General features: G+C 53.8%; 150 protein-coding genes across 150 annotated transcripts in view; 69 read left to right on the plus strand and 81 right to left on the minus strand.

The window, feature by feature from the left end:
- Window positions 1-2,679: 2,679 nt before the first annotated feature.
- On the minus strand, window positions 2,680-4,514 carry J7T55_010047 (uncharacterized protein; the record flags this gene model as incomplete). Its single annotated transcript, XM_053131230.1, has 5 exons — window positions 2,680-2,723; window positions 2,777-3,257; window positions 3,361-3,772; window positions 3,833-4,076; window positions 4,343-4,514. The coding sequence occupies 5 exons, from the start codon at window positions 4,512-4,514 to the stop codon at window positions 2,680-2,682; spliced, it is 1,353 nt and encodes a 450-aa protein (XP_052990473.1).
- Window positions 4,515-5,184: 670 nt separating this feature from the next.
- J7T55_010048 (uncharacterized protein) lies at window positions 5,185-5,977 on the plus strand (the record flags this gene model as incomplete). Its single annotated transcript, XM_053131231.1, has 2 exons — window positions 5,185-5,404; window positions 5,472-5,977. The coding sequence occupies 2 exons, from the start codon at window positions 5,185-5,187 to the stop codon at window positions 5,975-5,977; spliced, it is 726 nt and encodes a 241-aa protein (XP_052990474.1).
- Window positions 5,978-6,914: 937 nt separating this feature from the next.
- Window positions 6,915-8,585, minus strand: J7T55_010049 (uncharacterized protein; the record flags this gene model as incomplete). The annotated part of the gene is made up of 1 exon (XM_053131232.1): window positions 6,915-8,585. One exon carries the CDS (start codon window positions 8,583-8,585, stop codon window positions 6,915-6,917), a length of 1,671 nt encoding a protein of 556 aa, XP_052990475.1.
- Window positions 8,586-9,378: 793 nt separating this feature from the next.
- On the minus strand, window positions 9,379-10,161 carry J7T55_010050 (uncharacterized protein; the record flags this gene model as incomplete). The annotated part of the gene is made up of 2 exons (XM_053131233.1): window positions 9,379-9,687; window positions 9,769-10,161. 2 exons carry the CDS (start codon window positions 10,159-10,161, stop codon window positions 9,379-9,381), a joined length of 702 nt encoding a protein of 233 aa, XP_052990476.1.
- A 1,228-nt stretch (window positions 10,162-11,389) lies between these two features.
- On the plus strand, window positions 11,390-13,634 carry J7T55_010051 (uncharacterized protein; the record flags this gene model as incomplete). Its single annotated transcript, XM_053131234.1, has 6 exons — window positions 11,390-11,457; window positions 11,665-12,026; window positions 12,119-12,321; window positions 12,490-12,557; window positions 12,628-12,929; window positions 12,994-13,634. The coding sequence occupies 6 exons, from the start codon at window positions 11,390-11,392 to the stop codon at window positions 13,632-13,634; spliced, it is 1,644 nt and encodes a 547-aa protein (XP_052990477.1).
- Window positions 13,635-13,930: 296 nt separating this feature from the next.
- J7T55_010052 (uncharacterized protein) lies at window positions 13,931-15,112 on the minus strand (the record flags this gene model as incomplete). Its single annotated transcript, XM_053131236.1, has 3 exons — window positions 13,931-13,963; window positions 14,026-14,517; window positions 14,999-15,112. 3 exons carry the CDS (start codon window positions 15,110-15,112, stop codon window positions 13,931-13,933), a joined length of 639 nt encoding a protein of 212 aa, XP_052990478.1.
- Window positions 15,113-16,604: 1,492 nt separating this feature from the next.
- Window positions 16,605-17,144, plus strand: J7T55_010053 (uncharacterized protein; the record flags this gene model as incomplete). The annotated part of the gene is made up of 1 exon (XM_053131237.1): window positions 16,605-17,144. One exon carries the CDS (start codon window positions 16,605-16,607, stop codon window positions 17,142-17,144), a length of 540 nt encoding a protein of 179 aa, XP_052990479.1.
- Window positions 17,145-17,500: 356 nt separating this feature from the next.
- J7T55_010054 (uncharacterized protein) lies at window positions 17,501-19,143 on the minus strand (the record flags this gene model as incomplete). The annotated part of the gene is made up of 2 exons (XM_053131238.1): window positions 17,501-18,069; window positions 18,150-19,143. 2 exons carry the CDS (start codon window positions 19,141-19,143, stop codon window positions 17,501-17,503), a joined length of 1,563 nt encoding a protein of 520 aa, XP_052990480.1.
- A 1,523-nt stretch (window positions 19,144-20,666) lies between these two features.
- Window positions 20,667-23,022, plus strand: J7T55_010055 (ctin-like atpase domain-containing protein; the record flags this gene model as incomplete). The annotated part of the gene is made up of 8 exons (XM_053131239.1): window positions 20,667-20,941; window positions 20,994-21,567; window positions 21,618-21,729; window positions 21,789-22,168; window positions 22,237-22,340; window positions 22,387-22,462; window positions 22,541-22,609; window positions 22,675-23,022. 8 exons carry the CDS (start codon window positions 20,667-20,669, stop codon window positions 23,020-23,022), a joined length of 1,938 nt encoding a protein of 645 aa, XP_052990481.1.
- Window positions 23,023-23,685: 663 nt separating this feature from the next.
- J7T55_010056 (uncharacterized protein) lies at window positions 23,686-26,230 on the plus strand (the record flags this gene model as incomplete). Its single annotated transcript, XM_053131240.1, has 3 exons — window positions 23,686-24,652; window positions 24,724-25,191; window positions 25,245-26,230. The coding sequence occupies 3 exons, from the start codon at window positions 23,686-23,688 to the stop codon at window positions 26,228-26,230; spliced, it is 2,421 nt and encodes an 806-aa protein (XP_052990482.1).
- A 521-nt stretch (window positions 26,231-26,751) lies between these two features.
- J7T55_010057 (uncharacterized protein) lies at window positions 26,752-27,900 on the minus strand (the record flags this gene model as incomplete). Its single annotated transcript, XM_053131241.1, has 1 exon — window positions 26,752-27,900. One exon carries the CDS (start codon window positions 27,898-27,900, stop codon window positions 26,752-26,754), a length of 1,149 nt encoding a protein of 382 aa, XP_052990483.1.
- An 868-nt stretch (window positions 27,901-28,768) lies between these two features.
- On the minus strand, window positions 28,769-31,956 carry J7T55_010058 (rna drb0094 family; the record flags this gene model as incomplete). The annotated part of the gene is made up of 8 exons (XM_053131242.1): window positions 28,769-30,248; window positions 30,450-30,500; window positions 30,589-30,702; window positions 31,088-31,281; window positions 31,349-31,393; window positions 31,491-31,536; window positions 31,638-31,727; window positions 31,934-31,956. The coding sequence occupies 8 exons, from the start codon at window positions 31,954-31,956 to the stop codon at window positions 28,769-28,771; spliced, it is 2,043 nt and encodes a 680-aa protein (XP_052990484.1).
- Window positions 31,957-33,382: 1,426 nt separating this feature from the next.
- Window positions 33,383-36,902, plus strand: J7T55_010059 (subtilisin-like protease; the record flags this gene model as incomplete). Its single annotated transcript, XM_053131243.1, has 10 exons — window positions 33,383-33,559; window positions 33,612-34,083; window positions 34,168-34,399; window positions 34,462-34,777; window positions 34,900-35,251; window positions 35,348-35,534; window positions 35,596-36,020; window positions 36,095-36,273; window positions 36,367-36,466; window positions 36,634-36,902. The coding sequence occupies 10 exons, from the start codon at window positions 33,383-33,385 to the stop codon at window positions 36,900-36,902; spliced, it is 2,709 nt and encodes a 902-aa protein (XP_052990485.1).
- Window positions 36,903-37,701: 799 nt separating this feature from the next.
- J7T55_010060 (uncharacterized protein) lies at window positions 37,702-38,917 on the minus strand (the record flags this gene model as incomplete). Its single annotated transcript, XM_053131244.1, has 4 exons — window positions 37,702-37,741; window positions 37,821-37,905; window positions 38,019-38,540; window positions 38,740-38,917. The coding sequence occupies 4 exons, from the start codon at window positions 38,915-38,917 to the stop codon at window positions 37,702-37,704; spliced, it is 825 nt and encodes a 274-aa protein (XP_052990486.1).
- Window positions 38,918-42,314: 3,397 nt separating this feature from the next.
- On the plus strand, window positions 42,315-43,552 carry J7T55_010061 (uncharacterized protein; the record flags this gene model as incomplete). Its single annotated transcript, XM_053131245.1, has 4 exons — window positions 42,315-42,438; window positions 42,520-43,188; window positions 43,254-43,282; window positions 43,451-43,552. 4 exons carry the CDS (start codon window positions 42,315-42,317, stop codon window positions 43,550-43,552), a joined length of 924 nt encoding a protein of 307 aa, XP_052990487.1.
- A 1,163-nt stretch (window positions 43,553-44,715) lies between these two features.
- Window positions 44,716-46,390, minus strand: J7T55_010062 (mino acid transporter; the record flags this gene model as incomplete). The annotated part of the gene is made up of 5 exons (XM_053131248.1): window positions 44,716-44,737; window positions 44,842-45,421; window positions 45,524-45,894; window positions 46,007-46,214; window positions 46,276-46,390. 5 exons carry the CDS (start codon window positions 46,388-46,390, stop codon window positions 44,716-44,718), a joined length of 1,296 nt encoding a protein of 431 aa, XP_052990488.1.
- An 886-nt stretch (window positions 46,391-47,276) lies between these two features.
- On the minus strand, window positions 47,277-49,343 carry J7T55_010063 (uncharacterized protein; the record flags this gene model as incomplete). The annotated part of the gene is made up of 7 exons (XM_053131249.1): window positions 47,277-47,381; window positions 47,547-47,684; window positions 47,803-48,000; window positions 48,078-48,473; window positions 48,555-48,624; window positions 48,709-48,792; window positions 48,910-49,343. The coding sequence occupies 7 exons, from the start codon at window positions 49,341-49,343 to the stop codon at window positions 47,277-47,279; spliced, it is 1,425 nt and encodes a 474-aa protein (XP_052990489.1).
- A 2,419-nt stretch (window positions 49,344-51,762) lies between these two features.
- J7T55_010064 (uncharacterized protein) lies at window positions 51,763-54,109 on the plus strand (the record flags this gene model as incomplete). The annotated part of the gene is made up of 2 exons (XM_053131250.1): window positions 51,763-53,014; window positions 53,085-54,109. 2 exons carry the CDS (start codon window positions 51,763-51,765, stop codon window positions 54,107-54,109), a joined length of 2,277 nt encoding a protein of 758 aa, XP_052990490.1.
- Window positions 54,110-54,237: 128 nt separating this feature from the next.
- On the minus strand, window positions 54,238-55,392 carry J7T55_010065 (uncharacterized protein; the record flags this gene model as incomplete). The annotated part of the gene is made up of 3 exons (XM_053131251.1): window positions 54,238-54,627; window positions 54,742-55,082; window positions 55,143-55,392. 3 exons carry the CDS (start codon window positions 55,390-55,392, stop codon window positions 54,238-54,240), a joined length of 981 nt encoding a protein of 326 aa, XP_052990491.1.
- An 871-nt stretch (window positions 55,393-56,263) lies between these two features.
- Window positions 56,264-56,616, minus strand: J7T55_010066 (uncharacterized protein; the record flags this gene model as incomplete). Its single annotated transcript, XM_053131252.1, has 3 exons — window positions 56,264-56,358; window positions 56,430-56,519; window positions 56,595-56,616. 3 exons carry the CDS (start codon window positions 56,614-56,616, stop codon window positions 56,264-56,266), a joined length of 207 nt encoding a protein of 68 aa, XP_052990492.1.
- Window positions 56,617-57,235: 619 nt separating this feature from the next.
- Window positions 57,236-60,456, plus strand: J7T55_010067 (serine/threonine-protein kinase prp4; the record flags this gene model as incomplete). Its single annotated transcript, XM_053131253.1, has 4 exons — window positions 57,236-58,262; window positions 58,311-59,191; window positions 59,246-59,614; window positions 60,229-60,456. 4 exons carry the CDS (start codon window positions 57,236-57,238, stop codon window positions 60,454-60,456), a joined length of 2,505 nt encoding a protein of 834 aa, XP_052990493.1.
- Window positions 60,457-60,750: 294 nt separating this feature from the next.
- J7T55_010068 (uncharacterized protein) lies at window positions 60,751-60,954 on the minus strand (the record flags this gene model as incomplete). Its single annotated transcript, XM_053131254.1, has 1 exon — window positions 60,751-60,954. The coding sequence occupies one exon, from the start codon at window positions 60,952-60,954 to the stop codon at window positions 60,751-60,753; it is 204 nt and encodes a 67-aa protein (XP_052990494.1).
- An 8,448-nt stretch (window positions 60,955-69,402) lies between these two features.
- On the plus strand, window positions 69,403-71,010 carry J7T55_010069 (uncharacterized protein; the record flags this gene model as incomplete). Its single annotated transcript, XM_053131255.1, has 2 exons — window positions 69,403-70,132; window positions 70,211-71,010. 2 exons carry the CDS (start codon window positions 69,403-69,405, stop codon window positions 71,008-71,010), a joined length of 1,530 nt encoding a protein of 509 aa, XP_052990495.1.
- A 2,963-nt stretch (window positions 71,011-73,973) lies between these two features.
- J7T55_010070 (uncharacterized protein) lies at window positions 73,974-74,333 on the plus strand (the record flags this gene model as incomplete). The annotated part of the gene is made up of 1 exon (XM_053131256.1): window positions 73,974-74,333. The coding sequence occupies one exon, from the start codon at window positions 73,974-73,976 to the stop codon at window positions 74,331-74,333; it is 360 nt and encodes a 119-aa protein (XP_052990496.1).
- A 624-nt stretch (window positions 74,334-74,957) lies between these two features.
- Window positions 74,958-75,343, minus strand: J7T55_010071 (uncharacterized protein; the record flags this gene model as incomplete). The annotated part of the gene is made up of 2 exons (XM_053131257.1): window positions 74,958-75,115; window positions 75,271-75,343. The coding sequence occupies 2 exons, from the start codon at window positions 75,341-75,343 to the stop codon at window positions 74,958-74,960; spliced, it is 231 nt and encodes a 76-aa protein (XP_052990497.1).
- Window positions 75,344-79,179: 3,836 nt separating this feature from the next.
- Window positions 79,180-79,416, plus strand: J7T55_010072 (uncharacterized protein; the record flags this gene model as incomplete). The annotated part of the gene is made up of 1 exon (XM_053131259.1): window positions 79,180-79,416. One exon carries the CDS (start codon window positions 79,180-79,182, stop codon window positions 79,414-79,416), a length of 237 nt encoding a protein of 78 aa, XP_052990498.1.
- Window positions 79,417-79,893: 477 nt separating this feature from the next.
- J7T55_010073 (uncharacterized protein) lies at window positions 79,894-81,369 on the minus strand (the record flags this gene model as incomplete). Its single annotated transcript, XM_053131260.1, has 4 exons — window positions 79,894-80,692; window positions 80,831-80,901; window positions 80,950-81,066; window positions 81,259-81,369. 4 exons carry the CDS (start codon window positions 81,367-81,369, stop codon window positions 79,894-79,896), a joined length of 1,098 nt encoding a protein of 365 aa, XP_052990499.1.
- An 847-nt stretch (window positions 81,370-82,216) lies between these two features.
- J7T55_010074 (uncharacterized protein) lies at window positions 82,217-83,240 on the minus strand (the record flags this gene model as incomplete). Its single annotated transcript, XM_053131261.1, has 2 exons — window positions 82,217-83,081; window positions 83,143-83,240. The coding sequence occupies 2 exons, from the start codon at window positions 83,238-83,240 to the stop codon at window positions 82,217-82,219; spliced, it is 963 nt and encodes a 320-aa protein (XP_052990500.1).
- Window positions 83,241-84,096: 856 nt separating this feature from the next.
- J7T55_010075 (uncharacterized protein) lies at window positions 84,097-85,059 on the plus strand (the record flags this gene model as incomplete). Its single annotated transcript, XM_053131262.1, has 2 exons — window positions 84,097-84,421; window positions 84,521-85,059. 2 exons carry the CDS (start codon window positions 84,097-84,099, stop codon window positions 85,057-85,059), a joined length of 864 nt encoding a protein of 287 aa, XP_052990501.1.
- Window positions 85,060-85,284: 225 nt separating this feature from the next.
- Window positions 85,285-86,095, minus strand: J7T55_010076 (dolichol-phosphate mannosyltransferase; the record flags this gene model as incomplete). Its single annotated transcript, XM_053131263.1, has 2 exons — window positions 85,285-85,903; window positions 85,983-86,095. The coding sequence occupies 2 exons, from the start codon at window positions 86,093-86,095 to the stop codon at window positions 85,285-85,287; spliced, it is 732 nt and encodes a 243-aa protein (XP_052990502.1).
- A 952-nt stretch (window positions 86,096-87,047) lies between these two features.
- Window positions 87,048-90,658, minus strand: J7T55_010077 (uncharacterized protein; the record flags this gene model as incomplete). Its single annotated transcript, XM_053131264.1, has 4 exons — window positions 87,048-89,313; window positions 89,368-90,039; window positions 90,175-90,374; window positions 90,455-90,658. The coding sequence occupies 4 exons, from the start codon at window positions 90,656-90,658 to the stop codon at window positions 87,048-87,050; spliced, it is 3,342 nt and encodes a 1,113-aa protein (XP_052990503.1).
- Window positions 90,659-93,081: 2,423 nt separating this feature from the next.
- On the plus strand, window positions 93,082-94,259 carry J7T55_010078 (uncharacterized protein; the record flags this gene model as incomplete). Its single annotated transcript, XM_053131265.1, has 2 exons — window positions 93,082-93,115; window positions 93,328-94,259. The coding sequence occupies 2 exons, from the start codon at window positions 93,082-93,084 to the stop codon at window positions 94,257-94,259; spliced, it is 966 nt and encodes a 321-aa protein (XP_052990504.1).
- A 2,548-nt stretch (window positions 94,260-96,807) lies between these two features.
- On the plus strand, window positions 96,808-97,945 carry J7T55_010079 (glucose N-acetyltransferase; the record flags this gene model as incomplete). The annotated part of the gene is made up of 2 exons (XM_053131266.1): window positions 96,808-97,053; window positions 97,127-97,945. 2 exons carry the CDS (start codon window positions 96,808-96,810, stop codon window positions 97,943-97,945), a joined length of 1,065 nt encoding a protein of 354 aa, XP_052990505.1.
- Window positions 97,946-100,084: 2,139 nt separating this feature from the next.
- On the minus strand, window positions 100,085-101,392 carry J7T55_010080 (uncharacterized protein; the record flags this gene model as incomplete). The annotated part of the gene is made up of 3 exons (XM_053131267.1): window positions 100,085-100,345; window positions 100,969-101,050; window positions 101,157-101,392. The coding sequence occupies 3 exons, from the start codon at window positions 101,390-101,392 to the stop codon at window positions 100,085-100,087; spliced, it is 579 nt and encodes a 192-aa protein (XP_052990506.1).
- An 838-nt stretch (window positions 101,393-102,230) lies between these two features.
- Window positions 102,231-105,438, plus strand: J7T55_010081 (uncharacterized protein; the record flags this gene model as incomplete). The annotated part of the gene is made up of 3 exons (XM_053131268.1): window positions 102,231-102,351; window positions 102,443-102,942; window positions 103,003-105,438. 3 exons carry the CDS (start codon window positions 102,231-102,233, stop codon window positions 105,436-105,438), a joined length of 3,057 nt encoding a protein of 1,018 aa, XP_052990507.1.
- Window positions 105,439-106,587: 1,149 nt separating this feature from the next.
- Window positions 106,588-109,877, minus strand: J7T55_010082 (uncharacterized protein; the record flags this gene model as incomplete). Its single annotated transcript, XM_053131270.1, has 4 exons — window positions 106,588-107,281; window positions 107,380-107,793; window positions 107,874-109,546; window positions 109,596-109,877. The coding sequence occupies 4 exons, from the start codon at window positions 109,875-109,877 to the stop codon at window positions 106,588-106,590; spliced, it is 3,063 nt and encodes a 1,020-aa protein (XP_052990508.1).
- Window positions 109,878-112,973: 3,096 nt separating this feature from the next.
- J7T55_010083 (uncharacterized protein) lies at window positions 112,974-114,661 on the plus strand (the record flags this gene model as incomplete). The annotated part of the gene is made up of 3 exons (XM_053131271.1): window positions 112,974-112,991; window positions 113,051-113,732; window positions 113,790-114,661. 3 exons carry the CDS (start codon window positions 112,974-112,976, stop codon window positions 114,659-114,661), a joined length of 1,572 nt encoding a protein of 523 aa, XP_052990509.1.
- Window positions 114,662-115,571: 910 nt separating this feature from the next.
- On the plus strand, window positions 115,572-117,905 carry J7T55_010084 (uncharacterized protein; the record flags this gene model as incomplete). Its single annotated transcript, XM_053131272.1, has 1 exon — window positions 115,572-117,905. The coding sequence occupies one exon, from the start codon at window positions 115,572-115,574 to the stop codon at window positions 117,903-117,905; it is 2,334 nt and encodes a 777-aa protein (XP_052990510.1).
- A 206-nt stretch (window positions 117,906-118,111) lies between these two features.
- J7T55_010085 (uncharacterized protein) lies at window positions 118,112-118,861 on the minus strand (the record flags this gene model as incomplete). Its single annotated transcript, XM_053131273.1, has 2 exons — window positions 118,112-118,390; window positions 118,457-118,861. 2 exons carry the CDS (start codon window positions 118,859-118,861, stop codon window positions 118,112-118,114), a joined length of 684 nt encoding a protein of 227 aa, XP_052990511.1.
- A 2,746-nt stretch (window positions 118,862-121,607) lies between these two features.
- Window positions 121,608-123,191, plus strand: J7T55_010086 (mutator-like element; the record flags this gene model as incomplete). Its single annotated transcript, XM_053131274.1, has 2 exons — window positions 121,608-122,727; window positions 122,785-123,191. The coding sequence occupies 2 exons, from the start codon at window positions 121,608-121,610 to the stop codon at window positions 123,189-123,191; spliced, it is 1,527 nt and encodes a 508-aa protein (XP_052990512.1).
- Window positions 123,192-124,345: 1,154 nt separating this feature from the next.
- Window positions 124,346-137,501, plus strand: J7T55_010087 (ropy-1; the record flags this gene model as incomplete). The annotated part of the gene is made up of 3 exons (XM_053131275.1): window positions 124,346-124,667; window positions 124,729-136,991; window positions 137,043-137,501. The coding sequence occupies 3 exons, from the start codon at window positions 124,346-124,348 to the stop codon at window positions 137,499-137,501; spliced, it is 13,044 nt and encodes a 4,347-aa protein (XP_052990513.1).
- Window positions 137,502-138,143: 642 nt separating this feature from the next.
- Window positions 138,144-142,131, minus strand: J7T55_010088 (uncharacterized protein; the record flags this gene model as incomplete). Its single annotated transcript, XM_053131276.1, has 10 exons — window positions 138,144-139,015; window positions 139,272-139,461; window positions 139,517-139,788; window positions 139,866-139,995; window positions 140,055-140,337; window positions 140,394-140,424; window positions 140,486-140,685; window positions 141,062-141,186; window positions 141,514-141,703; window positions 141,797-142,131. 10 exons carry the CDS (start codon window positions 142,129-142,131, stop codon window positions 138,144-138,146), a joined length of 2,628 nt encoding a protein of 875 aa, XP_052990514.1.
- A 1,166-nt stretch (window positions 142,132-143,297) lies between these two features.
- J7T55_010089 (ATP synthase F0) lies at window positions 143,298-144,370 on the minus strand (the record flags this gene model as incomplete). The annotated part of the gene is made up of 4 exons (XM_053131277.1): window positions 143,298-143,543; window positions 143,603-144,005; window positions 144,067-144,283; window positions 144,352-144,370. 4 exons carry the CDS (start codon window positions 144,368-144,370, stop codon window positions 143,298-143,300), a joined length of 885 nt encoding a protein of 294 aa, XP_052990515.1.
- Window positions 144,371-146,121: 1,751 nt separating this feature from the next.
- J7T55_010090 (uncharacterized protein) lies at window positions 146,122-147,972 on the minus strand (the record flags this gene model as incomplete). Its single annotated transcript, XM_053131278.1, has 1 exon — window positions 146,122-147,972. One exon carries the CDS (start codon window positions 147,970-147,972, stop codon window positions 146,122-146,124), a length of 1,851 nt encoding a protein of 616 aa, XP_052990516.1.
- A 1,360-nt stretch (window positions 147,973-149,332) lies between these two features.
- On the plus strand, window positions 149,333-150,309 carry J7T55_010091 (6-phosphogluconate dehydrogenase; the record flags this gene model as incomplete). Its single annotated transcript, XM_053131279.1, has 2 exons — window positions 149,333-149,377; window positions 149,434-150,309. The coding sequence occupies 2 exons, from the start codon at window positions 149,333-149,335 to the stop codon at window positions 150,307-150,309; spliced, it is 921 nt and encodes a 306-aa protein (XP_052990517.1).
- A 434-nt stretch (window positions 150,310-150,743) lies between these two features.
- On the plus strand, window positions 150,744-151,138 carry J7T55_010092 (V-type proton ATPase subunit e; the record flags this gene model as incomplete). Its single annotated transcript, XM_053131281.1, has 3 exons — window positions 150,744-150,754; window positions 150,832-150,915; window positions 151,006-151,138. 3 exons carry the CDS (start codon window positions 150,744-150,746, stop codon window positions 151,136-151,138), a joined length of 228 nt encoding a protein of 75 aa, XP_052990518.1.
- A 359-nt stretch (window positions 151,139-151,497) lies between these two features.
- Window positions 151,498-152,543, minus strand: J7T55_010093 (rv1-hypothetical protein; the record flags this gene model as incomplete). Its single annotated transcript, XM_053131282.1, has 3 exons — window positions 151,498-151,958; window positions 152,033-152,460; window positions 152,515-152,543. 3 exons carry the CDS (start codon window positions 152,541-152,543, stop codon window positions 151,498-151,500), a joined length of 918 nt encoding a protein of 305 aa, XP_052990519.1.
- Window positions 152,544-152,734: 191 nt separating this feature from the next.
- On the plus strand, window positions 152,735-153,415 carry J7T55_010094 (uncharacterized protein; the record flags this gene model as incomplete). Its single annotated transcript, XM_053131283.1, has 1 exon — window positions 152,735-153,415. One exon carries the CDS (start codon window positions 152,735-152,737, stop codon window positions 153,413-153,415), a length of 681 nt encoding a protein of 226 aa, XP_052990520.1.
- Window positions 153,416-153,888: 473 nt separating this feature from the next.
- Window positions 153,889-155,397, minus strand: J7T55_010095 (uncharacterized protein; the record flags this gene model as incomplete). Its single annotated transcript, XM_053131284.1, has 1 exon — window positions 153,889-155,397. One exon carries the CDS (start codon window positions 155,395-155,397, stop codon window positions 153,889-153,891), a length of 1,509 nt encoding a protein of 502 aa, XP_052990521.1.
- Window positions 155,398-157,229: 1,832 nt separating this feature from the next.
- J7T55_010096 (condensin subunit) lies at window positions 157,230-161,006 on the plus strand (the record flags this gene model as incomplete). Its single annotated transcript, XM_053131285.1, has 5 exons — window positions 157,230-157,256; window positions 157,310-157,350; window positions 157,405-157,525; window positions 157,600-160,688; window positions 160,742-161,006. The coding sequence occupies 5 exons, from the start codon at window positions 157,230-157,232 to the stop codon at window positions 161,004-161,006; spliced, it is 3,543 nt and encodes a 1,180-aa protein (XP_052990522.1).
- A 230-nt stretch (window positions 161,007-161,236) lies between these two features.
- J7T55_010097 (mosc domain-containing protein) lies at window positions 161,237-162,856 on the minus strand (the record flags this gene model as incomplete). The annotated part of the gene is made up of 4 exons (XM_053131286.1): window positions 161,237-161,465; window positions 161,533-161,641; window positions 161,721-161,832; window positions 161,909-162,856. 4 exons carry the CDS (start codon window positions 162,854-162,856, stop codon window positions 161,237-161,239), a joined length of 1,398 nt encoding a protein of 465 aa, XP_052990523.1.
- A 7,272-nt stretch (window positions 162,857-170,128) lies between these two features.
- J7T55_010098 (uncharacterized protein) lies at window positions 170,129-172,541 on the plus strand (the record flags this gene model as incomplete). The annotated part of the gene is made up of 4 exons (XM_053131287.1): window positions 170,129-170,285; window positions 170,556-171,298; window positions 171,355-172,148; window positions 172,238-172,541. The coding sequence occupies 4 exons, from the start codon at window positions 170,129-170,131 to the stop codon at window positions 172,539-172,541; spliced, it is 1,998 nt and encodes a 665-aa protein (XP_052990524.1).
- A 2,814-nt stretch (window positions 172,542-175,355) lies between these two features.
- Window positions 175,356-177,236, plus strand: J7T55_010099 (mak32 protein; the record flags this gene model as incomplete). Its single annotated transcript, XM_053131288.1, has 3 exons — window positions 175,356-175,479; window positions 175,678-176,640; window positions 176,728-177,236. The coding sequence occupies 3 exons, from the start codon at window positions 175,356-175,358 to the stop codon at window positions 177,234-177,236; spliced, it is 1,596 nt and encodes a 531-aa protein (XP_052990525.1).
- Window positions 177,237-177,645: 409 nt separating this feature from the next.
- J7T55_010100 (dna replication licensing factor mcm3) lies at window positions 177,646-180,460 on the minus strand (the record flags this gene model as incomplete). The annotated part of the gene is made up of 3 exons (XM_053131289.1): window positions 177,646-177,679; window positions 177,739-180,313; window positions 180,388-180,460. 3 exons carry the CDS (start codon window positions 180,458-180,460, stop codon window positions 177,646-177,648), a joined length of 2,682 nt encoding a protein of 893 aa, XP_052990526.1.
- Window positions 180,461-181,297: 837 nt separating this feature from the next.
- J7T55_010101 (vacuolar protein-sorting protein BRO1) lies at window positions 181,298-184,370 on the minus strand (the record flags this gene model as incomplete). Its single annotated transcript, XM_053131290.1, has 6 exons — window positions 181,298-181,394; window positions 181,463-181,715; window positions 181,889-182,333; window positions 182,409-183,533; window positions 183,602-184,031; window positions 184,093-184,370. The coding sequence occupies 6 exons, from the start codon at window positions 184,368-184,370 to the stop codon at window positions 181,298-181,300; spliced, it is 2,628 nt and encodes an 875-aa protein (XP_052990527.1).
- Window positions 184,371-186,847: 2,477 nt separating this feature from the next.
- On the plus strand, window positions 186,848-188,063 carry J7T55_010102 (uncharacterized protein; the record flags this gene model as incomplete). Its single annotated transcript, XM_053131292.1, has 6 exons — window positions 186,848-186,863; window positions 186,935-187,170; window positions 187,235-187,293; window positions 187,350-187,703; window positions 187,768-187,842; window positions 187,931-188,063. 6 exons carry the CDS (start codon window positions 186,848-186,850, stop codon window positions 188,061-188,063), a joined length of 873 nt encoding a protein of 290 aa, XP_052990528.1.
- A 7,068-nt stretch (window positions 188,064-195,131) lies between these two features.
- J7T55_010103 (uncharacterized protein) lies at window positions 195,132-195,539 on the plus strand (the record flags this gene model as incomplete). Its single annotated transcript, XM_053131293.1, has 1 exon — window positions 195,132-195,539. One exon carries the CDS (start codon window positions 195,132-195,134, stop codon window positions 195,537-195,539), a length of 408 nt encoding a protein of 135 aa, XP_052990529.1.
- Window positions 195,540-196,001: 462 nt separating this feature from the next.
- Window positions 196,002-197,988, minus strand: J7T55_010104 (uncharacterized protein; the record flags this gene model as incomplete). The annotated part of the gene is made up of 2 exons (XM_053131294.1): window positions 196,002-197,704; window positions 197,781-197,988. 2 exons carry the CDS (start codon window positions 197,986-197,988, stop codon window positions 196,002-196,004), a joined length of 1,911 nt encoding a protein of 636 aa, XP_052990530.1.
- A 709-nt stretch (window positions 197,989-198,697) lies between these two features.
- Window positions 198,698-200,044, minus strand: J7T55_010105 (aminotransferase; the record flags this gene model as incomplete). The annotated part of the gene is made up of 5 exons (XM_053131295.1): window positions 198,698-198,791; window positions 198,867-199,217; window positions 199,267-199,520; window positions 199,589-199,909; window positions 200,030-200,044. The coding sequence occupies 5 exons, from the start codon at window positions 200,042-200,044 to the stop codon at window positions 198,698-198,700; spliced, it is 1,035 nt and encodes a 344-aa protein (XP_052990531.1).
- A 55-nt stretch (window positions 200,045-200,099) lies between these two features.
- Window positions 200,100-200,582, minus strand: J7T55_010106 (aminotransferase; the record flags this gene model as incomplete). Its single annotated transcript, XM_053131296.1, has 2 exons — window positions 200,100-200,264; window positions 200,373-200,582. 2 exons carry the CDS (start codon window positions 200,580-200,582, stop codon window positions 200,100-200,102), a joined length of 375 nt encoding a protein of 124 aa, XP_052990532.1.
- Window positions 200,583-203,447: 2,865 nt separating this feature from the next.
- J7T55_010107 (uncharacterized protein) lies at window positions 203,448-207,665 on the plus strand (the record flags this gene model as incomplete). The annotated part of the gene is made up of 4 exons (XM_053131297.1): window positions 203,448-203,626; window positions 203,678-203,768; window positions 203,826-206,981; window positions 207,036-207,665. The coding sequence occupies 4 exons, from the start codon at window positions 203,448-203,450 to the stop codon at window positions 207,663-207,665; spliced, it is 4,056 nt and encodes a 1,351-aa protein (XP_052990533.1).
- Window positions 207,666-209,372: 1,707 nt separating this feature from the next.
- J7T55_010108 (uncharacterized protein) lies at window positions 209,373-212,140 on the plus strand (the record flags this gene model as incomplete). Its single annotated transcript, XM_053131298.1, has 2 exons — window positions 209,373-209,469; window positions 209,547-212,140. 2 exons carry the CDS (start codon window positions 209,373-209,375, stop codon window positions 212,138-212,140), a joined length of 2,691 nt encoding a protein of 896 aa, XP_052990534.1.
- Window positions 212,141-213,505: 1,365 nt separating this feature from the next.
- Window positions 213,506-217,404, minus strand: J7T55_010109 (uncharacterized protein; the record flags this gene model as incomplete). The annotated part of the gene is made up of 5 exons (XM_053131299.1): window positions 213,506-213,732; window positions 213,799-215,981; window positions 216,101-216,221; window positions 216,278-217,110; window positions 217,349-217,404. The coding sequence occupies 5 exons, from the start codon at window positions 217,402-217,404 to the stop codon at window positions 213,506-213,508; spliced, it is 3,420 nt and encodes a 1,139-aa protein (XP_052990535.1).
- Window positions 217,405-218,147: 743 nt separating this feature from the next.
- On the minus strand, window positions 218,148-218,480 carry J7T55_010110 (uncharacterized protein; the record flags this gene model as incomplete). Its single annotated transcript, XM_053131300.1, has 1 exon — window positions 218,148-218,480. The coding sequence occupies one exon, from the start codon at window positions 218,478-218,480 to the stop codon at window positions 218,148-218,150; it is 333 nt and encodes a 110-aa protein (XP_052990536.1).
- A 1,144-nt stretch (window positions 218,481-219,624) lies between these two features.
- J7T55_010111 (uncharacterized protein) lies at window positions 219,625-222,012 on the plus strand (the record flags this gene model as incomplete). The annotated part of the gene is made up of 4 exons (XM_053131301.1): window positions 219,625-219,860; window positions 219,953-220,379; window positions 220,463-220,675; window positions 220,732-222,012. 4 exons carry the CDS (start codon window positions 219,625-219,627, stop codon window positions 222,010-222,012), a joined length of 2,157 nt encoding a protein of 718 aa, XP_052990537.1.
- A 922-nt stretch (window positions 222,013-222,934) lies between these two features.
- Window positions 222,935-224,207, minus strand: J7T55_010112 (mitogen-activated protein kinase sty1; the record flags this gene model as incomplete). The annotated part of the gene is made up of 4 exons (XM_053131303.1): window positions 222,935-223,016; window positions 223,095-223,278; window positions 223,339-223,417; window positions 223,473-224,207. The coding sequence occupies 4 exons, from the start codon at window positions 224,205-224,207 to the stop codon at window positions 222,935-222,937; spliced, it is 1,080 nt and encodes a 359-aa protein (XP_052990538.1).
- Window positions 224,208-229,350: 5,143 nt separating this feature from the next.
- Window positions 229,351-232,526, minus strand: J7T55_010113 (uncharacterized protein; the record flags this gene model as incomplete). Its single annotated transcript, XM_053131304.1, has 6 exons — window positions 229,351-229,770; window positions 229,834-229,844; window positions 229,911-230,142; window positions 230,254-231,510; window positions 231,705-232,222; window positions 232,361-232,526. 6 exons carry the CDS (start codon window positions 232,524-232,526, stop codon window positions 229,351-229,353), a joined length of 2,604 nt encoding a protein of 867 aa, XP_052990539.1.
- Window positions 232,527-235,061: 2,535 nt separating this feature from the next.
- Window positions 235,062-236,466, minus strand: J7T55_010114 (uncharacterized protein; the record flags this gene model as incomplete). The annotated part of the gene is made up of 6 exons (XM_053131305.1): window positions 235,062-235,161; window positions 235,216-235,454; window positions 235,507-235,636; window positions 235,703-235,831; window positions 235,926-236,271; window positions 236,343-236,466. The coding sequence occupies 6 exons, from the start codon at window positions 236,464-236,466 to the stop codon at window positions 235,062-235,064; spliced, it is 1,068 nt and encodes a 355-aa protein (XP_052990540.1).
- Window positions 236,467-241,814: 5,348 nt separating this feature from the next.
- On the minus strand, window positions 241,815-244,299 carry J7T55_010115 (uncharacterized protein; the record flags this gene model as incomplete). The annotated part of the gene is made up of 3 exons (XM_053131306.1): window positions 241,815-242,003; window positions 242,059-244,053; window positions 244,144-244,299. The coding sequence occupies 3 exons, from the start codon at window positions 244,297-244,299 to the stop codon at window positions 241,815-241,817; spliced, it is 2,340 nt and encodes a 779-aa protein (XP_052990541.1).
- A 967-nt stretch (window positions 244,300-245,266) lies between these two features.
- On the minus strand, window positions 245,267-246,052 carry J7T55_010116 (uncharacterized protein; the record flags this gene model as incomplete). The annotated part of the gene is made up of 1 exon (XM_053131307.1): window positions 245,267-246,052. One exon carries the CDS (start codon window positions 246,050-246,052, stop codon window positions 245,267-245,269), a length of 786 nt encoding a protein of 261 aa, XP_052990542.1.
- A 1,357-nt stretch (window positions 246,053-247,409) lies between these two features.
- J7T55_010117 (uncharacterized protein) lies at window positions 247,410-248,823 on the plus strand (the record flags this gene model as incomplete). The annotated part of the gene is made up of 4 exons (XM_053131308.1): window positions 247,410-247,475; window positions 247,674-247,792; window positions 247,863-248,351; window positions 248,406-248,823. The coding sequence occupies 4 exons, from the start codon at window positions 247,410-247,412 to the stop codon at window positions 248,821-248,823; spliced, it is 1,092 nt and encodes a 363-aa protein (XP_052990543.1).
- Window positions 248,824-249,031: 208 nt separating this feature from the next.
- Window positions 249,032-249,938, minus strand: J7T55_010118 (uncharacterized protein; the record flags this gene model as incomplete). The annotated part of the gene is made up of 2 exons (XM_053131309.1): window positions 249,032-249,779; window positions 249,856-249,938. The coding sequence occupies 2 exons, from the start codon at window positions 249,936-249,938 to the stop codon at window positions 249,032-249,034; spliced, it is 831 nt and encodes a 276-aa protein (XP_052990544.1).
- A 1,965-nt stretch (window positions 249,939-251,903) lies between these two features.
- Window positions 251,904-255,579, minus strand: J7T55_010119 (zinc finger protein asd4; the record flags this gene model as incomplete). The annotated part of the gene is made up of 5 exons (XM_053131310.1): window positions 251,904-252,830; window positions 252,913-253,163; window positions 253,657-253,741; window positions 254,034-254,539; window positions 255,561-255,579. 5 exons carry the CDS (start codon window positions 255,577-255,579, stop codon window positions 251,904-251,906), a joined length of 1,788 nt encoding a protein of 595 aa, XP_052990545.1.
- A 299-nt stretch (window positions 255,580-255,878) lies between these two features.
- On the plus strand, window positions 255,879-256,983 carry J7T55_010120 (ribosomal RNA assembly protein KRR1; the record flags this gene model as incomplete). The annotated part of the gene is made up of 3 exons (XM_053131311.1): window positions 255,879-255,907; window positions 255,975-256,110; window positions 256,177-256,983. The coding sequence occupies 3 exons, from the start codon at window positions 255,879-255,881 to the stop codon at window positions 256,981-256,983; spliced, it is 972 nt and encodes a 323-aa protein (XP_052990546.1).
- Window positions 256,984-257,239: 256 nt separating this feature from the next.
- On the minus strand, window positions 257,240-258,725 carry J7T55_010121 (zinc-binding dehydrogenase; the record flags this gene model as incomplete). The annotated part of the gene is made up of 4 exons (XM_053131312.1): window positions 257,240-257,789; window positions 258,016-258,219; window positions 258,326-258,601; window positions 258,667-258,725. 4 exons carry the CDS (start codon window positions 258,723-258,725, stop codon window positions 257,240-257,242), a joined length of 1,089 nt encoding a protein of 362 aa, XP_052990547.1.
- A 422-nt stretch (window positions 258,726-259,147) lies between these two features.
- J7T55_010122 (uncharacterized protein) lies at window positions 259,148-260,239 on the minus strand (the record flags this gene model as incomplete). Its single annotated transcript, XM_053131314.1, has 2 exons — window positions 259,148-260,009; window positions 260,094-260,239. 2 exons carry the CDS (start codon window positions 260,237-260,239, stop codon window positions 259,148-259,150), a joined length of 1,008 nt encoding a protein of 335 aa, XP_052990548.1.
- A 551-nt stretch (window positions 260,240-260,790) lies between these two features.
- J7T55_010123 (uncharacterized protein) lies at window positions 260,791-261,280 on the minus strand (the record flags this gene model as incomplete). Its single annotated transcript, XM_053131315.1, has 2 exons — window positions 260,791-261,082; window positions 261,162-261,280. 2 exons carry the CDS (start codon window positions 261,278-261,280, stop codon window positions 260,791-260,793), a joined length of 411 nt encoding a protein of 136 aa, XP_052990549.1.
- An 815-nt stretch (window positions 261,281-262,095) lies between these two features.
- On the minus strand, window positions 262,096-264,414 carry J7T55_010124 (uncharacterized protein; the record flags this gene model as incomplete). Its single annotated transcript, XM_053131316.1, has 3 exons — window positions 262,096-262,141; window positions 262,263-264,027; window positions 264,108-264,414. The coding sequence occupies 3 exons, from the start codon at window positions 264,412-264,414 to the stop codon at window positions 262,096-262,098; spliced, it is 2,118 nt and encodes a 705-aa protein (XP_052990550.1).
- Window positions 264,415-265,174: 760 nt separating this feature from the next.
- J7T55_010125 (uncharacterized protein) lies at window positions 265,175-267,441 on the minus strand (the record flags this gene model as incomplete). Its single annotated transcript, XM_053131317.1, has 2 exons — window positions 265,175-267,189; window positions 267,249-267,441. The coding sequence occupies 2 exons, from the start codon at window positions 267,439-267,441 to the stop codon at window positions 265,175-265,177; spliced, it is 2,208 nt and encodes a 735-aa protein (XP_052990551.1).
- Window positions 267,442-271,214: 3,773 nt separating this feature from the next.
- On the minus strand, window positions 271,215-271,971 carry J7T55_010126 (uncharacterized protein; the record flags this gene model as incomplete). The annotated part of the gene is made up of 3 exons (XM_053131318.1): window positions 271,215-271,294; window positions 271,675-271,760; window positions 271,859-271,971. 3 exons carry the CDS (start codon window positions 271,969-271,971, stop codon window positions 271,215-271,217), a joined length of 279 nt encoding a protein of 92 aa, XP_052990552.1.
- A 790-nt stretch (window positions 271,972-272,761) lies between these two features.
- Window positions 272,762-274,096, minus strand: J7T55_010127 (uncharacterized protein; the record flags this gene model as incomplete). Its single annotated transcript, XM_053131319.1, has 1 exon — window positions 272,762-274,096. One exon carries the CDS (start codon window positions 274,094-274,096, stop codon window positions 272,762-272,764), a length of 1,335 nt encoding a protein of 444 aa, XP_052990553.1.
- Window positions 274,097-277,316: 3,220 nt separating this feature from the next.
- Window positions 277,317-279,287, minus strand: J7T55_010128 (ring finger protein; the record flags this gene model as incomplete). The annotated part of the gene is made up of 1 exon (XM_053131320.1): window positions 277,317-279,287. The coding sequence occupies one exon, from the start codon at window positions 279,285-279,287 to the stop codon at window positions 277,317-277,319; it is 1,971 nt and encodes a 656-aa protein (XP_052990554.1).
- Window positions 279,288-280,606: 1,319 nt separating this feature from the next.
- On the minus strand, window positions 280,607-283,809 carry J7T55_010129 (peroxisomal hydratase-dehydrogenase-epimerase; the record flags this gene model as incomplete). Its single annotated transcript, XM_053131321.1, has 8 exons — window positions 280,607-280,793; window positions 280,861-280,965; window positions 281,026-281,636; window positions 281,739-282,167; window positions 282,224-282,632; window positions 282,683-283,160; window positions 283,214-283,550; window positions 283,651-283,809. 8 exons carry the CDS (start codon window positions 283,807-283,809, stop codon window positions 280,607-280,609), a joined length of 2,715 nt encoding a protein of 904 aa, XP_052990555.1.
- An 829-nt stretch (window positions 283,810-284,638) lies between these two features.
- Window positions 284,639-285,627, plus strand: J7T55_010130 (uncharacterized protein; the record flags this gene model as incomplete). Its single annotated transcript, XM_053131322.1, has 2 exons — window positions 284,639-284,711; window positions 284,780-285,627. The coding sequence occupies 2 exons, from the start codon at window positions 284,639-284,641 to the stop codon at window positions 285,625-285,627; spliced, it is 921 nt and encodes a 306-aa protein (XP_052990556.1).
- Window positions 285,628-286,087: 460 nt separating this feature from the next.
- Window positions 286,088-287,704, minus strand: J7T55_010131 (uncharacterized protein; the record flags this gene model as incomplete). Its single annotated transcript, XM_053131323.1, has 1 exon — window positions 286,088-287,704. The coding sequence occupies one exon, from the start codon at window positions 287,702-287,704 to the stop codon at window positions 286,088-286,090; it is 1,617 nt and encodes a 538-aa protein (XP_052990557.1).
- Window positions 287,705-288,694: 990 nt separating this feature from the next.
- On the plus strand, window positions 288,695-289,790 carry J7T55_010132 (uncharacterized protein; the record flags this gene model as incomplete). Its single annotated transcript, XM_053131325.1, has 2 exons — window positions 288,695-288,968; window positions 289,036-289,790. The coding sequence occupies 2 exons, from the start codon at window positions 288,695-288,697 to the stop codon at window positions 289,788-289,790; spliced, it is 1,029 nt and encodes a 342-aa protein (XP_052990558.1).
- A 199-nt stretch (window positions 289,791-289,989) lies between these two features.
- J7T55_010133 (uncharacterized protein) lies at window positions 289,990-290,658 on the minus strand (the record flags this gene model as incomplete). The annotated part of the gene is made up of 4 exons (XM_053131326.1): window positions 289,990-290,178; window positions 290,247-290,380; window positions 290,479-290,581; window positions 290,656-290,658. The coding sequence occupies 4 exons, from the start codon at window positions 290,656-290,658 to the stop codon at window positions 289,990-289,992; spliced, it is 429 nt and encodes a 142-aa protein (XP_052990559.1).
- A 275-nt stretch (window positions 290,659-290,933) lies between these two features.
- Window positions 290,934-292,456, plus strand: J7T55_010134 (molybdenum cofactor synthesis domain-containing protein; the record flags this gene model as incomplete). The annotated part of the gene is made up of 7 exons (XM_053131327.1): window positions 290,934-290,993; window positions 291,052-291,252; window positions 291,343-291,351; window positions 291,509-291,603; window positions 291,695-291,712; window positions 291,772-292,064; window positions 292,131-292,456. 7 exons carry the CDS (start codon window positions 290,934-290,936, stop codon window positions 292,454-292,456), a joined length of 1,002 nt encoding a protein of 333 aa, XP_052990560.1.
- A 4,851-nt stretch (window positions 292,457-297,307) lies between these two features.
- J7T55_010135 (uncharacterized protein) lies at window positions 297,308-298,186 on the plus strand (the record flags this gene model as incomplete). The annotated part of the gene is made up of 4 exons (XM_053131328.1): window positions 297,308-297,319; window positions 297,433-297,547; window positions 297,605-297,880; window positions 297,948-298,186. 4 exons carry the CDS (start codon window positions 297,308-297,310, stop codon window positions 298,184-298,186), a joined length of 642 nt encoding a protein of 213 aa, XP_052990561.1.
- Window positions 298,187-301,346: 3,160 nt separating this feature from the next.
- On the plus strand, window positions 301,347-302,016 carry J7T55_010136 (uncharacterized protein; the record flags this gene model as incomplete). Its single annotated transcript, XM_053131329.1, has 2 exons — window positions 301,347-301,565; window positions 301,870-302,016. The coding sequence occupies 2 exons, from the start codon at window positions 301,347-301,349 to the stop codon at window positions 302,014-302,016; spliced, it is 366 nt and encodes a 121-aa protein (XP_052990562.1).
- Window positions 302,017-302,847: 831 nt separating this feature from the next.
- On the plus strand, window positions 302,848-303,751 carry J7T55_010137 (uncharacterized protein; the record flags this gene model as incomplete). The annotated part of the gene is made up of 3 exons (XM_053131330.1): window positions 302,848-303,043; window positions 303,112-303,450; window positions 303,519-303,751. The coding sequence occupies 3 exons, from the start codon at window positions 302,848-302,850 to the stop codon at window positions 303,749-303,751; spliced, it is 768 nt and encodes a 255-aa protein (XP_052990563.1).
- A 2,036-nt stretch (window positions 303,752-305,787) lies between these two features.
- On the plus strand, window positions 305,788-306,790 carry J7T55_010138 (n-acetyltransferase-like protein; the record flags this gene model as incomplete). Its single annotated transcript, XM_053131331.1, has 3 exons — window positions 305,788-306,095; window positions 306,216-306,468; window positions 306,554-306,790. 3 exons carry the CDS (start codon window positions 305,788-305,790, stop codon window positions 306,788-306,790), a joined length of 798 nt encoding a protein of 265 aa, XP_052990564.1.
- A 488-nt stretch (window positions 306,791-307,278) lies between these two features.
- On the minus strand, window positions 307,279-308,231 carry J7T55_010139 (uncharacterized protein; the record flags this gene model as incomplete). Its single annotated transcript, XM_053131332.1, has 3 exons — window positions 307,279-307,983; window positions 308,070-308,170; window positions 308,228-308,231. The coding sequence occupies 3 exons, from the start codon at window positions 308,229-308,231 to the stop codon at window positions 307,279-307,281; spliced, it is 810 nt and encodes a 269-aa protein (XP_052990565.1).
- Window positions 308,232-309,118: 887 nt separating this feature from the next.
- J7T55_010140 (LON domain serine protease) lies at window positions 309,119-312,208 on the plus strand (the record flags this gene model as incomplete). The annotated part of the gene is made up of 4 exons (XM_053131333.1): window positions 309,119-309,593; window positions 309,704-311,793; window positions 311,880-312,049; window positions 312,121-312,208. The coding sequence occupies 4 exons, from the start codon at window positions 309,119-309,121 to the stop codon at window positions 312,206-312,208; spliced, it is 2,823 nt and encodes a 940-aa protein (XP_052990566.1).
- Window positions 312,209-327,831: 15,623 nt separating this feature from the next.
- J7T55_010141 (uncharacterized protein) lies at window positions 327,832-329,865 on the plus strand (the record flags this gene model as incomplete). Its single annotated transcript, XM_053131334.1, has 3 exons — window positions 327,832-328,154; window positions 328,210-328,217; window positions 328,595-329,865. 3 exons carry the CDS (start codon window positions 327,832-327,834, stop codon window positions 329,863-329,865), a joined length of 1,602 nt encoding a protein of 533 aa, XP_052990567.1.
- Window positions 329,866-334,644: 4,779 nt separating this feature from the next.
- On the plus strand, window positions 334,645-335,913 carry J7T55_010142 (uncharacterized protein; the record flags this gene model as incomplete). Its single annotated transcript, XM_053131336.1, has 4 exons — window positions 334,645-334,798; window positions 334,909-335,065; window positions 335,141-335,396; window positions 335,578-335,913. The coding sequence occupies 4 exons, from the start codon at window positions 334,645-334,647 to the stop codon at window positions 335,911-335,913; spliced, it is 903 nt and encodes a 300-aa protein (XP_052990568.1).
- A 932-nt stretch (window positions 335,914-336,845) lies between these two features.
- Window positions 336,846-339,149, plus strand: J7T55_010143 (uncharacterized protein; the record flags this gene model as incomplete). Its single annotated transcript, XM_053131337.1, has 2 exons — window positions 336,846-337,112; window positions 337,233-339,149. 2 exons carry the CDS (start codon window positions 336,846-336,848, stop codon window positions 339,147-339,149), a joined length of 2,184 nt encoding a protein of 727 aa, XP_052990569.1.
- Window positions 339,150-339,265: 116 nt separating this feature from the next.
- On the minus strand, window positions 339,266-342,507 carry J7T55_010144 (uncharacterized protein; the record flags this gene model as incomplete). The annotated part of the gene is made up of 5 exons (XM_053131338.1): window positions 339,266-339,333; window positions 339,620-339,638; window positions 339,701-342,169; window positions 342,233-342,303; window positions 342,360-342,507. The coding sequence occupies 5 exons, from the start codon at window positions 342,505-342,507 to the stop codon at window positions 339,266-339,268; spliced, it is 2,775 nt and encodes a 924-aa protein (XP_052990570.1).
- Window positions 342,508-343,166: 659 nt separating this feature from the next.
- Window positions 343,167-344,450, plus strand: J7T55_010145 (uncharacterized protein; the record flags this gene model as incomplete). The annotated part of the gene is made up of 2 exons (XM_053131339.1): window positions 343,167-343,229; window positions 343,287-344,450. The coding sequence occupies 2 exons, from the start codon at window positions 343,167-343,169 to the stop codon at window positions 344,448-344,450; spliced, it is 1,227 nt and encodes a 408-aa protein (XP_052990571.1).
- Window positions 344,451-344,951: 501 nt separating this feature from the next.
- Window positions 344,952-346,887, minus strand: J7T55_010146 (sporulation-specific protein; the record flags this gene model as incomplete). Its single annotated transcript, XM_053131340.1, has 6 exons — window positions 344,952-345,072; window positions 345,141-345,218; window positions 345,286-345,540; window positions 345,594-345,685; window positions 345,739-345,919; window positions 345,974-346,887. The coding sequence occupies 6 exons, from the start codon at window positions 346,885-346,887 to the stop codon at window positions 344,952-344,954; spliced, it is 1,641 nt and encodes a 546-aa protein (XP_052990572.1).
- A 3,479-nt stretch (window positions 346,888-350,366) lies between these two features.
- Window positions 350,367-352,555, minus strand: J7T55_010147 (NADPH-cytochrome P450 reductase; the record flags this gene model as incomplete). Its single annotated transcript, XM_053131341.1, has 3 exons — window positions 350,367-350,384; window positions 350,439-350,717; window positions 350,774-352,555. The coding sequence occupies 3 exons, from the start codon at window positions 352,553-352,555 to the stop codon at window positions 350,367-350,369; spliced, it is 2,079 nt and encodes a 692-aa protein (XP_052990573.1).
- Window positions 352,556-355,224: 2,669 nt separating this feature from the next.
- On the plus strand, window positions 355,225-363,313 carry J7T55_010148 (uncharacterized protein; the record flags this gene model as incomplete). The annotated part of the gene is made up of 3 exons (XM_053131342.1): window positions 355,225-355,228; window positions 355,618-356,360; window positions 356,411-363,313. 3 exons carry the CDS (start codon window positions 355,225-355,227, stop codon window positions 363,311-363,313), a joined length of 7,650 nt encoding a protein of 2,549 aa, XP_052990574.1.
- Window positions 363,314-364,381: 1,068 nt separating this feature from the next.
- On the plus strand, window positions 364,382-367,868 carry J7T55_010149 (uncharacterized protein; the record flags this gene model as incomplete). The annotated part of the gene is made up of 2 exons (XM_053131343.1): window positions 364,382-364,532; window positions 364,585-367,868. 2 exons carry the CDS (start codon window positions 364,382-364,384, stop codon window positions 367,866-367,868), a joined length of 3,435 nt encoding a protein of 1,144 aa, XP_052990575.1.
- Window positions 367,869-368,869: 1,001 nt separating this feature from the next.
- J7T55_010150 (uncharacterized protein) lies at window positions 368,870-371,355 on the plus strand (the record flags this gene model as incomplete). The annotated part of the gene is made up of 3 exons (XM_053131344.1): window positions 368,870-368,973; window positions 369,025-369,140; window positions 369,203-371,355. 3 exons carry the CDS (start codon window positions 368,870-368,872, stop codon window positions 371,353-371,355), a joined length of 2,373 nt encoding a protein of 790 aa, XP_052990576.1.
- Window positions 371,356-372,066: 711 nt separating this feature from the next.
- Window positions 372,067-374,517, minus strand: J7T55_010151 (sec1 family superfamily protein; the record flags this gene model as incomplete). The annotated part of the gene is made up of 5 exons (XM_053131345.1): window positions 372,067-373,752; window positions 373,820-374,169; window positions 374,225-374,312; window positions 374,375-374,412; window positions 374,484-374,517. 5 exons carry the CDS (start codon window positions 374,515-374,517, stop codon window positions 372,067-372,069), a joined length of 2,196 nt encoding a protein of 731 aa, XP_052990577.1.
- A 1,174-nt stretch (window positions 374,518-375,691) lies between these two features.
- Window positions 375,692-377,952, minus strand: J7T55_010152 (uncharacterized protein; the record flags this gene model as incomplete). Its single annotated transcript, XM_053131347.1, has 5 exons — window positions 375,692-376,484; window positions 376,609-377,463; window positions 377,615-377,674; window positions 377,741-377,861; window positions 377,934-377,952. 5 exons carry the CDS (start codon window positions 377,950-377,952, stop codon window positions 375,692-375,694), a joined length of 1,848 nt encoding a protein of 615 aa, XP_052990578.1.
- Window positions 377,953-380,477: 2,525 nt separating this feature from the next.
- On the minus strand, window positions 380,478-383,882 carry J7T55_010153 (uncharacterized protein; the record flags this gene model as incomplete). Its single annotated transcript, XM_053131348.1, has 1 exon — window positions 380,478-383,882. The coding sequence occupies one exon, from the start codon at window positions 383,880-383,882 to the stop codon at window positions 380,478-380,480; it is 3,405 nt and encodes a 1,134-aa protein (XP_052990579.1).
- A 1,793-nt stretch (window positions 383,883-385,675) lies between these two features.
- Window positions 385,676-386,687, minus strand: J7T55_010154 (cyclin domain-containing protein; the record flags this gene model as incomplete). The annotated part of the gene is made up of 2 exons (XM_053131349.1): window positions 385,676-386,398; window positions 386,457-386,687. 2 exons carry the CDS (start codon window positions 386,685-386,687, stop codon window positions 385,676-385,678), a joined length of 954 nt encoding a protein of 317 aa, XP_052990580.1.
- A 653-nt stretch (window positions 386,688-387,340) lies between these two features.
- J7T55_010155 (uncharacterized protein) lies at window positions 387,341-389,587 on the minus strand (the record flags this gene model as incomplete). The annotated part of the gene is made up of 1 exon (XM_053131350.1): window positions 387,341-389,587. One exon carries the CDS (start codon window positions 389,585-389,587, stop codon window positions 387,341-387,343), a length of 2,247 nt encoding a protein of 748 aa, XP_052990581.1.
- A 988-nt stretch (window positions 389,588-390,575) lies between these two features.
- On the plus strand, window positions 390,576-392,495 carry J7T55_010156 (uncharacterized protein; the record flags this gene model as incomplete). Its single annotated transcript, XM_053131351.1, has 3 exons — window positions 390,576-391,073; window positions 391,131-391,584; window positions 391,639-392,495. 3 exons carry the CDS (start codon window positions 390,576-390,578, stop codon window positions 392,493-392,495), a joined length of 1,809 nt encoding a protein of 602 aa, XP_052990582.1.
- Window positions 392,496-396,511: 4,016 nt separating this feature from the next.
- J7T55_010157 (sorbitol dehydrogenase) lies at window positions 396,512-398,044 on the plus strand (the record flags this gene model as incomplete). The annotated part of the gene is made up of 4 exons (XM_053131352.1): window positions 396,512-396,622; window positions 396,792-397,010; window positions 397,116-397,162; window positions 397,219-398,044. 4 exons carry the CDS (start codon window positions 396,512-396,514, stop codon window positions 398,042-398,044), a joined length of 1,203 nt encoding a protein of 400 aa, XP_052990583.1.
- Window positions 398,045-399,176: 1,132 nt separating this feature from the next.
- Window positions 399,177-401,238, minus strand: J7T55_010158 (uncharacterized protein; the record flags this gene model as incomplete). Its single annotated transcript, XM_053131353.1, has 2 exons — window positions 399,177-400,153; window positions 400,212-401,238. The coding sequence occupies 2 exons, from the start codon at window positions 401,236-401,238 to the stop codon at window positions 399,177-399,179; spliced, it is 2,004 nt and encodes a 667-aa protein (XP_052990584.1).
- Window positions 401,239-402,387: 1,149 nt separating this feature from the next.
- On the plus strand, window positions 402,388-404,295 carry J7T55_010159 (uncharacterized protein; the record flags this gene model as incomplete). Its single annotated transcript, XM_053131354.1, has 1 exon — window positions 402,388-404,295. The coding sequence occupies one exon, from the start codon at window positions 402,388-402,390 to the stop codon at window positions 404,293-404,295; it is 1,908 nt and encodes a 635-aa protein (XP_052990585.1).
- A 68-nt stretch (window positions 404,296-404,363) lies between these two features.
- J7T55_010160 (uncharacterized protein) lies at window positions 404,364-404,750 on the minus strand (the record flags this gene model as incomplete). The annotated part of the gene is made up of 1 exon (XM_053131355.1): window positions 404,364-404,750. The coding sequence occupies one exon, from the start codon at window positions 404,748-404,750 to the stop codon at window positions 404,364-404,366; it is 387 nt and encodes a 128-aa protein (XP_052990586.1).
- Window positions 404,751-405,793: 1,043 nt separating this feature from the next.
- Window positions 405,794-407,771, minus strand: J7T55_010161 (uncharacterized protein; the record flags this gene model as incomplete). Its single annotated transcript, XM_053131356.1, has 8 exons — window positions 405,794-406,250; window positions 406,313-406,479; window positions 406,682-406,764; window positions 406,828-406,940; window positions 407,210-407,298; window positions 407,441-407,490; window positions 407,550-407,675; window positions 407,762-407,771. The coding sequence occupies 8 exons, from the start codon at window positions 407,769-407,771 to the stop codon at window positions 405,794-405,796; spliced, it is 1,095 nt and encodes a 364-aa protein (XP_052990587.1).
- Window positions 407,772-409,792: 2,021 nt separating this feature from the next.
- Window positions 409,793-410,791, plus strand: J7T55_010162 (uncharacterized protein; the record flags this gene model as incomplete). The annotated part of the gene is made up of 1 exon (XM_053131359.1): window positions 409,793-410,791. One exon carries the CDS (start codon window positions 409,793-409,795, stop codon window positions 410,789-410,791), a length of 999 nt encoding a protein of 332 aa, XP_052990588.1.
- A 676-nt stretch (window positions 410,792-411,467) lies between these two features.
- Window positions 411,468-412,674, plus strand: J7T55_010163 (uncharacterized protein; the record flags this gene model as incomplete). The annotated part of the gene is made up of 2 exons (XM_053131360.1): window positions 411,468-412,416; window positions 412,478-412,674. The coding sequence occupies 2 exons, from the start codon at window positions 411,468-411,470 to the stop codon at window positions 412,672-412,674; spliced, it is 1,146 nt and encodes a 381-aa protein (XP_052990589.1).
- Window positions 412,675-412,985: 311 nt separating this feature from the next.
- Window positions 412,986-414,750, minus strand: J7T55_010164 (uncharacterized protein; the record flags this gene model as incomplete). The annotated part of the gene is made up of 2 exons (XM_053131361.1): window positions 412,986-414,228; window positions 414,281-414,750. The coding sequence occupies 2 exons, from the start codon at window positions 414,748-414,750 to the stop codon at window positions 412,986-412,988; spliced, it is 1,713 nt and encodes a 570-aa protein (XP_052990590.1).
- Window positions 414,751-415,255: 505 nt separating this feature from the next.
- Window positions 415,256-417,550, plus strand: J7T55_010165 (uncharacterized protein; the record flags this gene model as incomplete). The annotated part of the gene is made up of 1 exon (XM_053131362.1): window positions 415,256-417,550. The coding sequence occupies one exon, from the start codon at window positions 415,256-415,258 to the stop codon at window positions 417,548-417,550; it is 2,295 nt and encodes a 764-aa protein (XP_052990591.1).
- A 431-nt stretch (window positions 417,551-417,981) lies between these two features.
- On the plus strand, window positions 417,982-419,438 carry J7T55_010166 (uncharacterized protein; the record flags this gene model as incomplete). Its single annotated transcript, XM_053131363.1, has 3 exons — window positions 417,982-418,047; window positions 418,148-418,398; window positions 418,508-419,438. 3 exons carry the CDS (start codon window positions 417,982-417,984, stop codon window positions 419,436-419,438), a joined length of 1,248 nt encoding a protein of 415 aa, XP_052990592.1.
- Window positions 419,439-419,812: 374 nt separating this feature from the next.
- J7T55_010167 (uncharacterized protein) lies at window positions 419,813-422,771 on the minus strand (the record flags this gene model as incomplete). Its single annotated transcript, XM_053131364.1, has 5 exons — window positions 419,813-420,815; window positions 420,881-421,393; window positions 421,456-421,471; window positions 421,750-422,004; window positions 422,198-422,771. 5 exons carry the CDS (start codon window positions 422,769-422,771, stop codon window positions 419,813-419,815), a joined length of 2,361 nt encoding a protein of 786 aa, XP_052990593.1.
- Window positions 422,772-424,252: 1,481 nt separating this feature from the next.
- J7T55_010168 (uncharacterized protein) lies at window positions 424,253-424,548 on the plus strand (the record flags this gene model as incomplete). Its single annotated transcript, XM_053131365.1, has 2 exons — window positions 424,253-424,425; window positions 424,500-424,548. The coding sequence occupies 2 exons, from the start codon at window positions 424,253-424,255 to the stop codon at window positions 424,546-424,548; spliced, it is 222 nt and encodes a 73-aa protein (XP_052990594.1).
- A 943-nt stretch (window positions 424,549-425,491) lies between these two features.
- Window positions 425,492-426,742, plus strand: J7T55_010169 (uncharacterized protein; the record flags this gene model as incomplete). The annotated part of the gene is made up of 1 exon (XM_053131366.1): window positions 425,492-426,742. One exon carries the CDS (start codon window positions 425,492-425,494, stop codon window positions 426,740-426,742), a length of 1,251 nt encoding a protein of 416 aa, XP_052990595.1.
- A 3,416-nt stretch (window positions 426,743-430,158) lies between these two features.
- J7T55_010170 (uncharacterized protein) lies at window positions 430,159-430,846 on the minus strand (the record flags this gene model as incomplete). The annotated part of the gene is made up of 2 exons (XM_053131367.1): window positions 430,159-430,354; window positions 430,722-430,846. The coding sequence occupies 2 exons, from the start codon at window positions 430,844-430,846 to the stop codon at window positions 430,159-430,161; spliced, it is 321 nt and encodes a 106-aa protein (XP_052990596.1).
- Window positions 430,847-432,089: 1,243 nt separating this feature from the next.
- On the minus strand, window positions 432,090-434,205 carry J7T55_010171 (uncharacterized protein; the record flags this gene model as incomplete). The annotated part of the gene is made up of 2 exons (XM_053131368.1): window positions 432,090-432,351; window positions 432,476-434,205. The coding sequence occupies 2 exons, from the start codon at window positions 434,203-434,205 to the stop codon at window positions 432,090-432,092; spliced, it is 1,992 nt and encodes a 663-aa protein (XP_052990597.1).
- Window positions 434,206-436,011: 1,806 nt separating this feature from the next.
- On the plus strand, window positions 436,012-436,347 carry J7T55_010172 (uncharacterized protein; the record flags this gene model as incomplete). The annotated part of the gene is made up of 1 exon (XM_053131370.1): window positions 436,012-436,347. The coding sequence occupies one exon, from the start codon at window positions 436,012-436,014 to the stop codon at window positions 436,345-436,347; it is 336 nt and encodes a 111-aa protein (XP_052990598.1).
- A 1,369-nt stretch (window positions 436,348-437,716) lies between these two features.
- J7T55_010173 (uncharacterized protein) lies at window positions 437,717-439,457 on the minus strand (the record flags this gene model as incomplete). The annotated part of the gene is made up of 5 exons (XM_053131371.1): window positions 437,717-438,049; window positions 438,120-438,591; window positions 438,806-438,856; window positions 438,925-439,261; window positions 439,322-439,457. 5 exons carry the CDS (start codon window positions 439,455-439,457, stop codon window positions 437,717-437,719), a joined length of 1,329 nt encoding a protein of 442 aa, XP_052990599.1.
- A 1,725-nt stretch (window positions 439,458-441,182) lies between these two features.
- J7T55_010174 (uncharacterized protein) lies at window positions 441,183-445,178 on the minus strand (the record flags this gene model as incomplete). The annotated part of the gene is made up of 6 exons (XM_053131372.1): window positions 441,183-441,954; window positions 442,018-443,191; window positions 443,250-443,564; window positions 443,865-443,964; window positions 444,027-444,208; window positions 444,263-445,178. 6 exons carry the CDS (start codon window positions 445,176-445,178, stop codon window positions 441,183-441,185), a joined length of 3,459 nt encoding a protein of 1,152 aa, XP_052990600.1.
- A 1,171-nt stretch (window positions 445,179-446,349) lies between these two features.
- On the minus strand, window positions 446,350-447,321 carry J7T55_010175 (uncharacterized protein; the record flags this gene model as incomplete). Its single annotated transcript, XM_053131373.1, has 1 exon — window positions 446,350-447,321. The coding sequence occupies one exon, from the start codon at window positions 447,319-447,321 to the stop codon at window positions 446,350-446,352; it is 972 nt and encodes a 323-aa protein (XP_052990601.1).
- Window positions 447,322-448,096: 775 nt separating this feature from the next.
- On the plus strand, window positions 448,097-449,089 carry J7T55_010176 (formamidase; the record flags this gene model as incomplete). The annotated part of the gene is made up of 1 exon (XM_053131374.1): window positions 448,097-449,089. The coding sequence occupies one exon, from the start codon at window positions 448,097-448,099 to the stop codon at window positions 449,087-449,089; it is 993 nt and encodes a 330-aa protein (XP_052990602.1).
- Window positions 449,090-449,252: 163 nt separating this feature from the next.
- Window positions 449,253-451,628, minus strand: J7T55_010177 (uncharacterized protein; the record flags this gene model as incomplete). The annotated part of the gene is made up of 10 exons (XM_053131375.1): window positions 449,253-449,292; window positions 449,351-449,500; window positions 449,571-450,036; window positions 450,108-450,352; window positions 450,424-450,678; window positions 450,743-450,794; window positions 450,860-451,016; window positions 451,072-451,114; window positions 451,170-451,278; window positions 451,481-451,628. 10 exons carry the CDS (start codon window positions 451,626-451,628, stop codon window positions 449,253-449,255), a joined length of 1,665 nt encoding a protein of 554 aa, XP_052990603.1.
- A 1,771-nt stretch (window positions 451,629-453,399) lies between these two features.
- On the minus strand, window positions 453,400-457,025 carry J7T55_010178 (uncharacterized protein; the record flags this gene model as incomplete). The annotated part of the gene is made up of 5 exons (XM_053131376.1): window positions 453,400-453,543; window positions 453,619-455,936; window positions 456,114-456,189; window positions 456,716-456,774; window positions 456,908-457,025. 5 exons carry the CDS (start codon window positions 457,023-457,025, stop codon window positions 453,400-453,402), a joined length of 2,715 nt encoding a protein of 904 aa, XP_052990604.1.
- An 8,546-nt stretch (window positions 457,026-465,571) lies between these two features.
- J7T55_010179 (uncharacterized protein) lies at window positions 465,572-467,518 on the plus strand (the record flags this gene model as incomplete). Its single annotated transcript, XM_053131377.1, has 4 exons — window positions 465,572-466,270; window positions 466,339-466,690; window positions 466,782-467,110; window positions 467,180-467,518. 4 exons carry the CDS (start codon window positions 465,572-465,574, stop codon window positions 467,516-467,518), a joined length of 1,719 nt encoding a protein of 572 aa, XP_052990605.1.
- Window positions 467,519-467,804: 286 nt separating this feature from the next.
- J7T55_010180 (uncharacterized protein) lies at window positions 467,805-471,017 on the minus strand (the record flags this gene model as incomplete). Its single annotated transcript, XM_053131378.1, has 2 exons — window positions 467,805-470,828; window positions 470,904-471,017. The coding sequence occupies 2 exons, from the start codon at window positions 471,015-471,017 to the stop codon at window positions 467,805-467,807; spliced, it is 3,138 nt and encodes a 1,045-aa protein (XP_052990606.1).
- A 2,415-nt stretch (window positions 471,018-473,432) lies between these two features.
- On the plus strand, window positions 473,433-478,495 carry J7T55_010181 (uncharacterized protein; the record flags this gene model as incomplete). The annotated part of the gene is made up of 5 exons (XM_053131379.1): window positions 473,433-474,360; window positions 474,419-474,565; window positions 474,620-474,641; window positions 474,739-477,694; window positions 477,755-478,495. The coding sequence occupies 5 exons, from the start codon at window positions 473,433-473,435 to the stop codon at window positions 478,493-478,495; spliced, it is 4,794 nt and encodes a 1,597-aa protein (XP_052990607.1).
- Window positions 478,496-493,678: 15,183 nt separating this feature from the next.
- J7T55_010182 (uncharacterized protein) lies at window positions 493,679-495,124 on the plus strand (the record flags this gene model as incomplete). The annotated part of the gene is made up of 3 exons (XM_053131381.1): window positions 493,679-494,216; window positions 494,456-494,836; window positions 494,901-495,124. 3 exons carry the CDS (start codon window positions 493,679-493,681, stop codon window positions 495,122-495,124), a joined length of 1,143 nt encoding a protein of 380 aa, XP_052990608.1.
- Window positions 495,125-495,798: 674 nt separating this feature from the next.
- Window positions 495,799-499,710, plus strand: J7T55_010183 (uncharacterized protein; the record flags this gene model as incomplete). Its single annotated transcript, XM_053131382.1, has 3 exons — window positions 495,799-495,966; window positions 496,024-498,911; window positions 498,969-499,710. 3 exons carry the CDS (start codon window positions 495,799-495,801, stop codon window positions 499,708-499,710), a joined length of 3,798 nt encoding a protein of 1,265 aa, XP_052990609.1.
- Window positions 499,711-502,535: 2,825 nt separating this feature from the next.
- J7T55_010184 (uncharacterized protein) lies at window positions 502,536-504,406 on the plus strand (the record flags this gene model as incomplete). The annotated part of the gene is made up of 2 exons (XM_053131383.1): window positions 502,536-502,650; window positions 502,764-504,406. The coding sequence occupies 2 exons, from the start codon at window positions 502,536-502,538 to the stop codon at window positions 504,404-504,406; spliced, it is 1,758 nt and encodes a 585-aa protein (XP_052990610.1).
- A 937-nt stretch (window positions 504,407-505,343) lies between these two features.
- On the minus strand, window positions 505,344-507,260 carry J7T55_010185 (uncharacterized protein; the record flags this gene model as incomplete). The annotated part of the gene is made up of 3 exons (XM_053131384.1): window positions 505,344-505,979; window positions 506,070-506,191; window positions 506,555-507,260. 3 exons carry the CDS (start codon window positions 507,258-507,260, stop codon window positions 505,344-505,346), a joined length of 1,464 nt encoding a protein of 487 aa, XP_052990611.1.
- A 706-nt stretch (window positions 507,261-507,966) lies between these two features.
- On the plus strand, window positions 507,967-509,024 carry J7T55_010186 (uncharacterized protein; the record flags this gene model as incomplete). Its single annotated transcript, XM_053131385.1, has 2 exons — window positions 507,967-508,024; window positions 508,105-509,024. The coding sequence occupies 2 exons, from the start codon at window positions 507,967-507,969 to the stop codon at window positions 509,022-509,024; spliced, it is 978 nt and encodes a 325-aa protein (XP_052990612.1).
- Window positions 509,025-509,087: 63 nt separating this feature from the next.
- On the minus strand, window positions 509,088-509,950 carry J7T55_010187 (gamma interferon inducible lysosomal thiol reductase; the record flags this gene model as incomplete). Its single annotated transcript, XM_053131386.1, has 3 exons — window positions 509,088-509,096; window positions 509,189-509,424; window positions 509,542-509,950. The coding sequence occupies 3 exons, from the start codon at window positions 509,948-509,950 to the stop codon at window positions 509,088-509,090; spliced, it is 654 nt and encodes a 217-aa protein (XP_052990613.1).
- A 1,094-nt stretch (window positions 509,951-511,044) lies between these two features.
- Window positions 511,045-512,841, plus strand: J7T55_010188 (uncharacterized protein; the record flags this gene model as incomplete). The annotated part of the gene is made up of 3 exons (XM_053131387.1): window positions 511,045-511,247; window positions 511,313-511,330; window positions 511,389-512,841. The coding sequence occupies 3 exons, from the start codon at window positions 511,045-511,047 to the stop codon at window positions 512,839-512,841; spliced, it is 1,674 nt and encodes a 557-aa protein (XP_052990614.1).
- Window positions 512,842-513,865: 1,024 nt separating this feature from the next.
- J7T55_010189 (uncharacterized protein) lies at window positions 513,866-517,364 on the plus strand (the record flags this gene model as incomplete). The annotated part of the gene is made up of 2 exons (XM_053131388.1): window positions 513,866-516,256; window positions 516,360-517,364. 2 exons carry the CDS (start codon window positions 513,866-513,868, stop codon window positions 517,362-517,364), a joined length of 3,396 nt encoding a protein of 1,131 aa, XP_052990615.1.
- Window positions 517,365-518,572: 1,208 nt separating this feature from the next.
- On the minus strand, window positions 518,573-519,647 carry J7T55_010190 (uncharacterized protein; the record flags this gene model as incomplete). Its single annotated transcript, XM_053131389.1, has 3 exons — window positions 518,573-518,886; window positions 518,949-519,549; window positions 519,639-519,647. The coding sequence occupies 3 exons, from the start codon at window positions 519,645-519,647 to the stop codon at window positions 518,573-518,575; spliced, it is 924 nt and encodes a 307-aa protein (XP_052990616.1).
- A 1,757-nt stretch (window positions 519,648-521,404) lies between these two features.
- Window positions 521,405-523,132, minus strand: J7T55_010191 (O-methylsterigmatocystin oxidoreductase; the record flags this gene model as incomplete). Its single annotated transcript, XM_053131390.1, has 2 exons — window positions 521,405-522,497; window positions 522,597-523,132. 2 exons carry the CDS (start codon window positions 523,130-523,132, stop codon window positions 521,405-521,407), a joined length of 1,629 nt encoding a protein of 542 aa, XP_052990617.1.
- Window positions 523,133-524,091: 959 nt separating this feature from the next.
- J7T55_010192 (HC-toxin efflux carrier TOXA) lies at window positions 524,092-526,039 on the plus strand (the record flags this gene model as incomplete). Its single annotated transcript, XM_053131392.1, has 5 exons — window positions 524,092-524,383; window positions 524,448-524,581; window positions 524,647-525,012; window positions 525,068-525,185; window positions 525,240-526,039. 5 exons carry the CDS (start codon window positions 524,092-524,094, stop codon window positions 526,037-526,039), a joined length of 1,710 nt encoding a protein of 569 aa, XP_052990618.1.
- Window positions 526,040-526,690: 651 nt separating this feature from the next.
- On the minus strand, window positions 526,691-528,154 carry J7T55_010193 (uncharacterized protein; the record flags this gene model as incomplete). Its single annotated transcript, XM_053131393.1, has 1 exon — window positions 526,691-528,154. The coding sequence occupies one exon, from the start codon at window positions 528,152-528,154 to the stop codon at window positions 526,691-526,693; it is 1,464 nt and encodes a 487-aa protein (XP_052990619.1).
- Window positions 528,155-528,772: 618 nt separating this feature from the next.
- J7T55_010194 (Sterigmatocystin biosynthesis regulatory protein) lies at window positions 528,773-529,900 on the minus strand (the record flags this gene model as incomplete). The annotated part of the gene is made up of 1 exon (XM_053131394.1): window positions 528,773-529,900. The coding sequence occupies one exon, from the start codon at window positions 529,898-529,900 to the stop codon at window positions 528,773-528,775; it is 1,128 nt and encodes a 375-aa protein (XP_052990620.1).
- Window positions 529,901-531,924: 2,024 nt separating this feature from the next.
- Window positions 531,925-538,760, plus strand: J7T55_010195 (Conidial yellow pigment biosynthesis polyketide synthase; the record flags this gene model as incomplete). Its single annotated transcript, XM_053131395.1, has 3 exons — window positions 531,925-532,223; window positions 532,279-538,558; window positions 538,707-538,760. The coding sequence occupies 3 exons, from the start codon at window positions 531,925-531,927 to the stop codon at window positions 538,758-538,760; spliced, it is 6,633 nt and encodes a 2,210-aa protein (XP_052990621.1).
- Window positions 538,761-539,204: 444 nt separating this feature from the next.
- The window catches only part of J7T55_010196 (uncharacterized protein), a gene marked incomplete at both ends in the record, with an annotated part of 943 nt that continues 78 nt past the window's right edge, over window positions 539,205-540,069 (minus strand). The window contains 4 exons of the mRNA XM_053131396.1: window positions 539,205-539,323; window positions 539,406-539,584; window positions 539,674-539,707; window positions 539,795-539,902. Of these exons, the coding sequence (XP_052990622.1) occupies window positions 539,205-539,323; window positions 539,406-539,584; window positions 539,674-539,707; window positions 539,795-539,902 (440 nt within the window). The remainder of the gene's footprint in view (window positions 539,324-539,405; window positions 539,585-539,673; window positions 539,708-539,794; window positions 539,903-540,069) is intronic.

The raw sequence follows: 540,069 nt of genomic DNA on the forward strand, positions 1-540,069 counted from the left end.
TAAAATATATTTATTAAAATATTTACTTTTTAATAAATTTTAAATATTATATATTAAAGTTTTTTTATAATAATTAGTTAATTTATATTTTAATAAATAGTAATTAAATTAATTTAATTTAATTTAATACTAATTACTTTTTATTTTTTAATTTAATAATAAATTAAATATTATAATTTATACTTAACTTTTATATAATTATATATTTTATATATTTGCTTAATAATTAAAATATTAGCTAATTTAACTTTTTTTTAATATAATAATATTTTAAAAAATTACATTATTTTAATATTTAATTATATAATACTTTTTATATTTTTAAATAAAAGTATTATTATAGTTTATAAATTTACTATATTTATTTTTTTAATTTTTATATTTATAATATTATAATTTATAATTTTTATTATTTAAATATAGCAAAAATACTTAAAAATTTTATAATTATAAAAATTTAATTATATATTAAAAAGCTTATAAATACTTTTTTATATTTTTTAAATATTAAATTTAAAAATTTAAAAACTTTATTTTATATAATTTTTTAAATTTTAGCTTTAAATTATATTAAAGTAAAATAATGCTTAATTATATATAAAAAGTTTTTAATAATAATTATACTTTTAATATTTAAAATTTTAAAAGTTTATTTATTAAAAAAAAGCTTATATTAAATTTAATATTAGTTTTTAAATTATATTATATAGCTTTTTACTTTTATAAAGTATACTTAATAATTTTTAATTATAATATTTTATAATATATAATAGTTTAGTATTATATTAGCTTAAATATTATAAAGTATTTATTATATTAAAAAGATTTATTTTTAAATATTAAACTTAAAAAGTTATATAAAATTAAATTTAAAAATTAATTTATTTATACTTTTTTAAATTTATAATTAAATTTTATTAATTATTTTATTTATTTTATTATTATTTATTTTTTTAATAATTATATTTTTAAAGTAAAAATTATAATATTTTATAACTTTATTAATAATAAGTTTTTTAAGTTTAATAAGTTTTTTTAATATATATATTAATAAAAGTATTAAAATAAATTTAAAAATATTATTTTTTAATTTATTAATAATTTAACTTATTTATTATATATTAAGCTTTATTTAATATTTAATATTTTACTTTTTAAAATACTTAATATATTATTTTTTAAAAAAAAGTATTATATTTTATAAACTTAATTATAGTTTATTATTAAGTATATTTAAGTTTATATACTTTTAGTATTTTTTTAATTTATAATATAATTTTAAAAGTATATATTAATTAAGCTATAAGTGTAAATTATTTATAAATTATTTTAAAAAATTATTAAAAAATATATTAATACTTATTATTAGTATAATTAAATTAAATTTATAATAAAAAGAAAAAAAATTTATTAAAAATAGTATAATATATTAAATAATATATATAAAAAAGGTAATTAAAAGCTTACTAAGTAAATTTTTTATTTTATAAATTTTTAATACTTTTAATTAAAAAAAAAAAAAATTAGTAAACTAAGCTTATAACTATAAAGTATTATAGATTATATAGTAAATAATAAAGTGTAAATAAAAGCGTTATTATTTTCGCTAAGTTTGCTTTAGTAAAGGGCAAGCTTTTAAAGCATAATTTATAGGTACTTTAGTAAGTATGCATTTCTCTATAGTAGCTTTTAGTAGCTTGCATGCATGTCAAATTTGCAATAAAAGATAATTTATTAAGGAAAAATAATGCTTACGACAGTTGTTTCTGCTGTACTTGTACCGTCAGTGGTGAGTGTGCTGAGGTAGCACTGAAGAGGGAAACAATACCTTGCAAGTACTCGAAAGGCACAGAAGGTGGATGACATCAGGCCAGATGGGATCTACAGAAAGAAGGACTGGAATGAGACTTCAAATGATGTGAGATGGCTGACTTCAGTCTTGGGATCAATGTAATCCTTACGTACTTGTTTCTTAGGCTTTTGCGAAAGTAGCGTGGTAGTTCGGTAGGATTGGCAATGCGTTGTAGAGATCGATATGATAAGTGTCAAGCCTGATGATGGGTGGTTGAGCTTCAAATAGCATGAATTGTAGCTCTTCGTTTGATTCTGCTTGCCGAGGAGGGCCCAGAATTCACTGCCAAGGTTCAATGTTTGCAGCCCAAACGCGTGTGGTAAAGTAACCAAGATAGTGAATGGCCGCACAGAAGATGAGAACATGGTCGCCCACATTCAAAATTGGGTCTAAATACTAAGTTTTCAGTGTTTTTTATGAATTCAGAGATGCAATACAATTGCATGCTTGGCTCGATGTGTAGGGACTTTGATCACATCAAATGTTAGATTCAACTGTATCTCTTTATTTTCCTTCAATGCTGTAACTGCGTTTGCTCAACTCGATGTGCTATACAGATGAACTAGCTTCTTTCGAGGTCCATGTCACTGTAAGTATCATTGGAGTACTGAACAACGTCTGTGCTTGAGCTTTGGAATTCCATTGAGATCTCGGCTGTAAAACTGTCTTTGTATTTACAATGCTATTTCGGACCGCCCTGATAATCAGGCACTTATCACTGATACCCGACAGTATACTTCCAGCAAATGAAGATATCAGAATCTAAATAGGTATCATGTTGACTAGGCTTAAATATAACTGGACTCCTGGTAGGGCCTCCACGCTCTTCATTTTACAGCATCACAAATGGTGATGAAAGGGGAAAAGGCACCTGTTCGATGAGATTAGCATACGTCAGATTCCATTTGCAAATGTGTTCCATACCACCTAAGAATAATCTCCTGGTTTTCGTATCATGAACCACAGTCGTAGTTCCTGGCAAAACACTTCCATCTCTGTCTTCCAGCACCTTCTCCGTTACGAATCTACCCGCATCTTCCCGAGAAATCTTGAAGATAGTCGAAGACGGAAAGTATTTATGCGGATCGTTGGACTGTTTCATAATCTCGATACCCCTTGGTATCACAGCTGCCCATAAGAATCCGTCTTGATCCTCAGACAGATTATCAACCACGTAGGGCAGGTCTATTTCGTGCACGATCTCCAGCGAGTTGTCTGCTGTTGGCCGAAGCACAGTGATTCCGCCTTGTGCGGATCGAGGAACGTAAATCAGGCCGTCTACTCGACTTCGAATCAGACCATTTGGATAGCCGTAGCCTTCCGAGACAATCCTGCACGGGATGGAGGAGTCTTGCGGGCAGAATGTGACATCTCCTGTGAGGAGAATCGGCGAGAGCATAGTTCTCTAGATACACACACCACTCATTAGTTTTCTATCCGTTAGTCGCCCAGAGGATTTTGATTATCATCCATTGGATGCAATTAAGTAGTTCTCAGACCGCACGTACCCAGCCTGTCCTGTACTGCCCATGGTCGTTGGTGAGGTACAACCCTTGGCCTTCCGCAACGGCCACCCTGTTCGGTGTTGCAACAGCAGGATCTGCGATTGTGCGTACATGCTGCAGAATATCCGTGTTCGGAAGAAGCTTGAAAACCTCAAGTGTAGCGTTGCCACCAACGACGGCCTGAACTGGCACGAACTCACCACCGCTGTCGAGCGAAGGTCGGAAATTTGTGACGAAGAACTTGACAGCACCGCCCTCCACATCTACTGCCGTAAAGCCTGTAAAGTTTATGATCCCGTCGCCTGCGGTTCCTGGAAAATCCGACATGGAAGTTGACTTGAATTCTAGAGTCTCTAAGTCCATGACTATGATCGCATCTCGGGTTGACCGCTCAGCAAATTCAAACTTCGCCTCACTTCGATTCAGTTAGTTTTAGATCGTGACAAGTTGGAGCAGTTGGCAGGCTACGGCGTACTTGGGCATCCATTTGGTCCGGGAGTCTGAATCGGAACAAGCGAGGAAAAGCTGCCGAGTCGCTTCGGATAACCACAAGTCCTCGCACGCTTGAAGAAGCGGGTCCTGGATCCGGCGGCATTCGTATGAAGTGAAGTCGCTAAGGGGCTGCAAAACCCTGCCAATCGCGAGACCCAATTTTAACAGAATCCATATTCTCTGGACGAAAGGGAGCTGGATGAGTATAGCGACGAGGGCGGCAACGCCTAGTCCCATCCTCGTCAAATCAGCCATGGCAAGTGTGCTCTAGTGCGGGGAGTCGATGATCCGGAGTGTTGTTGGTTTGAAGGTGGAATAAAATGTAAAGAGCTTAAAATGGTATCGAGACTCGAATATAGCTTCTCGGCAGTGAGAAGTTGGATGGATATTTTCATTCTCCCTGGTTGCTCCGAGTGACTCGTCATATCCGATTGTGCAGGCTTTATGGGTAAGCAGGCCCAACAATGGCTGTTGGGACAGGGAGGCAGAAGACGGCTTATGCCGGTCATCTTGATGACCCGTTGGCCCGACTTGACCCCGACAACAGCCCAGCATGCCAACCCACAACATGTTTCGCAACCGCACTTTAGCAGCCGCAAATATGCAGTTGAGCCCTTGAGATTGATGAAGTTGGGCTCTTGGTGTCTTGAGTCTCTTCGAAGCATGCCTGTGTGTTCGGTGTTGGCAGCTCCTGGTCGTCAAAGACCTATCGGCATGCTCCATTAGAGAGGTCAACTGAGTGCAGCGCAAAGTCCTGATCATAGAGGGCTACCTAAAAAAAAATATTTGTTTTCTTTTTTAAATCTCATAGTTCAGTGGCTTGGTTTAAGGTGGGTATTTGGAGCCTCGTGCCGGCCTTTTTGGCAGCACTTTGAGACTCCCGCTGCCTGCCTGCCTGCCTGCCTGCCTGCCTGCCTGCCTGCCTGCCTGCCTGCCTGCCTGCCTGCCTGCCTGCTGTCATGGAGGCATGGTTGGATGTGCTATTGCGGATTCAACATTTCTGACCGATTAACGTCTCTCAGGACGTAGAAATTACTCACTAAGTTGCTTCTTACGGCTATAGCGAACTCCGAGTGCGGAATGCACACTCGTGATCTAGACAGGTACTTAGTAAGAACACTGAGGTGTTGTCAAAGTGGTGATGCGATGGTTTCACCAGGTGATGTAAGCGTGATGACCAATGCCCCACGCGCAACGCCCTTTATGTAAATTCCTCGAACAAAGCCGCAGATCCATATAAGTCTCTGTTTTTCGCACTGAAATTTTCCCGGGCAACATCTGGGAAGCTTCACTACAAACTCTACGCATCAAACGTAGCAGCTCTTGACAAACAACATGCCGACCAACGACAGTATCGCGCTTCACGGTTGGACTTCCGTTGTGAGAGACCATCAAGCTATCTTGTCTGGGAAGCCAAATATCAATGAGCCGAGTACGCTCCTGGTTAATGACATCACGTTTCCATCCGATGAAGTCGTTGCCAAGGTCCGGAAGCATGCCGAAGAGAAGCTACCCGCTCCCACATTCAACCACTCCATGAGAGTTTTCTACTTTGGTACGCCGGATCAGCTCAAAACCTCCCTGATTTTTCAATGTGATATTGAGGTAACCCATGAAAACAGCCACCGCGATATTGGATCAACAATTTCCAGACCTGGCCAAATCTCTTTCCCGTTCGACACTGGCCCTGACAGCTCTTCTCCACGACATTGGAACCACTCACGAGAATCTCCACGCCACTCAGATGTCGTTCGAGTTCTACGGAGGGTTTCTAGCCCTCGATCTCGTTGGTCAGAAACTCGGAGCTCCACAATCCCAGGCAGAAGCCGTAGCTGAGGCTATCATCCGTCACCAAGATCTGGGGTCAACCGGTACCATCACCTTCCTGGGCCAGCTGATTCAGCTCGCGACCGTCTACGATAATATGGGCGACAACCCGGGATTGATCCATTCAGATACAAAGGTCGACGTCAATAAGGCTTTTCCGAGGCTCGGTTGGAGCAAGTGCTTCAGCGCGACGATCCGCGAGGAGGTTGGCCTGAAGCCGTGGGCTCATACGACCCATTTGGGGGAGGCGTTCCCTAGAGGAGTGGAAAATAACAAGCTTATGTCTGAGTTTGAGAACTGATCTAGAGCCGTACCGTTGGAATCGGCTTACGGCAAGAGAAAGAGGACTATGGCAGTCTTCTGAGCTCGCTTGTAAGACAGAAGATGTCAGTAAGTTCTGACCTTCTGGCTGGAGTCAAGTGTTTACGGGTCTGGTAGTTTCACTTTTCAATTCAAATCATGGTATGCTAGATCGAGATGGGTGTGTCAGCCGAGACTAGATGATCAATTTGTCCTTGACCAAATCACTCATTTGTCCTGTTCCCATCTCCGAGCTCCTCGTGCCTGGAGACATGATTCCAAAACCTGTCTGACCGTAGCTTTATTAGATCATTCCAAGATACTATGAGTAAATCGTGCGACACCTGACTCCTTCCGACTTGGGATACGACCGGACAGCGGATACAAAAAAGCACAAGTGAGCGGACTAGCAGCTGGAATGGCCTTTGGAAGATGATAAGGTAGCCATTTAGTGTGTAGCCGGTCAGCGCAGGCCGTGTCAAATTGATCCTCAGAAGGAAATCCAACATGGATACTTGTTGAACTGTGAACGTGATAGATTGCGAGTGCACACTAAGCATGGCCGGACGGATCGCATGCAGTGGAAGTGGGTCATGTTTGAGAAGCCTCGGGTCAGCTTGCGTCTATCCGTATCTCTGACTACACTCACTCCGCCGTTGACTGCCAATATGCCTTTGACGGCATTGGGAATCACGAACCATAGGAGCAAGATCGTTCACATCTTTGTCAAGTCTGGCTCGGAGACCTGCAAATCATCACGAGCAGCAAAGATAATAGGAAATCGATGAATTAATACTGTATACTAGAATTTAGGTAATGTCTACTCAATAGACTTATGCGCGTGTCCAAGGCCGACGCTGTGACTTCGTCGTGGAGCAAGACAGCGAAATCTCCAAGCTCGGCCAAATTCTGAGAACACATCTGGTAGGAGCATGATTTCAGGCCAAGTCTGTCTCGTCCATATTCCGTATGAATAAGGAGTACCATTTCACACCATTGACGTGGCCGATGATACTCGCACGCTCGTTGTTGTTGTGCGCGTTGCTGCTGATCTGGTTGTCCTGTGCATCGGCCATGTCATGGCCCGGGCTGAAACGAAAGATGTGCTGCGTTAAATTCCAGTAATGCCGAGAGTCTGTGTTCGCGGGCATCACGATCGGCGTCACAAGTGTCAAGTTACTATCCTTGTACAAGCTTTGAATCGTGCCTTGCAGGATACCGTATGGTGTTATGCCACTGACAGAGAAGGGGGTGACTGGTGATTGCTCCAGTGAACCTTGAAATGCCGTCAGCTTGATCGAATTAACCGAATCCTCGTCAGCCCAACCGCGGAATGTAAGGTTTGTTCCATCTTTGTCTGCGTTTTTACCTGCGATGTAGGCCTTGACGATCTGCTCCAGGTGACTCTTTGCTTGCTCAACGGAAGTACCAAGATGAAGCCGGTGATTAATTGACAAAACGGTCTGCTCAGGAATAACGTTGATCTTGTTTCCGCCTTGAATCATGGCCAAAGAGTGAGTGCTTTCCACAAGCGGCCTTAGCGCTGGCCGCTCGTCGATTATCCTGGGCAGAAAATCATTGACAGCTGTTTCGTTCAGGTCAATACGCTCCAGGGCATCAATGTACTTTTCTCGGAAACCAGCAACGTGCTGACCCAAGCAGAAAAGTGTTTCCAGGAATGGATCATATTTTTGAATTGGGCCGCTCATCGGGTGTTCGGCGTGGAGTTTTGTTATGAGATCAGCCATGATAGTGATTGAGTTGTCTCTAGTTGAAAAGGCGATATGGCCCGATTCCATGTGCACAGAAATGTTTGCGTTGAAAGCGCCTTTCTCAGCCAATCCTGGTACAGCGTAGATCGTGGCAAACTCTTTGTCGTGAAAGAAGCCAGGGCCCTCGTCAATGAGTAAGGCTATTCCGTCCTTCTTGTAGCGGTTCAAAAGGTGTTCGGCAATTCTCCTGGCTCCCTGAAATCCACCAATCTCTTCATCGAAGCCAAATGCTAGGATCAGCGTTCTCTGTGGGGCGTATCTGACCTCGAGTAGGGATTCCACTGCCGACATGCTCGCGATGAGGGTGGTTTTGCAGTCGATCGAGCCCCTGCCCCAAATGTATTTGCCGTCAGAATCTCCACTGAAAGGTCCACGTGTCCACTCCCCGCGTATTGTCTCGTTTGGGGCGGGCACAACATCTTGGTGAGCGAGAAAAAGAGTTGGCTTCAAGGACTGGTTTCTACCTTCCCAGGTGTAAACGAGGCCATGCTTGTTGATCCGCTCAAGCTTGAGGTGGCGATGAATCAAAGGAAAAGTTTCCTCGAGGTACTTGCGGAATGTCGACATGGGCTTCCATACTGGATCTTCGCCCGGGAAGTCCCGCCATGAGTTCTGGCTCGTCGTGTCGATTTGTACGGCTCCAGACAATCGTGCTACGGAGATGTTGAGGAACTCTTCGGAGTTGAGGTACTGATCCATGTCGGCAAGCGCCTTGCTGCTTTTAGGATTGAGAGGCCCAAGCTGTGGGCATCTGTGCTTCCATTCGTAAGAATGCGACTCATGGGCAACTGTGATCCATAGTTGGAGTCCGATGGCAGCGAAGTGAGTGAGCTTCATGATGGCGACCGAACTTGTCAAATCGAGTGATATGTTTTCAATCCTGGGAGACCTGGCCAGAATGAAATAGGATTTGTTATTCGTGTTGCCCCCCAGATGCTTCCCTGGTCTTTATGGGAGTGAGCGAGACAAGCATACCTGTGGGATCAAGGAAGCAAGACGGTCCAATGGCAGATGCTGATATCTTCTTGAATAACGATGTCTTCACCACGTAGGCGATGCTGTAGAGGATGTGTGAGAATGAGGTGACTAGTTTGCTGAGTGACAGGCGAAATGCAGATGAGGGCTGTGGTGGAGGGACCAATTCCAGTCAACAATGTCAGATTCAGAGGATGAGCCCCCAGACCTGGTCCTTCCTACACTCCCCGGCATGTTTTGGACCGCCCATTTGGAAGGTGCGCTTGGATAACAAGGAGGATCTCTTGCAGAGAATGCGATCCACGCAGCTCGACTGCCAGGAAACGCATGCAACTGTCCTCATAGGGTCTGCCCTGCGTTCCTGCCCAGAAACTCAAATCGATGGGAGGTCGTGAGGAACGACTAAAGATTCTTTCCAAACAAGGCCAGTCAAGTCGTTGTGAGGTCTTCCGTCAATGCCATCTCAGCTCCTGCTCGATTTTCATCCAACTGAGAGAGCAAGGTAGGTATTTGACTCAAGGATCCTGGACGAGTTTTCTGGCTTGGATCTCACATTTAACATTCACGTGTTCTCATGTAAGATGTTTTGGAGATAAGTCATGGACTCATGACTTTCGTTGAAATGTGCTATCTCTGTTTACTGTCCCTTACAGCCTTACAGGTCCTTCACAGGGGCGTCGCCCTCTTTCTTGCCCGTGCCATACTCTCGTCTCTTCTCCTTGCCAGCGTCCTTGTCTGCTTCGAATTGCTTCACCTCGGCACTGTCCATGAGATTGACCACTTTATCGGCCTGGAACTTTTTGATAACAGCGCCAAAACCTTCGTTTGAGTAGTCTTTCTCATTCGCCTGGTCTTTGTGATACTTGACCTGGATGAAATCACTGTCGATTGTCGCCGGATCCAAGGACAAGCTCACAATTGCATTCACTACCGCCGTCTTTGGAATAACCTTGAAAGTCCACTCCTGGAAGGTTATCATTAGCCAAATGAATTCAAAAAGAAATCGAGATAGTATGAGCGGGCGAGCCTTGATAGACAGGCGTACCTCTTCGTGCTTGAACTGGATCAGATCTCGGTCATTGGTCACGACCTCATATCCGTGGCTTTTCGCCCCAGCAAAAAGCTTGGGTAGTGCAAACCACTGTCCCGCCATTTTGTACCGGTCGTTGGCATAGACAAATTGGTCATTATACACACAGTCCGGAGTGTAGCGCTTGACGCGGTCCACTGTCGGCTTCATCTCGTAAAGCGCGATGATGTCGTCTATCAATGATTGGCGTGCAGTTGACAGAGGTAGGGACTTGGACGGGTCCGGTTTGTAGTCTCCAGTCGGGTGAGTCTGACGGATCTCGAAGTATTCACCGGGGAGAGACGCATCTGTGGGGAAGTTGACTTTGCCAGAATCGGCATTTTGTTGACTCGCCTGTTGTGCAGACATTGTGATTCTATTGTGCAAGTGTCTAGCAATTGGAGAGATGTTGGAATTCAAGGAGGTTCGTTTGGCAAGCAAGATTGGCGAAGGTCTTAGTTGGGAGAGTATCATGGCCATGTTAGCCTAAATCTCGCCTTGAGAAGTTGTCCCCTATGCATTTTAATTTTATTAAAACACTTGCTTCTTGACCTACCGGACTCAGTATAATGATTCATCAATCTGTTGTGGCGGCTTCTGGAGGCTGTCCGGGTCCTAGGTCCAAGAGGATCACGGCTGTGACGTAGAGCTGCACGTAATCTGAAGTCATGTCGACATCAGCCATCCCGCCCGTCTCTACGGGCCCTCCCGCGCCATCTGTGCATCGACTGAAAATACGATGCTGAAGCTTGAAGAGCTACCTAATTGCTCTGACTTCTTTAGCGTCCGCATCATTCATCGCAAACATTGTGGAACTATCAGAAGAGAATATATTGCTAACAATCGTTGCCAATCTTTTGCTGTTGAAACATTGGCGAAATTCAAAAGGGGATTACTACCCACATAATGTCAGAGCTGAGCTCAGGCACAATGTAATTGATTGTTCTAGGGCGGTTGCCTAAGCCAGTAAAATCATAATAATATTTCTTGGCTGATATTCAAGGCAATATGAGGCATGTGTAAGCATCTATATATGGCGCTGGCAAATCCAGGAGGGAAGGGTGAGTGCGGAAGTTTACAAAGAGTCAGTGCGCATGTCACACTCTTCTACATCAGATGCGGGCGGCTACATAACTGAAAGAGATCTTCTTATACCCGCGACCGGAGCAACAAAGCTCAGCTATTTCTTGAATCACAGGTGTTCCCTTCTCGCGATGTCCAATCAAGTCCTTCTCCTCATGCTGCCCTGCTCAAGCTCTGGCCCCGGTGCTGGATATCAGATTTTCACGACCGCCAGCCATTTTCAACGCATAAAACAGGCACTTATCCACTGAAACAAGAGCTGAAATGTAAGAACATCTAGACTACAAGAGTAAAGTCCCGTATAATTAAGCCAGTGATGGGCATGGGCTGAGGCGGCGGCGTTCCCCAAAATTCCCTGCTCGTCAAAGCATCGCTTCAGGATCTGAACAAGACTTTGCGTTTTTTACTGGCGCCTTGTATCTTCATAATTGACGACAGTCCTCTATGCTGAGTGGTGGATCTCGTAGTCGTTCGCAAGTTTGTTGATGGGACACAACCTCGGCCGGCAGAGGCCATGCTCACACGAGATCAACTTATGCCACAATTGGTTGCTTCCTGGACCATCAAGCCCGTGAGCTCGGCGTAAGTGAAATAATACGTGAGAAGTATGTGTTTTGTACATATCGGAGCTGCATGCTGGAGCCAGGCTCGCCCGGCAGCTAGCCCGACGTCCGGCACTTATCTTGGCTTGCCGACCGCAACAGCGGCAACCCCGCTTCCAACAATTGTGCCTTCTGTATCAACAACTCCCAAGTAGCGGCTTTTATTTTTGGTATTGCGATCTCTTAGGGAAACCGGGCACTTCCAAAGGCAAAAGGAGATAATCATGCTCATTCGAAATTCTGCTGCAGGGTTGAAGGACCTGCGCTGGCGCAGTGTGTCCGGTCAAAGCCTGTGCAAAAGAGCATGGGCGGCGAGATGTCATGCTCGGTCGAGAAGACATTTCAGCGCCTCACAGACAAGATGGATTAAGACGGCCGATATGAAGGAGGCTGACCTGGCAGCCCTCAAGGTCGATGGACGGCGGCTGCTAGACACGCTCCACCATACTTGCAAGTTCGGCACCGGTCTTCGATGGGGAAGGCAAGCATTTTCACCCCATGTCGAATATTCTATGTTACCGCTTGGGGACTTTTCCGCAATTCTACGATGTTTGTGACACTTGAAACGAAGAGTGGCTGACAAGTGCAGCCAGAATCCAGTGAGCCAACTGAGACTGGAATGGCCCGTCTCGCGCTGTCAGATACGGACAAACAAGCTCGAGACTGGTTTGTGGAAACGACGAAAGCCCTCGGTTGTACCGTTACCATTGATGCCATGGGTAATACTTTCGCCGTTAGACCAGGGCGCCGTAACGTCGCTCCCATCTTTGCTGGTTCCCATCTCGACACCCAGCCTGCCGCCGGCCGGTACGACGGGATCTTGGGTGTGCATGCAGGTATTGAGGTACGCGACGAAGAACGTTCGGGCCTGGATCTGTTTTGAAAGCAACAAGCCCATACAGAGAAAGTTCAATTAGCGGCTCAAGACGCTCTGAAGCCTCATTCCACGCAACTCAACTCTCATTTTTGTTACCGACGCTGGCGTGAGGAAGACTGACCGTAGTTTCTACAGATGTTGAACTTGCTCCGCGACCATGAGGTGGAAACGGAGCACCCTATTGGGGTGGTGAATTGGACGAAGTACGTTGTTCTCGACTGCGGCCAAAAGCTTGCAGGCACCGAGTTGCTAACATGAAGGCGGTGGTTACAGCGAGGAAGGTGCGAGATTCCCAATGTCGATGGTCTCATCAGGCGTGTGGGCCGAAGACATTCCGCTCGAGCGAGCACACACCCTCCAGGAAGTCGGTGGCGGGACAGCCACAATGCGTTCGGAGCTTGAGCGAATTGGATATTTGGGCAGCGTACCAGCAAGTTTCCGCTCGACACCGATGGCAGCTCACTTCGAGCTTCATATCGAGCAAGGGCCGATACTTGAGGCCCAGCATCAGAAGATCGGTGTGGTACAGGGTGTGCAAGCATATAAATGGTTCACCGTCGAGGTTGAGGGAAGAGGTGAGCTATCATGTTCCCCGAGACCACGCCCTCTTCATACCCCGATTACTGACCCGCCAAAAAGCCTCGCACACAGGCACAACCCCATTCTCTGCCCGCGCCGACGCCTTGCTCCTCGCAGCTCAGTTGATCACTCACTCCAACCGTATCGCCGTCAAGCACTCTGCTCTTGCCTCGACAGGTATCCTCACCCTCTCTCCTGGCAGCGTGAACACTGTCCCAGGACATGTTCGCTTCAGCCTCGACGTGCGTGCCGCAGCTGATGCAGCCGTCGAGGCCGTGGAGTCAGAGCTGAAGCGGGACTTTCAGACCTTCGCCCGGCGGGGATCCATTGACGGCGATGGCGACTCGTCGCAGAGTCAGGGTCAGCTGCCGCTCTCTGTCAAGGTCACGACGGATTTTGAAAGTCCGGCTGTGCTTTTTCATCAGGACTGTATCTCTTCGGTAAGGGCCGCCGCAAAATCTGTCCTAGGAGACGAACATCTTTTCCGGGATATGACCAGCGGAGCCGGCCATGACAGTGTGTATGCGAGCAAGCGATGCCCGACCTCAATGATCTTTGTACCTAGCAAGAATGGGGTCAGCCACCACCCCGAGGAATGGACGAGCCCTGAGGACTGTGCCCTGGGCGCAGAGGTTTTGTGTCAGAGCATCTTGAGATACGATCGCACGATGGCTTTAAAGGGCTTAGCAAATGTGTCTTGAGCTATCTGCGAGGTAAATATCCATCATCTCAGATAAGCCTCCAATCGAAAGGATTTTCGAGCTCAATAGGAGCTTCCAATGTTAAACTCCTCATTCACTTATTTGAGTGCCTTTGGCCCCACTACAAGCTCTCCTCACTTGTGAGAGAGCTGCGAAGTCAAATTCAAGTAGATGGATACAGACGATTAACCCCATCCCTCGTTCCGTGCAATTAATTTCAGGATTGTTCTCTCCAGCCAACCAGCCATCAAATGGGTACAAATGCCAGTTTCTACTGAAAAGAACAAATGACTTGATCAAATGCCAAGGTGTCGGAGCATCTGTCCAACCTGTGCAAGAGAATGTCAGCTACGCTTACAGTCCAGGTTTTCCACAATGCAGGGAACCTGACCTCAGTGGCATCAACGTTGCCGTTCTGCATCATGGACAGAACACGGCAGAGCAGGCCCTCCAGCAGAGCGACACGGCCCTTCAGCTGCTGGAGCTCCTCGAGAGTGGCCTTCTTGTTGAGCTCCTCGACAGTGGCCCTCTCCTCGAGCTCATCATCGTAACGCTTGAAGCGCTTGTCATAAGTGACGTCAGAGTCGCGAAGGCCCGACTCAGCCAGGTTTGCAAGAATCTTTGCCTCAGACGCGTTGTGATTCGCCGTGTCGTTGCGAATGTTGGCTATCGCCGAAGAAGCAGCGAGCAAGTTCAGGGCGTCGGCAGGATTGTGGGCAGTGACAGCAGCGAGGGCCAGGCTAGTGCCGTCCGCATCAGAAGTTCCGATAATCTGAGTGGCGTGGTTGACGAGATTGGCGACGTCGGGATTGATCGTGGTAAGCTGGCTTTGCCCGGGGTCGGCTCCCTCGTCCTCAGACGAGGTGTTGCGACGGCCGTCATCCTAGAAGTAATGAAAGCATCCAGTTAGCGAGGGGTCGCTAAGTAAGCCCAGTCAGGTAGCAAGGTAGATGATGGATAGAGTCAAATCTTCTCTCCGCCCCGCATTCGACCCTGGAGTCCTATCTCGAGTCCTCCAGTAGTACGGGTTTTCAAGGGTGAACAATTAATCTCGCCTCCCACAGTCGTTTGCGCCAAGACGACATGCGACTCCCCTTTTCCAGTCGAATAACCTGCAAGCGAGAAACTTCCCCGTCTATGACCAGGCGATGTGCAATGCCCGATGCTCAACGAGGAAGAGTCCTTGGAGCCCTGTATGTGCACGTCGTCCTCAACCCAGCGATGAAGTCTGGGCTGTGTCCGAAGGTCTCATGCTCACACGTGGTCACGACCCACCAGAGTTTCACTCTCGCTTGCGTGGTTTGTTGGGCAGGGTCGGAGAGAAAGATGCGTACCAGGGTTGGATGTGTGGAGTATAGACTTACCTCTTGGTTAGGAATGTCGAACTCCATGGTGGAGGCATCCTCAGATACCCCTTGCGCTCGCTGCACGCGTGCTGCGCGACGATTCTCGCGAGCGCGACGACTCGCCGCAACCATGTTTGTTTAGAGGAGGTGGTGGTCTTTGATAGATCGAGATGATTGAGAGAAATGCACTTTGTATGGGAAAAGGAGAGTGGTTGCAGAAGGCAAGCATGCAATTGACTGTGGTCATGTCGAGGTTGCAAGGTTGGGTGGGGTGGTTGGGAAGTTGGGGGGAGAGATTCTGGAGTTGAAATGTGTTTTTATATTCCTGTAGAAGTGTGCACTGACCAATCAAGTCACAATCGCTCTTCTCTATTCAAATAATATTTGCCCATTGTCTTCTGGCTACGCTGAGTCACTGCCTTCCAAGTGAAAGCTCGGATGAAAAGATGGCTCAAAAGGCTTGTGGAGTTCGTGATCGGAGAAACAAAGTTTGGATGAGCTTCTGGCGCTCAATGTGTCACCTAAACTGACTCTCAGATGGTTTTTGATACCTTATAGACTTCCAGAATCAGCTTTAGCAGCTTAGAAGCGACGTTGAGACACCCTAGGGAGACACCCGATGATGGCAGTACCTTACGTTCAATAAGAAGACCAGTTTTAATAGGTGCTCCCTCAATGGTATGTTGTTCATAGTAAGTTATCCTGCAGTAAGTCATCCTGCAGTAGTTTATGCTACAGTAGGTTGTGCCATAGTTTACATGCTTTCATGGCAGCAGTCCAAGCTGTAGTCAGCGAGTAAAGTAAGTACGCCTTGTGAGCAAATGCTCGTTTGAGGTTAGCCAGTTGAAGCACTTGTGACAATTTGCAGCAAGGCTCGTTGGCAGATTGAGATTGGGAGCACTCTGGAGCTTCGAGCGAAGGCCACGAAGGGGGGTGGGGGCAATTGCGAAGTTCTCTGCTGCCGTTGATGTCGAGCATCCTTCTTCGAAACATGAGGGACCATCTAGGTTCGCAATTAACACTACACGGTTGAGGGTAGGGCATGGCTCTACGTCTATCGAATCTATTTCCAGCGCAATGTCCTCATTCCATGATCACCTGCTACCGCCTATTCTATACCAATTGATCAACTTCCTCCATCCAAGTCGAGTTCCTCGCTGGGCCACTAAACGTAGTAGCTCTTCGATCATGTTCCTGAAACCGAAGCAGAGCACCGAGCCGCATACGCGGACGAATTTTGGGACAACCTTTGAAATGACTTGACCTAGCAGTTGGCTTCAGTCAGACAACCTCGCTCTGTATACATGTTAGAGTTGCGGCGAAAGTCATTATTCTGGCAGCGTGACCTGTACCTGTCATGTTGCGCTCAAATGGGCTAGTCATAAGTGTAGAACATCGGCCTAGACGTCGGGGGATTGTCAGCATGGTCATCTTCTGTCAGGGAGAACCACAAGATGGACAATTAATTTTCTGCCTTAAGTAGGGCATTCGAAATTGATTTGGATAAATACTTTCATAATTCAATCCACCTCGTGTCATTAAAAATCCTTCTCTGGGTTTGTTGATCTGCAGAGCAGGCACGAGTCTTCCTGCGTACCGACACAATCACGCGTGGCAAAGCAGGATGTCTGTCTCCTGTGGAACCACCGAAATCATCTCACGCAAGAAAGCACTCTATGGTCGCTTCATAGATACAAAACAGTGGGATAAGTTATCTTCCATCGCCCTTCCAGATGCCGAGCTCCGCTTCTTCGAGCCGGACGGCTCCCTCACCCATGTGGGCAGGACACCCTTGGCTTTTACATCATCAGAAGAGTGCGCATCCTTCTTCCATAAGCTTTTAAGAAATGCTCAAACGCTCCACATGTTTGGCCGGGGAGAACTAGACCAGATAAATCCAGACGAAATCAGGGCCATATGGCCTATGGAAGACCAGATCATTCTGCGGCAGGGCTGGCTGTCCGTCGAAGTCCGCGGAGGAGGTTATTACTACGAGACATGGAGGCAGAAGGAGAACGATTGGTTTCTTGAGTCATTGGTTCTACGAAGAACTTATACCAAACCCAGCTTTCTGGCTTGGCTTGGAGCCCTCCTGTCGTCATGCTTCAGGCCAAAGGAAGATACAGTGTTCGACACCATGAAAATGACACATCATCAGGACTAATCAAGAGAACGAATCCACGACTGATCCAGAGTCGGCATGAATATCATAGGATGGCGGTGGGCTCATCGACAGTCATACAATGTGAGCCGGTAAGCCTCATCCGGGTAAGCCCTTGCCAGTAGGGAGGAAACGTGGAAAGTTTACTGACGGCACCCATGGACTAGAACTTCGAATAGTATGATTTATTCAGATAGCAGACCGCCTCATTTGAAATGAAAGTCAAATTATGCCGCTAAATACACGCAAGTCCAGCTCACTCGTTTCAAGCTTACAATACTACAGGCATCTCAAAGATGAGTTACTGCCAGCAAACCAGATCGTTCCAAAAGCTCTTATATGCCGATTTATTATCTTGATCACGAGGTAATTTCCTGAAGCGCTGCTGCTACCAAGTCGTTCCTTTCAAAGACCCTTGCATGCCGTACCACAGCTTTGTTCACGACGTTATTTGACGCAATAGTAAATTTACTCAAACCCGGCACGACAATCAACCCGACAACCGAGTCATCATCTAAATAAGTTGGGCTTCCCGAACTGTTTCCCATCACCTCGTAGCGCTGCATAGAAGATGAAGGTACGCCCCGGATCTGGCAAACATGGCCCTCCGTCCCAAGAAATAAATCATACACATGGTCGGCCCTCCTCATCAGTATGTCAAGTTCTCGGGCCTTCAGTATGAGGGACTTTGTGTCTCTGATGAGTACCTCAATATTTTGAGGCTGATCAATGGGCAAATATGCGTCCGAGAAGTACGGGTAGAAGGCGACAAGCATTTCAGTGATTAGCCATCCCGTGATTTTCTGGTATCTTTCCTGAGTGACATATGAGTTACGTATGATGTCTGTCATCATCCTCCGCTTATCTATGCCGCTTGAGTACAGGTCAGGTGTCAACTGTGGGAGTGTCGGGTCGAAAAGTCTGGCCACTATCAAGGAGTATCAGCTCAGTCGGTGGTTCACTTTTTCTTTAACTGGATGTCTAGGTGTGATCTATGCATTCGCTTACCAAAGTTCCTGGTAATCCTTGCTGCACGGCCACCGGCTCCACCTCTATCCACGCGGACATCGTTACCTGCCCACGTCAAAGAGTCGAATTTGAATATCTCTTGATAGAGATATCTCCAGACCCATGCTTCGTAGACGTATTTGGCATATGATGCATTTGAGAGCATTCTATTCCCAAGCGTCAGAGGCTCGCACCACCCACAAAGCTCCCAGTATGTCTCGGACCTCTGGATCTGGAAGTCTGGCGGAAACGTATCGGGTAGACATTCCTCCACCCACGTAGCTACCATTTCTTGAAGCCTGCCAAATAATCTGATGATCTCAGCCTCATCTGATGTCGAGATTGTCTGCGTAGTGGGCCCTGTGTTTGTCGTTGTCGTCGATTCGAGGCCACTCAAGTTGCTCGTGCCTCTACCAGCTCTCCCCTTCTGGGTAGAGGGGCCCGTGGTTGGTGGTGTGGGCTGCTGTTGCGCCCCCCGTACCTGCCTCTGCGGAGTACCAGTTGCCTGTTGCGTGGGTTGATTAGAACTGGTTGGCGTTGTCTGACTCCCAGCCGATCCCTTGTTCCCAAAAGGAGTCTGAATGCCTGTAGACTGGTTGCTTGGAGCGGTGCCAGTCTGCAATGTGTTTGTACTCTGAATGGGTGGAATTGAACTGCTTTGAGATGGCTGATTTTGGTTGCTGCGCCGGCCTCCATTCTCGTCATCTTCATCACTGTCCAAGATACGATTTTGATGCGAAGGCAAGGCCTCATCTCCATCGCCATCGCTGTCCGAGATGATGATCGGATTTTGAGTGGCTCTGTTCGGCGCAGGCCCGAGTGGCGGTGGTCTGGGCCGGGACATTCCTCCGCGGATATGTGGGACGTGTTCACGGCCGTCCAAGCTCTTGAGATGGCTTCGCACTCTGCGCTGTCTCTTTGAGAAAACCTCTTCTCCTTCTTCACTGTTGCGCTTCCCGCAAAGTCGGTCGATGGGAAACCGCGAAGTCTCCATTGTGGCTACGCCGTCCTGTCGCTCAGGGAGCTGTGATTCAGGAGCAAGTTGTCGAAAATGTGGTTGATCATCAACGATTACAGAGTCGCAAGCCCTTATGTTGTGTAAAATCTTCTTTCTGCAGACTCATCCGTCTTTATGCAAGTACTCCAGCGCGTGGTTCAAAGAAAGCGCTCCAAACCCTCCGCATCCGGCCAAGCTTTCGAAACTACGGCAGGGAGACAAAAGAAAGCGAGTAGCATCACTTGATGGTTTCATGCTGCAACCTGGTCTGTTGATTCAATGAGCGATTGAAGAACAGTAGAAAGCTATTACTCCTAGTCATCTACGCATAAGGAAATCCGTGGCGGTCGTGTTTGGCCATGTGAAATGGGAAGCTTCGTGATGGACTCTCCAAGCTTCCGGTCTGCCCCGGATCAAGCTTGCTGCGGGATATGGTCGATGAGGGGAGCCGGCCTACGAGACTCAAGAGATGGCTCCATTCAATGAGGATAACAGAAGTAGCTCCATAACTAATGTCGAACATGAGGCATGCATATTTGTGCAACGGCTACAGCATGCCGTTTTGAAGTCATGCTATGAACAAGACTGTCAGTGAGGCTCTGCTCAAACCGGCATCCTCTAATCTGATTTCTTCAGGGCAAGATACCTCTAGGTGAGAGACAATATATGCTTTGCAACTACTTGACATGTAGGCTATCTTCGGTAAGCATCAGGGACAGAAGTCAAGCTCTCCTGGAGGTCGGATGTGCTCAGCTGCACATATGCACTAGGTGCAAAGAAACTCAACAAGTGACAAGGTGATGCTACATGTGTTTACTCTGTGAGAATTTTCCAATCTTTTCAATACCTACTCGCGATGTCCTATCGGCACAGGCATATTCTTTTCTACCTGGTAGGCATTGGGTCTGCACCTGAGGTGGAATGCATTGCTATTCAAGACGCAACCCTTCGTCGAACCCCGTCTAGGAAATTGCTAACATCTACACCGAGAAGGTGATACACGCTGCGGAACACCCGTCACTACATCCCGTTAACAGGTGGACTGGTAACAAATTCGCTACCGGAGACTCCTCAGGGGAAGCTGAGGATCAAATTGACCAGCGCCGTTCTCAAGACCTGGCTGTGACCTGATGCTTCGTGGCTTCGCAAATCGCAATTCCCCAGCAAATGGACAACCTTACTCCTTCCATCATATCGCGCCCCGAGGTTTTCCTTACTTTCCCCTTCCCTTGTCCCACGCTTAACCACCTTCCTGTTTCTTCTCCTCTGCAATCTGATATTCTTCACTACCAGCTTTATCAGCTTCTTCCAAGCTGACTTTTGCAATCTTTCCACTTTCTCAACTTTCTTTTCGTTCGACCCTTCAAAGGTCTGATTTTGGGGTCTAACCCCATTGGAGTGTTTTGCTCCTCCAGTTTACATTTGATCTCCAAGTCTGGAAAATTGACGCTCTCCCTTCGTACTTCAAGAAACTCTGACTCGTTTGTGTCATCAGTCAAATAACACACCCCATCGCATCGATGATCCACAAAAAGGATCCAGACGTCGAGAGTGGCGGCGCAATCGAGAAATTCGACAATTATGTTCCTCCCACTCCACCCCAGCCCAAGGTGAAGAAGGCTGCCGGCACACCCTCGCGTAAGCGAACAGCGCCCATCTCCTTTGGCAGTCCCGCCGCCAGTGTCAGTTCCCCGGCAAAGAAGCCTGGTTCAGCGAAGAAGAAGAAAGAGACGGCAGGTAACTCAAAGCTGGGCGAGGAGCCCACGATGTCTATTGGAATTGATTTCGGAACGACGTGAGTCTCCTCTCATTGGTATACTTCTGGATCCGCACTTACACACTATTAGCCATACCGGTGTCGCATACGCCTGGTCCGGCAATCCTCAGAAGATTGAAGTCATAACGAATTGGGATGATACCACCAATGACCAGGTGAAAGTTCCTTCGGCTATCAAGTTCTTAGCGGAAGCACCTGGAGTCATGAAATGGGGTGCAAAGGCCAAGACTGCAGCCGGTGCGCTCAAATGGTTCAAGCTCCTGCTTATTGACGAAGTCGACCTTGCCGAAGACATCCGAACATCTGCGTACTTGCAGGAAGCTCGCAATCAGTTACGTGACCTAGTTATGACTGCTGTGGAGGTTATCGCACTGTTCCTGGAAAAGATATGGAACCACTGCATCTCGAAGATCAAGGTCGCAGAGGGAAACGATACTGTGGACACTTCTCGATTCCACGTTGTCATTACTTTGCCAGCCATCTGGCCCCACTACTCTCGTGACAGAATGCGCGAGGCGGTTGTTCGGGCCGGCATTCTCAACGGGCGCTCAGGAGTTGGTAAGACCACCTTGAGTTTCGTGGCTGAGCCTGAAGCTGCTGCTCTGGCGACACTGTCGGGTGTGGACGGCCGGCACGATATCAAGGTGAGTCTTCTGAGAGTACTACGGTGAAGACTGTTCTAACTTCACTGGAGATTAGGGACAATTTTGTGATCGTGGACTGCGGGGGTGGGACCGTTGACGTGATCAGTTACAAGGTCACCAAAACCGACTCAATGATTGTACGGGAGGCTGCTACGGGTGAAGGTGAGTGGAAGTTTCAAGCATTTTTGAAACGTCTGCAGCTACTGAAACAGTTTATCCAGGCGCGCTGTGTGGCGCGATCATGGTGGACGATCGATTCAGGAGCCTGCTTGTCACAAAGCTGGAAGAGGTTTCTGAACATGCCATGCAGCGTCTTCGCGAACGAGATATTCAAGATCTCATGATTACAGAATGGGAGAATGGCATCAGATCCCAGTTCACCGGCGAGGAGAGTGAGTGGATCATTCGTCAGCCTCAGAGACTTGTCAACCCAAGTATCTTCGTCGACGAAGATGATGATGACGATAATGCCGGTTACCCAACCTTTACCATCACTCATGAAGAAGTGAAAGAGGTTTTCAGACCCATCGTCGAACGAATCTACGAGCTGGTCGAGGCTCAAATTCGTGACGTACAGATGAAGACGGAAAGATTGCCCAAGGTAATTATGATTCATTTTGTGGCGATTGGCAATTGGCGATAGCCGTTCGGCTTCTAATACTCGTCTAGTACATCATCCTTGTTGGAGGTTTCGGAAGATGCCAGTATTTGCAGAAGTACCTCAGTTCACGCTTTGAGGGGGTAGAGATATTGCAGAAGTGGGGCTCTGAGCCGTAAGTAGTTTTCCTCCTTGGGAGACTTGATTCTGACACATGATAGTTGGAGTGCCATCTGCCGAGGCGCTGTCATTCATGGCCTGACAAATGAGAATTTTGATAGTCTGCTTGCGGTCCAGGTTCGATCTAGGATCGCTCGAGCAAGCTATGGTATAGTCTGTCAGGAGAAATTTGATCACGAGAAACACCTTGAACAGGATAAAATTTGGGACGAGGATCAACAGGCCGATATGGCCGGGAACCAGTTCAAACCCCTGATCACGCGCGTAAGTCAATTATTTGGGTTCGCAAGAAAAGGGACTTCATGTTAACAATAAATGTATTTCCACAGGGTGAGGATATTCCTGTTGGTAAAACGTTCCGGAAAGAGTTCTTCAAGATCCAGACCGATTATTCAAGCGACATTTCCACCAGCGTTTTTTTGTCGAAGTCAGAGAGGCCTCCAACACGCAAGGACGGATCTGTGAGCAAGCTCTGTGATATCCGGTGGATCAAGGATATTGACGAGGACGAGCTGCAGGGCTTCGTCAACAAGAATGGAGGGGAGTTCCTCCGAATGGGCTTTATAACTGAAATGAAGCTCTCGGGTGGTGCTGTCGAGTTCAGGATATTTCATGACGGTAAGCTCCAGGCGCGGGAGAACGTGGCCGTGGAGTTTCAAGATCATGGGAATGTTTGATACTGCCATAGGTCTCACGACATTTTCTTTTCGAGGACAGGCTGTTGATTTCTCTCGATCCTAAGTTGATTGCATGGTAGCTGGGTTGTACAGATAGACATATCAAGCTCACAGAATCAAATGGAGCCCTAATAAACACAAGATTGGCTGAAGTCGTTCTCAACCAACTCAATGATTTTGCAAGTACACAATATGCTTCTTCATGACAACAAATGACCACTATTCCATGGCATCTATAAGGTATTGAGTGGGTCTCTCCAAAGCTGTAGCCTTTGCTTTAAAACAAATTTGGAAATTTCTACTGTCAGATCAGGGTACATTGTTGGTGTAAGTACTGTGGAAATGTAGCTGCTCGCGATATAAAACTGCAGTGATCTCAGCAGCTTTGCAATCAGAGCCTTCTCCTACAAACGGAGATCTTTCAACTACCACAAAGAGCATCAAAAATCAACCCGAGAAAGTTTTTGAGTGAGACAGTCTCCCCACCTTGAGGTGTCAGCCTACCCACCTAGGTACTTAATCTGATCGAAATCGCCTGCCTCGCTTTTCCTTCCACACCTCACCAAATGACCGAACGCCACACACAAACCTCCTCCAAGTCTACACAGCAGACGCCATTTTAATATCCTTCAATTCCTTCAAGAAACGTCAATCCTCCTCAAGATGCCGCCCGACCAGCCCAAAGAGCTATCGCAGCTTTGCAAAGACCGTCCCGAGTCGTTCCCACCCGGTTCAAGCACATCAATCGATCTCACAATGAACGAAGAATCTGGAGCAGACCTTGGAAAGCACGATCGCGAGAGTGATGAGCTCAAAACAGAGCCTTCAAGCAAGCGCGCTAAGCTTGCAGCCGACAACGAGCCAGTGGACTCGATGCGTAAGACAGTCACAATTCCTGCAAAGAAATACAATAAATTGACAAAGGACAATGCTCGACTCCGAAAAGCATGCACATCCAAGCACCAAGAATCGCTAGAATACGATCGCCGCATCACCGATGAGCTCAGCGACCATGACAAAACAAGAAATCAGCTAACCGAGCTCCAAGAACAATACGTGCAAATGGAAGCGGAGCTGTTAGCCAGAATCGGAAATCTCACCTCTGAGATTGAAGGCCTCCAAGTTGAAATTGCCGCAAAAGATACATCATTGCAAGAGAAGACTCAGCTCATCCAGGACCAATCTTCAGAGCAGAGAGCTCTTACTGCCGCAGCTGAAAGGCACCAGCATGAGTATGAGAAGCTGCAAGCATCTAACAAAGAGAAAGATGCAAACTTGATAGAGAAAGATCGGGTTCTTGACAAAGAGCGCACAGAGAATGAAAGTTTGAGACTCAAGGTCGCCACGGTGCTGGAGGACCAGAAGTCGATGAGAAAGGACATCAAGTCGAAGAATACACGTCTCCATGACTGCCAAAACACATTGGCGAAGAGAGAAGAAGATTTTCAAATCAAGGTTTCTCAGTTACAGACCGTCCAAGTAGAGAAGGACAGTCGACAGGAAGAGGTTGAGAGTTTGCGCGTCGTCAATGATCGTAACGGCGCCCACAATCAAAACCTCCGGTCCGAGCATGAAAAGTTCAAGAGGGAATCCAGCCTTGCCCTTGAAAAATCCAAGAACAAGCTACATGGTTCGTCGTCCCGACTCTTGTTTTATGTTATTGCGTTGCATGGAGAGACGTTTGACAAAAGAAATCACTAGATTGTCAGAAGCAAGTGGCCGTTCTGAAACAAGAGAAATCCGACCTAACAGAGGAGTTCAAAGTGGCTCGAGGCGACTTCGATGTTCAGAAAGGCCGATGGAATCAGAAGAAGCACGAGTTGCTTCAAAAGATACGCCAGGCTAATGGACAGCAGAAGTCCTTCAACAATTACAAAGAATCGGATCAGCAAGTCCAGAAAATATTTGGAGACCTAAAATTCAGTATCGCCCAATTCGTGAACAGGTACTTGAGATCGGTCTCCGACGCGGGAGATCGCGAACTAGAACTGGTCTGGTACAAGTTGATGCCAGATCCAGCCAAGTTTCTGAAGTCTCGCCTTTTGTACAACGCGGCATTCGAAGCTTACATTTGGAATTCCATACTCGACCAGATGACGGCTAACACATCCAACATTTGGCCTGGAGAATTGGGGCACGAGTTCTTCAAGACTCTGTGCATGACGCATGGTAATATTACCCTTGATCTTGAATTATACGCGCCAGCTGACGGGGCAAACTAGACCAGATCAAAGGCCTTGCGCCTCTGTCCGAACTATACACGGACTACCAAAATTGGAGATCTGCTTCATGCGGCATCTTTGAACGCCTAACAGAACGATATTATAATCCTGACCTCTTCCTTTTAACTGCTGAGGCTATGGTCCAAAGCTTGTCCAGTCTCTGTGGAGATTTGGATGTCGAACGCGCCGTCGCCGATGCAGTGAGAATCTTTGATGATGCTCGAAGCTTCTTCATAATGCTCAAAAAGCTGAAAGCCGATTTCAGAATCCTCTCTCATAAACCTGGTATGCAAGGAAACCAGATCACAAATGGATTCAAATATGATGAGTCTTGCATGGAGGATAGTTATCTTTGCCCTGAGGCTTCCACTAAAGTTCCTCGAACCGTGGATCTTGTCGTCTCCCCTGCTGTATTCAAAAAAGGGAACAACGATGGTACCAACTTCCAGACCATGATATGCATCACCAAGAGGAGGGTCGTCTGTGATGCCGTCAGGCTTCTTCCGAAGGCCAAGACTCCAGGCCGAGTGCAAGCTCAGACTCCCGATACCCCTTTCGGAGGCGACGCGCCGGGTGCTCAGCAATCGATTACAGCCCCAAGAGCTACGAGGAAGGCTGATTTCGCCAACAAGATCAAGACCGAGGAGCTCGTCTCCGACTTCAAACATGAGAACCAGGACGAATCAGCACATGGAACCGCCAGTCAGCCACCGTCTCGCACTCTCTCGTCAGGGTCTGTAAGATCAAACCAAGACAATCCTACTGTTCAGCCAGGCGCTTCTTTTGGAATGCCGACGGACACAATCATGGATGATGCGCCTCAGAAACAGTTTGACGAGAATGGGGCGGTGGAAACGGTGGATATTCTGACGACGCCTACATCTGAGGATGGCACGTCTGACAAGGAGGGAACTAATTGGATTGAAAAGCCTGCTGACGAGAAGGATGGTTATGACGAACCGGGAGATACTTTAGATTGCAATTGAGAGGAATAAGCGACATGGACTACAAAAGAGACCTCCGGCAAATGCTGCTCGCGACTGACGGACAAGGAGGAGCCTACCGGTAAAGGACTTGCCTTGGTGGCACCCATGTTCTATCGATATGAGCAAATTCGTGCGAGATTCGTTAAATCTCCGACTGGGATCAAACTTTTGAAATTCGGTAATGGTTGTGGCAGAGGGCGTCTTGGAAGAATGGACGCCTACTAGGGCTTCCAGTGGTCTCGAAGGGTTTCCAGGAATGAAGGCGCCCATGGCTCATGAAGGGCCGACTGCTGATTTTGAGAAAGCAAAGTTGATGCATACAAGATGACGAGTTCAGCGACAGCTGAAATGCTCCTGAAGGGTAGCAAAAAGCCAGGCAGCTTCTCGGTCTAGAATGTTCAACAAGGACAGTTCTCGGTGGGTTTCGCAAGTGCGATAAGCCCTTAAGCCTTCAATACAGGTCACAGTTGCGAAAGGCAGATAGCAGAGATTGAAATGAATGAGCTCATTTTGGACCCTAACTAGTTCTCCCACCAATTTTCCGCCGGATCAGCTCGTTCTGTATAACTAGGCGGTGGCCCTTCAGGAGGCGGTACGTCCGCTGGCGGAGACGAAGATGCTACCCGGCCAGTGATCCTCTGAAACGCTGCTTCTCGTGCTCTCTGCAATCTTAATCTCGCCTGTCTTACCACCTCGTTCTTCTGGTCTGTCTCATGCAACAACTCCATGTGCCGCTGTGTCGCCGACATTAAATCAATGTTCAGGGACTGTGAGCAGTGCCGGACCTCCAAGTTTGACTGCTGGATCTTCTCATGAAACGCCATGTCAGAGAAGATATTGTCAAAAAAGACGTCGCCGAGCAAGTTCCCCTGTGCTATTTTGACCTGCGGCAGAGGGCGGACCATAGGGGAGGCCGCTTGTGCCTGGGTCACGAGCATCTTCGCCTGCCGCACCAGGTTCTCGGCCTTGTTGAGTGCGTTCCGCTCCATCATGTCTGAAAAAGTGCCACCTCCATACATATCCCTCCTAGACGCGTGCAGGGCGTCTTCCATCGACATCAGGGCGCCATTCAGCCGCGTCTGCGCCTGTGTCAGGATGCTGACCACCTTTCCTTCCGCCTCTGCCCGTGACCGGGCCTCCTTGTAGATCTGCAGTGCATTGCTCGTTTCCCGCTCCCGCTCATCCTCTTCCGGGAACCCAGGCGACGGGCCCGTGAAGATGGACTCGTACAGTCTATCTAGATCGTTCTGCGCCTGGACGTGCGTGGCCGCCCTGATCTCCAGTTCGCCGTGCAGCGTCCTCGCATCAGCCAACATCTCGTCCAGGTTCTTCTTCATGACGTCGGCCTGGTGCTCCTCCTGCAGGACGTCAAAGTACTCGCGCTCCTCCTTGGCGGCCCGGGCCTCGAACTTCTCCGCCTTGCCGCCCACCTTGAAGGCGAAGCGCCGCAGGACGCTGTCGCGGTACTTCTCGTGCTCCCTGAGCTCCTGCTTGCGCCTGTAGCCGATCTGCTTCAGCCTCTCGGCTGCCTGTGCCACCTGCTTCTCGAGGTCGGCGACATGGCGTTTCTGGGCCTCGAGGTCTGGGACAGAGCTGTCGGTCTGGTGGAGGATGTTCAGCAGCTCCACGTTGCGCTCTGAGGTGTCCCTGATCTTCGCCTCGAGAGACATGGTGTAAGTGAGTGGGCCTCAGCGAGGTTGCGGGTATGAGATAATGCGGCTGAGGCTGAGAGGGCTAGTTATTGCCGTGGTGGGCCGGAGAGAGTCTGTGCTCGATTTGGGTGTATGCAGGTGATCTGCGATGGATTGAGTTGGGCGCTTCTGGTCCTATTGTAGTGATTTGGAACTGCCTGGATGAACGATGCAGTCGCGAGCTTATGAGTCGAAAGTCGAAACATTGGAACTGTTAAATCTCGGGTGACGCAAGGTGGCTTCTGGCAATTTTTAAATGAGGGCTCCAGCAGAAGTTGTTTTTGGGTGCTTACACGCAATGTAGGCTGCTGCTGTGTTCAGCCCAAGGGACCGCCCCCTTCCCGCTGCGCTCCGCCCCATCCATTCGATCCCATGGTAGAGAGGGTGGTCGCTGACGACCCAAGCTGCGCCACAGATATCGCGGCCGGGTGTCTTGGCTAGGATTAGGCACCCCTATTTCCGACCTTCCCCAACCCTGAACACAGGGAAACAAGTGGGGGAGAGGCGCCCTGGCCCAGTTCAGAGCCGCCCCTTCCAGAAGCTGGGGTGTTTGTTCGGGCTCAGCTAAGGGCGGGCATCTTAAAGACTCACGCAATAGCATTGACTTTGACTCTGGTTAAAAATGCATTCCCAAGACCCTGCTGTCATGCCAACTGCAAAACTTCTCGAGGCTATCATTGAGGCTCTCGAATAATAATGATGACTTCCCACGAATCATGCATCCCAAAATCCCAAAACCATGAGCCGTTGTCTCACCCCCCCCCCCCAATTGAATCAAAACACCAACCAAAGCTCTAATGCAGCCTGCTCAAGCCCTCCATTATAGGTCTGCGCCGTTCCGGGCAGCTCAAATGCCGTGCTCCAAGAGGTAGGTGTTGGAGATTACCTTGAACCGTCGTCCATCCTCTAGGCACTTGAACACCAGCCCCTCGCCCTTCTTCTTGGCTGCTCGCTTCTTGAGGTCGCCGTGGCTGGTTGCAATGTCAGTGAGCTTGACATAGCCCAGCACGGGGACATGCTTAAGCCCCAAGTCCTCCGCCATCCTCTCCACCTCTCTGGGGTTGATGAACCGCTGCTTGTCAATGTCGAACATGGCAAAGACAAAGAAATCCTGCTCGCCGTTCGGGATGCGCTCGCGGTTGTTCTGGATCGAATCGCCGCACAGCTCCCCCTGGATCGCGATGTTGCGGCCGAGCTTCGATAGCTTGGCGGGGAGGTCGTACCGCAAGGCCGTCTCCCAGTACTTGAAAGCCGCGGGACCCTGGATCTCCAGCTCGTTCTTGTCGACCTTGTTACTGCAAACGCCAAAGCGGCCCGTCTCGAGCACTGTGTTGGGCCCGACCTTCTCGGGTAGGGGATTCAGCGAACCGAAATGAGAGGATGTCTTTGTGAGGAAGTAGACAACCATCGCAGCGCCATCCATCTTGACGCTCTCCTGGTAAATCAGCCTGTTGTACTTGCGCTTGGTGAACAGGTTCGGGCAGTCCTCAACTCGGCTCACATCCGTCCGCCTAAACACCTCACCCGGATACATCCCGAGACGTTGATGCTCAGGCTGCTGCTGGGGCTGGGCCGCCGTCTCCTCCCACTTCTTGACCCCCAATATCTCCGCCCAGTTCTTGTCGCGGTACATGATGAGCAGAGTCGCGTTGATCAGGGACACATCCCCTTTCATTGTACCGATTGAGATGAACTGTCGCACCACCTCGATCTTCTTCCAGATTTCTGGAAACGTCTGCACAGGCAGGACCATGCCCTGGGACACGATCTTGTCTTCACCTTTGCCAAACTTCTCGGTCTTGAGTCTCTGGCCCAACTTACCGCCCAGCATTTGAAGCTTCTTTGCTCTTCCGAAACGTTCATCCGTGCCGGGCAGGAAGGAGTCAACCTGGAAGTAGAGGACGAGCTCCCCCTCGCGGTATTGGCGAGCCGGTATCTTGCAGGTCCAGCCATCTAGCTCGGCAAAGGTGTATCGTTTTTGGTCGATCTCTGTGTTGTGGATTTTATTGATCACTCGCAGGCTGACAAGTCGCAAGGTTCCGTTGTCGTGAGGTCCATGCTTTCCGGTTGTGGCGCTGGTCTCTGTGGAAATTGGCTCAGTGCTTCCTGCCGGTGATGAAGCCTCTTCCGGCCCCGTCACGGAAGTCGCCTTAAGTTCTTTCCTGAAATTCTGAGGTTCCGGACTCGACTCACCACCAGCCCAAGTCTGCACATTGGTCTCATCGTCCGTCTTTGCAGCAGTCGGCAGCTCTGAGGACGACGCGGCGGCGTCAAGCTCGGCAGCTTTGGGCTTTCCGGTGTATGCGGTAGGGTCAAAGGGCCGCAAACTGCCAATCACAGGCGCATTTTGGAGAGCCATTGCTTTTCCTTCGATTGAGTACCCTTAAGTCTGGCAATCGCGATAGCTTAGAGGTTAGATTTATGACTTGTGCAAATGAAAGGAGACAGACGTTTGAGGGAATTTCAAAGGCCGGGATTCGCTCAGGGGTAGTTGCCAACAGGGGAGACCGAGCCAGTGGAGCACTAACGTGTTGAAGCATGAGCAAAACAGTGGACAAACGTGGACGATGCCAAAGATGCTGTGAATGTAAGCACCAGTCAGAGAAGGCATAGAGGTCCCAGCTAAGGTAGAAATAGGCCACAAGTTATGACAGGTCCGGAACTTACTTCCCACGGGTTCTGTTGCTTTTATCCCGGACGTTGAATTCGCTCAGTGAGAGACTGATTTCAGTCAAGAACTTTTGTATGAACGCTTCCAGATCCGACGTCGTGAACACTACCCTGCAAACAGCAGAGATGAAATTAGAAGGAGGTGCCTCTTGGGTCGGATTTGCAAACAGTGTTTTTCGACGATGATGACGACCCGGGAAGGAGTGCTTCCAAAGTTGGTCGGTAGAGAAGTGGGCCAAAAACTTGACACCTAGTAGAAGCAAGGTAGAAGTTCAAGGTAGAGTCGCATGTAATAAGAAGGCTGTTAGGTGTCAAATATTGCCCCTCTCGCCTAGAATAAGGATGCTTTGATGCGTGAAGTGTGTGAAGGAGTGTAGGTACGTGAAGGTGTTTCCTCTGAGTCTTGGGGCAGATTGAAATTGATTTATTGCATGGGAAAGAGCTGTGTCGCTCACTTTCTGTCACTGGTCGATATCCGTCAATTGATCTGTAAAACGATCCCCAAGAATGTTGCTGGAACACCAGGAGTGACGCAGGCAGACAGATCTGAACACTTTGAATCGGCTTCGCTGAGGAGCTTGTGAACATAGCCGCGGAGTTGCACGGAATAAAACTCAACTTGAAGGTTACGGGAGAGCCTCCGGGTGGGAACTCGGGGCTGATCGTATTCCATGATGGCCTAGACTCGAACTTGCACACGCACAAGCATATGACCTCAAGCTGACATTGAACCGCTTGGGCAAGTACACAATCCTACGTCGTCTGTGGCACGCAGGTTCATGTACAGAAGCCATGACGATGTCTACCATATGCCACGGCACTTTGAAGCCTCAGAGTACGTTTCAAAACAACTTTGTGATATTCTTGGTTGATCGAATCAATATTCACACTCGACCAACCGTTGCGGCAGCAGTGACCTTCTTGTCATTGACAGGGTCGGCCGCTCTTTTCAAGTTCGTCAACGAATAAACGAGTATGTTTGGTTGCTCGAGATGAAAGGGCACTTCGACACCTGGAACGACAAGTTCTGGCTGTCAGAGACACACAGGGTGGCGAGGGCGCCCATAACTTCGCAAGTCTCCAGAGCTGACCACATCTCCATGTTGAGGGCGAACAACGAAACAAACACGCTAATACTGTGTTCCATGAGAAACACTGGCATTAGAGTCAAACTCACATAGCCTCTAGTCGTGAGTTGCTGAGAATTCACGAAGAAATACGAGCTTGAGCTCTGATATCCGCTTCGCAGCCACAGTGTCTCTGTAACGAATCAGCGAAATAATGAAGGTAAGTACGGGACGACTTAAGTAGTCCCTGACAGAACAACCAATCATGTGATAACCCAACCGTAGCATAACCAACCATCGTGTCTCTTGGGATGACCTTGCGTAAGGGGAGAAAATAATCTTGCTTAGAATAGCCTCTTGTGCAATACTTTCCTGCTGAATGACTTTTTATACAGGGAACTAAGCCACAGGCGCTCCTCAGGGAGGTGGTTTCGAGTGTGTCGGTGTTGTTCACTTAGTGTATGTGATTACTCCGTCTTTGAAGAGCATGAGAAATTAAATCGATTCCGTAACGTTATGATATCGCCGTAGCACGCATGTCTTTCGTGATACATGGGCATAATTTTTCATCGTTAACTTCAGTGTTCAGTCACATTGTCCAGATTATGCTTAGAATTAAGCTTGGGTATCGTTGCATCTGCTGCTGTACACCCAGCCAAGCGCTTCAATCACGGTCTTGGTACAGCTCCTAGAGTCGTACTAGGCAGTAGAATAGAATCTGTAAGCAATGTCAAAGAAATTACGAAGGGCAGTGCGGATGTCCCTTGCGACCACTCTGCGCGGGAACCTTGGCCAACTTAGGGGAGGTACATCGACAATAGCAGGCGGCGTGTGCGTATCGGATCCCCAATTAGGGAGGTCGGCGGTAGATTTCCGCGGGTGAGCTGATTGCCAAATTGTGTTCCTGGCACAGCTCCGTTTGAGCATCCGCTCGATGGTACCCTGCCCGGAAGATATGGGGACAAGTCCTTGTCCACTTCCTTGGCGTCGAGGCCGTCCCTTGCTTTACCGATATTCGGCAAATATGCTCCCAGCTTCGCGCCTCCGCTCCGCCACGCGCGGACGGAATGAACCCCAGTGCAAGGTCTTGGTAGGATTCTTTCACTTGGGAATCCGATGTCGGACTTGGCTGCTAAACTGAGACCGGTTGGTCTCCTCTATTACTTACCTGCAGCAGCAGAGGCACGCTTTGCCTTATATGTCTGAGTCCGAAAGAGATTTGTCGCTGCGGTTGGCCGTGAATAGCAGGTGGTAATTTCCGAAGTATGGCCTCTGCATATGTCACCCGACAAGCTTTGGTAAATCTTGTTTACAGGCTTACTGGACTTGAGCTATCACAAGTGTGGGGGGGGGGGGTATTCAGCAAGCCAGCTTGTAGATAAGGAGTGACGGCAACTACCCCTGAATATTCGTGATGTTAAGCTGAGGTACAGATCTATCAAGCCCGGTGTGTGACCCGCAACAGCCAAGGCTTTGATACCTGTGATATTTGAAAGAGAAGTCCACACAGTATCAATGCGTCCTGCCGGTGCAACAGCATCCAGGTTGTTGAGCATCTCATTGGGCATGCTAAGTTCCGCATTTTCTTTATATTATGGTGGTAGGTTCTAAGATATAAGCGAGTCAAGTCCCATATACGTTGATATTTATTTATCTACAGGGCAGGAGTTTTGGCCTCTGTGACTTGCGGTCTGCTATAGGAAGGCGCGTGCAAAGCTATGAAGATGTTTTTGACTCTGGCTTCGGGTCTTGTCCTGAGTGGCTTGGTACTCGCTCAGATCCAAGGGGAAACTACTGGCCTCCTACCAACCGAACCATCCAACGTGCCTTTGGGAACTCGCTATGTCGTTGAGTTCTCAGAAGCTGGCTCAGCAAAGTTCCGGACCCGCGATGGATCCATGGTACACATGACCATTTCTTGCTCACGACCTAGTATATACTGATCTTCTACAGAACACGGACGGCTTTTATCAGAGTGTCGCTCAAGAGACAAACATCACCACAAAGCCAGCGCTCAACTTTACCTCTAGTATCTTTCACGGTGCCTCCTTCGATCTCGCTAACGAGAGCACCGCGGCAGACCTTGAAGAGATCAAGGCTTTGCCCGGAGTCGTCAATATCTGGCCTGTTGCAACTGTTTACGCCAGTCCCCAGATTGAGTCCACTGGGGTGGCGAACTTCAGCCAGTGGAGCCCGCACGTTCTAACCAGAGTGAACGAAGCCCATTCGCTAGGCTACGACGGCGAGGGTATCATCATAGCCGTTGTAGACAGTGGCATTGATTACCTTCATCCCTCTCTGGGCGGTGGTTTTGGCGAGGGTTTCAAGGTCCAGTCCGGTTGGGACTTTGTTGGTGACAACTATACGATCAGCTCGCCGGATGTCCTTTTCCCAGACGATGACCCTATTGACTGTCTTGGTCATGGTGCGTACATAAATGCAACGACCCACAGCAGTCATGCATAGCCATGTAAATAGCGAAAAGAATTACTGACTTCGACGCACCCAGGAACCCACGTAGCCGGTATCGCCGCTAGTTCGAATAACAATTTGCCAGGCGTGGCACCTAGCGCTACCCTGCGAGCATACAAAGTTTTTGGATGCTCTGATGGCACGACTGAAGACGTCATCGCTTTGGCATTCATTAGGGCTTTCGAAGATGGGGCGGATATCATTACTGCCTCGCTCGGTTCAAGCCAAGGTTTCCCCGAAGTTCTCTCCGCCTTGGTGGTCACTAGGATGTAAAATATTCCTGGAGTTACCTTTTCTTTGGTGCTTGGAAAGCTGACTTCGAATTATGTAGTGCTAGCCAAGGTACTTTTACGTCAGTTGCGGCGGGAAACTCCGGAGCACGTGGTCCATTCTACTCCAGCAGTCTCGGTAACGGGTACGGTGGTCTTGCAGTCGGCAGCGTTCAGTCAACACAGGAAGTTGCTTACTCCGTCGTGGCCAAGTCGACGAGTGGTGATTCGAGGACGATTGTATACCTGGACGCTTCTGCCAACAACTGGAACTTGACCGGAGTGTTCCCTGCCCACATACCCGCGAATCCTCCAGACATATGTTCCCTTGAGGTGCCGTGGGATGGAGCTCTCCCAGTTGACACGATTGCTGTGCTGGTAAGTCCTGCTCAATTTCCGAACTAATCATCATTGGTCAAAATGACTGAGGAGCTGAGCAATCCTCAAATGCGCTTCTGTTACACGAAAATTGCAGCAGATGCTAATTAGAAATTGATTAGCCTCGTGGCCGTGCAGGCCTTTGTGGTTCCGGCGGTACCTGGCAAATTATGGACTCTGCTCTCATCGACAAGGCGACATGGGTCTTCCTATATAACTGGGAGAATAAGACATACGAAAGGCCATCTCGGGTTCTCTACAGGGATGGTCAGCCTGTGGGTTTCGCGTCGATAAACTATGATGATGGAATTTGGCTGAACAATCAATCCCTTTCTGGCGAGAATGTGACATTCGAGCTCAAATATGATCCGACAGCTGCTGTCGGCGTTGACTATTTCACGAACATGATTAATGATTTCAGCTCTTGGGGACCAACATTGGATATGAGACTAAAGCCCGAGATATCTGCACCTGGTGAGTCAAAAATTCATCTTGCTGAGAATGATGCGCATGAAGTACTAAATTGGCTTGCAGGTGGTCAGATTCTTTCAACGTGGCCAATATCTAAAGGCAGCTGGGCAGTGCTCTCCGGCACTAGCATGGCAACACCGTATCTTGCTGGCGTCGCCGCCCTCTACTACCAATCCACTGGTGGAAGATCCACCCTGGACTCTAATCCGGCTCAAGTGGCGCACACTCGCCTTGTTTCGAGTGGTTCCTCTGTCCTTCACCATAACGGCAGCACAACTCTCCAGGCGTAAGTGACCTACGTTTCAAAACCACAAACCCGTTTGATGTATGCTGAAAAATTCCTGAAGGCATGTTGGACAAGCTGGTGCTGGACTCATTGATGCTTTGAAGGTGGTTTCATACAACACTTCGATCTCGCCGGCGAATATCCACCTCAATGACACAGACCACTTCACCGGTGAGCATACCATCACTATCACCAATAGCGGTCCTGGACCAGTCACCTACTCCATCGGCCACGAATCTGGCCCCGCCAGTATGACCATGAATCCTGTTAACTGGGTGGGCCAAGACCCCATCCTGAAGACGGAATTCGGCCAAGCTATTGCAAACTTGTCGGTTTCAGAGCTCACGGTTCCTGCTAGGGGCAAAGCCAGCTTTGATGTGGTCTTCACTGCCCCTACCGACATTGATGCTTCGCTACTGCCAATCTACGGTGGTTTCATTCATATCGTAGGTGACAACGGTGAGGCTCTGAAAGCAACTTATCTGGGTAAGCCTAAGTGATCTTTGGAATTATGAAGACTCCAAAACCCTTCAAGCTGACTTAGTGAAAAACTATTATAGGTGTGTATGGATCGCTGTATAACGCGAAAACATGGGAGCTTGAGCGTGGCGTACCAGTTTTTTTTGGTGCCGGTGGCTATGGCGATACTTTCGAAGATGGCCGTGTCTTTGACTTGAGTCAAGCAACTCCCGAGGTGTATTATAACCTACTCTGGGCTACTCGCGAGCACAGCTTTGATGTGAGTCTCCAAGCCTTATTGAATACCCCATTACACAGTTTGTAGGAATCATTCGCTATCAGAAAGGCTGATCTATCCAATTCTTTTGACTAGCTTGTCGCATCAGAATGGAATGAGTCCGACTGGGCTTACCCCCAAGTCGCAGGAAAGAACAACTGGTTTGGCTCGCTCCAATTCTATGATGCTTTGAACGGTGCGTATTGTCTTCCATTTGTCCCTCTCTGCGTTACAAAGTCCTATCATGCCATGCACTACATGAAAGTTAGACGACATGTATAGACCCGGACACAACCCGAATCGCTGGGGTACACCCTGGACTCGACATTTTACGAAATAATGATTCACTGACGAATTTGATAGAAATCTATTATCCATACCCTTTCAAGTACTACCCTCGGACTTTGACCACCTTCCAAGGCGCCATCAGCAGCAACTACAGTGACGGGACCCCAATACTCAATGGCAAGTACCGTATTCTGGGCCGGGCACTCAAGACCTATGGCGAGAGCGGAAACCCCCAAGACTGGCAATTCAGGCTCTCTAACTGGTTCATCGTTGGGAATAACAACACCACTAACGCAACCACATCTGCTCTACTTAATTCGCGCTTGGAGGCAGCATCCTCCTGAAATTCATATTCATATAGTCGATGCCATCATACCATTCTTGGGCCCCAGCTCTTTTCTTAGAAATGGCTTTCAAGCCCTGGCTATAGTATCTCGAATGCCGCCATTCATGTCTTTCTTTCATCCACAACTTCACATCTTCCCTGTGAATCGTTATAATTAGAAACTCTGCCAACATACCAATTCTCGTACGAGGCTTAAACACAAAAATAAGAAATCAGAACCTGCCTATGCTGACATGTTATAAACCCCGGTTAGTCAATTGCGTAATATATATATTAATATAGCATAACCTTGTGCTATTATTGTAACTGCGGCAGATCGCGGATAAAGCCAAGTTGTCCACCAAAGCTATCGATATGACTTAGTGCGGAAATGCACCTTGCAAAGATGTGAAGTTTCCGGCTTTACCCATGACATGCAATATGCTTGTAACACGATGGATAGAGCATAGCCTATCAATTCGCCTGGAATTAAAAAAAATAATATGAAGACTCTCAGAGCACTAGGACGCTTCAAATCTGATGAAGGTCCCGTAGAACGAATTGATCTCCGTACTGAAGCTTGAGACACAGTCTGCAGCTTCATCACTTCCTATGAGAGCAACAAGGCTGACCAAGGCCAGGATCTAATGCGAAATGCAAAGTACATATATTCATTGTTATGTGCATTGAAGGACGATTTGGCCCTAGCTTCAAATATGTCGTGAAAAGAATACAGCCAAAAGGCCGGGAGTCCATAATTACAGCTCTCCGGTAATGTACATGAAACCGCGCTCATTTCTGTCATTCCTCATCCGCTCTTACTCGTTGATTCTGTGCTGCCAGACCATCTGTTCTTCTCTGTGTTTGCGAGTATTAGCAATCAGTGCATGACTCGATGCGCTAGGTAGATCATGGTTCAGAGGGTAGCTTGACGTACCTGGCACTATACGTGCTTGCCGCTAGGATCCTCTGCATCTGCTCGTTGCTTGTGAACATCACTTGTCTTGCCACAAACCAGCGAACTACAACGTTCAGAGTCAGCTATCAACAAATCTTTTTGGGGAGCTCAGTGTGGTAGTAGGCCGCGAGTTTCTGGTGCTGCAAAGAGGCAGGAATGTTTTAGGGGGCTTCTTACTTCCTTCGTGACAAGGAGGGCTTGTCAAGCTTCCCTCGTATGACCAAAATTCATTGAACCTCGCCACACTCGACAGTGCTTCTGGCAAGGACAGCGTGATCTCCGTTCTTGCCGTGTCGTTGAATCTAATGAGAGGTGAGGGAAATTGGTCCAGGAAAGCGTCATTGGTATTGCCCGGGTCCAACATAACAGCGAATACAGCCTTCTCATGGCCTTCAGCGTCGACGTGCACGAGATGTAGTTCAGCGCGAGTGCGATAATTGTTGACCGAGTGGTCAGCTGGAGTGTGAATATGCCAGCCGGTAAGGTACACAGTCTCGTTATCGTACGTCAGTGACGGGTTGTCAGTCCAAACTCCCTCAGCGTGCTTCACCGTAAAGGCCGGGCCGTATCCCCAATTCCAGAACTCTCCAACCGTCTCGTTGGGGTAGTTAAAAGTGGGAATGTGGTTCAGCGAAAGTCCGTTGTTGAGGCTGAGTGCAATCGGAGACTGCTGTGTACCAGATTGGCAAAGTTCATATTCTATGATAGGTAATTAGATGAGTTCCACCCCTTTCGGTTCTCGTTGACCAGACAGGGCAAGCTTCGAGCCTGGTACGCTTCGGGATTGCCAACAAGAGCCAGCACGCCTACTGACTCGAGAAATCCACAACATGAGTCTCGTCCGCGCGTTCACATCCAGTTTGCTTCGACGCGCTACCATTGAATCAGATTTACTTACCAGGGCTGACACGTCCCCAGTCAAATGATGCATCGTAGCTCCAATCGCTGGCTTCCGGGCCTGTTGAAGAGTTGCCTCCGTCTTGTCGTCTTGCCAACTGCCCGTGATAGTTATGTCTCGCGCAGCCGAGAGTGGCTGTGGCTAGTGACAAGGCGACTAACAGACTGTATTTAAGCATTTTTGCTTGAAGGATGTTGTGAGAGAATTGTGTGCAAAAAGACCCGGTAGGAAGGACAGTCAGGAAAGTTCGTAGGCAAAAGTTTCGGATGACAACGGTTGAGACTTAATTCTGTGCCATGAGCAGGAAACTGATGAGCTTTATACAATTACAATATCGCTTCTGGCGGCAGAATTGAATTTCTCGGCCCATTCCCCCTTAACTATAGCAACTTCATTTATCTCCTGAGCTAGTTCTATCAGTGGGCCTTACCCTGCCCATCTGAAGAACTACTAATGAATACCGAAGAGTCGTGATGTAGGCAGAGTTGGGAAAGGCACCAGCGGGCTGGGTTGCCAAGAAGCTACCGTGCTATGCATATCTTGCACGCCTCGGCTTGGCAAACCTCTGCTGGCTTAGCCAAGAATCGCGTTTGTTTGCGCCTGGTGAAACACAGCGAAGATAGAGTTTATTTAGTCTGATGGCATGACTATGACGACTCTTCGGAAATGAAAGCTCAGCCTAGAAGTAATTGAAGAATGCAATCTTGTAGGTGGGATAGCGTAAGTTCTTGCGCTGACCTTGGCGAATGCTGTTTCTCAAGCTTGGTAAAGTCTTGTTACTATCTTGGCCCGATAGTCCGGATGACTGTCTGGCGGCCGACCGCCGTGCGACTTTATCGTCCGGGCGCGTGTCATGCTTACGGCGGCGCCGAATATGGTCTAGACGCCCATACCTAAAAGTTTGATCGAGAGGGGCGGGCAGGTGAGGAACGGAGTGCCGGCACTCGGTGTGACTACTACTGATTCGCGTAGATCCAAGTTTAGATTTAGTGCGATGGAACACCACAGTGCCTTGCACAGCCACATGCAGTCAGCTTCACTGTTGAATGCTCACTCAGTGGATCACCACTCGTGCAAGTGATTCGTAACATGATATGCAGCTTGACTGCAAATACCGGGCCCAGTGTACGTTCAACAATGTCAAGAATGGTGACACGAAAGGTATTTAAACTCCAGATCAGAAGAGGTGGGTTTCCAATCCTACACAACCATTTCATGGCTTGGTGAGTGAATTGGCTTGTAAACCTCGTGGGTACGCAAGATAATTCACATCTTCGGGGACACTTGCACAATCGGCTTTGGAGTAGAACCGCGCTTCTCATGTCACTAATAGAGTATTCTTCCTGTGTCTCTCCCATTCAGAGCAAAATTTTGGGTTTATTCTTGACCTGAATTTATTCCTGCAAATGCATACGGATGTCTATTCACACGCAGAGGATGAATTCCATTACAATGTGTAGAAAGCCTGATTGAGGGCTGTCTATACCACCCTCGGGGCTCAGTAAAGCTCATGTTGCCGATAATACTGGAACAAGGCAATCCAATAAGGAGGCCCCCACTGCTGTCTAAAGTTTGCAATTCTCGGGAGAAAACATTGTAGCTTATCATTATAAAAGCCGCTGATTTAGCGTAATCAAATAGTTCACTGTCTTGGCTCTTCAATATCATCAATTTTCCCTTAAAAGTTCTCTCTGACTATTCTCGCATCGATCCTATGAGCCTGTTCGACTTGTTTAAGTCTATTCTCGTATTATGTATTTATTGTCCTATTTTGAAGGGGAAAAGATTTGTCGTAATCTTGGCCCAATTATTTCAGTCAACTGTGGCAAGTAAGGTCTCAAAGTCACTGCAAGTTTTGAGTTTTACAGACTGAGACAACAACATCAGTCAGAAGCGTGCCCTCGCCTCAGTAAATACCCACGTCAGGAAACTTTACTTCGAGCAAATGATTCCGCGATCTCAGCGCTCTGGTATCAATGTTGAGCCCAGATCCGGGGCTCCGGACTTGTGGTGTGGTGAGACCCCCGCACAGCCGTTGAGAAACTCTGGGCGCCGATGCTTGTCTCGAGTGGAGTCCAGCTCATGTGACCAACCTTCCTCGGTCGATTTGTAGAATTCAGGTTTACACATGACTGGGCACGATGAGCTGAGATCTTGTATTTAGCAATTTCTTGTCGATTCTACGCGACATTTCAACGGCAGATCTAAATCGCACTCTGCCCGATTACTACCCTCAGGGTATCGTAAACACAAAATTCTCGGAACTCCGTTGCGTCTGTGCCCCATGTGGTTGCAATAGATTGTTCAATCTCGTCCAGAAGTGCTGTTACGAGGTCTCCAACCTGACGAGGAAGTTCGTCGCGACAAGATGGGCATGGGCCTGGTCTCTGAGCTGGTAGACAGCACCATGTTTGACCTGAAAGTGTTGCTCGGTTTGCTTGTGCACTATAGCAGTCAGAGTTAGCTTTTGAAGGAAACAGAGTAAGATATGTATACAAGAACGCAGTGGACGACGCTGTTATTACCCATTTGCCAGTCTATTGAGCTATGGACTGACTTCAAGCCAAGCAACGAAAGGCACTCCTTTCTCCTTGGAAATTGACCCCTGTATCTGAAAGCTGCTTACTGCTTAGCACGGCCCCTGGCAGATCAATCAGCTATTTGGACTCTGCAGCTGGCAGAAGGACCAGTTTCCCAGGGCCCAAGATCGGCTCTCGCACTGCTACACTTTTGTGTTGTTCCTTACGCAGGATAAGAACAGACTTGAGATCGAATGTGTTCCTCCATGTTGCGCAAAGATATGGAAACAATTCGTCTTTCCTAGCATTTAAAATCGGTATATTAGGAATATCTGACGTTCTCAACAAAAATTAGTACAATATTTATCCAAAGAGTAAAGTAACTGGCACAAGCACCGGCGGCCGCAGGAGCGGCTCGAGCCTTGCGTCAGTAGTCGTGGTGGTTCTTTGCAACGGATAGCATCAAGTGCATCGTCTCTACTTTTCCTAAGAACTGGCCGCATGGACATCGTTCTTTTGAATCTCCGCCATCGTATAAGTTCCCAGGACTTTATGTGGGTAGGACGTTCGCAGCCATGGTTTTTCAACTGGTTGCTCCGCAGCCACTACGACTCGCGGCGAGACGTTACACAGCAAGACTGGGGACATACTGGAGGCACTTAATCAACGTTGCTGCGTTAGTCATTGGTCAACAGCGCTGAAAGCCGACCTCTTCGGGCAATCACGCTACAATCGGGCCGTCTTTTACTGAACAGCCCCATTATTCAAGTCCAAAATGATTCCTGGAATATCAGGCGGAGGTCAATTCGTGAAGCGAGGGTGATAGGCGCGCAAAGAAACACAACAGAGCGTTTCGACAAATCGTTCGGCTGTCAGCATTGTCTCAAAGGACATGATGATAAGAGTGGAACTACCTAATCGAAAGCATCCTAGTGGCCACAATCTAGACTAGCTGTCAATGAGGGGGTTTAGAATTCGCGCCAGCACGGAGCATCGAGCGTTGCTGACTCTTCAACACAACGAGATACAACATTCTGTCTATCCAGCCCAAGAGACATGGCGCAACCGGCACAGCCGAGCGGGCATGCTCACGAGGACGCATGGGATGTTGACTGGCTCCGTGTTGACTCGATTCACGAATTGTACTATGAGCAGTATGGCAATAAAGACGGCAAGCCAGGTACATGACACCTAGTGCCCCTGTTCATTGTCTTTCGACGCAGAAAAGCTAAAAGCATTTGCCCTTTTTCTTCCGCAATAGCGATCTATCTTCACGGAGGGCCAGGAGGCCACATTTCAAAGGGAAATACAGCATTCTTCGACCCAGGCCAATACCGCGTTGTCTTGTTGGACCAGCGGGGATGTGGACAGTCACGACCCAATGCTGAAATCCGCGAGAACACAACGTGGCATTTGGTGGAAGACATCGAGAAGCTCCGGAAACACCTCCAAATCGAGAAGTGGCACTTGGTGTTCGGCGGATCGTGGGGCTCAACCCTTGCACTTGCCTATGCCCAGACGCACCCTGGGTCTGTCGGTTCACTCGTTCTCAGAGGCATCTTTGCAGTCCGCCAGCTCGAACTCAACTGGACTCTCATCAAGGGCGCCAACATAATGTGGCCCGATGCGTTTGAGGAATTCATCAGCTTCCTCCCCGAAGAAGAGAGGGGAAATCATGTTGAAGCCTACCTAAAGCGATTGTTGTCGGAAGACGACAAAATCAGCCTTCCGGCGGCAAGAGCTTGGAACAAATGGGAACTGTCTATCGGTACTCTCTATCCCAGCAGTGATGCACTGAAGCAGCTGGACGATGAGTCATACCTGCTTGCCCATGCTAGGACAGAGGCTCATTACTTCACAAACAACGCGTGGTTAGAAGAAGGTCAACTTCTAAAGAAAGAGAGCGTCGACAAGATTCGCCATATTCCTAGTGAGTTAACGCTGGGAATCCCTTCAATTCGGTTGTAAAGCCACATTCTAATCTGGTGGCGACAGCGACCTTGGTACAAGGCCGATACGATGTGGTAAGAGAAATCTCGCAATCATCTACCAGTATAAAAATATTATTAGCCATCGACTTAACCCAGACGGGTACAGGCGGTGTCAAAATTGTGATAGACCTCCACAACAAAACACTCTGCGACCTATGCCTTCGCCCTGTGGAATTGCAATTACTAATTTGACACGACTAGGTTTGTCCGCCTATAACGGCTTGGGAACTGCACAAGGTGTTCCCAGAATCCAAGCTTCATTGGATCGATGATGCTGGGCATAGTGCGCTGGTCAGTCATTAATCTTCAACTGGTCGAGGTCAAATCGCTGATTAGATTTAGGAACCCGGAACGAAGCGGAAGCTGATAGAAACATGCGACGAGTACGCTAAGTTATAGTTCTATACCGCTGACTGCCGTCTTGGTCCCCAGAGATTGAATATTTGAACTATCAAGAATGTATTGTCATTCACAGGTATGAGATGTGATACTTGTTGTCGCGCGAGTTAAAAGGTTTCACGGGCAAGAGCACATTCATTTCGCTATGTCCTAGCTCTGCTTTGTATTCTTAACGGAGTCGTATCTTGTTTGCACTTATGGTTCTGTGATTGATTAAAGCCACGCTTGATGAATATCGGAATAGTAAATAGCAATAGAGGTCATATAAGAACATGGTTGTGAGAAAAAAGTTCCGAATAGGATCAAGAGATTTTCTGAGATCTGATGTCATGCAGAAGACGTGCAGAAGAAGGGTGCAAAATACCTACGTAGTCTTTGCTCTGCTAAGTTTGATAGTACGCTCATGAGCTTGGATCACATGTATCAATCTAGAGGTCCAGATGTTGTCGAATCGAACCTTACGGCCAGGCCACATGGACGTTACACGAGCACCTAGGTCACTAGTTTGCAAGCCTTTACTAGCTCCGAAGCGAAATGTTTTAGAGCAAATTACCTCTGCCTGTATATAATGTTATGGAATTACATTTCAGATAGAGTGCCCTTCCCCAAGCTATCCACTGAAAAATATGCATCCAGAGCCAATTAATTTCAATCATCTCTGCTACATCCGCACAAATCCTATCATCTAATGCGAATCATAATCACCGCTACTCAAATCCGTGACATTTGAGACACGCCGACTTCGACATCAACACCTCTACGATCCGAAATAAAACTGCTTCGGCTGCATTCATAAGATTACCAACGGAATCTTCTTGCTGCTGCAGTAGACTCGCAAGTGACGCTTACCTCAGGTCAGAGCCTGCTGCTAGGGAATAACATCTAACAGTTCAGCATCAATTCATTCAGGCGGGGGGAAACATGGAAAGCTTATTCTTCAATACGGGTATCTGAGATTCAGTAGACTAGATACTACTAATGTATCAATAGATGACAATCCGAATCCGGTCTTGTAGCTAGCACGACGTTATCGTCAAAACTGCCATCAAATGGCCAAGTTGGCACAGCTAAACGCAGGTCTTGTATCCCCTGAATAGTCAGCAATTATTGCCTCCACAGCAGCGTAAAGACCAGGGCCAAGCAAAAATAATCCAACGAAAAACACAATAACATGTATCAAAGTTAATAATGACCTTCCCGCCCCAGAGAACAGATTGCCCTTATATAGCTGCCAGTACGCAACGGCAAAATAAATGAAACCAAAGAAGGAGTCAAAAGCAGCACCAAGCAGGGACAGGAAATCACCCATACTGGGAATGATCTCAGCGAAAACAAATCCAATAGCCCAAATACCAACCATGACTGCAATCCAGGCTCCCCAGCCGAGAAGTGTGTTGCTGTGCGCATGCCGCGATTTGCCCATCAGACGGAAGTAGATAAATTTTGCCGTCACGTTGGCGTAAATAACACCAATCACGAGGGTCGGAACAATTACAAACGCAAAAGAAGCTTTTTTGTATGCAACGACACCAAGCGAGCCGAACGCTGGCGCGGTAGCGTACTGCCCGAGGTATCTGAATCCGATGGCCGGAGGAACGATGAAGAGTATGACTGAAATGCCTGTGAGAACAGCAAGGGACTTGGGAAAATCTTCGGGGTGCTCCATCTCCGAAATAAAGGTGGGAAAAAGTATCTGAGGGACCCAGAGGAAGGTGATATTCAGAACCGCATTCATACATGCGACCCAGGTTGTGCCCGCGGGAGGAAATGCGTCTGCTTTTGGTTAGCAACTGGTTTTAAGATTTCAGGTAGTTCTTTCAACCACTCAAGAGAAAAGTAGACAGGATATTGTGCCAGGCAGGAGCTTCTACGTACAAGTTTTGACAGGGCCGGCAGTAGGATAGTCACCATTATAACCGTAGAGAGGAGCAGGCTCAATGCCAGCGAAGATGAGGAAGAGAAGAATTGCAATCCCCATGCAAGCTGCTGAGAACATGGACATAAAAGAGACATGCTTAAGCGTTCGTGGAATAGACATGACGATGCCCATAATTGTGACGATCACTGAAAAGTCGACAGTGCACAGCGAGTGATCAGAAAGGGTATTGATCACCTTGGCGCCAGTGAGGACATGGAAGCCGATGAGAAGGATGTTGTTCGCAAGCAGCATACAGCCACTGAATTCGTATGCAAGTCGGCTTTTCCCAAATACTTGAAACCCGAAGTCACAGATATCCTTGATATGACTATTGTAGAAATTCCCAAGTATTAGCTTCATCTTGGACAGCCCGAACCAAGGTTTGCGTGAGTTCCTTCAGAACCAAGAGGACATCGGCAAAGGGAAATGCGAATGCGTACGGATGCTTCATTATATACTTGTGCATTGTTATGCTGGTAATCCAGAAGAACAAGCCTGCAAGAAACATGGTGAGGAGCCCAGGGACCCATCCCAAGACGCTCAGAGACCATGACTGAGCCATTATAGCTAGGCACACTTGATCTCCAGCAAGAAGCCAGGCGGCCTTTTGCCAAGTCATGGTTCTAAGTTTTATATCGTGCTTGTGGTCTGAGTACTCGTCAGTATATTCGGTGATACAATATATAAAAAAAGCCATTGAGAAATTCACCTTCAGCGACCAAGGCTGTGAAGCTAATCTCATCACTTGAGGCATCAAAGACATTCACATGACCGGTAATGTCTGCCTTGGCTTCCTCATCTTTTTGCGTGGTCGGTGGAGACATGGTGAATCTGGAACTCGAAAATTTTGGGGCTCGATAGCAGCTCCAAAACAGCGGTTGGATTGACCAGGAGATCGGCTGCTTTTCAGCCCCAGTGGGATCAATTCAGACTTCTCGACTTATATGTATTATTTATTGAAGCGCATTCTGAGCTGCTTGTTTCTCGTCCCTCAATGTCTCCTCAACTTTGACATTCCATGGCGCGTTTGCCGGGTAAAATGGCGTTATCAGCCAAAGTTTAACTTTTGTACGTTAGCACCATTTCCGAAGCCGCTTCTCGAATAGCAGCACGCTCTGACGAATTGAGCTTAAGATTTTAGGGCCCAACGCTTGTTCCAAGTAGGAAAGGCTGCTTCAGCCTCAAAGCTTGCCACCGACGCTTGTCGGGCCGAGACCTCAGCTGAGTTTTCTTTGTTAGCTGGTGAAATTTGCTGTGATGTTATTAAAGCACTCGAGATAGCCGCGCGTTTCTTCCGCTTTGCACGGCTTTGCAAGACCCAGCTTCACCATGGTAATGCTCTGCGAAGTTCTGAAATCCAGCCTAGTTTTTCCTAGCTCGTCTTGCCCAAGAAGTGGCTGCAATCACGACTTTTACACTGAGCAGTTCATCTAGAAATCGGTTCGGCGAAGTGACGAGAGGCGCTCATGGTATCAGAAATATGTGTCGTACGTCGTATGTTGAGAGTATGTCGTTTTAAACAATTCCTTGCCACGGACAGGACAATAAAAACATGGCTATGTTCACATAAGACACGGAGGTCTTGAGGGGTTTGAACGATTGAAAAGCTCACGCGAACAACTGTGATGGCAGCTAGGTCGACCGAGCAATATGGAATCGTTTGACCAATCTGCTACCTGTTCTTTGCCTCATAAAAGTCGAGAACATGACTCAGTGCCGCCTCTCTCTCACTGTCACCTTCAAGTCTGCCTGCTTCACAAACCACGCATTGTACGTTTTAAGTTGCGCATTTGGGTCTTCCAGCTTGAAGTCAAACTTGCGCACCAATTGTGGAATCAGCTTGCACATCTCCATCATTGAAATATTCTTACCCAAACATGTTCTCGCTCCGTGTCCAAACTAAAAAAGTGAGACCGTTAGAAATGCTATATGGTAGGCGTCGCAGAACCCGGGGAAGATGTGTAAACAAGGTCCACGCACCGTAAGAAAGTATCGCTCCATCTTGCGTTTTGTCTCCTCGTCGCCAGTGAGCCATCTTTCCGGCCGAAAGTCATCGACACGTTCGCCGAACACTTCGGAATTGCGATGTGCGACCCAGGAATTGATGCCCACGTATGTCTTGGGTTTCATATGTCTAGTCAGCAAAGGCAAACGGCCTAGATTGCGCATTTTCACGATGACAAGGCAGCTGGAGAGGGTCAAGGGGCAGAGAACAGTCAAGCCTCTAGATACTTACCCCTTCAGGGAAGAATTGGCCTGCGAGCTCAACTCCTCCTTTAGGAACCACCCTCTGCAATGGCAAGCCCGCTGCAGGATGTATTCTCAAACTCTCTTTGATGACTGCCTGTAGGTAAGGCATTTTCTGAGTGTCGCTGAAGGTAACACTCTCGGTGATGTCTCCATTCGCAATCATCTCATCGATCTCAGCTCGTAGCTATTCAGTCTCTTTTAGCTTGATGGCCAAACGTACTTAAATATCAGTAGTAGTGGCAGCAATATGATGTTTCGTACCTTGGCGAACGCCTCAGGGTGCTTCAACAAATTCCACATCACGGCAGTAAGGCTGATACTTGTCGTATCGCTACCAGCATTAATATTTGCCGCGGTAGTGTTGTACACTTCAGTGTCTGTGAAGTATTCGGGCTTCTCCTTGTGCAATCGTAGGGCTCGTGCCAGGAAAAAGTTATCACCAATGGGCTTGTCCGCCGCATAATGATTCATTTCTTCCCGAACAAACTTCATAATCTTTATCATTGCTCGAGCCCCTGCGGCCCCATATATGAACAGATACTTGTGCAATTCTGGATAGATGCCAACGCGGGCGGCATACACAAGGAAGAAGTCCAAGGACTGGATCAGGTTCATCTCGTCTTTTCCAGCATCGAGGAAGCCGAAGCGTTTTGCTACCTAATCTCATTTGTTGCATTAGCTTGTAGATGTCACTTGAGGGCTCCTCTGGTATGTAGTAGTAGATAAAACTAATCTTACCGTTATGTTCCCAATAACGTCGAAAGCATAGCATTGCATCCACTGCTGCAGGTCGAGAGCAGCACTAGCCCTACATGAGTGCACCGAACTGTTAAGAACCATTCGTTTGAACGGGAATGTATTCCGGCAATGATCTTCCTTCAATAGTGCTTACCGAGCAAGTTCGCGAAACCTGGTCTCGATTAAGGCTATGCATTCGTCAACCTGTACTTCCATCTTGAGGAGTGACGACATCGTACTATTCGCTATCTTGTCAGCAAACCGGCACTCTCGGAAGCAAGTTCTCGGAAATATTCCGGAACTTGCCCTGTCTCACGCACGACTGATTGAGTATGAGGATGGGAAATGAACGCACTATAGTCCTGCTAGCTTCTTCCTGATTTCAATGTGTTTATCATTTTCGGGCATCTGGAACATATTCCAGTCCTTTTTAAAAGGCAGCCCACTCGCTGTATACCAGGGGCCTTTTGTAAACGTCGTGCCCAGGCCATAGATAGTCTTGATAGCAGCGGGGTCATCGAGTGAGTATTCATTTGGTGCCAGACGCACCACTGGGCCATATTTGCGGTGCAAATCGGCGTTCAACCGTGGGAGCTCTCCAGTCCAGACCTTTTGCAGATACCAAAGTCGACTGAAGCGTGCTGCGAAGGGCCCCGGCACGGATTTCAACGGGGAGATTGCGGCTCGGATCAACGAGTAAATGATCGTTGTTACCGCTAGAGCTGCTATACACCTCAGAATTAGCCCTGAGGTGCTCGTAGCTTCGATGAGTATGCGGAGGTCGTTCATGATTCTGAGCACTGTCGGCCTGCCTGAGATGATGGGTGACGAGCAGGCTCTAGTAGAGAACAAAGCAAAACACGAAAGGTTTGAAGGCTTGGGGGTAAAGGGTCTTTGGAGAAACATCCACTGCCCCTATTGATTGGGTGAAAGCTCAAGCATACAGGCCAAGTTTAATTCTAAATGCACCCTACGGACGACGCGAGGTTTTATAGGCGATGAAGGCGATGTCACCTTTTATGCAGCTGACGGTGCTCGGCACTAAGTCTCGTCCGATGCTGTGCACTCTCGACCTCAAAGACTTGACTACAAGTAGAAACTTGGATATATTGGGGACCTGACGAGCCCCACTCAAGTCTCATCTTGGGCCCGGTTATACGTCTGGATGTACTTATGTGGCTACTCGCACTATGGCTACCGAACACTCACCACGTCGTTCGATAGTGTTCAGTGATTCGTGAGAGGTTTATTTGTTCTGTTCATTTCCACCAGGCTCAAAATTCGGTCTCCCGCGAGACTGTAATTTTTGTTCCGGTGAAATCGGAAATTCCGTGGCTAGAGAGTCTAAGGTCCTTAAGACGTTGATTAAGTGACATTGGGAGTGATTGGCTTCTCAACACACAGGCTTTCCGTCCGCTCTCTCGGGTGCCTCAGGTTTCCCGAGCATGATGCATTTGACTAGCTGCGCAAGTACCAATCAAACCCAGCCAATAACCAAGATGTAGATCACTGCCGGTGAGTCTCCACTGTTCCTGTTTTCGGGGTGGTTCTTAGGCAAGCCAGTACAGTCGCCGTCATTGACGACCTGTGATAATGAAGCATGTTCGGCCGCAGCTGCCTTTTCACATAATCGGTAAATGATTAAACGAAGAAGCGAACATTACTAATTGATTGGGGAATCCTCGAAATCTGCGGTCACAGGGGTTCAGATCCGCGGGTCTGTGTTGGAATGCGGACTGACTGTCTCTCGACCTTGGTGGGTTCTTCCGACGGAAGACCGAGCACCGACGTCAAGAACCCTCCATACGTGGCCAGTCCCCCACAACTCGCACTGAAAATGCCAGTATGATATATTTCAAGTCTGTTCGATTTCAGCTTGGGATTGCATCTTCTATGCAGGGGCACGTCTTCGCAACATTCCCCAAGCTCAAGTGCCGTGCTTTCCCCGCCCTGGTGTCCCACGACTCCTCTTCTTTAGTGCTACATCTGCCATATATCGCAATCTTGTATATTAGCCCATGGCATGAAATTTGACTGACTAAACACGCTATATACAGTCATTCACGATTGCTTCTGTATGTTGTACCTACAAATGACGAAACAGTCGTGCCGTTTGTTTTAGCAACAGTCTCTGGATACGGCCTCTTGATTCTACAAGGCTTGAGTGACTCTCCAGAGATTTACAGATGATATTCTGGAAATGAGGGTTTAACATTGCTCTGTCCAAGTCCGCAGAGCTCAAGGCTTCATTCTAAGATGTGAATTGATGTACATTGCGTGTCAAGTAGCCACTGAGGACTTCCTAGAGCCAGCCAAGATAGAAGCTGAACACTTGGTCCAGGCTGTTGAATAGAGACTAGACAGCTAGCCCCCTCTGCGCATTGCAAGGAGACAGCGTCTTCCGTACTCGCTGCTCCGAAATAACATCATGATAAGGCATGACCACAACCTATACGTAGAACCTGTTTCGCGGCTAATTCCCTGTAATATATTCACTGCCAATTTACATACTGGCCCAGACTTTGTGTTGGACAGGAGGTTTGCCAACAGAGCTTCATGTCCAGCGCGTAGTGTGCATGGCTTTGAGAAAGATTCTCACTGGACTGAACAGATCCCAGGTGGAAAGACTCTCACATCGTGTGGCTGTTTATGTTTGCCACAAATCAGCCCAGTGTTGAGGTATTCAGGTACTTGTCCATGGGCGAATGTACTCCAATGCACCCATCTCTGTGCTCCATCTTTCAACACAGCATTGCAGTGGTCTTCCCTCACAGAGTTTGCTGTCCTCAAAATAGTTATATGGGCGTTGAGAAAATTCGTTCTTGCAAGGAGTTCAATGGCCAATGAAACCTGGGGTAGAGTGACCTCGTGCTCAGGGGGCGCCAAAGAGCGTAGTTGAGGTCAAACAAGCATCGAAGGTAAGGTCGCACTCTGCAAAGCGAGACCGCCAGGTTCCACACGAGCATGTGGGGCCGTGAAGGTTTAGGGCTGCTGAGGCGCTGCAGAGCTACCCCTGGCGCCCGGGCTGGGCGCTAGTGCCAACGTGTAGCGGCATTCCTGGGAACCTCAACTCCATCAGGTCCGCGCTGGAAAGGCATTCAGAATTTCGAACTTCGATTTGTGGATCTCAACTCGGCTAAAATGCCACGCCCGTTTGTGGTAGAAACGCTGTCTCACCTCGGCCGATCCGCTTTCTTCAAGCCTCAAAATGCGCACTCGCAAAGCCAACAAATCCAAACGATTCAGTTTTGCTGACACTTATGGCATCGAGTCGGACGAAGATACGGAGGGCCCGGCTGAGGTCCTGGATGCTGATGAGGACGATGATGTTGACTTTGATGTAACGAAAGATGCCGGTGAAGGACAAGGCGGAAGTGACGAGGACGAGGACGAAGAGGATGTGCATGATGAGGCTGCTGAGGATGAAGAGCCATTGGGCGATGCAGAGGAGCCTGACGCGGTCGATGGCGATGACATTATCCGCGTCAATTCCGAGGACGATGACGGCACAACCAGCAAGCTTCACAGCAGGGTTCCAAGAGGGAGAGGCAGGTGGAAGAAGAACCTCCCCAAGCGTGCGACCGTTCATGGCGTGCCTCCATACCCGACGGACCTGCGGAAAACGAGAGTGTACGACGGGCCCTTGAAGCGATGGACCCGGGGCCACCAGCTTCTCACCATGCTCTACGGACCTGACGTGGCACGCATCACAATCGCAAGAGGTATGCTCAGAAAATGGTTTATGAACCAGGTGCTGCCTAACAAGTCATACACCGGCAGAGGTGGTGTCATGCAGAGTCCCTGGCTGGCCGAGGACTACGAGGTGAAACAGAGACACTGGGCGAGGACATGGTATGAGAAGTGCCGTGCTGCCAAGCAGCTACAGCGCTCACGCAAAATCCGGCCGGATCACGTCGAGATGTTCAAGCCAGCCTCAGATAGCTTGATTTGTTTCTTGGGCCCCTTCAACGACCAAAAACAGGCGCGAGCGAGCTATGGTTTTGGGCATCCTGTCTTGGAATCTGGACAGACGCTCGACGCGATCGATCCAAGCTTACAGCATGCTACGCCTGCTAGGGGTTGGCTATTGGATACAGGCGGCTTACCCCTAGGCATCGGTTGGGCGCCGGTAACGGGATATCAGGAGCAGTATCTGGCAGTATGTACGGTTCCGCACTCAGACCAAGAGCTCAAGCTGTCGCGGTCATCAGAAGAAGACCCAGAAGAGAAGAAGAGGGGCAGTATCCAGATATGGTCGATCCCATGTCACAAAGATGACGGTGGCCACGCCCGCTTGGTGCATCATCTTTGGTTCGACTGGGGTCGACCAAAGCGACTACAGTGGTGTCCCGTCCCTCTGCCTGACAACTCAAAAGTCGGGCTGCTTGCCGTCTTGTGTAGTGATGGCCAAGTTCGCGTCGTGGAGGTGTCAAAACCGGTTTCGGAAGAAATAAATTATGGTGAGTACATATCTTGGTAGAACATTCCAAAAATGTGTCCTTTTTATTCGTTGCTGATGTTGTCTCCAAGAATGGGTCACAAATCCCGTCGCCACCCTTGGCTTCACGGATGAGTACATGGTTCTCGCAACCTCTCTCACCTGGGTCAACATCAACCGCCTCTGCTTGGGCCACACCGACGGTTCAATCAGCCTCTGGTCTATTTATCCTCGGCAGATGCTAATGCGGAAATCTGTCCACATCAGCTATATTCTCGACATCGCCAGCGGCTTTCCTTCATACCCCTACCACATTGCCTCCACACCCGTGGGCGGTTGCCCAACTGTGACCGACCTCAATCTACCCAGCGCCGAGACCACTTATATTCCAATGGTCGGCGCCGTCAATTTCCAGAACAACCTCGTGGACTGGAACGACCATCTACAAGGCTTCTTTGGCATGCACCCAGCCCCAATCCCGCACAACACCATCATCGGCTGGGGACACATCCGCTACTACATGCAGAGCCGCACGCTCATGACGACGCCCAGCCCGCCCATGTGCCTCGCGTCCGGAAAGACCCACCCCTTCACCCTGGTCGGCTGCGCGGACGGCAGCCTGTGGGCCATAAACCCCTTGCGCATCCTGCTCAAGGACCGAGGAGACCCCATCTACAAGCTCAAGGTCCTACAGCACGAGTTCCGTCCGGCGGCCAAGCTCGGCAGCATCCCGCTGCAGCCGGGCGAGGTCCTCCGTGGTGCGGCAAGGATCCTACAGGGTTTCTTACCGGAGATGAACAGCAACCCCCGCGCGGAATACGTGAGGGAGCAGAACAAGAAGAGAAATGAAGCGAACAGGAGGAAGTCCAAGGGTAAGGGGAAGAAGAAAGCCCTAGATGCTGGCGACATGGATACGGACGACGAGGACGATGGGTTAACGAAGGGGGAGGGCAAGGCTCTTTCGAAACTGTTGGACGAGACCAGGGCTGTTGTCCACGACGCAAGGACGAGGGTCGTGGTGGCGGCGTGGAATCCTAATGTTGAGTATGGTTGGTGGGCGGCAGCCGCACTGGGATCGGGGCTGGTGAAGATCATGGACCTTGGGGTCGGAGAATAGCCTACATCATTAGTGGACGTTGACATTGTGACAAAAGCCTTGCCAAAATCGATAGACAATAGTTCTTAGTAGAAATGAGATACCCCGAACGATACAAGGAATCTATTTATGCCTGTCTATACAATGTTCTAACACCTTGCTCCGAACGGTCCATGATGGTAATCAAATGCTTTAGTCATCCCATACAGATGCGTAGCAGCAGCAAGCACGATCAGGATGTGGAAAATCTGGTGTGAAGAGCCCCATATATCAAAGGTCTTTGGCCAACTCCGTTCAGGCCATCTCAGGGCGTAAAGGAAGGCTCCCAAAATGTACAAGACACCCTGCAAGGAAACCCAGGCAAGGCCCATACGCTCGTTCAGCTCTTCGTAACCGTATATCGTCAGGCCGTGGATGATAGGGACCACTCCGGATACACCCAAGGCGACGAACATGAGCGCACGATACGGTCGCCATTCCGGCGTGCGGAAGTGCTCGAACCAGGAGACGGTGAGACATCCCAGGCCCAAGACCCAGATCTGAAATATGTGTCAGTAGTTCCACAAGTGCAATTCTGTAGAACACATGGCGCCCCGAGCAGTAGACTTCAACTTGTGGGGGGCCATGGCAGCAGCGGTAGGAAGGGCACTCACCAGACTGAGATAAAGCTCCATCAGCTTGGGCATGCAGTAGAAGCCATAATACAACGCGGGCATGTAGCTGCCCATAATGAGACACACGATACCCGTGTAGTCGAGCTTGTTCCCCCACTTGGCCACCTCCGGCGAATGATTGCAGATCGCGTGGTAAGTCGCGCTCATCCCAAGGCATAAGAAAGCGCCCATGAAAAAGCAGCCAAAGACGAGCCAATCTTCCCAGGTGGCAGTAGCATACCGTGGCGCAATGATGGCCTCGTAGAATGAGTACGCAATGGCTCCTAGCGTGGAGAAAATGATGGCGCCGAGGAGATGCGTCCAGACATTGACAGTTTCATCTGCACCGTGTTAATAAATCCATAATGGGGCCTAAGTTGGGGTTTTATGATCATACGTACTATGAATAGAGAAAATACTCGCGAAGGATAAGCGGTAGCTGTTGCTTGTGGGTCGGTAGCCGGTATGAATGAAGGCGTTGTCTTTGCGCCAGTCGGGAAGTTCATCCCAAGCCCAAAGAAGAGCGTCTTCTATCTTGCCTTCCACATTCTTGACAGTATCCAGGAGGCCGTTGGAGTCTTGACCATCGTTGGAGCTCGAGGAACCACGACGGCGCCGGCGCACGCTTGCCTCGCCCGTGTTGACTGTCATCTTTGGGTTGGGGGGGGGGGGTGTTATGTTGTATGCTGTTCAACTTGATGCTGGCGAAAATGACTGTGCAATTGCTCTTTCTTTTCTCTTCCTTTTTTTGAGAATCCCAGAGCTTGTACTGCCTCGCCTTACATATTAAATCAGGAGTTTAAGTGGTGTCATGTGGCCTCACTTTTGCCTTTTTTGTTGATTGTTGGGATTTGGTATTTGCACATGCTGGGTTCATTCAATTCAATCCTGCCTCCCGAGGTCAACAAGCTTGGAGGACTGGATCAGGCTGCCGAGGTGGATAGCCCACTGCCGAGACAATTGACACTGTGCATGATCCGCTATAATCATGCCACCAGACCTTTTTCCAGGTGCTGTTGGTGTGCTAGGTACCACTAGCCGCTACAGTATATACACTGTACGGCCGTGTTGGACCCTGAAGATCGCATACCCAGCGGAGCCTCGATACACTTTTTTAATGCGGACCGTCGTGAGGCAGTCCCCTTCATGTGAAGTACTAGTGAGACTGTATTGTCATCATCATGGAGCTTGCCCATGGACATGAGCAGGAGTGGCCTTATTGGAGGTCCTAGCGAGGTCATTCTCAGCGGCGACGGGGTCAGAAAGGCCGGACAACGGGACCCGGCCACAACTCGACCACGGAAGGTTCGCGCAGGTGAGACCCGTTGTTTGTATTGATTGCCCCTCGAACGAGACATATTATAATTTCAAATCTATGGGCGGCGCTCTCGCTGTAGATCCACCACCCAAGGTTGTACTCCGCTATGCTTCTCACGGTCTTGCTTCCCTGTCGTGTGCTCGTTATGAACGTGTCTCGTTGCTGGGTCTCGGAGACCGTATTAACGCCGGGTTTGATGTTGGCTCATTTCTTGCCGCTCTTTTTTATTCCTTGACCTCCAGTGTTAAGAGGTCCCTTTCCACCAGCCTTCGCGGCCAATTCCTTGCGCGCCTTCTCGTCTACATCCACGGCGTCAGCAGTCATGATCCTTCATGGGAGCAGAGAGTCAGTGCTGGCGGGCAAGACGTACCAGCCTTCTTCTTCTCGAGAAAAGCCAAGTCGTCTTCGTCGAGGTCCTTGGCTGCCTTCTTAGCAGCCTTGAGGGGCTTGGCCTTTCCGCCTGTTTTCCGGGAGTCAGAAGACATTACAATTTATCTGGCTAGGATGCAAAGGGTGGTGATCCGAGTATGCGAACCTTGTCTGTCAGCGCCACCCATCTTGCTTGACTGGATGTGAAAGTTGTCGAAGAGGATTAGACTATGCTGGCAAACGGATGCGGGTAGCCCTTAAATGTGTTGTGGCGAAGGTGATCAACGGGTGTTGGTGAGGGAGAGAAAAGTAAGCGGCGAGGGCCCTCTTCTTTGAGTTATAGGCTACCCACGCGGGTGGCAGCGGTGCCCAAGTGGATTCTGGATTCTGGGCAACCCCGGTCGCACTAATTCGTCACTTATCGATAAGACCGCGGATCCGACTGACTCAGCCAGACAACGTCCTTGCCTGGCTTGGATTCGGTCGTCGATGGCCAAATTGAACGGATGATGATGTCTGCCATCCACAACCACCTCTTTTCCTGACTCAACATTGTTCGTCACCGACAACTGCGCAACAGCTACTCTTCCTGCTTCAACCAGCAGCGATCGCTCCGGACCATGTCCTGAGTCCACGAAGAGTTGACAGGATTGATCCGGTTGGCCTCTATTTCCTGTTTGCTGCTAAGAGATTACATCAAATTTGACTGACACGTGCGTTTGTCTCACGACAAAGCTAGAGGATCATCCTCGTCTCTTCAGCAACATCTCAGAGCATCTGACATCCGGTCGGACCCCATTCGTCACCATGTCTAGCTCCGACGAAGGCGAGATCAGGGAAAACGGAGTTGAGGTTTCCAAGGCAACTCCACTGCCTCAGACTAAGAGAAACGGTGTTGACCGTCAGGACAGAAGCCAAATCAGTAACACCCGCTCTCCCGATCAAGGCGACTATCGTTCTCGACAGCCCCGTTCGCCCCGTGGCTACAAGAGATCCCGCGACGATGACCGCGATACGTACCACAAAGGGGGCAGAGGCGGTTCCGATCCACGACATTTCAGGGTCCACTACGAGGACGGCCCGCCACCCCGTAGCCGACACGCGTACGAGGATTTAGACCGTCCGGCGTCTCGGGGACGTTATGAGACTATGGATCGTCCATCCGGTCACCGCCAATATGACTCAAGAGATCGTCCTTCCGGCGCCTCTCGATACGACAACCGCGATCGCGACTATGGGCGGGCTGACAAGCGACCCCGGACCCGGAGCCCATCCCCTTACAGGCACAATCGAGGCGATGGAAGGGACAGGCATCAGCGGGGCAAATGGGATGTTGACAGCCCTGGCCGGAATCGCCCAGGCGAGCAGATTGAAAATACCAGGAACGGTGCACAAACTGCTAAGCAAGTACGGGATGACACCGCATCTAAGCGGTCCCCTGAGGCTGGAGCCAAATCTCTTTCTAAAGAAGATGCTAAATTTGATCAAGGTGCTACGGATGAGCGCATGGCTGAGGGTACATCGCATCTGCACATAAAGTACGGCACCACTCTCCACCAATTTGTGGGGCAGCAGCTAACATTGAGCAGTGACTCTCAGGGTGCTGCCAAGGAGTCGAGGCCAGAGCCAGACCAAGATTGGGATGCACCAACCCCTCTCGACGAAGAAGCCGAAATTGAGCGGCGAAGACGTCGCCGGGAAGCGCTCCTTAGAAAGTCTCGCGCCTCGACCCCTTTGCTTGTCCAGGCTGTCCAGGCTAACAAACATGACCACACTGTCGAGACACCTTCCGAAGCGGCCACGCCGCAGAAGACGCCTAGGACCCCTGCTTCCGGTAAGCCAGACTTGACGACCACATTGTTGCAACTCGCTAACAGGGTAGGTGCGGCTTCGCCTGCCGGACGCACCCAGGGAAGCCTGTCCCCAGAGGCTCTTGCTGTCGCAAATGACCGGGAGCTCATCAACACCCATGGAGACGTCAAGGCTACCGATGAAGATGGGCCCTCGGCCGCAGACTACGATCCAACTATCGATATGTGGGAGGACGAGCGCCGGGATGAGATGCGCAATGGCACCATCGGTCTGCACGGCGAGGGTCACCGCGAGTCCGTGGATGCACCAGGCAAAGATGAGCCGATGCAGACAACTGAAGCTGAGAATGCAGATGACGAAGACTTTGACATGTTCGCAGAAGACTTCGACGAGGAGAAGCTCGCTGCGCCAAAGTCAGCGCCCAAGGCTAAGGCTCCTACTGAAGATCCGACCGCTTTGCAAGCGGGCAAGGGCGGAGGCATCTTAGAGGATGACGACAAAGATGGTTATTACAAGATACGGCCGAGCGAGATCTTGAACGGTCGCTATCAAATCCAGTCAAGCCTTGGGAAGGGTATGTTCTCGGGTGTCGCCAGGGCCGTTGACATTACAACCAAGAAGCTGGTTGCGATCAAGATTATGAGGAACAATGATGCATTGAAGAAGGGTGGCTTCACCGAAATCGCCATCCTTCAGAAACTCAACTCGGCTGATCCGGAGAACAAGAAGCACATCGTCAAGTTTGAGCGCTCATTCGAGCACAAGGGCCATCTCTGCATGGCGTTTGAGAATCTCAGCTTGAATTTGAGAGAGGTGCTGAAGAAGTTCGGCAACAACGTTGGCATCAATCTCCATGCGACGAAGGCATATGCCTATCAGATCTTCTTGGCACTGGCGCACATGCGAAAATGCAGCATCATCCACGCGGATTTGAAGCCTGACAATATTCTGGTAAGCCTGCTGTCTGTCTGCAAATGCCAGAATAATGTACTTACGAAGTCATAGGTCAACGAGCAGCGGAATGTCCTCAAAATCTGCGACCTGGGTACGGCCATCGATCGAACTGATGCGGCGACAGCACACAACGAGATCACGCCGTACCTCGTTAGTAGATTTTACCGGGCTCCCGAGATTATTCTTGGAATGCCAAATGACTACGCCATCGACATGTGGTCCATTGGCTGCACACTGTACGAACTCTACACTGGCAAGATTCTATTTACAGGTGACAGCAACAACCAGATGCTCCGGGCCATCATCGAGATCAGGGGCAAATTCAGCGCCAAGCTCTATCGCCGGGGTCAGCTCTGGCAAATGCACTTCGACGACATAGGTAACTTTGTCAGTCAGGAGAGGGATAAGGTCTTGGGAAAGGTATGCCTCAACTTCCCTTTCTTGTTGCGTCAAGTTTGGTTCACCCCCCCCCCCCCCCGGTCACTTTCATTGGCATAGCATGAAATGCGGTCATGCAGATTGCTTGGTCGTGGAGTCACTGTGTACTCGGGAGCAGCTGCCAGCCTGCTGTCGTTGTGGTATGAGTCGTGTTAAGCGCTGCTGCGGCGCGATTCCACGCACGCCAGCGACCCACCCATAGGCTGAGCAAACCTTCAAAGGTTATTCATGCAGGGTTGTCACGCTTTCCCTTCCTCATTCCGCAAGTGCGGGCGGCCAGAAGGCAGGCCAGCGTTGCGACCTGCGGTCCGACGTTGTCAGGGGGCACAGATACCCTCTTGGCCAGCAAAAGTTTGCGTAGCCGCTGAGCCACCAAATCGACGCACCCCCCGGCTGTCCCGGTGATGACTGCTTCCGCTTCCCGCCATAATGACTAGCCATCCTTCGCGGCAGCGACCCGCTCGAGGCCCTCCGAGCTTATGCATGTGACTTGCATCCTTCATGCCATCCACATTCATCCTTCAAGATCCTGTATCGCTTGGCAAGATGCAGTCTGAGTTGAGAGCTAACTAACCTATGTGTTCGACTACCAACAGACCAATATCAGAATCTTGCCTGTGGTGAAGCCCACACGGGACCTCCGCACGCGCCTCCTGGCCGCATCGAGCGGCATGGACGAGTCAGAGGCCAAACACCTCAATCAATTCCACGATCTGCTGGACCGTTGCCTCGCTCTCAACCCTGACAAAAGGATCACTCCCGCGGAGGCGCTGAAGCACCCCTTCTTCCATGAGAAAATTGCGGCAACGACATCGCGACGATGAATTGGTTTGGGTCCAGGCGTTGCTTAGACAAGGTTGAGAAAGGTCGTATGGGTGTATAGTAAATAGATAAACAGGGGTTGATAACATCACTCGCGTTGGGCCCCTTTCCTGCTAGATTTACGCATGTTGCTATCTGGTTTCCTCTGAAGTAGTGAGATAGAATCTTACATAGGTCAAGAACACGGAATAGGCCTGGAGTCACACATGGTCAGCAGTTCTTGCCTTCTGCAGAGCTCTGATATTGGCCCACCCCGCCTCGCGGCAACCTTGTAATTTAAACATATGGCAGTGACATTACGCCCGATGAGTCGTCTTGATCAGGGTTGGATTGTCATAGTCCCGTGCCACCTTGTGCCTGTGCCGGCCTGGGGCCTCGGGGTCCTTGCCACCACCTCGAACCCGGAGTCTCATGGTTTTCATCAGCGTCAACCTTGGCATCAATGTCTCCAAACCTTGACGGATGGAGTCGCCGAAGGTGAGTATGTCTGCTGCAATCATCCTCGGCGCTCAAATGTGGGATTTCACTCACACTTTTGGTACCTACACACCTACCTTGCTTTGTAACAAGGCGCCATGCGATGAATGAATTTTCCACTGCATTGGCACACTCGCTCGATATCAACGCCTGCCATCGGCTATGGTCTCGTTGCAAAATCTGGAGCGAGGCTAGGGAACTTAGCAGCTCGTCGCCAGTGGGGCGGTCCAAGACGTTCATGGTCCAAGTCAGAGATACGTATACGTGCCATCTACTGGGATTCAGTGGTGGCCAAGGAGGTTCAAGCGCATGCATGCGGTATTCTCGTCAGCGGCATGCTGGGCACGCACACATGCAAATGCTGTGAGACTTGATGCTGCCGTTCGTCAAGCAGGCGCCCGAGACACAACGAGGCTGACTGGGTTGTGTAACGCTCGGGCGGGAAACCCTCTGGGGAAAGGTATTCCATCCGGCTAAATATCATCGGCGACCGCGAGACCTCAGGAGCAGGGAGGAAAGTCCTCTGCATCCGTGGGTTGTTGGGATGCCCCCAAACCTATTACGGACGCTGTTGGCCTCCATTCACACTTTCCAGACCCCATCATGTAACCTGCTTCGATGTAGGGCAAATGCCTCGTCAGCTCCAAAAAGCGCCCACGCTGCAGGTCCAACCAGTCACGAGACAGGTCGATGCGGGTGTCTCGAAGGTCCATCCATATTAAGGCACAGCTGATAATCTGATGATCCCCGCGACCGAGCGGGCAACACAAAGACGCAAACTTGGTGAACACTCACTCCACCGCTGTCCGCCAGAGGCGCGTGCCCTGTAGACGAGAAGGGCAAAGACAAACAGGACAGGTGGGAGCACACCTCGGTGCAAGGCGACAGGTCAGCTTTTCGGGTGGCTGGATCGTCGTAGGCTCCGTGCTACAGGGTGTGCATCTTTCTCCATCGCAGTCTTTCTCATCAGATGAGGCGAAGATCCTACCTCGGGACTTCTCGTCCCACCTGACAGCAGAAGTCGATCCACCAACGTGAGATCTGCTCATCCTGTGTGCAGCATCTATCTCAAAATTCCATCTGTAAGTGGCCTTGGGAGGGTCGCACCAGTCATCCTGCAGCGCCCTATCGACAATATTCACCCCACCAGCATGAGTGAGTCGCAAAAGCACAGGTGACGAGCTGAACGAAAGCGGATGCATCCTGACCGGCACTTGTCCAACGGCGTGCTTGCCCGCGTCAATAGCCATCGTGCATGTGTAACCGGTGGCTGTCTTTCTGTTCTTTCTGTGTCCCCAGCCAGTTGAAAAGGAGGGTTCGTGCTCAGTGGCACTTTTCTCGGAAGGCCGCATGATGGGCCCCATGTAGCCACCCAGCGCGGCGCTCGTGGCCACCAACGATCTCAAGTGATCTCAGCAACGCGCCGGGCGTCTTTTGAGACTTGTCAGACGTGCGCCCGACAACTGCAGACGAGGCTGGCCATCGGTGTGAGCTGCTACGCTTGTGATTGGACAGGGAATATTGGAGGGATGTGGAAGGCTGGCCTTGATGTCTTGGCACTGAAGGATCCTGTTGGTGAATAACCGTCCCTACATCAGCACGAAATGCATTAGGTGAGTCTGCGCCGCACGCAGAGACTCATCCTTTGAAGGATGGAAGAAGCTTCTGATAGGCCTGTAGCCCAGCGACAGACCAGTTCGGTCACTTGATCTGAGCCAACTGCTGTTCCGCTTTTCCACTGGCGGATCCCTATTTCTGAGCAGCCAGGGACGGTTGCTTGCAGACCAATTATTAAGCTAAGATGTCATTCACGACGATGAATGACGGGATACCCCCACAGTGGCCGGAAGAACTCTGTGAGAAGACGCTAGGAATGCCTTCACCGTGGCCATCTCCATGACCCAGGGTCAGCTCATTCGGGTATCTCTTGGCGAGCGCATGGTAGGATCGTGACAAAATGTGGGTGCGCTTCGTAGGCCACATTTGGACGAGATAGCATTTGCCATCGAGATCCGAATTGGCAATTGATGCTGTCTTGCCGTGCAAACCTGGAGCTGTGCGGATCGTTTTTACACTACCCAGAGGCCGTTCATGCAAGCCGTGCGTCTGCTAGCTTCCCCGACAGCGTGGATGCTCAGTTGGCGCGGTGCTAAGCAGGTTGACTGCAACGGTGGTCTAACAAGGGCCAATTCTAGAAGAAGGGGGGACGTTGACTCCTTTGGTGGGCCAGAAACGAAACACTATTTTTGATGGGGTTCAAGCGGGTGGGTGTGGCCATCGAGATTGATGTAGATGAAGTGACGACAGTAGGGTGTGAGCGACCAATCTATCATCCTCTCGCTGGGATCACCACCACTATCACCACAGTGTCCGATTTGCTGACAATGAGTGAGACCTCCATGCCCCCAAATTGCAGGAGGGATGATCCTCTAGGGACGCCCACGATGATGATGATGGCGATGGTGATGGTGTTACCAGGTACTACAGGCAAGTAAGGAAACGAGCGGCCTTCACCTCGCCGACCGTATCGGCGGAGGGCAAATCCTACAGGCGTCGTCGAGTAAGGCCCCAGAGGCCCGACCTGCAGGACCCTGACATCACCCAAGGCATTGCCTCACGTATATGAGCCCCAACCCACGGCAGGGTGGGCCCGTCAAGAGGCTTGTCCAGGGGTCACGTCAACTGAAAGAGGACAAGTTGCGCACGGTGGCCTCCTGGATCCGTTCGCCAGATTCGACAAGATGAGACCCCGGCGAAGGGTAGATCTCTGGGATGAAGTCTACCATCGTCCCATGCCGTGATTGTCATGATTGTCAGACGTCGCTGTTGCTCCTGAGACGCCGACTCGCCGTGGGAGCCGATATTTGTGGGCATCCTACAGCACCAGGGTTTGCGGAGCCTTTTCCTCTGATGTTTATGCATTGCTGCTCACCGCTTTCGTCTGAAATGATTCGAGGAAAGGCTGGAGATCGCCAGCATACAAGACGTAAGCGGCGCGCATGAATTGAGGGGAGCCTGTCGTCACCAAGGGTTTGTTTCAAGGTCAGGTGTGTGGCCCTCAGTACGACGGAACGAAACGCCCGAAGGACACCACCTCCGAACTAGAATATGCCTTTCTAGAAACTCATCCCGAACATCTGGACATCCCGGATAGATTGCCTGTTGAGCGACCGATGTGAAGCCTTGAAACGGGCCAATAACGAGGACCATCGGCCGCAGCACGGCTCATTAGAGACTCGAAGAATTGGTGTTTCGGCGTTTGTTGCAAATGTGGATTTACTTCGACGATGTGGCGAGAGAGAGAAGCTCCCGGCGCCTTGGTAGTATGTGGTGTGCAGTGAGGTTGAACAGCGTGAGGCTGCGAATTCATTAGCTGCCAGCATAGGCCGAGCTGAGCCAACACGTCCACGGGTCTCCGATGCCACACCATGAGCTCCGACAGGACGGGTTGGCGTTTAGGAAACGGGTCGGCATGACGCAGCTGTCCTGAGCTCGGGCTCGCCAAGGCGGGCACCATTGTAAAAAGCGGCTCTCCAGACCGGTAGGCCGTACGAAGGGGAGGATGAAAGCACTTGCGGATGGCTAGTGTCCAGCCAGACAGCCAAAATAATCTGGGTTGCGAGACACCTTGTCGCAGTTTGACACGGCATGCACGGGTGGCCCTTCGGGTGAGCCTTAGCCCTCGACGGCAAGTTCAGATGAAGCACCAGACCACGATTACGAGCCTCATCCCATCGACCCTGGCCCGGTCGGTGGCTGATGATCGCTTGATGATCTGTGGGTTATGGAACCGGTCCAGCGTCGCGAAACCGTGATCCCCGGCTTCCTGACGGCCAAGGAATCGAAGTGAAGATCAGACTCTCCCCAGTCTACAATATGCTCCTCTATGTGCAGCCCAGGCCAGGCTGTCGTCTTGCAGTCTTGTTGGCTGTCCCGTGTCAAGGGTGGACTTGTCTGTGGAGAAGCGAGCCAGGACTGCCATGCCCGTCCGAACAGATCCATATTTCGAGCTTGGTATTGCCTATCCTCAAGTTGCGAGATCCGGGTCCGACAGGGCTCGCGTTGCTGGACAGGCGACAGGACTGGTCATGGCAAGGATTCGGATGAAGCTCAAAAGATCTTCGGTCTGCATGAGATGCCAATGCCGTGATTGTACACAGTAAGCCTTGGAGGGATCTGGGAGCACGTCTCACCATGAGGCACCGTGAGGCGTGCCGCAGTGGCGACGACGAGAGATACTCCGGCAGCGGTTGCAACCGCTGCTGAAAATAGCACAACAGCATCACCCTGCAGAGTCTGGTGGGATGTGTGCTGTTTGTTATTGGTGATAGTTCCGGGCAGTCCTGGCAGTCTGCATGCGGGGGCCGGGCATGGACGGGTTGGATGGTCGGATGGTTCATACGACGCCTACCGTATCACTCGCTTGCCACATGTTTTGCAAGTTGCACAGGCGTCAAGATATTGGACGACCGACCTCGAGAGAAGGCTTCTTTCTGCATTGCAGACACGGCCTTGTCACCTTGGCCTGCACAGCCGCTGAATGGAGATGATGCTTGGACCTAGACGAGACGTGGTGGTTGTCCACATGTAGACGTGCAGAAGCGCTCACCAACATTGGTGGTTGACGGAGCCGGAAGCTACGGGCTATTGGTCCATGTCCCATGTCGTGGTTTCAGGTTGGCAGTTGACTCAACGAAATACTTTACATAGTACAGCACATTGTGTGGTTGATTGTATACGCAAGCGCAGGATGGACCCAGTCAGCCAGCTCAAGTGGCCTAGCAGCTGGCAGCTGGGTGTAGTCTGCTGCAGAGCTGCAGGGGTTGCAAGATTGGATCTGTCCTCCACATTATGAACGAGTGGCACGTTGGGTTCTAGAACAGCTGTTAGCTACACTCCCTCGAGACTCCGTTGGCGCCTCGGTGGAGATGCAGATGGTAGTCAGCGGCACCTACACGAATATCTCAGGGCAGGTCTTTCATCATCACGGAAAATGACAAACAAGCTGGGCCCCGGTTTGCGCAGGGGATCGTCTGAATCGATGGCTTCTAATTGCAGATCGGGATATTACACTGTTACAGTACACACACTAGTTGGTATACATGGTATGGTAGACTGGTAGGGAGGGTATGTATACTCGAACGTGGGAGTGGGCCCAGGGACGAAAGATGGCATTTCCCAGGAGGGCATCGCGGCCGAAATTGCTGTGCTAATATTGTTCCTTTGCATTTGTTGCCCGTTCTTGGAGAACAGTACAGTACGTACAATAGAACGGGAAAATGTTGGAAAGAGGTGGCCTCCCGCTCTGCTGATGACTAAGAAGCCAGTGGCTAGCCATCAGGCTATTATGCACTAACATGCTTGCGTCTACTCTGAACTGCTGTCACGTTAGTGCAGCTGCTCGTGCTCGCACAATCTTGTGCCGTGGGTGTGGTGTGTGTGTGCATGTATGTGGGCAAGCTAGAAGGCTGGACGTCTGGATGTCTGGTGCCCCATCACCATCACCATCGCCATCACCCGTCGCCATCATCATTGATGAGCAGCATCGGAGCTACATCGCCCATCATCGCAGACTTCGTTCCTTCCCGCCTGCGCAAGACTGACTCAACATACTGTGGCCAGTAGCCTTGGACTCAAACTTGTCCAAACCTTCGTCAGGAAACATTCCGGGCCAAGCATGAAGCCGGTCCTGCGACGCCTGCCAATGCATGCGACCCTCCCACAGATTGCAGATGCAACGCTGACTGGGTCCACCACCCCGCCGCCGCCTCCGCCGCCGCCCTGTTCCTGCCAGTGACGACGAGTAGGTTTGAACAGGGGGGAGGGGGGGCCAGGAGGGGACGGGCCATACAGGCAGGACAGGGCGGACAGGGCGACAGGGAACGGCAGGAGTGATACTGGCACACAATCAGAAAGAGTCGAAATGCTGACAGACTGAGAAGCGACGCAGACTAGTAGGCGCACATCCAGTAGGGTCGGGGCCTGCTGGCCACGCAGTCGACCTGCAGCCTCTACTGCGGCGCCAACAAATCCGAACCATCCATCTCGTCCATCCTTCGTTCTATTGACTCACGGCCCTGCTGGTCCTGACCAAATCGATCGAATGGCACGCCGCCACCAGTCCCACTCACACCCTGTCCCATTCCGTGATCGACACGAGGCGGCCAAACCGCCCAGACAGCCAGACTGGAGACTGGAGGCTGGTACTGTCCCATGTACTGTCCTGGCTGCGGTGGATTGGCTGCCGCCCGTCTGCGTGGGTGTGGGCAGGACCCACTCAAAGTCAATAACCCGCCAGGCCTGTCAAATTAAGATGCGCATGATTGATTTGGCACGAGAGCCTGGTGCCACCCTCACTCGAAACTCTTTGCAAGGGGGGAGGGGTGGGGAAGAAGAGAGGCGACGCAGTCCTGCGCAGATGGCAAGGACGGGACCAGACAGGGAGGGGGGCCCTCCACACACAGCAGACACAGCGGGACAACCTGGGCAGCCTCATTTCTTCTTGTCGCCCCTCGGCAAGCTGCGGCCCTAGCAAATCCCTGGCAATCCTGTGCCATCACGAGGCTTCCCTCACGAACATGGCTGCATGACAATGCGCCATCAATAACTGACCCATCCTTTGATTCGCCTCGTTCCAGCCAATCGTGGCTCGGCTGCCCGGACGGCCTATCGTGTCTTTTTCATCTCCCAAGGACGCTAATGGTACCACACACCTCTGTGGCACACAGGCACACCGTTGAGAGCTAAGGCGCACAGGGCAGCTTTGCCACAGACAACATGCAGTCGCGCCTTCAACGTGCGCCCGCCAGCAGCATCCCAGCGGCCTCTGTGATAGTATGATCGCGATTGCGACTTGCTATTGCTATTCCGAGACGCTACGAGGACCGACTTGTTTGTCGAGCCGCGCCTTTGTTGTTGTTTTTCCGCATACTTACTGGTCTCAACTCAATGACCAGTCTGTGCTCCGTAGCGGCCAAGTTGCCGCGTTCTACATGCCTCACAATTGGGCACTCAGCTGCCACACAACTAACAACCTTACGTTTGTCGCATTGGCATGCCATTTTGATATGCGCATCGGCGTCTGACATTGCAGAAACATCGGCTTCCCGCTGGTTGTCTCAGTGGCTCTGGGAAACATCAGTCTCAGACCCTCTATCTCGCACATCACTTTTGCCCTACAGATACCGCGTCATCTTGTCTTCAAGCGCAGACTCCACAGGGGCATGGGCAGGAGAATGCCCACGGACAGCACTGAGCGGCCAATCAAAGTGACGGAGGACATCCTGGGCAATTCTCATCTGAACTCTAGCAAAACCAATAGCACGACAGCCACAGAGACTGGACCACACAGATAGTACGATGTCACTGCCAGCGAGCAGGCATTGCTTCTAGTCTCAAAGCACGAGATGACTTTTGCACCAGCCCAGCAGACGGCAAGTATCGCGTCGCCTCTCGTTTGCCGCGCGTATCCCAAAGAAACCAAGCGGCTGGAATTGGTTCAGTCCGATGAACAAACACTCGTCATCTTCACACGAGTGTTACTCACCGTCCGCTTTCTAAAAATGAAAGACCCAAACCATGCCGCACGGCCGCTGAAATGCCTCGTCACCTCCAGGCTGACGGGCGTAAATCGCATCAACGCATGCGACAATCTGTGGCCATAGTCTAGGCGATGGGTGATGAAGCCAGCCAAGAACCACCGCTAATTCTGACGGGCTCCCGTGCATCTAAGGTGCGTCTAAGGGGTAGCCCACCATGGGTGCGCATCGTGCTCCACCCCTGGGCGTGTGGCGTGCCAACATTTTACCTAGTGTAACGCTGTTCACCTCACCACCATTCCGTGCCCCACACCAGAATAGAAGCCAAGGCGGTCGATCCCCTGCCCGGTCTGGACCAGGTTGTGCCCTGCTACCGTCACTTGGGTTCTGGCATTGGTACTGTGCTCACAAGGGTGCACCAGGTTCATTTCGAGACGAGCTGGGGCATGAAAGTAGGCTCAGACTGATATCTACCGCCTCAGCCCTCTTCGTACAGCTGCATGCCACACCCTCTCTGCACCACCTCCAAGCTCTTCAACATTCTTCATCACGCCTCACCTTCGAACCACTCTCGCTCCTCCATCAACGACCCTAGGATTGGATATTCGCCGCTTTCCGTGCACTTTGGAAGAATCAAACCTTGCGACCTATTCATTCCGTACGGAGTGTTGCCGTTCTTGGGAGTCGTTCGTCTTCGTCTCGTTCCAGTAACCACCACAGGGACGGCCCAGGACCTCCATCAAGAACCGACATTAGGATCAGGACACAAGCGTCTTCCGCCGTCTAAATTTTGGATTTTTGGACCTCAGTTGGATTGATGCCGTCTGTGTCGACTTGATTTTCTTTCTTGCTCTCTAGGTCTTGCTGGACCGCCCCATTCGCAAGCCAGAAGGGAACATTTCCAGGACTTCGGACCCCACCCCACACTTTACCATGTGTCATGTCGCAGCGCCAGCTTACAACCACCTTCCTTCTCCTCCTTTGAGTCCACTTGGGTTTGGCCAGAACTACACGATCCCCACGTCCGGTATTCCAGGTCCCTTCCGTGTCCCCCCGTCCCCTCCTCCGTCGCCGCCTCCAGCCTTGCCTAGATATGTCCCAGTCTCCCCTGAGGATAGGTTAGGAAGTTGCCTGGCGGGCTCGCTAAGGCTGGACGGGATCCTGGGCACAGGTGCCTATGGAGTCGTCTACTCGGCCGTCGACATTTACACCAATGTCCGCTATGCCGTGAAGACACTCAGCAAGTTCAATGCCGATGGGACACCCTTGGATCAACGACAAATGGCTTTCCAGACCAGGGAAATCCGTTTGCACTGGGACGCTTCCGCCCATCGGAATGTCGTGTCCATGTTGAAGATCATCGACGGTCCCGACTGCATCTTTGTCATTTTGGAGTACTGCCCTGAAGGTGATCTCTTCTACAATATTACAGAATGCGGGCAGTATGTTGGTAAGGATGACTTGGCCAAGCGGATTTTCCTTCAGATCCTGGATGCTGTAGAGTTCTGCCACAGCCGTGGAATTTACCATCGGGACCTGAAGCCGGAGAACGTCCTCGTCAAAGACCAAGGAGAGACCGTGAAACTAGCAGACTTCGGCCTGGCCACTTCTTCTGAACGTTCCGACGACTATGGTTGTGGTTCGACTTTCTATATGTCACCAGGTAAGCTTGTCGCAGGACGAAATGATCCGCCGATGTCCCCGGTTCAGCAACTAACCATACCATTTTCCTATTTCTTAGAATGCTTGGACCATTCATCCAGGAGGCCCTTCTACTATTGCGCCCCAAATGATGTCTGGAGCCTAGGAGTCATACTGGTGAACCTCACCTGTGGACGGAACCCATGGAAGCAAGCCTCTGTTGAGGATTCCACGTACCGGGCCTTCACCCGGAGCGCCGGATTTCTCAAGACCATACTGCCGGTGTCAGATGAACTGAACGACATCCTTGGAAGTATTTTCACTCGCGACCCAGAGCAAAGGATCACGCTGCCCGCGTTGAAGCAAAGGATTCTGGCCTGTTCGAGGTTTACGCACACTGAGCAGCCAGCTCTGCCAACACCGCCATGCTCTCCACACGCTCACGAGGAATGCATCACCGAAGCTCTGGACTTCGACTACCCTCCCTCCCCCGCCATTTCTAGTGATGAATACTCCGATGGGGATTCATCTGATGATGACTCCATGGACGACGCAACTTCAGATGATGACTCCGTGGATGGACTCGACAATGAGGATCGACCTGACTGTTTAGTGGACCCAGATATCCCGGTGCCCACTCAATCGCTGGCCAGTTTCCCGCCTGCCGAACCAAGGATGATGAATTGTGGTCCACAGTACAACGTCTACTCCGGACTCATGCCCGAACCCTCCCAGCCAGCACAGCAGCCACTGCCACCAGCCTCTCAAGGAAGTTGCGCCCCCAAGTTTGGATTTCCACAGTTTTGGGACATTTTCAGGCAGTACGCCCCTCCGCCGCCTCAAATACATCATTCCCTGCACTTCTATCCCCAGGTTTCTTTTCCTGTACCAGGCTTTTAAATACCACTTTACTTGGCCCGATCAAGCCATGGCTCCTGAACCTGGATATCGCCACTTGAATGAGGCATTGCAACCAAAACGATATGCGCCGCTTCCATAGGATCCCACTTTCACCGGCTCCTAGCCCTACTTTTCCACAGCGTTCTTGGGATTTTCACAAATGGCAAAACCAATGGATTAAAGGCGCCTCTCCAATGTTGAAAAAAAGGGTTCGACCCCGAGGAACACAGTATCAGGGTCGTTACCAACGTTCGCAAAAGCCGGGCTTCTTTTTTCTTTTTCTACAGCTTACTCTGTACATGACGTTTAATTATGGACTGAGGGGGGCTTGTCCCCATTTCTTTTTATTCTTTCATATGTTTTCAGCAAGGAGTTTGGGGCAGGTTTTCGGGGGCGTCATTCCAAGTTTGCAACTTCGGTCTCGACCGTGGTCGAGGATGTTGAGCGCAATAGCTGAGAAACCCTGAGCACGCTTCTTCCGTGGAGTGGATTTACGGCGCCTTTTCGGATCTCTCCGGGTCTATTCAGCATGGTCATAGATTGGGCTCGGGACGGCTTGCAGTCCAGATTCCGCGTTCGCTTCTTTGTCACCAACAACTGGGAAGGCTGTTTGAGTATTGGCATCAGAGGAAAATGGGAAAGATGTTATGAGAAACGGGACATTATGAGTCTAGAAATTCCGGGGTCATGATCCCAGTTTTGTCAACCGCTCACGCGGTTCAGTGGATATACGTTTCACTTGCTCTCGAGGACTATCATCGCGTTGCAATGAGTTTCCTCTCGAGGCAAGAGGCACAAGCTAGAGCAGCTGTGCCCAATGTTCAATACAAATACAACGTTTTGGACCAATCCTCTCGGTATTCTTTGTTGATTGTTGCGCAATGTCTTGATTTGACAAAGCAGCTCCAACCGGGGGTATATGACAACATGGCCGCAGAACCACTTGGGCAGTCGTGGTTGAGCCTCACAGATGAGCTGAGAGTTCAGCAGCATTTGCTTCGCCCAAATCGTGCTCGGCTGGAAGCAACGAGATGTCCCAAAGACATGCTCCTTTGTTCTTGCGCACCAAAAGGCCCCGTCGTATTATCATACTTAGGACGAAGCGACGACGTCGTCTGTGACCCGACTTGTCGATCTGCCGGCCCTAGAATAATTAAGTACCAATGGGCTGGTCTATGTTATTTGTCGAGGCTGGATGCCTGTCACACCTGACGCCTGCTCCAACGAACCGGACGTCGAAGGGGCGTCGAGACTAGCGTCGAGTAGACTACCATGGCCATGTCGTGTGCCGGTGCGCGCGCACCGCCCGGATTCTCTGTATGTGGCATGTGTGTATGTACGTATGTATGTATGTGCTTCCACACCTGCAGTCCTCAAGCCACTCTGGTCGCAGGGCGAGACACCCCCTTCTTGCCTGTCTGCCCACGCTCTTCACCTTGCATAGGGCGGACTCGACGCTTTGTTCTTCCGGTTGGTGAATCGTGGGCCGCTGATTGGCTTCAGGCCCCCGGCTCGTCTTCGCCCTACTTTGGTGCTGGTGCATCATTAAAGCCTCAGACGTGCTGGGATGGACGTTGCATGACAGCTCCTACCACCCACACCACCCCAGGAAACGGCGCAGGGACCCTTCGGAACATTTCTTTCATTAGTGCCAATGTCTGTGTTGTTGTTTTCCGGCGTGGTGGTGGGAGGAATGGGGGCCCTGGTGATCGATTCTTTTTTTTCTTCTTCGCCTTCTGCTGCTTATACTTGCCGAGTTGGCACTTGTGCACTTGATACATGCCAGTGCTTCTGCTGACGATAGTGGTGTGCAGAAGTTGGGACGATTCCTGGGCGTCTTCCTGCAGCCTCCAGCCTCAGCCTGTCTTACTTTAAGTCTCTGAGTTGCCCGCTGCTGGCACTGTAATATCACGCTTGACGCGGGCCCTTCACCGGTTGGGTCATCGCGTAGCATCCTGAGTACTACCGAGGGCGACCAAATTTATCTCACGTTGCATCGACAATCTGCCCGAGAAAGCTTCTGATGGCCAGGGATCTTGAGAAACATTTTCGAGGTCGTTCATATATTCCTGTACCGTCGCAAGCGGCGCGCGACTGTCACTAAATAGTACAAGGCACGGCGCATTATAAGCACCAAGATTTGCCTCAAAGGGGTAATAGTTACCCTAGTATTTTCCCCTTGCGAGCAGGTGTGGCGCGCTGTATCTACCTCCCACGCGATGCTACTCGGCAATTTGGGTTCATTTAACCATCCCAGTGTTTTGGGAAACACAAACCCGCTCGGGCAATGCGATGAGGTGCCAGGTTGTCTTTCCTTCTCTCCCGATGGCAGGACTTATGGCGCTGGGAGCACTAGGCCAACGCAGCCAAGACCGACTGACACCATCGCGAAGGCCGTGCACAAGTCGTCATGCCTATCCGGGCCTTCTTCATTGTGAGTCCGTGACAGGCAGAGCTCGATCTCTTGCATGAAGCTTGCCCAGCCCATGACAATCCGATGGACCGGCCACAGCACTAGTGGCAGTGGATCTTTGTTCCTTTCCATGCTGGACCTAGCATATTCACCTTCTCTTCCGCAGGAGACAATGGCACAGGACGACCAGGGCGGGTGGCCAGCTGCATAAGCTCCAGCCCTCTTGGCCTCGCCGTCGCCTCTCGCTGGCAACAAAGACATGGCCATGCTCGAGAGCCTGCATTAGGGCCCCCGGCTTGGACGACGCGAGCAGCCCGCCTAGCTCACTGCAGCGGTGCTCCCTGCCACTGACTTTCGAGGGTCCAAGACTTATGGGTCGTGGTTCTGTTTCAACCGAATCGGGGCAATGCTTGGCCGTTTCCTCAAGAGACACTTGTGGGCTTGTCTGCCTTAGGCGAATCACCACGCGTGAGCGGCCCCAAGCGTCCTTCGGAATGCCATCTGGCATCTGCGCTCGGGAGTCAGCCACCTATCTCATTGTGGAGCGAAAATGGAGCCACAGCTGCACGTCGCTGGATCAGTGGCACATGGGCCAACTTGCGCTGTTTTCCGGGGCTGGAGCGTGAACAGCAAGCCGCACTTCGCTGGAGACAGTGGGCTGGAACAAACCCCTATTGGAAGATCCAACACTCTGGCGGTGAGTGACCTCAAGAATTCGCCGGGTCAAAAGCCCAGACTCTTCGATGCGACTTCGAGGGTCTGCAAGTGCAGCGTCATTGGCCTATCTAGGAGGTGGGACCCGCAGATCGTGATGGATGCCCGTGGGGCCAAAGCTGCTTGCTGGGTCCTGCTCGAGTCTCTGCTGCTACATCACGAATCGACCCTTACTGTCGAATGCCGGACTGTATGAGTGTGAGGACTGTGTGGGTGTTTGTGGGTTGGGGTTCACCTGTCCTCCAAAGCTTCTGCCGCCCCCTTTCTGGCCCATTCCGACGCTTTGCCGGACGTGAATTTAGTCCCCTTGATGTTCGATATGGGAACATCAGGGCGTGTGACGAGACTGGGCGTCACCGATAGCAGACCACAACGCTGTGGGCCTTCACGGCCTGATGGCCCGCCGGCGACCAGCACCGCACGCCGCCGTCGGGGGTCCGCCCGCGAGATGCATACCTAGCCAGGCTGTTGTGCCGTCGAACGCAGTAGATATGCCGTCCACAGCGAATGGTTTCAGGCTCGACTGCATCTCAAAGAACGGGCAGCTCCCCGTCGTCGAGCTATCTTAGGCATAGACACCTGGCAGTCATCCGGGGTGGAGCGACTGCCACGAAGTCCTTGCTCTCACACGATGTGGATAAGTCGTTCACAAACCATGGATTAATGCCGCGGCTGCTGGGGCCCTCTGCCTTCACGCCTTTGAAGCCAGGCACTTCGGCTCATGGGTCGAAATCATCCCTCACAGTACCTCTGTCGACGAAGGTTTTGTTGAGTATGGTGGCCCACTAGCTCACGGCCCGGAAAGTCTTGAAGCACCAGGTCATTTCTCAGTGTGTATACTGCCATGTTTGCCCCTTTCAGGTATGAGGTCGATATTTCGTAGCTCGCAAGCGGTCGGACTCTGGGATGCGGTGGCATTGCTCGACGCTGTTGGGTTTTTGATGCGAGCAAAGTCGTAGTGCTCCTCCAGCCCTAGCGCTGAAAGGGAAAACCTTCACTACAGTCAAGTTGGCTTGATGCTCCATCTGTTCTGCACACGATCGACACTTGGGAGATGACCGTCATCTACAAGTATGTTAATCAAAGTTCGATAGACTTGCTCATGGAGCTCGCCGCTGGGGATCAAGACTCACCTGATCCCGCTGCCATGCACGGCATTGACAATGGAGGGACGATGCCACCGTCGTCCCTGTCATGCACTTGCATGGTGACATTGGGAAGCGGGGATTTTGGGCTCTCGATTTGTACACATAACGTCAGTGCTTTCCTGAAGGCCAAATAGCCGCCAACAAGTCGCGGTGCATCACCATGTCGTAGTTGCAATGTAACGGTGTTGTGTAAACAGGCTCTTTTAATGAGGCATCGTATTAACTTCCGAGATATTTGCCTGACTGGTGGTGCTACGGATATTTCTAGGGACAGTAAGGCGGCTCAGAGTGTTGAGTCACGAACATCGGTTTCTACCTGGTAAGTGGGTGAAGCGCCTAGCATCGTACATGGATAATTTGCGCGTACTCCTCATCGACTCCTTATGGCTGGAAGTTAGCCTTATTAACACTTCCGATGTGTACGTCAATACTGTAAATACTTACATGCCGAGCACAGGTTCAGCTCTGACCTCATATTATGAGTCATTTCGTGTGGAGATTTTAGTTACGCTCAGGTACTCAATGAGTCTGAAGTAGAGCTCGAGGACGAGAGAAACCTGTGTGGGTATGGACATCACTCTCTAATAGTATCACAGGAAAATGGTGGTCTGGCATAGTGTCTTCGCGACTGGTAACTAAAAGTAAGCGCACTTCCGTTGTAGGTCAATTCGGCCTCGCGTGGTCTGGGCAATGATATCCGGCTTGTCAAGGCGATTCAGAATTGTTCTTCCTGGTACCTACTTAGCATGCCATCAAGGTTCTCAAATACAAGGGGCCAATCATGATTTAGACTTGCGATTATGCTTCTGTGCTCGAAGCAATGGTCGTCCCCCGTCAAAAATCTCATAGGCACGGCTCAGGCACTATGTTCGTAGCTCATGTCGGCCGGCCGTTGTGTTTAAGACTCGACACAGCCCAGTTGTTCGTATCAATTGATATCTCTTGAAGCAAATCTTCCCTAATCCCTTGGGCCGAACCCATGCGATATTTTCCTACTAAGTTCGTGGAATATTCTAGAATGGCGGTCGCTCATAGCTCTGGACATGGATCTGGACATCGGATTGTGCTGGTTTATGTGCACAAGTCACAGATTCATAATACTTCAATCCCGGATAATTCATTCTTACACTACGGTAAGTAAATTCGAGGAATAAGGTCTACAGGCATTTATGCATCGGTCATCCACAAATAATAAAATGTATTCAGCTTTACATGTTGGTGGAACTGACACTGAATATAGCTTTCTAAGATTCCAGTATAGCCATTTATGGTGTGGAGCGAAGAAGAAACGACTATGTCATTTCACTTCACAGCTTTCTTCATTTCCAAACATAACAATAACCCTAGTCAAGCCAACATGCCCAAGTGAGATCAAATCCTGAGTAATTGGTCTCCGAATACTTTCAGGCTAGCAAGTCTACCACAATTCTATCCAACACTGTATCAGCCAAAGTATACTTTGAAACTAGTCACTGCATCCTTGTAAAATAAACATCGAACACAGATCAGTCTTCACCGACGAGACTTGGTATCTTTTACGGAGTATGTTTGTCGAGGGGCTCAGGTCCGTGTCAACTTGGTTGCCAGGGCACTGATAGATGAGCTTATGTATTCTGAACTCTGACTCAAGTAGACTGGACTTAACAGATACATTAAAGGGATGTTTGAAGACACTTACCACTGACAAACCATTTCATCAAGTGTTGTCTGCATTCACTTTGACTGAAATGTTCAGCACTTCCCCATACCTGACTCATATTCCGGACGCGTATATCACGTCACATAAATAGCTTTGAATCGCGGTGAGGATGTCAAACAAGCTCCTCAAACAGTGGAACGCACGATGGGGTTTTTTAGTCCGACGTATGGTATGCTTCTCAAAGCAAAGAATACGCCCACTCCTTGCATACAATATATTGCTGCCCCGTCAAGTAAACGAAGATTTTGAAGAAAATTGTTCCTATCCTCTTGATTTTCCCAAGTGGCCAGATTTCATATATTTTCTAACCTAAACAATTGATACCTAGTTACATGGAAACACATAGTGATGGCTTACAAGACAACAAGAAAAGACCTTTAGCAATCTCACAAGCAGTATATAGGCTTGCTACCTTATCCATCATCACTTCTTCACCATGTGACGCCGATGCGCCTTGCGACTCAATAATCTCCAAAAAAGCACAGATCATGTTGATTTTCCCGTCATCCCATCTTACACGTCTACAAGCTGTTTTTGAAGCAGGTTCGTGTTCTTTTCACTTGATGAAAGTTGCGACTGATGACAGCGATCAGGAAACCTCTAACGATACAAGTGCGGTGTTTGCATCGGAAAAGGCCGGGGATTCAAAGTATGACTTATGCAAAGATAACCCTTGGAAGTTTGGGTGCAGATTGATGATTAGCATGTCTAATGTAGGTACTTCAGACACGCGGACTCTACACCATGGCCAACCCCGTAAGGACTGCCACACCATGGTTGCTAGATGTACCCTCAGACCATAGTAGTTCTTCAGTATCGCCCCAAGTTAATGAGATACTCCTTCTTGATGAGAAATTCCTTGCTTGCGAATCATTGATTTTCACATTGGTTTCTCTTTTGTTCTTTTTCTTCTCCTCTACTCTCTTGGCTAAGAAGGTAAGAACGCGAACGATAGCCAAAATGGCTCTGTACCCATCACACAAGCTCGTCTCACACGATTGGGTTAATGTTGAAGTTTTGCAATAGACAAAACTGCGTCGTGTCATCACGAGGTTGTTCTTCGGTGCTCTACCTTCTTGGCCAGCACCGAACCCCCCATCGCATCCATCAGTTCACATGTCATTTTGTAGTGCACCAAGAGGAGGACACGAAAGTCGTGGCTGGTATGTTTGAAAAGGAGAAATCGAAGGGAAGGGCATGAATCTGGGAGAAATTCACCCAAACAAACATTTTAAAGCTAGCAACAGTCCTAGTTTCTCATGGTGGCAAGAATAGCATCTATCAGCTGGCCCGTCAAGGGTTGGCGCCACACCACACGTATGGTATCATCACGTGGAAAACCAGGTGATTGAAGCCACGTAAAACCGGTCTTCTTTTTAGTCGTTACATAATTGATTATAGGGTCTTACATTGGCGACAACAGAGCCGAGTCATGATAATGCTTTGTATCGTATAATGCATATCTGTGCAAGTCCGTGTAACAAGCCTATAATATACAGGATAGTATCGTTCTCGAACAAAGGAGTAAGGCTGAGAAACTATATTCTTAGTATGCTATGAATCAGTTCGTTTTTTTTTTCTTTTCTTTTTTATAAAAAAAAAGCCGTGCAAACACGAAGTACCTCAAAGATACTTATTCTGGAGCATTCGCCCCGGCGCCCTTTTTTGGTGTTTCTCGTCGTTGGGCAAACCTTAGTCCAAAGAAAATCGTTTCTTTACTCGTTTATTTACTCTAAAATTGACGAAGAGAAGGCCGCTCGAAATCACGGGCATGACAGCAGCTGAAACTCACGCTTCCATACGCGAATTATGTGACGTGGCAGGTCCAGGCAGCAGACCTTGACGAGTAGACCCAAGTAGCTGGGTACCCAAGTGGGAGAAAGGGTCTCGCTACTATCAGCAATTACAGGTTTTGCTTTACAACAGTCAAGCTTTTCACCATATGGAATACATTATTTAAATATTTCCTCACATCAATGTAGGCTCTATCATATTCTGGATGCAATACAGGCAGTGAGGCAAGTACTCTCCGTGCAAGCCCACACATGATCGCCATGAAAGAGACATGTAGCAGGACGATCACATCGATCAACTCCTTCGAAGCTATCCGCGCCCACGTGTCATCAATTGCAAATATTGACATGACCCTCAAGTGCTCCTTACTTGCTTCGCTCGTCCACTGGTAGCTCGACTCTATGGGCTGTCCTGTCAACCACGTCCCCGCCGTCTTGACGCGAAATTCTAGTACTGACAAGCGGCGTCCTAACAAGCACGATGATCTTGTCTTCATATTTGTTGAAATTGCCAGAACACGACGGCCTCCTGTTCCTCGATACCCTCGTCAAGCGCGCGGTGCGAGCCACGTCGCGCTCGCCATCGTCTTGTGCTCGGCGTGGCTCAACACGACACGTGAGGCCGCCGTCGTGGCTTAGACATCTAGGCATTGACGACGTCTTTTTATGCAGACGCCGCAAAATAATATAACCAGACTCCTCCTGTGATCTTGATACGAATACAGGCCTATGTTTGGCAGTGCAATGGAGTTGTCATCGCGTCTGGTCACATGAAGGCACTGCCATACGCATAGCATACAATGTCGATGTTGAACATTGGTCACTTTAAGAAGAAACACAGATATGTGTCAATCAAGCCTTGTTGATAAGAGAAAAGCAGAGAAGACAACTAAAGGAGTAATAGACACCAAGACCAATATCAAGACAATCAAAACATCAAAGACATTCCCCCTTCGGGGCAGTTGACATGATATCATCACTCTTTCTCATGGCCACTTTTTTCCGACTCCATACCATCAATGAGCTGAATCAGGCCAAGAAACTCCATCAGCCTTCATTGTGGACACTGCGACAGACACTTGCCAACCGCATCCGATCTCGACATTCCTCGAGCATCTAGGTGGACGGCGTGACCTCTCCCCCGGGCACATAAGGATCCGGTGTAATCTCTCCCCCAGGAATAGTTGGATCCGGGGTAATCGGTTGTCCAGGTACATATGGGCCTGGAATGAGTGGTCCACCGGGGACGGACGGGTCTGCACCAATGGTAGTCTGTGGAGGCGCCCAGCAGATTATAACTCCATTCCAGATGGCGCAAGTCTGACTCTCCGTAGGTGTTGGGCTAGGGGTATCTCTTTCAGCCAAAACCTCAGGCTCAGTGCGCTTGGTTGAGGGGCCAATAGTCGTTGTTGGTGGAGCAATACAGATGGAAACTCCGTTCCAGACTATCGGGATGCAGTCGCCATTTGTTGGAGTGCCCTTGATTTCCAGCACTGGCGTAGCGTTGTCGGCAGCTCTCGCCTCTAGAGCTTCATGTGTTGTATCGCGGATCTTGGTTGATGGACCGATGGTGGTAGTAGGAGGAGCAATGATGCAGAAGTGTGCCTGCTCCCAGACTTCGGGAATACAGCCTTGAGGGACTGATTGTGGGCTGGTGTCGTCCCTTGGCAGGACCGGAACTGCCCACGTTGGCGCTCCGAGTCCCGCAAGGACGTAGGCTAGGCGGCGACCAAGCATGGTCAGGAATATCGCCAACTGGCTGAGATGTCGCACGAAACTGCGCAGCTGGAACTGGCATCGCGGAATGACTGGGTTGTCTGCGGTCCTTATATAGTCGTGAGTGGTCGCACCTGGGTTCGACTTCCTCTGGGTTCGTCGTCTTTGGAAGCACGAGTCCTTGAAGGTCTCGACCTTCCTTCAGCCGGCGCCAAATTGGTACGTACGATTTCTGTAGACGGTGAACGAAGAGAAGCAATATAAATAAATGAATCTTGCAGTAGGCAGCCATCAACTAAACATATATCCGGACTAGATTTACCCGTCACGGGCTCACTCGAGCCAGCGACGCTCTTGCTTGACCACAAGCTTCCAACTCCAGACTGGCAGGTGGTAGCGACTCACGAGCTATCGCTCAAGCCATGAGGTCGAACAAAATCTAGCCTTTGTTCGAACACAAGCGATGATACTCTGCGGACTGTCGCGTCTTTCTGGTGAATGTCGGATCGTGTTCACGATGGCGGCTATTGTGATAAGCACTTGCAGCGTTCGGCCGGCCAGAACACGATAGTACTGGCTTTGAGTACTTGCCAAGCATATCCAATAAGGGACAAGGAGCCGGTTCCTCCCAGCCCTGGTCCAGACCTCCTCACAAACAGTTCATTTCTTGCTCTGCTAAACGTGCAAGGTTGCAGGGTGTCAGTGGACGGAGACTAGCTCGTGTTCTCCAGATTTCGGGGAACTTAGTCTCAACTTTATCCGTACCTTAATGGCCAGTGGCCAATAACATGACTTCGTCCCGGGCCTCTGGGCCTGTGGGTACTTCCGAGCTGCTAGAAAGAGGGTAGCACTTGCTGCAACACTCGATAGGGCCATCTCGCGGCGGACACAACAACGAGCCCACCAAGACACCACCAAGGCTCGCGATTTTGTGAGCAAGGATCTATCCGGTCCGGTGTGCGCATGTGATCAAGATGGCGCATTGTTGCGGACAATTGTTCTTTGGAGTGGACCCTGCGTGCGTCCGTCATGGCGCATTCCTTCCGCTGCGGAAATCGTTTTTTCCGTCTCAAGTGTGGTTTCCTTTCAGCCTTGAGACCATTGGAATTTGATATTGGCGCAACCAGTAATCTTCATACCGGGTTCAGATGCTTTCCCAAGGACTGACTGGGTGATGGCCAGCTCCGATGAAGCGTTTCATTTTGCCCGGAGAAGGCCGTGAGTTGGGAAGGGCCGTGACTGTGCGACAGGTTGGTGATGGTGTGCAGCTGACAGCATCTCACCTGGGCAAGCACCAGGTCGGCGGGAGACGGATCTCTCCACGCTCAGCTCATTTGACACCTGACGAACTGTCTCAAGGTAGGATTAAAAGGCCCCATCTTGCGCCCTTTTCCGAGTGGCCACAAGTGACGGGTTGCAAGCTCTTGGGGATGGCAAGGGCTCGCACAACGTCGGAATTAGCCAGAATGCGGGAAAATGAGGCATCTAAAGGGGTCTGTCAGGCAGTGACATGGGAGACAACTTCCTGTCAGTGGAGAGAGAGGACAGAGCCAACAGGCTCAAGTCTTCCGCTCGAACACGTTAGACTTCACGTTGCATTAGCATGTATGCACATATCTACAGAACAGGTCCCATACGTCCAGTCCCAGCGGTCCAATATAAGAATGAACTCACCATTGCGGCCCCATGGTCGCGATCAGTCCATAATCGTGCCAAGCTCCCGTCAGGAACGTCCCTTGATGCTGCGGATGACGACTTTGGAGCCGTCTGAATGCCAGCCAACGCCGTCCCTTTCGACCAGCTCCAGGAATGTCGCACCAGTGGCCTTTTCGAGATAAGGGACGTCGACCGAGAGGTATGCCCGTCCAAAGCATTTCAGTGTGTGACGCCTCAAGCCATCCTCACAGAACTCGAGGAATTTGGCCTGATGACCATCGACTGTCCTCTTGACCCTTCCAAAAGCGATAAAGTCGTCGCGAGCTAATGCCTGCAGAATGGTATCAACCTTGGCATCACGTAGCTTATAGCAGTTGCGCAAGGCAAAGGCGTCGGCTAAGTCGCCGCGGCGGCATGCGGCGTCGAGAACGAGGTAGCCAGTGACCTCGCGCAGCTCGAAGCTGGTAAGCGGGTGCTTTGGATGGATGGTTCGCAAGAGGTACAGAATGGCAGGATGGTAACTCTCAGAGTGCTTGACTAAGATGGCAGTGCGGACGTTGAACAAGTAGGCCTGGGTTGCGAAATCGTCAATGCGCTTGGAAGCCACGATGCCCTCACGGAGCTTCCGCAGAGCCATCAAGACGGCAGACAGGTCCTTGGTGCCGGTCTGCGACAGTGTTGGGACAGGGAAAGGGGGTGCCACAGGTGCCGTAGATGCCGCAGATGCCGCAGATGCCGTAGAGGCTGTAGAGGCGGTAGTGGCGGAGGCTATTGAAGTGTCGGTACCAGATGATCGATCCCTCTCTTTGCCGATGGAAAGCGAGCCGAACTTGTGCAGGAGCGCATCACGGTCAGTGGCATCAGAGCAGAAGCTGAGATATCGCTCGACTATTTTGGTGTAGTAGCGCTCCTGATTCTTGTGATCGAGCAGTCTAGCCAAGTCAGCGATGTGACACGGCAGGACTGCACAAGGTGAATGAGCATTCTCTGTACCTTGTTTCCCCTTTCGATGGCAAGCCCATGCTCTCCAGGGGATCTAGATCAACAGGTTTGAGGCGTTGCCATGGCCCTGATGGGCCCCTTGCAGGCATGGTGGGTGGTCACCTAGCTTGCAAAGTGATGTGGCTGTGGATGCATAGAAGCAGACAGGTTTGTGGAGTCGTTGGTGAGGAAGTTGGCAAGTTAGGAGAGGAGGTCCTGTGTCGTTGGTGATTCGAACGTTGGAGGGACCCTGAGGTCATGGCGTCGCTAGGCATTTCAGCCAATCAATTCCCACAGTACCACCTAGAACCGGGCTACCTGGGCAGCTGCTTTTAGGTAAAAACCAGCGCAGCAGAAGCTACCGTTGTGATGCGCTTACTCCAGACCTCATTCAATATGTTGAGGAGGCGTATCAACCTCAAGACAACAGTATATCGTGGTTTTCCCAACAGCTCCGTCCACCCATTTTTTTGATACATATTTTGAATAAAATTATCAATTGAGCAGGAGACAAGGTGTGAAAGCAGTAGGACCGAGCTGTAGTAGGCCAGGACGTCGGCCGTCTCGTGTCGTGCCGTGTGTTGGCCTCAGAGTCTCAATGTCCCAAGTAGATCAGGATGTTCACGCACAGGAGTTGGGACTTGAGACGTGAACTTCAACTCGGGCACTCTTAAGCCTCATGGGATGTGTGCCTCGGACCCTTGGAGCTGCTCACTTACACGTAGAGTCTACCAGGATCCTAGGCTCACTCTGAAGTCCCTTAGAACTCCCTCGATGCGGGGAACATACCTCGGCATGTTGGAAAGGATATTTGCCAGACAGACCTCATGGTCTCCTTCGCGATATTCTTCCCGCCTCGTTCCAACTTTGAAATCGTAATTCAATTCAAGGGCAAATACAGGCTCCTCTATTCGTCTAATTGTTTCTCTACTTATCAATTCCACAATTCACTCATCTCATATAAAAATGGCCGCCTCCCGCGTCGCCCAGATCGCGGCCCATCTCAATTTCCCCAAGGGAATGTTGGCGGGTCAAGTTGCCATTATCACAGGCAGTGGCCAGGGCATCGGCGCCGAAGCAGCTCGCCTGTTTGCTAATGAGGGCGCATTAGTCGTCGTCTCAGATATTGACGCCGAGAAGTCAGCATCAGTTGCTGAGAGCATCAACTCCGCCGGTGGAAAGGCGCTCGCCGTGCCTGGCGACATGTTGGATTCCAAGTATATCGAGACGCTTGTTAAAAAGGCCGCTGAGTTCGGCTCCGGTAAAATCCACATTATAGTCAACAATGCAGGTACGTATCTCAAACGCCTTCGTCCACTACACTTTTACATCAGCACTTTAAACGATTCAGACCTACTATTCTCTGCCGCAGACTTCTAACGGATTATAGGATACACATACGACGGCGTCATCCACAAGATGACAGACAAGCAGTGGGATACCATCATGGACTTGCATACAAAGGCTCCCTTCCAGCTGGTCCGCGCTGCAGCGCCCTACTTTCGGGTCAAGGACGGGGAGCCCAGATGTGTGGTCAATATTTCCAGCACCTCGGGCATCCACGGCAACGCGGGGCAAGCGAACTACGCTGTGGCCAAGGCTGGCGTCACAGGTCTGACCAAGACGATCGCAAAGGAATGGGGCCCTGCCTTTGGTGTGCGGGCCAACACCGTGGCTTTCGGTCACATTTTGACACGCTTGACGCAGGCAAAGGAGCAGGGTGCCTTTGTGACGGGCCCCAATGGCGAGAAGATCGCGCTGGGTATCCCCCAGGCACAGCAGGCCACTAAAGATCAGCACCTTGACATCCCATTGAGGAGGCCCGGCACAGCGTCTGAGGCAGCTTCGGCTGTTCTTGCTGTTTGCAGTCCCTTGTTCAGCTATGTGTCTGGGCAGACTATTATGGTAACTGGAGGGCGCAATATGTAGACTGCAACACGTCCCAACTTGCACATTAGCCAACACTTGGGTTCTGTCAGTCGATATGACTATCCAGTGCAGATTGAAACCCCAAATTTGTCTTTGTATGCTTTCATTATGATCCTGTCGGATATGATCACCGAACTCCAGACGTAGAAACCCAACCACCAACCAACGAAGCAAGACATCCGCGCATGGCAAAGCAGATCCGTCCCAGATCCTCGACTAATTTCTCTACACCCTCGCCCACAGAGAGATCACACCCTTGGCATACTCCACTATTTCTTCTCCTCCGAGCTTACTATCTCCATAAACTCGGTCGACGAAGGTTATTGGGACTTCGCCAATCGTCATGCCCATCGCTTTGGCCGTCACTGCCAACGCCATCTGCATGCTAAACCCGCGCACGTCCGTGGTCTCGAACAGCTTCTCTAAAGCCGCTCTCTTGTACAGGCGGAAGCTGCCCGTGAGGTCGCTCACGCCCGGCCGCAGCACCGTGTCAGCGAAGATGTTGGCCCCCTTGCTGGTCAGCTTCCGCTTCAGGTCCCAGCCGAACACGCCGCCGCCGCTGGCGTATCGCGTTCCTGTGACGATGTCGTAGTCGTGCGCCTTTTGCAGCGCGATCATTTGCGGGATGAACTTGGGGTGGTGGCTGAAGTCGGCGTCCATGATGATGATGAAGTTGCCCTTGGCGAACTGCAGACCGTGAACGTATGCCGTGCCCAGGCCGAGCTTGCCTGTTCGGGGCTTGAGTTGGACATGGGGGGAGTAGGCTTTGACGAGCTGGTTCGCGACGTCTTGGGTGCCGTCGGGAGAGCCGTCGTCGACGATGATGAGTTCCCAGTCGAGGTTGCTGGAGGGGCGCGATGTTAGCTGTCGTTTGCTTGCGATTCACATGCCCGTCTCACTCGATCCGGGCGAGTGCTACTCACTTCTCCGAAAAGGTTCGCTGCAGCAGCCAGGTGATGATAGGGAGGTTCTGGCGCTCGTTGAAGGTGGGCAGAATCACCGAGTAGACGTCCTTGGTCGCGCCCTTTTTCGCCATTGTGAGGTAATTAGAAGGAGATAGTAAGAAAGATACGGCAGTTTAGGGAATGTCAAGAATCAGGAAGAAATAAGTCAATGCGCTCTCTCTCAATGGGCAAAAGAAAGGAGCGTCGTGAAGTTGCAAGGGTGAAGATGAAATGTGACGGCTGAGGTCGTGGCCTTTCTGGAAGCTTGCCCAGCTGCACGTCTTAGCGCCTGCTTAAACGACCCCCTGGCAGGCTGGACCCGGAATCTGAATGACTAAGCACCCATCGTCCTTCGAACCCCAGTCCAGCAAGAAATAATACCGAGAGCGTTGTACAGTACGTGGACTAAGTACGGCTTGCAGGGTCATAAGTTCGCCGAGAAATCAAGTGTACTGTAGGAAGAACTGAGGGAAGCCCCCCTTAGTGATGTTTCACGGTGTGTCTGTCATGTAATGAGCTATCCTGAAGCGGGTTGTTTCATGGGGGATTATCTCATAGGACGTTATCCCATGGCAGATTATCCTATAGGAGATCACTTACTGGTCAAGTTACATCTAAATGTAAGTACCGCAAACTGTGGGCAAGACCGTATAGTGTAGGCGACGGATCCTGGGCAAACGTGACAACTGACGGCCAGCAGCGACCTCGAAGTCAAATACCTGGACCTATGAGAGAGTCTCCCTCAGATTCACCGATTGAAATTCGATGTTCTCAATTTATTGTCATTCCAATCTGTCTACATGCCGCTTGTACAAGCTTCCAGCGGCCCTATATTCGAGCTTGGGCTCGTCTTGGATGAGGTATCTGAGCAGTCCCACAACAGAACGGGTATGAATCACACTCTCCTGCGTTTTGATCGCCACCCAGCGGCCAAAAATGAAAAAGGAAAATACATGACATCAACCCAGAAAAGCAGATTTAATATTCACACGCGGACGCCATATGCAAAATCATGAAAAGTGAAATGCACACACATGCACACCTCTAAACATTCGTCGAAACCTTCTCCGCAGACTTGGTCCGCCCGTTGAATGAGGTCTCTCCCGTGTTGTGCTTCTTCCCGAAGCTCGCCCAGCCCTTCAGACTCGAGAAGCTGAGCGCAGTGCTCAGCCTCCTGCCCTCGACGCTGCCCTGCGAGAACGCGCCGTGCACGACCGCGTGGTCGTCCAGGAGGTGGAACGCCCTCTTGATCGCCTTCCAGGTCTCCATGCCTGCGATAAACACCGCCGTGAACCCGACCACGAGGCCCCACTCCCAAGTGATGCCCGTGTGCTTGAAAAAGTCGGTACTCACGACGGGGATGTAGACCGTTAGGAACACGGACACCATGCCGATTGACACGGCCCAGAAGAGGAATCGGTTCTCATAGACGTCCTTGAAGAACTGGAACGGGCCGTGGTGCTCTGGGTTCAGAGCGAACATGGACCTCCTTAGGTGTTTGAACTCCCATGCCGACAGCAGGATTAGCCATGTCAACTCCGCAAAGACGGCGGCTCGAGCCCGGAAGACGGGCAGGCACGCCTCTGAGTAGGTCCTGTTGCAGTCCATACCGAGATTGCCGCCATTGGCCCCGTAAATGACAATCACAAAGGTCGCGAGGGTACAGACGCCCATGAGAAATCCATACACGGCCATGTCTACCATGATCTGCTTTGTGAAGATTCCTTTGGCATGGGGAGGCTTCTTCATCACGTCTGCAGCGGCTCTCTCACGGCCCAGTCCGAAGGCGGGGAAGGAGGACGTGATCATGTTGATCCAGATGATTTCGAGTGGAGAGATTGGGAAAACAGAGAAACCACTAGCATCTTGAAAGGCGAGACCGCAGATGAGGAGGATGACCTCGCCCACGTTGGAGGTGAGCAGGTGCAGGATAAACTTCTGGATGTTGTCGAACATGCGCCTTCCCTCGCGGATGGCCGCGACAATTGAGTTGAACTTGTCATCCGTCAGCACGATCTTTGCCGCCGACTTGGCGACGTCGGAGCCGCTGCCCATCGCGATGCCGACGTCCGCATTGGCCAGAGAGGGTGCGTCATTGACACCGTCACCCGTCATGGCCATGAAAGCCTTGCGTCTTCGAAGTGCCTCAATCATGCGTGTCTTGGTGTCTGGGGCGCAGCGAGCTATGACCAGTGGGAGCTCCTCCAAGGCGTCAATCTCGGCATCGGTCAGTTTGTCAAAATCCGTCGCTTTAAGCACTATCGAGTCCGCAGTACCGGCGGGCAGGATTGACAGGTTGCGCGGAATAATGCCAACTTCTTTGGCGATGGCCCTGGCTGTAGACGGATGGTCGCCAGTGAGCATGTGCACCTTGATACCTGCGCTGGCACATTCCCCGATGGCGGGTGTAGTCTCGCGCCGAGGGGGATCATATATGCCAGCAAGACCGAGGAGTGTTAACTTGCTCTCAACTTGAGCCCGTAGTGCTTCATCATTTTCAGCTTCTTCAGGGTTAGAAACCGAGGCAAAACGACCATTCCATTCTTTGGTAGCAACGGCTAGAACACGCAGTCCTTGCGAGGCGAGGTTGTCCATCTGGGTCAACACTTTGTCCTTGATCTCATCTGTGAGTGGCTCTTGGATATCGCCCGTACCAATGGTCGAGCAAAGATCAAGGACACGCTCGACGGCACCCTTGGTGTAAATGATACTACCCGTGGATGGCACGTTATAAGGATTGCCCTTGGGTGCGTTGTACACCACCGACATTCGCTTGATGCTACTGTCAAAGGGAAACTCAGCAATTTGCTTCCAGCCTTTGGATTCGAGCTCCTTCTTCCGTACTTCAAAGCGATGAGAAAACACCTGGAGGGCAATCTCAGTCGGCTCCCCGGTCGTCTGCCATTTAGATTCCTGCTCGTCAAATCGCACTGTTGCGAGATTGCAGAGAGAGGATGCAATCAGAAAGGCGTGCAGATCTGGGCCGGCTTCAGCCTCTTTCTCGTTCGTCTCGTCCTTATTGTTCTGCTCAAGCTTCTCCTGTGGCACGTCGAATTTCAGCGCCGGCGCACTTCGTTCCTGGTCGAAGTCACGTTCCTTTTTCGGCTCCTCAGGCGCATCGAGCGAGACGGTTCGATGAGTAACCCTTCCAATACTTGGGTCATTGGGATCTTCAGAATCGTGAACGGTGTAGACGTTGGAGAAAGGCAGCCAAGCCTTCCGAACTATCATGGCGCCTTGAGTCAAAGTTCCAGTCTTGTCGGAGCAAATGTTGGTAACACCTCCAAGCGCTTCTAAAGCAGACAGGTCTCTGTAAATCGGGAATTAGTACATGAAATGAAGTGAGTGCGGTTACGGTACATACCGGACGACGACATTAGCCTTGCGCATGACAGTCGTTGCGACGACCATGGTGATCGTTAACACAGCAACTAGACTTTCCGGGATAATGGCAATTCCAGTGGAGATAGCGTAGATGATGACCTCGTTGGTCATTCGGAAGCGGTTGACGGCGAAGACAATAACGGCCAAAAGCAATGCGCAGAAGAACAGTACATAGGCCAGCTTGCTCAAACGGATCTGGAGCGGTGTGCCCTCTGTAAGTCCCAAGAACTTGCCGAAGAAATCGTACACTCGCTTGAACCCTCCCTTGAGAGGAGCAGCTTTGCCGTACTTCTTCCAATTCATAGACCTTCCTGGCTTTCTTGTCCTTTTCGTGGTTGAGGCAGCAATCTTGCCGACCTCAGTTTGCATTCCTGTCGCAATCACGATACCCCGGCCACGGCCCTTCCGGACAACAGTGGTGGCGTACGCAATGTTTACACGATCGCCGATGCCAACTTCACCCTCTTCTGAAGCCAGCTTCTCGGTACCAGGAACCGTTATATCGTTTTCGATTGACTTCTCTACAGGGAGGGCCTCGCCTGTCAAGCTCTGTTCATCACAAGAGAGATTCATGGCTTCGAACATCCGCAAGTCGGCAGGTACTGTATCGCCCATTTTGAGAATGACAATGTCACCAGGAACTACCTCAGGACTGAGAACGATTAGCAATGGACAGTGAGCAAGGGTATGAGGTTGTATAGGGTAAAAGTATGATAGGGGCAAGGCAGATGTAATAAAATAGTAGAAGATGTTCCGTTGGCGAGCAGGATCTAGAGTCGAAACTTACTTGGCGATGACTTGGACTTTTCCATCGCGAATAACGCTTGCCGAAGGAGAAGACAAAGCTCGAAGAGCATCCATCTTCTTCTCGGCCTTGTATTCTTGTAAAAAGCCGATTGACACATTGAGTACGATGACCACAGCAAGCACACCGCCCTCAATCCAATCCTTGATCGCAAGGCTGACAATCGTTGCAAAGAAGAGGACCTATATTTTTTAATGGTAAGCCATTGACCCAAGAGTGATGCAACTTGATTGAACCGAAGTATTTAGGGATGGAAACCTACTAAGATCATAGCATTGAAGAGTTGCTTGATGAAGATCGTGTACCAGGGGATTGCTCCCCCGACGTCGAGCTCATTTCGAGGGTGTTCTTGCTGCAGCTGCGCAATCTGCGCAGAGTTCAAACCTTTGTCAACATCTGTCTTGAGGGCAGCTGCCACGTCGTTTGGAGTGAGTAGGAACGGGTGTCGGTCGAATTGGCCGGACATTATGAGTTCACTTGATAACCATGGACGTTGAGAGGTCGAGTGAGGAGGATAATCCAATCATAAGCGAGTGGACTCTGGATTAAGTTGTTAACCAGAGGAATTTGATACTGTGGAAGACAGAAGTGTTGTTCACAATATTGGCCTGTCAAGTGCTTTGTCAAACCAAGAAGGTTTGACATGTGATCCAAAGGGGGAACGTAGCTACTTAAGTACTTGTCAACGCTCGTTGAAAAGCTTCGATGAGTCTAGAAGGAGACGTAATGTCCAGGGCAGACCAGGCAATGAACCGACAATGACGGCAAGTACTTAGCCATGGCGCCGAGCAAAGCCAAGAGCAGAAACTACGGCTTTGACGAACCACGAGGCAGCAAAAGAGGAACCACCAGGTATCTAGCTTCGCGACGAGGCTCGCGTGAGTATGTGTGTGTCCCAACAACCCGTTATCAAGACGGTTGGAGTTCTTTATTGGGTCCAATGGCATCATACCAAGACTCCTGGCAGTCCACACAGCTGGGCGGTGCTCGGCGGCGCTGTGCTCGGCCGGGGCGGGAGTCTGGGCGGAAGGCTTGGCCGTTCCTGTTTTCCGAGGAAAGACGCCGATGGAAGCCATTCTGGGTACAGGAATTGCATCGAGGATCCTCGCTTCTGGAGCAAAGATGCCGTTTGCGTTGCCCCCATCGAACCAGAGGCGCAGAGAGGTTGCAGGCGGAGGCCGAGCCAAGAAATGACTAGTCTCTTGTCAACATCGCTCAACGCCGAGAGCGGATGACGAACCTGGGGAGGCCAATGAAAGCGGCCTGATGACTTAGATAATCACCCCAGACAATAGCTGCCCGGTGACCTTGTTAGCCGGTGCCGAGACTTAGTGGGCGAACAAGGCTGGGAAGGTAGAAGAAGATGTTCGCACTCGTTAGAGGAAAGATTGCCACCCAAGCAATTGGAACCATATATCAAGACCCTACAAGTGCTTGATCAAGGGACGAAACACCATGCCCAGCCTGCCCGCGCCTTGGTCAAGCTTTGGAGGCTGGGCCCTCGGGCAGACTAGCATGGCATCGCATCGCATCGGGGCATGGAGTTTCTTCGCGTGGAATATGTTGGTAGTAGCGACTGCTCGGAATCAGGCATGGCCGGCTTCGTCCGGATCAGTCACCGCGCAAGCTTCGGCTCGGAGTGGCGACTGGCCGGAGTGCTGGTGAGCACGACCTCGGGTCGTCAATTCAACGATGCACGCTGCTGGAGTGAAATCTCCCAGCTTCTATTCTGCTCTTGCGTTACCTCGCCTGCACACCTGGCCAGCCTCTCTAAACCTACCATCATTGGCCAATGCCTCCCTCATACGTGGGCAGGACTGGGCACAGACAGATTTACTGCGTGCGCAGTGCTGTTCCAAGACTAGGGCTGTCCCTACTAACAGCCGTGTCCGATGCCCCATCACTTTCTCCTCAGCTCCTGAAACGCCGACAAGACATGCACTCGGCGAGGTCATGGGGGTGGCTACTGCATGTATGTATGTATCATACGTCTGGATGCTTCGCCCAGGGGAAACCAGGGCTGATTCTGGGCAGAATGCCGTGGCTCAGACTGTGCAACGTGAGGCGAGGTGGAGACATGGGTACAGTGCAGAGACACGGGAAGGACGGTTTGACAGACGGGGTAAAAAGCTCTCTGACAACAGAGAAAGGCCGAAGTAAAAAGTCAGTGCCCATACTTTGCAGTAGTCAGTCAACGTAGAAACCCTGAGCCGGGTTTAAGGTTCACCACGGCCCTGACCCGCACCTCTTTACGTTTTGGTTCCCGCTCTCCGTTTCGATGGGCCGTGGGTGAGGAGAATGGTGAGGTGGAATGCAGGCCGCTGATTCGTTCAGCCACCGGATGCGGTCGGTACTACGCACCATACTCAGCACCGTACTGTGTGGACAGGTGCTACGGAGTACGTACAAGACCATACTGTACTATATTCCATGGAAGCAAGTGAGGGCGGAGGGCGGAGGGCAGAGCAATGATGCTTGCCGTTTGTCATGCCATGCCCATCCCATGCCACACTCTCACATTCACACACACACACACACACACACACAGTCACCCAGTCACCCTCACACTCTAGCAGACCAGACCAGACCCAGACCCAGACCCAGACCCCAGGTCCCAGACGATTAGGTGAGCATGCAAGCAGCAGCCGCCCTCAAGCCTTCAACCTCGCTCTTTCCCAACCTCTCCCCCCAAACCGACGCACAGCACTCCTCACAACTCCTACCCAGCCATCCAGCTGCTCCATCCAAAGCATCATCAACCTCATCAGCTACAACCTCAATTCATCAGTCTCATTGATCCCGTGCATCGCCCGTCGCGCATCGATTTGCGACCCCACGACACCCTTCCCGCCCTCTCAACTACCCGTTGCATCATTACGTCATATCGCAATGGCCGACAGCTCAGCTCCCGTTAGCAGCGCAGGTGCGTGTAGCCCAGCCCAGCTTGTTGCGAAGCCATCGTGGAACTGCCCCTCAATTGCGCCCTCTGCGGTCGTCACTGGCTCACTCCAGCTCTAGCGAGCTTTCAAACGCCCTACTTTTGCATTTTCCGGTCTGCTTTCACCGTTTGCGCAGTTCCTTCCTGCTCATCTTCCGTGTTGCGCCGTCGCTAACATCTCCTCTACACGCGCGCAGCTCAGCCCAATGCTGTCCCAGTCGCCGCGCCCGCTGCCGACAATGCGCTGCCCAAGAATCCTGTCGCCGAGGCTTCAGCTGAAAAGCCAGCCGAAGCGACCTCTACCTCTGCAGCAGGCGCGGAGCCTCTCACATTAGCCCCGGAGACCAACAAACCCACAGAAGCTCCTGCTCCTGCTGCCAGTGGCACAACTGAGGCCCCCGTGAGCAACAGCAATGGTGTCAATGGCACTACAGCCGGGGACAAGTTTGAGCCTGTTGTCCCAGAGGAGAAGAAGGCCGATACCGCAGCTCCTACCCCTGCAGTGGAGAATTCGGCCTCTTCTGCGGCAGCCCCAGGGGCAAGCGCTTCTGAATCGGCCGCTCCTGGTCAAGCGCCCGTCATGACCGGCGCACTTGGTGCCTCTGAGCCAAAGCCGTCGGAGTCGACCAACGATGACGGCGTCAAGGATGCCACTCCCGTTGCCAAGCCCGCAGAGCTCAATGGGGGCCAGGACGAGGATGTCGAGATGAAGGATAGCGCTGCCGCGGCTCCATCTCTTGCGACTTCTGCAGCTCCGCCAGCGGCGCCAGCCGCCCCAGAGAACCCGGCGACGGGCCTCGCAGCTACGACTGAGCCTGCTTCCAACAATGAGGCCAGCGACACCACCGCAGAAACCGGTGAGAAACGCAAGGCCGAGGCGGTCGGCACCAATGGAGCCACCGCGGACGAGGAACCTGCCGAGAAGAAGCAGAAGCAAGGTGTAGTTGGCAAGGTCGTTGAGAAGGCCAAGGAAGTTGTCGAGGAAGTCAAGGAGAAGACTGAAGGCTCTTCCAACAAGGGCGCCGGTCCGACTCGGAAGGCTAGTAAGAAGGGCAAGAAGGAGGCTGCGCCTGCGCCTGTGGGCCGCACGGCGCGCAAGACAAGGAGTCAGGGCAACGCTGATCTCTAATGGCCTGGAAAGTGTGACTGGAATTTACGTGATTAGACAGCGCTGTGTATCACAGCGGCAGTTGAGATGGGTTATATCCTGTCGGGCGGTCATCACGAACAAGGAGTGCCAGCAGGTGAGGTTTCTTCATTCCTTCTGTGGTCGGAGTGGGTGGTTCTGCGGGCCCGACAATGGGAAATGGGCGGAAAAGGGGTGCCTCGGGTTTTGGAGTTTTATGCTTCTACTGCCTTTCATTGATATTTTTGACGGTCTGAGTGCTGCTTCTGGGTTGCTTCGAGTACCGCTGGCGCGCTCATCATGATTGTATATACGCTGCTATGAGCGCAGAAAAGGCAGAATCGACGTTGACTTGCACTACTAGCGGTATCGAACCCGAAGTGAGCTGTAAGCATCTAGTAATGTGCATCCTGAAAGACTTCGGGCCGTGTACCAGCAGGTGTTGTCAGATTCGCTTCACAAAGGTAATGCCATGAAAGGCTGCACTGAAACAGTCTGTAAGGCTGGTTGTTGTAAGGCGAGATGCTTAGGAGATACAGCCGTCCAAAATAGGTGGTGTTTTTTTTTTTGCTTTCCATTAGACCAATGATTCTTCTCTTGGCTTTCCGTCCCTCCCCTGTTCTGCAGGGACATTAGATGCCTCATTCTTCCACAAGGACCCAAAGACACCTCCCAGAACTAAGGCGATACCACAATATAGCTGCGAACTAATTAACACACAATTTGCAGCTTCCGGCCTGCAATCAGATCACCACTTACCTCAGTATTTAGTTTGTGACGTGACAAGACTAGAGGGATTGTCAAAGCTGCTAGGAAACCTAAGCTTTGGGCATAGCTTTTGGCGATGGTGCTTGCTATGCGAACTGCCCACGATACCAGGAACCCTCCCATGGCCTGCAACAGAACTAAGGCCCAGACCAAGATAGTGTAGCCGCGAAAGCAGCCCCTGAGCCCCAAGTCTGATTGCCACATCAGACCACCGAGTGCACACAAGCAAGTATATGCCGCCAGTTGCGCGTTGCGAACCATGAAACTATGTTCCGAGTTTTTCAGGACGGCCTCCATATAAACACCGGCAAATGCGCTGCACAGCCCAGCCACTACCATCGCGACGATTCCAAAGAGCATGTCTTTTCCTGCGTCATCGACGCGTGGCCCTATGGAAGGGTGTGCTGCAGAGCCAAGCTGAAACAATACCATACCTATTGCCATGATGACCAGACACAACCATTGCTGTGGCTGCAGAGTCTGCTTTAGAAGGACTCTGCTAAATACTGGCGTAAGTATGAGCTTGACCTGCGAAAGCATCAGGTACGGCAAAATGTCGAGGTTGTATGCCCCAAGGCTCTGGCTCGTCGCCGAGAGTGTGTATAAGAAGGCCGGGACGGCAGAGCTGTCGTGGCCATTGCAGATATGGCTCAGGAAGCCGGAAGGAGGTGTCGAGTTGCTCGCCGTGTTCTGGAAAAAGCTGTATGCGGCACTAGCTACGGAAACGGCTATTTTCAGGCCCTCAGAAAAGACCACAGCACTCAGAGGCTCGTATTGCACGGCATCATTGATTGAGCGGGTTTGCAACTTATGCTGCAACTGATCGTTGATCATCACCAGTCAGTGGGATACTTGAGGAGCAAGTGGTCCGCGTAGGAGTGTGGACTTACTAATACACTTGTAGCATTTTGACACACGAGCTTCAAGCTTTCTGTCAGATTCAATTGTCCGTGATATTAGTTGAAACGTGGAACTTACCAGCGCGAGAACAACTGCAGCTGTTGCTTGGGTGCATCCGCGACGACCCACACCACTACTTTCCGCCATGGGTTCGGTTAGTTGCTTAGCTTTGGGTCAGGGTACATATGCTATCAATCCGGCCATCAAACGAGATCAAGCTACAGGAAAATTTCAAATTGATTCCCGGTCAGTCAACGTTAAGAAAAATAAAGTATGACACGCATTGTAGCCTTTAGGGGAATCTGAATTTATCTGCGCATTAGGAGTAGACTTGAAGACATAAACGTTTTTCGGTCCCTTCCCGGAAAGCACGCTGAGGTGCTTGTCCCCACATGTCTAAATATTAGACAGTTGGATACGAGGTTATTTGCGTCGACTTACCCCTGCTCGATCAACGGCCGAGGGACGAAAATGGATATGTCACGAACCTCGTGCGACTATTCAGCTGCTTAGTGTCGAGGAAAGTCCCACTGCCAAGGGATGTACGGGCCACAAGCGTGTCCGACGCACCACTGTACGCGCAGGACTCTTGATATTTTGGATACTTCTTAGCGAAACATGGCTTCTCCGAGGACCTTGCTGCGCTGACACACGACGACAGTGGGAACTTCTTGTTGACACGATCGCTACCTCCGGAAGCCAATTTCTACATTGTCTCTCCCTCTCACCTCACAATCAACATCTCCGTGATTTTGCATCTTGCATTCCAGATTGCCATGGCTGAGAGCAAGCACTGACAAGAGTTCTCAAGTATCTAAATACCTCGTGGGGGCAAGTCAAGTTTTCGGCAAGCTGCCGGAGTAGACCTTCTCTACGCGCCGTCATGCTCCTCTCACCAAACCGCACGATCGCGCTGACGTGCGTGGTCTTTGTCTTTGTGCTTCTGACAGGCTATCAACCACTCATGCGCAACTACGTCCCGAATCCTCTCCAGCATGTCTTGAAGAATGGTACAATCGAGGTTCCTTCGTTTCTCACGGAATTGAATCCATTCTGGACCACCGAGCAGCTTGAACCCCGATTTGCCTACGCGCAATATGCCACGGACATGGATTATTTGTGCAATGCGGTGAGTATCCCATAGAAAGGCTCACCTACCACTCCTCATTGAAAGGCGAAATGCGCTGACGCGCCAGCACCAGGTGATCAACTTCAACCGCCTGGACAGATTCGGTAGCAAGCACGACCAGGTCCTAATCTTCCCAGACAAATGGGCGGAAGGGGATTCGAAGGAAGCAAAGGCCATCAAGGCTATCCAAACCACCCTTCCCAAGGTCGTCCTACGACCCTTCGATCTGCTCACCACGCACAAAGGTGACTCAACGTGGGCCAACAGCCTCACCAAGTTCCACGCGTTCGATCTGACCGACTACACTCGCGTCCTCGCCTTCGATTCGGACTCGCAAGTTCTGAACAACATGGATCACTACTTCCTCGCCCCGATGGCCGCGCTCGCGGTCCCGCGCGCGTACTGGCTGAATGAGAAGGACGCGGCCATCGTCGACCAGGTCTTAGGCTCACATGTCATGCTCCTCGAGCCGAACGAGGCGCGCTACAAGAAGATTATCGACGAAGCACAGAAGTCAGGTGACTTTGACATGGAAGTCATAAACCACTTGTTCAAGGACTCGGTCATGATTTTGCCACATCGGCGGCTGGCACTTCTGACAGGGGAGTTCCGCGGGAAGGACCACCGGAACTACCTTGCGCCGGACGAGGATGACGAGTGGAACGCCATGGGCGAAGTCTCGAGGGCCTACCTCGTCCACTTTAGCGACTGGCCGCTGCCGAAGCCTTGGAAGCAGCATTCAAGTGCTGTGTGGGAGGCCACCCGGCCCGAGTGTCCCGCGGACGAAGAGGAGAAGCCTGATCGACCAAGGTGTGCGGATCGCGTGATGTGGGAAGGGTTCTATGAGGAGTATAATGCCGACAAGGAGCGGTACTGCGCACCTGTGTTGTAAAAATGACCAAAGCCGACTAAATATACAAATCACTCCATAGAGGCCTGCTATAGCCATATGAAGTGACACCTGCGCTTTCGAAATTGTTTCAAGCGGTGATATCTCTCAATTCATGCGAGGCACATTGTCGATGGTGCACAAGCATGATGTTTATAAGTTTCCCAAATAAAATACTTTACTATATGACCGCCTCCGCAGGTGACCATGGGTTGCGTCAGAGCTAATTTCTTTTGTGCATGGCTAAGTGGTGAAAGTGGGCGGCGAGCTTTTTTTCTTCTTCTTAGAGGAATTATGTAGCTATCTGCGTCGCCTTGGAAACGATCACTCTACCAAGTTTCCAATCTTCCTGGGTTACTGCCCTTCGTAGCCCGATTCTCGATGATTCCGCAATTTCTCTTTACACCCGCTCAAGTCCCGGCTTGAGAAACAGCTCCACGGGTACTGAGTCTTTCAAATCTTTGTTGTGCTAGAGATGCGACACGAGGATATTATTGACCGGGCAAGCTCGACGGTGGTAATTGTCATAGTCGGCATGCAACTTTGATCTTGGCTTCCAGATGACTCAGACCTCCAGAGCTGCCCATACTAAATAAAACTCTACGGCAAGTGGCTCTTCGACGTCTTCTTATGTGAGTGAAGACAAAGCTGGCGCAGTGGTCGCTGGTTCAGCTGAAGCGGTAGAGGTTGTGACAAGTGCCACCTGGGCACGCCATGCTGATCATCTTGTAAGGCAGTGACGTTTGTGTATGAGGATGCGGACATTTGTCCTCGTATCTGGTTCAATGGATCACTGCTGTAAAACTGCCCCGAGCTTACTATTACGTCTGTATTGAGAATTGTACCAAGGCGGAGACTTCTTCGCATGGCATGGATTCAAGTGTTCGAATATAGAGTGGAAGTGCGGCGTATCCCAAGCCATTTGTTCTGACTTTTGCCTATCTCCAATATTTCCGAAGTTGAATGTTGTGCACTGAAGCAAGGAAAAGAAACTATACTGTCCTTTCTTGTTTTATTCCCCTGGTGTTTAGATTAATAAGTCCGAGATTGATAGAAAGTCGAGCTTGAGATCTTGTTGATCATGATTTACTCGAGTGGCTTGTATTGAGGTCTATGAAAGACATACTTGTCGAAGCCCACGCAACCTCGAAAATACCCATAACTTGACTACAGTATGAGAATGGTCAAGTAGACCAGATGGCTTTCACCCCATGGCTTGGAGCTCAACGCAGTTTCTTGCCGCTGGGCTGGATGCGAAGAAGATAACGAGCTTGGAAAATAGCATTTTTGAACGGGCGGTTATTGGCATGGGAATCTCAAGATTCAAGCGAGGTTCTGCGTCATGGAAATCCGTGCCGGACAAAAAGTAAAAGTTTTCTCAAAAGAATCACCTCGCTTCTCGCAGCCCCATAGCCGGGTCACCAAAGTGAATGCAACTGCTGGCTTCGTGCTTGATGACAACGAATCGTCATATTTGTTGTAATTGAGGAAACGGGTCACGATTTAAGCAGATCTACTCGCAGGACATCGCGGAAATGATGCAGACCTGAGCTCCCTCATGACCTCGTATGATAAAGACTACGATAATGCTCCATTTCGAAGCTGCATTAGGGCCATTTGGCAGTGACATCACATTTACGAGGACCTTTTAGGCTCTAATCAGCTCCTGCGCCTAGAGCAGTAGGCGCTGCATGCCGATGTCAAGATAGTGTGGCCTGGTCGCAGTAAAGCCAACAGAAACGAGACCAGCGAGCACACCTACTGACATTTGCGCGGTGGTGGCCGACTTCTCTCAACAGTTTCGAGGGCAAGCAATGAGCGAAGCCTGTGCCGGTGATTATCGATACAGTTCGCCTTGCTGGCACTCGTGGTTGAAGGGGGGGGGGGCGGTTGTTTGTCCGCAAGAATAGTTGAATATGGAACAAGACACAGGACGTGGCATGACGCATCCAATTGTCACACTCCGTCACTTACACGTAAGTGGGAAAGAAATTTATTCGCGGCAGCGCACATTCGCTCGCACATTAACTCCAACTCCTACATAAGAATAATCACAGATGTAGGCCGTTCACCGTGGGCTAGTGAACCTCGTTATACAGCGAGTGGGAGGCCGGCCTTGACGAGTACATGCGTATAGTCTAGTCATTTGCTATGGCGAAGACAACTGGCTTTTGCCGCTTCGGCAAGCTCTATCCAGGACTTTCGAAGGCGGTTCCTCGATGTGATCGGCCAAGCCGCTTGAGCAAGCGCTAAAAGGGAGGTGGTTTTTTTCTCATCGGTAAGGCTGAAGTCGTTAGCCCTCGGAACGGTGCTAGTGGCGTCGCAGAAGTGCCGTTGGCCGCCCAGGTGCACGTACGCAGACCCGCGTCGTTGGCTCGCATCGCTGTTCTGGACGCGGCCGACCTGTCGGTCCGACCATAGTAAGATCAAATACGAGGGCTACAAGAGACGGGGCTAATTCTTCAGATAGCTTGAAGCGTGCGCCTTGATAGCGATGATCTCACAAGACGGTAAGCTTCAAATGTTGGCACTGTCATCAGGGAGTGACCAGCCCCTTGTTGACGCAAGGCGAAGCATATAGCTATGCTTATTATCCGGACTATCTGGATTATCGGATTGTCTACTGGGGGTGCCGGGGGGAAGCTGCCTCCAAGGATGCCGAGTAGTCTCTTGCAGGTCACCGAACATCACTATTTCCCAGGCATGAAGGGTCTCGCAGTGGCCCCACTCATTCGCGGGACGAGTGGACACAGCCTCCTTCGAAAATCGAGCGGGATGGCGGGAATGCCGTGTTCGTCATTAGAGTGGATAGTTAGATGGGTAATGAGCTGGTGAGCTAGGTGAGGTGAACAGCAAACAATCAAGATGGGCAACAAGATCAGTTTGAGAAGCATCTAGTCTTATCTAAGACATGCAGCGAAGCATAGATGTGGGCTTGTTGCGTGAAATGGTTGCAATGTCGACCTCTTCCTTTGTTCAAATACGAGATTGACAAGTAGTCAGGTGGCTTAAAATAGCAGCATCACACTCCAGTACTGAACGTGTATTGTGTGCCTCAGGTAGGGTAGGTACCCTGGTAACTGGAGCAGGTCCCCAAATCCCAGCAATCTGGAAGTCAATCAGTCAGACAGCCCCAAGCCCCCTGTGGGAGTGCTCTTTTCAGGGGACTACACAGTAGAGTCGCGGCCAATGGTGTCTGCTAAATACTCGGTACCTCTTTAAGGTCAGGGCCAAGGAGGATGGCGGCCCTTGCTTGCGCATGCCAGGGGACTGCTGGACTCTGAGGTCATCGGACCCACTGTCAGAACTCAAGCAAGGCTTATCACCAGTGTTCTGTCGGGTCTGTCTGGTCTCTGCATGCAGGCTAAGAACAGAATAGCCCACGCCCGTCTGGCCGCCTGTCGATGGCGCGGCCTGCGTTGCGTTGCCCTGCGTTGCGTTGCGTTGCATTGCGTTGCAGCCGGCCCAGTACATAGACTTTTCTCGATGGCAGGGAAATCCTGCTTTCATTCGTCAGGACTGGCCCAGAAGAGACCCAGAACAGAGAGGTCTTCTGGCGTGTCTGCCAGTTGGACTGCTGATTTTGGTGCTAGCCCGGGCCCCTCCTCCACATTTTGCATCTCCAGAATTCCAGATCGAGGCCATCCCTTGCATCGCTTTGACGCCGGGCTACAACCACCGCTGGGACTGGGACTGCTCAAGAGTACCGGGGGCCCGGAATTCTCCCACCAACCGCCCTCGTCCTCAACAAGCCGCTATTGTCGTCATTGTTTATTCTTCCCTTTTCCCCCAATACAACTGCCGGCCCTCTTCCCTCCCTCAACGTCTCCCATGTGGACTTGCTTCGGCTCCGTCCTGCTCTTTTAATCGACGAATCTGCGTCATCCACTCGTTTGATATCGATCAACCGACGGTTCAGCTGGCAGATTGACCACGCCGTCCGGAGCGAAGCGAAGCGACTCGAACCAACGCAAACCAGCCACGACCATATCCGCCGACCCTTCTCCCGGCTGTGACCTGGTCCAGTGAACAGGGAGCCTCCTTTATCCTGGCTCTCCCGTTCTAAGCGTCTGCGAGTCGAGGAAGAGGGGCATAAGGGAGAAAATTCCATCTCGTCTGAAGAAACCCCCGACGATCCCCTTGACGCCTGCCGCGAGTACCGACCGCTTCTCGACCATTTGCCTCGCCTTCACCCGCATTTGCTCGCGATACGGCGATTCGCACTTCAATCACGCCTCGGTGGAACGAAACAAGTTGATTGCCCACCTTGGGCATACAACTGTCCACGATGGAGCCCTTATCGAGAACTATGCGCTTCGTCGCTAGGCAAGACGACGATGATCCGGGCAAGAAGCTGATTGATTTGATATCAGATCCCTTCTCTAGCGAGGCAAGTCACTTGTCCACCTGTCTTGCCATGCCACAGAGTCTTGGGACTAATTAGAGAACAACCGCAGCTTGCTACTTCTTCCGTGTGGGCTTCCTTGGCCTCGTCGCTAGGCGTCACCGCTGCCGTCGTCCTGTTATTCTCCTTCTTCCGCCCATACCATACTGTCGTGTACGCGCCGAAACTCAAACATGCCGATGAATCTCGAGCACCACCGCCATTGGGCAAGGGACCATTCTCTTGGATCCCGCCACTATGGCAGACCACCGAGAAAGACATGATCAGGCTAGCTGGGCTGGACGCTGTAATATTCTTGCGCTTTATCAATATGCTGCGCAACATGTTCGTCATCATGGCTGTCATCGGCTGCGCCGTCCTGGTACCCGTCAACTACACCCAGTCCATCCGATTTGACAGCGACACCTGGCTTATGCGATTGACTCCTTCAAACGTATGGGGCACCGCGCAGTGGGCCACCGTTCTCTGCGCTTGGCTATTCAACATCGTGGTACTTGGTCTGTTGTGGTGGAACTATAGAAAGGTTCTACACCTGCGCCGGGAATACTTCGAGACCCCAGAGTATCAGCAGAGCTTGCACTCCAGGACTCTCATGGTGCGTTCAGTATACGCAGAGGCATCCCCTTGCATCTAAGATGCTGACAAGTTGATACAGCTGTACGACATACCAAAGAAACTTTCATCGGATGAAGGAATCGCAAGACTTATCGACATCGTCGCACCAAATTCCTCATTTTCAAGAACCGCTATTGCGCGTGATGTCAAGGTCTTGCCTAAGCTGGTGGAAGAGCACGAGAAGACCGTGCGGAAGCTGGAGAAGGTTCTCTCCAAGTATCTCAAGGATCCCCATAACCTCCCCGCTGCTAGGCCAGTTTGTTCGCCCTCCAAGAAAGACCCATCTTACTCTACCTATCCTAAGGGGCAAAAAGTCGACGCGATCGAGTACCTCACCCAAAGGATCAAGACGCTGGAGTATGAGATCAAGGAGGTTAGATCGAGTGTGGACAAGCGGAACACCAAGCCCTTTGGATTCGCTTCATATACCGAGATCAGCGAGGCCCATGCGATTGGATACGCTGCCCGGAAGAAGAAGCCCCAGGGCGCCATTATCAAACTTGCCCCTCGACCCAGCGACGTAATCTGGGACAACATGCCCCTCACTGCCGCTACACGTACCAGGAAGAAGTTGTTCATCAATCTGTGGATCGCTTTCCTGACTCTCCTATGGATCGTTCCCAACGCAATGATAGCCATCTTCTTGGTCAACCTCAGCAATCTTGGATCAGTCTGGCAAGACTTCCAGATCTCGCTGGAGGCCAGTCCTGTCTTCTGGTCCATCGTACAGGGTATTGCATCACCAGCAATCACGTCCTTGGTATACCTGCTGCTCCCCATCATTTTCCGCCGGTTGTCAATGAGGGGTGGTGACCAGACCAAATCTGGCCGGGAACGCCACGTTATTGGGAAGCTGTTCAGCTTCTTCATTTTTAACAATCTGATCGTCTTCTCCCTATTCAGCGGAATGTGGACCTTTGTGGCAAACGTGCTGAGCGATGCCAACAACGGCACGGACGCGTGGAAAGCAATCGTGGAGCAGGATTTCGGAACCTCTGTTTTGGTCGCCCTCTGCAATATCTCGCCTTATTGGGTGACTTACCTCTTGCAGCGCCAGCTGAGTACGGCCGTCGACCTGGCACAACTGTGGAGCCTCATTGTCAGCTTCGTCATGCGCAAGATAGGATCTCCAACGCCGCGGGAGATGATCGAGCTCACCGCCCCACAGACATTTGAGTACGCCAGTTATTACAACTATTGCCTCTACTACGCCACCGTAGCTCTGTGCTATGGTGTTATTCAACCTCTGGTTCTGCCATCTGCGGCTTTGTTCTTCGTTATCGACTGCATTTTGAAGAAATATCTTCTCATGTACGTGTTCATCACCAAGAACGAGAGCGGTGGCATGTCTTGGCGGGTACTCTTCAACCGCATGATGTTTGCACTTGTCCTCTCCAATCTTGTGGCATTTCTGGTTGCCTTTATGCGAAGCACCTACACTCAGGCTTATGCCGTGGTACCGCTGCCCTTCATCGTCATCGGCTTCAAGATCTACTGCGCCAAGGCCTTCGACGACAAAATACACTTCTACTCGACCCGATTTGTTCCTCGCGGAGCCGAGCCAGAAGTCGGCATCTTGAGCAAGGAGAACCTGAAAAAGCATGATCGGCTGGCACGGAAATTTGGTCACCCTGTGCTTTATAAATCTCTCATTACGCCTATGGTCCATGCCAAGGCGCAGACCATCCTCGCAAGCGTGTATCAGGGTCGGTTGAGTGACGGGCGTGAAGCCGGGGAGGCCGACGGGACTATGTCCGAGTATAGCGATACATACGCCCTCGACCCTATGCGTGCAGGAAGGCCGGGCAAGGCAGCTGGAAATGGTCTTTCTGGCTTTGAAATTGTCCCAGAAGGGAAGCTGGATTTTGAATACTACAAAAACCGGAGCGAATTTGCCGAGGACCATGGGCAAGGCGACCTGTTCGGCCGCCCCAGCGATATGATGCGACCCGGCACGCCAACCAGCACTTTTGGCGGGTCAGACACAGATTCCAGACCAGGCACACCTGTGGGGGGTATGTTCAGTGGCAACAAAGGTGGATTTGCGCCAACATCCGTCAGTGGTGTCGGAGGCGACAATATGGCTTACGGAGCTGGATACGCCAGTCCTTCGGCTCAGTATTCCCCGAGAATACCGCCATTTGGCTCGCCAGGCATGGAGTACCCATCACGGACACGCTCACCATACGGCCTAGTCGCAGCTAGCGACTCCACGTCGAATCTGGTCCAGTCAGCAGCACCGATAGCATCGCCACCAGTTGGCTATGCCCACGATGCTGGTTCAAGGAGCGCCAGCATCGATCGGGGAACTACAAGTTTCGATCGGCCAATGGCCGGAGGACGGCCAGCACCTGGGTCGTTAGGCGGCGGACCCCAGGGCTACGGGAACCTACCGCAGGCCGAGGCTGACTACGAAGACCCGATGAATTATAATTATTTTAGAGGAGGAACCGGGAGGTCGAGACATAATGGTTAGAAAACACGCGATCAATGGAGACAGTCGGGGGAACATCCCCGTGAGAGGGAAACTCAAATGAGAGAAGTCTGTTTCATCTACACAGACACAATTGCATAGGCTTGGCGTAGGCTGGGTGACGAATAATGATTGGGAAATCCCAGGATGGGCGGGACTGGGCTATAGAATAGAAAAGCTTTGAGGAGAGCTTTAAGATTTAGCGATAGATATAGCCTGGTGGACACAATTCCCGTCATGCTGTAATAGATACGCAGGCCATGACTGCTGTTGACCTTCGCAAAGAAGATTCCATGTTTGTGTGGGCGAGGTGGTCTCGTAACTGTATCACTCTTTTCCTGGGCTAAGCAAGCTATATCCAGACGTCTTCAGCAGGACCACCACTTAGGAGTCCTTTAATCTGGATCTGATGTAGGATTTCAACTAGAGATGATTTTCCAGGTTCAAAATCCTCTCAAGTGACGCATAGATTCGGAGATTTCCCAATGCACTTTTACCGGATGACTTACTACCTATCTAGGTCCGTACGTCTCGTTCTGGTCAACCATGGATCTCAAATGAATGGCCCTAACAATCCCGAAGCCTTTCCTTTCTGCTAAGGTACTTGCCCTAAATATTCCAAGATGGTCTGGCTTTGTTATCAAGACCTCTTACTCCTTTCACTTAATTTACAGCGTTTCATCTGGCTACGTGGTGTTGGCGATATTTAAAGCGTGGCGAAGATCGAGAACGCCAGACGCCTTCGGTCGTCAGTTGGTACTCGTCTTGGTCGACAGTGGTCAGCCTGAGTGGTCGCAGCACGGGTTCTTGCGTCACAAACGCAAAGATGAGAACGCCTTTGATCCATTCCAATTTGGCGTGGGCAACCAACCGAGAGATGAAAACCCTCCGTTGAATTTTATTCGAATGTTCCGCGGTAACTCCCCCCCCCCCCACCACCTCCAACCGTCATCTAGGTACTCAATGCTTCGCACACTGTGGTGGCCCCGTCCAAAATGCTTGCTCGCCTGAGAAAGTGGCTGATCCCAGAAATAGTACTTTTTTATATAAAGGTGCAGAAAATGGTGCGCTTCAGCATTCCCATCTCAAGTTCCCCTTGCAAGCAGTCCTGAGAAGATGACCTCGGAATCAAAAAAGCCTCTCACAAATACGCTATCCCGTCTCTGTCTCCTCCGCCATTTGCCATTTGCTCAGAGTCCCATACGGTAGACCAGGCAGGGTGTGCCCGAAGAGCATGGCCTCTGGTATATCTCCGTAAGAGAAGCCCTGGATGTCGCCTCCACCAAGACCTTCTAGAGCTTCAGCGATCCGCATGGACTCATTCTCGCTAAGAATGTCGAGCAATCGAGCCTCTGGAATCACGTCCGGGTCGTGAGTCCCAGACAGAGAGTGAGGAGGAGGCGGTGGCGAAAGTGGGCCTGCCTGGGGCACAGGCCCAGCCCTCGTATAATCCGAGCCTGAGAGACCATCAATTTTCGGTGACGATCCCAAGGCGAGCACTTCATGACGTCCCCCGGCGGTTGTGTTATTAATCGCGGTAAACATGGACGGGATGGAGCGCGGGGTCTTTCCCGCGAGGTGGGTGTCGGGTCCCGTCGGAGACCCGCGTTCCGTTGGGCTTGCCCTTGACTGATCTGAGCAATCGTATGGCCCGTGTCGATCATCCTCGGCCATGATCATGCCGTTGTTGATGATCTTCGAGTTCTGGATTTTCCATTCCTCCAGTCCTCCGCCGTGAATCGGGTGCTTGCCATCATCTTGGGGAGCGGTCTCGGCTTTGTTGTTCCCGTGGACGAGTCCGTGGTATTCGATTTTGATCTTGGCCATGTAATTGTCCAGATCCTTGCTGCTCGGGCAATATGATTAGCATCGTCCGCAGGCAACCAGAACACATCATGACTCAGCACGACTCGACTTGAAATGGCAGGAATCCGGTCAACTTACAAATAGCCCAGATAAGTTGAAGCCATCTTCAGCCATCCGGAGAAGCGCACGAGAGTTTGGTGACAGATCCCGGTCGGGCCGACTTTTGTCATATCCATCTCAGACTCAGAAACATTGCCATCCTCGTCATCGTCAACTAGCATGTGCCTTTTCTGATCCATGTGTGGAAAGTGCCACGCATATTGCCCAACGAAGGCCGCTGTCCAGATTGTGAAAAGAACCAGTGCAGACATGGGTAGCTTTTCGCGGCATATTTCGATCACATCGACGATGTCCTTGGCAGCCTTAAAGACCTGCTCTGCACTGTGTTCCCAGAAGCCTTTCGGAATGTCGTATTCGCCGGCCGGAAAAGTTGGCTCGTCCAGAGGACCAACAGGCCTGTCGCAGCGAATCGGTAGGAAAGGGATGTATTCGCTGCGCTTATGTTAGCCGAACTTGAAAACTCCAGTTGAGTATACCACAGAACCAATTGAGCAACAATCATGTAGGCTTACCGATGTAGCATGATTTGACAGACGCTACCGAGCATATGTAGAGATACATATACACTCGACGCTTGATGATTTTCATGCCTATGATAGTTTGATGTCGACAGGGTGAAAGTCGATGGTAGGTCAGCATAGAATGCTTCGAGCTTCTTCCGAAGTTGGAAGAATTTAGTTCGCGTATCCCATGGAGGGTAGACCTCAACCAGGCGACCACCAGCGAAGCTGAACTTGGAAATCTCACCCCAAAGGTCCACTAGCCGTACGAATCTGCTAAGCACGCTGTCGTCCTCCACATCTCTGGGACCTTGATCGTCGGGTGACCCGTTCAGGAATCCAGTCCTCACGTCCTTCGATAGGTCAAACGCCCACTCGTTGCACGGTAGCTGGATTTGGAGGTCCTCGGATCTGATGGTTGGCACGCGCTCCTTCCCACAGGCAAGTAGGCGGTCAAGGATGAGGCAACTAAACATTGTCCTCCTCTTTATCTCCTTTGCTATCATCAACTCCGGGTGTGAGGCAGCTATCCTCGGTGATGAACTCTTGCTGGATCGATTTGCTCTGGCTCGAGACTTGGCGTCGGGTTTGTCACCGAATCCAAGGCCTAGCGCCTGAGCCATCCGAATGGCGACGCCCACGTACATCCACGCACCCAAACCACCCGTCTTCGGCTGCACTTGACTCCACTCATACAAGCCCAACATCAGGAAAGCTTGAACCCTCTCTACCGAGGCCGTGGTCATGGTTGTGCCCAATGGGCCCAAAGCTTTCCTCAAAGCCTCAGCAAAGTATTCGGATGCAGCAGATGAGTCTGGTTTGTTCTGTAGAGGCCGACTCTTGATAGCCCCGGCTTGCGAGCTGGCTGTGTGGGTAGCATATTTGACTAAGTCTGGGTGAAATCGGGCTGTAAGGGTGAGAACTCCGAGCAGCACAAGGTTAGTGTCCGGGGAGGCGTCCTTTTGGTTTGCCCTGAACTTGTTGCCCATGTTCTCCTTGAGTGTTGGTATGTGAAGAAACGGCAGCTCAGTGGCGAAGTGAAGCCTATAGATATCGAATACCTCTGACCACAGTTTCGGTGTAAGATAGTGTGCGGACAGAACGTCATCAGCGTGAGCTGCGGCCGAATACTGGCCTTCTGTTCGCGACACATCTTCGATCTTCTTGAGACGCTTCCGGTCTGACCCTGCATCGCGCTCAGTCTTGATGCCAGTGGGAGGATCGCTTCGCTTGGGCGGTATGGGCGTGGCTTCTGGATACTTGCAATCCTTCCCTTGTTTGATGCATGTCTCGCAAGGTGAGGAGCCTCCGTCATTGTCACACTTAATCTTCGACTTTCGACATCGGAGACAAGCAATGCTCGACCGCATGGGCTGCCGTTTGATGACAGCCTTTTTGTCATCAACGCCACTCATGACGGCAAATCCTGCACTGCTTCTGCTTTCATCGTAAGCCTGCCCATGCCCAGCTCCCGGCCCGCCGACCGGCACGAAGCCCTTGATGGAGTGGTTGTGGTAGGTCGGCGGGGGAGGTGGCAATGTTGGGGTCGGGGGTACCGACGGAGGCTCTCCGGACCCGGCAACAAAGGCTTCCTCGAACTTTCGCTTCGGTGTGGAGTGAACAGACGGGGCGGGAGGTGTGCTGGCCGTTTCATCGGCAGACGGGTCGGGTGGGGAGAGAATAGACTGTAGAGAGGTAATTGTGTCGGTTGTTTGGGTCCTTGGCAGACCCTACCACGAGCTCTAACAGCTGGGAGTGACCCGGGTTCGCGACGAGAGAGGGGCACGGCAACAAGTTCCCTCCTGTTCCAATAGCCGTTTGCGCAACTCGCAAGCGTTGTGAGGCGAGAGCAGCGGAAGAGCCAAGCGTGGTGTGTTCGCGGTGGCTCAGAGAGCTAGATACGTGATAGTCGAGTTCCGCAACGGCAGGTCTGAGCACGCTGGTTACAACACGGCCTCTAGCTCGACGTTGGATTCCCGGATGGATGCCGCTTGCTTGCGCGATGTGTGACGGCATCCAAGGTATGCAAGCAGCCGCGTCTGTCCACTCTAACGAAACTGGCTTGTACAGGACGAGACACTGAGGCGTCTTGAGCGACGGGACGTCCAACACACGAAAGAGAATCGTTTCTAGAGCGCCTTGCTAGAGCAGCGCTAAGGTCAAGAGTTGGTGTCGGGAAGATGCGTTGCCTAAGAGCGGTGGAGAAAGCCGCAACTTGTCTGACCACATGAAGCTGGGTATTGAAGCACTCTTGTCTGCTATGGGAGCCGGCGTAGGAACACGGTGGTTGGAGGATGGCGGTCCGAAATGATGCCTAGGGATATATGACAGGTGAGGTGGAAGAAGCAGTTTGGCGCCGGCCGGTGGCGCTGCCTATGGTAGACTATATGGGCAACCTGGCTCAAGGTGTCTAGGGGGGGCTTCAATCTGCGAGCTGGGCGATGGCAGGGGAGGGTAGGGCAGGCAAGGCAAATAGACGGGCTGTGATGAGCAGCATCTGGTGAGAGCCAACACGCAGGGCAGAATAGAGGATATGAGAAGAGATCAGAGATCATCCGAGCTCCCTCCCTGGCGACTAGCTAGCTGGCCAGGGCTGTCAGGCTGGTTATCCCCAGCGCGTCCCGTCCCCCGGACACGGGCAACACGGTTCGGCTAGAGGCACCCACTGAGGGACTAATCAGATCAAGGGGACCCCACGCTACTGTAGCAGGGAGGGGTTTGTTGAAACGAGTTGGCGATTGTGGGCGGCGGACCGGTCAACGACAGGCCCACCCAGGCGCATCTCGCATCTCGACCAGGTGCAACACCACACAAGTACTGTACTTGAAATAACCAGGCACAGGGATCCTGCAGGCCGCCCAAGAAACTCGATCAGAAGCTTGCGAGACAGTACAGTCTGCATGAGTATGCCACCAATATTTGCGATAGCATATTGCCTCTTCTCCTAGTGGCAGGTACAGCTCCAGCACAACGGCAAAGAGGCAGGCCAGCAGCAGGGCGGCCCGCAGACACCCGGCAGACACACGGACAGACGAACCTGTCAGGCAACATTTTGGGACACATGCAGGGCCGAGGCATGGGCGTTTCTGCACGGCGGGAAGTCGGTGACTCTCCGGCCGAAGATGAGGAGGACCAGGGGGTATGTCGTTCCGATTCCTGGCAGATGCAGAAGCAGGCCGACGGTAGTGGAACGCACACCAGCCCCCGAAGAGCCCCCGAGCAGCCTTTTTTTTTGTGCTGCGTACTGCGTGCTGCGCGCTGCGTGTAAGGAAGCCCATGAGAAGGGTCCTCGACGATTGTCACACGCACGAGTAGTAGTGGTCGGTCGCGTCTGGGGAAGGCGATGCCTCGGCAGGAGAACCGATATCAAGACAGTTTCGACTCGGGCTGAGCCAGAAACTGTATTTTGGCCGACTGACTCGTGGGGTGTCGTTGGACCCTGGGAGAGGAAACAGCAGCGGGCGCAACATGCGAGGTGCTCGATGCGCAAACCCCATGTTGACTGGGCATGCCGATGCCGAAAAGCGCGGGTAGTAAGGAAACGATTGCTTTTTTAAGCTACGTGCATGAGAAGCGCCATCCGGAACAGAAACATGACGGCAACCCTGTGCCAACCCTGTGCGCTAGACGGGGATGCCGTTCGCGTGTGAGTGGGGACTCTGGAAGTCTATTATTACAGTATTGCAACCGTACAGCATGTATGGTACCGTAACTGTAGGCTTCTGATTCAGAACGGAAGGGGTCTGGCCGTCCTCGAACGACCAGGCCAGCAGCGGCCAGCAGCGGCAGCAGGAACCAGGTGCGGGTGCAATGCCGGGCTGGTCACGTCGTGGGCTGACCCATGGACCCAGACAGCCCAGGGGGAGGGAAGCTTGAATGGATCTGGGGACGAGGAGCTGGAGATGGGCCGTGATGTGATGTGACTGTCTGGCCGGGGTCCGTGTCCCTCACCGACCCAAGTCTCCAGTGCGGGATGGATTGGGATGCCTGAGACGCCTGAGAACATGCTCGTAGCGGGCCGTACCATGAACTCTATATCCCGATGGTGTAGCGTTGGGTCTAGGTCCCACGGGCCTCGCTTGAATCTTTACCAGACACGCTCGGCCCTACAGCTACAGTGAGACTGCACTGCACACACGGCAGGACACGATGATAGAGCCAGAGAGTCACTTCTCGTGAGACCTCGTGGTCGCCGATTGGCTGCCGGCTGTTTGAAGGCATACCCAGCAGCCATTAGCCGTCCGGAGAGGCGAAGGATGCAGCATGTGCCTGATTGACAGCCCACTCCAATCTGCCTCTTCCGACAAGGTGGTGTTTTGAAGGAACCACGGATGTCCTGTCGTCAAAGTCGGCAGGACTGGCTGGCTGGCAGGCTGCACTGCACTGCACGCATTGTTGCTATTAGTAGGCAGACAGGAGGTGGGGGTCAGAGTAAGATGGAAAAGAGAGGGCCAGTGAGGGAGAGAAATACAGATTAGAGTTGACGTCCACATGTCACGTGACAACCCAATTGCGTGTTTCTGAGACCATCACCAGACTACAAGAAAGTAAACACTAAGAAGCAGCATGTGGGTGCGAGGACGAAGGCTGCTTGCGATGAATGGCGAAATGCGTCGGCCGTAGTGTTGTCTTGTCGCCTTGGCAGTTGTTGGACATTGGCGGGGGCGTCCAGGTTGCTCGTCTCAAAAGCCCAACCAACACCCAATGACGTCGCTCAAGCTGGCAAGCTTGCGACGGCCTCGACGTCTCTAAGCTCCCTCTCCCGCAAGAGGCCTCTCAAGTCGATCCCCTTCAACCACGAGGCGCCCGCCCCACACAACGCATCTCATTAAGCGCGCAGGTGCGCCTCCCTCCCTCACCCTGTTTTCCCCTTTTGACCAACTCGAATACCTAGGTCATCTTTCTTCCTGGTCACTTCCTTTTTCCCTACTGCTAACCCCGCCCAAGGTCTCGGGACACATACTCACAGCTCTCATTGTGCGCCCCGCCGTGCTGTTTGCGACAAACGACGCTGTTCTGTCTCTCCACTCTCCTGGCGAGTCTTGGCTGCGATCAAGCCGCTGAAACGCTCTCAGATAAGCTGTGGCCGGGAAGGCATCCTTCGAGAACACAATGCCTTCCGGACAGAATGTGTGTACAACGAAGTGCAGATGAACAATTACGTCTCCGGACACTAACTCTACGAGTAGGATCCCAAGTTGTTGTACGCCGTAAATGGCGTGTCGGCTTATCATCTTGCTAATGGCAAAGAAGAGTCACTCACGCAGGCCGGGCCTCAGACCCTATCTTTGCTGATGGTCCCTACCTCCTCACCCTTTGCCGACGCCTCTGCTCTAGGTCCCTCGTCCGCACCACCTGAAGAGGACTTCTACCTCCACCTTCACCTGCCGCCTGAGCTCGACTTGCCTCTCCCGGCAACGACCCAGATCTACCACCAACCGCCCAGGAGCTATCTGATCCCGCGATGGGATCTTGGCCCCGACAGCGGCGCTTTCACGAGGATTGAATTTCCCGAGCTGGGGAGTCGGCCGGGCGTCCAGGACGATATTGACACCTGGGAGACATGCATAGCTCAGTGCACGGCTTTTTTGGAGCGTTCGCCGCCCCCGCTCCCCAAGGACACGAAGTCAAGCACATTTCCCATCAGGGGAAGCTCTTCCAAGTCAAAGGCTGCCCTTGCGGCAGAGGAGCAGCTTCCTGCCTACAACCCAGGCAACTACAAACCCGGAGAGGCGTACGCGCAGGGTAGCCACAGCTCTATTCACGGCGGTCAAATAGTTTTGGTGGACGAAGAAGATGGCAGTGTTATCGGTGAGCTCGGCGAGGGCTTCGATATGGTGGAGAGTAGTTCTTTAAAGCCAGGCTCGAAAGGTGAGCTAACATACCCGCGTATATCTTGGGGGCAAGGGACTAAAACATGCTTCTTAGATCCCGTGCAGATCACGCTACCAGCGGAGGGCTCGAATAAGATTGCTATCGCGCCGGCGAATCCCGAAGACGTGGACCTTGCGATGCATCCAGCATACAAGAAGTCCACCCTGGTCTCGAATGCTGCAGCCGCATCGCGACTGATAGTGACCACCTCAGATTACGTCTCTAAAGCGCTGCAGGGCAGTGCGGACACTTTCACACAGAAAACGAAGCCAGTTGCCAAGCCCGTAACTTTTAAACCGACGACGAAGGAACACGTCCGCAGGGTACACACTTTTACGACCGGCGCGGCCGGTGTCTCAGCGAAGACGGTTGGCTCAATAGGCAAGGTTGCACAGAACCTGGGTGCGACCCTCGGCCGGCATGGTAAGAACAACGGCCAGGGCAAAGGGTTCGACAAGGACGGTAAACCTCTTGACACCTACAAGCCTGGTATCCTCAACAAGAGCATGATGGCCTTCTCAACAGTAGCAGACGGCATCGAGCAGGCTGGGCGAACGCTTCTCGAATCCAGCTCAAACGCCGCTACGACTGTCGTGGGCCACCGATGGGGTCCCGAGGCTGGCGAGTTGTCACGAAGTCTAGGAGGAGGCGTGAAGAACGTGGGTTTGGTCTATATCGACGTGACTGGTGTCTCCCGACGTGCGATCCTTAAGTCGGTAGCTAAGGGTATGGTCGTCGGCAGAGTCAAAGGCGGCGGCGAGGTGGTGGTCGGCGGCGGTGACGGCGGCGAGGGCGGCGAGGCGGCCATGGCTGGTGCATTACCTGGCCCACAGCAGCAATACCTGGAGGGCAAAGGCGCAGGTACCGCCTCAGAAACCAGCTCGATAAGCGGAGTGGAGGGTAAGAAGCCTGCGATGAAGTATTGAATGTCTGGGCGGTCACCTTGGTTTGAGTAGTTCTCTTCTCGCACGAGCGCAGCTTCTCCTAGATCTCTTTTGGCCGCCCAGTACCGGAGCGCGACGGTGAACAGTATCGACTGCGCAACGTATATAAGTACACGGTGGCTCTAGATAATGAACAATAGCAATGAATTGTATGCTTTGAGATGACAGAAGTCTGCCGTTGGATAAGAGTGTTGATAGTTTGCAGTAAGCGAGCGCGGTTCCCTCAGCCGAAGGGATGTGCGCTATTGGTACACACATACTGACACATTCTCTACTTGCGGGCACCTTGGCAGTCAAATACTTATAAGCGAGTCGCGTCCATGCAGGGAGATCGCGCCCAGAGCCGGCCACTCGGCCGATCAATAACGCCCTAACCAGACAGCATTGGAGTCTGAGCCCTTTGGGGTAACAAAGTCCAGGCCCGTATAGCTGTCCCAAAATCCACCTGCTCGAGCTCGACAACGTGGCATAGAATCCACCATGACCGCGCTGCTCAATTCGGATGCGAAATAAGCACTGCAGAGCGCTCGCTGTATGCACGCACATTGCTACGACGCGTCTCGCTTGAGAAATCCCCGCCAACTCCCCAGCCCCACGTCACTCGGCACTTACCCTCAAGAACAGGCATCTTCGCCGCAGATCCATCCCCCATGTGTTGTCGATGGGAATTGTGCGGGTCCTCCATCTTGCTCTATCACCAGCTTGTCGACCGTCGCAAACAGGTACAGGAGAAAGCACGCGCTGCTGATGGGGCAAGGTCAGACCAAACCCCCCCACCCCTCCCAAAGCAGCCGCCGCAGATGTCATCTTCTGCTCCATGCGACGCCCCCCACGCGCCCTACGCTGACACAAAACCTTCTCGCTCCAGGCGCAAGGGTCAAACCTCCCCAAGATGCTCCACGAAATCCTCCTCTCCCTCTCAGGACACCCTTCCCCCTTGCTCCGAACCGCCCAAGCCTCAGACCCCAATGCGCCCGCTAGTGCCCTGATCTCGCCGCCGGAGCGTGAGCTCCTGCGCTCGGTCGCGCACTTGAGCGAGCTGCACGTCAAGCTGCTCAGCTTCAGCGCCCAGACTGCTGCTTCGCACCGTTCCATGATATGCCGTGCCGTCGCCACCGCGGTCAACAGCCTGCACCTGGCTGCTTTCCAGCGCAAGGTGCTGGAGGTGGAGGAGACTATCCTGCGCAAGGACGCGGGCCTGGTGGGCGCTTATAATATCGTGCCTTTGACGGCCGTTGTCGGCGAGTTCAGCGGCTGGACGAGGAGGTTGGAGTGGCTGTGGGACACGGTGCAGTTCATGCTCGTCAAGGAGAGAAGTTCAGATGGCACTGAGACGTTCTGCACCGGGGCAGCCATCATCAACAGACTGCGCGGAGAGTTGCAGACGGGGTATGCGGATATTGAGGAGACGGCCAGGAGTCTGGTCAGGGTAGCCGAGACCGCCTGGGTGAAGCAGGTGTCCGCCTGGATCTTGTACGGCCGACTTCCCGGTTTTGGCGCCGAGGACTTCTTCATCCAGCAGCCGTCAGACGGAGAGGATGACTTCATTTCACTCCCAAGTCTTCTCCCGTCCTTTGTCACCTCGCCGACAGCAGCGTCCATGCTCTTCATCGGGCGATCCCTGAACCACATTAGGGCCAAGAGCAGCCTGGAAGGCGGCATGCAAGGGATGGACCATCTGTCGTCCCAGCTGCGAGAGCTCTCTCAGCTAACGTATCCACTGGATAGTGCTACCTTCTCACGAACAGTCACAAGCATCAGACTCTTTCTCTCTCGGAATACTCTACAAAAGCTTCTGCCTTTATCAAGGGTCCTGGAGATGCTCCACCTCCTCAGAGACTTCTTTCTCCTCGGTCGTGGCGAGTTCGCGATGGCACTATCACAACAAGCGGACGAGAAGATACGCAGCAGATGGCGGAGGGCTGACAACCTGGCTCATGAGAAGCGTGATGGCCTGAGCAGCGTCGTCGTGAAAGAGGGTGAGGTCATCGCTGTCCTGACCAGGACATGGGCCGCGATGAGCTCAATGCAGGCGCATCAGGTCGAAGAAGACGAGGGTCTTGAATTGGCCAGAGATCTCCTCAAGCTGGCTCTGGCAAAGTCAAAATCGAACACTCCTGCGAGATTGGGACCAGCAAGCCAGATAGTGCCAACCCCATTTCGAAACCTCATGTTCTCTGTTCCCGTCATTCTTACCGTCCGCGTCCCTTCGCCCCTGGATCTCTTCCTCAGCCCGTCTGACGTGCAGGCTTATACAGCCATCAACTCTTACCTTCACTCCATTCGCCGCGCGCACCTTCGGCTCACAGACCTATGGAAGATCACACCGCTCAGGAGACACCACCCGCCACCACCCAAACCGGCGCAAGGGAGTACCAAAGGAGGCCGGGCCCGTGTGATCCTGCTGCGGGAGCGACAAGCCCGCCGGATGCTCGCCATGCGCAGCACATGGACCACGTGCAGCGCGGCGATCTTCTTTCTCGCCGAGGTCGAGGGGTACCTGCAGGTCGAGGTCGTGGCGGAGCTGTGGGAGGGCCTCCAGCGATGGCTCACAACGGGCAGCGACGAGCACCGGCCGCCAGAGTCCACGAGGCCATCACGAGTGCCCACGCCCGCCCCTGTAGAGGACTTGGACGCAATGGAAGAGGATGACGACGAGGACATGTGGCTAGCTGAAGGGGTCAAGACCCCGCGCCCGCGGGATCTCGGCATAAAAGACAAACACCCTCACGACCCCCAGACCTTGGCTGCTGCGCACCGGCTGTACTTGGCCACGCTTGTCCGCAGACTACTGTTGTCACACCAAGACTTTACTGATCCGCTGTATTACCTCCTTGTAGAGGTGGACCAGCTTGTAGCTCTGGTCCATCGGCTGCAAGAGATATGGAATGCGGTAGACCTCGAGGAAGACGTGGGCGTGGTGGATGCCTTTGTTGATCTGGAGCGCGAGGAGCGTGATGTCAAGGGACAGATCAAATCCGTGGAAGACAAGATCAAGGCTGGCATCGAGGGCGTCATCACGGTGTTACGGAGTCTTGAGGCAGATCACGAGGGCCTGGCTTGGGGGAGTGATGATGTCGCCGATGATGGCGAGGGTGGTGCTGGCCTAAGAGAAGAGGGACAATACGTGCCACGCCGTGTGGGCGGTCTAGATCGATTGTTGATGAAGCTGGATTTTGGGAGCTGGTTCAACCGCGGAGACGTTGCCGCAGATCAAGACATGTGACGCCTTTTGTGGTTTAATGAGGGTTCTTGCGTGGCGTTGGGAAGGTTGAAACATACGGGATTCGTCAATGAGTGCAGAACGTGTGATACCAAGAGTCAATGGAATACATTATATCAATTTCTCTCCTTTTGAAAAAGCATCTGGGGCATGCACAAGAAGTCGCGTGCTTCTCTGTTTGCACAGAGAGCAAAGCCCATCTGGAGTCTTCAAGGCGAAATTGAATTCTCGTCTCCTTCGAGGCGTCTTTCTGTCTCATCACCACTCCATTCTGCCTCGGGCAAAGCGCCCACGAACTGCATTATGGAGCCCGGGAACAGCTCGCGGTCGGGATAAGTCCTACGCGGCGGCCACGCACTCTCGTCGGCCTCTGACCCCTGATCACAGGTGAGCAAAGTGGCTTGGTGGCCGTCGACGCGCCAAGTATCTACAGTGATCTTGCCCGGTCTGAAGATATTCGGGTTGGACATCTGGAAGCAGATGATTTTCTTTCCTCAGTCAGCAAAATGTGAGCCCGTGTTATAAACCAGAGAGATAAAGAAGTACAGACATACCTTCCTGATTTGGAGGTCCTCCCTTATTTCAGTAGTCCAGATCATGGGGCTGTCATCCTGGTTACATCTCCGGATCAGCAAGCGGAAGTGGACGAACGCGTTCCGCTCACTGAGGATGACGAGAAGCTCGTCAAGCACCCGGCTCCAAACCCAACCGCTGCCCATGGGCCCCTCGCCCAGTCCGATGCGGAGGTCGATGAAGTGAAGCCGCTGCAGGGTCTCCCGGCCGATGAAGTTTGACATCCTCAGGAAACCCCCGCTGCCGTCTGCCAGGGGAGGCATGCACGGCGGCAGCCGGTCAATGATGAACCACCGGGATTTCAGGACGGGCATGCTCTCGTCGGTGATGCGCCTGCAGAGAAGCAGTATGGTCGGCGTCCTCAAGTGTGCCCGGTGGCACCTCATGTTCCTGGGCTGAGTGGCGGCCTGCCTATAGTAACTCCGGTAAAGGTCCGCACAGTCTGGCCAGTACAACGAGCAGTGGTAGATCATGTTCCGTATCTCGGGCGGGAAGTCGAAGAATGAGAATTGCTTCTTTGCTCCCCCGGCAGTACTGAGTTGGTAGTCGAGTAGTGCGAGGCCATTTCCGCCTTTATTTCCATTCGGTGACTGGGCTTCAGGTGTCAAAGGAGGAAGCACTGCGCGTGAGGAGGGAGAACCACCCGGGAAACCACATGCATTTGGCTGATCAAATTGTTGTCCAGTATAAGTGGGGGTATTATTACTGCGAGCATGTTCGGGACGGGACGAAGCGCAAGCTCGGAAAGCTCCATGCTCTTGCACAGAAGAGGAGGCTTTCGACTCCCGTCTGCAATCCCTTTCTTGTCTCTGGCAAGGTGCCAGTCTGGTTTGAGATACCATCTCTGCACTCATTGAATTGTGTTTTGAAACATTAATTGACGGGTTCAATCTCATGAAAAAGGAGACTCTAGTGCAAGATGTGGCAGATCGTGGGGCTGTCTTTCACGGTCAAGATATGGGGAGACAGTCCCAAGAATCTCAGATATTCACACAGCCGCAACAAAAAAAAATTGTATCCTTCCGGGGACGTCAACACATGCGGACTCCTGGCCCATAGATCTTCGAATGGTTACGCAAGCAGATTATTGTGACTTCCAGCGGGTTTGATCTCGGGACAGCCAGATTCCAATGCAAGCAGGTGTTCAATGAGGGTTGCACACTGACCAGGGCAGCTAGGGTCACACCACAGGTCGAGTATGGCATGCTTGGCAATGCTTCCCTAGGCCGGAAGCCGGTACATGCATGTAACAAACAACGAGAAGAGCCAGCAGCCAATCTGGCATGGGACATGCCACCTCCTCGTGCTGCTTCACCAGGGTACGAGCAGGCCGTGATTCGAAATTTTTGATTAAGCCAGCAAAATGAAATAGGCCGCTGTTGGCCTCCTCCTAGATTTGGGACAAACTGTACCCACCTTTGAACCATTGCTCTGCCCGCATATACGGTCGTTAGTACTGTGTCCATGGGGCAAAGCAATAGATCGGATGAGACCGGATTGTGTGCCGCTCTGACTTAAATCTCATCGGACGGGAAAGCCTGCTGATACCTCAAACTATCATGTTAGGATGTCTTGGGCGGCGTGGCCCAGTGTTGAACATGGGCACAGCTTGCGGCGGCAACACAGGTGAGCGAACGTGTAACTTGCTATGGCCTGGCCAAGATGCCGTTCCACAACACTTGGCCAGCTGACAGATGCTGATCAAGGGAGGCCATCTTGTCGAATTGCTCATCTCGTAGTCGGCTGTAGTCACTAGCTGTACGACCTGCAGGGCTCAAGATGAGTGTGTGTGGATACATCATGAACATGAATTAAGCCAGCTTGATTTGAGAGCATAAACAATTCTGCTTATCAGTCCGAGGTCAAGAGTGGGCTTGACCGGTTCTGACAGGACTTCGTACCCGAAATATCACTTCTCAAAAGGCATCTGGAAGACGATGCATCCTTGGCAAATGCCAGCCCAACTTCGGAAGCAGGTGTCGTGTTACGCACCTAGACTCGGGGGGCATTTCCGACGGAGAAGAGCAGCCTCCATGCAAATGGCTTGCAGGTGATGCGGGATAATGCCGTCATGGGACATTGCTTGTGAAGTTAAGAAGGGTGCCTTATCACGAGGAAGCAAGGGAGTGTCGGCGACTCTTGACCTTGAGTCCTCTCAAGAGTCTCAAGAGAGGACCAAATCACATCAGGCAGTCAATCCCCAAGCAGGCTGGGCTATCGTAGGTGGGATGGGGTCTGAGACTGGGGAAAGTATTGGTGGCCATAGAATGCGCAGCGAGCTGTTATGAGGCACCAATAGTGGCCGGCTTTCCTGTTGTTTATTGAAATGATTGTTTATTTCCAAGGCCACTGAGACTGCCTGGACGGCGGGCATTGCAAGGATTGGCACTATGGGTAAGGCCATAGACGCTGGTAGGAGATATTGGGATTGGGTGATGGTCTGGATAGTCATGAAGTCTAGTCCACTGTGTAAATGTGACAACTCAGTGATGTGCAGATGTTTGGTTTCACAGCCAGGGGTCTGGAAGCGGCGCGGTGGTCCTTGCTTGGGCCGCTAAACTTGGAACAGCTCCCCTGTGCGTGCGATGTACCCAGGTACAGTAGTCAGTACAGTAAGTACCCTGGGGGGAGGTTCAGGGAATCGCTCACACCCAGCAGCCCAGTTGCTGGTTGATCCAAGCATACACCGGCTAGGTAGGTAGCTCTAGCCCCCTCCCCCCACATCATTGCAGAGAGACGCCCCCCCATCTGTTTCAGTGCCCACCCCTACCCTTCTACCTTTTCAGTCCTTGCCCTTTTCGCCTTCCCCTTCCACAATCTCTTTCACTGGACTCACCCTCACAATTCCACTCTAGATTGACGCCCCTCACCTTGTAGACGGCGAGCCTCGAAGTCCATCCACATCCATCCACATCCAGGTCATCGACGAGGGCCGTCCTGGATTGGGTCGGATCGCATTGCATCGCATCGCATTGGGTTGGACTGGATCGATTCGGCCTGCACTGGCACTGGCACTGCGCTGGATTGGACTGGACTGGACTGCACCGGACAGCCGCGATTCCTTGTAGTCCAACCTAGTTGTTTGGGCTGGCGACGGATTATCCCCTCGGTTTCCCTTCTGGTTGAAACAACATGTCAACCACAAATGGACATACGGGTATATCCATCATGAACAATGGGCTCCGACGCGGCCAGGGCTATCCGAACACGCCCAACAAGCTCCCGCAACATGCTGCCCCGTACCAGCAGCAGGCCTTCAACTCGCAGCAGCCTCCACAGGCCCAGTATCCTCACCACCTCTTCACGACTCCTAATCCGTCGCCTGTCCACAACATCCCCAGCGTGCAAAATGGCCCCAGGGCCCAGCAGTCCCACCCTCAGCTGCCTGTCCCTAGCTCGCGTCAGCAGCGTGCGACGACACATCAGATGCCGTCCAGTAACACTCAGCTGAACTATCTAGTGAACCAGCAGCCTCTGCCACAGCAGTCCATCAGCCAGCAACAGCCCGTGGGCCAGCAGATGTCCATGAACCAGCATGTCTCCCCGAACGAGAACCCCATCATCTCCCAGCCTCCGCCTCAACACGCTCATACCGCCCAGCAGCCCGTCTTGACGCCTCAGCCGCCTCAACCTCAGCTGCAACCACCCCCACAGCCCCAGCCCCAGCCTCAGCCGCAGGCACAGCAACCCCCACAACTTCAGGCCGAAGCTTCGGTGCAGAGTCAAGAGGGCCAACACGATGACACTATGGAGGTCGAAAGCCAGGGTGAGGACGATGGAGACGACAGCGCTCTCGACAAGACGGCCGACAACGGGACCCCGTTCGTGCCGCGCACTCCGATGGGCTCTATGATGTCAGCTCCGCCCGAAGGCGGGAGCTTTCCGACCCTTGACGCCGTACACAAGGCAGTCCTGGAGTATTGCACGTCGGTTGGCTATGCTATCGTCATAGGCAGGTCAAAGAAGACGGTGCCAGGGTTGAAGAAAGTGCTGTTTGTCTGTGACCGGGCGGGCAAGCCCCCGAAGCGCGTCAGCCCTGAGATGCGAAAACGAAAGACATCCTCCCGCAAGTGTGACTGCCAATTCGGTTTCTTCGCTATTGAGCAGAGGACGCAATGGACTGTCCGTTACCGTCCGGATTCCGCTCACCTTCAGCACAATCATGGCCCGAGTGAGAGCCCACTCCTGCACCCCGCTGCACGCAAACTCGACAGCAAGATGGTTGCTGCAGTCAAGACACTAAAGGAAAATGGTACGTTTTTGTATATTGCCAGGTCATATGTTATGGAGACTTACTAAGTAGCCGCAGGCGTGGGCGTCAGTGCAACATTGGAGATACTGCAGTCAGAGAACCCACATGTGCCACTTCTTCCGCGGGATATCTACAATGCCAGAGCAGCCATAAATCGCAACCCTCAGAAGATTACGGCTGCACTGGCTGAGGACCGGCCTGCCATCTACAGCAAGCCGCACCCAAGCGCTGAGGAACGCATCAGGGCTGACCTGCGTCGTGAGCTCGCCAAGGCCCGCGAGGAGTTCGACAAGATCAAAGGGGAAAGCGACAAGAAGATCAACGAGCTGGAGGAGAAACTCCGCGAGAAAGACAAGATCATCAAGAAGTACGAGATGTTCGTTGATCTGTGCAATGAGCGTGTAATGATCCAACGGGAGAAGCTCAAGGACATCGACGACAATGGTAATGCCAGCAGGCCTTGAAGCGGGAAAGAAGACGGAGCAAGAAAGAAAAGCCATGGAACGGGCACAGGCTACGAGTATCACGGTTTCACGCATGGTAATGGGATTAACCAGGCATAAGATGGGAAGCACAAGGGTTCGGGGTCTGGGTGTGAACTTGGAGTTGACTTTACTTATTATGTGAGAGAATCTCATGGAGGGCAAAAAGGCGAGGTGTCATTGGCAGGCGGGCTTTGGGAATGGAGGGCAACTCGCAGTCTCATTTGCAAACAGTCCATCTCTTGGCTGGTGAGCGTGATCTGAGGCGAGGCTTTGACGAACCTCAGGCCTCTGCCGGTTTGTCAAAGAAGACCCAAACTGGTTGGCCCTATCCTAGCAAAGCAGTGGAAAGACAAGTAGCTTATCTTGCTCCGGCACGAGCGGCTTGTATGAGGCTATGTCTGCCTCCAAAGCCAGAGGGACTTAGAATAAATCAGAATCTGGCCACATCAGGGAGACTGCACGATGCGTTGGAAAAGTCCTCGCAGCAGAAAAAAACTTGACAAGGTGCTGTAGGGTACGTATGCTTCGCCATGTGAATGTGACAAAAACGTGAATGTGAGTAAATGCTGGCACGGTCTAGTAGGTGGTAGTCGGCCCACATGTCACTCCCCAACGGGAGGAACACATACATCAATCACTGACTGCCTAGGCCCAGGTAGGTACTGTGCATGAATGCCGGTAGGCGTCGGGACCAATCAAATCCAGGTACCCGCTCCCACGCATGCTCTCAGTCGCGACAGGGGTCCTCCAACGGCCAGCGCGTGGCTCAAAGCTGCCCGAGTTTGGGAAGTCAACACGGGGTGTGGTTCAGTCATCCTGGAATTTAATACTCCAGGGCTCTAATGACCGTCTGCCATCATACCGCCTCCCTGCCTGTACATCACGCATTTTCCCTCATCGCCCATTTCTGTCCATGAGGTCAGGGCACTTGTAACAGCAACGAGATACCCCATCAAGCTGCCTTCGTTTATTGCTTCTTTTGTCCTCGCGATTCCCTCGCTGTACTTATCGGCTTTGCGACCCCCTAATCCGCCCACCCTGACCACCCAGGCTTGTAGATCGCCTGCGAATCTCGGAGAGACATGACCACGATACTCTGAGCGACCAAACCTCCCACTACGACAACGCCCATCATGGACGCGGCCGTATCACCCCAGCCCCCGGGCACGCCTCTCAACGGCAACGGTGCGAACGGCATCAACGGCGTCAGCGCTGCCGCCCCTCTCGTTGCCATGGATCCCGCCCGCGTCGTTGAGCATCTGGCTCATCTGCTTGAGGCTGCCCTTGGCGCTTCTCGCGACGAGCTCGAAGCTCCTGGCAGTCTGCTGTCCAAGGCACGATACAACGACACATTACAACGATGCACCCGCTTCGCCAACGACGCACTGGTGTCTTTGTACATACAAAAGGACATCCCCGCGACGCCTCAACTAGAAAACGGCGATGTGGATTCCAGTACGGCGACCTCCTCCTCCACTCTGACCAAGTGGGATATGTGCTGACTATATCTCTGCAGAACCAACACAGCACACGTACACTATTGCATCCGATTTGTTCTCAGCAGTCACCACCGTTGCCTTCCTGGTCCTCCTGAAGCGCCCTCAACCCCTCGATCCGTCCGCGCCTCTCGCCTCTCAGCTTCAAGTGCTGAATCTTCCCGGCCCGGCCTACCTTGCAGCCACCGCTGGCGAGCAGGGTCCGGCGGCCTCGCCCTTTGAATACTTGCAGCTCTTCCTGCACAATGGTCTGGCGCCATATTTCGATGCAAGCACCAAGAGCCAGCAGATGATCGGCGGCGTCCGTGGCAGAGCCGATGTCGACGCGAAAACTGGTATACCTGTGACGAAGAAGAGATGGACTGAGCTTGAGCTGAGCTTATCACATCTGCAGCAGAACGTTGAGATCCCCGAAGTGCTTCTGCCGTTCCACCCGACGGTACAGAATGCTCTCGATGATGCTGCATCCCGCCAGGTCAAGCCGTCGCTCGATATGATTCCGGCGGCCCTCCTCCAAGACAGCACCTTCCTTAACCAACTGCAAACGAACGTGAATAACTGGATCAAGTCTATTCAGGCCATTACCAAGATGAATCGTGATCCGACCACCGGCACGGCCAACCAGGAAATTAACTTTTGGCTTTCCATGGAGGCGGCACTTGGCGGCATCGAGACACAGCTAGGAAGCGACGGCGTTCGTTTGACCCTGGAGATATTGAAGCACGCGAAGCGTTTTCAGGCGACCGTCAGTTTTGGAGCGGATACAGGGCTGAAAGAAGCCATGGATACGGTCCAGAAGTACAACCAGCTGATGCGTGACTTTCCCCTGGATGAGCTCCTCTCGGCAACCTCATTGCCCAAGGTTCGAGATGCTATTGACCAGATCTTCACGCACCTGAACAAGAAATTGAGGATTTGCCCGTACCCCATTCGACGAGCCTTGCCTTTGGTCGAGGCCTTCTCGGCGGATTTAGATGAAGTCCTGCACCGTCTTCTCCCCGGAACAGAGTTGGTTGATCTCGACTACCAGGAGTTTAGCAATGTCATGCGCCTAACGGACAGCGTCTTCAAGGCCTGGGACGATAATAAGAAAGCTTTCACAGATGTTGCCCGTGATGTCACCAGGCGGAGAAACGAAAAGTTCATTCCTATCAAGATCAATCCCAAACACAGCGAGCTGCAGTCTCGACTAAAGTATGTCAGCAACTTTCGCGACAACCACGAGCAACTGCAAAAGACGATTGTCAACGTTCTTGGACCAAAAGCGACCGTGGCTGAGTTAGTCGACGGCGCAAACGCAGAAGGCGTTGTTGTCGAAGAGATGGGTGATGTTGATGCGGTTGAAGAAGTCAAGCAAGCGTGGGAAGCTCTGAGAAACGTGGACCTACTCGATGTCTCACCGGAAGGGACGCAACGATGGGTCAAGGCGGAGGAGACCTACAATGAACGGACGTCCCGCGTTGAGAACTCCATCATTGCCCGCCTGCGAGACCGTCTTGCTACAGCCAAGAATGCGAACGAAATGTTCCGTGTTTTTTCCAAATTCAATGCCCTTTTCGTGCGGCCGAAAATTCGAGGCGCTATCGCCGAGTACCAAACTCAGCTTATTGACAATGTCAAGTTGGCCATCAACTCTCTCCATGAGCGCTTCAAGCAGCAATATGGACACTCTGAGGCACACGCCATGGCACAGCTACATGATCTGCCGCCGGTTTCTGGAGCTATCATCTGGGCTCGTCAGATCGAGCGTCAACTCGACGGCTACATGAAGAAGGTTGAGGATGTTCTCGGCTCTGAATGGGCGCTTCACACCGAAGGTCAGAAGCTCAAGAATGACAGCGAATTGTTCCGCAAGAAGCTGAACACCCGACCGATATATGAGGCTTGGCTCCACGACGTGCAGAGGAAAAATATCACCATCTCGGGACTTATCTTCACGATCAACAAGATACGGTCTGCCGGAAACGTTCTGGAGCTACATATCAACTTTGACGGGCAAGTCATCGCCCTGTTCAAAGAGGTCCGAAACCTCATGTGGCTGAATTATAGCGTGCCTCACGCCATAAACAGCGTCTCGAAAGAGGCCAAGAGAGTCTATCCCTTTGCTGTGAGCCTCATGGAGAGTGTCAGAACTTACGCGCAGACTGATCGCCAGATCGCGGACATGCCGGACGTCTCCGTGCTGCTTGGCGGTCTTCGCAACGAGGTCCAAGAGCTTGTCCGCAAGGGCATGCCTCTTAGATGGGAATCTTTCAACAACATGTACGAACTGCATTTCAGAGCAGACTCATCTAAAGGGGAAAGCAAGCACGTCACTTTCGTCAAAGAGTTCTCCGTGGCGGTATCACAGCTCCAGTTCAAGACGATGACATTGGCTTCGATCAACGCTACAATCCAAAAGGCGCTTGCGGAGCTTAGCTCTTGCCCTTATGAAGCCTCGGAATTTGATTCAAGGCTCAAGATCATTCAAGATGCAGTGGACCAGCTGAATCTTGAGCAATATGTGAACCTAGGGTACTGGGTCGAGGGCATGAACTCCCACATCAAGGATGTCTTGCTAATCCGCCTTCAACGTGCAATGTCAGCTTGGATCGAGGCCTTCGAGGACGATCATTTCGAAGGTGAAGGTTCGCGTCGGAGGGCACAGGGGGAGGGTGGTCTTAACTCCAAATCTGACAAACCAGTCATGAGGCAGCTGATCCATGAAATCACAATGCGTAACCAAGTCATCTACCTCGACCCTCCGATGGAATACGCACGCGCTAGCTGGTTCTTGCAACTTCAAGAGTGGCTCGGCGTTGTCTGCAACTTGAAGAAAGTCAAGGCAACTCGTTACCAGATGAGCCTCAGTCTGAATACGACGGCTCAAGACGAGCCTCGCTTCAATGACCTGCCTGCTGAGTGCACTGAGATGCTCATTCGTGTCCATGGCTCCGTCGACAAGAAGCTCCAGGAGATTGGGTCGTATGTCGACAAGTGGCTGCAGTTCCAGTCGCTATGGGACTTGCAATCAGACCAGGTCTACGAAATACTTGGTGATCAGCTTTCACGGTGGTTGCAGCTTTTGCAGGAACTCCGCAAGACAAGATCGACCTTTGACACATCGGAGGTCAGCCGCTCTTTTGGCCACGTCACCATCGATTATGATCAAGTACAGACTAAGGTCAATGCCAAGTATGATCAATGGCAGCATGACATCCTACTCAAGTTTGCCAGTCGTCTCGGAAACCGCATGCGGGAAGTCCACGCTGAGATCGAAAAAGCCCGACGAGACTTGGAAGGTCACAGTCTCGAAGCATCGTCCACGGCGCAAGCTGTGCAATTCATCACCATTGTGCAGAGTTGCAAACGGCAGGTCAAGCTTTGGGCGCCTGAGGTCGAGATATTCCGCCAAGGCGAATCAACTCTTGTGAGGCAGCGGTACCAGTTTCCCAATGATTGGCTTCATGCGGAACAGGTAGACGGCATGTGGGATGCACTGAATGAGCTTCTTGCGCGCAAGTCAAAGATTGTCCAGGATCAGACAGACGCTTTACGAGCGAAGATTGTCGCAGAAGACAAGGTTGTCGCTGACAAAATCACGGAAGTGGCACAGCAGTGGAATGAGGAGAAACCAGTATCTGGCACCATACCCCCTGACGAGGCCAATGCTACCTTGAGCTCTTTCGAGATCAGAATCACTCAGCTCCAAGAAGAGTTTGCCATGGTCTCAAAAGCTAAGGAAGCTCTCGACCTTCCTGCGTCAGCGGACTCGTCTCTCGGTGTGATATTGGAAGAGGTTCAGGACTTCAAATCTGTGTGGGCTTCACTTTCCTTGATCTGGAAGAGTCTGAATGAGCTCCGCGAGATGCTGTGGACCAGCGTTCAGCCAAGAAAGATCAGGTCATCCATTGACAACCTCATCAAAATGACCAAGGAGATGCCCAGCAGAATGCGGCAATACGCTGCGTTTGAACACATCCAAAACATCCTTCGGCAATACTTGAAAGTCAATACTCTTCTGGGAGACCTCAAGTCTGAGGCCGTACGGGACCGACACTGGACCAAAATCTGGAAGCAGATCAAGCCTGGGAAGCGGTATTCTCCCGTTTCTATGACATTAGGGGATGTTTGGGACCTGAATCTTGTGGCAACCGAAGTCATCATCAAGGACGTGATTGCTCAAGCCCAGGGTGAGATGGCCCTTGAAGAATTCCTCAGGCAGGTGAAGGAGGACTGGACGAATTACCACCTGGAACTCGTCAACTACCAGAACAAGTGTCGTCTCATTCGAGGGTGGGATGAGCTTTTCGCAAAATGCAGCGAGAACCTCAACTCTCTGCAAGCAATGAAGCACTCTCCGTATTACAAAGAATTTGAGGAGGAAGCTTCTACCTGGGAAGACAGGCTCAACCGTGTACACGTCCTCTTCGACGTCTGGATTGATGTTCAACGCCAATGGGTTTACCTCGAAGGTGTCTTCACTGGCAATGCAGACATCAAGCACCTGCTTCCCATTGAATCTTCGAGGTTCCAGAACATCAACAGCGAGTTCTCGGCGGTTATGAAGAAGGTCTACAAGCAGCCCACCGTCCTCGATGTCCTCAACATACCAAATGTACAGAAGTCTTTGGAGCGTTTAGCGGAGCTGCTCAACAAGATTCAGAAAGCGCTTGGCGAATATCTTGAGAAGGAGCGTGTCTCATTCCCTCGATTTTACTTCGTCGGTGACGAGGATCTCCTGGAAATGATTGGCAACAGCAACGACACTTTGCGTATCGCTAAGCACTTCAAAAAGATGTTCGCTGGTCTCTCCGGCTTGGTCATGGATGAAGAGGGTGTCATCTCTGGCTTTACATCCAAGGAGGGCGAGACCGTGCGGCTCAAGAAGGAAATCTCGGTCATCAAGACCCCGAAGATCAACGACTGGCTCGCGCTCCTCGAAAGTGGAATGAAAGCAACACTTGCAGAGCTACTAGCTGAGGCTGTCGAGCAATACACGCCCATTTTCTCCAATGAGAACATTGAGCAATCAGCCCTGAGCGAATTCATGTCAGCTTTTCCAAGTCAAATTGTGGTCTTAGCAACCCAGGTTGTCTGGACTACTACTGTTGATCAGGCCCTCAATGATGGCGGCAAGGGTCTCCAAGCTTTGTTCGAGCGCGAGGTGCAGGTGCTACGCCTTCTTGCGGACACAGTACTCGGTGACCTGGAGGTATTGATGAGGAAGAAGTGCGAGCAGATGATCACCGAATGTGTCCATCAACGAGATGTCATCGAAAAACTCGTGAAGCTCAATGCCACGGCTCCAACACATTACATGTGGCTCCTCCAGATGCGTTACGTCTACAGCCCCCAGGGTGATTTCCTAGACCGCCTCCATATCAAGATGGCAAACGCTAAGCTCAACTACGGCTTCGAGTATCTGGGTGTCCCTGACAGGCTTGTTCGGACGCCTCTCACTGACAGATGTTTCCTCACCCTCACACAAGGATTGTGCCAGCGGCTTGGAGGGTCACCTTATGGCCCTGCTGGCACAGGCAAGACAGAATCTGTCAAGGCGCTAGGCGTCGAGCTCGGCAGATTCACTTTGGTCTTCTGCTGTGACGACACTTTCGATTTCCAGGCTATGGGCCGCATTTTCCTGGGTATCTGTCAGGTCGGAGCCTGGGGCTGTTTCGACGAATTCAACCGTCTCGAGGAGCGCATCCTGTCTGCCGTCTCGCAGCAGATCCAGAACATCCAACTCGGTCTGAAACAGGGTGCTGAGGACAGCAAAGCTCAGATTGAGCTTGTAGGACGCCAACTCCACGTCAATGAAGATACAGGCATCTTCATCACAATGAACCCTGGCTATGCTGGTCGTTCCAATCTTCCAGACAATCTCAAGAAGCTCTTCCGAAGTGTGGCCATGTCGAAACCTGACAAGGAGCTCATTGCCGAGGTCATGCTCTACTCCCAGGGCTTCAATCAAGCCAAGCAACTGTCGAAGCAGACGGTGCCGTTCTTCGATCAATGCTCTGCTAAATTGTCGAAACAAGCGCATTATGACTTTGGTCTGCGTGCACTGAAGAGCGTTCTAGTCAGCTCTGGTGGCTTGAAGCGTGCTCGACTCATCGAGACCGAAGGGAATTTGGGCGCGGAGGAAGTAGTGGAACCAGAGATCATTGTCCAAAGTATCCGCGAAACTATTGCGCCGAAGCTGATCAAGACCGATGTTGACATTATGATGGACATCGAAGGAGTCTGCTTCCCTGGCGTCAAGTACGTCCCTGCCAACTTACACAGCCTGGAGGAGGCGATCCGCCGCCTGGCAGACGAAAGACAGCTTGTTGTTACCGATACATGGATGACGAAGGTCCTTCAGCTGTATCAAATCCAGAAGATCCACCACGGTGTCATGATGGTTGGAAACTCTGGATCAGGAAAGTCGGCCGCCTGGAGGTTGCTTCTTGATGCGCTGCAACAGGTTGAAGGTGTCGAGGGCGTGTCCCACGTTATCGACTCGAAAGTCATGTCCAAGGAGGCACTGTATGGAAACCTCGACTCCACCACTCGAGAATGGACGGACGGTTTGTTTACAAGCATTCTCCGGAAAATTGTGGACAACCTTCGTGGTGAGGATGCTAAGCGACACTGGATTGTATTCGACGGCGATGTCGACCCTGAGTGGGTCGAAAACTTGAACAGCGTGCTCGACGACAACAAGCTGCTCACGCTTCCCAACGGCGAGCGACTCAATTTGCCACCCAATGTTCGCATCATGTTCGAAGTTGAGACATTGAAGTACGCCACGCTCGCGACAGTCAGTAGATGCGGTATGGTCTGGTTCAGCGAAGACACTGTCACACCAAGCATGATGGTGACCAATTACCTTGAAACGCTACGCACTGTTGCATTTGAGGATCTGGACGAAGACGCGGTGGCCACTGGCCAAAGCTCTGCGAAAGCACTGGCCGTGCAGACCCACGCCGCCGATCTCCTCCGCGCGCATCTCGAATCTGAGGGCTTCATCTTGTCCGCTTTGCAACAAGCAGAGAACTACAACCACATCATGGAATTCACAGTGGCGAGAGTCCTCAACACTATGTTCTCGCTGCTGAACAAGGCTGTCCGTGACATCATCGAGTACAATTCTCAGCATGTTGACTTCCCTCTGGATCCCGAGCAGGTGGAAGGCTTCATTTCCAAGAAGCTTTTACTTGCTTTGGTCTGGGCTTTAACTGGCGACTGTCCATTGAACGATCGCAAGGCATTTGGTGATAGCTTGTGCGGTCTCGCAGACTTCGGGTCACCGCCTTTGGATGGCTCCAGCGCCCTTATTGACTTCGATGTTTCCCTCCCACAAGCCGAATGGACCCCTTGGCAGAATCAAGTACCGACGATCGAAGTCAATACACACTCCATCACTCAAACCGATGTGGTCATCCCAACTTTGGACACTGTCCGGCACGAAGACGTCCTGTACTCGTGGTTGGCTGAACACAAGCCTCTCCTTCTATGCGGACCGCCAGGCTCTGGTAAGACGATGACGCTCTTCAGTGCTTTGCGAAAGCTCCCAAATATGGAGGTCGTTGGCCTCAATTTCTCGAGTGCCACTACACCCGACCTCCTGATCAAGACATTCGAGCAGTACTGCGAGTACAAGAAGACACTGAATGGAGTGACGCTGTCTCCAACTCAAATTGGGCGTTGGCTTGTCATATTCTGTGATGAGATCAACTTGCCAGCTCCGGACAAATATGGCACGCAGAGAGCCATTTCTTTCATCCGTCAGCTAGTCGAACACAACGGCTTCTGGCGAACTTCTGATAAGTCGTGGGTGACTCTTGATAGAATCCAGTTCGTGGGCGCTTGCAACCCCCCAACAGATGCCGGACGTACGCCCATGGCTGCTCGTTTCCTCCGACATGCTCCTCTCATCATGGTCGACTACCCAGGCGAACAATCTCTACACCAAATTTACGGAACATTCAACTCTGCTGTGCTCAAGATCATTCCCTCACTCCGCGGTTACGCAGAGCCGCTCACTCAAGCTATGGTCCGATTCTTCCTCGAGTCTCAGCAGCGATTTACGGCCAAGATCCAACCCCACTATGTCTACAGTCCTCGTGAGTTGACTCGTTGGGTTCGGGGTGTGTATGAGGCGATCCGGCCTCTCGAGACTTTGTCTATTGAAGGTCTCATACGCATATGGGCGCACGAGGCTTTGCGTCTCTTCCAAGATCGACTTGTTGCTGAGGATGAACGTAAGTGGACCGACGATGCTGTGCGAAGAATCGCGATGGACTTCTTCCCAACCATCGACGAGCAACAGGCACTTGGCGGCCCCATCCTCTACTCCAACTGGCTGTCAAAGAACTATGTCCCGGTCGATCGAGAACAACTTCGTGACTTTGTCAAGGCTCGCCTCAAGACCTTCTGCGAGGAGGAGGTTGATGTGCCACTTATCTTGTTCAACGATGTCCTGGAGCACGTCCTTCGCATTGATCGTGTCTTCCGGCAGCCGCAAGGTCATCTCATTCTCATTGGCGTCAGCGGTTCGGGAAAAACAACCCTGTCTCGTTTCGTGGCGTGGATGAATGGTCTGAAGGTCTACCAGATCAAGGTGCACGGCAAGTACTCAGCCGAGGACTTCGATGAGGACTTGAGGGAAGTCTTGCGGCGCTGCGGCTGCAAGGGTGAGAAGATGTGCTTCATCATGGACGAGTCTAACGTTCTTGACTCTGGTTTCCTCGAGAGAATGAATACGTTGCTTGCCAATGCTGAAGTGCCCGGCCTATTCGAAGGCGATGACTTCGCAGCCTTGATGACGGCCTGCAAGGAAGGCGCACAACGTCAAGGGCTGCTCCTCGACTCCCAAGAGGAGCTTTACAAGTGGTTCACTTCGCAAATCGTCAAGAATTTGCACGTCGTCTTTACGATGAACCCACCAGAGGATGGCCTCTCTTCCAAGGCAGCCACCAGTCCAGCCTTGTTCAACCGTTGTGTTCTCAACTGGTTCGGCGACTGGTCGGATCAGGCCCTATTCCAGGTTGCGCACGAGTTGACGCACTCGGTGGATCTCGACCGCTCTAACTTCCAAGCACCCGACACGATTCCTATCGCCTACCGAGGCCTCAGCCTGCCCCCTTCGCACAGAGAATCAGTTGTCAACTCGATGGTTTACATTCACTACTCCCTTCAGCGCTTCAATGTCAAGTTATTGAAGCAGCAGGGCAAGGTCACCTTTTTGACACCGCGTCACTTCTTGGATTTCGTGGCACAGTATGTGAAGTTGTACAATGAGAAGCGCGAGGACCTTGAAGAACAACAGCGCCATCTCAACGTGGGTCTTGAGAAGCTTAGGGACACCGTGGACAAAGTCAGAGACCTTCGCGAGAGTCTTGCGGAGAAGAAGGCTCAGCTGGAGCAGAAAGACATCGAGGCGAATGAGAAACTGCAGCGCATGGTTGCCGACCAGCGGGAGGCTGAGCAGCGCAAGAACACATCTCTCGAAGTCCAGGCTGCGCTTGAAAAGCAAGAAGCTGAGGTTGCAACAAGGAAGAAGGTCGTTTTGGAGGACCTGGCGAAGGCAGAGCCTGCAGTGGAGGCAGCCAAAGCCAGCGTCAGCAACATCAAGCGTCAGCATCTGACTGAAGTCCGTTCCATGAACACGCCGCCACAGGGCGTCAAACTTGCACTGGATTCCGTCTGCACGCTGATCGGGCACAAGGTCAATGATTGGAAAGCCGTTCAAGCCGTTGTGCGACGAGATGACTTTATTGCAAGCATCATCAACTTCAACAATGAGAAGCAGATGACCAAGAACCTGCGAGTGAAGATGAGAAATGAATTCTTATCCAACCCAGAGTTCACATTTGAGAGGGTCAACCGCGCCAGTAAGGCCTGTGGTCCTCTAGTTCAATGGGTGGAAGCTCAAGTCAATTTCGCCGAAATCCTCGACCGAGTTGGCCCCCTGAGGGCGGAGGTCGAGCAGCTGGAGGAGCAAGCTCTGCAAACCAAGGCCGAGGCCAAGGCCATCGAGAACAACATTGCCCACCTGGAGCAGAGCATCGCCACTTACAAGACCGAGTATGCAGCGCTGATTAGCGAGACACAGGCAATCAAATCCGAGATGTCAAGGGTGCAATTCAAGGTCGACCGAAGTGTCAAGCTACTCGACAGCCTGTCTTCCGAGCGTGTGCGTTGGGAAGAGGGCAGTAAGTCCTTCGAGACACAGATCAGCACGTTGGTGGGAGACGTGCTTGTCGCCGCCGCTTTCCTTGCCTACAGCGGTCTATATGACCAGACATTCCGCAAAGGCATGATGGAAGATTGGCTGCACCAGCTGCACTTGTCCGGTATTCAGTTCAAGCCGCATAACCCCATGACTGAGTATTTGTCCACCGCCGACGAGCGTCTCGGATGGCATGAAAACAGCTTGCCTGTGGATGATTTGTGCACTGAGAACGCCATCGTCCTGAAGCGCTTCAACAGGTACCCGTTGATCATCGATCCTTCGGGTAGAGTCAATGAGTTCTTGCAGAAGGAGTGTAAAGACCGTCGCTTGACCGTCACCAGTTTCTTGGACGATTCCTTCACCAAGCAGCTTGAGAGCTCGCTCCGATTCGGCAACCCAATTCTCATCCAGGACGCGGAGCATCTCGACCCCATTCTCAACCACGTGCTCAACAAAGAATATCAGAAGACTGGAGGTCGTGTACTCATTCAACTTGGAAAGCAGCAAATCGACTTTTCACCGGCCTTTAAGATCTATCTGTCCACCAGAGACCCATCTGCGACATTCGCACCTGATATCTGCAGTCGAACTACCTTCGTCAACTTTACCGTCACGCAGAGCAGTCTCCAGACCCAGTCGCTTAACGATGCATTGAAGTCTGAGCGGCCAGATGTTGATGAGAGGCGGTCAAACTTGATCAAGCTTCAGGGCGAGTTCAAGGTGCACTTGCGACAGCTTGAGAAGCGCCTGCTTCAAGCACTCAACGAATCACGTGGCAACATCTTGGATGATGATAACGTTATTGAAACCTTGGAGACTCTCAAGACCGAGGCCGCCGAGATTTCAGCCAAGATGAGCAACACTGAAGGTGTCATGGCCGAGGTCGAACAGATCACACTTGAGTACGATGTCATCGCCAAGTCCTGCAGTGCCGTGTACGCTGTCCTTGAACAGCTACACTATCTCAACCACTTCTATCAGTTCTCGTTGCAGTACTTCCTTGACATTTTCCACGGCGTGCTCCATGGTAATCCTAATCTGGCCAATGAGACAAATCACAAAGTCCGCCGTGATATCATTGTCAGGGACCTGTTCATCGCCGCCTTCCAGAGGACTGCACTTGGACTGCTCCAGAAAGATCGCATTACTCTTGCTATGCTCCTCGCGCAAGCATCTCCGTACAAAATGGACAGCACTCTCATTGACAACATCCTGGACGAAAAGATCGAGGGCAAGGACGTCTCAACAGTTGTTGAGGGCAAGGACGAGGCATTTGCACGAGCCAGAAAGCTGCCGAGTCTGAAGGAGAGACTCGACCAGGTCTCCGCTAGTGACTGGGATCAATTCTTCTCCCAGGAGCTTGCAGAGAATTTCGTTCCCAAGATCTGGGATGACAGCACAGATGACAACGATAAGGCTCTTTTATCCCTGCTTTTAGTAAAGCTCTTCCGTCTTGATCGATTCGTACCTGCCGCAGAGCGCTTCGTGGCCTTGGTATTCGGGCCTGGTCTGTTCGACATTGTGGAAGATCTCAAGGCTACCGTGACCCAAGTGCCCGCAACACGACCGATTGCTTTGGTGTCCAGCCCTGGATTCGATGCCAGCTACAAAGTCGACAGTCTGGTGGAGAGGATGCGTGTTAGATGCACGAATATTGCGATGGGTTCCAATGAGGGTGTTGCAAGCGCCGACAAAGCAATCAGTAACGCGGCACAGATCGGATCATGGGTATTGGTCAAGAACGTCCATCTTGCACCAACTTGGCTGCAGAGCCTCGAGAAACGCATGGAATCACTCAACCCCAATCCGGAGTTCAGACTCTTCCTGTCCATGGAGGCGAGCCCCAAGATCCCCGTCAACCTGCTCCGCGCCTCTCGGGTGCTCATGTACGAGCAACCTGCTGGTGTCAGGGCCAACATGAAAGACTCGATGTCTTCGCTTTCTACGAGGCCCTCTAAGAGCCCTGTTGAGCGGCAGAGGCTGTACCTACTACTATCTTTCCTGCATGCTGTTGTTCAAGAGCGCTTGCGTTATGCGCCTAGCCTTGGCTGGAAGGGTTTCTGGGAGTTCAATGACAGTGATGTGAGTATCGTCTCCTCGAATTGGGCCATGACAGTCACTTACAAATGATAGTATGAATGCTCGGCCTTTGTGATCGACACATGGGTCGAAACAGTTGCCCAAAACCGGACTAACATCGCCCCGCAAAACATCCCCTGGGAAATGATCCGATATCTCGTCACGGAGACCTACGGCGGCAAGATCGATGATGAAGGCGACTACAAGCTCCTCACGCAGCTCGTTCACTCTTTCCTGACGCCGGCCGCCTATGACATTGGTCACAAGCTGGTTGAGGGCGGCGACAAGGAAGGCAGCCTGGAGGTGCCATCAGGAACTTCTATGCAGGATTTCATGGGATGGATTCACAAGCTCCCTGAGCGCGAGCCGCCTACGTATCTTGGACTGCCTGCCAATGCGGAGAAGTTGCTGCTCGTTGGGCTTGGGCAGAGCATGATCCAGAACTTGAGGAAGGTCACGGACTTACTGGATGAGGGGGAGCAGTTGGTAACTGAAGCAGCACAGGCTGCGTAATTGACTCGTAGCGAGTGAGACGTCCGAGTGGGTGTGTGCGGAGGAGGGACATGTTAGTAAAGGTCGTACACTGTTGTTTGGAGATTATTTGTGGCTCTTTTTCCTAGGCTCTGCTCATCTATCTGGGCGTCTGGCGGAAGAGAAGTTGGGGACTTGGTTGCCTTCGTCACAGACAGATACCCCTTTACCGAGAGATGGCTTCTTTTATGTCATATTTGTGTTTAGACTTGTAGAGAAATTAAGTGGAATATCTTTCATGGCTTGGGTCTCAGCAGGATCGATGTTATCTTTTGCAGTAGGATCATCGTTCGGTCATTCTTTCAGTGGCCGTCTCTCTGCTTCTTGTTGATACGCACAAGCCCAAGAAAGCTGCTGCCTTACGCATGTGGAGACGGGCGCATCGAGCGGCCGCAAAGAGCCTCATGCCTTCCAGATTAAGGAACAGGCTGCAATCAGGCACATTTCTTCCGAGGGACCTTTGCCAGTGACACGTGCCACTGAAGCATATTTCGATATTTCAGAACAATAGTGACATGTCTGATTATAATGAATAGTCTATCTTCAAAGGTGAATTACCTTGGCGTTCCATGAAACGACTTTGGTCCTGGGTTGTACAACCTCTCTTCTGCCCTTCTCATGCACTCATCCTACTCCGGGACAACCAGGCTCGTCCGGATCTACACCACCAGACACATCAGCATCAGAAATAATATCAGCAGCCCTCTCGGCTATCGCATAGACAGCAGCCTGCAGGTGCGCACCGAGCACCATAGGCATCACGCCAGCATCAACAACTCGCAGGCCCTCTGTGCCATACACTCGGAGTCGAGTGTCCACAACCCCGCCCAGATCCAAAGGCAGCATCGCCGTGGAGCCTGACGGGTGGAATTCCGTGGCCAGGTACTGCTTTGCTAGGTCTAGCATCCTGCTATCCGTCACGTTCCGGTCGAAGTTGGAAGAGTCGGACAGGTTCGGGCAGAAGTATGGCTCTTGCACCACGGGCTGCAGCTCCGCCATCGCATTTGTATTGATCAGCGCACAATTGAACAGCAGTGCCCTCGCCAGGACAAGGCAGTCGAAGGGCTCGGAGCAGTAGCGCGGGTCGACGAGTGGGAGGTCGAAGATGTCCTGCGATTTCGGCCGGACGGTTCCTCTGGACAATGGCCGCTGCATCGCCACGGACAGAGTCCCGATGGAGTCACCCAGGATCTCGACGGCGCCCTCGGTGGGGTTGCGGAGCAAGGGGATCTGGTACTTGCGCTGAGCGATATAGCCTTCCCTCACGGATGCAGGCGTGTCTGGTGGCAATGTCTGGTTGATGTCGCGCTGGTCGGCGGCGTCGATGAGCTCGACCCAGTCATCTGCAAAGTGTCTCATGGCTGGGAATGCGATTGTGCTGATCATAGGCGCAGTCAGAGGCCCTGTGCGGTTTGTTTCGTATTCATTCTGAGCGGCAGCATAGGAGGCACTGCTAGCCTCGACAGTTCTGGCGGTGATTAAAGAGACATTGGTATCTGTACTGCTACGTTAGCTGGTCTCAAGAAGCGGTGACAATCTGTGCGAAACGACATTGATCGGAAATCAAGAGGCAGGAAAGGTCGGCTTTGGGGTGTACTACATACAAGAGTACACAGGGTGAAGCATTCCTACAGCATTACAGTTAGCTATCAAAGTACCAGACAAATGCTCGGGGTAAACAGTAATATAGAGCATGTATATGGCAGATGATTTTCCCTTAGAGGGTTGAGTTTGTGTTCGCAAATCACTTACCATGATCTTGAAAATTGGCACCGACACCAGGAACGTTTGCTCTCACGGGTATGTTCAGAGATCGAAGCACGTCTTCAGGGCCGATGCCAGATATTTGCAACAGAGTGGGTGAGAAGATGGCACCAGCTGCTAGGATGATTTCCCTCGAGCAGGTCACATTTGTCTTGAGGCTAGATTGGGAGCGCGCGAACTAAAGAAAAACAGTGTAAGTGTACGTCTTGTGGGTGAAACTCTGTCATACGCACCTCAACTCCCACTGCCTTCTGTAGCTGGCTAAAAGAAGGCTCACCAATGCCAGGGTTCGGGTTATCAACCTCCTCCAGAAGAACTCTTGTAACCATCTGTTCCGTCGCAACATGGAGGTTAGGACGATCTATCACAGGGTCGAGATACGCTGTGCGACTGTCACACCGCGACTGGTTGTGTGCGTTTAGACTTGAGGGGTTTGCCATAGCCCCGACACACGTCCCATCGTTGGGCTCAGACACGATGGGCAATCCCATCTCTGTCATGCCGGCTAAGAAATTGGCTATAACGAGTCAATTTTGTTCAAAGACACCCGCAGGGTAGTATCAATGAGTACAAGGAGCTTACAAGACTGGTTGTAAAAGAATCGAGGGAAGGCAACAGACACAGGTCCATCTTCTCCATGATATTCCGTGTTGGGATGTATATGGAGTTCTGATGAGACCGCAACATCAACGTCCGCAGTGAAGTTCTCGCTCTGCCATCGCCACACGCGTCAGCGAAGCCCCACGAGAAGCCCATTATACCCAGTCGTACCTTCTGGAAGTAAGGAAGAAGGTCTTTCCACCGCCAGTTGTACGCATTTGTCTGGCCTTTGACAGCGTTGAGATCTCCCCAGGCATCGTAATCTCTGGCTGATCCTCGGGTCCACACCATCCCATTAAGAATTGTGCCTCCCCCAACGACTCTACCTTGGTTGAAAACGACATTTCTGTTTTCGAGGTACTCTTGTTGAACGGTCTGAAGCTTCCAGTCGTAGTCCGTCCAGAGGGTGTCTCCTATCTCCGCTGGAATTGTCACCTTCGCCCCTCCCGTATCTCTGCCGTCATGGTCAGTTGACAGCAAGATGGAGCGTCAACGAATCGTTCGACTCACAGAGTCCCAACCTCGAGCACCAAAACCGTTACTGCCATAAAGAAAGGTCAGTCAGGACGTACCAACAGATATGGAGTCGGATCAAAGCATACCATCAGGGTCTTCGCTGAGTCGGTTTGCCACGACTAAACCCGAAGCACCACCGCCAACAACAATGTAATCATATTGACATCGAAGGGATCCATTGATTGCGCTGGGCGGAATATGCAAACAACTGGACAGGTAGAAAGATGAGGCTAGTGTGATGGCCGAAGCCCACAGTCGAGGTACCATCGTCGCAGCAAAGGTGCGACTTGTGATTTTGGTCGACTACTGGAAGCGAATGGCTGGACTGGGCTCAATCAAAGTAACGGTCAAAGCCTCTTCCAGTCGTTCTTAGCATGCAGCGCTGCGACAATGGGCCCTTGAAATTTTGAAGGAGAGGAGAAACAGAGGAAGGAGGCACAATTTATGCGGTCTTCATCGTTCGAGGTTTAGAGCTGGAGGGGAGTCACTTTCATCTCAAATTGTTTGGAACAGGTGAATTCGTAGAATGATTATCTATCAAGTCTGACATGCCATTGTCAGCTTTCATTCATCTAAATGGCGTCGCTTTGCCAGCTTTGCCCACTCAGCCCGCGAAATCTCGCGCCTTGTTTTTCCTGCAATCTGCCGAGAAGACTTCTTACGCTTTTTTCTCATCTTGTCTCAGCTCAAGATGACTAGAATCCTCAGGCTCGTTGGGCAGACAGGTCCATCCATGGAGTCCCTTGTGGCTTCCATCGTGTTCGGCAGTCCACATTGTTGCACAGGGCTGCGGCTTGGTGTTATTTCTGCTTTTGCACAGGCGCGATGCTCGCCTTGCAGCGTGATAACACATGGGATTGACCTTGTACTACCGAAAATGAGCAAGGCCTGCTGTTTCGATGTTGTGCAACGTGAGAGGCAATTTGCAAGGGCTGTTCCTCCGCGTCTCGCGCGTTGCTGCATGGGATTGCCGAGTTGAAACGACATCAGCCGTTCTTTTTGGCGTTACGGGGATCGGAGATTTGATCACACCCAGCCGTCCAGTTGGGACAAGTGACTACCTCACGCCTCATCACTCATCCACTTGGCTGGTTGGCTTTGCACCGAGACATACGGCGGTAGCGTACTCTCCATCATGGCTGATGCTGATGAGGGCCTCGTAGTCCTCATTGGTACCCTGGATAATAGCTACCGGGGCGCCGTTCCTGTCGACATGGGTCGAGGCCTGGTGTGATATGGTAATACCATGCCAGGTGAGATTCCTTTGCGGATGAGCTTTGATGACTGCCTCCTTTGCGGCGAACCTGTTGATCTCAATCTCAGTCAATTGGGCATCTTGAATAGGGAATACGGGATTCCTTGGAAATCGATGATTATTTGAGCTAGGATGATCCTACCTTCCAGCCATGAATGTGGCCGCGAGTTGGAGTTCCTCTAGACTTGGCCCAGCCCTCGACAAACCGAGTGTCTCTTTATTGGCCGCCATAAAGCTGTTCTGATGGTCTGTCGTCTGGTCATGACTGCTAGCCGCCTGCGCCTTGCCGTGATAGGGACCGTTGTTGAGGAGACATCGTATCTTCGGATGCGCTCTCTCCTTTTCGTTGAGAATTCTCTGGACGAAGCGAGCTCCTCTGGAAGACTCCAAGATTCTGCGAATTCGAGTCACATGACAAATATCAGTGCCGAGGCTCAGGGCAAAAGGGAACCTTCTCAGGATCCTCTGTCCCGACATTGGTGTTGGGTTCCAAGCGTTTTGCTGAGGCTGCATGCGGCGTAGTAAATGAGACGAGCTTAACGCACCTGATGGGCAAGGTGAGATCGTGGACACCGCAGTGCTTACATAAGCACCCACATGCAGGCACACGTCCAAATGCACGACCTGAGCGAGCAGGAAGCACTCGAGCAGCATCAATTTCACGAGTCTTAAATCAAGCAATAAAAGATTCCATCATGCAATATATATCGTACTTGGATCGGAATCATCTCGCCAGGCATCTGCAAGCATAAATTGATATAATTACAGCTGGACATGCTTTTTCCCTTCCAACCGGACGAGCTTGAGGTCGGATGTCCGCTTGGCGGCCATAGCATCTCTAGAATACTTCAAAGAAAACAGGGAGGGAAAATATACGATAAGCTTCTATAAGATAACCTCCTATAGGATAACATCCTGTGAAATAAACTCCTGTGGGATAAAGTCTTTTGGAATTACCTATGGGATAATCTCCTATAGGATAAACCCCTGTGGAATAATCTCCTATAGAATAACCTCCTGTAGGATAACCTCCTATTAGATAGCCCCCTGTAGGATACTCTCCTATGGGACAGCCTCCTGTAGGATAACCTCCTGTAGGAGACCCTCCTGTGGGATACTCTCCTATGGGACAGCCTCCTGTAGGATAACCTCCTGTAGAGACCCTCCTGTGGGATACCCTCTTGTGGGATACCCTCCTATTGGATACCCTCCTGTGGGATAACCGTTTTTTAGGATAACCTGTAAGATAACCTCCTGTGGGATACCCTCCTGTGGGATGAACCTGCATGGGGATGTAAGTCACAGCGGGCTCCGCAATGACATATTCTTTTTGAGAGTGTGGCGATGTTGTTCCAATAGTGTATGTGAAGTTCAGCTATCTTCTCCCACACACTTAATCCTTCCAAAATACTGTGCAATTACATCCTCGAACGCCAACATATCTGTCACTTTTCAAGAAAACGCCCCAGATGTGCCATTGGTTGATCCAAAAGGCACTATCTAGGGACTTCATTTTCGCAGCGTCCTTCTGCCGAGCCGTTCTCTCGACCAAACTGTCGTCTCATTTGCAAGTAAACGAGGCTCTCACCGACTCGAAACCAATATGGCCTTCGTAATCCTCACCGTTGCCCAAGCGATTGGATTTAAGCCGCTTGGTTATCATCCGCCAGAAGAGGGGCACGCTCTGCATCAGCAGTGACCTTCTTGTCTCGCCCGAAATGTAGCTCACGGCCGGTCCATGCAGCAGCAGCCACAATTGCAGACAGGCTAAACAGTACAGCCATGATTACAAAGGCGAATATCCATTGGAATGCAATGAACTGGCGCTGGAATTGAGCGACGCCCAAGGACGCGGCCAAGACGCTGAGCCAGAAGCCCATTGTGTAGTCCTAGGCAAAGATCAGTCTGTGAACTATGTAGTCGAGCAGAACCCCACGCCAATACTGACCTTGTAAATTGCAATGAAGAACAGGCCATAGACAAGGATGGACCAGACAAAGATATTGGCGAAAATCCTGGCAACCAAGCTACCCTCATGCGGGACCATGATCGCGCCGTTCCAGTAAATGGCAACGAATGTCCAAGCTAGGGGCCCAGAGACGACGGGCGTGTGGATGAAACGAGCGTACGCATGGTGGCGGAAGGCCATCGAGCTCAGGTTGAAGAAGTTGATGATCAAAATGAGCTCAGCCCAGACGAAGTGGCTGCGGACGAAGAGCATAATGAAAGCGAAATGCAACAAGTTGTTGACGATGAAGTGGGATCCGGTAGCACATGCGGCGTTGACTTTGTCGATGTCGCTCGAGAAAAGGTGCACAACGTAGCCGATCTGCAAGATGAACAAGACAATGCTGGTGTCGTCATTAGCGACCTCGGACTTTTTGAGATTCTCAAACGGATCTGGGTCCTCACAAGTAGACGTATACGAGCACAAAGTTGAGCGTGAACCCGGACCAGTGCAGGTAGTTCTGGCCCTCAATCGTTCGGCCATGCTTGATATCATCGGCGGGTGATCTAACAGAGTAGTATACCGAGACGACAACCGAAAGAAGCCATGTTAGGATTGTCAGAACCTTGTATGTTATAACGGCCGCAGGGCTGTGAGACTCCCTTTTCGAGAACGGGTTTACTGTACGGGAGTAGGTTAGAGTTTATTATTTTACTACATATGTTCTGGAAGGGTGGAGATGAGCATACTCTGTTTGACTCGGTCCATGATGCCTAGTGTACGGAATGCTTTCTGTATGGCGTGAGGCCGAATTGATTATAACCGGAGTCACCTGACGAAGCTCAGGGTAGTAAGAGCAACTTTTCTTTCCCTAGAAGAGAGTAAAGACGAGCGGGCAGATCTCTTATAAGATCTGGAAGCTGGCTGTGGCGCAGGAGTGAAAGGATCAGGTGTGGGTTGCACAGCTGTTACAGACGTTAAATACAGGGAGAGCCTGTGATACGAGGAGCCGGTTGGGATCGACACAGAGAAAGAAAGAAAGAGGTAAGAGCCAAGTCTTGCAAAGTGAGAAGTTCGTCAGAAGAGGACCGAGATGTGGGCGGACGCGTTGACCGGCACTGAGCGGGTGCCACAGCTACTGAGCATGTACTTGCGTATCACCTGTGTTGCAAACCTGGGCCTCGTACCCTCTGATCGACTGTTCACAACTGCAGCCCTTGTCCCATGCAGCACAGATCCCTGTATATGCCAGGGAAGAAAACCGGGGAAGAGAGGCTTGGAATAGAGGTAAAGGCAGCTATGGTGGCGCGAAACACGCCAGTAGCTTCATTGTTGCGTCACTCGCCCGGAATGCCGTTAGACTGACTGCTCTGCATGGTGGCTCAACAAATGTACTGTGTACGAACGACTTTCTTACCGCCCGGCTTCTTCATTTTAATTACCTTCCGCGATGCTTCGACTTTAACCGACAGGGTCAGACACGGGGCAAGAGAAGAGGGTTTTTTTGTGCTGGCATTGCCCTGTGTTGGGCTTTGCTCACTGCCAAAACTTTCACAGTCCCTCAGTTATGATGAGAACAGGAATTGTTCTTCCCAGAGTAGCACCTCTAAGTGTACCTGTACCTCCCCCGCAATTTGATGTCGTGGCAGCAGGGCTGGACCCACTAGAGCTCTTGACGTACGCGCCACAACCGCGACGATCCCTCAACGTGATCACCCAAGCTTCACCAGGAACGACCTCGGCCAACCAACCATATGGGCCTGCACGGCGGTGCTACTGGCAAGTGGACGCCGAAACAGCTCATGGTAGAAGCTTCCATAGCCTCAAAATTTTCAGCCCGTTTCCAGCCTTCACTATGCGAGCTCAGAGTGAGACCCCGCATGGCTGCTTCCACTGGTCCCGAGTGGAGGAGAGAGTCCGAAAACAGTTGGCGCGCCAAAACAAGCATGCTCGCAGGGCCCAGCATGCGCAAGTATATATGTCCAGTGGGCTGGCGGCTTGGTTTTCCCGAGTATTTGCACCTGCGCCTGCCCCACAGGGACTCTCGGAACTGTCGGTCTGTTGACTAAAAGACCTGTCTGCCCGATATGTCTTTTCAGTAGCGGCTTGGAGGAGAGCACACCAAGGACGCCACGGCGGCTGATCTCCGGAAGATGTTGTTTCCTCACGATGCCCTGTGACCACAAAGGTTGTGTATTGCTTGTAGCAGTGCTCTTGCACCAGACTCAACATAGCAGTATCACTGCCGATCTTACCACCGGACTGAACCAGCAATGCTGTCACGCGTTGACTATTGCCCTCCACGATGAACCCATCAGATCGTCTCTGCACGCTGTCAGACCCATCGACATTGAAAGTGTCCTCTCGTCCGTGAGCCCATTAATATCATGGGAAAATGACGAAACAGTCAAAGGTATCACACAGTCCCAGACTTATCCATATCCAGATTACGCCCTTATGTATTGTTCTGGCATCTAAGCGATGTCAAATTGTGTGAGCTCTCCAACCTCCCTAGTTTTCTAGTCTACGATGTGCTTTTTATCCGCCCATGAAGGCAGAATCTTCCGGCACACATCCTCGTAGTCCTTCATCATCTCATCTTTCAGCGTCACCTGAGGCGTTGTCCAGAACATCGACCAGTCCGACTCCGACAGCTTCATGGTCCCTCGTGACCGCTCGAAATACCACTTGTTGACAGGGTTGTTCTTCCTGCTCCTCCAACACACGCCCTCGGGGAAACAATCTCTCACCATGGCATTGAAAACAATGTCCGCAACGCCTCCTGCCCCCTGGCTCTTTTTGAGAACAGCAAATTTGTCCAAGTACGGAACTAGCCGTCCACTCTCATACGCTGTCTTCTCGTCCATGCCGAATGGTCTTTCCCAAGTCAAAATTGCACCTCCTTCGTATTCTCCGGCAATGATGATGCCTGCAAGGCTCTTTTCGACACGGTTCAGGTAGTGCTGGACGTCCAATTTTCTGTCGAAGGAATCCTCGATCAGATGAACCAGGCGGGGCATGTCGATGCAGGAATCGGTCAATTTGAGTCTAGGTGCCCCAGGCCTTGGAGGCGCCCATCCTGCTGACCCTGGATCTGGGTAGATCGTCACCGGCATGCCTCTTTTAGCCAATGTCGTAGATGACATAACAGGGCTGCTGCTAGGGTCCGCAGTTCGCGAGATGGGTTTGATCCGGCCAAGAGGGAGTGATGATGAGTGTGTTGGACGATCCGTGAGGAGGTTATGTATCAAGGGATTGTGACTTCTCCTCGTCCCGACTGTGCCCACGAACCCCATCACGCCACCTTCGTAAGCATCTTCGCTTCGGGAATGCAGGTTTGCCGCTTCTCTGGGCGTTGTGATCAACACTGAAGATGTTGAAGGTAAGATCGAAAGTGTGTCTTTAGTCAGGTCAAGGTTTCTCATGTGAGCCTGCACAGAGGAGTCGCTCGTGTTCGCTTCTCGCGAAATTGAGTTCAAAGACCGTAGATGTGTCTTTGCAGTTTCAACCTCGTCCTCGAGGTTCAGGAATACATGAGCGTTATTCCAACGATTCTTGGCGGGAATGCCGCCGACAGGATCTAGGATAATCACCCGATCGACAAACGCCTTTCTTGCTGGTAATGTAAAACCCTCTTCGTACTCTCCTCCGGGTCCAGACGGCCTAGCCAACTGCAAGCCCGAGAGGTACCGTGTGAGAGATAACACTACTTCATCGGGGTCGATAGGCTGGGAGTTCCCGCCATATTGTTGAACAATGGGTGGGATGATGATGGCCGAGCCCTTGTTGAGAGCCGCCAGGATGGAACTACCCTCCGCAACAACGGTAGTGTTGGAAATCAATGGCGAGCTTCGACTCTCAGATGGGGGAGGTTGAGTTGATAGCGGGGAATCCATCATGACTGTTGTCCAAGGCTCCCCATACTCATCAATGGCTCCGGCTAGTCTGTAAGCCTGCTGGATCAGGCTGCGAGACCAGTACTTGTCGTCAGGCCTCAGCTCACAGTCGAGGACGATCACGCTCACCAGGCCGAGCACACGAAGCTGCGCGAGTGTCTTGGCCACTCCTTTCAATGTGGCCTCGTCGGCCTCCTGCGGGAGTCTGAACTTGATGAGGGCGGCATGGGGTACGGCGTCAACAGGTGCTCGCTTTGTCGTGACTGAGCCCTGCACGAACCTGGGGGTCTCGCTAATAGCACGAGCTCCATTCCTCAAGGGGTCGACATTGATGGCTCCAACAGCCTCGGCAGACGAAGCTTCAGCCGGACTTTTAGCTACTGTGGGAGCGAACGTCTGCAGATACTGTTTTGCGTCCCTTTTTGTGGCCGATGAAGACTCCAGCACTGAAACGTACAGATCCTTGGCAGACATGGTCAACTTTGAGTTCAATAGCACAGGCTATAAGACACCATGCTCACCCTATCCTGAGACCTTTTCTCCTGCGCCTTTCTGGGAATTGAGGCATAATGATCCTTAAGTATGTCTTTGGAGAAGTGATCCTTCGGAGATGCCACACGAAAACTCTGGGTCGCAGCTACCGTTGAATTCTTGGAGCTAGTGCTTTTGGTCCTTGTAGAAACCTGCAGACTTGTTCAGCAAAATGACTGTTGGACGTTGGTTTCCAGTGGCATGTGACTCCATCAGGGGCAGCATTCTGAGTCGTTGATCTGGGCCAGGATCCCATCTCTTACCTCCACAAGGACTATCGCCTTCTTCCAGGCTGACTTGCGCAAGATCATGATTCGGAGCGCATGTCTGGAAAACAGGCAGGCTGAAAGGAGCACAGGGGACTGAGAGAAAATGAGTGACAATTGGGCTACAGTTGAAGCTCCGGCGATCGGTGTAAGTGCCTCAGTGCTAAATGAGCTCAATTGAGTCAACATGCGAGATAAGCATGCCGATAAGAACCCTCAGCAGATTCTCTGGGCCCTTCTATAGTTCACACAGGGTTTCGACCTATGGGGGTCCAGCCCTTGGCACCTCCTGTCAGAGTACTATTGAAATTCCTAGACTACATACTTCATTGCATCTCCAATGCGGCACTTGGAGGCCCGTGGCTTGTTTATATCCTGCCTTGGTACAACTACCAAATTGAGCAAGCCAAAATAGCGCAATTCGGTGCCGGTCTAGCAAAGAACAATGTGTTGTCGCGGCTGACCCCGCGGAGCTTCCGGGTTACCCGGGTCGGCCTGGGTAGCTGCCCTCGGAATATGATGCGGATATACGTCGAATGAGTAGTCTACTCTGTGCGAGATCCTTGAAGTGTTTTTACTGTTTCACACGCTTTTGTCCTTACTCCGAGACATCAGGATAATTCCGTAGAGGGTCATTACCGGGAAAGTCGCAGGCGATTTTAGATCCCACCCTTCCCCGCAACAACCGAACCGATCGGCCTTAAATCATACAGCTCAACGAGAAATACCGCTGTCATCACTCTTACAATTCCATATAGATTGACAGCTCTGTGCTCAACAGTGGTTTGACATTCTCACCAACCGTATTTGAAAATATCTTGAGTGCGTAGCCACATATCCTCATCACTGCAATGTATGTGAGCATTCCCTCACATCCCAATTAGTCACTTCCACGGCTTCCCCGTGGAAAGTAGTGTTCTCTCGAGAGGCTGTCGATGCAATTCCGGCTGAACTTTGTGGCAGATCCAATTAAGTCTCCTCTGACTACGAATTCCAGACCTACAGTCTTGAGCTTCAATTAATAGAACAACGCAACCATGGCGCCAAACGTTTTCTGGATCGGTCTTGGCAACATGGGACGTGTAAGTGAATCCATCATATCGACTTGCATACCCCAGCATTTCTGACCTCACTTCAGGGCATGGCCAAGAACATCGCCGAGAAAGGTCAACTTGGCGGTCCTTTGGCTATCTTTAACCGGTCCAAACAGCGAGCAGTTGATCTAAGCGCGAACCTGCCCTCAGGGAAGTCGGAGGTGGCAGACTCCATCGAGGCCGGCGTGGCAAAGGCCGAGATCATCTTCATCTGCCTTGCGAATGATGCAGCTGTCACAGAGACAGTCAATGCTATCGTGAAGGCTGATGTCAAAGGCAAGGTGGTCGTGGACTGCTCGACTATCCACCCTGATACTACCGAGGCAATTGCGAAGACAATAACGTCCAAGGGGGCGGAATTCGTTGCGTGTCCGGTGTTCGGGGCGCCACCCATGGCGGATGCTGGTCAACTTGTGCCCGTACCTGCAGGTCCCAAGTCTGCTGTTGACAGAGTCAAGCCTTACCTTGAGGGTGTCACCTCACGTGCAATTATTGATATGAGCGACGAGCCATATAGCAAAGCATCAACCCTCAAGCTGCTGGGCAACACTTTCATCCTGAACATGGTCGAGCAAGTCGCCGAGGGCCACGTCCTCGCTGAGAAGAGCGGGCTAGGAACACAGTACTCGCACAAGTTCATTGAGCTTATGATGCCCGGCGTGTACCCTCCCTACTCGAACAGGATGCTGAGCGGTGATTACTGGAAGAGGCAAGAGCCTCTTTTCCATGTAGACCTCGCCAGGAAAGACGCCGGGCACGCCTTGAAGATCGCCAAGGACTCTGGGGTAAAGCTGGGGAATCTCGAGGTAGCGGATGCACATCTGGCTAAAATCCAGCAGCACACGGACAATGGTGATATCGCGGGCATCTACGGGGCCGTAAGACAGGAAAATGGCCTCAAGTTCGAGAATGATGCTTAGACTCTTAGATGGTTGAAGATTTGGGTCAGTCTAGAAAAGTCCTTCTCTTATTTAAACAAATAGTACAACCTCTGGACAAGTCTGTGTGTGATCATTCCCAGCTTGAGTAGCGTATTACCTGGCTCACTCACATTGTATGTATGCTTTAGCGAGTGGTTTGAACTGTGGGTCATTAGTGGTTGTCAGTCGATGTGTCGTGTGTCCAAGATGTAATGTTTCGGGGGATCTTTCGACTGGCGGATCGCAGTAGCACATGCTTCCTTGCTCACCAGGCCAAATTTGGAGGTCTGTCCTGGAGGGATTCTGGTTACGTAAGCGGAGCTCCAACGGCTAGGCCAAGCGAGAAGCAAGCAAGCGAGCATCATCATCGTCCCAACCGTCACAATCGAGCGAGCTCCCATCATCCCACGCGCCAAACCGCCAGACCCTTCAAAATGGCTAACGGGTAAGCTTGAATCCATCTCCAGGCCTAGGCTCGAAGCAAGGCATCAGGGCCTGCATGCGCTGACACTGCGCCTCCAGGTGGAGCATCTTCATCGGCCTGTTCATCATCGCCGCCATGTGCGTGGCAGCCTGGTTCCTGTCACCCAAGGGCGAAAACCAAGTGTAAGTGTCGCTGGCGTCCCTGAAGATTCGATCACCGCCCGCCAAGGCATGATCTTGTTAGGTCTCGTGCTGACTGGCGCCGGCCTCCAGGCTCTGGCGATCATCCCTCATCCTTGCGTTCGTTTGCTGCTACCTCATGTGGGCAATCACGTTCCTGGCCCAACTACACCCTTTGATCGAGCCGAAGCGATCCGATCTGAGAGAGAAGTTTGTTCACGAGTAAAGCGAGTCCGGTCGAGGAACTGGCGGTCGAATCGAGAGCGGTCGGAGGGACACGGAGCTGTACAAATATCTGTTCATCATTCTTCACATTGCCGGCGTTGGGGGAATAATAGGAACCATATGATCAAGCTTCCGGGTTCGCAGTAGACTGTGATATTCGACCCAGTGATGGAGAGAGGTGAACATGTGCAACTGGTCAGGGCCAGCGAGAGAAGGCCTGTGAATGGAGAGTACAGTTCGGCCTGCCGACGGGCGTGCTTTCGGTGCATAGAGCCCGAGGACGGATTTAAAGCCTTGGGCCTTGGAGAAATAGTGATGATTCTCTATTGCGGATCCTAACGAAATAGATTGCTACATGCGCTATATGGCCAGCTGGCCGACCCAATCCCTCACGTAAACAATCAAAGCCCAAAGCGCCTTGCCTTCCTCTGCAACACTCCCTTCACCCTGCGAGTCAACGCCATCTAAGCCTGCTGCCCACAATATAGTCCTGCCAACCAGCCAGCGGCTCAGAGCCCCTGTCGTAGCCAGCAAAGCAGCGACCCCGTAGCCGCAGTCCAAGAGGATCTTGAGAGCCTCCACGTTGTTCGCTACCACAGCCCAGCCAAGAGACCTTGCCGCCGCGGGAACATCATACTCCCATATGACCATCAATATAGGAAACAGTTTCGTGCTGCTGGAGACGAGGAGCGCGGTCGACACGGAGTTTGGGCGGGAGTACCGCGGGAGGATGGCGAGGAGGCCCAAAGGCGAGAACGGCGACGAGGTCAGGAAGCGGATGGACACGTGAAAGGCGAGGGTCGAGACGGTGCATAGTATTACTAGGCGAATGTTAGTCGTGCCATGCGACACAGCATCTGCACGGGGTGGTGTGCGCGCGAAACACGCGACTTACAGAAGAACAGGTACTGGAACACGATGGGCTGCTGCGCCAGGCGGCCAAAGCTGCTGTCCGCGATGGAGGCGGAGCCATCCGGCACGGACTGCTTCTCGATGCGCGCCCAGGTAAGATAGACGTCGAAGAGCAGCAGGAGGATACCGAGGCGGATGATGGACGGGTCGAACTGGTCGTGGTCCCGCATCAGCGTGTTGTGCAGCAGGTGGCGGTACACCTGGGGCTTGATGAGGACCAGATCGATGAACAGGACGATGTAGTCATGCTCGACGTATTTGTCACAGAACCGGCCGCAGTTCCTGCACACCGTGAGGCGGATGTTGTGGCCGCTCGACTTGTCGCCCGCGCCTGAGTACTTGGTCCATAGCGTCTTGACGGGGTGACGGCATTCTATGCAGATCGGCATCGAGGGCAGTCGCAGCTTGCGTCTTCGCGGTCAGTCATATCAGTGCAGGGACAATCGACATATCGAAGAGGCTGACGACCAGAGAATAATGTTGTCGCAAAGCATGGCGGGTTCAAGTTCGAGGTTCAGGTAAAGCCCGGCCCAGGATTGGGGCCAATCAGTCCGGGGCAAGCTCATCTCACGTCGATGGCAGCAGCTGCACGCGAGGCACGCCCAATACGCGGGCGACCACATCCAGATAGAAATCATCATTTCAAGAGGGCATCACCCATCGTCATTCACGCGGGACTTGAGCCATGTGTAATCTTCACTCAACGCAGCCTCAACGCACGCCAACGCTCAGCAGCGTCGAGCCCCTGCTCGCCGCTGAGGTCCCTGAGCACCCGGCCTGCACAGAAGCTCTTGCCTTCGCCCACTCATCCCTGCCAGAATCCATATTCAACCACAGCTTCCGCGTATTCCTCTATGCCCGCCGCACCCTCTTGCTCCCGGGCCCTACTACGCTTACCGCACCCTCAACCGCGCCTCACGTCCTCTTCGTGGCATGCATCCTCCACGATATCGGCACAATAGACGCCCATGCAGCTGACCCGGAGCGCTTCGAGGTCACGGGCGCCAACATGGCAGCCTCGTTGCTGAAGAAGCACGGCGTCGACGAAGAGGCTGTGCGGGAGGCCTGGCTTGCCATTGCCATGCACACCAGCCTGCACGTCGCCGAGGGCGCGGGCGGGCTTGTCACGGCCCTGAGGCTGGCTGTGAGGGCCGACTTTGGCCTCTACGCCGGGGTCGGGGCGAGCGCTTTGGAAGAGGCTGAGAGCCGCCTACCACGGCTCGGCGTTGAGAAGGAGCTTAGTGACGCGGTCGTGAAGCAGGCCATGGCGGTGCCTTCGAAAGCACCGGGGGGATCTTGGCCACGAGATTTGGTGAGGGGCAAGGAAGCAGAACCGGAGTGGGAGGGAGTCAACAAGGCCTTCTAGCTGTCACTGACTACCGAGACTACTTGCCTCCGCTCCCTCCCTCTTCAGACCTCGACGTCACTCTGTCCATCCAATTGGTGTGCTTTACTAACGAGATGACTTCCTAACCTGACTCCTCTCTGTCCCCTTACCACGTGAGAGAGCTCCTGCACATGTACACGGTTCTAGGTCAAGAGAAGTACTGCAACTGTTGGCTCACTCGGGACAGGAAATCCTATAGGGCGAGACAGGAGCCCGCGTCAGGATCGGATAGCACCAGACCGCGAAGATCCTTAGTCGGCTCAAGTAAAAATATAAAATACTATTCCTTCAAATAAAAAACTCTATTTCGTTTAATTCCCAACTGTTGACTGCTCAGCGCTTCACCCCCAGAACCATACACACAGTATATACAGAAAAAGGACCCGAAAGTAACGCCTTGGATGCATGGGTTGTAGGGACCTCCTGTATCAGGGGCCCTAATCTATTGCGATCTAATCAGCCTTCTTGTCCCTGGCAAATCCAGAGTTGCTTTGTTGGAGCGTGCGGCCCCTGAGAGCACTTCCGTTCCCGTCACTTCGGCTTGACGAGCCACTGCCTAGGTTCGGCAGGCCCGGAACGACCTGCTCGAGTAGACCGCTTCCAATCCGCCCATCTTCACTATTCGTGTCTTCCAGTTCGATTAGATCCGGTTCCCCTTCCGCATGCTGTCGAGCACGGCTTGGGCCTAGGATTGGTGTGTTCGGTCTCTTCGCCCACGCACCGCGTAGCCACGTCTCAATAGTCATTGCGGCTTTGTCGAGTCCGGTGCCCTGCTTGTTTGTAGCCGTGGCATCGCGGCCGTCTTCGAATGGACTCTCGACAATGGCAGCTGCTTCGTCGTTGGTAAAGCCGAATTTGGCGGTTTCAGATCCCATGACTGCCATAGAGGGGAGCGACTCAATGTTAAGTCCTGGCAGGTGCTTCTTGGTCCACGTGTTGAAGTAGTCCTTTTCTGGTCCTGGGGCACGCACATTCCTGCTCAATGTTCCTACGCCGCCTGGTCTTCGCATCCATGCTGGACGAAGGTCATCGTTGCCGCTACCAACCCTGCTGCGGGACGGTGTTGGTGCCGATGATGCATACGTGGTACCGATATGAGGACGGCTTGCGAGTAAGCTGTGCCGCCGGGAAGAGATACTCCCCGGAGACTCGACAATATCGGAGCTGAGCGTGATGCTGGGCACATCGAGTGAGCCCCTTGGAGTGCTCAAAGTGGAGGCTGTGCGCAAGCTCTTCTTCCTCCTCGGTGGAAAGTAGCCCATGGCCTTCCTCGAAACTCTAGCGATCTCCACCGGTTCATTGCAGTTGTCAAGCTTGACCCATCTGACATGCGTCCAAGGCTTTTCCTCCTCCTCCCTCAGCTGCTCCACTGCATGCTCATTCCGTGAGGCGAAAAAGTCATCGTGGAGAGGCTGGGCTGATTCAGACTTCATAGCATCCGATGATACTCCTGGTGTGGCAGTAGAGGGTGTCGTAGCAAGAAGATCTACTTCTTTGGCATAATACGAGGGACCATCGCAGGGCCTCCCTTTCACTTCACATGCGTCTACCGGCAGGGCCAGCCATTTCCGTACCTGTATGTTATCTCGAGACCACAGCCCATTTGCTTTCCTAAATGCGTCCTCCTGACACCGATACCTCAGGATGATACCCGCGTATGTATCAGTAGATGTTGTGTGGTGTATATAGGCCAGCTGGTCCTCCACCTCGGGGTTGATGGTGTTGGTTCTCGAGTCTTCATCAGAATTCCGTCTTTTGAACTTGCCTGCCACATCGAGCCCACCATTAACACCATCGTGGCTTTCCAGAACGCTGGCGGTCTTTCTGGCCCTGAAGGCTGCCTCACGCTCCGCCAATGATCCGGCTGCGACATCCTCAATCCGCGGACGAGAGCCTTCAGGCGGCTCTGGTCCCCACGCACTGGGCTGTTTTCGTAGTGTTCCACTTGAGGCTCTGTGCATTGGCTTCCTAGGGCTGGCTCCTCTTCTGCGTGCTTCATTCCCATCTCCTGACCCATCACCTCCAGTTAGCAGGGTTGTAGCGAAATCTTGAACGGATGCCCAAGTAGGTGCCCATTGTCCGTCGAGCCAGCTCTTTCCAAACGGAGAGTCCGCAGTGCTAGACCGGGTGGGGGCGACTCTGCTTGATGATCTCGAGGCCGGTCCTATTCGCGCTGTTGGAATCGGGCTCGCTCCCCTGCTCGACGATGGACTTGGGGAAGTCCTTAGTAGGGATGTGGATCTTGAGGAGCCATCGGCTCCTGTTCCTAGCCGACGGTTCCGGGGGCGCGCATCGGCATCGTGAGCAGGAGCAGAGAGTCGGGCAGAGGACGACATCGCGACGAGGCCTACGACCTCGGCGCGGTGCAGTCGCCGGAATGAATGGCAACCATCAGTTCAAAGACGGCAAGGACAGCGACAAGGACGAGTATGGCTTTCGGTTATGCTTGTTGTCGAGAAGGTGATGAATTCGGGGGCGTTGGTTAAAGCCACAGGAGCTCTGTCTGGGGCCGACAGCAGGATGGTCTTGGGTGTGTCGAGCCAAGGGATCGAAGAGGCCCCTTATGGTGTCGTGGGTGCCCTGCAGCCGGACGGCGTTAGGGTGGGAAGGACTAGGCAGGCTAGTGTCGCGATAGCGGGATCAGTAGCGAATGTCGGTCGAGTGTTAGAGTACCGTCAAGGTCCCAGGACGGCCAGGGAGAGCCGTCGTCGCTCGTTTCGATTGCGTGGTTGTCAGGAGGGAGATTTGGTTACAAGGGAGTTGGGAATTGAGGGATACGTACTCCATACCTGAACTGCCTACCTATACTCCAAAAATACAGCCCCTAGGCCGGACCTTTGTCAGGCTTGTCTGGGAATGCAGGTGGGTAAGCGTAACATAGGCGTACTCGGGGCCGACCTCCTTACGCTCGCCGACCCGCTCCAACGGCCCATTTGCAACTGCATGTGCATACCAGAGGAATCAGACCCGACGTCACACTCTTCAGTATTAGATTTCTCTATATTGCAGCTGTCACAAGACTGCGGCCACGGCCATGACCACGGGTGACTTGGTGACCCCTCCCCACAGTCCTGTCCGTCAAACTGGCCACGACTCGGTGGGCAACATTCTCGTATGCAGCCAAGTAATATGTACAAGCAGTCGCCCCTCCGAACTCGACAGCATCTATCTCCCTTGGCCACGATGCGTAGTGTCACCTGTCGGGCTCGTCATCATCGTGTTTGTAGGACATGGCAAAGCATCGGATTACCCCTTCGCTCCTATGCTCATATGAGAGGCACCCTCACCGGAGGTGCCTAGGTACCGGGAGTACTACATACAGTGCCTCCATCTGAGCACTTGGGTAAAACGGGGGCTCGGCGGGGTCTACAGGGTGGCCCCTAACCCTTCTGTCTTTATCACAGGCCATAGGTGCTAAGAGGATGCTGGGGATCGTATCTGGGGACTTTAACATGGTCAGGGAATATGCTCAAAGAATCGGTCAGGAGAAGATACAAAACCCATATTGCCAAAGTGCTCTGAATCTTCAGCCGTCTCGCGTAAGTGGCTGCTGTACCACCTGGTTCACTTAGGTACCGAAGTAGGTAGTCCAGGATCAGGCTTAAGGACGTAGAGGGGAACAGGGCCGCACGGGCCAAGTCAGGACACAGCAAAGCAGCCACGCTCTAGCAGGGATTCGTTGCCATGCCGCGAAGTGGACGATTTGTTTACCAATACGCGCCTGCCTCCCGCCAGAATCCAACTTCCCCTCAATGCCTACATCGACAACGACGACTAAGTCAACTCTGTCACCATGAGGGTAACAGAGATCATAATAGACGTGCGTCGACATTTTTATCGCACCTCGGGGAGTCATGGCTAACAAACCCACAGGGCTTCAAGTCGTACGCCGTGCGCACCGTGATATCAGGATGGTAAACAACACCACGACGTGCGCAGCTGGATCACGACCGCTGACGAGCTCACAGGGACGAGACGTTCAATTCCATCACTGGCCTCAATGGCAGTGGAAAGTCCAACATTCTGGACTCCATCTGCTTCGTCCTGGGCATAACAAACATGACCACAGTTCGAGCGCAAAATTTACAGGTGCGGCCCAGACTGCCCTTCTCGTCCCGGCCCTTCGTGTATACCCGCAGTCTGACCCTTTTTCTTCATCCTAGGATCTGATTTACAAGCGCGGCCAAGCCGGAGTCACGAAAGCTAGCGTCACAATCGTCTTCGACAACAGGGACAAGAACAAGTCACCGATCGGTTTCGAGGAGTACGGCTCCATCAGTGTCACCCGGCAGATCGTCCTCGGCGGAACGTCCAAATACCTAATCAACGGCCACCGGGCTCAACAACAGACGGTACAGAACCTTTTCCAGTCTGTAGGGCTCAACATCAATAACCCCAACTTCCTCATCATGCAAGGAAAGATCACAAAGGTTTTAAACATGAAGTCGGTGGAAATTCTGGCCATGATTGAAGAGGCGGCCGGTACAAGAATGTTCGAGGACCGCCGGGACAAGGCACTGAAGACCATGTCGAAAAAGGAAATGAAATTGCAGGAGATACAAGCGCTCCTTCATGAAGAAATCGAGCCCAAGCTGGAGAAACTTCGTCAAGAGAAAAGGGCTTTCCTCGACTTCCAACAGACTCAAAATGATCTCGAACGTCTCACAAGACTAGTCGTTGCGCACGACTATGTCAAGTATCAGGAGCGGCTCGAACAATCCGGTTCCGATCTCGATAGCAAGAAACAACGGCAGCAGGACCTTGAGGAGTCGGCTGTCAGGCTGAAGAGCGAGATATCCCATTTGGAGGAAGACGTGCAAAGGGTCAAATCTCAGCGTGACAAGGAGCTCCGAAAAGGCGCGAAAGCTCAGGCTCTGGAAGAATCTGTAAAGAAGCTTTCTAACGATATTGTCCGTCTAGCGACAGTCATGGATCTGAAGAGGTCCAGCTTGACAGAGGAGCAAGACCGGAGGATAGCAGGGGAGAAGAATGTCGCAGAGCTTGAGGCTGCTTTGCAAGAAAAGACCAATATCTTCGACAAAATGAAGGCAAAGCATGACTCCGCCAAGGAAGAACTTGAAAGGCAGAGCCAGGAGGCCGAATCCAAGGAGGAACTTTTGCAGACTCTACAAACCGGCGTTGCATCCAAGGAAGGTCAGGAAAACGGCTACCAAGCCCAGTTGCAAGACGCGAGGAGTCGAGCCTCTGCTGCGGGTACGGAACAAGAACAAGCCAAGATCAAGATTGCTCACCTTGAGAAGCGCATCAAGGAGGAAGAGCCGCGGGCCAAAAAGGCTAAGGAGCAGAATGCCGGCTTGCTTAAAGAGCTCGAAGGTCTCAAATCCCAGGCACAAAAACTCGAGAAAGAACTCGGCAAGCTCGGTTTCAGCCCCGGGGCCGAGGAAGACTTGTACAAAGAGGAGAGCAGCCTTCAGCAGAAGATTCGCAGCTTGCGACAAGAATCTGATGCACTGAAGCGCAGGGTGGCCAACATCGATTTCAATTACGCCGACCCAGTACCCAATTTCGACAGATCAAAGGTAAAGGGGCTCGTAGCTCAATTGTTCACACTCGACAAGGACCACACCAGAGCTGGAACCGCCCTCGAAATCTGTGCCGGTGGCCGCCTCTACAACGTTGTGGTCGACAACGAAGTGACTGGTACGCAACTGCTCAAAGGCGGTAAGCTGCGAAAACGCGTCACCATCATTCCTCTCAACAAGATAGCTGCGTTCAAGGCGTCCGCGCAGACGATTGCGACCGCTCAAAGGATTGCACCGGGGAAAGTTGATTTAGCTCTGTCACTTGTCGGCTACGACGATGAGGTCTCGGCAGCCATGTCATACGTCTTTGGCAACACTCTTGTATGCGAAGACGCCGACACTGCCAAGAGGGTCACGTTCGATCCCAACGTCCGGATGAGGAGCATCACTCTCCAAGGAGACTCATACGATCCGTCCGGCACATTGTCCGGTGGCAGCGCACCGAACTCCAGTGGAGTGTTGGTCACCATGCAGAAAATCAATGATCTGAACCGACAACTGAGGGAGGCTGAGGGATCGCTCCGAGACCTGCAGGCCAAAATCGCCCGCGAGAGGTCGAAGCTGGATCAGGCTCGTCGAATCAAGCAGGAGCTTGATCTCAAGTCCCATGAGATCAAGCTGGCTGAAGAGCAGATTGGAAGCAATTCGTCCTCTTCCATCATCCAAGAGGTGCAGAACATGAAGGAAACGATCCTGCAACTCAAAACGGATATCCAAGAAGCCAAGAAGCGCCATGTCGAGGCTACAGCAGATGCCAAACGGATTGAAAAGGACATGAAGGATTTCGATAATAACAAGGATGGGAAATTGGTTGAGTTGCAAGCTTCCTTAGACAAGCTACGGTCCTCCCTGGAGAAGAACAGAACGTCAGTCAAGACTCTCCAGAAGGAGCTACAAAATGCCCAACTGGATTCAGAACAGGTGTCTGGCGACCTCGCCGCCGCACGGGAGCAGCTCCAGGAGGTCGACATGGCCATCAAGGCTCAGCAAGATGAGATCGCTCAGACGTCTAAGCAACGCGATGAACTCAAGGAGACCCTTGAAAAGGCCCAGGCCGACCTCGATGGGGAGCGGGCAAAGCTCAGCATCTTCGATGACGAACTCCGCGCTCTGGAGGACGCGATGCGGTCGAAAAATTCTCGAATCACAGAGGAAGGCTTGGAGATGCAGAAGTTAGGCCACCAGGTCGAGAAATTCCACAAGGAACAGCAAAATGCCCAACAAGCTGTTGCTCACATGGAGAAAGAGCACGAATGGATTGCCGACGAGAAGGACAACTTTGGCCGTTCTGGCACCCCATATGACTTCAAGAGCCACAACATTGGAGAATGCAAGTCAACCCTAAAGAACTTGACCGAGCGGTTCCAAGGCATGAAGAAGAAGATCAACCCGAAGGTCATGAACATGATTGACAGCGTCGAAAAGAAGGAAGCCTCCCTGAAACACATGATGAAGACGGTTATCCGTGATAAGAAGAAGATTGAGGAGACCATCATCAGCCTAGACGATTACAAGAAGAAGGCACTGCATGAGACGTGGGAGAAGGTGAACGCCGACTTTGGTGGGATATTCTCGGAGCTGCTGCCCGGAGGCAGTTTCGCCAAGCTGGACCCGCCAGAGGGCAAAACCATTAGCGACGGTCTCGAGGTCAAGGTCTGTCTGGGCAAGGTTTGGAAGCAGAGTCTGACGGAGTTGAGTGGTGGCCAGAGGTATGTTACTCACGCAGCAACCTTTCTGGGACAGATGCTAATGCCTTTCGTAGATCTCTTATTGCCCTGTCGCTCATCATGGCGCTGTTGCAATTCAAGCCCGCGCCGATGTACATCCTGGACGAGGTCGACGCCGCGCTGGACCTGTCGCACACCCAGAACATCGGCCGTCTGATCAAGACACGGTTCAAGGGTTCCCAGTTTATTGTTGTCAGTTTGAAGGACGGCATGTTCCAGAATGCAAATCGCATCTTCAAGACACGGTTCAGCGAGGGTACGAGTATGGTGCAGGCGTTGACCCCTGCGGATATAAAGTAGGCTCGAGTTTGTCTTTTCCAAGTTGTCCGGAGTTCAGGATTTGGGGGGGGGGGGCGCACTCTGCGTTGGGTACCTGCGCCGTAACGGGTTGATATCACAAGTGACGGACGATCGGATACGGGTTGGCACTGGTTGTTCACGAGTCGATGATGTGTATGTCTTTTGTCTAATTAGTCTTGAGCCTTGGGTTCCGCCCCGCTGAATGCATCCCATGTTGCGCCTTGCTTTTGCTACACCCTCTTGAAGAAATGCTTGCCCGTCTCTAGGACCTCTATAGACATGCCCACAGCCAGATAGCTCTCTGACGCCTCCGGCCTGTCGAAAAGTGGTGTCACCTGCATACCCATGCAGCCCGTCTTCGGCGCACCCTCGTCGATCTCTCTATTGGCTCGGAGCGTCCTGTCCGGCTCGACAGCGTGGCGTATTCCTGTCTCCGGGTTCACATTGGGCAACTTGCACCTATGATACGATACGTCAGTGCCTTGCCGTTGTAAACCTTGGTTGTGCAAATCTCCCGCGCCCTTACCTCGTAGTCCGGCACGAAACGTGGAACTCTGACTGGTCCTCCTTGTGAGATGGATCCGTGAGCCGTATCTTTGTCCACGAGTCCTCAGCGTATGCGGCAGTGCCGCTGACTACGGTCAAACCCTTAGTTAGTATTTAATGGGTTCCATAAAAACGCGTCAGGAAAAAGAAACGAAGGCTTGCACGAACCGAAAATGTTTGCGCGGAACCTTCGAGGATCGAGTTGGCGCAGATCCGCGTCCTTTGGGACTTGATTTTCAAAGTCTCGCACGCTCGATAGACCGAGAATGTGAAGGGGATACTGAGCACGTCTTCTGGTCAGCAACACGGCTCCCGACTCGCAAATTGATTGTCGTAGCTTGTAGAAGAGATCTCACGGAGTCTTGAAAGCTCACAACGGGCTGATATCCGGCCTCCTCCTTCGCCGGGGCACACTTGAACACAGGCCGCAGGCCCTCAGGGTCCATGCGGAACAGACCCAGCCGGTTGCTCACGCCCAAGTAGAGCCTCAGCTCCTCGGGCAGCTCGCTCTCCATGTTGAGCGCAGTGGTCGTGTCCTTCCAGACCTTCACCTGCTCGCGCCTGTAGCCCTTGGCCTTGATCTCCTCAGCCGAGGGGAACGACACCGACAGCAGGACCTCCTTCTCGGGCACCGCCCGCCAGCCCCGGGTGCACTTGGCCACGAAGGACTGCAGCACGCCGGCGACGCCGGGGCTCCTGTAGGGGAAGCGCAGGACGAGGAACGTCTCGTCCGACTTGGTCTCCCTCACGCCCCCCTTCATCTTGTCCAGGTCGGGCTGCCACAGCTCCACCTCGACCGTCGCGAGCAGGGGGAACTGCCGCTGCGTGATGAAGTCCCAGGCATGGCCCTTGGCCTCCTCCAGGCTGCCCTGGCCGCCGTCGGCGCCGACGGGGAAGGGGCTCTTGAGCTGGGCGAAGGTGAAGAGCCTGTCGAACTCCAGGCCCGTGGGGACGACCTTGGCCCTGGTGACCTCGATGCCCTTGCACGACTTGATGGGGTAGACGAAGAGCGACTTGACCTCCGCCTTGCCCGAGGAGGCGTGGTCGGCAGCCCAGTGGTCACGGAGGTTTGACTTTGACGGCTGCAGGCCCAGCTTGTTGTGGGTTATGGGGAGTGCGTCGCTCTTCCGCGGCGGGAACGGCGGGAAGAGCACAAACACAGGGGCGCAGAAGGCACAGAGAGTCACAATCAGCACGAGGATCGAGGCCGAGTCGAAGGTGGCGGCGGCGGCGGCGGCGTCGGGGATGGTGATGTTACCTGCCGTGGCGTTGGGCGCCGGCAGGTACTTGTCCATGTACCCCATCCTGTGCTTACAGTCTGGCGGTCGTGAATGAGCTCCTCAGGCTCTGCTATGGTGAATGCAGTATAGAAACACACATATGTGGAAGCAATCAGGTGTGTTGCCGTGGTCTCGTGTGTCTCTGAGGCAGTGTGGGCGATGAGGGTGAGCTGGCGAGAGGAAGGGAGTCCGTGTTGGGGCCCCTCGGATCCCCCAGGAGTCATCTTGCGACACTTCAGAGTTTGGGAGAAGCACTGGTCATGGCCTGATTCTTCCCGGCTTACGCTACACTACCAGGGGGCAAAAATGCTCTATATCTCAGTAGAATCATTTACAGTCTACAGTGAATCAATGCACCATGGTTAATCTGGTATCTCGTGATACTGGTGTTGGTGTTGCAGAGATTTGGGCCTATAAAAGTACATCGTTGCTCGTCTCTGGAGGCTATCCCAAGGCCAGGGGCAGCGTTTGACGTTTGACAGTGCTGGAAAAGCTCAGACCACCACCATCTGGGAGCCCCAGAGCCCCAGAGCCCCCCTCTAGGCCCGAATGCAAGCGGCAGCTGCCCGAGAAAAGCCACGTGGAAGATTGCCGGGTGGGGGGAAACTCTGGCCGAGACAGGCTGCTGCCGCCTGGCACCTGGCACCCGCAGTAACGTAACCCCACAGGGTCGAGACGAGACCCTGAGCAGGAAATCACGCAAGGACTAGCTATGACTTGCTGCTGCGTATTGCCCACTGCCCACTGCCCACTGCTGATGACCAGTCCTCGGTGAATCCACCGCAGACACCCCTTGATATTCTCGCTTGCAGCACATCACGAAACCGAATGGATAGTTGGAGTTTTTCCTCATCTTCTTCAGTCTATCTTGTTTTTTTTTGCCCTCCTCTCTTGATGGACCGCTCGGCTCGGCTGCGACCAACCCGACTGTCGTGCTAGTAAGTGGCCAAGTCCCGTCGGCTGCCGGTCAGTTATTGTGTAGATGAAACCCTATCGAGATACTAGGGGCTCTCTTCTGATGCTACTACTGCCAGAATGCGACGCTGTGAGGCTTCATCTTGGCGGATCGGTCCAACGGCTTCATCCTGCTTATCAAGATTAGATCACTGCAGGTACCGTACTTCACTGTACCTCTGTCAACCAGTACTGTGGATTCCACTTCCCACGTGTACTTTTACACGGACCCAACGGCCGATGAGGTGAGATGAGACTATCAGTCATGGTCTCATTCCCCAGAGGCTGCGACTGCTCTTTCTCTTGGGCTTGTGATGAATCATGTTTCAAGATAGTCTACTGTGGCCCACCGACTGACGTCCTGACGTACTGCCGTCCAGCGGGCCGCTGCAAGCCCAGGCTAGGAAATCTAACCATAGTTACTGCAGGAACGGCTTCTTCCATGCTGTGGTCGATCGAGCTGATCATCCTCCCGGTCAATCTCCAATACTCACGGCCCACCGGGTGCTGCAGTGAGATGAGATCCAAGGATCAAGTGGCTTGCGCTAGTTCCAGTCCTTGGTTGCCACACGAGCGGCTTTGGAGAGAGTTCTGGTTTGTCTGCTTGCTCAACATTGCCTTCAACAAAAAAAAACCTGGATGAGTAGATGGCCTTCCCAATCGAGCGGTCCCCATACGAAGGAGACTAAACTGGGTTGTGTTTGTGGGGCGATCTTGCCAAAACAGCCTGACACATAGTGGGAACTTCTTCAGACAAAATCGAGCGTGTACTGTGCATACCGTGTCGTGGTGATGCGATTACTGTAGACACAACCACCAGGCGTCCCTCGGCATCCCCGGGGTTCAGAGAGTTGAGGGATGTGCGCGAGAAGGCGCCGACAATAGAGGTCAACCCCCCCACGGCCTAGGCTTGTGGCTGGTGACTGATGGAATAGACCGAGCCCAGGCTGTTCACCTTGAGGGAATATGCAGCCACCTGCATACTCTCAGCCTGGTGCACAGCCCGATCGGAGCCCAACTATCAAGCTAACAGGAAACGACCACATCTCCAGCAGAGCAACAGCGAGCGGCAGTATGCATGGTGAGGAAGACCGTAAGAGATTGTGTGCGCCATTGAACCCGTCGGAGATCAGACCGGAGAAATGCATCGTACATACATACGTTGGATCCCCTGCGGGTCCGAATGCTCCCTGGCGGAACCGCGAATTTGGGTGCATGGTAGAATTGAGACCGCCTTGATTGTACTACATACTGTATCATGGAAGGCGCAATTTATCGAGATGCATTCAATCCAAGGATCCTGACCGACCAGCCGTTTGGGCTTGGATAAAAAGAGTTATGTCATGAAATCATTAATAGAAACAAAGCGATGAAGCTGATTAGCAGGAAGACGTAGCATTATGCACGGCATGGATGGACTTGAAGGGTTTCGGTGGGTAGTATAAGAGGGTCGACGCGATTCCGAATTCGCGGTCCTTGCCTGGGGTGGGCAAGACCATCCGTGACCAATCTGGCTCTTTTGGGATGACGGCACGGCGTGGACCCTGGGCAGGGATTCAATTCCTGGCATCGATACTGCGCAGCCTGGGCAACATATCGTTACGAGAGCTGTGCAATTCCCCGTCTGAGTGGCTGAAGTGGTAGCGGGTGTCGCTTTCCAGAGGACTGGGACACGGCCTGGGCCAGACCGAGGCCCGACAGTCTGGGACAGCAAAGATCGCTGTGTGCCCAACTTGCCTCCTTGGGCAGCACGGGTCCCTTATGCCGTGGGAGCTGTAGCGGCGTCGGACGACATTGTCCATGAAGGCCCCCAAAGGACAGTGCCGCGTTAGTTCGCTCCTCTGGCATCAGCCAATGCCGAAGGCGCATATAATAATGCGACATGACAACCGCCAGGGCCGGGGCTGGGGCCGGGGTATAGAAGGAGGTCTATCTGCCTGTCCTGCATGACGACGGGAAGACACATGACCCAGCAGGTCGTCTGATTGGGACGGGTTTTAGGATTGTGTTGAGCATTGGAGTGCATCACAGCCCAGGATCGGGTTGGGCCTGGTGAATCTCGGAAGGAGGGCGTTGGTCATGAGGGTAAATTGAAGGGAGGACTGTCAGGTGGGTGTCGGCTTGAATCAAGTTGGCGCTGGACGTGTTGAATAGGGAAATGACCAACATAGGATCAGGACTGGGGCCGGGACTGAGACCGGGACCAGGAGGGCACCGTTGCTAGGCAGTGTATCATTGCATGGCCTGCCTTGGTTGTTGGAGTTTTGGAGTCTGAGGGCCCAGAGGGCCAGAGGGCCTGGTCCCCACGTGAGGTTCGTCTGATCTTGGGACGGTCGGCCCCAGCCGCGCAGGCACGGTCGCACTCGGCTGATCGGGCTGACGGGGCTGACCCAGGCGCAGCAGAACCATGGATGGCAGGCTTTGCCAGGCTTGCCAGCTGCAGCGGCAGAAGAAGCAGCAGCAGCGGATGCAGCAGCTTCTTCAGTGCCCATCACTGGCTCGGCAGGAGGAGGGGAGCACGGGGAGATGGGCTTGCCAGGCGTGATGGATGGCACACAGCTGGGCAGCCGTGCAGGCCTGGCAGGGAGGTGGAGTGGAGCCCGCTCGGATAGTGGATTGTACATGTACTGTGGACTGGGGAGATGGAAACCACAAAATCCAAGTACCGGTACCGGGACGCCGGCAAAGGGCACTGACCATAGGCCTGACTAATCACCCGAAAGGCAAATGTTGCATTTGTCGCATGTCGCACGTCGCATGTCGTCTTGTTGAAGCACCCTGGGCACCCCACACCCTGGCCCAAAGTAGGCAAGCCGGGATCTGGCCGTCAGATGGGCGTTCCAGGGGACAGAGAGGCAGAGCCGACGGACGAGAGGAGACCAGAACCAGATTGAGTCTGTCTGACTGGCTGTCCGGCTGTCTGGTCGGCCATACTGGCCACACTGGCTGGTTCGCAGTGCTGCCTCTCCTCGCAGTCCTGGCTCGTATGCTGCCTGGTTGGCCACGGCACAACTCCCATGTCCTGAGGAGCGGATCGTCCTGCATCTTGGGGGGCGGCCAGGGGGCCTGGATCTGGCAGTCTGGATCTCGTTGGGCTGGGCCAAGGTCGGTCGGCCAAGGTCGACCAAAGTCACTCGACAAAGATTCCAGGCCGGTCCACGACCGCTGTTGCACCTTCCTGGACTGGACGGGTGACGATGTTTTGCAGTTTTGCCGTATTGCAGCACACGAAGACATCGTCGATGCCCTGCGACGGCTGTGGTGGCAGCCAGGAGAGCGAGGAATAAGGCCGAGGACCGGAAGACGGCATCCTCGCTGGACTGTGGTAGTCGTGGGCAGCAGCAGGCGTCGCTCGTTCCAGACGAGCCAGCAATTGCCCATGTCATGTCGTCTCTCCATTCAAAACCTCCACAAGCTCACTGGTCGTCGTCAACGCAAGCAGCTCCCGCCCGGACTGCCAGAATCCATCCCAATCATCCCTCGCCAAAACCATCCAAACCACTCTTATGGGATCCACCACATGCTCCTCTCATGTCCCTATCGCTACGGCCCGACATTTCCAGGAATATTGAGGTTTGACCCCTGACCGGTGGTGTGGGTTTGCTGGTCCTTGGCCGGTGGATTGCACGCGACCAGGATCAAGCTTTGTCCAGACTCTGGGTTTCGAATTCTATCATACCTACACAGTACCTCCTTGACTCCTTGACTTGCTCACCTTGCAATCCTTCCTGGAACATGTGGAGCAAATTCTCCAACTATGGCAGCGGGGCGCTTATCACCTCTGTACACCACTCCGCGGGATGCCATCGTACAGGCAAGGCCGCCCTGCTTGCTCCCTCCACAATGGCGCTGAGGGTGTGCCGCCAGGGAGTCTCGACTACATGGGGGCTGCTTGATGGTTCTTCATTCGCACCCCGGTATCACCGGGAGATCCACACAGTACCATCCTGGCTACCTTGACACCTCGCCCATTGTCGACAAGAGCTGCCTCTGCCCCAAGAGGCGCTTTTGCAGACTCACGCGCCTAGCCATACCAATGCTGCTACAGTAATCTGCCTCAGGTTCGCCCAGTCAGGTCACTGCTGTGACAAGGTGTGGGCTTGGGATGAGCAAGGCTGGGGATGGCTATGCCCCGCCTGGCCATGTCCATCATCCGAGTTGTGTGTGAAGCCTGGAGCCGCTCACGGATCAGTAGTATCAGGAAGTAATCCCAAAAAAAAACCTGCAGGGTATTGCCTGACACAGTTTGTCAAGGGTCCGCCAGACCCCAGTTCATACACCATGTGAGATGAGGTCTGAGGTCTAGCCCATGCAGGCTTTACCGTAGGTATGAATCCTCCACATCGGTGGTATCCCCAAGCTTCATACTTTGGATAGGACCACGGCACCAGTAAACTTACAATATACTTGTGCAGTTCCCATCACGGGGTGTTGACTGAGAGTTTCGACTGGGGCTCTGACAGATGCACCCAAATCCTCATCCGAGCCATACCCAAATCGCAGGAACAGCAAGGCTAGGACCACTTGTTGTGTTGTGGGCGCGCCCCAGCAAGCGGAAACAGAACGGGTCGTTCCCTAGCTTTGTCGATACCCACTGGACGGCACGTGCAAAGGTAGTCCTTGCTCAAGTATAGGACCAGCATACCTTAGTACAAAGCTCATCACGGCCAGCGTTGTCGACTATACTCCGTCTACACTCACCACTCTGAAGGTCGACTTCGTTCACAAACCGAGAACCACTTGGCCCCTCAACGGAGCCAGCGGTCCAGTCAGCGCAGCAGGTAAGGTCACCCGAGACTTCTGTATCTTTGACATCTAACAGGCAGTCTCATCGCATCTGCAACTTCTTTGACAGCAAATCAAGTGCAACTGACTCTTATGTAGCAAGATATTTTCTTCACTCCCTTCCATCAACTTCAGGCAGGGCGTTTTAGGAGACCCAACCCAGCTCAGCACGCAATATCATTTGCAACAAGCCCGTCCCGTCAGTGAATTCACCTACTTCAACAATTCAGGCTTGCCTGTCTTCACCTCAGCCTCAGCTCGTATTTATCAAGGCCATCTGGGAGTATCAAAGTGTCTCGTCCCGTCTTGCTCGGGCGGTCGAACACCTGCGCCTTCTCCCTCTCACTCACGATCGGGTAAGTACAGTTTGTCGTCTTTTTCATCTCCCCTGGATGTCCATACTCCCAATTCGTCACTATTAGTCCTATCCTGGGCTGTACAGCTTCTGATAAGGCAGACAGTACTGGGGCATCACTCATAAGCCGCATAGCAGCTGACGAAAATAGCCCTAAGGTGTAGACAAACTGCTTCCCGCAAGGGAACGTATTTGCTACCCGGAGCCTCTGGGCTCCTTGACCTGGCAAGCAGGCGCGCAGCACTGTGGGGGGGCTATCCTCGGCTGGCGAATACATCTTCGCTGCATACATACCCTTGTAGGTTGCCACCTCCATAGTCACACCGGTAAGGTTGTTGCAAAAGCCGTACCAGTACTTCAAAATACCACTGTCATCCCCCCAGAAAGAAAGGCCCTGGACAGATTTCTGGGGTTTCCGCTATCACCCGGAACACTCCTCTTTCCCATACAGAAACACAGCCCCTCCCTGTGCCTATTCTATCCGAGCGCAGTCTTCACCACATAATTCTCTGCCTTTTCTCTGCCTGGCAGTTGGGAGGCCAGTGAATGAAAGCTGATCTGGTTTTCGACCACCTTCAGGGTCAGGCTCTCAGTCGGTACACGGGCCCCACAGACAACCTAAGCTCAGTCAGTATTTCGGCCCTGGCACGCTATCCCAGCTGCCCCCCTCGCCGTGGGTAATCCCGGAGCAGGTCACACATTCCTGTAGTGACAGATTCCCTGGTAAAAGACGACTACCTTGTGAGCAGACAGACACTTCGCCTCTTGAGTCTCAACTAACGACAATAATGCACCACAAGGCCTCTCGGATCGTCAGACAGTGCTATATACACTGAAGTATTTTTGTGCTGGACTTGACTAAACTCATTTGTCTTGGCGAAACGTCACATCTACAGTATACAACAACCACTGGGCGCATCATCTCCGAATCTCCTCTGAGGAGTGCTTGTGTCTGTTGATCTAGTGCCGCAAAGCGCTCAAAGTCGAAAAGACTTTGTCTACGACAAACTATCCATTGCAGAACGGAGGGACGAAATTTGATACATTAATGGCCTAGGCGCCTCGGTCGGATTCGTTCCATTTCGGGGATGTCAAAGCATGTTGACAATTTTCATCACGACGACGATAAAGGTAGATCGAGCACGTCGCACAAATCTCAGCTCAGGGATTAGTGGCCGATATAGGTGCAAAGTCGAAGAGCCATGAGCGATTACTACCACAACTTTCTGTCCTCGGTGTCAGGACTGGGGACTAACTCTAGCCTGAGTTCCCAAGATGCATCTCCTGTGCCTACTACTGCCTTCAGCTCTGGAGGCAATATGGAAACAAACACGTTCCAGAACATGGCGTACTACCCTGGTTTCCAAGAACATAGCTTGTTCCAAGCACCGAGGTCCCAGCGAAATAGAAGAAAATCTGCCCCTGGACCGGATCACATCAAACACAGAAGAACTCGGAGCGGTTGTTTTACCTGCCGTAGCAGACGGGTCAAGGTGAGCCATGGACTCGGAATTCTCGTTAAGATACCCATTCCTAACCTTTACATAGTGTGACGAGACGCACCCTGTTTGTGAACGTGGGCAACTTTCCGCCCCATTATAACTTTTCGAGATACTGACGGCTGGACAGGATGCCGCAAAGGCACACGAGATTGCGTGTACCCAGACACGCCAGCTTCAAAATACTCTTCCTCTCATGGGGTCAAAGATGCGGACAGCAGTCGGCAAGCAAGCCCGACGTCTTCAAATGAGGAGGACGACGATGATGTAGATCAGGACACGAAATTGAGCCCGATCCCGGATGAAGACGAAGAGGACTTAGCGAGCGTCTCTGAGCAATCAATGCGGTCCACAAAGAGCCTCCGGCACATGAGTACGGCGTCGTCACTCAACTTGAAGCGACTGCTAACCCGAACTCGTCAGCCTTCTGAGACACCCTCTCAAGAAGGCAATAAAGGCTCATCGCCGACTCGGTCGATCGGCACCGCCAGCAGCCTGACTCCGATGATGACACACTCACCAGACCTATTGTTTAATACCGTTCCAGATTTGTCACAGCTCCCAGCTGATTTGAGATTTTACCTGGAATACTTCCTCGAAAACATAACGCATTACCACTATGGTGTGCACAGAGACTTTGGGAGTGTCTTTCGGACGACACTTGTCAGCTTGGCGCTCCGCAGCGAGCCCCTGCTTTATGCTATGATTTCATTTGCGGCATACCATCAGACGCTCAGAGATCCGAATGGGCAGCTGCCACAGTTTCTGAAATATTACAACAAAAGTGTCATCCTGCTCCTTGACCTTCTCAAGAACGAGGACAGGCATGAACTCGCGACACTTCTGACAATTCTGCAGCTAGCTACAATAGAGGTGCGTGGCCCGCAGTGTTTTTTGCTCGCTGTATGAGTTCTAATCTGTAGGAATAGGAATACCTTGGCGACTGGGTGAACCTGATGGGGCATCAGAAGGCAGCCCTCGAGATCTTGAGCCAGCTTTTCACGCCTCAATCTATTGTGGAAACATCATTGAATCGCACTATTTTGTCATGGTACATACGTTTCGACATCCTTGTTGGGTTAATGGGAGGCTTCGTGACAAGTCTCCCACGAGACTGGTTCGTCACGTTCGACGAGTTCTGTCGAGCAAAATTGGCGAGCGAACCCGACAACCTGGACTGGCTTTATGAGAGGGCCGAGAATCGTTTGCGTCTGATATGCCACGATATTTGCCTGCTTGTTGTCAGGCGCGCAAGGGACAACCTAACAGGGGCCTCTGCCACTGTGGAGCACGAGAATGTCGCTCGACAATTACGAGAGTGGAGGGAAACCCTCGAGCCCGCTCTCACTGACCCTACACGGCTGATAGTATCGTCCGCATATTCCTCCGACGAGTCCTTGAGTGCACGTCCCGCACTCTTGTACGACTCCCCTTTGACTTCCACGACACTGCTACTCTGCGAATGGCATGCCATGGTGATGATGCATCTTTACCAGGCCAGCCAGGACAGTCAAGGTCAAATATCGACAGGGCTGGGCAGTTTATCACAGCATGCCGAGGCAATTAGCCAGATATTCAATGCTGGCGAACAATGGGCTTCAGGTCCAAAAGGCTTGCTCATTATGCTGCATCCCTGCCTTACGATTGCGTCCATGTTTCTTCCGCCGAGCCCCGGCAGCAATGTGTGGCTGAGGAAGAAGTTTGCATTGCTGGAGAGCTCTGGGTAAGTGCTGCATCGTCCCGCTGCAAGTCGCAGGGTCATTCCCCAACCAGGTTCGACGCTGACCGGTGTTCTTTCTTCCCTTTCACTAGCTATATATTCCCCATCACGGTGCGGACAAGAATGGCAGAGCTCTTTCAAGACGAGACCGTCGTTCGATGGTGGCTTCCAGATGACCATGGGTTCACACCGATGTTGCAAAGCGTGCGGGCTTTCGCAGACGAGCGGAATGCGGCGGCCACCTCCGCACAATCCGAGAGCCTACAGGACATGAAGAACGTGTTTGCCGCCCTGCATTTGGGAGGCGACGCGACTCCTGTTGCGGGGACCGGGAGTGGCATGCTTGGCTCTGGAAGGGTGGGAAAGGACAAAGGGATCAAAACTCACATGTCGTGAACCGGGGGGAAGTTATTTCTGTCAAGAAGATATCGGTACACGGAGGGAGAAGCTGGCTTCCCGCCCTGATGGAAAGAAAAGACGTGGCTAGGCTTGGCAATGTCGTCGTCGAGCAAGCGCGGCAGAGGCGCAGGCAGGGCATGAGGCTGAAAACGGGGCGCGGCTCTAGCCCTGGCCCTGGCCCTGGGCTAAAGTTTGTTCCTCGCCCTCAGTCGGCTCCTTCCGCTTATTCCTTTAACAATGATCATTCCAATCCAGACCCGCACGGGGACGACAGATAAGCGGGCGTCATGTCCAGAAGCTAGTGCGGAGTTTGTCGTCCAACGGCTCGGTTTCTTCCACGTTTCCTACTTACTACCCCAACCCACCCGAGGCCTCAGATAACCCTGTCGTCCGTGGGCAGCCGTCAACTAGTCCACTTTATAAACTATTTGGGCCGGATACGGATCGACATGCGGCGATGTCATGCTACACGTCACTTTCCACTCCTGTTGACTAGCTGCATGAGGTTGGGGGCTAGGGGCTGGAAGAGCATAAGTTATGCACAGGAACAAAGTGCTATGTGTGGTGGACTTATGCACGGGATGGGAATGATCATCACATTCCCCCCGGGTGCGGTAGATAGCGAGGGACAACGACGAAGATAGCACAGTTCCCCAAGAAACAGGGCCTCCCAGGGAGGAGAATTCGGCAGAGCATAGACCAAGGGAGACGGCAGACTCCGAGAAGAATCGAAACTTGTCCCCGGCGTTGGTACCCCAGGCGCCAGGCAGGAAACAGCGTGGGCCCCAATGGAAGAGCCGATTGACTGTCCTGAATCGTAACACTTGCTGTCGATGTTGTTTCTAGTGACCAGGCAAAGACTTGGGCCGTGGGTCACTCTGGTCGTTGCTAGTGTCTCCTTTGGATACGAACAGCACTAATGCTCCCACTTCCCTTGGCCTCCTGGTCAGGGGGTTTTAAAGTTATGTGGAGGTGATTTCTCGCTGCCCATCAATGAAGACATTGCCACTAGAGACAGCCAGTGGCACAGGCAGAGGAGGGGGAACAGCCCAGAGATATCGGGGCCTTGGCGGCTGAGACGAGATCTGCAAACCTATCGCATGGCACATAGATATGGCTTGTCTCAACCCTGGTGTGTTCGACCGAACAAGTAAGCACATGCGTGCTGCTCGCGTGTACACGAACGAGTCTCATCTTGCCTCGTGGCACCGTCTGTTCTCCCAAGGCCGTCACGACGGTCACTACATGTGCATATAGCAAATCGTTTACTGTGGTCCTGGGCAGCGAGGTTTGCGGCAATGCATATGCAGGACCGTTGGAGCCAGGGACGCTGACCAGCCCAGTTGATTTGTTCGATCGGGAGACGTCAAAGGCAGGCTCGGGATGGGACTGCGGGGGGGTTGATATTGTACATCCGCCAGGCAATCGATTCGCTCGCCGAGCCATTGTCGTCGGCTTCTGATGTTGTATTTGGGACTTCCAGACGTTGCAATCTGTGGTCACCGAGTCGTAGTGGTGCCCCTGGACTGGGCCAGGAGCATCCTTGGAGGGGAGGGAGCCTGACAGGTTTGTTCACCACCCTGCCCTGCCTGCCCACCCCATCCCCGGGTACAGCAGGCTGACTACATACATGTGTGATGTAGTCTTGCACGGGATGTTTCCGAAGCGACACACATGTGCTGTGGGTCTGGCCTACTCGTAATGTAGGATTGCAAATTGCCCATGCAGAAACATACTGCGATAGATACTACGTTGATGGCTCCAGTTTGGCAGACGGGCTTGAAGAAATTGCGATGGCTCGGGGATGGTGGGCACGAGAAGCAAGGAGTCGGCGCCGATGTTGCTTCTTCCCAATCTATGCAGATTGCAGTTCGGAAGCACGGTGCCTGGTGTAGCATAACAGTAGGGCTAGAGGGTGTGTTGCTGCTGCTGCTGCTGCTGCTGCTGCTGCTGTCAGGGCACTCGAGGCACTCAGGCAGTCAGCAGTCGGCCTGGCCGTCGCACAGCAGTAGTGGCTCAACATCAATATCCTCCACCTTACATAGGTAGACTACAGGTTGGTTGGGGGGGGGGGTTGCAGCCCACCTTGCTGTTAAGGCACGCTGGGCAGAGACTGAAACAGGCAGTCCCTAACAGAATCTGAGCCAGGCACCCTGGGCAGCCTGTGCACCTGGACGTGCCTGGGTTATGCGATAGGAAGGAGGGGCGGCACCTTGGGGCGTCGCATCTGACTGTCAGCTGCTCGCCTCAATGCAAAATCCGTGCAAGCCAGGCCAGGCCAGCCAAGATCTGATTTGATTTGGGATCAGATTGGGGCTTCACAGCGCAGCTTCGAGGCCATGTGAACAAGAGAGAGAGAGAGAGAAAGAGAGAGATGCAATAATGTTTCCGCCAGCCAGCCCGTCTATCAGTCCTTTATTCCTAGCCTAGCCCACCTGTCTGGTCTCTCTGCTTCTGTCTCTTGTCTCTGCCTCAGCCTCAGCCTCAGCCTCTGCATCTGCATCTGCCTCTGCCTCCTCACACCTCATCGACGTCGTGTCATCTCATCTCATCTCGTCTCGTCTCGTCTCGCCCAAATCCCAGCACGGCTCACGGCTGGGCCTCGCCAATGAGCCTCCCGCCCCTACAGCTTGCATCAGGTCGCCTTCATTTCCTGCCAGCTCATCATACACGACCATCAACCCGTGCATTGCATGCACATGCACATGCCCAGACGCATACACATCCACATACACAGTCCCAGACCCAGACCCAGACCCAGACGTGTGCCTGAGTACACCCGCCCGCACCTCTCCAATCAGCCTGCCCGTCATGGCGGCCGAGTCGTCCTCTGATGAGCTTGCTGCCAGGCCTGATGGTGAGCTGCCTCCAGCGGCCAATGGCGACGCCCCTGCCCAGGATGTCGATTTCGTCACCTTGGGCATGTTTATCATTGGTATGTATGTGTTTGTCTCTCCCTGCTTACCCCGTCGCACATCCTCCGCCTGTGTTTCGACCTGATTGCTTGCTTGCTGCTGTCCAACCCGTCCAACCCGCCCAACCTCTCTGCTCGCCCTCTCGCCCATTCGCCTGCTTTGCTTTGCTTTTCTGCTCTCTTGCTCGCGAGATGCCTCTTATGCCGGCCCTGGCCCAGCAAAAGAAGGCCCTGCCTCCTTCTCAGTCATCCTGCCCATCCATTCTCATGCCAGCAGAATGGCAACTTCCGTCGTGACCGACTCCACGATGCTGCAAGCCTTGCTGAGCCTCTTCGCCTTTCTCTCTTATCTCTGCCACTACTACCTCAGAAAGCCCTATCCTTCTTGGCTGCAACGTCTGCTCGGCCCTTTCCGAGACCCAGAACGCGCCTCTGGGCTACCAGAAGCTGACATCCGTCACCAAGATGAAATTGAGTACCGGCCGCCCAAGCCTCCCCAACAGGATGTATTAGGCGGTGCGGGCTCCTACGCCGCACTTGGTGCCCGTCTCTTCTCCCCGGGGCCCATCCAGTCCAAGACAGTCGGCTGGATTATCGACCAGGGATCAGACTTCCCCCCGGCGATAACGACCCTTATCGACAGCTGGGAGACTGCAGCATACGTCCGTCACGATCCGGAACGGCTCACCACCCGCGGCTGGAACGGCTATGTCGACGAGAACGAGACCAGAGCCTTCAAGTACACCACGCCCAAGAAGCGCCTGACGGCGTCCGACCTCAGCGGCTCGCCGTTGCTGCAGGCTCGCACCTTCCACATCATCTGCAGCCCGTCCAGGTGCCGGGAGCTGGTCACGGAGCTGCTGACCCTGCGCAAGGAGGAGGCGCCGCCCGAGGACGACGAAGGCCGCGGTGGGTACTCGCGGCCCATCATCATCTGGGAGCCGGTGCCGGACCTGTGCACTCCTGACGAGCTCCTCAACCTGACCAACTGTCTTCCCCTTGTCGACGTCTGCAGCCCCAATCATTCGGAGCTTGCTGGTTTCATGGGCGATTCCGGCGTCGACCCGGAGACGGGCGAGATCAGCACCGCCGCCGTAGAGCAGGCTTGCGAGCAGCTCCTTGGCTCCATGCCCCTATCGAGCTTCACTCTTGTAGTGAGGGCCGGCGAGAAGGGCTGCTATAGTAAGTAGCCGGGGAATGAAGTCTAACTCTCTCCATGTGGTTTCGAAGATGGTGTCGGAACAAGATACTAACAAAAATAACCCCCAGTCGCGAAGAATGGCGGGCGCAAGAACTCCAAGAAGAACGGCTCAAAACGGCGGAAGAAGGTGCACGCCGCGCACGGCGGCCTGCAGCCTGACACCGACATGATGAGCCTCTTTGCCGGCCTCTTGCAGCAGTCCGACGAGGCTGACGGCGACGACGACGGGGCCGCGACGTTCAGCTTCATACAGGACGAGGACGACGAGATCGAGATAGACCCCGGGCTGGACAAGTGGATACCCGCCTTCTTCACCAAGGACGACGCCGCCGAGAAGGTCGTCGACCCTACCGGCGGCGGCAACACCTTCCTCGGAGGGATGGCCGTCGCGCTCGCGAGGAGCAAGTCCATGGAGGAGGCGGCGTGCTGGGGCAGCATCGCCGCCAGCTTTGCCATCGAGCAGGTTGGCGTCCCCGAGCTGGGCAGGGACGATGATGGCGAGGAGACGTGGAACGGAGCCCGAGTGTGGGACAGGCTAGAAGCGTTGCAGGCTCGTCTTGTGACGCCGGCAGAATAAATCACGGTGGTGAGGTATGGAGTGAGCCCCTTAGAAGGATTGGGGAAGGTATTCAAAAACGCACATACATGGTGCAGGAGGCGAATGTCAGCACCAAAAATACGAACGATACCACGGTTTGATATTGAGCGGACAAACAATATAGACTTGGACTGGCGTTCTTGGAGATCGTTACTGCCCGACATTGGGTGGCGACAAAAACAGAATCAATTCTTTACTGCCACGATGCATACCAAGACTGACATTTAACCGGGACTCAAGTTGCTTCCAATATTCATAAACGGACATTGTCATTTCCATCCGGACCCAGACGCCAGGAACCAACCGTCCAAACATAAGACTACCATGCTGCACAAGCCACCCTAGAGACAGACCGTATCATGCACAACCACCTCATCCCCCATTCTCATTAGATCTTATACACAAGCTGTCCGTCGGTATACCTGTGGTTCACCATTAGCAAAAGACCGAAAACGATGTTGGAATCTTGAAGATAACTCACATGATGCTCATGGCATATTCATCCATCCTCTTCAGCGCCTTGATGCCTTCCTCCTTGCTGAACTCACCGCCGTTGCGAGAGCCTATTCGTGCGTTGACGCTCTTGATGAGCTCATCTACATCGGCAGCATCCTCTTCGAACAAATCCGTGTTCATAAGCGGGCCCAAGGCAGATCTGAACGCAGAGAACCGCTCGTCGCTGATTGGGGCGGCTTCGGCATCCAGGCTCAGGCCGGCAGCGCCACTGGCCAGCTGCGCGTCGTCCTGGCTCTCGCCCGCGCTTTGCGACTCCAGTTGCGAGGCTGGTAGTGACGAGGCGAAGGAGAGGTTGGACTGTGATTGGGATTGACCGTTGCTGGCGGCCGTGCGGTTGGAGCGTCGGGGCGTGGCGTCCTCGACCTCATCTTCATCATCTGGCTGTTCTGAGGACTCATGCGTGCCATTGGTATGCCCGTTGGTCCCGTTGGTGCCATTTTGCCTCCCGCGGCCGTTGGCCCGGCTTGCTCTTGCAGATGCGCGTGCCGAACGGCTGTTCCGTGCTGATGCACGCTGGTCACCGTCTTCGTCGTCATCACTCGAGGAGTCATCATCTGAGTCAGAGCTCAAGGGCTGCGCCGTTGTCCGCCTGCGCTTCTTGCGGGATTCGTCCTCGACGACCTCCTTGAACAGCGCGAATCGCAGGATGCTTTCCGCAGCCAAAGCGTCGCGCTCCTCAACGCGGTTCGACAGACGTGACTTGGCGTGCGCGGTTGCCAAACGGATGAGCGTCTCGAGAGTACGAACCGTCATGGGACTCGTACGACGCTGGTTGCCCTCGAGGTCGTCATTACGCAGGCCAACATAAATATCGGCGATGCGGTCCGCGGCATCTTGGGATAGCACGGGCTTTATGCGGTTCTTCGCGTACTGGATATACTTCTTCATAAAGGGGATACTGAGGACCTTGGGCTTCTTGGAGCCGCGGCCAACGACGCCGGCGTGAAGCATCGCGTCGTACTTTTCGTAGACATCGGTGGGCTTTTGAGAGTCCGTTTGCGCCTGACCACCAACGCTGAGGGACTGTTGGACATTTTCGCGCACAGGTGCGCCCTCTTCTGTTCCGGCCTGGCGGTATCGATGCATGCGAAGGACATGCTCCGATACTTGCCGGTCGCGGGTGTCCTCGATATCGTCCGTGACGACAAACAGAAGATCGAAACGCGAGAGAAGCGAGTCGGGCAGCGCAATGTTTTTGTGAGGATCCTTGTGGGGATCGTACTGGCCGAAGATGGGATTGGCAGCTGCAACGACACTGCATCGTGCGTTGAGCGACGTGTGGATGCCAGCCTTCGCAATCGTGACAGTCTGCTGCTCCATGACTTCGTGGATGGCGACACGATCAATGTCGGACATCTTGTCGAACTCATCGATACAGACTACGCCGCGGTCGGCCATCACCATGGCACCTGCTTCCAGACGCCGCTCGCCTGTCTCCTTGTCGGAGGTGACCGCAGCTGTCAGACCTACACCTGAAGATCCACGGCCAGTCGTCGCAATAGCCAGAGGAGCAGTGTTGAGGACGAATCGTAAGAGCTGTGACTTGGCGGTAGAGGGGTCACCAACCATGAGGATGTTGATATCACCACGCAAGTGGGTGCCGTTCTCCAAGTTCTTCTCCATGCCACCCAGGAGCATGAGAAGGATCGCTTTCTTGATGTGGTCATGGCCGAAGATGCTAGGCGCAAGCGATTGGGAGAGCATCTCGAACAGATTCTTGCTCTTTGCCACCTTGTTAATATTTCGCAGGTCGGTATCGGTGATTGGGGCTGTGGCTATGCCGCCGCCAGACTTGGACGCAAGAAGGACGATGTTGTTGGCCAGTATGATTGTTTTGAACAGAGCGCTGCTGTGGTTCGCGTTCCTGTTACCCAGCGTCCTGTAAATACCCACAAGCTGAATCCGGTCACCAGGCTTGACCCGGTCGACTAGGTCATCATCGAGAATGACATCGACACCACGAGGCAGCTGCCCAGCCGGGGCTCGTTCTGGCATCTCCTGTATGGAAATGCTCTGGTGGTCCCTGTAGGTGCACCAGCCGTACTCTGTCATCAGCGGGTTGCCCTTGTCGTCTTCTTGTGGGTAGACGCTGTTTGTGGTGACGCCGTTGGTCATGGTCTGGTCGCGATATTCCCGGAAGTGAAACTTGTTCTCGGCCTCGTTGTAGTGCACACTCTTGACAATCTTGGGTCGGATGAGGGAACACCTTGTCACGATACCCTCAATGGAAACCATATGATTCAGGTGGTGGGCGGAAAGGGTGCGCGGGTTGCAGGCGTGCAGTCCGAAGCTGCCAGCCCAGGCACAGTAGTACATGACTTCATCATCGGTCTGGTCTGGGCGCGCCTGTGGGATTGTCTTGACAATTTGTTTGAGGGCATGGTTGAAGGCGAGAGTGTAGTCGAAGGGCTCCACGAGGAGCCCCTCTGCAATTTGTGGGTTGTGGTCGCGGACATGGTCTATGTTGACTACCAATCTCCTCTGGTTCTTCTGCAGCATCAGGATGATGTCGGACCTGTAGCTTCGCACATTTTGGTCATCTGTCAATGTCAGTCAGCAATCGAATCGGCGAGTGTAGGTAAGGGGCTCTCCATCTGGTGGGGGCAGCACGAACGTGGATCGAGGAACTCTTCGGCCTGGCGCACTCGATCGCGCGCGGCCTCATCGCGCAGCATAAAACTGTCCATGATGTCGTGCTCAATCCAAATTCACACAATTAAGACGGCAAGCTGAGGCGGGTGGAAAGCTGGTGCCGGGAAGTGTGCAGGAGTGGAGGGGGTGGAAGGTTTGTAGAGGCTGTTCATTGAGAAGAGAAAGAGACAGGCGCTTGCGACTTTTTGGAACGCGTCGACGCGAAGTCGATTGGGTCGACCGCGTCCAGGCGCGTAAAGTGGCTTCACTAACAGTCGCGACCTTTATCTGACGCTATCTTTGGTGGGGATTGGCGTTTTTAGAGATAGCTCTCGCCAGATTCCATTAACATCCCTGCAAATTTGCAACCCCTGACAGATCAGGTCTGCATGGAGGGGTTCCATGGCTGGCAGAAAGTTGTACAAGTCTGTCTCTCTGCAGCCCTGTGAGCTATTAGGTATGTGAAATTTACTTTTACGAGGAAATCGGCCAGACACAGTCGACTCGAGGTCGGAGTTTCGGACTCAGACGAGAGCAATGAGCTCGAGGCGAACACACTGATTTCAGAAGACCAAGCCGTCGGTGGATGGTACGCATGGCCAAAGGTTGTGCATAAAAGCATCTCATTCAAATTTTAATCCTGCCTTCGTCTCACATTCACCCTGCAACGTTCCTGTATAATCGCTGTCCCCGAACACACTATTATTGTCATCCTGTGTCCATCCGCTCCGTGAAGTCCGAGCAAGTTCGTGATTCGAGTCCCTTGCTTATTATTGCTCAAGTGGGGGAGAAGAACTCGCCAGGTCAGCAGCAGCAGCTTCCTCGCATTCAGGGGTGTTGGGAACAATCGTTCCCTTCGACCATTCCTACCACAAAGGCTCATTTCCATGCATTCAAGCCAGCCCATGGGTCTGCTTGACTCTGCGGTTGCTGTTGAGGAGGCGGCTGTTGTGCCGGATATCCATAATTGCTTGCTCCGTAATGAACCGTCTGCTGGGGGCCCAGTGGCGGTGGGCCAGGCGGAGGAGGAGGCGGTACAAATCCCGGGGGAACATAACTCTGCGATGGCGTCGCCGTCGGGGCGAGAGGATTTCCATAGGTGCTGTATGGCCTTGAAGACTGTCCAAAACTTGTCTGCGTAGGCGGCGGTGATGTAGGCCCAGGTCGCATGCCGGCGGCTGACCCGAAACTCGTTTGCGTCGGCGGAGGGGATGTAGGTCCTGGCGTGCGCCCGTATGTGCTCGGGTTGTAGGGGCTTTGATATTGAGGCATTTGGGTCTGAGAAGGTGGCGGTGAGGTTGGTACTTGATACTGGCCGGCAAAGTTGGTTTGTGGGTATCTGGGAACATTGTTGTTGAAATTTAAGGGGGATGGCGTAGGTCGTTTTGAATCCGCTGGGTTCGGTGGCGATGAGGGAGGTGGTTCCATCGACATTCTCTCCATCAAGCCGCGGAGACGTTCCTGCTCAAGTGAGGCTTGCGCACTCTTGTTCGCAGCGCGCTCCTGCTCAATCTGGTTTAGGAGCTGAGCCCCTTCAGAACGGCGGTTGTTGACAAAAGACTCCACGTTCTTCTCGAGGCTCTCGACTGTCTCCTTCATCTCCGCATACCATCTCTTTGCACTCTGCAGGCCTGCCTCGAGATCTAAAAACTCCTGATACGCTCGCTTGTACTTCCCAACAACTGAGGCCCGTTGCCTTTGAATGGCCTCGTATTTGCTTTGCTCTGACCTGACGCGTTTGTCCTGCAAAAGATTGTTGAATGTCATGGAAAGCTCTTTCATCAGAGCTGACTGTTTGTGGTTTGCTTGAAGCAGACGAGTCTGGTGGGGCCGGAACTTTTCTAGTTCCTGTTGGAAAAGCTGATTCTCGTAGTTTGCTATCGACTTCTTGTTCAAAATCAGAATCTGGGAGATGTCGTCGTTGTGGACCTATTTCCCGTTAGTGAGAGCCAATGAACCAAAAGTACGAGGCAGACTTGCCTTCTCCTTGAGATCCTTAAGAACCTGATTACGCTCCCTTTTAATCAAGTTCAACTTCTTCAAAGTTTCCTCGACCTTCTTAATTTGGTCCATGACACTCGGTCCACTGTCATCGAAATCTGCATCCAGGAGATTCGGCTCTGTTGCAGGGCTTCCCACACCACTTGATTTCCCGCGTACCTTGCTGACGACCTTTTGAAATAGCGCGTCGACTTCTCCATGCTGAGCCGCAGAACGCATCTCGTCAAAAACATCTTGGTTTTGTCCCAGCTTTGAGGCAAGCTGCGAATCGCTCTTCGAGGCTTCATTCAGAGCCTCGCGGTAGTTCCGAACGTCGCTCCTCAGTGTTGTAGTAAGTCGCCCGCTGGGTTGCTGTGTCCATTCGCTGTCGTATTTCGAACGCATCTTCTCGCAGACGCCTTCTTCCATGTCCAACTGCTGGGAGCACTTGTCCAATATGGAAATGGTGGAATCTCTCTCGGATCTCAGGGTTTCGAAAATCAGGCGTGGGTTCTCGTGTCCTGCGACATCGTCGCACCAGGTACGGAAATCCTCGTCCGGAAGTATGTCATGGTCAAATCCGCCTTTCAGCACCTGCAATGCTCCTGGGAGCCTCAGGTAATCCAAACTCGCAGCCATCTCGCTGTTTGCCAAGTCAACACGTTCCGTCTCTGCCCTGATAAGTTTCGCCTTCTCTTCATCATACAGACTCGCGGATTCTGTCACCGCAATGGGTACGATTTTTGAGAACAGGTCAGGACCGGTGATGCGCTGAATATCCTGGCCGGCATATAGCTCTGAGACTGGTATGGGTTTTGCGGCTGGTAGTTTGGCCACTGGAGCAAGACTAGCCTCTGGAGGAACATTCTGGTGATAAATGTAGTCATTATCCTTGGCTAGCTCCTTCAATTTCTCCTGGACAGCCGAAAGATGCCGCTTCGTGTGCTCAACGAGGAGACTGCCGCAGTCCGCTTGGAGATTCGAGCTTGGGGGGACAAATCCGGGAAAGCTCGAGGCCCCCTTGGTTGCTTCCTTCGCCAGGGTCTCAGCAGCTTGAAGTCTACCGACCGCAACACCATGGGCATTAGCATCGTCATCTGCCAATGCCTGGAAGTAATGGGCCATGGAGTTCAACAGATTTGCTTTTATCTGCCGTGCGTGATTAGCAAGACCAGCTTGCAGGGTGACGTGCCAACCAAGGGACAAGTGGCTCCTACCTGGACCATCAGAAGCCAAACCTTCTCGAAAATTGCCTTGGTCACGTTCTCCTGGACGCCCTCAATAGACTGGCTATATAGAGTGCCTGCTTGACTGGCAAGCTTGGCCAAAAGCCCAACCTTCTTCTGGTCAGCTATCTGCTTCTCCAGGAACACCTCCTGGGCCTGGGCAAGCGTGATAGCGATGAGTGTCTTGACGGTATCACGGCTCAGATCCACGGACGGTGCATGGAGGAAGTTCTCGTTGATGTAACTGAACATGCCGGCGGACGCCTGGAACGAATGGTAGGCGGTCTTCAAGCCCGACTCCTCCGACCTGGGCTGATTCGCGGCATGACAGGATAGGACGGCGGAAATGTTGAATATGATGGAGGCTTTCTCGAAGGCTAAGGAGTACTGGGAGGTGGGCTTGTGTGTAAAAGCATCGAACCTGGCAGAGACGTTAGCCGCATGTCAGCCGGGGCCCGGCCACGCATGGATAAACCACACACCATGTGAAAGAGATCTTGATGTGCTGTTCATCGACGGGGAAGCGCAAGTCGAGCAGCTCGAGCTGGCCATAATATCTGTAGAGCAGGTCCCTCCCAGCGGTGCTGTCTTTGCCGGCGCCTCTCATATCCTGCCGGAGGCGGTTCAAGGTGGCGCATTCCTCAGCATATCTCTCGGGATCGTCACCATAGGTGTGCTGTATGTAGTGTTTCAGGGGGTGTATCCAGTCAATCTCGTTGGTGGCCTTGAGAGGCACCGATATCATGGGGATCTGGGCCATGTTGGTCGATGGCGACTGGTGACCGGAGGAGGAGGATTAGAGGGGCGGGGTCGTCGAAGCCGAAGACCAGAGCTTGCAGCCAAAGAGGACGGGGCAGGTCGCCCTTCCGAGGTTGTCGAGAGAGCTTTCAGCCCAAAGTTTGAACGGGAAGAGGCTCTTTCGTCAATCTCATAACGACGGGACGCTTGTTTTGTTGGGCGCAGCGCAGGGCGTGGAGGGTAGTGCAGGGTGTTGCTGGCTAGCTGCTCGTGGGCTGGATGGACGGTCGTATCGTGCTGTATTGCAGTGTACATCAGTGGGCTGCTGGGTCCAAACGCCAAACGCAAACACAGGAGACTGCGTAGCTGGCGCGGTACGTACCCGCTTCCTGTGCGACTTGCAGCGGTGGTGTGGGGTCACACTCCAGAGTCGCGGAGCTGTCCAAATGCAAGTGGCGAGAACTGGGCTTATGGTTTCGCTGTGGCTTTGGGTTGTTTTCTTGACGATTAATGGGCAGGCATTGATTTGACGATGATGCACCGAAACAGATAGAGGACTGGAGTCCCCAAGTCATAGCCGCCCGACGGCACAAATGCTCGACTGTCTTAGGCAGTGACGGAGGCGTCGTTGGACACGACCACCGCTCGGGAGCTCCCTTTCTTGCTGGGATCAACCCGTCTCACTGGCTTCCAGCTGGTTCCTTAGCCGCCATTGCAACCCTGCGCCGCATTTTCACAAGACAGTCCCACGCAACCAGCAGCCCATCGAACATTCACCTTCAGACTTGTGTGTCTGGGGCTCTACTTTCGTTCTTTTGTCGCGTACGCTAGACGCTAGACAGCTGGGCTGTAGAGGCGACACCACCGGTGGCTGGCAGGTACAATGTAAATCATAGCCATGAGCTCCGACTCGGACTACCGTGGAGCCATAGTTCGAAAACACATGAACCAGTGGCTGACGGGTTTGCAGATTGGCGGGACCGTTCCTGCGACCGCCGCACAGATTTAGTCTAGTACCTACTGTTCTTGAGAACCTGTCTGCTGGGTCTTTACTAACCTTGCCGTGCTTGCGTCAACCGTGCGGCGCATGCTGTAGCCTATTCTGCGACCCGCGTCACCTGGGGTCTTGGGCATCGTCAAGGTGTCTAGCGACTAGACGTATCATATATACACTGCTCTTCCTGCCAGAGTCATGATCTCCAAATTATCACGTGTGCGGCATATGCTACTATAGCATTTGTTGTCAGAAACCACCAACACAAGATGGTGCACACACACAAATCCAAACGATTGGTTACCATTCATGCTGGCAGACTATCAACCAAAGACAACATGTCATGGCATACAGCTCGAATCGTCTACATCAAACTGTGCTCCCTGCCATGTGACTGTGGGACTGAGTAAAGCCAAGCCAAAGAGATCACCGCATTGGCTGAATGGATGCATGCTTGATGTGGAGGGAAAGCCATATGTGATACATCCTGCTGGAGATACTTCCAATTGGCTGCGCTGGCCACTTGTCTTCGAAACGCGCCTCATTTACTGTCAGGGCAGAGCACTGTCAAAAGATGAATGAACTCGCTGGGACGGCTCTGTCGCACCCCAACCGACACGTCTCCCGCTTGCCAAGCTGCCCTTGATGATACCTATAGACATCGCAGGGCCTGCAAATAGCATATGGTAGACATCCCGCACTTTGACCAATAATTTGGTGGTTAGGATGAGGGACACTGTGCGGCGTTCCGGGTGGCTTTTAAAGAAGACAGTCAGATCATCCGCTCCCTATGAAACTGAAATCAAGCCAGATCAAAAGCGCCCGCTGAACAAAAGGGCGAGAAATCTGGCAGTGGCTCAAACATCGATCCCGCCCCCGAAGATCTTCTCATTTTCACTCTCGCCGATGCCGTTTCGGTTTTGGTTGGTTTTTTTTTGTTGCTTCAAAGCATGGACAGAGCGAGAATACTGGCGATCTACTGTTCACAGTACAGGACCGACAACAGCATCTTCGGACACTCTAGGCCTGGTTTGGACATATTCTTTCGTGCTTCTCGTGACATTGGCTGGCCCGGTATACATTGTGAAATCACAAACAGACGTGCAGGCTTGGCACGGAATCGACGTAATGGGCTGTAAGGCATGTAATATACATGTTAATCAGTCAGCCTGTGTATTGACCAGAAAGATCCCGCAGCGACATCGCGCCGGCCCGCTGCTGCAGGTTCCGTCTCGGAGCTCCGGCTTCTCGGAAGTGTGGGGTATTTTACTGCCTGTGCAGGTATGGCGAGCGTCTCGTCTCGGGCACATTTCTGGCACCCCTCTCTTTGCGGATTAAACAGGCCCCCAAATCCCGGTACAGCCTTCTCCCAATGCGTTAATAAGAAGACGCCATTGCATACGAGATCCTCCCCCCCTTCAAGTGCACCATATCCACGGATGCGCATACACGCCCTCTTAAGAAATCGTCTTACTCACTGGCCCACACATTCTTACAGACAGACAATGTCTTTCGATCGCCGTAAGCTCACGTTCATCTGCCATCTCTCCCTCATCGCCGAGGCCGGCGTAGCTTTCACTAACTTCTGCTAGTTGTCCGATTCGTGCCTAAGGGCAGCAGCAGTGCCGCTCTCATCGGCGAGCCAGTTGACTCCTCCGTCGACGTGGGGCTTGCAGTCCGAAAGGGCCAGGACGTCAAAGTCAAGGTGTTCAGCGGCTCATCGGTCCTAGATCCTGGGTCGGCGACGGAGAAGGTCGAGGTCATTGACCGCGTATTGTCGCCCCTCGATACTCATGAGGTCGGAACAGTCCGATGTATCGGCTTGAACGTATGTCTGCTGTATAACTCAGTGTCATCGTAATTTTTTTAATGCATCACTGACATCGCCCCAGTATAGAGGACACGCCAAAGAAGTGGGCATGCAAATCCCCGATGTTCCGGTCGTCTTCATGTACGTGAGATATGAGGCACATATTACATCCTATGAGCTCTCTGACAAGTCTTTAGGAAGCCGGCCACTTCCCTGGCAGACCCCTGGCCAGCGCCAACGGTTATCCCTAAGCACACACTCAAGGACGACTGTGCCGACTATGAGAGCGAGCTCGCGGTGATCATCGGCAAGACGGCCAAGAACGTGAGCAAGGAGCAAGCTCTTGATTACGTGCTGGGCTACACGGCATGCAACGACATCTCGAGCCGTGTGAGCCAGTTGAACCAGAGTCAATGGAGCTTCTCCAAGGGCTTCGATGGTGCTTGCCCCATTGGTCCCACCCTGGTCTCAACCAAGGCGATCCCGGACGCCTCCAAGTTGAAGCTTAGAGGCCTGTTGAATGGCAAGGTTGTGCAGGAGAGCGGACTTGAGTAAGTCTCTGAATTAATCTCACAGCTTTGTCGTGAGGGCCCATGCTGACTTTCCCGCGTTAAGCGACCTCATCTTCGATGTGGCAGAGCTGGTTGCCTGGTGCTCCCAGGGCACGACGCTCCTGCCCGGTACCCTCATGTAAGTCCCGCAGCATCAATTCCTCTCCGCCCTTCATTTTCTAGAAGGGTTGCGTTCCTTGATATCATTCTGACTTGATGTTCTGCAGTATCACCGGTACGCCCGCGGGTATTGGTTGGGGCCGCAACCCCAAGCTGACCTTGCACGGGGGTGATGAGTTCGTTGTTGAGATACTGCCCCACATCGGCAGCTTAGTCAATGTTTTGGAGGACGAGAAATGATTAGAATTCAGTACTGGATCAGCATAGATGAGATTGGAGATGGGAAAGAGAGTCATGCTACAGCTTGGATTCAACACATTCGGTTTCCAACTCACTATGTTAGAACGAGCTTTGGTTCATGCCCAATTTAAAATCTACATTAGCACATTTGACTCGTTAAAGATGCGAGGTCTTTTAAGACATTTAAACGCTGTTGACTCTGAGCGCAGACCTCATGGATCAGCTCAGTAATTGCTCACAAATTTGGCTTACAGGACAGCGAGATGATCATAAATAAATTCCCCAATATCTGTTTAACATGCACTTCTATATTTTCCAGCACACATCTTGTACCTAATCCACAAGCACCCTGTTTTTAACACGTGTATCTATTCCTCTATGCTTCGGTGAGATCTGTCAAACTGCAAAATCATCCTCGACCCAGTCTCGCTTGATTAAATTGCTAGGCCGTCAAACTCAAGACCACTCCATCAAGAGTCAAGAATCCCCGGTAAATGGGCCAATCCATATTCTATCACACCTTCTGGGCCCTTCTCGACCTGTAAGCCTTTTGGCAAGGTCATAACTTTGATATCTGGCATTATCTCTCTTGCAATAGAAACAGCTTGTGCTGCCTCCTCAGGAGTCCACATTGAAGCCGTAAACTGGGATGGACAGTTTCCTTTAGCGACTGGGCCCCATGGAAAGTGGTTTGACCGATGTGTGTGCCATTGGGTCAAGAACCTCGTTGTGAGCATGAAGTCACGAAGAACGTACCATCAGATTTGGCTTATGTTCCTCCACCAAAGCTCTCACGCCTTCGATACCTGGTTATAATTGGTCAGCTTAAACGCACTGCTGCGTTCGCTTTTAAATATCCCGAATTCTTACTGGTTGTATTGGCGACATAATCAATGTGATGTGTGCGTCTCATCTCTTCGCACAGCCTTCCGCATAGTTTCTTTGCTCGTTCAGGAGCGGTGTTAACAGTCACCAGCTTGTATGGGCCCGCCGGCTTTACGTTTTCTGTCGTTGCCATTCTGTCCAATGTCTATACGTAAGAATAGTAGTTCAACGATAACTTCGGAGTATATGTAATCAATATCATCTGCTTTTAAAGATGTTTTAGCATCAAGAGCCAAGTCGGGAGATATATTCGCGGTGTCGGGACGCCCGGTCCTTCTTTTACCTCCGCAAGTCCGACGTCCTCGGTCCGTGTCAGGCTTTGCTGGTAGTGGCGGACGAGTATAGTTTATCTCGGAGATACTTGAGCTCGGAGACATCGGCAATAGGGGGAAGAGCTTCAATTCCGTGGGCGATGCGAGGAGATATTTATCGAGCCTCGGATTACCATAACTGAAGAATAGGAAGGCATGAACACTGTGTTTGAACTTCTGTCTATTGCTAAAGCTGCGAGAAATCAATGGCGCATACCCACGGTCCGAGCCAAAGCACAAACTTATTATTGATTACCTAAAGATCTGCGCGACAATTTGGGGTTTTCAGTTAGTATAAATACAGGAAACAACTTTGACTTTTACAGTGAAGAGTGTGCTGGGCGACTGTATAAGTCTCGGGACACTTTGGCGCAAATATGCAGTCACTTTCTAGACTATATAGGTGCCTTGCATACCCTGTCCTGTCGACATTCTATAGCGACAGTTTTTGTCGCCGATGGCCGAGAAATCATTGTTTAGAAGTTGAAGACGGGATGGGATGAACATCATGACTTATTAATATCCTTGGAATAGGGAACGTTACCTAAGATAGCTCTCGGCCAGACATGACTCAATGTCTCGACGGCCGACATTTGAAGCACGCCGGCTCTCTGGCGAATTGCTTCCCCGTCCAGTAATTGATGCGATGCTTCAATGACAAAGTATCACTCATGCAAGCCCTTGATTCCTGTAGCTGTCTGGATCACAATTTCAGGCGCAGTCCCAAGGTTCACTTCTACTGAGTGAAAGCCTCATTAAAGCGCAAACGCTTTGAACTCGCAAACTCGCGCCTGGTCGAGCCCTACAAGACAGCAATAACGAGACCCATTTTGCAAAAGCCATAGTGCCGATTTTTGAATCGAACCACGGGATTCTGGACGCGTCCATAGGCTTTGTCACAAAATTCGCGTCTGCCGATGCAGCATGACAAGCCAATTTACCGAACCCCCCTGAGATCCCACTTGCCGTTCGCCAAGCTTGGAAGAAAACGGCATAGTTCCGACCCTTTGGGAGGCGAGAGCGCTAGGCTCCAGCTAGTGTCCCAAGTTGATGAAGCTGCGAACTCCGGCCCTAGGAGGCGTTCAGTCGTTCCAGATGATGCCTGGACCAGGATGGCCTAGAAAGGCTGAGAGCGCAGTCGACGTCGCCGTGGAGCCCTTAGACCCCTGGACGGTACCCGATTGGGTTGTGAGAGTGAACACAAACGATGCTGGATCATAGCTTGCAAGGCATATATGGAAGCCAAGAAAGCAGGAAAGTGAGTAGGTGACGATCAAGGTGACACGTATCGCGGAAATGAGTAGTCACGACGCTGCTCCATGCTGGAGTAGCTTATCCCACAGCGGCCTTTTCACTCTATAGAAAATCGACCTTCGATCTCTGAGTCACAAGTCGTGATTAATGGTATCTTCGACCAGATGGTGGTTCCAGCCGGAATAGATGTCACCACACAATAAATGCTTGACGACCGAGAAATATTGTACAGTCCAAGTGATTAGCAAGGAAAATACTTCACGTCTTCCACTCTATTTCAGGTGTCCATGAAAGCCCCTGAACAGTGTACTCATTAAAAGCTGGGCCACAATTCCTCGACTTTGCCCGCTTCTCTCAGACCAAGCGCGGAAAATTGCAGGAGGACGAATAGTAGTCTGTCAAAAGCTTGGATAGGAGCGGAATGAAGTCAAATAATCACGCCACTCGGAGGGCGCTTTGAGGATGTTAGGACGTTTCGACGTCAACAATGCCGGCTCGCGACCACGAACAATCCGGGTCTCCATCGTCAATCTTGAACGGGGATGTGGTCTGTTAACGCCCCGAAAATACCAGGCTGGCACCGCAGCTAATTTCTATTCCGGTTCCGCTTGGCTGCCGAATTCCCCGTTCTCAGGGAGCTACCCTGGCAATGGCGCAATAATCTTTGAGACGCGTCCGCAGAGAATCTAGGCCTGGTTTGACAGGAGCCCGCGCTTGCATTACCGCTTTCGAGTCGTCTTTGACAGTTTCATCGAGTGGGATGTGAGGAAAAATTGTTTACGGTAAGTAATTCACATGAATTGCGTATCAGCTTTCGTGGCGGGTTTGAGGAACTCTTCCAGGTTTCTTTCCGACAGCTTGACAAGGTGCCACGAGGTAGCCTTGAGGTGCATGTAACGTGGTTCAGGGTCTAGAAGATAGAAGGCCCTTCCATACGAATTCGATTGATCGACCTTCCCTGTCCATATCCGTCGTTCGGAGTCATCTTCACAATGCCTTAGAGAGTGGCGCCAAGATGGAAATAAGGTGGCTGCAAGATCTCTCACAGGGGAGGGTGGTATCATTATGCAGCAAACGACCAGGAATCCCACGTGCTGGTCACACGGTCCAAGGACCTGCACGTCTCATTCGACGACGTTGAGCATGCTGTCATATTGCGCGGGAGGAGAAGCTGCAGCACACGTTGGCACGTTGGAGAAGTGAGTTGCCGAGGCGTGGAAGAAGCCCGGCATTCTCGGATGAACTGGAAACGACGACCAGTTGCCGCGATCGATGAGTGATGGATTGTTGATGGGTCATGGATGAATGAGAGGAGGTGGTTGTCCGTCCGGGCTTGATGAACAAGGACTGTTCTAGAACGGACAGGACCGAGCACCCCGGATCCCGGAGAAAAGGGAGATCCACAGCCACCAGGGCAAGAGAGACGAAAACATCCTTTCGAAGAGTTGCTTCTGGCGGGGTCTCCCCACGCAATGTCAATCTGACACTGATCGGTGCCGTTTCAATGCCACAAATCGAACGAGTCGTGAGACAAAGCAAGACAGGGCAAGACAGAGCGGGACGGGGCAACGCCATACCTGCAGTTGTATCAAGATCGCCGCCCTCGCAGAGTACGTAAGCTGATCCGAGACCGGGGGGTGGGATATGTTGACGCACCTGAAGCTGGAGGACGACGACGACTACGACGACAACGGGTGTCATCCGGGTAGACTCGCCCAGTGACTACCGAACCAGCCAAGCGTCTCGTCCAGTCAGACGATGGATGAAACGCGATCGCAGTCTGCCCTAGGACTTTGCCCTTCAAGGTCCTCGGGATGATGGGCACAGCCTGCTGTTGGCCCGAAGGAGCATGCGATACGGATACGATACGCATATTACGCGCCCGACGTCCAAAGTCCTGCCACCGCCTCGCAGTGTAGGTAGTCTAGGTTAGCAGGCAGATACTTCAGCAAGGCTATCCAGGCATCCATGTAGCTCGCACCAGACCCGTCACCGATCCGCCGAGTCTGCCAGTTTGTGAGTCTCACCGCCGCTGTCCTGCATGCAGACATTGCAGAGGCTGTGGCTGTTTCTTCTCAGCTGGACGTCGCACAACAGATCCGTCAGGATTTGCTTTCTTTGAGCAGCTGAGGCCACGAATTTCACATATTGTAGTATGCATGTATGCAGTAGAGGGAGAGTACATGTGTAGGTTACTGTATGTACACAGACTTACATGCATGCATGCAATAAAAAAACCACAAACTCAGTGTGCGTCTACGGAGTACATATCCCTCCAACAGCACACACATGGATGACGCTTGTTCTTTTTTTGTCCATGGAGGTGCAATCTCCCCTCGATGTCCCGGCACGTCTCCCAACATCGCAAAACGCAAACGCAATCCCGATGGACGAGAGAACCAAGGGTGACATGACAGGGCCCTAGCCCCGGCCCCGTCCGCGTTGGCGTTTGGCGCTGGAAGGCGAGGGCATGGGCGAGGGCGAGGGTGAGGGCTGGGGTGGGCTTTGTACCCCTTGGTCGTTGTTGTTGAGGGTGCTTCGAGAGAATTTTCCCCCTTTCGACTAATTCAAGGGCATTTTTGCAAGACCTAATAAACCTTACTTCGCCTATATGTACGTATCTATAGTCAGCCCACGCCTTGGTCATGTCCTGTCCCGTCCCGTCTTGCCCACCCAACTCGAGTGTTGATCGGTACCCCCCTCCCACTTTGCACGTTGCACGGACTGCACACACCGATCGGCCGCCTGCGGCCCAGTCTCTTCTGCTCGGTGATCGTTGCATCGCCTCATTTCACATCTCACACATGGAAGGGGAGGGAAGAAAAAATTCTTGTATAAGTCTCAGCCGGCCCTCGCCCTCGGCCTCACCCTCACTCCGTGTTTGGCTTTTGTAGTGCTGCTTTCTTCTCCATCGCCAGTCACCACAATCTTCTACCCTATTGCGCGACTGCTCAAAAGCTGAGAGACCCACCACCACCTCAAAGAGTCATTCGAAGTTCCTTCAAGCACTTGTACACAGATATATATACACACAAATATATATATTTGCTGTCACCTCGCACCACAACAACCGCGTCTACTGCACACACAGCGGCCCTAGCTATCTGGCAAACGCACCTCAATTGACTTCACACCACACAAACCCGTGGCCAACATGTCCGTCAAGGAACATACCGAGCTTGTCGTCCACTGCTGCTCGACCTGCTGTAAGGCAGCCGACTTCGGTACGCATCTAGTCCCCTCAGTAAACACCACAATATTCCTTTTTGCTGACTACGGATAAGGTACCCACGACTACTGCTCCGGCAGCTCATACTACTGCCCTCGGTGTCCCCATTAAGGCCCTGCATTCACGGTCCTTTTTTTCTTCCTTTTCTTTTTCCCTCCTTCGTCCCGCGCACCCCTGGTCGCCATCCCGCCGTTCTGGGCGAGCCGCATCGCCTCGACCAGGGCAAGCCTGCGCCTGCCTTAGTCCTGCAGCCGGCCCCTGAGCTGCCACTGGCCGGCCAGAGATCTTTCCGCCTCCTGGTCGAGCATCTGCGGTCGGTGTAACCATGCGACCAACCTTCGACGTTGCTCGACAGGAAGCAAAAAACCACCTCCCCCTCGTTCGCAGGGGGCCCTGATGCGCCATTGCCAGTCCTCGCTGCTCCACCGCAGGGCCTCTCTCTGCCCTCTCCGGTCGTTGAACCCCGTATCACGCGTACGGCGTTTTTCCTCCTCACCTTCAAATCTCGCTTCGACACGCGCCTCACCGCCCCCTAACCCCGTCTTTCCCGAGATTGAGGGCTACGCGTGGCTCTGCCTGTTTATCTGCCTGTCCGTCGAGCGAGCATGGCTGTACCAGTGCCGCCCCTGGGAGGCATCGCCGTGGCCTAGCTTCGCCCGACTTCTACGTACGCGGACGGACACCAATGCAGGCCAGGGCGGCGCAAGGCAGTCTACTGTTGCATGTAGTTCTATGCATGCAGGCATGGCCGGGGCAGATTCTCACCACACACTCTCTCACCCTGGCACAGACCCCGTCTCGGCAGGAGTTGCTCGCTCGACCTCGTTCCATTCTCACGCTATCCCGCTGCTAGCCAGCGAGGCATCTTTTTTTATACCCCTATCACCATCGCTTTGCGCGGGAGTTCTTTATTTCTCTTTCTTTTCGGGAACCGACTGACTCATGATTGGTCACGTCGAATGGTTTGGGAGGCTTCGGGAGGGGTTATCGTTCATGGATAAATCGGCGTCTTGGGAGTATTAGGAAGTTGGGATGCATACATGTATGCGTATTAAGCAGCATCAGTTGTTATAACCATCATATTGGAGGGTGGATCATTTCGGTTCCTGTGAAGCTTTGCCTGCGAGCGGGTTACCTCCTCCCCCCCTCTTTGTAGCTTTTACGGGCAATGATCAGCGTATCGTACCGTCGATTATGAGACGCCGCTGCGGAAATCATCGCGGGAGGCTGGCAAGAAAAAGCAAAAATGATACTGTGAAATGGCTGATGTGCGATGTCATGTCAGGCCATGACCACCACGATGATGACACGGCTGCGGAATCTGATACGTCTCTCCTCTCACATAAGTGCTGATTTTTCTAATGCTGTGTCACGATCACTGTTCTCCCAATGAGCTTGAGCCTCCTCGGCCACGGCAAGTGCCCTCACTGGCTGCAGAGAAGCCATGAGATGCACCGCTACGCCCACCACCTCTGCCTAGCCTGCCTGCCTGCCTTCTGCCTGTCCGACGAGCCCTTCGCCCTCCCTCTCATCGTCCGCCTGCGCCCTGCCCAACAGCGGCTTGACCCCCACCCTGCGAATGCAAGGCTGGGCCGAGCAGGCGGCCAGCGCACCGCACCCAGGCCTTTCCTCATGAAGACACACCGGCAGCTCGGCCATGCATTATGCATACGCTCGGTCGAATGGCGGAAACGGCAACGGCACTGTGAGCTCCCACCCCTCTCTCTCACCTTACTGTGGGACCTGTTGCCTGGGACAGCTTACCCAGCGAGCCGGGCGACAGACCGGGCACGATAGGTGGAAGAGGACTAGGTGAAGGGAAAAGCCGGCCGCAGGCTTGGTATTCCTAAACCGCCGCACAGGCTGACAGGGTAGCAGATATCACAAATGACGAGGAAACTAGAGCCAGCCAACACATTGGTGAAGATGTCAGCACTAGGCAGGCTGCAGAGGACGAGGCATTGCAAGCTACTGATGGCCTTGATCCTGTGACACGGGCATCACGGCATCATGGACGCCCATAGTCTGTTGAGCGATTTTCTCAATCATGGGTACGGTGTCCGTGGGTGTCCGTCATGGTAACCCCCCGTTCAAAGCCGGAACCTACCTCGGTTGCTTCTTCACGCGTGCATACAGTCACTTTATCCCGCGCGCTTTGCTTCTGCAAGGCAAGATACAGTGGGAGAAATGCTGGAGAAAAGATGGGGTATTATTCGATTAAACGTGATACACCGAGTGCCCAGGCAGATCCAAGGCCAGCTAGTAGAGGGTGTGAAAAACTGCCGCAATGCTCGACTTGTCAAACTTGACATATTTGCCTTTGCCCTTGTCGACCTCGTGGTACCGGTCCCAGAACCGGTTGTATAGCGGCTCAACAGTCTGCTGCACTGCTTTGGCAAACATTCGCCGTACCTCAGGCTCCATGCTGTACTGCTTGTGCTTCGCGACCATGTCTTCAAAGCTAGCATTGAACGCCTGGAATTTGTCCTTGATCTTCTCCCGATCTTTGGATGATAGCCCCTTCATGATAGACGCTGAGTCCACAATACCCTGTCCAGACGTGGGCCGGTTCGCGCGAGAGGTATGAATAACGTCCAGAAGATGAACCGACACGTCCTTGCACACGTCCGTGTAGGTGGCGTTCGCCTTTTTCCGCCAATTATCAATAACGCCTGGGAGCTTCTGTTGTAACATAGGCGCCAGTTCAGAGTCCCGAATCATGCGCTCCGCGATGACGATATTGTTGGCCATAAAGACCCCCACCACTGGTTTCCTCCCGAATAGAGCTCTGGCACGCGAATCTAGCGACGAGAAAAGGGTCTCAATGGTGTCCGCGCAATAATTGGCGAAGATCTCCGTTCCATCAGCGCTCACGTCAAAAGACGCCAGGTTAGGTACGCTATCCCCAGCATTCCTTGCTGCCGCCGCGGACGACTTCCAACCCCCGTCGCCAATAGATACCATGATAATCGACATGGGCCGCAGGAAGTTCGCCATCGTTTGTAATCTTTGCATGGTATCTGACACAACGGGCACGGGAGCCCCATCCGCGGGCAGCATTTGCAGGCTGTTGATTTTCATTTGCAACGCTTCCAAGAGTTCAGCCAAGGATGACTTGGCTGTCTCCTTAACGGGCTTAAGCGCTGCTGCGAGCGACGCCTTCAGTTCTCCCGTTGTTGACTCCAGGTTGTTGGAAAGACTTGACATGACTTCCACTATTTCGTATGCCAAAAAGCAATCGGTGTTGAGATGGCTTCTGATGTGAATGTTCAGCTCTCGCAAGGTGCGGGCGAGTTCAGCGAGAGGCGCCTGGCAGGTTGCTTGGAACACTGGGCCCCAGTCCTCTCTTGTGAAGATGCGACATATTATCTCATACTCGGCCAAGAACAAGCCTTCCATTGCTTGCGCATAAGTACTGATGCCGCTTGTTCCGGCACGATAATTTGATGATGAGTCTTTCCTCTTCGCAGTATTCACACTTGCCGACGCCAGATTCACCAACGTTGCTGTCAGGTACGGCCCGCGGACCTCGGCATAAATCTTAGCTGATGGAGACTCCTGCATGACGCCGCTCTCCCGGTGAGCACCTGCGATGTACGAATTCAACAAGCCCAATCTCGTATTCTTGTCCTGGGACAGCACAGGGAAAGGTTGCTGCTTGGTGATGTAATGGAGCGGCTCGATGGACCGTGGAGTTTCGCTTCGCAGCATCTTGTCGAAGTAAGCCTCGAGTTGCGTATTCCCGGACTTAATCAACCGCTGGAGGTCTGAGGTCGTCTGCTGTGTAGATCGTAGATTCGAGGCTTTCATGTCGGCCAGTGCCTTGTTCAAACGTTTGAGCGAGCTGAGGTAGTTGGAAAGGCCGGCCTTCTCTGGCCCCATGCGAATGATCTGCTCTTCGTCATTTTTGCTGTCGGACTGTTGGCGCAATCGGCCAATGGCAGCGAGTACACCGTCGATGTCTGTAAATGGACTGGTTGTCAGAGTGCAATGCGCCGACTGTGCGGTATTGTGGGCCTCTCGCAACACATCACGTACTATTGCAGAAGACCTGCAGCTGCTTCGTCTCCCCGTTGAGAGGGCCAACCGCTTCGTTGAGGCGCTTGCCCGTGCCTTGCACCCGAGACAGCTGGGCCTCGATCTTCTTGGTCAGCTGGGCTCTTTTGTCGAGATGCGACTTGAGGACGTCGACTTCGGCGCGCGCCTCCTCCTCGGCAGCATGCCGACTGGAGGGGGCGGAAACCATGGCACCGCTGTAGAGAAATCCGCGCCCTTCGCAATGCGAATGAGGATGAGTGAAGATCTCCCGAGAAGTGTTGTGATGAGAAAGGTGGGAAAGGGATGGCCAGAGACTCTATTCGCCAATTTCACGATGACATGGGGAGGAGGTCCACGGGTGGGCTGGTGGGTTGGGATGGAGAGTGCTGAAGGGATACGGGGCCTGAAACGACCCAACTCCGGCTGGCAGGCGCGCTACTGTAGCAGTGAGCGGATGACGCACGTCAGGCAACGGGGCAGTGAGCACAGACAGACGTTGAATGCGCAGGGATGCACGGCAGATTCAGGGGCACGAGGCTAGGCACTGGGGAAATCACCCATGCACACGCCCCTGCTTTTGTTCAGCTCGCATGCAATTTTGACATCTTCAACGGGCCTTCAAATGTCCAGCAGAAGAGCTCATATACGCTGCAAATGAGTGAGGAATTTGAAGACGACACCTATTGATTCTACTTCCTGAAATGCCAGCTCAGTGCCAGGATTGATCTTGTTTTATAGATCTGTCTGTGCAGATTGGCTTCCAGCATTTGGATGATGGAAGGAGGGAAACTCGACTCGCCCCAGTGTCGGCTTGAACATGTCAGAGCTGAGGATCTGTGCTATTTTTCTTTTGACTCCTAACATCTTGAGCTTGATCAATCTCTGTGCTCATATTGCTGCTAGACGATGGTACCACTCTATCTGGAAAAATAATCCTCGACAAGCCTTGTGACAGTCAAGACGATAAATTCGATATCCTCGCCTGTGGCCGTGTACGGTGGCGCAATGATTCTGTCATGAGTCAGCACATTGTCTTGTGGTTGTTCAAGGGGCTGCGAAGTGTTATAGGAGCAATATTGTACGCACATATGGTCCCCGTTAATACCGTCAACGGTTCCGGCGCCTGGGTACACCATCATCGAGTACGGTTCTGTCAGTCCCAATTCACTGATCTCCATCGATACGTTGTTTTTGGATGGAAAGGGCGCCTTGGTTGCTTTGTCTTGCACAAACTCGACTGCCCAGAAGAGCCCTCGACCCCTGATATCGCCTACATGGCTGTGGGAACCTAGGCGTGCCTGCAGTGACTTCCCAAGGAGCTCACCCATTTCTCGGACGTTGGCAATGAGATTGCCTTCTCGGATAATCTGTTGCACCGCAACAACCGCTGCGCAACTTACGGCGTGCGCCTGGTAAGTGTGTCCATGCATGAAGACTCTGTGATGGCATTAACAAGATTAGTCACTTTGTACGGGGAAGCACTCACGCGCTGCCATTCTCAAGGGCGTCGACGACATTCTTGTGGATGAGAACTCCAGCGACGGGCTGATAACCACCCCCGAGGCCCTTGCCGACTGTTTGAATGTCGGGCACAACGCCCTCTTGTTGCCATGCGTGATGAGTTCCAGTGCGTCCCATTCCCGACATGACTTCATCTAAGATGAGTAGAGCGCCGTATTTACGACATACTTCCTGCATGGCCTTGAAGTAGCCTTGCACCGCTGGCACGCATCCTAGAGCCTGTGATCAGTGGTTCAGCAAATGAAGCTGTTCGCGGGTACATCCTGTGAGATATAGATATCACTTACAGCACCAACAACTGGTTCTGCGACAAATGCGCAGACCGTCTCGGGACCAACCCTCTGAAATTCTTGATCAAGCTCGAGGGCCAGTCTCTGGACATAGGCCTCGTCCGTTTCGCCATTCTTCTTACCGCGATACGCGTAGCAAGGCGAGACTTTCGAGATTGTTTCTATAAGCAGGGGCTCAAATTTGGCCCGGCGCGCAACATGACCACCCATGCTTAAAGAACCGAGGGTTGTTCCATGGTAAGATTGATATCGAGAGATGAAACGGACCCTCGTTGGCTCGGGGTTCTCCTTCTCCAAGAAGTACTGTCGCGCTAGTTTCTATTGAGGAAGAGTCAGTCATTTGTATGAATACGATTACAGAAAAGTAGTCGATCTTTCACATATTCCGTCGCTCAATATATGAAGTCTCTTGTCAGGTAACGTCAAAGCAAATCTCACCATTGCTGCCTCCATGGCTTCAGAACCTGCTGCTTGTCAGCCCAATTCTACGTCACGGATATTGGTAGCACTAGCCGGAGCCCACAATGTACGCCCTCGTCATTTGCCCATCTGTTGTGTCAATCATGGCCTGCCCCGCCTGCTCAACAACGGGTGCTTTGAAGAACGTTGAGGCACAATAGCTCAGCTTCTGAATCTGGTCCACCATGGCCTGATTCACTGTAGTATTCCCATGCTGAGGCAGGTCAGCAAGGATGCATGAGTTGAGGAGAAAACGAGGAGGGCTAGCCCGTCGTCATAGAACAGTATTCCACTTAAGATATTGAAGACATCATGAACATACACCGAGACAAGCTACAGCCGCGCCTCCCGAGGCATCAAATATTTTCCGGCCATCTTCTAGAATGAGGTAATTGCCCTCGCCTCGCTCGACGCTAAGAAAATCACGACGAAGGTGTCGATGAAGCACGGCGGACTTTTGGGTACCAATTGACTTGTGAACACTGGTGGGGTTTGAGACTCCATTGGAGTCGTCGAGCTGCAGTTGAGTCATCGTGTTGTATGGAGGGAAAGGAAAATGAGACTGTGGAGTATATAGAGAACTTTGGTGGATGTAAACGATTGGCCGCTTCTGTCGAGTTCGCAGGCTTGACAACACCCGCCCTTTCACGACCTAGGCGTCCAATTATATATACCTACTCAGGGCTCAACCGGCAGGCAAACAGGCATGCATGCTTCAGCAGGAGAGCCCCTCGCCCTCGAAGTGGTCTCTGAACATGTCGTATTCCATGAAAGCAAGGCGTCCCTTGATGTGACCCGACCTCCGCAGGCCGGAGCCGGATGCTCTGATCGACCTACATCCAGTCCTTGGTACCTACATAGAAGGTACCGCTACCCAGGTACCTAGATAAAAGGGTAGATATGCTTGGTCCTTCTGGCACGCCGCGAGTCGGAGCGAGGGGGAGTGGGCAAGTCTAGACAAGCTGCCGGCTCTGTCTGGCCCCTGGTGGTGCTGTTTTGTGGAACAGGGTTCGGGACTTCTGTAGGCTAGAAAGTAGTCTGCATGTAAAGCCTGTGATTTGTCTTGTGCCCCTGACTCGGGACGCTAGTACTGTACACACTGTCCATGTCGGCAGTGATCCTTCGGAGCAAGGAGACTTCGGCACGAGGTCGGCTGACATTACCAACGGGACTCGGCCCGGATTCAACGTCTCGTTTATATCACCCGGGAAGCCTTCACACAAAGGGCAGAGTGAGTCCATCTTCAACATGCTGTACCGACAAATTCTGCGCCACATCTAGAACGGAGATCATGCCGGTTGCTGCAGCCAGCCGATGTCAAAATGCCTGTGCCTCCGGCTGGCTGCCTGTGTGGATCGTAGATGGTGCTGTCGCTGTGCTTGCAGGTGCAAGTCGCCCGTTGTGGCAACCGCACCCGTTCGGCTTCCCGGTCTCGGGCCTTGTCCCAAAGATGCGACGCTCTTTGCCGAGAGACAACTCCCACTGGCATGATCCTGGCCTGCCTTACATCTGCAGTAGCCGCATGTAAATCAGATGGCGGTCTGCACGTCTGCCTCACCTGCCCGTTTAAGAATTGGCCTTGCACAGCAGCCACCATCAAGATCCCGTTTCGTGTCTAATAGAGAGAATCGTGGACGTCTTGGGGAGCCCTCATATGCACAAGACAACGGCCAAAGGGCAATGCGTGCCGGTACTCGTGGGTTCCAGCTGGGTACCATGCAGCTCTTGGCCAGTCGTGTTGACTGTGCAGTGATCTCCTGTGTACTTGGCCCCAACCTGGCGACACGTGCGTCGCTTTCCAGCAGCCGTGACATTGAGGGGAAGGTTTCACAATGGTGCCCACCATCAATCGCCAGGACCATATTACCAGAAATCAACACAGCCCCGTATGCCCGCAGGACAAGCCGCCTTCTTTGATATGGTCATACGTCCTCTGAATTGGTCAAGAAGGTGCCTCTGTTCTGGAATCGCGATGAAGGCTATCTCGAGACTACTTGGGAGCTTCCGTACTTTCACCGGCAGGACCCCAAGTACTCCGGGCTTTGCAGTTTGCCCATATGCAAGCCCCGTTCCTACCCACACGCCACGCCTCGCATGGATGTTCAAACCTCCAGTGAGAGCGCGTGAAGGCTCCGACGGTGCGGAGCTCTCCGACAACAAACAAGTCGCAGTGGTTGCCAGCATTCGGCGGGGGGAAACAACAAGATGACCTCCATGCCACACGTAGCTGGTAAGATGATCCAGTGGCACTGCGGTCCTGATGCAGAAGCATATGCTGGAGTAGACTGGCCTCTTGAAGGGAAGAGCAATTTTCGAGGGGCGGAGGAATGTGGCAGAGGCGACGCCAATCAGTCGGATGATGCTGCAGCTTTGCCTCACGCCCTGCAGATCAAGGATTCACCACAGCGAGTCGATGAGGCTGTTTTAGGTAGAACTATCAAGTCCGACTTTGCCGAGTCCGTGTGATAATGTCTGCTACATCTTGGGGCACGTCGGCGGTTGCCGACGGGAGAATATGTGCCAGGTGAAAGAACATCGTCAGTCCAACGCTGCTAGACGCACTTCCGAAAGGGTACACAAAGTCTGACTGTGTGGTGCAGTACCATCCTGAGGAGATGTCGTGGCTTCTATACCTCGATGGACACCTGAGCACGCCCGGCCAAAATTCGCAGACGGCCTGAAGCTTATAGTGAATTTCGATGTCGCCCTTATTTTTTGAACAGTTTTTTATTCGCGCCCCAATGCGTCTCTTGTTCCTCTCGTACCACATGTGCAACCAGCAGATACTGGGTCATTGAGACTCACCTGGGCCAATAGGTCATGGATTAATCCCGCTGTCGAGGAATGACCGTGCGGACGAGCAATTTGAGTATATTGGTAGCTGGGCCCCTCTCTTGGACATGGCTGACAGTCTTATGACGAAGGACAGAGGTCGCCGTCATTGATCGATATCTCGTTAGTACATGGCATCGCGAATCTTTCGAGCTCACTTGTATCTTTCACCAATTAGTCGAATCATGGAAAAGACATTGTGTATGCTCAATGCAATCGAGTCGAGGCCCATAGACCGTCAGAGCTTAAGGCGGCATGTCAATGGTGGGGACTGGGGATAGGCTGGTTGTGATTGGACAAGCCAGCGGGAGGGATCCACCCAAGTAAACAATGGACAAACAAGCTCTGGCACACTCGGAACCCCCTTCCACAGGATTGATTCCATGTCGCGTATACCGTCATCCCTCACATACCCTTTCGACCGCAATTCGTACTTTGCTGCAACGTCCTAGCCTGCGTATTCCCATCGCGCTCAAACATGCTTGACTTATCCTGACAGCCTCGCCACGTTATCCCCATTTTGCTTTGCGACACACATTACACGTCCTCCGAGCTTCGCGACATCATGGCAATGCGTCCTGGTCCACCGCGTCAGCCCGTGGGGTCCACGGCGTGGTGCACCGAGGAGAGATCGTCGGCCCTCCAGATCTCGCGATCCGAGGTTGAAGAGTTCGGCTACTCTGCAAGGAACGAACTGGAATGGCTCAACGAGCACATGGCAGACATCTTCTCTGAGAACCAAATGTACGTGTCAGACGCGTCAAATATCGCAATCCGCCACTGACAATGGCACAGAAACGTCGCCGAGGTCTTTAAAACACCAGGAAAGCTACGCGGGAAGACCCCAAGGACCGCACGCAAACCTGTTCAAAATGAAAACAGAGTGGTAAGAGCTTCGCCATGTCCACGGTGCCTTCAGCTTCCAAACTAACATGCTTCAAAGCCCTTGTCAAATATATTCTCTGCGACGCCCCAGGGCGAACCCAATCCCTTCACAACATCCGCGTTGCACAATGACAGAACCCCCAAGTTCCGAATCGCCGAGGACCACCCGGCCAGTCCGGCCATGCGTCCTTCTGTAAACCGGAAACCCGTGCCTACAAAATCCGCAGCTCATAACACCATCCCAGTCGCTGACTCCGGGTATTACGGGAGTCAGAGCCAAGAGGTGTTTAGTGAAGTCGACGAGATGATTAAAAATGCAGAGCCAGGACTACAGCAAGGTCCTCAAGGAACGCCACGACGACCAACACAGGTGGTGACGGCTCTGGCAGATTCTGATGCCATTGGCGATCTGGGCTCGGCCACAGAAGTTTTTGAGGACCCCGTCGAGCCTGAAAAGGTTGCAGAGACGGACCATGCCGGATTCGCGTCCCCGGAGGCAACATTTGATCGAGAAGTGGAGGCAGAAACGGTGCCGGCATCGTCGCCAGTCAATTTGTTGGGCCCTGAGTCGCCCGAGAAGCCACCAGCCGAAGTGTCGCCCTCGAGAAGCTCGCCAGCCCAGCCAGAGCCGCCTGCTGATGTTGAAAACGACGGGAAATATATGGAGGCGACTGCGCCAGAGCCCGCATTAGAACTCCCCGCTGAGGACTATGAGAACGCGGACGTTACCCGATCGCCATCAGACGGCTCAAGCCCAATACGTCCACTTGTGCGCAAGAGCAGTTTGAATTTTGCCTCTCTTCCTGCACGCGAACCTATGGCCTCTAACAAGAGCCTGGGTGCGCGAATGTCGAGAACAAGCCACGTCGACCTGGCCCGCACCAGCTATTACCCCCGACAAACCGGAGGTAAGAGCTTAGGAATTCGACAAGAAACGCGCGGAGATGATCATGAAGCCATGGATATCGATGAGGACGACGTTGCGGGAGCAATCAACAAAGGAAGTACTGTTGTGGCTCATAGCAAGACGTACACCCAGAGACTGCAGGATCAGATCAGTATGCTCGGAAAATCGCAGGCAGGTGGGCCAAGGCTCTCGAAATCAATTCCTAGTCTCGCTGGCACTCAAAAACCTCTGCTCAGCAATCAATCTCAAGTCTCGCAGGCAGCTCGCGCGGACACAGAGGAGATGGACCTTTCGCCTCAGAAGCAGCATTTGGCCAAAACTCCCGGGGCTTTCCCTGAGGACGACGGAGACGACTGGATTGCTCCGCCTACCACAATCCAGGCGACCGCACAAAGCCCTCGTCCCGCGATGGAGAAGAGCTACACTACGGACGTTATGGAGGGGCTACATAGCAAGAACACTGTTGGTGGTACCGAATTCGTCCTGCCACGACACCCTTCACAGTCCGGCGCGTCAGAGTCACCGCCTGATCTACCTGCCAATAAACCAGACCAAGCTGCTTCCGTCTTTGGCCATATAAAATCGGCATCCATTGACTTGCCAAGTTCTAATTATTCGCCTGGAGTTTCTAGTACTGGCCACAGGAAAATCGTTTCGGCTTCTAATCCCGTGTCGGTAGCCACCCAAGAACATAATACATTCGAGCCTCCCAAGTCGCCATCAAGAACATTCCGCGAGAGCCCGTTGAAGAACAGCGCTTTGAAACAGGTTAAGAACAAATTTTCCTCTATACTCAAGAACTCCAGGGGGTTGTTGGCAAGCAGCGCTGCAATCAGTGCAGAGGGCAAGGCATCGTTGGTAAACTCGCCCTCAAACGTGAGACTGGGAAAGCAGCCAACTAGCTCGAACGGATCCCTGCGATCTGGCCACGAGACCGAGCCTCTATATCCCGATTTGACACGCCACGCATCTTGGGAGTCACAGCCTGTGCCCACACCATCAAGCCCATCGCGACCCAATGGCCGTAAGACGCGTGCGTCTACGGAGCGAGATAAGAGGGAGCAAAAGCAGAAGGACAGGGAGGGCAAGGAGGCAAATCACATCGCCAGCCAAATGGATAAGCTCGAGAAAGAGCGGGAAAAGGAGCGGGAAAAGGCCCGCGTTTTCAGCCAAGAGCAGGAGAGAATCGCAGCTGAGAAGCAGCTTGCTGCGCAAAAAGAGCATGAAAGGTCTATGCGGACGCCGGCACCAAAGGAAGTCATTAGGCCGACCCGAAGTAGCCCACGCAAGGCGAAGACGCAACAGGAATCTGCAGCTAAAGCCGCAGCAGAAATTGTTGAACTTGACTCTGCGGATCAGGACATAGAGATGACCGATGCTGCTACGACTAAGATGGCTCCGGCTTCCATTCCGCGACCAACCCCTGGCCAGTCCTTGAAGAAAAGCGAGATAAAGAGACCGCAAAGGCCGACCAAGGAACCGGCCACGAAAGCGAGGCAAGCGCCCACTCTGATACGTGTGAATACGTCTTCTCAGAACACCGGATTTCATCCTTCGAATAGCGTCTTGGCTGCAACTTTGGAGAATACTCTCGGACCGTCCCAACAGCAAATGAAGAGTAAGACCAGCCAGCCCACTTTGCAGAGCAAGATGTCACAGCAGAGCTTCAATAGTTCTGTCAACTCGTCGACGGGACGCCCCAAAGCTCTTGATCTTGCTGCGAAGCGAAAACAGCAGGAAGAAAAGGAAGCCCAGCGGAGGCGTGATGCCAAAGCAGAGATTGATCGGAAACGAGCAGCAATGCGGGAGGAAGATCGGCGCCAGGAGCAGGAGCGACGGGAGAAAGACCGGCAACAAGCGGCGAAAGAGGAGGAGGCCAAGAAGAAAGCGCAACGACAGGCCGCAATCGAGAAGGCAAAGCAAACCAGAGCCCCTCCGCCAGCTGTCCGGTCTCAGCCCAATGCCCCGCCTGAACACAACGGTGTGCGGGACAAAGCTGGTCTCCCTAGGCCAGCATCTCGCTTGCAGCAATCTACAGCCCACCGATCACAGGAGGATGTCAGTCGCCCGGTCAACGCAGTCTTGTCTAGCACGGCGAGCATGTCTTTGAAGAGGCCGCTCCAACAGGATGGCTCAGAAGATGGGGTCCAGCGACCTACAGCACCCCGGAATGGCCCGTCCCAGCCAAAGGAGGTCAAGCGCATGCGCATGTCAGATGAGTTCGATTTCGAGGACGAAGCGGAAATGCAATCGTATGGGACCAGCTTGAAGGGACCGCCTGTCCGACCTTCAGCTGGCTTTAAGAAAGTGAGTCGTTGATGATCTGAACATGTTGTGGAAGCATGCTGACCGAAATACCAGGATCTGCCAAACAAGTCACTATACAGCGGCTACGCCCCTGCCCCCCAAGGCGCCACACGCGACATCTTTAAGGCACCAGTGGCACCTCAGCATAGCAAGTCTGGCCATCCTCTTGACATGGCACAAGTCTCGAAGGGGCCTATCCCATTCGCGGCCAACCACCATGCTGCCGGGCCATCTCACAAGACCCCAGCCAGGCCAAAAAGCGTTGTGGCGACTAAATCGGCTGCAAAACCCGCTAATCGATCATCACCGCGCTTCCAGAACGGCGACAACATCGAGCTGCCGGAGATTCAGACGGATGATGATGACGATGAGGAGGAGGAAGAGGAAGGGGCCAAAGCGCTGGGGGTTGCCTCGTGGGCTGACACGCCTGCACTTCGACGTGAGCTTATGCGGCAAGAGACGGTCGACCCCTTGCAGGTGTTCGGCCCCCCGGCGCCGCTCAACATGGAAGAGGTGTTCAGCAAGAGCAAAGACAGGTGGCACAAGTTCCGCGCGAGGACGAGCAGCGCGAACTGGAGCGGTGCTGACCGGCTGACAGAGGACGAGATCCGGAAGGACCTGGCTGCGCGGGACCGGATGAGACGCGAAGGAGGGTGGACATATGAACTGAGCAAGGACATGTGAGCGCCGTCTGGGGCACTGGCCTCGACACGGGCTACGAGTGTTGTTGCACAAGCGATGGAGAAGACGACTTCTGGTTATGGCATTGCTTCGGAGTTGGGGGCTGTGATACTGGCATCGATATGTTCTGGGCTTTGAGGACAGCAGCTAGCCAATGGTTATGTCACGGTCGGTGTACTGGGTATATTTAGATTTGCGTGCGGGGAGTTTATGACAATGTCAGCATCTTCTTTCTTCCCTGCAGATGAGGCTAAAGGTGCCGTTTTGCTGGGGGAGCAGTGTCCACTACTCAGGTACGATGAAGAGGCTGTGGCAGATGGGAGACATTTGATCCCCTCGACCCCCTTGGCTGCCTTGGGGCCCCAGCCGAGAGTGGCGATGGGGCCAGAGAAGTGACAGCGGGCAAATGACGCGTGGTGGTGTGTGGCTATGGCGGGCGCATTTTGCACTTCCTGATGATACGACAACAAACCAGCCGGGGTCAGCCACGTGGAGACCCGAGCTCTGCCGCCCGGGAAAAGACCCGAATCAGCACTGTTTTCTGCACGTGCGTACAATAAGTTCTCACTGAGGCCATACTGGGTTGTCTGTCAGCCTTGTTGCTAGAAGTGGGCAGGAGGAGTCGGCTGGGTCCCACCACCATGCACGCGCAGAGATGGATACTATGTACTGTAGATACCCAGATACGTGCATACCCTAGGCACATACCTAGGTACAATTAGCCCTGTAGGGATGTGCCTGCTGTGCCTTGCTACGTCATCTCTCCCGTTCACCTGGACAGCCAGTCAACAGTCCCACTTTGCAAGCTCTCAGCGTGGGTGGAGCAGCGGGGATGCTTTCTGGACCCTTGCCCGCCCACAGCCAAAAAGCCCCTCTGTCGCGACGTTGTGTTTGCGTGCCAACCACCAGCCTTTCTCAGTACCCACCCAGGTGCCTACTGTAGGCCTGATCCACGACTACAGTACGACTGCGACTACACCCGTATTTTGTAGGCACAGCAACACAAGAGAAGCCGACCAAGACAGCCTTTCTGGGCGGACCACAGCGCACCTGGGCGCTTGTTTTCCTTTCTTTCTTGAAGACGAGGCACTGAGGGACCTGACGCTGCTGATCGACTCGTGCAGAATTACTTGTGCTGGTTTGCTGCTCGGCTCATCCTGCCTGAACCCCGACCACAAAGCACATTGCCGTTGCAGACGACTGTGAGGCTGCAGATTGTACCTTGCACACTTACATATTGGCACAGTCATCCTTGGTGGACGCGCGACAGCCAGACCAGACCGCCTTGCACATCCCTTCACTTTCGCTCCGAACCGCAGAAGCAACTCGTACTTTCCGCACGACGCCTTTTGGACCCCCAACTTTGATTCTCACTCTCAACTCTGGCCAACTCTGGTTCAATCTCTTACCAGACAAGTCGTTATTTGTTTATTTGCCCGACTTCTGCATCTAACCAGCGCTGATCATCCCCACGATATCCGACATCGTCCCAGACAGTGCAGATCCCAAACCCAGCCCAAGGCTGGAGCGACTTTCACAAGCCTGGTCATTTCTTCCCAAACAGAGTACGCTGACGAGCTCCATGACACCCGCGTGGTAGAACGTGCCCAATGAAGCTGGATCCGAAGCTCGACAACATCTCGATCCACAACTCACAGCCCTTCTGCTACCTTCACTAGCTGGCCTGGACTGTTGTGGACGTCTGCCACCATGGTCAAGATAGACGTCAACCAGGACTACTACGCAGACCTGGAGCTGCCTCCGTCAGTCGACGCCGAGGCTGTCAAGAAGCAGTACAGAAAACTTGGTATGTTTGCCAGCGTGGCAGCTTAATCTCATCTCCTACCACATCTCCGAGCTAACCGCGATCTACGTGCCCTCCAGCCCTCAAATACCACCCCGATCGCAACCCGGGCGGCGAGGCCGAAGCTGGCAAGAGATTTCAAAAAATCCAGGCCGCCTACGAAGTCCTCACCAACCCCGAGCAAAAACAGAGATACGACACCTCTCGGCGCTCTCGCTTCACAGGCGCGTCCGGCGTCAAGGGCAACCCCTGGCAAGATGTCACCAAGAACTACCCTCCTCCTCCACGCCCCCCAGGCTTCCCCCAGCGTCCACCTCCCCCGAAACGCCCCGGCAGTACAACCTCCGCCGACAGATACGCGCAGTTCGCGAAGGATGTGCCACCTACTTCCCCTCGGTCCAGCCGAAAGCCCGCCGACGCGACTTGGAAAGCCTGGGAGGAGATGAGACCGGGTGCTAAGGCTAAGGCTACAAGTGGTCAGGCATCCGGGTCCGGAACATCAGCGAGGTCCTCGAGTGCACCCAAGCCTCCGGGCGCACCGCCTCCAGTCCCTCCTCGGTCTCCTCAGAAGCAAGCCAAGGGGTCCTTCGGACATCGCGTCAATCGCGGCTACACACCTCAGTCGCCTAGCGGAGATGAGCCTTCCGTCGCCAACAACAACTACTTCACAACTAGGACCCATACCAACTTATTCAGTGAGACGTCTTCAGCCGCGCGAGCTCGGCGGCGAGAGCCCTCGAATCCCACGCCAACCTCAGACTTCCGCGATAGTACGTTCATGGACACCAGGCAGAGGACGCCTTACATGTCTCACGGAGGCGAAAAGCTCGACCCATTCCAAGGTGCCAGCATCAACAGATCTCGCAGCACGCGTGAGACGAATACTGGGTCTTATCAAGACGGCGACGGCGAGGATTTACCGACGTCGAGCGCCCGTCAGCGTCGTGCGAGTGTCCCTGACAATCTGGACAATGATCCGAATGGAAAGCGGAGGGAAAATAGCAACGTCAACGGCGCTGCCGAACCGAACACAAGCCCAGACGACTTCAAATCTACTTCCGAGAACCAGTCCCGTACCCAGCAGGAGGATGCGAACGGCGAAGAGGGATCCAAATTGTATGCCAACCAGCCATATCTCCATTCTCAGTTTTCAAACCATGAAGTTCCTCCAAAGACTCAGCAAGCGGCAAGTCGTGCGGGTAATGAGAGGAACTTCGAGAATTCGCTTCACCTTACTCCAGAGTTACACGACCTGCTCTCCCGACAGTCTTCGAGTGAAGACCCAGCCCTACCTAATGATGGCTTGAACGCATTTGAGCTCAAAGTCCGCCACATTTTGAGTCAGCTTTCGGCACGAAAGTACTCGCCGCACGGCCTAGGGATGCAGTCGGGTGGGGGTCAAGACGCGCAAAATTCCCATACGACGGCCTTTCAACAGCAGAGCAGGGCTGACAATAGAAACCCCTACAGTTTTGGTGTGAAATTCAACCACGAATCCTTCACTGACCGTCACCGATTTTCCAGGAATAGCACTGATAACATCAACACTAGATTTGTTGCTGACGAGAGTGATGCTAGTAACTGGCAATTCAATGCAGGGTCTCCGGTCGATGAGACCGGGCGACCAGCCATACCGCGATCGAAATCCGGAAGCCGAGTCGGCCGGACATCTTCCTTCCGCACTCCGTCCTTTCGGGTGCCCTCTGCTGAGCCTACTAACGAGGGCGTTCCGCCTCAGAATAGCTCCTTCAACCCCGAAGAGTGGTCTGAGAAGATTGGGCCACAGATCTTTCAGACATCGGCTGCGCAGAAGGCGAACACGGCTAGGCCGATTCGTAACCCGAGCAAGAAGCCTAAGCCTGTCCGTATGACGGCAGGCACGGCTGGAATGGTTGAGTCTGATGAGAGCAGCAGTGGCCAGGACGACAATCTCAAGAAGCCGCCTACGCCGGGGAATGCAAATGGTATCCACGAGACTGCCAGTCCCAATGCTATGGATATCGACCCTCCTATGGACTATCTTACTGCGAAAGGGGTCCGCAACATTCCTGTGGAGCCATCGCGCCCGGAGTGGAGAGCAGGTGATGTTAAGGGGATGACCACCCCTGGGCTGACACCGGGCGCGGTTCCTCAAGCAGGAGGCTCGGAAGATACCGAAGAATTCCGCGCCAGCCTCTCTGACCTCAAGAACGTGGAGCCATTTGCTCAACGTCCTACAGGTCTTGACTCGTTCGGGGACTTAAAATCAACCCTTCCATTCCAGAGTGGCGCATCAGGTCAGGCACCCGTCGCAAAGCCGGGCCCGAAGCCGACCAATCTCCACCTCCCCGTGGCACCAAAACCACCCAACGCACCACCTGCATTTGCCGTGGCGGGCCTGAAACCTTCTGCTGCTTCATGGGAGAAGTATGCTGGAGAATTCTACAGGTACTTGACTGAGTGGCACAAGTTCGACACCAAGTTCTGTGACCACTTCCATGCTCGGAACCTAGAGGTGCAAAAGAAGGTGACCGACCCCAGTTGGGTGAAGTCGAGGGACGCTACTGGCATCCAAGAATACCTTACGTGGGTTGAGGAGGATCGACAGGTGCGCGCCACATGGTCCCAGGCTTGCGACAACCATGAGATGCATATTCGGATGTTCATGGCGCACCGGGACAAGATGGCAAAGTGATGCGGGGCCATTCAGACGAGGAACCGATTTCTTGTATATTCCTGATAGTTCACTTCTGGGCAACATACGCAGGGCTGTCTGACTTGAGCGAGATGTTCCCGCAGCCTTGATGCGTGGGATAGGAGGCCTTGAGCTCAGCCTATCTTGCATGGGCAGACTCGGAAGAGGACTGACAGCTGTCGATTTGATTTGGGCGACCGAAATCTCCTCGAGCTCGGACAAGGGTGCTTCTGAGGGCGCTCACTTGGCCGGTGCTCAGGTACCTCCTCCAGCCCTCGGTCTCTGTTAGCGAGAGTAGCCTCTGTCTTTGCGCTGTGATACTTCGAAGTTGCGATCGGCAAGGGACACCACTCATTGACGAACTGGAAGCATGGGCAAGCGTCATTGGATTGGGACCTGTTTCGATATATGAAACCAAAGACGCTTGAAAATTCGCCCCGTTAGAGTTCAGACTCCATTCGTTGGGGGCCACTAGAGTAAAGGGCTCGAAGTCTTGAGCTTTTGCGGTGGAATGACGACCATGGGCAACGACGAATGGAAAGGCATGGAGAAGGGAGGCAAGGGAAGGAAGGAAAGGCGGTGGTTTGGTACAAAACCTCTCTCGCATATACTTTATTAATGAATTGACAACAGTATTGTTCGAGAACCTTTCCTTGATAGTCAGAGCGGCTCGGTTCCTAGGGAACGAACGGTGTTATTTGAGATGCTGCCTTGGGGATACGCACATCACAAACAGAGCAAGCATACATCCCTTACGCTGATATCTGAAGTGAAGCTAGAGGTATTGCTACCCAGGCAGCGTATTCTAGACAGATTTTGATGTTAGCCAGACCAAACTACATCTCACGGCTATGCTGAATTTCTGGCTATATCTGAAAGTCCTACACATTTTAATTCCGGTAGGGTGACCTTCTATAGATAACTTCCTATGGATGACAACTTATGGATAACTAGCTGTCAGATAATGCCATAGACAAAAGTTTTCAATGTTTTGCAGAATTATCTATGAGGCGGTGTTTCAATTTGTCTTGCCCACTCTCCACGATATTCATGTGGGCAGGTACGTAACCAGATGCACAAAGTTTTCTCCGTAGTTACGCATCATGTAACTGTATTACTGCTTTCACGACCACTTCAAGGCCACAGAGGAACGCAAGCAGCGGCTGAGCTCATTGTGATAGGCACAATCTATCAGATTGCAAGCTTTTCTATCTGACTCCACCAGAGATGTTATGATATAACCTGTTCCTGATCCTCACATCCTGGAACTCCACCCAAAAACCCAGAGAGAGAGAGAGAGATTCAGATTACACCATTCATACAAAAAGCAGCCGAAGCATTAAGTCCTTCCTTCTGACGACTTTGTCAGATGGCCGCAATATCATCAGGCTCGCCTGTATCGTCTGTGACGGAGGGGACGCCTTCCTGGCCCTCGCCCTCAATCTTCTTGCCCGCCTCGTAAGTGAGACGGCGCCAGCCACACTCTACGGATGGGTCTTTGATCCACTCTACCGTGGGGAAATAATGCTCGTTCTTCTTCATGGTAATAACCCATGGCACGCTGTCAAAAGTGACGGCTCTAAGTCGGAAATCTGCGGGTATCTTGGTCAGCAAACCACGACGGGTAGGTCACGTCGTCTTTGAACGAAGAAACTTACAGGTGTTGTCTGGGATATCCACCACAGCCCCAATGAACGACTCGAGATCTGGCGTGGGTTTGTTGTTCACGTGTGTGATGAAGTTTGTCGGTGCCAGTCCATACTGGTATGCTGGCGATCCACGCGTGCGGGCAGAAACATATACCTCGCTGAAGAGCTTGCTGATCTGCTGCCGGACAGCGTGATGTGGCCTGTGGAGGATGGCGCCGCAGAATGACACTGCGCGGTCCGTCTCGACGTCATCTGCGGCCACTGTCGGCAGCTTGAGTTGGATCTCCTCGCAGTCGCGGACAATGACGGCGTCTAGGAAGTTGTTTGAATACATGATATCCAGCTCCGAGATGCGCGTGATGAGCTTGCCATTCAACGTAAGCAGTATGTCACCTTCGAGCAGCGCCTCGTCTCCCTCCTTATCCTTGCGCTCAAACGTCCTCTTCGTCACCATGAACAACTGATGGTGGCTTGTGTTCACACGGGACACCTGGGCTATCCACTCTTCCGACACGCCCATGAGGCGAGCTTGTGACATTGCGATGGATCGGAATTCAACTGATAGCATCCGAAGGTCGGGCACAGCGCCTTGCGAAATCTGCGATACCACCGGGAGCAGTGTTGGCGTGGCAAGGCCGAGATGATACTCCTCGTCTCTATGGGTTGAGGGAGAGCGCTCTCCGAGATACGTCAGCCAGAGCGCCTGTACAGTGCCGTCCGGCGCAACTAAGACACCGCTCCCGCATTGCTGGCTCAAGCTCGTGTCGACTGTAATAGCATCCACGTTCACAGCCCTATACCGAGGTGCCCCAGAGTTGGCCGGAATGGCAACAGCGAAGATCTCGGTGACGGTTGTGGCCGCATGGACAACGCGTCCAATCCTGTTATATCCGATGAAGTAGGTTGACGCGCCCTGCGTGATTTCCTCGGTTGAGAGCCTCGCGCTCTGGACGGGAGCGTCAACGAGTTTAGGGTCGTATTGCACGATGGCGTAATTTTGCAAAGGATGAAGAAAGACGACCTTCCCCTCGACAACAATGGAGTCCGCGATGGTGATGCTTATATCGCACAAGTCGTAAGGCACAATGGCCCGCGAGATGACTACTAGCCCCTTGTCTGCGTCAACCACTAAGCCCATGCCCCATTTTCGGTTCTTCGGAAAGCCGTCCAACTTGACTGGCATCGTGCAGTTGACATGCACAAAGCTCTTCACGAGCTCGGCCACGGCTGGATGAGATGTATGCTCCAGCTGAATGAAGGAGGCCTTGCGCGGAACAGGTGGCACGGCCGGAATCGGGTCAGCCAGATCAGTGAAATCCCATACTCCGCTCTCGTCATTCCGCACTGCGAGCTTCATCTTTGAGGACCAGTGCCTGTCGACGTATATGATGGTCGTGTTAAGCGTGTGTAGGTCCCTCAGGTGTTTGTATGTCACGACAACGCGGGATTTGTCGGGTATACCTTTGGCGACTTCGATGAAAGTCTCCAAGTCTGGTACTTTCTTGTGATCCAGAGTCTGGAGTATCCAACCGTTATCGCTGTTATCGAAGCGGAAAGAGCCTGTTGCCTCGCAGATATAAACTCCTTTGCATGCCACACCATACAGTCTGGCTTGCTGATAGGATAATGTGTGGAAGCTGCCGCCAGCGACAGAAACGAAGCGATCGGGAGTGATTCCGTGCAGATCACCGACCCCGATTTCTACCTCGACATCATCTCCGCCCCTTTGAAGAAGCAGTTTAACGCTGCTGCCGACGCTCGAGTCCAAGATGTCATCAAGCCGTACGAATGAAGTTATCAGCTCGTCATTTACCTTGACGAGGACATCGCCTTCCTCGATCTTGCCGTGAGATGGGCCCTCAGGAAGAACGATTTCAGCAACCAGCATGTTGGTCTCTCTGGGGAACTGCTTCCTCATCTGTGCCTCCCATTCGGAGGAGAGACCTAGTCGCCTGCACTCATCGAAAGGCTTCAGCAGGAACTGGCACTGGATGTCACCTCTGGTAATGGGTTTTCCCTCTTGGAGACACTTCAGAGCTCTCAGTGGACGATCCAGAGGCAGGAAGTAATCGGTAGACGCGCCGTCCGCCCTTCCACCGGCCTGCAGAGCGACGGCACAGCCATCAAGGTTGACGACTGGACTGCCAGAAGAACCTCCACTGGCAGCAGCACTAGCTTGATAATATGAAGTACTATGTGACTACTCGTCAGCAACTTGACAGCTTGTTTGTGCCAGGGCCACGATTCGTAAGAAAGGGTTCGCTTGACACCAAAAACCCAAGCCTCACGAGTGATTAGGAGACAAACGTACTTGAAATCACTATAACCTTCGCCGTACTCGGGTGCGTTGCGGTCCAAACGGCTGATCACGCCAGAAAGGATGCTCAGCTTTTCACCGGCATCGTTACCAACGACGCGAATCTCGATACCAACTGTATGCACACATCAGCCAAGGACTGTAGCAAGTGTTGAATTCTGGAAGGCCTACCTTTAGCCAGATCGGGCCGTAAAGTCAGGGCTTTTACGGGCATATATTTGATAGCCTTGGGGTCGAACTTAAGAATACCAAAATCATGGACTGGGTCTCGGTAGACTGGGTAGGCGTCGACCTCCTCATGGTTGTCGAAGATACAGTATCCCCAGAAGGGCCCTGCACCGACGACATGTCTATTTGTAAGAATATAACCTCTCTCGGCGTCCACCACAAAGCCAGTTGCCTCTGAATTCAGAGCTGGGTCGGTGTCAAACGAGCAAGTCTGGCAGAAGCGGATGGAGACGACATTTCGGACGACGTTCTCGATGGTCAACTGCCACTCGGCGGTGTCGGGACCCAGGGCAGGGAGGGTCTGCAGAGCAGCTTCCTCGATGAATTCGTGGTCGTGCATGTCGAGGTCCGCAGCTTCGATGTCGGGCGTGTTGTCGCCGGCAGACTGCTTGCCGTTCAAGGAGTGGCGATGGTGCTTCGGTGGCCGGCCGGTTGCGAGTGCATCGAAAGGGGAGGGCTTGCGCTTCGCGCGAGGCGAGGTATTTGTACCGTTCATCTTGGAAGGTTCTGAGGAGGACTCGACGGTGATTGACTGTGGTACCTGGTCCGAGGTCGATGATGAGGCGGAGGATGTTGCCGTGAAAGCTCGGGCGAGACGAGTGCGAGGTGATACAGCTGATGACTGGCGCGGTGATGGCAGAAGACCAGACGACCAAATGTGAAGAGGACGGCGCTGGTGGGCGGTGTTGAGGAGCGTTGAGATGCAGCTTCCAGCCGCAAGTCTGCCAGTGAGTTTGGCTGTGCCTCTGCCAATGCTAATGCCAACGCCAACTCGGCTGCGCAACGAGGAGGGCAGAGCTGTTAGCATCAAGGCCTGTTGCCCTCGTCCGACGGAATACAACACAGACACTGCTAGTCTATGTTAGGACGGCAAAGGATAAGGACATGAGTGAAAGAACGGCGACGAGGACGATGCAGAGCGCACGAGGAGGAAGCGATGAGGTCGCAGGCCGCAAACATTTCCAAGGCTACCCTCGAGCTGACGGCCCCCTGCCTAGCCTTACATGCACTTACATAGACCCAGTGAACTTGAGCTGTTCGCACAAGGCATTGTCCGAACCCACCCCCATGCCCACGGCACAACCCATGAGACAACCCCACAAATATGCGTGAGCTTGCGTTGTCTGTATGGGAACACTACAGAGGTCTAGCTACCACAGCTACATCAACACACAGCCTTTACTTGTACAGTCTTGTATTGATTGACTGGTGATTGCTATCTTGTAATGAGATACGATTCCCAGTCGCCTTGCCCTGAATCCTTAGTAAGCCATCGGAAGTTACTGTGGCGCGTTTACATGCCTTTTGATTACGCAGCTGCTACGTCGAGGCTCGAGCTCATTCATCTACAGGTTGCGTTGGCTTCCTGAGGTCATGAAGCTTGTGGGCGACCTCGTCGCTCTTCCCGCGTGAATACACAGAGTCGAGTGTGGGTGGGTAAGACACTATGGAGGTCAAGTGGGCCGTGGCTGCATAAGTACTGCGGTCAATCTGTACAGACAGACGCCTGGCCGCTGTCGAGGCTTGTCTTGCATGTTCATGTGGTCGGCGCGTGGCCCGCCTTGCGAACACCACCAGATGGGGCCTGTCCCCTCCGTGTGTGGTGCCCGGTGCCGGCGCCGGCGCCGCAGACGAGCGGGTTGGCCGCCCTGGGCCTGCTCGGCGCTAGGCTACCAGGCCGCCCTAGGAGGTGTGGCTATTTAAAGTTTGACGCAACATGCAAGACAGCTGGCATCGAGACCGCGTGCCCTATGAGAGCAGCAGAGCGGCCAGCAGGCCGAACAGCAGATGCGGGGAAGACGATCGCTGCAAGTCAAAAGGTCGCCAGGCCAGGGAGAAAGGGAGAGCATTTGCTCTCGTGCAAGGGTGGGATTGGAATTGCAATGGGCGAAAGGTCCTCGTCCTCGTCCTCGTCGACGGAGATCCGAGATCGAGATGAACAATACATGACGAGGCAGCCCTGGCCAGGCACGAGAACAGGTACAGCGTATCTGACTTCGGCCCGTCCCTGGGCACGGTACAGTAGAGTTTTGGTGTTGGTCTGGCCTGTCTGGTCCATCCATCTTAGATACTGTAGTCTAGGCCAGGCGGTCGCTGGCCCAGTCGTCATGGTCATGGTCATGGACATGGTCATGGTCTTCACCATTGCCATAATATCTTGGGGGTTTGGGGGATCCATGCCCTTGGCCGTTCTCACTCCCATGTCCATCCCATCTTACACACAGGATTTATTATCAGTGCCTTTTCTTAGATCAGCCGACGCAGACAAGGGGGCCAACGTATATTTCACCCTTTTCCTTCCAGTGCCCTGGTCTTGGTCTGTCTGCCAGCGGTGGCATTGTGGCCTCCGATAGTCGAGCATTTATACTATCCGTTATCTATACGCCTACCTCTACCTGCTGGACACGCAGCCGTGCATTCCCAACTGTCGTTCCTCCCCTTGTTTCCTGTCAGACCTTGCACAACGTGTGCTGCGGGCACGCTGGCACGACAGTCGACCCCTCCAAAAAAGAAGCCGCAGCGCAGCTCGAGCTTCAGCCCCGTCCAGCTCCCTCCCGACCTCACACCCCCCCGGGCTGTCATTTATCTGTCACCTGCCAGCCTGCCAGCTCGCCCAGTCGAAAAAACACCGTCTGTCTGTCTGTCTGCCTATCCTGCAATCAGCAATCAATCAATTATTCCCACTCATCTCCTAGCCTCTCGGCCGCCCAGACCGCCTTCTCTCCTCATCTCGCTAAGCTCAATATCTGCGTGATCGCATTGATCCAGAGACGTCATTCCCTCCCCCATGGGCATTGTGTCGCTCCACGATATTTCCAACTGGCGAATAGCTGTCGCCTTGTCTTCTGGATAGAAGCGGGTCTGCTCAGCGCTTTGCGAGAGCCCCGGCGCTTCTCGGCCGGAGAATTATAGTTTGCACGTCCACGTCGCCGGTACTCATCAAATCCGCCCCACGCACCCCTTGTACACGAGGCGACGTCCCGACACGCTTCCACGACTGCCCAGCGCGAGCAAGGCGGCCTCGAGCCTCGAAAGGCCAAGACCCACGGCCCTCCGGCTCCAGATCCGACAGCCTCGGGACCACCGAAGGGTACTCGATCTCCCGAACAAGCATCGAACCGGCGAGTCATTGCTTGCTGGCCACATCTGATCTTCTCTCGTCTCCTGTCTGCTTCATGGCCGTCTCATGACAACTTGCCCTCCCACAATTCACACAAGCCGGGCGTTGAGAAAAGTGCCAGGAGAACGCGCGGGAAGGCACAGGCTCGAGGGCTGCAATCGCGTCCACAATGGATACCCTCACCCCGACCGGCAATCTGACTCCCCTGACCGCGGGCTCAGGGACCTCGACGCCCACGAGTCCCAAGAGGAGCAGCTTCGTGCCGCTGGTCACCGTAATTGGCTTCCACCACGCGAGAGGGCCTGAAGTCGAGTCGTGGTATGGCAGTCCAGAGGGCACTGACCCGGCGGTCGACTACGGGTGGTCACTGCTGCCCTTCATGGCGCTCAGTGATGGCGCGCATGCGTAAGTGCTCATTGATAGCAATCTGGGTGATCTGGCGAGGCTTGCGAGGCTTGATTGGATCTATCGCTAACCGCCCTGGTTGTTGGACACAGATCGACAGAGGACTTCTCCTACTTCACGCTCCTTAAGCCCGCCACCGACACCGAGCCCGCAACATCGCTCTTTGGAATATCTTGTACTAGGCAGATGGACTCTTCCGCATTGATCAACCGACCCGCTGATGTAACACGGTCGACCGTGCAAAAGGCCGTCGTCGTTGTGGCCGACAACCCACAGACTTTTGGCACACTCAGGGAACGGCTCAGTGTCGTCACACACGCATGGTTCGCACAGCGCGAGTTCACCGACACGGAGATCCTGCGTCGCTTCCAGGAGAGTCTGGCCGATGAGAAAGAGCGAGGTCTTCTGAGCGAGGACGAGGGTCGGGAGGCGTACCTCGGTATGAGTCTGAGGGAGATGATCCATGAGTTCAGGTGGCAGACTTTGGTCTTGTTGAAATGCTGCTTATTGCAGCCCAAGGTAAGGAACAGTGGCCCTTGGGGTGTTTCTCCCTCTGCATATGGATGTGCGGATTTTACTAACGCATCCTCCTCTTTTGCTAGATGTTGTTCTTTGGTTCCCGTTGCGAGCGACTTTGCATGATGCAGTTTTCTTTGATATCTTTGATACCCGGTCTTATTCGGAAGCTCCAGGACTGCGCCGACCCGGAACTGAATAGCTACGAGAAGCATTTGACCATGCCCACAAACTTTAAATCTAGCGACCGGTCATCGTTACAGGCATACATGGGCCTTCCACTTCAGATATTTGGCAAGGTTAGTATCCTGAACCCGGGAGTGCATGCGGGTCGGAGCTGATTTTCTGAACATAGGGGAGCCTGTTTGGACCATATACACCCCTTCAACAGCTCGACGTCTTAGCGGACCACGAGACAAAATCCTACATCGTTGGAAGCACCAATTCTCTCCTTCTCCAGCAACGAGATAGATACAGCGATATCCTGATCAACCTGGATGATGACTTCATTAATATCACCTCTCCGTCACTGAAGCAAGCACTGCAGCTCTCGACCCCGGATAGAAGGTGGATCGATTTCATCACGCAGACCGTGAACGAGACCTGGGACGAGACGAATCCAAGCCGGCCGAAGACAATGGGCTTTATGGGAAGCGAAGAGTTCATCCGACTCCAATTCGAAGACTACGTTATTGCGCTGCTCTCGGCTGTTAAATACCACACCTTCATGGTCAAGCACAAAGATAATCCGCGAATGCTCCTTCCGCACATTGAGGGCGACCCGGCTGCGGATTTCAACTTGGACTGGGTTGAAGCTTGGATGAAGACCGAGAATTACCGGATTTGGAACAAAAACACGGACAGTCACCTGTTCGATATTGCTGAACCTAGACACATATGCGCCGGCGGCCTCACAATCGATGACGTGTCGAGGCGTGTAACCCAACAAGTACAGGATTTGCACTTGGATGAGAAGCTTACGCAGGGAAGAGAGGCGGCTGCGAGGAATTTGGCTGCGGCGAGGGATAAAGGAGGTGCAATGATCACCAAGTTCTATGGGGAGCTTGAGGCATATCGCGAGGCACAGCGGAAGAAGGCCGAGGAGACGAGGCAACAACAGTCGAGCGACTCGGTGCCTGCGAGTCCGACTATCAAGAACGGCCACGATGCCGAGAAGGCAGGTGTCGGCGCCTACATGAGCAGTTGGGCCACGTGGGCAGGAGAGAAGCGCAAGGCACTTGCTACCCGTGGGGCCGGCGACAGGAACAGCGGCAGCAGCACGAGTGGGTGGGGCCTCGGCCTGGGGAGGACCAAGAGCAAGAGGGACGCGGGCAGCACGACCTCGTTTCATTCGGCCTCGGAGAAGGACGTGAAGAGCCCGCGCATGTCGACATCGTCGTTCTTCGGCGGGTCGAGGAAGAGCCAGGAGAGCGCGAGGGGGCTGGAGAAGGCACGGCAGGAGGACACCCGCCCGGGGACGCAGCACTCGTTCAGCGAGAGCATACTCGGCTCCGAGGAGTCGGGGACGGTATCGTCGCCCGAGGTGTCGCCACAGAAGCCGCGGCTCGACTTCGCCATGAAAGAGACCAGCGTGTGGAACGACGCCGAGTCGCCGACGGAGTACAAGCTGGCATAGCGGGCAGCGAGGCAGAGGCGGAGCCGGAACCCGCTCAGCCCTTTGAGGAATAGGGAGAGGTTTAATCGTAAGAGTCTGGGTTAAGAAGCTTCAGAGGGCGCGTAAAGCATGGACCGACCGCATCAAAGCATTCGAAAGGTTTTAGATCAAAATCAAAGTATACCACGGCATAGCACAGCATTCACGGCACTTGGCGCTCATAGCAGCAAGGACGATGCCTAGTTTGGATAGGTCAAAATACATCGTTGTCGAAGATCTGCTGACCACGGTCACCTTCTTCTATTGCTTGTTCTCGTTGGGACCTGCGCTGGTGATTCTCTCTTCTCATATCCGCCCCTTCCATGCTCTCATTTCGAGCAAGTCACCTGTAGTCAAGTTGCGCTTTCGGTCAGTTTCATGATGTGGTTTCTCATGTATCCTGTCACCCACGTGTCACTGCCCTGGGCTTATCTTAATTAATGGAAAGTCAGCAATGGAGTAGGAGTTGACTGGGGAATCCGGTACTCGGCCATCAATAATTTTGATTTGTGAGACTTTGCCAGCTATCCCAATACACGACACCCACCCTCTTCTTCTTAACGCCTTGCCTCTGTAGGGGAATTTCTCAGATGCGGTACATGCTGAAGTTTTGGAAGAGGTCTGCTGTTTGATGACCTCTCTGTGTCTTTCTGTTTTTGTCTCCTTGCGGTTGCCGGAGAACTGGCCTGAGGCCAGCAAGGGCTTGAAAAACGCCGTTGTGTATCTACCGGGTTGTCTGAAGTAACAAGTACCACGACCGTCGTGAAGAATGCGCCTGTGATGCAGTACCCTCGTGTTTTCCTTGCATCAGCCCCTTTGACACACCCCTGTATTCCTTGGTATCAATCGCCGAAACACGTATTAATCTGCTAAACAGTCGCGTTGAGTGACGTCGGTATCCCGCTCACTGTGGGCCATGAAACTCTCCTTCCATTGCTGCAACTCCGCTGGCTTCCACATTATGGTAGTCGAGAATCTCGGAGTACCTGCAATCAGACGTTAGCACAAGTTGAAACTTCCGAATCGGCAAAGATCCTGAAGGTGGCGGGTTCTGGCAAACTCACATCATGATCTTCCACGTGTCTACAGGTAGGTCCGCATCGTTGAAACTCCAGTCGAACTTCTCCTCGGCCACAGGCTCGTCGGTTGGATCGTGGTAGGGAGCCAGGTACTCATGTGCTAGAGCATTCGTGGCAGTTATCCGCTTCTTAGGGTCGAAGACAAGCATTCGTTCAAGGAGATCGACAGCTATGTGGTCCGTCAGAAAGGCGTTCGATACAGCTGCGGGGGTGTGCAGGGGTAACGAACCAGACTCGTCAGCGTTCTTAAACTTTGTTGCTAGAGGTTGCCGCTCCCGCTTGGGTAGAGACTTAACAAATCTCAAGGTCTGCCGTACTGTCAGTCGCTGGTGCTTCCAATCTCACACATGAGGCGTAACTTACGTTTTCGCTCGCGATGGTGTTGATGACATCGTCAGGTGGTGTTCCAAGGAGCTCTGTGATGATGGAGAATTGGTTGACGTGATCCTTTCCGGGGAAGAGTGGTTTGCCCTCGAGCATCTCGGCGAAGATGCAACCTGCGCTCCAAATGTCGACCTCGACATCGTATTTTTGCCATGTGAGCATGATCTCGGGCGCACGGTAGTATCTTGTCGACACGTAACCTGTCATCTGGGGGTCTTGGATACGGGCCAGGCCAAAGTCGCAAATCTTGAGATCACAATTCTCGTTGACCAGAATGTTGCTAGGTTTCAGGTCTCGGTGCACCACGCCAGCAGAGTGCACGTATTTCAGGCCGCGCATGATTTGATACAAGAAATATTGGATGAACTGCTTCTCGAGGGGCCTGGAGGTCAATAGCCGGTGCAGATCAGTCCCCAGAAGCTCGGTGACAAAGTAGATGTCTTCGAGGGGGGAGATGAAGATGTCGCTGAGCGAGATGACGTTCTCGTGCCTGAGGTGCTTGAGCAGTTTCAGCTCACGGTAGGTCCTCTTGGCCAGGACGGGGGTGCTGAAGGGCTTCATGATCTTCTTGATGGCAACATTTTGGCTGGTCAGTTGGTCTCTGGCTGAGCAAACCAGACCAAAAGCACCCATGCCCACGGGCTGCAGGTCCGAGTATCTCGACGTTATCTCGAAGGTCGTCCCAAAAATTTGGGCGCGGACGAATTCAGCCATGATTGATATATGATTCGGAAAACCGGATAGTAAGGGCGACGTGCCGGAGGGTAATCAACAGGAGGAGGTAGAGATCGACGTGAGATGGTGAGATGTTTGACGAATGGGCGCAAACCTGTCGTTTCGCTTCGTAGAAGGGCAGTGGTGAGGCAGACTTGCGGGGTGCCTGCGGAAGAGCGAAAATGATGCAGCAATTGTCGTCAAAGCTAAGGAGTGCTCGGTTGTAGGGACGCTTGGCTGGCTGGCTGGCAACCGTGGTGGGGACGAAGAGGCAGAGGTGGGCGACGCGGGGCTCTGAGGTGTGGCGGAAGCTGGGGTTGAAGAGCCGGAGTGGCAGAGGGGAGGGCGAGGCGCTGAAAGTCGGTGTATTAGCTTTCCAGTCTAGCAATTTCCTAGCAACGGGCGCTTGCGATTGGGTTTCATCTCTCGAGGTGCTGCCATGCAACAGCCTCTCCTTGCGAGCTCAGTGCAATGCCAATTCCCACCATTTGGAGCTTTTTGGGGCTGAAAACCGGGAAGACAGAAAAGGAGGCTGCGGGATCATGGAATTTGCCATCTTGCATATGCTGCATTCTGAACTGTTGTCCCTGGCTGGAACAGGACACCTCAACGTACCAACGCAAAAAGACCAGTGCTCTCCGTCTTCGATGTGTGCGCAGTCAACAGTAGTTGTGCCTCGGCGACTAGCCAGACTGACTGGCCTGCTTGGTCGTCAGGTCGATGGCAAAAGACCGATGTGCAAATTCAAGCTTGACGCCTTGAATTTTGGGCAAGCCTTACAGGTGCGTAGGGGTATTGCGGTACGACAGAAGTAAAAAGCAGAGGAGAATCACGGGCGAGGCCTTTGGAAGGGGACGGAGATGTCAGAATTATCAATAAACCCTGAGATCTCGATCTCTCCCCGTGGACAATCGGGCTCGTACCTGAGTCAAGTGGCCTGGTTACAGTGCCGTTGAGCAGCTCACAGGGGGTTCAGTGTTCCGGATGGTCGAATTGTGATTGGGTTGTATGCTGCGCGCGTCTCCGACTCTTCTGGAAGGCAAGGTGGTAGGAACAAGCAGAAGACTATGGTGTTCTTCTCAACGACGACTTTGCAAGCTCACAAGAGAGGGGAGGACTTGAGACAGGCTGGCGGGGGAAAAGGGCCCTTTTTGGTGGACAAAAACCGGGTTTTAGGGACGCTGGTACTGGGCGTGCCAATCCACGATAAGATAGTCGATGACAGCTTTTGCAGGACGGGCCAAATCGAGATGGTGACCACGACTGGAACTGGGACTGGGACTGGGACTGGGGACTGGGACTGGCAATGGACTGGGAAATGCTTGGGCTGTAACTGGGGCCTGGGCCGGGCCCCTTGTTTTTTCTGGGGCTCGCAGCGCAGAGCAGAGCAAAGCAGAGTAGAGTGCAGTGAGTAGACTACTGTTACGTGCAATGCAGAGCAGGGCTGAGCTGGGCAGCACCAAATTCAGGTTGGGAAATGGCACCTTTCCTGATGGGAATCTCCAACACCCCTAATTCGAAGTAGGCAGGAGGACCAGGCTGTTGCCGTCCCGGGACGAAAACGGTGACTCGTGGGCCACAAGGCGGTGATGACGGTGGCCATATGGGCATGTACAGCGCTCTCGTGCCCAGAGGGACAGACAGACGGACGGACTGTCGTTGGCAACAGGGTGACTGGCTGGGTATGTACGTGGGCCGTTCAACCATCCCACGCAGCGCTTGTCAGCCATCAGCCACCAGCCAGCAGAGCACCTCTTACGGGCTCCAAGCCCCCACCCTCTTCTCCTCCAACCTCCAACCTTGGAAGCAGGGACGAAATCGCGCTGGTGCAATTGATGCTGGGAGGTGGCGCTGGGTGGTGGTGCTGGGCGAGGTTGAGAAGAAGAGTTTCCGCTACCTAGGTACTCTGCCCCTCCATCGGCCTACCACATCCCACTTTCACTCTTTCCCATCCCGCAGAGATCGATTTCCGGCAGCCCGCCTGACAGAACCAGGATGTGCCTTCTCCTGTCAAGGCATAGTTGGCCAGCCTCGTGCAAAATCGCCGCGCTGTTCCAAGGTTTTTCGATAGCGTACAGCACACCTTTGCCCTCCCCAGCCTCCAGTCCATCAGGTATACCACCTGTTCTTCCCCTCGCGCGCTGCTCCGACACGCGATGTTGTGCCGCTGATGCGAGACTTGTTGCTCTTCTCATCATACGGCAATAAGAGTTACTTGTTGATGACGTCAGGGCCCCACCCCCTGCCGTTCCCTGACACTGACTGACAGGTTACTGACTAACAGGACATGCTTCCAGTTGCTGCTGCTGTTCTGCGCAAGCCGCCCCACCAGAGCTCCATTGGCGACTGCAGGGTCTTTCTCCCTCGGCCTCGCAGTCTGGGCAGTCTGGTGGGTGAAAGGCTTTGGGAGGGGGAGAGTGTCTGCTACGCTACACACGGCCCCCTGGGCCCCTGGGCCCCTGGATCTCGACACATCTGCCCTGGCCTGGTAGACAGAGTGCGCTGACTGTCACCCATTTCCACAGTTGCTTCTGGGCGTATAAAAACCCGTAGGCCGCACGAACATGCTACCTAGCAATGCCTAGATTGTTGTGCTGGTCCCACAAAAAGACCTGTTCCGCTCATCGTCAAAATAGGTGCTGATCGAGATCAGTCTAGCCCGGCGAAGATCCCGCAGAGTCTGGACCCGTACCCCTTGTCTAACACATCTGATACTACGGACCTTTTCGTCCGACTAGCCCAAACCTGACCTGCCAGCCTGCCGTGCCTGCCAGCCAGATGCCAGCTCAGACGAATGATCTAGCCTATAGCGCTATGCAGGTATCAGGTGCCTCAGGCAGCACTGGCCTGACTGGCAGACTGGCGAACAAGTAAGGCAGCTGGATGTACAAGACCACTGAACACCCACGAGGACCTTTGGTACAAAGATATCCCCTTGACCATCTTTGCTGAACACCCGTAAACGATGTCTCACAATCACAGAGGTAGCTACCCAACAGGAGAGGACCTATGAAGGTACGCTTGAAAGGTCCCAGGTCAGCCAGGCAGGCCAGGTTGCTTGCATGCTAGCCTCAAAGTATAATTCATGCAGGTCCTATAGAAGACCTGACACAATTGAGTTGCATATTTGCACATCGGTAAATATCATACATAGCAAGAATACCATCATGTGCCAGATGTGCGTACCTATAACAGGCCCGCCGCCACAAACTTAACCTGTATCGGACACGCTTGTCTACCTTAGTATATGCATCTTACTGTAACTATAGATAAACCAGATCTGTCCATACAAATTCCATCGGAAGTTCCGATCCCCCAAGGGAACTAGAAGGACTTAGATTCCATCATGATAGTTCGCCGTCGCGGCTGTGCCCGTGACCAACCTTGCCAGCCATGACCGCGTCGATCACTTCCCCTTCCCGCCGCCGGATATCAGATTTACGCTTTTTGCCATCCGGGTCTGATCCTCTCACCTGGGTTGAGGCGAGAACTCTAACAGCCAATCTTACAATCTATCCATCACCCATCACGACTCATAACGTCTCAGCCAGGCAGACAGCGGGATGCGCAATACGCAAGCACCTCTGTCGGATGCGAACAGCTACCTACCTCCCTGAGCGATGACGACATAGGGGCAGCAATTCGACCCACAGCACGACACGCGCAGCCAGGCTGGGATGATGTCATTGAGGGGTGGTGAGTGTGGTTCCTCCTGCCTGTCGTGGGCCATCCTTGATAAGACCCGAGAATTCGAGACTCGCGACGCTCTTCGGCTCGCTCAGCACACACCTAAAAGCTGACGGGAATGGATCCCTTCGACGAGTTTTGCCCCACTCGGACCCTGGATCTGCACAAGGTTTACGGAGAGCCCGCAGCCTGGGTAGTGTTGGAATCTAGGACTCATGGCGGCAGTCTCGTCCCTTCTTTTATGATAAGAGGTCTTTGTATATACGATATTGCTTAATGAAACGAGATTTTCTCTCCTCCTCTTCTGCAGAAGCTAGTCTATAAGCCGAATATACAGCGCTTTTCAGAAAACTCCATGTACTGGGTGCTGTGGTCAGCGCAGCGTCTTCGACAAGGCCTCTTTTCGTCATGACTAGGTCATTATGGCCCATGATCTGACTCAGAGTGTTCGCTGTGTCGGTTAAGACTTCGGATTCCGGCAAGAGAATGAGAAATTCGAGTCAAAAAAGAGAGAACAAGAAAATCAGGGTCAGCGTGGGGGTGGGGAGGGAAATTTTCTTTTCCTAGCTGGGTAATATTTGCACTATGCGGTACTACGCATGCACAGCGCTCTTATCAAAGCCTGGACCTCTCCTGCAGCGCAAGCCCTCGCAAAACCGACACGGCATCCAACCCAGATCAGTGCTCCCACTCTGCTAGCTTACAACAGTGCTGTGTGTATACTGCCTCAACACGCACGAGTTCACCTGCAAGAGGAGGGCACCTGGTGGTGCTCGACACTCGACTGCACAGGAATATTGTAATTTTACAAGTCATCGTTTGAAGGGGTCATCGCGCCGGACGGTGTCCTATGAAACTCGGGACACTATTCCGTGAAGAAAGACCATACTTGGCTTGAGGGACTATCTCGTAACAGATCATCTTACTAGACTTAGAGCCTGATCCTACCGGAGAAATCCAACATAAGGCTATCTGATATGAGACTAATATCCCACGAGAGGCTATCCTGGAAGACGTTAAACTACAGGAGAATCATCCTACCGGAGATTGTCCTAGAAGAGATTATCCCATACGAGGTTGTCCCACCGGAGGCTATCCCCCAAGAGGCTACCCAACAGGCAGCGTGTTGGGACCAAGTCAGTTGTGCTCCGAGTTGAGGTGTGGATTACTAGGGCAGTGGTAAGTTAGCTAGGTATTGCGGTGGCGGCATTCTGACGGGGTAAGACAGAATATGTGCACTAGCAAGGGCAGCAAGTGATGAAAAGGTCAACAACATGGGCGGACCCCAGCATAGTCACGCCGCAAGGGCCTCAGATAAGCCCTTCAGAATTGATATTGTCTGTTGCTACTGTGCTGCTACTGAATTTCATGTCATAAAGCAGGTGCTCTCTGTAAACAATAGTCTCTTCTCGCGTCTTCGCCATGCAGTGCAGGCTGGCCTCAAAGCTTCCCGTTCTTAAGCGCCCTCAGACTTGTCCGCCGGCAGCGGCTCGACGTTCCAGATCCCCTCTGCGTACTCGTTGATGCACCGGTCGCTGCTGAAGAAGCCCATGCGTGAGACGCTGGTGATGCTCTTGGTGAGCCACTCATCCTGGTTCTTGTAGGCCTCGTCGATGACGGCGTGCGTCTCGATATAGCTGTGGAAGTCATCCGAGACTAGGTAGTAGTCGCCGTGATCACGGACCGCCGAGATCATGCCCGCAAAGTCGTTGGGCTGCCCGAATGTGCCCTTCTCGATGGCCTCGAATACCTTGGCCAGGTCTGGGTCCACTGCGTGAGAGCCGTACGTGTGCGAGTGACGCAGGTCCTCAACGTCCTCGGCCAGGTTACCGAAGAGGAATATATTGTCCTCACCGATCTCACGGGTGATCTCAATCTAAGACAGCGTCAGTAAGTTCAACTTAGAACCAGAAGGAGCTTACTCAGAAGAGCAACTTACATTAGCACCATCTGCGTTGTTCAAAGTCAGTCATCAAATACATCTTAAATAGTACGAGCACGGAAGGGGCTGCTTACCGCAGGTTCCAATAATCAAACCACCGTTCAAAACGAACTTCATGTTGCTGGTTCCTGAAGCCTCAGTTCCGGCTGTGGAGATGTGCTCGCTGATGTCTGAGGCAGGAACGATGATCTCCGCCTTGCTGACGTTGTAGTCCTCGAGGAAGACGACCTTGAGAAGGTCTCCGATGTCCTCATCCTTGTTGACGACGGCGCCCACGTTGTTGACAAGGTGAATGATTTGCTTGGCCTGCGATGTGTATACATGGTTAGTTATGGTCACAATGGAGGGGTTTCATGGAAGCCTCTTCGGCAACGAGCATGGTCTTCAGAGACGGCAAGTAGTGGGCAGGGTACCTACCATCCAGTATCCGGGGGCGGCCTTGCCACCGAAGATAGTCACTCGGGGCTGGACCTTCTTCCTCTCCTCTGGTGTCATGGCCTTCAGTGTTAGGTATCGATGGATTGTCCCGAAGATGTTCAGCTGCTGGCGCTTGTACTCATGGATACGCTTGACCTGTACGTCAAAGAGGGCCGCAGGGTTGACAGTAACGCCAGTGCTAGCCTTGATATGCTTTGCAAGTCTGACCTTGTTGGCATATTTGATCTCTTGCCACTCCTTTCGGAAGTCTTTGTCCTTCACGGACAGCTCGATCTTGTTGAGCTCTGTCAGATCCTTCAGGAAGTTGTAGCTACCGGTCTTGCTGGCGATGAGCTCGGATAAACGAGGGTTGGCTTGGTGCAGCCAGCGTCGCGGAGTAATGCCGTTTGTCACGTTGGTGAACTTGTCTGGTCCGTATATCTCAACAAAATCCTTGAAGATTGTGGTCTTGATGAGGTCAGAGTGCAGCTCGGCCACACCGTTCACCTTGTGGGACCCGATAATGGCCAAGTACGCCATGCGCACCATCTTCGGCTGAGATTCCTCAATGATGGAAACCCGGCTGAGGAGATCGCGATCACCAGGATGAGCACGCTCAACACTCTGAAGGAAGGCAAGGTTGATGTCGTAAATGATCTGCAAATGACGTGGGAGGAGATGTTGGAAAAGAGGAACAGACCACTTCTCCAGAGCTTCTGGGAGAACAGTGTGGTTTGTATACCCGAACGTTTGCGTGACGATGTTCCAGGCCTCATCCCACTCGAGCCCCTCGACGTCGACCAGAATACGCTGCAGCTCTACGATAGCCAGGGTGGGATGGGTATCATTCAGCTGGATTGCGACCTGATCGGGGAATTCGTTCCAGGCCCGCTTAGACTTCTTGAAACGGCGGACGATGTCGTATAGTGATGCAGCAACCCAGAAGTATTGCTGCTTGAGACGGAGCTCTTTGCCTCGGTCCAGATTGTCATTGGGATACAGCACAGCGCTGATCGTCTCGGCACGTTGCTGGTCAGCAACAGAGCTCTCGTACTCGCCAGAGTTGAACTTCTGGAAGTCAAATTCTCCACTTGCAGCCTTGCTCGACCACAGCCTGAGGTTGTTTGTGGACGGTGTGGCGTAGCCAGGGATCGGGACGTCGTAGGCAATGGCCGTCACGACATCTCCACCCTCCCAGCTCGCCACGGTCTTGCCGGCCGAATTCTGAGACTTTGTCACATGTCCGTAGAATTGTATCTAGGGAACGATTAGTAACATATCGGAAAAGGACGAAATGTCAATTCTGGAACTGATTATCAACCTACATCAACAGTCACATCGTGACGGGGAAATTCCCAAGGATTGAAGTCTAAGCAGTGTCAGCAACTGGTTCATGAGACTAAGTTGATAGTTTTTAGAGCCCGACCTAGCCAATAATCCGGAACTTCGACTTGGTATCCGTCAATGATCTCTTGTTTGAAGATACCATAGCGGTATCGCAGCCCATATCCCCAAGCAGGATAGTCAAGACTGGCAAGACTGTCCAGGAAACAAGCGGCCAACCGGCCAAGGCCACCATTGCCCAGGGCGGCATCGTGCTCCTGATTGATGATGTCCTCGATGCGGAAGCCAAGATCTGCGAGGCCAGCCTTGGCGACGTCTTTCTGACCGATGTTGAGCATGGCGTTGTCGAGGGCCCGGCCCATCAAGAACTCTAGACTGAGATAGTAGACCCGCTTGCTGTCGGCGAAGGTCTGGCGCTGCTGGGTCTTGTTCCACTCCCGGATCAGGCGGTCGCGGAATGCGAGACCGGTGGCAGCGTATGCAGCCTGCTCGTCGCAGTTGTACACGCTTCGCGCAAGGGTGGTCTCGACATGGCGTACGACCTCGTTCTCGAAGCCATCTTTGTCCTTGAAGCCCTGGGTCTTGTGCTTGGTCCAGGCCTCGCGCTGGGGCTCAGGAATGGAAGCTGCTCGCAGACAGAAGATCGTCAGCACCTGCAAGTCATCTCATAGCAGGGGAAGGGTCCATCCGTCCAGGAAACCCCCTTCAATGAAGGCTCCACTGTTCCGGTATAGTATCCGCACAAGGATTGGCAGATCCCCACCTTCGACGGTCTTGATATCACCGGCACCAAAACCAGTAAAAGTCCGCTTGTGCTTCGGCCTCGAAATACCAGCCGGGCTTACAGAGCCTTGTATATCGACGATGGGGGCGCTTGTGGAGGGGCGGCGCTCCCTCAGGGGAACCCTCTGGGGCTCGGTTGAAGCCATTGGAATGGAAGCAAGGGTACTATTGATGATGATGCGGTGTCAGCACTTATACTCTGCAATTGGCCTAATAGGAGACATTTATCAAGTAGAACAGCAGTCCATTCCGAAGGGCAAGCTGGGAATTGCTGCTGGCTGTAAGCTCAACTCCCTCCCCGCATGAAGCACTAGCGGTGGTCTGCAGCTATGGCGGGGTAGGTGAAGCTTCAGGAGCTGGTGTGGGCGGGTGAGAAAAGTGGTGAGATCGACGTCCGTCCTTCGGGAGCTTTGACGTCTAACACAGCACACTTGACCACCTCCAGGACCCTTTCCGGCTTTCTTATTTGATGTTGCAGCCACTCTGCCCAAGGTGAGGCAGGCAAGAAGACCAGACAGACAGATAATGTGTAAATGTGTATGTATATGTGCTCGTTGCGGCAATTGCACAGAAAGTCAGCCCACATACCTGGTTATTCCACAAGAGCACGAGAGCCCGATGCTGTTGCTTGCGATGCCGGAAGGGAAAAGACGGGGGAGAATTCCCTACGAAGCGACCAGGCACAGCTTGATGAGGACGGAGAGCAGTTCAATTGAAGACAGCGAGGTCTGGGAAAGGGAAAAGAATAGAAAGAGAGAAAAGAGTTCCAGGAGAGGAGCCCGTATAGCAGACACGAGAGACTCTGGGGGAGCTTTTATGCAGTTATGGGGAAGCTCCTGCACAGCTAGCTTGCTTTCGAGCACGCCGCATCTTCCCAACATTGACTGATCAGAACCGCACCCGTGGTACCTTCTCACCCACACCCGCTCAACCCCTCCAAGACCCCCCCTGCGAGACGGGCACCCGCACCCAAGAATAGAGGTGCAGGTGTAGGTGCAGGTGCAGGCGCAGGCATAGGCATGTACATTGGAGGCGGGAAGCGTAGGATTCCGCGCAGGCAGGCAGGTAAGAGCTTACCTTCGGACCTGGGGCCTATACCTTGGACCTTGGATCTTGGACCTTGGACCTTGGATGATGGGTACACCAACCTCTCCCGCCACGCCATGCAAATGCGGGGTGAAGTGGTGGGTGCTCGACCGCTGCTAAGCCGCCAGGACGACGCTCATTGAGTTCACACCGCTGACGGCAGAGTCGCATGTTGCATGTTGCATGGGGGGAGGGGGGCAAGCCTTCCCTGCGGCTTCCCATATCCAGTTGGCTCCCGTATCTACTCGCTCGTGCTCGATGATGCTGGGTGGGGGGGCAGACTAGAGCTGCAACTCGTCCAGCATCCTCGTACGACTCCCAGGTGCAGAGGATCCTCTCACCCCCCTTCCTCGGCCCCCTCCATCCACCATCCAGCAAGCACTGGGGATGGTGTTGGAAAAGTGCTGTGCTACCTGTCAGGGTGTGGAAAGGAGCAGGTTGAAGGTCAAGACATTGAACCAACTCGAAACAGTTGACGGTTGGGCTCTCGCCGTGCTACCCCGCCATGCCGGAGCTTGTTGCAGGTCAGTGAGTGGCACTGGCGATGGTTATGGCGACAGCTCCTGCGACGAGACGTAATTGTACAGGTTGCGTGCCACATAAAGACGTACAGTTGCACCCCACCTACCGCCGGCAACGGTCTGCAGCCCGATAGATAATGCACGTTGTCTCCGGGCCTCGCTCCATCGTGATCTGTGCTCGTTCGGCTGGGCTGACGGACTGATGGACTGACTGACTGACTGACTGAGTCCACGCTGGCGTTCGGCCACTGTCTCGGCCGTTGTCGAACTTAGACCTGCCCAAGTTCCCACAAGTCTCCACGGGTTGCGTGTGGGCGGCGGGGGCGGGTCGCTGTCAGTTCCCCAAAGTGGATCCCTTTCCTTGAACCTCGAGCGTCGACACGCGATCGATTCCTGTAGTGGGGGGAGATTGTCAAACCAAACTACCTGTTCGCGAAGGAGGAAACAGGTCCTCGGTGGAGAATACGGCAGCCAAGCGTGGGCTGATTCTCTCACGTATCATGGATGCTGCTCCGCTCCCTGCCAACGAGCCAGCCAGCCAGCCAGCCAGCCAGCCAGCCAGCTTGAATTCCTGCGACACGACCTGGGGGTTCCAATCCTCTTGAATTAAGCTAATAATCCCACTATTTCGTTGACGTGCTGTGGCTGCTCAGCGTCTTCCCTGAATACATGTACAATTCACCTCCTGCCCGTAACCAGGTATCATGAACCAGATTGTTCGTCACGTTCCCTTCATGACCCGCCCCAACTCCTTGCCAGTATAAAACAACCATCCTGCCCCCTCCACCCATAGGAGGGGCAGCATTGTCAGACCACAGATTACTATCGTGTGACAACAGTCCTGGGCCGCCACTTTCCCCGCCGTTTTCCACAGAAGAAACCACCGCCCGCGTCCAATATTTCCAACTAAGAGCAAAATACGGCAGTGCCAGAATGTAGGGCCCCCCGCAACGCCGGGCCGCAAACACACTGCCGTCCTGAACGCCGAACTGATGCACTGAATGGTAAAGACCGCTCGTCGACATGATGAAAAGCCGCAACCGCAACAAAGAAAATCGAAGTCTCGGTGAGATATTATAGAATGCCGGAGTCCTTGAGCGCGTTGTTGAGAATGGTCTCTTTCACGGCGGCGAAGACTAATCGGATGTTTGACGTGTCCGTTGCTTGCGTCAGGCTAGGCGATTAACGTTAGCTATTGGACAACGGACGCTCCAACCTTGACACTTACTGAGGGTAGAGGTTTAAATGTGCTCTGTTGACTTGATTAAACCTCCACAAGAGGTATTTGGCCGCCTTGTTGACGTCGTTGCCCCCCGAATAGTCTGGGAAGTAGTTGCCAAGTGGCGATCTGCCGAGCTTCTGCTTGAAGATGTCGACCTTATTGAGGAACAATATTATGCTTGTTCTCATGAACCATCTTGAGTTGACAACTGAGTCGAACAGGAGTAAACTTTCCATCATACGGTTCTGTCGGTGTTAGAAGGCGGGCAGTCCTACAAGACAAGTGACTGAGGCTTACCTGACTACTCTCCTCCAGCAGCACTTGATCATACTCGCTGAGCGCCACACAGAAGATAATTGATGTAACGTTCTCGAAACAGTGGATCCACTTCTTGCGCTCACTGCGCTGTCCGCCGACGTCGAACATACTGTGCCATGTCAGCTTGGAAATAACCACATGGGCCCCTTCGCGCATAGTATCAAGGTGGTCTTACTGGATGCTCAGCTGTCCCATTTGGAACCGAGTTTCGTATATGCCGGTGGTTTTCGTCCTCGCTCGAAGAACATCCATCTCGTTCGGCAGGTAATCTGGCCTGACTATTCGCTGGGCCTGCTCGAAAAAGCTGCAAGCATGACGGTCAGCATTGGCATCTAGCGTAAAGCTAGCTTTGGGAGACTTTGGGAGGTTGGGGTTTGCGGGCGAGATCAATCACTCACTACTCAGCCGAGTCCATCAAGTAGAATTCGGTTTGCCGATCCATCAATTGCTCCCTTGCTGGGTCGTTCCATATTGCGAACACTGCATCTCCGACCTTGGAGTCCATGATCGCCTGGGGTCCGGCCTCGACGCTGTATTCGAGGATGTAATCGCAGTATGCCCTGTTCTCCTCATTCGAAGGTTCGATGTCGAACTGGCGCATGGCGTTGATAACCGCTTTCGCACATTCTATCAGGTTCTTGAAGACTGTCGGCCTGTAGTTATAGAGCTCATCGTCCGAGTAGCCTTTGAGATGGATAATTTTCATCTGCTTTACAATTGTGGATTTGCCGCTCTCGCCGGAACCTACATCAGGCTGGTTAGTCTGCTTGTTCTGAATTCACATTACGTCTTGATCGGCCATGGCCTTTTCGTACCCAGCAATAGTATCTTGCATTCTCGCCGCAGACGTTTCGAGTCCTCCTCCAAGTCCTTGTCGATCTTCTGACTCCGCTTCTTTTGCTCCGTCTCCTCGCTATTTGCGCTCATGCAGGCACCCATCGTGTGGGGTTTCGGTGGCCCTCCACGGAGCCGCGTTTCAGGGTTCACAAGACGGGAGGGCTGCGAAGATGGTACAACAATACCGCGAACTGGAGTCGAGGGTTTTGGAAGCCAGATAAACTAGGCGCCCATGAGAACCGGAGCTGGCAAGGAGCACTCGATCGTTGGTGGCCAGCTTGGTGTGATGAGAGGGCTAGAGCAGAGCAGATTAGAGGACTGGAGCCGAGCGAAGAGCAGAGCGCAGAGCAGAGCAGAGCAGAGCGGTCTGTTCGCAAGTTCCAGGCAAACGGCGTGTCTCGGCACGAGTGGACGGGCCGGGCGTGGAAGCGATTGATGAGCGCGGATGGCAGGCGTGGATGAGCGAGTGAAGTTGATGCAATTGCAGGTCACTTCACGAGACAAGGACCATTTGCGCCGAGCCAAGGGCTGAGTTAAAAGGCCAAAGTTGTCGTAGCAGAGTAAGTAAGGTTTGAGGGCTTGGGCTTGCCGTTGCGGGGGGTGGTGGAAGGGAGCTTGACGTCGGGTTTAGCCGCAGAGGCCGGACTGAGTTTGGCTCTCGTCTGGTTAGTCGCGCCTGCACTGACTGCGGCCTAACGAACCAGCGCTGGGAGATTTCGGGATGGGAGCTTCGGGTTGAAAGAAAGCTGAGATTATCGGGATTGGGGCAGATTAGGATCCGTAGAGCGAGAGAAAGAGCGCTGCACGGCTAGGAGATGGCGAGGCGATTTACACGACAGTGTACAGTAGCACAGCACAGCGCAGCGGCTGCTTAATTAGACGGGGGCAACAGTCGCGGGCACCTGCTGAATGGACAGGTAGAACGGGCCGAAGGGGCCACCCAGGTATCTGGGTCGTAAGGAGATCGTGGGTTGCGTCAGGGCCTCAGGTTCGCGCAGGTTTGGCTACCACGTAGGCAGTGGCGGACTTGTGTCGTGCTGGTAGAGAAAGGCGATGCGACGGCATGTCCCCGTGGTGGGCGCGAGGAGAGACTGAACTGGACAGACAGACCGACGACGTCAGAGAGGCGCGGAGGCAAGAGACTGGACGGACGCAGGCGGCATAAAACCACACGCAGACGCAGTGGCGGCGGTGGTGTCGTATTAGTCGAATCAAATCGAGGCGAGTTGAGGACGGAAACTGAAGAGCCAAAACTTCAACCCGAGTCCAATGACGAGTCGAGGATCCGACGGATGGTCTGGCAAGACGGCGGCGGCGGCAATGGCAGAGCAGTGGTGACCTCGGGAGTGGTTGTGCAGAGCGAGTGGGTGAGTGCAGATACCGACCTAGACGACCCAGGCACGGTGCAAGTGCAGTCTGGGGGGGAGGGAGACAAAGTCGAGCAGGTGAATTGACGGGAACCGGGACCTGGTGTGTGGTGCTTGCCGGCGTGCAGGTGCTGGTGCAGATGCTGGTCGCTGGTGCTTCCTTGCTTGCTTGGAGCTGCGGGAACTCTGTGATGAGATGAGGTCCCCTCGGTGATGAAATGACGAGAACCGAGTACGAGTCTCAACAACAGCAAGGTATGGACTGCAGGGCGAGGAACAAGTACTACACAAGTACCTCCCGATATCTACAGTACCCAGGCAGGCGCAGGTGCAGGTACATCCGTACCAGACTCCAGACTGGACCTGTACTTGGCGGCAGCGTCTCTCTTCTGTTTGCTCCAAACACGTTGCGCAAGATCCAGCAACAGGACGGGCTCGAGCGTGGGGGACCGGGCCAGGGACAGGAACCGGAAACTGACGAGACGAGACAATGGGTGCGATGGAAGGAAAGGTAAGGAAGGGCAAAGCGCAGATGGATGGTCGGTCGTTGATGATAGCAGTCAGGCGAGGACCAAGACTGGATGGACGGTAGGTACCGTACCGTGTTGGAACCGAGCACTGGGCTCTGCTGCCCTGCCCTGCCCTAGCCTGGCCTGGCCTGCCCGGTGCTGCAGCTGCAGGTAGGCGGTCAGAAAAGTGGGAACGCCCTGGGCGAGGGTAAGTCTTTCCTGGGCTGCTGGGGCTGCTGGGGCTGCTGGGTCTCTGCTGGGTCTGCTGCGCGTGCAGGCTTGCAACTGTATCTTTGTCTGTCCTGACCGGCAAATGCAGCGAGCTGGAGTCCCAAGGACCGACCGCTCAGCCCGGCCGCTGGGTCTACCTAGGAACCTAGCGGCGAATCTCAGTCCAGGGCCCCAGTTTTGTTCTCTGGACCCCAGATGACGAGGACCCACCTGGCCACAGCTCGCAGCTCGCAGCTTGGAGCACGCAGCACCCAGCACTCAGTGCACGCAGGCACACACAGGCACACGGGCACACCAGCCCACAAGTCTCCAGCCTGCTGCAGCAGGAGCTCTCCGAGGCTGGAGACCCAGGAGACCCAGACGGACGGACAGACAGGCGGACGGAGAAAGACCCAGTCAGCCATCTCCTGGCTCGACCACTGAACCACTGACCACTGACCGACCACCGTCATCATCCCATGCTGTACCACCAAGGGCGATTCAATCATTGAGCACGTCTCCCGTCGACACATCACATCCGATCCGACCTCTGACATGCGACATGCGACATGCTGACGAGGCTGATACCAGCGGGCAGTGCCCACACGGCAGGGCAGGGCGGGACAGAGCTCAATTTCCCGGGGTTTGCTCACTGCTCTGGTCCTGGTTTTGGGTTTGGACCTTTCAAGGTTGGTTTTGCTTTTAACTTTGACTGCCGTCCAGTCGTGGCCACCACCTACTGCGGATAGGCTGCGTCGTTCTCCGGTTGCGACGAGGCCATTATTAATTGCCCGAGCTGGTGCGCTCCGCTCCCACCCAACGTGACGGGGTTCATCTGAGCATTCGTCTACCCAATCTGTACCGCATCTTTGTCTTGTCGGGCCCTTCGACTCTCTATGCCGTCTGTGTATCAACGCCTTCCCCCCCGTCAGCCTTTTCTGTCAGCCTGCGAGTCTGTTCTGTCAGCCACACTATCGGTTGACTCGAGACGACAGATCTGAGATTTCTCGTCGCCAGTTCTGCCAACCCCTCCCCCCCCCCAGAAGGTTTACCGTCTCGGCCGAATTCGACGCCGGCCAGCAACAATGTCACCAGCACATATCCCAGTTCGGGTGCCGGTCAACATCATGCCGCGAGAGCTAACACAGCTGACAGCTTGTGACAACGCCCGCCCCGTCATCACTAACCCGCATAGGTAACTACTGTCCGATAATGCTGCCCCGGGCATGTTACCTCGCGGCGTCCAGCCTGTATACGCACCGCAGGCACAGTACAGCCTTGTCAAGAGTTGGTGATGCCAACGGGAATAACATCTCCTGCCCAGCGCCCATGCCGCCAAGGCACGGGCAGCCAGCGCGAGAATCCCGGCATGCAAGCCCAGGCAGGCTACAGCACCTTGACACAAGCTGCTGGCAGCGTCCACAGGATCCTCTTCGCGTTTCGGGCCCGTGGGCAATAATATATCTGAATCCTTGCCCCCTTTTAAGCAACAGACTACGGAGGATATATATCAACACATGGGAAAGGGCACGAGGAGGGAGACAGGATCGCTCTCCGAGCCACGTGTTTTGCGCCAGACTCTGCTCTGGGCCTGGCCCACCCGAGGCTTCATCCCGACAAGGGGGCATGAGGCGCCCTGAAGACGGCCAAGGGGGCCGCAGGCAGAGCGCTCTCCACCTGCCCAGTCCACCCGTCCACCCAGGACCTCTGCCAATCCAGTCGCTATAGAACGGAGGTCGAATCACAGCAGCCGCCCTCCCGAAATAGGCATGTCCCAAACGAGGCTGAAATCGCAGCAATAGGGCCCACCCGAAACCCCCGAATGAGATCTGTGGCATAGGCGGCTGTTGTCCCACATGCCACAGACAACTTGGGACTCGAGAGTTGAACACCAATTACAGTGCCAGTACCAGTGCCAGTGCCATGCCTCCATGGTCTTGACAGCCTGGCAAATCCGGACGGTCGCTCTTGGATCGATTTGCTGGCTGCAGTCAACTGCCTTCTAGTCCACTAACCATTGGCCCCTTCCTTCCCTTCCGCGGCATGCTTCGGCATGGACACAGCCGGTTGAGCAATTCCGGCCGAACAATCACTCGCGCGCTGAACCTTGCTCGTGGCAGATATATGCTTTACGGCTGCGAGTCATGGGAAACCTTACCGCCTACTAGCCGTCTCACGACTGCATATCAATCACTCAATCGTGGCGAGTCCACCCTGGGCGGTCTAGGCCGCTGCAGCTGGGGGAACGGGAATGTGGTGGGCCACATTCCTCGCCCTCCGGCCAACCAGGGCCACGCCGTGTATGGCTTTTTTTGAGTTTCCTGGCTTGGTTACCATTTGGGCCATGTGTGTGTTTGTTTCGCTGATCACGACGTTTTAACGGAGAAACCTTGGGAAATATCGGGGCGCCAGTGTCCTGGCCTGCCTGGCTGGGCAATGGGAACTTGCATAGAGAGAGGTCTCGGTGTTACCGGCCCCACGCAGCGTTCAACGTCTCCGCCGCGGTCGAGCCCGGGGTTCCTCTCACACCGCGCTCGGCGTGGATTCCTGCTCCTCCTCGCTCCCACACCCCTCCCAATTCGCGTGGCGACAAACGACTTCCGGGCTGGGCAGCGTAGCAGCAAGTGGCACATACAAGAATCATTTCACCTCCGCATTCGGATGAGCTCAGAGCACTTTGGAAACCCTCTTCCCTGCAGTGTTGGCCATGACTGAACCCTCACCGCAGATACATCTAATGACATGTTCATCCCTCTGCAGCGTGACTGACCATTTAGTCGCTGTACACTGTTATTTGACCACTTACCATCTCACTTCCCTGCCGCCGGTCAGGGCTCCACATCACATACTTCACCAGTGGTAGGTAGGGCGCTGGGGGAAAGGTATGGGCCAACTCGGAAGTCGCACGTTGTTACAAGATGTAGAGAGGCGACCCCTGGACTCCTTAGATAATCCGTCACCGTGACTACGAACCAGCAGCAGTTTTATTCATATATTTTTGATTCCGCCCAAAATGCTACTGGGTCATTCTATCCTCGTAAGCCTGTTGCGCAGCGCAGCAAGCCGCTCATGTTCATAAACCCTCCTGCCTCATCGAACGCCGCGCGAATCCGGGTCGCACAACCTGACAAGCCTCCTGCCTGCGTGATACCAGCACCGCATGTAGGTGAATGCCGACCTTCTCATGCAGACTGGGCGGAGGACAACCCATGCAAAGACGATCTAATTCCCCTCTCGAGTGATCAAGTCCAGAGGACCTCCCGCTCCACGAAAAGGCAGGCAAGGCCCACACACACAACGTGGTGAGCCACGACTCAAAGGTTGAGCTGTAAGTGTACAAGTCAATGGTGTTTCGCAAGGTTGTCTATGCGAGGTAGCCGAGCTCATCGTCCTCGAGACGTTCTAGGTACTCCTTGTCCAAGAGAATCTCAATGCACTTCTTGATGTCCGCCACCTTGGGGACAAACCTCGACCGGATCTGGTTGATCGTCTCGCTCACCAACTGCTGGTGCTTCATCTTCTTCCGTGCCTTCATGATCCGAACGATCGCCGACTACATGCTGGGTTAGCAAGGGCATATGCGGGACGAATTTGGCAAATAAACCTACCTGAAGCAGAAGCTTGCGATCCTCCTCGATGGTCTTGTTCGTCTCAACCTCCTCCTGCTTGGACTCTGACTTGGTTCCAATGTTGAGATTGACCCGAATCTTCTTGCTCTTGAAGCCGTAATTTAGGTGGAAGGTCTTGCCCTTGGCGGGCTTGCCATCTTCAGGCGACATGGTAAGAATCTTGGCCTTCAAAAGTATTCCAAGGGCGGGATCCAGGCTCTCTGCATTCATTTGCGTCGCCTCGGCAATTTCCTCGTACGTGTTCTGGTCGTTCTCGTTGAAGAGTAGCAGGACCGCCATCTGATACAAAGACACTTGGTAGGTGTACGGCGTCTTGCTGTTCTTGCAGTAGTTGGCTTTCAGCTCGCCCTTGCACAGTTGCCAGAGCCATGTCAGTTTTCGGCCCTCGTGCTTGTGCTTGTAGAATCTCGTGAACCTCTCAATGTCTGCCGCAATTTCGGCTGGTGGATTGTAAGTGGTCGACGGAGGAGTCAGGGGCCAGAAACCAGTACCAAGAATGTTGTAGTATGAATCCAACAACGAGGAGTCCTCAAGACCGCTTGTGTGCTCCTTAAAGCCAGCGTTGAGGTCCTTAGAAATTTGCATGTCCTGGAACATTCGCTGGAGCTTGTTCGTGTACTCAAAGCCGCATGCCTCCTTCAGCTTGCTGATCATGCTGGTCTCGGCGTCATCCGAAGACGAGTTGCTGTGGACAAGCCGGCGAGCAAGCATCCGCGAGTAAAACTTCTGGAAAACATCCTTGTCCTCGATGTACTTGAAAACCGTCATGATCTGGCCCAGTGTTTCTTCTAACTGCGACTCCTCAACACCAGTGCCACTCTTGCGAAGCAGGACATCTGTGTACTTGGCAAGGAGCTCAGGGGACTTGTTGGACCCTGACTTGCACATGTCGTTGCGGTTGACAAACTCGCGACAGGCATTGTCAAGTGATCTCGTGAACTCTGGCTCATCCTTGAACGCCCGCTTGACAAGTCCCTGGTATTGTGCGTGGATCTCCAGAAGAGCGTCGACGTAAACCTTAGGCTCGAGCTTCTCGGCGTCTTGTGCAACCTTGGCCACCGCGGCCAAGCCAGCTTTACGGACGTGAGCCTCGAACTTGGCGCGAAGAGGATCCAGGCCGTTCTGGATCCTAGCAAGTAAATCATACATTCTTGCCATGTCCTCCTCGCGATCATTCTCCAGCAAGATCTGGAACTCGTCTCTGAGAAGATTGGCGTGGTCTCTAATCAATGCGTCATTGCAAGCCATCTTGAGCGACACCGCTATGTCTGGGTGAAGATACAGCTTGACGCGCTCCTCTTCCTCGTCGAGTCTAGCAACAGCCTTCTTCATGTACTCCACAACACTGTTCTCGGCGAGAAACTGCTTGCTCTCCCTCTGGTAGAAAAGCCTGGTTGATTCAAGGAAAGGTCGCTCGAAGTGATATCGGTAGCAGTCAAGGGTCGTCTTGCTGGGGTCAGACGGATCCAAGCCGAGGGCCACGAAAGAGTCAACAACCTGCTTTATCTGGCTGTGCTCGATCGTCTCGCCGTTACGTTGCTTCTCGACCAGTTTCAGGACAGCATCCATGACCTTCTCGTCGATCTTCTCGAAGAGAACGCCACGCCACTGCACGAGATGTAGGGTGTACACATCAAAGATGTTCTTCTTGCCTTCGTCCATCTCTCGCTTGACCCAGTGCCGGTTCAGGTATCGGAACAAGTGGTGGACATATTTTCCGGCGTTGGTGAAGCGCTCCCACTCCTTAATATAGTATGTGAGCAACGCCTCATCCGTGTGTTGCAGAGCTCGGTCCAGCAGGTCCTTGAGGTGCTGGTCGAGGTAGTCCATCAGCTTCTTGTAAAGGTCCTCCCCCAAAAGGTGTGCTCCTCTATGATTGCCACCGAGGCTGGGTGATGCGGGTGCACTGTTGGTCATGGGATGAGCCTTCTGCGAGGTACAGAAGTTGTGGACGGCAGTGTAGATGCCCATGTACTGTTCGCAAGGGTTGGACGCGTCAGTTTGGTCAGTTCAACAGAGGACGAGCCAAGTTTGCCCGTGCGGTAGGAAGTAGGAGATACTCACATCGTCCATGGTCATGCCATTCTGAAGATCGGTCATAATCTTGGTGATGCCAGAGGCGAGGTAGCCCCAAGTATCCTGAATGGAATCACGGTCAGGACCCTTGGGCATACCAGCGGTCGACCGCATGGTGGTCGTGGTAGAGCCGCTTGGGGGCATCTTGGAAGGTGGCGACGCTTTGTCGAGACCCTGATGTCAAGTATGGGCCTTCTGGCACGATGGGAGACTCGGGCGGGAAATGAGGGTCGGAGAGGTGGGATGCGAAGGTTCTCCCACAATAAAGATGAATCGCCAAGCTGATAAGCTACTGGTCGAAGTAATGGGTGCAGGATGGCGGGGAGTTGGATGGCGGATGTCGAAAGTCGTGGGTTCAGGTGGGAGGGTCGAGTGGGTGACGTGAGGCGAAGTTGGAGGGGAATGGATGGTGGCAGTTGAATGGGGGAGGCTCTCGTCTGGCGGGCCAGAAGATGCCCCTCAAAGCAGACCTCGAGAAAGAATTAAAAGTCCCCAGAGGCAGATGCGTGTAAAGAGAGTAGACAATGCAAAGACGCTGTCTCTAACTGCAATGTCGAGGAGTGTGATTGTTGTTGATGTTGACCTCGTCGCACGATGAGGCAGGAGGCACAGAGAAAGGGAGTTTGTTGGTAGTGGTTTGATGCCTGCGACGGGGCAAGGTCGGCCGTGGGTATGATTCCATTGGCAACCTTGATGGAAAGAAACCAGGGGCCAGGCTCCAGGCTGCCCAGGCAGGCACCTAGGCTGCTAGGCCAGGTAGACAGACCGGCTAGCTGAAGGTGAATGCTGATGGCAGGGTGGCTAGGTGGCAGGGAAGCAGGGTCTAGGCGGGCAGACCCACTCTTGACGCGTTCGGCGCTGAAATGCATTCACTACGTGAATCTCGAGTTCAAGTCAGCCTGGTCAGGCTTCTCTCTTATGGCAACATGCATGGGGATATTGCAACACAATGAGATCAGTGAACACAATGAATATTAATCTTCCACGTGCCACTAGGTGGTCATTTTGAGGTGGTTCTCTCAGTGATCCGCCACCGCAACCAAGACGTTGCTCAGTCACTCGGTCCTGGCTCATCAGAGATTAAGAATTGTATGATAAACTACTATGTACACTAAGAGAGCGGTCTCCTATCCTCTTCTCCTCCTAGTCTGCGGACCAACCTAAACACATTCACTGAGAAGTTCAGTATCCACCCGAACAGGCCAAGTAGCAGGAATGAAGCCAGGGCCTTCATCTTGACATTCTGGTCCCTGGGACTGTTGTTGATATTCAGAGAGTCGAAAGCCAGTGTGGTGCTCGCCGACTTGAATATGATGAAGAACAGATCCATCAGCGTGAGCGACACCTTCTCCATGGGCGATCGCAATCCCAGCTGCAGGCCTTGGTACTCATCCCAAGTCATATAACACACATATGGCATGACAATACAATCCACCACGATCGCCACGATCCATTGAGAGCGGAGTGTCGCCCCAGGCCCGCCTTCCCTACCGCTGTACAGCAGCCAGAGATTGCCCGAAAACGCGAGCGAGATGGCCGATGTCACCAGGACGAACAGCCTCAGCAGAGCAGGCACCAGCGGGTTGTTAAGAAGCAGGCGCCATACCTGCTCGTGCAGTGCCTTCCTCCTGCTCCTCTGTATCCGCTGCTCCATGGTGTCTGATAGATGAGGGACACGTTCGTCATTGAACCCGGGCATTAACTCGTCAAGCTTCTCCGAGTCAACGTGCTGCGACCTCTCGCCAGGTATTCGGCCGTACTTTGAGGCCTGGACGTAGTTCGTCCACGGCGAGGTCGAGTCTGCATAGCGCATCATGTGGTTCGGTATGATCACAGGCTCGGCTGTTCGGAGGTGATCCCACTTCTTGCCCCGTTGGGTTTGCCGTCTTCTCTTCATCGCCAGGTGCTTCTTTTTCAAGGGCACGGCGGGCTCAGCTGCGTCCCATGCCACAAACCCATCCCTCGAAACCCTTCGTTGTGGCGGCGCGGGCGCATTGTTGTGATCAGCTTGTACGGCATGCGGTGGTCTGTTAGGTATAGTTTGTTGTGATTCTGGTGGAGGCGGCCCATTTTCCGCATATGAAGCAATCCACGCTGTGCTAGGTTAGCCAAGGATAGAAGCTGAGGATGAGATGTGCTTTGGGAAGGCTCACGAGGTAGACTTCGGAACCTGCCACAATTGGCTTCAACAGCAGTGCTTCCCGTCCCAGGGCGGAAGTTGTCCATTACAAAAGGGCCCGAGACCAGCCGAAGGAGGAGAGATAGAGAGACAGGCGACGTTGGACAAAGGGGCGCCGTCAAGCAGTTCTTGTGACGCCTGAGATTCGCAAGGGGTGAAACACGGAGAAGCGAGTCCTGTGATGCTGGTTTGTAGGGCAGTCGACTGGGGAATGACGCGACGAGAGCGCCTTTCTCTCTTTTGTGTGTCTACCTAGGTGTTGAGTGCACTATGATTCCTGCGGCCCTCGTAAGATAATATTGGGCTTATGCAACTGGCACATGCGGTGGGATCGAAGGAAGGTATCAATGGTATCAACAGGTGTTCGGGAAGGACGGGCAAAGAAAAAGAATTATGAATTAACGCTGCACAAAAGTCGAATGCAAGAAACGCTGCAATTCCAATCACGCGGATTCTCTCTGGTTCAGCAACGGGAGCGGCCCGTAATGAGTCGTCGCTGGGATGGCCGCGATCTGCTGTGCTCACTGACGCCGACAAAAATAGGCGCGGCCCCAAAAAGATGACGGAGCGGTTTGGTCAAATCCAGCGGACCGCAACACAGGCCTGCCAACACATTGTCTAGGTGGCCAGCGCTGCAGACGAGGCTGACTGCTTGGTTGATTGAGTGAACGAATGAAAGAAAGCAAGAATGCATGCAGCAGAGAAGGAAAGGAAGAGCCGGTCAGAAGGCAAAAGCAGAGGCAAACGAGTGGGATTGGCGGGTACTGTGTGTAGGAGAAGGACCAGCGTTGCGAAATGAGGGAGGCTAGTCGGGTCTGCAGCGGAATCAAGTGATGCACGCGACTGGATGCCAATTTCAAGGTTCTCGGCGAGAATAGTGGACAGGGCTATCCTCATCCAACAACCGAAGGATCCACATGCACCAGCGAAAGCACCCAGACGTGCCCAGAGCAACAGAGCACCCAGAACAGCCACCCCGCGATTGCTGCTGTCGTACTGTGGTAGTGAGATACCTCGAATGGACCCGACGCTAGGGGGAGGCCTGCTGACTTGGGCCAAGTCGCCCCGGCAAAGCATGCAGATCTTCGAGTCCTGCCCCGGCGGGCCCGCTGCTGCAGAGCGGCTGCAGCTCGAGGCGCAGGTATCTCCTCTATCCTGCATTGACACGGGCCACCTAAAACCATCTAAGAGTGCTAAGCATCCACCCCGTGCGTCACTGCTTGGCCAGGATTGGGGAGGGAGGGAGCTTGATTCGAAAAAATCACTATGCCAGGCCCAGCAAGGTTCCAGACAGACAAACAGACGCCAGCCAGCATCTAAGCTTGTGTCGTGACGACAGCTTCTCGCAGGCCTCCCTCCCTCGCCGCCTACCGACTCCCAACCCGCTTTTGACCCGCGAGTCACCCATAACCATGCTCTTGATCTAAGATGGCACCCTATCAACCTGCATTCAGGCTGGTAACTTGATTGAGCAATTAGCTTTCTCGACTATCTTTGAGCTACAGGAAGCCTTTTTCTCACCAGTCAGTGCCGCGCCCACCAGCTCCCTAGAGCGCGATTCCTCGACAAAAATGCGCATCTTCCTCCTGCCGATATCGACGCGTCGGACGCTCCTGTACGCGCACCGCTTGAATTTTGTGACACCCTCGCAGCAAGCGAAGCAGTCATTTCTGGAGAAAATACAATCCAAGGCTGCCAAAACATGGGCGGGTTGGGAGCAGAAGGAGTCAGGATGGCAAAAGACCGTTGTCGTCTACGGAAACCAAGCATTGAAGAGGATCCCGTATGAGGAGTGGGCCTTGAAGTCTGTGCCGCCTCTCTCGACAAAGCGCAAGGACGATGAGCTGCGGGGCGACGACAAAGTAGAGGTCGTGTACCCTCAGAAACTGGTGTCGGCCGACAAAGTTACTGAGGTCATTCATGCTCTGGGAACGGAGCGTGAGGCCTTGCATCGGCGCAGGCTCATCTGGTGCCTCATCGGAATGCCAATTAGTGCTCCATTTGCGCTGGTTCCAATGTACGTGCTATTGCCTGTACTATCTTGAGGTCTATACTGACGCGGGCGGGCTAGAATCCCGAATATCCCTTTCTTCTACCTTGTGTACCGCGCCTGGTCACACTGGCGAGCCCTCGCCGGCGGAAAACATCTGCAGTTCTTACTCCAGAATAAACTCCTGCTCCATAGTCCCTCTCCCAAGCTCGATGAGGTCTACACCGAGCAAGAGCCTCCTTTACCGTCAACTCCTGAATCCACAGCCAAACCGGGAGAACCAAAGAACACAAACCCAACGCTATCCAAAGACGCCCAGCCGGAAGGTGGAGAAACGATGTTGCTGTCCCAGGCCAATGGGAAGATAATGACGCAGGCTTTGGACCTGCCTCAGCTCGAAATCGAGCTCGAGCGAGCGATATGGCAGGTGGAAACTGCCATCGAGAAGCAGAATGCTGAACGCAGCACCTCGAAGGAGGACAAGCCGAAGTCGCAATAACTTGAGGCGCACGACGACGTCATGTGATGGTACGAATCGGAAATGGTGTTATGATAGCATACGACGCGCGCAGAGCAGAGCTGGCTTGCATCGTGCGGTCCGCAGTTAGGACCATGGAGTTGAATCCCACTCAAATCCTCGTCTCAGGCGATGATCTCCACACAAAATCAAATTCGCTTCTCGATTTCCCTCTCCCCCACCGGCATTGTCAAATCTGACGCGCAAGGTAGTGACCTCTCAGTGAATCGAGCCCAACGATGGTGAGAAAGGTTGAGCACACGCTCAAGAGACTCAAGATCAGGACTATCTGGAGCCGGTGCCGGGCGGATGATTCTTGCTGTAGCAGGGAGAAGTCGCTTGCCGCCTGTCTTTCCACATCGGAGAGCCAGCCATGCCGAACGTCGCCGACCTTGACCACTCGGAACATCGTCCCAGTCTCGTGCACTGTCGGCGGTGTCTCCACCGTGGTGATAGCCAAGCTCGACCCCTTTGCCGATGAATCGCAGATCTTGGTACAGATCACCGTGCTGGCGTTTTGAGTGGGGGATGAGCAGGCTGTCGTGCGCTCATACGCAATGGCAGCCTTCCGACGTAGTAGTCGTTCGGTGGGTGTCTCCGTGGTCTTCCTTCTTGCTGGTCTGAGTCTTGTAGAACGACGGCTCTGTCTCCTCGACTCCCTGTCGCTGCAGCAGGTCGGGTTTAATGGTGATGATGCGGCCGGAGCATATTGTTGTGCAGCTGCTGCGATTAGGGCGGGAATGATGTCGTTTTTAGCACACATTTCTGGGTAGCCCGTCCTATCGACGTCGTTGTGTGAGAGTTCCTGAGACATGTTGTATTGGTTCGTCTCCAGCATTGCAAAGGTGATTGCGAGAGTAATGAGGAGCGACGAGGAGAATGAGGAAGAGGCGGGGCTCGCTGAAGAGGTCGAGGGGGCGAGGAAGGGAGGAGTAATGCTGTATGAGACAAGTCACGATACAATGTCGCACTTGTGGAATCTACTCAACATGGGGGCAGGAATGTGGCACCCACAAGGCCAAAAGGGACTGAGCCCATGCCCGTTTTGTTTTGATCACCCTTGAACTGAAATCTTGGGGATGGCCGGGGCACATCATTCGCAACAATATGTTCAAGGTTTCTCGAAGGGCAGAGAGTCCCGGCCGCCAAGTTCACCACCTGGTTGACCCAATACAATCATGTCCGGTCCACAAAATGTCTCAGTTAAGGAGAAGGTGGCTTCTGTAATGCCCTGTCTGGACGTTCATCACATCTAACCTAATTTCGACTCAACGGGCCAGATTAATCTATTCAGATGACGGGCCGCTTTCCAATCTCGGGGGAGAAATCCCCTGGCCAGGGTTATACGCGCATTGGCCAGCTCCTGGTCCCTTCATATGGACAAGCTCTCCATTACCCTATTAGAATTACTGTGCATACTGCCAGGCTGCCGCCATGACCAGAGTGGTGCACAGTAACAAGTTGTGTATGGTCCTGATAACCGTGGATAAGTGGATTATACCCCCGACGCTAGACCCGACTGACGACTCCGAAGGCCACAGTTCCGCCGGACCTTCACACCGCTCACCGAACTCCAGTGCGACCGTCCCGGGTGGTGCATCAGGTTTACAAGCTACAGGCCCCAGAGGCGGAGCCGCTTGATCAATGCGGCCCTAGAAATTGTCCTCGTGGCATCAATTCGGTTCTGAATTGAACCTGACATGATGGTTACCCAAGGCAGACATTGGGAGTATCGGCTGCCAGGCGGGGAACAGCTCTCCACGAGGTGAGAACAGAGCGTTGTCCAATTTCCTGGTGATAGCACATTTGCAACGAAGTCATCCCAGTCTCATACAGCGTTCCCCTCGGAAACGAGACAAATCGCAGGCTTAATGTCCAAGAGGGTGGGATCGCAGACAGAGCTTCAGTCTCAACGCAGACCAAAATGGACTCCTTTTGATCCATCGGACACATATGGTCCGGGCACCACGCTCCCCAAGGTCCGAAGCGAGAGTGCCGACCTTCCCCAGTTCGGCGAGACCGGAAGGAATGCCCATCCAGAATAGGGCTGTCGGCATCACAGGCAGTCGTGGGTTGGCATCCACCAGCGACTCCGCCGATCGTAGCGGGAATCGGCCCACTGTGTGAAAATAGGATGATGACCTTCACCGCAGTGCTGGTCAACCCACGGGGTATGCGCCGGTGGATAAAGGAGAACAGCCTCTTGTCCCGGCTGTGGAACTAAACAAACGCTGACCTGACCGGAATATCGGGCCTGGCATTCTCCCATGTTCTACCAATGTATCAGGATGGCTGTTGGCAGCTTCTTAGCCCTCCTATCAATTCATCATTGCTCTGCTGCCGCCCATGATCTGAAGATAATTTCATGGTAGCGACAGGTCATCTTTGCATCTATTTTAAGATCATTCCTGCGTAGAACCTCTGGGGAGATTATGCAAGGAGAAACATGTTCAGGCCACTAGCAGAGACGCGGGTGGGAGCTGCAAGATGAGAGTTGGGCGACGACGATGTCTTGTAACAGGTGATACCACATGATCACTTGACAAAGGATGTGCTACTTCTAAACATATCTTGCCATGATTGTTGCTCTCACAATGAGGAAGGGCCACGACACGTTTCGATATTATTGTGAACACATTTCTGTTTGATACAAATGTAAGGTAAACTTTTGTTTTCCATTGCCGTGATCTAAGTAGAGGCTGTGAATCATGAAATACTCCTACAACTCCACGAATCACTGTGATGTCAGTGTACCGTCTGACTCCGCCCTCGAACTCAGAATTTACCGAACAGAAGGTACGGGGAAGGACTCTTCAAAATTACTGTCCATTCGCCCCATCCTGCAAAATCAACGCCAAGAAACTATCAAGCTGTGGGTATGAGCCTTGAGTCATCAGACATTGGTACAGCAATGGTCGCACGCAACCCCAAACAGTGTAAAGGCCATGGCAACTTTGTGCGGTGGCGCAACGGCGGAGTAAACAAGTCGTGAGTTGAGATAAATCGCGTTCTGCGCTTCGCGTCCATCATCGCGCCTGGCAACCACCAGCAAACCTGACCATTTATGATGCGGCCTGCAAAGCCTCCGCCGGGTCCGCCGTGGTGGATGTAGGCACCTCCGAAGTGGCCTCCACAGGTGCCTCCATTGGAGCTTCCATCGGTGCCTCTGGAGGCGCCTCAGTCGCAACCTCAGTCGCAACCTCTGGCGCAACCTCCGTAGCAACTTCTGGCACAGCCTCTGGCGCAGCATCTGCAGTAAGCTCTGTCGAGATCTCGGCCGAAGCGTCCGCGGGCTTCTCTGACAGAAGCTCCGCCTTCAGCACCTCCTCGGCATCAGTCGTCTCTGTCATGCGCATCTTCTTTGCACGGCCATTCTCATGAGACTGGAGTTGCTCCTTTGCCTCGTTCAGCTCTAGCTCCATCTCATCCAGTCGCCGCTTCATGCTGTTCTCTCGTCGATGACTCTCGTCAAGTTGAGAGCGAAGTTGGGCTTCCGATGCTGCTAGCGCTTCAACCTGAGCACGCAGCTGAGCCTCAGCCTGCGTGGCGTCGTGTCCCCCGTCGAGTCCATTACCAGCAGTGGGACCAGCGCCGGTTCCGTAGGTCTCGTAGTGCTGCAGGCGACGCTGAATCAAGTCGTTGATCACCTCCAGCTCGTCGATGCGGGTCTTCAGCCCCGAGTTAAGGGCGAGAAGTTCCTCGGGCGTCTGCGGCACGCCTTCGCCGTTCATAGGCGAGGGTACGCGACCATTTCCTCCCGGGACACCAAATCCAGACAACGGCTGCTGCAGGTGGTGCTCATCGAGGCCATGGTACAGCATGTGTCCGGCGTACATGTTGGGAGTCGCGGTCCTCGAGATTGGGGAGTTGGTGTCGTCGATGTGGCCATTGCCAGCCTTCTGAGAGGTTCGTCGAACGCCGAGGGCAGCGGCAGCAGCATTCTGGGCCTGGATATCAGCGACGTTGGCATCAGAGGCGACGGGTTGGTTCTGTGGGGGAGGGCAAGAAGGGAACATTAGCCTCGCCGGACTCGAGAAACGCTCTGGTGTGTAGAAGAGCTGGATCGCGTACCTTCTTCTTCATGTCCATGCCAGGACGCATAGTCTTGACACGGTTGCGACTCTTGATAACGTCTGTCTTGAGGGAGATGGGTCTGGGGCGGCCATGCAGCTTGAGAAACAAGCCGCAGGCGTTGCAGAGGACGGCGCCAGACTCATCGCGACGCCACAGAGGGGTGGTGGAGGTCTGACAATTTTGGCAGGTAGGCTGCGATGTTTGTTGGTCATTGTTAGCCGCCATGGAGGCCATCATGGTTTGGAGGGCTGCAGCGACGCGCTGCTTGAGACAAAGTCGAGGCAAGAAAGGACGGAATGGTATCGTAGCGTATCGGGACTATCGTGAGATAGATACAGGTAGGGAATGGGAATGGGCTTGTTGATAAGATCTTGGGTGCCAGAGATAAGAGACTTTTGAGAACGGGAGAAGATTTTGGGGGGAAGAGCCAGAACCCGCCCACAGGCCAACTGCCCAGTTTTTTTTTCCCACTAGCGGGCGATCCCACCCGAGCCAATGCCCACAGTCGCATGCTTGGACCAATCAGAGGATGCGCTTATTATCAGCACCGGCAGTCTACACCCTGCACCTCCAATTTTTTTTCTCTCTCTTTTTCTTGAGATGGGTTTATACTCTCGCTGGCACTCTTGCGTGACGCGTGTCGCGAGAATGCAACGCTTCGCCTTATGGCAAACGTGTTCGATACTGTAGGGTGCAAGGTGGATGATGGTGGTGCAAAGACGAATGCGAAACATGACTTACCAAGTTGCCTCCGGTGCCAGCGCTCGTCGCAGCTGGTGCCGTCGCGGGTGTTGAATACATGGCGGATGGCGTACTCGTCACTGCTCTGTGTTGTGTAGGAGACCAGTTAGCTCGAGATCAGGTCGAATGTTGATGGGAACCTGGCCGGCAAGAGAGCAAGCGTTTCGGCCGAGTGCGGGTCCAAAGGGAGTAAGGACTGAGCTAAGATCGAAATGATGGCACATATGCCTAGATACGGCAAATTCACATCCCACTCTATTCCGTCCCGTTCCATTTATGGTTCGGGCAACGGTGAATGCCTGGGGCGCCAGTTGGCGAGGTCGAAAGTGTAATTCGGGGGGTGCATCGTAGTGTTTGGAAGCTGAGTATTCACCTACCTCATCTGCGGTGGGCTCGACGTAGAAGTTGCGGCTGCGGCCGCAGCTGCGGCCGCCGCAATCGACGAGATACCCGGTAGCTGTTGATGGGTGTGAGAGGCCGAGGTCGACGTGGAACTGGGACGCGATATCGGCTCGAGGGTTGCTGGAGGAGGCAGGCCGCCTGAAGCTTCTTCCATCTTGACCCCAGGGGAGAAGGTCAAGGGCGGCAACGCAATATGGCACAGGTGGTCGTGATCGGGCGGTGGTGTCAGACACGGATGGGGCACAGGTAGAGGAAGAAGCAGCGGAGAGCGAGTCGAAGCCAGCTTGGCGGTTGGTGGGGAGGTCGAGAGGGTAGAGATTATCGTCGGGCTCGGAGGGCCAGGGTCGGAGCCGGAGCCGGAGCGAGCACTGCTTTCGAGTCTCGAAGATGATGCGCGCCGACGTGATCGAGTCGGTCGGGCAGCGGGGGTTTTGTCTTGGTCCGTGGCGATTCGGCTCGAGGCTGGCTAGGGAACCCGGGTCTAGGACAGGCGCGCAAAAGATAAACGGCAGAGGAGAGAGGAGCGAGCGACTTGAAGGCGGAGGCGAATCGTATGAAAGAGGAGGCACCGATACTTCAAAACATTACAACTTGGTTGGCTATTATAGTTGACTGACGGGTAGACAAAACGTCTCAGAAACAGACACAGACAGATACAAACAAGAGAGACTGGAAGATAGGCAACGCGTTGCAAAAGGTAAGAAAGAAGCAGACGAGGGAAGAATCCCGAATCCCCATCTAGACATGTCAGCCACGGACCGAGCGGGCAAATTATTTCACAATCAGTAAGGCGAGAGACAGGACCCCTAGACCCTGGCCAGAGCAGACCGAGCCCCTGATTTCTGCGTACTACTAGTACTAGGCAATGTCGTGTTGGTCGTATTCTGGCTCGAGCTCCAGCTCCAGCTCACCCCTACACTCGCGCACTGTATTGTGTGTGAGCGGGTGTGTGTGCGGCGTATGTGTGAGAACGCGAGATGGATGCTATGCAGGCTGTGCACGAAATCAGATAGCTACGGAGTAGCCTGTTATTGGCCGTCCCTGGGAAGGAAACCCGGTAAACAAAGTTGTGGCGGCGGGCAGGATTGATTCTGTACAAGGCTTTGCCACGGACCGAGACTAGTTACACAAGACACGGAGTTTCCTTCTGTCAAATTTGATAATTTGACTGACGGAACTCGGTGTCTTGCTACTCATGCTACTGTAAGCACCGTTGAAGACATCTGCGTCAACGGAGAGACCAGAAAAGGGAGTGATCAGCCAAGCATCGGCTCCATGGATGTTTCTATATCGGGATCAGTGGAGGAGGTGAGAGCTTAATTTGGTGCTATCATGATGAAGAACCACATAGTACGTAGGGGACAATGACAAGCGTATCTAGGCACAATTTACTGAGTGGCTGCCCCGTCGTGACTCCAGAGACCTATTGGGAAGAGAGTGCTCCCAATCCAACCCTCGACAAATGTCAGCTCCCTTTATGTTGTGAGCACCTACATGCCTACCTATTACCGAATAATCCATGCTGGGCAAATCTCACAGGCCGTCTTTCAGATTTGAGGCGTGACGGTAAGGATGCCGAGTGGGCAGGTCGGCGTGGGGCCGAGTAGGAAGCTAGGTACCTAGGTATCTAAGTATCCAAGTACCTTCTTTACAGGGTACCCGGCCAATTGGGAGCTTGTGCCTGCCGACTTGGAGAGCAAAAAAAAAAAAGAGAGCCCAAATGATTTTGGCAACCAACACCAGCTTCACTTCTCTGCCGGCTGTCACAAGGTTGCGACACACCTGCGCCTACACCGTTCTTGCTGGAGATTTCAGCCAACATGTCGACAAAGCACGAGAAAGATAAGCCGTATGACATTCTTCCCTTTCTCTTGAGAGTATCGGGTTCAAAATTACTGACGCATACTCTTCTCCAGGTGGGATACGGAAGACATTAACAAGTGGGAGATACCTGCCTTTAAACGAGAAGACAACATCGGAGGAACGTTCGCAGAAGAGTCAACTTTCACAGTGCTATTCCCAAAATATCGTGAGGTGTATTTGAAGGAAGCAGTCAGTACCGTCGCCCGCAGTCCAACCTCAAAGCCTCTGCCAGGACACTAACCAGAGACTGACCAGTGGCCCCTCGTCACCCGAGCCCTCGAGAAACACGGCGTCGCCTGCACTTTGGATCTGGTGGAGGGAATGATGACAGTCAAGACAACTCGTAAAACATTTGACCCCGCCGCCATATTGAATGCGCGAGACCTCATCAAGCTGCTCGCTCGAAGCGTGCCCGCGCCCCAAGCGGTCAAGATCCTCGAGGATGGTGTTGCGTGCGATATCATAAAGATTCGCAACCTGGTTGGAAATAAGGAGAAATTCGCAAAACGGCGTCAGCGAATCCTAGGGCCCAACGGTTCCACCTTGAAAGCGCTGGAGCTGCTCACGTCGACATATATTTTGGTTCATGGCAACACCGTCAGCGTGATGGGTCCGTTCAAATCGCTGAAAGAGGTGCGCAGGGTCGTCGAAGACTGCATGCACAATATCCACCCCATATACCTGATAAAAGAACTCATGGTCAAGAGGGAATTGGCCAAGGATCCAGCATTGGCGAACGAGAACTGGGATCGGTTCCTGCCCAACTTCAGGAGAAACCTGAGCAAGAGAAGAGTGCCGCACGTAGTCACGGACAAGAGCAAGAAGACATACACGGCATTTCCCCCTGCGCCGGAGAAGAGCAAGCTGGATCTCGAGATCGAAGATGGCACGTACTTCATGGGCAAGCAGGCAAAGGAGCGAGCCGCAAAGACTGAAAGGGAAGAGAAGGCCAGGCAAAGGAAAGAGGACAAGAAGCGGGAGCGAGAGCAAGAGTTTGTCCCACCAGAGGAGCCTGGTTCGAAGCCCAAGAAAAGGAAGAAGAATAAGGAGACCTCGGTTTGAGGTTCGGGCTTCACTGCTCAGTCGGTACCTCGCCACTTACACGATACCCGGTCAAATCGCAGACCAATTGTAATCTGAGAATCAACGAGCGACCTTCACCGAAATCTTGTGTGCCTGGATACGATATTACAATCACGAAGCGACTGTTTACTGGGAGGCTCGTCCGTGGTGTTTCCCACCTGGCATGACTGCCCGACAGGACCCTGCGTGAGGTGTCGATGGAGGACTATCTGCAAGAAGTGTGGGCGGCAAGACCCTACAACTTCGAGGCCGGACCAGCCTCCATATCGATGACCAACTTGCCAAATTGCTTCCCATCCTTCATGTCTGCGAAGAGTTCATCGATGCCGTCCAGGTCTTTCAAGCCCTTCGACACCCGGCTTATGACTGGTTTCAAAAGCGGCCGTTCCCTGACGAATGCTACCATAGCTCTAAACTCTTCCCTCGAACCCATGGTGCTGCCCCTCAACTCGATGTTCTTCAAGACGGCCGGCATACCCCAGGGCATATTGGGCCCAATGGTCATTCCATACTGAGAAATGATGCCTCCTGGTTTGAGCAGCTTGATCGTCCTCGCCACGATATCTCCTCCCGCTCCATCAATGACGGCATCTAAGAAAGGCCTGTCCTTTGGCAAGGCTTTCTGCAGCTGCTTGTCCCAGTCCTTGTCTCGGTAGGATACGCCGCCCCTCGCACCCAACTTCACAGCCTTCTCAATCTTGTCCTTGTCACCACTTGTGACCCACGCATTGCACCCAAGCTCGACGGCAAACTGCAGAACTTGCAGTGCAACACCCCCGCCGATCCTTTTGCACGCTGTTAGTAAAGCACACATTTTTGATCAAACCCTATCATATCTCAGGAGCAACTTGAGGTACTGCATGAGCCGGGCACACTCTGAAGACTTTTGCTTCGATGCGCTGGCACATCAGGAGGGACGCCGTCTTCTGAGCCAATGGACTCATGGTGCGACTCAAAGCACTCCCGAGAGATGCGGAAAGTGTCAGACGGACAGGATTGGAGGAAACGGACCCCGTAATAAGGATGTTGCGGCCACGGCTCGCATTCTCTCCAGTTTTGGTCACCAGCGCCCTCCAGCCTGTCAAGCCCACAAGCGGCAGCGCTGCTCCCTCGATTGCTGATAGATGCTCTGGCGCCACTTCGACGTCTTCCTCATTGCAGACTATGTATTCCTGCGCCGTGCCCGCATCATACATAGCAGTTCCGCCGATAACGCTATCTCTTGCGTCAGATCACATTTTCGAGGAGCGAGGGGATGTTAAAGGGAAAGTGGCAGAGTAAATAAAGAGTAGTAGAAATATCAAAGAATGATTCCACGCACCTATACTTCTTGATGTCTTCAGGCCCGTGCGGGTCAGCATCCCAGCCTCGAGCCGGGAAGATGAGCACGTCCTTGCTCTGGAGGTTGCGAACGCATTGCGGCCCAGATTGGATTACCGTGCCCTGGCCGTCTGCCAGAAGTGGGTTATCGAAGGAGATGCCCGGGTAGAGATGCTGACGGACGAAAAGGTCGCGGTGGTTGAGAGCCGCAGCATTTAGGCGGATGAGGACTTCCTTTGGGCCCGGCGAAGGCTTGGGCACTTCCTTGAGTTGGAGACTGTTGGGGAGTGAGTATTTGACATTGCCTCAGACGGGTTGGCTATTCATAAAGTTAGAGCTCACGGGTAGTAAACCTTGCCCGGCTTTCCGTCTATCTTCTTGACTGTTAATGCGACAGGCATCTTGGCTAATTCGTGATTTCAGCAATGTGTCCCTATGTTTTTTGCCGACTGTAAGAAATGCCAATTCCCTCACGATCAGACAAAAGGTAGAAAGAATAAGAGCGATAGCAGGTCAGCGGAAGCTAATGACGTTCGATGCAAGGCGTAGTCTATCATGTTCAGATTGCAAGTACCGGAGCTAGGGAAACATGAGCGACTCCCCGCATTTCGGTGCCGATGTGCCTCGGCTTATGTGCCGCCGGAGCGGCCGGATGTGCTCGAGAGAACCGGGGCCGGAGGACAAGAAGAAGCAATGAGGTCCTGGCCCCACTCTTTGATTTGCGATGGCGGTAGACCGCACATGTCTGCTATAATCATAGGATTCTATTATGGTCGTTCCAAGACAACGAGCAAGAGGTAAGTTGACCCCATCACGATCACATCTACATCTTCGACACAGCAATAGCAGCCGCAAAGGTAGCAATCATGGACACAAAACTCGACACAGACATCAACCCCATCCCGCTAATCCCGTGTCCCGATGTACACCCGCCGCCCAGCCTGGAGCCAACGGCCATGAGGAAGCCGCCCCAGAAAGCTTTCCACGGGGCTATATGCACTGTCCATGTGGCGGCCGCCACCGTCAGATCGGGCCTCTGCCGAGCCAGCAGCAAGGCACCGGCTGCCATGGAGGCAGAGAAGAGCAGCGATGCCGTCGCGGGCTGGGGTCCTCTTCCCCCTCTCAATAAATATACGATCCAGTCACCAAAGTGTTCATAGCAGGTCGAGACGCCGAGCAGGGAACCCCTCAGCACCAGCGAGAGCAGCTGCGCGGCGCCAACAGCCAGGCCTCCCGCCACGGGGTGCAGCGCAGACGGCGCCGATCTGGCCTTGCTGGCTGTTATGGCCACGAGAGCGCCCAGCAGGACCTCGTAGAAGACGAAGGTCGCGGCTCGCCCCGTGCCGAAGAGCTGGGCCAGTGTCTTTGGCGGCTGCCTGCCTGACACACCCTTTCCATTGGCAGCCCGCCGTTGTTGTCGAGCAGCTAGCCATGGCCGCAGCACCGCGGACCAGAATATGCCGCCGACGGATGCGCCCGCGAGGGTGATGGGCGCCGACGGGACTCCCATGGCTGCTTGTGGGAAGACCATGCCAGGACAGGATGCTGCGAGAGACATGCCGGCGCCTAGGACGGCGCCACCGATGATGTTGCCATCGAGCGAGAATCCGAGGAGACCCAGTGATGAACAGGACCGTGGTGGAGGAACGTGAGAACCCAAACCGTAGAGGAGTTGGAGGGAGAGACTGCACAGGTTGTCAGTCTGTCAGTCAAGTCTCTACCGTTGTAGATGCTGATCAGGAGGGCCGCCAGTGCCAGGGGACACTCACGCGCTGCAACCAGTGGCTGTAAGGAACGTCTGCACCATGTTCCAATTCTCCAACGTGAACTGCGATGCGATCAGGTATGGCGAATACATGCCCGAAGCCACAAGGGCGGCCCCAAAGGCCATTCCGGAGACGACTGTGTCCATCATTTGTCTCTGTGTGCTGTAAATCGATGTCGTTGAATGGGCAGGTTCAGCTGAGCCGGGTCTAGTTTTCCAACTGTTGAAATTCTTTGGGGCCGTGGAATATCGACGGTCTCCAGGCTAATTAATAGATATCCCATAGACAGTGATCGCCGGCCCAAAGATGGTTGCGGCAACCTCAAACGCCAGTCCTTTGTCCGTCCGTCCGTCCCGCCAGCTCCCGCAGGGGCAAGGCCGAGGGAGGGTGGAGCTTTACAACACAACGTTCGCACTTCACTGTAGTAGCCCGATCGTCTGGGTGAACATTTTTGCAAACCTAAAGCTGGTGTGACCTGGGCCTGGGGCTCGAATTGGGAGTATTAGAAATCAGAAAGGAGGCCAGGAGACTGACCATGACCATGACAAGCAACCCAAGTCCACCCACGACCCACCACAAACACTAAACACCAGCGCGCCCCCCAATTCGATCGCCGACCCGGGGACGTCTGGCCAAAGACCTTTGTCTGTCTCCCTACCCCGTTCGGCGACCACAACGAGTGGTCCAACAACCTCATCAGTCATGAGGTTGCAGCACGACGCTTCCTCGCTGTGACCTCGATCTCCACCTTCATCTCCTCCTTCATCAGCCCAGCAACCATCATCGTGGCCGCGGGCCTGACCTCGCCGAGCCAGCGCCGCAGCACCGGCCACGTCTTGGGGAAGTCAGCGCGGTCCGGCAGGATGTAGCGCACGCGGACGACGTCCGTCACGGCGGCGTCCGCCTCGGATAGCGCGGCCGCGATGTTGATCATGCATTGCTCTGTCTGCTCCGCCACGTCGGGCGAGATGGCACCCGTCTTGTAGTCGTAGCTGGTGGACAGCATTATTAGGTCAGGATGCGTGAAAGAATTCTGATGTGCTAAAGAGAAATGACTCATTGTTTACTTACCCCGTGCATCCCGACACAAACACGAAGTCACCGTCGACCACAGCCCGGGAGTAGCCAATCTCCGCCTCAAAGGCACTGCCTGAGCTGATGAGCCTTCGAGAGGGGGGCGAAGAAGACATGGTGAGGTCTTGAAGAGCAAAGGCAATTATTCCTGTAGGACGACTTGGACAAGGATGACTCTAATTAGACTACTGTCACCTTTGACGTGCAGGTCTAGATCCAGATCACCACGTGGCTCTGTGGCACCCCAGAATTCTAGGCGCTGGAGCTCTCCGGAGTGATGAGACCAGGGTCGATGCGCATTAGACGCAGGGTGTCTGTTTGAACAGAAATACTTGCAATTAGTCTACCTAGATAGACGCGCAAGTGGGTTTCTGGGGTGGTGTCCGCACTTTAGCTTTGAGAAGTTTACTCCTATACCGGGGGCTTACATGCACAAGGGTTGTTTCTGTCAACACTTTTTTCAACCTGACACATTGGCACAAGACAAGATGTGCGCAGCATGTCACAATAGATTACCCATCTAAAACCACACTGACAGCAAATGTTGATTGCTTCTTCACTTGGAGTCACCACCACCATTCACGCGCAGGCCAGAATCACGAGGATAAGTAGGTCGCCGTGCTTCATCATTAAACCAGGTCTTTTCCTTGTAGTACTTATAACCAATCCCCAAAAAGGCCACCTTTGCAGGATACTTGCTTTCTTGGTGGACCTCTACTACCTCCATAGTGACCTATATAGGCATGCACGCCTGTTTTTTCTCTTTTTGAATATCCCATACATACACTTTGGCGTCCCAAGCCTCGCCTCTAAACTCCCAGCCAGGCCTGAAACACAAACAAGCAACAACTCCCAGTAGCTGTTCATCACTTGACACCTTGCACCCTGTTCTTGCATGTTCTTGGATTCAAAACTGCAAGGAGTGGCTCTATCAGCCCAGCATGGAATGCGTCCTGATAGCCTTAGGACCAAGCTCACTAGAAGAAGAGAAGAAGGGTCAGCAATGTATTTTTAGTAGAGCAATGCGAAGATCTTCATGAGCAAGCATGCAAAGGGCATCATTAAGCAGTATATAGTCATAGAAGAGCATGAACTTACTTGAAATCCACACGGTGCAGGCTCATGGACCTCTGCGCCTCCAGCCCTTGCGCATCCAAGTTATGCACACAGAATACCAGGCGTGCGGCCACCAGCGAGCCCAGGAACATGGCCTCCTCGAACCCATGTTTCGTCCACTCGGCCAGGTACGTCGGCATTGCCGCCAGCTTGATCGACGTCGGCGTCTGGCTGTGGAAGTGGTGCGACATGTGCGGAGCAGACCCGTCACCCGACGTAGAACCCGGCGCGCCGCCTGGGGTAGACACGCCTGGGTGAGGTGTTTGTTGCAGCGACGCCGCCGTCGTGGCAGCCTGCAGCAACGGGTTGACCCCCGACGAGGCACCCGTGGGCATTGTGTGTGGCGGGCCTGTGAAGCTGCCCGTTGGTGTCTGCGACCCTGTTCCGGCGGGAGTCGCCACATTAGAAGGTAGCTCCGATGTAAACATTGTCGCGCTGCTGGGCGAAATCAAGTGTCGCGACGTCAGGGTCTGTAGGATGTTGTCTTTCAACCCGCGGATGCGGCTGCCGTTGCCCACAAACACGATGTTGTCCCAGCAGCCGGGCCGCATGTACATGTCGCCAATCTCCTGCACGGCCTGGTAGATGGTTGCCACGATCCGGTCGATCTCGGCGCGGTCCGCAAAGGTGAATCTCTCGAGGCCGATCTCGATGTCTTTCTTGATGCGCTTTGGTTGCGGTTCCGAGGACGCTGGTTGTGCGGATGCCGAGTCCGGGGGCGGTAAAAAGTTGTCTACCTTGAAGGCATCGCCACTTGGCTGTTCACCCGTCGGCTTGTTTGCCTCACCTGTTGGTGCTCCCTCCACTTTCGGCTCCTCACCATTGGCAGGCGGTACGACATCCTCCTTCGGCTGATCGACAGCTTTTACTGGCACGGGCGCGGGCGCTGGCGCTGGCGCGGGCTCTTCATGGGTGATCTCTTCAAAGTGGAAAACATTTTTCAACCTCTTCGAGTTCGGCAGTCGTGAGGGCTTGTTTGCATCTGCGGCGTCCTGCCCTTTGCCCTTTTTGCCTGCCTTGGCCTTCTCCTGCTTCTCCTTCTCCTTCTTGGCGAGGAACTCTTTCGTTTGACCGCTCGTAACGATGTTCGCGATGTCAAGAACGCCGTCATTATCGGCACCCTTTTCATCTCCAGCTGGCCCATCCTCGCCCTCCGCACCCACTGGTCCGTCGCTCGTTGTGCCGGCCGCCGCTTGAGCAGCTGGTTGACCCGTGGGTGCCGTGGCAGGCTGCTGGCCTGCTCCACTCGCCGAAGGAAGCTCCATCAGCCCAGGCTGATCCGCCGCATACGGCAGAACCTCGCAGATCTGACTCTTCTTCAGCTGTTCTGCCATGTCGTAGCTGAAGCCCTTGCTCGAGAGCAACTTCTGGAGCTTGAGGGTAAACACCTCCCCGCCGGAGATGGCCGCCTCCTCCGTACTATCAGGAGTTGTCAAGCCCACATCCTTGTGGTTCACAACCCTGTTATCGTATATGCATGTCACATCCACCTTCTGGAAGCCGATGTCGACGACCGTCATGGTAGGCCACCGCAGTCCGTATTGTGTCGCGACGCCGCTGTGGATGAGGCACAGTGCCGGGGTCTTGGTCTTTTCGAAAACATAGCGCGCGATGGCTTCGCAGTCGGGGCGCGTCCACTGAGGCGATGCCATGAGCGTAATCGGAGTATTGTGGTAGGTTGTGGTTAGCATGCTGTGGACGTGGTCCATGAAGGCGAGAAAGGCGTCCATGTTTACGATGCGGCCACCTATGTAGCAGATCAGGCGTGTAAGTCTTTGTGTGAATGCCTTGACTGGCTTCCAATTGGGTCTCCGTCTCAAGACTTACCACGTATGGGGTACACCGCGCCCTCACTGGAGTCCGGGTCCTCGACGACCTCGTACTCTTCCTCAACCTTGACATCATCAACACCTCCATTCTGCGCGCCTCCATTAGACTCCGATGGGTTGTTCTTCTTTCTCTTGAAAGTATGATATGGCCTCCAACCCCCATTCTGTTCGTCCTTAAACATGCGCGTCGGAAAGCGTTGCGAGGGCGGCGTCAATTCGCTGCAGCCTAGCTGGGCCATGGTTGTGGAGGAGCCAGGGCAGATGACGAGGATCTGCTCCTCCCTCCATTTTGTTTGCGACGACATCGTGGGGCCTCGTGAGTTGCAGGGTGAAGCTTAAAAACGAGGGGATGCCCGTCGTTTGAAGTCCAGTCGAGCCGGCGTACAAGCGCAAGTATGTCGCGAACGCGCCTCGCAACTTGTAAGCTTGCCGGGAATTTTAGCAGTGGAAAAGCCCTAACCCTAGACAAACCACAACCATCCACTGGTCTAGATAGTGAATTCTGGCCTAGACACTGCTTCCTTTACATCGCTATCATGTTTGCTCTCGTTTCTATTTATTTCATCGGCCTGTCTGGCCTCACAAAAGCATAGCACATTTACTTGATAACCATATAGCTGCAACAAGTAGGCGGACTCAATGGCAGTGTGAAGACCTGATTGTCACAGCTCGATACACAGACCCTTGCACAGGGAGCCCTAGCCCAAAACAATCAATCAATCTTACCTCACACTACCCATCGCATCGCGGTCATAGGGAGAGGTTGTAATTTTGTTGTTCATCATATAGATGGTCATCTTAGGTATTGTGGCTACCAACAGGAATCATGCCCATGTAGCAATGCATAAAACATTAGACATAAACACTAACAGTCGCCTGCTCCCAGCCTCCAGCTTCCAGCTTCCAGCCTCCAGCCTCCAGGCTGCAGCCTCCAGCAGCCGTGCCATTGCCGTGCCATGCCCAGACCTATTTTGCCCCTCGAGGGGATGGATATCGTGATTCTGTGCCCAAAACGCCATTGCCAAAAGTCATTCCCAGTTCCAAATCAATGGGCTTGCCTACTTCTTAGTAAGTAGCCTCGAATTCAACCCCAAAACTCATCACCTCGTGTCTTGCCGCCTTGGCATCTTTGGTTGTGGCCATCTCGCTCTCTGGTTTCGGCGTGCGCGGCTCCTGCTCATCCCCTGATGAGGTCGGTCCCGACGTGTGTAGTGTGGATGGCGTTCTGGGCATATCCTCCGTTTCCAAGCTCAAATGCTTCTCAACTACAGTAGTGTATGTTGGCGAAGACGCCCGGTGATGGCTCATGGACGAACCAGACCGCAATTGCTGCTCTTGTGTCTCAGCGTCCTGCTCGCATGGGCTTGCTGGTGTTACATTAGTCGCCCATTTGGCTGCAGACTCGATCACTCCGTCCATAGTATTATGCTCTGCTCCCTCTTCACTCTTGCTCGTTCTCGTAGACTGGAACGAATTTCTCAGTGGGCTCTTCAGTGGAATCTCGCCGAAGTCGCTCTTGCTGAAACGGGACGACCTTGCTGGACTTCTCGGTGGTATTGCCGGAATCACACGCTTGGGGATGTTGACGAGCGCTCCCTTGGCGTGAATAATCTGTGTGACCTGGGGTGACAGTGGAGCCGCTCGGACTGGCTGAGCAGCTGTTGCCAACTCAAATACGATCGGTTCGTCGTCTTCATCTTCGTCATCGTCTTCTTCATCCTCCTCCTCCTGTGCACCGTCCTCGAGCTCCGGGTCAGTTTCGATTTCTGAGCCTTCCTCTTCCTCATCGTCTGCGTCCTCATCCCGCTCATCCAGAGAGACCTTGTCTGCTTTGTCGGCAGTGCTGCCACCCATAGCAATTTCCCGCGGGGCCGTTACTGTCTCATTCGCGGCCTTTTCTTCTGCTACACTGTCCTCCGGGATCGAGTCTGGGCGCTCTCGGGATGAGCTTCTGGTGACCGTTTCATGCGAGCAGTCGATCTCCTCTGGCTCCATGACGACCGGTAGCTTGTCAATAGAGGCTCGGTCCACGCCCTCGTCGGACGTGGGCGTGGTCCCCCGAGTGTCGACTGTCGTCTGTGTGAATGCATCAGTCATACGGCTGAGAGTTGTTCTGTTGGACATGTAGCTGCCCCTGTTGCTTTGGGTAATGTAGGTGTCTGTGCTCTGGCGGTTGTTGAACTGGCCGAACAAAGGACTGTTCGGGCTCGGGCTGTACTCGAACTGGCTACTAGCAGGCCTATGTCTCGTTCCAGCTTCTCGAATCTCAAGCCCCGCCATCTCGAGCGCCTTCACACCGAATGGATCCGGATCTTCGTTATCTGGGACTCCGAATGCAGGTCTTCCAGGAGAGAGCAGAGACATCGCGGATGAGGGTTCGATCAAGGCGTCGCCCGGAGCCGGCTGCAATGCCAACTTTTCCAAAAGGGGCGCATTGAAGTCGACCCTGCCCTCCGCGCATTTGAGAACCTCGTACAGTGTCTTGATTTCCGGTGCGTCTTTCTCAGGCACCTGTCCCGCCAAAACGTCAAGGACAGATACGTTGCCTCCGTAGAACCTTTGATTCTCTGACCCACGCTCAGTGACCGACGAACCATCGATGTTGACCGCCCTGTGTTCGCCCCTCGCTCTGACGTAGGTCAATACTGTGTGCCCTGGGTCCTTGCCCCGGAGCTCATTCTCGATGCGTCCGTCTGTTATGAGAGGTCCAACAGCGAGCTGTACGTCTGCGCCTAGTGTTGTTTGGGGCCGTGTGAACATCTCCAGTTCAGACATCGAGTTGATGACCAAGACGCAGTCGTAAACATCCACCCCTATCACGAAGCCAAGAGCTGCCGTGTGCAGCAGGAATGCCGAAGGAGGGGACCATCTTCCGTCGGATTTCCTGGCAACCAGAATTCCGCTCCCTCCGCTGCCGCTCTTCCACAACCCGGATCTCATGCAAGAGAAGATTGCAAGACCGACAGCATTCTGGACTATCCTCGGCGGTATCCTCCTCTTTTTGTGCTGCAGTGACGTGACGGACGACCGTCTCTCGAGATTGTTAGTGTTGTCATCGTGATTGGCGACGCAACCTTCAGCTATATCATCTTGTTAGCCAGGACTAAGCATCAGCGAATGGCCACAAGGTCTGACGTACTGCAGAATGCCTGAAGAATGCGAGCCGCCTTCTCGCTCTCGCGATCCAACGTCGACGGCCAGTAGTCCTCGGGCCCGTAGCGACGGGTCAAGGTGCTAACAGTGTCAAGGGGGGCGGCAGGGGCAGCATTGGTGACTCCAGCGTTCGACTTTGGTCTGTCTCTCGAAGACCAAAACGCGGAGATGCGCTGCATGGTGAAAGTTGATTTATCAAAGACTGTTTAGGCCATTAAAGAAGAGAAAGTGATGGCGGGCATTGGAGTTGGGAAAGGGCAGAGGCAGAGTCTGCCCGCGTTTGGCCCCTGCGCTGGTCGCCCGAGTCCAAGCGAGGCGGGGAGGTGGGATGCTGGATTCTGGACGTTGTATGTTGTTGGATGGGCGGGTTGAGGAATGAACAGTGGTCGCGAGTGGGTGGGTGGCTGGTGACACAGGCTTCGAGGACCGCGGGCGGGTACCAGGGTGACGGTAGCAGGCAGGTAACGACCTTGGACCTTGGGCGTGAAAAAGGCACGGCCGCGGCCCAGTAGTGGAATTAGGGCGCCTTTTGGTTCAAAGGCCGGGTGAACGGGTTGAACAAGCACGGTCTGGGGGCCAGCCTCGTTATGCTAGTTCTTTGTGAATGGCGAGCAGCAGTAGGTCGAGCGATGGAATGGGCGTCTGGGGCCGTTTTGTAGATGCAGGCGGCCAGAGACGTGTGACGTGGGACGAGGTGTGGTGCGGTACAAGTACAAGGTGCAGGTTAGGCTGTGAGAGAGCGAGCGAGCAGATCAAGCAAGAAAGCAAGAAACAGTACAGCACGGTACGGTACAGTAGTTAAAAACAGAACCGATCGGCGTCTTTTCTCGGCAGCTTCGGCAGGCGTGTTGCGTGCGTGCGTGCGTCGTGCGTGCGTGCATGCAAAGAAAGTGGGCAAAGCGAACAAGCGAGCAGGCCGAGCGGGTCAGGCTGCGTATGTTGGTGTTATTATGATTATTCCGGCTGGAAGAGCAGAGAATTCAGTCCCAGGGTCTGACTCTGGACTCTGCCCGTTCTGTCAGAGAGGTGGGATTTGGGTCTTGATCTGGATCTGGATCTGGAGACTGGGAGGGCCAACTGCGCCTGTCTGCTGACGTCGATGGCACGTCGATGACCAAGTGCCCCCAGAAAACTCAAAGGCTGCTAAGGCTGGTTGTGGTATCTGATGGCTGGGCTTGCAGCACGTGTGGTGCAGTTGCGCTGGGTAGGAGCTAAGCAGAGGGGCGTATGCAGACGTGGGTGGCATCCGGTTGTTGGCTAACTCGTGTCAGGCCAGGCTTGCCGAACAGGGTGGCCCGTCGTGGTCGTCGACTGGTTCGAGTCCAACGGTACCTGAGCGGATGATAGAGTGGGAACGCACCCTCTTGACTGCAGGCTCCCGTACTATCGGTGTAGGTCTCAGCACAGTCAGCTCGGTGCTGGACTGGCAGACTGGTTCTGGTTCTGGTTCTGTCCTGGTGTGGAGGCGGAGGGGAAGGCGAGGGGGAAGGGGAAGACACGAGGTCGAGGTCCAAGGCAGAGAGAGGGGATCGACGGGTGATATGACAGGCTCTGTTATTATTACTGTTGTTTGGTACACCACGGCACGGTACGGTCCAGCACTGCTACAGAGCACACAGTACGGGAAAAGGGACGTGCGAAAAGGAGAAGGGGAGACTGGGAGAGAAATCAAGGCACATCAAGTCGAGTCAAGTTAGATTGCAAGAAAAAGTCCAAGCCTCGCAGAAAGAATGCAGTGGAGGGCGGGGACGGGGGGGCAGGACAGGGCTGGGCTGGGCAGGCGTGGCAGGGCAGGGCAGAAATGGAATTGGAAATGGACGGGAGACGAGGAATTGGACTGGACTGGGCAGAGCAAGGACAGGGAGGAAGGGCCATTGACGTTGTGAAATAAGAGGAAATCACCACATCAGGCACATCCAGGGCCCCGTTCATGCCAATGGGCGATGGCAATCCCGAAGAAGAAATTTGAGTTGCTGAAGCGGTTGTTTGGTGTTGCAGCCCGCCGTGTCCAGGGGCCTACTCCTGCGTGCGACTTGCTGCTGGCTGCTGCTGCTGCTGCTGCTTTGCCACATTTGCTACATTTGCTACACGGATATTCTGCGTCTCATTACGCGGCGGGGATTGAAATGAGATGAACCTTTTGCCTGCGCCTTTGAAACATGCACAACTGCACAACTGCAGGTTCCACTCTCCACCTCCCCCACCCACAATCTCGTCCACGCTCACTCATCACACAGAGGCAACCCAGCCCGCATTGCTGCCATCTCCTCCTTGGACGGATACGACCTTGCACCAGACCTAGACTACCTGTGGCCTGTCCTTGGACTTGGTCCCTTTGGTGTGCCGACTCGACCAGACCACGAGCGGCCCTTGGACCCTGATGTCGATGCCGTCCCCGGATCCTAGAGCACCACCGCTCGGACGCTTTCTTCATCAGCGCCAGGACTGGGAATGACTCTCTTCAGCACCGGCAGGTGGTTGGCTCAGCGAGTAGCGCGGCACATTGCTTCTTTGACCGTTGGGGCTAACACGTCGGCTAGCAACACCCGTCTACATCTCTAGCATCCATCTCGATTTCGGCAAGAGGCTGCTGCCATCTCATGTTTTATTCCGATACAGTGCTGGGGCCTGACTCGGGCTAATCGCAACTGCACGCACCTGTTTCGTTTGCGTGTTTCCTCCTGCGGTATCCACACGGACGGACGCCAAGCTCAGGTACTGTGCCATCTTGCTGTCCTGCTGTCCTTCCCGCTCCTCGGTCGACATTTCCGGCCGTCCCAGGGTCCCGCCAGCGGAGGGGCCGACGGATGTCGCAATCCTCGCGAGCACATATACACTGGGGCAGAGACTGTGACAGCGTGGGTAGCCATGGCCAACTACCGATCCCGAGTCGATCAATCGCATCAAACCGTCATGTCCGCCCCAGACACCCTCTGCCAAGCCTGCGAGCTCTGCCCGTCTGGCCCCCTCCCCCATTTCATATGTCACGTAGCTCGAGCCCGGCCATCTGAAAGAGTCGTTGTCGGACAAGCAAAACACCTTCTTCATGTGGCCCCCAACAAGATTCACAGCAGCTGCAGCCTGCTGCCCTATTGCTAAAAGCGGCCATGCTGTCGATGCGAGTGCGACTCTGTCTGTCGCCAGCATCATCACGTCTTAGCCCTCTTTCGGCAACCCCCAAGCAGAGCCGCGTCCCGCCCAAAAACCTTCCTCAGGAGCGGTTTCACAGGGCGGAATCTAGCACGTCCACGCACCATGACAACTCTTGGTACATCGCTGACACGAAATTCTGGAGCTTATGTTGCTCAAAGGCACTCCTGTCACACTCGCGTGGAGATCCAGGACCCACAGGATCGGCACAAGCCTTTGTGCTTGCCCATTCAAGGACTGGGGGAGACCCGCCCTCGGACATTCTCGCCATACAACCTTGAATCGCATGCATTCGCCTCAACTCTAATTTCCTGCCTCTCCCTCCTCCTTGTCCTATCAGACATGCCATGAGGCGAGGCAAGCGCGATTTGAGCTCAGCTCGACGGTGGGCTCGGACTTATTCACCCATGCCCTGCTTTCCTGTTGACGTCCAGCCCATCCTTGGCTTGCCATGCCTTGCATGAGCTGCCTGACGGGAGACGCATTCTGACTTTTCGGGGAGAACAACCCCGGCTTCCACTCTTGTGTCCTTGCATCACAGTCGTATCGATTGTTTTAACTGAGCGGCTTCGCTATATTCCAGTACCCATCAGCTGAACCCTGCCAGCCAGTAGTAGATTGATCCCCCAGCGCGTACAAACAATAAAATTTTACCCTTCAACCCGTCACATGAGAAACACTGTGCTGCAGATCCCATACAATACCAAATAGAGGAAACAAGATCTCCGAATCGCTTCATCTCACCAAGATGCGATGAACCCGTGACATGTTCCGGTCATGCGTGGTTGCAGCAGCCGGATACCTAGAGGCTCTTCTTCAGACCGCCCAACGAACCCACGCCTGCCTTGATATCTTGGGCCTGTTTGTTCCCCTTTAGCTCGGCTGAGATGCGAAAGTCAGTAAGGTGGCATTCAAAGATGTGAGTGCTCCGAAGGTGGAAATCTACAACGAGGCTGAAGCAGAAGGGGTTCTTCCGACGTTCCACACATTGGCTCGAGGAAGGAAGAGGAAGCAAGCCATGGGATGAAGTCTCCGCCCGCCCCTCCGCCGCCTTCCACTTGGATTTAGGGAGGAGCGGACTGATGCAGAGAGGAAATTTGTCCATCGAAGTCTTCAGAGGCCAGGTTGTAGGACACGCCGGAGGACGGCGCGCGGAACCGGCACGGAAACACCACGACTAAGCAATACGAGGTTTGCGGGAAATGGAAACTATCTTTGTGCTGAGGATCGCAGGTCTGAGGATATGCGCAAGCAAGACTCACAATCAACAAAGTCCTCCCCCCTCTTCAAGCCCTTAGCCTGCATCTCCTTTGCCTCAGCCTCAGCCTTGGCCTTCATCATGAAGACGCTGCTCGGCGGGAGAAGAAGTCTTGTCAGCCATCATCGCCTTTGACCCTCATCGGGGTGGAGAGGAAGTTGAAAAGTAGAGACACGGGCAGGACTCACCCAAACTTCTCAATTAGAGGGTCCATGTACCCTTGCTCATAGGCGAAGTACGACCCTGCCACGAGAATGAGGACGGCAAGGAGGGAGACGGCGAGCTGGTAGGTTGATTCCATTTTGATTTATGTGTGGGCGTGTGAGTGAGTAATGGATTGATTATTTTAGGAGTATATGGCTCTTGCTAAACTGGGACGACTGGTAAGATGGATATGAACAAAATAGGTTTTCAATTGACATTGGGGTATTTCCTTTATATCCTCCCTACTCACTGTCTAATACATTTCAATCGTCTGAGCCGTGCACTATCCAAGTTCTTTGTCGTGAGCTGCGGGTAGCCTGCGATGACGTCCCCGCGCCCAAGGGTGATGTGCGGCTAGCCGTCACTTTCCAAGTTCCCGGGCGGCGTCAAGCAGGTTTTGTTACCCCATGTGGCGTCGTCGCATCGCCCTGCTCAGGCTAGCATGCAGATGTTTGCTTTAACTAAAACTATACGTTGCACTGTTATATTGAAGAAGAAAAAAGTCTTGCATGCATACATGGACGTGGTAAGTTGTTGACGTGGCAGGAGAAAGTTGAAAGGTTGGCATTGGGCTCAATTTCTATTTGATATCGTCAAATCGTTTCTCGAAGCTACATGAGTTGGTAGTTTCGGTTTGGGTTGCCGTGGGGGCATTTGTCTATATATAAAAATAAACACAACAGCTCAAAAGACTCCCGGTTTTTTGGAAAACCCCCAAACCGCCCCCGAAAAGCAATTCCCAGAACACCAGCACTCGATCGCCGAGCCCCAAGTCTAGTTGCAGATCTATGCAGAGTGAGAGAGAGTGTGTGTATGTGTTTGTTGCAAGGTCGTGGAAGTAATGTAACAAAGGCCTTCCGCCGCAAGACACCACCCTGGGTGCCGAATTACTGTGCCGGGGCCACGACAGCAGGGGACACGGAAGCGGAGCCGGGGTATCTCCCTCCCTGGAGCAGGTACCGCTCGAAGTCGAGGCAGTCCCTGGTGTCCCTGCCCGTCGACGACACGGCGCGGCCGGGCCGCCAGTCGCCGGGCATGTCCTCCCAGTTGTCGTTGGTGACCCCGTGGAAGCTGTACGCCTCGTTGGAGGACCTCTCGACGCCGACGCACTCGAAGTCGCCCTCCAGGTGGATGCGCTCCAGCTTCGGCAGCCGGTTCCGCAGGCCGACGAACAGGCCCCTGAAGGTGCCGCGGCAGAGGTGAATGCCGCCCAGGCCTCCCTCGTGGGCCTTGGCGAGCCCGCGGCCGCCGAGGCGGAGCCGCTCGAGTGTGCCGGCGTGCCGGAGGATGAAGCCGCGCAGGTCCTCCTCGTCGCACGAGATGCCCTCCAGCTTGAGGTCGGTGAGCTTCTCGAAGGTGAAGCCCTCTAGCAGCGTGTCGAACCAGATGATGAACTTGTGCTTGGGCATGCCGTAGGTGTGGAAGGCCAGGGTGAGGTGAGTCACGTTGGTGGCGCAGCGCAGAATGTGGCCCAGGCCCTTGATGGCCTTGAACCTCTGGTTTGGCAGTTTCAACGTGGACGGGTCAACGGTGATATTGAGGGTTGAAAGCTTGGCGAACGAGGTCGAGACGCAGTCGAACCAGTGCTTCCTCTCATCCGGCAGCCTCAGCGTCTCCAGCGGGAAACGGTCGATGGTCAGGGAGGACAGGTTTGTCTCCTTGAGGGCGGATGCGATGAGAGCGAGGTTCTTGGCGGCGTGGTCGCGGTCCATCTTCCTACAGCTGGGCAGTCCCTGGAAGACCTGGTCCAGCACATCAATGTCGAAGGGGCACCTGGTGAAGGTGACATCGAGTTCGCGTAGATTTGGCAGGTTCCGGAAGGCCTCCAGGACCATGTCCGGGCGGCTGTCAAAAGCTGGTACTGTCATGCGGCGCTGCTTTGCCTCCCAGTAAGCCAGCCAAGCGGCTTGGAGACGCTCGTTGCGCTCCTCGGGGTCCTCGAGGTAGTGCTGAAAGAAGGAGGCATGGCGAGCGTTGTACTCGTCGACATCGGCGAAGTTAATGGTCAGAGACTGGATAGCACTCCTCAGGCGCTGGTGGGAGGCGATGGAGTGCAGCCTGGCAACATCGTCCCTCCAGCTAACAACGTTGACCTTTGACTGCATGAGATACTCCAGGCCGATCTCCGCAAAGACGGAGGACATGAGGCGGAGAGCCTTGACGCTGGGCAGGTCACAGCTCTCATAGATGAGGCGCACCAGCTCTACGGGGAGGGACTCCATGATGGAGGAGCAGGTAGCCTGCCTGAGGCGGCTGCAGGTCGCATACGAGGAGGGACGGGAGGCAGGGAGGGAGAGGGATCGATCGAATGGCGAGGCCGAGGGCGACAGGCACGGCACAGGTGAACACAAGATCGGACAGGACAGCAAGCAGATAGGCAGACAGGCAGACAGGCAGGTGGGTGGGTGATAGAATACAATATGTTTTTAAAAATCAGAATCAGGCAGAGGGAGGAGGAGGTGGGCGGGAGAAGAAGTGTTGAAGAAGTCCTGAGACTTTGTACCTACATAAGGGGGGAACGGGGATGGGGTGAGATCAACGAGTCGGGACTGGCAATGCAGGCATTTTGCAGGCATTCCACCAGCAAAAGGCCTCGAGCTGGACAGGGGCGTGGCAGGTACATGGCACAGGATGGCATGGCATGGCATGGGCATGGCATGGGCGTCCGTGGATGGGCCGTGGACCAGACGGCATGGACGGGCCCAGCAGCGCAGGAACCACTCGGGCGGCACAGTCAGTCAGGTCAGTCCGCCCGTACCTAGACTAGGCAGGTAGTGAGAAAATGGGCGAGCGAGTGACATCTCATCAGGTCAGAGCAGGGGAGAAAGAAAAAAAAAGAGACAGACGCAGGCCACCAGTTCGGGCCGGACGGTGAGGGAGACGCGTGCATGGGTTGGGTTCTAGGACGGGCTACAAAGAAAAGCAAGCCATCAAAGACCAACAGGACCAGCGAGAAGCAGCAAGGACCAGCAGAAAAGTGGACAGCAGCAGCAGAGGCGCTCAGTCACCGAAAGTCTGATCTGAAAGTCAAGTCCAAGAAGTCGGTGAGCCTAAGACACTCATGGGCCGCCATTGGCCCCCAGCCCCCGATCCCCGGCTTGTGCGACGACACCAGCACAGCACCAGTCGAAAGGTTGTTTTTTTTACCCTTCATTCGCTCACTTGTCTTTTCTTCTCAGGCAGAAGCAGTTGCATACACACGATGATACTGTTGGTTGATTCTATGTATGTAATGTTATTTCTGCACACTACACTGCACTGCATCACACCACCTTGCACCACATTAGCCGCTGCTGCTGCTGCGACTGCTGCTGTTCCGCCGGAGGGGAGAAAAGGAAAAGAAATGCACAGAGGGTAGATGGGTGGATGAAATGATGAGATGAGATGAGATACATAGTATCACGCATCTACGGTCAGTCATCTGCAGACGAGCAGTCGAACCCGAAACGAGCCCACTGCCCTGGTGGGTAGTGCAGCAGCATGGGTCTCAACACGGTCTCACAGTCTCACCGTCAACCTCTCTGCACGAGAAAAGGCACTTTTTTTTTTCTCTTTCTTTGCTTCTCGCCTTCGCTCCCCCAGCAGTGAGGGTTTCCAGATGCCCGGGGATCTGGTTCCGACACTTGCATTGTGGACCGCGACGACGTTTCGACAGCAAAAGGGGAGTTCCCTGCGGGCCCTGCCCACCACGACCACATGCCGCGTCCATCCCTGCTCCCGCCTTTTCAACCGCCCGCCTGTTAGCCCGTCCGCCCTGCCAGCCCTGTGGTTCCTTAACTCGCGTGCTTCTCCAGAGGTACCCAAGTACCCAAGTATCAAAGTATCCCGGTACCCAGGTACCGAGGCCTGGCCTGGCCCTTCCTCCACACAGCTAATGTGTGTTTATTTCCTTTCCTTCGTCTTCTCTTGTCCATCTTATTGTCCTGCTTCACCACCGTCATCATTATTAACCCACAGTGCTGCAAGGTACAGTGGATGCAGCAAGAGAGAGGCACATGAGGCCCGCCTATACCGCCAGACCTGCCTGGCCTTCTCCAGCGGTCACGCGAGGAGCACTGATCAATTGGTTGACCTGGGGGGGAATGTCTTTGTGATGATGTATGAGCGAGTGCTCACTCACACTTGCACCCCACCACACGCGGGTACACTACCATTGCTGCTACGCGGAAAGAAAGCATCGGTGAGCACCGGCGAGCGTCGGCCGGGAGGCAGGCTGAATGGCTGGCCGAGGCTGCTTGAGCTTTGAGCTTGAGCTGAAGATGCAGCTCGTGTGAATGCATGCTGAGGGCTGGAGCTGAAGCCGAAGCGTCATTGCTGCCGACATATCCACCCTGCCCTCGTCAGGGTTTGCCTTGCGGGACGGCCTTCCGTCTGGTAACCTGCGATGGGCCCTCAGAGTGCCATCAGAGCCTAGCTCCCGTGATTTGCCAGAAGGTTGAGTTGAGAAAGAGGTGAACAAGGTGTTGCTGAGTCCTGAGTCCGGAGTCCTGAGTCCTGAGTCCTGGGCTTGATCACCGGGTTGACAAGTGACTCGCACCCGAAAGTCTGCTTGCGACCAAGGGCCCCACTCCCATGCAGCGTCGCACCCACCGCAAACCACGAGGCCCGTGATAGGGCTGGGGGGGCAGAGGGTGGGAAGGGCTGGGAAGGGGTGGGCTGCCGACAGGGCCTGTCTCGCCCAGTTAGCCTCACCGACTTCTCTCGCCTGTTCGGTCTACAGCCCGCCCTGCAGGCCCGCCTGCTCTTGCACTTGGTCTTCCTTTGCTCTTGGTGGCTGCTGCTGGCCTGCGAGGGAGGTCTGGACTGCAAACTGACAGGACTGTCCAGTTCGCGCTCGCTCGCTCACTCACCCTCTCAACCACTCACTCACTCGCTTGCTCCATCCCCAAGAAGATGACCGCCCCCTCTCCCCACCCAGCCGATTCTGGTCAGCAGACTTGGCGCATCAGCCATAATCCGCTCTGCCGCTTCGAACCTCGACCTGGTGAAACCTCGTGTCACCCACGTTGACGACGAGGGTATAAAAATAGTGGGGATCGCCTCCTCACCACCTCGTCGATTCCATCTCGTACATATGAGGACCAGTCGGTGAGCAAACAACTTGCCCAACCGAGGCCGTACCTCGGGCCATACGGCCAACGCGTACGTGGAGAACCACCGGTGAGCAGCTGTCTCGGCCTTAGAAGGTTTCGATTAGGTATGTATGTATTCACAAATATCTGTAAGCTATCACTGTTCTTTACCCTCTCCCTCCCAGACCCATTGTAACAAACGCCCAAACGCCAGTCCCCTGACCCTGCTATGCCTAATGCCTGGGCCGTTGAAATGCTGTAGCTCACATCGTAAACGCTGTCGATGAACCTCGTATCGTCGCAACCTCTATGCCCGGCTGCTGTGTGAATCGTAATTATAAAGTTGGGCATTGCGTGTGAACGTAATTGTTCAGTGCCCGAAGAGTGTTCCCACAATCATGTCGCACATTTCTGCGACTGTAGGCACCCTTCCGCAGGTCAAGGCCCTCTCGACGCCTCGACTCGTAATGGCAACACCAGTCTCGAGATAGGCCATCTCGGCGCCGCTAAGCTTGCGATGCTCGACCTCCTTCCATTTCTGCTCGGCTTCCTCCTTCGCCTTCTGGAGAAGGCCGTCCGTGTCCTCCTTCTGCCAGAGGTTGCACTTCTTGCACGCGTTGCATGGCCTCCCGTCGCCCTCGGGTCTAAAGTGCTGACAGAAGTGCTGGTAGCCCGCATCCTCCCCTTCCTTGCCGCCAATGTCCTTGCGGCAGACGTAGCACATCTTGTAGCCACACTGGCACGTCATCTTGTTGCACCCGGCCGTCTTGACAAATGAGGCGTTGCACTTGGGGCATACACGCTTCACAGCCATGCTCATCGCTTGCTCGACCTGGGTTCGGAGGGCGATGAGGCTGGACTCGTTACACACGTGGATGTCGATCCATGCCTTTTCGCAGTGGAGGCAGGAGCTGCGCCCGCAGGAGGGCGATTGGCAGGTAAATTTCAAGCCGCGTTGGCGTCGGCTGTGGCGTTTGAGCGAGGCCTTGAGCTCTCCAAGGACTCTTTTCCCGAACGGCAGCTCCAGCGCTCCGAGCAGGGCGATGAAGAGGTAAATCAGCGCCAAGATCACTAGAATAGGTGTCCACGCAATAGCGTGCAACGTCCTCAGGATACCGTTGCTGGGTTCGTCAGCCCCAAAGTGAGGTTGCAGCTCCTTTGACGTAAGATACACGTCGTCCACCTCAGCGTAGTCGCAGAACGGGCACCGTGCCAGAGGGAGCCCTGAAGCCAGGAGGCTGCATTCGGCCAGCCGCTGATCGAACTTGCGCATGATCTCGGCTCCCTTCTTCACTTCGAGCATGGCCCTGTGCATCTGGTCAAATGGTATACAGCTGTCGCATGCGTCGGAGCTGGCGTTCTCGGGCATCGCTGGGCATCTCAGAGTGCCTGTCTGCGGTTCGACGGTTTTGGCCCAACTTTGCCCGAAAACCGCCTCAGTAACGGACAGCTGAACGCATCTGCGACATATCATATGTCCGTTGGAATTACACGTCGTGAAATCCTCAAAGGTACCGGTAGTGAAGCAGCAGCAGCACTCGTGGATCTGGTTCTCAGCCTCAGCCTCATCCAGGTTCATGGCTGCGGCCATCTCCCGGTCCTTCTCCTCCGTCCTCTGCTTTGCAGAGACCCTGAGTGGGTTGACCAGTTCTTCAAATAATTCTCGGTCGAGTTCCGCGTTGCCCGTAGATTTGAGTGAAGGCACGATGGATCCGTGGCCAGACGATTTCCAGATGACCAACGGGTGATTTCCCACCTCTGTCGACGAGATGGTCTTTCTTCTATACAATAGAAGCGACGATAGGGTAAATCTCCACGACTTTTGGGAGAGGTCGACTAAGGTCTTTCTTGCAGGTAGGTACGAGTAGTTGGATTCGGCGAGGACCGCGTTAATTGTCGAGCGCGACAGGCCCTTGAACTCGTGCCACGCCAAGTCTTTGGTGGCAGCTATGTACTCGGGGCTCCTGAATCTCTCTGACTGGGGCACCAGGCTGGTGCTGTCTTCCTGAGGCTGTAGTTGCCTCCAGCGTCCTTTGACCCATCCGACGCGGTTTTTGAGCAGGGCATCTGCGACGACTGCCAGCCTGGATTCCTCGGAGAAGTTGGACAACATTTCTCGGAATACCTCGACCTGAACATCGGGGAAGACTACAGCAAGGGCCTCCAGGCTGCCGTTGAGGTCTCGCAAGTCGGGCGCCTCGTCGTCCTCCAGGCAGACGCCCAGTTGAGAATCGTCGAAGATATATTCAGAGCTTGTGTCACTCTTGACCGAAGAGGCGCTCATCTTTCGTTTGGTGCCCGGCCGCATGGGGCTGGAGTGCAGCAGGGCGGAGAACACCATCTTGACCTGTTCTTGTCGTGGCCCGCGACAGTCATGCTAGCATGTATTTCCGCTGCAGCGCTGGGTGACAGTATGTTCGTGCGTAGTTTCGTTCCATTTGCGTGCAGTTCGTTTGGTATCAGACTGGAGGACTTGGACGAGTCAAAGGACAACCGTCTGTCGCGTCGTGAGTGATTGTGGCAGTTGGGTCAAATGTAGGTAGGTGCTCGACAACGAGAGCTGCCCGAACACGACAGGACAATGGAAAGACGCGACACGGACTGTCGCCTTCGGATCTTTGTAGGTGGCCGTGGCGCTGCAGTGTATGTGTTTGTTGGGGGCATTGATATAGGTGACAACGTCGACCCTGGATATCCACACTCGACCTAAGTAAATTAGACTCCATAAATCGACTTGACTGCTTGGCACGAGGGGTCCTCGGATCCCGACGAATTCGCCCGCGCGGCCAGATTATCGATAAGCGAGGCGCAGCTGCAGGGGGCAGGGGACATGGGCTACGTAAGGCCATTTCCCGGCTCCGTCTTGCCATCAACATGCGGTGCAATCCTGCAAGGCCTAATCCGCACGCATTCAAATGACAATACCGTGACCCTGCGCCTGCGCCCGCGCCCGCGCCCGCGCCTGCCGTCATTCACATGACACTCCAATGGTGTCTCTACAGGTACGACATTCAGTATGCACACTCGCCATCATTCGAGGGCGGGCATGGAAAATGGGACGACTCAGGATCGTGCGCACCGTTCACAACGCCGAACCACGCATCACCTGTCGACTGCCATGATGCCTCCAGCCTAGGGCCTGAACGAGACAAGCGCTCCCAGCTGCCACCTTGCTCTCTGCTCACAGCTGGCTTGTTTATGCCCGCGCGCCGCGGAGTCAAATCCTAGCCATCTGATGACTTAACACACGATGCCTACAGGCGACATCCATCCACCTCGTCCGTACTCTCACAATGTGCTCCTGAGCTGGTAGAACGAGCAATCTCAACTAGGCCCGCACCTCTCCTCTATCGGGGTGCTTCATCCTTGACGCAGATTCTCTCATACTTGGCCTCTAGAGCAGTTCAGTCACGTTGAGAAGTCGACGAGGTAGACGAAACACAGCATAGTAAGGCGCAATTCATAGCTTAGTATCCGTACAATCTATAATGCGAGAAGGATCCTTTGAAGATACTAGCTAGACAAGAAGGCAGAAGCTTCGCATTGTACAGGAAACGAAGAAAGTAAAGAGACGCTGCATACACACAAAATTCGTCGTTAGCTAGTAGCACCCGCCGCCCGTCATGTCACCTTCGAGGTATTACGCTGATATCTCGAATTTTACAACTTGCCCTTCGCATCTGGAGCAAGCTCAACCGCAGCACCGCCGATGGCCAGCTTTCCGGTCTCCTTGACCTTGGTTTGGAAGATGACCTTGTTACCGTCCTTCCACATCTCGGTCACCAGCGTCTCGCCCGGCAGCACCGTGCCGGCGAAGCGAACCTTGATGTTCTTGTACGGGCCATATCTACGAGTTCAATTACATCAGAAAAAGCTCCCACCAAGGGCATAAAATTGTGTGGACGTGAACTTACTGCTCGTAAACAGCCTTGCCAGCGACGCCCATGAAGCAGAGGCCGTGCAGGATAGGAACCTTGAAGCCGCCCATCTTGGCGAAGGCGGGATCGACATGGAGGGGGCTATTTCAATAGTCATCAGTATTAATGCGCCCAAGTCTCATCTAGCATCAAAACACTTACTTATAGTCGCCACTCAGCCGATAGACACAAGCCTGCTCCTCTGTCGTCTTAGACTCGACGACGACATCCGGCGCCCGTCCGGGAGGCTTGTTCGCCGCCGTGCTGGCGCCCCTGTCAGTGGGCTTCTTCTGCCCGCCGAAGCCACCAGAGCCCCTGAGGAACACCGTCATCTCGTTGTAGAACAGTTCCTCCTTGGTCTCCGCGTTGACCGTCGTCACGCCGTGCCTGACGATGGCCGCGTTGCCCTTGTCGACAACCTCGATCAGCTTGGCGTAGCTGAGCAGTCGACCCGACGTGGGGATTGGGTACTTCCGGATCTCGAGGTACTGCTCGCCGTGGAGGAGCATCATGGGGCTGAAGTTAGGGACGAGGCTGTCCAGACTGAAGGGCGTCTCGGCGTCGAAGGGTGGGATGACGCCGTAGGTCGGGAGGACTTGGAAGTCCTCGGCTCCCTCGAAAACGTAGCGGAGGTCATTCCTCTTTGCGCCAACGCCGAGGTTGTAGAGCATCACATCACGCTCGCTAAAACTGAATTCGGTGCCCGGGGACTCGGCTTTCAGTGCAGTTTGAATCGCGTCCAGGTACTCGTTTCCGCCCGAGGGCTCATCACTCTGGAGATATGTCAGAATGTCTACCAGCTTGTATTGTTTACACTATGCTATCCAAAACAGAGTACATCGATGGAGCGCAGGTGAACTGGAAGAGGCTCATACCTTAGCACCTCCTCCTGCCTTGTTCCCAGCATTCGCCATGATCTTCTCCAAGCTGGCCTGGGTCTTGTCGGGGTGGTCGGCCCGGCTGTCAAAGGTGACAACATCCTTCCAGTTCTTCAGGACCTCTTCCGGAGTGAGTGGCACATTTGTAGGGAAGCCGTGACCGTTGGTTCGCTGCCACCTGGTCGCGCCGACCCATCCGCTACCCACTTCGTACAAACCTCCGGTTGGGTTCTTGGGGACCTTGTCACTGGACAGAGCGACAACCACCGGCGCAATGTATTCCGGCTTGAAAGCCTGCACCAGCTCTTCAGGCAGAATGGTCTTGGTCATCGCTGTGCCAGCGTTGGGAGCGATGGTGTTGACATAAATGTTGTACTTGGCACCTTCAAGTGCAAGAGCGCGTGAGAAACCGAGAATTGCACATTTCTAAAATGTTTATTAGTTTGCAAAATCACAGCCGCACAGAGCTGACGGAAACTTACTGCTGCGGAGTAGTTGGCTTGTCCGAAGTTGCCGTAGATACCACTCGTGGAAGTAGTGTTGATAATACGACCGTACTTTTGCTTGAGCATGTATGGCCATGCAGCCTTGGTGACCTTGTAAGTTCCGCGAGCATGAACGTTCATCACAGGGTCCCAGAGGCTGTCGTCCATGTTGTGGAATGACTTGTCCCGCAGGATGCCTGCATTGTTGATGACAATGTCAATGCGGCCAAAGGCATCGATAGCAGCCTTCACGACAGCATCGCCATCTTCAGCTGAGGCCTTGACGCCTGCAGCCTTGCCACCCAGCTTCTTGATCTCGTTGACCACATCATCTGGGTTGACGAGGTCGTTGACGACAACGGCAGCTCCAAGCTTCGCAAAAGCCAGTGAATAAGCGCGACCAATGCTGATACATTATTAGCTCCATGCCGGACACGTCGCAAGAAGTCTACTCACCCAGCGCCTCCTCCGGTCACCAGTGCGACACGTCCGGAGAAGTCAAGCTTCTCTCCTGCCTCGTTGGGGCCAAGCTTCTGAGACTCTTCCAGCAAGCTCACGAAGTCGTTGGGCCCGGTTGGGTATTGCGGCTTGGAGAAGTCGATAACCTGGTCCCACTTCTTCAAAACGGCCCCAGGGGTGTAGCTGTCATCACACTTGAGGAGCTGGCCGCTAGAGCGCTCCCACCTGAGCTTGGCCATGTGGCCACCGCCGACCTCGAAGATTCCGCCGGTCTCGGTCGTGTTGTCCTTATGGACCAAAACAGCAACCAGAGGCACAACCCACTCGGGCTTCATGAGCTCAAGGATATCTGGGGGCATGATGGTCTCGGTCATTCGGCTAGCTGCGATGGGGGCGATCACATTGCACAAGATGTTGTACTTGATGCCCTCCTTGGCCAGCGTCTCGGTGAAGCCAACCTGAGCCAGTTTGGCAGCTGCAGAAAGTCAGTCAAGAGGATTCATCCTATGGTGCGGAAGACTTTCTCACCTGAGTAGTTTGTCTGGCCAAAATTGCCAAACAAGCCAGCAGCTGACGCCGTGTTGATGACACGACCGTATTTCTGTTTCCTAAAATGTGGCCATGCTGCCCTAGCACATTTGTAGGCGCCCTTGACGTGGACCTTGAAAATGAGGTCCCAATCTTGGTCCTTGATATTCTTGAAGCTGACGTCTCGCAGGATACCGGCGTTGTTTATCAGAATATCGATACGACCAAAGCTCTTGATCGCGGTGTCGATAATCTTGTCACCGTCTTCTACGGAGTCATAGTTTGCGACGGCCTTGCCGCCGGCCTTCTTTATTTCATCGACGACTACATCGGCGGCCTGGTAGGAAGAAAAGGTCAGCTAAGGGAAAAGAAAGAACTCGCCGTGCAAGTCCTAGCGATTACTGCAGGGACGAATGTGACTCTTGGCAGGTTCTCACCTTTGAGGAATTGCCTTCGCCCTTGAAAGATCCGCCCAGGTCGTTCACGACGACGCTGGCGCCTCGGGAGCCGAAGAATGTGGCATATGCCTTTCCCAAACCACCTCCAGCGCCTGTGACGACCACAACCTGGCCGTCATACCTTAATTGGCCCGCCATATTGGATTGACACTGGTTGCTTGAGCTTGTGGAAGAGTCGTAAGGGGCGAGAATCGATCAGTAAGTAGCGGCAATAAGGGAGATGGGGCAGAGAGAAAGTAGAAGTCTGAAGAGACACGCACGAGTTGAGGACGTCAAGGAATCCAGCAATCTTGTGGTATGAGAGTCGGCAAGCCGTTGCAATGAGCCTCGGCTCTGAACCCTGTGCACACGGCTCCAGAAAGGGAATCCGATTTACCGAGGGGCCCGTGGGGAAAAGCCGGCCCAAGCCGTTCTGGGCGATGGTCCGTCTTCCTCATGACACCCTTTTCACATGCTTTAATCGCCAGCTGCTTACTACCAGAATTCAATCACGCACTGTACTTACTCACTGTAGCGTCTCTGGGGAAATGAGGTCATCCTGGCTAGTCTTGACATTTTGGATGGCTACAACGCATGTGGCATCCTACCCCAAGATTCTGTCTAGCGAGTCGTGATGGCGGCTACGGCTTGGTTAGGAGAAGTCAACTTGGATGAAGAATGAAGCCTCAATTTCTTGTACGACCTTGACCCCGAATTATGACGGACGGGCGGCACATAGCTGTGCCAATTCAATCACCTTCCGGTGCCGGAAGGAGACAAGCGAGGCTCTCAAGAGCTGGAAACTGCGACTAATGTGGAGACCTGTCGTCTGCAGTCAACATCACCAAGTGCCGGGTATTTTACGGTGTTTCGAAAGGCCGGAATATCAATATATGATCCACTCACTCGAACGAACCAAATAATTGCCAATTTGCCCGCGCGTTGAATTATCATAGACTCCATCAACCCTCTGAAGTCCTCAGGCACCATGGCGAGTACTCCAGACGTGCCCCTGCAGTCGCGAATTATCGACGACAAGTCTCCAAAGTGTATCCCCTTCAGTATGTGCCACTCTCCTTTCTCGGGAGATACTTCTACATATAAAGGCAAGTGACTGACTGGTTGATAGTCCTCGAGCGCCTCAAAGCCCACCAGGCGCAACAATCTGCCGGCGGCAATGAGAGCAGGCCGTTCGTGATAGGGCTGAACGGGGTCCAGGGCGTGGGCAAGACCACCCTCGTCAAGGCCCTCGCCGAGACCCTCCAGCAGCGGGAGATGCTGCAGACCATCGTCGTCAGCATAGACGACTTCTACCTGCGCCACCAGGACCAGCTGGACCTCGCCGCCGCCCACCCGGACAACGCCCTGGTGCAGTGCAGGGGCGAGCCAGGCACGCACGACACCGAGCTCATGCGGGACGTCTTCACCTCGCTGGTCAAAGCCCAGCCCACCCACATCCCACAGTACGACAAGTCTGCTTTCAACGGGCTGGGAGACCGCTCGCCTAAGTCAGCCTGGATCCCAGTCAACCAGCCCGGCCAGCCCACCGTGCAGGTCGTGCTGCTCGAGGGATGGTGTGTCGGGTTCAGGAGTATCGCCCACGATGTCATCGAGGCCAAGTGGAGAGCACCTAGTCGGACGCTGCACAGCCACAAGCTCGAGGACCTGTTCTTTGTCAACGATCAGCTGAAGGGGTACGACATTGTGACTGACCTGTTCGATGCGTTCATTCATATCGATGCCGAGAACACGGAGTATGTCTATGACTGGAGACTGCAACAGGAACGGCAACTGAGGCAGGAGAAGGGGTCTGGCATGACGGATGAGCAGGTGGTCAAGTTCGTGGACGCCTATTATCCGGCATATGAGCTGTTTTCGGACGCGGTCAGGAAAGGAATATTTGTGGACCGCAAGGGCTGTCAGTTGCAGCTGACCGTAGGTAAGGACAGGAGTGTCATCGACAAGTTGGTCATCTAGTGCTCATGTGAGAACCTCAATGGAACTTCCTCGAAAACTTGTTTCCGCATCGGCTTATTCCAGGGATCTGGCCAGTGGATCATGGGATGCCTTGGTTCTACTTCAAAGATCGCGAGGAGAGCGCGAACGATTTTCGATTTTCTCACTGTGTCTTCGAAGTCTGATGCAGACACCTTTCCACATATACTTAGTCAACCAGCAAACAAAATGGTATCATTGGTGCTATCAGCATTATTCTTTTTGGCTTTAGTTCATCTGGTATCGCCTCTGCATGTTGTGGCTAAGCTCAAAGCAATCTGCGGTGCCCTCTGAGATTGCTCTCGCTGTACCGTGTCATACGCACTCAACCCTTCACTGTTTCAACCAAGCCCAGACTGAAGAGAAATCCGCCACGCCCAGATATTCTTGAGCCACCAAGAGGCAAAGGTGCATGGGGCAGAAGAGTACGCTGCCCTCTTCCCTAATCACTGGACTCGCTGCCCTTCAACATCGCACTGCTGTCATGCTTCAGCTTGGACAGCTTGCGGTCTATGTTCTCTTTCTTGCGGCGTACTTCTTCCTCGCGCTCTGAAATCTGAGTCTCGTACTGCTCAACGATCTTGCGCTTCGCCTGACGCGCCTCTTTCATCTTCGTGACAATGTTGCTGAATCGTTCCAGAAACCAGTCGCCGCTGTCATCCCACTCGCGCACGGCCATCTGGGTGAAGAGCTGACCCTGAGATTCCTCGTCCTTGCTTCTGTAGAACTCGAGTCGGTCGTTGAGGTTGTTAGCCGGAGGTTTCGCTGGTGACGTTATTACTTGTCTGGTGGGATCATGATCGAAGGGTTCGTTCTGTAAATCCGCAAAGTTCATTTTCCGCAAAACTTCCTCGTCATAATCGATGCCACGAAGTCGCTTTTTGGCCGGGGAAATCCGTTGACCGAGAAGGGCCTCACGGATGGGACTTCCTAGCAAGGCGTCATCTTGTATTGTGACCGTTTTCTGAGGTTTCTGCGCCACCACAGGCTTTGGTGGGTTGAGTACCACTGTCGCATCATCGGGTACAACGCGTTGCCGGGTTGCCTTTGGGGTGTGCTGCTGGTCCTGATCTGGGAAATCATCTCCTTGGGAATGGATGTCACTATCATCTGCATCCCAGTCTAGAGCAGGGTTTCCGATAGTCTGGAATCCGGTTGGGCGCCGGGCACCGGGAGCGAACTCTTTGGCAGGCGGGAAGTATACGTCAGGTTGGATGGCATCACGAGCGTTGTTGTACTTTTCGGGAGAAATTCGCCTCGACGTTTCCTTAGGAAGCGAAGACCGTTCGAAGCGAGGAGGTCTCTTAAGCTCCTCAGTTCCACGAACGGGAAAGGCTGAGTGCAAGAACGAAGGCTCTCTCTGAGGCCGGGGACTCGACTCGTCTGACGTGCTGCCAAAAGGGTTTCTTCGAAATCGAGGTGCGTCTGCTCTGGGGTTTGTCGGTGCATGGGTTATCATGCTGGTGCTAAATCCCTTTCCTTGAACTGAAGGAACCACCAATTGACCATTCTGGTACTCAAAAATCGGGGCACTCTCAGCACTCCGGTGGGCGTTCCGACCTCGTCGCGGAGGTTGACGGTTGTCGACGACATCAGAGCTAGCATCGTCTTCATGATCGCCATGATGATTAGGGTACTGCGATGATGCTGGCCGGACGAGCTCGCTTTCGGAGAATAAGGAGTTGATGTTGGATTGTTCATCCCATTGCTCTCGCAGCCCGCCTTCCTCATGCAGCTCCTCCGGCACCGATTCCCAGCCGGGCATTGCCCCTCCACCGTCATTTCTTTGCCGCTCGATCAGATCATCGGCTTGGGGTGGACCAAGAGAAAGCTGCACACTCTCTCCCAGGCCCGATGGCTTGGAAACCTGCATTGGGTTGAGGGCGTCGGCGGCGGCTTGACGATCCAGACGGGAGATCAGGGGCGAGGCGGCAGGGCCAGCCGTCTGAGTGACTGCCTGGAGGGGGGGACTACCCGGCGCATGAGGATTGACTGCTATGGCACCCTCATGCTTCTGGATGAAGTTCTGCAGCTTCCTCCTCGCCCCGGGCACCATCATCATGAATGATGCGCGATGTGGTTGAAGGAATAATAAGCCAGGCGCCGGGCGTGGCTGGACAAGACCACACCAAGGACTTGAAGGAGATCTTATGGCAGTGAAACACAGCGTTTGTGGTTCCAGAGGCTGGTCGTTCCGGCTGCCACTGGACTTCAGTGGTGGAGACAGTTAATTCCTTGAGGTGCAAGGATGGAATAAGTGATAGTGTCAGTAGTCGTCCAGCTTCAACGCGTGTTTGCAATGCAGCGCATGGTACAGGGAGCCTTGATGAGGCTCGACTGCTCGAGTGCCGGTTCAGGGTCCGAGGAACATGCAAACAGAAACTTGAAAGAATTGGCTCGTTTTCCAGGCATCAGTTGAGATCCCAACTAGGTGATTATCATGGGAGGCACGTCGTGGACGCGCCGCATCGTGCCTTCCCAAAAAGCCAGGGACCATCAGCGTTGCCAGCCTCAGTGAGGTGGATCCCTGCAGGTGCAGGTGCAGGTGCATGGGCCATGCACAAACACAACGGCTCACGGGCCACGGCCCACCCCTGAAATGGGACTACGCCGTCTGCTTATTACCCACTGTTGGGTACTGTAAATGAAAAAGCGCCCAGGGTCAGACTAACAAACTTGGATGGGGGGCGGGGGCGGCTGGGACTTGATGTATGTAATCTCGACATAGGAAGACACCATTTAACTCAAGCACGGATGCTCGAGAGGACCAAATAGTATGTTATTGATCTGATCACTTTTTGTTGTACAGTAGGTGGAGATAATATCTAGACTACCTAGGCCTAGGTACTGTACAGTAGGTGCCGGGGGAACTAAAAGGGCCTGGACCAACTCGAGCTTAAATGGGACCGATCTCGGCAGCGGCAGCATTATCAATCATCATGCTGGACTGGATTGAAAATCGCCGCTGGAGTATGTACTTAGAGGGCCTAAACGCTCCGCAACGTCTCCAAGATCCACCACCCGAGCAACCGCCGTCATACTCAACACCATGGCGCCCTCTCTAGAAGAGCCAGAAGCCGTCCAAGACGTCCTCAAGAATCATGCCAAAACGAAGCCCTCATTAGTCGCCCCCGAGCCAGAACACTGTCCGGGACCCGAGTCCGACGCAGCTGGCACCGCAGACTCATGCGCCGGTTGCCCGAACCAGAAGATATGCGCCTCCGCGCCAAAGGGCCCCGACCCAGACATACCCTTGATATCACAACGCCTGGCGGGAGTGAAGCACCGGGTGCTGGTCCTGAGTGGCAAGGGAGGTGTTGGAAGTACGTCGCGTCCCCGCCCAGCCTGTTCACTCAGCCGAACGGCACATGCTGACTTGAAGCGTTCCAGAATCGACGTTCACAAGTTTACTCGCACACGCATTCGCGCTGAACCCCGACAGCACCATTGGAATCATGGATACAGACATCTGCGGGCCATCCATACCCAAGATGATGGGTGCCGAGAACGAGACAATACACATCAGCAACTCGGGCTGGTCGCCCGTGTGGGTGATGGACAACCTCGGGGTCATGAGCATACAATTCATGCTGCCAAACAAGGACGACGCCATAATATGGCGCGGGCCCAAGAAGAACGGCCTGATCAAGCAGTTCCTGAAGGACGTTGACTGGGGCGAGCTCGATCTGCTACTGGTCGACACGCCCCCCGGCACGAGCGACGAGCACCTGAGCGTAAACTCCTACCTGAAGGAAAGCGGCATCGACGGCGCAATCATCGTCACGACTCCGAACGAGGTATCACTGCTAGATGTGCGGAAAGAGATTGACTTTTGTCAGAAGGCGGGCATTAAGATACTGGGCTTGGTCGACAACATGGCAGGCTTCGTCTGCCCGAAGTGCACAAAGGAGAGCCAGGTGTTCGAGGCGACGTCGGGGGGTGGCAAGGCATTGTCAGAAGAGATCGGCATTACATATCTCGGCGCCGTGCCCTTGGACCCTCGCATTGGTATGGCTGGCGACTACGGAGAGAGCTACTTCGACTCCTTTCCCGACAGTCCAGCCTGCAAGGCGATCCAGAAGGTGGTGAGAGGCGTGGCCTCCCAGATAGCGATAGACACTGAGAGCCTCTTTCCCGAGGACTAGACGTCGATCAAGAAACAACCGCGTGATACCCCGATATTATGCGACATGCATATGTTTTGTCTGCATCGCGACAAGGTTTCCTGACGAGCTCGTTGGCAACCATCCTGCGTGGTGCCGTCCGTTTCTTCCAGCATAACAGGGTCCTAGCGGCTTTCCCTTCTTTTCATATTCGGGATTGCCTGTCAAACAGCCTTGTGATTTAGGCGGCACCAAGCTTTTCAGGGATGTCCTCCAAATCGTCAACAGAGGCGATATCTATCACCTTGTTGACCTCGGCCGTGTTCCGAAACAGCTCCTTGGCGCCAGCGTAGAGCATGCGAAGCTCGCTGTTGCAGGTGACGGGGAGGTAGAACAGCAGCACGTAGGGGACCGATTGCCGTCCAGAGGGCTTGCGCGGATAGGTAAGTTATTCAGATCCTATTCACCCGCACGGGCATCACAAATGGGGGTTCGTACCAAGGTCATTGGGTAGCTCAGAAGCACAAATCTGGGCGAGTGGTCCGGGAGGTCGTCGCCAATCTCCTCGAGGCTCTTGTAAACAGTCTTTTCATCGTCTTGCTTGATCTCCTTGGTCGCTTTATCGATCATGTCTGCGCCGGGAAGCCATGTCAGCTTCCACCTTTTCCTAGCACCGCCAGCTGCAGATGGAGAGGCGCACAGCGACGGCGTTTTATAGAGACGTACATACAAATGACAGCTTGTGCATCGTTCGACCTCGAAGTCCCAAGACGGAACTTGCGCAGGTGGTCTTTGGTGTCCTGGGAGAAGGTGTACAACCTTGCTTCGGAGCTCTGCGCAGCGTTGGAACTAGTCAGTCAGGGCTCAGTCATGGAGGTGTGGTCTCGCGGGTCGAAAAACTCCATACCATGGTGTCTGGTGTGTGTGTGTGTGCTGCAATAATAAGAGCCCTTGTTAATGTGCAAAAGTCGATATCGATACCAAATTCGGGGTGCTGTATTGTAGGCTCTGCCTGCGATGGTCTGAGGTCGAACAGCGAGCTTGGTTCCAGGCGTCGGGAGCCACCAGAGCAAGGTCAGCCCCGCTACCGCTGCCCCGCCCCCGTCGGAAGCCAGGGACAAGCCGAGAGCGGTGCCGGTGTTCGGGGCCCACCGCATTGAACTCTCACAGAGTCTCTATGACGGAATGACCTCAGCAAATGCCTCCTTGCAACGCGTCGACGCAGACTGTGATTGGGGTATTTCGGTGAGCCATTGCCCTCTCGGAGAACAAGTCCTGAATACAGCAGGTACTTTGATTTCAGTCTGGATCAACAGTCTTCTTCATGTTCTCCCGCGTCTCCCAGCTTGCGCGTCACCTCTCTAGACCAGCCGCTCAGTTCGCTTACGCCGGTACAACTCCCGTCGTATCGGCCGGAGTACGTCCACAGATAATCATGTCTACCGCGGAACAGAACTTTGCGCGGACGATTCACACCGCAGCATGCCTGATCATTGGTGATGAGGTGCTTGGGGGCAAGGCACGTTAATCCTGAACGACCCATCGGCAGTATCTGGGCCCTATAGCTGACGCGTGATGGTTGTTATCTACACAGACCAAAGATGTGAGTCGTGTACATATAGTATCCTTTGAGAAACCTGCTAAGTATTGGAAATCAAGAGTAACTCGAACTACATGGCAAACTTTTGTTTCTCATTGGGCATTGTAAGTGTTGTGTGTGGCTTCTCGCGCTGTGGACTCTGCTGAGTGTTGCAACGCAGCAACTCAAGCGGGTTGAAGTCATAGAGGACGATGAGTCAGAAATCATCGAGGCCGTCCGCAGGATGAGTGACAAATATGACTTTGTCGTTACCAGGTGAGGGGAGAATCCGAGCAAAGAAGTGTTTGGCCGTCCCAATGCCTAGAAGCCGAAGACGGAATATGCTGCTGACAAGTCGACTCGAAAGTGGTGGCATTGGCCCGACGTGAGCATTCCTGCCGAGTGACTCCTTATTGGAGCCCCAGCTTGCTAATATCGGTATAGGCATGATGATATCACCTATCAGTCCATAGCCAAAGCCTTCGGGCTCAAGGTCAAGCTGTACGAGGAGGCATACCAACGGATGAAGAAGCTGTCTCGGCCCCACTCATCCCAACCAGCCTTCAACTGGGACGAAGACAGTCCTGCCAAGAAGGCGAAGCTCAGGATGGTCGAGCTTCCGACGGAGGACTCTGTTCCCCTCGAGAAGCAGTTCATCTTTCCACGGGAAGACCTGTGGGTTCCGGTTGCAGTAGTGAACGGAAACATTCATATTCTTCCAGGTGTCCCTCGTCTGTGTAAGTCTCTATACTGCCTGAATGTGTAGCCGGCCTGCCACTGATCACAAGTCCGTCTTAATCTAGTTGAGGGACTGTTGGATGGCTTGAAACCGTATATCCTACCGCGCCTTGTTGATCCCGAGGGGAAAGGCATACACAGGGTCCTTATATCCACGCCAATGGCCGAGAGTGCCGTGGCTACTTACTTAACCGAGTTGGCCACCAAGGTTGAACCGCAAGGCGTAAAGGTGGGGTCTTATCCTCGATGGGAGAAGAAGAGGAACACGGTGACTTTGGTTGGCAAAGACGAGGCGTTCCTGGACAGTATCAAGGATGAGGTGGCTCGAAATGTCAATGGCCGGGTTGTACAGGTTGAAGGCGAGGACGACGATTTGCCTAGCGACAGCTGAGTAGAGACCGGGATCATCAGTAGAGGCAGCGATTAGAGACACCGTTCATGGTACAATCAACGCATCTCCAAAGCATTCAAACTGGTTAGAATTGTGCGATCTGTCCGGCAGATCCATCGACGAGCCGTTGAAACAGTCTGGCTGCGAGCGCACCATCACATACGATAGGATCCACCTGATGTCCGAACGATGGGATCCGAGACGGAGTGACAATGTGCCGGGACGGGTCAGCATTTGGTGCTTTAGCTGGATGCCGGGATGATGCTCTCGGGGCTCTGTGAACCACAAGGCCGTCTCTGTCCCGTACCTGCCGCCATCTGAGTAGTCAAAGCTTCAAGCCAGACTCCCAAGCGTCGCAACGAATATCAGATATATTTTGAAGAGAAACCGTTGATGTCCATCGGAGGTCCCAGCCCCGGATACTCAAGCTTGGCATGGTGTCTCTCGACAAGCTCTTGCTTGGACCAGATGTCAGAATGGGCATGGACGCAAATTTGGTGTCCGGCCCAAGAGCTTGGTCGCCAGAGCTCATTACAGTTTATGTTGAACCCCTGCTGTGGATCAAACACCCTAGCACAACAAGCTTGAGGTATCCGTTGCTGAGACTTCCCGTTAGTGTACCCACTTTCTTCTAGAAAATTTGTCGATGCTGTGGGCAAGATTGTCGAAAGCCCCCGAATTTTCCCAAATGGTCAGGGCCACCGGAGACGAGGCAGGTCGCGGTAAAGCGTCGGTCTGTCGGAAGATTTCCGATTCGAGTAGGGACAGAACCTCCGTAGGAGCAGAACGAATAGCCTCGACCAAAGGGTCACGGATTTCGGTGAGCGTTTTCAATCAACAATCGGCCCAGATCGAGCATCGTACGGTTCCAACAGATCGGAAAGGCGCTCATACGTACCCGAGCCTATCAAGGGAGACACTAGATCAATCCTCATGGTGTGAGCAGCGTTGGGCAGGCTGCCCCGAGAGGTGATACCAGTCTGACCAGCTATGGATGCCATGCGTGCCCGTCGCTAAACCGGTCTCGAGTCGTGGCCCGAGAAGGCACATGCATATACCCAGCTGGGGATTTTCCCACAAGCAGCCGCGCTCCGGCCCACGGGTGATTAGGAGAGGCCATCAAAAGATTGGTGTTGGCGGCCCAAGTCCAAGACGCCCGCATTGGGTTGTGTGATGAACCTGTGCTCCGATGCCACCCTCGTCAAGCTAGGGGAGCTCCTTTCCTTCCGAAGTCCTGATTCTCTGGCTCGTTATCGCCGTGCACGCCGTTGAAAACCACACCCCTGACGGGAAGCTTGGGAAGGGACACCCAAGCAACCGTGATATCAAACCAAACCTGAGGCGACTAAAGATGAAGCTCCAGGCACATAGCCGGGTTGCTTGGTCCCCAATCGTGAGAGCACCCTGGCCTGGTCGGGTGCCCGGTGTGGTTGTCGAATTATAGACTAAGCCGTTTGGTCTCATCTCAGTAAGATTGGGCGGGGTGGGGCACACTCTCCTCTCCCCTGACTCCTCTTCCTGTGCTTGTATACATAGTATGTCCAGCACAGTAGGAGTACCCATCTTTGGGAGGGGACACAAGCTAAATAGACACGTAGCGACCGACAGCTCTGTCCGCTAGCGTCCCGGGAGCGGTGTCCAGGGTTCAGGAAGCCTGGCTTTATTCTTTTCCGAGTGAGGTCTCCGGGAAGGCTGATGACATAGTGCTCTGCAGGTGAGGAGTACCGCGCCAGGTTCGCGGATTGGTCCGGCGCACGAGTGTAACTTGTAGTGTCAATCATGGTTTTGTTCTGCCTCTCTATTTCCAGCTCTTGCATGCCGGAAACTGCAACTAGCCATGCAGAAGCAAGACACTATCCTTGACGATGGGCAGGCCGGCCACGTGGATGGGCTGGGCGGTGGATCTCAGACAGCCCCCGAAGCCTGCCTATGATGAGGGAGGAAAGGATGGTGGTGTTCCGAGTTGGAGGTGGTTGCCCAAGCCAGCATCGATCTCGAGGGCTTTGGCACTCTAAACTTTGCTGAACTTCACGGGCCAGCATGGTCCATACTTGGAGGTCCGAGTCTGTTTCGATTCGGCATTGCCAGCCGACGGCCGAGCGCAGGGCAGGCCAGGGCAGGCCAGGGCAGGCCAGGGCAATCCGACCGTTGTGGACTCGGGCGACATTGAACCCCAGGAAGTTTTTCTGGTGCTGGGCGACAGCTCCTCATCACGATTGGCGGCGGTGAAATTGGCCTGTGTCCGCTCTCATTTCCATATCACGCAACCTGAGCAGCCCGGCGGCTGAACAAGGCACCAGCCTGATAAGGGGCTGGGCTGGGCTGGCTATTTATTGGGAGCTGCACGAGCGCGGCGATCAGAGGGAGAAAGGCTGGTTGCACAACAAGATATGTGTGCATCACAATGGGATCAGTTTCAACAGACAGGATGTTTTCTGCATGATCACCCAGCCAAACCAAGGTAGACTTTGTACATAATCAGTCCTATGTCCGCCCCTGGCTGCGCGGGCCCTAGATTTCGCGGCCGTCATCATGACGAATTGCAGAAGAAGCCCAGGAGCTTGACAGCAATGCGGCCTCGACATGCGTTGGGTTGAACTGCTGGAGCGGTGGCACGGATGCAAACCTACACCTTGGTTCCGACACCACCGTCTCCGTCCTGCAAGACATTGGTGTTGTACCGCGGTGACGAGAGCCTACAGAGCGCGCTTTGATACGCTGCTGATGTTTGTGGCCTTGCTCCGAGCGCTGTCATTGTCTCTGCTATTGTCATTGCAATTGCCACTGCTACTGCCAATGTCACCGTCTGCCAGGCGGGCGGGCGGGCCGGGAGTTTGAACAGAGGCAAAGCCATTCGCATCGCGGCTCTTGTGTCTTCTCCACTGTACAGGCTATGGCGCTCTGGACACCTCTCGGGACGAGGTGCAACAGCCGTGACACGGGCTGTGTTGGTGATACTCCAGGAGCTGTCGTCTCCCGCGTGGAGCCTATTTTTATTGCGGCGAGACCTGATGGTGTAGCTGTGCTTGCTCGCACAACCTCGCTCAACATGCACATGAAGATGCTGGGTGTGCGGATTTGGCTAGACCAGAGGGGTCCGGCAGCAACTGTCGTCAGATCTTGCCAGCCAGCCAGCCAGCCAGCCAGCCAGCCCAGTTACCAAGGCAGCTACCGAGGTATGTGAGGCAGACTAGCATCGAACTGCAACCCTGGAGGGTCGCAGCGCCGTCCTCAGCTTGCTTTTCAGCCTGGTAAAGATCGAGAATATTCCTTCCGACTGCACGACTGCAGAAATAGCCACACAGGCAGACCTTTACGCCAAGGGGCCGTGTTGGTGGGATGAGGTGAGCCCCCTGTGAGGCCCTGTGAGGCTCAAGAAGCCAACTGTACGATCCTTTTGAAGTCCAAGGGGGTCACATCCAGTGCGCAGGAAGGCGATCCCGCCCGGCATGCGATGTGATATTCTTGTCTTGTCCTCTGCCACCCGCCTTTCGGGGGCTTGGGCTTCCTCAGCGCCGAGAAGCTCACCATGACCACGGAGTACTTGTGATGCGAGCCGGAGGGGTGTGAACAACGGGCAAATACTAACTCAGTCTGTAGTAGGGGAGTTGAAGGTCACAGTTTCCAGTGGGCAGAGAAAGAGAGGCTCGAGCTGGCGCTGTACCGTTCCTAGCTGTACTCCGTGCAGCTATAGCAAGCCCGTCTCTATTGCCCCCAGTCGGACTGTGCTCCTTGCTTCGTGAGCATGCCTCCGAATGACGAGCTGGTCCACCATCTACCGTCATATGCTACCTATATCAGGGACCGATGAGCACTTGGCACTGCGCACATCGCGGTGCACCCCATGGCTACCGGTTCGGGCGAGCGTGACTGAGGCCTAATCAAAGTACGGAGTATTCAATTTGGGACTCCATCATACCGACAGGCCGATCCGCACTGTGTACCTGGCTGCCTTCCAGTGGCCCCAACTCCTGGAAGCCAATCACAGCTCCCGTCCCTGCAGCTCTGGTAGCATTCTCGGCTCATCTTTGTGAGAAGTACCCCAGCGTGCCCAGGAGGGTCCCCCAGGTGTGGGTACCCAGGGTACATGCTCCAACGTCCTGAGCGCCCCATGTGGTGGACAAAGCGTTCCTAGCGCTAGCGAGCAGCCAGCCAGACAGACAGGCAGGACAGACAGGCAGGACAGGCCAGACGGCAAAGCAGCCCAGCCCTGGGAGGACGGGGTGTGGGAGCTGCTCTTGCTCTTGCTCTTGCTCTTGCTGGCGCTGCCGCTGCCGCCGCCTGCAACTGGAACCTGGAACCTGCAATCACTTCCGTTTCCATTTCCCAGGGCGCCCACCGCTGCACCCACACACCACACCTCAATCTGGCGTACCCACGCCATCCATTTTAATTCTTTCTCCTGCCTACTCCTACTCCTTGCCAACCTTCCCGCGCATCAGAACTGCCGTGACAATCCTCGACTCTCGACTCTCCATCGCCTTCCTTTCGCTTTGGCCAACAAACACCACTGCGTTTCTCGCGATCGATAATCGAGCCTCCACGACCCGTCTCCCCAATTGATCGACCTGTGGCCGACCTCCCCTCCCCCCCGGGACGAACTTGGGTGTTTTGACTCCCAGCTTGGCGCTGGAACTTGGACTGGGATCGCCGTCTCTTCTTCAAACAAGCACCACCACACTAGAGCGTCCCGACTCCGTCTTCTAACCGGAAAGCCAAACGCACCACCATTCGGCAACATCTCATCATTGTTCAGTTGCTCCGGCAATTCTGTTCATAAAAGACAACTAGTTTCGGTTTCTGTCGATACTACAATCCCGGGTCGTCTCGATCTCTCTTATCGCAGCTACAATGGCTTCCAAGGTACGCCTCACCGTCCATGCACCATCCCTTGCCAGCTCCCGTGTCGACCATGACCCGTTCCCAATGGCGCCTCAATACGTTGCGCCGAACACGCTGACCATTGTCGCCAGCAGTTTCTGAGAGAGTACAAATTGGTGGTTGTCGGCGGAGGTGGCGTCGGTAAATCGTGTCTTACGATTCAATTGATTCAAAGTCATTTCGTCGATGAATACGACCCAACAATCGAGGGTACGTCGCAGACCAATCTAGTCCCCACCGGCTGCATCAATTGACCGCTTGTCGCAGACTCCTACCGAAAGCAATGCGTCATTGACGACGAGGTCGCGCTGCTTGATGTTCTTGATACCGCCGGCCAAGAAGAGTACTCTGCCATGCGAGAGCAATACATGCGGACAGGCGAGGGGTTTTTGCTCGTTTACTCCATCACGTCCAGGCAGAGTTTCGAAGAAATCACAACCTTCCAGCAACAAATCCTGCGAGTCAAGGATAAGGACTACTTCCCCATGGTCGTCGTGGGCAACAAGTGCGATCTGGAGGGCGAACGAGAAGTTACCAGGCAGGGTATGTCGCCTTGTTCCGCGCAGCATGTTCGCGCGCAGACCATTCTTTTGCTAACGATCCGTCGCAGAGGGCGAGAACCTGGCAAGGTCATTCGGCTGCAAGTTTATCGAGACATCAGCAAAGTCTCGGATCAACGTTGACAAGGCATTCTACGATATCGTCCGCGAAATCCGACGCTTCAACCGGGAAATGCAAGGATACTCGACCGGCAGTGGTGCTTCTGCGCCAAACGGTGCCGTCAAGCCGATGGATGTCAGCGATAATGATGCCGAGGCAGGATGCTGCTCCAAGTGCGTGATAATGTGAGGTTTTGGACCTGTGGCGTTGCAGAGCGGGATGTTCGGGGCAAGGGACGTCCATGAAGAGAAGAATATGGGAGAGTCAAGGAATGGGACGCACTGATTCTTAATGAGTCAATCGATGGTAACGTCCAAGCTTGATACGACGACATATTTGCATAAGGCTGGGGAGTCGAGTTCCCTTCCAGACGATATGGACGCACACGGCCAGCATTTCTGGAGGAGTTGACGCGCGCGAACTCGGACTCTCATGGGACACGACAGGGCATGGCCTCCATTTGATTTTCCCCTTCTGCTTGTCAACCGGAGACGCATATGGACACTTTACAGAACTTTTTATTTACTATTACCCAGGTCTCTCTGCCACTTGTTTTTCTTTTAGGGGGGGTTTGTCTTATCTGCACCGAAAACTGAATCTTATATTATGGTTGCTATCCCGACCTGTAATCTTCTTTTCGTCTACGTTCCCTCGTCCGTGGACAGTGGCTCTCGCGTATCAAGACGTTATATTCCTCTCAGGAGCTCTCATACAAAGGGAGTCGCAACTGTGGGTGCGGGTGCGAGAGTGTGATTTCAAAATTAAGTGCAAGAAATTTCTCAGCAATTCTGACCTAAGCCGCTTGTACCACCCCATTGACTGATAGTCCTAAGTCTAAGAAGAGAGCGAATAATACCTCGCGGTACAGTCATCTGTGTCTTTGAAACCCACAAACCTCAGAGCGGCCACAACTTGATCCTATTTGCTTGCGTATTGCTGGGTATGGCCGCGTGTGGTTTTCGTCAGTGTCTAGTAGCTGGCGACAGCGAGCTCTTCACCGGTTGACTGCGTGTATTTGGATGGTAGAGGAAGTTGGGGCTCTTCCTGGTCACTGTTAAGGATTTGACGTTTTGCACTTCGTAGGAGATAGAGCATATCATGCAGGGGACCCTGCCATCTACATAACGCAGAAGTTCCAGTCCTCCCTGATAGCACTTGATGTTGCTTTGAGATGCCAGGATTTGACCCGCGCCCCGCTACCAGCTCAGCACGCGATTCCGGTGTCCATCTCGAGTGGGCTCATGCCACGTAGCTTCCATCAAGACGGGGTGGGAGAGTATGGAGGCACTCTCTCGACACTTGCCCGCCTATCATCCATGTTCCTGCCGTACCACCTAGTTCCTGTCCATGGTTTTATGCCCATGTTCAAGACCGAAAGTGCTAGATCTGTTACACAATTAGGTACGAAAGCCGTGTGGACAGCACGCTCGGGTGAGTTTTGACATTGGGGTCGTTCAGGTCCCCTCCACCAGCAGATATCAGGTCGCACGGCATCACGCCGGCACACCGATCTCAACGACCGCCGATCAAGATCTCATGTGACACTTGCAAGGTGACAGGCCAGGCCCAATGGATTGAGGTGGGGAGAACCTGCGTGCAAATAGGAAACTTGCTCGTGACTAAGCCAGGGGATAGCAGCCTTTACCCAGATATCGAGACGCACACGCTTCTGCCATGACTGTGACTATCTTTGTGTATTCAACAAGCTCTCTGCATCCTTTCTCAGCATTCCTCAACGGTGCATGACACGGAGAGAGCGAAATGCCGGGGACGAAGCCGAGGCCAAGGCGTGATGTCTTGACTTTTGAGCCAAGCTGCTCACTGCGTATTTCAAATTATGCCAGAGGGACCGCCGAGGTCTGAAGGAAATTATGGCTAACTCCCCGGTATTTTAAGCCAATGGATGTAGCCACTCCTCCATCGACTTGTCTTGGCTCACAAAGCAAAGCAGCCGCGGGCGATTGATATATGGTCCGGAGTAGAAGGACTGGTCTTGGACATCAGCCTATTGAAGATCAGTTACGGCTATAATACATATTCAAGCTGGCCCTTCTGTGTATCCAATACAGACTCACATAATGAACTTCGCCATAGTAAGTGTCTGGGAGAGCATGAGTTGTTGAAGAGGTGACGTACTTTGCCGGAGAACCTATACAGCGCCACGAGCATCTGCACTTCAGGCAATAGCCTGAAGCATAGCCTTTTTAGGCTCTCCATGCTCAGTCTGCCACCCCACTGAAGCGGGCGAGACATATGCTGGGGATCTCACTTGGCCGCGGAGTCGGCTATCATCTTCCCTTCGGACAAGGAGGTATATGTGCAGGAGCATATCATCCAAAAGTTCTAGAAAATGTTTATACTTCAAATTTTGTTCCCAAGCAGGACCACAGTCACGAAGATGGCAGGGCTAACCGCCCAGTAAGGCATATTAGCTGTACCAGCTTTCCAGTACAGAAATGACTGGATTTTGCGTTCCATATCTACAACTATTGAATCTTAGAGACGTGATTGAAACGACTAAGGTATTTGACAGCGACAGGGAGCCATGGTCAAGGAGGGTATGGTACGCAATGATCGTCTTGTGAGATTTATTTCTGAGAGTGATCCTCGCCAATGTTATGTGACCAGTTTGTTCTTCTCCCTCCCTCTTCTTAAGCTTTAGATGACTGATTCCAATGTCATCCAACGAGTTGCCTGGGATTGTGAGCCTAGACAGCTTATGAGACGTGCCTCCTCCTTGTGATCAGACGTTGAGACAGCTATAAGTTCATCATGATAAGGGAAGCAGCCAAATACCTTGGTTGTCAATAAGACCGTGCAAACACATAATAGGACAGGATCGATTCTGCAGGATTGATAAGATTACCCAGAGCGTGCATCCATTAGTAGAAAGTACATATGAGAGTAATCCGAAATACTATTATGCTTATAGCTCTATGAGGGTGACACTGCATTTCAGCGCCGTCGAGTGCTTTTTAGCCATCTTTAACTCAGACGTCGATAGAACGCGCTTGGCCGGGACGACTACGCGCAGCAGCAAGGCTTCAACATCCCTAATGGCTACCTCAGTTTCCATTTTGCCGGTAGAGGCTTTAGATGCTGAGACAATCACACGCGACGTCGATGCCCCTTGCTTTCCCGCACCATGTTCCCTACACATAATACCATGTCGTCGGCGGCACGAGATGAGATGACGCAATGGTACATGGACAGGCTGGAAGCAGCAATAGGAACCTCGGGAAACAAGTTGTTCTTTAAAGCATGCGTCGATGATCTTGTTGATGCTGGACAACGTTTTGAAGTCGGCTTCTGTGGATGAGAGGCCGTTGACCGCGCTCACAGTCACACCATGACAAGCCACAGTCACATAGCAAAGGAGACCAAGGGCGAGGCGCAGCCAGCGCAGGAGCAAATCCACAACAGCGACAACAACAGCGCCACATTCAACACCGCCATTGAGCGGAAACAGGGGAATCGACTGCCCGAGACACTTGATGCTTACGGTTGGGTTGCCCTCTCTGATAAGCTCAAGACGGAGCGCCGGCGGGTGTTGGAGGACCTGGACAATGTATGCCGCCTGACTTTATGGCCGTACACACGGATTTTCAGAGACGGGGGATTGGACCAATGATGCTTGGGAGGATCTGTGATGAGACAGACAGATGCCAGGGACGCTGTGCGTACGCACTCGCGGCACCCGCGGGTGTTCGGCTATTCTCAAGGTTTGGCTTCATAGTCCTTGGGCAGGTCGAGACGCCTCATGGCAACATCATGAGCATGTTACGGCCTGCTCATCAAAGGCCTTGCAACGGTCGAAGCCATTGGTAATAAAAGGATGGACACCGGAGACATTATCAAAATGCCAACTGTAGCATACCCCTAGATCGTCATGGTCCTCTCGCTCCTCGTCCTCGTCCTGGGGACTTCGAGTAAACACGGAAGCCACAGAGGCGAACAGCCATTGGTCAGGTCATCAGTTCTACGAGGAGCTTAATATCAGCCTACTTTACGAGCAGTAACGTATAAAGTTGACTGAGAGACTGATTCACTGCCATAACATTACGGGTGTTTGTTCCTTTGCAACAGAAAGATTGACATATTCTTGCCGGCTTCGGCACCGAGGACGATGGTCTTATCGGGTGTCATTGCGGGGAGTCTTGCCATATCGGAAGAAGGGGAAATGGAATTATATTGTCGGATCTCCGCCATCACGATCAAGTAGCCCAAGTCTGGGTCGAGTCTGGAGCTCTCAGTTCCAAGTTTCTAGTTCGTGTGCCTCCCCTGGCGAATCAACTTACACGGTTTGGCGCCTAGTAAAGCTGTCGAGGCTGGCTGTCCATGTGTCGAGTCAGGAGCTAGGACATAAATTGCGCTATCGGTGCGCAGCGTAGCAAATTGGTGGACCGTCCTGCATGTTGGTGACAGACAGACAGACCAACAACCAGACACAGGCCGAGTTGACATGTGGTCCGAAGTCTGATACGGTTTGTTGATGCGTCACGGCCTGTGCTTGGTCGCAAGACCATACTGAAGCAAGTAGAAAATGCCTGTCCGGACAGCCCCACCAGTGCGGACGGCGGAGGTTGTAACCAATAACGACAGTGCTATAGTTGCAGCCAGAATGTGGGCTTCCCCTGCAGCGGTCGGGGCCGCATCGGCAGGGCCACTTGGCTGCTGTGGCGGGGAACGACAAAAGGGGTTGTTCCCCGATCGTGATATGCATGTCCTGAATTTTGCCGCTTTTCGCGCCGAAGCCTTCTTCCTCTTAAATCGCCTTGAGCATCTCCCTTCCCCTCTCACCGGAATCCCTCGCTCGACTTTAGGCCCTTCTCACAGTAACTCAGCTCAGCATGTCTACAACAACCACAGTCACGGCTACGGCCCCCATCAGCGCCGCAAATATCCTTCGCCTCTTCCCCGACATCGACACGACCACCACCTCGGAGCTCGACGGCCACGATGCTGAGCAGATCCGCCTCATGGACGAGGTCTGCATCGTCCTGGACGAGAATGACGAGGCCATTGGCACTGCTAGCAAGAAAGTCTGTACGTACTACTGCTGTTCACCATCGCGGTCCGAGCTGGCAGCTTCCACGACTGACATCCACGCGCAGGCCATCTGATGACCAACATCGACAAGGGACTGCTGCACCGCGCATTCTCCGTCTTCCTCTTCAACGACAAGAACGAGCTCCTCCTGCAGCAGCGCGCCACGGAAAAGATCACCTTCCCCGACATGTGGACCAACACCTGCTGCTCCCATCCTCTGATGATCCCCGGCGAGACTGGCTCCAATCTCGCAGAGTGTATCGAGGGCGTCAAGAGGGCGGCGCAGAGGAAGCTTGACCACGAGCTAGGTATCAAGAAGGAGCAGGTCCCTATCGAGGACTTCCACTTCCTTACGCGCATCCACTACAAGGCACCGAGTGACGGCAAGTGGGGCGAGCACGAGAGTACGTTGCACCTCTTCCTACCAACCTTTTCCAGCTCAACGAAGGGCCAGAGTTCTGACTGTTTGCAGTTGACTACATCCTTTTCATCAAGGCCAACGTCGACCTCAACGTGAACCCCAACGAGGCCCAGGCGACACAATACGTGACACCAGAGGCACTAAAGAAGCAGTTCGACGACCCGACACTGAAATTCACACCGTGGTTTAAGCTAATCTGCAACTCGATGCTTTTTGAGTGGTGGTCGCACCTGGATTCGGGCCTGGAGGCCTACAAGAACGAGCAGCAGATTCGACGCATGTGAAGTAGGATCTGGTCGCATCGGTCGCGTCTCGTCCCATGTTCTCCCACATGACGAGAGTATATAAACAAAAAGTTTAGACGTGGAACTGCTTTTCCTCCGGCGCATTGCCTTGTTCCTGTGGCCCCAGTCCTCAACACACGCGATACCCATACCCAACTGCTGGGAAGCCGGAACTGTTATGATATTCCGCACATAGCATTAATACAAGCATGGCGATCAACCCTCACCTTAACGACTCCGTGTCTGGACTATGGTGTTATTGATGAGAAACAAGCGGGCAAACTGACAGGGGAAAAATGAGGTTAAGTATTTCGAGGGCGCAGAGGATATATGGATGGGATGATATGGGGCACGAGTCGCTTCACACATCTTGCTGTACCTGTACGGCGTGTTTGCTGGCTTGTTCTCTTAGGATATGCCAGCTGAACAACTAGTCGAGCGCCTGAGGTTCTCAAGCCCTAGGTCGATCAAGGTTGATCAAGTTCGGTCTCCATCAAGCCCCAAAAATGACGGTGAGATAAACGCCAAAAGAAGAACAAAAGGACACGAAAGAAGGATGGAATCCACAGAACTCGCTGGGATGTGTAATATAGCTGTTCAACGACGTAGATAACACGGACAAGAACATGTAGCCAAGTGACCGCTACACTTCACAAGTCCAGTCAGTTGCAGAATCATTGAAAAGAGGGTGTGTAGATCAATTTCCAGGTATCATCTCCTGCCAGCCAATTGGCCTTGCTTTCCACCTTGTCGGCTCAGGGTTGATCGCTCGGAGCCCTGTAGGCCGTAGCGAAGCGAGAAACGGCCCCGGGAGGCTGTTGGCATTGCGTGCAAAGACGGAGCAAGGCACCTTGCCGTGGGGCATGGGCACGAGGCTCTGGCCGGGATAGAGTTGATTGGATCTGCTCTCCCAGATATTGTTGGGATGTTGGATCACAGCGTGGGTTACGCAACGCGGGTTACGCAACATTGTGTTGTATGTACCAATGGCACAGTCAGACAGACGGCCTCGATGCATCACCAACCGCCCCAAGCATCCCGCGCTGCCGGACTTGGCTGTCTCTGTGGGCAATGTCCTCATTCGACGCCTCACGGAAGAGCAAGCATTCAACCCCGAAGGAGCCAGGTCGGTGCTGCGTGGAGCAAACAGGTGCGTCCGCCCCGTCGTCACCTGTTGCCCCTCAGGTCGGGTTCCGATAAGCCACAGATATGCTGCCCGTCCACCTCCAACAAGCCGGCAGGTCTCACCCTGCGGCTTAACGCGACGGGCTCTCCTCCTCCACTCAGTGCCCAGCGAGCCAGGCTGCCTGGGGCGTGTTACTGCAGCACCTGCAAACATCCCGCGTGCCGGTGGTAACCCGACTACCCGGCAGTCACGAGTTCAAGTAGACTACAGTAGTACATGTACATGTATGCAGGCGACGGACAGGTCCGAATCTTAGCGGGACATCCGGATGTACCTCCCCATCAATCCCACCTGTATTTGTCTATTTAAGTTTCCCTAGCTCGTCCCGCCCGTTTTGCCCCCCCCCTCCTGCTACTGCTCTCCTCTCCAGGTCTTCCAGAAAGTAACACTTACACGAGAATATCGATTCACTCACCAGACAAGCATAAGAGTCCACCAATATCAAAAAGGCCCATCCATAGGGGTGTTCCTGACTAGAACAGCTACTCTTATCTCAACTGCCCTCGTCCTTTGTCCCAACAGCAACTCACAAAGAAGAGCTTCATAGCATATGCTTGCTTGCTTGACTGACTGACTGACTGACCGACTGACCGAACCTCATCTTCCTCTTTCAAATTATCCGAGGCGTCTCTCGTCAACTCTACATTGATGTCTGTTGATATACGCACCTGTCTCAACTGCCTCATCCACCCCTCCAGGTTTATGCCCGTCTCGAGATCCCAATTGTCTCGGGTCCATACGGGTGATAGTATCCAAAATATACAAACCACGTAGATTCCGAGGTGAGTATTGTTTCCGCCCCTTATGCTTGACTGTTCTGATAAAATTGTACAGTCAACGACTGCCCAGCATGGAGACCGTGAGCAGCAGCACCGTCACGCTCGTCGAGCTGAAGCACTCGCTCATTCCCAAGAAGTGGGGCGAGGCTGTGCGTATAGTTGACATGTCCGAATGCCAGCAGGTCGCCATCTCGCTGGCCCACGCTTTTGCCACCGACGACCTCGCCTGCTATCTCCTGAACTCGGACGACATGGCCGGCCTGTCGCCGGAGGAGAAGTGGAAGCTGCACGTGGACATCTTTCAGTACATCGTCGCGGCTCACTGCCTCAACGGCGAGGTTCACGTCATTGGCCCCGACCACGAGGGCGTTGCGTTGTGGTGAGCACTTCCATTCCATCCCAGGCATTTCCTTTTCCCTGCCCGCTCGCCAGAGATACGTCTTGTCTCCGTGGTAAAAGTGGGATGTGATATTACAAGTGACGCTGACAACCTAGGCAGGATGCCCCCGGGCAAGAACATCGACGATTGGTATACTGTTCTGCGGAGTGGCATGTGGAGGCTCTACTTTCAACTCTCGACTGAGGGAAGGCAGCGCTACTACAACGAAATGCTGCCACTTCTACACGACACCAAGGCCGAGGTTTTGGGCGAGCGCGACGAGAATGCCTACTACCTCGTGTACCTGGGGACCAAGCCCCACGCACGAGGCCGAGGATACGCTCGAAAGCTCTTGCAGACCATGATTGAGAGAGTACGTCCTCATGCCCATCTCCGTTCCTCCTGATGCTGTCTGATACGCTTCTGAACTCAATTGCTGACATTGACGACTGCTACAGGCTGATGCTGAGAATAGGCCTGTTTACCTTGAGTCGAGTTCCCTGGCTAACAACGCCTACTACGCCAAGTTCGGGTTCGTTGTGAAAAAGGAGATATTCCTCAAGCGCGGGGCCGTTCCGGTCCAGCTTACCATCATGGTGCGAGAACCCCAGCCCGCCGCCAAGGTTGCTAACGTCCCCGTCGTCAAGAGGCGGGTTAGAACAGCAGCTCCGGGGAGCCGTGCCCCTGACTCTTGAGGGAAGCCCTGGACTGTGGGCCGGTGGGCGGCCGACTGTCTTGTTGTTCCCCGGGAGAAAGACAGGGAGAGGCTTCCGTCGTGACTGGCCCTGTGTGCACTCTGAATGCGTGCCATGTGTGTGTGCGTGTCTGTTCTGTGGTTGTGTGATTTTATGCTTGTTTTTGTGGCGACCAGGCTAGACTGACCCGAAGTCCCTCCTTCTGCTGCGTTATTACCGTCACGGTTTGCTACGGGCCCCGAGATTGAAAACTTGTCAAGGCCCCTCATTTCTGCCATCTTGTCCCCCCGAACCAACAACCCACCCCACAAACCAGTCTTTACATCATAGCATAGGTATTATCATCAAATGAAAAACAAAAAAGGCAACCATTCTTTTTGCCACCAAACACGCCATCCAGGCCCAAAAGTCCGATTGTGGATGCAAAATGGCTCTCGGACAGCGTTATTCTTACACAAGTGACAACACAGCCGGGGCAGCTCGACTGCTTAGTACTCAAGTATTGCCCACGTCTCGTCATCGACCGTCGTGTATACAAGACCCTGCCCTAGCAACTCGTCTGATGCCCCCAGGACCTCCCGTGTCGTCATGCCAGTGCTGCTTGTGATGAGGTTGAGGTGCGCACCCTCGCTGCCGGGCGTGTCGGACAGGAACTTGTACATGCGCTGAGCGCTGGGCCCGCAAGCACCAAGCTTCGCGGCGTTCTCGCCACCGCCGTTCGCGCCGTATGAGTCGACGAACATGCTATCACCATTTCCGGCGTTGCCGTCCCCGTTGGCGGCGCCCAGGTCGCCCTTGGTCAGGTACAGGTGCACGTAGGTGGACTCGAGGAGGTGGTAGTTGACCTCGTTGAAGTCGTCGACTGCGCGGATGAAGTGGGCGCCGACGTGGCGCTTCCCGCTGAAGGTCTTGAGGCGGCCCCAGACGCGGACGTACTGGTCGAGCTGGTACTTGGGCTCCAGGTCCTCCTGCTTGTCGGCGTCGACCCACTTCTTGACGTCGATGACGCCGGTGCCGTCGTCGAGGCGGTAGGTTATGTTGGTGGACTGGGGGTTGACCTGGCGTACCTGGCCGACGATGGTGACCTGGGTGATGGGGTGGCCGTCGATGGAGAAGTCGGCACCCGGGTATGCTTCTTCGAGGTCGACGAGCTGCTTGATCGTCACAGGGCGGAGGGACTCGTCGGAGAAACCCTGGGTGGCGGGAGGCAGTGTCAGTACGCTGGGCGACAGAGAATCCTTGAAGGGGGATTGAGGGTTCGACACTGAGGTGTGGATACCTTTGCGCCGCCTTGTCCTCCTTGGCTGCCTGGCTGTGAGCCGCCATAGACGAAACCGCCGTCAGTGTCGCCGCCTTTGGCACCGTAAGATGTGTATGAAGCTGTCACATATTGTCAGCCGAGGGGAAATTGGCACAAAAACAGACCGGATAACGTACTCATTATGAATGGAGTGGTGGTGAGGTATGGAGAGAGGGGTGTGGTGTGGGAAAAGGTGGGGGGAATTTTGGGCGGCGGTTGAAGATTGGGATCAAATCGAAGGAGACGCGTCTCGGGGATGTATTGACGCGCCGTGCACGGGGAAACCACTTTAACGTGCGTGCTGACTGACTGACGTCCAGGGTGGGGGCCCTGCCTAACTGGCACCCTGGGAACTGTGTAGGCTAGGTGGCTAGCTACTGTTACATAAGCACAGCCCAGAGGCGTGGGGAGACTCTATGACTCTCCACGTTTGTCTTTCATTAGGTGGGTTTAAGCACCTAGCCGTCTGGTATCCTAAATTGGATCATCTTTCCTCTCTCCATCTAGGTCGGTTGGATCATACTGTGTAGATTGTAGGCCGTAGAATGTTCTAGGGAGCCCTCAAGACCCCCCGCAATCGGTACTGTTGGCATCTGATCTGAAGCCCGCAGCGGCAATCTATGCGGCATCCGGGGTCACGGCGGGTCTTTTTAGCCTCGGCTCACTCACCCGCACGCCCTCTCGCTCATCTCGTCAACGTCAACATCAGTCGAACCCATCACCACTCTCCTCAGCGCCAACTCAGCGCCAACACATTCGCCTTCCTCCCGAGGCACTCTCCCACATAGCCACACTCTCATCCACGACGATCAGTCCCGTAGCCCGTTCCTCCCGAACCTATCTTCTTCGTGCTTGAATCTGTATCATCTACCCGTCCTACGCCACCTCATTCTAGTCTGCTTGTCAACTATCCATCTCTCTTCCTTGCTTCTTACACTCGGATACAGTCTGCAGCTCAGACAAATTCTTCAAAAATCATCAAAATCTCCCTTTGGCACATCCTGGTTTGGTCCAGGTAATTGATCATCATGGCTCCATCACATTCCGCCACTCTGCCCATCATTCCTCTGCCCCATGGCATCGTGCTACTCCCAGGTACTATCCAGAGAATACCCGTTTCTCCCAGCCGTCCGGATATACCGGCCTTGCTCTCAACCGTCTTCACTCGTGCCGCTGCCAGCGGTTCCAATGGCCGCATAGAAACCGTTCCTATCGCTTGCGTCCCCCAGGCTCGCCTGTCACCCTTGATGGGACCCAATGGCCAGCTTCTGATCGAAAACGGCGAGCGGGACTACTCGAAACCCGCCCAAGATGACTCGGGAAGCAAGATATCCAAGTCTGATCTGTTCTCCTGCGGTGTTGCCGCAAAGATCACTGGCGTCGAAGGCCGTGGAACTGGCGACTTCTCTTTGATAGTCGAGGGCGTCACAAGGGTCAAGGTGGAGAAGATTTATCAAATGCAACCATACTTCGAGGGCAAGGTCACCTATCTCAAGGATAAAGGTAAGGGATTACTTCTAATCTTTGGTTCCCTCCTCCCCTTTTCGCACTATCCTTCTACTCCGTCCAGCCCATCTCATCGCCGTGGCCTCATTTATTGACTCACGATACAGTATCACAAGATAAGCCCTTCGATGAACTATTCCAGGCTCTGAGGCTTCTTTCGAGAGAGCTGGTTGCAATACTCAGAGTGGCTGCCATATTCAGGTCATCAGGTTCCCCTGGTCTGTCGCCTCTATTGGCCCGGAGGCTTGACTTCTTCATCAACAAGAAGACGCTGGCCGAAGCCGGCTTACTTGCAGATTTCATGGCCAACGTTGTTGATGCCTCCTTCGAGGAGAAGCTCAAGGTCCTGTCTCTTTTTGACACAAAAGAGCGAATGGTCAAGGTCATTGAGCTACTTGAACGGCAAATCTCTTCCATCAAAAACAACATTCGAATCACAACTTTCACGACCTCTTCAGTTCCAGTCATCATCGATTCCGACGACAAAGACCAGGAATCACAGCGCAAGCCCAACAAGCCCCTCGTCCCAGTGCGTGGGCCTGGAAGTGGGTTTGGCATTCCTTTCTCAGGCTCGAGAGGAATGAACGGCCCAGCAGGCGGTGACGACGACGAGCCCAACGAGATAGAGGAATTGCAGAAGAAGCTTGAAGCAGCAAAACTATCTCCAGAAGCAGCTAAAGTGGCTGAACGGGAGCTCAAGAGGTTGAAGAAAATGATACCGGCACAGGCTGAACACGCAGTCACAAGGAATTACTTGGAGACATTGGCCGAAATTCCTTGGACTAATGTAACGGACGACCGACTCGGACCTGGAACGCTGACAGCAGCAAGGAAACAGCTTGATGACGACCACTACGGGCTGGACAAAGTGAAGGCCAGGCTTCTCGAGTACCTTGCTGTACTGCGACTGAAGCAGTCTGTAAACGAGGACATAGACGCAAAAATTCAGCAGGCCGAGAAAGAAAATGCGGCTTTGGAGACGAGAAAAAAATCCGAAGATGACGCTCCTGCTCCAGATGGTCTAGATGAGCAGGTCAAGGCAAGCACAGCCAAGCTCGAAGTGCTGAAGAGCAAGCGGATGGTTGACAAGTCACCAATCTTGCTTCTCGTCGGTCCTCCAGGAGTTGGAAAGACGTCTCTGGCGCGATCGGTGGCCAAAGCTCTGGGCAGGAAGTTTCATCGAATTTCGTTGGGAGGTGTCCGAGACGAGGCAGAAATCCGTGGTCACCGCAGGACTTACGTCGCCGCGATGCCGGGCCTTATCGTGCAGGGCCTGCGCAAGGTCGGAGTGGCCAACCCCGTCTTCCTGTTGGACGAGATCGACAAGATAGGACAGTCAAACTTCAACGGAGACCCGTCTGCTGCTATGCTTGAAGTGCTCGATCCCGAGCAGAACCACACGTTCGTGGACCATTACATCAACATCCCATTGGATCTGAGTAAGGTCCTGTTCATCGCTACAGCCAACTCTCTTGATACTATTCCTGCTCCTCTGTTGGATCGTCTGGAAATGATTTACCTCCCCGGATACACTACCTTGGAAAAGCGATACATTGCTACGTCTCACCTTATACCTAAGCAGGTGCGCGTTAATGGTCTCGATGAAGACCACGTCAAGTTCACCGAAGATGTTGTTTCCAAGATCATCGAATCCTACACTCGTGAAGCAGGAGTTCGTAACCTGGAACGAGAAATTGGCAGCGTATGCAGAGCCAAGGCAGTTGAATACGCCGACGCCAAAGACGCCGGCCGCCTGGAAACATACAAGTCCATGCTCACCGTCGAAGACGTCGAGAACACGCTGGGGATAGAGAAGTTCGAGGAAGAGATCGCTGAGAAAACCAGTCGTCCGGGAATTGTCACAGGACTTGTGGCTTACAGCTCCGGCGGCAACGGATCCATCCTATTCATCGAAGTGGCCGATATGCCCGGCTCCGGGACCGTACAGCTGACAGGAAAGCTCGGCGACGTCCTGAAGGAGAGCGTCGAGGTCGCACTGTCCTGGGTCAAAGCGCATGCTTTCGAGCTTGGGCTAGCCCAAGACCCGTCGGAGAACATCATGAAGAACCGTAGTATTCATGTGCACTGTCCCTCCGGGTCTATTCCCAAAGACGGGCCCAGCAGTGGCATGGCACAGGCGATTGCGCTGATATCCTTGTTCTCGGGGAAAGCTGTGCCACCTACTATGGCCATGACGGTATGTGCTGTATTACACGTACCTATGCACCCTCACAGGGCTTACGTGCGTTACGGGTTGGAGGCTAACACGACATACGACTTTAGGGCGAGATATCACTTCGTGGCCGAGTTACAGCAGTGGGGGGCATCAAGGAGAAGTTGATCGGGGCGCTTCGGGCTGGTGTTCAGACCGTCCTCCTGCCTGCCCAGAACCGTAAAGATGTCAAAGACCTGCCCCAGGAGGTCAAGGATGGTCTGCACATTGTCCATGTTGGGTAAGTCTCCCATCCATATCACCAACTTCAGCCTCGGTCATCTACAACTTTACTGACGCTTGTTGCCCCAGCCACATCTGGGAGGCTCTCCGTCACATCTGGCCAGAAGCGCACTGGCCCGAGGATCACGAGCTACCGGGATACCAGAGTCGGCTGTGAACGGGGTCCCGTCGCTTGTGGTTCTACACTCGCGAACCAGAACATGCGTGACCGAGACATGCTCTGTCTCTGTGGCTGATTCGTCTCACTCAAAAACCAAGGAAAGAGTTCCGCTGCCCGAGCATATGTAATGGCTCCCATTGGCCTCGGTCTTTTTTGAATGTGATTTCCCACCCCCTTTCCGAATGTTGACCGTTGGACGAATGTCAGAAGCCCACGTTGCCCACATATGCAAGCTCGCGACGTCGCGCAGCAGTAGGCCCGGCACTTACCAATGTCACGGATATAGTGCTTTCTCGTCTAAATCTAAGATGGGATCTTTGTGTAATCCGCATCGCCTTGTACAAGGATTGATTGATTGCAGGACGAATGTGCTGAACGAGAAGGGGAGTGATAGGATGAAATGATGGCCAAATCTCCACCCCTTCACCTCCAGAACAGGACTCGGGCACTGGAATAGGGCTGCGGCGGAGGGCATGATCGCGCACATACACACGAGACTCCAATGACGAATGAAGCGGATTTGCGCGCCTCTCGCGGTGTAAGCATTTTCGGGAGAGTGCATTGTCAGGCTGTGTTATATATCCGGTTGAACAAGGCGCCTGTTCAACAGCGCCGTTTAATTGCAAGATCTTTGGACGAGGCTCGCACAAGGGAGAGAGTGTACGGCCATCCATCGCGATGTCACGTTGGACAATCTGACACGGGCACCCGACAATCGCCGTTGTTCCTCAGGCCGGTATTCGTCTCCCTCCCTCACGGCTGCGTTCGTTCAACGCGGCGGATCGGGGGGCCTCCTGCTGTGCCTTCTGTCTCTTGCGTCTGGTCTGGTCCGACCTTGCCCCCGCCCGCCCCATGTCTTGGGTTCCAGGCTGTCTACGTTTGGGCTTTGGGGGGGAAGTTTCGGCTGAAGTTGCGGATAGTTTAAGTCAACCTGTCACTCGTCCGTCATTCCTTAATGCCCCGGGCTCCCCGTCCCAGCCTGGGGAGTTTCGAAGGGAGGCAAGAGAATTGACTTGTTGCGACTGAAAGGGGATGAACTAGATTTAGGCATCCAATGCATTTGTCTCCTTGGTCCCGTGTCCTTGGTACTCAACCATGCCCCATGCACATCGGAAATCTCATGAGACGGGAACCGGACGGAAATGTAGGCAGGCTGGCAGCAGTGCGTGCGGTGCCGTGCGTGCGTGCGTGCGTGCCTGTCTAAGTGTGTGCGTGTGTGTGTATGAAAAATCGCCCGGCCGGTAGCTACGCAGGCAGGCAGGCAGGCAGGCCGGCCGGCCGTCCCTTCGTTCCTCTCGCAAACCTCTTTTCCCCCCGTCTCCCCCTCATGTTCTCGTTCGACGGAGAGTTCATTCCAGGTTCATGCGGTCCGGTGAGCTGGCCCGGCGGCCGTGTTTGGCTGGGGGGGCCGACAGATCATGCATTGAGTTTCCGCCAGCGCCCAAGTGTTCGAACCATACCTCGCGTGACCTGTTCGCGACGTGTGTCTAATTTTGGCTACCGATGATCAGCAGTCAATAATCTTGTCGCAATATAGGCGGGCCAGGCGGTGGTCCTGGGTTGTTCCCAGGTGGCGTGCCCGGCCCTGCGGCCGTGGGGAATTTCCTGCTAGTCATAACATTAAGTCCCCTGCAACGGACATTCCGGGCAAGGCGAAGGGAAGAAATGCTACAGTTACAGTACAGTACAGTACGATACAGCACAGCACGGGCTGAAGGAGACATCTGATATCGTTCCGTGTCCCTCCATCATGACATTCCAGTGTCGATCCCCGACGCAGGTGGGGCCCAAGTCTCTCCACAACCGAACGGTGTCTCTGTGTCTGGGTTCCCTGGTGACACGGGGTGCGACGACGGGGGCAGCGACCCGGGCAGCAGAGGTGGATTGGGGACCGGCACCTCGGGCGACGACACCGCGGCCGGGGGCTGGGAGGGGGAATGCCCCAGGTGCAAGGCCGCTGCCACGTTCCTCTTTTGGGGTGGACGGACGATGAAACCAGACAACGATAGACGAGAGCGTCGTCGGTCACAAGCCTTGAGCTTGTGTCAGAAAACGCCCAGCAGCGACAGCCTTTGCTGGTGAATGTCGCACACCACGCCACAGGGCACAGGGCACAGGGCACAGGGCACAGGACACAGCATAGAGTACGGCTACGAGTACGGTTGCAGTTGCAGCGGCTACGACATGTCGATCTGGACCGACTGTGCACGCATGCGGTTGTGGTTGTGGTGTGGGGTCCCAATCGTGAAACCCAAAATGTGTCCCATCTGTGTAATATGATGTGGGTGGGGCATGTGAGTGTGAGTGTGAGTTGAGTTGAGTGTGTGTGTCTGTGTGCAAAGGCCGTCTCTTTTTTTGGAAGCGGAAGAGTACATTAGACCTCAGTACGTCTCTTTTTCTGGACATGAACATGGACGGGGACATGGACATGAACATGAACGACAGCCGTCCGAGTCGCTGTTTGTTCCGAAGAGCAATATATGTCAAACGTCCGAAGATACTGCGCTTGGCGATTGATCTCCGGGCCTCTGGGTCCTTCAAAAGAGAGGGGCGCCCTCGGAGGTGCATGCAGTCCTGATACAGCAGCGAGCATGCAGGCCTGCCTCGGTACCTGACCTGGTGCCTGGGTCCCTATATGGTTCCGGTAGCAGTTACCGAGCCACACAGCCGGGGCGGCCCGCTCTTCGAAGTACCTGGCCATCACCGACCAGAGGGCATGCAAGTATAATAGCCGACGCGCTGGAGTAATAATAGCAGCACAACGACACACCAAGTCCATGTAGACTAGATACTTACAGTGATACTTACAGTAGACCAGGAATTGTGCCTTGCGAGCTGACGGACTGCCTCGCACACCACGGATTTAGACAGAGTTGGGCTCTCGAGACAACTAGCCCAACTCTATTGATCCCCCCGTGCCACACATCAGACCAGGGAGACAGAGGGACAGACAGACAGACAGTCACAGATGGATGGGCGTGGCGTGGCAGGCTGTGGTCTGAAAAAGGGGAGGGGAAAAAAATAGGGCTGGAGAAATTGGCGCCAACAGGCCAGCCAGACACAAGGCGGGCTTCATCTGGTGGAGGTTGTCGCGTCGTCTCGTCCCATGGCGCAGGTGACATGTGGTCTCGCATTCGGATCATGCGGGTGGTCCACTGGCCGCCCCTCCCCCAGTCAGTCCTTCTCGGTCAGTCAGCCAAGTGCCCAGATTTGGCAGTGGTGAACAAAGGCGGCCAGCGAGGCAAGAGAGGCAGGAAAATCCCCGAGATCTTCGACGTCAAGAGGGCTGGGATGCCGTTGTGGCTGTCGAGTCGGGATGGAGCAGCGCCCTCCGCGCACCCCTACGAGATTGGGTTCGCCAGAAAGAACTTCTGGAACAAGCGACTCGAAGGTTAAGCCTCGACAGGAGATCTGCTCCGACTGACACAGACGTCAATGTCCAGTCCCCCGACCTGGGCTGTACCCTGTTTTATTATGGGTGGCCGTGGATCAGGGCTTTTTGGCCGTTCATGGCCTGCTTGGCGGGTGAGCTGGCTGAAAGTGAAAGCCTGGGTCCTGATCTGATGGTAAAGGTGATGGTGATGCTGAAGGGACAGTGTCTTGAGTAGTACCCATACTCTCTCTCTACTCTTTCGCCCCCACCCCCTTTTTTCTCCCTCTCTCTCCGTCTCGTGTGGTTGTGTTGCGCTCCTCAGTCGCCGCCAGGGCTGCAGTTGTGGGAGGAATGGGAACAAATGAAGGTGGCCCTGGTTGTTTTTGGTTCGTCGGTCACTGAACTATGTGCTCCACGAGATCCTGCCCGACTCAATGCGCGGGACATGGGTCAGGGACAGAAACAGGGACAGGGGCCCCATCACCAAAAGCAAAGGCCGGTCGTTCGGCGTATTATTATCGTAGACTAAGGAGCAAGTGGACGTAGCAATGCGACGCCGGACGGAGCGCGCTGGACCCAACAGTTCGAGAATCGAGAGTCGCAAGCCGAGGTGCCGGAAAGCTACGTTAGCATGAACGCTACGGTCGCAGGGCAATGGCAGGGCACTGGCAGGGCTTGCCAAATGCCCGCGTGCTATAGGGAAGGGTGGGCTATAGCAAGATCGCAAAGGTGTGAGCGATCGATGACCGGTTCCCGAGGATCCTGAGTTTCAGTTGCTGCAGGTTCCCCAGCCTGGGCCGCCAGCTTTTCTGCTTCCCTGGTAGCGATGGCTCCTTTTGGGCGGGCCCCGGGAGATTGGGAGACTGAGATTGGGGGCATGAACGGGCCTCATCCCTCACATTTCAATCAACTCAACCTCACCTCATCCTCACCAGTGCCCTCACCCTCACCCTCACCCTCACCACCCCCTCGTCCAGACTGCAGTGGCTTGCCCAGACTGCCTGACAACTGACATCCATCCCCTTTGAGCAAATTATTTCATCCCATCTTTTTCCCTATTTTGTTCTTGTTTTTTTCCTCCGCGCACCCATGCACCCATGCCCCGTCCCTGGTCCTTGACGGTGAGCGATTCTGGGGAAGCCGTGGCACCAACCCCAGTCAGTCCCCATCCACCATCCACCTCGGAAATACACTGAGGTCAAAAGTGCACGGTCGAGGTGGTCCTGAGGTGAGCCGAGCCGCCTTCGTCATTGCATTCGGTTCGCCGGTCAGCCATCGAACCAGCCAGTTGTGTGTGATATGGCAAGGCGGCCTTGGCGCCCACGGTGTTGCTTCTTCCGCACCGCACAGGCTCGCACCACCGAATCCGACAATCCGGTAGCGTACCATCTATACAACGCAATAATAAGGTCGACCTAAGCCAGCACGCAAGCAAGTAAGTGTAGCAGTGGCATCGCAGGGTGGTCGAACGAAGGGATCCAGGATCCCGTCGCCCGGCTCTGTCACATCCATCTGCCAGCCCAACCCGGATGGATAGCCAGCCCAGTCCAACGCTGGAGGGCTTTGTTCTTTTCTGACCCCACGCACCGCGCGCATGCACCACGACCTGGGTACTGACTGAATGTACGTACTGTGCTATGTATGTTTGTATGTATGTATGCACGCACGCATGCATGTGCACACCCACTGCAAGAAGCTTTTCGGGCAATTCGAGACGCTGAGCGCGTCTGAAATGAGTTGCGGCCCATCCTGGTCTCGGGCGGCGCGCGGCTTGGAACATGCATGTAGCCAGCCCACCAGCAGTGGTAACCCTACCAAAACCACTACCGCCATTACAACTCCTCCTGCCCTCGTCCATATTGTCATATCGCTAGTAGTGCTACTTTGCACACACACAGCACTACACCTCTCAAAAAAAGGCGACAAGGAGCAGGGAAAATTTAAGGGGTCTGGATCTCTTGCTGATCCGCGCGTCAGCCCCATGCAGGCAAGGCCAACACCCAAGGGACGAGTTCGAGAAATTCTCCGCGTGATGCAATTCAATCGGCAACTAGTCCGTAGAGCGCCAGGGGTGGGCATATCAACTGGGAGAGATTGGTGATTGGCTTTTGGCCATGCGAACCATGGCCCCTCGTTGGCTCGCACTCTCTCCCCTCCCTCCATCCCTCCCTCCCTTGTGCCTGCTGCGACGACGACGTGGCCGCTTCGGACAAGGCGACGGCGGCGGCATGCTCATCATCATATAATCTTGGCCTGCCCACAAGGCATAGTATAGTGCCCCCAAGACCGATCACTACCACGGCAAGGGTCGCTGGTTCGTCACGTTCACCACGCTCGTCCACTCCAGTCGTTCGTGGGCAGGGGTCCGGGGGATGAGAGTCGGGGATGATGATTTAACCGCGGTCCCGAGTCGAATCGGAAGATTAGGAAGGGTTAACAAGGGGCTGAGGCACTGACATGCTGCAATCAACTGAACGGTGAACCGGGGTGGCCGTCTGATCTTTGACTCGATGAAAAAACCTCCGGATTTTCCTCCCTCATTGCCGACGATTGTTGCGCCGGGGAGGGGCCAGACGAGGGAGTGGCAGGCGGCAGATGGTCCAACGGAGATCCAGCGTCCAACCGACGAAGGAGGGGCGGGGGGTTGTTGGAGGGGCTATTTTGCTCTGATGCTCTGCTGCTGCTGCTGCTGCTTGCTGAAACAAGACTGTACGAGTCAGCAATTCCAGTGTATCCGCGGGTTTCTCACTCCTCACTGGACCTGACCCTTCCAGAGAGAACCTCTGTCTCGTCATGACTCTTGGGCCGCCGGCCTCGCCGTGGTTACATACGACAGTGCTACCTAGACTACATGGCCCTCGGACATAAGATTTCGTACCATATCTGAGGAGAGGGGTGGACAATGACAGCGTCTTTCCTCGGCACCTGCATGGACTTGTGCAAATTGAAGGAGGTTTGCGGCTCTCCACCCCGGCGGTTGGGGTGGCTTCCGCTGTCCGTAGCGTCTCATGTGCATCTCTGGTGGCAAGATTTTTTATTTTATTCTCTCCTTTGCACAACGGTCATCAACGCCGGGGATCTGCCCTGGATGGTGGATGCCACGGCGAGACAGGGCCCGGGCCCGGCAGGCCACGGGTTGTGAGGTGCAGGATCCTTAGCAATCTTGATGACGTTGAAGCACACATCCATGAGGCCAAGCAAACCTTGGATGGCATTCCCATGGCCGTCAGCTAGGCTGGTGCTGTAGCAGAGGAAATTCGAGACACGAGCGGTTCTCAGCCTGGCCTTGTGGCCGCCCGAGGAAAAGCTCCGATTGCTCGAGTACGCGGCGTGGCGGCGGCTTTTGCTACTTCTCTCTTTTTGGCCGTTCGAGACTCTGCGACAGGGGAAATGCATGGTCGGTAGCCGCTGCAGAGATCAGGTGCGCATACATGCTCAGTGCCTATGCGGTGCTAGAAGTAGACAGTACGGATTCGGAATTGTGTCTCGCTGCCGACGGCATCCGAAGCGTGGAGACTCCAGTGTCCCCATCCTGACTGCGTGCAGCGATGAGCCGGACAAAACACGGAGAAATTCATTTGCCAGGACCCTTGTCAAGATTAGCAAGTGGCCCCCAGTACATGTGCACTTGAGCGACGAAAAGAGGGTCGTCGCAGGGTGAGGGCTTCGTGGTGGATAGATACGCGGACCGTCTACATAAATTCTGGGTTTGTACTTTTAGTGCCAAGGCCCAAGACACAGCACACAGGACCGCTAGCTGCACCGATATCCACCGCTGCATATTGCAGTACGCACATACCGCGGCATGGTCGTAAGGCGACCGCCAGCCGCCGTCTCCCTACCCAGGCACTGCACCCTTATTAGATGGAGACGCAGAGTAGGTCTATGGGGCCGAACAAATCATCTTTGAAACGGAATTGATCCCTCGTCATCTCCATACAGCTGTCCGCGGCTCCCGTTGCTTCGCTGGCTGGGACCGGTCAGATCGCGTCATCCTGTTTCTGTTTGGCGTCCCGCCTAGTTCGTCATCTTGTCTTGTCACTATGATGAGGCTGGCGAGCATCATGCCATGGAAATCTTCCGGCCGGGCCTATGCTCCTGCAGACAGGCAGGCAGGCTGGCTGGCCCGCTGGCGGCTAGGTTGGCATGTGAAGACCGCAACCTCAGCTGACAGCTTCCCACCTCCCACCTGCCCCCGCCCAGCGTCGCGTTGCATCCTTCCATAGATAGAAACCCGCCAAGGGAGCAGCTCGGAACGGGAGATTCGCAGAATAACTCCCAGCGGGACCCGGGAGGCGGTGCTGAAAGGGAAAGCTTGTCGCAACCAGGAGAGTCAAAAATTCAACGCACGGCTCGGGGAGTCTTGGCCTCTGGCGATCGGAGGGGTGCCAGGATCTCGGTATGGAATTATTCCATTCAGGTGACCCGCCGGAAAGGGAAAAAAAAAGTCTCCAGCAGGCCCATCCTGTACGGACGCAGTATCATATATCACAACCAGCCGGGGTAGCCGCAGGAGGCCATAGCTTACGAACTGCCAAACTGCCAACGCAGCGGTAGCCACAGGTTCGGGCGATATGTCGAACCCCAGCCGGGTGGAAGGGCCAGAGTGTGGTCCCCCAATCACCCCTGGTCCTCTGCCAGCCCACCAAGCTGGCCCGTCAAGCCCATGCCCCCCTGTTCCTGCGTCTTATATTAGCTTAATTAAAGATTGTCGGGCCTCTCCACGCTCCCATGTGGGATGACGTGGGGACGGACCGGGGGCCTACGGTGAGCGGTACTTGGAGACTGGGTACCTTGGCCTGGGTGGATCGGTGAGGCTCGTTCTGGCAGGTATTGTGAGTGTTGTGCTACGCCATAACCCGTGAGGGCTTCCTACCCCGTGGAGCGTCGACGGTCCGTAATTTTGTGTTGACAAGCGGAGTATGAAGCGGTGAGATGGCCTAACAAGACACTGCAGATCGAGCGCATGAGTGTCTGTTGAGTCAGTCGGTAGAGCATCCGAAACACGGCGGAAAGATGGCAGCGTAGGGACGAGCAAGTAAGCAGGCATAACTCGTGCTGCAACAGGAAAGAGGCACTATTATTGCCTTGTGCACGAAGGAACAGCCCCGTGTACCATGTCACCGGTAGCTTTGAGGGCCAGAGAGCTTGTTTTGGTTTGGGAGGAAAATGGCCGAGGCTTGGGACTTGTCAGGAACCAAGCCACAGTGGGGAATGGCGTCGATGGGCCGAAGAGGATGAGATGAGCCCAATGGAGAGAAAAGCCCGAAAGGAAGAAAGGAAAAAGAAAGAGCAAAAAAAAAAAGAAGGGACCCGCCGAATCAAGGGGCGGCCGGTACCATAGTAGATGATAGACTAGACGATGGCCTGGAGCATAGGTACGGGTACGGGTTCGGGGCATCTGAAGCTAGAATGCTTCGAAAATGCTTCCATCACGTTTCTGGACCCACAATCTGCTGCCACCGCTCTGTGCTATTACGGTGGGAATGCGCAGAGCCCCACCCAAGCCAAGATACCTCGGCGCTTCACGGGTCCGGAGCTACTGTGTACTTTGTACCGTGCTCTACCATCCTCGCATCCAGGTGGGGAGTTCTGACCCGTCGGTGCAACGCTTATCTGTGGAATTACCACCTCGCAAGAAGCTACAGTACAGAACTGACGCCGAGGTCTGAGAGGCGATGGAAGAGGCGAGAGAGTGTGTGTATGTGCGTGCGGTCAGGCAGAGGTGCATGAAGAGGAGTGCATCAAGAGGCGCGAATAAGCTCCGATCGCATAACCTGTGCGGATGGTCTCACACAAAGATGGGACGAGAGATCGGCAGGGTGGCAGCGGTAACATGATGGGGCAATATCAGGAGCGCGCTATAGGCTGGCTAGCCCCGAAGAAGATGGGATGATTGAGCGTCGATGTCGCACATTCAGCCTCTCTCCTTACGGTAAGGGTGACCACATGGTTTGAGCCGCATCGACTTCCTCCTGCGACTCTGTGCTGGTACCGTATCACTCGCAACACACCCACCACTTTTTGGATTTTTGCCCCTTCTCCATTCTTTGCTTTGAAGGTTCCTTCGTTATACGAATACGCTCGCTCACAAGCCAGCATCACCTCGCCTCTCCTTTGTGCCCGTGACCACAATACTGCACAGGTTTCAGATCTGACGATTCATGCAGGAGACCCGGACCCCCTCCCCCCCAGTCTTAGTATGGGTCCAGGTAGGGTTCGGTTGCGGGAAATATTGTCAGCCTTGCATTTTTTTTTCGGGAGATGGACACGTCGTGAAGTTCGGACGAAATCCCACAGACTTGCGGGCCCTCCCCTGCCCCCAGTCCTCAAAACCCCCCAGGACCTCCCACCCAGCCTTTCCAGTAGAGTACACAAGTACATGCGGCTGCCAGGGGCCGGCCTGGTTCTCGGAGCCGACCTACCGCAAATGTCCATTTGCATCGTAATCACCGTATGCCCAGGTAGACTACTGCACTGCAGAGCAGGTGAATTATAATAATAGCACTGCTGACAGCGGGTGGAGCTGCACGTGGAACCCTCGCCTCGGGGCCCGTTGGCCTTGACTCGGACGCGGCCGAAGAGGTTGTCTGGCTCTGCGTGCCGCCTGTTGACTGTTGACTGTTGCCTGTTGACTGTTGCCTGTTGCAGGGCGAGCGGTTGTGTGTGGGCTGTGTTGTGTTGCGCTGGGTACCACGGTACAAGGTGAAGTGGAGGCGGAAGTGGAGGGCTCGGAAGGTGCAACGGTGAGTCGTCCCCAGGCGCGGAGATTCGACGAGCGGATCTGGTGAGGCGTGTGTTACGGCTGAATTGGGAGACGGTGAGCGACCGGCGAAAAGCGCTCCCGATACAGCCCAGGTTGTGCCGTGCCACGTTGTTACTGCGACAGAACTGGGCTGTTGCCGGAACAGGAGCATAGAGGGAGGCAGGCGCCAGCTGAGCTGGCGGTGCTGAGTTCCAAACCTGTCGTCTAGTCTGGTCTGCCCTGCAGACAAGCCAGCCGTACGCTCACACGAAGCCAGGCTATAGATCTATCTGCGCTGCAGAAGTGTGACTAGGTAGTCGACCATTCACGTGTGTGGCCTAGCAGATGGAGTGGCCAAGCCACACTTGATCTTCTTCAACAAGCGGCGCTACTGCATGCAACGGGGCCCCATGCAGGTGGTCGAGGAAGGGAACCATGGAACTGGTTGCGGCAGATTACGGTACGCCGTTCGGTCGGTTCCTTGTGGCCTCGCTTGCCACTTGATGATTTTATCTCACCACCACCACCAACCACCACCACCATCAGCGCTAGGCGCGGCGTCTCAAATTACGGTTGAGATGGGGTGGCCAGCCACATCTGCATAGCAACTGCATAGCAACTGCATAGCAAACTACACACACAGGCATGGCATGGCCAGGCCATGTCATGGTGTGGTGTGCAGTGCAGGCAGGTACAATCGCCAACCATGGTACCTGCAACCCGTGCCTGCACCTGCACCTGTATCCTGTATCTGTGTACGTACACGGAACTACAGCACAAGACAGCAGAGCACAGCAAAACACAGCTCAGCTCAGCTCAGCACAGCACGGACTGGCGGACGGACCCATGATGGCGACATGCGGTGTAGCAGAGGTTGCCGAGGAGAGGGCTTCGGCAGTGGCACCTCCCAGGCCCCTGTCATCAAACCCATCGGCGCGTCCTGTGCTTGGGTTTTGATGTCAGGACGGCCAGTATGCAGTATGCGTGGATATGGTTATGGATGTAGTTCTGCGTGCTTTTGCAGGATCGCTTGCTTGTTTTGTTCGCTGTTGCTCTCAGGATCGTGGTTACTGCCAACCCCCTCCCCTCCCTCCTCCCTCCCCTGCCGCCCCTCCCCAAAACAAAAGGGTCATTTCCCACAGCTGCAACCTTCCATGAAGTCTTATCTAGGCAGATGCCTTATGTACCTTAATTAGACAGCCAGACTGTGACCGTGAATGGTTAGGGGACCATTTAAGGAAAGAAATAATGCTCTCCCGAAGGCAGAAAGCACATGTTCAAGACATGGACATGGCTATGGCTACGAAGGTTTTGGGGGCGAAAGGCCGTCGAAATGTGAGGATGCCTTTACATGTCCGTTGCACCGTGCTGACCCACCTACTCGGGGTAGCACCTGCCGGACAGGACGTGCATGCAGACGGTGCCTGGGCACGCACGGGTACCCTGACAAACATGCCCTCCCAAAATGCAACGGCGCCTCAGCCATCTGCTACTGCAACACCAGCATCCGAAGCCAGTAGCCAGCAGCCAGCAGCAAGAGGACTGCAACTTCATCACCAGCGCCCCCCCCCCCCGGGCAAAACGTGCCTTAGCCTTGGGCGAGACGTCTTCGGCGGGCCAGACCGATCCAATCGACTCGACTCGACTCGACTTGACTCAAACTGAGATGCCCTGAAGCCCTGAAGCCTATGCCGCCCGTTCGTCGTGCTTAGTCTGCCCATTGTACATCCATCCATCTTACTACCGCACATCCGACCATGCTGCCTTCCTGACCCATCCTGACCCATCTAACGTGCGCCAAAGAAGCTCACGGCGGCTGCAACCTCAGTCTATTTATCCACGAGATTGCCTTCGCATCCGGGCTGCTACTCTGTGTATCAGGATTGCGGGATCGACCACGACCCAATCATCGATCAATCCCACCCAAGCCCAGCCTAGCCCAGCCCGAAGATACCCAGGTAGTCTATTGTCCCGTCCAGCCAGCTAGCTTAAAGTCACCTCAGCAGCTGAGCCTAAAACCTGGACCTGAGTATGCATCTGGTTATGGACCTCGACCCAGGCCCGGGCCCGAACCAGTAGACACAGAATACTGAACACAGAACCTCAGCCTGAGCCTGAGCCTGAGCCTCAGCTTGATACACACAACACGAAGTCAGAGGGCCTGCGCCAGCGCTGGATCAGTACCCACCTTTGCCTATTCTTCGGCTAAAGTATTCCTGCACGCAATGCAATCCCGTACGCGACCGTGCCTTGGGACGACACCCCATCCCACATCTTTGGACGGTCACGCAAACAAGGTCCTCGTCAACCAATGACTTGGCCGCGAATGACGACACATGCCACGACCCATCATTTCCGCGTCCGGAGGAATCCATCACGAGAAATTGGATGCCACCGGCTCAGGTCCCGCCGAGGCAATGGGATCGTTGAAAGGGTGCCCTGCTGCGCATGCTGGCCCTGCCATCTGCTGTTACGACCACCCCCGGAGGGTGCCCGCCACACGTGCCTCGAGCTCGACATTCATGCGCTTGATCCTTCCCTCCGCTCCTCCAAGGTTTGGCCCGTCACCCTGGGCTGGCATCAGATGGTCAAGGATTCCTGGCCACAGCCGTCAATCGACTCAGATCCATAGCAAATGCGCTTCTGCGTTCTCTTGAGATCAGCCTCTCGCTTTGCCAATCGCGTCCACGCCGTCCCGTCATGACACCCACCCCCGTTGTGTCGTCAACGTCCTTTTTTGGACCACCGCTGTCTAATCCTGGGATTCAGGGCTCATGCTGCGAAACGCCATGGACGCTTTATCTCATGTACTTCATCCTGCTGCCATCACACTCACCGCTGCCCACACACGACCACTGTCACCCAGGCCTTCTTGCCGCCACTCGCGAGCATGAACAGCTGTCAGTCATGGCCCGCCGACCCCCCCTGCTCCACACACTCGCTCTCAAAAGCTACCCAAAATGGTGTAGCCGGTTTGCATTTGCTTCAACCCTCCTCCAGCTAGCAGCAACGAGGAGAGGGCTGACTAGTCTTTTTGGCCCCAAGGATCAGGTTGGATGTGACACAATTCAGTTCATGGACGATCAACCCGCACCAGATCACGTCCTCCCGGGATAGACTAGGCCTACAAGGGTCCTCCCCTAATGATTGACACTCTCTCTGTGCCGTGTGGGCAGTCAACTTGGGCCTCGACGGGTGATGCTCGCTACGATACTGCGCACTCACCAAACATGCCCGAGGCTGATCTCCGTTCGCTGGGGCATCTTTCTGCACCTCTGGCAGGGCTGGGTCCCGACAGGGTTTCTCAACCCGCCGCCGTCACCAGTCACCCAGAGCTGCCCCTGTAAAGTAGCCGTTGGCAGTTCGAGACATCCAGCCCAGATTGCTGCTGTTATTGTTGCTGCTGCTACTGTTGTTGCTACTACTGCTGCTGCTGCTGTTCTGTTGCTGCTACTGCTGCCGCTGCCGAACCCGACACGCGAGACACACCCCGTCCCTGTACATCCCCCAAAAAGCAAATTGCGCTGAGGACTTGTCTTACTACTTTTGGACGGATTTCTTCACAATTTTACTTGACAATCCACGACGAAACCTGCCGGAGAATTTGCGCGGTCCGTAATAGACTGGACCCACGCTTTCTCGGCCTGCCTTGCCTATCATCAATGCCCCTCTGCAGTATTCGAATCTGTCTTGTCTTGCATCTCCGTTGACGCCGTCCGCGCTCCTCGACCCGTGCCTGACACCTGTCCCTGTCCCTGTGCGAGTGCCTGTCTCCCCCTGTCCACCCTCGCCTTGCCATGCCTCGCTACCTGTGTGTGGGCTGGCTGATGGACATGGGATGAGAGTAGAGGCGCCATCGGCGCGATATCAGATCATTTCCTGTCCCCCACCTGCTTCTACTGCTCCTTGCAACCCTCACGAAGATTCGCAGTCAGAGGAATATAGCCTTGGCACAAATCGATCCGCGGGGTCTCCCTCACGACTTGTTGTTCCGCAGTCAGGGGCGCAGGCTTTCCGCAACGCACAGAGTAGGTAACATGTGTGTGTGAACGTGTGCGAGTATACGCGTGTGTATATGTGCATATATCCTGTCCGAGAAAGACTGATGACCGCATCAACGACAACATCTTCCAGCCTGCTAGGACTGGCCCACCAATACCCTCGCTCACTACATAGAGTATCCCCCCGGCCCTTGCACTACGACATACAGCGTACTACGTGCACATGGGAGTTGCGAGTTACGTGCAGGGGACTGCTGGTGGCATACAGGCATTGGATGTACCCTTGAATTAGCACCACACATCAGGATGGGCCAGGGGTGGTCCCTGGCATCCACTCCGCTCTCCAGACCATCTCAACCCTGAAGCACCCTTGTCTTGATCTTGGCTCCATCTCAATTGCTCCGTCCTCTTTAAGTCGCACAAAAGGCCTCGGACAACTAACACACGGTTCTTTATTTTCTATCTGGGCTGCTGCACCATTCTCGACCATGACATGGGTTCCGGGGATCCATAAGACAAAAGACCATAAACCACCGTTGCATCCTCTCTACTTTGCTCTCGATCCTGTCTGCGTGTAATTCTCTCCCAAGCACAGCAGCCCAGGCCTTTCCATAGCTTCCATGACATCCAGAGAGCTTCCTGGTGCTTCTACTGCAGCTCTCCGACACCCCAAAACACGACCACGAACACCTCCGCATGCCGTACCACTGAGACTTCAGGAGCCATCGACCTAGTATTACAGTGCACGTTTGCTCTGCCCGAGTGCTGGAACTGTGTGTCAGCTTCTGTCACCACCGGGACTCGACAGGACCTACCGGACCGAACCTGCCAGTCGCCCAACTCTTTTGAAATCGAGACATCCTTCCACTTGATGCCACCAGCCGGAGTTGTCGACCTTTCCTTGACGCGACATTGGCACGTGCAGAGACAGGTTTGCACGTCCAAGACCCACGACCAGGCCGCACAAACCTAGAAAGTTCGCCACCATCGACAGGCAGGCTCAGCCAGGCTCAGAGCAGGCCGTCGTCCTTCCCACCGCTATCCGTGTTCCCGAGTCCTGACCCTTTCAGCGCCTGAGGCAGTTCGCAGGAGAAGACGTGGAACGCCAGATCGATTCCAGGGTTTCTACCGCGCGGGATCGTGAGGGTGATTGCGTTGTCGAAGCGAGGGCAGGTGGTGATTTGGCCCAGGCGCTAAACCTCTTAGAATCATTTCCATGCAAACCCTACTCCATCATCGAGACATTTCGCATAATTCGTTCGGCCAACGCCGTGGCTGTTCAGACCTGGTGCGCTTCGCTCTTGACATTTCGTGGCCCAGGGCAGGCTCTGAAAGTCCTGCTTCCGGGTCAGTAGGAGACTACCCATCTCCGCCCATGTCAGGGTCTCCACCGATTCCACCCAGAGTAACTCAAGAGGCCGACGACCGAGTTCAGGGAGTGTACCAGACAGCCGGCCACGATGTGTATCGCGGAAGCTCGACGACACAAGCAGATTCGAGGATGTTGCCAGGAATATTGGCACCCGTCAGGCCTTACCAGCCAGAGCTCATGGAGCGCATGCCATACGCGTTCCCACGCCCAGAGAACCCAATGCAAAGACCCTTTGTGCCATATACGTCACAACACAGCCAGGTCATGTCGCAACCCCCGTACCTCCCTGCCCCTGGCCCAATTCCAGCACCTGGACCTATCCCAGGTTATCCCATCACTTCCAGGCCGCCGACGCAAGAGAGCCAGCAGTCATTTGCTTCGCCTAAGTCCCAAAGAAAGACGAAGGGGCACGTGGCGTCAGCTTGTGTGCCATGCAAGAAAGCCCATCTAAGGTGAGTGACCAGCAGCCTTGCATCGTGAAACGAGAAACGTACTAATTCATGTCAGATGCGACGGTACGTTCTAACCTTCCTTTCTCCACCTTGCGAGTCCCAACACTCGGGATGGGATCCAGGGCCAACGCGTCGAAGCATGTTGGAGCGAAAACGACGGTTTCGGCGAGGCCCTGCACTTGCATGAAACCTACATCAAGTAGTCCCAATCACGCAACACCAGGCAGGACTTCCTGACTCTTGTGGGAATCGCTCTAGATGTTCTCAAAGGCGTGAGATCTAGGCAGCTCATGCGAAAGGAGCAGTTCGAAGACGCCATGGAATAGCAAGTGCTACTGGACAGTTTTAGGCGGGCAGAGAACACTTGTTCTTCTGCTAGCAATCACTGCTGTACTAATTTGCATTCTGAGGAAGAAGCTGACTGACATCTATACGAACAGCCCAGAGGCCTTGCACAAGATGTATGCAGAACGGAAAGGAAGACGCCTGCGTCGACGTTCAACACAAGAAACGCGGTCGCCCACGGCTTCGAGATGATCATCGTGGTGCGGGATTCGACTCTAGACTCGGACAAAGTCAAGATCAGAGCTTGAGGCGACCATTGTCCCTGTACGCGCCACAGGGTTCTATGGGCTCAGGATTCGACGATTCCCTGAGACGAACGCAGTCATACCGGGTGCTGAAGTCCCAACCACCGGAGCCCTCAGCGCCTCGCTTCCTCGAACGAGGCTCCGCGAGCGGCGCGAACGTGTACCCCGCCCCCCTTGCCATCTCAACAACGCCGCCAGAGCCCGCAGCATTCCTGACTATGGACCTGGAGGTCGTAAAGGCTTCCAGTACATTCTTAGAAGCTACTGGCCGCCCGATCATACAGAGCCTGCGGATCACAGATTTGCTCGCTCAAGGAGATAGGGAGAAAATGGTGGCGCTCCAGCGGCAGATGCAAGAGGAGCAGGCACGGAGGGAACCCAACTACCTCCCGCCCATGTACGTGAAGCAGGAGGAGGAGAATGTACTTCGGTCGCTTGGGTTTAGCAGGGAGGAAATGGCCGGCTATTCCCTTGAGCTTCTAGAGAATCTCCGGTTCAACGACCAGGCAGGACAGCTTAGGAATTTGCCAGTGCGCCTGGGTCTCGCGAAGCGTGGGTCGATATACTTCATAGTCGTCGCGGTGAACACCAACACGGCCTTTCGAGGTTTTCAGCCACCGACGCCCTCACCACAAGGCCGAGACCCTCGGGATTTGGCGTACTCGTACCCGACGCCTCAAATGCCCTATCCGCAGCCAACACCTGTCTCAGCCACGTTCGATCATGGTCGAGGCAGATCAGCGAGCGATGTGGCATACCTCCCGAGACAGCCTGTAACTCCTGGGCAAATGATGCCGGGCTTGAGCCCTCGGCTGTCGTCGTCCTACGCCGCGTCGCCTAGCAGGCCGGACTATCCCGCCGGACAACCTGCCTACCAGATTCCTCGCAGCGAGTTGTCCGCAGCGCCACGCACTTCTCAGGCTCCAGGATATCAATTGCCTCCAATAAGGCAGCCGGCACAGTTTCAAACCCAGGCACAGACTCAACAGCCCCAGTATCACCAACAACCTCAACAGCATGGTGGTCCACCCGAGCAGGGCTGGCCTCGAGACGATAGGCAGAGGGTCCACATCGAAGGCCTGATTGACAGGCCGGATCCCGCTCATCGGCATCAAGGTTGAAAGCATCACGGCCATGTGCATTGCTGTTCGTGATTGTACAGAATCAAGCTGACCGGCGCTGTGGTGGGGATTCCCGTGGCGTGCTCGGATGACTACCTCTGCTCTTCTCCGGCGCGCCAAACGGCCTCACTGCTTCTCGTGCTTCTCGAGCTTCTCCGGCCCTCGCAGCTCCAGCTCCAGCGTGGCTCCATCGTTGGGCGGCACTCGTTGTTGAGCATCTGGGGGGTTGTTTCGGTGGGGCCGGGTTGAATTGTATCAGTACGGCATATATCGATTTGTTCCGCGCTCTATGGTCGTGTTCGTTAAAGATCGGGTCGCGAAGATACCATTGTGCGAGTTCTGCATCGGCTTTGTTTTGGCTGGGTGGGAAAAGGGTCCGGCCGGCTTGAGCGCATATTGCTAGCATAGAGGTGGACGTAGATGCCTTTCCGCGTGGGCCGGTGGTTTTCTGTTCTTGGGTCGTCGTCACCACAACACATCGCAGAGTTTGCCGGAGTTGCGGCTGGAGAGGTTACCCGGCCGGACCTTGCCATGATTTGGTTGGCGTTGGGACGTGAAGGCACATGTTGGTACCCGTTTTGTCGGCGGTCGTGGTAACACCTTAGACACCACGTTGCTTGGGGTTCACTCGTTCTTGACTATCAATTCTTCTTGCTGCCTTGTGTTCAGATTTCTTGGGATCCCGAGTGTGTTTTGTCTTGTTCAAGAGACCGAGTCCCAGTCGCTAGGATGTGTTGTACGTCAGAGCCAAGCCAAGGGATCAGATGGTGACCTAGAGGACGTATCCGTGCACGCGAGCGAGTGTTTGTCGGCGCATTGTCCGGCAGCAAGGACGTTGTACAGTGCAAGATCTTGCGGAAGCAAGTCTAAAGGGCAACTTGATCGGTGAGAGGATCTCAAGTAGTAGCCACGGGATGAAGGGCTCAAGCTCGTAGCCCATCCTGCATCGCGCAACACAACAGACACGTCGAGGAGGTCTGATCGGGTTGTGAGGGTTTGTAATTCATCAGAGAAAAAGATAGGAAGTAAGAAGGGAGGAGAAGGGGAAGAAAAGAGAGGAGAGGAAAGGAGAGAGAAGCAAGGCAGTAGGTAGGCAGTAAGTAGTTAAAGCAATCTGATTTAAGAATACTAGAGAAACATATAGCAATTTGGACAGGCACGCAAGGTTATTGTGGCTAGCTCCAAGAAACGAAACAAAAACGTCTGTGTTGAAGACAGTAACAAGTCGAGCCAGGGGGGCCGTGAGAGGAGGCACTTGCCCTTTTGCAGACCTGACAACCGAACTATTTACCTTGGTATCCATTTTCTCCTCCCTTTTGTATACTGCCCCGGACCCTACCCAACTCTCTTCTTATTACCACACGGACTACAGCCTGTCGGCCGACCTCCCCTCTCAGAGACATTTGACGCTGCAGAGGCTCACCTTTGGCATCGAAGACTTTCCTTCGTCTCGATGACTCTCTCAAAAAGGCTGGAAACAGTGCACGGGTCAGTCTTGGCTGTCCTCCATCTCTCCCCCTTCCTCCAGGGCCACCACACACACATGCACACACACACACACACACACACACATATGCGCCCACGCCACATACATGCGCCCATCTATCCGTTGGGAGGCTCGCCCCGTCAAGCCGCCGCGTCGCACCCAGCCCAGGCACCGCGCATGACAACAGCCCTGGGGTGGGTACGGAGTACGGAGTATAGGTAGGGGCTGTCACGTCTGTGGAACCTTTTTCCTCTTGGGGCGGGCAGCTGGTTGATCAGTGCAGCGCCAAGCACTGCATGGTGTGCATAAAATTCCCGAGACCTGGCCCAGTGGCCACCACCACCAGCCCAGCAACAGGCCCAGCACCACCACCAGCCCAGCTGCTAAGCATCGCGGCTCTTCTGGCACGGCCTCCTGCGGGCTCACAGGACAGGGCAGCTAACAGGCCGACAGGGCCGGACAGGCACTCAGCATCAGGGGGGGCCCCGGGTCGCAGGTTCGTCAAAACATCCCGATGGCCGCCTGTCAAGTGGGGCCAAGGGGTAAAAGGGCGGGCGGGCGGAAGAATTCGCCCACAACAGCATGCCTGTTACTGGTACAAGCCAGCACGTCAGCACGCACGCAGACCACCCACCCACCAAGTGATTGCAACACAACAAGCCTACCATACTACCACTCTAGTCTGCCAGCCGGCACTTGTCCCGTTCTGAACGGCCCGAGCTGGGAAAAGCTGGCGCTATTGGGAACAATATTGTCCGTGGGCCATCTAATATGGAAGGGCCCTGGGCGACACCTTAAATGAGCTCCTCTTAAACGAGCTAGCCATTGGATGAGGCTCTGAACTTTCCGACTTCCTTATTTCGGCCTCACTGCCAGATTCTGATGGGCTTCTGTTCCTCTCCTCTTTAAAATTCAGTCGCGACTCCATCCGCTGACGACTTCACCTGGGACCAGGGCTTCCAGGTAGGAGGGAGTCCCCGCGCCTGGGCAGGCGTTTTTCTCGCTGATCCTTTCCGCTTTGCCGTCCTCGCCCAGTATCAGCTTGACGCTCGCCTACCGTGGGAACTTTTATATAGCGCCACACCAGCACAAGATCAAGACAAGATGAGGTTTCAGGCGTGCAGAACTCGCATCGCGGCGCCACCTGGAGGAGACACTTCAAACGATTCAAGGGGGACATCGCGGGCTGTAGAAGCAGCCCTGCCCTTTTGTCCGCACTGGGGCGGAAAAGTGGTTCCGGTATTTGGGCGAGGGGCCGATCGTACCATTCTGTCGATGTGCTGAAACGCAATAATTGGCAGCTGTGAGGATCTGATAATCGCCATGCAGGCGATTTCAAAGCAGCAGCTGCTTTGTGTCCTATGTGGCTTGGCTGCAAGTGCAAGTGCAAGTGCAGGAAATTTCGGCCTCATACAACAGCTCAGTGGAGGGACTGCCCGGTCCTTTGGGGATAAAATTGGTGCCGCTCGCCACTGCAGCCACAGCTTGGCAGGCATACTACTCAACCCCGTGCCGAACTTCCTGGGTAAAATCCACGCGCTGTTTGTTGTCGAAATGAGGGTAGAAAACGCATGTTGGGAATCTGGAAATCTTCGCCCAGACGAAGCGACCGGTGTCTCCCCGTCCTGAATTGTGCATAGGAAATTCCTGGCCTGCAAAGTCGTGTTGATCAAGATCTCCATCACTTGGCTGCGCTTGGTAATTATCGGCACAAGGCGACCGGAAGTGTGCTTCTTTCCGTTATTACCGGACTTACCTTACCTATAAGGCTGTGCCTGCTTATTCGTGTGGGCTACGCTGGCAAGGTCGGGATCGTCGGCAACTCACCGTACAAGGCCCCCATGGCCGTCGAGGGAAAATAATTAGCAGACTTATTAGACCGGCTCGGAACTTCTACCAGAAGCAGCATAGAGCCAGGGCATGGAGCCAAGGCACGCGTATCGTGACCCTCGCACTTACGTCAGGGCTCCCTGCCGCCACCGTGGGGCAAGTGAGATCGCGAAGACTGCATCGACATTGCGTCCCAAGACTTCGATCAACACTGACGTGTGAATGGTAAGGAGCCGTGGTTGGGACGTCAGCCCAAAGAGCTCAGCCCTGAGACCTGAGTCTTGATTCTCTCTGACACGCGTTTCAGTGCGGCCTGAGAGCCAGTAAGTAATCCTCCGAAAGCGCTTCTGGTGTGGATGGCTTTTGTTATGCTTGAGAACAATGGGCATCTTCATTGCATGAAGATGTGAGATCTCAGACGAGGCCAAGATAGATAACGGGCCGTCTATCACAAGAGACCCTCGTTGGAAAGTACACACATGTTTAACAATACAAGGCGCTGGCTATCAGCTCTGCTATATATCCCGGGCAGCGTGAGGTAGCCGATGGAGAGAGTCGCTGACATGAAAGGGGACGTCGAAGTTCAGATCCTCAGCGAGCCCATAAGATGGGTCGTCACGGTCTGATTGAAGATCATCGGTGTACTGACAGGGCACGAGGCCGCGCTGGTGACATCTATCATTGAAGAGGCTCTGGGAATATTTGACCTCAAAAGGCTTGTTGCCATACATCACTAGCATTACACCAGGTTTCAGAATTACCGTAACGATATAAATAGGCACATTCCAAGTCGAGGTGACGAACCACGTCGAAGTTGCTGACCAGCATGAAGAGCACATTCGTGGACAGAAAACACCCTTTCAACAGGCTCACAACACGAAGTCAGCTGATCAATTTCAGGCTGCTGATATTCATCGCGCTTGTTCGCGGCAATCTCGCAAGAGCGCGTCCCGCCATATACGTCAACACTGGATTCACCTCGACGCAATGTATAGACTTACGGCGACACTTCTGGCAAAGCACAGCACGTAATCTGCAATGAATTGATAGCATTTGATAATAATTTTAATTATCTTTGAAGGTTAGGCACTTAGATTCACCCGTCTCGGCCAAATCTTGCCGCATATTGGCGAGGATTCCAACCACTCACCGCTCTTGCGCGGAGTCTTACAGAACTGCGAAACTTAGAACGAGTTGCCGTTTCTGGTATTACCTTTGTAGATTTAGGCTTTGATTGAGTCTGATACGAATGCGAAGCATAGGGTTGATTCGATGGAGGCTTCCTCAATGTAACACATGCCCCGCATTGTGATGTCGGCATGGGGCTTAATTCATGTCTACTTAAGGTGGTCATCAACCTTTTAGTGAGCTTACTACCGATCTCTGTTTTTAATGATTGAGTCTCCCACGACAATTACAATCCGAATTTTGATCTGGAGTCATATTAGGGCGTGTCGAACACTATGGCCACTGCGGTTTGCACTTCGACCTATGTTAACGACCATCACGATGTGAAAGCGCTCGTTAATTATCTGCCGGTGGACAAGAAGGACTTCGGTCCCGATGACATGCCCGCACCCAAGAAATTTGGCGACTTCATCGAGTCGAGCAGGTACAGTACGTCGCCCCGTTGCTAGCGAGACGAGACTCGGTCTCAGTAGCTCTTGGTCTGCTTGGGAATGCCCACGATGTTGTGAAAATCGACACTCTGACAGGAAATTGCACAGTGACATTCCACAATGCCAGAGGCAAGGAGGATTCATTCAAGCTGGACAGGAACGGCTTTGAGATCGTCACGCTCCCGGAAAAGGAGCGGGACATCTCCACCGACGACAAGATCAAGGAGGAGTTCTACCCCGAGTTGATAGAAGTCATCAAGAAGAGGTCTGCTCTCTTGAAGCCCTCCTGTCCTGAGTTGAGTGTCGAGTGAAACTGATGATCAGGGCTGGCTCCTTGCAGGACGGGCGCCTCGACTGTTGTGCCGTTCGCCCACGTCCTCCGCCGGACCGAGAACACGTTTTTCGCGGAGGCCGTGGACTCGGAGCGCTACAACCGCTTCTCTACTGTGTGGCCGCACAGTGACTTCTCCGTCGTGTACCCAGAGCGGCTGCCTTTTCTGAAAGACGCCATCCTTAACTATGATGGCATCCCCGAAGACAGACGAGATGAGCTGAAAGAGGCCGCGAAGACTGCCTCGCGGTGGGCCTTTGTGCAGGTGAGCTGAGAGTGTCTTCACCTTTCTTCTAGGACGGTGATACTCCGACAGGACATAACCAGATCTTTCCCGGGCTGCGTTGTGTGGATGGCTGCGTGCCCTCGCTATGCAGCGTCTTGGACCGAGAGCGAAATATGCCCTGATGTTTTCTGATCACTTGCTAACCCAGGATTTCGAATAGATGTGGAAGCCACTCAAGAAGCTGGAGCGCGACCCTCTTGCGCTCTGCGACTCGACAACTCTCAGCACTGGTGATTGGAGGTTTCGCCAGGCCGAGGATCCAAACATCTCGTACTCTCTCCTGGCTCACCCTGAGGAGGAGGAGAAGCATGCGTGGTACTACGTCCATGAGATGAAGCCGAACGAGATGTTTGTGTTCAAGGGGTGCGACAGCAGGCAGGGCGAGCCTGGGTTCACCGGGTATGCCGGGGCGCACACGGCGATTGTGCTCCCTGATTCCCAGGACAAGCCCCCTAGAGAGAGCATCGAGGCACGGTTCTTCTGTCTCTGGGAGTGAAGGTTAGAGTGATCGTAGTTGGAGTCAATCGTTTCACGAATGGGACTTGAAGGAAAAGGCATTCCTCGGCCAATTCGCCCTTACCTATGGGGCTCGGCTTCTTATATCTTGCTCAAGTAGACGCCTTCGTCATGACCGATTTCAAACCTACACTTGGTCTCCGTGATTGTATACTGTCAAAGTCACTGCGTATACATCTACCTACTGTACATACCTAGATGCGGTGCCCTATGTGCAGGTATTTACTTTCAGGGGATGAACCAAGGAGTCGGATAGAATATGCCACTGCGAGACTTTTGCTACCATTTATGTACCGATCTCGGCAAATGACATGAGACTACTGCCTTGTCATAATATCCTGACAGAATCCAATGGCCAACAGGAAAAGGGAAGGGAAAAAATGGAGGCGAACAAAGTAAGTTCGCGTTGCGTTGGAAGCTCCTGGAGACGATGGTATACGGGTAAGCAAAGGTAAAAGGGGGCGGTGTAGTTAAGTAATTCTGGACTGTGTAGGTGCCAAGGCAGGTGGTAGAAACAGGAAATGCACTGGGTGCAGTGCTGGCGGGCACAGCAGCTCCTACCTGGTCAGCCGTTTGCAAACGCGACTTCCTGACTTGCACGCTGCTTTATTACAAGGCTGCTCGCGTCACGGCAGGCGCGTCGGTGCAGATGCCTTGTTGAGCGACGACTTGGATACAAGACGGCAAATTGATACTGAGCACCAAATTGCTGCCTGTTTGTGTCTATTTTGTGCCGGTACGGTACAGCACCTTTGCAGCACATCTCTTCCTCTTCTCGTCGTCCACGGTCGCGGTAACACTTGTACATCCTTCCCCATGATAGTCGGCAACCAATTCCACCGTCTTTCATCAGCCTGATCATCTCCATTTGCCTCATGCGCCCGAGACCTGCCATGTCTGCAGCCTCCCGCGATGGCCGAACCAATGGACATTGACGGCCCTCGTGGCGTCAAGAGGAAGGCTGACCAAGTTGACGCGACCGCGCCACGGCGAATCAAAGCTCTTGACCCAGATGTCATCAACAAGATCGCAGCCGGCGAGATCATTGTTGCCCCTGTTCACGCACTCAAGGAGCTCATCGAAAATGCTGTTGATGCTGGCTCCACCGCCCTCGAGGTTCTGGCCAAAGATGGCGGCCTCAAGCTCCTCCAGATCACTGACAATGGCAGTGGCATAGATGTGTGTATTTGCATTCTCACTACACCCTTCATACGTTTCCCTCCTTTCCCAAGGCAGAACAGTTGCGCCCTTGAATTTCGATGATCGTGATGATTGAGCAAGTGTCTGACTGTTGTGTAGAAAGAAGACTTGCCCATCCTATGTGAGCGTTTCACCACATCCAAGCTGCAGACATTTGAGGACCTTTCCTCTATAGCAACATATGGATTCCGCGGAGAGGCTTTGGCAAGCATCAGTCACATAGCCCACCTGACAGTCACCACCAAAACCAAAGACTCGACTTGTGCGTGGCGTGCTCATTACGGCGGTGGCAAGCTTGAGCCCGCTAAGCCGGGACAGACCCCGGAGCCCAAGCCAGTGGCCGGCAGGAACGGTACCCAGATCACTGTCGAGGACTTGTTCTACAATGTGCCCACAAGGCGTCGTGCGTTTCGCTCAGCCTCCGACGAGTACAACAAGATCATCGACATGGTTGGTCGCTATGCCATCCACTGCAGCAATGTCGCCTTTTCCTGCAAAAAGCAAGGCGAATCATCTACAAGCATATCTGTGCCGGCGGCAGCCTCTGTCGTCGACCGTGTCCGTCAAATCTACGGTGCTAGCGTCGCCAACGAGCTGGTCGAATATTCTACCTCAGATGATCGTTGGGGCTTCAAAGCCGAAGGATACGCCACAAATGCGAATTATCATATAAAGAAGACGACATTCCTTCTCTTCATAAACCACCGCTGTGTTGAGTCCACAAACATCAGAAAAGCGATTGAGCAGACATATGCAGCATTCCTGCCGAAGAGTGGTCATCCTTTCGTGTACCTAAGCCTCGAAATTGATCCTGGGCGGGTTGATGTCAACGTGCATCCGACGAAACGAGAAGTCAATTTTCTCAATGAGGATGAGATTATTAATGCTGTCTGTGAGCATATCCGCAGTAAACTCGCAGCAGTCGACCAGAGCCGGACGTTCATGACACAAACGCTGCTTCCAGGTGCGGAATGGGCATCCGCGCAGAAACAGGCCGAAGACGCTGCAACGCCGTCATCTACAAGCCGTGCCTCCGGGAAAAAGACACGTTATGAAAACAGTCTCGTCAGAACAGACACCAATCTCCGCAAGATAACAAGCATGTTCGCCCAAGCCGAAGGGTCACACTCCACACCTGGAGACTCCAGTGCAGCGCCAACCACTGCTCCCGACGCCCAACCACCCGAAGCCATCGAATACGAGGTGAATGATCGCGAACAAGTACCGTGCCGCCTCGCCAGTGTCCGGGAGCTGCGCGCTGATGTCCGAGATGACATGCACCACGAGCTTACCGAAGTTCTTGCGACGCATACCTTTGTCGGAGTTGTCGACGAGCGGCGCCGGCTGGCAGCCATACAAGGCGGCGTCAAGCTTTATCTTATTGACTATGGTCGCGCATGCTTCGAATATTTTTATCAGGTCGGGTTGACTGACTTTGGAAATTTTGGAGTTGTCAAATTCAGTCCTTCTTTAGATCTCCGTGCTGTTCTGCGAATAGCAGCGGAGCATGAGAAGGAGAACTGCTCTACCCCAGAGGATGATTTTGATGTGGAAGAGGTCGTCGATCTGGTATCAAAACAGCTTATTGAGCGTCGCGAGATGCTACTGGAGTATTTCTCGTTCGAGATCTCTCCTGCCGGAGAGCTCATCAGCATACCATTGCTTGTGAAGGGCTACACCCCGTCCATGGCGAAGCTGCCAAATTTCCTGCTTCGACTAGGCCCGCACGTTGATTGGACTGAGGAGGGGGCTTGCTTCGAGACTTTTCTGAAGGAGTTGGCATCGCTCTATGTGCCCGAGGTGCTACCACCAATGCCAAGTGAGGCCGAGGCAGCCGCTGCGGAAGAGATTGACGAGGAGGTTAAAGCAAGGAGAAAGCACGTCCGCTGGGCTGTCGAGCATGTCTTCTTTCCCGCATTCAAGGCTCGACTCGTGGCAACAAACAGCCTGATGAAGGATGGCGCATTGGAGGTTGCCAATCTGAAGGGCTTGTACAGAGTGTTTGAACGATGTTGATTTAGACGCTATTTGCCTCCATGTCAGATGTCCTACCATACTCCCCGCGGCATGTAGCTTATGATCACACATAAACCTGTGCGCATTGCAAGATGAGCCTATAATCATGGCTGTCATTACTCAATGAGTAGCCCAATGAACATGACCTTGTTCATGATCTGCAGCGCATCGTGTCTCCTGCTGCCTGTTACATGACCTAATCAGTATAGACATATTCTGCCTGGTCAAGACCATGTGTTTGACAATATTACTTCCGCAAGAGTCAGGCTGGATGCGGACGTTGGCACCCGCAAAGACTTCTGAAAAGTCATTTCCATTCGTCTATGGTTTCATTTCGGTACCTGAATGAAGCTCACTCCTGCGGCCCCAACCTGAAGAGCCCCCCGAATACTGTACAGTAATAGGCCCCCCACGGCCCCTCATCCGACCTATCCGCGTTATGTAAACGTGCCCAGGTTAAGTTTATTTACCGTCTTCCCACTCCGGGTTCTGCCATTTAATGTTAGCTAATTGCAAATATCGGAAAAGAGTATGGGCCATGATCAACGTACCTTCTTGAGAATTACAAGACCCTCGAGCACATTGCTCACGCTGATGTATTCCTCGTCCTCGAGCTCCGCCCGCTCGCCGTATCCCAGCAGTACAGGGGTGCTCTGCGTCTGCCACCCAGTGATGGTCTTAGGGCGACCAGCTTGGCCGACGACATCAACCGCCTGACCAACGCGGACGTTGACTGTTAGGGGCTTGAGGTTCTCGTCAAGCGTGACGAGGAAGCGTGGGTGCATGGCGGTAACCAAAAAGTACAAGAGATAGTGAGAGTTCTTGGTGATGAATTGCTTAGCGTCAATCATGGCGACGAGCACAGCTAGTAGACCCGCACATGAGACCCGCGACAGGATCTGTCGGTCAGTGTGGAAGGGGCTGAGTGACATGGTACCCTTGCCCATGTGCAGGAGACCTTGAGCAATTCGTACCATGAACAGTGACTCCTTCTCACGGTGGTAGTAACTTGCCAATTGCCGGAGCAGTTGCGCTAACCTGGCATTGTTTGTACCGGCACCGAGCAGGCCCATGGCAAAGATGGCGTTGATCGCAACGTCGTTATCGTTGTCGTGACTGTATCGTGAGAGGGTGTCGTAGACTTTCATCTGAGGATTGCTTGGACTGATCAAGCCCATGGCCAGAGGAACGGCGCGGCGAATGTTGGGCTCACCATAGTGCATCAGATGGCCGAACTGGCGAAGCACCATCTCCTGGCCAACTTCTTCGCCCATGGCAAGCAAGCCGAGGCCAAGTACGGCGTAAGATTGCACCAACTCATCTCCCTTCTTCTCGTCAGACTCCTCCATGTGCTCATTGCACATGTGCAGGAGCTCTTGGATCTTCAGCACAGCGCCAGTGCCTGCCCAAGCACATATCTCAGCCAGAACGGCGGTGGGCTTCGCTGCAGGGTGGTCGATAGCCTTGAGTGTCTCCAGAATAACATCTACTTCTTCTTGCTTGCCGAAGAAAAGCAGGCCAAGTCCCAGAGCCAGGAATCGTGTCCATTTGTCCTTCAACTGGTTCTGACGCTCGTCATCCAGCAAAGTCGTGATGATTGCTTCTGTCACGTCTGGGTGAGATGTGCCGACGAAAATCAGACCGCAGGCCAACGCTGCCATGGCTGAAATCTGCATATCCTGTGTTGTGTCGTTAATGATAGGCAGAAGCTTCTCAAGCAGCTCTTCCTTGTTAGAGCCGGCGTATGTCAGGCCAAGTCCCATGATCGAAGCAACACGGATGAGAGGGTTGGAGTGCTCGAGCTTTTCGGGCTCTCCAAGCAGGGCCATGACAGGCTCCGAGTCCATCTTCACGCCGGCGTTCATGATTCCGATAGCAAGCATAGCGCCCGCAACGATTTGCGGCTCCTCAGAGTATGTGTATTTGTCGATCTTGTCGAGGCCATTCTCGACATCCCAAAGGAGCAGAGTTCCCAATGATGCAACTGTTGACATCATGCCTTCGTCCTTGGTCTTCCACACCCAGCTGTTAGTGTCTTTGTCAACCAGCATCATCTTGTCGTTGCCGAAGCCAGCATTCACGAAGGCATTGACAAATCCTGCAGCCAGATTGTGACGAGCGGAGTCCAGGTTGGTCATCCCAGCCACACGGCTGCTCTCAAGATGGCTCTTGTAAATGTCCTCGGTCGTCTTGGGGTCGAGAATGTTAAGCTCCTTGCCAAGCGTCTTGAAGTGCTCTGACAAACGAAGATTGCTGAGACTCTCTTGCACTTCGGGATCCTCATCCTCCGAGTCAAGGAATATCCTCTGCCGCGCGATCAGGAACGCCAACTGCTTCTTCAGTGTGGGGTCCGTAGCTGCCTCGAAGTCTGCCTTGATCTGCTCCGTATCATTGAGACGGATCGCCAGGACCATGGCCTGTGTGTATTGGTTGTATTCCTTGTATATGTCATGAGCGACACGAAGGAACAGCTCGTTGTCTGGATATGTCAGAAGGTTGACCATAGAGACCATGTACAAGCAAACTCTGGAGTAAGTCTCTTCGTCGATGAACTCCGGAAGCTTTTCAATGATCTCCAGCTCGCTCATCAGATCAACCGCATCGGCCTCCGCGTTGCTCTTAAGAAATAGAGGCACTAGGGACAGCGCCAGATCCACCAAGTCGGAGGTGGTTTCCTCGGCTGTGATCCTCTTGGCGTAGACCTCTCCGATCTCCAGAGCCAGATGCCGTACATACTCATGCCCCCAGGAGCCAATGTCCTGCGTTGGTGCCAACAGCCTGTACTTTAAAGTATCTTGTCGGTCTTCATCTGAGAAAGTCATGCCGATCACGGACAGCACGTCAGCCAATGAGTTCTTGTCGTCGCCTGCTGGCCAATTCTCGTATAGGTCGGTCATGGTCTCGTAGTGGGGTCGGAGAAACTTCAGCGGCTTCGGGACAGCGGTCATGGATGATGTGGATGTCTTGATGAAGTTCTTCATGGCCTCCAAGGCTGGTTTGTAGAGGGACGAGTCGGGCTCCTGGTGTGATCGGTCAGCACTGGTTGATCCCAACATGGAGAAAGGCATGCGGGGTGGACATACCGTCAAGCGCTCAACGAGCATGTCGAGCTCGCTCTTGAGTTGTTGGTCTTCCTCACTGAGCTCTTCTGTAGCTAAAAGATTTGACAGGTCAGTATGCGGTTGCAAGTAATGGGATGGCGGCGCATACTGTCATCCTTGTCGTCGGCCTTCTTTCCATTCGCAAGAGGCTTGCCATCCTTATCCTTCTCCTTGAGAACATCATCAGGCTTGCCATTCTCAACCGCCTTGCCCTTTCCCTTGTCGGCGGCAGTAGGCTTGTCGCTGTCTTGAGCCATGATGGATGTAGGCTGGGGTTAAGAGGCACGCTGCAGCTTTAGGGTCGGCGCAGACGGAATTTGCGTCAACTGGCGCCTAGAGAAGCCAGGAAGGAGAATTGATGGTCGCAAAGAGGGAGTGAAGAGATTCGGAGGATTCGCGTCTCGGTATATGTGGTGTCCAAGAGCGGCCGGAGACTGTTGGTGGATGGAGTGAAGTGATGTTGATGTTAGTGCTGGAAGCTTCGTAGAGTGCCAGCCCGCAGCTTAGCTCCCGGACCTGGTTCATTACGCGAGTCTCTGCCGCCTGGAGATGGCAAGCAAGGTCATCATCCAGACACGGCTAAGCAGGGGGGGCCCACCTCGCCGCGGGCTGGCAGGGCTGGTCAGTGCGCCCCTGTCGATGGATATCTAATCATTGATAAGATAAGCCGCAACTTTATCCCACCACACATGTAAATTTCAGAGGGACTTGGTGATCGCAACGCGAGTACTGTACGCTTCATGGCCATGCTGACAGACAATTTTTGGCTGTATTCGACCTCTTGAACCCGCCATCTACCATTATCCTGAGATTTGGGACACGAACAAGTCTCATATTTGCCTAATAGCCCTACAGATTTCGCACCCGAGTCAAGGGGAGGCCTACCTATCCGCACCATTAGGAACAGTCCGTCATCATGAAGTTGGACACGAAGGCCATGCGCCACCTCGCGCCTGAGGATTGGCGGGTCCTCACAGCAGTAGGCTGCTCATTCCCCCATGTGTATCCGCTTGTATTCTGACCAAGTGACGACCAGGTAGAAACGGGCTCGAAAAACCACGAGATCGTCCCGACACCCATGATTGACAAGATTGCCCGCCTGCGCGGTGGCAGCAGCGGCGTGCACAAGTCCATATCGAATCTTGCCAAGGTCGGGCTCATCGCCCGGGTGAAAGAAGCAAAATACGACGGCTACCGCCTGACATACGGCGGGCTGGACTACCTCTCGTTGCACGCCTACTCCTCCAAAAAACAGATATACAGCGTGGGCAGCCGGGTAGGTGTAGGCAAGGAGAGCGACATCATGATGGTGGCGGACGACAGAGGGCAGCAGAAAATATTGAAAATACACAGGCTGGGGCGCATCTCGTTCCGCACGGTCAAGACGAACCGAGATTATCTGAAGAAACGGCAAGGCGGCTCGTGGATGTATCTGTCAAGATTGTCGGCCATGAAAGAGTTCGCCTTCATGCAGGCTCTGAGGGAGGAGGGGTTCCCAGTACCTGAGCCAATCGCGCAGTCAAGACACACCATTCTCATGTCATTCATCGACGATTCCTACCCATTACGACAAATATCAGCCGTTCCCGACCCAGCAGGCCTGTACGCGGAACTTATTGCCATGATTCTACGGCTAGCAAAACACGGACTGATTCATGGCGACTTCAACGAATTCAATATTCTCATCAAGGAGGAAAGGGCTGACGACGATGGCGAGGGAGACTCTGCAGAGGCTGCTGTGACACTGACACCCATTCTCATTGACTTCCCACAAATGATCTCAATGGACCACCAGAACGCCGAGATGTACTTTGATCGAGATGTGAACTGCCTCAAGCGATTCTTCGAGAGGAGGTTTCATTTTACGAGCACTGAGCCTGGTCCTTTCTATAAAGATGCGAGAAAGACCGTGGGCCAAGATGGCGCCAGGAAGATCGACGTTGCGGTGGAGGCTTCGGGATTCACGAAGAAGATGTCAAAGGACCTCGAAGCCGCCATAAGAGAGCAGGCCGAATCGAAAGACGAGGGTGGGGATAATGTGTCTGGAGACGAAGGTCTAGACTCGGAGGACGAGGCCGACACGAGTGCGGACGAGGGTGAGCCTGATGGTGAAGCCGGCCAGGATCCCGAGGTTCAGGGAGGAACCCTAGACGGGAAGCTGGACGGCATGGGAAAATTAGACATCAAAGATACTTCATGAGGCCAAAAGCATCACCAAATTGAAAACTTGGAGCACCAATTTGTGGCTTTGATCCCGGCAGGCTGCCAAGACTTTTCATTGCACAGCACTCAGAGCAGTCACTTGTGAATTTTGGGCACCCGCTTTTTCTATCAACGACTTCCATGAATGTATATTGCCGGTTGGCGATCCTGCTGCTACAGCAAGGTCCAGACAACGGAAAGTGATATGGTACAGAAGACAAGATGGGCGGTGATGAATGTACTGATCTTCCCTGCTTTAACTGCTAGAAAGCAGATCCTTCATGCGAGGTGGACAGCCTCTTGCGTTAAGGGACATACTTGCGATGATAAGACCAGAGTTTAAGAGAGGACACCAAAATTGCGGACCCTGCTGACATCGAACAACCTCCACAAGCCCTTGGGATAAGGCTGATGCTGAAAATTATGCCGGGAGTGCTGACGTCGAAAGAGCGTGGTCCAAAGTGTGTGAAGTATGATGGCCAGAAAGGATGGGTTTCCTCTAGACAGCTTCCTTCTTGATGATGGGAGATGACTGCGACTTGTGGTTGGTAGGCGAGTCAACAATCGTCACACCCTCATCGGCAGATCCATCATCCGAAGAAGACGCGACTGCGCTCTGTCTGTGTGAAATAATCAGCAAAAAGGAAAAGGCATTCATTTGAGGCCAGGCCAGGGCGAAAAGTCCTACTGATGAATTCGACCCTTCGCCATGTTCGTGTTTCCGCTCTTGGCAGTGAGAACAGGACGATGGGGAGCTCCAGGAGCACTGTGAAGTACATGTCAGCTTCTACAAGACAATCAATATGTGAAGGATTCATTTTGGCGCGACTAACCTGGCAAAGCGGGGAGTGCGACCCCAGCTGGGCTGCGTGTTGTAAATAGAAGGGTTGATGCCGACAGCCATGGTTCCGTATGCGCCGATGTTGTACTCGTTGGTGCGGTACTGGCGACGCTCGGCGGTGACGCGCTTCAGCTCCTTCTGAGAAGGCGTATCAGCGTAGCGAACCTGCATCAGGAAGCACTCATCGCCAATGGCCTGGCCATGGTAGCGCTTGATGACCTCCTCACAAACTTCGCGACTCTCAAAACTGTGATGGTTGGTCAGATATTTTTGATGCCAGAGTCTTGAGAGACGACTTACCGGGCAAATCCAACGCCGCGGCTGTTGCCCATACTGTCGCGAAGAATCTTGCTAGAAATGATCTGGTAGGGATCGAAGATTGCGACAAGTTGCTGCTAAATGTTAGCACTATGGAGGCTCCAAGTCCGGGAAAGGAAATACTAACCGCCTCTGTGACAGACTTTGGCAAGTTCGAGATGTACAGGTTGGTTGATTCATCGTCTCCCTCAGCCTTGAGGCGAGCGTTAAAGCTCTCCCTTGCAAAGCCAACTTCGTAGCCAAGAAGATAGAAGGCCTGGATGCACTTTTCGGAGTCACGGACATTCTTGAACTTGGCAAAGCCGAAACTGCAAAGGTCAGAGACTTGATATGAAGAACCCGAAAATGTGAAGGGTACTTACCCCTTGCAGGCTCCGGTAGTAGTGTCAATGATTGCCTTGCTCTGCTCAACCTCACCGAAACGGGAGGCATACTTCAGCAGAAGCTCATCATCGGTGGTTGGGTGCAGGCCACGGATGTAAACATTCTTGTTGCCCTCGATGCGGTTTTCCAAACACTGGTCCAAGGTCTTGCGCTGCTCTGGGGTAGTGAAGACAGCGGGCACAGCAGGGAGGATAACGGGCTCCTGGTCGACAAGAGCACGGAGCTCAGCCTCTGCAACTCGCTTTCCCTTGGAGTTGACAGGACCAAGGGTTCCAGACACGGCAAGCTGCTGGGGGGACGGAGTGGTGTAGCTCGAGCGGTCGGCAGAAATGACCCGGGGAGCAGAGTGTCGGTCTCCCATGCCTCCAAAGAAAGGAGTACCCGGGGTAGACTCGGTCGCAGTGGTGGAGTAGGATCCTCTGCGGTTGTCCAGTCCAGGCAGGTCACGAAGTCCGCGCTCGATCCGGTCACCATAGGAGGCTGCTCGACCAGGAGTGTAAGGGACCATGTAGGTGCCATAGCCGCCAGGAACGCCACTCTGATGCATGTAGTGACTGGCAGAGACACCAGGGCCGTAGATAGAGTCGGAGACTTGGGCCATTCCCATGTTGTAAGGAGCCTGAATGTGAGCTCCATAGCCAGAGTAGACAACCGAAGCGTCAGTGGGCATGTAGCCGCTGGGAGGAATGGCAACAGGCGCAGCGCCCTGAGGAACGTTATTATTAGCCAGGCCGAGAGCGCCGAAAGAACTGACAAGACCGCCAAGGGTGTCATGATGGGAAGCTGGGTAGTGAATGCCACGAGGTCCGGCAACGTCATGAGCTCCTTGGGCAGCCATGTAAGCAGCTCCGACTGCGTGGCGGGGGCCCTGATTGTTGGCATCGGAAGCCATAGTGGCGTGGTTGTGGTAAGACATTGTGGTTTCTACAGAGTTAATTGTCAGCGCTGAGTATCGTACATGTTGTGGATCATGGGGTTAAATCGGAGGAGAAGTTAGACACGTTGCCTAGGAAAGCCAGGAGCAGCGTTTCATGTGGAGACGAAGAGGCTAGTTGAAGGTGAAATGTGACATTTGGATTAAGCCAAGCTTGAGAAAGCATTGCTTAAACCACAACACCATGGGATTCGACCAAAACAACGATGTGAATGGTCAAGCACAACGGGGAAGTCTTTCTCAGGCCTGAGGCATTACCATTGCGATGGGAAAAGGCAACGAAGAAACTCACCTTGATTGGTAGTATCGATGAGGATGCTGTCAAAGCTGTACAGAAAATAGTCAGTAAGAGTAAACGAAAGATACAGCAACGATGCTGGCTGGATCAATTTGCTGGGTTGTTTCGATCTGAGAGGATTCAAAGTGAAGTGTTTGGACCAAGCTTTTGTGGCAGGCTTCAGAAGGAGTGCGAGGTTGTGTGAAGAGGAGCAGGCAAAGAAATTGGGCAAGGTTTTCCGAGGAGCCCTGCAGTGGTTGAAAGATTGAAGGCTGTGTAGCGATAGCCAAAGCAGAAAGGCATCGAAGTCAGATCACCTAAAGATGAAATAGGACTGACCTTGCCGTCGTCAAGCCACCCCGCAACTGAGCTGAAAAGATCAGATGAATCGAGACAGGCACAATGATGAACGACAGAGCTGGCAACCTGGGGATGGTATGTTGGCGTCAAAGGGGGGGGTTGGGATGAAGCGAGTGGTATGGGGGTAGGAATGGAGCTATGAAGCAAGCTGGTTGAGTGATCGATCTGTGATGCTGGTGATCAAGGGAAGAAGAGGAAAAGAAGACAAACCTCAGCGAGACAGGAAGAGATACTGAAAAGACAGACTGCCCCAGAGCACAGATAACACTGATTTCGACAGAGAAGCTGCGAGGCGCGATATGTGGAAGGAGGACAGAGGCCGATGGAGACGCGAGTGCAGGTACAGGTCAGCCTTCGAGGCACGCAGGCAGCTACCCAGGCAAAGTAATGAATGCTGAAATTCCTCGAAGAAGGAGTCACCGTAGAGCAGAAAGAATGTGAAATGATTGCCCCAACGATTGGCTGATCACAGTTGTTGAAAGTAACGATCGAAGATCGAGGTAGGCACGATATTGGATGAAGGTAGCCAGAACCCAGAGATGACAGTCATTGGATGGAGTGTTGAGGTAGGGCGTGGCCACTGACTTGGGACCATCAGACGTTGTAAGAAAACGCAGTTCACCCCAGAGGAGAGCGAATAAGAAACAGCTGGAGGTTTCACTGCTCAGATCCCAATATTGGACGTCCTGTAAAAGAGAGCAAGAGGCAACTTGGTCAGAAAACTGCTCAAAGTCCGTAGGAACCAACAGGAAAGGACAATTCACCTCATTTGTTCTTTCCACTCTCAGCACCGATCCCTTAACTACCTACAAGACATGTCAACAACCCTTACACTCCGCAGCTTCCTAGTTATCAGCGGGATGGAGGTGAATGTCTACCTGAATTAAAGTCTTCGATGTCCGTAATTGACCTGGTCAGCGTGGTTTCCCAAGTCGGGCCGCAGAACCCAACACACCGGACTCTGCAACTCTGCGACTTCAAGCAGCTATGCACGCCTTCCAAATGTACAATCTCTCTGCGTCCAAGAGAAGTTGAGGGGCCTTGCCGGCAGAGGTAGAGGCCCTTCTTATACAAAGTCTGGTTGTCTGAATCGTGGGTCATGTGTAGTGGGAGTTTCCAAGGCCCAACAAACCGGTGTACAAATGCCAGCGAAGATATCTAAACAATAACAATATTGACAGGCCGGCGAGAAGAACGTCATGTGGACTACCGTCGATGCTTTGCTTGGCCCTCACAGCGGCCACTGAGGAGTCCAGACTCAAGCCCAAGCCTGAAGGGGGGAGCAACAGTGTCAAGAAAGGAGACGCGCCGAGGCAGCAGAAAGACAGGGCCTTTATGGGCCATTGCAGACCAACAAGGCATTCGCCGACCCTCGACGGCCAACATGCAAGAAACCACCATATCCCGCCCTTTGCTCTACCCTTTTCCGCAAGCTAGTAAACGGCAGGACTGAATTGAAAACGAAGGACGAGGCTAGAGGTGAACGGGCCTCCTGCCAGCCAGAAACGCGGGACGCGAAAAGGTGAAAAAGGAAAAAAGGAACTGAGGCAGGCGCGGCACGACACAAACGTCAACATGCTTCTCCCCCCTCCGGCAACCGGGTCCAATAGAGCGTGCGGCGCAACGTGGCTTCCAGAAAAATGACAATTGACATTGTCGATCAAGTCGCAAATCTCAGGGTCCCCCCTTGGGAAGGCGAGACACTTTCTTGGAAGCATGCGAGGCAGCTCCAGAACATCTCGGGAGATGACGCGGGTGCGGGCGAGGCTCACGTCCCTGTCTCCATTTGTCTTACTCCTGCCTCTCTGACTGGGCCTGCCATGTCTCGTCGCATGCTCAACGCGAAGGGGGCCCGCCGAGGCGACCTAGCTCATGGACTCGAAGAGCGAACTTCAAGCCCAGCACGTATCAGGGCTGATCGAGGCGGCGTCCTCCTCCGCGCATTCGTCCACCAGCCTCTGGGACCACATGGTCCAGCAGGATGGTCAGCACCCATCGTTCGCCCCCGCGATGCAGTCGGCCACGAAACATCCTGTAGATTGGCGATGAACGGCGGCGTGAAATTATAGAGTACTCGACTTGATTGTCGTCTTCGGGCTGCCGGTGCAAACAAACCTTACCAACCTCGTCGCGAGCTGCATGAAGAAAAAGCAAACGGCACCTCCTCGGTGCGTGCGTTTCCATGGCGGCAGAGCGGTCGTTTGCCCCAATCTTTCATATCTGCAAACACGTATCGGGCCAAACGGCCTCGTGCTACAATTTCGGACAACCAAGGCTGTGGCTATTGTGGTATTCCGGGGATATCTCGACGTCATCGGAGCAACTCGTACAAGCTCGTGGTCAAATGAACTAGAAATAGCTCGGAACCGATTTCGGCTACCCCGGTCTGTCGATCCGGGCGAGGCCGGTCGGTCGTCGAAAATGCCCGGGGCCGACTGTTGCTCATCAGATTGGTTGTTTGACAATTTAACATTGGCTTCTACGAGAATTGAAGACGAGAATAGATGATAGCTTGAATACCTGTTCCACACAAAAAAGTATGGTTAGTGCTTGGGTCTTGCAGGGTCGTCTTCGAGCATTGTCCGGTGGTCCAGCAAGAGATAAGGTATTAACAAGTGGTATTTGTGTTATGAACGTCGGCAAACACATCGTTCTTTCTAGGCTTGCTGAATTTCAATAAAATTTGAAATATGCCAGACTCCTGTATCCCTATCAAACCATGCCATTCGACCAGATATAACCCTGGGACAAATGGTCTCCGTCCGCTTTACAGAAAATGCGACCAAAGCTTGCTGACTCTCTATGACCAGACATCCTCCTGTGAAATTTGTTAGCATATGTTCTGCTGGGGATGACCACTGCTCAGACGTACCTGGTATTGGTTTGCAGCCCTCATGTTCTTCACAATTTCCTCCGCCTTGGCCTCTGACACACCCCTGTGCTCAGAAATTATCTGTGCCAGGACGGTGTTGACCTCACGGGCCATGTTTGCAGCATCACCACAGACGTAGAAGTAGGCCTTCTTCTCGAGGAGCTCGTTGATCTCCTTGCCCTGCTGCTTGAGGAGATGCTGCACGTAGACCTTGTTCGGCCCCTCCCTTGAGAACGCAGTGTGCATGACAAATTGGTCACCCATGGCCTTCTTGTATTGCTGTAGACTGTCAGTACGGAGGTATTCATACACACACACATGATACAACTACTTACTTCCCACTCGGACTCATACATGAAGTCCTCGCTTCGCTTGCGACAGCCAAAGAAGAGAATGGTCTTGCCAATAGCCTGGCCATCCTCGGCTTCCTTTGCCCTCTCCTGGACAAATCCGCGGAACGGAGCGACACCAGTGCCAGGTCCAATCATGATGATTGGCTTTGAAGGATCAGAGGGCAGCTTGAAATTGGAGTGGCGCACGTGCACAGGAACGTGAATGCCATCATACTTGTTGCGGGGACCAGTAAGCTCGTAAGTAGCACCAAAGGGCTCAGGGTTTGGATCGCCATTTTGCTTCTGCTTCAGAGCGAGGAGATAGTTGGTAGCAACACCTCGGAATGGGTCTTCTCGGCCGGGAAGAACCTGTGTCTCGACGACAGCAGTGATAGAAATTTTCTTGGGCTGCACCATTGCAGACGAGGAGATAGAGTAGTAACGGGGCTGCAGCTTGGTGATGCCTTCAATGAAACAAGAGAATGGGACATTGGTCCACTGCTGGCCGTTTCCAACCTTTTCAAGGACCCTGGCAATGTTGAGATGCTGAGCGCTGACCTTCTCATGAAAGTAATCTTTGTCACCACCGAGCTTAGTCATTTCAGCCTTGGAGTCCTCGTCAGGGGCGAACGCCGACAGGGTAGCCAGGAATTGACGGGAGACTGGGGCACAGATTTCCATGTGGTAACGAACGATAGCATCGAATGTAGTTGGGGTGGGGAAGGGGACCTTTGCTGTGGGCTCCAGCGCCTTGACGCTGATGACTTGATCGCGCTTTTCGGAAAGCCCCAGTATGTTGACCAGACGATCGACCTCTGCACCGGGGTTGGTAGGCCAGACGGCTATGTGATCACCGGTCTGGTAGCTCAGGTTGGAACCACTGACATCGACTTCCATGTGCAGGCAGTTTCGATCCTTGACAGAAAACAGCTCGTGAGATTCGACAATAGGGGCAATGTAGGGGTTGTGCGCGTTGAAAGGTCCCTTGGCAGTGCCCTCGAGATGCATCTTGTTGGGTTCTCCCAGATAGACCTCATGCGAGTCCTTGGTCAGACCCTCACGTTCAATGATGCTGAAAATCGGCTCATACACAGCCTCGCGCTCTTCCAGTCCCATCTTCTCAGACAGGGCAGTCCACATGGGCTCCTTCCAGGCGAGGAAGTCTTCCTCCATGGTGCCGGCTCCGTCGTCGCCTTCGCCGGGCTCACCGATCCTGTAGGCGCCAAGCTTCTCGAGGGCCTTGTTGACGTTGCGAACCATGGAGTTGTAGTGCTCATAGGTGTTGTTACCGAGACCAAATGCGACGAAGTTAAGGTTGCTCAGAGGGGGGTCGTTGCTCTCAGAGAATGACACGTCCTCCCCGGTGATGAACTCATAGAAGTCTACAGCATTGTCCGTGGGCTCGCCCTCACCGTATGTGGCCAGAACAAACATGACGACCTTGTCGTTAGGGATAGCGTCGAGGTTCTCATAGTCATAGTCCTCGAGGTCAGCAACCATAGTCTCGAGCCCGAACCTACTCTTGCCTTCCTTGGCAAGCCTCGAGGCGTAGTCCTCGGCGGTTCCGGTCTGAGATCCGTAGAAAATGATGCAGTTCTTCCCACTCTCCTCCATCTTCTCCAGAATGTTCCTGGTCTTTCCGGCCTTGGCGGCATTTCCGTTGGCGAATGAGTTGGCATATGGGTCTTTGGTGACTCCCCAGTATTTACCCTTTGTGAAGTATGCAATTGTCCCGAGGAGGATCGCGGCAAGGACAACAATGTCCAGAGTGTCGAGTTCAGCCATGTTGGCGACCAGTGCCCGAGGCACGCGTGCTAAGCCAATGGCGCTGCGACTGTGGTGCTGAGGAGGCTGTAAAGCTTACTGTTAGCCAGTGCGCGAGAACGAAGCCATCATGAGTGGTTGTGGGAACTGACCTTGGGCGTCCTGGGGCACCGGGTAGGGCAGCGGATGGTGTGAGGTGTTTAGAACAGGAAGAGGACGGAAGATGGCGCGCAACCTCTGGGTGGCTCGCGGCGCCAAGAGCTTCGTTGGGATAGATAGCTCGTGCGGAAGGGCCCGGGGTTGTCGTCTGTGGCAGGATTGCCGGCTGATGACCCTCGAGGGAAGATGACACGGTCAGCCACCAACACTGCGGTCGAGGGGGGGGAAGTCGCCTTGCAGAGTACAACAAGGTTTTATAAGGGCCGGGAACGAAGGAGACAGCGCAGCGTGTTGGGATTCAAACGTGGCGTCGGAGTGGAGGAGAACGAGAAGGGAACGGGGGCAGCGATAAGTGATAACGGGCTTTTCGTGGTCCGGTTTTAATCCGAGGGAAGAGAAAAAGTGTAACTGTTCGGGGGGGGATCCGCGGGTGGGCTGTTAAGGAAATGCCGGCTTTTCTTTTTTAGGGGACCTCGCCTGTGCTGCGGCGGCCTAGATGCTTTTACTTCAGTTTTTAGATTCCGACCTAGGCATAGCCTAGTCTCACGGTTCCCCAACGTCGGCCCCATGGCACTGGGCCGTTTTGGCGAGGTCTTGATGGCCGTTGGTCATATACTTTGCGTGTACCTAACACGTGCGTTGATCTGCGCTGTCCTGCCGAGATATCCATGTACCCACGAGGTATCTATGCAGTATTGGGCATAGGGGCACCTCCAGAGGAGGAACAGTCATTCCCGAGGCCGTTTTACGAGTAATGCTCTTTCTCGCTTTCCCTCGCTCCGCCTCTCCGTGCTGGATCTCACGGTCTTCACAAGCTGCCCGAGGGCCTGAAATGGCGAGGCCGGGTTGCCGCTGGCCCACCGTCCTTTTATGCCTACGGTTCCTCTTCCCGAGCCCGGTAGATACGGTTACGATTACGGTGCGGTACGGTGCGGTACGACACAGTACGCCTACTAGTATGTAGGTGTTCGCCATCTGCGAGCGGGAATGGGCAGAGTATGTAATCAATCTTGCCTAGGGCTTACATCCAGCTGCAGGTAAGCACGGCAACCGTAACCCTACGACGGCTCGATCCCCTCCAGCCAGATGCCTGGGGCATGACCTGAACCCAGGAGGCACTGAGGCCATCTCGAATATTCCATGCTTTCGCCCGTCTTGAGACCCGAGGGCTGAGACGCCAAAACTTAACGGAATTGGATGACGAGTAGATTGCTGTACCGAGGCACGGTGATGGCAGTGGCAGTGGCAGTGACATGGCATGCAATGCGCATAGAGTCATAGACCGTTATTGCCATGCACCGTTGCGATGCTGTGACTGCAGTCTACATGTCACAACCTGCGCTGACGCCTGCTGACAGTGATCATGATATGATGTCCCGTGCTTGGCAACCTGGGCCCCCGTCCCAAATATCGGCGATGGCATCGGTTCCGAGTGAACCGACCAACACGTCGAATCTGGACTGCAACCGGGGAGGCCTTGGAGGCCGGCATGCACGGTACCAGTTGACAATGCACAACTTAGTGGGCAGCATTGCAGTAGCTGACTCAGATGAGGGCTGTGATTCCAGCGTTGGTCCGCGCCGCTGGGGGATCAGTTTATTATGGAGACTTGAGTTGGCTGCGGGCCACGGAGCCCGGGCTGATGGGCCTCAAGTTTGTCCCGCGCCTCCGACTCCGGGAACAGTTTTATGGGTCCGACCGGGATCCAGTTCAGCCCAGTCACCGGGGTGGTTGGTGATGTGGGGAGGTGGAGCTGGTGCCATCTCTGATGCCGAAGCCTGCTCTCCCGGTGAGATGGTCGTGCAGCGTCTGTGAGGGCACTACCGTCTTACCTCACAGGTAATACACAGAATAAGCAATCGAGGCAGCTTCAGTGACACCTCATCATCATATGCCAGAGTGTACACACAGTAGGTGGCTTGGCAAATGGTGCAGCCCAAACCACAGAGACAGAAAGGGCCCCCCTCGGCAGCGTCTCCACGGCAGCGGTGTGATTGGCCACGAGCTCCTCGTACCTTGCATTCTTGGTCTGTCAGGCCTGTCCGGAGTGTGGCTCGCGACCTGAAGGATGAATTGCAGTATCGCCTGTGACAGAGCTGTCGCGCGCTCTGCCTAGGTAGACAATCCATGTAATCTAACCAACTAGGGGAAGTCAAGCGCCCGCTACGACTCTCGAACCTCACCTTGTGGTGATCCGGAAGCCGCCGCAGAGCATGCAAGGGATCTGGATTGGTTCATCCAAGCGGTTCATACCCTTACCTAGCTAGGTAGGCATTCAGGTACCCAGACACCACGACTCTTGACGCTTGAGGGCCTGCAAGAGAACTGTCCCGCCCAACCGCCCACCCACCTATGACCGATGGTGTAGACCATCTGGACCTACATACCTACCATACCTGCCCTCCACACTGCCACCTGGGCATACTTGTGCGTTGTCTGTCTGTTCGTCTGTCCACCTGGCTGGGGTGTGTCATCTTCCATCGAGGCAGTCTGATGCCCCTATATAGAAGGGGCCTGGAAAGAGGCCCAGCATGGGTAAGTCCGTCCATTCGACACCCGAGGATATCCTGGGTGTGAAACAACAGGTTACAGCACGCTCTCAGCTCGGGTGGCGGGCCCATCCCATCTGTGCACAAACCGAGCCTCTCACCTGTTTCACAACACTGCCAAAAGAGGGGAACGAACCATTGCGCTCCGGCAGCAATGTCTGTTTCCAAATGCTTCAACCCATCCCTGTTGCTCTCCTGACACCGCACTACCTGCACTCCTGCGCTCTTGCATTATTTGCGATCCCCCATAGTCCGCCCAAGAGCAAACCTGCTGCTGCGGACAAGTGGGCAAGCCTTGCACGTTCGAGGTTGTGGGTTGCCGGCTGGAGACTCGGATTGCGCGTTGCCGTGTGCTGACTAGAGCTGCCCGTATAGCTCCTTCCTCGACCCTGCCCGACCATGCCTACGATACTCTGAAGTTCTCGCCCCGGTCGCCTATACACGAGGAGGATGAGGATTGGGACAAGACCGTAACGTCTGGCGAGCTGGATCCGCAGAAAGCCCAATACATAGCCCATTCCCGGGAGTCGTCGTTAGAAAAGCTGCAGGCTGGCGCACAACCCGCCATCTCCCCGTCGCAATCGCTGTCCCACCAGCAACACCACCAACAACCGCATTCCCAACAGCATTCACCCTCCTCTGCACCACGCGCACAAGCAGCTGCATCTTCTCGCTCGGCCCTCGGCAGCGTATTCGACCGAATTATTGACTCGAGGGGTACCTATGGACATCACAGACAGACCTCTATCGTGCATGGAATACAACACTCGAGGAATGGAAGTCTAGCCAGCTCCTCGTCCAGCCCTCTGAGCCCCCAGATTATCGCCGCGGCCGGGACTGGGCTCACGCCAGAACGAGCTGAGATGCACCCTTATGGAGACACAGCTCTCGGTTCACGCCCTTCTACTGCCATGTCAGGCGCGACATTGACTGCCGGGCCTCATATACCAGAGCGGACTTCGTCCGCGATAGACATAAGCGCCACGCAGAGAAAGGTGGAAAGAATGCATAGCGGCAAGAGCAAGCGCGACCACGCGCATCACCATTCACACTCCAGGCACCACAGAGATGAGCAAAAGACAGTTGGGGAGTATGCCCTGCATGTGTTGTTTACCTCGGTATGATATCTCGGATACCGACCCTAGGGCGTATGCTAACATTGTCATAGTTTATTGGCCAAGCCGAGGAGAAGCTGAACGAATCTATAACGGTGCCTTTCGAGCCCGAACCTCAAATTGAGCAAATATGTGGCCCGGGCGTAGATCCCGCCTTCGACCAGAGCATAGTGGCTCTTGGTCATATCGCCAGTCCGAAACCGAAGGCGCTCATCGATTCAATGATGCTATGGAGGAAGAGCAAAAGCGACGCTGCAAATGAAGCGCGCTCGGCTTACAAAGGGCAGACCCTTTCCGGCCCTCTACAGAGGAGGAACACGGAGCCAGTGCAGCCCAACGGGAATGGTATGGCGGACCCTCTGCAGCAAAATGGTCAATCATCTGTTGCGTCGAGACAGGAATTCGTAGCTCAAGCTGAACGGCGGTCGCTCGTCTCCATCTACATTCTGTGCCGAGTCTTACTCGAGGTCATCGGCCAGAGCACCCTCTCATCCATCACACCTGAGATGGAGGATAAGTTGGAAGGCATTATCTTCAGCCAACTCAAGATCGCCGACACAGAACAATTGATGTTCTCGCCACTGAAATTGGCAAATTGGAACCTCTTTGCGCAACTTCTCGGGGTCATGAGCGATATCAATTTTACAGGCGTCACCGAGCGCTTCATTGCCGATCTCGACCGCTCACTCCAAGAACATGGGGTCCTCAAGAGCCCCATATCTGCAAGTCGGGATGCCACAGAGGGAAAGATCGAGCTAGTCCTCGGCGGAATGAAGCATCTCAGACTAAAGGTCAGCAATCCTGGATCCTGGGACCAGACATGCAATTTCATGATCGCGCTGGGCAGGCTCTTCGGCCGATCACACGGTCAAAAGGTCAAGTCTGCGTTTTGTCAAATGCTGGAGATGCTCTTACTTCCTATCGCTGCTACGGCCAACAACAGCGACTTCAGTCACCCGAAGTGGGCTGAAGTCCTCAGCAACATCAGCCCTCGACTGGGGCAGATATTTGTCAAGCCACGCCACTGGACATTTGCCTTTCCTTTGACGGCTACCATGCTCTGCGTGTCGCCCCCCGAGACCTTTTCATCACAATGGCTCCAGCTCGTGTTATCATTACAGACAAAGCTGAAGGATCGCTACGCCAGGCCGGTATGCCTGCAGGTTCTATCACGTCTCGTCTGGACGTATCTGATGCGGACCACTGACACCGCAGCCGGCACAATCAGGAAGCTCGATGAAGTTCTGAAGCTAGTCTTGCCCCCAGGAAGACGCCCCGTGCTTGCTAGTGACACTTCCGTTGCGGACCCCCTCATACAGATCATCCGAATAATCGGATTCAAGCAGCCTGAATACTGCTTCAAAAACCTCATTTTCCCTCTCGTCAGCGCTGACCAGTTCAATTCCAACAAGGACTTGAAGATTGAAAATCTCGATCCGGACAAAATAGTCATCGGTATTAGATCCTTTTTGGTTGTCATATCAGATCTGGAAAGGGGAGAGGAAGGCCGGCCGCCATTTCCTCAGTACTATCCGGCCCCGACGCCGCCACCGGATCGTTTGCCTACTTCACCGATCATTTCCTCCCCAAGGGATGATTCTATGTCCAGCCCGGCTGCGACGTCTCCTGGTGGAGAAGCCCAGACAAGTCCGGTTTTGAGCCACTTGCTGAATGACGCGGTGCGAGAATATTATGCCAAATTTTGTGAGATTCTAGGCAAGATCACGATGATCTGCGACAATACATTCGGTGGCCAGGCTGCACTGGAGGAGAAGTTCAGCAGTCCTGGTCCAAAGACTCCGATTTCAGAGACTTTCAACTTTCGCCGCGATGATCACCAGAGCCCTCAAGATCAGAAGCAGGCATTCTACGAACTCCTTCATGTTGCTGTGCAAGCCCTGCCACGCTGCCTGTCTGCCGATATCCCTTTCAATTCACTTATCAACCTGCTCTGTACAGGGACGGCCCATCTGCAGTACAGCATTGCCGAGTCATCGGCCCAGTCTCTGAAGGCCATCGCACGGCAGTCTTATGCACAACCCGTGGCTACTGGGTTTTCCCGTTTCATCTTCAATTTTGACGATAGGTACTCAACCATGTCAGATGGCGGAATGCTGGGCCCTGGTCATGTCGAGAACACCCTAAGGCTCTACGTTGAACTACTTCAAATCTGGATTGAAGAGATCAAGCGAAAACAGAGGCACGCTGTCACGGAGGCTGGTGAGAGCAGTGCTGCTGACAAAAGAGGCATGCAGTTGGACATATCCAGTATCTGGGCCGAGGTTGATCAGATCGAAGCGCACGGCTTGTTCTTCCTGTGCTCGCAGTCCCGTACTGTACGCTTTTTCGCAATCACGGTCCTGCGGCTAATCACTGAATTCGACACGGCACTTGGCAAGTCGACAAGCCCAGAGAAGGACACGTTGAGACTGATCGACATTCTTGAAAATGACTCCGTGCAAGTTATGAACTTCAAGGATGACCAGCTGTCGGTAGCCGAACGAAGTCGTATACAGAGAGGGATGCAAGACGGCAACAATCAGAGCGCACTTGTCGAGCTCTGTACAAGCGACGTTTCTTACGATACAACGCTCTGGTTCAAACTTTTTCCCAATTTGATCCGGCTCGCGTACGAGAAATGCCCTTTCACTGTCACTATTGGGCGTGACCTCATCTGCAATCGCATCCTCCAGATGTACAAAACAATTACACTCCTCTCTGAGCCCTCCCGGGGTCTTTACTATGGGTCAGACCCAGGGAGTGCTCGTTTTGTCGGACGCACACCCACAGTGCAACCGGATGTCTTGATCGAGCAATGGAAACTGTTCCTAGTTTTTGCTTGTACGACGCTCGCGGACCCCGGGAACCCGCAATCTAATCCACTGCATGGGAACCAGCACCTGCGCAAGGGCTCGTTGGCTTCGTCGACCGATAAGATTGTGTCGGCGAGGACTCTCTTCAAGTATCTCAACCCACTCCTCTCCGTCTCGTCTGCATCTGTCAGGGAAGCTGTGGTCACTGCGATGGGTTCTATCAACATCTACATATATCGTACCCTTCTTGAGGAACTGCAGGGTTATGCCTCCAGGTGTAATGACGAGGCGAGAGCTCGTATCCATCAGCGGACGAACAGCAGTCCGCGCCGAAATCGTAAGATGGACTTATTGAGGACCGAGATTACCCATGTCTATAAGCTCACATCGCACTTCCTGAAACAACCCGAGGTATATCAAGACGAATGGATACTCAACAACCTCGTCTCGTACGCAAAAGATTTGAAGCTGTTCCTAATGGACGGCGAAGTGCAAATGGACTGGGAGTTTCAAAAATTAAGGCGACACTACTGCGGGCTGATGGAGGAGCTCTTTGAGGGCATCAATCGAACGAGTGACCCATCGAGATGGATGACATTTGAAGCCCGCAAGTCAGCTTTTGCGTTGATGGAGGAGTGGTGTGGATTCTCGCCCAACCAATCTCAGATCCGTCAGAGAGAAGATACTATGAGACAGTCGATGATTGATCAACAGAACCTTGGTGAGAGGAATACAGCATCGGCTGCGATGGAAATCGAAAAGCGCAATCTCAGGACATCTGCCCTGAGTGCTATGGCTGCGCTTTGTGCAGGCCCCATCAGTGTCACAACTGAAAGCGGTGCGTCCTTGCAATTTGACGTGCGGCGAATGCTGGCGTGGCTGGAAACAATCTTCAGCAACGGCAATGACCGGATGAAGTTGATCGGAAGACGAGCGCTGAAGAATTTGATCGTTTACAACCAGGAGTTTCCCTACCTTCTGGAGCACTGCATTTTACGATGCTATCTTACCGACATCCCCAAGGTCCTCGAAAGTTATTTCACTGTGGTCACCGAGGTCCTTCATGAGTACCCCGACTATCCTTCTCCCTTTTGGAAGCTGTTGGGACTATGCCTGTTCACCTTGGGCAATGATCAGAGCGATATCAGAACCAAGTCTGCGCAGGTCCTTCATGCTATCGAGGAACGACATCTACACGCCAAGACATCCAAGATCCAGGATTTTGATATCAGCATCTCTGATAAGACGAAGGCAGTATACAAACTGGCTCAATACAAAATTTCGGAGAGGCTCTCAAAGCAGCACACGGACCTGGCTTTCTATATCTTCTCCGAATTCACCCTCTATTTCAAGGACCTACAGCCCGTCAACCAGAGGAGCGTCATCGCTGTGATACTACCCTGGATCCAGTCAGTGGAACTGAAAGTGGACCCAAATGGTGGACCAACTGGTCAGTCTTATGTTCTGCTGGCGAACTTGTTGGAGATCACGATCAAGTCAAGCGCCGCGCTCCACAACGAGGTGCAAGCTCTTTGGCAAGCGCTCGCGGCGGGCCCCTACCCTGGAAACGTGCGGCTCGTGCTCGACTTCATCATGCAATTGTGTCTTGAGCGGCGAGAGCAGAATTTTGTTGAATACGCCAAGCAGATTGTAGTGTTCCTTGCGAGCACTAACAGCAACCCTGGCCACAAAGTCGTTGAGTTCCTACTGCTTCAGATCACGCCGAAAGCAATGGTACCGAATGAGAAGCGGGAAACGGCGCCACCGCCGTCAGACGTCAACCATTTCCCTTACTGTGCTGACTTGACCGACGCTCTCCCGGTTGGTACCAAGCAAGCCGGATTTTCTCTGGGGCAGCTCTCTCTGATATTGCTCGTGGATCTTATGGTGTCCCCCGTCAACCTGCAAAAGGAGAGTATACCAATATTACTGCAAGTGGTCACTGTTCTATGGGATCACTACACGCCTCTGGTTCAAGAACAAGCCCGGGAGATGCTCGTGCATCTGATACACGAACTGGTCATTTCGAAGCTCGACGATGATTCTCCAGAAGAAGTGAAGAAGCCTATTGAGGACCTCATTGAGTTGATACGACGGCATGATCGCTCCGTTGTTTGGGGATACGAAGATAGCAATGGCAAGGTCAATGATCACGACACCAAGGTTCCTCCCAGCATGGAGTCTCTTACTAAAAGGATTGTGGAGACATTCGAGATCACTTTCGCAGGGATTAAGGAGCAATGGAGTCGACTATCTCTGACATGGGCCACAACTTGTCCTGTCCGCCATTTGGCTTGCCGCTCTTTCCAGATTTTCCGCTGCATACTGACCTCGCTGGATCAGTACATGTTGGGCGACATGCTCGCTCGGCTGTCAAACACAGTTGCTGACGAGGACGCCGAAATCCAATCTTTCGCCATGGAGATCTTAACGACTTTGAAGACCCTTATTGCCAAGCTTGAAGCGGAGAAGTTGATCACATTTCCCCAGCTGTTTTGGACAACCTGTGCATGCATGGAGTCTATCAACGAACGCGAGTATCTTGAATCCGTGGAAATGCTCAACGAATTCATGGACAAGGTTGATCTTCAACAAGCAAGCACCCGGCGATTGCTCATGGACGGGCAGCCATCGAAATGGGAGGGTGCATTCGAAGGACTGCAGCCGCTGCTGTACAAGGGCCTCCGTTCTTCTGTATGCCTCGAAACGACCCTAAAGACCATGAGCAGGGTCGTCACGCTACCAGCCGATCCCTTAATCGGAGATGACAATCGTATCTTCTTCGCCATTGTCGCCAATTTCCCTCGCTTCGTCCATGCGTTGGAGCAAGGCGAGCCAAGCGGTGATGTGGCACAGACTGCCGAGACCCTTCTCCAAGTTGCGGTAACACAGGGTCTTTCGACGGTGGCTCTGGTTCTCAACGACTATCTCTCGCCACACCATGACACGCCCAAAGATTTCGTGACACGAATGTTTGCGGCTCTGAAGGAGACTTTTCTACCAAAGCTGGATTTCGCGTTGGTCACAACTCTAATGGGAATGCTTACGAACAAATTGGGCTGGGTCAAGACCAGCACTATGCGAATTTTGCGGGTCGTCATTCCCGAGATTGACCTGAGAAAACCTGAAATGGCGGGTCATGGTTCGGATCTCATCTCCCCTCTTCTGAGGCTACTCCAAACCGAATTTTGCATGGAGGCGCTTGATGTCTTGGATAACATTATGACGATGTCTGGGTCTTCGATGGACAAGCATCATTTGCGGATGAGCATGACGCGTCCCACGTCCAAAGCGGTCCGCAAAGAGTACGAGAGAGCGCAGAGTTTGTTTGGTATACCGGAAGACTCTGGATGGGCGATCCCAGTTCCTGCCAAGAAGACAGATTCGACGCGGGCAAATATTCATGCCTCTTTCTACATGTGCCAGAGCGTCGAAGGCATCATCATCGAATCGGCACCGACCCCAGATGTGGAGTTCCACGCAGATGAGTTCCCATATGGATACTTCCCAAATCCAGATAGGACTGACACGATGATGTCGGACGAGGCCCGTGGAGAAGTTGGTCCCGCGGACCTGGCGTCTAAGCTGGACAGTCTTGACGACTTCTTCGATGATCTGTCCACTAGCCCACCAAGCGACGGGCGATCCTCTCGGACAATCACAGAGTACACGCCAGATACCTTTTCAGAATCTGGAGCACAACTTTATGACGAACAAGTTCTACCCATCCTGAGCGCGGCTGGGAGCAACGCATCCTTCCAGAATGGGTTCGCTGAAAGGCCAGCGCGTGATGGCAGCAACAAGAATCCGGGTGCATTTGCGACGGCCGCGAGCCGGCCTGGCCTCCACTCGCGTTCCGTGACCTCGCCATCGGCGCCGGCATCTTATCTGCCGCATTTCACTTCAGACGATGAGCTCTTCTCTGACATGGAAGATAGCGGGCATCTTCCGGAGCAAGACGAAGGATCGTTCTTCCTCGAGAACATGGTGAAGCGCCCTGCGCAGCAGGCTCGATCTCGCTTGACAGGCAGTCGGTCTCGGGAAAATCTACCACAGTGGTCGCATCCCAATTTTGGCCCTGGATCGATCCCAAAGATGCCGAATACATTTGTTCAGAACTCGCCCCAGAGTGATATGCTATGAGCGTTTCAACTGTGGTGGATGCTACCTCTACTTCATCTAATATTCAATGAATGACACGTTGGGAGGCGGGGTTGGGTGGATTCTTAGGTTTACAGGTGTACGGGGTATACTGGGAGACATTTGTGATACTGTACGTACGAAACGATATAAATGAACGGTCAATGGGGCATACGGGGCAGACGATGCGATTGGCATGTGGTATCGATACCAAGTCTTCTGATTCATAGGCAGCATTAGCATCTGCTGATTTCAAAGTTGTTTCTGAACTCCACCCGGCTCTGTGGAAGCCGAGTTGGATGACCATGCATTGGCAGAGGATAATCGAATGAGTAGCAAGACAATACGAGCCGGGACAGATTTGAGACCCCCGGATGGCAAGTCTGATACCCGAAGTGCTGTTAATGAGTTCGAGAACTACTTTACCAATTACACTGATGATGGCTTATTGTATATGCCCCAGGGTTTGCTTTGAGACTTCATTGGTAGGTCCCATGGGCTCTCCCACGTGTTCTGGAGAATGCAGAACGGTTTGATCGTGTGTAGTCTACTTGTTGCGGCAAAGACGACGGTGTGAATTGAAAAGACCTTGTACGCGACAGTGGTGGGTCCATCATTGGGGCCTGGCCCCTGCTAGCGGCTCAGTAGGCCCACATTTTGATAGATTGATAACCGAGAAAGGCAAAAGCGGTCGATCATTTGACAACGGCAGAATCCCAAATTTCGAGACCAGGAGACGGCCATGCCTTGACAATCACTTCAGAACCTCGACAGAGAATACTTCATGCAGACTGAAATCGAAAAGAAATATCCTTGGAAACAGGACGACACTTGGGAAATCTGCAACGGCAACCCCAGTATCAAAGGAAGGCGACAGTCTTCCCGGACAGGACTCTAGGGACGACATCGATCATTTCCCTAGCCGTGTGATTGATTCCCTCGTAAGGCGGTCGTCAGCAGGTGCTTTCAGTATTGTCGACCAAAGCGGCTTTTTCACCCAAGGCGTTAGTAATAAGACACTGAGAGGTTTGATACCTTTCATCTGGGCATCGTTTCACAGGTATCTTCGATATGGTCAAGAGAGCGCGCGGGGCGGACGCCTCAAATCCGCATAAGCGGCAGAAGGTTGTCCACGAGGCGCCAACGAGCGAAGAGATCCACACGAGCCGGCAGCTGATGCAGTTGCTCTCCTTTGACCAAGATTTGCAGAAAGCAAGACATGGTATTGCGAAATCACTCTGTCCCTATTCGACTCTTCACTAATGAATTTCAAGGCTTGCAATCATTCAAAGTTTTTCTCGACGGACTGCTGTCAAAGAATGGTGCCGACGATGAGAAGGTCCAGATTTTGAGGGACTATCTCGAGTCAGCTAAACGGCAAGATGGCGAATTCGAAGCGACTTCCTTGCCGGACATCATGGAGACCTGGAGCTTCGCTGCTCATGCAAACAACGACAACATCATGTCCGCGGTTGCAGTGACTCTGGATCTGCTGATGAAATTCATATCCCAACGGCTTGATTTTACGGCGCTTGGGCTAGGTATCGGCCGTACGCTATTGCAGACACGACATCAGGAACTCATAGCCCGGAATTTGTCAGCTGACAAAGGCAAAGAATTCATTTTCTCACCAACCTTGAGGCTTCTCAGGGAGGTCATATGCCTCGATGGTGGTACTCTGGCTAAGCCAATGTTTCGCGGTCAGAGCCTTACCTTCAAGTCCCTGGCCCGTAATATGGGAATGAAGCATCTTGGAACGGGGCTTGAGGATTTCAAAAGACCCTCGGCCCGTACAAATGCCATTCGATTCTTCTTGAGTGCCCTCAAATTCCTCCCCGCAGAGGGAAAGGCCGAATTGCTATTACAAAGGGAACTTGCTCCAGCGCTGACGAAATCGTTGCTGGATGACCCTCCATATCTAATCTTTGAGATCCTTGACACGCTGAGGAATCACGTCGTCAAGGACGGTAAGCTCGCCGGCTACTCGAAAAGCAAGCTGCTCAATTCTCTGACTCTGGGAAGACTGGCGTCTCTCTACCAATACAAGCACAACGGTTCCTGGGAGGAGGGCCCCCGGACGACGGTGGAAGAGGCCGTACATGAATTCCTCACCCTGACTTGCACATCGCCATCTGCCGGCGTTCTGAGGCCGCAGTCAGGGTTTTATCCCAGGAGCATTGATCCAGATGCTGCTCTACTCCCTTCAGCTGAAGATGAGGTGGAGCCTGGGCTAGAGAGCATAGTATGGATGTATAAGTTCAAAGACGACGTGCCTGTACGCAACGTCATCTTGGCCGACTTCATCCAAAGCTCCAGCTTACGCCCATGGTCAAGTCAGAAACACAGCGAGCTACTTGTCACTGTATTCCAAGCTGCTCCTGAATTAGTTGCGCACTACTTCATCAACAAAAGATCCTTCACATTTGAACCAAAGCTGTCAGCGACGTGGATCGGCTACTCGGCGTTTTTATTCAAGACCATCGAATCGCCCTTGCCTGATTTCTTTGGCCACAAGAATGGGTTTGCCATGCTTCCTCCACCGACATCGATCATGATTGATAACATACTGCCGCTTCCAATGGATCAGAAGATCCTTGTGAAGTGTCTGACACAAAAGGTAGAGCTCATATCATTCGTGGCAGTCAGACTGCTCGTGATGGCGATACAGAAGCTCCAGGCCGCTTTAATGATGCACGAGGAGGCAGCCAAAGCTCAAAACAAGCCGCTGTGGAATGATTCTGCAAGAAAGCTCGTCGATGCGTTTTGCCAGCGAGCACCCGGCATCAAAGACGTTATTGCTTGCTACCGAGAAGTCGGTGACTCGGATCTCCTCCAGCGGGAAGCAACAAGCAAACTGTTGAGGCTATACTACGAAGTCACACCGCAGGTGGCTTTGATGGCCAAATTCGACGTATCACCCCTGCTGATCTCCGCAATCAAGCGGTTAAATGAAGCTGAGGAAACCCCTGAAGATAGAGCACTGCGGTTGGTTGAGCTGGAAAATTTGCTCGCGGTTGCTGGCTATTCTCCTGGCATGAGGTGGTTCTCCAAAACACAAGGGTTGTCATTATCACCATTCGTGGCCTTGTTAAAGGTTTCCGTTGCTGCTCCTATCGGCGTATCACTCGAGGGACTCAAGAGTGCTCTGGGAGCTGTCGCAGAAGAACACCAACTTGTTCAATCTGGGAGCGGCGATCCACTGCCTTTACTGACGGTTCTTCACTCCATAAGAGACTCGAGAAACTTGGCTTCTTGTGATGCCTTGTGGGCTCTACTCGACAATAGCACATCACGATGTGCCACGGCTCCTGTCAAGTACCTCGAGATGATCAAGGACCTTGTGTCTGACGATCAGAGTGAAGCGACTAAGTCCTCGGGCTCATTGAGTCCTTTTACGTTTGCCCTATTGGAGCAGCTGCCATTCGCTATAAGCTCAGCGAGCGAAGACGAAATATCAGTCTTGGCGCACCTCATATCCACTTACATGTTGTACACAAAAGGTACAAGCGACGGTGGGGATGGATTCAACGCGCTTCTTGAGAAGTTTGAATTGGCTTTCTCTGAGAGGCCCACTGGGAAGAAGTTGCTCAAGAAATACACAAAGCAGGCAAACGCCGCACGAGAGCTGCAGAGCTGGGGTGCAGACTTCTCGACGGGGGAGGATGAACATCGTTCCCAGGTAGAGGATAAGCAACAAGCCGACCAAATCTTGTCGGAGAAAGCACTGGCCAATCTTCTTTCGGCGCCCTCTTCTCTGGTCCAGGACAATTCAGCACTGTCGAAGTGGGCGACCAAAGAGGCGGACGAGCTTGTCGAGGAGGGATACGCAGCGTCTGTTGTATCCTTACTCGCCTCTGAACACACCAGCATTCGGAAAGAAGCCCTCGTCAACATCGCAAAAATGGCCGCCAAGATCAAAGACTCGTCGTATGAGGAGAAAGAGCAGGTCTGGCTGCTCCTGTCTGAACTCGTGGAATCGTGCAAAGGCCACGTCGATACGGGGCCGATACCGAACTTCATTGTAGCCTTTGCACAGAATGCGCTTGACGTGCTCAAAGACCCTCTGCATTGCCTGTATGGGAAGTTGAATTCATTCCTCATCAAAGGACCGACGTGGAGGCTCGACAAGCTACCCTTGGTCTACGACATTCTACAGGACGGACCTGAACTTGATGATACTTATTACTCAGAGCTCAGCTGGCTGTTTTCCTATCTCCTAGACGGTGTACAAGCGGAGCCAGACATGGCCCTGTACCACAACACGCGCCTGTTTGAGCGGCTACTGTCCCTGGCAAGCAATCCCTACCTACGCCAGAACCTCAGAGCGCAGATACTGAGGATCATTTACCGGTCGACGTGCATTGAAGGCGGAAGCACGACCTTGGTCACTAGGTTTGGTATTGTCAGCTGGCTTGAGGCACAGAGTGCTGCTTGCGAGTTGCAACAGGAGCGTGAGACTTACAGGGCTCTTCTGAGGAGGATATGGGAGACTTCGGACAAGGAGCGTGCTGCTGTCTGGAGTAATGGTGGTATCAAAGATGTTGGTATAGTGAATTGAGGTTAGGGAGACGGAGTGTAAGTCAGATGAAGATGATGATTAAATCCTATTGAACAAAGACCGACTCTACGGAGCAGGAATATGTTATTCAAATACTTGCGAATTGCGAGTAAGACTTCGGAGATGCCATGTTGCACGATGAAGTCTAAAAAGAGCTTGTGTGCCAGCGCAGGATTACTGTTCCTGGGTTTGTCGGAAGAGTACCCAAGAACTCAGTGAGGCCCTGTCTGCCCAGGTGTGTAGACTTTCAAGTACAGGTACCTGATTCAGTATGTAGACTGTCTTGTACAAGAAGTATCAGCAGAAGGATAAGTGGGGAAGCTAGACTCCCTGGGCCCCCCACTGTCAGGCAAGCTAAGAAGAGGAGCGCATAGACCAGCTAGCGGCCTCTTGACCACCAAGCTGGTAGCCTGGTGGTCTCCTGCCTCAATGTCGAGACACACACTAGGGACGGGAACCACACATCAGCAAGGCCTTCTCCACCTCACAACTTCGCCTGCGACAGCAGCTCAACGACCAGCCAGCTCACTTCGATAACATTCGATATCTCAACCTACTTAGTGACTTCGAGGACCAAACCTTCTGTATCATCTCTTTGCCAGGCTGTGCTGTGTTCTCCTGTTGCCAACCTTGACTGACTGACATCGAACGAACCCCGTCATCAGGTGGCACTGTACCACCACCACATCACCACGTTCATCCACCAGGCTGCCAACAACAAGACCATCAAAAAAGAAGAAGCCTTTCATCCGATTGACAGTCCCAGAGACTCCCCCATCAGAACAAGATACTGCCCTCGACTCGACAAGATCCCAAAATAACAGACTCGTCCTCAAGTGGCCTCTCCACGAGCCCGACTTCGGGCGGCCTCCACAGCTGCTAGCTGCAAACTCAATTCCAACCTTTTTCGCGTCCACCTCGAGCTGAACCAGCCTGCCCATATGTTGCTGGGGTGGCTCAAGGATACTAAATCATTCGAGACACAGACCTAAGACCCTGTCATGGCTGTGGCAATACGTTATGAAGCCGAGGTGCTGCTTCGATTGAGAGAGTCCCCGCTTTGCATCAAGCCCAAGGACCTTCCACCACGGGAGGAATGGATGGGGTACGAGTGCCATTTCACTCAGCATGTACTCTTTAGCTAATCGAGAGACAGCCCCCCTCCAGAACCGACTCGTCCCCAGAACAAGACCACCAACGATCGAGGAGCACCCCTCGAACAAGGCACTCGTAGGCCTACTGCTGAACGGCATGTGTCACGCAATGGAGCAAGTACGATCACCTTCGCCCCGCAACCCCTAATCTCGGAAGACCCCACACTGATATTCATCAAGGCTCCGATGGCATAATCCTCGGGCCTCCCAGGATGAGCTTCTCCTCCTCCACGTTGCGAGGGAATAACGGGGATAGCGACCGCAGCGAGAGGGCCCCGCGCGACCCTGAAGCCCGCGACCGCTTTCTCCGGAGCAAGATTGGCGGCGACGATGTCAGCGACCGCTTCCGTGACGCAAGGCAAAACGACCCACGGCGACGTGGCGATGGCGACCGTGACGGTGAGGGATGGAGTACAGTCAAACCACGCAAGAGCTTTGGCCAGGAGGGTGCTGAGCGCTTCACTGGCCGCATGGGCGGTGAGCGACAAAAGGACGACCGTCGGGCCAAGGAGCGTGACGAGCATGACAGTCTCAGGGATCGACCACGTCGCAACATGGACACGGATGGTGATGAGGGAGACGCACCGCGTAGGAACGGGTTGAACCGGGGCAGGTCAGAACCTTGGTTTAAAGACAACAACAAGACTAATGAGGGTATCGAACGATCATCGAACCGCGAGCGCATCGACAAGGCCAAGAGCTGGCGTGACCGCAATGACCGTGAACGCAACGATCGCGAACGCAGTGACCGGCACGAACGTCGATGGGAGAAGGACCGAGATCAACGGGCATCGGAGCGGGAGCCAGAGTGGCTGGATGAGCCAGCTGAGGAGAAGAGCCATGGCCATACCGAAGCTGACCTGAAGAAGTTCATGGAGACAATGAAGGCGAGCAAAGGAGGGGGCAAGGCCGCAGAGAAAACCACAGAAGCACAGCCATCACCCGCCCCTGCTTCATTCTTCGCGGACCCCCCCGCCGTCAAGTCCGCTCCAGCTGTGGAGCGGGGTCCTGACAAGTTCTTCGAGGCGTTCGCTGGATCTAAACTGACATCGTTGCCTTCGACTGAAGGGGACAAGCTTGAGGCTATCCAGGCAGTCAAAGCGCCCGCCGGCTTCGACGCCCCGACTGGAAAGTCCTCGAGATTTGCAAACCTATTCTCTGCTCAAGCAGTGCCCCAACCGAGCGAGTCGCGCGGGCGGACGGAGCCAAGTACTCCAGCTGCTGGCCCACCGCCCCCGAATGTGGAATCTGTGGATGTTCAGCCTGTCCAGCACAACAACGCAGAGAAAGAGGCGTTCCAAGCTTTGCTGCAGAAACTCCATCTACCGCGCCAAGGCGAACAACAGTCCACGCCAACACCGCCAAATGCCGGCGCGTTCACGCAGCCGCCTCCACCACCAATGCAGAATATGTCCCAGGATCCGATCCAGAATCTTGCCCAAGCTCTGGCGCAGAAAGCCCATGTCGTGTCGCCTCAGCCCTCAGATCCATACGGCATGGATCGCCGAGAGGAACCTCGTCTGCGTTCGGTCCCTCCAGGAGGACCCGAGATTCTGGCACCGCGCCCTATGCCTCCGCCCAGTCAACCGCCATCTGCTCGTCCTGATCAGATGCTACAAGACCTCCTCAGCCACCGTCACAATGCCCAAAGTCAAGGCAGCGGTAGAGCTGAACATGGCTCGAATGCCAGCAGGGACTTTCTCATGCAGCTCATGCAGAGCGGTCGCCACGCGCCTGAACAACCACGTATCGAACAAATCATGCGCATGCCGCAACCTCAGCGCCAAGCCTCGCTTCCTCATTTCCCAGATCGTGAGCCAGACTTCCTGCAACAGCGTGGCCCGGCACAGCGACAAATGCGTCCACAGGGCCCACCTGGCTTCGCTGATGAGCAATTCCGACACTCTGAAGGCGATGGCCGCCCTTTGCATCCGACACAGATTTTGCAGAGGCCGCCTGGCCTCGACCACGCCCTGCAGCAGCAGCAGCACCAACAACAGCAACAGTTTATGCAGCCAGGCCAGCAGATGCCTCCTGTCCAGCGACCCATGATCCCCCCTCCCGGACTCATGGGTCAACCGCGAAACGGTCCGGTGCCCGGCATGTTTAACCCCGCCAACATGCCTCCGGGCGTTTTCCCACCAGACACTATTCCCGGACCACCTCGAAACATGCAGCCTCCACCAGGGTTTTTCGGAGGGGGCCCTCCCCCGCCTGGAGCTGGCCACATGATGATGGGCGGCTTCCCTGGCCCGGATGGTATGGTCTTTGGGGCTCCTTTCGATGGGCGCGGTGGAATGCCGCCTCCCGGCGCGGCGCCATTCCGCCGCTAGATAGCAGAAGAAGCACGAGTGCAGTAGCAACGACTGAATTGTAAACCGCAACGCAAGCCCGACTGGCAGCAATGGTGACGGGCCGGGCCGAGGATCTTTGACAGTGATAATGATGAACTCAGTCCGAGTCTGAGGTTGTTGATATCTTCCACGTTGGTCTTTGGGCCTACAATAGCACACACCAGGACGGCCGACTTGACAGAAGTCTTTTGGGCGTTTGGGCCTATACTGGCTTGACGCACTGGAGGGGCATGGTGGAACTCGACGCTCAACCCAATCACAGGGCCTGACCAAGAGGGGAGGCATTCGCGTAGTTGTCAATAGGTCTTAATGAGAGTATGAATAACACGTCTCTGGGGAATTGAAGCACGTGAAATTTCTATGTTGCATGCGGGGTTGGGGAAACCCGAAGGCCTTAATGGTGATCAAGATTATATTTACACTCCATCTCTACCGACCCACGTGCGTCTGCCTCACTCACAACAAGGGGTTGTGAATGCGCCGACAGCCAACAACTCCGTGTGAGAACGCCGTGCTCATGCTTGATGTGTACATGTTTAACCCGGTCGACAGCGACCGGGCTTCACATCAAAAAGTAAAAAAAAATCCCACACCCCACCCTACCGCATGCCGTCTATACACAAATCCGCCCAGGAGATCCAAAAATGGGCACAAATGCCATTATAAGCTAGCGGACTAGGTTAAGACTCGCTACTTCTTCATGCCGAAAATGTTCCGCTTCTTTTTCTCCTTTTTGTGCAATTTTCCGTCGTCAGGCGTTGGTGGTGTCGGCGAAGAGTAGCTGCCGCCCCCGCCGTTCATCGGGGGTGCGGGTCTGGGCGGCGCCGGACTGCCGCCGAGTGACATCTGTGACATCTGCTGAGCAGGCGGCGCAGGTCTCCCCGGAAGTCCTCCCGCGCCCGGCGGTAGCGGGGCGCGCTGGGGGCGCGGCTGCCCTGGTGCCATGCCCATCGGGCCCCCCTTAGCGGGTGGTGGTGGTCCGGCTTGCATCGGTGGTGGGGTTGGCCTCTCACGCTCGAACAGATGAGCTGGTGCTTTCGGTTTAGGGCGCTCCATGGGGAGATCCAGGCGCCGCTTGTCGACTGATAAATCGCCGACTTGGCGGGCGAACATCTTCGGTGTCACCATATGACTGCTTACTAGGAAGACATCCCGATTTTGCTTTTCCGAGACTTCATAACAGGACCGGGCTTCCGAGTATGTTGCGCCGCCTGCAACGAAGACAATTATGCGCTGCCGATTATCAGCCACGCGACGTCCTCCGCCGGCCCAGCTTGGTTTAGCCGCGCGTAGGGAGCCCTGTCCTGCCATCATGTCCTCGTTAGGATCTGCTGGCGGTTTCGTGTACGGAAACGTGGTCGGATCTAAACTGCCTTTGCACAGGTTTTCGAGCATATGCTTCACGTTCGGCTCGAATCTAGAGAGGCCGTATTCCTCGCTCAGCTGCTGGTTCTTATCGATTGGGAAAAGTGGTGGTCGAGGTGGCCGGACTTCCTTGAGCCCTTTGAGGATGTGAGCTCCGAGGACATCCAAATTAGTTATGACGCTGCATTGAGATTGCTCGAGAGCTGAGTGCGCAACGAGCCTCTTGACGTCCTCCTCAACGACGCCTTCTCGGAAGATAAGGTAGGCCATGAGTAGGCGCAGCCTGTCTGATTTGACAATGGACTCATCATCCAGCAATCGCACAACCTCCTGTAGAATGTTCTTTGGCTTGCGGAAATCCTCGTCCAACCCAGTTGCCAGTGTTTGCTCCACGGAAGCGATATCTGGCAGCTTGTTGTTCTGAAATATGTTCATGCTCTCCTGCGCCATGGACAAGTGCAACGAGTAAGCTTCCTTCATCTCCTGAAATTGGGGCAAGCCCGCCAACATGTCCTTGATGGTGTTCAGGTTGGCCTTCTGGTCCCCATCTGTAAATTGCGGGTTCTGGTCGATAAACTTTTGGAAGTCACCCATGAGCTTGTCAATTGTGTCCTTCATATGCCGATGCCTGTTGTCAACCCAGACCTTGTCCTTCTCTTGAAGCTCCATATCTTTCTCCTCGGCATCCGCCTGACCCTCATTGATGGTCATGTGGTATGTCACCTTGTCGCCCTCCTTGATGGTCAGCAAATCATGTGCCATGGCTTGGTACGTAAACTCGTGAACTAGTGGCGCCATAAGATCCATGCTCCTGTCCGTTATCAGGAGGACACCCGTCGGCCTGTTGGATGGCGGAGGGAAAGCCTGGTTCCATTGCGCGTAATTGTCAAGCTCCTCTTGTATGAATCGGGCGAGATGAGTACACAAAACGCTGGCATCGTGGGTGGGGTTCTGTGGTCGGTAATATCGCACTTTGGGGTATTCGCCCAACGAGATACACACACTCGTAACCTGAGCGAGGACATGTCAGTTCCCACTTGACGCTTGCTTATAGCGAGGGGGATTGGGTAGTGCCGACCTTCTGCGCCAATGCTTGCATATGTTCCCGGACAAGATGATTGCAGCCCGGGTGGAATAGTACGGGAAAACTCCACGGGTCACGGAAGGTGACCAAGTGCGACTCCCGGGGAAAATAGTCGATATTCAGGATCCTGTAGTCGGCTATGAGCTCTCGTGCTTGTGGGTGGGAATATAAGCGGCGTCGCAATTGTGGCTCGAGGAGATCGGTCAGAACCACGAATGACTTCTGGTATCTTCCTCGGTCGAAATCGGCGAGCAGACAGTCGACTATGTGCGGCATGGGCGAGACAAAGTATATGGCGTCCATGGTCGGGTTCATGTCTCGTCTATCCTCAATGCGCTCGATATCTAGACGGCGTAAGCAAAGGCGAGGCTCTGGGGTGTTGGGGGGTTCGGCACATACTGGCGACATTCTGGTTGAGGATGTCATCTTCCTTAACAACATTGTCGAGGATCTTCTTGGAGAACTCGTCCACGACAAGCACTTTCCACTAGGAGGGCACCGCAAGTTAGTCGCTGTGGCCTCGAGATGGCGGGATGTGGGCTTCCTTACGTCGCCTTGGGTGATGTCTTTCAGGGTGTTGAGGATGACTGGCAGATCACGATTAGCAAGCGCCTTGGAGCTCGACGTTTTCTATTTCTTGGGCAAAGGGGTTCCTCACGGTCATGCTGTATCTGGAAGATGGAAGCGCCCATATTGGCGACGAATTGTCACACGGCGCAGTGAACCGCCGGAAGATGCCTCGGGACAGGAATGGCGGATCTCTTGCTAAGGGGGGCGCAAGGGGGGCGACGCCGATCGCTGTGCTGAAAGAAGGCTCTTCAAAACCACAGTTGCTTGAAAGCACTTGTTGGCGGTGGGAATGGAGCGATTTCGGTTGGGAGGGACGGGTCGGCCTCTGACGAGTTCGCAGTGTCGTTTGGGCGGTAAGGAAGGGGTCGTGGTTCGAGGTTGGGCGGCGCTGAGAGAGGGATGGAGGTAGGGAGGGCTCGTTCGCTGCCTGCGGCCCAGGCCAGGCCAAGTATAGGCTGGGATATTGGGGCCGGATTTGGATGATGACAGTCGCAAGTTGCTGCGGATGGATCAATTACTTGGAATGGAACTGGGCTCGACGGGTTTCAAGAATTGGTCTGTGGTGGGATGGATTCATGCCTCTCTGCCCAAAGTGACGGCGGCGGTGCTACAGTACAGTATGTACAGATCTCAGGGACAGGATACAGCAGAGTGCCGACCCGACCGCATGACGGCGTCCCCACCAACAAAGCGACGAAACAAGGCCAGTGCCAGTGACGAAGGGGACCTCTGATCCTGGGCTGTGAATGGCAATCAGAAGCGCCCCACTGCGGGAGCCACGCTGCATACCGGAAGCTTACTCCTGGACCCCGCGCACAGCTGCCACCATACCACGGTACCTTGTCCTGCATCTGCTTGTCTACCTAACACCTATGTACTGTACCCAACAGTGACAGTACGTAAGCACCTGGGCAGTACAATTGACCTCAACCAGTCTTCTGGCGGCAATCCCTCGCTGATAATATGTTGCTCTCTGGGTGTTGATTCGAGCAAAATCGCACACAACTGGCCTTGACTGAATGCGCTTCTTTTCTTTATTCTATTGTGTATTGTGTATTCCAAGCTGCCTGGTCCCAATCCCAGCCCAGGAGCTTTGCTTGATAGCCTGTCTACCTCTACCTGTCTACCTGTCTAAGTAGGATGGCCTAGGTAAAATACGCGTCTCTGGTGGATTCAAAAGAGAACCCGAATGCTCGGCAGTAGCTAGATACACGGATATCAACATGAGAAAATTAGGACACAGAATGAAATCATGTTGTCCGTCTCGTCCGCCCCCGCATGAAGAAATGTACAAGTTCAACGGCTCAGAAGCCTGCTCACAATCCTCACCTGCGCCTCAAATACCGACCCAGGCGTGGCCCACTTCTCAAGTTTTGCTAGAACCACGTCCGCCAGACCCTGCAGGTCAGGTGTCAGGTGCCTGATATAAGGAGACTGGCTTGCCATGAACAATATGACGAAGCATGCCAGCGCACCGTCTGAGATCGACCACAGATAAGGCGATCGTTTGTCCAGGATCTCAACAGCATCCAGTAGGAAGGCCTCACATGACTGGATGCAGATGTGGCACTTCTCGAGTATGATTCTGGGCATCGGAGATAGGGAAACAAGTGACGCGCTTGGCGACCTTGACGACAAGTGCTGGGGAACTGGCGACGGCTGGGGGTGTCTGTAGGAGGCGACGTAGAGAACAAAGAGTCGGTAGATGATATGGCGAGCGTGGTGATAACGCAAATTGAGTATGCGTCTTCTGTCGTTTGAGAAAGGGTCGGTCGTAATGGGTGGCGTTATGGGGATCGAGCTATAGTATTGTTCGAGTTGCCGGTTTAGTTCAGAGCTGATAGCTAAGAGCCTGTTCAAGTTCGGATTGTTTGCAGCCGGTACCGTCTCTGAAAGCACAGTAATGTCGATATTGTCAGGGGAATACAGCGAGCTGTGTACCCTGTTGATCAGCCTTTGTATGGCTGTTTCGGCAACGAAGTAGATCAGATCATCGTGATCGCTGACCTCGACGCTCCGAGGAAGCGGCATTCTGTCTCCGAGTGGCTCAATACCTGAGCGCGCGACATCAAGAGTAGCTGCTCGATCGCTGCTGTTCGTCAGTCTAAGGCTGAAATATGAAGTGGCATGTGATGAGTGAATAAAAGGAGAAGGGTTTGAACTGTTGTCGTCGGGAGTGTCAGCTGCGACCAAGGGCTCGGGCAAATGCTCACCACTCAACTGTGAAGCAACACCAGAAAACACGAAGGCGGTCCTCGTGGCATTGTTCGGACTCGTTCGGAAATTGTTCTAGGTCACTGTTGGCTGCAATGGAAAGACCAGCAGTGTAAACCATCTTCCAGGAATGGAGCGGTCGACCCAGATAGGAGAAGTACGTCCCTGCGAGGAAGAGAGCCTGACAAACCCGGAGATTAGGTGTGAAGCCCCATGTAGACTTGGAAAGAATAATCCTCAGGGCCGGTTGAAAAAAGTCAATGCCTAGGTCTTGGACAGGCTCAACCTCGTGCTCTGGGATAGCAGCTTTCGTTGAGTGAGATGCCATACAACCTAGGGCCCAGATACACAGGCAGATGGCAGTTTCGATGTCTTCTGTGGGCCCATTTTCCAAGAAATCATTCAGCAGGATGTCGTAGTATCGCCGAGAGAATAGGGGGAGGTGAGGCGAGACATCCTTGAAGTATGCGTCAGCAAGCTTTTGCAGTAGCTCGGGCGCAAAGGAGGGCCAGTTGATGGGCTGCGGATTCACAAGATCCAAGGGACGAGGTAGCGGTGTGCTCTCCTCAAGGTCGTGGAAGTAGGCCCTGGGAAAATCCCCTATCACAGACTGGATGGCTGGGAGTGAGAGTAACCAGATAGAAGTTGCTGTGTGGCCTGGGGGTACCAGAAACTGGGCATTCTCGAAGCTGACATCGGCACCCTCCAGCGATCGATTGGACACAGAGAGAGGTGACGCAGCTGGGATCAGAGGGGAAGAGCGGAAAGACGGGAAGGAGGCAGGTGTCGAAGTGTAAGCATAGTGCTCCGCCTGTGCCATGTCGTTTAACCTCTTCCCCTGCTCCTCCAACAGCCTGCCCACCAATGTCAGCGGAGGCGAGTAACATCAAGGTTGTAGGGTGGCAGCAAAAATGGAGGTGGGGATGACGAAGCAGAAGCCCTGGACTAAGGAGGACATTTCTCGCCACATGGAAGCCTGGGAACGCTGTGTGGGTGTCGACTTACGCCTCTATTCGGCTCAGCCTCTCGACGACTACCCCTTGGGACGACGATGAGGGCTCGACACTGCGAGGACAGTCAGCTAGGGACATGGTCGAGTTGGCTTGATAAGTCATGGTCTCGACGACTCACCGATCCACGGGGAGCTCCTTGTATACACAGTCTGCAGTTGCCTCGATGCAAGTAGAGCAAGGGTGGTTTCCATCGCACCGTCGCTTCCGGTGCCTACAGAAGTCACAGGCGAGGAGAGCTCCTTGAGAGTTGTTAGTCTGTGTCCACTACTAGATGACTCTGTCTCAGGAGGAAACAAGATGGACCGGCTTACTTTTTCTTGTGTAGTTCATCGTGTGACAGGGTGAAGGGGGTGTGAGGTTGTCTTGGAGGTAGGAATTTACAAGTTGTACCCAGTTCTCCAGCCCGAAGATCCGAAGCTAGGACTGCTTACCCATGAGGTATTAAGCACCTGAGGCCGGCTTATATGAAGTTTGAGATGACCCTGGGCCCGGGATGTTATATATGGGGGCTAGTTCTCGAAGTGCCCATGAACAGCCTCAATGTACTCGCATGAAGGGGGGCTGGCTGCCTTTCCTAGCCAACAAGCAGTGGTGCTGTCCCCAGCTAGTCCATTTGGCAAATGAGATGGTATCGACCGGTAAAGGCAGAGTTGTTCGTTGAGGGGTATCCATGATTAGGAGATTCCATGTTGTGTGAGGGCCGTCCTGTTGTCTCCCGTTTTGGCGATGATAGTGTGTTGCGGCCTGGGAGAGTCGAAGTCCCCTGTGATGGTTGGTTCGGTGTCGAGGACAAAGGGCGTGAGGTCGCCCCTGTGCTGTTGCCTTGAAACTCCCAGAAGACCCATCTTGCTTCAAAGTTATTCCCATTGCTGATGCAGATGGGCTTTTTCTATTAGAAAGCTAGGAAATGTTGTTCCTTGCGAGGCCTGTTGTCATTACAAACCCTCGCTTGCATCACTCGCAGGGTGGGTTGTGTACGGGGTGGATTAGTCACTCCGCTAAAGTCCGGCCGCCCTGCCCTCATATCCTATTGACCCGTTGCAACGGACACTCCGATTGACTGGATGCACATGCAGCGTCGGCGTTCTTGGAACCGGATTGAACGTGATACATTTCTAACTGAGTTGTGTGGTATATTTCATACCGTCTTCTGGCCCGCCGGCACCTACGGCCACATGACTCTGAAAAGTACCTCGAGCCATCTCACATGTTGCTCCTACAACGCCACCGTGCCATCGATTGAGGCGAACCGCCGACTGGCTGTGACTTTTCCTGTTTCGACGGTGGAAGATTGGCGATCTACGCAGCGATAATGGCTCAGGCATAGCTCCGTCTTGCGTGTCCAACGGGTTGTACTTACCTAGTTGGGTAGGTAAGTAAACATTAGGCCCTGGGTGGACATGGCTCATGAGGTGCCACTGCAGCAGGTGTTTCATTCAGTTGGTTCAGCCTTGAAGTGCTTCTAGAACAACCTAGAAGATGCCCGTGTCGAGCTGGCGTACAATGTACAAATAAACAGTCACCAGCTCGAACACAGCTACGCCTTCACCTTAGCATACCGGCCCTCATTGGTGTAGAGCTTGAAACGGGTATTATGGTCCCAACGGAGATCTTGAAAAGTCCTCATCGCCGCTGTAGTATTCGGCGTGTAGAAAGTGGCTCTTAGAACCAATGGTCGCGAACCGGAGTATGGCCCATTGAAGCATTCTGCCCTGTTCAAGAGTATCTCCCCTTTTCCAGTGTTGATGAAGAGCACAGTGGATCGCATTGCCTCAAACAGGGCCGTCTTCTTGTCAGCACAACACTGTCAGAACAGGTGGTTGCCATTTCCTTGGGTGCGGTAGTCCTGTCGCTGTTGCCGCTTGTGATTTGTCGCGACGAGCGGGACGATGGGCGGGTGGGTTACATTGCCGGCGTCCAACATTCCCTGTTGTAGCGAGCCCCTCGGGTCGCGGCCAACAATGTACCGTAAAGTGAAGCATCCCGCGCACCAAGATGGCGGGCGTGTGCGCTGCGGCCAGAACTACGCATGCCGTCAGACACAGGGGTCAATCTCGCAGCCGGTGGGGATATGCTTCCTCACGGGTTCTGACGCCCGGGATTGGAATACAGTAGAGATGCTTGCCCATCCAATATCAAGATCCGCGGCGTCCATGAAACTGCCCCTTGAGCAAAGGCTCTTTGGTTGGCACCGGTACTGTGGGCGAGAGCGTGCTTTTCGAATGGCGAGCCATTAGCTTCGCGCACGTCGTGGAACCACGGGCCACCTTGTCTCCGCCGTTGAATCCCGGCGCTTCGGTGCCGATCCTTCGCGGCTCGGGTCCTGCTGATTCTGACGAAAACGCAGACTATTTTAGTTGTATGCATTTCTCTATTCGTAGTGCGACCGCCCCAGTCGCACAAAGTTGCCATTCCGTAGGTCGCGGTTTTGTTGGACTGCATACGTCAAGTTGAAGCGCGCCGGGGGCGACTGATAATGTCCGAGTCGGATCCGGGTTGGACATTCCCTTCAAGGGAAGCCGACGCTCCCGATTCTCAACCCCCAGCGCAAAGGCCGGCCACCCGGAGAGCGAGCCGAGTGATGACACAAATACATAGACTTACTCGCCGTGCACGTCACAGCCTCATGGGAGCACAGTTCGTAGTTGCCCTGTAGCAAAACAGGGCTCGTCAGTTGTCGCTCGTACATACCCAGAGATAACACTAATGTCAGGATGCATGTTGTTGTATTAGTCTTAGTAGTAGTAAGTTGTATTTGGTATCAAACATGCGCATCGCTGTTGCCTCGCCATTCTGTACAATGCCACGCAGACAATGTTGTTTCTCTAGCCTCTTCACCATAGCCACACATCAGATCAATCCACATCATCGGGCTTCGTGGCTGGAGCGCCTGGGACGCTCGACACAGGCTTCGAAGATTCGGTTGCTGTTTGGCTTTCTGGGAGCTGGTTTGTCGGTGAGTTGCTCCTTCTCTTTGTCGCGCCTTTCCCGACTATCTTCTCTGTCCAGAATCCACTGACGGGGCTTGAGGTGCGCTCAGGAGCAGCTTTGGTATCTTTCTTCTGGGCCGCACTGGCCTGCGACTCGTCCATCTCGCTTTCGGAGTCTGCCCAATCCCGGTCGCTCCAATCCACAGAATCTTGTCTCTCCCGCACAGGACGTGTCGCTGACGAGGAATGCTCCACGGAATTCTCTCGAGACGTTTTACCCGGGAGGTCCAGGACTCTATCCCGAGCCTCAAGGGCCTCGCTCACCGTGCGATTGTGCCCGCTGGGCTCCGATGTCTTCTGTGAGCTTTCTTTGTCTTTGCCAACATTTGGCCGCATGGCTTCTTCTGTCGGGCCGGGTTCTGATCTGGTCTCGCCGCCATCTTGATCTGGAGGCTGGCCAGTCGCTTTGGCCCGCTCAGTATTCTTCTCGTCCTCATCACGCAGACGAGCTGCGCTTGAGTCGCTGAAATGGGCGTCAACGAGGTGCTTGACGACAGGCCAGCCAAATGCATTGGCAAACATTCGCCGACAGATGATGTTGTTGTGGGCATCTGGCTCCAGCTTGACCAAGACTTTCCGCCAAGAAAGATCGCGGTGGTAGGCTCGGGCTATCTTCTCCTCTACTTTCATGTTTGAGCTGTCAATGACCTCGGAAGGATCCTTGTCTGGGTTCGTATTTTCGGTGTCGTCATAATCCTTGGTCGACGACAAGGAATCCTGATGCGGCGGAGGTTGATGATGCGAAGAAGTTCCAGATTGCGAGTTGCGGCTGGAGGAGGATCCCACTGTGTTAAACGACTTCCTGCGCAGAGCCAGCGTTCCAGTGGGGCGCTTCTTCAGGGGCGGTGGAGGGATATCTGAAGGATGGTAGATTCGATCGTGGAAGATCGTTCTCGGTCTTTTTGAAGGATCGATGAGGTAATCCACCGAAGGTAGCTTTGGGTTGAGCAGGTCTCCTGCAGACTCAAAGAAAGTCGTCTTCGGAGGTGCTGATAGGTTGGTCTCGGCATCCGTGCCCAGCTCATGGCCAGATGTGACCTTAGACTTTTGGGAGGACTGTGAGGACTCTGATGCGTTCTCGTCGAAGCGCAGAGTCTGACTGCGCTGGTAGATTTTTTTCTGCTTCGTAGTGGGCGACGAAGGTTGTTTTGGAGAATCGTTGTTGTGCTTGAATAATGAGAAGAATCCGGAAAAAGGATTTGTGTTATTAGTAACAGCTGTGGATGATGAGTATCCTTCGTCCTGGTATGGTGTGGCAACGGCCCTGAGACTCTGTCTGTCGTCTTCCATCATGGCATCAGTTGGAGGCTGAGGCACCTCGTGAGAATCACCGGAGTCGACGGGAGTGGCGGCTCCTGAGGCAGGACTGTTATTCTCGCTGCCTTCTCTGGGGGTCCATGGACCACTTCTGGGGGACGTGACGTTTGCGCCGGTGAGTTCAGCCCATCCGAATCCAACGACAGTCTCGACCAGACCAGCTTCCCGACGGGCCTTCTCCACACGGTCCAGCCCCTGCCAGTCCAGAAATAGTAAACAGCTGGTTCGAAGCGGCACGATACCATCGTTGACAACGTTGGAGTACACTGTCCTGTTCCGAAACTTCTTCAAGGCTATGTGTGCTGGGCCCGTGGGCAGTATACGGAGCAACGGCTTCGACTCAGATTGTGCCTCTCCCATGACCTTCTTATGAGCATTCTCACCCAGATTGCTGACAATTGCGCCCCAACCATTCCTTGCAATTGTCGGTGCTCTCCAAGTCAATCCGAGATCCTGTCCCGTCCTGCCAACGAGTCCAAAATCCAAGGCGAACTTGACGTACATTGGATTCTCATGGTTGAGACCCAAGAAAGGTGTTGCCAGCGCGATAAAGTTGATGGGTTTTATGAGGTCGAAGAACTGGGGCGAGTGTTTCTGGATGTAGGCTACAGCATAGGTCTGAATCAAGCCGCCAAGAGAGTGCCCTATGAAGCTGATCTTGGTGATCTTGTACCCTCTGTCCTCGAAACCCGTCGCGTTCTTGTGGATGGTACTATGCTTGTGGGACGGCTTCCCTCCAGCGTCCTTTTGGGCATTTGGGTCTCCTTTCAAGCCATGCGAAAGGACCTCTTGAGCTGCCTTACCAGCCGGCAGAAACGGTTGATCGGGATAAGTGATGGATAAGACGTATCTAGCCAGCCTTTTCCCGAGGTATTTGATGCCCCTCTCTGTACGAGTGGCATTGCCAGAGAATCCACGTACAATGGTCTCTTCGTCCTCCCAGACTTCATCATAAGGATCATCCAGCATCACACCTGAGTCGGAATGTTCTTCGTTACCCGAGTCTTTGGGTCGCTGACCTTGGTTCTGCTTTTCCTTGGCTCGTCTCTCCTTGGCATCGATCTTCGCTTGCTTCACCCCGGCATCGATGCTCTCCTTGAGAAACAGCATATCGGAACCCAGGTTGCTATGGAGGCCATGGGTGAGCATGACCAAGTGCACATGCTTCTGCTTTCTCGGTTTCCGATCCTTGTCTTGGGTGTCACTGGGGGCCTGAGCCGTTTGTGTAGCCTCAGTGTCTGTGCCCTTGGCAGCATCGGCCTGCGGCGGTGATTGCTCCATGCCCGGCAGTTGGGGGGTGTTCCAAAGGCTGGCCGTGTCCTCGACTCTCAAATGGATTGCCCTGGAGAATACACCTTTGCTCTGGGCATTGTGGCGACCGTCCTTGGCGCCCTTGCTCTGTTGAAAGTCGCTGACCCGCCCCGGTTGAGGCACCTGGGCGTGATTTCCAACAACCGGTATACCCGAGGACAGTGTCAAAGACTTCTCATCCCGCGCCAGCAGTACGTCATAGTGGACGGCAGCAGAGGCCGAAAATATCACCTGTGATGCCACCTCGATGATCCATGAGACGCTTTCGCCATCGTGTTCAGGCCCGTTTCCAAAGTGGCCTGAGCCTCCGGTGCCCGCAGTCTGTCTGATTGTGTCCGGGACGACCAGGTGGCAAGTCCAAGTGCCACCGGCCTTGAGCATGGGCTCAAACTCCGGCACGCCGTAGAGGCGCGCATCCTCAAACTTCTCGTTGGGGTTAAAGGTCGCAGGATAGGCGGCAGCGGAGAGGTTGTATGGGCCATGTACGAACGCAGCGCGGAGTGCGATGGCGGAGCTATTTCTAATGCGCAGATATAGGCACTCGGGAGAGGGCAAGATGCGATCTTGCGATGGTGTATAGGTGACTGTATATCGAACCGTCTCCCCGATTTTCAGGCTGCCGGTCTGATGAAGCAGCAGCATGATGGCGGTTCAGCGGAGGGAGCAGGTTGATGACAGACAAGGGATCGCCGTTATTGGGTAGGGACAACCGGCATGATCGAGGAGAGGCCCGGGTCTGCTCGTTAGGGAATCGGAGCTCGATGCTAGTAGCAGTGGCCAAGAGTGATCGAGGGCCAGATCGAGGTTAACGGTATCGGAGCGAGGGAGGATAGGTCGCGTGCGTGTGCACAAAGGTGGTGCGGCTGGACGGGCACAGCGGAGTCGTTGTTAGGAAGCACAGAGGGCGGTCATCTTGTCGGCGTGAATTCGTCTGACAGGCTGAGCATGCCGATCCTCCTGGCCGTAGATGTCTGAGGGAGCCGGTGAGACGTGAAAGTCAGGAGGATGAATAAAGATGGGAAAGTGAGCAGCGAACATCCGAATTCGAATGCTTGGCGCCGGTACGCGGTACCGAGATATGCTGGCCCACAACGTACCCCTATGAGCTCATGAGCTCATGCTTGCGGGATTGTCTGTGCGCTGAGAGCCCGAAAGCCTCCTGAACCTCTGTCCGGATACATAGACTACATAGGTACATGCCTTTCATAGCACAAATTGCACAGCCGGTAGGTATCTGTAGTGTTGATAGACTACTGAATTCCCCGGCAGTCCGAGGTGTGAGCTTTGCCCTGCCCCCTTCCATCATGCCTTGAAAAGCCCTCCAAGACGACGCGTGGACGTGCTCTGAGGGTTCATCCCGGCATGCAGCTTGATGGCCTATTTGAATAACTCTGCTTTACTGTGTTTCGGGCTCGGGGCCATCTCGTGCGCCCACCATCCGAACCGGCCGGGTGTTTCTGTGTGTCAGTGCTGCTTTGACATGCATGGCGCTCCTACGTCACTATACCAGTAGCAGTTTCTCGTGTAACCATGGCCCTGGAGATACCGTAGATGCGTTTGGCCTGCGCCAAGAAGTACATCATATTCAAGATCCCGCAACGTGCTTCTGCCCTAGAGGTGGATGCTTCGATGAGATGGGCCGTGGATGTGCCACGCGCAAACAGTGATCGACATGCACACCCGGGCAATCTGTTGAACAATCAGAATTACTCGCTGTGGTTGAGCTATGTAGAGGCAAATAGCTGTAGGCACAAAATACATTCCTTCACCCGAAAGTTCCGAGATGACCGCCGGCGCTATAACCTCCCGACCCTACTGCTCCGCTGTCACTCTACATCCACTACTTTGCTCAATTCCCTTTTCATCAACTGTGAACAACGATTTCCTAACGAACATGGCCAAGTTATCTACTCATCCGGACAGCACGTTTCTCTCTCGTATTCGCAATCGTAAAGGGAGGTGGGGAGTCCCGGTACGAGTTCCGGTACGAGTGGGTTGCTATTCTTGGGCGAAGCTTGTGACAGGGTGAGCTGCGTCGCCAAACGGCACTGTAGTATTAATTCCCCCAATATTTCTGGATGGCCATGTGAAGCATCGCCTGAAGAATTGTGAGCTCAGCCATAAGTGTTGAGCAAGAGTCGGGAGAGAGGAAGTCCGTGATGCCTGGCGGAGGACGAGGATGGTATTGGTCCGAACAACGACAGCCCTCACGTTGTAACCGAGGACCGTGTGACAACCAGTGACAGGCCATAAGACCCGTGCACCAGGCACAACGGCCTGTAACGCGGCTTCCGATGGAGTAGATTAAGCTGTCGGGTACGAGTGGCGTGTATCCGCCAGGCTCCCAGCGGTACCGGTGCGGGATCATGACCAGCAAGCAAGAGCCGAATCGACATGTCTTGCCTGTCCCCGAGCAGTGCGCATGACCTAAAACTTCAGGACCGAGAATCTGCCTGGTCCATCGTTCTGTCCATCTGTATCATCATCGCTGCCTCCTCATCCTCAACCTGGCCGCCATTGCCATTGTGAATACCTCTTGTCAGCAGCTCTGTCTGCACTGCCTTGCGTGTGACCATTCCGTCTGCCATCCACGGAAGCTCCTCCCGCTGCTTGTTCACCCACCCCTCGAGGCTGCGCATGGCAACCACGAGGAATCCGAGCTCCTCTCGCTCGACATCAAAGACTTCCCACCACTCACACTCTGGCATCTTTGCTCCAACGTCCTTGGCGGCGTTGTAGATGGCCGCGACTGCCAGCATGTTCGGCTGGTGTGTCAAGTAGAGAAGTTGCGGAGAGAGCAGTGCTGTATTGAGATACTCGATCGTTCGCCTCGATATTCTCTCCTTTGGCTGGTTGCAGAAATCCAAAGTTTGGAGATACGTGACGGCCAGGGGATGAGGCAGAGCCACGTGCGTGTCAAAGGACAGAGTGTAAAGAATCCGCGCCTCCAGTGCTAGAACACGGTTGTGAAAGGCAAAGTAGTCCGCATCGCTCAGGTAGTAAGACGAGGGATCTTCTACAGGCGGCTGGGTGCCCTTGCTCCTCATGAAGGACGAGCTGTTGGACAGCAGGTATGCGTAGACATTTGAGATGTCCCGCGGTGAGCGAGCACGAGAGCCGAGCTTGGAAGCAAGGAATACACAGGCGGCTGAGACATCCTTCGTGCCAAAGTGAGCAGAGCGGTTTGGCCAGAGTTGAAAGATGGGCAGGACTTACACTGAACTCAGTTGTGAGAAGAGGCCGAGACTCTGCCAGCCAATATCTGGCAAGAATCACGTTCGCTTGTGCCGTGGCAGACTGAGGCAATTGGAGAAGGACACCCGCGGCCTGTGTCAGAGATTGAGTCACATAAAGTATGACATCTTGCAAGTCATTTGGGAGAGAGCTGAGATTGTTGCGCTGGTACAATTGCTCGGCAGTTGCCAGCGGGTTCGTCATGTGTGCCATTTTCTCAAAAAAATGCTCGAGTAACGATACTCAGATGGAATCCAACAGCCACAAAGGGGTATCCCAACACCGCCTAAAGAGTTGCCTCTCGACTGGGTGGCCGTCATGAAATCACTTGGGGTTGGCGAAACAATTCCGGGCAGTCACTTTTGGTCAACCTGCAGCCGATTGTAGGTGTTGACGGAGGCGGGGTTGGAAGTGAGACGAACGTGAGATTGAAAGAAAACGCTGGAGCAGCCAGCCTCCAACAGAATGGAAAGTTGCTCGCGAGGTTGTCCGAGATGCCAGACTCCCTGGGTAGCACCCACCTGCAATAGTCTAGTTGCTGGAGGTACAGTCCCTCCTGGGCGTGCTGTGTTTTGGGGGCTGAAAGGGCGGGATGCCCCACTCTCAGAGCTTGCCTAACGCTATGGCTCAGGCGGCCACCGGGCTTCACAAGACTTGAAAACGCGCACAGTCAGTCCCTGGAAAAGCAACGCGAAGTCAGGAAGCAATATCATGCAACTTGGTGGACGCAGACACGTATGCTGAAGAGAATATCCAGAGGTGGGCAAAGAAATGCTCATTTGATCCAGTTGAAACACTATAGTCATACAATATCGGCTCCATAGGTGTACATGAAAGTGGTCCGGTGAACTATGACGAACGACCTGCTATAGGAGTTTCTCTCTGTTTGCAGTGACCCTCTCAAACTTATCCAGCTCCATTTGGATGCTGTGCCGACCCTCCGTTAGGCTCCTCAGATGCTGATCATAGTTCAACATATCTCTGAGTGGCACTCTTGCCTTCAGCTTGAGCATCCTCGTTGCCCCCTTCTTGTGCGCACGCAAAGTGGAGACAGATTCATACGGGTCTGGTGGCGCGTAGACCTGCTCAAGATCGATTTCCCCTTCACCCGAAGCCGCTTCATTCAGGTCTTCTGTCTCCATGACTTGCCCTCCGTGCCTCGAGGACAGGTCGTGCCTCACTTGCGCCGCCGCCGCTTCAGGGCAGACGATTTCAACCTTCATCACTGGCTCCAGCAGTCCTATCTTCTGCATGTCGTGGGCGTTCTTGAACGCGTTGCGGACGGCGTGAGAACTCGCTTGTTGGTAATGAGCAGGGGAGGCTCCGCCAAAGAAGTCTTGGGCGCAGTCCACCACTATTTCGATACTGCAGCCGTGTAGAGGGTAGCCTTTCCTCGGACCTCTGTACAAAGCTGCGACGGCTCCATTTTGGAGATTGTGACAGACGGTGTCAACATCAAACAACTTTGGATCATGAACCGGTCGTATGATGTTGATATTAATGATATTGCCATCTCGCTCGTAGCTCGAGTGGTGAAACTCATCCTCGGTCTCGAGGTCAGTGAAGCCGAGGCGAGTGGCGCGGTCACGCCACGATTCTGTCCGTTGTTCCGTGTCGACGGGCTCAACAAAAGCCGTACAGGCTGCCTTTCCTGTCTTTCCTGCCACGGCACGATCAATGGTATATTGCTCCGGCCGTGATTGCGATGTGATACACTCTTTGTAATCCACTTGTATAGTGCCAAACAGAGCATCGACTTTGGACTTCTTCAGGTTATCAATCGCAACCTCTAGGTGCAATAGACCCATTCCGGAAAGGATATATATGCCAGCCTTTTCGTCTTTGGTCCATCGAAGACTGGGGTCCTCTCTTGACGCATCTGTCAGTGCGTTCTTCAGCGTTTCCTCGTTTGTAGCAGAGAATGGCTCAATTGAGATAAAGGTGACAGCTGGAGGAATCGTTGCGGGCCGGATCTGCATGCTCTTAATAAGAGTCTCAGTCGCCTTCTCAGGGGAGATGATGATGGTATCTCCGGTGCGGGCCTTTTTTAGGCCTGCAAGGGCACCAATGGCCCCGACCTTGAGATGCGGAATATCGTTGTGCTTGTCTGCCAGAATTTGCATCATTGCTAGTGGCTTCTCAGCAATACGCTGGCTTGAATTCCACATAGCAGCATTGCGCTGGAGTACGCCGTGATACACACGAACAAAACTCAACATTCCTCGGTGAACATCGCTGACAACCTTAAAAACGGAAGCTACAGCAACGTTGGCACCTTTCTGTTTCAACCTTGTCGTCTCCTTTGCGATCAGCTCCTCTAATCTGCGTGTCCCCTGCGCAGTTGTGACCTCTATAGGGGGTCGTTCATGAGGGTTGGGTAGATAGTCGACGACAGCATCCAGCAGAGGTTCGACCCCGATATTCCTCAAACTGGCCCCAGCAAATACCGGCACAACGCTGCCATTGCCATTACTAATAGCACGGCGGATGCTTAGCTTGACAGCCTCATTAGAAAGGTCGGCTCCGTGCTCGGCGAACACCATCGTAAGATCATCATCAACTTCACACAGTCTCTCGATGAGCTGTTCCCGCGCAAGTTCAACCTCTTTGTTAAGAGATGGGTTTTCCGACCCTAGTGCACTTCGAAGGGCATCGCGGTTATAAAACTTCTTCGATCCCCCGGCCGACCATTTATAACCCACGCGCTTGATGACATCGATTACGCCGACAAAATCGTCACCGACCCACCATGGAATCTGACAGACCAAGGGCCAAGCTTTCAGCTTTGAGGCAATATCCAAAACCGATTTTTTGAAGGAAGCGCCATCCCGGTCGAGCTTGTTGACAAAGATGAGCCTTGGGATCTGGTACTGATGCGCTGCGGCCCAGACTCGTTCAGTATGAGCTTCGACGCCTTTGACCGAGTCCATGACGCATACGGCGCCATCAAGCACAGGCATGCACCGAAGAACCTCAAATTGAAAATCCTGATGTCCAGGTGTGTCTATCAAATTGATAGTTTTAGCGTGATGGCCTGGACCGCAGTCTTCAGCCCGAGGCCAGTTGAACGAGATGGCAGCAGACTGGATTGTGATGCCCCTTTCTCTCTCCATGGGAAGGAAATCCGTGACTGTGTCGCCATGGTCGACATCTGGCGGATATGTACATCAGCACGTGGGATAGAAAAGCGAGAGATCCTGTATAAGTCTTACTTCCTAAATGCCGTGTATTGCCGCTATAATAGAGCATACGCTCCGTTGTGGTAGTTTTCCCCTGGGCATAGAGTCAGCCCACAACACCCAAAATTTGGAATAGATTCTGTCAGAACTTGGGACCACCTACGGCATCGACATGAGCAATGATGCCTATGTTTCGGATGTTTTCAACCGCAGCCTCATGGTGAGCTGCCAAATGTGCCCATCTCTGCGCAGAGCGTTGAAGGCAGAACCGATATTGTACAGAGCCAAGTCGAGGTATCAATGCGTGGCTGAGCAGGCCAGCAAGGCTTTTTGACGGAGCTCTGCGGCCTGGTAGAAGGCACGCCGGCATGGGCATTGCGGCTCATTCGGCTCCTCGGCACTTTGAATGTGGACAAACGGTCCACGAGAATGATACCAACATTTCTGTTGCTGGGAGAAGGCCAAAAAGTTGTCTTCATGGCTGGCTATGTGTGACCCGGCCATCAACTTTCCGTATCTGCACCCCCCCCCCCCCTGCCTGTTCTTTGGGGACCCACTCGGACCTTGATTGGGCGCTCACCAAGGCTACTAGCTAGACTGTACCACTTCCTGCCTATTGGTACAGCTTAGGGAGGTGCAGCCCATTCCATCGACTTCAAGCTTACTTACAGTCCGAGGTCTTCGTCGTCATCCCCTTCGAGCCTCTTGGGAGCCTGTGATTCTCTTCTGTATGTGGCTCACCGCATCGGCCCCCGTCAGGACAGCAACCCTACGATATCCAATCCGCGCTCCATCAGCGTGATCGCATCGCCGGGCCTCTCAGGATCCCCCCTCCTCTCCTCCCACCCCAACACGTGCCGACCAGCAACGTCATCCGCACCCGAGCTTTCTGTCTACATTTCCCTTCTCAAGTGCGCCTCTCATGGATTACAGCGCCTCCGTTCACGATGCCGATCATCCGACAGGCGCTTCGCCCTGGGGCAATTCCCCAGCGCCCTCCCCTCACGCCCACCGAACAACCTTTGGCGATGTAGCCGGCGAACCCCCAGCGTCGCCACCCCATTTTGACTCAGGCGTCCCAAGCAACGGTTTCGCCGCAGATCACGAAGAAGAGGAGGGCTTTGGGCCATCAGACCATGGTTTCGGCAGACCAGCTACCGGCAGCACCATTTCTGACAGTGACACACAAGCGCCCCCAACAGACACAGCATCCGGGGAGGCAGCGTTCGGACAGCAGCATGCAAATACCTCTCCTTCGCAGCCAAATGATCCCAATCGGCTGTCTGGGGATACTGCGCGTGCTAGTCAGGAGCAGCCTCAGATTCGGAAGCCTACGCAGCCGTTGTACAAGCTCCAAGCCAAGATCACTGGCCTCGAACGCGCCGCGCGAAAAGACCCTATTCTAAGATTCGACGTTCACGTAAGTCTTCCTATTACCCGCAGGCGAACGTGTGCGATTAAATGCTAACTGTCGTAGACCAACCTCCCAAAGTTCCGAACAACCCAATTCCGAGATGTCAGACGCCTGCACTCAGAGTTTGTTAAGCTTGCCGAGTACCTTATATCTGCGAATCCCGAAGCGATCGTTCCGGCTGTCCCACCACCTCTGACATCTGCCGGCGCTGGGACGGACGAGGACGAGATCAGGGTTAAAGCACTCATGCAACGATGGTTCAACTATGTCTGCAGTAACGAGGTACTCGCGAGGGACGACGAGATGGTTCTCTTTGTTGAAAGTGACTTTGGCTACAGCCCGATGGTAAAGAAAAAGCAGCCTGCCACTGGTGTGCGACGCAAACTGTTGAAGCAGTTCGCGCCACCTCCAGATGACACTCCTGATCTGTCCGAGGCTCGGCCAATAGTGAAACTATTTTACCTGGGATCCATGGATGCGGGCCACAAGGTCGACAGGCTGGTTAAATCCCGTCGTGGTGAGTCAAAAACCAATGGCATAGTGGTCAAGTGCGTGTGCTGACTTAAAGCAGGGCTCGGTCTTGGACAATCCGAGTTTGGTGTCAGGCTTGGAAGTATGCATGTACAGGAACCACACCAGGGCCTGGCCAACGCATATCGCAAACTTGGGAAAATCGTTCAGACGGTCGGTGACTCGCAGCAAGCACAGGCTACTGCAGAGGCGTTCACCATCGGGGATCCCCTGCAGTATCACTCTTCGGACGCCTTCATCGTCAAGGAAACCTTGACGAACCGCCAACTTCTCATTCGCGAGTTCCTGCAGGCGCAAGAGAATACACGCAGCAAGCTCAATGCCGCGGATCGTCTGAAGGCCAGCTCGAATGTCCGCCGGGAAAAGGTAGACGAAGCAATCTCCCTGTTAGAGGACGCGAAACAGAATGAGGCCTATCTTTATCAAAAGACCAGGCGTGTGACACAGAACTTGGTTCAAGAACGCCACAGGTGGTTCACGAGAACCGCCGCCGACCTGCGTGCCAGCATCCGCGAGTTTGTCTGCAAGGAGATTGAGGCCGAGCGCAGGACTTTGGCCATGCTCGAAAACGTACGACCTGACGTACGTGCCATTGACGCGTCTGGTGGTTTGAGTAGGCTGGGTCGTGAAGCACACCCGGTAGTGCGTCGAACCAGCATGGCTTCAAGCCAGGGTCCGAAGGGGGATGCATGGAGCGGCGTACCGCGACGAACTGGCGACCCAATGGGAAGGAGCGTATCCGCCAGCTTTATGTCCAACGTCGCTGAGGAGGGAGACGGTGAGGAGGAGAGTGCGAAATCTCCGGCCGGCGGCTTAGCCGAACAGAATGACGAGGATGACGAAGACAGAGTGGATGCCCGCAACGCGGCGAGCCGGCTGGCTACGAGCACCTTCTAAGGTCCGCATGTCAAGAAGCTTACTCGCATGCAGTTCCAAAGGTCTAAGCCGCGAATCCGCACGCATTCCTAGGGCACACTCAGAAGCATCGGTTACCAGGTTGTTGTAATTATTGTATGTGAACCCACATCTCATCCTTTACCGCAACCCTGCACTCCCCAGAAACTATGTTCGAAGAAGGCTTTAGGAACACGGAGGGGCGACATAACCAGGTCATCAAGCGACTGAAACCGTGCTGCATGATCCGGGAACGCTTCTTAGGGACCCACTTGCCTACTGGAATTAACCCATCCGTTGTGGAGTCATGATTCTGCCTGTCTACATGAGTATAACGCATGCAAGAAAAGGCACACATATGTTTCTTATCTGGAATCGCCTTGAAGTAGTGCGGTGCATATAACATCTGTATGATGACAGCTGCGGGTGCTCGAAGCGTCCTGCTCCTCCAGTCCCAAATAGGTCATGATCCCCAAGGAGGGCATAGGGAAATCAACAAGGGTTCAGCAACGTCGTACACGTACATATCATCGCAGCCGGCATTATGACATTATGTGCCACGGCACCATACCACTTCCTTGGCCGAGTTTTGGTGCATTAGAGACAGGCATCATTCTGGTGAGCAACCGTCAATGCTCGGTGATGTATGAACACACTCTTGCACATCCTCTTCTGATTTCGTCCACACGATGGTGATGGTAGCTCGACAACGCGGCCTCAGCACAGGAAGCCATCGTTTCGGAAACATAACCGAAGTTATCCATGCGACCGCGGCTCAATGCACTGCGTGTGCTCTCTCGGCCATCGATACCATGCTTGCATAGCTTGGCGAATCCCACGTAGTTTACTGGCTACCTTTGTGATACGAGCAGCATGGCGGCCCTTCTAGGCAAGTTTCGACAGACTGCTGTCGTAGTCATCTCACCGTTCGTCCCTTTTCTCGGCCTCTGGCCTTACTGTTGTCGGTTGGATCCTGCGGTGACGCCAAAGCTGCAGGCGTGAAGCGACCTTCTGCAGCCTCCACGAGCGAATGCTACGGATGCTGCCGGCGCAGTTCGGGATTGCACCACTTACAATTGAGCCGATCGACTATCATTTCTGCATCTACAACGGAGGAGGGTCAACCAGACTTCGCTCGGTTCGCTGGGCAGGTACCAGTACTGAGTCACTAATCGACTGCACATACGTCTTCGATCGCTGTTGGTTTTACGCGATAATGACTTGTCCACCTCGAGGCATGATCCGAATCCCCGGTGATGGGCTTGCATCAGCATACTACATAGCCCATCCAATGATCCCCAATCCCGCCGTTATTGTGGTTGCCGCCATCACTTGCCGCGCTATCACTAAAGGAAGCGCTGCCAGCCTTGGTTCAATAGTCCTTGGATCGCTGCAATCTGCACATCCTGTATCAAGTTGAGGCTGCGCAAACGGCTCACCGACGGTCCACCGGCAAGTCGCGCCGCTTTGCTTCAGGCTGGACATTCCCGTCCTGCAGATCCAGTTTTCCCCCGGCTTGTGGCGGCTGGTGGTTCAGAATGCAGTCGATGCAGTCCACTGAATCCACGATATGCTGAGTTGACACCGGCCGTTGTGCGTGCATGCGTCAAGCAGCAGCTCGCGGCAAATCCGATATGGCAAACAAGCAACTTTGTCCACGTCGCCAGTGACGCCGCTGTCACAAGCCTGTGCCGATCAATCTCAAGATAGGATTGGGCGGAGCAGTGCTGCCCCTCTCCAACAAGGTGCTCAATACGTTCCTGGAAGCTGGAGTGTCGCACGGCTCGATGGCTTTGGCAGATGCAGTTGCAGATTTGCTATCATTTTCGACGTCGATCTCTCACTTGTGACCGGCGCTTCGAGATATTGCGCTGCCTGCCAATACCGATTGCACGTGCCGGCGCTCCCCAAAAAAGAAAAAGAAAAAACCAACTCCAGCCTTGTTCCTTTTGACCGCTCTACACTTGACCAATCCTCGGTACGGGGCGAACGACTTGCATCCGGCCGTTGAAGTCTCCAATCTCTTACAGGGCTGACCCATACCCATCCATGCGGGCGATGTGCAGACCCTGAGACTTCGGCAAAATTAGTTTAGGACATCACATCTTGGAAACATCTCGCAACATGCGAAAGCCTTTTAACCGTACAAGTGTCTCGCCTTTCTCGCCCCTTTTGCCTGGATCGCTACCTGAGGGCACGTTCCTTGCCTGCACATCACGGGCTTTCCCCAATCAGAAAAGGCATTGGCACCCGGTTCAGGAAATCGTTACAATTGCTTGACGTTCGCCTTGGCTGTCATCTGGGCTGTCTTGGTTACACCGAACAACCGCGTTAGTTTCTGCAAGCCCCGGCAGTGCTTCGGCTGGTCCCAAGTGCAGCCGCACTTTAGCAATCGGTATGCAATACAAGACACCGAAGAGCATGGCACCATGACTTTTGCGTTCACGCACCCCTGACGCTTGCCATCAGAAGCTGCTTGCTTGGGGAAGCAAGGTACCGCTCATCCAAAGTCCTCGCTCAGATATCTTCGCCGCGGCCACATCTGACCCGCCTGGGCCGCCCAGACCGAGGTATCATGGCAAACCATACACACACACTCAGTCTTCCCGACCGAATTGGTTGCCACAACAGCCTTTGTGGATCAAAGGGCGACCTTGTGATTGAAGGAGAGGCATTATCGAGATAAGATTCATCCAGATTTCGGCACAAATGTTGTGACACAAAGGCTACAGAATCTTGTAACCCAGGGCCCAGGCCTGGCGCTCTCTTCGTGACGAGCTAGAAGCCTACCCCCTCCACTTCATTGTCGAAGTGGCCTCGTCACATGGGATCGCCTCATCCCGGCGGGAAAAACATCGTGGTCGCACCATCATTTTTACCTCGTCTCTCCCTTTTTGGTTGGCAACTATTACCTGGCAATACAGGTCTATAACTCTGTCGGCTACGAAAAACCCTGGACACTGAACACCCCCCCCCCCCGAGATTCATAAGAACCTCTCCCGGTTGTTGACCTTGAACTCAAGGAGTTACACGGCCAGTCTGATCTTTCATCTCGTGTGCTGCAAATTCATGTCACAATCCATGAGCTTTCGTGGACTCCTCCATTGGGACTCCATCGTTCTATTCATCATACCATCGATTATCATGGTACATGCAGTGCATGGCTATCCCAACACTTATGCAAGTGTGCCGAAGCCCAACATGCATTCTCGCTGCAGAGACCCATGCATTCTCTGCTTTCGCTAAACCTGGTCCAGTGGACGGAGTGAAGAGAGCCAAACTTATGCTTGACCGGGGCCAGCATCCAAGCAGGAGATGTCTACCTCTGCTAAATAGGCTCGGATACAAGCGATTATCCTTGCCTCCGCAGCATCAAGCTCCGTCGACGGTCTGATAAGTCGTCGAGAGATGACTGGCGGGCTCCTGGAGTGTCTAACGCTGCTCTAAGGCATGCCTCTGAATCAACCAGCAGAAGTTCATCCGGTCGTTGTCTGGCCCCCCTGCCTTGCCTTCAAGTGGACAGACGACCTTCGCTGCCCCTCAACCTTTCCTACCCTGTCCCTCGAATAGCAGGAATGGCAACATCTGTACCATGCAACATGGTGCGTGCCAGTCCACATCAACCAGAGCTCGGAAGACTTGTGGCTCACCGGGACGAAAATCCCAAAATGAGCACCTCAAGAACGTATGGTACCCTCGGCCTTGTCATATGTACTCGGACGTGGCGTATTTTGAAGTGCGTGACGCAGAGATAAATGGCATTCCTCCTTCAGGACACCGACTCCCTCCTTCCTCTCTTCATCTTTCATCGCGCCATCAGATATCCTGCGCTCTTGTCCGAAAAAAATATTACCTGCATTTCAAACAAGTACCACTCACATCTACTTCCCCAATTGCCTGGCCCAGGCGAGATTTGCCCCCACGAATTGTCCCTCTGTCCCGGGTCCGCCTCCTGGCCAATCCACCAATACACGCCACGAAACCACCCTCCCATCCCACACTCATCCCACGTTTGAAGCATGGCGCCGTCCGCCATGGTTCAAGATGAGATGGAGCCAATGCAGCTACCCCATACTAAAGCCTCAAAGATCAGTGCATCCGTCTTACATGGTCCAAGGGACTTGCGATTGGTGAGTTGGCGTTGCTTCACTCGATTCTTTGGTTCGGGCTGCCATCTTGACAGTCTGACTGTTACACAAGATCTCGCAAACTACCTAATCCGGGAAACGGAGCTTGCGGGCTGACAGCAGAGCCGCGTACCTTTTTCCAACGACAGAGCCGCTGACTAAAAACGTACAGGAATGCAGGACCCTGAATGAGCCCGCACTGGGCGAAGTTCAAGTAGCCTTGCGCTCCACTGGTATATGCGGCTCGGATGTGTCTTATTACAAGAAATTCGCGAATGGTGATCTCTGCGCCTGCCAGCCACTTTCGCTCGGGCATGAGTCCTCTGGAGTCGTAGTGGCCATTGGACCTCAGGTGAGTGGCTTTGCGGTCGGTGACCGTGTCGCTCTGGAGGTTGGTGTGCCCTGTGGGCAATGTAGCATATGCCGCAAGGGGCGATATAACCTTTGCAAGAAGATGAGATTCAGAAGCAGCGCGAAGTCTTTCCCCCACTTCCAGGGTACGCTTCAGGATAGGATAAACCACCCAGCGGTGTGGTGTCACAAGTAAGTACCACGCAGCCGGGAATGTGAGGCATCAGCTTCTAACTTGGTACGCAAAGGCTCCCTGACAACGTCTCCTTCGATGCAGCCGCTCTTCTTGAGCCACTTTCCGTCGCCATACATGCTGTCGGAAACCGCGCGCGACCTGAGGCTGGTTCCACAGCCCTGGTTCTTGGCGCCGGGACAGTCGGCCTCTTGACGGCAGCCATGGCCCGGCAGTCAGGTTGCACGACAGTCACAGTCTGTGACGTGGACCAGGGCCGTGTCGACTACGCACTTAAAAAGGGTTTCGCAACCCACGGCTACGTCGTGCCCCGGCCGCTGCACATGTCATCCAGCAGCTCCTCGGTCTCCGGCATATCAACCCCTGGCGCGGACGGCGCGATGACGCCCGCCAGCAGCATCTTCTCGACGCTGGACAGCAAGCTAGAGGGCGCCAAGGCAACCGCGGCGGACATCATCGCTGCTTCCAAGACCTCGCCATCAGCCTTGCTGGTGGACGAGGACGAGGACGACGGCTTTGATTTCACATTCGAGTGCACGGGGAAAGAGGTGTGCATGCACACGTCCCTCTACGCGACGAGGCCTGGGGGCAAGGTGATTATGGTCGGCATGGGGACGCCGATCCAGACGCTCCCCATGTCTGTGGCACACCTGCGGGAGGTGGACATTCTTGGCATCTTCCGCTACGTGAACACATACGCCGTGGGAATTCGGTTGCTCTGCGCCCAGAAGCAAGGCGGGGCCTTTGGGCTACCCAGTCTTGATGATATGGTCACGCACCGCTTTAAAGGGTTGGAAAATGCGAAGCAAGCCTTCGAGCTTGCGGGGCGGACGATCGATGACGAGGGCAGGATGGTCCTTAAGGTTGTGATTGAGGCGTGATCTCATTCTTCTACTCGGCGTCTCATTTGTTGTTTCCTCTTCATGTCGGCTTCCAACACAGGCTTAATTCTGGTCACGGCCGCTGTTATCTGGCACGAATGACGAACAGGACCTGGCTTTCTACCCCCTAGGAATCTTCTAGCAGCGTTCGCTTAGATTTTAGACCATCCGTATTTTCTATACACCTGAGTAGTGATTTGGACCAGTAATGAAGCTAGATGCACAAAGTCAGAATGATAGATACTTAGCTTGAACAGAAACAGAATAGGATGCATGACCAGACTGTCTTCTGTCTGTATGGCCACATAGCTCATTCGCGTCTACACACATCGGCGTCCACCGTATTCCAATAATGAGTGATGCTAAGTGGCAATGTCTGCTGAGCCAGACCTACCCTGGTTCTATAACTGAGTCAGAGTACAGTACTCGGAGCAACAGCCACACAGAGGGCTTTTCACATTTTGATCGCTTCTGTATTTAATACCATGAGAGCCACGGGGCAGATTCGATGGGACATACACTGTCGAGTTGTACACTGCTGAGTATGGCCATAGGACGGCAACGTCTTGCTCAAGGTGGACAATCCTGGCCGCTGGCTGCCGACAGCTACCTATTTCATCATCTGGCCTCACTTCGTCAGAGTCACGCTCACAAAGCCGGAGTTTAGATGAGAAGATTCGTGATTTTTCTGTCTTTCCTATGTAGGAAATGTTATGGGCAATTTACTCTAACATCGTTATTAACCCATCAGAATGACCAAAAGAGCAATGATTGATTTCCATATGTGCCGGCGAGAGACCAAATTGGACTGAGTCAGAGTCGACCACCATACAGCCAGTCTGCGAGACTCCTCAGCCAAGTCATGTGATCGAGGTTGGCAAAGTCGTGATGGCGACTATCGGTCTCTCAGGGCCCCTCAGCCGGCCTGAGCAATAGAACCTGCTCTCGAATTGTCCTTCACGGCAAAGGACTCATAACACAAGGTCTATCGAGATATGACCATACCCTTTTCCGGGGCCTTAAAAACGCCGTGCTGTTCCGTGCTTCTTGTAAATGCCACAATGCCAATCGCCTTTCCAACGCCAGCCCTGCTCATAGAGTGTCATGCGAAAAGTATGAGAAGAAGAGCCTCCTACATCAAGTCGCCGGCCGAAGGCAAGGAACCAGGACGGCCACCCTTGCTTGGCTGAGAGTGGCCATAGGCAGTTCCCTGAGACGCGTAGGTCGCCGCACGCTGGCTGTTGTGAGCTTTCTCAGTCTCAATGACGTGGAACTTCTTGCCAATGTCTCTGGTATCACCGACGCGGTTCATGAGCTCATTCAGGAGCTCGATCGTATTGACGTCATTCTCCTCACTCAGAAGCTCTTCCTTGAAGGTCTCGGCATCAGACGGCTCGACAATACTCAAGCGGTGGACGAGAGCCTGCACGAGGCGTAGCAAAGACTGGGAGGGCTCGGTGTAGTCACCGTCGGTGACCTCGGAGTTGATCTCCTCAATGTACGGAGGAGGAAGCCGCTGCAGGTACTTGGTGATGAGGTCGATCCGGGCTTTCAGCATCTTGATGGCGTTCGCCTTGGTGGTGAGGGCCGCTATCATCTCCTGGTCCTCTCTGGACAAAGCCGCATTCTCAGGGTCGACATTGTCGTCCTCCTTGGCAGCCTGCTTTCCCTTGCCTTTTCCTTTGCCTTTGACGTCGAGCTTCAGAAGCTCCTCCTGAACTCGCTCCGAGGCAGCGTTAGCAGCGGCTCCAGCGACGGAGCTCATGCTGATCATCTCCGCCTCGTGCGTTTCGACAGTGAAAGGAATCTCCTTGAACTTGAGCTTCAGCTGCGAGTCGCCATCTTTCATCTCTTTGTCCTCACCCTCAACATTGGTGTCTTTGGCGCCATCGTCGACTTCGTAGACAGTCTCGTAGGTGGTGTAGGGCAGCTTGCCGCCGACAGACTCCTCGCCGATCTCTTCACTGTGAAAGCCCAGCAGAATGGCCGATTCGTTGTAGGAGAGGATCTGGTTGTGGATTGGAATAAGGTGGCTTCCTGGGCCGCTTCTGGGGGCCAAGGTGAACCAGCCCACCAGATCGAGGGTGCGATCCCTGTGGACGATTCTCACTGTTAAAGTAGGTCAGTACGGTCAACAATCCTGGAGACGCGCTCAGGTCAAACTCACTTTGCTCCAGACGCGTCTCAAACCAACCCGGCTCCAGGGTCACTTGGTCTCCATTCACAAGGATTTGCACCTCGTAAGCATGCTCCACAGTCACCTCACGGCCGTTCTGCTGGCCGAACAGTGCGCCGACAATAGGACCCGGCTGCTCTCTCAAGAAGTGCCTCGTCACATAGTCGCCGATATTGAGTAGGGGCAGCGGGTGTAGGATAGCAGACTCCATGATGGGCGAGTGGAACTGCTTGTTCAGCTGCTGCAAGTAGTCGGTCTGCTCCGAGCTGCTCAGCTTCTGTGAATTGCTGGTCTGCTGCGAGTTGTTGATGCGCAACAGCTCCTCGGTCTGCACCGAGCTGCTGGTCTCCTGGGAGTTGTCGCTGTATTGCGATGTGCCAGTCTGCTGCGACTCGTCGAGCAACTGCTCCAAGTTGTCAGTCTGCTGAGAGATCTCCCCGTTCTGAGGGGCGTTCGTCTGCTGCAAGTCGACTGCCTGCTGCGAGCTCGTTTGCTGCGAGTTGCTGTTCTGCTGCGAATTGCTTCTCTGCTGTGAAGTGTTCGCCTGCTGCGAGTTGCTCGTCTGACTCTGGCCGGCGTGGGGCGGGAGTGGAGGGAGAGGTCCAGGAGGAGGAGGAGAGGGTGGGGGGCCGTAAAAGGCTGCAGCGGACAAAGGTCGACAACTGGCGCGAGTCTGGGTGGTTCGACGCTCTGACTGTGCAGCAGAAGGCTGAGACGCTGGGCGCTGGTGGGGAGGGAAGGTGATGTAGTAAGTGAGGCTGCTGGGGGGCGCTTGGAAAGGGACGTTGTGCAGGTTGATGGCGACGCGCTCATCAATTACGACGTCGATATCAATGTCCTCTTGAGCTTGCACTTGAGCTCCGCCGTTGGCTGGAACTGGCGCAGGGACAGCTGGAGCTGGAGCGGGAGCCGGGTTGAGAGGTACTGCAGGGGGCTCTGGTGAGGCGGGACGGCTTGATTCTCCAAGGCAGCACCCAAAAAGGGCCTGCAGAGCATTGCCTTTATCGCCTTTGGTCATCTTAGCGCCTTGTGCGGGGGCGGGGCAGAGCGGTGATGGGTCCGTGCGGTGTTTTGGGAGGGAGTTGGGAGCGTGTCTGAAAATTTGTTTCCCGTGTTTTTAGATTAAAACTGCCACTGCTGCCTGAAAAGCGCAAGGCCCCCACCAGCAGCTTAAGCTCACCATTCCGCACACGGGGCCCCACCCCAAGCTCGAGCTCCCCACATGTACCATTTAGGTACCTGACCTCAGCAGCTTCCACATATCTTTGAATAAGAAAAGTCTAGTCAACAGCACTACCAGCAGGCGATCATTTCGATCCAGTGAATTCACGAGAAGAATTTGGTCGTCGAAAACGTCACAGCAAATAACTCGTTTCATGCGCACATGATGAGGATCAGCTCAGATTTCCCAAGTAAAACCTACCCCTCAAGGGTGAACACCCCGAACAAAAACAATAAACAACTAGCTCATGAATAGGCAGTGTAACACAATTTGGTGTTAGTGTTCTTGACGTGAGCTTGAAGCCATTCTCGCGCTCTGGGATCCCTTAGTAAAGGGAGCAGCCAGTTTTTCATTCACACTCTGCTGGGAATAGAAGACTGAGGGAGTGTGATGCGCAGCTGGCCCCGATTCATGGTAACTCTGCTTCACGTCAGGAGGTTTGCAGAGAAAAACACGGGCCCAGATCCTTTTCCTATAGAAGAAGCCTGACGCGAAAGAATCAGCATAACCAAAGACAAACCAAGCCTATGGCTTTGCAAGTGCACTCCATGATTGTCTGTTGGGTGAGCTTCCTTTTGCCCCCTCAAACATCCCCAGAACACACAAGGAGAAACCTACAAGTGCGCATTGTCCAGGCCTGTTTTCTCTTTATCAACTCCCGCAGACTCTTTCAAGTTCAAGGCCACACAGGGACACGGTATGGCTTGACCGGTCACAAGGTGTGCTACAGTTGGGAAGTCCCGCAAGTGCTTGAGGATGGATAGGAACATGATGAAGAGGCTGTCTGTTTTCAAGGCTTGATTCCAAGGCTTGATTCCACCTCTTGAGCATGTCTCTGCAATCCATTTATCCTGAAGATTTGACTGTTTCTTGAAGACCCCGTCCCTACAACTACTGTAGCTTATCTTGGATACTTGGCTCCGCAACACTTCTCCCAGCGGTACCATGGATTGCCATAGGAGCGCTCCCATTCCCAACGTGGACTCCGGTATGGCTTGCAAGGATGGCACTGCCTCCTTTCCGATCAAGAGAAAGCCGGAGGAGGAGGTCCTGTTTGTCTCTTCCAAGCCTGTAAAGAAGTGTCGTGGCAGCAGAGAATCTCCAGCGGAGGCCCACCGTGTTGTCAACCCGCCTGACATATCTAGGGCGGTTCTTCCTAGAGATTCTCATCCAAGCAACACCTCTAGTAATATCGGCCCGAGCCTCCCAACAAGTCAACCGCTGCATGAAGCAAGCACCTTCAACCGAGGAGTATCACTTCCCAGTATGGAGAACTACGTGTTTCCTCCACCTGAAGACAGAATCACGAGCCGGACCTCTCGAAGCTCTCCCATGCTGTCTCCAAAACAACTACCGCAAACGGCGCCTCCAGGCCAAGCTGACACCCACCCAGGCCCCGGAGTCACCTTAACTCCTCCATCAAAGATCAACGATCCTAAATCCCCAGCGTTTTTCGATCCATCTTGGATGACATCTGGCATACCAGTCCAACAGACGCCGATGAATCTACATATGGCGCCCAGTCAGCCGATGATGCCAACATACATCCAGCCATCAGCTCCTGAGCCATCTGCTGTTGTCCACGACGAGAAGAAAATGCCGAACATGTCCGAAACGTCCGCAGACCCAGCGCAGTGTTCCGAGCCGGTCACTCAACGTAGCCAGGAAGTGGGCGTAGAGCATACCCACAGCAGCCATCAGTATCCTTCGCATGATGCAGGAAAGCCCGAGTCGATGCAAACCATGCAGCCTTCCAGAACACAGAAAGTATGGCAGCCTGCTCAAATAGCTCCTCAAACTCCGCCAGGGCCAATGCCTCGGACACAACCAACACCATCGCAACAACATGCAAACAACAGCAATGGCTATGCTGGCGCAACTGTGCAGCCACTTCCTCCGAAGCCACCATGTTTCGCGTGCGAGCAAATGCGGCAACAGGCTTTGCACAATAAGACAAGCATTTACCCCTTTGTTGGAAATGCCTCTCATATGCACCATGGCTGGCATGGCCCTGACGTCTCTCATCTGAGCCATCCCGCTCACATTCAGCCTGCGCCATTCTCGACTTCTGGTTTCGGTGTGAGTCCTGATGTATCTCAGGGCCATTTGCAGAGGCCACAACATCTCTACCACGGACAAGTTCCGATGGGATACGGCATGGCACACGTTTCAGCCCAAGTCCCGTATTCTCCTCCAGTGCAGAGAGCGTTTCCGGTAGCAGACATGGGCGCGAGTGACTCTGTCCAAGGGGTGCCTGCTCACAAGATCAATCATACTCCACAGCTGAACATGTCACCTGGGCCAGCCACCATGTCTCAGACAGAACGTGCTCAGCTCACCCAAGGCCAGTGTACTCCGTCTCAGCCACTGCCACCAACACCTCCAAACTCGACGGTAGCCCCTTCCCCTGCTCCACCAGCAGCTCCAACATCTCGACCGCCGACTCCTTCGCCCCCGGAGAAGCACTCGCCGAATCTCATCGTCGACATCGCTGAGACGTGCGAAGCGATATTCCCATGGGATGAGGTTGCCGAGAGACACAATGTGCCCCGTCAGAAAGTTGTCGACACATTTGCGGCCATCATCCAGCTGCCTTTGATTCGTTGTACAACCGACAAGAAACGACACGGGAGGCTGGCGACTAACAGGCTGAAGGATTTCACGAGGGGGAAAAACGCCATGAACATCTCTTCCCCGGCATCTGCGGCCACTTCTTCTGCGTCTGCCAAGTCGGATCCTAATGATAAGCTTGACAAGAGACCAGTTCTTCCAAGCGTCATGGAGCTGGCCAACTCGATGGCACCGGTCGGGCTCCCCTCGACTCTCACAAAGAAGTATCCGGGGACGTGGTGAGAGCAGCCCCACTCCCCAGGTACCTGCTTTCCCAACAACCCCGAAGCAAAGAGATGACGGCAGAACTCTCATTTGCTCAACAACCGATCCCAATCGATTGGCCTCCCAAGGTTCTCCTCGACGAACTGCTCATACATCCCCGGAAACCGCACGGGGACTGCCGGGTCCAGGCCGCCAACCCTGGCTCGGACCAAGTCCTGCATCTGCTTGGACTGCTTGTCGCGCAGCCGCCTCTCGAGTGCCTTGGCGTCCTGCACACGTCCTTCGAGCAGCGCGGCTCGGAGTCTGGCCATCAGCCTGTCCCTTTCGGCGCTGTATTTGAGCAGGATCTGCGACCTGTTGAACTCCGGGTCGCACTGGGCACAGGTACAGGCTAGCGAGTTGCGCCGGTCGGGGAGAACGCATTTCCTTGGGCATCGGGAGGACCAGTGCACGAGGTAATGGCCACACATCATTTTGTAAGCTAGGCCGGTGCACATTCTCTGGGATCTCTTGGTGGGGGTTTGATGTTATCTCGCAGTGACGGTGAAGTTGATAACCGATGTGTCTCGCGGGTTCTCGCAACACGTCCCAAGTGAACACCGCAGAGTGAGCATGTCGTTGGTTGTAGACGTCAAGCCACTTTCAAGTGAGCGTTATTTGCGATTGGTGGTGACAAGGGGGCCGCAATGTGATGTGTATGAGCAATGTGAGGGATGATGGGTAGGGAGGAACAAAGAAATCAACAGGTTCGCAACAACGTGGCCGTACTTTGTCTCGGCCCTGCCCGAACCTGACCGATTGTTCTCTGAGACATGACCACAAGAAATGTCTCTGTCACATCGGACTGACAGAAGAAAAGTGGACGGGAGCTGATAATTGACTTGGTCCCTTAATAATCCTCCTGATCCCGTGAGCCTGAGGGTAGTGCTAACGATGGATCTCTAAGTCACACTAGCATCATCACAATTTCTAAAGGCCGGATATCCCTGGCGAGGAGGGCTTCGGACCGTCATCGCTATGGTGGTTGAGGTTACTTCCTGGCCGCATCGGTTGAGAGTCGGAAAACGGTTACTAGCTAAGAATGTTCAACGTCCGGGAACAACTGTCGTCTCTGGGTGGAGTTTCTCGGGTAGCGCAGCGCCTAGGTCGTTTTAGTGTTGTCGTGCTTGCGAGGTCTCGCCTAGTTGCTTTTACCGCTCTGTCACATTGCTTTTTCTCCCTAATGCGACTTGGGCAGCAAGAGCCGCGCTCGATCCCAGGACTACCTGGTCCGGCTGGTGATGCCAAGCAGGCGAATCGCTTCGACGGATTCCACCCTTGGTAGTCATCACCAACCGTCAGGAGACACTGACTGAATAAGTTTTCTGCATTCCAGAAATTCTGGAATTCGCGCAGCCGAATTGGCTTTTCCGGTCCGAGTCAGGAATATATTCCAAGTTTTTCCATTTTCTTCAGTACGTCATATAAACTTGGTTACAGGTGTCTGAGCACGCGAGGACTTGGCTCGGAGGCCATTTCATCTATGCGGCCTAATTGGAAGTATAGGCAACTCGTCCTCATGTCCCTTTCCCGCGAAATCCACGGAGCTGACGCCGGGTGAGCGGCTATCAACTTCGCGGATCCTAGGACCCAGGCCCGACTCGCCACCATCAAGTTCGTAGAACTCCGATTGCCCCGGCGTGTCCGGAATAGGGTATCGAGTTGGTATCGCGACGACGGGAGGGCTCCTGATTGTCTTTCTCCATCGTCTGCGTATGCTTCTTGGTACTAACTTGCGGTAGAAGTAGTCTCGGAACGACTTCGTGGTGCCGAACACTATGAATGCGAGGAGACTGCCGGAAACTCCAGGAAGAAAGGTCACGACGTCAATAATTGCTCGTTGATGGCTCAGATTGACGACAGAGCCCGAGGATGCTTCGCCGGTGTCCCGAGCAAAGCTAACTTCTTGTGCGATGATTACAAACTGAAATGCTCTGTAAACATGGCGTCAGCATTTCACGGATGGACAGGATCGATCAGCACATCCAAAACTCACGATAAACCCGCGAAGGCAAGAGTGAAGCGAGTGACCAGCCAGCTATCGTAAATACTCTTTTGTTGCAGTGGAACCCCGCCAGTACTACTCGTAAAAGTGCCGGCAGTATTTTGAGTTGTTGCAGCATTGGCTCCATCAACAGTCGAGCGATCGGCGTACCCAACATGCTGGTTCGTTCTGTCAGCAAAGACTCCCTCTCTTATAATCTGAACTAATTCAGGAGCGCTCTCGGTAATTGGATATGCCCAATCGTCCTCGACGCGTAGTCTTGATGCACCGCAAGATAAGAAAATCATGCCTCAGGAAGCGGACGACTACTTGAGACGCCCAGGAAGATGCTGTACCGGGGGAAACACAGGACACACGTACCCAGGACACCGCAGCTCGAGTCGCAACGTATCTCGCGAGGATCGCTAGAAGGAGAATTGTACTGAGTGCAAGACTGACACCCACTGCGTTGAACGATCAGCAGCCGCGCGGGTCTCGTCAAGATGTCTTAGCTGGGTCGGACTCACTAATGAAGTTCGCAACAAAGTAGAACCCAATCGTTGAGCTTTGAACTACGTCGGTGCGCATTAGGCTCACTTGGATAATGGGCAGAATAACAGCCGTAGCTTTGGCAATGTAACTTCCATATCGAGTTGCTGATCCGGTTGCTTTCAAATGGTAAATAGAGTAGGCCAGCTCTGTACACCTACTTCCTTGTAAGAGACTGTTTAAATCAAAGTAGCTGTTTTAACTGGAGCTTACCATGACACGACCAGGATCGATTCAACATTGTAACAATAATATTCTAAGCCTGGTCAGTAGGCTGAAACGGCAACTCTCGAATTTCCAGGAAACTGACGAATATAGAAAAGTGACAGGTCGATTCCAACAGAAGCTCCAGCCACTGACAGTTCGGGATTGCCGGCGTGCTCGCTCACGTATTCAAACTGATCGAGCTTGATGGACGTCCATCGGAGGTAAGTGTGTAGCTGTTGTGCCTTGGGATTTGTCAGTTGGAAGATCCCAGTTGTGTAACAAATATCAGTAGAAGTGGGCAGTTATGGCGTCTCAAAATCCCTAGCATCCTGAGAATCGACTTCGAGACCTGTAGACAACAGAAAAGCCTTGGCAAATACTGACTATTGAAGCTGTGGTACTGAGGGAAGTGAAGAAGGCAAAAAAAGCCACGTCTTCGACAAGTATGTTAGCTCAGTGCTCGAATGACTGGTCGAAGCTGGAACAGACTCACAACTCTTCCACTCCCGGTGGGCAACAGTCGCCCACAGCAGGGCGCAGCTCAGCAGCAGACATATCCAGCTGTAGATGGATACGCCAACCGCTGGCCCGACAGCCTCAGACGGGAGTTCCTGACCGACTGTATGGACTTTTTATCAGCAAGTCTGACAATCAATGTATCGCAAAACGGCGAGTGCAGAAGATTGTCGGATGAGAAAGACATACTACCGGACATCACCGCGATGTAGGCATGAGGCTCTGCACCTGCTCAGGCAGGATTATAGCCAATGTGGGTCAAGACAAGGACAACGGAAGGAAATGGTTGAAAGACGGCCGGGGGTAACATGAAATAACGAGAGAATCCAGGCAAAGGAAAAAGGAAAAGGAGCGACTTTGCTGTCAACCTGGTTGACAAGCAGCAGGGAGTTAATGCGAAAAAAAAAGACAAGCAAAAAAAGGAAGAACTAGAGAAAAGCAAAACTTGTTGAAAGGCCCGAACAGTACTCGGACGTAGCTAAGATGGCATTTAGAGAGCTACTAGCAAGTCCAAAAAAGGCCGTGAGGGCATGTCATGTTCAGGGGTCGGGCACCGGGGTGCCGTCTACTGGACGAAACATCAGGGATGAGGTGCGGTTTGACATGGACCACGGTCCCAAATCGAGGGAGTAGTCGACGACGGATGGGTCCTTGTGGGAACCCAGTTTCAGCTGTCATGGCCAGACTGAGTTGACGACGCCAGCTCGGTCGGAAGATCCGAGCCTGATCATTAATCTGCGGGAGGAATCTGTGTTCTATTTTCCCACGGCCGAGCAATCACCATGCTGTTCGTATACACCCCGGAGTCCTGGCCGAGCATTTCCACCGGGAGAAGAATACCCGTCTGGTGGCAATGCTATCAAGTGGATAACAGGCTGTGGCCGTAGCTGGCACATGAGAACCACGCACGCCACGTTAACGGGTGGCTGGATGGAAGATCCGTCGGATAGACCATTTACTTCAGCTCATGTTCATGAAGGGGAGACCTTGTCAGGCACGGCAGAGCTGAACCTTGGAATACGACAGTGATTGCTCGCATATCTGTCGGGTTGCGACGGTAGATCTCAATGCAATCTCTGCACGAGCATCCGTACCGAGAATAAGGGAACTGAGAATGCTGCTGATTATCAGATGCGACTGATGCGAAGAATGTTCCTGAATTTGCCACGAGCGAGGGCCAAGATGGCTTAGGTTTCGAGGGCCTGGTGCGGCAGTTGGGGGAGGGCAAGTCGGGCTACCCCTGCTCGCCTGATGCAGCTGCCAGTCAGGCACGGCAGGCTTCGCATGACCCCAGCTACTTCGGGCCCAAGCCCGAGGCCACGGTCTCGGCTCAGAGATGGCGAAGCTGTGGGGAGCTATCCGAATGGCCGAGAAGGGTCGAGTACTAAATATCGGTGATTGCTTGCAGCGGGTAGATGGGCCGAAAGGGAAGTTGGAGGTGTTGGGCACGGTTGATGTGGCTGGATAGTCATCGTGCCATCTCGTCTAGCTCGTCCGGCAGAAAACCATCGACTTCAGGTGACGACTCAAGTCTGTGGGCGCATGCAGTCTAACTTCTAACGTTGGTTAGCACACCCAAGTTGAGATGACCTTCAACAGGACAGCACCATGTGGGAACAATCTCCAGGTGAGAACTGCGTAGCCTAGAGTGGGATAAACGAATGCCTATGTCTACCTGGCAGGCCTTTGGTACCCCTGTGAGATGTAGATAGATAATATTGGGAATCAGTCTATCATATTTGTCCGCCGCGCGCCCGATTTGATCGCCGCTGGGTTGGGGCGATCTCTCACGGTTAGGTGGGCTGGTGGGGTGGATTCGGGTTGCTGCTGCAGCCCTGCAGCTGGGGGGCCTTCTCACAGTACAGGGGCTATTCCGGGGTGCTTGTCGTACCGTGCGCTTTGCTCTGCCGATTGATTGAACTTTGTTCAGCGTACTGTATTGAGACGCGTTTACCCGTGCCCACGCGTCGTTGCAATCTGAAGCTATGGCCGCAATCCATCGAAACCTATGTCCAGCACAACTGCTCTATTCATCCTCATGATTGTGTGCCCACAGTATCACTTTAGCTAGATCACAATTTGTTCTCAATTCCACTGTCTGACTGTCAAGTTGACACCGTCACTCATTCACAGAGCAAACTTGTGTCCTTCCACAGTCTTGCATCGAACGTACTTCTTTCGCCGCTCACAGGCTCACTTGATATCGACATTTCGATCACAATGCCAGAGTGGGAGCCGATTCTGCCTATCGGCTGGGACCATAACCACAGAGCCTTCATGCAGGCGTTGATGGGTCGCGGCTTTATAACAATCGGCGAAGGCAAGTCGATCATTGCCGCGATTCTGTCCGCAGAAAACGACTCGGCTCGCAGGGTGACTCCTGATTCGATCGACGACAACACGTTCAGACAGTATGTCAGCAAAGCACGCGAAGCGGTGGCGTCGCTAGACTACGACATACGCAACACCTACCATCAAGTCGACCGAGAGCAAGTATGGGCGCTCATCAATGTGCACAGCGACCCGAGCACTCAGCTGGCGACTTCGCGGACCCCCGACGAGATCTCCTTCATTAAGAGAGTGCTCGATGCCATGTTCGAGACCTACAACACGCCCAGGCAGGAGGTCATGGCCATCACGGCGGCTCAAGCGAGGAAAGTCGCTCGGCCATCTGCACCAGCTCAGGACGGCGATGCCGACGGAGAGGAGCCTGCGCAACGGACTGCAGATAGGGCACTGAAACACAGCGAGATCGAGAGATTACTACCTAGTCTGGTCGCCGAGGGATGGTTTGAGGAGAGTGATGAGGGTTTTTACAGCTTGAGCCCGCGCTCACTCATGGAGCTAAAGACGTGGTTGGTGGCAGCCTACAATGACCCTGACGCCAGGTCCAACGACTGGCAGCGCATCAAATTCTGTGAGGCATGCAAGGAGATTGTGACAGTCGGGCAGAGATGCCCTGAGCGAGAGTGCAGCGCACGGATTCATGACATCTGCTCAGAGGCTTACTGGCGCACGCGGAGAGGCGGACGGACGTGTCCTAGGTGCGAAACGGCGTGGACAGGACAAAACTACGTTGGTGAGAAGGCCGTCACAGAAACAGCTGCAGCGCATCGCCGCGTCGGTCGAAAAAGAAGGAGCGATGCAGATGGATCGATGGTGGCTGAAGAGGCCGATGAAGAGGTCGAGGAGGACGGTGACAACGGCGAGGAGGGATAGGCTACCAGGTGGCACCACTCGAACAATCTCACAATGGATGAAAGCCGGGAGGCGCTGGAGCTCGCAAACTCAGAGGGATGAGAAGGCGTTGGGCATCACGACGCAAACATGGGAGGCTTTTGCTGGGACGAACACTGCTCGCTAGGGGTATTACTGGTGCTGTGCAACGTTCTCGTTGGGCTCTATTCAAGTCTTGACGTTATTTGGCTTTACAGTTTACGATACCCAGCCACAAGACAATGGCATTCGTATGAAACAAGCGGCTAAGTCGCACACCTCTGTCGAACTGTTGCGTGCGTAACCCTTGCAGCAGTGACGTCACCCACCCTTGAGGCCTCTCCCGTCACGGCCAGGCCAGGGCGTGTCCTTGAATTCTGGACAACCATTTGGCGGGGTCGCAGTGTCACTGAGACATGGGAGGGAGCTCCGATTACTGACGGCTCAAGAAGCTTGGTTCAGTGGCTGTGTGCTTGCAGCGAAACGGGCGGCCTCGACAAAGCCTCGCCACACACCATCATGTGCGACGCTGTATGACATTTCTAGGCCGTCTAGCTCGATCAAACAAAAGGCAAAGCTGGGTCGCTGCCACTTTTCCGATCTCACTTGTTCTTCTTGCATCAACCAACCCTGACACATTCTTGCCTTGTTCCATTGCCCATCGAGGCAAGAGACCAAAATGCTCGAATACATCGCATACCGGAAGTTCAAGAAGAACCGGGACCAGAAGGTCGCAGAGAGGGCAAAGCTTCAAGACGAAGCGGAAGCAGCCCGGTCGCGATCCAAATCACCGCCAGGGTCAGGTCCTGTCCTGACGGACGACGAGCAGCTCTTCCTCGAGAGGCTCACGTCTGAGGACGGCTATTCCGACGAGAATGGAAAGCGACCCCCTCTGCCCCCAAGGGTCAAAACACCCGATATCTCATGGGACAGCGACAACGATAGCTATGTACGAAACAACGATGTCGAGGTCAGCGGAAAGGGCAAGGGCAAGGAGAAGCCCAGCGATGGCAGCAAAGGCGATGGCAAACAGGCCTCTCGCTTCTCGTTCCTCACGCGCAAGACCGGCAAGAAGGATGACCTCCAACCCACCAATCTTGCGGTGCCGCACGACGAAGAAGAGCGCGAGAAAGATGACATCAACAAGGTCCTCGACGACCTGAATCTGTCCGCTCGCAACAACAAGACGTTCTCTCTGTCCAAGGAGTCTGCAGAGATGGTCGGACTGTTTACGGTCGTCCTGAAGGACTTGGTAAACGGTGTTCCCACCGCCACCAATGACCTAAAGAAGCTCTTTGAAGACCACGACGGCACACTGGCAAAGAACTACGAAAAGCTGCCCAAGAGCATGCAGAAGATGGTCACCACCCTTCCGAACAAGGTCACCGGCGCCCTTGCGCCGGAGCTTCTGGCCGTGGCTGCGGAGTCACAGGGGTTGAAGGGAGACGATGCGCCTAAGGGGGGTATCAAAGACCAGGCCATGAAGCTCATAATACCTAAGAACGTATCTGAGCTGGTGACCAAGCCTAGCGCGATCATTGGGATGTTGAAGGCTATCATGAACTTTCTCAAGGTGCGGTGGCCGGCCTTCATCGGCACAAACGCCATTTGGAGCATTGCACTCTTCCGTGAGTAACCTTTCCTCATCTCGAACCCGCTGTCGTGGGGTTGCTAATATTTCCTTTGCAGTACTTATGTTTGTGCTCTGGTACTGCCACAAGCGCGGTCGCGAGGTTCGGCTCGAACGCGAGAAGTCTACCGCCTCCGTCGAGGCAGGCAGCCGAATCGAGGAGCTCTCGGACGGCGACTCTGTAGTCGAGTCGCGCAGCGGGCGAGCATCCCCGAAGCGCATCGAGAGCTCCGGGGCGAGCTCGCGTAGGAAGTAGAGATTTGGTGGCTTTGGGCATCGATTCCGTTACGACTAATGACAAGAGAGACTTGCGGCGTGTGGCAAACTGCCCGCTCGATGATGAAAAATGGATTTTGCAAATAGGGCATGGCGTTAGGTGGCTTGCTGCTGAAAGAATGATTATTATCGAGATACCCTAATGAGGAAGGGGTACGGCACATACGCGTTCACGAAAGATGTAATGATCACTGCTTTGAATCACGCTGACTTATGGTCGTCAATAAATTCCGGGTATCATGCAATGCTTCCTGTCCCAATGTGAACCACCACTCTCCCACGGCCAACAGTCTACACGTCCTGAACGACCTCTTTGAATTCCTTGACCGCCTCGTTACGCCGTGTCCGGTCAATGACCTTTGCGCCGTCTTGCATCCAAAAATCGACCTCGTCTACAATATCGTACACAATGTCCTCAACAATCTGCTCGTCATAGCGCTCCGCCATCGCCCGAGGAGCTTCCTGCTTAGCTGTGATGGTCGGCTGCTCGTCTGTGCCGGTCATGACAACGTCGGTCTCCTTCTCCTGACCCTGGCTGTAGCCCGGTGGTGGATACCAGAAGTCTGGACCGAAATTCACCACTGCTGCTCCGCCGCGGAAAACACTCACAGCGGGATAGTAACCGAGCATGCCATCATCCAGGCCTTCTCGCGCGTCAGGCTGCTTAGCCGTGGCTGGCTTGGAGGCTTGCGGTAAGAAGGATAGGAGATTGGTGAATGCAGTGCCCATCTCAACACCGTTCTTGTACGCCTTGACCCAAGAGTTCGGCAGCGTTCGCAGGCAAGGGACCGGGTGCGTTGGGTTAGGACCTTCTGACTGGCCTGCGCCCGTTCCAGATGTGGACATCGGAGACGGGTTCATCAAATCCTCAAGCTCGGGTGAGGTGTGGTAGTCGGGTGTCTCAAAGTAGATGTGTGCTTTGAATCGGATCGGTAGTCGGTCCCGGACAATGTTTGGTGCTTCAGTTGTTGAGTGGTCTGTCTCTGCCAACAGGTCAACGGCTGGGTTGAAATGACCCGTCACAACCTTCCGGTGTAACTGTTCAGAGGGCAGATTGATCTCGAGCCCTAGCACATCGCCCTCCCGGAGCTCCTCGCCGGGTGGGAAAAAGTCCTTCGGCCTGGACATGTGCACCTTCTGCCCCTCTTTATCTCGAATTCCGTAGCTGTAGGCATCGAAACCCGCTGGTGCATCCACCGCGGCTTCCCGCCGTGCGAATCCCACGCGGACATGGCCATGCGACTCTGGTTGGTCGGAGCCCGGTGGAGGTGGTTCCCTTAATATGCCCCTTGTGATCTTACACTCCCAGTACCAGCGGCCCTCCCTGATGGCAATGTTCGCTCGCGACATTCTCCATCCTTTGTCAGTTGTAATATGCCTGCCGGATTTATCGAACAGCAGATGCGTCGCGGCATCCTCGAAGCTCATATGGGCACCGAAAGGCTCTGGCTCCGTCTGTCTGTAGTAGAAGGATGAGGGTAACTTGGGATCTGCGATACAATGGGTATAGTAGTACTGCTTCTTGTTGTATACGCTGATCTATGTTAGCACCAGCCAGGCCATATGAGCGACGCATGCTTGCTTACTGCTCTTGTGTCTCGAAGAACTCGATGTTCTCGCCCCCGGGGCTGGCCACCTCGTGATGGAACGCAAGTTGCGGGCCACGAGCTGGTTCAAAGTCGGTTGATTTGGGCAGAGGAAGTATATAGCGTGCTGGCGATATCTCCGCGGCTGGGAGATTGGCTCGAGCCTTCTTGGTCTGTCGCGGGTCTGGAGTTGCTCTAGAGCTATCGGCACCACCAGGAGTACTGGCAGCCTTCGATTCTCGCTTCTTGAGCGACTCCTTCTTGGTACGCTTCTCCCGTGATACAATGGGTGTCTCCTCTGGTACCTGCGACTTTCTTGGGGTGAAGTCCGGGTTCAGAGGTGAGGACACAGCAGGTACGTGGTCGTCGTCAAGGGCGCGCTTCTGGGGGAGGGAGGCCGGTCCTGGCGCGGGTGCTGGGGTAAGACTCGTGCCTCCAGCTGGAGGAATCTCGGAGATGTCGCTTGACATGCTGAACTGACTGAGCTGACGAGGTATCGTGTGGTGGTGTGGTTGCAAACCAATCGTCTCATACCAAGGAAATTGCCTTTGGCGGCCGTTCTGTCTAGCAATTAAGTCCAATGGAAGCTTGGGGCATGATGCGACAAGAAAGCTCCCAGACGCGCCTTTGCGCCGCGATTGTCTGATAAGAGAGCACTATCGATTGGTGCAGCTAGGCTCCAATCCCTGCAACTCGGCACCCTACAGGCCTCAGACCCATCTGCCTGCAATGTTACGGCCGAACTTCAACTTTACCCAAGTCTCAAATCACCAACAGCCTCCCTCCTTCTGGTCCGCTGGCCTGCGCGTAGTCGTTGACTATTCGCTCGCTACTTCCTCCTCCCTCCTCCTTCAATCGAGAGCCCTTCCCAGGCCTGTCAACAATTTTTGTCGAGTGGGCTTAGCAAGCGGCTTGGGCTTCTCTCGCGTCAACTAATTTTGAACGTCACCCGCTCAGAAAAGCCGTGCTGCCACCATGCCTGTCGTCAAAGGTGGAGTGTGGACGAACATCGAGGATGAAGTCCTCAAAGCTGCCGTATCCAAGTACGGTCTGAATCAATGGGCTCGTGTGTCGTCTTTGCTTGCGCGAAAGACACCCAAGCAGTGCAAAGCAAGATGGCAAGAATGGCTTGACCCAAGCATCAAGAAGGTCGAGTTCACCAAGGAGGAGGATGAGAAGCTGCTCCACCTAGCGAAGTTGATGCCCACACAATGGCGGACCATTGCTCCTCTCGTCGGCCGAACCGCCAATCAGTGTATCGAACGGTACCAGAAACTCCTGGATGAGGCAGAGCAGAGGGAGGCTTCAGAGCTTAGCTTGACAGGAGGAGATGAGACGTCCGCACCGACGGCAGACGATGTCAGAAAGTTGCGACCGGGTGAGGTAGACCCCGATCCGGAGACGAAGCCCGCGCGGCCCGACACCATCGACCTCGATGAAGACGAGAAGGAGATGCTCAGCGAGGCACGAGCTCGCTTGGCCAATACTCAGGGAAAGAAAGCGAAGCGCAAGGCCCGTGAGCGACAGCAAGAAGAGTCCAGGCGTCTTGCGGCTCTTCAGAAGCGTCGCGAACTGAAGACTGCTGGAATCAACATCAAGGTTACTACGCGGAAGAAGGGTCAGATGGACTACAATGCCGACATTCCTTTTGAGAAGAAAGCTGCGCCAGGTTTCTACGACACGACCGAAGAGATTTCGCTGAATGACAGGCAGCGAGCAAACTTTGACCCCAGAAAACAACAGCTGGCGCAGGCGAAAAGGAAGCAAGACGAGGAAGACGAAGCAGGGCGTAAGAGGAGGAAGGCGGACAAAGATGCACCCTCTGCTTCCTACCGGGAGGCCCTTAAGGCTGGCCAAATGCAGCGCCTCAGGGAAGCTGAGCAGAGCAGCAAGAGAAGAGCCCTCAACTTGCCAGCACCTCAGGTCGGCGAAGGCGAGCTGGAGGATATCGTGAAGATGGGCATGATTGGCGAGCGCGCAAACACAATGGCGGAGGGTGATAACGACGCCACACGAGGGCTTGTCAACTCGTATTCAGCCCTCAACACAGGAGCGCCAATTCGAACACCAAGAGCGCCTGCTCATGAGGACCACATTGCCAACGAGATCAAAAACATCCGAGCATTAACCGAGACACAGTCCTCTCTCCTTGGTGGCGACAACACGCCCCTGCACGAGGGTGCTGGCTCCACCGGTTTTGAGTCTGCCGCTCCAAGGATGCAGAATATCGTCACCCCCAATCCTCTTGCAACCCCCCTCAGGTCAGGTTCAAATGGCGTTGGTGCTACACCCTTGCGTCCAGGGCAAACGCCCCTGCGGACACCGCGTGACAGTTTTGCGCTCAATAGCCAGGGGAACGATATGGTCTTGAGGCATAGGCTTCAGCAAGGTCTAGCATCTCTGCCCAAACCAAAACAGCAGGCATGGGAGCTTGAGCTACCAGAGGAGCAGCAAGAGCTTGCAATGGTCGAAAATGGTCTACCGGAGGATGCTTCAGAGCGTGACCGCAGGGAGCGAGAATTGCGTGAAGCGCAGGAGCTTCTAGAGAGGAAGAGGCGCACGCAGGTCATGCAGCGAGGGCTTCCGCGACCAGTCTCTGTCAATTTGACGGTGCTCTCGAAGGCGGCTGAGGGTTTTGAGGATCCTGCGGAGAAGGCTATCGCGCGGGAAGCAGCACTGCTCATGGCTTACGACGCCGCCAAATTCCCTCTTTCTGATGCCACACGCGGTGTGAACGTTCCCAGCTTGGCTCAGATTGACGATAGTGCTCTGGCGGACGCACGACGGCAAATCCTGATGGACATCAAGGACAAGCCGAAGCCTGAGGAGGTGGAGGCTGCCTGGGCCAAGAGCAATAACAACTCGCTGCTCTTGGGTCTTGGTTGCTACGATGACACCGAAAATGAAGAGTTGGAGGCCATGAAATTGGCCGCTGACGACATTCAGGAAACCATGATCGCGTCCGCCGAGAAGGGATCCAAGCTGGAGAAGAAGTTAAACTTGCATTTGGGTGGCTATAAGCAGCGCGCTGAGATGCTGCGGAAGAAGATCGGTGAGACAGCAACGGACTTGGAAAAGGCCACTAATGCTCTCCACGCTTTCGAAATCCTGGCTGCTTCAGAGGAGGCGGCGGTCAGAAACAGGCTGGCTGCTCTGCGGGATGAGGTCAACTTTGTGGGCAGGAGGGAGAGAGAAGCGCAGGAGGTGTATAGGCGGAACCAGGAGGAGCTGAGTGCTCTGAGGGCCGGCGGAGCAAATGGATATCATTGAAGAGGCATACGCTATTCTTGAGGGCCGCCACGAGTGTATTATAGGTTGAAAATTGAGAGCTGAGTGAGCGTCATTGAGATAGAGGATGGAGAGCCTAAGATCCAATTTGCATCACATATACTCCACCGTTGTAGCACATTATCTGTGTCGTGGATGAGAAATACAGTCAATGGGTATCCAAGGCTCGAGCTCGTGCCATAGTGACAAGGGCCAGGACCCTGGAGGCTCAAGTTAGCACCCCAGCACTGCAGAAGCTAGGCATGCAGGGCTCCTGCAGCTAGGCTGTAGCGGGCCACCCACGCGCTGCAAATCCGTACTATATTATCTATTCACGCCCTCGCACGCGACACCTCGTTGCCGCCAGCACCCGACAGCAACTCCCATACTACCAGGAGGTCCCCTTTGGGAGTAGTATGTGGGTGGCCAGAACGATGGCGTCCACGACGAGAACAGCGACGCATGGGGCGCTCACCTTCGAGCTAGTTGCCAAGTGCTCTGTAAGTCACGATGCTGCCCGGCATCTCTGGGGAAAGCCGTCCAGTTACTCCAGCCTCGTCGGGAGCCGCTCACTGACAGGTGCGCCCACACCAGCGATAGACCACACGAGCTCGCGCCTCCGTCCTTACCCTGCCACATGGGCCTGTCAATTTACCCATGTTCATGCCGGTCGCCACGCAGGCCTCGCTCAAGGGCATCACGCCCGAACAGCTGGAACAGACAGGCTGCCGCCTGTGCCTCAACAACACATATCACCTCGGCCTGAAGCCCGGCCAGGAGGTTCTGGATGCCATCGGCGGCGCACATAAGCTACAGGGCTGGAAACACAACATCCTGACGGACAGTGGAGGGTATGCAATCATTCCCCTCGCCCAACGGCACCCGAAACGCATGTAGGATTTGGGGGTTGCGAAAGAACGGACAGGAAGGCTTACACTGTTGCGGCCACCGCCCATGTAGTTTCCAGATGGTGTCCCTCCTCAAGCTCGCGACCATCACGGAGGAGGGCGTGCGGTTCCTGTCGCCGCACGACGGCACGCCCATGCTCCTGACGCCGGAGCACTCCATGTCGCTGCAGAACTCGATCGGCTCGGACATCATGATGCAGCTGGACGACGTGCTGGTGACGACGTCGCCGGACGCGGCGCGCATGCGCGAGGCCATGGAGCGCAGCGTGCGGTGGCTGGACCGGTGCGTCGCCGCGCACCGCAACCCGGCCACGCAGAACCTCTTCTGCATCATCCAGGGCGGGCTGGACGTCGCCCTGCGGCGCGCCTGCACCGCCGAGATGGTCGCGCGCGACACGCCCGGCATCGCCATCGGCGGGCTCAGCGGCGGCGAGGCAAAGGCCGACACCTGCCGCGTCGTCGCCGCCTGCACCGCAATGCTGCCCGAGCTCAAGCCCCGCTACGTCATGGGCGTCGGCTACCCGGAGGACCTGGTCGTCAGCGTGGCGCTGGGCGCGGATATGTTCGACTGCGTGTGGCCGACACGGACGGCGCGCTTCGGGAATGCCATCACCAAGGCCGGGATGCTCAAGCTCAAGAACTCCGAGTTCGCCAACGACTTTCGCGTGGTCGAGGAGGGGTGCGGCTGTGTCTGCTGCCGGCCCAAGGGCGATGTCAGGGACGGGGTTGATGGCTTGGGCGTCACGAGGGCTTTCATACACCACAACGTGGGCAAGGAGACTGTCGCGGCCCACCTGCTCACCATCCACAACGTCTGGTACCAGTTGAACCTCACGAGGGAGGCGCGGGAGGCAATCATTGCGGATCGGTATCCTGCGTTCATCGGGGAGTTCTTTGCTAGACTGTACCCAGATAGAAGCCACTACCCCGAGTGGGCGGTGGATGCGCTCCAGGGAGTTGGAGTGGATTTAATGCAAGAGTGAAGAAAAGAAAGTCGTGTTTCGCGTTCCTTACAGCATGGAATGGGTGTGCAGGTTTATTGCGTACTGCATTCGAATGATGAAGACCCCCGAATGCCCGAATCAAGCCCTAGCCCGTGAGAGCGAACATCCCTTGCAAAGGAAAAAAAAATTGTACACTGTCCTTCTAGAATAGTAGTGAGGGTTTGTCTCCCCGCCTACCCATGCAACAGTATAAATGCTGTTTTCGATCACCAGCCCAATGCTGTCCCGTCATTAAATGTCATCCAAAACATATGTCGTCCCATCGTGTAAGTCGTAGATCGCAATATTCTTCCAGTCTTCAGATACATCACGTCGTGTACCAAGCGTATCATATCACGAAGCATCAATTCTGATCACGCGCTGGCATCCGGGCCTGGGCCCGGCTGAACGTGTGTCGCCCACTCCCATACCCTATCCGCCCCTCTTCCAGAGCCAGTAAGGCCCGCAAGGTTGCTCGCCTTGGGTGGATCTCTGATGTGTTGCTTCATGGCCGCGACACCTTGCGTGAGCATGTCCTCGGGCTCCTCATGGAAGACCGACCTTGCCGTCCTCCCGCTCGTGATCACGCGCTCTACAGGCCTTGTACCACCCGATCTCGGGCGGTACCTATCATCGTCATAGACTTCTCCGGTCTCAACCGTATGCCTTCGAATCGGCGCACTCCCGGGTCCTGGCGGCACTGCCGAGGCCAAGGCCGGCAATGGCATCGTGGCAGCTGTCGGCAGTGGTGGAGGTCGATGCATGGGGCTCTGGCGGAGATCCGTATTGAACCGGTCGGCTAGCCTTCCTACAGACGCAGCCCGAACGCCTCGAGCGCGGTTGACGCCTCGGATATAGTCGCCCGTCGCAGCCCTATCAAAAGCCGGTGCAGGATCGATTGGCATCTGGGGAAGGGGAGAAGGTTGAGGCGGTTCGGGCACCACAATATGGCGCGGACGTGGTCGGAAGTTATCATTCATGTGGTGGCTCGCAGCGTTTCCTAATCCGTGAATATCTCCAAAGCCGCCCAAGAAGTCGTCTTCGGGGCCGTCCTCGGACTCTTGATAAGTCTGTAGACGCCTCGCATACGCTTCATCACGTCCGTCTTGCAACCGCCGGAGGTGCAGTTCTTCTTCGTAATTCTGTGGTCGTGGACGGGGCCCCGGGAATGCTGATATACCAGGCCCAGCACGAGCCTGCCTTGTCGGAGAGGGTGGAATATCGACCGCTGGCCGACCACCGACACGATCTCGGGCCGGAAAAGGAATTTGCATATGCTCCAGGCGATCGTCCTCGAGAGAATCATAGTTGAACCAAGAGCACTCGCAAGTTTTCCATCTGGCCCCGCAGATCATGCAGAATTCAGCTCCGCAACGACTTTGCAACATATCAGATGATAACTTGCCCCAGAAAGGGAGAGGAGAGAGAGGACGACAACATACCATGTCATATGATTGCAGCCTTCCTTTAGTTCCACCATGGCCTTGCACCTAAAGCAACACTGCCAACCTTCCTCTTTGGCCTGTGCCAAGAACATCACCGTATCCTCGTCCTTGGGACAGTCCCTACCGTTATGCCACCTGCCGTTGCAGCGCACACATACCTTGGTCTTGCACTTATCACAGCGGCCGTATTTTCGCCCGTCGTCAGCGTGACGGATGTCCTCGGGGCGGATGAATTCGCTGCAGCCCTTTTTGGGGCAGTAGATGCGGTTGCGGGTCGAATACTCGACGAACTTTTTGTTCCACGTCCTCTTGAATTCGTTGTCAAACAGGCGGTCCACGTGTTTCAGGGGTATAGTGGCCGCGGTGCAGCATTTGGGCGGCATGTGCTGTGGGTCCGTAATGGACAACTTGAAGCTTCGCTTGAGGCACGAGTGGCACATCCGATGGCCGCATTTAAGCTTGGCCGTCTTGCGGGAAGGGAGATCGTCCATGCAGACAACACATTCCACTCTAATGTCAACTGTTAATGGCGGCCTGAGCTGAGCGATAAGCCAGAGGATGGGGTAACTCACATTTTGACACGTTTATCTGTGGCATGATGGTGATGAGAGTGTAGTGACGGGCCAAAGAAGTTTCCAAGGAAAGTTGACGATGACGAGCGCCTTGTTGAGCTTACACTGTGATGTTGCGACGCAGCCGCCTGAGAACCGCTAACAGTATTTGACCTCCCAAGCGATGCAGACGGCGGGTGATGGCGGTCAGGCTTCTCTATAGTCGTGACCTCGGTATCGTAGTATCGCTTCGAGGACGATCTGGCCCGGTGTGATGAGCCAGGGTTGCCACCAAAGATGGATGGCAATACATACCGCTTGGGCGTTGATGAGGGCTCCATGTGGCTTTCGCTTCGTCTTCTTCGAGATTCCGTCTTGTGATGAGAATCGTGTCGATTTCTGTGTTTTCCTCGGCGCTCAAACCGATCACGAAGATGGTGGTCGTCTTGCGAGTCTTCTGATTCCGTGACATCTGGTTCTGGGATGTGCCTAGCAGATGGGGCTCGGGACTGAGGGCGCGAGCGTGGGTGTAGCGGAGGAAGAAGTTCATCGTCGATAGAAGGAGTGTGCCTAGAGTTCATTTCATCGTAGTCTTCTTCCAGCCTGGCAGAATCTCTACGTCTTCGCCGCGGACGGTGATGACTTCTCGTTGGCTCTGCCCGACTCGGACTTCTTTCATGGCGGCTTAGACGCCTGGACCTGTCGCCCCTCCGAGGCCTCCTTCTATCGTCCAGGCTGTCGTATGTGGTCTCCGTATCCTCACCATTGGATTCTGATCCTGACGCATACATACTATCCCGGAGGACAGGAACGGAGGGCGCGGCATGGATTGAACGGGCATGAGACCGAGCCCTGCGGAGTCCATGCCCGGGATCTTGGTCGTCATACCCAGCGCGGATGGGCTCTCTCAGCGAAGGGCGGCGGTACAGGACTTCGGCTGTCGATGGTCTCGTCATCGAGGACATCGGAGGGTGGGGCACGCGCGTGCTCGCCCTGGAGGACGACACAGAATGCGGCGGCGTGGGTTGACGGCCACGTGGATCGGAGTGGTAATGGCGGGAGAGCCGGCGGGAGGACGACGAAGCCCTGGAATCGGGTGTCTGCATTAATATCTCTTCGTCTTGCCTCCTCTCCCACTCCCGGTCCCTCAGGACAAGGCGGTCCATCGTCCTCGTATCGCCATCTCTACCTCTACCTCTGCCTCTGGCCCTATCTCTGTCTCTGTCTCTGCTGCTCCTATGGGGCGACGAATCCCGGTCCTCATCCTCGAGCCCGAGCGAATCGAGCTCGGGTGCCGGGGGTAGAACGCGCGAACTCCTCCTACTTCTCGAGCTCATTGGGCTCTCGAGGTACTCGGGCCTCGCCATTCGTCCACTCCGCGCACGTCAGCCCTGATGCGGCGGCATTCGAGAAAATATCGAAGGCGGCAGGCGTGGGAGAGTGCAGGTGCAGGTGCAGGTGCAAGTGCTGATGTCTCCTTGCCTGGCAGAAGAGCAGAAGGGCACGGGGACACAGCAGCATGGGACAAGCACGGCGGATGGTGGATGGCGGAGGGCGGCTGGCGGTGGAGAGCAGGACGATCTGCGCAGCGTAGCAGCGCCGGGCAGAAAAAAGAGAGAGAGAGAGGAGTGAGAGGCTAGGTCAGAGGGGATTGAATCGCGGGCTGCATATGCTTGGTGCGTCGAGAGGAAGCCAGATGGTTTCACACAAGTGGTTCACTGCAACCTGTAGGTGCAGGAGTGGGGTGACGCCTGTGTGGTTGATTGGCGATGTTGTGCTGCCGGCGCCAGCTCCTGCAGACAGGCACGGCTAGTCCGCCTTACACAAAGATGGAGAGGAAAAGAAGAGCCCTCTGGCGGCGGCAGAGGGAGGGATTGGGCACCAGTACTGTGTAGACGAGGCAGATCTGGATGTGTGGATGTACAGAACGGATGGATAGTCGTCGCTGTGTTACCCAACAAAGTCCGTAAACCCAAGTCGGTCTCACTCTGGTTGCCTACCCCACAAGTAGGAAGGGATGGCGACAAACAGCCTTGGGCCAGATGGCAATATGAGCATCAGGCAGGAACAATGTCTAGTCTCTGCATCTGCCAAACAGTCATGAACCATTCGGACGAGGCCCATGCAAACCAAATCGCAGTGGCTGTCAGCTCTGGCTAATAAGGGTAGCGTGGGCCCCTTTTCAGCTGACAGCTGACGGCTGACGGACGTTGGAGCCCTAAAATGAAGGGCTCAGTTGCCACCAGGCCCCAATGTGATAAAAGTCTTTGACGCAGAAGACAAGATTGGATTGGACTGGACGGGGCTGCTGGTCGAATTGGGATGGCTGGGCGGGCGGTGCGAAGCGAGGCGAGGCAAAGCAAAGCAAAGCAACGTGAAGATGGGCTCGAGGGCTGTGAATGGACGAGATGCGGAGGATATCATCTATCTATCGCCTTTTAGAGACACAACTGTGGCATTGATCATGCCTGGCCCAAGTCATAAATACTGCTGTGTGTCTGAGATGATGAACGGATGATTTTGTTGTGTTGAACCAGATGTAGGTATGTGCTGTGCGGTGCGTATATATGTACGCATGTATCTCTATCCATCTAGCTAGCAATGAGGTCTGCAGAATTGCACTTTGGGTCCATATCGATCTGCAGTGTAGTGCAGTGCGGCAGCAGGCCTCTTTCGTCAGCGACTTGGAGCTTACTCAAGCTCGAGCTGGAGCTGAATTGGCCTGACAGGGTCCAGGGGCAGGGGGCAGGGGGCAGGGGTCCAGCTACGCCTCCCAGCCTCGGCCGACCTTCCAGCCATCCGCCATCTGCCATCCGCCATGGTGGCAGGGTGGCTGCCCCACCTTCGCGGGGTCTTTGCTTTCGGCTCCGGGCCGGGCCCCTTCCGGCAGTGGCAGTCGGTGGACAGTGGCATCGGCACTGGCACTGGCGCTGGCACTGGCGCTGGCACTGGCATGACACTGGCATATCGACTTGACAAGCGAGAGGACCAGTTACTATACTGTCCTGTGCTGTACCGGACTTGCAAAGTGCACAGTAGTGTAGTGACATGGTCATGACTGATAGAGCTCTGCTTCACATCATCTCGCGGCAGAAGTTGAATGAATGCTCTTGACGTCCCAAAATGTCCAGCCGTAATACATGATTGCCAGACAATTGATTTGTGTGAAATTGGAATGGCCCAGCTCAATACACATAGAGGACGGGCCTTGCCCAAGAAATGCTGGCTCAGCGCAGTAGTCGCTTCACCTGGCTGAATTGGACTGCGTCTGTCATGCAGCTGGACGGGTTGAATCCCAGCTGGATGGGCCCTTAGGAGCCTCCCAGGGGTTCTGCTGCATTCCATCTTAAACCTCCTACACAGTATACGGCCCTCAAGCTTTGGAGCTACCGCGGAAGAGATTCTAATAGGCCAGCAGCCTCTTTCTATTAGGGGCAACCCCCCCCAGCCGGGCATAGTTTGGGCAGCTAGAGCTGGGGAGGTGATGCTGCGACAGCTTGCGTTTCTCACCACAGGGTTGCCCGGATTGTGTGGCTTGACATGAACCTGACCTGACATGCCTGACATGCCCATGCCGCGCCCATGCCATGCCCGTGCCCATGCCATCTGCCATCTGCCACCCTGCATCGAATCCATGCAGACTTTACACAGCAATGGTTGCTCCTGTCTCGAATTCAAGGTTCTGGACCTGTGTCAGGCAAGGCAGCTTGCCCACTGCCGGCGTTCAATATTTGGGAAACAATCTTCATTCTCATCTCACATCATAAACACAACTTGCGAGCTATCGATCTACACTACTGGTACAAAAGGAAAAAAACACGCCGGCAAACTTTATTGTGTCTCAGCCTCATTCCCGGACACGTCCCTCGCCCCGCCCTCCCGCTCGTGTCTGTCTGTCTGTCTGCTAGTCTGTCGTGCCTCGTGAACCGCCCATTTGCAGCGTTATCCAACTTCTTCTCACTTCCGCCTGTCCCGTGGTTGACATATCAATGGGCCCACAAACTTGATCGGGCCCTCACGCTTTCTCTGGCCTGCTCTGCTCGCACTGCCCTGTTCCATGCCGACCTATCTGTGTCACGGCTTCCGCTGGAAACGCCGTAGCATACGCGTCTACGTCGTTGTCCAGAACCTCGACGACGCCGCGCCGGAATGGGTCGTCAAACGAGGCTCCCCACGGAGCCTTATCGAGTCCTTTTACAACCTTTTTGATTTTCTTCCCGAATGCACCTTTCCGCCAACACGTCGCAGCAGCTTCGCCCCTCGCTCATACTCGCTGTCCCACTCCCTGGACCGCAGCAGTATCGCCGACGATGACGACGACGCCGCCAGCCACTACACGGCTCGCTCGGCCAGGGGCAGGAGCACGAGCCGGAGCCGCACCGTCGTGGCCCAGCAGTCGCAATCCCAAGAGGCGCCTGCTGCGCCAGCCTCGTGCAGGGAAAGCAGCAACAGCAGCAGGAAAAGGAGCAAATCCGAGATCAGCCGCAAGCCCCTACCGCCGACTACCCACGCTCCAAACGTCTACCAGGCACAACAGGCACACCAGGCACCACCGTCTCCGCCGTCATCCCAGCCTCAGTTTCCGTCCCACATGAGCGAGGGTAGCACGGCCGACCCGGTTCTGGCGCAGGACTGGTCGCCAGTCAAGGTCCTGGAGGAGCATGACCCGAACAACCTCGACGAGGTCTCGCGGCCCTATGCCTATGTCGCCGACTACGTCCAGCGCATCGATGCGTCCTGCAGCATCGTCGAGGAGATTGCAAAGTATGAGCACATGGTGCGCGCAAGCAAGGAGCCCGCCGTCACCGGCCCCAGCTCGGACGAGACCCTGAACGGGAAACGGGACACGGCGACGCTGGGCGGTCTCGCCGGCTGGTTCGAGCAGCTGAGGGACCAGCTGCAGAGGGGTGAGGAGATCAGGTGGTATGTGGTCGTCAACGGCGATGAGGAAAGGGAGTGGCCGGTGGACGGAAGTTTGTCGAGGCCCGACACGAGGGCACAGATGGCCCACCATGCGCAGTATACACACCAACAACTAATCTTCGAGGGCCGGGACCGGGATCTCGAGGTGCGCAGGGAGCAGCTCAGGAGAGAACTTGGGTACGATCAAGGCGGAATCGATAGGTTGGCGGACAGGAGGATGGAGAGGAGACCGCCGGTAGTCCCTGAAAAGGATCTGCCACCTTTACGGATCGATATGCCAATGCATCCTGCCGGGCCTTCGCGCCCAAAGACGCCAAAGACACCTGGGAAGGGAGGGTTTCGCAAGCTATTCGGGAGGTCAAAGTCTGGGGATCAGACACCGTGAAGGTGGCACGGCGAACACGACACCGAGGAATACTACAGTCAAAGGCGCGACTTTTAGTCTCGTCACGCATCCCATCGTACACATACTGAGACGAACAATTTCGGAGCCCAAAATGGACCATTCTGAGCATTGATGCATAGGCGACGGTGCGGAATACTACTCTATCAGTCTCTTGGCTGGTCACGGAGATCCCGAGACGATTTCGTCCCTTCCCGGCAGTACTCGAGCTGGACCATTGTGTCGTTGTGTCGTGGGCCTGATGCTCCAAGTATTCTTACCCCAAGGACAGCGAAACTTACGACATGGAATCAGCATAGCGAGAAGAAATCCTGGGACAGGAGAGAAAGACAAATGAGAGAGGAGAGAGCTGGCAGCGGGGCAAGGTGCCTTGAAGGCCAGGAAGCTGAACGAGCCGTGATACCCAGACACAGTGGCCACATGTGATCAAACCGCCTATATCTACACATCGACTCAGGATACAAATGACGGACCCGATGCCTCGCAACCAAGAAACGTGAGCGTTTTTATGACTGAGTGGATGGGAACAGGCGATCAAGTGTAATACAAGGCACAGGGGCCTCGGAAGCCCTTCATGAAGGTATAATGCCTGTTTTCACAGAGCAGCTGCTTACGGATCGGACATGACAAGTGAGATCCAGGATGTGATACATAGGTATGCAGAAACAATTGATCAATGACGAAACAAGAAGCAAGAGGCTAAATGCTTCAAGTACAGATTGCTTGTTGAAATGTTTCTGTACCCACCCAGCTCCTCACCTCCAACTTTGACGACAGTCAGAGCAGCCTCATCGGGCCATCCAGTGTCAATATATTTTCAGAACTGTGGATCTTTGAGTTGGCCTCGTCTTCCAGTTCTTCCTTGTACCAAGATCCCATGATACTCTTCCTAGCCAGAAGACCTATCATCAAAGTTCCATTCGGTTTGATGGCAACCCCGACGGAATCAACTCGATCAAGGCACAGAGAGACACGCGCTAGAAGAAGCATTGTTTTGGACCCGTCAAGCAAGGCACAGTAACAACAATGTATGCGACGAATATCATCATCTCTAGCCCCGCCATCTCTCCGAGCTCATATGCTGTTGTCAAATCATCTTCGTCTTGGTGGCCTGCGACAAATTCAAAGCGCAGTGAGCACGCAAATCAGCGGGCTTGGATCATAGGCTGACTGACGACAGCCGCACCTGAACACCCAAGACATTAGAAGCAGGTACGAGAGCCCGCTTCAATGCGGTTCTGGTCTCTGTGTTTCTGCTGCTCACCCATACATATGAGATGTCGGGTGGGCTTGCTGATCGCCGAGCGTCTTGAAGCGGCGGTCAAGTCAGCGAAAACAGTGGGCCTCGATGTGGAATATCGTGAGCACTCCGATCAAAGGGTCAAGGCGGCAAGCTACTTCTCATCATTCCAAGTACGCCCATGATATCCGAGCATGGTTGAAGCAGGAAAATTGATCCAGATACCGCACCATCCTGTGGGCTACTTTGGCAAAAGAAATATGAATCGATTTGCTTATGCTTCCTGACGAAGTCCACGCGAAAATGGAGCGTGGCCATCACTTATATTACAACGATATCGTCGAAAAGGCGTATAAGCCTACACAAATACTAGTTGCTATTCCAAAGATGGGACTTGGCCAGACTTATTGTTTCGCTATGCGCGAGCCCAAGATGTTTGCTATGGACTGTTTGCTTTACTCCTCGACAGGCCTTCGCATCTAGGTACAACTGAAAAGGCACGTTAACCATCACAAGCACTTTGCGCAACGGGAAAGGCGAAAGGGCGACTACAAAGGTAGCCGTTTCCAGGACTACATGAATCCGACGCACGTGAGACTCTCGCATGCGCAAGTTTCTGGCTCCAGATTGGACACACAAACCTTTGAGTCGATTGTCTATATCGGTCCCATAGGCAACAATAAAACTACGACTACAACCACCTGGTCTTTCTCGGCGGTTCAGGGAATGGGCTGCCTCACAATTTCCTGGGCATCGCTCTCCCAAGCCGCCGAGACCCTCGCTTCTGCGGGCGACTCGGATAAATCCGACGCGTGGGCACATCCTGGGTGGGCCTGTACCGCGAGGCTGTACTGTCCGGAGCTTATGGGCCTTGATACTCAAGTACTCACCGAGAATGCTGGCCCGCGACGGCCGGTCAAACGCGCAATACAAGTTCCTCTAGGCTCTGGAGGACGAAGAGGGAAGCACGCCCGAGATGAGCGCTCTTTGTGCCCACCTTAGAGGTGCAATTTGTCGCAACAACTGACGCAGAGTTCGTCTGACCATCCAGCCTACAACAGTCGGCCCTAATCCCACTGCGATCGCAATATTGGTTCGGAGGCGGCGGGCGGCAACACCCCGGTACCTGCCAGGTGGTCGCCGTCCATGGTTCGCCCAGCCTCCGCAGGCGAGAGACTGCATCTTCTTGGAAACCGCAAACAACACCTCTTCGTAAACAACTCGGTGCAAAATCGAAGATGGATGTGCGCCACAAACCCGCATCGGCAAATTCGCGCATAGGGGAGGAAAAGTGATGCATCACACGCGTCTGCGAAGCTCGCAGCGTGACCGTTGAGGCCCGACTATATGGCGCCATATTACCGGGGATGCCACTTTCAGTTTCCTCCAGCAGAAATTTGGCAATTTGCTTCAAGGAAGCCTTCCGAAGGCTCTTCGTCAGCCATTGTTAAAAAGCCAAGCGTTCTGCGCCGAGATATTTCCCCAACAGGCTACTTTGGGCAATAGGAACACTACCCCCCCCCCCCCAAATCTTTGGTGCGCAATGTGTGGTGCAGAGACAAGGACGAGCCTTGGTTCGAGCATCTCGGCAAGCGGCCAGGAACCGTGGTCCTCGGTACGGGAGCCTGCCCACCCTAGCTCTGGCCTGGTGACCATTGGTCGTTGCTTCGGCTCTGTCATTTATTTGGTGTCCGTGATGAGCTTTGTACTTCGCGGTCAGAGATTGTGCTACACCCCGTGCAGGTTTCTCGGCGACCATCGAGGCAGGAGTAAGCTTAGGCGTCGATCGATTTGGGCGTATGCATTCGTTAATTGTGGCTGCCGTACGATTGACGGCCTGTGGCTTGCATCGACAAAACACGTGCGGCCTGGGCTTGAGAGGGAAAGGGGAGGGGGTGTGGTTGCAAATCCATAGCCTGCTCGAATGGATACGGCCCTTGATCAAGACTGGCGAGGGTGAGCCTTGAGAAAGAGAACAAGCCCACAACGAGAATCCCTCAAGACCCGGAACAGGCAAGCACCTACACAGCTAGCCTACCGCGGATTTAAATTTAAGCCTTCGAGAAAACCAACGGGTACTGCTATTTCGAACAAGAGCTACCCCGCGTTCGGCCGTGTAGGCTCACGCGCAACATTCACTCCGGGATTCCATAGGACCCTACTGGTCACGATCTGCGGCCTTGATCTGCGGGCCAAGGATAGGCAGGGTGTGGCCGGCGTGACTGCTGTACCACAGTAGAAAACGCTGGTTCGCTTGCAGCTGAGGCGTAGCTCTGGTTCGCGTGAGCAGCTGTTGCGACTGGACCCTTAAAATTGCCCGTGGCGGGGGAAGAGGCATGGGGGTGTTGGCATCGCTGCCGGGGGGGTCGGGAATGGCACGGGGTGGGCAAAATGCTGGCTCGTGAGTTTGTGGGAACGGGACCGACCACGACGGGGACTAAGCAAGCACCTGAAGGCACAACGAGACGGCAAGAATGCTTGTATGATGTCGCCTTGGAGATAACGAGCCACTCTTGCTATCTGCCAAGCGGCCTTTTGTTCTGTATCTACCAATACAAACTGCCTACATAGGAAGGTAGGAAGATGATGACAGAGCCTAGATCGCCCACATGACATGAAACCAGCATGCCGCGCGGTCGGGACTCTCAGGACTAAGACGAAACCTCGCGGTAGAACATCTCTTGACTGCTCGAAAGACAAGGAACCTCCCTCTTCACTTACACGACATTCACATTCTTCTGACGGCCACGGGCCTCGGCCCTTGGGCCTTGAACGCCGCTTCGCACGAACGGCACTGTCTGGCGCGCCCGCGAAGGGTTCAATGCCCACAGAGCAGACTCGGACATGGCTGGCAATTTCGAGATGCCTCCCTCCATGACTGACCCCATCCATCCTTCGCCTCCTGGTGGTAGTATCCAGGCAACCCCCAAAATTGGTCTTCGATCGCCCCTGCAGCTGGCCTCGCTCAATGTGTCTGCTTTGCCACCCCGTTAATAAAACTACAGCCGGTGCAAAGTCGACTGCTGCAGATGAATCATGATCAAATGGGCTCGCTCGCGGTGGCCGTGCCTGGAGATCTGCACAGCAGCTGGCGCTGTCGATGTCGATTCGCAGCACTTGGGTGCTGTGGATGGTCATGTGACGCCGATGGGCACTGCAGTGACCACGGAGCTGGGCCCCCGTTGATCAGGTCGCCTCCAAGAGGGAAGAACGTCGTGTGAGCGTCACACACGAGCTCTCATAATGATGACGAAGCTGCAGGCGCTGGGCTGAATTTCGAATGAGGCTCCAGAGTGGCCGTTGTGGTGTATTAAGAGCCTTGGGAGGGGTGTTGGTCACCGGCAGAGTCGGGCCGCCCGCCGAAGATGGTCCGCCAACCAACGCCTTAGTATTCATCACGGTGCAACCACGACCCCAGGCACCCCCTCAGGGTTCTTCTCGACAGGCTCGATTCCCTCGTAGAAACCAGGATTTTGGCTGTCATTTCTTAGCGCTCAGATCTGCCAATTTCGACTGCTCCTTCCACTGCCGAGATGTGGATTTCGTCAGATCGTTTCCAGCTCGGGCATTTGCTCGGCGTTGCTTTGCTGGCGGTGGCCACACGTCCCCCATCCTCCGTGGGCTTTCACTTGCCTCGTGTGCATTTCGGCCCTCAATTGTATCGAGAGTGCGTGCACGGCCGAGCTTCCTTTGCTCCAAAGAGTATCGAGAGGCGTCAGATCGACGCTCACCCGCCCTGAACGTATTTAATTTGAGTTGGGAGCCCGGGGGTGATTTTCACACCCCTACATGTATTTGCGCGCCGAGTAGCCAGGTTTAAATTGAACGTGGCGACATAAGTCCCGATTCGGTGGGTACTAACGGGAGTTCGTGGATACGGTCTGGGAGCACCCGTCTGCCGTAAGCAATTGGCGTGGCGATACTGGCTGTTTCGATTTGGTTTCCTTTCCACGGTCTTGCGTTGGTACTGAGTGTCGTTGTCGACCGCATTTGATAGTGTGGCGACAGTTATTCCGATGCCGCAAAGCAGGCTGTGTAGAAAGTAGAGATGGGCCATCCAGAGGCACGTAGTGTATCAGTGGCTGCCTTTCAGCCACTTAGGAACGTTCTCCTCCGAACCTCAGCCTCTTTGATGATCTCTGCAGCCAAGCTTAGGCTGGGAGCCAGAACCGCATATCGCTCAATTTCCATAACGACCTCGTTGATGATGCGATCGATGCTGTCTCCGTGGGGGACCAGCGCCATCAAAATATTGGAGAGGGATGGTGACATCGTAGCTCCCATCACCAGTAGCGTCTGAGACACAATAGAAAGTGCCCCTTGCCAAAGGTACGGCATATGTCCGGCATGGCTAGAAGAGTACTGTTAGCAAATGACGTATTGATGCTGCGATAGAACTCGAGGGAAGAAGATCTTGTTCTGTGTCACACTGGAGAGGCATTGTAGATGGGGAGGATGGCCAGCCTGAGACTTACTGGGCAGCGATATGCTCCAACTGGCGGATGGAAGCTTCCAAGCATTTGTGACAGCTGTCGCGTACTGCAGGGTCCAACACAGCCTGCTCGTTGTCCAGAACGGCTAGAATGTATGGTCTGTATATGATTGTGCGACAGGCGAAAAATCGCAGGCGTAGTACTGTTTGTACTGGATCCGGCAGCATCGTCCGAGCGAAGGGGAACTGCAGTGGAAGTGGCAGACTCTCGTACCACTGGGTCAGCTGGAAGTCGAGCTCGGCCACAACAGGCTCGAGGCTGGTGGTGGTAGCCATAGAATCCTTGGAATAGATAAGCTGGCTGACTCTGTTCAAAAGCCGCCGTAGCGCTATCTCTGCGAGAAAATACCAAAGGTCATCACGCCCCACGGCTTCGTTCTCGTCGCCCTCGAAACCGCCTGGCAGACCGACATTTTCTTCAAAGTGAACCACCCCCGAGTGTGGAAGATCGAGCTCTGCCAATAGATCGCTCTCACAGAGCAAGGAATTCCAATATATGCGCTCCGTGAGCTCCCTCTGGTCGGGCGGGATTCTGTTTGGCGACATGAGGAGTAGCTGGAGCTTGTTGCTGGTCGTGCACAGCAGGTTCCAGGCCTCAAGAGGCCGGACAAGGTAAAACAGGTAGGCAGAGGCAAGCAGGTGGCACTGCGCGGCGAGCACATTGTTGGATGTCATCATGCCCGGCAGCAGCGCCCAGGCCGCAGTAAAGTATTGCAGTCCTGGGGGATCCTCCTGCGGCACCACCCTGGAGATGCTGCCCCGGAGGCTTGCCTGACCGAGGGCGAGGACTAGGAGAACAATGCAGCTTTCTGCGCCCTCGCGGAACCCGTTGGAAAGTGCGAGTCGGTAGTGGCTCCTCCAGGTGTATGGATTCACGCAGGCATACCAGATGTTGACTCGTTCAAAGTATGCCTCGATGTAGGCTGTCGTATTGGAGAGGTCGACGCAAGGGGTCTTGGTCAGAGAGTGTAATGGTTCTCTGGCCATTTCAAGCTGGAGCAGTATTTGGGGGTCATAAGGGCGAGAGACCAGGTCACGTATCAGAGGCCATTGCAAGAGATGGAGGGCAGCATTGGTGTGAATCTTGGGCATCGTCGAGATGTTGGTACCGTTGGGGGCCCAGGTCCCTATGCCACCGCTGAGGAGGACGGACCCAAAGTTCCCGCTGGCGCTCTGCACCAGCAGATTCTCCCCACTGAGGGCGGTGGTGCCACTACTCAGGTTAGGCGAGCCCTGGCCGATGTTGATGCCGTTTGACTGGTTCACGATGTTTATCTGGAGTAGGCTCTCGATGCGGTTCAAGCGCTCGAGAATCAGCTTGTCGCCGGCATCGAGCTTGATGCCCGGCTCGCGATAGACGCATTCAGCGCCGAGCTCAGTGCAGAGCTTGCATTTCGGCTTGGTGCCGTCACATCTCGATTTCCTGGAGCGGCAGACCTCGCAGGCGATGGTGGCTCTTCTCCGTGGGTAGTCAACGCCGGCGTCGGTGTTTCTCCGCTTCAGGGGATTCACGCTGTCTTCACTGTCGTCTTTCTGCATGCTCACTGAACCATGTTCAGGCCTATTCTCGGATGACTGCGACAGATGTCGAGCCTTTTGCGGCGGGCCAAGGGCGCCGTCACGGCCGAAGCTGCCCTGCCGTTGGTTCTTGACGGCGGTCGGGGACTTGAGAGCACCGGTCCCGTTTGTGGCCGTCATCAGGGGAGTCGGCATATCGATTGAGAAGTTGTCCCTGGTAGGCACTGGGAATGGCCTGACGGCGCTCGCCGTTGCAGTGGCGGTTGTTGAGTGGGGAGAGCCCCCTGTGGATGAGGGCGACATGCTGACCCGCAAGCTCATGCGATAACCGACGGAGTGAACGGGCGAGCGGGTGGAGGGGGGAAACAGCGGGTCCGAGGCTTTCCCACGGAGCTCCAAGAACACACACCCAGAGGTGAGATCTTGGTACGATGTCTAGTCCCGGTGCGAGCCCTCGGGAAGAGGATCAGAAGGCAACCGAAGCCAATAAGCCCGGCCGGCGAGGGTGGTTCAGGCTCACAGCGGACGAGATGGAGGCACGGAATCAGAATAGGGTGATGGCGATGGTGACGGGTATGATGATAGTAATTTTCAAGTAAATCATTCTATGAAGCCAGTCGGGTGAGGAGAAGACGGTCTGGGCCCGTCCGTCTTATGTTTGGAGCCAATTTGCGATCCAATTCTGGAGCAAATCCGGGGTTGCCCTTGGCCAAACTGCATTTGTTATGGCCTTGCAGGGAATTATTACCTCTCGTGCTCTAGCACACGACGAGGGGCGTTGGCTGGGGGGAAGGTAGGGGGGGGGGCGGTGCAAGGTATGCTTAAGTGTGTGAGTGGGGGGGGGGGGGTGAATACTGGGGAGCGGAGTTGGGAAGCTGGGGAAGTAAACTACAGTGTACCCAGGTTGTCTGGATACTATGCACAGCAGCAGCAGGAAATTCTCTCGGATGGCAGAGATCCAATATCTACGACCTGGCAGACATTCCGTGTTGGTGCCGTCATGGTCAAGCCACACCGTCCAGATCTTGACAGCCGTGATAGAGGCTGCAAGATCTATCTCGCCAAAGAGAATAAATTGACAAGAAGCAAGAACAAGAGGGGGCAAAAAGCACGATGGCTACCTGGCTCGACCACACGGTGCCTGAGCACGCGGTCGGGTTGCTTTTCCCGCCTGGTTGGAGCAGCTCACTCGTGGAGACGCTCGACCTGTCTTGGGTGTCGACAAATGCCCCGTTGTCTCACCTGCACATGCAGCTGGCGGCATCTCGTGTGCCCGTTGAGCAATGGGAGGAACCGCGTCAGGGACCCAGGCCGCCGGTTGGGCAGGTTGATCAAAAGGACAAGGGGTATTGTGTCTATTGGGTCTGTTGTGTCTGGGTGTGTGTAGCTTGATTGGAGGCTCTTGAGCAGATTTAGAGTGCATCACTTTCTGACGCAACGTGGCTTGCCTGCAGCAACACGCTGCTTTGTCGAGAGTTCACTGTTGACATTGATAGTCTAGTGCAGACCTATCGTTTCCCAGCATCGTATGTACGGTATTGTAGTACAGACATATGCAATACTATACTGTTATATTGCCTTGCAAGTTTACAATACATCGTACTAGCCACATGTAATTGGCGTGCCCCACCTGTGGACCTCAGGGCGTGAGTGAGAACGCTGTGTTGTTTTCCATTTTAGATATCACAGTATCATTGTATCAGATCTCCTACCTATGGTATGTCGCTCAATCTGCTGAGCATCCGGCTGCTTCATTGTGACACACGCTGACACCATCTTGCTGCGGCGCATCAAAGTTCAAGCCCATGTGCTATGCCTTTCATTTCCTGTGTAGAGAGGCCCGCCCCATACAATCGTTAATCTGGTCTCCACTGCCGAACCGTATTGGCGGGCATTCGGCTTGACGCACGACCTTATTCATGCTGTCTGCCTTACCAACATCATGCCATCCCGGGAACGGAATTTTGGGTTTCCTGCTTGCTGGCTACCCCTTGCAACACAATGCGATTATGTCCTCCGAGGAAGACGGGGGCAAAGCGCCAGTTTGGGAACAATAAACGTCATAAGATCGACCTCGTTGGCGCTGCTGTGTCTGTGAAGCCACACATTCTCACACGGGTGCCTAACAAGACGCAGCGCAACGTACATTGCCAACTCTCAAACAGTAAGCCCCAGCGCGTGTCTTTCCCGGATAAGGCCAATCTCATCCCATATCAGATCGCCTCGACGCAGGCCACGCAGATCAGTGTCCCGGATCACAAGCGACTGGCCGACAACCGCGTGGCATCCCTGCCCACCTGCGACTTTTCTCCAATTCCTGCATATGGGCGCGCATGACGGCTTTTCATCTCTGCCTCTCTCTCTTTCTTTCCATCCGGCTTCTGAGACGGCGACAGGGACATCCCTGGCTGTCATTAGAACGGATGATCATCAGACGAACCCGTCGACCATTCAGCGTCTGGACACGGTACCGTCCAGCAGCCCGTTGCCAGACCAAATCCCTCGACACCCTCTTACTGCTTTGCTGTGGAGACGGAGGGTGGGAGCGGAGAGGCCCTGGTAGGTGAGACGGCAGGTTACCTTTCGATTCTAGTCTACCCAGTATGTCCCAGAGATCCTCCGAGACACTACTCGCCCCAATGGCTTCTTTCCTCCGCGGTACCTATCCACACCGGAAATGGCCGTTCAGGGCCATGTACATAGGAGGCCATGTATGTACCAGGTACCGCGACGGCAGCCCCATGCGGCTCTTTGCATCCCCCATCCCACTCGACTTTAACCGGACGCTTCCAACTGGACCATCGTGACCCATCATGTTGACTTCCTTTTCCCTTCCGGCCGGTTGCGAACAAGAATCAACACAGCCGAGACCCTGATTCGGCCTGGGACCTGTCCTCGTCATTGGCCTTGGGTCCGAGGGGCGCCAGTTTAACAGCCTGCCCAACCGGCCACCAACACAGCTGCTCTCGTCCTTGTGGGGCTCGTCACTGCTGGCCTCTCGACGGCCAGACGTATAGTTGCTGTGCTATAGACGACTCATCTCGCGTACCACCATCACGAAGAACTCTGGCCCATCCCACAGGAGAAACTCCAGTGGCTGGTATGCCGGACGCAGGTCGCGGGAACCAACGTGCTTGTTCTTGCCTCGCTACCGCAGATTTCCCTATGAGGCGCCGCGAAAATTCTTTTTCTCACTCTTCCATCGATATGACAGGGCCTCGTATTGATTTCCAGGACCAAGTTTTGCTGACCGTCCAGGCTCCTTCCCAAAGAGGCAGGCCCTGCTAATCTCGCTGGCAAGAGAAGAGTGTCATCACGTTACGGGCACGCCTTGGCACGGCCTCTCTTGGGAGAGGGTGGCCATTCGCCCGGGTCCCGGGGTCGGCTGGGCTCCAAATCCCGGATCCGAACGCAACATCGCGCACGTCGCGTCACTAACCCTGCAGGGCTGTAGCAGGCCGGTTACACGTACAGTGGCCGGCACCACTGTAGCAGAGGGTGTGGCCAATGTCACCGGCTGGAGGAAAGCACTCGTTGTCATAGCTCATAATGTAGGTTATATGTATCCTTGCCGGTATTTACATGCACGCCACTTAGAGTATGCGTGGGGGTAAGTAGGCAGAATAGGTAGGTAGCAATATATACACTTGAACATTCCTAATAAGCTCAAACTCCGCCGACCCACTCAAGATATCATGGAGATGAGCTACTCGGCAGCGAAGATGACACTGGTGGGCTGGCCGCCCACGTCGGCCGCGGCGACAAAGTCCGTCAGCAGCCCGGTCTCGACGTCCCGCCCGATAACGACAACGCGGCCGTCGTTCTGGAGCCCTACCGCCACGAGGCTTCCGTCTGCGTTGATGGAGAACTGCCTCGGGAAGCTGCCGCCCGCTGGGAACTGCTGGACCCTGGTCAGCTTCCCCGAGGAGTGGTCGATCTCGAAGGTGAAGATGGGGTCAGATGCGATCTCGGTGCTGTTGGTCGGATCGAAGTTGGGGATCTTGAGGGTCCCCTCGCCCCGTGATGACACGAGCAAGAACTTGTTATCAGGCTGTCACCAGTCAGAACAGTACAGGTAGGTGGTGGTCTCATGGGTAAAGCTATCATACCGATACAAGGATCTCAGCCGCGCTGGTTGTGTTGTTCGGGACGGTCTCGTTCAGACCGTGGGTGCTGCTCAGGTAGACCTCAGTGAAGTCGAGGGTGGCATCGTCGTTGTATGTGACCTCGAAGCCGGTGATGGTGTTGGCCAGCTCGCTGGCGAGGTAGAAGTAGGTCGTGCCGTCCTCGGTGACGAGGAAGGCACCGTGGCGGGGCCCACTGCCAGGGACGACGGCGAGGGGCTCCAGCTCGGTGAAGCTCAGCTCACCCTCGTCAACAGAGTACAGACGAATGAGGTCGGCGCCCAGGTCAGGGACGAGAAGGTACTGTCCCGTGGGATCCAGAAGCGCCTCATGAGGATGGGGAGCGTCCTGCCGGTCCGGGTTAGGACCGGGCCCGCTGAGGGTGTATGTCTCGGCCTGGACCGGTGCGAGCGTGCTCGCGTCCGAGATATCGAAGGCGGCTACTGAGGACCCAGAGCTAGCGAGAGGCACATGTTAGTCGTGGGGCCCCGTCTCACAAGATGTGTCAGGTGATGGAAGGGCATCTGCATATCCCTTGCTTCCCCAGGATTGGGTGGACAGCATGCCATTGCCGTATGCAGCCGAGGCCGCATGCAGTATATGCAGGTCGCAAGGTCAACTGTGTTGTGCCAGATGTCCCAGAGCCTGCATGCAAGGGTTTTTGTACGTACTAATGCGCAAGTGCCAAACCGTTGCTGCTTTCGCCATATATAACGCCAGACCTATAAGGTGAGTTAGCAAGTTGTGTGTGTGATAGGACCCGCAAGCGGCAAACTCAATTTGTACGTACACGGGACCGCTGAGGGTGTCGACAATGTCTAGCTGGGATAGTGACCCATTGCTGGTGAGCCCGAAAGATGACAATGTCCCGTTGGGCGAGGTCAGGCCCTCATCCAAGCAGAAGATACGGTTGTTGGCATAGTCCGGCGTAAGCCACGAGGAATTAGCGCCGCAGCCAGGTGTTGAGGCGATGGCTTGGAGGCTAGAGCCCTTGAGGCTCAGCGTGGTGATGGTATCAAGGTATGTAGTAGCATATAGGAGGGTAGCAGCCGTCTGGCCGGGCAGCACAAGGGCAGTCACCCCTGCGGTACTGAGGAGGTCCTTGAACATGATGTCTGGTTGCGAGACTGTATTCGGCAAAAGTCCTGGGCGAATCAACTGAATCCAGGCGCGGCAGCAGCGGAAACGATTGGAAACGAGGTCGGTGAGCAGGAGGAGTAGAAGGATGAGGGTAGTAAGGATGAGAAGTCCAAAACCAACGTAGGAGGCTGCTGGGGCGGTAGATTTCGGACCGCTCAAGACCGACGATCGTCTGCCGGTCATGATTTTCTTATTCTTTTTACCACCTATATTCTTGCGAGGCACGCCGCTCAGGCTAGGAAGCTCGCCATACTTCACCCCAGGGCCGACAGCGCTGTCATGCGCGCTCCACATTGCTCCAGTGGGCGGTAATTAGACACAGAACAATCTGAACGAGGCGGGCCAAGGCCGTCCTGTCGGTCCTTTCCCCTTGTATGCCCAGCTTTCTTGCTAGTCGATGGCCTGCAGCGTTAGGTGTGGCCCCCCAACAACGTCCAGCGGGGACTGGGATCAGGGTTCGACAGGGCTCGTCCCGGATAGATGGGAGTTCTGGTATTTTGCATTTAGCCAGGGGTGCCCTCCTTGTCCTGGCGTCGCATTGACGACGGGACTTGGGTGATATTGGGGCGGAGGATTCTGACGCCCCGAGGACCAGGAAGAAAAGGACGAGAGCAGAGGCGAGCCAAACAGGAACAGGCGACTGGCTCTCGCTGGCGAACCCAAGGAGTGCCGGACTGCTTGGGCTCGCTGGTAGTGCCGCAACATGGCGAGGATCAGGACAAGTGTCCGGCCGACCTCGTTCATCCCGCACCTTGCTACTGCTGTGGACTACAGTAGACTGTGGTGGAGAACTCGTAGGTACCTGGATAATGTGGGGGAGAAATACCGCAGCTCGCGTGATGACAGGCCTTTTTCCAACGTTTTGCAGGTCACTGTGACCTCGCAGCAGGGTTTCCGTGCGGGGAATGGAGGAGAGGCTGTGGGGTAGAGGGACGCCTCGGTGGTGTGTCTGTGTGTGTCCACAGGTGCATGGCCAGTAGTAGGTGTGGATTTGTGGTGGAGCTCGGCAGCTATGTAGCTATGTATTAGGAAAGGCGCAGCCCCCGCCATCAGTCGACCATGGGCCACGATCAAGACCAAATCACCTCTCGCAGCGTCTCAACGTCTCAACGCTTGCGGCACCCGATGGAACGCACACATTCTGCCTGTGGCCGAGCTCGGCCAGCCTCTCACCTCTCTGTCCCTGGGCCTCGGGTGATGGAACCTGAGCAAGGGCGGCTCGGCTGTTCAGCATCGCACGTCTTGCATCTGTCGTCTGCATGCCTCGACCGCCGTCTCCTGCCCTCCAAGACCGCTGACGACAGGAGATGGCCCGGCCGAGATTGGTCACACATGCGAGGAGCTGCAGGTCTGCTCTGGCTCTCTACCGATTCCATCGAGCGCGCGCGCGCTCGCAACTTGCAACTATTCCGCTTGCCGTAATTGATGAGCCTGGGTGTAGCATATCCTTGCCTCGTTAACATTGCTGTAAAATCGAGTGGAATGTGGTGCCCTTGCGCAATAGCACGGGCTGTCTAGACGCTACCATCTGCTGGCGGTGTGCTCAGTGCCGATATTCCTGTTAGAGCCCTTCTTTTGGGAGAACGGTGGCCCAGGAACAAAGACATCTGGAAGAAGAATCATAGCTTCCGGCCCAGTAGCGGCAGCGGCCTGACGATACCAGACTAATGACAGTGATGACCAGCGTCGTGCTTCAAATTTTAGACGGTGTCTTTGGGGACTGTAAGCCCTGTTTGAATCGGACTCATCCCGAAGCCTGGAAAGAGAAGGTGTATATAGATGGCTATATTCAAGGGCAGGTCTGCTTGCCCTCTTCGAAATTCGACACCGTAGACGCCTAGAGCGCCGGCGCTATTGCTGTTCCGCTCACGAAAGTCATTTCCATGGCCATGACCACTATTCCCACCATCAAATATCTCTCAAGATCTCATCAAGTCTCGCTTCAGAGATGGCAACTTGCACATCTCCCGGCAGCGGCGAAACACTGCTCTTCTTCCTGTCAGCACCAGCTGGCGGGAGGTCCGGCAGAAGCCCAGGGTCTATCGCGTCCATTCCACGTTCTGAATGATGATTCGTAGGGGATGGGCTGGAGATTGTGCTTGTATGTTGAATCGGGCTACTGTGCTTGTTGCTGTGGTTGCCGTCGCCCGGGTCCCCTAGGACCGTCCTCACTTTGTCAACAACCAGAACCTTGAATCTTCCCAGGAGTTCAGGGTCGTCCGCGGGTGTGGCCTCCGCCTGCCAAACCTCGAAACCTAGAATCTCCTTCGCCCGAGCTGTGAGAGCCTCGTCGGCTGGCATGCGACCTGAAGTCGCAACTTCGGCGACGGCAAACTGGACGAGCTTGTCTTCGAAATCCTGGCTGCTGAACACGGCTCCCGGATTGCTTGGGCCCGATAGGCCCGGATTTCCGTACGTTTGACTGCTGAACACGTTGAAGTCGGTATTGAAGCCATGGCTCTCTGAGGCATTTTGCCCGATGAACGGCGTATGCGCGAGCATCGTAGACTTCGGTGAATCAGAGGCCGAGTGAGTGCCCTGCAGCCGTGCTTGTAGGCCGGATCCAATGAAGTCATTGGGGAGGCCGGGCCCGTCAGTGGCAGGCAGAATACCCGTGGATCGCTTGAAACGGATGAGCCATTCGGCACTATCTGCGGGTGTAACATTGAAAGGATCGTCACTGGGCGAGGAGCGTCTGTCAGCGCACAATCCGTACAGCTCTTGAAATTGTTCTGGAACTCACTCGTCGTAAAGAATCCATCGGGCCTGGTGACGGATTTCTTCATCAGTCGGGACGTGCCGATTCGGGTTATTCGGCGACATGGAGGAAGCCACGTGGCGAGCGAGCTCGCGGACAAGTTGACGGTAATTGCCAGACCCATTAGGGAAGAGTTGGCTTCGCTTCATGCCGTACATCAAAGATGACTCGGGGCAATGCGCGTTTGCTGGGCTATTTGTGCCTGATCCGCTAAAGGGAGAGAAGGTAGGGCCTGCTGCACTGGATCGTGTGGTGTTCGGACCAGGCATGAGTGGTTCGAGTGTATGTGTCGGGGAATTGCTGTTCGATGGCGATGTCTGACTGGTTTCTGCCTGAAGATGCCGTTGTTTGAAAGCATCTAGCCACGCTGTATTGTCGGCCGCGGTCTCATTCTGGGACTGACTACACTTGTATACAACGCAACGCGCGTGACTTCGGAGCTCATCATCCGTTGGTGAACTACCCAGGGCACGTTGGTTTCTCGTGAACTCTGCTAATTCTATCTCCAGTTGCGAATAGTTGTGGATTGTAGAGTTGACGGCGGACTGGCCCTTGGGATCCAGGGCTTCGTTAGGGGTGGGCAGACCAGCTCGCTGACGAAAGCCAGACATCCATGATGGGTCTTTGTATATCAGGCGTAGCACGAAGTTCGCGACATCCTCTGACGGCATGATGGATTTTTCCTCCATTCGACCAACGATATTGCAAGCTTCCACCTGCAGCTCGTAGTCCATGGTATTCAGACCAAGTAGTGTTCGAGCCTTGACGAATTCGTTGAGTTGATGTTCCATTGGGCAATTTTCGAAGATACGTTCTTGCCCATTGATCTGTAGTCGTCCCAAGCAATTTTCTGCGGGACCGCGTAAACGACTCAATTGAGCCCTGTTCTTGATTTCATCGGAAGACAGCAATAGATCTCGGAACCAACTGGCTTCGGACACCTGGCCCCCATGAGAGAGGGGTTCTGCGGCATAGATGATGCGACACGCCTCATGTTGCATCTCGTCATCTGATGGGGCGGCGCCCATCGCGTCTCGGGTATTCCGGAGGTAGTACGCCAACTCAATCTTGATTAATTCGTACGCATTCCGGGGCGACTCTGGTGACTGCTGGCTGGCCTGGAATGGTAGAGGACTTTGTCTCTCTTGATGGATGAACCCTAGAAAGCGAATCAGCTTTACGTGGTCGGCAAAACCGAGTTCAGAGAATGATCGTACATGGCGGCATGGCATTTTCCACATTTGACAAGACCGAATTCTCAAAGCCCCAGTCGCCTTTCCAGTCTTTCATGTCAGAGCCTGTTTTGAAATGTTCAGCAAGGTGGTCCACCCGAAGACCCCAGCTTGCAAGGCTTAGACCGCAGAATCCACACCTCGACTTGATGTCGGGTGTGGCGGCTTTCCACGAATCCATTGACCAGCTGAGATACTTGGAATTATGGACAAGTTTCAGGTGCTGGCGGAGGTGATCTTTCCGATAGAATGTCCGCTCATCCAGCTGGCGCTCCTGGCACGCTGTGAAATTGTGGCTCTCTGAGTGTGCATTATCGGGTTGCGATACACCACAGAACGCACAGCAAAGCTGACCCGAGTCTGGATTAGGCACTCTTGAGCCTTTCGGACAGCATACCCATCGCTCCAATGACAAGTGCAATGATTTCTCATGCCTCTGCCAATCATGCTTCGTACGAAAGGATTCCTATGTCTGTTAGTGCCTCCTGATAGATGACTTGCGTGTCCACCTCAGGACCAGGCGAGGGGGGAGAAAACAGATGTGACAGTGGATCAAGTTGGCGGAGGCAGCTGATGAGAGAATGTGGGGGTGTGACATACTGTACAGAACGTGCACTGAAAAGTCTTCAGCGGCGTGTTCAAGCCCACTGTCTCGTCTCCTTGCTTCGGGGCAGTTCTTCTTCTGCGTCTCCGACGTCCTCTATGTTGAATTGATCCGAATGAACCAAATGAGCCCCGTGAGTGGTGGGAGAACCCAGAGACCAAGGAAGCGGATGAAGGTGAGGTGCCAAAGCTGCTGGCAGATGATCCCTTGCAAGATCTGTCGGCGTCGTCGTCGGTGAAGTTGTAGTTCAAGCTCATACTGTTGGGGCTGTCAAGACCAGAAGAATTAGAGTTGTTGAGGATAGCTGAGGCGATAGCAGTCACAGATGCAGGTTCATTTTCTGGACAAAGTAAGCAAGTAATCATCGCCGAGGGTACGAGAGTCTGGTCATTACCGGGAGGGGAATTCTGCCATCTTTGCAGAGGGTTCATATGTTCTGATGATGAAGGCGTGGCTTTTCTCCGAGGGATCTCCATGGCACCAGAGAAGCCACGCACACTTGGAGACGCTGATCTGGTGGGCTGAAATTTGCCTTTGCTCCTCCGACGGGCGTTGGCGAGCCAGTTTGCGATCTGTGTCTTGTTGAGACCAGTCTGTCGTTGCAGAGTCTCCCTCTCATCGTCTGTTGGGTATGGCCGAGTGGAGTGGGTGGACAACCAGGCCTTGAGAATCCGTACAGATTCTCTGCTGAATCTTGCACCTATCTTGGGCACAGCTGGAGGGTTGGGGCTGTTATCTTGCAGGGACTCAGCACCGTTGACGAGTATTTCCAAGTCTGGAGATGACGAGCTTCGAAGTGCGTTGACATCTTCGCGCAGGACACTGCCATGTTGGCCCGAAACAGGCCATTGGTTCGATGGAAATGGCTCTGTGGATGTGGCGACCGAGGGTGCGAGACCGAAGCTGCAGTTATTTTTAAGAGCAACACAGGTCGTGCAATATCCCTTATACTCGCCTTCCTCTAGCCTCTTGCAGGCGAAGCCTGACGCCTCACAACTATCGCATGGATCGTCTGGGCATTCGCAGAGGTCGAGTGCAGCAACATTAGACGCCTTCCCAATGGGGAGTGGTCCAGTCTGGGCACTTGCTGGAGCAAGATTACTCGTCTCGAAATGCTCCAGGGCCCAGAAAGAGAAATCATCACCATCGATATTTGCCAGGGCAAGATCGAAGTCTTGATTCTCCCGGACAGGCTGGAAGTCGAGGTTTTTTCCAGAAGAGGGAGCCGTATCCGCCAAGCCTAGAGCGGGTTCAGCCTTGTCCCAGTGGACAAAGTCCTCCATAACGGAGTCTTCGGGAATGGTAGGCATTCTTGGTCACTGTGCCAGGGCGTGAACTACAAGAAGGGCGTCGTATCGGAGGGAATTCCCGGGACAGAACTGCAGGGCGGGATGGATCCGGGTGCAGAGAAGTGGATGTCAAACAAATGTTTAGATGAGTGCTGACCATTCACAATGACGGTTTGGGAATGCCTCAGGAGACTTGTCGTGTTGATTGGAGCGCCCTTTGGGTAAAGCTCGGCTTGTGAAGAAGCAGGAAGGGATGTAAGTAACGCCTGTACTTCCGAGGCCGATCGAGGACAAGACCCCGTACCAGATAGGAAGGCAATTTGAGGTGAGAGATGTCCCTGACAGGATATAAAAGGCCGGTGACCCAGCCCTCTCTGGCGATGAGGTTCTCTCCTCGAGCCTCTGATCCAGAGAGCTCGATGTTGTCCAGGTTGAGGAGCAGTCTGATGACAAGAAGTTGTAGCTGACAAGACAACGTTCTTCTTTATTCCAGCTGTGTCGTCGAGGATGAGCAAGAGCCTGTGGGTGGTGAATGACCTGCCACCGTGTCTGCATGTCCAATCAGCCTTGCAAACAATCCGACGTCGTCGTCGCTGCCTCCGATTCGATCCATATTCACTCTCTTCTCAGGCTGGCCGCCAGGAAGCCGGCCCCGATTGCTGTCATCGGTTGACAAGCCGACGCCCTTCGTGTTCCCGTTCTGGTGTAGTGGCTCCGGTCTGCCCCCACATCTCGGCTGGCGGCTGGGGAACTGTTAAGTCGCTACCTTGACTGCCGCGGATGTTGCTGCATGAAAGCCTCCCGTACTATCTCGTCCTCCGGTAGCGGGCCTGTTCACGGTGCGGCTTACTAAACTACCCAGGTACAGTGATTGCTAAACCATTGGTGTGACCGTTGAATGCTCACCGTTGGAGCGCCAGTACCGTCAGACGGGCTAATGTTATATGAGGCAGGTGGCTTGAATTTCGTCCATTGCATTGATCTATTCCTTCGTCTATTCTAGTCGGCGACTGCGGCGGCTGGCATGAGCAAGGCCAGACTCGCAGTGACGGCGACCCAGCCTGGAGTTCTTCTAGTCCTCTTCTGGTCGTCTTCTGAAGACTGACGTCTAATCTAAGCACGCAACTTTCGTCCTGTGACGTAACACAGTAGACTGAAGAGTGTTCACTGCTGCGAATGCCCTCCCATTTTTCTAGTTCATCTTACTCAGCAAGCATTCGCGGAATTCCGTGAGGGTGACACTCTTCTCCACCAGCGTTGCCTTCTTGCCACCCTGGACGTCAGAGTGAGTCTCCTCCCTCTGCAGCGTCCACACCTCGGTCACCCCCAGGGACTCGAGGTAGTCCAGCGCTCGCAAGTAATTTGTGGCGACCTGTGCGATACCGTGGCTGTCGTCCGACATGGTGAATTTGCCTCCCATTTTCAGCCACTCCTTGGCGATTGGCCTGGCGGGGTACGGCTCGGCCAGGCCCTTCCGCAATGCGCTGCTGTTGCACTCCAACCAGCCGCCGTAGCTCCTGACCGCCCGGAGGTTGCGTACCACCCTGTCCCACACGGCGCCCTCGGGCCCCGGCGTCTTCTCAGCCCACGCGGTCCGCAAGTCCCGCCCGGGCTCCTCGCTCAGCAGGCGGATCAGGTCGAAATGGCCCACGACCCTCGGCTCCAGCGCCGTCAGCATGGCGTACTGCTCGTCGTAGTATCTCGCATATAGGAGCTCCTCGGTCCCGCCGGCTGCGTCCCTCGCCCTCCCGTAGTAGTCTTTGTCGAAGTCGATGGCCACGCCGCAGGTGTGGTGCAACGAGCCCATGAAGTAGTCGATGGCTGGGTGGGAGGCAAGCTCGCGGACCAGAGGGCCGTATGCATCCGGCCGTATGAACTCGCCCTCGAAGCCGATGAGAATGTGGATCTGGTCGGCGTACTTTGCCCGTAGGCGTTGGGCCTCGAGCAGATAGGCCTCGTGGCGGGGCATTAGGGCTGCTAGTGAGCCCTCAGGATCGTCAAGCTCTTCCGGGTACAGATCCTCCAGGCCGGTGCGAGGCATGTGCTCTGTCAGGGCCATCGTCTTGTAGCCGATGCTAATAGCATGCTGTATTACATCCTCGAGCTGGTCTTTGGCGTGGCCGGGGCAGAATTGCCCCGAATGGGAGTGCATTGTGAAGGCCATTTTGATAGTGATTATGACCTTGAGGCGAGTCGACTTGAATTGAGTCCTTCAGCGTATTTCCCAGGTTGTTCTCGGCTGCTGGCTGAGTCAATGAACTCGCGACCAAGTTTTTGTCAAGTTTTCGGTCAGCTCAATGTCGCACAAGGTTTTGCAAATTTGAGTGAAGAAGGACGTCTCAGCTCATCTGAGCCACGGGCACGGGTTCTCTCGAGTGCCGTTTATGAAGTAGTTGCATCATGTTTGTTCATCGCGACTCTTAATCAAAAGAGTTTGGTGGAACTGCCTAGACTGGCATAGATATGAAATATCGCATTCTGCGCTTAGACGACGCCGACTAAGTCGGCCCTGAGCCTCTGCTTTCGGCACGTTCTGGGTGGGCGCCATCTGCTGGCAAGTGCCCTGTAAGAGCGCCCCTACTTGGCAAAGAAGCTTGGAACTAAGGGTAGCACTTATGGAACCCGTCACCCAGCATCAATGTCGTCTCCAAGTCCACGGGTCCCGAACACCGCAACCACCACTCAGGATTACCATTATCTAATCAGCACATCTAGTCCGATCTCGTTCGAGCAAGGTGATGCAAGAGATTAGACATGCGCAAGCGCGACGTCACGTTATTTGACCAAGATTAAGATGCATACATTGTGCATATGCGGGGATGCCGTTCCCGTCTGGAGACGACTTCATGCTCGTCTCTGACCTTGACCCTACAGGCCACCAGGGCTGCCCACAAACTTGCCCCCTTACGAGACTTGTGACTAGATGACAACCCAGGGCCATGGCACACTCCTTCCATATCCCGCCTTCTAAGGCACACCTAAAATGGAGCAACGCCCTCGCGCCAGTCCTCACAGTACCCTCCGGCGCCGAGATCACATTTGATCTCAAAGACGGCGGGAACAACCAGATACGCCCTGACAACGAGGCCACGTGCCTCTCAACCTTCGACCTCAGCCTTGTAGACCCTGCCTTTGGGCCTATTTACGTCGAAGGCGCTGAGCCAGGCGACGTGCTCAAGGTCGAGGTCCAGTCCTTAGCGACAGCAGACTACGGCTGGACTGCCATATTCTCAGGATTCGGTCTGCTTGCCGACGAGTTCCCAGAGCAGCACGTCAAGATCTGGGACATCGCCGGGAAGTCGCTGCTCCCCGGGATCACAGGCACAAGCGGTCCTCCCCGGGCTGTATTTAAGCCTGGGATCTCCGTCCCTGTGCGGCCGTTCCTGGGCGTTTTGGGCATCGCGCCGGCCGAACAGGGCGAATTCAGCACCATTCCTCCCTACGCGCTATCGGGGGGCAACGTTGACACCAGGTACCTGGGAGTGGGGTCTACGGTCTACTTTCCTGTGCAGGTGCCTGGCGCTCTGTTCAGCTGCGGGGATGGGCACGCAGCCCAGGGCGACGGGGAGGTCTGCGGGACGGCCATAGAGACGCCGATGAAGGCAAGTGTCAAGCTGAGCGTCATCAAGAAGGATGCGGAAGGCTGGCTGGAGCTCTCGTGCCCGCACTATACTACGCCGCCGCGGACGGGCGAGGTCGCCGAGGACGACCTGAAGGGGACCTACGCTGCTCTGGGCATCCACGCGGACCCCAGGGAGGCTGCTAGGATGGCACTTCGAGGCCTCATTGACTGGCTGGAGAAGACCAAGGGCTTGACGAGGGTAGAGGGCTATATGCTAGCAAGTGTCGCTGCGAGTCTGCGGATGACAGAGGTTGTTGACATGCCCAATTTTGCAGTTTCTTGCTCTATCCCGTTAAGTACATTTGAATAATAGAAGTATGCCAGTGTCCCAAAACATTCTCACAAATCGCCGATCCGTGAAGACCATCGAAGAGACTTGAGCTGCAGTATCAAACTGCTGGCAGACCTTAATCTGAATGCAATGCCTTCATTACGTCCCTGGGAATCATTCTTGGGCTGGAATGCCTGGTCAATTATCCGAAGAGAAAATCCAGCGCTCTCTCAAATGCGTTCCTGTAAATCGTATGTCAGTGCATTGAAGCGATGCAGAATTGTGGGTGGTCCAACATACTTTGCAGGCCGCGCTACGAAACTCGCCTCATACTCCTCGATCTCGTCCAGGTTCTTGACCAAGTCGACCTCTTCTGGCTTATAGAACTTGGACCGCTTCAACAGCTTCCAAGCAATAAATAGCAGAGGGCAAACCGCAATCATGGTGTAGCTTGTGGTTACAGATTCGGTTAGGTAAGGTAGCTTCGAGGTAAGTGAAATTGTTGGGAGGGGAAGCTCACGAGAATAGGAAAGTCGGCACGTCCCACGAACCCGGCAAAAACACAGTATAACCTCCCACAAATGTCATGATGAAACAGCCAACAAGACCATACCATGCGGCAAACGGCTGCGGCAGTGGGCCCTTGTACGGAAGGCTATCCCTTGACATGCCCTGCGCCTTCAGAGCCTTGAGGAATCTGATGTAGGTGTAGCACATGACGCTGAAGTTAATGAGCTGGCTCGCTGTCACGAGGGAGACGAACCAGGAGAGGACGACGGCAGCATTGTTGGAGACCTGAAGGAAGGACAGCAACGAGATGAGTAGGACCAGTCCCACACAGTAGACCGGCACGCCCTTTCGGGTGCACTTCAAGAAGATCTTTGGCGCCTTGCCCTCGAGGGCCAGGCCATAGAGAGACCGCGAGGCGCAGTAGACATAGCTGTTCCCAGCGCTGAATGCTGCCGTGAGGACCATGGCGTTCACGACTAGGTCAAGTTAGAAAGAACACAGAAGGAGTGTCATGCGAAGACAAGCATGGCAAGGTTTCCCGACTTACTGTCTGGAAGAACGGTGATCTTCAGCCTGTTCATCGCCACCACATAAGGAGAAGCCGCAGCACCCGGCGCGCCGGAGCTGAACGCTGTTGCAAGCTCTTCGTCGGTGTATGGAACAAGGATGCCCACGGCCAAAGAGCCCAGGACAAAGAAGCAAGTTAGACGGTAGAACACGGCGTTGAATGCCCGGGGCATGACCACCCTAGGGTTCTCAGCTTCGCCTGCTGCCATGGAAACATAGTCTGGTCTACAGCGCGCAAGTCGTTAGATAGACATCTTGGCAATAAATAGTCCATCGGAAATTCGCGTCGTGCTTACCCTGCTACAGTGAATGAGGCCTGTATGAGGCACTGTAGGAAACCAAGAAACCTGCCCAGGTCTCCCGTGCGGTAGAGCTCGGCAAAGGCGCCAGGATTCTGCCAGTACTTGAAGCCGAACCTCTCACCGAGCGGATTGCCGCCCAGCATTGTGATGAACGTGAATAGAATCAGGGCGATGATCAAGATCACTTTTCCCAGCGCGGCCCAGAATTCGCTCTCGCCATACCACTGCACGGCCAGCAGGTTGATGAGCCTAGGGGCATGGGTCAGAAGGTTGCTGTGTGGTTGGACAATAGCGTTTGCGTTGTTTTACTCACCCATACAGAACGATGACGATTGCTATTATTCCGCCAGCAGGTACGACATCACCTAGGCGCGTTTGTGTCAACTGACAGGCTCCCATCATGGCACGCTAAAGGTGGATGGATACCTACTCCAGTAGTGGATGATCACATTACACGCCGTGATTTCAAAAGGCACCAGAGCGGCTTCGAACACAAAGAAGTTCCACCCAGCAGCAAAGCCAAATGCTTCATCGACGTAACGACCAGCAAAGCGGATGAACGGGCTGGAGATCGGAAGGTATGTCACCTGTGACACAATCAGTAGGTGGCCTCCGGGTCTCGGAAGGGGTGACTTGACATACCATCTCAGCCATACACATTGTGACACATAGAATGAACGAGCACCTGGCGCCGTGGTCAGCTGCCGGCAAGATCCATCTATCCTTGGGCTGGTATTTACCATATCGTAAAAGCCAGGAATAACGACGCTGGCCCACCATTTAACAATCCCCTGCCGATCTGGACATAAAGTGCCGTACCAATGGTACCTCCAATACCAATGAGCTGGACTACAGTGTGAACAGTCAGCTTTGGAGCAGAATAACATAATCCGTCAACACAGAGAGAGATAGAATGAAACCCATTTCTCCCATAGCTTATCTCATGAGCTGTAGCCGGGCGAGGCCTTTGAGACGGCCCGTAGGATAGCCTACAATCACAGCATCGTCCTGCCATTGGGAGTGGGGGAATCGATCTCCGGGAGCGGCTTACTATGACGAGACTTGAGCTTCCGAGCAGTTTGGTCGCCGTGGCCCGTGGACCTGATAGAGTCAGATTGGGCCCTCCCCACCTCGGCCTTCTCGTCGTCGGCCGGGTAGTAAGCTGGACGGGCAACGTCGACCCCCGTTGACGATGCCATATTTTTATTGTTACTGTCTTGTTTCGTTTCGGGTCATGAGATCAGGGACTTGATATCTTCTCGACGTGCGTCAAGAGCAACAGAAACTGGGGCGGTACGGGCTCAAAGAAGATGGAGAGATTTGAGAAGAAGACTGAAGAACTCGGTTCTGAAGTGCATTTGCTGTCAAGCCTCGGAGGGGGATTATCACGCCTAAGACGATGAGATTCGAGAGTTGGCTGCGGTCGGCGTCAGCCGTTTGGTACTAGCTCCTGGGCAACTAAAAGCTTTTCACTGAGAAGCAGTCGAGTTCCAAGCCGGGCAGGTGGGCGGGTGGGAGGCACAAACCCAGGGCAGGATCACGGAGATGGTGTTGCCAAGGAGATGTTGTGCTAGGGTCCTGTGATGGTGCATGTATGCCCGCAAGGCAGATCTTGGTTCTTGATTCTTGACTCGGGGGGCAAACGGCAAGGGCAAGCACAGTTGAGGCTGGCGATGGCTGTCTGGGCAATCTGGGCAAAGAGGCGAAGGGGGAGAAAGATAAGACATTCGCCTGTGGGCTGGGCTGCAGGAGAAGAAACTCCTACTGCATCGTCTACTCGAGTCTAGACTCCATTACCTCGGTAGTAATGGAGTTCCAGAATGCTGACAATTGCTACCGTACATGTACTGGCATCATTACGCCATGGGCTGATCTCCGACATTGATGCTTGCGGCTTTCCGGCGAGGGCAGGGGATTTTTGTTGCTGATCCTGATCCTGGTCCTGTTCGCCCGCACATGGCTAAGATAAAGCCGCACAAATGTCAACCCGTCTTCGCTTGGCCACTTCTCGAATAGTACAAGGCACTATTCTGCCTTGACAGAGAATTGGGCAGCTCTGTACCGCGGTAGTCTAGTTGGTCGGTAGCACAAGCTGTCAGGAGCTGGGCCGCGCACGATTCGGCCGTGGGGGTGGGGACGTTTAAGCTTGGAGTCGAGAGAGTCGAAGTACAGCTACAGCAGGAGCTGCTATTGTAGATGTGATGGACGCAACCCCGCCTTTGCAGTGCGAGCTCAGCTTACAGCAAGTCGCCCAGTCAGCCCACTGATTGGTCTGGTGTAGCCCCGACGATCTGGGGCGGCCCACCACCCGCCTCTGACCGCTTATAGGTCGCCAGCTGATGCTCATCCTAGCCATGGTTGGCAACGGACCGATGGCCGAGGAGAAGCCAGACGTGGGGGCCCGATTGGTGGCCGACCGACATGGTTGATAGTGTATTCGACAGCCCTCTTTGCTGAGCTCGAGGCCACTCGAGAAGGGCTTGTCTGTCTGTCTGTCTGTCTGTCACGACGCTACCAGGCATATAAGTGATATATTTCGGACAAGAAAGGGGTATTTGAGGGGGAAAAGAACGTCATGAAAGCAGTAGACTATCTACCAAATTTACAAGGTCTCTCCAGGCACAATATGCACAGCGCCGGTACTGCAAGTAATTTTACACGCCATGGTATCATCAGCAGCTGAGACGAGCTCCACCGCACACTGCCTTCTCAAAATCCCGTTCGTGTGTACCATAAATCATTAGCTCCAACCAATGCCCGTTACCAGCTACTTTCCAGGTAATCAATCATCAATGTTTCTTGTCGAAGAAGAAAGAAGAATAAAAACAAAAAGGGAGAGAACGCCGCTGCCGCCTTGCCGCCCAACCTGACTTTTTGCGACCTAAGTAACCGTTTTGTTTTTAAACGACACTGCTCAAAGACAATGCCGTCGTCAGTCTGCTGTTGACAAGCGAAAAAGACTGAGAATAATTATAAAGCTAGGCCTGTTCCGTCACCGGTCCAACGGTATAGTGATAGGAGCTCGCGTCGACGGTGGTGCTGTTCCGCAAGATCCTCTGGTACGCGGCCGCGGACCTGCGCCAGGGCACTGCGCATGACTCTGCTAAAATTCCGCTAGACACACAGAACGTCAGCATAGGGCCCTTTGTTTATGTAGGTGTTGGGTCAAACAATGCTGATGGTACTCACCTGATACTCGGTATTGAGTGTCACTACTGAAGCCTCGTGCGCCCGAACGATTGTCTCACAGGCCCTAACAACGCTCGGCGACGCCTCGCTCTGTAGCTTGTCGGCTATCAACAGCAGCAGGAACGAGCCCTGTAAGAGATAAATGCCGAAGAAGAAGGGCATAAACTCCAGCCCCGGGTCGTATTCGAGTATGTGGCTGATGGCCTCGGCCGCAGAGACGGCGCGTCCCGTGGCGGTTATGAACCCTTGTGAGCTGATCCAGAGGTCATTGTCATCGAGCAGGTTAATCGGGTCCCACTTCCCTGTGAGTAGGATGTGTAGCACGTGCATGACATGTGTCCCGTAAGCCATAACGATCCGCGTCTGGATCTCTGACTCCGTCATCCTGCTGGCGCTCGTCAGGACACTGTGCACAGAGTGCACCGAAGGTGTGCCGGCATCCACAGGACCGAGACTCTCGTTGTGGTTCTCATCTGGGTCGTCCGACGTGCTCGTGCTGTGCGTACCCAGACTCCGCTGGGCGAATTTCTTCAGACTCTGCTCGTAGACCTGCAGATGCCGTTCGATCTCAAGCGCTTGCCCGTCCCATTCGCGAGCCGACCTGAACCCGACCCCAAAACGAGGGTGATTGCGCGCATGATTGAGGTCGACAATCTCGCCCAAGATGGCCATCAGGGGGAGGAAGTAGCCATATATGCTGTGTCCGTTACATTCGAACGAAGGACCACGGGCCCTTGCCTGTGATTGCGACGCGGATGAGCCCGAGGCAAGCACACTAGGATCTGTGAGTGGCGAGGGCTGGGGCTGGAATTCTCCGTTTTGAAACGCGGTGTCGTCCATGGGCTGCAGGAGCCCATCACATTCGATATCGAGCAAGAAGAGAGGTCGGTTATAGCAGAGGGCAAGGTGGCGGTCCACGATATAGACAAGCCACCAGATGCGCCGCCTTTCCTCTCGCTCCTCCTCCGTGATCAGACCCGACACTTCCGACTGGTCTTCTGCTCCTTCGTTCTCGTTCTCGGGTGCACTCATTGACTGTGGAAGTTCGCGACCTAGCCTCAGTTCACGTGCAAGCGACCACGCGGCATTCCACCACCGAAGACTGGCTCCCTTGTACTCGCTAGCAGAGACAACTGTTGCCAAGTGTATGTAGGTCACCACATCATCCAGAGTCCCTGCTGCACCGAATGGGCCAGTCTCACTAGTCAAGGCCTCCATGCTGATTGTACCAGGCAACGCAACACCCAAGCCTCCCAGAGCAGCACCGTCAATAGCAGCCGGGCTAGCAACTGGCGATGAATCTCCCGATGGCGTGTGAATCAGCGGCTTCAGCAGACTGACGGTCAGCTCCAAAAGTCTTTGGCAGATTCGCCCGCGAGCAGAGGGGACACTGGTCAGGAAGGGAGCGTCGCTCGTTTGTGCGGCGACCCAGAGCATGCTTGACAGCAGTGCCGGCTGACATCTGCGAGGCTTTGACGGATGCAAGAACGATCGCTTTCGAAAGACGAAGCCTAAGACGTACGGCGAGTGCGGATGCATCTGTGCGGAGGACGAGCTCGAGAAGTACAGGTCGATCAGGTCGCATGCAAGTGGCAGGGGTATGATGGTTTCTAGGTGAGGGATCAGAGGCTCCAAGACGGGGTATCGAAGCTGGGAGCCGTGGTAGCTGGGTGGAGGGACATGGTTCTGGTATTGTTGAGGCGGAGATGACATGTTCATCCATCCGGGTGATGGGCCGTCACCAGCTATAGGATATGCACTGAGAGGGCTAGTCGTCATCCGAAAGGTCGCCGCATTGGGCGCGTACCCCGTCGGATTTTGTGTTTGCAGGCCGTAGGGTATGTTTGGGTAGGCCGAAATATTGCTCTGATTGGCACCATAGGCAGGATGAGCTGCCGTATTCATCATGTGGACGTTCATCGCCTGTCGGTCGTACGGGTTGTGAATATTGGCATAGCTGCTCGGGTCGAATGCACCTTGGTTTTCAAGATGATCGCGCTCCATAGCCCCAGGATGGCCAGCGATGTGGGATGATTGCCCTCCCAGGTCCGGCTCGCTGTCCAAACTTCCCAGCCTTTCTTCTCTTCGAGAGCCCTCTTCGTCATCCCCATCGCTCCCGTTATTGACATTGTTCGCCAGGGCATCCTCTGGCTTTGATCCCGTGTGCTCGTCGGCTTGGTTGTTCTCTGCCCCTGACGACGGGGACTTACGACCACCATGCGAAGCTGCTTGGGCAGCAGCTTGCTGGGCGAGGTCTTTCCGGGAAGCCTTGCCTCTTTTCTTCCTTTCCCTCTGATATTCACAGCCAAGTCCGAATTCTGCACATGTTAACCCATCTTGCGCTGGCCGTGTTGTCACAGACAGGGTAATCTTTTTTGAGCTTACCTATGCAGTGGGCACAAGGATGTTGACCGTCACACTTGGTACGAAGTTGGTTGCACTGATCGCAGGCACGAGAGATTCTTCGCCGTATTGGACCGCTCGCGCTCGCTGACCTTCCTCCAGATCCATAGGGGTGCTGCCTATGTTTTCCCTGAGGACCAGCGCGGACCAGATGTTGGCTATGAGCCCCTACGTGTTGCTGGAGATGTTGGAGGGCGTAATGAGATCCTTGAGACAATCCGTCGAGCCCAGATGGGTGCATGTGGCCCTGAGGAACATGGCCGTTCGACAAAAGAGTCGAAGAAGGTAGAGAGTGGTATGGCGAGAATCGGTGAAGAGGGTTGGACAACATTTCGAATTATTTTGAACGCTATTCGTGCCGACACTGGCGTGAGAAGGGATATCAGGATGGGAAAGTCGAGAAGATGTCCACAGTGAGAGGTCGGACCATCTGCGAGGCCTTAGGTTAAGACCTCGCGACTCCAAGACAGTGAGTTGTTGGTAAGAAGGCCGCGTCTGGGAAGTCAGCGGGTGGAAAAGACCATTTGTTAGTGAGACCAAGATAGTAGTGTCCTGTATATCAATACGAAGAGGCGTTACACTGTCGAAGGAGGCGTGTCAGCAGCACATATGCAAGTCTCATCGACTGAACGGAGCGTACAGTCTACTTGTCTGAGGCTAGATGCTGGTGCGGGAAGAGTGTGACTGGGCTCACAGTGGTACCAGCACTGCCGAAGATGATGTCCAGAGACTTAAGAGCGAAGCAAGCAGCCACTAATTCCGGATGGAGAGAGCCGGAATGTCAAGGGGAGGTAAGGGCCGCGGTCCAGATGACAGGGGTGAGGTGGAACAGGCTTCTGGATCTAGAGAGAAGATGGAGTGCTATAAGAGGCGATTCTATACATACCGAAAGTTTCGACGTGGAAGCCGAAGAGCACCTTGGTGTACCAGACTTTGGGCGAGGTGGCATCAGGTGTCGGTGACACAAACTCGGAATCTTGGTCGCTGCTTTCCACACGATACATGCCCAAAAGGAATTCCTATAATTCCACCCTTGATGCTCCTCGAGTCCCACAATCCTGAAAGTTGTGGTCCACAAGTCAGAGATAAATGGCGCCAGAATACTCTCAGAGAGCCGTGAACAGAGCTCTAGCGATGCGGTTTGAGGGCTGAGAGCTGGAAACACTGGACCTCGAAAAGCGCCGAGTCAAACTTGGTTCGGGCACCGTAGGACGATATCTGCGGCAAGAGACTTTGAGCTCCTCGCGTACACGCGCCTTTACAGCTCTCAAAGGGTCAAGAGGAGCCGTCTGCGCATGAGCATGAGTGTTCCGCACTGGTGATTCCCTGGCTGGCCTGACCGGTGTCGGATTCGTCAGGATATTGACGAGGCAATCTATAGTATGCGGGAAGACGGAAGGGAAGTCATGCGTTTAAGACCAGGAAAGATTGGCGTTGCGGCAACGGGGTGTTGGTAAGGCACGCGGAGCTGGCATATCAAAAAGTGGTGATGTGAAGAAGCAGGGCAGGTAAATAAGCTATGTCAGAGGCGTGTGAGAGGAATTATGAGTGGCCCGCAACGTGCGCAGAGTATGGTTCGCGGCCATGGGGAAGCCAGCGATCTAAGCTGGATGGGACGATAGTACCGACGAAGAAGGACTAGAAGCAGGCATTGAGACTGGCCTCGGGCCAGAAGCGAAGCAAAAGTCCAGCAGGGGGTACGACTGGGAACAGACGGGTACCTGGGGTAGATCAAGCCCGGGACTACCTGGGCTGATCTCCTTACGACTTTCCTTGTATGGGCATAGGCCTGGAGGAGGGGGCAGAAGTTGCTGCTCACGAGATGGGCTACGCCTACTGTGCAGTGCAGGGCCGACCTGCCTACAGTATGCGCCGGTCAAGCGAGCCTCCCATGTGTGCAGGTCCTGCTGCATGATGGAAACACCGCAGGTCTCGCCTGTCCCGTCATGATCTGCCCTGAACTGGCCTGAACTGCGCCATCCTGCTGGCCTGCCACTCTGTGTTGAGTTGGTGCTGTGCCCTGTGCTGGCCACAAGCTGCTTGAGGCGGGCCAGGACTAGGCGATGAACCCTGACACCGTTGGAAGCTGGGGTTGGGCGGATCTGGAGATGGCTGGGGGGTGGCCGACTGTCAAGCACCAAGCAACACGCACCAATGGAGACCAAAGTTCGGCGCATGTCGACTCCGGAGTGGAGCGGGTACTGCAGGTGCTCGAGTCCTGTGGTGAGAGGCGGCAAACAGCACCAATTGGGTGTACCTGTCCGTACGTTGCGCTGCGTGCTGCGACACAAGTAGGATACTTGGAGTGTACCAGCCGCATCGCCATGCTCTGTTGAGCAGGTCATGTCGATGCTCAGTAGCCAGCCAGTCGTCTTCAGACGGTGGACTTGACGGTGGCCTTGGCCCCAGACGCGGCCTTGTCGAGGTCCAGTCTGTTCGCCAACGGCTGCAAGGTTGACGGGGGATTGCATGAGAACCTTAAGTTTGGGATGAACGGGACTTGTCGGTCCATCATCCTTCATCACTCATGCCTCATGGAAAGTGCTCGGCCCGCATTGTCGAGTCAAACAGCCATGATGTGATGGCAGACACAGGCAATGCGCTGATGCTGTTCGGCTGCTCCTACGAAGGTCGCTTGGCGCTGTCGTGAGGGAGCAGAGAGAGAGGGCTGAGCACGGCGCGGTGTGCAGCACTATTGCAGAAAGAGGAGGGAAGGCCACGATGCTACCTGGGGCTCCCCCACAAAGTAGGGCCGAGTGACCACACCCATCTCCTCTTGCCCGGGCTGGCCTGGCTAGCTGGACCGCTCCGGCGGGGTATTGCATGCGAGCAACAAGGTACCCATGTACCCAGGTACCCATGTACCGAAGTGCCACACGTACCCAGGCACCATGCGCGCGCCTTGTCCCGTGCAAGGCCCAGCCTGGCTCGATCTTCTCCTCATCCTCATCCTCCTCCTCGCCCTACCAGCCTACTCAGTCCCCTCCTCTCCAAATCTGACTCCGCAGAGCAGCTCACTATTGACGCTCTCCTGGCCTCGGTACCACCCTGCCCGACCTCTTCGTTGACGAAAAACCTTGCATAAACCGATCCTTGCCGGTGTCTTGGCTGAACCAAACTCCTGGCATACCACCTCTGCCAGTCTTTCTTCACTAGACAGCCGCCCAGTCAATCTCAGGCATAGTCTGATAACTTCCCGTCTGTCCGTCTGTCCGTCTGCGCGCGGCCGCCTGGCGAGAGGCGCCTGTCTCGTCACGTCTACCCTCCCAAGACACGTACTCAATTGACGTCGGCGATGCGCGCCCCTGCCCTTGCCCAGTCAACTGGGTCGTCGATTCTTTTGAGGCCCGACCTGGTCTAGGGATGACGGTTGAACGACATGACTTGGGGGAAGCTCAGACCAGCAATCTTCGAATCCTTTGCGTGTGTTGAGCACCCCCAGTACAATTTCCAAGGAGACAACCCAGCATATCAAACTCGACCAGAACGCTCCACAAGGCAACAGGGAAGAGGTATCACGCCTGGTTCAGTCGCTACAGCATAGTGAAGCGGCCGGTGACATGAACGGCTTCCTATGCCAGGCATCACCACATCTATTGAGTCTGCTCTCAGCCGCATTATGGTTTCAGAACTAGGCCACATGCCGTCTTCTAGAATACCCATCTTTGAGTGTGCATCCTTGTCCTCGCGGTGCTGACGCCGGCTGGTGATGATGACAAGAAGACGTGCCCTAATCGCCGCATTCTTTGGTCTTGGTGGAGCACTGACTTTGTCTAGTGACGTTCCCGCAGAATTGGCCATGCCTTTCTCGAGCATTCCTCGCGAGCCCATTAACGGCCGTTCGATGGACTAAGTTAGGGCTGGAACTGCCGCTAGCTAGCCTAAATATCCGGACGGCCTCACCAGATCGATCCGGTCTTTGGCCCACTTTACAGCCCTCACCAGTGCGCCTCAGTAGTTTGTATACGTCTGTATGCTGTCCATTCGCGCCCTAGGCCTGGCAAAAGCGGGAGAGCCTCAGGACTTTGCGAAACATGGGCAACCCTGATACAGCAGCGCAAGATGTAGGATGCGCCAGAGTCGCAGATATCCAGATCTGCGTCCGTCACTGATCTTCGATCCGACGCCCATGGCGTCCGAGATCTTCCACATCAGACGAAAAGCTGTCAGAGCAGAACAAGGCTGTTTAGGCCTGACAAGACCGGGATCAGACAATTTTCGACGCTGTAGTGGCGGCATCGACAGCGTTATATTTCGAACGAATGTTGAGCGCGACCTTGGTGGACTAGTAACATTCAATGCAGCCTTGAGCCTCAGGCACATTCGCGTTCCTGACAGCCTAGCTCCCCTGCTCTTGAGCCGACAGCGCTCTGCATATCCATGGCGGATTCCGGCCAGGTGATAGATTCCAGTCTGGTTTTGCGTGAGGCGAGTTCCTTCTGCAACCACATGTGATCACATCGGGAATGTGGCCGTATGGATATCAAAATAAACAACCAGCAGACCATGTAAGAGTACCGGGCTTGCATAATTGCGAACTGACTACGACGTCCTGCCTGCCAATCTGGAATCTCGGGCTCGCTTTCGGGCTCAACTGTGCTGGTGACAGCCTGAGCCAAGACAAGGGAGAAGAACCAGTCCGTATGCTCCCTCTGTCTGATCTACAGTGGCACTGCAAGACACCGGAAGTTAAGCCTTCGGCATTCATCCATGCTGGTGACACTCCAGGTTGTGTGCGACATCAACCCAACGGCTTCACTGCTATTTCCATAAATCCAAAACACTATCAAGTGTCTTCCACAGTCAAACTATACATCTATGACATCGAGGCCTTCTTCGTCCACAAAACCAGGCTGTCTTCACCTGTGATGCCAACCGAGGAGACCCTGGCGAGGTGTGGCTGATCTGCATGCTTCCCGTGGATCCGGGCGAGTGACTTCCTGAGAACAACAGACTAGTGCGGATGCTGAGCTCTCTACGATGCAGTAGCTTCTTGTGAAATGCAGGAGCGCCATTGTCCTGGCTAGCAGTACCTTACGTCCGGTGGCCCGCCACCCTCAATGTTACGTATGCTCTTGTTTCGGACCCCTTCACTACGAGTGCGTGCACACCATCACTATTCACGGCTTGGAGATTGCAGATATTCCCCCAGATCGGGCGCCAGTGATCGAGGCCAAAAAGCTCCGGACAATATAAAATGGATTGCGGGGCACGGCAGGCCACGAGGGCTGCACACATTTGGACAGCGATCGTAGATTACCACGATGTTACGGCGGTAGCTCACTACTCGGAGACCGTCAGCTCTGGGTACCACCGAGCCTTTGCTGTGGACTGCTTTATGCTGTCACCAGCACAACTCTCTGTGCAGTGGACATGAATGATCTTTCCTCGTCATGTCGTAGCAGGCGGTTGCCACATACCCAAGGGAGCAAATCGCGTCATGAGACCCCTCGGACTTGAGCATCGATGCCAGTCGCTTGGACGTTGGGGTTGCAGGCGGATGCCACCCACATTGGTCGCAGGGCTGCACATTCCCGGGCGCCGGGCCGAAACTGCGACGGAGCAACCCTGAACCGTGGAACACCACTCTATGATCGACGTGCTCCATGCAAGGCCTGCTGCCACAGAAGGACCCTGACGAAGCCGTACATGGCCCCTAGATTGTTCTGCATCCGCATCACGTCCCAATGCGGCCTGTTCACACATGAAGCCTTCTCTTGCTGGCCGACTGGACGCCTGAAAAACCACTAACATGGAAGTTGTGTTTTCAGACTGACAGGCTTCCAGCTGCTCCGACGTGACCTTTTCGGCAGTCGCTACGGCACTGACATCCCTTCTGCCGTGCTTGACACGTGGCTGAGCCTTGGTGTGACAATATAGATCAAACTGGCCAATTCCCAGAGCCAAACTTCGCAACCACGGACACCAGATTGAAGCTATCACCTGTGAAGTATGGTACTACATAATTCCACTTTATTAATCACTGTCAGTGGACCTGAAAAGCCTTGCGATATATCTAAATTAGCTGCAGAGACCATTTGTCTCAAGGATAAAGCCTGGCTGCAAGCCACCGCTCTAATTGGAGTATGGCACCAGCAAACCAGCTGCATTTTCAAGGAAAACGAGATTCATTTTCTTAACCAACACCCCAAAGTTTGGGTCTCGAGATTAAAAATGCGGCACGTCGCGCGCGCTGCAGCGTCAGACTCAGCTCAAATCCTACCCAAGGTACTCGAGCCCTCAATAATTATTGACCTAGCCGGAAGCCTCACGGTCATCAAAACTGGTTGACACATTCACCAAGCGGCCCGTTCTTCCCTTCATCGGTCGTCAATCTTGGTCGAAATCTGGGGAAGGTGGATCTTAATTCGGAAGCCTGCCAATGCTTTCGGCCGGATACTCCGTCGTATAACAAGACACAAAGTGAGACCTACCCGCCATATATCCTCCGCCTTGTCACACTTTCACCTGGGCGGGAACATGCGCGACGGCCCCTCGAGCGGTTGTCAGTGCTAGGCGAGAGATCTGACGTCGGCACTGCGCTGCACTTTATCTAGAGTAACCTCCGTCAATCGACTGCCAGGCGGCGTCTGGCCCCTTTCGGGCCTCCCCTCCGCTTGGTGTTACACCGCCTGACTTCGCTTTTCTTGACAAGCACGGTGAGACTTACAGGGGAGCCAGCCCTTCCTCAGCGAGAGAAGCTCGTGGCTGGGCCACACTCGGGCCCAACCGTGACTTCGGAGACCAGCAGGTCCGCTCGGAGGACAAGGTTTCTTAAGCCCAGGGGTGACTGGCTAATTCCAACCGTTCTGAGTTTGACAGATCCAGACTGTTTTGAAGCATACCCACGCTGGGTTGCTCACGTGGGAGACACCGGAGCCGAAATATAGGCATGCCGGAAGTAGAGGCTGATGCACTTGTCTAGCTGCTTGCCTCATGTGTCAAATGTCAAATTCATCGCCGCCGCCATCGCCGCCGCTATCCCTGAGTCGTGCTTTACTGCAACCACGGCTCTTCGGGATCAGTCATCCACCGTGACAACGATACATCGCTTCTTCCTGACTATCAAACAAGTGCCTATATGAATATGTCACACGTCCTCCGACGCTAAGTGACGTCTGAGTAGGATCAATCGGCCATTTAAATATTGCCTGTAAATATCAGAGGTTCGGTAGCCATCCCAGAGCGGACGTGAGGATGTTGAAAATTATGCTGAACGAGTACGTTTGCGGCTTCTTTTGGAAATCCCATCTGCACAACTATTGCCGCTCCATAGAGTGCATGCACGTCGATATGGATTTCTCTTTAACCGGACCTGACTAGTGAAGGCGATGCTCGTGTTTCTCAGGCACACTGGAGTGTCGGTTGCTACTTCTTCTTGTACGGATACAGCAAGAGCTGACGCATGGAGAAAAGCATATTCGCTCCGTCTCTCTATATACCTCAAAGTTAAGGTTTCTTTAGTATTCAGTGCCGAACACGAGCGTGTTCAGCGGGGCCTAACAGCACGACTCGAATCTCGTCGAAGAGTCAGTCTCATCGCACGCATCGAATAAGTGCGGCTAGACAGGGCAGTATGGCCTCACACTCCACATCGAAACTGGCACACCTTGATGCCACATTATACAGTGGGGTGATTCTCCATAAGATCGTTGAGGCCGGTCATTTGGCGGTGTCAGTCGTTCGAGTGGATCATATCGGTGATCATGAAGGTTCCGAAAATCTGAACATGTAATCTCTTTACACCACAGCTGTTAAAGCCGACCTCAAGGAAGGCGTTGAATATCTCAACGCCTTTCTTATGTACGTAGCTCTCTTGCTCGGGGTCTTTTAGTCGCATTTGTTGCAATCATTCGTCGCAACACTGATGAGCTCGAACTGAATGTCAGTCAGATTCTGAGATTGACGAGGTGAGGTGAATCTGTCCAATTCCTAGATAGTTGAGCATCAATTGTCCTTCGCTGCCTCTGAAATCAAGAAATATGTGTCTATCGACAACGAGACTGGCTGAATCAGTCATGCATTTCAGTTGAAGCGACATTGCACCTGTATTGACTCCGCGTGAGGGACACAAAACCATTGGGTCATGGGTAGGGCTATTTCGTGACCGAAATACTCATAGAGTCGTGAATTAATACTCGGGGGCCTGACTCGCGGATGAACATCTACTAATGACGTTAATTGCGGCGGTACAGTGGAAATGTCAGTACGTGGATGAGTTGCGTGAAAGCTTGGTGGAGGGGATCGGTGAGTCCGGTCCTGAATCATAGATCTTGTTCTCATAGCTCAGTGCGACAAAGGAGCAGCTATGCACGTGAAGTTTGTGGATTTGACCGAAAGCTTATCGACTAATTCAAAGTTAGGTTTGTGCTAGAAGCAGGAACGACAGCATCAACTGAGACTGATGCAAGATATGGTTAAAAAATATTGAGTTACCAAGATATAGTTAGAAGATACAGTTGAAAGATACAATTGAGAAACTGCAGCAAGAAAGACACAGGACCGTTGAACGCGGAGTACTTGGGAGAGTGGTTGATTTTTATCAAGGCTGTTGTTATGTTGACAATAGTTGCTCGAGTCCGTTTGCCTTATTCCGCTTCGGCGTCCGATAATGAATACCTCGTGCTTACATGTCACCGCCAAGCTGGCTCTTTGCACTGCGAATCGTGGCTTTCACATCGACTTGTTTCATCGCTTGACTCAACCAAAAGTTTATAGATGTTGGCTAGTTGTAAATCACAGGCTATCACTAGTCAGAATCCATTCCTGATGGCCACTCTCAGACATATTTCATCGGCACCGGAATTTACGTACAGGAGCTAACATGAATAGTAAAGACCCACGCTCAGCTTGGAGACAGTGACAAAAAGATGCGGCTTGGTTAGTAGCAAAGGTGCTCCAGTATCTGAATCCGCTGCGGGTCTAATAGTGGTCCATGGGCGTTTGTTCGGTGGCTATTCATGCACTTGTAACCCGATTCAGAGGGGTGGGAAGACTGCCTCTGGGTTTATATTCTGGTCCTAAGCAGGACTGTAATTCTTCTATGAGCATTCCTTGATCTATATTACTGCACTACACGCTAATCGAGGGAAAGTAACAACGATTTGCCATCTGTTCCGATTGCAATCTGGCTGTATTGTGCTACCAACCCTGTAAGAGAAGCAGCCAATACCGCACACAATGAGGAATCCGGGTTGTAGAAAGGCCTCGCTGATATCACTTGCATACTGCGGCTGCGGCATGATTTTAAACTTTACCAACTCGGTGGTGACGCAGATAGGCCTTTGAGCCTATCACCGGAAACTCTTTGCATGACTCTATGGCCATGTATGGCCCATTGTCGTGCATATTCAGTCGAATGGGCTTACGATGTTGGATTGTTCAGATCCTGAAGCACTATTTGGCTTATAAGTCTCATCCTCCCGTTTTGAGCTATGTTTAATATCAGATGACTGCCTGTGGCAACATCGAACCAGCATTGGACTCAACTTACTCAATTTCCAATTCAATTATCATTGGGGAAATTCTTAAAGCCTCTCGAATTTCAGCCATGGCAGATTTGGAGAAAGCTGAGATTGAGACGCCTTCCTCAGGTAGCGAGGCCACAACGAGGCCAACATCGCGCGAGGTGCTCACGGAACGAGTGCGAAGGCTCAGCGTCAGCAGTTCCCCAGGACTAGATGATGATCTCGAGCGGCAGAACACCAATCTTTCGGTCGCAGAAACTATCAGGCAGAAACTTGGCAACCGACCAGAATGTTTCAAGAACACGATACAGGAAGTCTCATTTGTTGCGCAGGCGACTATCGCAATGGCATCAAATCCATTCCTCACCGGGGCCACGTCGACTGTCACCGCTACCATTGGACGGGAACTGGGGATGACGCAGGGCCAAATCTCATGGATCGCGGCGTCGACGACCCTAACAGCCGGGTCCTTCCAGCTCGCGCTGGGCCAATTGTCTGACCTGCTCGGCCGGAGGATGTTGTTCCTCTGTGGCATGAGCTCATACGCCGTCTTCGTCCTGCTTGTTGGCTTCGCTCAGAACCCCTTCTGGATGGACGTCGTCCTCGGTGTCCTCGGTGTCTCCTCCGCCATGATCGTGCCACCTGCAGGGGGTATATTGGGAGCAGCGTATGGCAAGCCGAGCAAACGCAAGAACTTGGCCTTTTCGGCTTTCACTGCTGGTAAATCTTTGGGGACCGTTGCGGGAAGTATCACCTGTGGTATAGCTGCGAGGCTGTTTAATGTAAGCCAAAGACCCTCGACGACAGTTGACCGCAATCTCGCGTGAATACCGTGCTGACCATTTAAAAGTGGCGCGCTTCGTTCTTCTTCATTGCCATTCTCTTTGCAGTCTTCTTCCTACACGCCCTATGGGCTGTGCCAAAAGTCGAGGCTTTCGAACCCGGCGAGCCCTTGAAGCAGAGACTATCAACATTTGTCAAAAAGTTTGATGCCTTTGGCGCAGCACTCATATTGTTTGGTACTGGCATGTTCACTGCTGGAATCACGCTCGGGCCGTCTGACGGCTGGACATCTCCCGTTACACTCTGCTTGATGGTCATTGGAGTCGCTCTTGTGATGGTGTTTGGCTTCTGGGAGACCAAAAGCGCTTATCCCCTCATGCCTCCTTTCATCTGGAAAGACCGCAACTTCGCGTTGTTGAGTATGTGCTTCTCTAAGCCTCCATCATATCAGTCTCATCCTACGACAGAGAGGTATCCATCTGAGAACTTTGCTGACTGAGAACTTGATAGGTGCGACGACTGTCTTCGGCTACATGTCCTTCCAAGCTTCATCTTTCTATCTGGCATTCTTTATGCAAGAAATCAGGGGATACGACCCCCTGAGTGTTGCTGTTCACCTTCTCCCACAAGCAATTGCCGGTTTCCTGTGGAATATCCTCATAGGGTATACGTTGCACAAAGTTAACAACACAATAATCATAGCCGTCGGGTCACTTGCATACCTTGGCGCCAACTTACTTCTGTCTCTGATGCGCGCTGACAGCTCGTATTGGGCGTTCATGTTCCCAGCGCTGATCCTCAACGTCGTGGGCGCGGACTTCCAAACCAACGTCTCCAATGTGAGTCCAGCAAGGTCTTCCATTACTTTAAATCACTGAATTAATGCATGCGCTGACACTCCTTCGTAGATGTATGTAATGCAATTCCTGCCAGCGCATCAGCAGGGTCTGGCAACCGGCGTACAGAATACCCTTAACCGCCTGAGTGCAACGGTTGGGGTTGGTATCGCTACGGCCATCTACAGCTCTGTCGATAACACGGCCCCGGGAATGGCCCATCCGATGCTGAAATACACACGGACGTTTGAAGTGTCAGTCGCTATGGCTGCAGTCAGTGTTCTTTTCGTCCCATGGCTTCGCCTAGGAACCCAAGGGAATCAGGACGGCGCCGCGGAGCTTGTTACGGAGAAGAAACAGGCAGAAGCGGTGGCGGATGCTGGTGCCAGAAGTGATGGAGTGAGGGAGTGATGAAGGCAGCGTGTACTCTTATATGAGTTCTGTGCTCTTATTTTGTGTATCAGATGGCAAAACGCCTGAGAAGCATAGACAACAAGCATGGATGGCGCAGTAGCAGATGAGCGTTACAAACCAGGGCATCAGCTCAGTCAACTTCTTGCAGTATCATCATGATATAGATTTTAGACGCAGATTAGTGTTTGAACTGTAGAACACAACCCATGAGCAACTGGTCTGTGTCTTGGTCAAGCACTCAGAGCCAAGAACGACATCCATTACATTAATAACCTAGCATCCGCTATGTCCTGGGACTCCTGATGAAACCGACGACACCACCACAGTACCCCACTAGGTTATCAAGTCGGTCCTTCTCCTTCTCCTGGTGGCTCTTCCACCTCTTCAGTTCGCCTAACAGCACCTCACTCTCCATGATGATATCAAAATGCAACCTCAGGAATACCGTCATCCACGCTTGCGTCAGCTCATAGTCTCGTCTGGCTACAAGCCTGGCCGTCATCGCTCGGATGAAATGGAGCAGCTCATTTTCCTCGCCGTCACTGGCGTCGCCGATGGACAGCGACCGCAGTTCAAGGTCGGCGGCGGAGGGAGACAGCGACTTCATGTGTTCAATAAAGCCGTCGTAATTACCACTGACAGCGCCGTCATGGAGTTTTGCTGAGAATGTCATCTGCGAACGGCTCCAGTCAAGTTTTGTAATCCTCGATTTGGACTCATCCTCTTCTTTCGCGGTGGCCTGAGCGTCTTGACCCTGAGCTTTGTTGCCGTTCGTGGATGGCAGGAAGAACGGTGCCTTCTCGGGTGCCTTAGGTGCTTCCGTAGGCTTGTTGCGCTTCTTGATAAGGTCGAGGTGCAGTAGAGTCTGCCACCTGCTCTTGGGCACCAGACTCAGCGTCATCATGTCCGCGCTCAGCTGATCCAGGCTTGGAGCTGCCACGCCGTCGCCCTCAATCTCTGTGCTGTCCTCTTCAAAAGCAGCCTCGAGGAAGCCCTGACCACCTTCACCCGAGGTTGTTGGACCTGATATCTGCCCGATCTCGCTCTCTGATATTTGTCTCGTCGGGACATGCTTGAAAACTGCTTTGTTCGTGAAAATATTCACCCCCAACTGGTCTGCGTTCGACACGGCCAGATACTCGCCTGTCCCTGAAAAGGCCAGTGCCATGCAAGGCGTCTCGAACTTGAAGGCATCAATGAGATGGCTGGTGGGGAGATCCCAAATCCGCATGGTGCAATCTTGCGACGCGGCGATTACCCAGCGGCCATCATTCGAGAAGCAAAAGTCGTTGATCGCACCATTACAGCCCCAGAATTCTCTGATTGTCTTTTTTGTTTCGATATCCACCACACGAATGGAATTATCATCGCAAGAGAAGGCGATAAGGTCGTTCGCCGCATGATACCGACAGCCTGTTACTTTTGTCATGGGAGCCCAGTCAATCTGCTCCAGCAGATGTCCAGTCAGAAATTCCCAGAACTTCACAGTTCCATCCAAGGAACACGAAATGACAAGCTTGTTCATCGAATCGACCACTATTCCGGTGACAGGCTTGGTGTGCTTTCCAGTTCCTGGCGCGAAATTGAAGCTCGACCGAGCATGAAGCTCCTGGACAGAGTCCGTCTGTCTCATCTGGTGTATTTTGAGCTGCCTGGCTTGCGCCGGTGTGAGCCGTGATGGAAACTTCTGTCGGTGCACGCCTGACTGCAAGTTGAACATGTCGATACTGCCGCCTTCCGAGCCCACCAGCGCGAACGTGCCGCATGGACTTATGGCGACTGTGGACACATTCATGCCATCACCTGTCTGAAATGCCCACCGACCGGCCCTCTTTCTGCCCCAGAACCAAGTTCGGGCATAGGGGTCGTCCTTGTGCCCGGTGACTACGCTTTCCCAGCCAGTCATTGCGCTGACCTCAGCATCTGTTCTCTTCTGAGTGTTTCCTTTTTGCCAAATCTGATGCTTGCCGGGAACAGCTCCCATGCCGCCATCGCGGTTGAGCGAAGAAGATATGCAAGTGATTTCAGGTGCTTTCAAGTCATCAAGTGTGGTCGTTGGCCCGTGGCTGAGAGTCGACTGGGACAAGATGCCAATCTTCTTGGCTTTCTTCCGTATGGCTCCTTGACTCAACTCGGTGCTCTGGCCGTCGCGACGCAGACTCCATCCCCAAAGGCTTCGATCCTTTCCAGCACTCAAGAGCCACTTGTTACCGGCTTCGGAACCATCGAAGTCGGACGGTAGAAATTCAAGACATGTAACCGGGCCAGAGTGTCCGCTCCGCGAGTGTAAAATACGTGGAACGGGTGTGAACGGCGTCTCGTCAAAGATCCATGACTTCAATGAGTTGTCCAAACCGCTGGTGATGATAACGGGCTGGCCGGGCAGAAACTCAATCTTGCTCACTCCACCGCCGATAGTGGGGCCGTCCAGTGAGGGTGGGTTATGGGCACTGCGAAGAACACCCATGATCCTGCCTCCTTTGTTGAGGTCCCAGAAGGTGATGTCGCCATTTTTTGTCGTTGCGGTGGCCATCACACCGTCTTTTCGGCCATCTTGGCCTGCCCCTTGACCATCCGTTCGAAATGAAATCACGGAGACGGGTGCCTCCTCCGTGCCTGCCATTAGCTGAACCACTCGTTTGTCCATAAGGATATCATGAATGATCAGAGGACCGTTCGAATAGGATATAGCGAGTAGCGACAGGGCTGGGGAAGGCTCCAAACAGGCGACGGCACCACATTTCGGCGAAGGAGGCAGGATGGTGTAAACCAACTTCCCCGTACTGATGTTCCAGATTTCGACCCAGCCATCCCGGCGACCAACAAAAATCTTGTTCAAATAAGTCGGCATGTTGCAAATGCCGCCCGTCAACTCGTTGTCCCCGGCCTTCGACGCCACTGTGTGCAGAGTGGTGTAGTGTTCGTAGGTGGCAGTCTTCCAAGCCTCGATTCTCGTCGAGCAGCAGGCCACTATCCAAGAGCCAAAGATGAGAATCTGTCTTATGGGTTGGTCGAGGTCGCTGGGCAGCGGGAGTTCTGCGACCTTCTTGCCACGCTGGAAGACCCAGAGTCCCTGAGCGCCTCCATTGCGGGAGTCGCCCCATGCGGCAAACACCTTCTCTTTCCACGCATAGGTAGCTGTTATGTCGGCAGGGGCTTGGGGACGAGTGATGAAGACAAGATTGAGACCGCGTTTGAGATCATATGTCTGGAGAGATCGGCCCACGGAGGTGGTTATCTGGAAGGTGGTTTTGCCTAGGGGTATCGATGTAAATGGGACAGTGGTTGGGGAGACCAGGCCCACAGTCTGTTGGAAGGCATCGTCAGCAGGTCAATCTAGCAAAGCCGAGAGCAAAGTGGTGGGCACGGCGCAATGGCTTACCCTGAACGGCGCAAATATCCTGGATCCTTTGGGCGCATGAGTGGCAGATTTGGCTGGTGTGCCGACTTTCTGGCGTTTGACCAGAGGAGCATCGTTTTGCTCGGAGTGAGGCATCTTGACCCAGCCCTGCTAATCATGTAATAACCACCGAGTCTCTGGTCATGTTGTACCGAATCAAAAACCATTCTAGTCGGTGATGCGGTCGCAGAAATTTGGACTGTTATCTTATCTTATCTTATCAGCCAACCAGCCTCTATTAGACCCCTACGCCGGGTAAGTTGTGCCTGCTAGTTCACCTAATACTTCCCTTTAGATGGTTCCTGACCAATATCATATTTTTCCTTCCTTGTTCATTCCATTTGTACTTTTGTTCTCAATAAACAGCCATGCCTTCCTCTACCGTCTGCTAATTAATACGACCCCAAGATGGCTGGACATCGGACAAGGGCAAAGGCTGAAAAGGAAGTGGGGCGCGGTCATCCATTTTTCAATGGTTGCAACTGTGTAAGGGCTATATAATTCAATCACAAGGATGTGGCTAGTTTCGAGACATATACGCGGCCTTTGACTTGCGAGAGTCGCCGTGCGCGTCACACAAGCAGCACGCAGCACGAGGCCAAATGTTTCGGGAATGATCACCGTCATGCAAAGACAACACATGCCTCGTAGAATCGCACTGGCACCATAGGCCTGCTGGTAGTCATATAATCCTTCTGTTATATCACGACACAAGATGAAGAGCCGGCTCGCCGAACTAAAGGAACCCCGGCACCCATCTCCATCCCGTTGCCTTTCCTAGAAACACACCAACGCCTGGGCCAAGGGTGAGGCCGAACAAATGCGCCGAAGAAAAGAACATCATGGTCACACCTCGTTGTTCATCTAGCCAGATCTCTGAAATACACCTCCTGCAATGGTCCATGGCCAATGGCGAGGAGCCAAATCCGACTACAATAAATCTCATGATCATAAGCCACCGTGGGGGATAAGCCACATCCTGCAGTAAATAGAGTAAAAGCCAGGCACTATTGATGTAAATGTCAGTGCACAGATACTATAACTGGCTCGGTGGTAAGATTTCGTCTGCTTTCATTGTTGTTCGGAAGTCGGCATTGCGATCAAATCAAGATTCAACTTCAATCGGACATGTATCCGAATCTTGCGCGGAAGTCATCGAAGCAGAAACACGAGTGAAAGCAGCCAGATAGGCTAGCAGCTGGGGCATGAGACTGCCAATTTTCGAAAGCATAGCAGGTCAATTTGCACCGAAGTCATATACACGCACCTGAAGCATCAGATCCTCGTTGGTCGAAATTGCAAAGGACCACTTAGCACTAGCACTGATCAGTCACGATTGGCATGCATATATCATAGTTGGCATTGATCAATCAGAATTAGCATTAGACTGACATTCGTATCGAACGACGACGCAGGATAATCTGCTCCGTTTTAACAGTGTGAGCCCTCATGCTGTGCAGTCCAGAGATACCAATATCAGCTAGCCCTCGCTGAACATGTGTACTTCAAGTGCACTCTTACACCTCAAATCTGATCATTGACCTGGCTTCTTCTACCGTAATGGCTGCCGGAGCAGTCGGTGCGTGGTCAGTGAACACCTGAGCAGGTCGAGAGACGCTGCACCAAAAATGCAGTTATGGGGTGGTCCCCCACGCAACCGGTACGTACCCAATAATAGTCTGGGTAGTCTACGTTTGGGGGTTCACATGCGCGAGAACCCAAAAGGCTCGATGTTTGCGGCGAACGGCCCTCCCAATGTGCCAATGTGCCCCTCCGGTTCGCAGGGACTGACCGCCCTGTGCACGTCATCTCCAGCACAACCAACCACCGGCTGAACCTGCAGCTTCATCCCAGTTCAAGTACAGCACAAGCACAGCTCAGCCAACACAATTTATTTTGCATGCAAGGTGATAAACACCTGGTTTGAAGATATCAGCCGTATATTTTACTCTCTTCCTGCGTCACTCGACCTGCTCAAGGCATCCGATGGGGCCTTCCCAACCAGGCTTGAAAGCAACACATGACATGTTCAAATGCCTATGCAGGTGACTCGAGGAGTCTACCGAAACTCTAGCGGCGCTTTGCCTCTGTTCACATACTTGGGGCAATCCTGTCGACAACCGAACCTCGTGATAAATCCCACTACAGTCACGACTTTGGGCGATACGGCGTTGGTCTGGTTAGGCACAAACAAGCATTTCCATTTCGACGCCAAGCATTCACTAAATCATCCATTTTCCCACTCAAGTCAGAGCAAGCCGCTAGCCGTAGCTCCTCAAGGACTCCTGGTCGTGACCTTCCTTGCTGCTTGGCTCCATTCAAAATCAGTGCCACTCCACTCCACCCAACTTCGCCTCATCTCACTCATCACCTCACTCACCTCGCCTCAACACACCTCACCACACTGCACTTCAGTCTCATTTGCAGCTTAAGGGCAGGCCGTCAGTCCCTTCCGGAACTCATCAGAGAATCAAGCCCCATCGGCTGCTTGAGACTGTGGCTCAAGCAACCATGGACCAACCGCCACCGCCTCCAGGTCAAGCTGCTGACCGGGCCACACCTGAGAACGACAGACCAGGGGAGCAGCCTCCCACACCTGCCAGCGGCCCAGCTCACTCGCCAAACTCTTCCGTCTCCTCTGTCAAGACCAATCCGTCCGCCGATCAAAAGGGCAATGCCGCCGAAACTGGGACAGGAGACGCAGCAGCGAGCCTGTCCATGCCGCCCCCAGCCCGGCCCGCAAAGAGTCCCCATGTACCTTTGCCTCAAAGCAGCCGCGATTCCCTCAAGTCCGATGCAGGCAATGACGACGCTGTTTCCGTCAGGTCTCGTGCGGCCGATTCCAACTCTGTCCGGAGCTACAGCTCTCTGAGAGACGTCATCGCCGCCAGCGACGACCCAGACTCCGAGACCCCTCGCTTGCAACCTGGCACCTCTGCGGACTCCGTCGGCGACCATCCACTGCCTGATCCTGCCATGCCATCTTCACGCTCGTCCTTCTCGGAGGCAGACAAGGAAACCAAGCGTATGAGCGTTTCTTCCATCTACTCCATGGCCTCTGCTCGGGGTATACCGAGCTCAGCAGCGTCGGTCACCGGGTCTGACACTGGTTCCGCCGGTACTCACCGCTCAGTGTCCGGCATCATGGCGCCTTCCTCGGGGAAGCAAGGCGAGACAGGCCTGTCGAATGTCACTGTTACTACTGGTAGCCAGGGCATAGCTGGAGGAAATCTTGCTCCCCGAGAACAACACCAACACCTCGCCGACGCCCCTAAGAGGAATCATCCGCAGCCACCTCGCTCTGACCCTTCTGGCGCCCCGAGGCCTCAACCGATTAGAGAAAGAAGTCGAGCTAAGCGACGACTCAGTGGGAGTACCGCGGCTAGTAGCCACAGTCCAAGCAGTGATCGGACACCTCATCATAGGGAGAAGGAAGAGGGTTAGTCAACGCTCACACAGGACCTATGTACCAAGACAATATCTGACCCAGTCAACAGCGAAACCCGCGCCCTTGGGCCTCATCGGCGTATGTGCTTTGGACGTTAAGGCCAGAAGCAAGCCCAGCAGAAACATCCTGAATCGTCTTTTGGCGAACCGGGAATTTGATGTCAAGATCTTCGGAGACAAAGTCATCCTAGACGAAGGTACGGACGTCTCCTCCTCTATCTGGTCTTCTCTTGCTAATGACGTACCAATAGATATCGAGAATTGGCCCGTGTGGTAAGTGTCGATTGCTCTGCACTCTATCGCTCTGGTGTCTGCGCCTTCTTTGAAACTCTTCTTTGAAGTTGAGATTTGCTGATCATGCTGATTGCAGTGACTATTTGATATCATTTTATTCTGATGGATTCCCCCTCGAAAAGGCCATTGCTTATGTCAAGGCACGGAAACCATTCTGTGTCAACGATGTGCCCATGCAGCAGGTCCTGTGGGACCGGCGACTTTGCCTCCATCTCTTGGACAGGATCGACGTTCCAACCCCAAAACGTTTGGAAGTGAACCGTGATGGAGGCCCCCGCATCCTGACTCCCGATCTGGCAAAGCATATTGAGGAAGTTACCGGTGTGTCTCTGGAGCCGACCCCTACGGATCCAGACAAGATGAAATTGCCCCGCAAGGTAGAGCTACTGGACGATGGTGATATTCTCAGCGTCGACGGTGCACTGCTTAAGAAGCCTTTCGTCGAGAAGCCTGTGAGCGGCGAGGATCACAACATTATCGTCTACTTCCCCAATGACGACCCTGATTATCCCGGAGGTGCGAGGAAACTGTTCAGGAAAATCGGGAACAAGAGCTCCGAGTTCGTGCCTGATCTCAAGGTCCCGCGCTGCATCACCCAGCCAGCGGAGAGCTTCCTTTACGAAAAGTTTATGAAAGTCGTGAACGCAGAAGATGTGAAGGCATACACAGTCGGCCCCAATTATTGTCATGCAGAGACTCGGAAGTCGCCCGTTGTCGACGGTGTCGTTCGCCGTAACACGCATGGCAAAGAGGTCCGCTACGTGGCTCATCTCACCGACCTTGAAAAGACTGTTGCAAGCAGGATTGCGACGACCTTTGGCCAGCGTGTTTGTGGCTTTGACCTGCTTCGAGCCGATGGGAAGAGCTATGTCATTGATGTCAACGGGTGGAGCTTCGTCAAAGACAATGATGACTACTACGATCGATGTGCAAACATCATGAAGGAGATCTTCATCAAGGAAAGGATACGACGAGGCGCAATGACGCCTCCAATGCCCTCTCCCGCTATATCAGACATAGATCCAATGTCAAGGGCCAGTTCCGGCGTTCAAGAGAAGGGCCCCAAGGAGACTCCTCTGACCGGAATGCTGCCAAACCAGAAGTCAGCCACTATTACTCAAGGATCGAAATCGACGCAAGATATCAGGGCCGCAAACTCCCCCGTCCCAGACTCCGCTCCGAAGTCAGAGGTCGTAACCGCATCCAAGGCTGGAAGCGGCGCCACGAGTCCCCTATTGCCTCTCTCCGAGCCTCTCATTCGCAGCAAGCCATCTTCGACACCAGCGACCGTGCCAGTCACGCCCAATCTCCAGGAGTTAGTGACAGAACAACCGGATGTTCATACCCCGCCGCCGCCTCCACCTAAACACTCCTGGAAGCTCAAAGGCATGGTCTCGGTCATTCGGCACGCTGATCGTACGCCGAAGCAGAAGTTCAAGTTCACATTTCACACTGATCCATTTATTGAGTTGCTCCGGGGCCATCAAGAGGAGGTGCTCCTTATTGGTGAGCCAGCACTGGCGAGCGTCCTCGAAGCCGTGGAGAAAGCTATGAGAGCTGGCGGAGAGGATCGCGACAAACTCAGGGCGCTGCGAAATGTCCTAGTGAAAAAGAGCAGTTGGCCAGGCACCAAGGTTCAGATCAAGCCAATGTTTCGCAAGAAGAAGACCGAGGAGATGGCCCCAGTGGACGAGAAGCAAGTCTCTCCCAAGGAACCAAGTTCACAACCTACCGAAGAGATGTCTGAGGCCGCACTTTCAGGCAACGAGCTCTCCGGCACTGAGAATGTACCACGATTCCCACCCAAGCGCCACGACTCCTTGTCAGGGGTCACAATGTCGAAAATTACCGCTGCAGAGAACGGTCTCGTTCTCGATAAGCTGCAACTTATCGTGAAATGGGGCGGTGAGCCTACGCACTCAGCTCGCTACCAGGCACAGGAACTTGGCGAAAACATGCGTAATGACCTGGCCATCTTGAATCGGGATGTCCTTGATGAGATACATGTCTTCAGCAGCTCAGAGAGACGAGTGACAACGAGTGCTCAGATATGGTCATCTGCCTTTTTAGACCGCACCGACCTTCCAGAGGATTTCATACAGATTCGGAAGGACCTTCTGGATGACTCCAATGCTGCGAAGGACGAAATGGATAAGGTCAAGAAGAAGCTCAAGGGTCTCCTCCGCAAGGGTAATGAAAGACCGCCACAATTCGCTTGGCCGGAGAACATGCCCGAGCCGGCGGAAGTGCAGACTCGTGTTGTACAGTTAATGAACTTCCATCGTCGCGTCATGCACTTCAACTTCAACAAGTTGCGCAGCGGGGCTGTGAATTCGCTAAACGCGGTTTCCAATCCTGGCAGTTCAGAAAAGCTCAAGCCCGGTGAGGGATCGTCCGGCTCCGTTCACTCAATGGCGTCTTCATTGTCCCAGGTCACGGCTGTTAATGAAATCCAAGCCCGGTGGTGTTGTGGAGAAGATGCCGAGCTCTTCCGGGAACGGTGGGAGAAGCTCTTTACAGAGTTCTGTGACGGTGAGAAAGTTGACCCAAGCAAGATCTCCGAGCTCTACGACACGATGAAATTTGATGCACTTCACAATCGTCAATTTTTAGAGTGGGTATTCAGGCCAACTAAGGAACTGGTTGAGGAGTTCCGCAAACATGGCGTTGTTGCAACGGACCAAGAAAGCAGATCGGCTGAAGCTGGCAAAGAATCTCAGTTGCCACAACACCCCGCCAAGTCATCTGAGGACAGCAAGAACGGAGACAAAGGCTCTATGAGAGATAGCGAAAGAGATGATCACAGAGTTAGACGATTGTTCAGAAGGTCGTCCATGGGCAGCAGTATGCGAAAGGCGGACACTGTGGGAGATGCAGAAAAGTACTTCGGCCTTCAGAGGGGTTCTCCTGAAAGCCAGACGAAGGCGAAGACTGACGACCGCTTTGAACTTCTGCGGGAATTGTATCAGCTTGCTAAGGTCCTATTCGACTTCATCTGCCCTCAGGAGTACGGCATATCTGATAGCGAAAAGGTATGTGGACCCTTTGTCTTGTGACTGACAGCCAAGCGTTACTAACTTCTATACTATCAGCTCGAAATTGGCTTGCTTACGTCCCTGCCTCTGTTACGAGAAATTGTCTCCGACTTGGAAGAGATGCAAGCCTCAGATGACGCGAAGTGCTTCTTCTACTTCACCAAAGAATCTCACATCTACACCCTCCTCAACTGCATCCTGGAAGGCGGTATCGAGACCAAAATCAAACGGAGCACTATTCCGGAGCTGGACTACCTTTCGCAGATTTGCTTCGAGCTGTACGAGTCCGAAACCAATCAACCGCAGGGTGCCACTACAGGCGAAGGCTATCCTACATTTAATTACAGTATCCGGATCGCTATCAGCCCTGGGTGTCACGTCTATGACCCGTTGGACGTCCAGCTTGACAGCAAGCACTGCATCAGCTGCGCACAGAGGAGGACCCTGACGCCACACTGTAACTGGAAGGAGGTCATCGAGACGCTACGTGCCAAGTTCCATACTGTCAAGCTACCCAAGAGCTTTGTGGCAGTCAACCTGTCGGATGCGTTCTCTTGGTCAGAGAAGCAACAGCTAGAAGGCCAGGAGACGCCAGATGCCGGCGACGTTCTAGAGATGAGGAAAGCACCCGAACGTGGAAAAGCGGAAAGAGATGCCCAAGTAGCCGCGGCAGCACCGGCAGCAACCGAGGATCTCACGCAGGTAGTTTCCGCTGCTGCGGCGGCTCAGGATACCGAAGGTGACTCTACCGAACAGGAGGGTGACGCCTCAGAAAACAAGCATGCTGGCGGTATGTGATCCAAAGTTGGCCTCGAAAGCGAGAAAGAACTGGCCATCGCCTGCCACAGCCATCATTTCACCCCTCCAACTTCGAAAGGGGTACTTTCTTTATTTGTCGGCGAGAATACAACATGTGCCTCTACTGCACCATAGATAGAAACAGCGTCATCCGTACAAAAGAATAAAGATGCCCTCGTGGGCCAAGCGAGTCCTCAACAGTAAAGCTCTGGACCTTGACCATGCGGGACGCGAACGCGAGCCCTGTGCGAGCTCTTTGGTCTTCTCGTGCAGCTGATTATGACGAGATCTTGCGTTGCCCCTGAGGATATCACACTATACCACGAGCACATATATGTCTCGGCAACCTTCCCGTCTTGACCACCGTTGAATGTTATTAACTGCGGACTATTATCGTCCATCCTCTTTCCCTTTCCCTCCGTTACTATTGCTGCCCAACCAGGCGTTACAATCCGGCCTGCCTCCCTCCCTATATACTAGGAAGGTCAATGACGGACCGATACCAACGCGAAATTGAACATAGAATATGACATATCAAATACACTGGTCACAAACAGCAAGAGGACACTTGACCGTCCTGACAGAGTGACCGCGTTGGGCGGAGCGAGGATGATTTCCTTATCAGGTGGATTTGTGAAGCCTGTAACCTAATATTCTGGCGGAGAAGGCGTGTAGATTTGGTGGGTGAGGTGCGTCCCCCCACCCCGGCTGTGTCATCTCGGGACAACACGAATGTACCTCGGGAGTGAGGAGGGCCCAAGTCTGGTACGGGAGGTGACGCCTCGCAACCGAAGGTGGTGGTGGTTGCAAGAAATTGCTCAGATCTTCCCGAGCCGAGATATGGAGGACCGGAGAACAGACGACGGGTCATGCTACAGGCCGTGGACTTGTCTCACGGCAAGAAACCACACAACGAGAACGAGCCCCAATGACTCTGTTGCCGCCTGTTTTCCAGGCGTACCATGGTCTGCACTTTGTGGCTCAGCAGTAGCTGTGTGCGTACGGTCGGTGGTGGAGATGCGCGGGGTTAAGGGACAGACAGGTTTGGAAATAGCACGCCCGATGTTTATCCTGCCGGTCTACCCAGCCTACGCCATCTACCAAATAATGGGATTTAGGCAGTGCCACGATCTCCCCAAACTATGGTACGGATGGTTCATTCGACGTCGTATGAATAGGCAAGCAGGCTGCACTGTGGGTGACTGTCTCGGTCAATTGGCAGGTGCAGGCCGTGGGCAACCTCGGGCAGCACCCGCGGCGAGGTCGTGGCTGCGAGGTCGTGGCTCTCTGAAGCCCCGTCCAAACGGTGCAGGCTTCAACATCACCCGCCAGCGTCTGGTACATTCTCGTCAGCTGTGGTTCTGTGCAACTTGGCGCCACTGGCCCTGATCGTCGTGTCCACATCAGCAGGTGTGGCAGCAAGTTGGGGTTAGTATTACTGTGTAGGCACTGCAGGGCCAGACGGCAGGCACTCCGGTCAAGTGATCATTGGCAGCCGTTGGCCATTCAGACGAGCGCAGATCTTTGCCGGGGACCCCATGACTGTCAGTCTGTCGGCACAGGGGCGGCAGCAGGGGTCTGCAAGTCGAAACGTGGACGTTATCTCGACTCTCGACTTCATGTGACGGATGTAGGATCCGCCGTCAGCATGCCCTCAAAGGCGCAGTGATATGAGACCGGTCAAGAAATCTTCGAATCATGAGGCTTCTGTTGACGAGCCTTGTGACGGTCACATTTCTTGGATGATCAGAACGAGCCTCTTGCACATCTTCGACGCAACCGAGGTCCGCTCGTAGTTACCTCGCCGGCAGGGCTAAAATCTGACCGTTTCAGGTGTTTTTTTGAGGGCCGGTCCGCGGTGTCGCACAGTTCGTCGTCAGATTTTGGAACAAATGTGACCTGCCTCGCTCCCGTGCCAAGTGGCTCCGAGATCAACCGTACCAGATTGATTCAACGGGGCTTATGCGATTTCTGAACTCACAAAACCAAAATCGATGAAGCACCAGAAAATCTTCCATTCGTGTTGTATTTTTTCAAGCCGTGATTATCCGAAGGGTGCTTGATACAGCCTGTTAGTGTTATATCAACTGCTATACACTAGCAATGAGATAGCATGGAATGACGAGTGAAGATGGTGTACTCTAACAACAATCCGGCGACCGGTGAGCAAGGGGTGGGCACCTCTCCGGCCTTGAGGGCGGCGCCTCGATCTCCAGACGTGAGGTCGGCTAGCGGCAGGTTGAGGCTGTTTGGGGTTCCCGAGGGATTCATCATAACTCACAATGTTGAGAGTGCTGTGTGGTGCGCACTGCGCACCTACCGGTAAGCGGCTTACGGTACGGCTTCCCAAGGCGCGCGGGACTGGTCCACTCGAAGACCAATGTCTGACACTCGCTGGTGCCGCTTACAGGATGCGACCTTGACTGTGGGTGCTGTGTCCCCCACCTGCCGAGATAACTTTGCTTCGCCTGTGACCAGAGGAACAGTTGTTGTCGCTCCCTGCTATCAACATGGCACTTACAAAAGCGGCCTCCGCCACGACCGTGGCACCACTCGGAGACAGAGCCCGTAATCCAGGGACAACGGTCCTCGCTCGTGGTGCCTCTGCTGTGGATCTTGGTACGCAGGGTACTGTACCCGCCAGTAGATGGCTCTTAAAGCCTCTCGTGACCGATGTGTTCGTGCCTGGGATGCTGACAGGCATTGCTCCCTTCTGAACCTTATTTATTTACTAGAGGGATCGGATATCATGACGTCCTCCATCGCCAGCAAATGATAGGTAGAGGGTGGTTTTCGTAGCATCTGGAGTACTGCGGAGTGATCTACTTTCAGACTCGTGCATCAGTAGCGGCGTTTGGGCAAGGCATTGTTACCTTTGTGTCACGGGCCAAAGATGGCTGCCGGCATCAGGCGATTGCCCACGAACCCAGAGACGTATCGACTGATTTGTGCGTGGAAGTAATATCCGCCGCCCGCTGCGCCTGAGTGGCAATTTGAGTGGCAATTGATTGTTTGAAATGGCCGCGAGTTACGCATACGTGCTGTTTGTTAGCTGGGCTGCAGGGAAAAGCGTAGGGCAGAAAGTCGTTGCATGCGAGACTCGGTAAGGCGCATCCTGCAACAGTCAGCAGTCCAGCAGGATCGAACCAATTGCGAGTACGACTAAATCCAGATCTGGTATCCACTTTTGAAGCAAGCGAGCATGTCGGCAAGGAGAGTGTTACTTGGCAGATTGTGGCTGCGATCCATTCGTGTCTGCGGCAGGTTCCAGATGTCATTCTCTTCAACAATGTGAGCGCAAAGAGCAGGACTGCATTTTGACACTTTGCGCCGCCATTCCCGGTCTCCCCGGCCAACACCTCCCTGTGCGTGCCATCTGAAGGCAAGAAGCCCGTTCGACTGTGCGATCACTTTGGTGGAGAGATTTCTAGGCTGTACCACATCATTTGATTGTGTGTACTGAGTATCATGGACGGTTGAGCGATGATGGTTGTTGTTTCTGCAGCCAGTGCAGTCAAACCGGGAACCTGGACGACTAGGGCCCATAACTTCATGCCGAACTAACTCATTTATCACATTGGTCCATCTCTTTGCCCAGGTGTGCGGAACATGAAATATTCATGTGATGGAGCATGAGGTTCGGAAATGATGGGAAAATGCAGTGCTCCACCTCCACCAGACGGAAATCGTCGAGGTCCTGGTTTGCCAGGCAGTTGTGCGCATGACGATGTCCGACCTGGGTCTGCTTCCCCTGGCAAGATCCTCATTCCACCGGATCCAAGGGCTCGGCACCGGAAGGTCACCCATGCAAATCATGTGTGATTCACCATCGGATGCAGTGCACATGTAGCCGTCGTGAGCTCTCGGAGCAGATATACAAGAGTGAACTTTGGGTTCGATGGTCTCTTCGGGCCAAGACGTCCAAGCATCGATTCTGTTTGTACGAGACCGAATAGGAATCTGAGGACCTGGCTCCAAAGCAAGGCCATTCGGTTTGACAGGATCTCGATAATGTGAGCTCCGATTGATTGAGGCCCTAGCGAGGCTCGAAATAGGCATCTACTGCAGAGTCCACGAGCAAGGCACAGGAGCCGGAAGGGGCTCTCGTACATGTACTGTTCCAAGGCACCTGGGCCAGCCTGCAGGGGTGACCGGATTGGTCTTGGTGCCCGAGGGGTCCAAAGCGTTGGGTGTAGGTCGATCGAGTTGGGTGATGACGATACTGCAACCGACCGTTGGTGAGACCAAGTTTCGGGGATAGTGGTCATGATGCTGGGGTTCAAAAGGACTGTCTAAGTGAGCACCTTGAAAGACGTCAGTAGCTAGCTGCAGCCAGAGAAAGGATCGGTGGAGCAGAATGACTGATGGCGGGAGGATCGCCTTGCTCTGCCTCAGTTGCTGTTACCGATGCAAGGGCAGGCATTGACGACATTCTCACCGCGTGTCGAACAGATGGCGAGATCTCGTATGTGTATGTATGTGTTGAGGTTCAGGTCCACTGTAGCAGAAAGAAAGGGATGGACGACAAGTCGACTGAGGGTACAGTAGACAGCTGAACTGGCGACTGGCGGCGGATGGCATCCGGACGGTATCGATTCCTGGCCAGGTACGTATCCAAGTACCAAGTACCTACCACGGGCCTGACGTCGCGAGCTGCAGGACCCAGGACCCACCTGCAAGCGTGGACCATCTGGGCAAGCGGAATCGGCCGTTGCGACATGCGGGGCTGCTGCTCGCGCAGTGAATCAACCTCGATGGCAGCGGTCCCGGTCCAAGGCGGTCCAAGCCTTTCTCAATCTCTGTCGGCGTACACGCATACATACGTACACACATATTTTATCTGACAAGACGACCATGTGAATATTCCCATACCATCGTCGACATGCCCCAACGAGCCTTCGAGCCCGACGACGCGGGCAAGCCCTGACCAGGCGTCAGATCTCGCAAGTATTTGACCCACGTCATACGGCAATGCGCACAAATACGTGTTCAGGTCAGACTCTCCGTGAGGGCGCCGCACCAGACCAGCTGTCCTCGAGAGGCTGCTCCTTCTGCCAGTGCTGGGCAATCAAGATTAAGTTCTGCCCTCGGGGATCTCGGCCGCAAAATCCTAGCTGCCAATCTCAACGGCCAGCCTTTCCTGTCCAGCAAGGCTCAACTGATGACGGAAGAATCGCAATCTCACCTGCTGCTCATGGAAGACGACGATCCGGTCTGAGCCGCTTCCGCTGGATCTCGAACCACCGCCTGCTCGACTTGCTTCGGCTTCGCGACAGGCATTGCGGACGCTTTCGTTGAAGCGAGACTCTTGGCAGCTGCGTGCCTGCATCATCGGCGCCCAGCAAGCTTGACCCTGGTTCCCGAGGCGAAACAGTCGAGATCCAGAACCCGTCTGAAGTCTCTTACCACCGTTTACTATACCCTCCAACGACTTCTCGGTCTCTGGCCCGGGTGACGAAGGACAGCCGAGCCACATAGTCCAAAACCGTGGTAGCTCGTCGTCAAGGAACAAGGGGCTGGCCCGTCTTGAGCTGAAGCGAAGGACCGGCAGAGACATACTCATATCCGGTCGGCCACGACATCTGAAGACATCCAAGGTTCCGTAGCTGCAGGTCCAGCCAGGCCCATCCACATGGCGGCAAATCTTATCCTCAGCCTCGACCCATGGCGACGCAACCAGGTCCAGGGCAAATTAGAGGTAACTCCGGCTGTGTTGATATGTCGCCCCTGTGTTTTTAGCTCTGCGACAAGTGATCTTCTGCCACCCCATCGGAAAGTGGTACTGGGTGGGTCTATACACCTGACAGGCGATTCTTACCGCCGAGATGAGAAAGCATCGGGACAGGATCCCGGCTCTGCTCAACTTGTTTGCCCCAAACCTCGCCATTTGGCAAAATCGAGATGATGCTCGAATCTGAAGCCAGCATTTGAGCTTGACCATCTGAAGCAGTGTGCTTTGGTCAATAGGGGCGGCAGCAGGCCAGAAACAGACCCTTGACTCGGCCTACAAAGTGCCAGAGCAAGGGCAATCTGATCGGCCAAGGAGCCATCTTCACAAGCAGCTTTACGGTATGTTCGGACAACAATGTACCGGTACCAAACGAGTACCGTTGTCGGTGAATTCGGCGCCGTTACCGTACCCTCTTTCATCCAATCTTTTCTTTCTCTTTCCTCCGCGCCGTGCTGTCTGTACCCAACTCATGGCGCAATCAAGCGCGCTCTCGCTGGCGACCCTCAATGTACTTCTCTTCGCTCTACATGTCCACCCATGTTTCTTCTCATGGACCGACCCGCCCTAAGCCTTATCCTGCTTTTTCATGAGCTCGTCCTGATCCCTATTCGCAGCCTCTATTCCGGCTCTTGTTCCCTGCCGTAATTAATGGAGACATGTCATGGCAGACTACTTTCGGCAATTGTGTGTGGTCGTCATTCATGCCTGTGCCATGGCCATACGCAGTAGAAGTCAGAGGATAAATACTCATGTATCGGCCCACCCACGAATGGATGGGCCACACAAATTGTTCCCATGAATTCTCGAAGCAAGTGAACCCCACGATATATAACCCAACCTTGTACGTACGACCAAATAGCAGTATCGCTGCCGGTTGTCACCACAACCCACGCCTCCATACACACTCAACACTGCACACAAACAAGAGCTGCTTGCCTCATCGGAACTTCACCGATATCACGCACTTCAACGGCTTGTGTCCGCCTCGCTCAATCCGGCCAGAAGGAATCATTGCAGCCCTACAACCACAACATCCCGGTGTGTAAAGCTCGAAGACAAACGGATTAGACAGGGCAGGATCGAAGGATAACGACTCGTCCCCCTCTTAAAACTCTCTTGGTCTTCGTCAACCACCAATACATCGTTGCTTGTAGCCCATAAAAGCTCTGCCCTACTCTCTTGATACGTTTTACGCTGAGCGGAAGCGGAACCAGAAATCTCAGCCTTTGTATCATTCGGACAGATATACTTGGCTGCGCCCGTGTATGCCCATACAGAACATTGGCTTTCCAGGAACACGGCGTGGAGAGATCACTGGCCAGCGCGCACCAAAAATATCCCACCATCGCAAATCGCCCTTCTGGTGCCATCAAAAGTGGTATTAGCCGGGATTACCCATCTCAACAGCTCAGACTAGGATATTGAGATAGTCAGGCTTTCCCTGTCGAAACTCACGACAGACCAGTGCGACTGTGATCTGCCCTGGCCCCAGCGCGTCACCGCCCCATCAGGCTCACTATTTCACTGCTCCATCGCCTCCCTCTTCTCCACGTGGAGGACCCACCCCATCTTCGACCACACGCTCTCTGCCGACCTCTTCCTACCAGCTGCTTGCCTGGGCGGGAGGTTCGCAGGCCTTTGACGCCCTACACCACCCACGTCTCACGATGGCTATCCAGAGCAATTGCGCGCACTCTTTCCAGGTGATCAAGTCGGACAGCACCCTAATTGTGTGGCACTGCAACCTCTGCCATTCAGGACCATTCTACATCATTTTCGAGTGCCGATACTGCAAGCTCCACACGTGCCGCCCCTGCACCCAGGGAGCTTAGGAAACGGACGACGACGTCCTCCAGAGCTGCCAGGGCAGCTCTTGGTTGGGGGCTGGCTGGGCTGGAGCCTTTCACACTAAAGCGATAGCGACCAAGCCGGCGTGGGGGCACACGAACAGACGACTGAGAGTTTCCTTTCTTGTATCCTGGCGTTGGGCGCAAACGGGCTGGCTACCTGCTCCTTCGAGCTCGATGTGAGTGCCCCCCCAGCTCCTGGAATTAGATCCTTGGTGTGGATGTGCCGCTTGTGCTTCTGCAGTGCAGATCTGGCAAGCCACACGACGGGCCCATGCACAGAAGCGTTGTTTCAGCCCAGCCTGGATTCGAGCAATTGCTGGGGCTGCGTACCAATGGAAACCGCCGTATTCCCAAAAATTTGGAATATCCCACTGCACGCCAGACTGCACAGGACATTCTCCATTCCTTCAACGATTGTAGCTGACATCACGACTCCTGCAGATCTTACCAGCGCGAGGCCTGAACTAGGAACGTCCAAAGCTGGGGGCCAGCCATCATTGGTCTCACGAGAACTCCTGGCCGCGCGGGTCTGAGAGCTGCGGGGAACCAACCAACCCGGCGAAGCAATCGGAGCGAAGCCGAGTGGGCTTCGGAGGTAAGATGCCAAGCACGAATCCAGAGAAGCGCTCGTGGGGGGCGGTCGTGCTGTGACTGAGGCCACTGATGGTCCACGTATCACGGGAGACGACGACGACATTTCGACTTTGACCGCCTTGCGATGAATTTCAATGATACCCTCCATCGGCACTCTGTCAAATCTGCGAACCACGGACTGGTCTCTACCGGCGAGGAACCATTGTCAATTTCTGGCATGTCGAGGTGCATTAGCGGGGCTGCAGGGCTTCACACCATCATCTTCCTTTGCCTGCCCACAGCCACCCAGGCAGCTTACCCGGCTGTGTCTGGACCCCTCCGCAGTTACACGGGGTTTTAAGCTTTCCAGCACTCCGGCCAACCTGACGATCACGGCACGAACCTCGATCATGGCACTCAGACAGACGACAACGTTCTCCGCAGCAGCAATTACTTATGGCCCTAGTCCTACATCGCTCTCGGCCACCAGAAGGTCCTTTCCCCGCGTAGTGTTCTTGTTTCCTTGGGCTTGGGAAGGAGTTGGTGGGCGCAGGGCATCATCCTAGACTGGCACAGGCGTGTACAGGATTCACAACTTTTTTACAAACGGCGGTCAAGGGATGGCGTTTCAGTAAACAAAACAAAAAAGCTAGGCATGATCTGGTACACAGGGTCTCTTCGTCATCCATGTGCTTTTTTACTTCTTTCTTCAATTCTGCTGGGTTGATTTGTCTTACTCTGTCAGGGGTGGCTGGCCTACCGACCATTACCCCACGGGATGTGGTTACGGGTTACATTTCGCCGTGAATTTTCATGCTCTACATGATGTTTGGATTTATTTTGGCGTGTTGGTGGCGCTTTGTCTGAATTGAATTGGTATGTTTTAGGATCTATTCCCAGTTTGGTGTACGCAAGTACGAGGCAAGATTGAGGCGCCCGGTGAAGATCGTGGGGCCTTCTACTAATATCCTGTATATCACAAACGAGACGATGTACTTCAAGTTCCCTCCAATTAGACGTCCAATACTGTCTGCAGCGGTGTGCGACCGACCTAGTCAAGCCGGCACCAGAAGCATGTTGCAGTGGAATCGTGTGTAACCGAAGTCAAAATTGAGGCTCAAGCGATCTCGGGGCTTGCCTCGTCCCTCTTCGTCTTTCCTTTCTCAGCTTTCCCGTCACATCCTTTCCGGTCGCACAGCGTCACTTTTCGAGGCGGGTGCCATCGTCTATGATAGCTTGACTCTCGCCCTTTTGCTTCGCAGCATCTGTTCCTTCTTTCCCCCTTCCCCGCCCCCTTCCCGGGGCCTTGGAGATAAGCGAGCTCTGTGTACCTGTTGTGCGACATGACAGATCTGTTGTATCCTTAGATAATAACGCCTCTTCGATGCGAAAACCCCTGGGCTGGCTTGGCCCTTTCATCACACACCACCAACTTTACATCTTCGCTTACAAGACAGAATAATAAAAAGCACTTCTTTTGGGCATCGGGAATAGAGTTTAGGTATTGTTGTTTCGAGCAACAGGGACGTCGTCTCATTCGAGCATGATCCGCAAGCCCGGGCGTCAGTCACTGAGGCTCGATGCATTCCCGTGGTCACCGCCAGTCGGTGGCCTGATCCCGTTGAGGCGCGCTCGCCCGGATGCGTGCGTCGCCTTGGGCTGAGGCTTCTGCCGCCAATGGCCCAAGAGCCTCTCCCCGTGTGACCCACTCTGCTTTGCACGACCAACAATTACATTCACTCGCCTTGTCACGTGGCTTGCTTCGCCTGTGCAACCTTGAGGCCCCGGTTGATCGATGTGACGCCGGAAAGTTCAAGCCCCCAGTCCCCTTCGCATTTTGCTGCCCTTCGTTTTCGGTCAAGCCGAAAGTGTGCTGCTGCCGAACCTAATTCGGCTCCCATCGGTTTGACATGTCCAGCCGTCCGATGTATGCTTCCACCAAGATTCATGTGCGACGCCATGGTCCAACATTTGCCAGCCTCACAGGACTCAACTCCCCTGACAGCAAGCATGATATTGCTAGTCCATTATACCTGTGAGCAGACGCTCCAAACCGGCCGGGGCCCCACCAGCAAAGAGCGGCAACGCGCGCGTGTTGTTGCAGGGCCCAAATTGTCCGAGACCCTGTGCAGATCCAGCCCTGTCTAGGCCCTCTGCTGCGTGCTCGTTTGCAGTGAAACGTGTCGCGTGACTGGAGCTTCCTGCGGACTGATCTGGGGGTCACGAATGGGGCCAAAGCCGCACGCAGCACCCTCGGGCCGACGAAGTGAGGCTCGCATGGTGGCTCGTGTGCGCGGGCGTATCATTGACACCCATCAGCCGAAGTATCTACCGCCCGGGCGATGAAACAAATCGCAACGTTTCCGCGGGGGTGGTTGCCTCGCGAAGTGTCTAATCCCTGGGGCCACGCAGCAGCGATGAGACCGCACGGCGAATTGGGCAGCGGCTGCCATACCCCCCCGGGCGGTGCCCAACCTGCCAACCCGGGCAGGGTGACGTCTGCGGCAAAAAGGTCAGCTGTGAAAGTGAAAAAGACCACGCGCCGGAGCTGTCGGATTGGGCGATGTCACTGCCGCGCAGGAACGAGACGCTTGGCAGATCTGATATCGTGGAGGGGAAGCCCCAGACCGGGGAAGTGCCGGATCTGGCACTGCCCCCTCCACGGACCTCAAGGCTTCAGGGCTGTGGGCGGTTCTGTCATCCGCCACATTCGCGGGAGCGGATTCCAATCACCCGCCCTAGCGGTGTGTGCGGGCGCGGGCCTCATTCCAGGGCCCATAACATGCGGTGAGTGGTGAGTGACTGAGTGGCCAGGCGGCCCGCAGGCAAAAGGGAACATCAAGACAGGTCAGGCCATGGTGATAAGGCCAGGGGATGCTGTCGCCGCCCGCAAATGAAACTCCGGGACCCCGGTTGACGGAGCAGAAGCTCAGACCCGTGCCATCGGCGGCCGAGATCGTTCAAGCGTCGTTGGGCCAGAAGGTCACCAAGCCAGCGAAAAAGATCAGGAAGGTTTTCGACAGATCTGAAAATAAGCGGTGAGGGGGTTGGGAAAAGTAACGGCTGTTCAGGGTCCTCCCCAGAATACCGTGAATGGACGTGCGGCTGCGCGCTCCGGGGAGGTTTGGGAGGGCTCCCGGTGACAGGGAGCCGGCCCTCGCGTGTGAATGGTTGGGGGCCGTGGGTTAGGAGGCAGGAAGATCACAACTCCCCGCGGGATGTAGTGAACCAGTGTCATCCGGGCGCTGTGTGTCTAACGAAGTGGGAGGTGCATCTTGATCCGGCAGGGTGACTAGCGAATTAGCCAGGAACGTCAGTGGGCTGCATAAGCTTTAGAACCTTGATTCTAGGCCAAAGTGACATCGCCATTGAGATGGTGGCTTGCGTCTAAGCTAGTCTAAGGGGGCTTCTGCTCGGCGACGTGATCGGCGTTTTCTTGGGCTTAATGAAGGCGGCATATTGCCGCAATAAAAACGGCGAGCCGGAAATATTCGTCCGGCCGGGACTCAAACATGGCAATACAAGAAATTAGATGTAAATGGTCACTGGCCATGTCTGGAAAGTTATCATGCCCCGGCCACTTCCATGTACGGTGTTGTCCGTGTGCTGATTGGGGTTGCCACATCTTTTGGGCGTCAGTCTATCTGGGTTGAATACCCGTACAATAGATTGGTTTAGTAAACCAATTGTGGACGCATGATGAGACCTTCCCGTCATACCTGGTCGCTGTAACATGGTTTACACAGTAGTTTCCGCCTAGTGGGTCGAGCGCATGTGACTGTATAGTCATGTACTGTGTATGTATAGCTATGTATGTGGCGGGAACGAGGTCGTACCAGTCTCTGTGTCCAATAGACATGCCCAAGACTAGTTTATTTTCACTAATTTAGTTCCTGTATCAGCAAGTCTTCCCGTTTCGAGCTTGATCAATTGTGACCCACCATCGATTCCTTGTCATTTGGATGGCAGAACACAGACGAAATGTATACGCGAGCCTTCCAAGGTTGAGCCAATGTATATTCCAACACGCGTGCCTTTTTAGTTGAAGATAGGAATAACAATAGGTGGTTTTCGTTTACCAAAGTAGCAGACCGGCTTCTTGGACAAATTCTGAGGATAATTTTCTCAAACTTTTGTATTTCAGCCAGCGTTTATGTTCTCACATTTATCCTCTTCTGAACTTCACGCCAACTGGCAACTGTTGTCGATTGTGCCCCCACGGTTTCCGACTGCCTCGAGATAAATGAATCATGAAAGCCCAGAAGATGAGCGATAGTAGACTCGCTCGAGCGATGGAGAGAAACACGTGAAAGCAAATTGATGAGTCGATCAAAGGCACAGGAAAAGTAATTTCGCGGTCAACAGCCCATGCTACAGCTTGCCGTCCTATCAAATCGAGCGATTGACACGTCGTGCTGATCGCCTCCGAATGAGTACGCGGGTAGATTCCAACGCACGAGGAAGCGCAACGTCGCCCTTGAGCTTGATCACTTGATCTGCGGCTCTCTTGCAATCGAGTGTCTCACTGGTTATCGCTACAAGTCTCACAGTTCTGTCCTGGCCCAGATGATGGTGTGAGGGGGAAATGGTGAAGAGAAAAGACATGAACAAACGAAATGAGCCAATTGGAAAACATGGAGTCAAAGAAGGAAAAGCCTGACCAGTTGGTCGCGATCACCGGATCTGTCGGCAGTCCATTACGCAGACCGCTTCGATGAAGTCTTGATCCCAAAATGAGACTGTCTCGTCCGGAAGACCTGGTACGGACTTTGTGCTGGCGATTTTGTACCCGTTGGCTTGGTCTGAACCCATTCTTGTCCGTGGAACACCCTGTTTAACGGCTAATTTCAGTGAGCTGTGCTGCAACTGAGCAAGAATTGAACGCAAGGGAGACCTTAGATTAACACAATATGCGTCCATGAGCCGACTGGTTTCTCTTAATTTTCTCTTTCACATTGTAGCCTCTGTCTACATACCACGACCCGAGAACCTCTGTCCTGGCCGGCACCCCATCATTTGCTCTGGACATGTCCGGATATTCGACCTCTCAAGCACCAACTGTGCCGTTTTATGTTGGCACAAGGCCTCGATACTGGAGAGGAGGAACGACTTGGCTGAAGAAAACCATTGATGCCGCATGTCTGTTGAAAAGGATAGGGCCGCCCTGATATTGGTGACTCTGTGGGTGGTCAAAGAGAGGCGGCTTGACGTCTCCAGGGTTAGGGCTAAGTCGTCGTCGATGTGAAGGGCAATGGCGATCAGAAAGAATGAAGTCCGCAGGAATGAACCTCTCTCTCTTCAACAAGCCGATGCGAAGGTCTATGGACCCATCGGGGGATCGGGCATCATCGCATGTTCATTTTAGGCCAGTCTCACGGGTAATTCCGTTCAAATACTGGTCTTAGGAAACCGCAAAGTCTCATCTGCAGGACACCTCGTGGAAGATCATCGTGGGAATTGCCCAGGTGGTGGTGAAATAGACACCACGATCTGAGACAGCGCCGATCTCTTCATCTCGACCATTGAGTCAGGCACTCCGGCATTTGCAAAAGAGGTTCGGCCCGCAGCCAGCTAAGCACTGACATCGGGGAATTCGGTTTCATCGTTGCCACGGCCGGAAGGCGAGTCAGTCTTCTGCATTCCAGACCGTCTGTCGTCCGAACCGAGGCATCAGATTGACGTCGGCCTGCATGCTCTATCCCTCCCGTGACACCTGGCGGTGTCGGCGTCCTACTTCAACAACACAACACAGCATATACTAGGCGTCTGCATGGCTCCAACAAACCTCATGTGCCGCCAGTGATGCACAGCGCACGCATCGTTGCTGCGTGGCTAGTTGTCGGTGGCCACAACTTGGGCCAGTAATGTCTCTCTTGAGAGGCCGACGTCGACTCCAGAACCAGCAAGGCCCCTGTCAAATCGGCCACGACTTTCTGCATACAATATGGATCACGTCACCACTTCATGTCATTCCAAGTTTACAGTGCCGACCGACTCCTCCAGATCTCGAAAACTTGCTTGTTGCCGCGAGTGCTCAAGGAGCTCGCAGGGCGACCAAAATACCAAAGCAGAACACTTACTGGTGATTATGATTATGAATGGCTGTGCATGATGGAAGGATCGCGGCTGACGGCCTCCGGGTATCCCCACTACAGCAGGCAACAAGATTGCACTGTGGCGGAATTGCTGACAGGAACTCTTTACGGAGAATACAGTGATGAGCAAGCAATCGACGCCTCCAGCAACAGAGGTATTCAAATGGCATTTGCGTTTTTGGTTCAGAGTCCCCAAAGGAAGTGCCGTTGAGTGACGGCGTGTCTGGTGCGACATTCGTCTACATTCTGACTCTTGACCATCAAGAGCAATTGTCGATGCAACTGTCCCCAAAGAGGGGGAGGAAAGGTTACGCGAGAGCCAACCAGACAACATAAGCTTCAAACATCCGACGAACCAGTCATCTGCTCCACTTGGTTCCGAGGGCGGCAGTCCGATTGTGGTGCCCGTCAGCTACGCTGGGAGCGTCATCCTTCGAGAAGCTGCGAAGCTCTCCACCAAGCCATCCCAGTAGACCCGCATGCTACGGACGTGGGACCAAGAAAGCCTTGCGGTCATTGAAATCCTTCCAATTCCTGGGTCGTTCCACTCAAGCTCTTCGTCGCGTTGCCATGCAATCCACACAATATTCTGGTTGGTGTGAGTGACCTCAGATGAGATGACCCCAGGTTGACCTGCAAGGCTGTGGCCATGGGCCACAAGGGAACGCTGGCTCAGCTGAGCCCACACGATGGTGCCCAGATGCGTTGTCAGACAGCTATTGCTTGGTTCAAAAGTCGAAGCCAGCGCTCTAGTCGAGGTGCTCCTCCAGAAATGCATTTTGGACCACTTTGCATAGCTCTCGTGCTCCTCATACTCATTTCAGTGTGCCACTCCTCGTTGTTTAAGAGCTTTTTCGATCTTATTCGTCGACTAGGTGCTCTCCTGGTCGATCTAGATATCAATACAGGGCCAAAAATATACCTCAAAACGGATATGGTGGCCTTCAGGAGCCTCTCCTTATGGCTGGCCGAAGCTGGCCTGCTCGGATTCTCCGTAGCAGCCTCAGACAAAGCGACTTATATCGACTACTCCGTGACAGCCATTAAGGCGTTACAGACCCTCTACGATGAGCCAGATGGGCTCTGGGAAACGACTGGCTGGTGGAACAGTGCGAACTGTCTCACCGTTCTGGGAGACTTTCTTGCCCTGGCCGCTGATGAGGCAGAGGACTTGGGCTTGGAAGACGTGCTCTCCAATACTTTCACTCAAGCCCAACAGACTAGTCAAACGGCAACTAAGACGCTGGTAAGAGGTTTGAGCATGCGTTTGTTCGAATCAAGATACACTGCATCCCCAGTCTCAGGCACGTCCGGCCTCGCTTCCCGGGGATTCAGTGGATTCATCAACAACTATTACGACGACGAGGGCTGGTGGGCTTTAGCCTGGATAAGGGCATACGATGTCACTGGCTCCACAAACTATCTAAGCATGGCTGAAAGTATCTTCGCAGACATGCAAGGTGGTGTGAATGGTACTTGTGGAGGAGGTATATGGTGGAGCAAGGATAGAAAATATAAGAACGCCAGTAAGAAGAATTCTGACCCCCCCTCCTCCCCAAGGCATTTCCTACAGCCATCGTCTCACAGGCTTTGCCGGACTCAATGAGGCCTCAGCTTATGAGAAAGGCTGTTGGACGCAATTATACCGGGGAACTACGTTCCAGATGTGACTATCTTTGAATGTATTGGTGGCTGACTCCTGAGATTCCAGTCGCTAATGAGCTCTATCTATCCGTGGCTGCTTCTTTGGCAAATCGGGCTGGCGAGTCTGATTCCTACTTGAGCATCGCCAGGAACCAGTGGGACTGGTTCAAGGGCAGCGGCATGATCAACGACAATAACTTGATCAATGATGGACTCGATATCAACTCAGATGGATCTTGCACTAACAATGGAGACACTGTGTGGAGCTACAATCAGGGTGTCATACTTGGTGGGCTGGTTGAACTCTTCAAAGCCACCGGTGACTCGGATTACTTATCAGAGGCAACTTCGATCGCGGAGGCTGCAGTAGAAGCTCTTTCGACAGATGGTATTCTCCACGAGAGCTGCGAGGCTAATAATTGCGGTAACGATGGGTCTCAATTTAAGGGTCAGTGAATCAGGCCCGCTGCTGGAAAGATATCTATAGATGAGCTGACTTCAGACACTGCCAGGTATATTTGTGCGCAACTTGTACTACTTGCAAGTTGAGGCCCCGAAAGATGACTTCCGGAATTTCATCTTGGACAACGCGGACTCAATATGGAACAATGACCGTAATAGCAGCAACTTCTTAGGCCTCGTATGGTCGGGTCCTCCTTCGGCGGGCGGGTCCCCAAACGCAAGCACCCAGAGCTCGGCATTGGATACGCTCGTTGCTGCGGTGGCCGTATTCTAAGCTAGATTGAGGTTGTAGTTGGCAAGAAGCACAAATGAAAATGTTTATACGGCTAGAGAATTCAAGGTCATTGGCTCGCCAAAGCACCGGAGATATATCGACTGCAAATGGGCTGGGTAGTTAGAAGAAGGCTATATGCTGTCAGACCTCTATCAACCTCGGGGTGTAGATAATGAGAACTTGATTCATGACCACTTTAGGCTTTTAGATCATTCATAGGCATCGAAATTCCCGTCATTTCGCTTCATCGAAAAACTTTTGTGAGACAAGCGTGAAATGCAGACGCACATGCAATGATCAATGTGTCGCACCCCCCCCCCCAACGGGGCATTGTGGGCTGCAGACCCTGGAGGGTTTGAGCCGACCCAAATGATCAACTGCCAGTCCTCAGGAGGTTCATTCTGTTTTCGCCGGCCCATATCTCCCCTCACACGTCCCTTTTGCGGCCAGGATCTTCAGACAACCCGATAGCTTTCCTGCTTATTGCTTCAATCTGATGGCAAGGCTTGACAACGATTGAAGCATTGGCCAAAACTGCCAGTACTCAATTCACACTGTGGGAAGTTGTGGTAGGATAGACCCCACCCTTGATCTCACCTTCACCACCTGGGCTGCTCCCATAAAGAGAATTTCCGACCAGCCAAGAGCCTGCCGTCGCGGCCAAGCGAGTCAAAATGGAAGACGCACCCGAGGAAGACTTGGACATCAAGCTGCAGACTGTGTCGAAAGACCTAATTGCTGAGTTTGACAACCGCCTCAAGCCCTTTTTGCGCAAAGCAAATGGGGCTGGCCGTGTCCGCTCTCGCGTGCGTGCACGTGAAGTGTCGCATCTTATGTCTAATGTAAGTCAACAATGGTGCTATTGTATGGCTCGTCATTTTTTTGACTGATTTAAATAGCTTCTTGACCCGTTTCAAGAATTGCCCCAGCTCCTTGATCCACACTTGCCCCAGTGGTTGCCTATGCTCGCTGCGGCCTTCCTGGAGTATCACCAGACAAGGCGGAGGCAGACCATAGAAGCTGCCACAACGTCCTCGTTGCTGATGCCACTTCCGACGGCAATATGCAAGCTAATCTACACCTTCTGCAAAGTCCGCGGTGAGAAGGTCATTGTGAATTTCCTCAATGTTGAGACCCGGTACCTTGAGCTCCTTTTGTCCGCTATTGAAGAATCAGAGAGGCACCAAGGCTCGGACGACGATGTGCTTCAGTGGACCTGGGAGGAGCGATATGTCGTCCTCCTGTGGCTGTCTCACCTCATGTTCGCACCGTTCGACCTAGCAACGATATCCTCGGTCTATATGCATGATGTTGACCTAGCTGGTGTCCCGGGCTTCCTCTGGCCGTTCAACCCTCCCAGCATTACTGTGCGAGTTTTGCCACTAGCAGCCAAGTATCTTGCTTCACCAGGCAAAGAAAGAGATGCGGCAAAGGCCCTTCTAGTGAGGATGGCCATGCGTAGGGACATGCAAAAACTTGGCATCCTGCACGCTCTCATCGACTGGGCTCTTTTCACGCTACACCCAAGCTCAGATAGCAACGACTCTACAAGCGATGACGGGTTGAAACGAGAACCTAGTCAGAATTCTTACACATTCATTGGAGTGCTTGCTTTCCTGGCAGGGGTTCTATCATCTGCTGACGCATCTGATGTGGAAAAGTACTCATCCAAGGTCTTCTACACTGTAAATGCTACTATGTGGAGCGAAGACGACACGTCTAACACTATCAAGTCGTCTGCAGTTGCGAAGAAGATGGTTGTCAAAGTCATGCGCTCGATTGCTGTGTCGAAATTGACAAGAGAAAGCCGAGACATGGCAGGGATTCAGCTTGTCGAGACTACCGTGCGGTATCTTCTGGGAAGCCTGTCCGACAAAGACACACCAGTCAGATTTGCGGCAAGCAAAGCTTTGGGAGTCATCACCCTCAACTTGTCGAGGGAAATGGCCTCGCAAGTTGTGGATGCCGTTCTACAAGCGCTGGACGAGCATGTTCGTGTCGTCGATCGTACATCAGAATCGAAGTCGTCCACTTGGCAGCCACCAACGAAGGACTTGACTTCAGTGGATCCTCTTGGGTGGCATGGGCTCATGCTCACCCTGTCTTATCTCTTATACCGGCGTTCGCCACCCCCAGAGAGTCTAGGGAAGATCGTGCGAGCCTTACTGCTGGGTCTCTCGTTTGAGCAGCGAAGCGCATCTGGAGTCTCTGTCGGAGCTAATGTTCGTGATGCAGCCTGTTTCGGTGTCTGGGCTCTCGCGCGACGTTACTCCACTGAGGAAATCTTTGCAGTCAAGGATGAGCTCATCGAAGAAGAGCGCCGTGAAAACGGCAATGTGTCTATTTTGCAGTCGCTCGCTACACACCTGGTAGTCACAGCATGTCTGGACCCTGCAGGCAACATCCGGCGTGGCTCTTCAGCCGCTTTGCAGGAACTCATCGGCAGGCATCCTGATACGGTTGAGAAGGGTATCGCGATTGTACAGACAGTGGATTACCATGCTGTGGCATTGAGATCCAGAGCGATGCAAGGCGTGGCTCTGGAAGCCACGAAGCTACACTCGCAGTACGGAGATGCCATATTGGAGGCTGTCCTTGGCTGGCGAGGTCTAGGGGACGCCAACGACCGCGTTAGGAGATATGCAGCAACATCCTATGGTATCATCACAGCCGAGCTTGCACGGATGGCTTCAAACAGCTCAGAAGTCATCTCTCAATCCTTTGGCAGTATCATATCTTCCATACGAATACTGCAGCCTCGCCAGGTTGAGGAAAGACACGGCCTCCTGCTAGCTATGGCCTCAATTATGAACCAAATCCCAGAGCTGGTGGAACACAGCCAGGTTCAACAGCATCAGCAACAACTAGCGCCCATAATCGAGAGACTGCTGTCTGAATTGGAGTCAAACCTTACGTTCATTGAGACAACGACATTTCGGCGCCCAGATCTCATAGCAGAGGCGGCGTGCCGACTCTTTACCTCCTCATTTCCGGTTCTCCAAGCATTATGTCTCGGTCTCGACACCATTACGCCGGCTTATCTGTTGTCTGGACCTCGTCTCTTATCGTCCTTAAAAACACCTGCCACGAGTACTGCAGTATCCCGGCTGGCGGAGTGCCCTAGTTCGAAAGACTTCCCGCCTGCTTGGGTCAACAGGCTCTTACCGAGTATCTTGAATGCCTGTCTTATTAGGACGGAAGAAGTGGTAGTCGACGCGGCATCCGAGGCTGCACTCACGTTACTGCTCTTTTTGAAGCCCTTCCAGCGCGATGAACTCATCCAAGGTTGGGCGAACACTGTTCTAGACGCACCACGAGCTGGAAATATTCAAGGACACTTGTTGGCTCTCACAAGGTCGCATGCAGTTGCATCGATATCGCAGGAACAGGTGGCGAAACCAACGGCAGGAATAATTCCCAGAACTCTGCTGCAACGCTGGGAAAAGGACAAAAATGTGCATATGCGCGTGTGGATACTTGAGAGTCTTGTTCAGGGCGAAGTGCTGAGGTATAATGTACAGACATTGTTTAAGCTGATTTCAGAAGCACTGGAAGACTACACGACGGACGCGAGAGGCGATGTGGGATCCCATGTTCGCTTGCACGCCATAAAAGCTACCAATCATTTGTGGTCGTTGCTGGCGGAGCCAGAGGCAAGACCAGAAGAAGTGGCCTCTCACACAGCGGCTTCTGCCCTTCTATTACCTATTATACGGCTGGCTGCTGAGAAGCTTGACAAGGTAAGACCGGAGGCCCAGTCCACGCTGGCTCTGGTTTTATGTTCAAAGTGAGTCACAGACCGACTTCTACATTACGGCAGGAGAGAAGATTGACGCAGCCACAGGTCATCATCGGAGTTAAGGAGACGCGCTTGCTGGTCCAAGGACTACTTCCTCTTCCTACTTAACCTCACAACCCACGATGATTGGCTTCATGAATCGTTTCGCACCGAAAACGGCCCAGGCCCTGACGAGTTCATGGATGAGCTCCTGGCAGGGTATGTAACTTCAGCAGACACAGGCAACGAAGACCTAGTGATAGCTTGTCGCTCCGCACTCTGCGAATACTGCGATGTGAGCCAGGAGAACCTCGACCGCGTGTGTATCTCGCTTTACCGCAATATGAAGTCCCGCCAGGGTCAGGACCGGGTCATAGTGCCGACGCTGGAAATCATTGCGTTTCTCTTGTCCGTTGGCTTGTACCGGAAGACCAAAACGGTTGATTTCAAGAGCCTCTGCCTCCAGGCTCAGAAGGCAAGCTACAAGACCGGCAATGTGCGGAAGCTCATCGCCTGCGTCAAGGTCTATGGGGGCATCGCGAGCATAGGCGAGAATAACGTCGGACTGGCACCGATGGCAAATGACATCCTAGAGCAGAAAAGGCGAGAAGCTGCGACGGAGGCGAGAAAGAGGCTGGGAGCCTTGATGCTACACCCCTGGCCGCGCGTCAGGTCGTCTGTCGTCGACGAGCTCTGGAACGTGCTCTCTGGAAGTGAAGCTGACAAGGCTGGGAGGCTCAAGGGTGTGGACTGGGGTACGGCCGAGAAGGGGGTCCTGAAGCAGTTCGGATCGGATCTCGGCTTATAGAACACAGACAATCTCTCGATGAACCTGGGAGGCCTAGCGGCGGGAAGATGTTCTTGCGACGGCAACTCAGAGACAAGCCATTTTGCGTGCATTGGATACTCGGGCTTTATCCTCCGTCACAGCATCCCGGAATCCCACCAAGATGGTCGTTTTATCAATCTAGTCAGCTTTCACCCCCATCTAACGGGTCCCAAATCGGAACCGACGGGCTGAGGCGACACGGGCCATCAAGCCTATAACAATTCTGTTCAATGTCGCACAGGAGCAGCTGTCCGACTTCTGAGTAGTGCCAGTGACGTCGCGAGGAATAGTCTTGGACCAGACAGGAAGGTCATTCAGGAAGGACTTGAGGGGCCAAGGAGCAATCTCTCTTGCAGGCGGGCAGGTGGAACAGTTCACGATCCACTCTTGGCCCTAGCTCCCACACTTCATCCCACGTGTCATGCCTGTCACTTTAGTGGGGACGGGGAAAACGAAATCCAGTCCTTAGCACGAATTGGGTTGGACATCGGTATTATTAAATTAGGCTCAACGTCGGCATCGGGGCCAAAAGAAAAGAGCTCGCGGCCAATGGCTCGAGCAATGGGATGATTCGCAGGCGGCCGACAGGCGTCATCCCAGCCCGGATCAGGCTTCCTGTTGAGTCTTTGAATTGCGAGGGGTATGTGTGTGGTTGTGATGAAACCAGGAAAGTTTGCGGCGAACAGACATGAGCAACGGTTATAGCAACCGAGAGCAATACAGACACAACGTCTCGTAAGGCGGCGAATGGAAAGCGCGGGCCTCATGTTCATGATTAAAGCGCTCTGTGGCAGCATTGAAATGCGCACATATTTGACTTTTGGTCCGAGTCCCACCCAGCTCGACGAAACATCCCCAAAGGAGAAGCGGAAGGTTGGACTCGATGCGCCACCAAGTCGCAACAAAGGCACCGAGAGTTGCTCTTACAGCGTTGCATTTCATGCTCGACCTCCCCCTCCCTCCCCTCCGAAGGGGCTGGCCGCATCCAGACCCACGCAGTACGACGGCTGTCCGGCCGTGCGAGGTGGTATGGGCTGAATCAACTGCCGCCATGCCGAGTCGGACCACGCACTAGGCACTGGGCACAGGCGCTCAACGGCCCGTAATGGATGCTACGAAGGACATGCAAGTCAATTCCGCGCAGCCAGGCGGAACTGCCTGTTCCTTGGCCGCCGCTGCAGAAGCAGCTCGACGTGCACGAATAGCGAGATTTGGGGCCACGGCGGCTCCGACCTCATGCTGTACAGTAGCGCAGACATGCTTTTGGGCGGTGGAGACTGGAGCCAGCCATAGACCCAATTCTGTCGCAGGGCCGGGAACTATGTTTCTGCATAGTATGGTCTATTTGCTCGTGTCCGACCAAAGGCGCTCGCTGGCGTGTGTGTCTATCAATAACTTGCCTGACCCACCTCTCAGCATTGTACCGTGGTTGACGAACTTAGTAGTGCTTCTATACAGACACAAGGGCGATGATCATTCAAGAAGATGAATGGACAAGGAGGATTTGAAACATGCAAAGAGTCGAGTCGAAGCAGGGAGCCAGTTTCGTTCCACTGTTGTACTTGCGCAATCGACTCCACTGTTGTGTCCCAACGCAGCATATCACAGCACAAAACGGCACAATTCAACCAACAGCCCCCCCCCCCCAATGACACAAGATGAGCAGCAGGGCTGTCTGCCCAGATCCAGGAAATCTGCAAAGCCAATACATACGACAAGGTTTGAAGAAATGAAATAAGCTGACGACATCGATCTGCAATTTGCTCTACGAGCAAGGCGGCACGGTCGGGCAAGTCAAGCTGGTATCGCGTAGAATGAAGCGGAATGCTGCTGCCTGGAGGTCGATGACGGGAGAGCGGTCCTTACGGATGGAACATGGTGGTTGTAAATATAGCCAAATCTAAATCTACACGAGGACCACTATTATTTTGAACGCCTAAAACGGGGACGATAGATTGTTCACCATGTACCCACAAGCACTCCTTTGTCCAGGACTGCTGTGCACAGTCAGTGCACTGCATTGTGTTCCTGCGAAGGTGGACGGTGGTCGGATTTGGGGGTCAAGAATGAAACGAATGTGCTGTGGATTCGTCGTCAGTCTCCTGCTTCTAGGAATTCCAGTGCTCTCTACAGAGGCAGACCCTCGTCACTATATCCCGACCCGAGGATCCAACCATCCCTCGTCAACGACCCTCCCCCCTCCCAACCTGCTCTGCTCCCCACTTCCTCCCCTCCATCTAACTCAAGCTTCCGTTGGCTCCTTGACCTTGACACCTTGGATGGATTGCCAACCAGGAACTACCTGGCCTGCCTGACCCTTGCTTCCCACTGCCTTTTCTTCCTGGTCCATACACACAGACACACGACCATGCTGTACTACTGAGCAGTAGTCTCCTGATGAATTAAATCGAATGGAATCGCGTCGACTCGAGAATTAGGACCCATCCCTCTCGATACACCCACGAATCACACATCCACCCATACATACACATACATGCAGAACCCATCCTCATTGCTTCTGCCTCAATTGACCTCCCGTCCCGCCCGCGGACCTGGGGCACACACTGGAAGCTCAATGACAGATCCGCTCCGCCTTGCTCCTCTGCACAGATTCCCCGCCGGCTGAGCTCCTCGTTGACGTTGGCGTTGACGTTGGCTGGCTGTTTGTTTGTTGCCCAACCCCATCCGACCCGACCCGACCATCCGTCGTCACAAGCTCTCAGAACCACTCAACCGGCCTGGCTTCAATACACTGTGTGGCCCCCGAGCTGTTCAACGCCAGCCGTCCTCTGACCTTACTGTGCATGGTAGACTACGCCCTACCATCTCGATCGGCATCGGCACCGGCATCACATATTGTGGACCCGACCCGTTCCCGCCTCCGCTCGAGACTGGGCCCGTCCTGCCCTCCTGTCGACCGTCAGTCGCTCTCCTTCGTCGCACCCGGAAGCCCTGTACAACTTTACTCCTCCATCGGCGGCTGCTTAGGTCTAAGTAACCTAGCGGCCGCAACTCGCCGCCCAGTATTCCAGCCTCAACCGTCTTTGCGCAGGGCCCGTCTTCACGGCGGACCCCCCACGCCTCGACTGTCCCCGAGGATGTACAGCTCGCGATCGAGGCCCTGAGCAACCTGAAGGAGCACTGCCCCGACTGGGCCACGCGACTCGACGAGCTCAGCGGCCAGATTGAACAAAGGCAGCTCGACCTGGCTGAGGTTGCAGAACAGCAGTCCACAGGCAGCCCGGACACCAACGGCCGGCCGCAGTCCACCAGATCTGTGCGAAATCGCGGCTCCACTCAGTCGCTCAAGCCCAACGATGATGGTGAGGCACACCCAGAGGTATTGGCGTCAGGGAGAACACTCCCTGCGGAGAACAAGAACGCTGCACACGAGGCAAGGCGGGCATCTGTGGCATCCAGGCGGGGCGTCGACAGGCCGCACAAGGAGCAGGACTCGAGAAATGGTCAACCACCCTTAAGCCCTTCTGCTGTCGAAGGACAGACGAACCAGGTGATCGCAATTGCCTCGGCCCAAGCGCGGGCCACGCTTCGGAGGACCCAACTGAGCAAGAAACGCGCTGCCGCCGCCGAGTCGATGCTCTCGGTCGAGGGTGCCACGCCCAGCAAGTATCGCAATCGCAATCTAGTTATGGTGTACTATGATAGCTACGTGCAGTCCTTCTTCGAGGAGCTAGTCAAGTTCGTGAGTGCGAGCCGGAACCTCATGCGGAAGGCCAAGATGGCCGCCAAGGTCGCCCAAATCAAGAAGATGGCGGAGCTGGAGGTGCCAGACGACGACTCGTCTTCGTCGGACGAGGAGCCCCATCTAAATGGGAGCGCAAACCCAGATTTCATACCACCGCAGACGGTGAGTCCCATGAACGTCTCACCAGCGGTAGACGGCGAACTGGATGTGGACCTGCCGGACGGGAACGGGGAGCCTGCGGAGGGTGCTACCGAGAGCAGACCAGAGCAGAGCAATGGCAACGGGCCATCACCGACCATCAGCCCCGCCCAGCCGCCCAACGCACGCGAATCAATAGCCACAAATGGTCACGGTAACGGTAACGGCCTCAAGTCTCCCTCGCAGGCCCTTAAGCCCAGCTCCATACCTGCCGCGCGACCCAAAATTGGTGGTGGTTACTCCACATTCTCCTCTTTTGGCCTGGGCTTCGGCGACTCCCAGCAGCCTGACGTTTTCGAAGAGCTGGACAAGGGCCTTGAGTCCGTCCAATCCATGTGCGAGCACGCCGCGCACCAATTCTTAAGGGATGGTGACTGCAGCGACGAGATCGTCAAAATCAAGGATCGGCTCACGGGGACCAAAACATCGGCGGAGAAGGAAATACAGCGTATGTTGGATCAGGACGAAACGCTCGAGGCCAAACTCAGTCAGGCACCAGCTCGCCCCAGGAGCTACCGCCCACAAAGTATGCGACGCGCTAGCCTCGCGGCGGCGAACCCGACCGCTGGGAAGGGCGGTGGCGAGAGTGGGAGATTATTTACCGGAGGATTCGATGGCAACAAACTCACAGCGGATTCGGAGCCGAGCCCATTTGGAGCATCTGGCGCGGTATTAGAGGTTGATGATGGGACTGATGAGGACAGTCGCGCGCCACCAAAATTACAGTATCGGTCGACGAGAGCGATGGGCGCGCTCAAAACGGTGTCCTGACGAGCGTCAAAGTGGTTGGACAGTCAGATTCAAAATCATGCTCAGGCAGGCACGGGGACAGATTTTCAGAGACATCGCGAGCCCCGGTTCCCATTTGGCCCGTGGGGGGGGGGGGGGGCGCTCAACTTATATGATGAGGTGAACAGCTCGCAACGAATACGGGCCCGACAGCACGGATATCTCGAAAGGTTGATCTCGCAGACTTCTGGAGTCTTGCGTTGAGTTGGGTTGGGTTGGGTAGCAGGTGCCAGACTCATATCAAGCGAGCCTTCACGCGATTACACGGAGACCCATCATACGAACAAGCAACCTTTGACATCCTCATGGCTTCATACGGTACAAGCCCGGGTCGCAGCCAGCAACGTTGCATATTCCCAGATATGCTGCAGAAGACTGGATACTCTGGCACAAATCATTGCACATAGCGGGATTTTTTTTTTTTGGACACGGCCGAGTCATGGGAGAACATTTTGGAAGGATGCATGTGGTTCAAAAACGGATGGCATGATAGGGTTTACCATATACCACCAGCGTTATTTAATGAGCAGAGAATCTCGAAAACTTGCGATTCAGGACGAAAATGGGCCATGTGGAAGTACGAAAATACTGTGACCGCCTCGCCTAATTCTTGCCAGAAATGATCGGCATGCGCAAAAGATTTGCATGCGATGGGGCGGATATTATTCCCGTCAGAGGAAGATATTGTCCATGTGAACGATACGGCGTTGGAGAGCGTGTGATGGTAGGCTTTTCAACCCCAAAATCCTGCTTTGGAAGTAATTTCCAACGTCGTCCGGTCTCTCGAGTCGCCTTCCTCAGTAGGTAGAGACCGACTTTCTCCTCATGCGAAGAGTCTAAGCCGCTCGTATGATTCGGAGAACAGACACCACAAATCGCAAATGCGACCTCGTCGGGAGACAAAAGCGTAAAGCACAGCCTACAAAACCACCTCCCTGTTCATCAGCTCGTCCAACTCCCTTTGACGGCGCGTACCGTGCTGCGCGTCTTCGGGAAGCATAGCCGGGATGTGACTCTCGATGCCCTCACTGTTGGCCGGCGCGCCGTCCTCCCGTGGATCGGGAACCCTCCCCGGCCGAAGCTGATCCTCTGGCTCTCTGCTACTCTCTCCGGTATTCGCCCGCGCTTCTGGGTCTTTGGGCGGCACTTTCCGCGTCCAGTTGACAGTCCACACGAGCAACTGTGGGCCTTTCCCCAGGCTTGTCAGTCTATGCTTCTTGTTGCACTCCGCACAGTCAGGCGTCCCATTCGGTGTGTCCCACTTGACGTTGCAGACAGGACACTGCTCAGCAAAGTGGTAGGGCAAGCCGCGCCAGCTGGTTTTCTGCACCGGCTCGTCCGCCGCTGTCAAGGTCTCAAGGTCCTCTGACCATGACGCGAGGCTGACTGGGCGGACAAAGCGGCCCCTTCGAAGCGATTCTCGGCTAAATGGGTCGCGGGAGTCACCAGCAAGCCGCCGTAGCACGGGGAACCGCCAGTGCTGATGAGCCCAGTCCACGATAGTCTCCATCTCACTCTTCTTGTCCTCTGACGTCTCGAAGTCGATGCTGAGCGTCTAGAGCTTGGGCATCTGCAGGAATAAGAGGCCCCAGCATCCCCACTCCCGGAATATGCTCGGCGATAAATATCGTAGCTGCGGCTCTACCTTTTGGTCGGCCTCGAATGAGTCGCGCATGCTTGCCCGCATACGCCGAGGCGTGGTTGGGTATGGCGAGACGACGAAGGGACTGATGACTAGTGGCGCATTGTGCTCCCAGCTCGGCCAGTCTGTGCGACGCATATAGATACGCAAGCTTGTGAGATGCTCTGTTAGGTGCCAGGCGCGCATTACTGCTGCAGGATCTGTATCCTGCGGTTCATAGGGCTCCCATGGTGACCCTTGAGGATTCCCGGGACCAAGAGGAGGATGTTGGTAGACATTAAGCATCTGCGATGGGTTACCAGGAAGAGGAATCTGGTAAAGGAGACCAACAGGAGGTGGGTTGATAGCAGGCGCCTGAGGCGGGATATTAAAAGAATGATAGTGGGCAGTAAAGAACGGCGGGAGATTAAGCATCTGGGGCTGGGGTATAGGTAGGGCGTTTCTCGGCAAACGGTTTCTCCCAAACCTTCTAAGAGTCCTTTGCATACCAGTCACCAGATCCACCAGCTCGCTGTCAAAAAACGACGGTTCGAGGAAAATGTGCAGGTTCCGAATGTGTCGAGCGGCTTCTGGGGCAAGCCCGGAGAGGTATTCATTGGGGGACTGTGAGCACCAAGTTGGCCCCTTTGCGGTATAGAAGATTTTGCTGCCCTGAGATGGAAGTTGGTAGGTCTCCATGTAAACGCGTCGACAGGTCCTCAGCAGGGCTGTGTGAACTTTCCTATGTCCTGAGAAGCCAGGCCGAAGCCAATCCCAGCCGGACGTGACGTCCCTGGAACGAAAAAGGAACGAGGCTGGGGGCATCTGGACTGCCGGCGCTGGGCGATCCTCGGAGGAGTCGGACGTCTGGACAGCACCTTCATCTTCTGTCTGGTCGTCAGCCTGGCCAGCCGGGCTCGTCTCCATGTTGGCTTCATCGTCGAGCTTCTCGTGGTCGTCACGTGCAAAGAAAGCATGCGGAACGGGGCGGTCTAATGCAGGTACAGTAGACTCGGCGAGTGTGAATTCGAAGATGAGAGTGCGGATCTCGGCAGGAATACGGCCATTGAAAAGAGGCGACGAGTCCTGCTGGTCCACGAAGTCCCAAGCATCCATGCGATAGCTCATGGGTACTCGAGCCTCGCGAAGGGGAGAGGGAGCTGGAGCGTCACTGCGGCTTGCGCCTTGCAGCGCAGGAAGATGCACACTCGACATGGGGAAGGGCAGATTGCGCAGTAGCGAGACAATGCGAGGTATGGGAAGGAAAGAGAGATAGATGTGGAGAGAAGGGAAAGAATGGGAGAACAAAAGAAAAGGCCGAAGGGGATCTAGGAGAGAGGCGACTTTGAGAAAAGAGGTCAGGACAAGCAGGCTGGCGAGAGGGAGCAAGCAGTCCTGAGGAGGTCGGCTGTCCTACTGCGCCCGCACGATACCCAACTTGGTCGGCAGCTTCCAGATTCGTATGTGATTCGTATGTCATAGTCCGGGAGCAACATGTTTGTGCCACCTCAAACTCGAACACTTGTTCAAAGGGCTCAGCGCCTTGCATCGACGATTTGGCCTTCTCGACGTTGGTTGCTGCGCGAGGCACGACGACGAGACGCGGGCCTGCAGGCGGACCAGAAGCTATGGAGCTTAAGCGAGCTTCAGTACGGGTCAAAGTACCTAGGTACCAGCGTACCTCACATACAGTACGCCCTCCCTTCCTGGGGCTTTTTGGTGGGCAGGCGTGGCGGGGTCTTCCTCTTCCTACCCGAGCCGAGCAGGGGCCAAGGGTTCACCGCGGGGTAGCTCCATTCGGATCCATTTTCTCCAGCCTGAAGCTCGAGGATCTGAAGTACCTGGAATTTGCATGTTGCATGTTGCGTGAAAGCCTCACAGCAAGCCCCTCGCCTAGGATACCATCATCCCCGCCAGCAGAATGTCGAAGCCCGAGGACCTCGTGCCCAGGTTCAAGCTCGAGCGCTTGCTCAACCAGGGTAAGGCGAATAATACTCCGTTGGATTCCCACTGAATTGAAGGCTCTCTGTTATCTGACCTCTGGCCCCCTTTCCCCCAGACCAAGCAGGCAGGAGAACCTCGCTTAGCGGCACCATTGATGGGCAGCCTGCCTTGCTGGTCCTCGAGCGCGCCCCTTTCCCCAGCTCCCACGACTATCTTGGATCGATAACGGGCAGCCTCCGCACACTCAAGAACCTGGGCGCCAACGACATATACCACTGGTACATGGCCAGCAGCGACGCTATCGCCCACGCAAAGAGCGACGACTTCGCCGACCTGAAGATCAACTTGATCTACCCGTGTACAGAACAGCATATCAAGAAGTACAGCAAACAAGGGGTCCGCTTCGTGACCGAGACACCCGAAATATACAGGGACAACATCCGGCCGCACATGCAGGCGAAACGAGACCAGGGCCGATTGAACTGGGTCTTCAACATCATCGAGGGCCGCAAGGAAGTCGAGGATGTCATTTACAGGACGCGCCTCGGCGAGGCTGGAGACGAGGGCTTCCTGCTCTTGCCAGACCTGAACTGGGACAGGAAGACAATCGAGGCTCTGCATTTGCTGGGCATCGTGGAGCGCCGCGACATCTGGAGCTTGCGAGACCTCAAGGTCAAGCACATACCTTGGCTCGAGCACATGAAAGCCAAGTTCATCGAGGCCACCGAGAAGGTATATCCTGACATCGAGTCCGACCAGCTGAAGCTATACGTCCACTACCAGCCAACGTATTATCACTTTCACATCCACATCGTTCATGTTGCGCTCGAGGCCGGCGCGACGCAGGCAACAGGGAAAGCGATCGGGCTGGAGAGCATAATCGAGCACCTGAAAAGCATGGGCGATGATCAAGAGAAGGGCATGGACTCGGTATCTTTAGGTTACACGCTCGGAGAAGCTAACGAACTGTGGACGGATGTATTCGAGCCGCTCAAGCGCGGTACTTCTTCTCAATCTCCAGTACCAGGTCGTTGACTCCCGCTCCGTGCGGGCAGTCCGCCCATTCTCCACCGTCGCGGATGCAGTAGATCTCCTCATCTAAGCGTACTGTACAGCTCTTGGTAACGCCAGCCTAGAAATCGTGCCGTTAGTTAGAGAAGCCTCCCAACCAAGTCTCCGCAAGCATAGTGACAGCCTACCTCTGATGAACGGCGGACGCTGTTACGGAGCATTTCGACTCCCCAGGCGCCGTCGTCCTTGCTCGCGCACTCGTCCAGCTTCCCAAAATCGATGGCATGCTCCAGAGCGCAGTCCTCAATGAGACTCCTCTGCGGGATGTTGTGGTAGTCCTTGATCAAGCACATGGAGAACCCAAGGTAGGTCTTCGGGTCGGGGTACAGAGCTTCGGCGCAGAGCAACATGATATTACCAAGACCTGTTCGAGACACCTCAGTCAGTTATGTATGTCCGAGACTTGACCGGCCGGATCCCGGCAAGGATGTGAACAAAGGTGGCGGTGGGGAGCCGGGGGGGGGGGGGTGGGCCAACTCACACTCCTCCGGCCCGTGCATGCACGCAATGCCGTCGTTCTCGGTCGGCGTCCCGATGAAGGACAGGGTGAAGTTGACCTTGTCGAAGACGCGCACCATGGCGGGCAGGACCAGCTGCTGAAGGCAGTCCTTGGCGTCCGGGCATTTGGACATGATATGTGCCTCGAGCGGCACCAGGGCCTTCGTGTCCGCAACGGGCGGTGTGTTCTGCTGCAACGTGTTGGAGAGGCGCGAGATGTCCGGCAGCGGGCTCAAGACCGACGACGGCCTCGCGTACACGTAGAGGCAGAGGACGACCAGCGTCAGCACCAGCAGAGGCCGGAACCGCCCAGCCCTCCGCGCGTGGGGACGCATCGGCGGGTTCGTCGGGCGCGGGGGAAATGTCTTGTACTTGTCGTACTTCTCGTCCATCTTGGGAGTGGTCCAGGTGTTGCTTTTCTGTAATGCGTGAGGCTAGCAGATGTTGCAATGGCTCCTATCAAAATTCTGGAGATGGGACGTTCGGCGAGGTGGCCATGACCGGTGTGTGTGTGTGTGACAATCGGTGGGGGAGATTGCGCAAGATTCAGGTTGGGAATTCTATTTGTAGCATTGCAGCGTCCTCACGGAGGTAGGAAGGCCTGGCCGGGCAGGCCGGTAGGCCAGTTTGAGGATTTCTCCGGGCCACTTGCGGAGGTGCCCACTAACAAGCAACACTGCACTATCTCCGTAGTATGACACTACTAGAGCGTCGAAGCTGAGGTATACTACGGCGTCCATCTACCATATGACATAAACTATAGTCAACTGGCTGGATAAGATAACAGCCTCGCATTGACAGTCACAAGGCTGAGCACTTTGTACTTGACAAGTTGAAGATCGGAAGGGTGAACGATTATCCCACAGTCAGGATCATACCGAAAGAGGTGCAGTTGCCGAGGTGTAACAATCCAGGGATCAGTCAGACTGTGCAGCAAGGTACCAACCAGGCACTGCGCAAGCTTCCGGTGCATTATCTGGGCTGTTCGAGCGAAACGTTGGCCGTGGCGTGGTCGCGTGCGACTCGACGTTACGTTGTCACGGTTGCTCTCACCTTGTGGAGTCGCTGGTCGTGAGGATAGGGTGTTGCAGTGACCTGACGCTTCTTCTCTTCTATGTGATTCTGAGCCGACTTATCGGAGCAGCGGCGTTGTCGGGAGGGGAACTGTTAGAGGCACCGTTCCTACCTAGGCATCCTCTGCGCATGTGTCCAGTGGCTCATCACTCAGTTGAGCTTGCCACGGACTCAGTCAGGCCTTCTATTATACCTACGCGCCCACAGTAGATAGGTGGGCAAGTACTTTACTTTATTTTCAAGGTCATAAACACCCATCCAATCTTTATCGTGTCTCGTTCGATTCACTCGTTTGGCTGTTTGTGATTCACTCACTATTCGTATCATTTACCTTTACTCTGCGGTTCCAGCCAATACCCCCAGCAAGCTATGAGCATACGTACCTCGTCAATTCTGCAGCAGACTCATCGAAATGGCGTCTGGACAACAATCACCGCCCCAGTCCTTGGACGACTTCCTCCGACCCCTTCGCATTACCGACAACGCCGTTCTCGAGCTCTCGCGCGATTTGACGGAAGATTTCTCAAGGTTGTCTAATAAGTCAGACAACCAGTTCTTGCCAACGCCCATTAGCGAGTCTCTTCTCGGGCGCGTCGACGGAGCCGATCGCGGCCGGTGAGTTCCCTGACTCTGTACGTGGCGCACTATATCAGCCAGGACTGACCAATTGCCAAAATCAGGTATCTTGCTATTGACATGTAAGCCCATTCTTGATTCGATACGGGTCCAGAGTGGTGTGCTGACCAGAGGCTGCAGAGGAGGAACGAATCTCAGAGTTGGCTTTGTCGAGCTGCTCGCCGGGGAGTCTGGCGAACCTGGTGAAAGTGGCGGAACTGGCGATACAACAGACGAAGACTCTCCGATCAACGGGGGTGGGTTTTCAGTGTTCGCGCTCGGGTCACCACAGTCATCACAGCCACCACGGTTACGTCGGCTCCTGGAACGTTCATGGCCCATCGGCGAGCAGCTCAAGGACCAGAACGCAGACAGCCTCTTCAAATTCATCGGCAAATGCATATCACTTATCGTTCAGCAGGCTACCAGTGAATGGGGCCTCCATCCCGATGCCGAGCTACCCATGGGTGTCACCTTCAGCTTTCCGATGGAGCAAAAGTCGCTGCATGAGGCAATTCTTATGCCAATGGGGAAAGGGTTTGCGCTCGATTGCAAAGTCGACCTAGGAGCTTATCTAGTTGCAGGGTACGAGGAGTACCGTGAGAACTCTCTGCCTCGGATCAGGGTAGCAGCTATTGCAAACGACGCCGTTGCAAGCCTTGTCTCGTTCATTTACCAGTTCCGGGCAAAACCAAACCAGAAAGCTGCCATGTCCCTGATTTGCGGAACAGGTACCAATGCTACGATACCCCTGAAACTCAGCACCCTCAAGGACAGCAAACGACCCCAGACAGTCAGCGTGATACCGGGACAGGCTGGGAACGACGTCAAGATAGCTGTGAACACCGAATGGAGTATTAACGGCACAGTGAATACTCTAAGCAGCCACGGCCTCATAACTGGGTGGGATACACGGCTAAATATGCACGTCGAGAAGCCCGGCTTCCAACCACTGGAGTACATGACCTCTGGTCGTTATCTCGGCGAGCTGGGCCGCATCATATTCGAAGACTACTTGACAAAAATTCTGCGGTACGACAGATTCGAACTACCACTCAAACTGAGAGAGCCGTTCACCCTTAGCACGACATTCCTCAGTCATTTCAATCCTCGAAACACCGAAAATGGCACCCTGGTGGAGCAACTGCAGAGGGAGTTCCCTATTGCGAAGAAAAAAAATGCAGCACACTCTATCCACGACCAGTTGGAGTGGACCCCAGAGATTGCCGACGCGCTCTATCGCATAGCAGTTGCTATTGAGGTACGGGCTGCGGGACTTATGGCTGCCTACACAATCGGCCTCCTCACCTTGTCTGAAGATCTGCCGCCGATCACGAAGAGAAACAGTGTTGATGTAGACAAAGTTGGCAGCAAATCAAGGGGCAAACCAGACGAACTCGTCGTTGGATATACGGGGGGCTGTATAACGGCTTTCCAGAACTACCTGAAGGACTGCCAGGCGTTCCTCGACAGTGTTGTCGCTCTGGAGCATGGCAAGGGAAAGTTCCGCGTTCTCCTTAGCCCATGTCACGACGGAGGAATAACCGGGGCTGGAATATTGGTTCCTGCATCATTGCATAGCGAAGGAAAATAGACGGAGTTTCCATTTCATAAGAGGGCGAGGGTAGATTTGCGCAAGCAGCGATGGACTGCGCTGCCAGAGCCAGAGGGGGATTAGAGAGCGAGTGGGAGGGAAGCCTTGGAATGGCTGGCTTCATAGCGATTTCTCTGTAGGGTCACCAGGGTACAATACAACACAATAGCAACATGTTTAACACACAACGCCTGATGGGACTGGATGCAATGCTGCATGCATTGCATTCAAGGGCGGAGGGTGCAGCAGAGCAGGTGACCCGTATCATTCTTGACTACGGACTGGCTGAGGTGAACCAGAGGCGTTGCAGGTCTTCATGTCCATTGTGTCTTTATGAGGAAGCCCTCAGACATAGCAAATAGGCGGTCTTCTTGATTCACCCTGTAACCGAGGCAAACAAAGCCACCAGCTGCTTGAGCCCCAGAAGTAAGTGGCCTTTGTCTGTAGGGCCACATAGGCTACCGTAATTCCATTCACCGGCGTGCGATGAGCACATGAGGCAATTAAGGCCCCTACTCCCACATGGCGCAGTGGACCATCTTCTCAGGGGTCTCAATAATGTGCTGTATGTATACTGTAAGTGAGTGGATCAATCGCAGATGGCCACTAGCCGTCAGGGGGCCCCCAGGCCCAGATGCCCCGTCACGTGGGGCAAAAGAGCTTCATTTCACGCGTCAGGTTACGTGCAGCAGCGCAGCTGCAGCTTTCGGCACGCGGCCCCTCCAAGCTTATTATTATTAGGTCTACTGGTGTTATTTGTTTTGATTTGCCCCCCGAGTTGACCAAGCGATACTCCAAACCATGTATGCACGCACATCTTGCATAAGTCTTTCCTTTTCATGAGAACAAGATCAACCCCCCAAATGAGGAATACAAGCTTAATTCAACCCTTACTCTCAAAGCACTCGTTCCCCCGTCTTGTCGCATTTCGAGACACCAGCCTTCCAAGGGCCGCCATCGACATTTGTCCGCGCAGCTCGGTGACGTGTGTGGCGAGGACAGCCGACCCAACCCCTCGTTCACCATGTCGTCGCCAAAGGGCCAGGCCACTCCCACCAGGAGGATTTCAACAAACAAGATGAGGGATTCGGACGGCGAGCTGCTGCAGTCCCTCCACCAGCTTTCCCTCTCAACCTCGCCCTCCTCGGCCTCGCCCATCCCCGCGCGCTCGCCCCGTTCTCCCAACCCGGCGCCAGGCGGCGCGAGCTCGCCCTACAGACCGGCCGTTGACCGATCGCCGTCTGCCCTCAGTGTTAGGACTGTCTCGCGGGCGGGCGCTTCCCCACATGGCCGCGATTCGCGCTCGGCGACCCCAACACTGCTTCGAAAAGCATCCATGAACTCGCTCCATTCGGCCAACGGCGTCACGCCTTTACGACGCTCCAGTTCCGCCAACATGTCCCCGACGCCCGAACCCCCGCGACCGCCTCCTCCTACTGCTGGTTCCATAGCAAGGACACACTTCAGCGGGGAGCTCGAGCTGCTCCACGGCGCTGAGTCGAATCGTGCTGCCGAGACACTGGTCATCCTCCACGATTCGTGTTACGGGCACCGGTTTGCCCGCCCGCGCACGTCGCGCGCCGCCCTGAGTACCATTGTCGAACGGCCGGAGAGGATAAAGGCCTGTGTCCTGGGAGTCGCCGCAGCATACGTGTTGCTCGGCGAGAGGCACGCAGAAGGAGAGCATGTGCTGCACCCGAGTCTGAACCCGGCCGCCATACCCTCGATACCTTTCCGGATACAGAAGTCAACCCGCAGGATGTCCCTAACATCGCCGACGGTCACGAACGTGCACGGCACAAAATGGATGGAGGAGCTCAAGATGATGTGCGAATCGGCCGAGGCTAAGCTTGCGACCGGTGGCAAGGAGCTTCAGCGCCCGGAGATGAATCGCGGCCCAGACCATGAGCAGCCTAAGAAGCTGCACGAGGGTGACTTGTACTTGTGCTCGGAGTCGCTGGAGGCCTTGGAGGGCTCGTTGGGTGCTGTTTGCGACGCCGTTGACGCTGTCTTTGCGGAATCTGGTCCCAAGCGCGCATTCGTCGCGGTGCGGCCGCCGGGCCATCACTGTTCGGCATCGTATCCGTCGGGCTTTTGCTGGGTCAACAATGTCCATGTTGGTATCATGCATGGAATCCTTGGCCATGGCCTCACACACGCCGCCATTATCGATTTCGACCTTCACCATGGCGACGGGAGCCAGCAGATCACCTGGCAGCATAACTCTAGGGGTGTGGGCTTGGCGAAGAATGCGGCGTACTGGAAGAAGGCATCGATTGGCTACTTCTCGCTCCACGACATCAACTCGTACCCCTGCGAGATGGGCGACGAGGAGAAGGTCAAGAATGCAAGCTTGTGCATAGACAATGCGCACGGTCAGCACGTTTGGAACGTGCACCTGGAGCCTTGGAAGACGGAAGCCGAATTTTGGGAGCTGTACGAGGACAAATACGCCGTGTTGCTCGAGAAGGCACGGAAGTATTTAAAGGCGCACACGGAACGGCTTCGCATGGCGAATCAGACGTCAAAGGCGGCGATTTTCCTGTCGGCGGGCTTCGATGCGAGTGAGTGGGAGGGCGCTGGCATGCAGCGTCATGTTGTGAACGTTCCGACGGGCTTCTATGCCCGCATCGCTCGGGACGTCACTAGGATCGCTGAGGAGCAGGGCACAAGTGTCGAGGGAAGACTGATCAGTGTTCTTGAGGGTGGCTACAGCGATCGGGCGTTAACCTCTGGAGTTCTCAGTCACATCAGCGGTCTTGCCGGCAGCGATCCCATACCGACGGGCGAATCCAATGGGATTGGCGGCGCGGCGAATCAGAGAACCGGGATTGTGGGTGACAGGAGGAACTCGCTGGAGTTGAAGACGCGGCCTCATCCCTACGATCCCTCGTGGTGGAGTCCCGCGGACCTGGATCTGCTCGAGACTGGCGTCGTAGCATCTCCACCGCAGGCCAGGGCTCCTCGCACTGGGCCACTCCCGACATACTGCACGCCAACCCAGTCTTCGACAGCGAAGATGGTTGATGTCGCACGACTTCGACGGCAGGCCTCTATGAACGGCCTGCCGCCACCCAGACCGCCGACGCCCCCGCCCCCAGAGGTGCCTTGGTATGTCGCGGCTCACGGGCTGTGTGCCGTGCTAACACCTACGGATCGGACCACCAGAAGCTGCGGACCGGAAGATCTCTCCGCTGAAGCCACGCGCATCCGGCGTGATCGCCAGCTAGCGTTGGATGGCATCCCGCCGCCTGAGAATGGCAGAAGCACTCCGGCGCCGGCACCGGCGGCTCCTGCGCCCTCCAGGATGAGTCTGCGGGAGCGAAAGCCTACGACTTATTTCGAAGGAGACGATGACTTCGGCAAGAACAGACGGAAGACCGTGGCCGGTGCTTCGGTCACCGCTTCTGAGAAGGTATGCACCACATCAGGCGACTCTCAACGCCATGTCCACCCTTTCCCCTTTCGCTCGACATCCACGCGTTTGTCTTATTTTGAATGCTAACAAGTAGCGACAGGGAGCCTCGCGCAGCAACACGCCACAGCCTAATGACCGGGCGCCAACAAGACAAGGACGACGCGTTAGTGCTGCATCAACTATCCTTGAATCTTTTGACGGTGCATCGGGCAACATTGTTCCCTTGAACGAACGGCCCGCGACGTCAATGACTGAGCGGCCTGACTCGTCCATGAGCGTGAGGACGACGGCGGGTGGCCCACTTGCAGTCAAGAAGACCAGGACGGCCAAGGCTAAGAAGGATGCGCCCAAGACTGCTCGGCCAAATAAGACCACAGCTCCAGCTACGAAGAACATGTCGAAACCGAAGTCTTCCAGCCCTAGCGAGCCTTCTCAGAGTACCCAAGGTCCTGCGCCGAAATCTGGCGATGAGCTTGACAAGATCACTTCCGGCTTCAAAAAGATCACGCTGGTTACGAAACAGCAGAAGGAAGCTCGCGCAAAGAAGGAATCGACAGTATCACCGCCGAAGCCCGTAGCAATGGATGCCGCAAAACACATACCTTTGCCCTCATCCAGCCCTGACCCCATATCGGTTCGGCAACCGAGCCCTCTGAACGGACCTGTCTCGCAGGACAACCTTCCACAGGAGATACCCCTGCCCAGAAGTGGACAGGAAACTCCCACGGCACTTTCGCCTCCACCCCAAACTGCCACGCCTGATGTCTTCATCCAATATCAGCCCGAGGGGCCTACTCCAAACATCGCCGCTCCGCAAGAGCCCCTCACATGGCTTCCTCCAAACACGGCGACACCAAGCGTGGCCAAACAAGCGGCAATAAATACTACTCCCACGCCGATGAAACAATTCGACCCGGCCTCGCTCCGATCACCGAGTCCGATGAAGCGGGCTGATTTGCCCATCTTCACACCGACCTCCCAGATCCCCTTTGCGCCCCGTACGCCGACTGACTCATCTTTACCGGCTGCGTCCTCCTCGCCAAGGGTTAAGAATGAGCGGCAGCTTGATGACGCCATCTGGGAGGTGCCTGAGACACCTGAGTAGTGCAACACCAAGGCAGCCACATGGTCTGATCGATCGCTCGTCCGAAGAATCCGTGCTTGCTCTCAAGTGCAAAGCTCATTGTTTATTTGTGTACATTCATGTAGATGGAGAGGAGTTTCGAGAGGTCGAATTGGTTTCCAGGCGTCTGCTTTGCTGGTCTTTTCATTCGCTTGTCAGAGAGCTCTTTCATCTTTGAGGTTGTCTATTGCTTTGTACTCCATAATGCTGTAATCATCGATACCCAGATTCCTATTTCAATGGCAAGGTTCCCACCAAAAGCTAGCGTTGTGATAGTCGCTCCCCGTCTTGGCTCCTGTCGGTGCCGCCCCTCGCGTAATACATGCAGAGACAGGGCAGCGCGCGTATGTCTTCATGGGCCAAAGGCTGCCTGATGCTCGTAAACAATGGCAGGCCATGATGCCGATAGTGGCAAAACAGGATATCAAAGCACCAGTGAGAGCGCTACGCTATGGTTTTAAGCTATTGACGGCCCCATGGTGTGGGCCCAACGGCGCGGGACCAACGGCATTGTTGGTAGACGGGTAGGGCTGAGGAGATGGCTAGGGGCCTCACGAGGTTACTTTAGTGGGCCTGCCCGAGCGTAAGGCAAGGAAATTGAGAGAAAAATGAATGTACGCAGGAGGAAACGAGGTCTCCTGTAAATCTTGCGGACCTCTAGATACTAAGACCTTCGTGATTCAGAAGGGGCTGTGGAGCGAATCAGGTCATACCATACTCCGTCAGAGGCCTGTACAGAACTGAAATGAGGTCCAGAATTAGAGTATGTGGTTCAACGTGGCGCAGAATTATTGAGTAATGTACTTCTGCATTCAGTCATTCAGGATATCAAGTATGTGCGAGAAATATAAGAGTGAAAAGTCCCCCATCCCCAACCGTGCTCTTCCTCCCATGCAAGAACCACTATCTTCCGAGGTGGTATATCCATCAGTCCGTCCATCCCCCCGCCTCCAGATGAGACGATCGTAATTTGGCTGAGACTTGCTTCTTCTCCAAAAGCATTACCCAGAAGACCTTTATACTGCCGAGGGTATTGGTCCATATTTGCGCAATGCATATAATTAGGGAAAATCATTCCCCAAAAAAATCCAGTTTCTTGGTCGTATCCAAAAGAGCTCCCACAACGCCGTTATGCCGCGGTAATGAAGAACAACAACAATAGGTCAGGCTAAGGCTCTCCCGGTGACTATTCAGTTCAGGACAGCAGCGTGACACTCGGTGCCGATATTGGGATCGTCCAAGTCACCAGTCTGTTTGGGCTTGAGGTAACAGTTGCCCGGGGCGCCGCCCTTGAGGGCCGCGGGCTTTGTCGTCCACAGCGGGATGAAGCTGACGCCGCCGCAGGTTGTGTTGGTGTTGTTGCTGCCGAACATCTTGGGCAGGTAGTTGCTGTAGGAGGCGCAGTGGTCCATACATGTGTCGAAGTCGGCGGCAAAGAGCGCCATCAACGGCCCGCCCTTGGTGTCCTTGTTGCACTGGATCGTGAAGGAGTAGTTCCCGTATACTGCGTCCTGTGTCAGCGGGGCTCGATCCACACATAAGTACATATACCAAGTCCGAGCTTACATGAGAAGGCGTCGTACGTCGTCCCAGTCACCGCGGTCGGGTCCGCCGAGCAGTTCCTGTCCAGCGCGGCGAACGATGTGCTCGTCGCTGACGACGAGCCCGCTGTGCCCGTGGCCGTGGCGGCCTCGGTGGCAGAGGCGAGCGACGAGCTCAGCTCGGCTGCCCTGTTCTCAGCTGAGTTTGCCCTGCTCGCCTCCACGCCCGTGCCCGCAGCAAGCCCAATGACCGCAGCAGAAAGCAGGGCGATGATGGCGCACAGCACAAACACGATGCTCGTGCAGCCACATATCGTACTCTTCTTCTTCTCGCCGCCTGGTGCCTGCGCACCGGCGCCTGGGACGGCGTTTTGTGGTCTTGGTGATGTTGGGTCGAGCTGGCTCCCGCTGTAGGCGGTTGATGGATATGCGCCTTGGGCGTCCTCGGGTTTGTATGCCGCGTTTGGTGGGAACTGCTGGTATTGTTGGTATTGTTGGGGCTGGTTGTACTGAAATTGTGGCTGTTGCTGTTGGTATTGCTGCTGGTACTGCTGCGGCGCAACGGCCTCTGGGTAATCCGGGTGGACTACCTCGGGAGCATGGTGCTCATGTTGCTGCTGCTGTTGCTTTGGGCGCATTTCCGTCAGCCTGGTGCAAGGACAGGCAGATTCGGGGTCCCCAACGAGGCGAGACCAAGGTGTCTGGGTCGACTTACTGTATCCATTATTCTGGTGTAAGCGTACTCGTTCCGCGCGCCGAGGTCGACATGGAACGGCGAAAAGCACTGACTGGAAAAGAGAGAAGAAAAATATCATCGGAATAAGCCAGGTCTTAAGACGGACAGGTGTGTCAGAGTAAGCAAAACGGCTGTCCCTGGGCCCCCAGGGCCTGGGCCAAGGCGAGCTCAGCTGGAGGGCCTCCAGGTTCGTGATCCTCCCGGGCAATTTTACGCTAGCTCCGCAGCATCTGCAGGCTGACGGGTCGAGTCACCGCTTGCGAAAGCTGTGCTGTTCCGGACAGGGCGCGGCCGCCCCAATCACACCTTCTTGAAATTGGCATGTCCATCACGACAGCCCAATGCACTATGCGAGATGCTGCTTGATGTTTGTGCTACCGGCAGTCGACGACCGACTGAAGGGCGAAGGTGAGGATGAGGACGAAGACCAGCGAGAGCGAGGACGAGGACCTAAAGTCGAGTTCGTCGATGGATGGTCTAGACCCCGCCGCTGAGGGTCACATCGTCTTCCACCCGAGCAACTGGGCGATCTCTAGGCAGGACTGGAGCCGGACCAATTTGAGTAGAATGCAACAGCGGAGTGCGAGCAAGACCGAAGACCAACCATGCGAAGAATTGGCTGCGCAGACGCGGACCCGGTGGGCTGGGAAGGGGGGGAGAGGCCCCAGATTTGCTGATTTGCTGGGTATTGTAGATTCCGATGAGATGGTGGCTCCACACACAAAATATCCCTGTCCGCTGAGACTGGGCAAGCCAGCAGTCTGGGCCGTCCTGCCGGTAGTTGAACGTGTGGGCCCAACTTCTACTGTACTATGTAGGCGCTCGCCCCCTTTTCCTAATTGGCTGGTGACATTCTGGTTTTTGAGACGTCAGCTCGTGGGCACCCGCGCCTACTTTGCTGATCCACTGTAACAGCAGGCCACACCATGAGTCGAGCGACGGTGTTATCATAAGCTTAAATGGTGGCTTGAGCAATTTCGATGCGGCTCAGGGCTTCTGCCTGGATATATTGGATGGGCTTATACAGATACTGTGGGTCGACAAAAAGCACCGCTCTTGGCTCCATGTTCGTCGCGTACACCCGGCCCTCGGGACTGTACCAAGTCCGGCCCGATCCGACGGCGAACCATAGGATCACAGTACTGGCGGCTAGATAGCATAACATATGGGATGGCAGACGACTAAGACAGCTTGCACATGGCTCAATTATGCCCAGGACTCGCATGGGTGAACAACGCTGACCTGTATAAGTCTAGCCGGCATATAGTTGGCGGAGCCAGGGGTGTGCATTTTGGAAGAAAGGCACAGGCAGTGTTGATTGATAAGCTAGACTTTATGGGTAGCTGTAAAGCTGCAACACTTATCACATACACTATTGGAACAACACCGCCACACTCTCAGAAATCGTAACACTTCATCACGAAACCCCCTGTAACTTACTCCCCGTAAAGGAGGTTATCTCACAGGAGTATATCTCACAGGAATTTAATTCCAACGGGAGGTTATCCTCCAGTCACCTGAAAAATTGATAGAAATCAAACATCGCTCACGAACTAACATTTCTCGCTCGGGTGATGTTTCAAGAATAGATTTCCGGGCAAACAACTAGGTCTCTACAACATAGCTAGAAGGGAATGAGAAGACAAGCAAGACAGGGCAAGCCTGTTGTCCCAAACAATTTTAAGCTTTGACGTCGCCCCGACGACACACTGCGATAGGCGAGACGGCGGGTGGAGTCATGAGCCTTAGTGTACAACCCCTTTCACGTCCACACGCCTCCCATTCATCACATAGCCCTCCTCGACTCCTGCGTCCCACTGCTTCTTAACAAAACCCAAAGCCTCAGGCCTGCGCGGCTCGAAGCGCACGGCAAATGGCTTGGGCGCCTGAAACTCGGTGGCGTCCCACGCGTCCGGGCCGGCGTCGAGCGCCTCGACGCCCTTGGGCGGGCGGATGGCGAGCGCCCACAGGATGTTCGCCAGCGCGAGGTCCAGCGTCATCTCGGCGAGCTTGGCCCCCGGGCATACTCGGCGACCTACGCCAAAACTGAAATGGTCCCGCCGGGTCTGGTCGCCGGCGGCGTACTCGAAGCTAGAGCGCGGGAAGCCAAGGTAGCGTTCCGGCCTGAAAGCCTGCGGCTCGTCATACCGGGCCGGGTCGGAGCCCAAGAAGATGGTGTTGCCCAGCAACACTGTGCCCTTGGGGATGATGAAGTCCTTGTACCGCACGTCGGCGTCGGCGTACCGCTTGATGCACCACACCGGCACCGGCTTGAGGCGGATCGTCTCCTTGACGCAGGCGTTGATGTACGGCAGGTTGGGCAGGTCCTGGATCGTGGGCGTGCGGTCCGGGCCGACAACGCGCATCAGCTCCTCGTAAGCTTTGTCTTGGACCTCGGGGTTCGCCGCCATATACAGGATTGCCGAGTTGAACGTCACGGTCGACGTGCCCGAGCCGGCGTCCGCGATGCCGCCGACGATCCAGGCAAAGTCCTCGTCAGTGAGACCCTGGTCCCTCCACGACTTGTCGTTCTCGCGTAGCTTGCGGCCAAAACACATTGGGGCCCGGCCTTCTTCCATCTGTGCCTCGAGGCGCCGCCATAGCCGTAGCTTGGCGTTCAGGATTGGCTCCCTCAGGGACTCTGCCATGCGCCGGCCGGGCTGGAGGAAGGCCGGGAGCTCGGCGAGGATTGGAATCTCGTCAACGATGAACGAGCCTGGCTTTGAAATCTTGCTGAGCAGGTTCGTACTATGGATGGCGCTGCGCACGTCCTCGTGCTCCCAGCTATCCACGCGCGACCCGTAGCAGCTTGTCATCAAGATGCTGAAGAAGTATCGCCTTGTTGCATGTCAGCTGTTGGTCACAGAATAAAAAAAGAATCCTCCTGAGGTCTCTCAAAGGAGTGAGACAAGTCGCCAGGGCTGATATAACACGTACCGTACGTGCCAATAAAACTGGCGCCCGTCCTCATTTTTGAACGCGAAGTCGTGGAGGAGCTGTTTGGTCTCAAACTCCTGCGACGGGTTGAACTGGTCCGTCAGGGAGGTTGACAGGAGCCCGTGAACAATCGCACGATATGCCCGCCACTTCTTCCCATACGGCAAGGTATTCATGCGCATGCCACCAACAGCAACATCATGGGCAAGGGGCATAGGAGACCTGGACGAGGTGCTGACAGACTGTTTGTCAAAAATGTCGCGCATAGCTTCGGGGCTGTTGATGACGACCCAGTTGTACCAGCCTACCCTGATCTTGTAGACCTCGCCGTACTGGACAGCCCACCGGCCAAGGACCTCGGCTGACTTGGGAGGCAGTCCGATACCGATGCCGATGAGTGGCCATCCTCTCGGGCCCTGCATCTTGTCGAGCCGACGATCACGCCTGATCCATGCCACGAGGAGTGTGACAGCCGCACCGACAAGAGTCAGGGCGGCTAACTTGTAGAAATGGGAAAGAGAAAAAGGGATGGCCATGGTTCACGTGTCAAATACACACACTACTATCTCTCTGTAGAGGCTGAGAAGGCACTGATGGCAACCAAGGTCTGGACTGACCAAGGTCGCCTATATTTATTATATCAGCTTCACTTACCATCGCAATACCTACTTGTCTCGAGCTGAAGACTTCTCAAGGCACCAAGCTGACTCGAAACCGACCACGAACCTGCGGGAAGCTGTCCAGGTTCGGTGTCTCGTACCGGTAGCTGTCGTTGGATGCGAGCCGGGCACCGTCCAGGCCGGATGGGCTGATGATTCTAATTCCCCTGAAGGAGCGGGCATGCGCTGCGGGCTGACCCGTCTGCCCGTCCGAGTAGACTTAGTAGATCTATGCAGTCTAAGATTTCCCGGGCTACCATCTGAGCTGTCAGATTCCGGTAGGGAGGTACTGGTGGGTCCGGGGGATTAGGAGTGCTGGCCAATAGGGGTGAATCTTTGATACCCGAAAGAGTAAGTACATGCTTCACCACTCTAATGTGACCGCGTGCTATGTACCTACCTCGGCCGCCACCAGAATCCTTAGTCAGTTCAAGTACCCTCTCAACTATCGCGGACAATCCTCTCTAAATACATTCTTTCACTCGCGGCTCTCCAAGATTCTTATTTGAGTTTTACATCCGGCTCCGGGGTCATTAAATCCGGAACTGATTTTCGTGCACGAGAGCAAGGACATTTGCTGTGGAAATTTCCTGAGGAATTTGGTGTCAGCACCCCACGGTCAGAGAAGTGCTGTGTATCCCGGGTTGACAGTCCAAACCCCCCGAGACAATAGAACAAGGGACTTTCCTTCCTCACGCTCTCTTATAAGATTAAAATGTGCTGTCCAGAGGTCACTGTTAAATAGTGCCAAAAGTTGTTCGAATATTCACATCTGGTTCTTGGCATCAAGCTACTCCCAACGCCACATCTCTCTTGAATGACCGTAGTACTCGACCATGTCACAGACAAGTACGGAAGTACGAGACAAGGCCAGCCGTGAAGGCTCTGCTGTCCCAAGCAGCGACGACCTCAGACCTGAGGCGACTTCAGCAGCCCAACCGCCTCCCGCTCCCACGTATCCAACAGGCTTCACATTTGCCCTTACATTATTCGCTCTCTTCATTTCCCTCTTCTGCGTTGCATTGGACAGCACGATCATTGCAACGGCCATCCCACGAATTACCGACCAGTTCCAAGCTCTGCAGGATGTGGGCTGGTATGGGTCATCATATTTGCTCACCAAGTGTGGTACGTACAGCGCATTTCCATGGTATCGCAAACACTGCTCAGGCGGTTATTGACACACATACAGCCTTCCAGCTGCCTTTTGGCAAAACATTCCGTTTCTTCAGTCTAAAATGGACTTTCCTCGCAGCGTTGCTGATATTTGAGGTCGGGTCTGTCCTCTGTGCAGCTGCCCAGTCATCAGCAATGCTGATCGTTGGCGTAAGTGGTCAAGCTATTCTCACGACGTTGAGAAAAAGTTTATTTACTCACAATGTCAAACGTAGCGAACAATTGCTGGCATTGGGTGCGCTGGTATCTCCAGCGGTGGTCTCATCATCATCGCAAACATCACTCCAATGGAGAAACGAGCCACGTACCAGAGCCTGTACGGTGGCATATTTGGCATCGCCTCTGTTGTTGGCCCGCTGGTCGGAGGCGCTTTTACGGACAAGGTCTCGTGGCGTTGGTGCTTTTATATCAACCTCCCTCTTGGCGCAGTCTCGGCCGCCTTCATCATCCTGTGCCTCCATCTGCCGCCGAAGCCCAACCCTCTCAAAGACCAGGGCGTTCTTGGCCTGCTGTGGAATCTCGACCCAATTGGGTTTGTCTTGTTTGTCCCCAGCATAATATGTCTTCTGTTCGCCCTACAGGTATGTATCATATTTACATTTCCTCTCGTGAATTCGTATCTGACTTTTTTGCTAGTGGGGAGGGACGACATATGCATGGAACAGCGCGCAGATGATTGCATTATTTGTTGTATTTGGCACCACTGTCATTGCTTTCGTCGGTAGCCAGGCCTGGCTAGGCGAGCAAGGAACTGGTATGTATTCTCAGAGACAAGTCTACATCAAAAATAATATCTGACATCAAATAGTACCGCCCCGTATTGCAAAACAACGAACAATCTTCGCCTCAAGTCTTTTCACCTTCTGCCTTGCGGGCACCTTCTTCCTCCTCAGCTACTTCATCCCCATCTACTTCCAAGCCATCAAGGGCAAGACAGCCCTGCAGTCTGGTATCGATACCATCCCCTTGATCCTTCCCAACGTCATCGGTATCCTCTTCGCTGGCTTCGGCACGAGCAAGATCGGCTACTACGTCCCCTTCATCTACCTCGCAGTAATCATCGCCCCGATCGGGGCTGGGCTCCTGACAACCCTCAGCCCGGACACCAGCACGGCTAAGTGGGTCGGCTACCAGATCCTGTTCGGCTTCGGCTCGGGCTGCGGCTTCCAGCTACCCCAGGTCGCGGCGCAGATCGTGCTCCCACCGCGCGATATCCCGATGGGCATATCCGTATCCATGCTGTTCCAGGGGCTTGGCGGTGCCGTGCTCATCAGCGCAGCCAACAACGTGCTCAACGACCGGCTGCTGCACTACGTCGACGCCCTCGCTATCCCTGGCGTCAACGGCATGGACGTCATCAACGCTGGCGCCACGGAATTCCGCCACATAGTCCCTGCTGAGCACATCGGCGAGGTCATCGACGTCTATAACTTGGCTCTCAGAAAGGCCTTCCAGATTGCATTGATAATGGCGTGCTTGAGTGCTCTCCCCGCCGCTTTGCTTGAGTGGAAGAGTGTTAAGAAGGGCAGCCCTGGCTCGGCAGTGCCCAAGCCTGAGGCGAAATTACCATCGCCTGCTAGCAGTGATGTAGAAAAGGGCTCGTCTTAGACTGTCCAGACCTGGGTATTTGAAGGTGGAGCGGCTGGTTATATTGGTTTCAGTCTTGCAGGGATTTGAGCTATGAGAGCCCAAATGTATCTCTGCAATAGAAGGCCACCTAGTTTAGAAGCATATGGGCCAAAGATTGCTCGCTAGATAATCTCTCCCCAATCGATGGTTATGATTAGCCGCCAAATTATCGTGGTGCAGATCTCGCGTGGAAGTAATGGCGCTCTGCTTGGGCATTCGCTTTCCGTTTTGGAAGCCTGGAGATTCCAAGGACCTAAATTGTCAATATTATAGTTTAAACCTACCTGTGTTCTAGTCTTGGTACGAGTACAACAATCAACGGACAAAAAATCAAGTCATTTTATTTTAGACCCATTATTTCCTCGATTCTATCATCAGTCGGATACGAACAGGCCTAGTTCTTTATTACACTTGTACACGTACATAGAGTGTGGTGACTAGGTCCATCGAGCATACCTAAGCAAAGAGCATGAAAGAGAAGCCTGCACTTATCATTTTCAGAAGAAATCAAGTCTTGAATTTCGTGAAATGATCAAAAAGCGCGTACAACGGCTTGTAAAAAATGCAATAATTCAAGCATTGCTGTGTAGCAACCGAATGGCGCCGGCCGACAAACTCCATTGCCATTAGTCACCCGCTAATATCCCAGTTCTCTTCTTCCTCCTCCTCCTCCTCCTCCTCCTCCTCCCCCCCCTCCTGGGAATCATGGCCAAGCTCCACCTCCAACAACGACATAGCGCTCCCAAAGGGCTCCACAACCCGTCGCAACCGCAACCTCTCATCCGCGGCCGCCAGCAGCGCCTCCCACTGCTCCAGATCCCTCTCGTGGCTGTTGAAGACCTGCATCATGGTTAGGTCTCGTACCCGCACAATTCGCTCCACCGAGCTGGGGACCTGCCCTGGCGCCGGCAGCACGGTGTCCATAATGAGTATCTTAGCTGCTGGCGTCCTCGAGCCCCTCCCCTCCAGAACAGGCACCAGGTTTCGGAGGATGGTGACGGCAACATGGTCCGGCCAGTCATGCAGGATCATGCGCAGGAGGTAGACGTCTGCACCGGCGACGGGCTGCGGCCGGGTAAAATCGTGGCCCTGGAACGTGACACGGGAGAGGATGTCGGCCGGGAGGCTTGCCTCCGCTGCGCGTCGGCCCGCCTCGGCATTGTCGGGCAGGTCCTGGACGATGAAGCGGAGGCTCGGGAAGGACCTCGCAAGGGCGATGGCTGCGTTGCCTGTTGAGCCGCCCACGTCGACGACCAGCCCGGTGCCCAGGTCCGCCCAACGATAGCCGTTTACCAAGTGCTTCACGTCGACACCCTCACTCGTCGTGACATTGCGCATGTAACCCGCAAACTCGGCGGTGCTGGCCGGGTCTAGCGAGAGGTGGTCGAAGAAGGGCAGCTCGGTGGTGAAGGCGACGTTGTAGGCCGTTTCATTCTTGGCGACGCTCGCGGGAGAGAACTGATCATGTGCGGCCGTCATAGAGAGCGCTGTTGGCGCCGAGCGCGCGGTCAGGTAGGACGCCCAGGCGTGTATGTCCGCGTCGCGAGCCAGGAGGGCCGAGGTGGCTGAGTGGCCGACGCGATTTGGCTCCGGCTCGCGGAACAGCACAGAGGTCATGGCCATACGTATGATGCTCTTGAGACGCACCTCCGGGATGGCAATGGCAAGATTGGCTCGTTTGGACGCGGCTGCGGCGAGGTCTGTATACGAGATGGTGCCTGACACCGGCACGAGGTGGAAGATGTCGAAGCGGAGGAGCCATGATAGACAAGCCACGTACTGGAAGCCCGGAGCGAGGTTCGGGATGAATTCTCTTGGTCCGGTGGCAAGTTGAAGGAGCTGGAGTGCAGACTCTATGAGATTCTGTCGCATTTCCTGGATTTCTGCTGGTGCATCCTTGGGAAGAGTGCTGCTAGGGCCGTCGGCCTCATGCGAAGGCTGAGGTAGGTCATGAGTATGAATATACTGGCTCACGGCGATAGCATTTTTGGTGCACTTCCAGGCCAGATCCTCCAGGGGGAAAAGGGAAGTTGTAAGTCGAGGAGGTGTTGTCGCATCCTCCATGCCTATGCCACTGCTAAGCCATCCAGGCATTGTGAATGTTATTGCGTGATAGATTGAGGAAGAGATCCACCTCGACAGTAAGGACTAAAGATGACTGAGGGAATAGTCGAATTTTTTGAACAATCTTTTCTTCTCGCACATTCATTATTAAAAAAAGGCTGGTTACTCTCGTGTTTCCTTGTAGGCGAAGGATGGGCTTGGTGTACCGCTACTTGTGCCCCGGTTCAGCTCCTGTAGGAAGAGAAACTAAGCGTATCCACGAAACATAATCCCCCGGACGGTATCCGAGTCTTGTCGGGTCAAGCATAGTAAAGTCTGAGTACGGCAATGCCCGACTATACTTTACAGGCAACGAACTCGAGCTTAAATTTCGCTGCGACTAGGGCGCCATTGGGATTGTGTTGAATCCAGAATGGTTTATTAGCCCCGGCCGTGATAATCAGTAGACGCACCGAAATCCCCCGAACGTTCATCAAGTTCGATAAGGGGCTCGGTTGAGGGCTGAAATGGCAATGCTTCACCCTTGCGAATAAGACGAGGGGCTTCAATTGGATGGAGAACTTGGCGTTTCGAACTTCTAAACTAGAAAGCAAAATCGTCTATCTCGAAATACACGCTTGATATATGACAGTATTACACGATGTTCGCTCAGAATCGAGGATTCCCATCCAGCATGGATATACCTGACCTTGCTTTCCTCACTATGTGCCCATGCTCAGTCCGAAGCCAGGCACCTAGACTTGCAAACAAGCTTGCATCCGCCACGCCGGCGCTGGGATCACCAGCAGCAGGGCAAGCATGGTCCATGGTTTGTGAATCGGCCGAACCCGAGCCAAGTGATATCAACGTCTCGATCAGCCTTCCCACTCTGCCCAGCTCCTTCAGAATGAGACAGCTTGTGAAGGCAGTCTGCAGGTTTTGATCATCGCTCTGGAAGTTCCCGACCATGACGGGCATTGGAAGCACTGAGACGCCACCTTCATCTTCAGTGGTTTCCGAGTCAAATGCCTTGAGAGAGGTGCTACCAAAGAATGATGGTGTTGTACCTTGCCCCGTCAGCGTGGGCTCGAACAACGATGGAGATGGTGACACCTGTGTAGAGCTCTCATTCCAGGCAGCCTGTCTGTACCACAGGAGAATTCGTGACAGTATGGAAGCGTAAAGCATAGCCATATGTGGAGAGCGTGCACACGGGCACCTGAGAAGTGACTCAAGGGGCCCGAAAACTTCACTACTACGCGTCAGGACTGAACCCAGGTCCAGTGTACGGGCTGGCAGGCCGTCAGAGATGGGCTCTGAAGGGTTGGCACAGTACAGCCGCCGCATGACCTCTTTGGTCTGCTGGGTGCAGCTGTGACGTGTAGTAGCTGCTGCTGCGGCTGACGTTGATGTCGATGTTGTGGTTGCCGGGCTTTCAACCTGCTTCAGTGGCGAACCGTTCAGCACACTCATACATGTGTCCCAATCAGACGAGCTGCCCGGAAGTGAACCCAGGCCAGAGAAAGTGTCGAAAGGGAACCAGGTTTGCAAGGCGGCGTCTGATCCGGACAATGGCGACTCGTTACCCATAGTGTCTTCCCCGAGGCTGAACATGATATCGATGTTCATGGCTTCACGGCCACCGCCGCCGGCGGCCATTTCGACATTGGCAGCTTCGGGGTCACTGGAACGTGATGGAAGGGGATTCGGAATGGTGTTCGCAAGCGGCGAAGCATCAGATTGCCTCTTTCGCGGAGGCTTTCCGGCTTTCCGGGAGACTCCATACACGCAACTCATGCCTTGGGCGATGCAGCGTGTACAAGCGGGCTGGCCGCGATCACATTTAATCTTAGAGATGTCATGTCAGTCAATATAGTGTGACGGGGTAGGTATGATCAGTTGCGCACCTTTGCTTGCCCACATGCATCGCAACTGGAACGAAGTTTATTCTGTGGTTGTCGAACCCGTGATGCAGACATGGTTGACTCTTTCCCCAGGTTTCCCCCGTCGGGAGTACCGCCCGTCGCTCTGAGGAACATTGATTGTATGGCTGTTCAGGGCTTGTTCTCGACCGATTAACCTCAAATTGTATGACATGTGGTTGTTACTAATACTGCCCGCGACGGAGCCCGATTACTGGGGATGATTCAACACCGAGTTTTTGAGGGAGTTGATGTGCTAAGAGTGTCTCACTGCGGTGTAGGATCTGCCAATTGCAGCAGGTGGCGGGCTCAGCTCTGCTTGGCTTCGTATATGCGATGCCCATTGGCGAACCGTCCTGATGCAATCATGCTAGACTGATTAGGTCTTACAGCTCAGCCGTGTCTTTGTGCATGTGCACGGGCCCGAGACAACGGCGAAGAATATAAACTCGGTAATGGTAAGAAAGATACCGTCATACGGACAGATGGAATTGACTCATTGGTAAGGCACACGCTGGAAGCGCGTGTCAAGCCGGGCGACATGCGGGCTCCTGCACGCCCAGTCCGAACTGCCCATATCTGGAATGCCTTCGCCACGTGTGTATAACCTTCAGGGACATGCAAGTAAGCACTAGTAGGCGCGAGGTAACCCGATTCCATTGGCTACGCCTCGCGCAATGCCCGTTGCGGTGATCCCACGAGCAATTTGCAGGCCGCATCCGATCCAATTGATGCAAAAGCCCATGTCAAGCTTGCATGTTGAGCACGAGATGTCCGTATCATTTGGGGGCTGTTTGCGTATTCAGCTGTCGACTCGTTCAGCCCCCGCTCCCAAATACAGAAGAATCACCCAAGCGAGGAACATTTGAAGAAAGGATGAGCAGAGGATGAGGACCAAAATACACGCGCTCCCGTGGTTGCAGATCTGGCCAACAGGTAACAGTCACTCACACCCATCACCACATGCTGTGATGCAGTACAGTACGTATTGTTGCTAATGATTTTTCACAAGGCCTACGTGAAAATCTGTCCTGGCATGAGCTCCAGTTCTGGATCAGGCTCGTCGTCAGAAGCGGCTGAGACGCGACTATCTGAAGATCTATATTATGTGAGCGCTACGGCGTGCCATATGTACTACGTACACACGGGACCAGGCCCTACTGAGATCACGTCAAGAATTCACCAAGCCCCTGAAAAGCTTAGTTCCGCGGGCCAAGGCAAACTGTACCAAAATTTCATCTCGTTCCCGAAAGCTTGCATTGGATCCGAGCCGATCTTGACGTGCGCCGTCAGACTAAGCTCACGCGCACTAAGTCTGAGAAACTGAAGGATTGCTCTATGTGGCACTGCGTGAGGATTTGGGCAACTGCGCGGTGGCGGCTTACACCTTTGCCCAAAGCTTAACGCCTGGATAATATCTTAGAATGTCCCGGTGTCCCACTGGGGGCCCTAATCAGGTGGGGGGTGACGCCGTCCTCAAAAGTACCAAGGCAGGTAGTCGAGCACACGAGCGCTGTGTCGGGCTTAAGTCACATCGATCAATCCTAACTGCCTACTCACGAAAGAACTCTGCAATAATCGTGTTAATGCCCCGGGTCTAGTCCGGGAGGATGCCTTTCTCCTTTCAACGTCGGGATACCGACGGGAGGATAGGTTGCGGGCCGGGACATCACAGAATGGACCCAACACGGGAATGGAAATGGGCAGCCTCATCACAGCTTAGGAGTTGAGCATCATCTCCGCAATGGAGCGGCCAAATCTGGGCTTTCACACTGTCGATGGCTCTTGGGATGTGGTTATAAACCACCCAGGGTGCATCTGGCTGCCGTGGAGCTGGAAGTAGCGACTCAACATCGACAAGCAACCGAAATCTCACTAATTGTCCAACTTTTCTTCAACATGGGACAACAGGAGACTCTGTACCTTTTTGGGGACCAGACCTTTGACGTGGAGCCGCACCTGCACAAGCTGTTGGACGCTAAGAACAGTAATGTGGTACTCAAAGACTTCCTCGACAAGGCATATGAGGCCCTACGCATGCAGATATTCCGTCTGCCAAAACAAGTCCGCGAAGGCTTGCCCAGATTTACGAGCATTGAGGATGTGCTCCTCTGGAAAGAACCTGAGGGTAGCAGCCATTGCGTGCCATTGGACATGGCGGTGACCTCCGTGTATCAGCTGGGGTCTTTCATACTCAAGTATGTTGCTTTATGAAAGTATCCAGGTTCAAAAATGCTAACATAATGGATCAAGCCAAACCGGGAAAGATTACCCTAAGCCAGAAAATGCCTGCATTCTCGGCCTCTGTACCGGCGCCCTCGCCGCTGTCACCGTCAGCTGCAGCCAGAGCCTCTCCGGTCTGGTACCCCGGGCTGTGAAAGCCGTCGTGACCGCGTTCGGCATCGGGGTGTGCGTGTCAAACATGAAGATGCGTCTCGTATCTCCCGCTGGAACGTCTCGGACATGGTCCATGATGGTCGCAGGGCCATCTGCTTCCGAAGCCGTGCGCAAGTTCTGCGAAGATAGTGCGCTGCCCACGACGGCAAAACCCTTCATCAGCGCATATACACCCAGCGGTCTGGCTGTGAGCGGTCCGCCAAGCTCGCTGGACGAGCTTGTGTCCTCGGCGCACTTTCAGGGGTTGAAGCACAAGGCCAAAGCCGTATTCGCTCCTTACCATGCACCACATCTTTATTCACGATCAGATATTGACGAAATTTTGATGCCACTGGGACTAAAAGAGAGGCCACAGCCATCCGCGAAAATTCCTGTCATATCGAGTAGCGGTGCCTGGGTCGAAGAAACGAAGTTTGAAGACTTACTCAGGGCCTCGTTGGAAGACATCCTACTCCAGCCTATTCGCTGGAATAACATCCTCGAGTCGGTCAAAGCTCGTCTCGGGCCCTCTTGGGATCCCAAGACATGCAAGGTCGAGTTGTTCGGGTCTCGAGCGGACCAGCTTATCTACACGGCGCTGAGGCAGCCGGCTGTTGCAGGCCGCCCAATGACACAACGACCTTCAATGAACAGACTATCATCGGCTTCGAAGGGAGTTCCTGAATGCAGAACCCAGGCCAGACCCAAGATAGCCATCATTGGCATGTCCGGAAGATTTCCAGGCGGCGCGAACAGTAGCGAGGCCTTCTGGGACCTCCTCCGAGAGGGACTCGACGTCCATGAGGAGGTCCCGCCTCTGCACTGGTCCAAGGAACACGTCGATGCGTCAGGAGCCCGCAAGAATACCAGTGCAACACCGTATGGCTGCTGGCTGAGCGACCCCGCTTCGTTTGACGCTCGTTTCTTTAACATTTCTCCGCGCGAGGCGCCACAGATCGATCCAGCACAGAGGATTGCCCTGATGACTGCATACGAGGCACTGGAACAAGCCGGTATCGTGCCAGATGCTACTCCCTCAACGAGGAGGGACCGTGTAGGCGTATTCTACGGCGTTACCAGTAATGACTGGATGGAAACCAACAGCGCGCAGAACATTGACACCTACTTCATCCCTGGGGGAAACCGAGCCTTCATTCCGGGTCGAATCAATTACTTCTTCAAGTTCAGCGGCCCTAGCTATGCGGTTGATACGGCCTGCTCGTCCAGTCTTTCTGCGATACACACGGCCGTCAACTCCCTCTGGCAGCATGATATCGATACGGCCATTGCAGGCGGTACCAATGTGTTGACTAACCCAGATTTCACTGCTGGGTTAGACCGTGGTCATTTCCTGTCCCGTACTGGTAATTGTAAGACGTTTGACGATTCAGCTGATGGGTACTGCCGCGGCGAAGGGGTTGGTACTGTAATAATGAAGCGACTGGAGGACGCCGTGGCTGATAAGGATCCCATCTTGGGCATAATTCTCGGTGCCTACACGAATCACTCGGCCGAAGCGGATAGTATTACACGACCCCATACTGGTGCGCAACGAGCCATCTTTTCCAAAATTTTGAACTCGAGCACGGTCGATGCCAGCAGTGTTGGATATATCGAGATGCATGGTACGGGTACACAGGCTGGTGATGCCACAGAAATGTCCAGCGTGCTTGACGTGTTTGCATCACAGGAGCAAGCAGCTCGTCAGACGCCCGTCTATCTCGGCTCGGCCAAGTCTAACATTGGACATGGGGAGGCCGCTTCGGGCGTATCTAGTCTAATCAAGGTGCTCCTAATGATGAAGAACAGCCTGATTCCGCCACACATCGGTATTAAGACAAAGATCAACCACAAATTTCCTACTGATCTGGAAGAGAGGAAAGTTCGCATTGCGAAGGAGGCTGTTCCATGGCACGCTGCGGACTCAAAACCTAAGCGGGCCTTTGTGAATAATTTCTCAGCTGCAGGTGGAAACTCAGCCATTCTGCTCGAAGAGGCGCCGGCCGCAATGCCAGACGATGGTCAGCATGGCTCCGTCAGCGCGAATCTTGTCGCGGTTTCTGCCAAAACAGCAAACTCTCTTCAGGGAAACCTCTGGTTACTAAAGGGGCATCTGTTGAATGGGTTGCTGCAAAATAGCAAGGAGGCCACATCGGTGGGCCAGCTCTCATACACCACTACCGCTCGGCGAATTCATCACCCACATCGCGTCATGCTTGTCGGCTCTTCGGTGGACGAGCTCCTTGCGCAGATTGACATTGCTCTTCGAGACCAAACGGGCATGATGCGGCCCAAGAGCAAGACACCAAAGATTGTGTTCGCCTTTACCGGACAAGGTGCGCAATTCCCAGGCATGGGCCGGCAAATGATGGAGACGTTTGCCTTGTTCCGCACAGAGCTCCGCCAGCTTGACCACATCGCCTGTAGTCTTGGCTTCCCTTCCATAATGCCCGTGTACATGGCCCAAGAGGATCAGTCTCTCGACGACTTCGCCCCCGTACAGGTCCAGCTCGCCAGTGTCTGTATGCAAATTGCGCTGGCGCACCTCTGGGCATCATGGGGCATTAAGCCCGAGGCCGTTGTTGGCCACAGCCTCGGTGAGTACGCCGCCCTGAACGTCGCAGGCGTTCTGTCCGACTCAGATGCCATCTTCCTTGTTGGTACGCGGGCCCAGCTTCTTCAAGACCTCTGCACCCGCGGCACGCACTCAATGCTGGTTGTTCGGGCATCTGCTGGTACTATTAGAACCGCATTAAAGGATACACCTCATCAAATTGCATGCATGAACTCGCCCATTGAGACCGTCCTAGCCGGCCCGGACTACGAGATATCCGCAGCAACTCAGGTTCTTGGTGATGCCGGTATCAAGACGACGAGGCTAGAGGTCCCCTATGCGTTTCACTCATCTCAAGTCGATCCTATTCTGGCCCCCTTCGAAAAGGCTGCCGCTTCTGTCCGATACCTCACTCCGAAGTGTCCAATTTTATGCCCCCTAAACGGAACCCTCATTACCGCCGAGGGAGCCATAGGGCCTTCATACTTTGGCCGCCACTGCCGTGAGCCCGTCAACTTGCTCCAGGCTCTACAGTCCGCCCGCCAACAGGGAATCATGACCGAGCAGTCCATCTTGCTCGAGGTCGGCCCCCATCCGGCGGTTTCAGGCATGGTCAAGGCAACACTGGGCTCGAATATGACGGTAATCTCGGCACTCAATCGTAAATCCGCGCGTGACGTGCTCTCCGACGCCCTGAAGGTGGTCTATCAAGCTGGTGCCGACATCGCGTGGGCAATATACCATGACGACTTCAAGTCTTCGCAGAAGGTGATCACCGACCTGCCAGCTTACAGTTGGGACCTTAAACCGTACTGGATACAGTATGTGAACGACTGGTCGCTGCGGAAAGGAGACGCGCCGCTGTTAGTAAGCGAAAACGAGCAGGAGACAAAGCTAGAGAGCACCACGATCCACCGTGTCGTCGAGGACTCGTCATCCGAGGGCGGTGCAAAGCAGCACATCGTCGTCGAGGCAGATATTGCACGGCCTGACCTGAACCCGCTTGTTCAGGGACACATGGTTGATGACATCCCGCTGTGCACGCCATCAGTCTATGCTGACATGGCTCTCACGCTGGGCAGGTATCTCGTCAGTCGCCGGCAGACGATGGGGACCGGAAGCAAGCAGGTCGACGTGTCGGACATGACCATTTTCAAAGCGCTAATAGCGAGACCGCATGGCCCCCAGCCACTCCAAGGGCATGCTGAGGTGAACTGGACGAAGAATGAAGCTTCCATGAAATTTGTCAGTTTCGATGGCAAGGGCAAGCCGCAAGAACACGCCAGATGCACGCTCCTCTTCACAGACCGCGCACTCCTCCTGAGAAAACTCCAGGACGAGTCCGCCGCGATCAGGATGCGCATGCAGGATCTCCGCCGAGGTATCGCCAACGAGACAGCCGCTCGCTTTACCCGACCGATGGTCTACCGCATGATTCGCCCGCTCGCCCAGTTCCACGATGACTACCGCGCCATCGACGAAGTTGTTCTCGACAGCAACACCCTCGAGGCCTCGGCGTCTGTCAGCTTTGGAGGGATCAAGAAGGGCGGAAAGTTTGCCTTGCATCCTGCCATCATTGACGCGTTCACGCAGTCCTGCGGGTTCGCCATGAACTGCAATGACCATACCAACCTGGATAGCGAGGTCTTCATGAACCACGGCTGGGGCCGATTCCAGGTCTTTGAAGAAGTGCATTTTGACCGTCCTTATACCTCGTACACGCGCATGTTTGAGGGCAAGGACAAGCTCTGGTATGGCGACGTGGTGATCTTCGATGGCGAGAAGATTGTGGCTGCGTTCGAGAAGATTGCCATTCAATGCGTACCACGACGAGTCCTCCGGGTTATCCTCTCTTTAGAGAGCGGTATCAAGTCTAAGAAGCCTACTCCTGCGCCAGCTGAGACAGTCCCAACGGCTAGCAAGACTATCGATGTATCACAGACCATGGAGACTCAAGTCGAGACACGGACTCTTCCCGCAACGCCTCTTCAAGCATCTGTGTCTGGTGCTTCAAAAGCATCTGCCGCCTTGGAAATCATCTCAGAGGAAAGCGGAGTTGCTTTAGAAGAGCTTACTGACAGCAGTGCCTTTGCTGACCTTGGCGTCGACTCCTTGCTTGGTCTGACGATCTCGGCTCGCTTCAGGGAGGAGCTCGACCTGGACCTTGATTTTGACGCGATGTTTGTCTCCTATCCAACCATTGGCGACTTGAAGAGCTTTATTGAGCCTGCTGGAGTTCGCGACACCAGAATTGACGAGGGACGCCCTGCGCCACCTGTTACTGCACATTCCACATCATCTGTGGCTAAGGCAGGGGAAGAGCCACTGCTCATTTCGAACATGTGCCAGGAGCCAGTGGAGATCTTGACAAGCACCAGCGAAGACGGCGAAGGAAGTGGGTTCGACTTCAATCGCGCACTCGAGATTGTATCGGAGGAGAGCGGAATTGCCGTGGACGAGCTGACGGACGACACAAACTTCGCCGACACTGGCGTCGACTCACTCCTGTCGCTCGTGATCGTCAGCAGGTTTCGCGAGGAGCTGGAGCTGGACATTCCAATGGACTCTCTCTTTGTCGACTGCCCGACTGTTGCCGACCTGAGGTCCTGCCTGCTTGGAGAATCATCATTGGTGTCGTCAGACACGGAAGAATTCACGGAGATTCAAGTCATCCCAACGAAGGTTGCAGCGATGAGTGACAAGGCTTTTGGCACGACTGTCCACGTACACTCTATCAGTGTTACTCCTTCGTCCTCAGAAGTCTCCTCCAACATCGACGAGTCTGAATTTCTGGAGTCTACCTCCATCGCCGTGCCTCGTGCCACTTCCCTGGTGCTGCAGGGGAATCCAAGGACAGCTTCCAAGACACTCTTCCTTTTCCCCGACGGATGTGGCTCCGCCTCTTCGTACGCAGCCATCCCCACGCTCGGTGCAGATACATGCGTTGTGGCCCTCAACTCGCCGTTCCTCAAGCAAGCCGAGAAATTGCGCGCCGCGCGTCTAGACGATGTTATAAACGACGGCTACCTTGCCGAAATCCAGCGCCGTCAGCCCCATGGGCCGTACCACCTCGGCGGCTGGTCTGCCGGCGGTGTGCTCGCCTACCGCGCTGCCCAGGTCCTGACTGCCAGCCGCCATGAGCAGGTTCTCAGCCTGAGCCTGATCGACTCGCCGCCGCCTCTCCACGGGCTCGACCGCCTGCCGCCGCACTTCTACGAGTACTGTGAGAGCCTTCACCTGTTCGGGCACAAGTCTTCATCCGGAGGGGGCAGCGGTGGAGCTACCGCGCCCGCGTGGCTTATTCCCCATTTCAACGCCACAATCGACCTTCTCCACGAGTATCGCGCGGCGCCTATGCGGTCCGGCCGGTTCCCGTCTGACGTGCCCATCCCGAAGGTGGGTATCATCTGGGCGGCTGCCTGTATTGCCGACAACCCGCGCCTGCCGAAGCTTGCGCCTCATCCTGATGACACTGAAGGGATGAAGTTTCTGCTGGAACGGCGAACGGATTTCGGAGCCAGTGGCTGGGGCACATTGTTCCCTGGCAGCGAGAGGCGCATATTTGTTGACAGGGTTGAAGGGGCCCATCATTTCTCCATGATGGTGAGTTTTATTTCCCGGCTTTGCTTGGTGTTTGTGATTGTGCTATTGCACATCTATCTGCCTCTGACGGCTACTGCGCTTCATCTGGAGTCTGCTTTATGGGACCTTATGGTGTCTCTTGCTAATCAAGGAATTCTTCTCCACACAGCGCGAACCGTACTCCCAGAAACTCGCTGAGTTCCTCGTGAAGACTATGGCATAGATGAGATTGAGGTATCCTTTGGTTTCCTTGTCGTTAAACCTTGAGCTTGATTTTTTTTTATTCTCTGCCGCAAGACTGCCGGATGCTCTTCAATGTACTAAATATACGTGGCTCTGGACTGATGGGAAATGTTTTACTTCTTGCAATGATATCGTAAGAAAAGATTTATAAAGTTCTAGAGGATGTTAAAGAGTTTAAAGGGAAAAGATATAAAGCAGAATTCCCATCAAGATTCTTTAGATACTTAAATTTTACCATTGAAATTCAATTGATTTGAATTAACAATTATCTACGCAAGCCTCTTGTTAATTCGGCTTTGCTTGTTTTGGATTTCCTTCGGAAGTTGATTTTCTCAAAAAGAAAAGGCCTAAATTTAGAATAACACCCGCTTCAAGCCCCACCTTCATTCCCATCAAAACAAGTAATCAAGTCTGTCTGCCAATCTCATTCAAAGCCCGCCTGAGCTGTCTTTTGAGTCCCCTTGGCCGGTGTTTCCCAAGGCTCCATGTTTTTCAACCAGTTTTCCATGGTAGGATTGGGTATATCACCGGGCTCGAAAAGTCCTGCCACAATATCTTAGTTTCAGTCCAAATCTTGGTCACAAAAGCACATTCATGAGACTATTTAGCACTTTTCTCAACTCACCTGCCTTGAGGAACGTCAAGTCAGGCTTGTTAGCCGACCTTAGCCAGATGCCGGCGCCGCAGCCGTCGCACCACGCGCGCGTCATCTCGTTCCCGCTGTCCGCCTTCTGCGTGTACGTCTTTGGCTCGGGACTCGTTGTCTCAATTTCTGCGGTCTTCACAAACAGATGGGCCGAGTGCCTAGATCATGCGGGACCCAATATCAGTCGGATGTGGCAATTCAGGCGGGGACAGTCTCGTGCTGAACAGGGCTTCTTGCTGATCCTTACATTGCGCCGGCCCATTTGCGGCACTCGATGCAGTCTGATGGAGAAGATGTTCAGATTTGCTGCTGGGGATCAAGTCTCCTGCGGTCATTCCACGTACAGCAACCAACGGATCTCTACTCACGGCATAGGTTCATGTCTGTGGGCTTAGGGATGGTGTAGACATGCCGGCCACAGTTGCAACTTCCGGTGATCATATTAGCCATCTTATTGCTCATGTACCAGGTTTTGACTCTATTGCCAGCCCAAGTGGTCAGGTGTGAGGATCAAGGTCACTGTACGGGGATAGACATTTGCTATCCTGGGATAATTAGGGTAAGTCGGAAGCTATGCATCATCGCTACCAAGAGCCGTTAACGAGACGTCATAGTCGTTTTCTCTCTTTAGTTCAGAACAAGA

This window comes from Diaporthe amygdali (assembly GCF_026229845.1).
Source record: "Diaporthe amygdali strain CAA958 chromosome Unknown NODE_26_length_719862_cov_65_716256, whole genome shotgun sequence".
Taxonomy (NCBI): Eukaryota; Fungi; Ascomycota; class Sordariomycetes; order Diaporthales; family Diaporthaceae; genus Diaporthe; species Diaporthe amygdali.